Raw genomic sequence first — 518,483 nt, forward strand, 5'->3', positions numbered from 1 at the left:
CACACACACACACACACACACACACACACACACACACACACACACACCCCTTCTTCCCAGGGGGTTGGCTGGGCCCCTTCTCCTCACTGCCAAGTTGCAGAGTTGTGTGGTCACCTCCCCCCAGCTTCCCGCCCGCCAGTGCCCTCGGGCCCTCGCCTCCCTGAGCCGGGGGACAAAGCCCCGGCAGTGACTGAGAGGGGAACAGGAGGAGGGACAAGAGGGATGGGGAGGGCCGCACAAAGGAAAAGGAATTCCTCACGCCAAGCCCCCTGACCGGCAGCAAGTAAAGAAGCAGATCTGCTCTCCCTCCCCCTTCCCACCCCCACCCCCCCAGGGCTGGGCACTGGCCATAGAACAGGCTCAAGCCCTTCGGACATAAGCCACGCAGCCTCCTGTAGGTGGCAACAGTGCCACCTGTTTGACCGGTGGGGGCTGAGCCAAGGACTAGAAGAGGGAGGAGGCAGACAAACTCGGGAGAGGAGCTGGGAAGCAGTGCAGTGCAGAGCAGAGCGCAGAGCTGAGCGGAGCTGCCGCTGAGACAAGGTGTGAAGGCTGGGGAAGGCTGGGGCTGACAGGCGGGGACGGGGAAGGGTGTGGAGACTGGCTCCAACCGGGCCTGGGGATGGAGCAGCACCCCTGCTCAGCTCCCCTGATGGGGGTTTTCAGACGGCTCAGATCCTGACCCCAGCCTACAGACAGCTCCTGGAGGGAGGTGGGACTCTGGAAGGCCGTGTCTGGGATACAGGGGCAGGACCTGCAGGTAGGCAGGAAGTGTGGATGGAGCCCAGGGCCCGCTACTAGGAGCCAGTCCCGGGATGGGAAGAAGCAGGGACCTCCCTTTAGGATGTTTTTTTTTTTTTTTTGGTTTTTTTTCCCCCTGGGAGGGATCTCAGAGAGAGGAGAGTTTTCCTTCCCCCAGCTACAGCCCCCTCACCCCTCCACTCCCTACCCTAATCTTCCTTTCCCAAGGCCCCGGTGGGCTAAGGAGGGCAGTTTCAGGGGCAGCCACACCCTCCCCTCCAAGACTCCACAGCCTTAGGGAGCCCAGATGACAAGGGCTCGTGTCCCTGAGACCACACACACTTTGGGTGTATCCAGGGGCTCCTCTACACACTCAAAGTCTTCTAGAAACCCATTAGCACCGACAGCCGCTAGTGCGCACGCACATACAAAGGCTGACACAAATCGCACACGCCCTCAGGTAGAAGGACACACACCCAGCCTAGTTCGGGGATCCGTAAGCCTGCTAGGTCTCAGTGTCACCCGAAAGCCCAAGGTCTAACACTCCCTGGCCCCAACACAACCACACCTCCCACCACACATGCACGCATGCACACACACACATACACACACACCTTTGACCAGTATTTGTTGTACTTTCACCCAAGTGAGCTCAGAGGGTGGGGCCCCTAAAAGGGAGAAGGTGGAGACTGGGTTCCTGGCTGGGGTGGGGGGGGGTGACTGGGCAGGAAGGGACACGACTGGGGTGAAAGGGCTTGGATTTTCCAGGTGTGTGCGGGCAGGAGAAAGGCCCCTTCGGAAGCCTGGGAGGTGACCCAGGAGCCTGTTTCCCTCCAGTCTTCCTCTTACTGACAGTGCCCCCTGCCCCTTGGGAGGTGGAGACTGAGAATCTTTTAGTCAGGGCTTTGTGGTGTGTGCAATCTCTGTATCCATAGCAACTGGCCAACTAGCTGGGCCTTCCTTAGCCCCAGGTCAGAACTAGAACCTCTGCTTCAGGTTACTCTTGGTTCCTCGGGTGGAAGGCTCCCCACCATGGGGCTGCCTGAAGCTTGGCCAGATCTGCCTCAACGTGCCGAACTGAATTTGCCCCACCCTGGGCAATTTCTCCCAGGTCCCCACCCTTGGGCGAGCGCACCATCCCCAGAGCTGGATGGATGCTGTTAAATGGGGAGGAGTTGGGGAGGGTGGGTACGCATCCTGCCTGCAAAGAGGCTGGATCTCCTGGGTGTCCCACTGACTTTCCAGGTATCTGGGTTCAAGGGAAAGAAAGACCCCAGAGATTATCCCCCCGCCCCGGCTCACATCCTTGTCCAATCTGGCACTTCGGGCAGCCCCATGACCTCCCTCCCGTTGCTGAGCAGCGGCCCAGGCCTCTGCTCCTCCCCCGAAGCTCCTGAGATGCCCTGGGAGGGAGGCTGGGATCCGCCGTCTGCCAGGGTGCCTGGTGGCTGAGTGTCCCTTCTCCCAGGCCCTCACCATGGCCGAGTCCCCCGGCTGCTGCTCCGTCTGGGCCCGCTGCCTCCACTGCCTGTATAGCTGCCACTGGAGGAAATGCCCCAAAGAGAGGATGCAAACCAGCAAGGTGGAGTGGGGATGGGGGGGGACTGGACGTCCAAGGCAGAGGCCGCCTGGAGGGGATAAGGAGGCCACGTGTGCTCAGAGGCAGCTGGGGGGAAGGGGCTTTCTCTCCCCAGGAAGAAAATCTGTCCCTGCCTGCCAGGCAGAGCAGAGCAGCCCAACGCCTGGCAGGAAGCCCCACTGAGCTGCCATCCGTTGGGGGACTCGGAGCTGGAAGTGGGGATCGGCTGTGAGCTTCTCTCCTGCCCCTTTGCAGTGCGACTGTATCTGGTTTGGCCTGCTCTTCCTCACCTTTCTCCTCTCCCTGGGCTGGCTGTACATCGGGCTCATCCTTCTCAATGACCTGCACAACTTCAATGAGTGTGTCATGGACCCCCTCCTTCCTCAGCATCCATGTTAATCTCTGCCCCACCTTGGGACCCCTGGGGGCTCAGTCATCCCCAGCCCTGCCCAGCTGTCCTGCTCCCCAACCTCCTTAGAAAATTCCTCCACGGAGTGCCCCCCCCCCCGCCCCCAGTCCTTGGGACCCCTGGCCCCATGAAGTGCTTCCCCTCACTCCCTTCTGGTCACCCTTCTGGACCCGCCCACCCCAACTCCCCTCAGGCCACTATTCACACCCCTGCCCCCACTCAGACATTTTCTTCTCCCTTCCCACAGATTCCTGTTCCACCACTGGGGACACTGGATGGACTGGTCCCTGGCATTTCTGCTGGTCATCTCTCTACTTGTCACATATGCATCCCTGCTATTGGTGGGTCAGGGAGCGGCCCGCCTAACCACCACCCCCCCACCCCGTTAATTCCTCCCTTCCTGCTCAGCGTCGCCCCCTGGCCACTGAGGGGAGGGCAGGAGGGAGGTATCAGCCTGGGAAGCGCATCTCAGTGACCCCGCTGGGCACCTCATTACTCCCACCGCCCTCTGCCTCCAGCTCCTGGCCCTGCTCCTGCGGCTCTGTGGTCAGCCTCTGCATCTGCACAGTGTCCACAAGGTACAGTGGGGATGGGAGTGAGCGGGCAGAGGGGGGCCCCTGGGCCAGGTCTTTGCCGAGCACCCCAGTATCCTACGTGCGGACTCAAGCTCAGGACATAAAGCCCAGTGAATACGTGTTGAATGAGAGAAGGAACGGGGATGAGTCATGGGGAAAGAAATGGTCCTGTTTTCAGAGAGTGGGGCAGGGGCGGTGGGGGGGGCACAGCCCGGGGAGCCACGAGCCCGGGTTGACCAAGAAGGCCCCGTCCGTCCCTGGTCCCCCCAGATGCTGCTGCTGCTCATTATGCTTCTTGTGGCCGCTGGCCTTGTGGGACTGGACGTCCAATGGCAGCAGGAATGGCGTAGCTTACGTCTGTCACTGCAGGTGAGTGACTGATCTCCGGGGACCTAGGTGGGAGCCTTGGCCTGCGTCCAACCCCCTGGTCCCCAGGGCTGCAAGTAGCTCCGGACTCAGGTCCTAGGAGGTGGAGAGGAGGGACGTGAGGGAGAAGAACCCTCCTCACTGCCTCTTGTCCCCAGGCCACAGCCCCATTCCTGCATATCGGAGCAGTTGCTGGTATCACCCTCCTGGCCTGGCCTGTGGCTGCTACCTTCTACCGTGTCCGTCGAAGAGGTGCCACCTCCACTCCCCGATGCACCCCCACTGGCCACCGCCACTTCTGTTTTACTGCACCTGTACTCGGCTCTCTGCGCCCCCCCTCCCCAGAGCTCACCCACTGCCCTTTCTCCATAGCCTCTCCCCCGTGCCCCACAGGTCCCAAGACTCTGCTCCTGTTCCTATTTTTTGGAGTTTCCCTGGCCGTCTACCTGGCCCCACTATGCATCTCCTCACCCTGTATCATGGAGCCCAGAGACTTACCCCCCAAGCCTGGTCTGGTGGGACACCGAGGGGCCCCCATGGTGAGTGTTGGGTGGGATGGGTCTGCTCCTCCAGGCTGCAGCGATCGGGCCTGTGGGTTCCCAGGCTCCCACCCTTCTCTGCTACCTCCCTGTCAATTCCCTTGCCCAGCTGGCCCCCGAGAACACCCTGATGTCCCTGCGGAAGACCGCCGAATGTGGAGCTGCTGTGTTTGAGACCGACGTGATGGTCAGGTGAGAGAAGCTGGGGGAGGGGGGGCAGAGGGAGGCAGCAGGGGAGCTCAGGAAGTGATGAGCAGTCCCAGAGCTCAGCCCTCTGACCCCCACCTTGTGCCCTCAGCTCTGACGGGATCCCCTTCCTCATGCATGATGAGCACCTGAGCCGCACCACGGATGTGGCCTCTGTGTTCCCAGCCAGAACCTCCTCCCACAGCAGCGACTTCTCCTGCGCTGAACTGAAGAAGCTCAATGCCGGGACCTGGTTCCTAGAGGTGAAGACAGCCTCACAGAAGAGGCAACCACCTGTAGGGGCACTTGCGCGGGGGGGGGGGGGGGGGGGGGGAAGTTCATTCATTGATAAGTATTTTCTGAGCCCTGTGATAAGCAATAGGTATCCAATCTCTGCCTGCAAGTCACTCCCTCCAAGGACAGGACAGAGCTGAGCCAACAGGCTCTCAGGATAGGAAAACTAGAGCAATCACAAGAGCTTTACGAAATAGAGAGGAGAGAGGGCCGCCTGGGTGGCTCAGATGGTTAAGCGTCTGCCTTGGGCTCAGATCATGATCCCGGGGCAGGGGCGTGTCCTGGGATGGAGCCCTGTGTCAGCCCCCTGACACAGGGCTCCCTGCTCAGCGGGGAGTCTGCTTCTCCCTCTCCCTCTGCCCCTCCCCTCTGCTCGTGCTCTCCCCATCTCTCTCTCAAATGAATAAATAAAATCTTCAAATAAGTAAATAAGTAAGTAGGTAGGTAAGTAAACAGGAGAGAGAGCAAAGCTGCTATTTGGCAAAGCCGCTGTTTGGCAAAGCCACTGTTTGGCACGGTGGGCGTGGGAGAGGATCAAGAGCGGTTTCACAAGAGAGAAGGCCTGAGCAGCACATGAAATGACAATGGTTTTTAAGATGGGCAAAGCAGGGACTGACAACTCTAGTCAGAGGGAAGAGCATATGCAAAGCACAGAGGTATGAAGAAGTGTTTCCAGGAGACAAAAAGTGGCTCAGTGCAACTGGAAGATAAAATTCGTGGGAGTAGTAAGAGGTGAGACTGGCAAGGGGAGCAGGGGCTTGGTCTCGAAGGGCTCTGAATGCCGGCCCCAGTTCAGGCTTCAGTCCTGTAGGTGACAAAAAGTATTCATTAAGGGTACTTTATTTTCTCAGTTCCTCTTTTCCTGATTATAAAAGGAACACACGTTCCTCATAAAAAATTAAACATTAGAGAAATAACCTAAACGTTTGAAAAGTCTCCCATAATCCAACTCCGCTGAGATATTCGTTGCTAACAGTTGGGTATGTATTCCATATGTCCATATATATACATACATACATGTACACACACGTATGTGCACACACGTACTTTTCATTTTGCACAAATAGGATCACTTCATGTATTCCTTTGCACCTTGATTGGTTTTTCTTTTTTACTTTTTAAAGATTTTATTGATTTGTCAGAGAGAGAGAGAGAGCACAAGCAGGAAGAGCGGGAGAGGGAGAAGCAGGCTCCCCACTGATCAGGGGGTCCGATATGGGACTTGATCCCAGGACCCTGGGATCATGACCTGAGCCGAACGAAGGCAGACACTTAACTGACTGAGCCACCCAGGCGTCCCTTGATTGGTTTTTCACTGAACTCTATGTATGATGACGTATCAGAGGGATTAAGACCAGGGGATGTCTGGGTTTGACTCCTGGCTTCACCACCTACTAGCTGTGTGAGCCTGAGCAACATTCCGTAGTCTCTCTGGGCTTCATTTTCCTCATCTGTAAAATAGGCATCATAACAGGACCTACCCTGTAGGATTATTGGGACAATTAAATAATACACTTCTAACACCACCTGGCACATAGTCAATACTTAATAGGTATTAGATAGCTTGCTTTGTCCATGTTGGTGATTAGGAAGTAAGGGTGTTTGTTGATTACAAGGGGAGGAGAGGAGAGTGGCAGAGGTTTGGAAGAGCCACTAGGAATGGAAGAAGGAGCAAAACAAGAACAAGGAAAAGGATGGTTAAGTGGGGCGCCTGGCTAGCTCCGTCATCAGAGCATGCAACTCTCAAGATCATGAGTTCAAGCCCCACGTTGGGCGTAGAGCTTACTTTAAAAAAAAAAAAAAAGGATGATGAAGTGGCACTGAAGGTGAAAAAGGACTATAGCGACAGTCCACACAATGTGCTCTGCTCCCCAATTTTAGGGCTAGAGGAGGCAGACAATTATAGAGTTGAATCAGAGTTCCGGATTTGGGAGGGGGGGGCAGGCAGGGCAGGAACAGAGTTGAGGATGCTATGGAAAAGTAATTCAAGCCGTGGACGGACCAAGGGGAGGGGGACGTAGGTGTGGCAGAAAGGGGCTGACGGACCGGGAGGAAACCAAGGGGCCAAGACCCCAGAGGTCTCTGCGAGGCCAAAGAGAAAAGGTAGCAGGAGAGAGGAAGTTAGGAAACTGGGAGGGGAGGAGGTTGGGAGTCACAGAGTAAGGTGTTAGACGGTCTGGAAAGGGCCACAGTTGGAAGAAAGAAAGACCGTGGCTCAGAGGTGCACAGAAGCTGGGCACCAAGTGGGGGAAATGAGTGAAAATAGGAAGGATGGGGCAATGGCCTAAAGGCTCCTTCCAGTCTTGAAATAATCTTCCTGTTCTTATAGAGGCAACCCTTCTGGGGGGCCAAGCGGCTGTCAGGCCCTGATCGGAAGGAGGCTGAGAACCAGTCAGTACCAACGCTGGAAGAGCTGCTAAAGGAAGCCGCAGTCCTTAACCTTTCCATCATGTTTGACTTGCGCCGCCCCCCACGAAATCACACATACCATGACACATTTGTGAACCAGACCTTGGAGACCGTGCTGAGCGCAAGGGTGCCCCAAGCCATGGTGATATTGCCAGGACCCCAAGTGCTCCCTCTTGCCCCTCTCCCCAGCCCCTGCCTTCCCGAGGCCATGGTGATCATTTTGAGGCGGCCCCCTGCCCCAGGGCCCTACCCCAACTCATATACCCACTTCTGTGGTCGGACCTCTCTGCCCCTGCCCCCGCCCCTGGAATCCCCAAGCTCTCCCCAGCTTCACGGCTGTCTTCTCCGAACCACAGGTCCTCTGGCTACCAGATGAAGATCGGGCCAATGTCCAACAACGGGCACCCAGGATGCGCCAGATATATGGACAGCAGGGAAGCAACAGAACTGAGAGACCCCAGTTTCTCAACCTCCCCTACCAAGATCTGCCGCTGTTGGATATCAAGTGAGTGTCTGGGGAAAGGAGCCAAGGGGATCCCGGAGAAGCTTCATGGCAGGGTAGAGCCACCTCAGGGAAGGCAAAAGCCGTTCATTTATTCACACATACAACAAATATTTATCAATATATTTAACACTCCGTGTCAGGCACTCTCTGTTGCAGGCTTTGGGCACACATACAAAGAGACAGATAACAAACCGAACGAATTACATGCGTATTGGGTAGTGATGAGTGATATGAAGATAATAAAACGGGGGGGGGAGATGAAGTAGAGCAATTAGGCTTGGGAGTGAGGGCTCGAGAGGGGCCACATTAGGAAAAGTCATTAAAGAGGAGGTGCTATCTGGGCTGAGACCTGACCGGTCACGGTCACAAGGAGCTAATGAATGATGAGAAGAGCTGCAAGAGGAGCAGGGACAGCAGCCAAAGCAAGGGGAAGGTGAGGCTGGGGAGGTGGGCAGGAGCCAAACTGGGTAGGACCTTGTAGGCCACAAGAACAGTTTTAGCTTTCCTTCTTCACCACCGAGGTAAGTAAGAGCAAGAGAGGAGGGGTCCAGGGGAGAGAGGCAAGAGAGTCCCAGATGTGAGCTGGGCTCCGGAAGCTGACCTAGCCAGTAAACAGGATGGACAGCAAAGCATGCCGTTGCCAAGGTCTCTTATAAGGTCCCTGCGGTCAGGCAGGAAAAACAACAACCAAAAAAACAAACAAACAAACAAAACAAAACAAAAACAAAAACGTGGCCTGACTGATAGCCCAGTAATCACAAATATTTCAAGGACCTTTCCCCGAGCCGTCACGACATGACATTGGCTTTGGCCCTCCCTTTAGTCTCGTCCTAGTCAACCTCAACCGCTGATCGTGTTTCCAAAAGACATGAATTGGTAATGAATACACTGGTGATGAAATCGAGGGCCCGAAAGGCCTACGCGTGCTAAGATGATGGACCAAATGTACCGAGAGGAAACACAAGGATAGAAGTAAAGACCTCTATCTGCAGTCCAAAGGAAGCTCAGTTGCACAAAGCCGAGAGAGGAGATACTGGCATTCAGCAGGAACACGTGTGAGAGAGACCAGGGCTCTGACTGAATAGTGTGCATAATGAGTCATCCGTGGCTTGTGACATTGCCAAAACGAACCCGACCCTGGGCTGCCTGCATGCAGGCATCATGCCCAGAAGCCAGGAGGAGTTTTGCTGTACTCAAAGCTGGGCCAAGCCCACCTGGGATATCATGTTCAGAGGCAAGCCCCCACACTTCGAAAGGAACACCGAGAAACTGAAGCCAGATCAGCTTGGGCGAGGTTTGGATGGCAAAGGGAAGGAGAAGCCAGGTCCCCGGCCCCTGGTTGAGGGAGCTGGGGCTGTCGGGCCTGGGGAGGAGGTGACTCGGAGACGTGCTCACCTGCTCCACAGACCTCCGAAGGGCTGTCATGGGACAAAGAAGAGAGACACAGTTGTGCGGCCCCAGATGGCAAAGCTAGGATGCGGAGGTGGGATGCACCAGGAGGCAAAGTTCAGCCATGCAAAGAGAATCACTGATGGTCAGGGGCTGCTGTGTAAAGATCGACCTGATAGTTCCTTGGCAGCAACGCTGTAGGGTCAAGCGTGGACAGGGGCTGCCTCCTGTGCCTCGTGCCCCGTGATCCTGGATATTCCTGTTTCCCACCTCCACAGGGCACTGCACCAGGATAATGTCTCGGTGAACCTATTTGTGGTGAACAAGCCTTGGCTCTTTTCCCTGCTCTGGTGCGCAGGGGTGGATTCGGTCACCACCAATGATTGCCAGTTGCTGCAGCAGATGCGTTACCCCGTCTGGATCATCGTAAGGGCTCTGGGACTGTCACCCCACCCCTTCCTCCCCTGTCCCTGCTCCTCCTTATCCCTGGCCCTCTCTTCCTTACATATTCCGCCCCCCACCCCCGCCGCCCCGTATACTACCTTTGGGGCTCTGGCCACCGACAGGTGCCTTTTCCTCTTCCCGTAGCCCCCTCAAACCTACCTAATGATGTGGATCATCACCAACTGTGTCTCTACCCTGTTGCTTCTGTGGACCTTCCTCCTCCAAGGGTGAGCTCTTCACACCTCAGCTTTCCAGGTCTGCATTCTCCCCCAGGGTCCCAGTGACGCGGCTGATTCAGACCCACCTATGCTGCCCGGAGCGTGGTGTCGGGTCTGTTTGGTGCCTTTGAGATTCTGAGACCCTTCCTTCCACCCCAAATTGGCTTGGGGGAAAGGCAGTTTGGGGGAACCGGGAATCAAAGGGTCATGCCCGAGGCCGGCTGAACTCATAATGGGAAGCTTTTCTCCCTTTAGGAGATGTAAGAAGGAGAGAGAGAAAACTGGTAAGAACCTTCTCCCTCACCTCATCTCTCTCTTCCTCTAGTCTGCCCTTTGGTCACTCCCTATGTGTCCTCCCCTCTCCCCACCCCCTGCTCTAGGCTTAGAAACAGCAGTGCTGCTGACCAGGATCAACAATTTCATAATGGAGTGAATGCCCAACCCTGGATCCCCACCAACCAGAATCTTGAGGCCTGTCTGGATTGACTAACCACAAGGAAGGGAGAGTGGCTGAGTGGGGATGGGGTGGGGTAAACTTTGCCAACGGAAGGTTTTGAACTATGAGGGCATGCGGCAAGCTTCCACAGAGTCTGGCTCCCCCTTAGGGTTTTGACCTGAGGTCGTTGGGAAGACAGGGAGTCACGGGAAGTTTCTCCCGAAATGAAACTAGAACAGAGAAAGTGGGAAGGAGGTTGCCACGATAATGTTTCAGATCTGCGTGCACGTGTTCTTGTGTAGAAGGCATAGGGTGTGTCAGGGATGGACCAGCTTGGACCAGTGACTGGAGGAGATGACAGAACGGCCTTTCCTGGAGAACTAAGATGATGGAAACACCAATCCCACTCCATTCACTGTCTCTCCTGACCCCTGCAATCTAACTGCTTTCCTGCCTAGATGCTGGGGGCTGAAGAGCCCATGTAGCCATTTAATTCTGTGCCCATAGGTGGCTTTTTGCTGTTCACAGCCTTTTCTTCAAGACAGGTTGGCTCCTCCTATGTTGTTAATCTTGTTACTCAATAAATTTAACTCCCATTTGGTCGTGGTCTGATCTTCTCAGCGCGGGGGCTTGGTGGGGGATGCACCTTCCATCCCGGTCTAATGTGACATGACACTGAGGGGTCATCACGGGCGAGAATCTTGGGCTGGAGGCGGGAGGACCACCTGGGACAACGAAGGGCTGCAAGAGGGGAAGCAGGAGAGCAGCCCCCGCGGGGGACACTCTGGGTGGCCGAGGCACGCTGCGCAGAGTTGCGTTGTAGCTCCACCTTGTGGTCACCTGCCGCAAGAAGAAGGCCGCGTCAGTTGTCACCGTGACGTCTGAATGCCACCTGTTTTCCGTGCCGGTTGGGGACCTGTGTCCTTGACTCTAGACCCTGAGGGTATAATCCGATTTCCACAAGTTTTCGCCTCTCTGAGCTGCTGCGCGCAGGGTCCGGTTCCCAGGCCCTCCTTCCCCTCGAGGAACAAGTTCCCCAGTGTGTGTGCTGCTCGGGAGGTCCTGGCTAAATCAGTTAAGGAGACCAGTGAGGAGCTGACCTAGGATGAGGAGTCCGGTAGCAGGGGGGAGGGAGGGGCCAAGGCAAAACCAAGGACCGCAGCGGGCTCTGTGGCTGCCTCTTCAGTCCCCCACCGCACCAATATTCACCCCGGTTCGTGTCTCCACACGAAGGGAAATCGAATTAAGACGCTGGCGAGGTCTGGAGGTTCGGTTCTCATTTCCTCTCCTCTCGCCAGACTGGGACCCGGCGGGGGGGTTGGACGGGGGGGGCGGGGGCCGCACCAGCCCCTCGGGACACGACCCTGCTCGTTTGCAAGGCAGCCCCCGGGAACTACAATTCCCAAGAGACCCCTGACCGCTTCCGGTCTCGGGATTGACGGAAGTGAGTTTGAATTTGTATTCCCGCCCCCTCCTCCTCCCGGGCCCCGCCCCTTCCCTTCTCACCGCCCCGCCCCCGCCATGCATACACACGCACATACGTACACGGGCCGCGGTCCAAGCCAACATACCTGGCCTGCAGCTGGCGCGGTCGGGGGGGAGGGGGCCGCGCGCCGGCGCGCGATGGGCGGGGAGGAGGTAGGCGCGTCGGGAGCCCACGCTGCGACCGCTGTCTGGTCCCAGTCTCCCGGGGCGTCCGCGCCGCCGCGTAGCGGCCAGGTTTCCTCCACACAGTACCCTTTGAAGCTGCATTTCCTTAGTTTTCCCGGTTCCCGATCCGCCCCTCAATCTGACCGACTGCCGGCCTCGGCTCCGGGGCGGCCAGCCTGTCAGATACTGCCAGGCTCTCGCCTCTCAGCGCGCACCTCCACCCCGCACCCCTACTTTTCTGTCCCCTCCCCGGCGTCTAGCCTCGCAGCCCGCCAGGCTCTTCCCTCCCCTTCCGACCCAGTCCTGACAATCCCCCGCGGCCTCAACTTCTCCGCTCCCAGGCTCTCAGCTGCAGTCGTGTCACCTGGGAGTCCAGACTCCGGGCCAGAATGCCAGGACCTAGTCCCAGACCCTAAAGCCCCTGGCCCCTGAGTCCCCGGCCCTGAGCCTGCCACCGCCTATCCTTACCGTCTTCCCGGGAGGACTGGACAGCTACGGCACACTTAACTTCTAGGAGGCCCTGGACTGGAGACTGGGACCGACCAAAACGTGAGGGTGGAGGGCCTCAGGGAGCTGCTCGTTGGGGTTGGGGTGCATTTGCTCTCCGTTATTTTTAGCTGCTGACTCACAGCTCCTGGCATCCGGGTTTGGGGCTAGCAGGCTGGGCTAGGGGGCTATTAATAGAGCTGAGGCACAGCCCCGACCCAGTTCAGTTTGGAAGCACAGGGAGCAAGGAGCCTCCCTCTGTCGCCGTGCCCTGTGGAGACGTTGTGGACTGAGGCAGGGGCTGAACCAGTACCTCTCTGGCTACCAGTACCTCCGCCTGGTATCTCTACCTTGGAACTCCTGAGGGAAGGTCCACAACAAGACACCTGGGCACAGCTCTCCCCTCAGTTTGCCGTGGCGTGGGGTTCGGCCACAGTGAACCTCCTTGTTGTACTAGCTGAGAGTGAAGGCAAGAGTCCCAAGTAGAACAGTTACTGTGGCTACAGGCTTGGCCTGCCTGGACCCACTCTTGGGCTAGAATACTAGATGACTAGGAAGAGAAGCTGTGGATTTCTGGTCCCCAAAGGCCCTCATAAGGATGGGGTGCTTCAGCATGGTCCTAAGAGAGGGGGCAACGATGCCGAGAATTGCCAGCCCCAAACCAGACACAGCACTAGGAAACTGCTGAATTCTGTGTTTACCACCTGCCGATTCTTCTTTTTCTTTCCTTCTTGTTGGGCTCGATCCCTACTCACAGGGGTCAACAGACCTCAGGATCTCTCCCAAGTCCGTAGGGAAACCTAATTCGCGAAAGCCACTGAGAAGCATGGCTCCAAGATATGAATGACCCTTTATATATCCTCATTTCTATGGAGACTTTGTATTTCAATGGGCTAACGTAGGAATTCCCGGGGTGCCTGGGTGGCTCAGTCCATTAAACATCTGCCTTCGGCTCAGGTCCTGATCTCAGGGTCCTGGGATGGAGCCCCACATCAGGCTTCCTGCTCAGCAGGGAGTCTGCTTCTCCCTCTCCCTCTGCACCTCCCTCCCCCCGCCCCCGTGTGCTCTCTCTCTCTCAAATAAATAAGTACAATCTGAAAAAAAAAATAAAGTAGGAATTCCCTAATCCATACATTGGGAATGGTGGGGAAATCTTGATACTTTACTGGACTACTCACCAACATTATTCCCACCCACACCCAATTTGCTAGAATTCCCATTCACCAAGGATGCACCCCCACAGCAATGCCCCCTTACTTGTAAACCAGAAACTTCTGCCTTCAAGCGACCCAGATCTCCAGCTCCCAGGTGAGACCAGAGGATTTTGGGGCAAGGCTGACTGTTTCTCCACACACAAAATCTGTCTACTTTGTACACAGCTCCACCTTCAAGAATGAGCCCGGGTTATCAGGCAGCAGCAGGCCGCCCTGCCCCAACCGGGTCCTTTTGCTGAGGGCACCAGAGAGACGGTGGATGGGATGAGAAATGGTCTCTCTCCTCCTCCTGGATCCCTTTACCTACTACTCCTTGGTGGCTTCAGTCTCTGCGCAGGCCGCCCGGTTGCCTAGCAACCACAACCGCCTGGAGGGGCGCGGGGCTGCTTTGGACCTGGAGGGGGCGCCTGTCTCCCTGGGGCCTCAGGCTCTAGCAGCTGCGAGGGTGTGCCAAGTGTCAAGGAGTCTCAGGGTTGACCGCGTCCTCCCAGCCTCGCCAACCCAGTCCAGTCTGAGTCTCTCTGGAGTGAGTGCGGAGAAGCTCACTATGATTCTAAAGGGATTTTACTCATATTCATTAAAAATGAAAAGATGAAAGAGGGAGGGAGGGATGGAGAGAGAAAGCAAGGAGGGAGAGAGAGCGAGCGAGAGCGAGCAAGCGAGCAAGCTAGCGAGAACCCATCAATAGGGATGGGCCATGGGGAAGGCATGTTTGACCCTCTCCATTCTCTCTAGGCTTAGCAATGCTTATTCCTCAATCAGAGCGTTTCAGAGGGCCCAGGCTATAGGGGGCTTCTTTTCCTGAGCCACTTTTAGGATGTGGCGAAGAGTCTAGCCCTCTTTTTGTCCATATTGTCAAACTGCTGAGCATATAAAAGACTTCAAGCTCCAGGGTTACCAGCCTAGCCTAGACTTGGTAACCAACCAAATAACTAAATAACTAACCCTAACCCGTTGTGTACCAGGGAACGTGCAAAGCGTTTTACATTTAATCCTCACAAAAACCCTATGATTATATCCGTTTCACAAGTAAAGAGGCTGAAGCTCAGAGCATGTTCAAGGTCACACGACTCGTGACTGTGTTGGGTCTGACTGAGCAACCGGTGTGTGCCAGGGTCTAAGAATATAGAAGGCAAGACTCCTCCCTCTTTTCACTACCTGATGAACACCTAATCATCCTTCAGGACCAAACTAGAAATGTCATCTCCTTTGTGAAACTCTTCTTAAGTCCTCCCCGCACAAGGAGAGTCGATAACTTGCTTTTCCGTACACCCCTCTGAAACAGCACTTCTCACGGGGACTGTAATGATCTGCTTCCACATTTCCATTTCTCTAACTTTGAGCACCTCAGTGCCAGTGTTTACTACTCATCTCCATCTGGTTGTCTAATAGACGTCTCAAACTCAACATGTCCAAATCTGCACGTCTGCTCTCCCCCCCACCCCACCCAGAATGGCCACTCCTAAGGCTGTTCTCATCTCAGTCAATGGCACATTCACCTTTCCAGTGGCTCTGGCCAAAAAGCCTTGGAACCACACCTCGTATCCATTCTGTCAGCAAATCTAGTGACTCTCTCTTCAAAAATACAGGTTCCTCTGAAACCTTTCAGAAGCTGAAATGGCAAAAAAGCAATTACCGTTAATGTGTACAGAAAAATTTTCGAGCGTTCCCAGACCGCTCTTAGGCTTTTCTGATACCTCAAGGGCACATCTTGCTAAGGAATGCACAAAATAAATGGAGATAAAGCACAGAGGCTCACAGATACAGCTCCAAGCTACGGTGACTTGATGCTGAGCTGTTGAGCGCAGTTCCCCACAGGAAAGCGCTTGGCCAGGCTGCTCTAGCCGCTTTTGCTGTCTCTGTAACTGCTCGCCTGCCAAACAAATGCCGAATGCTATTTTCACTTTTTTACCCCCCTTTTTAAAAAAAGAATAAATAAATAAAAGCAAAAATCCTCTTTGGATTTCTTTCAGTTGGCGAAAACAGGTAGTGATGTGGGTCTTTCTTAAAAGCAAAGTGGCGTAAGGCAAACTTTTGAAAAGTGGGGGATACCTGCACATCCAGAATCCAGCCACTTCTCATCACTTCCAGAGCAACCACCCTGGTCCAAACCACCATCATCTCTCACCTGAATCCCCGCAGCAGCGTCCTAACTGGTCTCGCTGCTTCCATTCTCGTCCGCTGTGGCCTATTCTCCACACAGATGCCAGAGTGATCTTGCTAAACCCAAGTCAGACCATGTTAGTTCTCTGGACAAAACCCTCCAGTGGCTCCCCATGTCTCTCAGGGTAAAGCCAAAATCCTTATAATGGCCTACAGGCCCTATACAATCTTATTCCCTACTCAGCCTCTGATCTCATCTCCTGGTGCTCTTCCCCTCCCTCATTCTGCTCTGGCCACTTGGTCCTCCTTGCTGTTCCTTGAATAAGCCAGGGGTACTCCTTCCCCAGGACCTCTGTACCAGTTGTTCCCTTACTGGGTATACCCTTCTGTATGGCTCACCTCCTCACCTCCCTCAAGTCTTTGCTCAAATGTCACCTTCTCACTGAGGCCTACCCTGACCAACCTATTTAAGATGGTCTCCATTCTAATTTCCAGTTTCCAGTAAAAACAGGGTATAGAGGAATGAAATAAATGATACCATGAGAAAAAAAAAAAACACAAAAAGACAAATCCAGAAGGTAGGGTAGTCTGCAAAACAACTGACTTGTACTCTTCAGAACATCAATGTCATTAATTAAAAAAAAAAAAAAGGTGAGAGATTTCTAGTTCTGGATCCAGTTTGAGTGGATCAACTTCTCCCTATTCCTCCTGCTAACTACAGCTAAAATCCTGGGCATTATATATAAAACAAATGTAAGAAGACTCTGAAAGAAGGAGGAAAGAGCAGACTTACTAGGCACCCCGGTGACCTGAACTCAAGGTGGCGAGTTCCCTAGGTTTTCTCATTGCCTCATATAGCCCGGACTGGTGCTGGAGAAGCCAGCAGCCTGGACATGCCAATGGGCACAGACCAAAGAAAGCCTCAATAGATGCCTGTTCTCTCTAGCCAAAAGACCAGGAAATGGGCCGCTCAACCAGACAGAAAACTCTTAAACAAGAACCACTCTACTGTAACCCAACATCAGAGAAAAGAACCACAACCCCGCCCATGCCAATAAAGGCCAAGTAGAAACCCAGACTTCTGCTCTCAGCAGGCTCCCCCAACACTCTCTCGGGTGGTGTCAGGAAAGGCTGAATAGGGAGCCAGGACTTCCATCCCCACAGGGTAACATGGCATCCCATCCCTGCTGGATGATATCAGAGTGTCAGAGGAAGCCTAGTGGAGACTCCAGGGTTTTACTGCTGCTCTCCCTGTCCTCTCCTGCCAGTTCACTGTTCTGCCATCTCTGCCCCTACCTGTACCCCCAACCCATGGTCAGTGGAAGCCACCTGGGGAGCAGGAAAGAGGCCCTTCAACCCCTCCCAGTCAGAGAGGTATCAGTGGAGGTCTAGTGGGGAGTTGGAACTCCCATCCCTGCCCAGCAGCAGGGAGGAGCCTCTGCCTCAGGGATCAACTGACGCCACTGGGGGAACTTGAACTTCTGTCCCTACCTGACAGTAACCAGGCAGTGGCTCCTTCCACTGATGGCAACAGCGTCAGAAGAAGCCTACCAAAAACAAGATTTAAGTAAGATCCAGAGTCTCATAACATAATATCCAAAACTGTGTAGGATGTGATAAAAAAAAAAAAAATCACTCATCATACCAGGAACCAGGACACCCTCAACTTGAATGAGAAATAATCCACAGGTGCCAACACCAACATGACAGAGAGCTTTCAATGATCTGACAAGGATTCTAAGGCGGCCAACATAAAAAATGCTTCAGTGGGCGATTACAAACAAGGTTGAAACAAATTAAAAAAAAAAAAAAGTCTTGGCAAAGAAGTAGGAGTTACAATCAAGAATCACATAGAAATTTTAGAATCAAAGAATACAATAACCAAAGTAAAAAATCTCAGTGGATGGGCTTATCAACAGGAGGGAGAGGATGGAGGAAAGAATCAGTGAACTTGAAAATAGAACATTAGAAATTACCCAATCTGTGGGGCACCTGGGTGACTCAGTCAGTTAAGCATCTGACTCTTGATTTCAGCTCAGGTCATGATCTCGAGGTCGTGAGATCGTGCCCCCTGGTGGGCTCTGTGCTCAGTGGGGAGTCTGCTTGAGATTCTCCCTCTGCCCCTCCCCCCGTGCTCTCATTCTCTCTCTTTCTCAGATAAATCTTTTTAAAAAAAAATCTTTAAAAAAAAAAAGAAATTACCCAATCTGAACAACAATGGGAAAAGAGAATTTTTTAAAAAATGAACAGTGCCTCAGAGACATGTAGTGACTATCCCCTAAGACCTAACATTCGCATCATTGGAGTCCCAGAATGAGACGACAAAAAAGGTGAGGCCGGAAAAAGGCCTCAAGGAATAACGGCTGAAAATTTCCCAAAGTTGGCAAAAGGTAAAACTTACAAATTCAAGAAGCTGAACAAAACCCAAACAGGATAAACTCAAAGAAACCCATGCCAAGAGACATCATAACCAAACTTTTGAAAACAAGACAGAGAAAATCTTGAAAACAGCAAGAAAGAAACAACACCTTACCTACAGAGGAAAAACAATTCAAATGTGGGTGGATTTCTCATCAGAAACATGAAGGCCAGAAGATGGTGGCACAACATATTTCAAGTGTTGAAAGAAAAGAACTGCCAACCCCTAGTAAAAATACCTTTTGGAAATATGGGGGAAGTCAAGATACCCTCAGATAAAGGGAAGCTAGGAGACTACATCACCAGCAGACCCACCCTAAAAATTATGGTTAAAGGCAGTTCTCAAAACAGAAAGAAAATGATAAAAGAAGAAATCTTGGAACATCAGGAAAGAAGAATTGAATGAGTAAAAATAGAAGTACATGCAATAGACTTTCCTTCCCTTAAGGTGTCTGAATTATGTTTGATACCTGAAGCAATAACATTGTCTGATGTGGAGCTCAATATATGTGCAGGAAATATTTAAGACAACCGTATAATACTATACTATAAATGGGACACAGTAAAGGTATTTAAAGGGAGGTGAGGTTTCTATACTCCCCTCAACCTGATAAAATGCTGACAGGTGGATCTCTGTGGTGACAAAATAATTCTGTATCTTTGTTGCAACGGTTGTTACAGGAATCTCCACATGTGGTGAAATGGCACGGAATTATACCCTCATTGTACCAAGGTCAATTTCCTAGTTTTGATATTGTACTATAATTATGTAAGATGTAATCTTTGAGGGAAACTAGGTGAAGGGTATATGGGCCCTCTCTGTACTATGCAACTTCCTTGTAAATCTATAATTATTTCAAAATAAAGTTGGGTTTTTTTTTTAAAGATTGGGGCTGTTCTAGACTAAAAGTGGTTAAAGACACAAAGGCGATGGGGGAGACTTGATTAGATTCTGATGTTAAAAACATAAAAGGTAAATTTGGAGAAATTTGAATATGGACCAGACATCAGATGCCATCGGATGATATGAAATTATTGTTAATTTTCTTAGACGTCATAACAATATTGTGGTCGTGTAGGAGAATACAAGATGTATGCTGAAATATTAGGGGAGAAGTGTGGGGGCGCCTGGGGTGGCTCAGTCGTTAAGCATCTGCCGTTGGCTCCCTGCATTGGGCTCTCTGCTCGGCGGGAAGCCTGCTTCTCCCTCTCCCACTCCCCCTGCTTTTGTTCCCTCTCTCGTGTTCTCTCCCTCTGTCAAATAAATGAATAAAATCTTAAAAACAAAAAAAACAAAAAAAATTAGGGGAGAAGTGTGATGAAATCTGTAACTTACATTCCAATGGTTCAGAAAACAATGTAGCTACATGATAGATCGAGAGAGCAAATATAACAAGACAATACCAGTTGCTGAGTCTATGAGAAAGATAGATAGATGCCCATTGTACTATTCTGTATGTTTGTGAATTTTCATTTAAAAAAATTTGGAGAGAATACGTGGAGGAGAGATACATGATAAAGCAAGTGTAGCAAAATGTTAATGAGCATCCAGGTAGCCTTAGTTCCCTACAACATTTTTTCAATTTTCCCTACATTTGAAAGTTTTCGTATTGGGGGCGCCTGGGTGGCTCAGTTGTTAAACATCTGACTTTGGCTCAGGTCATGATCCCGGGGTCCTGGGATCGAGCCCCACATCGGGGTCTCTGCCCAGTGGGGAGCCTGCTTCTCCCTCTCCCACTCCCCCTGCTTGTACTCCCTCTCTCGCTGTCTCTCTCTCTGTCAAATAAATAAATTAAATCTTTAAAAAGAAGAAAATTTTCGTATTAAAATGTAGTGGTAAAAAACTTGAAAGATGATCACAACCCGGGGTCTTCCCCCTCCCCCAACATCCTCTTCTCTGATCGACTTTTCTCTCTTTCCCCACAGCACCGTAAAATACTATACTACAAATGGGACATGGTAAAGATATTTAAAAGGAGGTGAGGTTTCTATACTTCCCTCAACCTGATAAAATGTTGTTCTGTTTGTTGCTATATCCCCAAATCCTAGAACAGTGTCTGTACACAGCAAGTGCTAGATGAATGTTTGTTAAGAATGGATTTCCGGGGGCACCTGGGTGGCTCAGTCCGTTAAGTGTCTGCCTTCGGCTCAGGTGATGATCCCAGGGCCCTGGGATTGAGCCCGGCATTTGACATCGGGCTCCCTGCTCCGCGGGGAGTCTGCTTCTCCCTCTCCCACTCCCCCTGCTTGTGTTCCCTCTCTCGTGTTCTCTCTCTCTGTCAAATAAATAAATAAAATCTTTAAAAAAAAAAAAACGAATTTCTGTATCCCTGGGACCTAGATCGAGGTCTTGCATAGAGTAGGTGTGCAACGAGCGTTTGTTGAATTGAACTGAGATCTACATTCTACAGGAGAACTTAGAATAGACCTGTTGTACCAAGGTGGTTCAGAGCATGGGTGCTGGAATCAAATAGCCAGGGTCTGCATCCTAATTCCGTCACTTCCAGCTGTGTTAACATCTCCGAGCCTCGATTTCTCGATTGGTAAAATTAAAATAAGCATAGTAGCATCTTGGTAGGGGTTTTGTTTGCATGTAGAGCACTTAGAGTAAAGACTCGATAATTGGTAGCTAAGGACAACACAAGAACGGCAAAAAAGATGGTCTTCCCTGCATGTCATCCCGCCTCTGTCCCTCAACCGGCTGAGCCGGGGAGGCTAAGGAGATGTCCTTGGACAAGTATTCCCAAGTTCTTCTCCGGGTCCCCTGGAATGGTTTCTCTCACTTCAGATCTCTTCTTCCCTTTCCTTCCGCCCTGGACTCTCTTTCCTCTTGGCAGCCTGAAGTTCTTCCTCCCATCATCACCATGCGGGAATAGGGCGAAGGAGACAGGAGCCTGTGGGCCAGGGACAAGAGCTTAGAGCTCTCCTTTCCTCCTGTTCTAGGCTTGAGTCGCTCACCAGTGATGGAAGCAGGTCAAGTGTGAGACTGCGGTCATTTCAGGCCTAGAGGTTGAGAGAACAATAGTCCCGAGGTGGAGGCACTGCCAGGAGAGTAGCCATATATGCTGCCCTCTTCCTCGGTCCCCCGTTAAGAAAGATCACCTTCCCTGCCCTGCTCCAACGTCCCTTTGGTCCATTCTGCTGCTTCAAGTCTTTACTTCTGCTAGCCCCAGCTCAGAGCAAGCCCAGGGACCCATTGAGCATCTCCCTGCAACTCCCTCTTGGAAGTGGGGTGGGGTGGAGTGGGCGGAGGACGGGCTGAAATTGGAGATGTGGGGGCACCAGATCGGGGGCTGAGCTCCCCCGTGGCCCAAATCCCCCGTCCCCGCTTTAGGGTCGGCGGTACCCCAGATATCTGGGGAACTGGGGCTGAGCCTGGGGGCGCCACTGCCTCTGTTCCTTTAAGGAGCCGCTGTTTAGCATTCCTGCCGCTGCCGCTGCCGCTGCCTGACTCTGCACGCTGATTGGCTGGAATCAACTGAGAAGGGAGCCAGGGAGAGATGCTCTTGACTCCACTCAGATCCATCCTGGGGACCAGTGCAGGAGCGGTCCTCCCAGCGCCCAGCCTCTGCCCAGGCTCCCGCTTCTTCTTTGCCGCTGGGCCTCGGCCCAGGAGCCACGACGGGCGACACGGAGCCGCCAGTGCTGGAGGGGGAGCCGTGGGTGCGGGGCAGCGTGGGGGCAGAAGCCCCGGGACGCCCGCCCGGCCCCAGGCCCCGCTCCGCCCGAGCGCCCCCACGGGTGCCCCCCCCCTTCCTGGTCCGAGCAGTGTGAGTGTGCCCGGGAGCCCGGCGGCGGCGGCGGTGGCGGCGGCGGCGGCGGCGGCAGCGTGGAAACCGGCGTGGGCTGGGGGGTCCGGGCGGCGGGGGGCAGTGCCATGCACAAGCACCAGCACTGCTGTAAGTGCCCCGAGTGCTATGAGGTGACCCGCCTGGCTGCCCTGCGGCGCCTCGAGCCTCCTGGCTATGGGGACTGGCAGGTGCCTGACCCCTATGGGCCAGGTGGGGGCAATGGAGCCAGCGCGGGCTATGGGGGCTACAGCTCGCAGACCCTGCCCTCACAGGCGGGGGCTACCCCCACCCCCCGCACCAAGGCCAAGCTCATCCCCACCGGCCGGGATGTGGGGCCAGTGCCCCCTAAGCCAGTCCCGGGCAAGAGCACCCCCAAACTCAACGGCAGTGGCCCCAGCTGGTGGCCCGAGTGCACCTGTACCAACCGGGACTGGTATGAGCAGGTATGGACCAGCAGTGGCGGGGGGGGGGGGGGGGGGGGAACCGGGGGGGGGGCTGGAGAGTGGGGGCCTAGAGGCCTGGGGGTGCAGCAGGGGTTCCTGGAGGCCTCAAGCCAGTAGAACCCGAGCCCTAGCGTTTCACCTGGGCCAAGAGAGGCGGTTGGAAATGTATGCTTCCCGATGTGTGTGTGTTTGGGGGTCTCCATTTGGAGGGGATTGGGAGGAGCTGTGTGTGTCAGGAGGTGAAGGTATGGCGGAGGGGCACATTTTCCTGTGGGGGGGAACTGGGTTTGTCTCAGTGCGGGGGTTTAGCAGCGTCTCTGTGTCTGGCGGGGGGCGGGAGGTTCTGCGGGGGCTGTGTGTGGTGTGTGTCTCCACAGGAGGGGAGGAGGGGGCATGGTGCTCTGCGTAGGGGGGACATATGTGTGTATGTATGTTAAGGTGTGTGGAGGGAGGCAATGGAGCTCCTGTGAATCTATGTCGAGGGGGCCCATGTGCCCGGCTGGTGGAGCTTCATCTCTCAATGCCATGAGTCCCTTTCCGTCCCAGTCCCTTTGTGTGTGAATGTGCACATGGACATGTGGGGATGTCTCTCAGAATGTGGAGGTGTCTCTGTAGATGAGGCTGCAGGGATAGCTGTGTTTGCCTGCGTGTGTGGCTACATGTATATGTGTGTGTGAGCATGTGGCTCAAGTGTGTGCATGCGTGTGCCTGTGTGTGTGTGTGTGTGTGTGTGTGTGTGTGTTGTCCCTGGTGAGAGGCGCTTGACAGGCAAGGGAGGGGAGGGGGAGGAGGCAAGAGACACGTCCCAAGCAAGGCTGAGAGGCTGCTGAGAAGGACGGACTCTTTTGTCCCAGCAGCTCTGAAGTGTGTGTGTTCTGGGGGGGGGGTGCCCAAATGCAGGGGATGGGGGGACAGAAGCAAGCTTCATTGCTCTAGAGCAGGCATGGTGCCTGGAGCCAAGCAAGGGGCAGCTGCCCTGGTGCAGGACTGGCCCCAGTGGGGCATGTCCCCCTTGGGTACCTCCAGATGTGAGAGAACTTGGCCCCCGAGCCCTGACTTGGCACAGCTTGGGAACCCCTGGGTGCTGGGCACAACTCCGGATTCTACTCCCAGTCTAAGCTGCCAGCTTAGAAAATGGAAGGAGCATCTGTGGGAGAAGCAGCAAAATGGAGGCTGGGCCGGCAGAGCCAGGTCCTTGGCATGCATAGCGGAGGGCCTGTCTGCTTATTTGGCTCCGCAGCCCCCAGGTTAGGGAAAGAGGAGAAAGAGGCTTTGCTGTCGAGGGCAGGTGCTGCCTGCCCCAAGCTGGTGACCATTCTGGCCGCCTCTGTCCTCCTCTGGGGATAGAATGTGCTCTCACTCAGAAGCAAAGGTGGGGACTTCCTAGGGAGAAGAGTCCTCAGTTCTGGCCTTCTGTCTGTCCACACTCTCTGCTCCCCATGGCCCTTGCCTTGGCTCCTTGCCCTCTCCAGTGAGTCCCCGTCTTTCCTTCCCCCCCCCCCACCCCGTATCCTGGGGCCCTACCCTTGCAAACACTCTCTCAGGCTTATCCTGCTCAACTGGCAGACAGGTACCAGTCCCAAGGCTGGGCCAGTTGGTCAAGGTTTCTTTGCCAGGGCTGAGCCCCAGATGGCCCCCGGTCCAGGGAGCAGGGTCCCTGAGCGGGGCAGTGGGAGGCTGGAGCCTCTGGTTCTCGCTGGAGCTGGGCTGGAAGCATGGCTTACTTATCACATGTGGGCACACATGGTACACCAGATGCGTAGAGAGATGCATGGGTGTCCTTTTGCCTGCGTGTCTGTTGCATGTTACTTCAGGCAGCTGTTTTGGTTTCGGGGCTCTGAAAAGCCATCGGGGGCTGCAGCCGGGGTCCTCCCACCAACTCCCAGGGCTGCGGGGCATAAAGTCCTGGGGTCAGGCCCTGAAAAGGTGGAGGCATGACTCGCCAGGCCGCCCCCCCCCCCACCCGCCTGCCCTCTCTGTTTCTCCAAGCCAAAGCTGCAATGGAGTGTGTGTGTGGGGGGGAGTAGAGCAGGGCATGTGAAGGAGCCCCCACCCTAGGTTTGCAGCTCCCTTCAGAGGAGGACACCAGGGGTCAGGAAAGGGGCAACGCAGCCAGAGAAAGATGGAGGAGGGGGGCTGCGATACCTGGGGAGAGAGGCAAGGGAGTTCCTCCATTCTTGGGGATGAGAGTGGGAGCACAGGGAGCAGGGACTACTTGTCTGCCCACACTCACATTTTCACTTGACAATGGCCACAAGTATGTCTTGTCTGGGAGGCCAGTTCTGTGGGTTGCTCAGAACAATGCTTGCTTCCATCCCCTTCCCTTGCCTCTCCTCCCTTGGCTGCTGTATACTGAAGGCCAGGGACTCTGCTGCCAGTCAGGCCATGGGTTATGAGCTTCTCCCTCCTGGGGAACCTTGTCCACTCCGCTTCCATCCCGCCCCTGGCTTTGCCTCTGACTCCCACCCAGATCCTACCCCGGCTTTTTCTGCTGGGAAACACAAAGAGTTGAGGATCAAAAGCCCCTTGGTAGAAAATGGATTCGGACTTTGACTCCTTCCGTCCGCTTGAAGAGTCAGGTTCCTGGGGACACAGAGGAGATATGGAGGGAGGGTTCCTGGGGGTATTCTGAAGGGTGCACCTTTCCTTTTCTCATGAGGTCTGCTGGGGAAGGCGGTGAGTGGCCAAAACACCCGTGGCCTTGGCAGCTTGATTTAATCAAAAGAGCACCTGGAGACCTCTCTGGGCCTCAGTGTCACACCGTCTGTCACATGAGGGCGGTTGGACAAGATGGTGTCTGCTGTCCTACCAGTCCTGACATGGACATGGTGGGAGTCTGTGATCCCTAAGTCAGGGTGAGCTACGGTTCAGGAGGGGAATAGGTCCCCATCGGGGCCACTGGGTGTGCCCCCATGGATGCTAGGTGTGGTGTGGTTTGCCCACCATGTTCCATTTCCACCATCCCCCTTAGGCCAGCGCTGCACCCCTCCTAAGAGAACCCCGAAGCCCTGGAGCCCAGCCTCTCAGTGAGTGCACCACTGGCTGGCTCAGTCCCAGACAATTGATCTGGGCTAAATGGGGTCAGCCGGATATGGCTGGAAGTGAGGGAGGGGTGTGGCCTCCTCAGGGTCAGCCTGTCCCCATTTGTGGCCAAGAGGTGTCCTGGGGTCAATTCGGCCGCTACTCTTTGGGGGGTGGGGGAGGAGCGGGTTGATCGGGGGCAGATGGGTGGGGGTGGGGGAGAGGGCAGGAAGCGCTCAGGGAAGTGCCTGTGTCTTCCCCTAGGTGAATGGCAGCGATGGCATGTTCAAGTATGAGGAAATAGTACTTGAGCGGGTGAGTTTGCCAGTGGGTCGGGAGGAAAGGGGAGGAGAGGGTTCAGACCAGGAAAGGGAAGGGCCCAGGACCTCAGTCTCAAGACTCGTTGGGGGGGGGCACCTGATTGAGAGAACTGGGTGGGGGGGAACAGTGGCTCTTGGAGGCCAGTACTGCATCAATCAATCAACTAACTAACAGATATTAATTGACCTTGCTCGCTGAGGCCTGGGGAATTGGGGAAGGGATGGCTTTGCTGAGGCCTCTATGCTAGAACGGTCGGTCGGCACAGGCTGGGAAGCTGTGTGCCGGCCTGTGCCGTGGCCCCTTCTGAGGCCTGGAGAACCTGCCTCTCGGGGGTGGGGGGAAGTGGGGAGATCCAGAACCCTCCCTCATGCCCTCTGAGTGAGCGGGCTTGTGCCCCTCTGCCCCCCTTCTGCAGGGCAATTCCGGCCTGGGCTTCAGCATTGCAGGTGGCATCGACAACCCCCATGTCCCCGATGACCCTGGCATCTTTATTACCAAGATCATCCCTGGTGGAGCAGCTGCCATGGACGGGAGGCTGGGGTGAGGTGGCCTGAAAGCTGGGCTGAGGGTGGCAGGGGCAGGATGGCCATGAGGGGAAGAGGGCTGCCCCGGCAGGATGACCCTTTTATTAGATCTCAGAGGGGGCAGGGGAGGGGCGGGGAGGGAAGGAAGGAAGAAGAGGTGGGAGAGGGGGTGGAGGGGCGGTGGCAGGGTGTCATGCCTCCGGGGCTTCCTCCGCAGGGTGAATGACTGTGTGCTGAGGGTGAATGAGGTGGACGTGTCGGAGGTGGTGCACAGCCGGGCCGTGGAGGCGCTGAAGGAGGCGGGCCCTGTGGTGCGGTTGGTGGTGCGGAGGAGACAGCCCCCGCCCGAGACCATCATGGAGGTCAACCTGCTCAAAGGGCCCAAAGGTGCGGCCCTCTGGGCTCCTGTGCTCTGGCCAGAGGCCCCTGGTTGGCTCCGTAGGACATGGAAGGGAACAGCCTTACTCCTTGCCTGACGCCCCGCTCTAGCTCACAGGCTTCTTTCTTGACCTCCCATCTCACTCCCCCTTACTGACCTGGGGATGGCAGCCTAGTGTCTGGGCTCCCCTCCCCGCCGTGGGTGGTGGTGGTGAGGGGTGCTCCCATGGGGCCAGTGGGTTGGCTTCGGTGGGGAGTTGGGTCTGGGATTGACTGAGCACTCTAACTTCTCCTTGTGGCTCTCTCCCGCTCCCCTCGGGCCCCCACCCAGGCCTGGGTTTCAGCATTGCCGGGGGGATTGGCAACCAGCACATCCCAGGAGACAACAGCATCTATATCACCAAGATCATCGAGGGGGGTGCTGCTCAGAAGGACGGACGCCTGCAGATCGGGGACCGGCTGCTGGCGGTGAGACAGCCTTTGGGGATGCCCAAATGGTAGGGTAGGGTGGGGAGGTGGGGCGCTAGTAGGCTCTCATTCCACCTGAACCTCATTCAGGGGCCGCCAGCATTGTCGGGGGGGGCGGGTTTGAAGAGCATCATCACCATCTGAGTTGTGTGCACTCAGATACCAAGGGCCTCGTTCTTTTCATGGCTAGGGCTCCCTCAGCCTGGGGCGTCAGGCAAGGAGTAAGGCTGTTCCCTTCTGCCCTGCTATCCTAATGCTTCTCCACTTCTCACAGCACTACCCTGGGTCTCCGTTAGAGAGAGCCCTGTTGAATTTCACTGGAAGGGCACCTTTGGGGTTCCCTGGAGAGGCCCTCCCTTCTCCCCAGTGCCAGCCCTAAGAAAGCCTCTCCTCTTCTAGGTGAACAACACCAATCTGCAGGATGTGAGGCACGAGGAAGCTGTGGCTTCACTGAAGAACACATCTGACATGGTCTATCTGAAGGTGGCCAAGCCAGGCAGCCTCCACCTCAACGACATGTATGCACCCCCTGACTACGCCAGCAGTACGTACCGGTCCGCCCTGCCCCCGGCCTGAAGCCCCTGCCCCCCTGTTTCCGGAGGGGAAGGAATTCAACTCTCCTGTTCAGAGAGGGACAGAGAGAGAGCGCGCACACACTAGTGCTCAGGAGAACTGAGTCCGGAGCCCAGCTCTGTTCCTTAGAGCTGGGTGCCCTTGGATGGGTCCCTTTCACCTGTCTTTAGTTTCCTCTTTGGCAAAACGGAGCTAATGATATATGGGCTGCCTTCCTCATAGGACTGCTGCAAGGATCAAATGAGATCATGGACGAGAAAGCCCTTGGAAAACCGTATTAGGCTATAGAGATGTGAGGGATTATTATTAGTCACACCTCTAGTCATGCCTTTCTTTGTAGACTGCTTGACTTTAGCTCTTTCTAAGACTCACAGGAGTGAGCCCAGGATTCAGAAAGGGACTGTGGAGGAGGAACCCGGGGGTGGGGGGTGGGGGGGAGAGGGGAGGAGAGGCCTGAGGAATCAGCATCCCTTGGTGGCTTTTGCATCTGAGGTGGGGTGTGGGGCCCCAGTCCTTGGCGGGGGTGGGGTAGGGACCTACATGGGGTGGTCTCTGAACTTTTCGCTCCTTTTCTTGATTCCAGCTTTTACTGCCTTGGCTGACAACCACATAAGCCATAATTCCAGCCTGGGTTATCTTGGGGCTGTGGAGAGCAAGGTCAGCTACCCTGCTCCTCCTCAGGTTCCCCCTGCCCGCTACTCTCCTATTCCTAGGCACATGCTGGCTGAGGAGGACTTCACCAGGTAAACCCCCCCCCCCCGCCCCGCGCCACCCCTTTATCCTACTTAGGGATGAAGAGGATAGGAATCCGTTTCTGGCTAGCCTCGGGTCTCCTTGTAGTATGGCCAAGAAGAGGAGAAAGTCTTCATCATTTTTCTTTGGGGTCTGCGGCCCTCCCTCAGCCCTTAGGGCCCTAGGGAGGGACAGAGGGAGCTGCAGGGACAAGTTCCACCATCAGGGGGAGTGCCGAGCGTGTGGCCCCGATCCGAAAGTAGCGAGTAAGGCGGGGGTTGGGGGGGGTGGAGCGTGTAGGGGGCTGAGGAGGTGGAAGCTGCGGGGGCTTCCTTTCCCAAGACAGTTGCTGCGCCCCTCTGCGGCAGGCGTTCTAAGTTAGAGGAAAAAAGCCGTTGAGGCGGCGGGGTTGGCGGGACGCTGGGAGGCCGGCGGGCCCGGTGGCCTCCCAGGGAACGGCCCCGCCCCACTCTGGCGGCGGCCGCGGCGGCGGCGGGCCGTGGAACTGGTCCGGCCGGCCCGGGGCTCCGGGGGACAGGTTTGCGGCGGGGTGGGGCCTGGTAGGCTGCAGTGGAGCCGGAAGGGTAGGCGGACAGGGGGAAGGCGGGGGGGGGGGGGAGGGCTGGAGGAGCCATGGAGAGGGCACGCAAGTTCTCAGGCTCCGGCTTGGCCCTGGGCTTGGGCCCGGCCTCGGCCTCGGCCTGGAGGAGGGCTTCGCAGAGGTGGGCCTGGCCTCTGCGCTCGCTGCGGCCTGGAGGGGATGCCAGGTAGGAGGAGAGAGGGATTTGAGCGAAGAGCATCCGGGACTCAGGGCGGGAGCCTCTCGCACCCAAGACTGGGAGCAACAAAGGAGGAGTCTTGGACTTGGGGCTCTTCTGAGGAAAGATGCTTTCGAGTGAAGGCGGTGGGCCAGGAAAAGTGTGCTGGGAGTCGGGTTGTGTGGATACACGCGAGCGGCCGTAGCTCTCACCTGATGACACTGACCATTTCCAGAGGGCTGCCCCAGACGTAACATGGTTAGTCGCAGTTGGGAGTTTTCATGCGTTAACTCTCTTGAGTTAGGCTCCTCAGCTCCTTCTGGGGACCTGGGATTTCTTTACCTGTCTCCCACATCACCTGGCAAGGGCACACCTAGTAGTAGCTCGTGACCAAATCTGTGGTTGGGGAAGGTAGGAGGGGTCACAGTTGGTGCGTGGAATTCTGAGACTGTGGAGGAGCATGTGCAAAGGAAGTAGGTACACTTTGCGGATGGTGAGTGCGCTCAACCGCAGGCTGATTTCCAGTGCCCCTAACCGGTCCCCCTTGTCGTGGCCCAGGTCCCTCACGCTGGTGGTGGGATAGGAGAATCTGGGGAGAAAGAGGATGGGTGAATGGGCTCTGAGGTGATGGTCTCCAGACAGGGTCCAGGTGTGTTGAACTGAGAGAGCAGGGGACTGTCCACTGGGAAGCTGACTGCAAGCCCTCAGGAAGAAGGGAGGGAAGAGGAACAGAAACTTGGCACCTGGCAGAAGACAGCAGCCAAGCAGGTTTCGGGAGAGGAAGGAAGCAACCGGCTATCATACATAAAGGGACCTAGTCATGCTACAGCAGTATGGGCCTTGTCCTAGGCTGGCCCTCACAGGGACAACAGTTTATAGCCCCCTTGTCCTTACCCTTCTACTTCTTTCCCCCCAGAGAGCCCCGCAAGATCATCCTGCACAAGGGCTCCACAGGCCTGGGCTTCAACATCGTAGGAGGAGAGGATGGAGAAGGCATTTTTGTCTCCTTCATCCTGGCAGGAGGCCCAGCTGACCTGAGTGGGGAGCTGCGCAGGGGAGACAGGATCTTATCGGTGAGGAGACAAAGGAGAGGTGGGATAATGGGAGCCATGCCAATCTGAAAGGGAGGAGGGAAGATCTTGCTTTCTCCAAGGAATGCTTCTTGAGATGGGGGAAGGCTGAGCTGGAGAAAACTTAATATTCTCTTTAGAGATGACCTTAGGGAGTGCCAGGGACTGAGCCCAGACTTATCCTTGAGGAGGAAATGACTGTGTGCTGGATCTTAACCCTGGTTGGCATTTGACCCCCACAAAGATAATTATTACACCAGAGATGTCATATTCTTTTGGTCGCGTCTTAGGGGCAAGGATGGGATATTGAGAAACGCAGCTGAGTAGGCTTAGCGATGGGCTACCCATCTCCCTCTCCTAACTGCTATGACAGAGGACGGCCTTTCTTGTTTTGGGGATGGCTCATAGCTCCTCTCTTTGGACAGGTGAATGGCGTGAACCTGAGGAATGCAACCCACGAGCAGGCTGCAGCTGCTCTAAAACGGGCTGGTCAGTCAGTCACCATTGTGGCCCAGTACAGACCTGAAGGTAAGAGATGGAAGGTTGGACAAGATGATTTGGGGAGTTTGGACCAAAGTGTCGGCTTTTTGCCATCACAGGTACCAAAGCCTCTCGATCAGGCCCCTTCTGCCTTAGGGCAGTAACCTCTTCCTCTCTGGTTTGGGCGGCTTTGGAAGCATCTCTCGGAGGCTGTGCTCAGAGCCTGCGGAGAAGGGCTGCAGTGCAGCGGAAGGCCAGTAGTGGGCAGCAGCCTACGGAAGGAAGCACAGAGACTGGGGCGACTGGAAAAAGGGGAGGGGGAAGAGGGGCGGAGGTGCAGGGCTCAGAGGCGAAGCGACGCAAATGTGTGCGGCGGGACGGGAGGAGAGTAGCACTCGGGTAGAAGGACCTCAGGGCGAAGCGATGCGACCTCTTAAGGGATCTTGGTCCAAACCCCTATGACCCCCACTTCCTTCCTCTCATCAGGGTGACTGAGAAAGATCCATAAACGCACTGAAAAGGTGATGCTAGGCCGTCGGGGTAGGCACTCGGGAGTGGACCCCCTCCCCCTACGGGGGGCCTTCTTTGTGTTCTCGGGGAGCCGGCCCCTGGCTGGGCGAAAGGGCGGGGCCGGGTATGCAAATGAAGGCGTTTGATTGGCTGGGGCCAGCCGAGGCCCAGGTGCCGAGGTGAGCTGCCGGATGGCGCGCCCCAGCCAGCCAGCCGGCCGGCGGGGTGGCCATTGGCGGGCCGACCGCGGCCTCCAGCCGCACGCCCCGCCCCGTGACCCAGGCAGAGGGCGGCGGGCGCCCCTCCTCCCCCCCCCCCGTCGCGCGCCTCAGGCGTCTCCTCCTCCTCCTCCCTCCCCTCCCCTCCCCTCCCTCCCCTCCCCCTCCCCCTCCCTCCTCCCCTCCTCCCGCGCGCCCCGCTTTGTGTCCGTGGTCTCCCGCGCGGGACGGAGGGGCTGGCCGGAGCTGGCGCTTTCTCGGCACTAGACCTGGACTCCGACCCGGCGCCAGGTGAGGTGGGGCGGACGAGGGTCAGGCCCCCTCGCAGTCCCCCCCCCCGCCCCCGGCCTCTCTACGGTTCTGTTCTCAAACTCTCTCTTTTCCAACACTGAGCCCCCAACTAGTCTGCGCCCTCGCCGGACTCCCTCCGCCTCACGCCCCCAGCACCGTGTGGTGCGCAGCTCGGGAGCCCCTCCTGAGAGCCCCTCTCGGCCCCAGGGGAGCGCCGCCCGGGGCTGAGCGCCCGCTCTCCCGCCCCTGGGCCCTGTGTGGCCCTCACCTCTTTGCCATCACCTCTCCCCACTCGCGACCTGTGCCCCTTTACGCCCCGGGACCTCTGCCCTCCCCGCAGCCTCCTGCCTGCCGGCCGCAGCGTCCCCGCAGCTCCCTAATCCCTTTCCTCCAAGGAATTTTCTAACCGGCCCCCTCCCCCACACGCATTAATCCGCCAAACCTGGCTACCTCTGGGAGCCCCCGAGCCTGGCTTGGTAGTCTCAGGACCCCACCCCCAGCCCCGCTTTTGTTTGCCAGGGTTTTCACACCGCTCCTGACTTCTTTCGCCTCCCCCTCCTCTTCGTAAGCCCGGCCTTTGTCCCTTGGGGCTGCAGCGCCTGGACTCCTTGGACACCTAGGCCCGGTGGGCCGGTTAACTAGGGTGGGGGAAGGGACCTCGCCCGGGCAGGTGCTCTGGTTCCGTGATGAGAACGGGAGAGGCCGGGAGTCCTGTCGCCGAGCTGTGATGAGGGATCGAGAAGAGCCTACCTTTGTCCTTTCCGCTCTACCCCCCCCCCCCCCGCCCCTGTTCAGTGCCTCGAGGCGAGGGCCTGAAGGGGAAGGAGAGAGGGGCCTGCCACCTTCTGCTCTAGGCTTCTGTGATGGGGGCAGAAGTGTGGGGAGGCATCTAACAGGAGAACTTGTTGGTCTGTGGTCAAGGGAAAGAGGGAGGCAAATGGACACTTTGAGTCATTTCTCTCCATGTGTGGTGTTCAGTTAATGACAAGAAACACACCTTAGGGTTATTGGTTGGTTGGTTGGTTTTCTTATTTCTGCGTGTGCTCTTTGCTTCTCAGTGGAGAGCTATCCATCTGATTTTTATTAGCAACCAGTATTTATCGTGTCATGCCCACAACTTAGACAATCGTAGGTTCTGCAAAGAAAATGGTTTCTCTTGCATATTTGGGTGGGTGTGTGTTTGTGTGTGTGTGTGTGTGTGTGTGTGTGTGTGTGTGTGTGTGTGTGTAGGAGAAATTGATGTGTTTCTTTCGGTTTTGCTCTGTGATGTTCCACGGGCACATGGAAACAATACTGTGAATTTATTTGGTGGTAGTATGTTGGAAACTGGTGACTACATATTTCTATGAGTTTTATTGGGAGAATGTAACTGGTTTGCCTAAAAAGCTGCAAGTTGTCCAGGATAAAGGGATTCATTCCTGCCAACGTGTATTGCTCTCTGTGCGTATTTCTGAGAGTTTATAATGTATGTTGAGGTGCTGTCTTACGTTAGGTCTCTCTACCACACAAAGCCTGTCTTAGGATTTAGTTGAACCACTGTTGGCAAGGCTCTGCCACTCCAGTCCTAACGTCTTTCTTTGCTTTGGTAAATCCAGCAGGGCCCCAACATGCAAAAAGCTTTTTTTGTTGTTGTTCTTTTCGAAAATGGACCCTCAGAGACAGGTCCAGAGGGACTGTCGAGCATTCGGTATTGGGCTCTGAATTTTCTTTGATAAAGTGATAGCTTTTAAAAATAAGGACTCCATGTTGATCATTTTATGAATATATTAAATACTGTTCTTTGGAAAATTGTATTACATGGCCATTTACAAAATGAATAATCCAAATATATGTCTGTTGGCCAAAATGGCAGAGACTTTGCATGTTTCGGACCACGTAAGCATTCATTGTTTGTCTTATTTTCACATAGAATGTGGGACCTGGAAAGGTTTGCATACTCCAACCCGTCTTTGTGCAAACCGGAACAGTGACAGGAGAGCAAGGACATGATTTGCCTAAGGTCATGAAGGGAAAGTTGCCAAGGGTCAGCAGTTGGTTTAGGTCTGAGGTCCACCAGTTGGGACAAACCATGCTTGGGAATACCTGAGAGACCTAAGACCTAGTTGGAGTGGAGGAACAACAGGAAAAGAACTGGGGAAATAAAGAAGAGAGACTAGGGAAAGAAAGATGTATGGCCAGGGGTAGATTAGAGTGAGCTCCGTAGTGGCCACTGAGCTCCATTGCCAAGCCAGTGCAGTCTTTAGCTAGATATCATTTCGCATGAGAGCTTAAAAAATAGCTTTGACTAATTAGAACAATCAGTAAGAATAATTTTTCCCTTTTTTAATGGCTTAATTGAGATATAATTCATTTAGCATACAGTGCACCCATTTAGGTGTACAATTCATTGGCTTTTAGTGTATCCACAGCGTTGTATATCCAGCGTCACAGTCAATTTTAGAACGGGTTCATTACCCCTCCCCTTTTAATACATAGAGAGGGTTCAAGCATTGGAAGGGTGTTAAGTGTAGGACAGTTGCTTCCTAGTGTATCTCCCCTGGGCACTTAGGGGCTGGATGGCAGCTTGATGGGAATGCTTTAACCTTGGGATTCTTTCATATATCTGGTTTATTCAGTGTAGGTTAAACACATAATGAAGATAGGAACCATGTCTATCTAGTTGAACTTTGTATTGTGCCTAGCATGGGTGCTTTACAAGAATTTTTATGATGAAGCTTTGGAAAATATTAAAATAGAAATAGAAGTGCCAAATGATAAGGTACCACAGTGAGAGATGCTATTTAATAGTTTCACTCTTGATTGCCCCAAACTGTTGTGGACACAGCAATCCTACCTATTAGCTAAAAATAGCATGATGTTCTTGGGCATGTATAATCCTGCTCAAAATTCAAATTGAAAATTTAAAACAACTGGCTCTTGGCAAAGGCTCTCGTCCAATCTATTCTAAAATGAAAAATATTGGGCGCCTGGGTGGCTCAGTTGGTTAAGCGACTGCCTTCGGCTCAGGTCATGATCCTGGAGTCCCGGGATCAAGTCCCACATCGGGCTTCCTGCTCAGCGGGGGGTCTGCTTCTCCCTCTGACCCTCTTCCCTCTCGTGCTCTCTATCTCTCATTCTGTCTCTCTCAAATAAATAAATAAAATCTTTAAAAAAAATAAAATGAAAAATATTTTTCTATGATTTGTGGAATTGCTCCACCAAGGGAAGTATGGGCTTCGTGTTATTAACATTTTATTTTAGGAGCTATCTCCTACATTTTCCCCCCTAGTTACTTTGTTTCAGCCTCTGTTTATAAGCTGAACTAGTATTTTTCTGGAAAGCCCTTTTGTTTTTAGAGTAAAACCTGAGCCCCAAATCAGGAGGTGAGCCAGAAATTGGTCACTAAGGTAGCTAAACTGGGAATTGATATTTTATGACCAGAAATTTTCACCTGGCATGTAAATCTGGACAGGCAGGGGGGAAGAGAGTGAGAGAGAATCTGTTTTCCATACTTACTTTAAAGTGCTGAATAAGCACACTTTCACCATGGAAATGCCTTTAGGTAAGGCCTTCATGAAAGAATTAAGGATCAGTGATGATAATAACTTGAAAGCATAAAAGTAGCATTTTTCCCATGACGTTCAGTAACCATCCCATCTTCCCCCGTTGGAGAATTGAAGATGTAACCATAGCTGTTACCCTATCAGCATGATCTCTCTTGAGAGCACAGAGGTGAAGGTTTACCAAGGCAAAGAATTCAACTCCTGAAACTCCTTTTGCTATCCTAAAAGAAGACTGATATAGGGAAGGCAGAAAATGAAGTCCTGTTAATAGCATTTCTGCACTGAATAGTTTAAAGGCAACTCGTTTTGTATTCATGCTTGTGTCCCCCCCACATAGACTAGAGCCTGTCCCATGGTTTGTTCTACCGAATTAGTGAGTATCTCTATGTTCCAGATGGTTTTGTAAGCATCCATCTTCAGGATAGCCCTGTGGGATAGATGGTATCATCCCCAATTTACAGATGAGGAAGGTGAGGGTCAGAGAGGCTGAGTGACTTGCTCAAGGTCCCACAGCCAGTAAAGAGCAGAATCAAAGTGTGAAGTCTGATTTCCTGAGAACTTCAGGTCCAGGGCTTTTGCCTCTAGGCCACAACTACCTCCCATCACAGCAGAGAAGCTGTGAGCCCCCTCTTTCTACCCAGATACATCTAGACACAGAAAAAGATAATGCTCTGAGACTCTCCAGGTGCCAGGAGCTGTTAACAAATGGGGTAAAACCAACTGCCAAATGTCAGCTTTTTAGTCTTGATGGCCCCAAACTCCTGTACCAAAGGAGGAAGTAACCAGGGAGTAGAGGGGCTGCTGGAAGCCTGAGGGAGACCTACAGATTCCTACAAAAAGAAAGTGGGCTTTGGAAGACTACTATAGAATGATAATGTGGGGGAACCCAGGAGGAACAAAAAGATGGGAGCTGGTTTGCTTTGACATAGTAGCAGATGTGTGCAGGCTTAAGAATATTAATTCAGTAAGTAGGCATTTCTCATTTCTTCGAGTGAAATGGAGTATTTGTCATTCATTTTTTTATGACCTTGTAGTTCACTCATTTAAGGGTACAATTCAGTAGTGTTTAGAATATTCACATCAATTCAATTATTTTAGAACATTTTCACCAACCCAGAAAGAAAACTGTACTCTTTAGGTGTAACCACCCCCCTGCCCCAACTCCCCATCCCCCTGAGTACTAGGCAGCCAGTAATCTACTTCCTTTCTCTTAATGGATTTGCCTATTCTGGACATTTCATATAGATGGATTCATATAATTGTAGTCTTTTGTGACTGGCTACTTTCACTTAACATAGTGTTTTCAAGGTTCATCCATGTTGTAGCATGTACCAGGGCTTCATTTCTGTTTCTGGCTGAATAATATTCTATTATATGCATACAACATAATTTGTTTATCCATTCATCAATTGACAGATATTGGGTTGTTTCCACTTTGAGTCTGTTATGAATAATGCTCTATGAGCATCCATATGCAAAGTTTTGCATGGACATGTGTTTCCATTTCTTTTGGGTATGTATACTTACTGGATCATATGGCAACTCTATGTTTAACCTTTTGAGGAATGGCTAGGCTGTTTTCCATAGCGGCTACACCAACCTCACAGTCCCAGCAGCAGTGAGGGTTCCACTTTCTCTATATCCTCACCAACCCTTGTTAGTGTCAGTCTTTTTGATTTTCGCCATCCTGGTGAGTCTGAAATAATATTTTGGGGTTTTCATTTGCATTTCCCCAGCGGCTAGTGACATTGAGCATCTTTTCATGTGCTTATTGTTTCCCATTCATTTTTGCTTTGCTCCATCCCCTGATTTGATTCTCACCCTATTTCTTTTCTAAATTGACTCGAGACCAGAGCAGGACAACTACGTTATTACTCAGGTGATTCGAGGGAACCAGGAGGATAGGGGACTACCTTTCACTCTTATCACTGAGGGCTGGAGGGGCTGAAGCCTTGGGTGTAGATAATTTTAGCTAGGAATGCTGACCTGATAAAAGTGATAGGGCCCACCCCCCCCAAAACAAACAAACAAACAAACAAAAAAAGCCCCACAGCTTATTCACATACCCAACAATTCACTCATTTAAAGCATACAGTTTAGTGTTTTTTAGAATGTTCAGACTGGTGCAGCTGTCGCCACAATTAAGTTTAGAACATTTTCCTCACCCCTAAAAGGAGCCCTGTCCCATTAGCAGTCACTCCCCATTTCCTCCAACTTCTCCCCTCCCCTAGCCCTAGGCAACCACTAATCTACTTTCTATTTTTATAAAGTTACTCTATCCGGCCGGTTCATATAAATGGAATCATACCATATGTAGTCTTTTGTGTCTGCCTTCTTTCATTTAGCATAATGTTCTCTAGGTTCATCCATGTTGTAGCATGTATCAGTACTTCGTTCCTTTTTTATGGATGAATAATATTCCATCCTATGGCTTTATCACATTTTGTTCCTGTATTCATCAGCTTACGAACATTTCAGTTGTTTCTGCCTTTTGACTATTATGAATACTCCTGTGAACAGTCATAGACGAGTTTTTGTGTGGTCATGTTTTCAACTCTCTTGGAGATAGATACATACACACACATCCCTAGGAATGGAATTGCTGGGTCATAAGGTAACTTAACATTTAACATTTTGGAGGAACTGCCAAACTTTTTCCCAAAGTGGCTGCATCCTTTTACCTTTTAGGCCAGCCCTAAAGTTTGTTTGTAAACTTAGGAGAGAAACTTAGAAGAGAAAAAAACGTTAGCTTTCTTTCCAGTTTTGCCTACTGGGCTGAACTTTATATACAGATATGTGTGTTTGTGCTGGGGGTTTTCTATCTCCCATGTAGCCCAGGGACATAGTAGCTAGAGTTGGCAAAGCATTCTGCACCTAGCTAGGCAGGTGCTTTCTTTTCCTTGTTAGATGGTTTGAGACAAAATCCTATAAAACATCAGTTTTTTGGGGACACCTGGATGGCTCAGTCAGTTAAGCGTCTGCCTTCTGCTCAGGTCGTGATCCCAGGGTCCTGGGATCGAGTCCCACATCGGGCTCCTTGTTTGGCGGGGAGCCTGCTTCTCCCTCTGCCTGCCACTCCCCCTGCTTGTGCGCGCGCTCTCTCTCTTTCTCTGACAAATAAATAATAAAAATTTTTAAAAACAAAAAACATCGGGGCGCCTGGGTGGCTCAGTTGGTTAAGCGACTGCCTTCGGCTCAGGTCGTGATCTCAGGGTCCTGGGATCGAGGCCCGCATCGGGCTCCCTGCTCGGCGGGAAGCCTGCTTCTCCTTCTCCCACTCCCCCTGCTTGTGTTCCTGCTCTCGCTGTGTCTCTCTCTGTCAAATAAATAAAATCTAAAAAAAAAAATAAAATAAAAACAAAAAAAATAAAAACAAAAAACATCAGTTTTCCTGATAGGATAGAATGACAATAATAATATATAGGAATGAGAGTGAATTATTTATTTAGTTATAGCTCTTTGAGATTTCCTTTTAATTCATTGTATTGCTTGTTGAAATCTTGACCCTGTTATTTACACTGTTGATTTATTTAAAGCTTTAGCCTTATATTCTATAATAGGGAAATTGTTTTGTTTTAAAGAGAAATAGGAGAAGTAGAATAATTTGGGCCTGTCATTGTTACTGAAAAAACACAGTTTTTGCTTCCTTATGTTAAGAATGTATGTATAAATAATGTGTATATATGTATAAAAATATACACATATATTTTGTGTGTGTGTGTGTGTGTGTATGTATGTATAAATGCTAAGTCATTAAATCCTATGGGAATCATCTTGGAGGGGGAGCCAAGGCCCTGGGTTCTAGTTCTTACTTTATCTTTTTGGGGGGGGGGGGGGGGGAGGGGGGAGAGAGAGAGAATCTTCCCTGAGCATGGAGCCTGACGTGGGGCTCGATCTTGCAACCCTGAGATCATGACCTGAGCTGAAATCAAGAGTTGGACTCTTAACCGACTGAGCCCACCCGGGTGTCTGAGTTCTCACTTTAAGTTAGCTGAATGATCTTATGCTAGTCAATCTCTTTGAGCCTCAATTTTCTGATCTGTAAAATAAGGGGACTGTGCAAAATGATCTCTAATGTTTCTTCTACCTCAGGTTTTGTGTCAGATAAATGGAATTGAGTTGAAAATGCAATTTACATTTCTATTTGTACCTAGACTGTTATTGAATCACAAAGTCTTGAGCTAATAATTACGTCTTGCTTTAATAAGGGTCTTGTCTTCCCCTCTTCTTTCCTGTGATAAGGCTTTCATTCTCTTGAAATGGATCTTTGTTGGGGCGCCTGGGTGGCTGGCTCAGTCCTTAGGCGTCTGCCTTTGGCCCAGGTCATGATCTCAAGGTCCTGGGATCGAGCCCGGCATGGGGCTCCCTACTCAGCGGGAAGCCTGCTTCTCCCTCTCCCACTCCCCCTGCTGTGTTCCCTCTCTCGCTGTGTCTCTCTCAAATAAATAAATAAAATCTTTTTTTAAAAAAAAGAAATGGATCTTTGTTTACTTTTCATTGAATTTGGATATCTTTTAAAAAGCAAAGGCCAGGGTGCCTGGGTGGCTCAGATGGTTAAGCGTCTGCCTTCGGCTCAGGTCATGATCCCAGGGTCCTGGGATCGAGTCCCACATCAGGGGAGACTGCTTCTCCCTCTGCCTCTCTCTCTCTCTCTCTGTCTCTGTCTCTCATGAATAAATAAATAAAAAAGTTTAAAAAATAAATAAAAAGCAAAGGCCATTGAAATTTGGGGATTTTTCCACTTGATGAAATTAAGTGATAAAAATTTAACTAGACCAAAAGAAGAAAACTAGTATGTTTTGTATAAATATGTACATTAAGGGTCTGGTTTACATACATATTCTTCAGATTTTCACAAAGGAGGAAGGATTTTGCAAATCTTGCGTTAAATTCCAGATTAGATTTTTTTTTTTTAAAGATTTATTTAGGGACGCCTGGGTGGCTCAGTTGGTTAAGCAACTGCCTGCGGGTCAGGTCATGATCCAAGGGTCCTGGGACTGAGCCCTGCATCAGGCTCCCTGCTCCGTGGGGAAGCCTGCTTCTCCCTCTGCCTGCTGCTCCCCCTGCTTGTGCTCTCTCTCTTTGTCAAATAAATAAAATCTTTTTAAAAAAATATTTATTTATTTTAGAGAGAGAGAGTGCGTGGGTGCATGTGCACACACGCGAGTGGGGCGGGGAGGGCCAGAGAGAGAGAATCTTCAAGCCGACTTCCTGCTGAGCACGCTGAGCACGGAGCCCGATGCATGGGGCTTGATCCCATGACCATGAGATCATGACCTGAGCAGAAACCAAGAGTCAGACGCTTAACCTTAACCACCGAACCACCCAGGTGCCCCCAGACTAGATTATTAAGAGTTGTTTTGTAAACACTCAGAAAAAAAATGGTGAGCACAGGAACCAGTATTGGTTTACCAGGTTCAAACAAGTCATGTCAGACTTGCCAAATTGCCTTGAGGGGACAGGGTTACTGGACTGGTAGGTCAGGGAAATATGGTAGATGTGGTATATCTAGATTTTGACAAGGAATTGGCAAGGCTTCTCTGGATAAGATGGTGAGGTGATAATAGTGATAATATGTCTAAGGGGATTTGTCTGCAACTGATTGATCAATCCCAAAGGAAAATGATGAATGAGCCAGGAGTAGTGTGAAGGGGAGTTTCTAGTGGTTGTGTGTGTCCTGGCTTTGTCCTTGGGCCTGTCCTATTCAGTCTGCCTCCTCACTCTCCTCAAATTATATTTATTTTTGTATTGCATTTAGATTTATAACAAATTGGAAAATACAGAAAAATACAAAGTAAAAAAAATCAAATCTCCTGTAAAACTACCTTTAGAAATAACCAGTTTGTGTCTATATGTGTATGTATGTGTTGGGTGTTATTTCCCTCCAAACCTTTATATATCATATAATATGTATGTATCTCTTTCAAGACTAGAATCATTGATTTAAGCAGTTTTGTATCCTTGCTTTTAACTTGCTGTATGTCATGAATATCTTACTAAAATGGTTTTTAATAGTTAATATTTTATCGTGTGTGCCATAATTCATGTGACTATTTTTGGTGGACATTAGGTTTCCAATTTTTTATCTGATAAATAACACTGATGGATATCCTTGTATGAGGCTTTTTGTGAATCTGATATTGCTTCTTCAGAATGAATTCCTTGGTGTGAAGTTATTGGTCCAAAGGGTATGAACATGTTTAAGACTTGATATATTTTGCCAGATTGGTCTCCACCTCCACCAACAGTATAGACGGTGTGTAGTTTGCGATCTTGCTAACATGGAGCATTATTTTTTTAAAATCTCTGCAAATTTGATAGGTAAAAAATGTTATTTCACTCATATTTTAATTCTTTTTTTAATAACAATTGAATGTGTGTGTGTGTGTGCACACGCATGTGTATGTTCACTGGTCATTTTGTGTGTGTGTGAATTGCCTTCTTCATACCTCTTCTCCATTTTCCCTATTGAGGTGTGTTCATACGTTCTTATTGATGTGTAAAAGCTTAAATGTAGTTAGAATATTAATTCTTTGTCATGTATATTACAAAGATTTTTCCCAGTTTATAGTTTGCTTTTTTATTTTATTTTGATGTACAGATATTTTATGTTTTTATGTAGTCTATCAGTGTTTTCTTTTGTATCTTTAACAAGTAAGTGTTCACTTTTGTTTTATTCTAGTTCTTTAATGTTATTGTTTTCACACTTAAAACCTTAACCTGCCTGGAATTTATGATGTAAGGTAGGCTGGTACCTTATTTGTGCTCCAAATGTTTAATGAATTACCTCAGTACCATTTATTAAATATAAATAATCCATCATTTCCCTACTGTTTTGAAGGGCCACCTTTATTACACAGACACACACACACACAATTTGGATTTTGGTATCTTATTCTGTTCTGTAATATTTTACTCTGGGATTATCAGTTACTGAAAAATGACCACAGATGACCACAGTAACAGGAAGTCTTTCTCTAGGTCCCATTTTTCTGGGTTCCTCTCACACAGAAACTTGATTCAAAAGATTCCGTTGATACCCCAGTAAAGATTGTCAGTGGATTTGTGTTCCTGTCAGAGTGACTACAGAGTGAAGAACATTTGACTCTAGACTCTCAATTGACTTGGTAAAATGTAGAAATCAGTTACATTAACATTAACTCAAGTTGGCAAGCTTAATCATAAAATGTTTTGTTTCAATCACTGTGTTGCAGCATCTCTGTTAAGTGGAAAAGATTGTTATGAACAAGATTGCCCGCTATCTTGAGAGCAGGGAAAGGTATATTTTGTCTTCATTCTCATGTTTTCTGGATGAGGTGTTTTGTTTTGGGGTGGTTCTTAGATACAGTTTGGATTATGGGTTGAAGGAGCTAAAGGCTTTGTTAATCCTGCATGTGAATATACTATATGAAGTTCCTTTGAAACAGAGAAAAGGTCCTAGTTGAGGCTTTTACCCTAATCTGCTGGGTCATCTGGGATAGGTGAGAAGGACCAATGGCAAAGTCCTGTGAATAACTTTTTCTTTGCTTGATGTGAGGTCAAAGCGTTTATCATTCTACTCATTTAAGACCAGGTGGCTGAATGTAATGAAACCTTTATATACTATAGCACTTTTGCTCAGTAGCTCTTCTTGCATCCTCACTAAGCTCTTTGGGGGACAGAAACATCCATTCAACAGGGATAAACTGGAATCTTTTATGGCATGCTGATCTATTTTTATTTCCAGTATCAGGATGCTATCCAGAACCCTGGCCATGTATGTGTATGGCTGAGGAAGCACATTGTGGCAACGTAGGGACCAGAACAATGACACTGAGGTTTCTGTTTTGGGTTAGTCATGGTTCCGAGCCCATTGTTCTAAAAGTAGAGCTGAAATTATTTTTCTTCAAGCAATATTTGCTCATATTGAGACCTGTTTGCCACTTTTCTGCCCTCTCACATAGCCTTAAGACATTTTTTTTTTTTGCAGTTTCTACCCATTGATTTGATATTATTCCTTGACCCAGAGAACTTAAGATTATTTGCAGATGTGAAGATTTCCCTCTTCTGGCTCATATTTAAAAAAATTAAAATTAGACTAGCCCTAAGTTTGATTCCTTATGGGCCCCATTGATTTGGTCATAAAATCATAATTATGTCAAAATTATAAGGGACCTGAGGAACTGTCTAGTTTTAGAGGTCTTAGATTCTTTAAACAGTAGACCCCATAATTAAAAACTAACCCAACTAATATTATTATTAATATTATTATCATATTATTTTATTTGTGATTCCTAGAAGTATGTAGTTTTGGTCCTCTTTGATGCTGTTTGGCTATTCATACACTTACCTCCACACCAACAGGTATCTTCTTGATGGACTTATTTTACTTTCAGCTCCATCCATTTTTTTCCTTTCCTCCCCTCCCTCCCTCTCTCCCTCTCTCTCTCTCTCTCTCTCTCTCTCTCTCTCTCTCTCTCTTTCTTTCTTTCTCTCTGTTTCTTTTTTTCTTCTTTAAGGATCAGCTCCATCCATTTCTTTTGAAAACATGAGCTATAGTATTGGGACAGATGCTTATAATTTAGACACATCCTGAGGGTCTGCGCTCCAAAGGCAACTATAGAAACCTAAAACACTATTCATACACATCAAAATCTGTGACTGTCTCATGAGGTTGTCACTTCATTTCCACCACAGTTCTGTACTTTTTCACAGTGGGTGATTCCCTTGAGCTCAGTGCAGCTCAGCTAATGGCAAACAAGAGCTGTATGAGTTTGAGATTTGAACACCTGTACTTCTGTAAGAACAAATGAGCCTTTGGGCAGCTGTTGACTTATTTGGAGTTTCTAGCTAATCAGTACACGTGCAGTTATCCAGCCCCGTCTTCCCTGCTCAGTATTTGTACAGGGACTCAAGGTCAGGAAGTTACACTTCTTTTGTACTTTGTGTCTTCCCATTGTTGCTACCTGTCGCAATCTGTGTGTCTGAAGTCTGTCATTCAGTTGTTTCCCCAACTTTGTTGTCATTTCCAAATTTGATAGGCATGGCTTTTATTTTATTTTGTAGCATTTCCTTGTTTATATCTTCATTCAAATCATTGGTAGTCTCTACCACGTGAAGAATAAATACCCTTTGTTGCTACCATTTGTTTCCTGTCTCTACAACATTTTCCTACCCATAATCTAGGCCCAAATGAACTTTCTATGGGTTAAGAAACTCAGCCCCTTTCAGCTTTTCCAAATTAATGACAAATGTCATTTTTTATCCAGAAAAGACAGTTTTTTTAGAGTGGGGGGAGGCAGAGGGAGGAGAGTGAGAATCTTAAGCAGGCGCCCTGCCCGGCATGGAGCCCTATACAGGGCTTATCAATGACCTGAGATCATGACCTGAGCCGAAATCAAGAGTTGGATGCTTAACTGACTGAGCCACCCAGGTGCCCCCTGAGAAAACAGTTGTGTCGTTAGGAAGGTAGATGGGTTTGAGAGCAAAGTTTTATTAGAGGGGAGATGGATTTGGAGGCTTGGATGTGTGTCCAGTTCATATTAGTGAACGTTGTAGTTTCGGTCCTCTTTGATGCTTTATTAGGCCGTTAAGTAGATCTTGAAACCTCTGACATGTCAGTGTTTTTGCATAAATGGTTTGTGGTTTTGTTGGTCAGTTTTTAGCATTTTGGGGTGGGTAGAAGGAGAAAGTTTTGTATTTTAATTAGTTCCTGAGGAGCCAGAACTTGAGAATTAGTGTCCAGGTTTGTCCTGTCAGATCTTTATCATGAATTAACACATTCAATAAAAGTTTGTTGACTCAACAAGGGTGCTGATTGCCAAACTTTGAGAAGGAAAAAAAAAACCCACATCAAGGAGCTTATAATTTTGTAAAGGAAATGACATCACCACAAGTTCTGGGCACTAGATTTTAAAAGGGAGAAGTAGTACAGCGTCTGGAAACCATGTTAGATGAAGAATACTTAAGGAAGTAATAATATTTAGCCTGGAGAAGGAATAGCTTATTTTGAGGACATGATGACTATTCCCTATTACGGCTGATATTATCCCACTTTTTCCTGGTCTTTTAGGAAAAAACTCAGAGGTTGCCTTTGATCCCTTCATCCAATCAGATGTCAAATTTTATCTCTTCTAGTTCCAACATATTTCTTGATTCTTGTCCCTTTTTTTGTATTCTCAATTGCCCCCCCCTGCTATGTCAGGCTTTTCAAGTCATTGTCTCTACCCATAGAAGAGGTTCTTGGTCTCTTTTATCTTTCTCTCTGTCCTCCATTCTATATTACATTCCCAGAATAATCTTCCCCCCAAACCTAGTTCTGATGTGTCATGTCCCTATTTAAACACTTAACAGTGGTTCCCCTAGCCTAGTAAGAAAGTCTTATCTCAGACTCTTAGAATCTGGTCCCCAACCTTCCATCACCGCCACCTTACTCTTTTCACACTCTACCTTCTATTCAGGCTTATTCAGTATTCTTGGAACCTGCTCCAGGCTTTCCCAGTTCTTTGACCTTCTTTAAACTGTTCCTTCATACTATTATGAAGAAGAGATCCATCATGTTTTAAATGTTGTTTTAAACACCCAAATTAGGACCAGCTGGCAAAAGAAATGGCCCTTAAACCAAGAATTTTCTCTTGAATAGTGTTATCTAGTCTAGTAATGAAGGAATAGAGAGCTTCCCAACATTGGACATACTTGAACAGAGGCTGAGTGCTGGCTGGTTTGGCTGATGTGAAAGCAGGGGCTACTTGCACTAGGGGCTGTAGGGGCTAGACAAAAAGAGAAAGCATGGTCCTCTGCTGCTAAATCTACATGTGAGGCACCAACCACACTTTATCGCCCCTCAGTAGCCCTCATGACACACACACACACACACACACACACACACACACACACCCATGATCAAGTCATTCCTTCACTTAAAATCTTTTAATAACTTCTTTCCATCACTCTTAGGATAGTCAAGAGAAAATGAAGAGGCAAAATCAACAGTAAGGCAACAACAATGAAGTTAGAAACAAAGCGGTGGATTGAGGAAGCAATTAGGAACAAATATCAGCAAAACTTGAGGAAACACCGGTTGTGTGCAGGGGAAAGGGGGTTTTGTTTACAGTAACAGGGAGGTCATCAAGTAGGGGGAGGCAGAGTGGTCAAGTAGATATTTCCAGAGTGTCTATAGAGCATCATATAGGTGGTAGGACAAGTCCTTTGAACCAACAACTCCACCCACAGGAGGCTGACATTTTCTGTGATTATGCAGAGGGAATATCTGAGGTTCCTCTTTGTCTATTCCAGATTATAGTCTTGCCTTTACTTTCGCAAAACCAAAAGGTTTATTGAAGTGTTTTTTTCCCCAAACAAAAGATCAATCTGTCCTCAAAGGTAAATTCTGCCTCCACTTCTTCAGAAATGGAAAAGCTGCTGGAAGCTTTAGAATAGCAATTTGTCCTCAGCCTCCAGTCATAAAGGTTTCAGAAGGTTGGGGTTCAGTTTGGTAGTGCCAATCAAATGTTTTTGTGTGCATATAATTTGACCCTGCAGTTTCACTTCGGGAAATCTATTCTATAGAAATGCTCATACAAATATACAGTGCAGCATTGGTGGTAATATTAAAAATTATGAACAATTTAAATGTACATCAGTTGGGATATGACTGAATAAATTATGGTCTATCCATAGTATGAAATACTATGCAGCTATTAAAAAGAATGAGATATATCTCTATGTACTGACATGGCTGGGTTTCCATGACCTATTAGAGGATGAAAAAAGTAGATTTATGTGACTCTGTGTGACTTGTGAGTATATGTGTATGTTTATGGAAGTAAGTCTGGAAGGATACATGCTAGAAATATTAACTGGTTACCTTTGGGTAAGTGGGACGGGGGAAGTGATACAGGAATGTCTCAAGGAAGAAGGTAAAGATTTTTAAAAATCATGTGCTACTTTTATTTTTAAAAAAGTGTAAGTTCATCAGCTTTCTCTGCAGGCACGTTGGACAGAGGCCTCTAGCGCTTTCCTTTCCTTCAGGATTTGCAACTGTATTGGCAAATTTTTTTTTTTTTGAGAGTTTTCCAACCCTCTGGCCCTACCTTCCTTTTGATACACGCTGCAGGATACTTACCTTTTCCCTGAACTAATAGAACAAACTCAATTTTGTAAGTCAAGACCAGCAGTTTCAAACCTTATTGGACATCAGAATCACCTTGATGCCTGGCAAAAATGCAGATTCCTGGGCCTGCTCAATAGATTTTGAGTCAGTGTGTCTAGGGTTGGATCCAAAATCCTGCTCCTTCAGTGACACCCCAGGTGGTCAATGAGAAACCCTGTTTCAGGGAATGACGTCTGATCATGCCCCCACCCCTCATTTCTCTCTCCATGATTAGCAAAGGGAACCAGGGAGCAGTGACTCACCGTGGATATCTTTGTGGGTCACAAATGGTTGGGTTCATCTGAATGGGAAAAAATGAATAAAACATAGTTTAGTAGACTTGAGAGTTAAGTAATAAGTGTTGTTTCTTTAAAGTAGCCTATTTGAAGTGGGCCCTTTGGGTTAGAGGCAGGTCTGGTGGGCAGTGACTAGGCAGTGACCAGCCTAGGAGATGCCTTCCAGCGATGGCTTCCTTTGTTAAAAGTGGAAGGGGAGGAGGGTCCGTGAGGTCTTAGACTTCAGATGCTTTTTAAGTGAAGCTTCTGTCCTTGGAAAATGATGCTTCTAGTATTAAGATGAGGTACTATCTATCTTAAGACTATTCTAAATGTTTTTTCTTAGATTTATTATTTTTCTTTGTTATAAACAAAGTCTGTTAGTCAGATGCCCACTGTGGGTTATTAACATCACAAAAGAGTGTTTAAAAACCATATACCCCAATTACTCCCAACAGTTAACCTTGAGAATAAAAGGAAATGGTAACACTTCTTAACTACCTTCCCAAGCCCCCAGTGAAGCTGGCAGCCATCAGTTAAGTAAACCATTAGGTTTATTAGTTTGAGAACAGAAGCATCAACTTGGGCACAGTTTTCTAATTTGCTCGTCATTTACCCAACAGTCATTTATTCAGAGGCTACCCTGTACCTAGTGGACATTGGATAATTCTACAGATAAAAGCCAGAGACTGATGAGCAGCTGGAACTCTAAGGGGATCATCTGAATGGGAGAAAATGAATAAAACACAATTTAATAGTCTTGAAACCTTAGTAGCACATAGAAGACAGAACGTGGATTCCTTAAAGCAACAGCCTTGTTCTCTTTCTGTAGTTTATTTTAAGTGGGCCCTCTGGCCCGGCATTATCAACCTTGGATTAGGAGCTTTGAGGAAATAGTGGTTTGGTGGTTGTTTTTTAAAGGATTTTTTAAGAAACGGAGTTACTAAGCAACTGCCATGACCTGCTGCTAAGTTGGAGTTCAGCGGGCAAGTCAATTCCAAAGAAGGGAATATATAAACAAGTTGCGAGAGGGGGGAAATGGCTTAGGGATAGATTTGGTATATATTTTTTCTGGGTTCAATGCGTATTTCTGCCTTCTACTTCATCTTCCCCAAGAAAGGGCTGCCTAGTCAGAAATCTCTTTGTCCCACCAACTTCTCCTCCTAGCCCGTGAGTGAAGAGGAGGACCAGAAAGAATCCCATGAGAGGGCCCAGGTGGAGGGCTGAGCCCTGGAGTAGGGCCAGTTCCCTGGGCAGGAGGAAAGGTAGACAGCCCTGCTGCTGCACTCTCGGGCAGTCCAGGGCTTCTATGACAGACCGGTCACCACCCTCTACATTTCGATCGCGACGCCTCATTGATATTGATGTGTTGCCTTGTAACCCTCAGAACGGGGACACTGTCCAGCTGCTGTCTTTTTCCCCCAACACTTAATGGGTGAGTCAGTGACTTAACTGCTTCCTGCAGGATTTCAGGGACGGGAGTGGGTAATGAGGACAAATCACCCTAACACCAGTGCGTGATGAATCAAAGAACACATGAATTTAACCAGTTGGCTTCATTGGTACCAGAGTGAACAAAAATAAACTTTGTTGAGGATATTTGTGTGAGTTAAAACTCCATTCCCTCCCCTTAAGGCTTTTTAGCATTTCCCTTTATACCCAGTTGAAGGTCAGATTGCTTTGCTGAGGGAAGGGGAGTGTCAGGTGTTGGAACAGGTGTTTTGTTTTCTGCCTGTAGAGTCATACAGACTAGATAGGGATGCTTCTTGCCAGCCCTCTATGGTGCATGAAAATGCTTTTGTGGAATTCTTTTTCCCTGGAAACATGTTTGTTTTTTAAAGCAGTTCCACAACCTTCAACCCCTACTATAAATTTTGTCTTCCTCTGAAATCTTGTCATAATGAGGTATGCCTATCTTCTCCCATTTCCACAGCCTGTGCTTTACATATATCCCATTTTATGCAGCAGTTACAGACCTTAAAAATTGTTGTGTGTGGGGGGAGAATAAATGTGAATATCATATTTTAAATGTACTAGGAGAATGTCACAGCAAAGCATCCGTATTCAAAAAAAAAGCCTTTTATAATAATTGTACAGCTAGAATTAATTTTCCTCTATCAGGTTTTCTCAAGTTGGGTGTAAACGTGTAGTCGCCTTTCCAGAGTGATAAGGCTGTTTCAAGGCTGTTGTGATGGTGGTAGTGGGGTATGAAGCTGGGCATATGGACTTACAACCCCACAGACTAGATGATTTTGGAGGAGAAAGGTGACAGCAGACTTCTCGGTTTGGGAGAATTTCTGTTTGTTAAAAGGGAAATAACTCAGGAGAGGTTTGTGATCTTCTCATCTGATTGTGAGGTCGGTTTGTTTTTACCTTTGTGTACTGTCTCCCCCTCCAAAAAAAGAAAACGTCATCTAGAAACAAATCATCTTCCTTGCCTAACAATGATATAATGGCCTCAGGTCCTTTCCAGCCCCTCCACCCTGTGTCTCAGGGCCATCTGTTCTCTGCAATCCACTTTTTTGGGAAAGTCTCCTTTCCCATCTGCTCTCCTTGGGCCTTAGTGCCTGCTCTAAAGATTTATGAAGGCTGCACTGGAACCTCTTTCCAGTTGTTTTGTTTTGTTTTGTTTTGTTTTTATTAAGGATCAGTGAGATTTCAAGGCAGATAAAAACTTTTGCCATTCGATATGTCCAAATGTTACTCCTTTTTCAGGTGTGTTTCTTCCTTCTCTTGGTCAGTGAGTGGGAAGACGTCTGTCTGTGCTTGGAGGAGGGACTCTGCTTATCACAGCAAAGATTGACTGTGCTGGTGCCGGCTGCTTTGAAGCCCAGTGTCCTCCTGGCTCTTTAGCCACTGGCCCAGAGGCTTGGTGCAGCTCCTTGGGTTCATTCTTTTCCTTGTCTCCCTGACAGAGTACAGTCGCTTTGAATCGAAGATACACGACTTGCGAGAACAAATGATGAACAGCAGCATGAGCTCTGGGTCTGGGTCCCTCCGAACAAGTGAGAAGAGGTCTTTGTATGTCAGGTAAGTCACACTTCTGAGCAACAGGCCTTGTGCTGCGTGAGGAGAGCTCTGTGCGGACACAGCCCTTCCTGTTTAACTAGTGGGTTTGGGAGCGTGTGTTCCCAGTACTAAAGCAGCATTCTGCACTGTATGCTCAGGCTGTGTACTTTATGGTCAGGGTCTCTCCCTTCTGTGAGCTGGCTTCTTCCTCTTTGCTCATGAATGACTCAGTACGGGAACATTTCAGTTTGCTCTAATTGTAAAAGACTGCTGGGTGATTGTTGCTAGTCAGCATTCAAAGAGCACTCAAATGTTCAGAGTACTTTGCTTGCAATCTGTGATTTGAGGGGAAAACTTGGCATCCCCCCCTTCCACATATGCATAGTAGACATCAGCCTTTGTATCTGAGCATATCAGCTATCACTGTGTTCTGGTACAGGGTCTCTTGTAAGAGACCAAAGAACTGACAGGTTGCTGCTTCTGGGTCTTTTTTTAAAACGGTGTTTTCTTCCTCCCTGCTGCGCTGGTCTGCTGTATCTGAATCATGGAACATGGGATGGGATGGTGTATGGTCCCCAGGAAGGGTGGGTGGAGGGAACGGATATATAGCATTGACTGTCTTGCTGCTGAAAGCTACTCTGAGGTACTGAGCAAGGTTAAGCTTTTGACCCTGGAGGCACATTATAATACTTCGGCAGGTCAAAGTAGAAACCTCTTGGGGAGTTGGACTGCTAAGTGAACACTGTGGCCTCCTTGTAGAAGTAGGGATGGTTGTCTTCTTCCTGCCCTAGCTTCTTGGCAAAACCAAACAGTGTGGTGCAAGTACATTGTATCTTTCCAAGGTTAAAATCCTTAGAGTAAGAGGTGGTGGGGTAACTCTCCTGAGCCAGAGATAGCGCTGTGTGTGTGTGTGTGTGTGTGTGTGTGTGTGTGTGTGTGTGTGTGTGTTTAATGCTTAGGTGTGGGGCTGTGTTAAACTCTTGGGTTGAACTTTCCCTAGTGGCCTCTGATACCTGCTGCGGGGTTAGGAGAGAAGGCTACATTTGCTACTTGCCTGGCAATGGGACAACTGCTCTGTCTTTGCGGTTTGACCTGAGGATAACAAGTGGATATAAATGCTAATTGCAGTTCGGTTCCAGTGCTTGATTTCCTTTTCCCTCAGCTGGTAGTCCCTAGCCTGCCTGCAGGGAGCAGAGCCCAGGGAGCAGCCCAGCTTTGAGTCTGAAGCCCACTAGAAACCTTCATGATTCTTTTTTAAAAAATGAACCCTCAACTTGACTCCTTGTTTGTTGAGAGCAGCTTTCTTCACTTTTGCTGTGCTCACCTCCTGCTGTGAAGGGAGGAGAGCTAGGGGAAGGCTGGACTAGTCACTGGTGATCTTTTCAGTCACTAAGCCCTTGCTCTGGGTCTGTAGCCTAGACACCAGGATGCTGATGGGGGAAGCAGAAATGTGCTGTTGCCCCCAGCAAAAGGGTAATACTAATGTGACTTGGTCAGGATTGTTCCGTTCCCGTGCTGCCAGCCCCCGCAGATGTGGCACTCCAGTGTGCGTGGGAAGCTGCTCTTTAGGCAAGACAGTTTCTTCGGAGAGCTTTATTTTTAGATTTCCTCTCTCCACCTATCCTGTGCTAGAGCTCTCCCTGCCTGGGTAGGGGAAGTGGGGCATTAGCTCCTGACCTAGAAGACCCAAAAGACCTGGAACACCCTCTTCTCTGGCCCTGGGGAAAGGGATACATTGCATCTGACTCTGGGGAGGGGGTGGACACTGCACTCTGTTTCTAGTGAATCAGTTTATATGGTTTATGTAATCTGCCCTTAACCTTATCTAGATAACATCGGTGCCCTCTGCTTTATAATAATGAACATTTGTGATCACTAGACTTAGACTTAGTCAAGGAAAGTGTTTTATGGGGCTAAAGCAGTGAGCTGAGGTCTTCGCTAAGCTAACCCCTCTACCAGAGCCTGGCTTGCTCTGTTCCTTTTTGTGCCTGTTTGGCATTCTTTCGTTCTGCACTTCGTTCCTTTTCGTTAGCATGTGAACAAATTCAAGTTTCTTCCATTCTTAAAAGGAAGAGAAAAAAAATTCCCTTGATACCAATAGTCCCTTAAACTGTTGTCTCTCTTCTCTTTGCCACATGTGCCAAATTATGTGCCAGGAAACACTGGTTCCCCGAGATGTTAATAGGTATTGTGTGCAAAATCAGTGGTTCAGTAAGTTGGGCAAATGCAGTATTAAACACAAGAAAGTTCTTTACTGTGGTTCATATCCAGGAAGGATTGTACTAGGCAGAGTTTCACCAAAAGATAGGAGCCTGGGAGCCTTATTTGGAGAAGCCCCTCTTAAATCCACGTTAGGAAGTGTTGGAGTCATCTGTACTTGCTCCTGCTATGTCTTCAAATCACCTCTCTTTCAGTAGGAAAGGAAGTGTGCATCTGCTTTTCAGCATGGTGGTGTGGTTCCAAGCAACTCCGGAAGGCTCCGGAGAGGAGCAGAAGCCCAACTCTGTCAGGGATCCACGGTGACCTCTTAGTCATCAAATCCAATGACTGGTTCACTGATTCTCTGCCATTGGTCTGACCTCTTCACCACATTTGTTCCCACGAATTCCCTGCTTGCTTCTTTAAAGGCTCTCTTCCTACCTTGCTAACCATTCCTCGATATCTTTCATTAGCTCTGCCCCCTAAATGGCAATGTCATTTATTTTCACAGATTCTGATCCTGTTGTTGTATAAATGACACCCCTGATGTCTTTAGTGAACCCCAGACCTGCATATCAACTATTTGCTGGATGTGGGCATGAAGCTGTGCTCCCAGTGCCTCAAACAAGCGGTGTGTTCAAAACTGAACCCCCCACACACACCTGCTGCTCCTCAATTTCCTTATCTAAGTTAATTGCATTGCCCTATCATGTGGAAAAGGGATTAGATTTGTTCTGTCACCCAACGCAGATCTCAGCTCCACAGAAGGAAGAAAGAGCTGATGATTAAGACTGTCTGAAAATGGAATGGACTGCTTCCAGAGATAGTAAATTTGATCTTTTGTTACTGGAGGTGTTTCGGAAGAGGCTGGGCACCCATTTGCCTGGTTGTTGCAAGAGGGGCTTGAAGCTAAAGCAACAATCTAGACATAATCTAATCAGAACTTTTCAGTAGTTCTGAGATGTCTTCAGGATAAAGGGAAGCAAACCGTCAGGGAACATCTATGCATTAGGGCCTTTGTGAGCCTCTTTAAATTGTGATTGAAATCTTTTAAATTGTGCTGCAAAGTAGACCTTATTCTCATTTTACAGATGAGAAAACAGAGACTCCAGTTAGACAGCCAAGAAGTTTCAAAACTGGAATTTCAACCCGGTTGTTCTGACCACAGAGCGTGGTTCTTTCAACATTTCCCAAACTTGCAGATAGGAATCAGCTGGCATGCTAGTAAAAATACAGATCCCCAGGCTCCTCTTTTATTGCTTTGGATTCACTGGGTTTGGGGAAATGTATGTTTTTTTTTAACAAGCAGTCAGAAGGCTCAGGAATAACCAGTTGTTTGTCACAATGGCTATTTGTTTCTGTTTCGCTTGAACAACTGAACATGATGCTTACGGTGGGTCCTACTATGTGGAAAGCAGGGAAGCACAGGGCTGAGAATTGGGGCATGGTTGTGGAGGTGGATTCAAGGAAGCAGCGGATGCCGGGCCTGCCCTCCAGCAGCTTGCCCTCTACACAGAAGACACTGGGCAGCAGGTGGTTAAAGCGAAGGAGCCCTTTTCAGTTGGGGTTTCACCTCTGATTCTTTTAGCTGTTGTTTCCCCTCTGATATGTTTCTTCTCCCTCGCCTTCTCCTGAGTGTCTGTTATTCTCTGGTGTGCATGGGTTACCAAGCAAATAACACTCTCTTGCAGCGCCACCGAGGCTAGAGCAGGTGAAGCCCTAGGTAGCTGCGACTCTACTAACGAGAGGGGGGCGGTGGGGTTTGTGGAAAGAAGGAAAGATTACAGTGTTTGGAAAATGTGACTTGGTTTTAAGATCACTAGTGACTTAATGGAAAGGCCTTCCCCAGCCGTCACCACACTAGCCTCATCTCTTCAGTGGTATAGGTAGGATGAGTGGAGTCTGTTTTTCTGCCCACTCTAGGGCATTGGTCTACTAGTGAACTTGCCTTCCACGCTGGAAAAGTCCACAGAAGTATGTCTCTGTTGAGCCTCTTGCCCAGGATCAGGGTGGTTGGGGTGTTTAATTCAGGTCATTCTGATGTGAAGGGAGTACGAAAAGACACAGGGTAGGTGAGAGTTCCAGGGACCCTCCAAGTTCTAAACTTGGATGTTCTTTTGTCTATTTCTTGAATGAATGAATGAACGAAAGACCTTGTCCTCCAAAAGCTGCCAAGAGGCTTGAGAGTATATTTGTAGAAAGAGCTTTTGCAAGTCTCTTCGTGCAAATCACCAGGCTGGGTGCATTCTTCACAGCCACAGAACTACATCAGGCAGGTCTCTGGGGAGTCCTGGCCTCCCGGCTGGCCATCTACCATCCCACTCTTCTTCCCACTTGAGGAAGGAAATCATGTTGGGGCATCTGTAGTCTCCATTCCCGAAACCGTGTCAGAAATAGTGGCTTGATCATCAAAGAACGCCGCAGAAGGCTCCTTCTCGTCACCAAGCAGACATTAATTGTGCAGCTGTCCTGTGCTTATAGCCCAGGGTGGTGCTTAGGAGAGCCTTTGTCTTGTTCATTAATGAGTTTCAGTACTGGATTAAAATGCCAGTGAGGTGATTCTGGCAGGCTTCACTGACAGAATTGGGGGGTGATAGTAATACACATCTTAACAAGCAATAGCAATTTCTGTGGTGTTCTGGGCTACCAGAGGGTGGGTGGGGCAGAGTTTCCTGTGTCAGTGATTCTTGAACTGCCTGTTGCTAGAGCATATTCCCCAAACAGCAGTCCTGGACCTGTGCTCATAACCCCCTCAGCTACCCAACAGGTGTTGTGACCCCAAATGTTCATATATTGCAGGGCAGTTGGTCCTTGACTGCCTGTCTAACGTCATAACTGACCTTTAAGGCCTGAGACTTCGAAGTAGACTAAGGAGAGCGGTGCCCTTCCTTGTTCTCCATGTTACCTTCTGCACAGAGTGCCACAGAGACCTGACTTGCTGTCAGCTGCACTTGTGCCTCTGGTGATGACCCATCTTGTGTCGACCTGAGTACTCAAGTTTGGGCTTTTAGGTTGCTTTTCAGAAGCTGCTAGCAATTTTAGCTCTCACAGTAAGGTCAAGAGCTGATGAATGATTATTGCCTTATGGCTCTCAGTGCATGTTTCACATGGACCAGGCAAGAGAGGGGCTGCTCAATTTTCAAATAATATGTGCCTTTTATCTGGTACTTTCTGAAGCTCAGACTGCTATAACAAAGTACCATAGACTGGGTGGCTTAAACAATAGACATTTATTTCTCACAGTTCTGGATGCTTGGAAGTCCAAGATCTAGGTGCCAGCAGACTCAGGTTCTGGTGAGCAACACCCCCAACTTTCCTGGCTCTTAGCCGCCTTCTTGCTGTGTCCTCACCTGGCCTTTCCTGGGTGCGTGCAAGGAGAGAGAGAGAGAGATCTCCTTGTCTCTTCCTCTTCTCATAGGGGAACTATCTCCCTCATGACCTTATGTGAACCGAATTACCTCCCTCGGGCTCTAACTCCAAATACCATCACCTGGAAGGTTAGGGCTTCAGTGTATGAATTTTGGTGGAACGCAAACATTCAGCCCATAACACTGGCCAGAGGAAGAAAGCAATGTCTTAGACCCCAGCTGGCATGGGAGGGAAGTGCAGTGGGAGAACTGAGGGATAGCAACTGGAGAGTAACTGGGAAGGTGTTTTGTGCTCCACTCCCCCAGTCTGATCTCCTCCACCATTTATGAGTGTCATACATGGCCTTAGTCTGCAAAGGGCTTCCCCTTTGGTGCTATCCTATGAAAGATTTTAAAACTGCAAGAATTAAATAGCCATAAGTAGAAAACATTAAGAAAGGTCTTTGCTAAATACATAGCATGAATTTGGAAGAAAGAAATTTGGAGTGGGCAGGGTCACGGAGAAGGGTGGGACTTGGGTTGGGCCTGGGGAAGCTGATGAGGGTGAGAGGGGACCAGCAGAGCCCCTCCCCCACCTCCCCAGGCCACACAGATAGCTGGAGCCTGGGGCAGAGGGGTGGGCTCATTGCTAGGTGAGTGCCTCGGAGGCAGCGGCTTGTCTCTGAGGCTGAAGTGCTCTTGTTTATTTTGCGTGGAGAAACCTGCCCGACCGGTTTCCTTGGTAGTTGCCATTTTCTTTGCATTCCTGTTCACCAAGACACCGAGGTGGCTGTGCCAGATGCTTCTGATTTCTCTGGATCTTTTAGACCCAAACCTCACAATTTAGGACCTGAACTGCGGGAGACTTTGGCCTGGTAATCTGTTTACTTTGAGCTGATTATCTTCCTGCTTTCCCATCCGCCAGTGAGGTCCCAGCTGAAGGGAAGATTAGGCAAAGTCCCCGAGAGCACGTGTATTATGTGGGCAGGTGCACGCAGCTCTTAGGGGATACTGTTTGAAAGGTCACCACTTACACAACATATCTTTCAAGACCTTTGGCAGTGCTTTCTCCTAAGGACGATAGGCAGCGGCATTTAAAGCCGCCGTGCTGAAGCCCAGCTCGGGAACTCCAACCTGCAGACCCTGGGAAGTGAGCATCTGCTTTTCCTGCTGGTGTGACTTGGCTCTGGAAGCCTGCTTCATTGCCCACTTTCACTTTGTTTTTTTATGCCACATTTTCTCTGGGCCAGTCTTTACCCTGCTTTTAAGAGAGGTTGGTGTTTTTCTGGCCTGGCCATAATGTTTGCAAGTTGCAGGAAAACCCAGGATCTGGCTTTCCCTTGCTTCACAGAGGTGCGTGGCCATAACCAAGGAGGAACATATTCAGGGTTGAAGAATAATCTTTTATGTAGACCACTTACTGTGATCTTAGGCTGTAGAGGGTAATATTTCCATAAGCTTTGTTCTCTCCTGACATATTGTTTTCCTCTGAACTGATCAGTCCTCAACTCGGAGGCTGTCATGAAATTCTTTTTATCTAGACCCAAAAAGAATAAGGGGTTTCTGAAGCTTCCAGTCTCCCAACACACCATCTTGTCAATAAACTCACACACACAGGGTGGGACCAAGGTACCAGAGTGGTTAAATGTGGTTTTAGGTGTCTGGAGACAAATAGATACTGACTTTCTTTTTTTCTGTTCAGTCTTTTTGAGCCAGAGGTTGAAAAGTTTTGTTGCCATGTCATCTGGGCCTTCCATGTATAGGATTTCAGTTTCGGGACAGTGGTTCAGTCTGATTTAAAAGGGGTGGTATGGTATCTGCCTTGACTTTCTCTAGTGCTTGCCCTAAGGATATATCCATCCAGGTTGTGGAGAAAGGTGCTCCTTCATCCTCTTACCAGTTCCTTACCAGTAACCTGAGGCATGTGTAACAAGGAGCCAGTCCTTGTCAATTTTAGGTTCCAGGCTGCTCCTTAGAGAGATCATCACTGCTAGATGGCCACAGTTTAACATGCTTCCTAAAGGTCTCACGTAGGTAGTCGATACTTTTTCAAAATAAAATCTAAAAAAAATTTTTTAAAGACTTATTTATTTATTTTAGAGAGCGAGAGAGACGGGGTGGTGAGAGGGAGAGAGAAACTGAAGCAGACTCTGCACTGAGCATGGAGTCTGACTCGGGGCTTGATCTCATGACCCTGAGATCATGACCTGAGCTGAAACCAAGAGTCAGACGCTTAACCAACCGCACCACCCAGGTGCCCCCAAAATTCATTAAGGTCTGATTTACATACTTTTTTTCAATTACAGGAAATATACATCATTTGAAAGGTGCTTTCAGTTTACTACACAGCCTGTTGTTTTAATTTATTCCTTCTTTCCTTCTTCCCTTCTTTCTTGTAAGCTCTATGCCCAATGTGGGGCTTTAACTCACGACCCTGAGATGAAGAGTCCTGTGCTCTACTGGCCGAGCCAGCCAGGCGCCCCTTGTTCTCTCGTAATTGTACCTTCCACATCAAAGTTTCGCCTGCTAATGATAAAAAAGCTGAGGCCATGAAGTCGGTCTTACAAGGCCTACCAAGTGAATGCCCGACTCCTTAGCTGGACTGTGGACTGAGCACCTTGCACTGCAGCCAAATCTGGGTGCTGCTGACCCTGCCACACACTGTGGCTTGCTTGCCTCGAAGACTTTGCTCACACTGTTCTTTCTAGCCAGAAGGGCGTCTCTCCATCTCTCTTGAAATCCCGAACCTTCACTGAGACCCAGTTCAAAAGTCAACCCCTCCTCATAGCTTCCCCAAGTTAGGTGTGACCTATGCTCCCTCTGAATGCTTTTAGGCCTTGTCTTATCTCGCCTTCGTGCCTCTCACTACCACACACTCAGTCAACACACCCTTTAAGGCCAGGACTTAATCTTGCTTCTGCGTCTCCCACCTGTCAAACACAGTGCCCCACACAAAGTAGACAAAGTGAATGTTTAAATAATGGAAGAAAGGTATTTTTTAGACATAGCCAAGTGAGGAGTTAGCTTTTTTTTTTTTTGGTGGGGGGGGTTGTTGTTTCTTGTTGTTTCATGACTTAGACCTCATGAAATTTTTTTGAGATTTAAGAGCCCCAGTGTGAGAGTCGCCCACCACACAACTCTAGATGAGGCCGTGTGTGCCTCTGAGCCTGCTTTCTGTCATCTCCGAGGAAGCTTTCTAGCTCACAGTCCAATAAAATTTCGGCAGGAAAAGAGAGAAAGTGGCTTTAGAGAAAATCTACACCGTGGATTTGGAAAAGAAATCACCATCGCGACAGTGGAAGGACTCGGGAGGGAATTGGGCATGTTTAACCTGGTAGAGAAGACCTAGGAAAGACTTGAGCTCATGAAATGCTAGAGCTGGAAAGAAGCTTAGGGACTTCTGAGGCTCCGATGTCCTGCAAAGCTCTTTTTCCATTTGTAGTTCTGACTGATAGGAAAGGAAATTCTTATTCATTCATTTTACATTCTCAACCGAGAATGACGTTATGGGTCAGAATTTCAAATTCATTTTCTTTTATTTCAAATTCAAATGTGCTATGTCTTTAACAAAATCATAGTTTAAAAACATTCTTTATTCTGTCGTTCAGTGTTCCTCATCCACAAATTCATCAAACAAAATCCAGATAAACTTAGGGACCACTTTTTAGTGGGATATAGCGCTTTTTTTGCCTTCTTTGCTGGACAACTTAGAGCCAAACATGTTCCTCACCAGAAGTAAATGACTCAAGCCAGGTGCTTTCTTTCCTTTTTTTTTTCCCTTAAACACCTAGAAGAGTGCCTGAGCATATTAGATGCTCAAAAATACTTGTTTAATTAATGAATATCCTTAAGAATAGAATGTTGTATCATCTTTAAAAATATTAGTTTTGATGAATAATCAATGATATGGGAAATATTAATGATACAATTTCAAGTGACAACTAAGGTTGCCAAATTGTACATACACAGCATGTTTCCATCTCAGTGAAATCTGTTTTCTGTGTACTTATTACACAGTATTATATAGTATCACAATATGAAGAACAGTTCTGAGTTATATTAAATGTGATTTTTCTGTTTTTAGACTTTATGTTTTTCAAATTATCTATAATGAGCTTATATTAAATTTTAATGAAATTCATGCATATGAATAGTGTAAAATTTCAAATACTATAATAACATGCAAAAAAATTAAACTTTTTCCTATTCTCTTTTCTGGCTCTACAAAGGAAACTGTTTTCAAATATTTTGGCTGTAACAAAAAGAAACAGTAAATCTAAATAGACCTCTGTGTTAGATAAGCTACAAAATAATAGGGATATAGAAAAATTATCAGATAAAAAATTACGTATTTCTGGCAGGAAAGAAACCGTAGAAAAACCTTATAGGAAAGGAAGGGTAGTCATCTATGGACACTGTTTACATAATAATGTAAAATTAAATACGGTTTATCCCCCCAAAATGTGATATAACTAAGTTGGGAGGACAGGGGCAAAAGGATAGGTGAGTGCTATCGAAAACCATTTATCTCAGGGCGCCTGGGGGCTCAGTCGGTTAAGTGTCTGCCTTGGGCTCAGGTCATGATCCCAGGGTCCTGGGATCAGGTCCCGCATCGGGCTCCCTGCTCAGTGGCGAGTCTCCTCCTCCTTCTCCCTCTGTGATCGAGATCTCTCGCTCTCAAATAAATAAGTAAAATTTTTTAAAAAAAGAAAGAAAAACCAATATCTAATGTCTAGAAAAACCAATATCTAATGTCTAAAAGGAAAAAAAATCAACAAATAGCAAGAAGAAGCAGTGATTGTGAAATGTGTTAGAAAAGAAAAAGAAACAGCACAAATATTTGAAAGCAGTTTCTTTTTATGTTGACATATGTTTTTTCAAAGTAAAGTTGTAAAAGGCCTCTGTGCCCGTGGGTAAAAGCAAAGCACACAGCACCGCTGCCGGTGTGCAGTGCTCACTGCTGGCATTCTCGGTGACTGGGATCCACACTTATTTTGTTGTTACTTAGCTCATGGCACATGTGTCTTAATATGGTAAGGTATCTGAAATTCCTCTTGGAAGTGACCTGGCATGTTAGTTTCATTTCAATCTCAGATTTTTAAAAATGACCAGTAATTGGCTTCCTGACATCCAGAGAACATGTTTATATCAACTTGATCATATGTGCTGCAGCTTCTTGCTGCTGTCAGCAAAGGTCAGATATGGTTCTCTGGTGTGCTAGAATATATATTGGATTGTCCCTGGATTGTCACCAGTAAGCTCTCCCTTCCAGTGTTTACAACCTCATCCTAATCTCTCCTAATTCATTTTAACATCTTCCTTCTTCCCTCCCCAAACTAATTTGTACTTAATCCAAGTTCTTTTCTTTTCCCTACTACATTTGTTTTAATCTTTGAAGCCCAGAATGACATTTAGTGTTTCTCATTGTCACTTAGAATAAGGTCTTCACCATGCATATCTTTGTAGGAACATCTGACAGAATGCCTTCCTTGCTTTAGGAAACTCAGTTTTGAATGCAGGGCAAATGCATTCAGCTTTGATCCTGTTGCACAGAGCCAGGAAAGAACCTCTTGGGCAGAGTGCCTCCTTGATCTGCTGGCCCGGCCTCTCTCCTTACTGCTTCAAGTGCATAAGTTGAGGGAGATAAAGGCTTTCTGTCAGAGTTTGGGTATTTTCATTTTCAAATAATCTGATACCGATTTCTTAAGACTTCTGTTTCAAGAAGTTTAAAAAGTAGATGGGTATTTCAACTCTGCACAGTTTTACTGTCTTCTGTATTTCATTTGGGCCTGCACATGGGGAAATAGTGGGTTTTACTTTGCAGCTTCCAGCCGAGCCACAGACCACCGAACTGCAGGTAGAAGTCTAAATCTTGGAACTAGTTCTGGGAAATGGCACTGGGCTGTGTGTGTACAAAGGTGTTAACAGAGAATATAAAAAAGAGAGGCTAGATGGTGAGTAGAAAAATACAAACTTCTCACTGAAATCACCCATTCGCAGTGACTCTATGAGCAGAGATCCAGCGGGTGAGAAAAGTAGACACTTTCATGCAGGTGAGTTTATTCCCGGAAGCAGGGAGCTTTGGTGTGAAGTGCCAGCTTCACCAGAGTCAGAGCCAGCGGTGGGTCCTGAAGGATTTGAGCTTGTAGTTTCGGTTTAAATTTGCCTTCAAATCCACCCCACCCCACTCCACATGATTATCCCGTTACATATGAGGGTGGATTAATGTTCCTAAGGCTCTTTTGATGTGTCACTTCCTTACTCTCAAATCTTCAGGGGCCACTGGATCAGGTATATTCAGGGCCTTCCAAATTTTGCCCCAGACCTTTATTTCCAACCTCAATTTCTAGGACTTCCAGCTACATCCAAGCTGGGCTCTTCCTTTTTCTCAAGCCTGGATGGTATAGCTCCCTTCCCGCCTTTTCCCGCCTTCTCCTTTATCACTCTACTCCGCATGTCTTGTCAGAGGACCTGGCACCATCCTAGGTTAGGTAGGTTTGTGATCTGGGTCACATTATTCTTCCTCCCTGAGCCTCCCTCTCCCTCTGTGTAAGATGAGAGATTAAACTAGGAGACTTCTTTGCAGGGTCCTTTCAACTTTATTATTGTGTGGGTGAATGTCAGATTTAGCTTTTTCCTTAGTTGTCCCAGGACACGGGGTCCTTTTCTCTTTTGTGTCTCTGCAGCATTTACCATTCATTGTTGGAGACTAGTTAACATTTTTATGTCCTGCCTTCAACTACTTTTTGAAGATATGTTTGTAAACTGAGGAAGCCCTTTGGTAGAGCTAACTTGTTTCCCTGGGATGTGCGGGAGGGGAGAGGACTGTTGTGTGTTCTACTTTGGACTTCCACCTTGTGTCTAGATAGAGGCTTCGAGGCATTGGGACTCAGGAAGGATTTTCTCTTATTCCCCTTTTTGGGGAGCCTGGGATGTTCTTTGAGAAGAGGCATATATCTATAACATCGAGACCGAAGGAAGGATGCAGTCTCCTGGAGAATTCCGTCTGGTCTGCTCTGAGGCTGTTGGGTCTGTGCTGACTCTTTGGGTTGGCCTTCCTCTGCCATCCTTTCAAGAGTGCCAGGCTCCTGGCATTTTGGGTCAGGATGATGACTTCATCTTTCGCTGCATGTTTCAGGGCCCTGTTTGATTATGATCGAACTCGGGACAGCTGCCTGCCAAGCCAGGGGCTCAGCTTCTCCTATGGTGACATTCTGCACGTCATTAATGCGTCTGATGATGAGTGGTGGCAGGCGAGACTGGTGACCCCGCATGGAGAAAGCGAGCAAATCGGTGTGATCCCCAGTAAGAAGAGGTGAGTGGTCATGATCTTGAGGCCTTCCCTGCCCTCTTCCTGGTATTGCTTTCTTTTGTACCTATTATACTCTTAAGTTGCTTGAGAGCAATGGATGTGCTCTATCGTTCCTTTTCGGTAGAGTTGGTGCTCAAGACACAGTTATGACTCAGGGAGCCAAAAGGTGGCTGCTGAGACCATGCACTGGCAGTGAGTAACAGGACTCCTCTCTGACTCCAAAACAGGGTGGAAAAGAAAGAAAGAGCTCGATTGAAAACCGTGAAGTTCCATGCCAGGACGGGGATGATTGAGTCTAACAGGGTAAGTGGGGATCCCCAAGGAAATCAGCCAATATGTGAAAAGGAGTAAGAAGCTTGGAGTCTGTCTGCTGGATAAGAGAACTGGGGAGCACAACAAAATATCTCTTTTTCAGGGGGCTGGCTCTGTCCTATCAGAACACTGACTGCTTTTCAGAAAGCAGAGAGAGGGCACTGAAACTCCGTGTCCAGCCTGTACTCCTTCCCCCTGGGTTACTGGCTCTTGAAGATGTGTTGGAATTGGACTGTCTGGAAAGGCTGACTTGTTCCGGGTACATGAAGCCATCTGTGGTTATCTCCCTGGCCGCAGACCCTGTCAGAGCTGTGGGGGACCCTGAACAGAACCTGGCCTTGTTACCCAATGAGGAAGGCCAGCCTCAGATCTCTGACCACCTCCCCTCAGACCAATGAGGCATGAGGGCTCAGTCATTCACCCCTTTTCTTCTGTGAGCTTCGCAGGCCAAAGAACTTCTGGAGCGGTAGAGGGAAGAGAGACACGGAGTAGATGACTCTGTATCAGTGGCACCTTAGGGCATGTGTCCAGGAGGCTACAGTGACCTTTGTCCTTTAGAAAGTGCCAGTGAGTGCTGTGAGTCTGGATTAGGTAGAAACCTCTAACATCCCTACAACATTTTCCTGTAAACATAATTTTCCTCTTACATCAACTTTCATTTAATCTCATAGACTCCATTTGTGAGAGATGGTCTTTTATTTAGCTCACCATTGTCTCCATTTTAGTTTTTCTTGCATGCTTTAAAATCCATTGTTCTGTTTTTTTTTTCTTCTGTCCTTCCCCTCCATCTTCATGTTCTTTCACAGTCGATCAAAACGAAACGTAAAAAGAGTTTCCGCCTCTCTCGAAAGTTTCCATTTTACAAGAGCAAAGAAAACATGGCCCAGGAGAGCAGCATACAGGAACGTAAGTAGCAGCAGGGTACAGAGACAGACTGCCCACAGCCCCGCCCTCTCTTCCTCATTTGCACCTCCCCTTATGAGAAGATGGGGAAAGTGTGTGTGTGTGTGTGTGTGTGTGTGTGTGTGTGTGTGTGCATGCGTGCGCACGCGCGTCTATCCGTCTGTCCATGTGTGCGTGCATGAGTGTGTGTGTGCGCGTGCACCCTTGCTTATTTGCAGTCAGTGTAGAGATTGATCTGCATGGGGGAGACATTGGGTCTCTCTCATCCAGCTGCTCCCTCTGAAAGAATGTTGGAGGCTCTGAGGACCAACTGCTTCCAAGGCTGGTCTACCAGGACATCCCTGGCACTGGTGTTGGGGTGCCAGGCCAAGCTCTGCTGTGGTAGTGATCAGTTCTCAGCCACAGTGTCAGGTTTAGAAGAATGGTTTTTCAAGAGAACCAGGTCAAGGGACTCAGTGTTGCTCTCCTGGCTTCTTCCTCCTGTGTTTTCTTTCCCTTAACTGTACTCATCTGTGTTAAGAGAAGAGCCTTTTCTTCCCTGGACACCTGGAGTTGGACCTGCTTCTTGAATTACACGCATGTGCATATGCACCCAGGATGTCCACACGGCTCCAACAGACTGACTGTCATCCCAGATACAGAGCCAGCCTTCAACATAAAATCCTTCCTGCTTAAAGGAATTGACGTGGAAGGGGGATTACTAACATTGTCTAAATAAAGATTTATTGAAAAACAGTAAATGGTAGGAAAGGCCATAAGCTGACTTTTAAGAACCAATGTAATCTTAAGAAATATTCGTATTCTACCACATGTCTCGGAAATTAACTGCTCTGTTTAAGGTGCACCTTAAACACCAGGTCAAGCTGGTGAAACACTTCTCATATGGCTCATGGTGAACTGTAAGCCTCTTCTCTGCTGCCTCATAAGGAGGGGCCTTGGGGTCCTGGGCTGTTGGGACTGGCAGGAGATTGACTTTGTCTAGGCCAGCCTGATTCATGGTCATGGTCTACGTAGGTCATTGCTGTCTGAAGTGGTAGCTAGTCAATCCAAGGGTGCCTTCATCCAAATGGAGGTTATGGGTACATAATCCTGGGTAGCTCAGTAAGAAGCACCAGCTGCAGCTGGTTCTGCTCGTGAGCAGTGGGAAATGGTCTGAAGGGAGGTCACCACAGTTCACTGGATCAGCCTCAGAATGTCCGTGCTCGATCTAGCCTGGGGAGGGTTCACCGTTGGGTGGCCCAGCTGAGGGGCAGGGGGCTGCCTGTTGGGTGAGAGGTGAAACCGCCTAGTGCTCATTCTCCAGAAGCTGAGCTCGTCCTCTGTGGTCTACACAACTCCGGTCAGCTTTGAAGGCCATACCGGACACTGCATGAAGCTTTCCCTGAAGGGTCTGGACAGAGTGAGTCAGTATTAGGCAAAAGCTCCTTGGGATGATGATAATTCTGCCTGCTCTTTGGTGCACCCTCACAGGGAAATGGTGATTACAGGGGCAGAGCAGAGACCTGGGCTCTGTAAGTACAAATTCAGCCAAAGCAGGTACTCTAAGCCTTGGAAAGTCTACCTAGTCTGTCCTGTTGGGCTGTAGACTGTAGACCACCTCAGAAAGGTAGTCTGCTCCAAGGCCCTCTGGCAGCAAGTGGGGCAGGATGAAGTATCCGTATCTTATTGGATCTGGGGCATTCTTTCTGTAGCAAAGTTCTTAACCTCACTATAATTATAGGTCTTCATAGTATTTCATACTTCTGTCACTAATGCTTACCTGGCTCTGTATTCTTCCTTCCCCTTGTCCTTTTTCTCTGTTTTCTCTTTTGTCCCAATTCTTTCCCTCCCTCCCTCCCTCCCTCCCTCCCTCCCTCCCTCCCTCCCTCTTTCCCTCTCTCTTTGTCCTTGCTGTCTGTGAAATCAGGACTTCCCTGGGTTAAGTGACGATTATTATGGAGCAAAGAACCTGAGTAAGTCAAACTTACACACCACTAACTATTTCTGGCATGAGTGGAGATGCTGGGGTTGGGGGTGTAGGGAACGTGGGTGAGGGCAAAGGGTGAGGGGAGGACAGTGTTGTGAGGACTCTGACACCACAGCAGGAGGAGGAACAAGTGGCTCTGAATGTCACACTTTTGTTCTGGATCCCTGGTACCCTAATAAAAGGCTATCATTCACATCTGTATTTTCCTTTTGTACCTTGAAGGGATGGGGAGCCATCTTGGGGCCCCGCCTTAGAAATGAGGTAGGCAAGACGTACTTCTCCAAGGGTGACCACTCAGCTCATCTCTAGCCTGTTGTTGAGGGGAGGGGTGCCCACTGGTTGGCTTCTTCTCCTAGCGACATAGCACTAAAGAATTGGGCTTAAGAATGAGCAGTTTTGGTCTAACTAGGGGCAAGAGTACTGTGAAGCCCTTTACCCATCATGCATCTGGGACATCCCAGCAGGTCCAGGGGCCTCAGGAAAAGCCGTGGGCTGGCTTTCCACAGAGCATCTTTAAGGGGCTGAGCTGGTGGGGGAGGGTCTCAGCGGCATTTATGGACCATATATACATTTATATCTAGTGCCTTAGGTCAGGAAAACTCTGACCTGTTCTCTCTGGAAAATAATTCTACAGTGAAAAATGAAGGGACCGAGAGGACAGCACCTTAGTGTCCCCTCTGTGCACGTACACGTGGCTGTGCCAGGAGGTTCTGTCAGCATATACTCTCCTTCAATAAGTAATAAAGGCATGAAAGTAAAGGAGCTTCCTCAGGGGATTGCTCAGGAACTAGCCTTGGTTGGCGACTCATCCAGTCCTTCCTACGGGGGCCACAGCATATCACAGTCTGGAACAGTGTCATCTTGGCTGAAACGAGCAGTGTCTCTGTCCATCGTTTGTTGTGTTCATGTTTCATCTTCATTTGCTTGTCTTGGGAGCGGTGGCCTTTGTTTGGGCCATACTGCACCTTGTGCTTCCTTTGAGCATGGCGGCCATGCCCACACTCAGATGCAGGCAAGTCCCAGTGATCTGAGACAGGACGGTTGTCTTGGCCTCCCAGTGTTCTGTGTTTGTGGTCTCTGTGTTTTGACACGTCTGTCCGATTGTGGTTGGAGGAGCATCCTCCCTCACCACTGAGGCCAAGCTAGGAGGAGGAGGAGGCTAGATGATAGCGGAGCCAGGTCGGTCCCACCGAACGGTCAGAGCCTCATTCCCTGGTGACAGCTCAGCATACCCAGTGCTTAGCCTCTTAGTTCTAGAGCACCGCACAAATCTGTACATCGGGGATTCTGTCTGGGGGAGGGAATTCAAGAGGAGCCCGGTCCCCTGGACTCGTCTTTGCTACTGTCACTGCCCTTCCTTTCCTGTTGTTAGCCTTGGGAGATGCATTTTGAGATAGGATTTGGAAACCATCCAAGTCCGTTGTTTTGATTCAGATGAAGAGGATGCTGCCGAAGAATGGAAGGCTTGTAGTGTACAGGGAGGGCCTTGGCAGACCGAGAATGCTCTGGGGACAAGTATGAGGTGGCCAGGGGCTCAGGGTTGGAGCTCTGCCTCCCAGCTGGTAGCCTGGACGTGGCAGGCCTCCTGTGGCCTGACTTGGTTGGCAGCTCGGTGTCTTGCCTCCTGGAGGAAATGAGTTTTGTGCCGCGTGTGACCTCTCAGTGGTGTGTTCTGAATCGGAGTCTCTTTCTTGTTGGCTTGCAGAGGGAGTGACATCCAACACCAGTGACAGCGAAAGCAGTTCCAGTAAGTGTGTGTCATTCTCCCCCATGTCGTGTGGCTCCACCGTGTGTCCCAGCCATCCTCATTCCCGCGTTGCATGGCTGCCATTTCTGTTCAGAGGCTAGTGCTTCGTTTAGCCATGTGCACTTGGAGATCCTGGAAATGCTGTGGCCATTTTGTCCTGACGGGGTGGGGTTTAGGCCATGAATTAAAAGGAGAGTATAAGGCCTGCCCTTCTGGCCAGGACCTGACTTAAAGCCGTCCCTGGGGCCTCGGGAAGGGTGAGCTGCCAGTGAGTAAATCCCTGCCATGGGCATCCTGGGCTGTAAATGCTGCCAGTTTGACAGATTTGCTTAGAGACCAAAAGACAAATGGCTCCTGTGGGCTGTTGTCCTGAATTGCCTTTCTGGGTCTCTAGGACCCCCCCCCCCCCCGGGTTAAGGCTCGGTGTCTTTGTCTTTTTGCTGGGTTAAGTGATCCGGTAACTGCCCAGGTTTCCTTCAGAGATCCTGTGACCAAGCCAGAGAAGACACAGTTGGAACCCCACGAACTTCAGGAGCCCTGGCCTCTCGGGAGCTGTGGCTAGATGTCTTGTACAATCTGCCCACGAGTCTTAGGCTCAGAGGAAGCCTGTGAGCAAGCATCCTGGGGCTTGATGCAAATATTGCTGCCTTCCCCAGCATTGCTGTCAGCCCCTTGGGGGCCTCCAGGCACCCAGAACCAAGTGGCTTGGTGACTATTTTAGGAAAAGTTCATCACTGTTTATTTGTTTTCCCAAGATTTTATTTATTTATTTGACAGAGAGATAGAGAGCACAAGTAGGCAGAGTGGCAAGCGGAGGGAGAGGGAGCAGCAGGCTGTCCGATGAGCAGGGAGCCCGACGCGGGTCTCGATCCCAGGACCCCGGGATCCTGACCTGAGCTGAAGGCAGCCGCTTCACCGACTGAGCCACCCGGGCACCCCAAGTTCATCACTGTTAGGATGTATGGAGCTCTACCATGAGGAGAGAACAGGGCTCAGCATTGCTCTTAAAGGGGACTGGGGACCTTAGCCCAGCCTTGAGCCACTTATCTGGAGATTTCTTCCAGGGCAGGGGGGATAGGTAGACCCTTAAGAGCGCAAAGTTAGCTTGCATGAGTGCCCTGACTCCCCTGCTTGCAGATTAGGGGACGTGGGCAATATTTCTGGACCAGTTGAAGCTTCCCTGTGATTCTTACCAGAGCAAGAAGGGTAATTGAGCACAGTTGACTGTTACCTATAAGAAAAGTTCCTGAGAAATGAGGGTGGCTTTTGGTGGAGGCTTCATGGCTTCTGGGTCATGTCCCTTTGGTCAGCGATATTTTGCTGAATGAGAGGACTCCTGTCCCAGGGGTGGTGAAGGGCTTCCTGTGCTTTCTTGCCAGTGGGTAGCAGACAGGCCCACAGGGCAGGTGGTAGCAAGTACCACATTGACAAGGCTATTTTCTGGCAGAGGTGGGGCCGAGGGGGGTGTTGTAGGGGGACCAGGACACAGGGAGGCAGATTACAAAGTGCTAACATGTCTCCCTTTTTTGTTGCAGAAGGACAAGAGGATGCAATTTTGTCATATGAGCCAGTGACACGGCAAGAAAGTAAGCCCCCTTCTGAGAGTCTTGCCTTCAAGCTGGTCTCGTGGTCGTGGCGCCCAGCGCAGTGGTTGGCCGTGTGGGCGGAGGGAAGCGCGTGGGGGAGTACGAAGGTGGGGCCCATCGCATGTCCACCCCTGGGCGTCTCCTCCTCTCCTGCGTCTTCCTCTTGTTGTAGAAAATGGGGAAGGAAACCCAGTGTGCACCCCTCACCATACCATTGTTGCTGCCTGGTGCCTTTCAGAGGATAGGACAGGTTAACAAAGAGGGCAAGGGTCAGTCTCAGTGGGTGTGACCGCTTCCAAAAGAAAGGTCCCGGTCCCTCCCTGTAGAGGCTCCTCAGGAAAAAACCTTGCTTAGCTGCTGGTGCCCATGCAGAGATTTCTCCTGAATCTGTTGGAAGGGGAGATGCTTCTGATTTCAGACTTGCCCTGGACTTAGATATTTTCAAATTAAAGGCTCTTTGATGTCTTTGTAGTTAAAAGCCAGGGAATGGCCACAGACACTCTGCCCTGTCTGAGTGGCGGCTCCAGAGCCGCGGTGTTCTAGGCAGACTTGGAGGTCGAAGAGGCCGTCCGGTGGGAGGCCTCGCTCACGACCTCCATGCTCTCTTTCTCCAGTTCACTATGCAAGGCCTGTGATCATCCTGGGCCCAATGAAGGACAGAGTCAACGATGACCTGATCTCGGAGTTCCCGCACAAATTTGGATCCTGTGTGCCACGTAAGAGCCCAGGAAGGTTTTGGGAGGGAGGCGTTAGTGCCCTGGGAACAATTACTCTGATGTTCTGTGGAAAGGATGTGGGGCCAAGTACTAGGGTTCTCTGGGAACAGGGTCTAGTGCTCCGGAAGAGATTAGGCAGCAGTAGATTCCCACAGGGCTGATGGGGTTGAGAGGCCTAAGCCATCAGGCTGGCCTGCTTCCTCCCTTGGAGAGAAGTTTTGAGTGGTGATGGTCGGGAAGGATTGGACTAATGGGGGGTCTGGTCCAAGTGGTGTCGGCACGGCCCCGTGGACAGCTTGTTAGGTTCGCTGGCTCCTGTGCCACATTTGGCATCTTCTGCCAGGTTTTGGCCCAGGAAACCCTACCTTTCTGGTCCGGTTTAAACTAAAGCAAATAGCTCCCTGTGTGTGAACCCTGGTGGTTACAGGAGAAGTAGGCAAGGGCTCCTGGGTGGCTCAGATGGTTGGGCGTCTGCCTTCGGCTCAGGTCGTGGTCCCGGGGTCCTGGGATCGAGTCCCACATCGGGCTCCCTGCTCCTTGGGAGCCTGTCTCTCCCTCTGCTTCTCTCTCTCTCTCTCTCCCCGCCTCTGTCTCTCATGAATGAATGAATAAAATCTTAAAAAAAAAAAAAAAAGAGAAGTAGGCAAGACACACTTCTTTCAGCTACTCTCCCCCGCCACTCACCTGGAAAATACTGGCGTGGCCCCGGGGCCCAGGTGAGAGAGGAACCGGTCATCTCTTTTGGCCTGGGGCAGGTCATTGTCCTTGGGCCACACAGCATTTCCTTTCTCCCTTCAGATACCACTCGGCCTCGGCGTGATAATGAGGTAGATGGACAAGACTACCACTTCGTGGTCTCCCGAGAACAGATGGAGAAGGATATTCAGGACAACAAGTTCATCGAAGCAGGCCAATTTAATGATAATCTCTATGGGACCAGCATCCAGTCGGTGCGGGCAGTTGCAGAGAGGGTAAGAGAGGAGATGGCCCTGCTAAATACAACTGTCAAAGGAAAACCCGGAATGTCCCCACTGATATTCCATTAGGGTCCGCCTCCTCCTGGCACAGGGCCTATCAAGCGGCACGCCGGCTCTGCGTGTTCCCAGCCCCTGGATGGAGGTGGCTGTGTCTCCTCCACACAGCTCACCCCAGCGTGTCACCGACACGCATAGGGACCCCTCTGCAGATGTGGCCTTTTCTGGCTAGTAGGAGCAAAATGTGGGCCCTGGGTGTCTCAGCAATAGAATCTTCTAGGCCTCTCTGGGTGACCCTGGGTTCCCCCTCTCTGGGCAGGTGTTTGGGTTGCTGCTGGGTACATGCTTGGGGCTGGGTAGACAGGGACTGGGTGGGTTGATAACAACTCTTTGCCTTTTCAGGGCAAGCACTGCATCTTAGATGTTTCTGGCAATGCTATCAAGAGGCTGCAGCAAGCACAACTTTACCCCATTGCCATTTTCATCAAGCCCAAGTCCATTGAAGCGCTTATGTAAGTATTTGCGAGCCTCAGACGCTCCCAGCTAGGAGAGGGCCCTGGAAAGGAACAAGAAAATAAACTGATTTGTCGGGCAGGGGTAAGACCCCATGGAAGCTCCAAGGCAAGTCTGCACCCCAGCTGGTCCCCGAGGGTTCCTTCTGCTTTGAGTGCCTGCGCTTGTATTCTAGTTGCCCTTTGTAAACCTGGCAAGTTTGGGGAAGATGTTGAGCCATGGGCCACTGCTGCTCTCATAGGGCAGCTGAGCAGATTTTCAGGGAGCCTGGGAGCAATCCTTTATGTTAATCAAAATATAGGATCCAGGGGTACCTGGGTGGCTCAGTCAGTTGAGCGTCCAACTCTTGGTTTCGGCTCAGGTCGTGGTCCCAGAGTCGTGAGATTGAGCTCCGCTTCGGGCTCCGCGCTCAGCGGGGAGTCTGCTGGAGATTCTCCGTCTGCCCCCTGCCCCCTGCCTGTGTGCTCTCTAAAATAAATAAATAAATCTTTAAAACAAAAGATTCTCTCTCCTTCTGCACCTGCCCACCCCTCCCCCCACCCGGAGCTCATGCGCTCTCTCTCTCTCAAAAAAAAAAAAAAAAACACATAAATCCAGTTTGGTACCATTTTTCCTCCCCGTCTTTGGCAGGGAAATGAACCGACGGCAGACATATGAACAAGCAAATAAGATCTATGACAAAGCCATGAAACTGGAGCAGGAGTTTGGAGAATACTTCACAGGTAAGAAGCCCTGCTGCCCGGCTCGGGTAACATGGGATCAGCCAGACACCTCTAAGTGTCTCCAAAAGGCTTAGGTACCCAGCACAGAGTTTCTGGACGCTTTGGAGGTCAGACCTTTGCAGAATACTCAAGCTCCTTCCATCCAGTGTTTAGCCAGTTTGTAGTATCAACCACCACCGCCAACCGCTGCCTTGGATCATTTTGTTCATCTTGTCTTCATAGTCCTACCAGATTAGAGGCTCCCTATGTTACTTTGCTTCTCTCCCTCCCAACTCCTCCTCCCAGTGTAGTACTCGGTTGTGCGTGTTCTAGGTGCCGAATCCATGTTTGTTGATGACGATGATTCCTCAGTGGGGTGTTCAAGTTGTCTGTCAGTGTGTGTGCGTGTGTGTATATGGCCACCTATTTTAGAAGGTCAGTTCCTAAAAGGTTGTTAAAATTTCTCTGTAGTATGTTGCTTACCTTTAAAGTGCAGTCACAGGGAGGTGGGGGGGGTGGGCTGGATGGGGGCTCTTGTTGGGTTGAGCACTGGGTGTTGTATGTAAGTGACGAATCACTCGGTTCTACTCCTGAAACCAATATTACCCTATAGGTTAACTAATTAGAATTTAAAGAAAAAAATTGAAAAAAAATAAAGCACAGTGACATTTATGTGCAGGTTGGTGCTGAGTAAACCCCAGCTGCTGGTGCCACCAGGTGAAGTAGGGAAAGGATACGTAACCATACTCTCAGAGCTTGGGTTTCGGACCTTCCCTTTACTGTTACGTCCGTGCCCTCGTTTTCCGGGCTGACCTCTGACATAGAGCAGATGTGGTGGCCCCGGGAGCACTGCCTCCTGCTAGAAACCGTTTCTTTCGGTTCTTTCTCTGGATAACTGGGATTTTCCAAATCTTCTACTGAGGCTGTTTACAATGACCAGCTGCTGGCCTCATGGCTGCCAAGAGCAGCATGAGCCTCGAGGTCTGGCATCTAATGGGTGCTCAATAAACATTTTTTGAACAATCTGTTTTCTCGTTCATTGCCACTTAGTCTCACTGTCTCGGCAAGTTGACGTTGGGCCGTGGGCTGAGAGCACCTGCCAGTTTCCCTTGTTGCCCTAGGCTGTGCGGGCATCTCTGCCAGGCTGAGCTGGGGGCCTGGGGTCAGGGCAGTCTGGACTGCCGGGTTGGGGTGCTGTGGAGCACATTAATAATTCTGTTTTCCTCTTCACTTTAGCCATTGTACAGGGTGACTCACTGGAAGAGATTTACAACAAGATCAAACAAATCATCGAGGACCAGTCTGGGCACTACATTTGGGTCCCATCCCCTGAAAAACTCTGAAGAATCCCCACCAAGCACTCTCTTGTGAACAGAAGACATCAAGTCCCTCTTCCCTCCTCCCTCTTCAGTCCTGTCCCCACCAGGAGAACAAATGACTACTGTTCTTGTCCCCTTTTTTAGATATGTCCCAAAAATTGAGTTTTCTAGTCCTGTTCTGTTTTTTTAAATTTTCATCTTGTTTTAGTTTATTTTTTGGGATGATGCCATCTCACTCATCACGTGACTGTGCCCATTCCTGCATGGACCTTTCCCAAGCGCTAGCACAGGTGCAAATCCATCAGAGTCATTGTTTTCATAAAAACCAAGCAGAAGCGAAGAGACGAGAGGAGGACTGCCGGAAAGCCAGGCTCTGGACAGCTGCACGGCTTGTGAAGTGAGCTCGGTGTGCCGCGTGCCGAGATGCCCCCGGGCATTTCTGCTTCTCACGCTGCCGTCACGCAGCGCTGACCGGTGCAACGTATGGCGACAGAAAGTATCTTATTTATATATAGATATATATATGTAATTTATATAAAATATATAGAAATTATTATATATATATATTATACACTCTCATATAATATATATATATTCACACACATTTGGACTAGAAAATCTATGGAGACTTCATCAATGGTACTGTGTTATTAGAGAAATGCTTTAATTTTCATATTCCAATCAGATGGCATCTTATATCCCAGCTGGTTGGGGAGGGATCGAAAGTGGTAGTAAGTGCTGTACCAAGGGCACTCGCGTTTGGTCATTCTCTTGAAAGCTGAGGTTGTCTCTAGGTCGGGGTCAGCGAGCGGGCTTTTTCTCTGGGGGCGAGAGGGTTGGGGACGGGACCCCGAAGCAGCTGCCGCCCGGGAGGCACAGTCAGTCCCGGGTGCAGAAAGCGAGAGAATGGCTAACAGTGCTCCAGATTAAATTGCCTATTGTTTTCTGCCACCCGATGTGTCTGCATGAGAGGTTTCCTTTTTGTTCATTTTTAAGCTGCTGTTAAACCAAAACCATGTTGTGCTACCGTGTCAGCCTTTTCATTATTCCAAATTTTACTTTTACTATTTAAGTGAATGCGTAGAATCCAATTTGACAAGTGTTTTAAAGGCTCATGACGTTGTGGAGGAGCCGGGCCTTGTGATAGAGTAGGTGCGCCCGGTGTGGCCGTCCAATCAGCGGAGGGGACGCGGGGGCTGCCGGGAGCCGAGAGCGGGAGCTGGGGCTCTGCTCCGCAGTGGGTCCCTTTGCTCCCCGGGCTGGGGCCGCACCCGACCCCCCAGAGGTCCCTCCGTGGGGCACAGCACCAGGGACAGGGAGTCACTTGCCTTCCGGCTCTGCGCTGGGACGGTGGCACCGCCCTGGGCCTGGCCAGCCGTGTGATGGGAAGTTGGCTTTGGGTTTTTTTCCGCAGCTGCTCCATACGCCCTACCCCAGCGCCCGCACCAACAGCTGGTAGCTTACTGTTGCTTCAGGAAGAGCGTGGATTCCAAGGCCGTCCGCGTGGCCCGTGGAGCTAAGATTCCCTTGCTGGTGAGACCTGAAACCGTGCTGGTTTTTCCCAGTCAGAAGGCAGTGACTGCGGTCGGGGGAGTCTCTTCTCTGACCACAAGTGCAGGTGGCAGGTGTGGCTCGGGGCCCGCCCCGCCCCCACCGGGCTCTTTTTGAAGCCACCGTGCCTCCCTCAGCCCACGACGGGCCTGACACAGGGGAGAAGAGCGTGGACACGCCTGGCCCTGGGCTTGAGTCCACGGTTTCCCAGCCCACGGCGGTGGGACCGGTGGCGCACGATGCCATGTCAAAGGCGCTTTGAGTGCTACCAGCCAAGTTTAGGAAATCTGTTAACAGTTCTCCTACCAGCATAATGAGGCTATAACTGCACAGTGTGGGGCACAGAATGAGGGGAAAGAAAGGGCAGCAGCTTTACCTGGGCAGTACACTGGATTGAAGGCAAAGAGGGATGACGTGATGGCCGATGGTGACTCTGGTGAGGAGGGGGGTGAGTGGGGAGTGTTGATTTCCCTGATGTTAAGTCATGTACTCTGAGTGATGCTCAACCCTCTGCCCCTCCCAGGGAAGGAAATCAAGATTCAAAGTAAGCATGACACTAGTTGGTTTACCAGTGTTCCTTCCAAGGAGACATATATTTTTTAATAAATGATAGTTGCAATGAACTGAGTGTGGCTCAGAGGCCTTCTTCGTGGGGTCGAGAAGGGAGGGTGGGGGCACAGTCGTGGGAAGAAGTCTCAAAACTTCGGGGTCCGAAAGACTACCCAGCGGCGCCAGAGCGGCTCAGGCGGTGAAGCATCCGACTCTTGACTTTGGCTCAGGTCATGACCTCGGGGTCGGGCGATCAGGCCCGACCTCAGGCTCCACGCTCAGTGCAGAGTGTACTTGTCCCTCCGCCTCTGCTTCTGCCCCCCCCTCCCCATCCCTCCACTTGCCCTCGCCCGCATGCTCGCTCTCTCTCAAAAATAAAATCTTCAAAAAAGACTCTCCTTAGTGACCATCTGCTGACTGACTCTGCTGTTCTTCTGGACGGTTTCAGACCACTGTGCTTGTACCGGGTCCTTCGTGAAAGCTATATGCTTGGTCTTCCACTACGGCCCCCAAACACTGCCTCACGGCACCAGCCAGGTGAGAGGCGTGTCCATATTCTCCGTGGCAAGATGCTGACATTCCCGCAAAGGTACACAAGCTGGGAGACGCCTACTGCCGCAAGGGTGTTTGTTAAGGAGAAAGCAGGGGCCCAACTCGCAGCGGGGAGCTGAGTGATGAATGTGGCGGCGGCCGAGCTGGCCTGCTGGCTCCCCGTGTTTCCAGAAACCACTGAGAGCTCAGGGCAAAACGGGGGAGCCAGGCCCAGGCTAGGCCCCAGGTGGCAGGCCCCCTGAAGAGAGGTGCGCCGAGAGCAGGCGCGCGTGACCTGGCTGATGGCATCGCAGCTTCTGGGGACCAGCCTGCGGAGCCACGGCCGTGACTGCGCTCAAGAGCCATGGCTGCTCAGAAGCCCTGGCTGGTGTGGGCTGAGCCACGGGCCCGAGGCTCCTCCTGACCTGTTCGTCGTGGCGCTTGATTCCTTTGCCCCGTTCTCTCATTTGCTAGAAGGCAGCCCGACAGGAGGGAGTCCCCAGAATGCTCCTTGAGGGCCTAAGGGCATCCAGCTCCCAAGGGCAAAGGGAGCAAAGAGCCGGCCCTGTCCCCCCACCGCCGTGAGGCGCAGTCTGTCTTGGCAGCTGCCCTTCCTCACACTGGAGGCTCAGCTGGAGAAAAGTCGGCCACAGGGGGAAGCCACTGAGCAACTCAAACACCCAAGGTAGACAAACCACTGCCCCCCCCCGCCCAGTTCTGCTGTGACCAGTTGGCCAGAGCCCCATCTCCCCCCCGGGGGTCGGGGTCGGGCTGTCTCCCCAGCTCCGCTGCGCTTTCTTCAGCTCCGAGCGGCCTTGCGTGAAAACCTTCCTCGGGTGATATGATGACAAAAAAGTTGTGTCCAGCTACAGACGGCCAACCTCCTGGTGAGGCGAAAGTGCGGCTACAAATTACCTAATGAAGGCAAAAGCTTTGTGCAAACGGCGCGCTCCGGGCCGAAGCTGACAGATCAGGATGCAGAGGAGAGGGGGCAGCCGAGCAGCAGGCCTGGGGGGTAGGGGGGCAAGGCTCAGGCTCAAGCAAAGGACGGGACTGAAGGGACACCGGGCTTGAGCTGAAAGGCCACGGGGCCCTTTCCACAGGGACAGCGCTCGCCTGGTGCCAAGCCCTGGAAGCCCAGGGTGTCAGGAAGACTTGCAGAAGTGCAAACCATGAGGGTCGAAGCTGGGGAGAAGCGCACCAAGCTGTCTGGGCCCCGGCAGGATCCGTTCGGCGTCTGCATTCCCAAGCTCGGCCCTTCAGGCCTGTTCCCTCCCAGCAGTTCGTGGCCTCGGTTCCATCCGGCCTTGTATCCGCCCAGTCAGTGCCCTGGCACCTCTAGGACCTTCTGTCACCGCACACAGAACTTCCCCAAGGGCAAATCCCACACGTGGAAAAGCCCCTCCCCCCACTTATATGGAAGCACCCGGGGTCCTCCCCAGCGAGGCCCCGGCTGCGTCTTCCTCCGCAGAGCCGAGCCCGCGGTCGCCGTGTCATCCGCCTGCGGGGCCTGCCCCCGCCCCACCGCCCGCACCCCAAGCGCAAGGGTCCCTGTACCTCCAAGGACCCGGGGTGGGGTGGGGGGCTCGAGAACAAGGATTCACACCTGCCTGCGGGGCGCGTGCCGGACGGTGTTGTCCTCACTGGCCTTGCCGAACCCACAGCCGTGCTCCACGTAGCCCACAGAACCGGCCACTGACGCTGTCCGCCTCCCATGGGGCCCTGCTACCCGCGGGGAAAAGCTCAAGCCCCGTAGCGTGGCCCTTCTGCCACCAGGCCTTGGCCCGTGTCCCCTGCCTCGCCTCTTGCCGCGTCCAGCCGCCCCAGCCCGGGACACCACAGCCCCGTGGTTTTGCTCACGCCTCTTTTCCTGCCCATTGCTGCCTCCCCATCTTGCTTACCCGCAAGACTCCTCTTAGTATTTTTAAGCGCCCGGGTGGCTCCATCGGGTGAGCGGCTGCCTTCGGCTCAGGTCGTGATCCCGGGGTCCTGGGATCGAGCCCGGCGTCGGGCTCCCTGCTCGGCGGGGAGCCTGCTTCTCCCTCTCCCACTCCCCCACTCATGTGCCCCCTCTCTCCCTCCTGCCTCTTAGGTCGCCTCGACTGTCCCTTCCTTGGCGCCGGGAGACCCTGTCCCAGACCTTTCGGCGTCACAACAGCTGACCTTCATTTTGTACTTGCTGTGTGACAGGCACCATGCTAAGGGCTTTACCCATTTTCCTCCACCTAGTGCCCCAAACCGCCCTGTGACAGGGGTGCTCATGTTCTCCCCTTTCCCAGAAGAGGAAACGGAGGCCCAAGGAGGCCACACAGCTCGTAAGGGGCAGAGCCGAGTCAAACACGGCTTGTGGAGCTGCAGTAGTTGTGCCCCGAAGTGCTACGCCTGCCCCCTCGCACTCGGCCACACTTGAAACGGTTTATGGCCCTTATCTCTTTTCGTCTGCCTCAAAAAAAAAAAAAAAAAGATTTTATTTATTTATTTTGACCGCGAGAAAGAGACTGCAAGAGAGGGAACACAAGCAGGGGGAGTGGGAGAGGGATAAGCAGGCTTCCCGCCGAGCAGAGAGCCCGATGCGGGGCTCGATCCCAGGACCCCGGGATCATGACCTGAGCCGAAGGCAGACGCTTAACGACTGAGCCCCCCAGGCGCCCCTCACTTTTTGTCTTCGTGTCCTTGACTCCTCTCTGAGGGTACAAACTGTGTCTTAGTGGTCTGCATATCCGCAGCACGTGGTAGGTGCGCCACAAAAGACAAGGGCCGCGCTCGCCTTTGGCTCCTCCTCGGTGGGAAGAGATTTGACCGGGCCCAAACCTGAGGTATGAATTTTCTTTTCTGTTTTAGGGAGAGCTTCCGCTCTGAAGTGCCTGCAACTTCCCCTGGGATCTTGCTCCATCAGTTATGACTCCTTTTCATCTCCAGCCACTTCCTCTCCTTTAGCTCCTTCCCCCGCTTTTCACTCTGCTGTCCTCTCACCAAGAAGTGAACAGCGTCCCTGCTCTGCAACCACTTATTGACGATCCGCGTGTTCATTCAACACGCTTACTGAGTGGCGGAAGGCTCTCAAGGTCAGCCACCGCCTCCCGAGCGTGGCGTTCAAAGACCCCTTTCTGAGCCTCGACGTTGTAGCCGGATGAAGATGCCACATCCCTGCTCTCACCATCGATGTCATTTCTCTCTGGACCACTCTGGCTTCTCCTTGACTTCCTCGCTCACTCTTCTCCCACCTCCTAAGCACCACCATTCTCCGAGTCACCTAGGCCCCAAACCTGATTTCTCTCCTTTGGGCATCGCCTCCAACCTCTTACCAACACATGTTGATTCTTTACGCTATCTGTTCAGTTTGGTCCTTTGGTTTCATCATCACTGCCAGTACCCTCGTGATAGCAAGAGCTGCAGCTTGATGAGCGCCTAGTGACAGGTTGTCGTGCCTGACGCTAAAAATACAATGGCGAGTCAAAGAACGGTCCCTGCTCTCAAGGACCTTGTAGTCTGGTTGGGGGAGGGCGACAAAGAAGGCAGTGACTTAAGTGTATAATTACACATTACGCCAAATGCTACGAAGGACATACATGGGATGCAGCAACGGAGGATAATGTAATGAGAGGACCTGCTTAAGAGAAGGTGCCCCGGAAAGGCTTCCCGGAGGAGGTGATGTTCAGGTTGAGACTTGTAAGGTCAGCAGGATCAGACTGGTGGAGGAGCGGGGGCAGGATGTGGTAGAAGGAAGGATTTACCGCCCTCCACTGGCCCCAATCTGCTCATCCAGGATTATGTCCTGATGTTTGTTTCTCTACCAACCAGCCTAGACTATTTGCCTTTTTACCCGTGAGCTGGGCTTTTGTCTGGCGTGTGTCCAGTCCCCGCGTCTATGAAACCCTTCGGGCTGCGGCTCAGTTGCCATTTTCCATGAGGACGTCACTGGTCACTCCAGAAGAGCTTTCCCCTTGCTGTCTTTTGCACCACTCCAGCAGGTTCGATGGAACTCACCCTGTTCTTCCTTGCACGGTAGCTAGCTGCCCATTATGTCCTCTCCAGCTAGACAAAAGGCTTCTGGAAGTCGGGGGTTGCGTCTGGTATCTTTGCGTCCCTCGCAGCAGCTAACATGTGCCAGATGCTCAATAAATGATTGCAGAGGGAACTTCCTCTTTCTGGACCTCACTATCTTAATCTAAAACATGAGGAAGTTGCACGGATGAGTTCTAAGGCCTCTCCTATTAGTGATGATAAAAGAGAATTCTGAAGGACGTGCACTGTGAATCCACAAAAAGAAAGTGCGTGCCTTTTGCGAATTTTCGGTTCAAAAAAAACCCCCAAAGGGACAGTGAGGCAGATGCCAGAGGTTTAAATACAGCTGCCGAAGAGCATGGCTCATGAGCGCGTTAGGTTTCTGCACAATTAACCATTACACACAGACAGAGGCCAGGTACCTGCTGTGAGAGAGCAAAGGATCCAGGAGACATGCGTGGACTAGAACAGGGGAAATGTCCCTTCCCCAGCTGGGAAGAGGAGTAGGATTCCAGGACAGCTTAAAAAAAAAAAAAAAAAAGGGAAATGTCACAGAACAGGGTACAGATTCTGATTACTTACAGCTGGACAAAGAAATGGTGCTAGGAAAAGAGCGTGGACACGCCAAACGGGCCACTCAATGCCCTCATGAGGAGGGTTCAGGTCCCCCACAGTGGCAGACAGCAGTATCTGGTGGGATTTCTGGGTGACAGCTATCTGAGAGGAGTGTGAGGGAGGTGTGGGGGTGACCACACGCGAGAACTCCAACCGGGAGGTATGGAGACCATCCCAGGCAAGGGCCTACCGGCTCTGTTTTGCGGTTGGAAGCAATTCCGTGGCTTTGTGTTCGTTACACTAAATGCAAGCTTTTCAACGGTTGACTTTTCTTGAAGAAGTGAAAAGGTTTGCAAACAACCTCTCTCTTCTGGCTTACCAGAGAGGTTGAGGTATTCCTAGGCAGACTGAGGGGGAAAATGAAAAAAAAGAGAAGTAAGGAAGGAAGGAAGGAGGGAAAGAAAGAAAGAAGAAAGAAAGAAAGAAAGAAAGAAAGAAAGAAAGAAAGAAAGAAAGAAAGAAAGAAAAAGAAAGAAAGAAAGAAACAAACAAAGAAACAAAGAAAGAAACAAAGAAAGAAAGAAAAAAAAGAAAGAAAGACCAGGAGGTAAAGGTTCAAAGATCCTAAAATGGCCAACAGGGAAAACCTCCCTGCTGTTAAGTAGAGGAATGTCAAAGGAGGAGACAACGGGCTACTAGGGTCCAACCCCGTTGGAAGTGAACTGGATAATTCTGGAGAAGAGATGACAAACAATAGGGAAGGTAGAAGGGAATAAAATCCACAGTCAAGGGGCGCCTGGGTGGCTCGGTCGGTTAAGCATCTGCCTTCGGCTCAGGTCGTGATCCCAGGGTCCTGGGATCGGGCCCCACTTGGGGCTCCCTGCTCTGCGGGGAACCTGCTTCTCCGCCCCCACTCCCCCTGCTTGTTCTCCCTCTTACTCTGACAAATAAATAAATAAAATCTTAAAAAAAAATAAATAGGGGCGCCTGGGTGGCTCAGTTGGTTAAGCGACTGCCTTCGGCTCCGGTCATGATCCCAGGGTCCTGGGATCGAGCCCCGCATCGGGCTCCCTGCTCAGCGGGGAGTCTACTTCTCCTTCTCCCACTCCCCCTGCTTGTGTTCCCTCTCTCTCTGTCTCTCTCTCTCTCTGTCAATTAAATAAATAAAATCTTAAAAGAAATAAAAAAATAAATACAATATTTTATTTTATATTTATATAAAATATTTAAGTAATCTCTACACCCAACTCGGGGCTCAAACTCACAACCCCGAGATCAAGCGTTGCATGCTCTACTGACTGAGCCAGCCAGGTGCCCCTCACCTTCCTCCACCTCTTAATCGAACAGGTGTCCCCCCTGTAGGGGTGAGGAGCCCCACCCACCAAAGGAGACATGGAGACCATCTCCGAGGACTATGAGGTTGTGTGCAGGAAATTCAAGGACTTGGGAGACCACGTGGTGTTTTCTTTTCTTCTTACAAAAGAAAACTGGTACTTTGGAAAAGAAAAGAATACGGAATGTGGAAGATGAAATGGCTGCCTATAGAGATGGAATTTTAGAATAGGATTTGTCCGGACCATAGTTAAGAATACTAGACTGCTGGGCTCTTGGCTTCGAACAGAGTTCTCTACGATAACTAAAAAAAAAAAAAAAAAAAAAAAAAATGTGTTTTCCCAGAGCCTTGCTCATCTGATAAAGAGAACTTGAAATTGAAAATGGAGGGGAAAGCAGAAAAATGCCCTGATAATATTATAAAATCAATGACTATGGATGCCATCAGATACGACAAGAACACTACTGTGAGAGGTGCCCATTCAGTCACAGAAGAATGCATCTGCGAAAAGAGTCAGAAATCGGGGCACCTGGGTGGCTCAGTCAGGCGAGCGTCCGACTCTTGGGTTCGGCTCAAGTCATGATCTCAGGGCCATGGGATCGAGCCCCGCGCCGGGCTCCGGGCTCCGCAGGGAGTGGGCTTGGGATTCTCTCTCTCCCTCTCCCTCTGCCCCTCCCCCTGCTCTCTCTCTCTCTCAAATAAATAAATCTTAAAAATAAAGAAGGCTGGCCTTGAGAATGGGGGTCAGGTAAGTCTTATCTGCATAGAAATTCACAAACATGAGGACAGAGGCCGCTACTGAGATTCGGTGACGTTTTGAAGGAGGGAAGAACAGGTGTTCGGAACACGGTGTAAGTACACCAGACTCGGGCCTACAGGACGGGGGAAGTGGATGACGTCCTCTTGGTGCAGATCACAAAGATGGCCCAGGGCAAGGCCTAGCAGCAATGAGGGACTCTGTCCAGAGTTGTCATGAGTTGCATTTGCCTAACGCCGAACATTTAGAAGTTTTTCACTTGTCTTGCTGACAAGATTACCCCTCAGACAGTAGAGAACCCAACAAGGGGGACTGTTTGTTCTCCAGGTCCTCATTCGAACCAGCAATGGAAGGGCCGATTGGCCAAGCGGAAACTTGAAGAGCAACCTTTTTAGCTCAGAGTTTGTGAGGGCGTAAGGCTGGACACAGGAAGGCATTTTGCCCTAGAACTTAAGAAGGCAGACTTCAGAGGGCCCGGAGAACAGAAAGGTAGCATGAGGGCAAAGCAAAAGCAGTGGTCCAGTAGAACTAGTTTGAAATCACGCTTCTGCCTTCCTCCGGGCTGTGTGACCTTGCTTAAGTTACTTAAACTCTCTGGGCTTCTGTTTTCTACAGAAATGACAAGGGAGGGAGGGAGAAAATGAGAAGAAAGGACAGGAGAAAGGCACAATAATCGAATGGCACTGCCTACTTCCTGGGCTTGCTAGGACAATTAGATGGCTTAGCACCTAGTAGGTATGCATGACTTGTTCGTTTTCTGGCACTTTTTGTTTGGCCTCACTTCCCCGAAGGGTGAGAGGCCCTTAGGAACTAAATTCTGACCACGTAACTGTGAGGTATTTTAATGAAGAAATGAAAGGTATCGAAAGGAAATGATGTAAATGCACAGAGAATCCTTTGATGATGAGACATGACAAAGGCGGAAGAGCAGGGCCGAATATGAAACGGTAAGACGGAATTGCCAAAATCCCATCAGGAAGGCCTGGCCCCAGATGAGCTAATTCTAGGAGTAAGAAAAAGAGGCTGTTTCCACTTTGTTTGCATCAGAAAACAAAGGAAGGAGGCCCTGAGGTCTGCAAGCTGGGGCAGATAGTATGTTTTGTTTTAACTAAAATTAGTTTTTTTAAAATTATAGGCACATGCAAAAAGAATTCCGACAGTGCCGCAGGGTATGAGCTTAAACATGAAATGGACAACAGACAACAAAGATAAAGACAACCTCTTGAATTTCCACTTCGCTTTGGTCTGCCCCGCCATACAAACTCTGCCCATTAGCCTGGAAAGGGTCAAGCAGACGTTGCTAAAAAGGGAACTACGGGAGTTAACTACCAAAGTTCTAAGAAAGAAGCAAGGTGCTAATGGTTTTGAGTCTCTTGGCCCCAGACAAACTATATTTCAGGATGTTGAGAGGGATAACCTGTAGATGAGATCACTGCACTGGTGTTTGTAACCTTTGGGGAGCCAGGGGAATAAGAAAGATGCTGGAAGCCTAGAGAAGGACATATGTTCCTTTTTAAAGGGCAGATGGTAGGCCTCACAAGCTTTAGACAAGGAGGTTTCAGCTTAATCACAGGCAAGTTTCTAGAATACATTATGGGAAGGGATGGCTTGCATGACACCTAGATGGGAGCTAGTGATCACAAAGGGTTTAGAAAGCCCTTTACTTAAGAATAGCTCAAGACAGGGGCGCCTGGGTGGCTCAGTTGGTTAAGCGTCCGCCTTCGGCTCAGGTCATGATCTCAGGGTCCTGGGATCGAGCCCCGCGTCGGGCTCCCTGCTCAGCGGGGAGCCTGCTTCTCCCTCTGCCTCCGTCCCTCCCCCTGCTTCTGCTCTCTGACAAATAAATAAATAAAATCTTTAAAAAAATATTAGATGGCATGCTGACCAAATATGCAGTAGGTCTGAGAGGGATAAAGACATAATACAGACAGATTCTACTCAAAAAGAACAATTGGCAAGAGCAATTTAATAGAGATGAATGCACTCAGATGAAACCCTGAGACACTAATTAATGGCAGGAAGGTATGAAAAAAAGAAGTTTTCATTCATTCTTTCAGCAAGTATCTACTGAAAGTGCCAGGCACTGTGCTAGACGCTGGGGGTATACAGTGGTGAGGAAAACCAGGGCACTGTCCGCCCTTCTGGAACTTAAAGACAATTGGAAAAGACAGCTAGTAATCAAATTTAGTCCATAAGCAAATATATATTGACAAACTGTGATGAATAAAATCAAGTGCTAGGAGAGCATATGACAAAGGAACCTGGCCCGGTCAGGGAAGGTTTCTCAGAGGAACTAGAGGAACTGACACTTGAGCTGACTTCTCAAGGCTCAGGAGGAATAAGCTAAGGTGAAAGGCGGGGGGAGAGTAAACGGTAAGTCAAGTGAGCCAACAATATAAAATACCTGCTTACATGCAAACTGTGGTCCCTACCCTTCCCCCTGGCGGAGACTCGGCTAGGGATTCAGTGTGCTTGCTAGCCAGATGGGTGGGCTCAGCCGATGACTTGGTGGGTGTGTTTTCCAGGGCTTGTCAAAGGGGCAGCCCTCATGGTCAGGCTGCTGGGGTTAGGACTGAGGAGACAGCCGCATAGCTGGGAGAACATTCTCGAACAGGGAGATTGAGCAAACAGGTGGATACTTGAGGCTCACAGGAGCCAGGTGTCTCTCCTGTTGGAGGAGAGAGTTGCAAATATGGAAGGGGAAGGAGGCTAGAACAAATTCTCTGGTGTTGGATTGATAAATGGAGGTATCGGTATGAACTCAGGGTTTTTTTTTTTAAATTATTTTACAGCGAGAGAGCGAGTGAGCATGAGTGGGAGGGGCAGAGGGAGAGAGAATCTGAAGCAGGGCTCGATCCCACGACCTCGAGATCACGACCTGAGCCAAAGCCAAGAGTCGGCTGCTTACCCAAATGCGTCACCCCGGCGCCCAGTACAAACTGCCTTTTACGTATGTACATAGATAGGCTTTTTATCGATACAATACTGTAAATGTATTTTCCCTTCCTTGTGATTTTCTTAATAACTTTTTCTTTTCTCTAGCTCACTTTATTGTACGAATACAGTATATAATAGACATACCAGATACGTGTCAACCGACTGTTTCTGTTGTCGGTAAGCCGTCCAGTCAACGGTGGGCTATTCGTAGTGAAGTTGAGAAGTCAGAAAATTATATGTGGGGTTTCGACTGCGTAGGGATTGGCACCCTCTATCCAGGGTCAACTGTATCTACATCTAATATCTATAGATATGCACGTATATGTGTCTGTGTAGGCACAGACACACATTGATTTCCCAGCTCTTGGGGGTGCCTGGCTGGCTCAGTCGGTAGAGCATGTAACTCTTGATCTCGAGGTCGTGAGTTTGAGCCCCACACTGGGTGTACAGATTATTTTTTTAAAAAAGATCTTTGGATACTATTTCCTAGCTCTGTCCACTGAGAGGACCTAGAAACAATGGTGCCCCAGTAACGAGTGCCCCAGAACATGGGCACTGGCTACCATTCTCAATGAAAAGGAACCAGGGATCCTTGGAGAAATTCCTGATTCCGGTGCTGGGGCAGGGAAAGTACAACACGAGCCTGGAACATCTGACTGGGCCACAAAGTAAGGAAGTGTTCAGAAAACGGTGGGGACGTGTCATAAGGGCAGAGGTGCCCGCTTTGAGCAGCAACATGATGATACAGAGGTTCCGCGCATGTGTGGCACCACCTCCCGTGGCCGTCCACGGGAGGTCATGCCTGGTCTCTACCTCTACAGAGATCCTGAAGAGACTGAAAAGGAAGGGCAGGCCGCCGCTGAAAAGGCTGTGAGCAAGGAGGACTTTCAGGGTGAACGGAGGGCTCCAGCTCCCAAGTTCACCGCTACCCAGCCTGAAGTCGCAGACGGGTCTGAAGACGCGCAGGTGCCCTCTGTGCCTAGTCCGCAGTTCCCTACTGAAGACTGGTCCGCAGCTCCCACTGCTCCAGGCCACTGAGTGGGTAGGAACCCATTCCACCGAGTGGTCTGAAGTTGCTCGTCCACAAAGGCACACCAAACGGAAAAGAAATTGACAGAAAATAGCGAGCTTCTAAAAAAATGATATGGTGGATTATAACTCACTGAAGAAAATAGAAATCCATCAGTCTGTGCAAAAACATTTAAAAAACATGAGCAAATTAGTGGGGGGAGAAGAAAATGTTCCACCTAACAAACACCAACTAATAAAATGAAGTGGGAATGATGGAGATTTAAAAAAAAATCAACATTTAGCAACCATCACGGTAAAAATGGATTCAGGCAAGACTCATCAATGGATGCTAAAACTAGGAAGTGGGAGTTTAATGAGGAACAGAAAATCCAATTATCTTCCGTGATACACTTCACAATTACTTATTAATTACTAAGTATCTGGGAGATGCCATCTTAACCTTAGCCAGTAATGGGACAAATTGACATTGTGTGCCTGTTGGTACAATGCACCAAGAAGAATATACCAATTTTGTTGCAGACCTTCCAAAAATGCTTACACTGAAACATCATTAGGAAACATCGAACACACCGGAGCTGGGGTTCATGCTACGAAGTAATTAGCCTGTACTCTTCAAAAATGTCAAGGTCATGAATGAAAGGATGAGAAACTATTTCCGTTTGTAGGAGATCAAAGAGACATGACAACTAAACGCAACTTATGATTCTGAACTTGGGAAGGGCTTTATTAGGACAATCGGTGACATTGGAATGGAGTCTGCGTATTAGACAGTGGAATGGCATCATTGTTCATTTCCTAATTTTGATGCTTCGGCTGGGGTCCTGGAGGAAACTATCCCTTGTTTTTAGGAAGTACACACTGAGGTATGAAGGGGTCACAGAGCAAGAGATCTGCAAATTAATCTCCAATGGTTTAGAAAGAAACACAAAGAGAATGACAGAGCAATGTGGTAAAATGTCGACACATAGGGAAGCTGGGTGAAGGGTGTATGGCGGTTCTTTGTGCTTATCTCTGCACTTTTGCTGTAAGTTATGAAACTATTTCGAAATCCAAAGTTAAACACTGTTAATCCAAATCAACTGGGAGAAAAAAAGCCAACGTGATCTTAGAGTACACTAATGCAAGTCTAGCCAGAATGAGGCCGCTGAACTCCTGTGTGGGTCAGACCTCACTGGAACGTGGGATTTGGCTCCTGGAAGGTGAGGGGTCTGTGAATGTTCAACCAGAAGAAGAAAAAGCCAGGAGGATGGGGGGAGCCTGACTTCCGTCTTCAGTTTTCCAAAGGGCATCTGGGACAGGGAGAGCAGACCTCTATAGGGAGACAAATTTCTGTTCAGTATGAGGAAGGGCTATTTACCAATTAGCAAAAAAGGGGGATTGAGCCATCTCGGGAGTTCCCCGTCATAGGATATGCTTTGACAGAGGCGGGACAACCCATCCTCATCAAGCGAGTTGAGGTGTCTGCTCAATTCTGGGCCCAATAATGACTAAGGTCCTTCTGATGGAGAGTCCACGGTTCTCTGTTATCTTCAGGTAGTGGGAATTTGAGCACTTCAGGAATGAAATGCACCCTGTGTTGGACTTGGATGAACATTTCCTTCTGTTCACATGGGGCATGAGTCATCCTGCTCTCATGTGGGCTATTTCAATATATAATATCCTGAGCACCTTGGAAAATTTATTTGTCCCCCAGAAATGAGCTGCTCACCACGGTGAAAGTCAAAATGCTTTTATTAACAACATTGAAAATAGGTCCTGAGAAAACAGAAACAAAAACTTAAGAGAAAGTTTGGCAAGAACTTAAACGCTCAACATCTCAGGACCAAACATCTTCAGGTTGCTGGCAGCCTGCCTGCTCATACGCTTTGTCCCGGCACTTCTCACTCTTCATTAAAAAGTGAGCCCTTCTTTCGATTCAGCGCTTCCACAAGCTCACCATACAGAGTATTCACCTGGGAAAGAGAACAGCAGATAGATTTCCTGAGACACAAGGAAATGTGGCACAGCTTCCCAGACTCTTAGGGAAGGGGAACCCCATCGCATGAGGTCCGTTGACTCGGGACAAGCAGTGATTATAAGGGAGAAGGTGCTTAAAACATAAAATAGCCTTTGCTCTTATTTGGTAGCAAGACTTCCCCCCACCCCCCCCCAAGCCTCTCCTGGTTAGCTAGTGGCCCAGAAGTCTGCAACCCAGACTACTCAAGAAAACACCTCCAGAAACCGTCATTGTTGGCCCAGTGGTCAGTCCTTCCCCACTTGCACTGGCATCAACGGTGATGCCTCTTTCCAGAGCTCTATCTTGGCATTCTTCTTAGATTCCACTTGCTCCCCCTAGGTGCCCCCCTCCCCCCGCCACCGTTCACCATCCTTCCTGGTTTTCACTCTAAGATGTTATTGTTTAGAGTCCCTTAAGTCTCGTAGTTCTGTGGAAGCACTGCGAGGAACAATGATCAGGATCCTTTCCCGGCCAAGAAGGTAGGGCTGAGTCTTTACCAGGTACCCAGATAGAACCTCTCAGCCCCCCTAGTCCTCTCCCTCCTCACCTGAGTTTCATAGCTTCTCTTGAGGGAGCCAAGGTGGTCGAGAAAACGCAAGGCTAGGCCACACCATTTTTCTGCAGAGACATACTTTCTCCTGCCATACATAAATATGCCAGTGTTCCAGGACTTGATCATCAGCCAGAGAATCTCTGTTTCTGGGTAGCCTTCCTGAAATCCAAGAACAGTATCAGTGCTGTGCCCGTTATTATTAAACATGGGTGCTCTGCTATCACAAGGAAAGAGCCACAGCCTCCATGAACAATGCTAAGCCCCTTGAGAGTAGGAGCAGAGCATCTTGAAGGTTTGTCAGTTGTAGAATGCTCCACAGCAAGACCTCAGGAAGTGACATGTAAACTGAAAAAAGCACCGAGGCCTGCTTGTACTCGGTCTTGGTCTCCCTGACGCAGGAGAAAACCCTATGTCTTGTTGGTGGCTCCCCGTGGTGCTGTCCTCAGTCTATTATTTCTAATTCTCAGAGAGGCTTGTCAAGAAGCAGTTTTATTGAATCTGCTCATTTCCTTGACCTGAATTAGTGGGTATTTAGAATAGAAATTATATTCATCTTTAGGTTTTGCATATATATTTATTTTAAGGAACTGGCTCACACAGTTGTGGGGGCTGGCAAGTTGGAAATCTGTAGGGTAGGCCAGCAGGCTGTATATTCAGGTAAGAGACGATGTTCCAATCCTGAGTCTGAAATCTGTAGGGCAAGCCAGCGGGCTGGAGACTCAGGCAGGATTTCACTGTTACAATCTTGAGGCAGAATTCCTTCTTCAGGAAATCTCAGTTTTTGCTTTAAGGCAAAACCTGATTTTGGAGGGTAATCCGTTTTATTTAAAGTCAACCAATTGTAATTAAAAGGAAAATACTAATCTTCTGTGTTGACGACACGTACCTAGCTATGAACAAAAGGGCCCATTTCTAAGGCGGTCCCTTCACCTAAGAGTAGTCTTTAACGTGGCTGATGACGAGATTTTGCAAGAAAGAAAGGGACTGGTCTGAGGAGCTACTTTCCAAGTTCTTGTACAGGAGATGGACCACGAAGGGAGCATTCATGTGCTCGATCCAGGTTAAAGCCCTTCATCTACGCAACAGGCCCCTGAAGGGGGAAATGTGATAGAAGACTCGGGCCACGGTTTCTTGGGAGTGTCCATGTCTCAGCTGAACTGCCTTCACTCATGTGGGTCTACAGAAATCACCGTGCATAAAACCCTCTGAGAATGAGGGTGCTAAGAGGGACAAAACAAGGCTCTTATCCTAAAGGCCACATAGAGCCTCTGGGGAGACAGGGCATCCGCGTGCGGAGAGGACCACACAAGGCATGTGATTAAGGACTAGGCAGTCGGTGCTCTAATTCGGTTAAAAAACGCACAAACGAGCCTCAGACTGGCACAGTCAGAGGAGGTCTCGTCTCTCCTAGAAACGCCACCTCCCAGCCCTGTCCGCTGGGTAAATGTCTACTCTTTCTTCAAATTCACAAGCAGAGTCACGTGCTCCTTTCTCTCTGCTTCCACAGCAAGCTTTACATCCCTGATACAACTTCATCACCTTGCTTTGGCACTGGGTATGTATTTATCTCCTCCACCAGATGGTCGCGTTCGTGGAGGTGTAGGGCATTTGTCTTGCTCACCTCTGTATCCTCAGAGTCGCACACCATGCCTGGCATGGAAGGGGGGCACAACGGATGCCTGATGGATGAATGCATGAACAAATGCATCAACGCCCAAAGACTCCCTCCTCTGTGAGGCATTCCCTGATGCCCACACCACTCGGCTCCTATGACCCTGTGTTCGCAGCACCACAACAGCACTTCGTAACACGGTGTTGTCCGTCTCCCCCACTAGGCTGGGAGCTCCTTGAAGGCAGCATGGCATCTACCTTTGTAAAGTCACAGCCTGGCACAGTGTCTGACAGGGTTGCGATCGTAACTGAACGGATGACCAAATGACTGAACAAACATGGCCTTAGGGTAGAGGAGTAGGACCTAGACATCCAGAGATTATAGGAAATCTCCACAATAGGCAAATGCGTAGAAAGCAGACTGGTGGTTGTCAGGGACTGGGGCGGGGAGGAACGGGGAAGGACGGCTGGTGGTTCCAGGGTCTCTTCGGAGTGACAGCAATGTTACAGAATCAGATACTGATGGCGCTTGCACAACACATACGAAAACCCACAGAACTGGATAGTTTACAGTTGTGAGTTTTATAATATATGACTTCTATCTCAATAAAAATGATAATCTAGATATACAGAGAAAGAGAAGGGATTCCGTGTGGGCAGAACAGGACAAATAAAGACCTGGACTGTGCTTGAGGTTGTGCACGTCTCAGGGGGACTAATACGTGTTTGGCCTAAGCAGACACTTTATGTGGGGAAATTAGTGCGGAATAGGACGAGAAATGTAGGGTAGGGCTACCTAAGTATGTTCTAAATCCTTTTCCTCGGAACAGTAGTGTCATGAAAAATAGATGGTCAGTAAAAACAGGGTTCTTCAGTCCCACATGTCTTGGACACGTTGCATTCTACACATACCCTCTTAGAGCAGTATAACGCACATTCGTTCATTAAGCGTCCCAGGAAGGTTTACAGAAAAGAGATCATGTGACTGTGCCTTAATACAGGGTATGCAGACCATTTACTAACATCTTGTGGAATGTCGTTTGTGAAACGTTGGCCTGGAGCGTAAAGGGTTTTGCATCACAAGCCATAGATTTCGGAAAGTATTCTGCCGGCAATGAGAAATCACTGAAAGTTTCTGAGAAGGGGGGAACGGACAGTGATGAAATTAGAGTTTTCATAAGAGTGAAAGGCCAGTAGTGTTTAGAATGGACGTGAGTATGAGAAAACAGCGAGACCTGTTTAAATGGAACTGTTAAGGGTCTAAGGATGAAGTGATGAGGGGGAGAACTAACATAGTGGCAATGGAAAGATGTAAGGAAGATTCTAAAGGAAGAATCAATAAAACCTGGTAACTGCTTTGATATGGGAAATGAAAGATACATCAATTGAAAATGGCTCGAAAGTGCATAGTTTGAGTGGCTGAGGGAATGCTGATACATTGAAAGGAGGAACTGGAAGATGATTCTGGGGATAAGGGATCAAGATAATGGTAAGTTCTCCTTTAATCATGTTGGGCTTGAGGTAGCTTTGGGAGACAGGTAGGCTGTTTCATGTATGGACTGGAACTGAGGTAACACTTGAAGTGTATCAATTCACTTGAAGGACAGAGTTACAGAATATAGAGAAGGAAAAAGTACAGAATCATGGAAATGTTCACAGTTGGGTGGAGGAGTGAAAAGATAATGCAGAGGAGTGGTGTGAAAATAAAGGATAAAGGAAAAAATTTCAGCGAGGAGGCAGAGGTTAATAATGAGGGCCAGGGTAAAGAAAGAGGCCATTAGATTTGTTAGGAGTTGGTAATTCGTGGCGCTGCTGAGTACAGTGTGGCTAAGAGGGCAGGGAGTGAGGGAAAGAGTGGCTCAAGATGAGGACAGACAGGGAGGCAAGGGCCGTGTAGGCCACATTCAGAATTTTGGTCTTTAAGAGCAGTGGGAAACTACAGATGAAGATAAGCAAGGTCACATATTTTGAAAATTTAAAAAACATCATTCTGGTCACTTGATGGAAAAAGGTATGGAAGAAAGCAAGAGATGCAAGGAGACCAGCTAAACTTTCCCCACAGCAGCTGAGGTAAAGATGATAACTTGAACTAGGCTGGTGATGGTGGAGGGTGGGAGGAAGTGAATGAATCTGAGATATTTAGGAAGCAGAATTGACAGGACTTGGTAATACACTAGAAATGGGGGGTGATGCCTACATGTCTCGTTTAGGCAACTAGAAGAACGATGGTGCCATTCAATGAGTTAGGCAACACCACAGGAGTTTTACTTCATGTCCAGCATTGCTCAGGAGAATCATTAATCTTCAATAAAGTAATGCATCAAGTGCAGCTACTCACCCCAAAGTGACCTAGACTGGCCTAGGTGAAATACAAGTCAATGACAGCAAATAGAGGTGTTGGCTCTTAGGACTTTCTGGGGCTCATAATAGAAGCCAGTTTTTTTCTGTCCTCACCATCTTAATAAATACAGCAGTCATACAAATTTCTAACAAAACTAGGTGTTCTGGAACATAATGACTGTCTCTTTAGGTTCTCCTTGGGATTCCTGAAGTGATTATTGTGTATATCACTTTTACTGAGATATAATTCAAGTACCATACAATTTACCTATTTAAAGTGTACAATTCAATGGTTTCTAGTATATTCACAGAGTTCTGCCATCATTGCCACAATTAATTTTAGAACATTTTTATCCCCTTTAAAGGGAACCATATGCCCATTAGTCACTCCCCATTTCCCCCAATACTCTCCCCACATCCTTTGGCAACTACTAATCTAATTTCTCTCTCTTATAGATTGGCCTATTCTGGACATTTCGGATAAATGGAGTCACACAGTATGTAGTCCTTATAACAGGCATCTTTCACTTAGCATAATGCTTTCAAGATCCACCCATGTTGTAGCATGTGTCGTCAGTAACTCATTTCTTTTTATGGAAAAGTCTGTTCCCCTCACATGTGAAGCCTCTTATGTTGCTTCTCAGGACACAGCCTCTGTTCTTACAGATTGCCCTTACCCTGGGAAAAAATCTCTAAGTCCCTGCTCCAGAGCTTTAGGGGGGGCAGTGGACGCCTTTCTTCTGAGTGATACACCTGCTTTTAGAGTAGGGTACTGGGCAGGACAGTAGTCTCTAGTGTTCTTGGCTTGCCTCTTTGGGTGAGGAACCTCTGCCCTAAGAGTTAGCTGGGGCAAGGGTCCCAGTGGTCTGACTTGCCTGAGGTAGATCCTTCGCCCTCTAAGTGGGGGCTGGGAAAAGGAAGGGAGGCCTCACTCTTTTGGCCATACTTGGCAAAAATTTAGCCTTTGTAGCTTGGAGCTAAAGGTGGGATAGAAGTGCCGGCAGCCTGCTGCTCTTTGTGGGACATCATATCGTTCGACTGGGAGGCTGAAGGGAGTGGGAGCGTTGTTTCCCTGGCCACAGTCTCCTGGAATGGAGCTTCCATCATGCTGAGCTGGGGGTGGGACAGGGAGCCGAGTGGGTCATGGCTCAAGTAGCACAGACTCTCAAGGTTCCTACCAAGATTTAGTAGATTTTCTTGAAGAGATCCTTTTATGTTTTCTGTATGTTCTTAAAACAATTTCTAAAGACTTTAGTTGTTTTTTCTTTCTTTTCCTTCTTTTAAAAGATTTATTTATTTATTTATTTATTTATTAAAGATTTTATTTATTTGAGAGGGAGAGGGAGAGAGAGAGCAAGCGCACAGGAGTGGGGGGAGTGGGAGAGGGAGAAGCAGGATTCCCGCTGAGCAGGGAGCCTGAGGGACTCGATCCTAGGACTTGGGAGATCATGACCTGAGCCAAAGGCAGATGCTTAACCAACTGAGCCCCCCAGGCACCCCTAGATTTATTTATTTTTGTTTAAGAGAGAGAGAGCGAGAGAGCACGCAAGCCAGTGGGGGGGAGGGGCAGAGGGAGAGAATCCTCAAGCAGACTCCCTGCTGAGTGAGGAGCCTGATGCAGGGTTCAAGCTCATGAACCTGAAACCATAACCTCGGCTGAAATCAAGAGTTGAATGCTTAACCAACTGAGCCACTCAGGTACCCCTGGTTGTTTTTTCTATAATTTTCACCAGTATGGTTGTTTTGCTGGGGAACATGCCCATTCAGATTCTCATACTGCCATTACAGAGGTGAAAGTCTCTAGAAACCTCCTTTTATTAATAAGGAAACTGAGGCCAAGATATTCAATGCCGTATGCCTAGGGCCACACAGTGTGTTTGTGGCATGGGTAAGAGTAGAAGCCAGGGGCACTCACCAGCCTTTGACTGGTTATTTTCCCAAGCACATCCTCTAATTTAGTGAAAATCTCTCCATTTTTACCTGATGTTAACAAAGAAATATATTGTTGTTTATAAGATTTCCTTGATTAATTCTGTAGTTGAACAACTTTTGTATGTGTTTCTTAGCCAACTGCATGTCTCCTTTTGTAGCTTACCTAGCTACAAAAAAAAAAAAAGCTATTGCTTTTGCTCATTTTTTTCTGGTGTTGGTAATCTTTTTCTTAATGATTTTTAATTTAAAAATGGATACATAGATGAATGGAGCAGAACAGAGACCCCAGAAATAAACCCATGATTATATGGTCAATTAATCTATGACAAAGGAGGTAATAATATATGGAGGAAAAGATAGTATTTTCAATAAATGATGCCAGAAAAATTGGACAGCCACATGGAAAAGAATGAAACTGGACCACTTTCTAAGACCATACACAAAAACAAACTCAAAATGAATGAAAGACCTAAATGTGAGACATGAAACCATAAAAATCCTAGAAGAGAACACAGGCAGTACTTTCTCTGACATCAGCCATAGCAACATTTCTCTAGATGTTTCCTAAGGCCAGGGAAACAAAAGCAAAAACAAACTATTGGGACTGCATTTAAATAAAAAACTTTTGCACAGCAAAGGAAACCAGCAACAAAATAAAAAGACAACGTGATGAATAGGAGAAGATATTTGCAAATGATATATCTGACAAGGTACTAACCAAAATATATAAGAAGTGTACACCACTCAACCCCCAAAAAACAATCTGATTAAAAAAATGGACAGAGGACCTGAGTAGATATTTTCCAAAGAAGACATGCAGATGGTGAACAGACACATGAAAAGAGGCTCAACATCACTCATCATCAGGGAAATGCACATCAAAACCACAATAAGATATCAGCTTACACCAGTTAGAAGGGCTAAAATCAAAATGACAAGAAATAACAAGTGTTGGCGAGGACGTGGAGAAAAAGGAACCCTCTTGCACTGTTGGTGGGAATGCAAACTGGTGCAGCCACTGTGGAAACCAGTATGGAGGTCCCTCAAAACATTCAAAATAGAATGACCATATGATCTAGTAATTCCACAATTGGGTATTTACCCAAAGAAAACAAAAACACTAATTCAAAAAGACATATGCACCCCTATGTTTATTGCAGCATTATAGCCAAGATACGGAAATAACCTGTGTCCCTTGACAAACAAATGGATAAGGGAAGTGTGGTGTACACACACACACACACACACACACACACACACACACACACACACATGCACACACATGCACATGCACACACAGGAATATTACACAGCTGTAAAAAAGGATGAGCTCGTGCCACTTGAGACAACAGGAATGATGGACCTGGAAGGTATTACGCTAAGTGAAATAAGTCAGACTGAGAAAGACAAATACCATATGATTTCACTCATAAGCGGAACCTTAAAAAAAAAAACCCAAACACCAAATGAATACATAAACAAAAAGCAGAATCAGACTTATAAACTCAGAGAACTGATGGTTGCCAAAGCGGAGAGAGGTGGGGGTTGAGCAAAATGGCTAAAGGGAAGAAAGAGATCCAGGCTCCCAGTTACGGAATGCATAGGTCACAGGAATAAAGGCACAGCATAAGGGGTACAGTCAGTAATGTTCTACTAGCCGGATAATGGGTGTGATGGGACAGACAGGGATGGGACAGACGGGAGCTACACTTGTGCCGAACACGGCATAATGTATAAACTTTGTCAAGTCACTAAGTTGTAAACCTGAAACTAATGTAACATTGTGTGTCAACTCAAATAAAAAAATTATAAAAAAAATAAAAATGCTACAAATATTTTATCTAAGTCCGTGGCTTATTTTGAAGCTTTCTGTGGTATCTTGGGTCATTTATTAATTTATGTAACTGAGGGGCGCCTGGGTGGCTCAGTCGGTTAGGCGTCTGCCTTCGGCTCACGTCATGATCTCCAGGTCCTGGGATCGAGTCCTGCATCGGGCTCCCTGCTCAGCAGGGAGCCTGCTTCTCCCTCTCCCTCTGCCTGATGTTCCCCCTGCTTGTGCTCTCTCTGACAAATAAATCAATAAAATCTTTAAGAAAAAAAGAAATACTATTGAGATTTTTATTTTGATTGAATTTAGGGAAACTGAGTCCTATTAAGCCTTCCCATCCAGGAACATGGTATATATTCCATTTGTTGGAGACCTATGACATTTTTAGAGCAGAAAGGGAAGATCTGTAGAAAGATAGAGATTGAACATAATGGAGAACTGGTAAAGTGCTTCAGGAGGTACAGGAAGATTAAACTCACAGTGTAAGATTGCAGGAATATCTCTTCTTTTAAGAAAAAAGGTTAAGATGAGTAAATAAGTACAATGGCAGAATGTTATGGTTGAAACAGGGACCAATGGGGGAACTCATACTTAATGTCCTTAATCTTTTCAATTAAAAAGATATGATGAGATCATTTACTAGGGTCATCATGAAGTAGTTCTAAGTTTTTATCAAAGAACAAAAGGCTTTTTATGAGAGCAGAAAAGGCTTGAAGCAGTCTTTTTACTTGAGTTTGCAAAAAACTTGACAGGAATGAAAGGACTTCTGAGCAGTGATAAGAACCCATTTAAAGTTTAACGTGATTCCGTATTGGACAGTTCTGTGCTTTTCTTTTTTTTTTAGAATTTATTTTTATTTTTTTCATAATTAACATACAATGTATTATTTGCCTCAGGAGTACAGGTCTGTGATTCATCAGTCTTACCCAACACCCAGTGCTCTGTGCTTTTCTCTAGTGATTCTGCTGATTAATATCAGGAGAAGAACTGATGGTGGTAGGTCCCTTGGCTAGGGAAAAAAATGAAACAGCAGGCATGACCGAAAAAAGAAAAAAGAAAGAGAAAGAAAGAAAGAAAAGGAAAAAAGGAATGTGGTTAGATTGGTCTTTAAGAGAATGGGAAGAGCTGAGTTATTTGAAGTCCAAGTGAGAGCCAAGAATAGCTGTGGGGAAGTAAGAGATTATAGTAACTAGAAAAACTTTGAGTTGACAATCTTGGAAATGGAGCTTATATGGGGTATAGACAGTGGCTAAAGAGCAAAAACACCCCCCACCCCCGTGAGGTGGATGAATTGATAACATGGATGCCAAAGTCACTTAGGATAATAAACTGAATTTACCAAGAAGGGAAAAATTGGGCTCAGAAAGCGCTAGTTCATGACAACACTGATAATGAAGAGACAGAAGACACAGATTTTAAGTGAAGAAAAGCAGCAGGAAGATGGTGTGTAAAAAGCACAAAGTGGTAACATGAAGCAGGGATTCAGGTAATTTAGTTCCTTCTTCTGCCAAGAAAAAGGGAGTGGGAGAAGATGAGCCCTCCACAAAAAACGATTAGTGAGGGACATGTTGTCTTGAGGGAAGATCCTGCTTTGTTCTAAGAGGAAGAAGGGAGAAGAGGTGAAGATTGATAATAAGGAGAATATTGCCTACAATTCTGTGGGGGAAACACTATCTTTTTTGGGGACGTTGGATGAAGTTATAGATAACCTTGAGAGTGAGGGTAAGGGTTTAGAAAATGCAGAGCTATCAGAGATTTGGGGGGAAAAGGAGATGTGGGGGAAAAGGAGTGATGTAACAAAGTTGGTGTTTTAGGGTGACATACTTAATAGGGATGAACAGGTAGAACTGGAGAAGAGTTAGAGACCATTTAGGAAACTAACTACAGAAATCCAGAAGAGACACGATATCTAAGCCTGGATCGAAGATATCTTTGCATTAACCTCAATTCCAGCTACAAGGAGATGTGAAGCTTGGAAGAAGAAAAATTTGATGAAGGAAAAACCCTAGGACCATTGTGCTATGAAGAAAGTGCACCAGGTTCAATTCTCAGCTCTGCTTTTTTATATAGCTGCATGAGCTTGCGTAAGATATTTAATCTTTCAAGGCCTCAGTTTACAAAATAATAAAATTAAAATGGATTAACCCTAAAGATCATTCATTTCAGTTCTAAATTCTATCAGTCAATGAATGAAGCTTTAGCTTTCATTTCCTTTAGATCCCAAGTCTTGTTTATAAGCTATTATAAGATTGGCAGAAGTGCTAATTCTGTCAATACTAAACATGAAAAGAAAGATGATACTGACAAATGGGCAAGCAGTGTTTCTCAAATTTCACAGTGCATACAAGTCACTTGGGGATACTGTTAAAATGAAGATTCTGATTCATTTGTTCTGGGATGGGCCTGAGTTTCTACACTTCTCACAAGCTCCCAGGGAATGCTGATGCTACTGGTCCATGGACTCTACTCTGAGGAGCAAACTCCTAGAAAGTATAGCTTAGTAGTTTGAATCACCTTAGCTTCCTTTGTAAAAGAAATGAGGCTGCTTTCTCCTGGGCTTCTTGCTGGTTATGCAACATGCCTTTGTGACTCTCTGTGACTCAGATGTCAGCTGTGAGATTTCGTTTGTCCCTTTTATTTAAGTGTAGGGGTTTCCCCCTATTATCTATGTTTCTGTGTGGTCATAACAATGAGCCAGGGAACTTCCATTTCTATGAGATGGAGTAGATGTACTTATCCCTATTCCTTCTACTAAGTACAACTAAAACCCTAGACATTGTTCATAAAATAACCATAAGACTCAAAAAGATATTATTCATAAAACAGATAAAAGACTCTGAAAGGTAGAGAGATGAAAGACCGGCTAGGGGTTTTGGGGCCAAAGAATGATATACTGGTGAGTTCCCTGGGTTTTCAGGTGTTCACATATCTGACAGTCAGTGCTAGGGATGCCAACAGGCACAGACAAACAAACGCCCCATGAAAAGTATGTTCTCCCTAGACAAAGTACCAGGAAAAGGGCAGCAATGCAAGACAGAAAACCTTTAGACATTAACTATTCTATTACAGCTGAACATCACAGAAGACACTGTGGTCCTAGCCCCACAAACTCCAGCAAAAGCCAAGTGGGGAGCCTAAATTTCTATCCTTGTGAGGGTGTAATGAGGCACCCCAACCACTGCCTGCATGGTATCAGAGGAACCTAGATTTCCACCCCCAGAGAAGGTGGAACAAAGGACGAACAGAGTCTGCAAACGCTTGTGAAGAGGTAGGACTTTAACCATCACACAGCAGATAATGAGGCACCCCCACCATGGTGTCAGTGGAGACCATGTGGGGCACCATCTCCACCCAGCAGTAACAAGGAATCCTCCCCCTTGAGTATCAGTGGAGGCCAAGTGGGGAACCTGAGCATCTATTTCCACCTGGAAGTATTAAGACCAAACTCTCTTCCCTGGCATAGCAGTGCCAGAGAAATCCAGCTAAAACAGAAGGTTCAAATGAGATCCAGAGTCCCATAAACGTAATATGAAAATGTCCAGGTTTCAATAAGAAATGATTCATCAGACCAAGAACTAAGAAGAACTCGGACTGAATGAAAAAAGACAATCAACTGATGCCAACACCAGGAGGACACAAATGTTACAGTATCTGACAAAAATTTTAAAGTAACCATCATAGCACAGTGAAGGAAACAATCAACAAAATTAAAAGGCAATCTGTGGAATGGGAGAAGATATTTGCATATGACATATCTGGCAAACAGTATCCAAAATATATAAAGAACGTGTAAAATCCAACATCCAAAGCACAAATAATCCAATTAAAAAATGAGCAGAAGACAGGAAGAGACATTTTTCCAAAGACATACAGAAGGCCAACAGACACATGAAAAGATGCTCAACATCATGTTCATCATCAGGGACATACAAATCAAAACTACAATGAGATACCACCTCACACCTGTCAGAATGGCTAAAATCAACAACACAAGAAACAACGGGTGTTGGCAAGGATGCGGAGAAAGGGGAACCCTCTTGCACTGTTGGTGGGAATGTAAACTGGTGCAGCCGCTCTGGAAAACAGTATGGAGTTTCCTCAGAAAGTTAAAAACAGAACTACCTTATGATCCAGCAATTGTACTACTAAGTATTTACCCAGAGAATACAAAATACTAATTTGAAAGGATACATGCACACTGCTACCTATAGCAGCCTTATCTACAATAGCCAAATTATGGAAAGAGCCCAAATGTTGACTGATGAGTGGATAAAGAAGAGGTGATGTGTGTGTATAGATATGTGTGTGTGTGTGTGTGTGTATGTAGATACATATATATAAACATACAGACATATAGACATATATATACATATACACACTAGCACACACAATAGAATGTTACTCAGCCATCAAAAAGAATGAAATCCTGCCAAGTGAAATAAGTCAGAGAAAGAAAAATACCATAAGATTTCACTCATATGTGGAATTTAAAGACACAAAACAGATAATCATTGCGGGGGGAAAAAAGAGAGAGGCAAACCAGGAAACAAAGAGACCCTTAACTATATAGAGAACACACTGATGGTTACAGGAGGGGAGGTGGGTGAGGGGATGGGTTACATAGGTGATGGGGATGAAGGAGGGCACTTGTGATGAGCACCAGGTGCTGTACAGAAGTGCTGAATCACTGAATTGCACACCTGAAACTAATATTACACTGTATGTTAACTAAGGGGAATTTAAATAAAAACTTAAAAAAAATAAAGTAACCATCATAAAAATGCTTCCATAATGTACATACTTCAAAGAAAAAAATAGTAAGTCTCAGCAAGGGGCGCCTGAGTGGCTCATTCGGTTAAGCATCTGCCTTCAGCTCAGGTCATGATTCCAGGGGCCTGGGATTGAGCCCCGCATCAGGCTCCCTGCTCGGCCAGGAGCCTGCTTCTCCCTCTGCCTCTGCCTGCCGCTCTGCCTGCTTGTGCTATCTCTCTGTCAAATAAATTAATTAATTAAAAAAAAAAGTCTCAGCAAAAAACCAGAAGACATAAAGAAGAACATATGGAAATTTCAGAACTGAAAAATATAATAGCTGAAATAAAAACCTCCATGAGTATCAGTTAGGAAAGATGTTGGGTTTGAGGTTGGTGTTGAGGAGAGTAACTACCATGACTTTCAGTGCTTTGAAGAAACCTCAGATGTGAGGTCTTCTGGCCAAGCTTCTGTGATTTCATATTGCCAGAGCATTTCTGTATCTCCTGGGGCTTGCAGCTTTCTATAAGTTTGCTGTGGCAGAACCAAGAAAGAAGGCATATGCAGATTTCTACAGAAATTATGATTCCATGAGAGATTTTGAGGAGATGAAGATGGGTGGTATCTTTCAGAGTGCACAGTGATTTTGGAATGTAAAGAATTCCTTTGTGTTGAGTTCCACTGAAGTTTGTCACTGACCTGTGTTCCTGAACTATGAAACATGAATACTAGGTTATGGAATAGTTTCTCTTGATAAACAAACAACTAACAAATTAAAAAAAGGAAAAAAAAAAACCCTCCATGAATAGGTTCAACAGCAGAATGGAGGAGGCAGAGGAAAGATCAGTGAACTCAAAGAACAACAGAAATTACTCAATCTGAACAGAGGGAAATAGACAAAAAATAAGAGAATAAAGTCACCAAGGACTCATGGGACAATGACAAAGGTTTTAACCTTCCTGTCATCAGAGTCCTGGCAAGAGAGGACAAGGAGGGTGAGGCTGAGAAAGTACTCGAAGAAATTATGTGTGAAAACTTACCAAATTTGGCAAAAGACAAAAACCTACAGATTCACAAAGTTGAGTGAATCCTCAACAATATAAACTCAAAGAAATCCACCCAAGAGACATCACAGTCCAACTTCTGAAACTAAAGACAAAAAAAATATTGAAGGCAGCCAAAGAAAAATAACACTTTACTTACAGGGAGAAAACAAGTTAAACATTAGCAGATTTCTCACCAGAAGCCCTGGAGGCCAGAGAAGTGACACAATATTTCTGAAGTACTGAAAGACAAGGATCATCAACCTGGAATCTTATAACAAAAACATCTTTTGGGAATGACAGAGAGATAGAGACATTATCAGATAAAGAGAAACTATGAGAATTTATCATCAACAGATCTTCTCTAAAAAAATGGCTAAAGGTGGGGCGCCTGGCTGGCTCAGTCTGTAGAGCATGTGACTCTCAATCTCAGGGTCATGAATTCAAGCCCCACGTCGGGCAGGGAGCCTACTTAAAAGAATGGCTAAAGGAAGCTCTCCAAACAGAAAAGAAAGGATAAGAAAGGAACCTTGCAACATCCAAAAGGAAAAAAGAAAATAGTAAACCTGTATTTTTATACAGGTAAATACAATGAGTTTTCCTTCTCCTTTTGAGTTTTCTAAATTATGGCTGAAGGTTGAAGTGAAAATTACAACACTGATGTGGTTCTAAATGTATATACAGGAAAATTTAGGTCAATTATTAAGTGGGGGAGGGTAAAGAGAGGTAAGGTTTCTATTTATTTAAAGATTTTATTTATTTACTTGAGAGACAGATCGCACAAGAGCAGGGGGGAGGGGCAGAGGGAGAGGAAGAAGCAGACTCCCCACTGAGCAGGGAGCCTGACCCAGGGCTCAATCCCAGGACCCTGAGATCATGACCTGGGCCAAAGGCAGATGTTTAACCGAATGAGCCACCCAGGCACCCCTAGAGGTAAGGTTTCTATACTTCACTTGAACTGGTAACATGATGACAGCAGTAGACAGTAATAAGTTTCACACACACACACACAACACACACACACACACACACACACGCACTCTGTAATATCTAAAGCAACCACTAAAAAGAAAAGCTATACAAAGAAATACAGTTAATAACATTACAGATGAAGCAAAATGGAATTCTAAAAAATGTTCAAGTAATCCATAGGAAGGCAGGAAAGAGAAAAAAGAAATGAAAAACAGAGAGCAAAACAAACAAAAAACAAAAAATGAAGTGGCAGATTTACTCTCTAATGGATTAGTGATCTAAATATACTGATTAAAAGACACATTAGTAAAGTGGACTAAAAATGTGCTGTCTATATGCTGTCTACAAGAAATTGACTTCAAATATACAAGTATAGGCAGGATGAAAGTAAAAAGATGCAAACAGGTATATCATGTAAACATTAATCAAAAGATAGCAGGAGTGGCAAATTAATATTAGTGATTGTAGACTTGAGAGCAAAGAAAATCACCAGATAAACAGAAAGACAATATATACTGATAAAAAGGTTACTCTACAAAGAAGATATAGCAATCATAAATATGTATGCATCCAACAACACAGTCACAAAATACATGAAGGAAAAACCAACAGGAGTGAAAGGAGAGCCAAATAATTCCAGTTATACTTGGAGACTTCAACATGCCCGCTCAAACACTAACAGAACAAGTAGCCTGAAAATCAGCAAAGATATATAAGAACTTGGAACACCATCACCCAGCAGCATCTAATCAACGTTTATGGAACCATCCTCCTAACAAGAATAGGTTACAAATCTTTTCAAAGTCCCTGTGGAATATATAGTAAGATAGATCATATCCTAGTCCATAAACAAATCTCAAAACATTCAAATAACTGAAATCATACAAGTTGTGTTCTCTGACACAACTGAATAATACTAGAATTCAGTAACAGAAAGATAAAAGGAAAATCTGTAAACACTTAGAAATTAAACAACACACTTCTAAGTGATTCATGAGTTGAAGAGGAAGTCTTGAGAGAAATGAAATAATACAATGAAATAACTGAAAGTGAAAATACAACACAGCAAAATTTGTAGGCACAGGTAAAGCAGCACTGACAGGGAAGTTTACAGCCCTAAAATGCATACATTAGAAAATGAGAAAAAGTCTCAAATTAATAATCTAAGCTCCCATCTCAGGAGCCTAGAAAAAGAGCAAACTAAGTGCAAAGTAAGCAGAACAAAGTAAATAATAAAGATTACAGGAGAGATCAACAAGACTGAAAACACAAAGACAATAAGGAAAAATCATTGGAGGAGCTGGTTCTTTGAGAAGATGGATAAAATTTACTAACTTCTACATGGAGCACTGGGTGTTATGAACAATGAATCATGGAACACTACACCAAAACAAATGATGTAATATATGGTGATTAACATAACAATAAAAAATTTAAAAAATTTACTAACTTCTAGCAAGAATGACAGATAAAAAAAAGGAAGACAAATTATCAATATCAGTAATGAAATATAGTGGATATCACTATAGAACCTGCACACATCAAAAGAATAATAAGGGAATAATACAAAGAACTCTATACACAAAAATTTGACAACTTAGATGAAATGGGTCACTTCATTGAAAAACACAACTGACCACAACTTACCCAACAGAAAACAGATAATTTGAGCAGCTCTATAACTATTAAGGAAAGTGATTTTGTAATTTAACAACACTTGAAAAAAATATCCAGGCCCAGACAGTTTCATTGGAGAATTCTATCAAACATTCAGACAATTACTAACATAAAATCTATACAATCTTTTCCAAAAATATGCAAGAGAAGGGAACATACCCCAATTCATTTTATAAACTTAGTATTACTCTGATACCAAAAGCAGACCAAGACAGTATACAAAAAGAAAACTAGAGGCCAATATCTCTCATGAATATAGATAAAAAATCTTTAACAAAAACACTAGCAAAAATAGAATTAATCAATATATAAAAAGAATTATACACCATGATCATGTGGGGTTTATTCCAAGGATGCAAGGCTAGTTCAACATTTAAAATTGGTCAGTGTAATTCACTATATTATGCAGAAGAAAAGTCACATGATTATACCAACTGATGCAGGAAAAACACGTGACAAAATTCAAAACTCATTCATGATAGAATCAGGGAAATAAATGGGGTTAGGAAGCTTCTTCAACTTGATAAAGAGCCTCTACAAAAACCTATAGCTAACATTATACTTAATGGTGAAAGACAATGTTTTCCCCCTGATAGTGAACAAGGCAAGAATACCCAGTCTCACCACTCTTAACATAGTGCTGAAAGTTCTAGTCAGTACAATAAGGCAAGAAAAGGAAAGAGAAGGCATAAATAGTGGAAAAGAAGAAATAAAACTGTCCGTATTTGAGAAGGGGGATTAAGAGTATGTTTATCTTGATGAGCACTGAGTAATGCATAGAATTAATGAACTGTTGTACTGTACACCTGAAACGAACATAACACTGTATGTTAATTATACTTCAATAAAAAAAGAGAAAGACCGTAAAACAAAACAAACAACAAATCAACAACAAAAAAACACCTGTCCCTATTTGCAGAGGACATGATTGTTTACACAGAAAATCCTAAGGAAGCTTTCCCCCCCAAAATTCCAGAAATGAGTATGTTCAGCAAGGTTGCAGGATTCAAGACAAACACATAAAAATCTACTGTATTTCTTTATACAGTAGACCCTTGTACACATGGGTTTGAACTGTGCAGGTACACTTATACACAGATTTTTCTTATACATTCAGTACAGTACTATAAATGTGTTTTCTCTTTCTTATGATTTTCTTAACATTTTTGTTTCTCTAGCTCCCTTTATTGTAAGAATACAGTATATAATACATATAACATTGAAAATATGTGTTAACTAACTATGTTACTGGTAAGTCTTCCCATCAACGGTAGGCTATTAATAGTTAAGTTTTTGAGTAGTTAAAAGTTATACATAGATTTTTGACTGGTTGGCACCCCTAACTCCCATGTTGTTCAAGAGTCAACTATATTAGAAATTAACACATGGACATCATTTACAATCACTCAAAAAACCTGAAATGCTTAGGTATAAATCTAACAAAACATGTACAGGACTTATATGTTGAAAAGTACATAATGCTAATGAAAGAGAGAAAAAAATCTAAATAAAGAGACATACTCTGTTCATGGATTGGAAGATTCAATATAATAAAGATGTCAATTCTTTTTCAATTGAGATATAACTAAAGATGTCAATTCTTGATATATACTGCACTGGGTTGGATAGTGTCCCTCAAAATTCATGTTCTTCCTGGAACCTCAGAATGTGACCATATTTGGTAACAGGGTCATTGAAGATGTAATTAAGTTAGGATGAGATCATACTGGAGTAGGATGGACCCTTAACCCAATAATGGCTCGTGTCCTGATAACAAGACAGAAGAAAAACAAGACACACGTAAGAAGAATTCCATGTGATGACAGAGACAGAAACTGCAGTGATGAATCCATAAGCCAAGGAACACCGAACATTGTCAGCAACCACTAGAAGCTAGGAAGAGACAAAGGAAGGATCCTCCCCCTAGGGACTTCAAAGAGAGTGTGGCCTTGCCGACACCTTGATTTCAGACTTCTAGCTTCCAGAACTGTGAGAGAAGTTTCTGCTATAAGCAGTTTGTGGTAATCTGTTTTGGCAGTCCTAGGAAATGAATACTGTTCAATACAATTGCTATCAAAATCCCAGAAAAAATATTTGTAGACATAGACAAGATTATTCTAAAATAAATATGTAAAGGCAAAGGAACCAGAACATCTAAAACAATTTTGCAAAAGAATAAAGTGGGTGGAATCACTCCACCTGATTTTAAGACTTATTATATAGTTACAGTAATCAGAACTGTGTGATACTGCCAGAGGGATAGACACATAGAGAACAGAACAGAGAACCCAGCAACAGACTCACATGAATATGCCCAACGGATTTCTGTCAAAAGTACAAAAGCAATTTAATGGAGGAAAGACAGCCTTGTCAAGAAAATGGTGCTAGAACAATAGACGTGCATAGGCAAAATGAACTGTAACCTAAATCTCATACCTCATACAAAAATTAACTTAAAATGTATCATAAACTTAAATGTAAAACAGAAAACTATAAAAACTTAAAAAAACCCAAAGGAACTGGGGGAAAATCTTTGGGATTTAGCGAGGCAAGGAGGTCTACAATGGACTTGACACCAAAAGTAGGATCGTGAGATGAAGTTGATGAAATGGACAAATTAAAAAAACTTTTGTTCTGTGAAAGACCTTAGAAGACAAGCTGCAACTGGGAGAAAATATTTTCAAATCACGCATCTGGCTAGTATCTACACTATAAAGAACTCTCGAAACTGAACAGTAAATAAGCAAAACAATCCAACTACAAAATGGACAAAAGATACGAACAGACATTTCACCAGAGAGGATATACAGACCGCAAATAAGCACAGGAAAAGCTGGTCAGCATCATTAGCTGTTAGGAAAATGCAAATTAAAACCACAAAAGATATTGTGACACACCTATCACAATGGCTAAAATAAAACAATAGTGACAACACCAAATACTGACAAGGATGTGGAGATTCTGGATTATTCACACATTTCTGGCAAAAATGTAAAATGTTACGGACACTCTGGAAAACAGTTTGGCAGTTTCTTCAAAATCTAAACATGCAATTACTGTATGAGCCAGCAACTGCCTTCTTAGGTACTATCCCAGAGAAATGAAGACTCATGTTCACACAAAAACCTGTACACAGATGTTTACAGCAGCTTTATTTGTCATAGCCTCAAACTAGAAACAACCCAGATGACCTTCAACAGATGAATGGTTAAATGAACTGTGGTACCAGTTCATCCATACCATGGAATACTATTTAGCAATAAAAAACAATGACATACCGATACATACAACAACTTGTAACTTGATGAATCTCCAGAGAATTCTGCTGACTGAAAAAAAGCCAGTCTCAAAATTAGATACCGTGTGATTTTTCATTACGGAAATGACAAAATTACAGAAATTGATGATAGGTTAGTGGTTGCCAGGTATTAAGGAGGGGCTGGGGTGGGAAAGAAGTAGGTGGGAACTATAGAAGGGCAACATGAGGTATCCTTGTGATACAAAAGTTCTGTGTCTTTTTTTTAAAATTAATTTATCTATTTGACAGAGAAAGAGACAGAGAAGGAACACACCCAGGGGGAGGAGGAGAGGGAGAAGCAGGCTCAATCCCAGGGATCATGACCAGAGCTGAAGGCAGACGCTTAACGACTGACCCACCCAGGCGCCCCGTAAAGTTCTGTGTCTTGACTGTAATAATGTCAACATCCTGGTTGTGATATTACTTTATATAAGATGTTACCAATGGGGGAGACTGGGTAAAGCATACATAAGATCTCTTGTATTATTTCTTACAACTGCATGTGAATCTTCAATTATTTCAAAATAAAATTTTAATTAAGAAAAATCAGAGCAATCCATTTTCTCCTAAAAATCATCTAGAATATGAACCTAAATATAGGCTTGCCTGTTTAAGCACGTAAGTCATCCTTCTTGCTTTTTCATTGGCAGTAGCTTCTGAATACCAAGTTGAGCCTTTCCTTTGAACTGAATCCTAGCAAGAGCAGGTAAAGAAGATGTGTGTTCTGGTGGAAAGAGCCCTGGAAGTGAGGTCAGATGACCTGAGTTCTAGTCCTGACTCTCATTCATTAGCCATATGAATTTAGGCAAATTGGTAACTCGACTTTTTTGGAAGGCAGCTATGCTCATCACTATACTACCAACGGGGTAACTTGACTTTTCTGAAACTTAAAAATTTCCTCATTTGTAAGGATTTGTCAAGGATAATAATACAGCACTCTATTTCACAGAATTGCTGGGGATGGGGGCAGGGATCATATGAAATAATGGATGTAAGAATGCTTTGTAAAATGTAAAGCGTGGTACTGTCAGACACGAGGTTTTGTATTTGGGCAACAGCCATTTTTTTTTAAAGATTTTATTTATTTATTTGATAGAGAGAGCGAGAGAGCACAAGCAGGGGGAACAGTAGAGGGAGAGGGAGAAGCAGGTTCCCCGCCAAGCAGGGAGCCCGATGCGGGGCTTGATCCCAGGACCCTGGGATCACAACCTGAGCCGAAGGCAGACGCTTAACCATCTGAGCCACCCAGGCGCCCCGGGCAACAGCCATTTTGCCACAGTATGGAGGCACCTGATAAAGGTTATCTGCTCAATAAATAATGAATGAGTGACTGGTCATTACAAAACTCAAACAAGGGCAGAATTTTCTCCCAAGCATTTAAAACAAAGGAGATACAGTAACACATTCAAACAGGAAAAAGCAACATATATTATATAAGGAGCCAACAGGATTATTAAACTAATCTCTGCATAAGAAAGTAATCTATCCCACCATGTTTCAGGGGATGAGCAATAATGGATGTAAGACTTGTCAAAAAAGTAGAAAAACACTGAGCTCTCTAGCAGGAAACCTAAGAGCCAGGGAGATGGAACAGTAATAGACAGAATAAAAGTGGCAAAAAAAAAAATTTGCTCAGAGAAGTTTAGGCCTTATATAGAGACTATGGAAATGGATCAATTTGGATTTACAGTACAATTTAATTTTAGTTTGTATTAGTTACTATGGCAAACACATCTGAAGGTCCAGATGAGGCTCATGGCTTAGAAATAGAATTTTCTCTTCTTCCCAAAAGAAAGTAAAAAAACATATATATCCAAAATGTTCAATGCTAACATTTTTTTAAAACTTAAATTCACACAGGCCATAATTACACAGCTCCAGGAGAATTCTAGGTTTTTGAAGTCGATGCTGGTTTGTTCCAGGTTGTCACCCTGCTATACTGTTCCACCATCTGCTGGGGTTTGCACATATTTTTACATGAAGAGGCAACTGAGTCCAAAGCGGAGTCAGGATCCTCAGTTATTAACATGGACTCAAATAATGACTTTGTGTGACTTTAAGCAAGCCATTTAACCTTAATATTTTATAGCTCCCTTATAATAACAATACCGCCTTACATGTGTATGAGCTGTTAAAGTTTACAACACATATTATTATTTTAATTGATCCTTAAAACCTCAGTGTGGGAGTCAGAGCAGGTATTATTTCCATTTTACAAATGAGGAAACCAAAGTCAAACAGCACAGAAGGGATATCCATATGGAAAATCAAACAAATAAGAGACCCTACCTTACACCATAAATAAAACAATTAAAAATGGATCATAAACCTATATGTAAGATATAAAAGTATAAAAACTGCTACAAGAAAACACTGGAGAAAATCTTTCTAAATTTGAGATAGGCAAAGGTTTATCATGACCAAAACATGAACAATAAAAGAAAAAACTGATAAATTAGACTTCATCAAAACTTAGAACTTTTGCTTTTTATGTCATTAAGAAAATGAAAAGACAAGCCAGAGATTGGGAGAAAATAGTTACAAACTGTATACTATAAATGATTTGTACCTAGAATATATAAATAAATCTTACAACTCAACAAGAACCCAATTTTTAAAATGGGAAAATAATCAAATAGACATTTTCCCAAAGAAGGCATATAAATGGTCAATAAACACATAAAAAAAATGTCAATGCCATTAGCCATCAAGAAAATAAATACAAATCAAAACCACAATGAGCTACCACTACATACTCACTAAAATGGCTATAATGAAAGAGATAGACAATAACAGTGTCGATGAGGATGTGGAGAAATTAGAACCCTCATACACTGCCAGTAGGGATGTAAAACAGTGCAACCACTTTGGAAGACAGATTGTAGCTCCTCCGAAAGTTAAACATAAAGATACCAAATGACTCAGAAATTCATATACACAAGAGAACTGAAAACATGTGTCCACACAAAGAGTTGTATACAAATGTCATAGCAGTATTATTCATAATAGCTAAAAACAAAAACCATCTCAAATGTCTACCAACTAGTGAGTGGGTAAAGAAAATGTGATATATCCATTAAGAAGAATATAATAATATAGGAAGGATTAAAATACTGATACATGCTACATGGATGAGCCTCAGAAATATTATGCTAAATTGAAAGAAGCCAGACACAAGAGATCACACGCTGCATGGTTTCATTCATATGAAGTGTCCAGAAAGAGAAAATTGACACAGATAGAAAGCAGATCTGTGGTTGCTTGGGCCTTAAGGTGAGAACAGGGACTGACTGCAAATAGGTGAGAGGAAACTTTGGGGTAATGGAAATACTCTAAAACTGGATCATGGTGACAGTTGCATTAACTCTATAAGCTTACTAAAATCACCAAATGGTACACGTACAAAGGCTACATTTCATGGTATGTAAATTACACCTCAATAAAGCTAATTTAAAAATCACTGAATAAACCTGTGCTGAAAAGAAAAAAAATCAGCAGAGGAGGGACAAATACACAGGTCCTCAGTGTTCCTTCTACTCTATTACCTGCCTTGGAGAAATGGAAGGAATAACAATAAGGTTTTTCAAAGGGTTAGTATCATCACAGGGGAAGTAACAATTCTACCAAGTTTTAAAATTCCAGGTGGTACTGCTATTTTCATTTAATCCATAGTATACTTGTATCAGAAATTTTCTACTTTTAACTCTTTACATTTCATAAACCCAGGGAAATTTTATAGTGTGTAAGTATACTGAAATATGAATTCATTTACCCTAAAACGCACATCAGAAAGCACTATTCTATGTAATTTCTAACACAGAAGACAGTTCTAATTTTAAAGAACAGCTTAATATCACTGGTTGACTTACGGTATGGATAATAATGCTCAGAGCATCTTCAAAATGACCCCAAACTTCTTCCAGGGGACAGAGTTCTGTACTTGGCACCCCATCTGGCACTAAGAGGTTAATTAAGTTGTGCATACATTTGCTGAAATCAAAAAGAGAAAACTCATCCGAAAAGGAAATAAATCATTGGCTTCATGGCTAAGACAAGTAAAATCTGGATCTCATCCCAGACTACAAGCTTCAAAACACTTCTGTTCTTCCCTCATTTTTATCTGGCCTCCAACCTCAGAAGACAGATTTTTGAAGCTATAAAAGGGGCTGACCAATCCTTCTTTTTATTATGCCTATGGTTGTCTTTCACCTTTTTTTAGTTTCCTACACTAAGGAGTTGTAGCCGTTTATTATATTTTATGAGCTGGTTCAATCTATAGGCACTTTAAAGGATCTCGTTACATCCCCAAATGGGCAAGGGAATTGGGATTTAAACTAGGAATAATTCCAGGAGAACTGTCTCTCATGTCTCAGAAAAGAAAGATTGTAATAAAGTTTTCCATAGAAAAATCATACAACATCATTTCCCCCATGTCTAGGCATAGAAAACATAAAATCTCTAATAAATAATATTTTGTATTATGATGCACAGCACTTATTAGACCTTAAAGAAAGGTGCTTAGAAAAAACATCTGGGGCAAATATTGCAAAATGTTAACATTTGTTAAATTTGGGTGGTGGATAGATTGGTGGTTGTTATATTAATCTCTGAAACGTACTTAGAAATTTTATCATATATATAGTCTCACACAAAGAAGCAACTTTGCCCCTTTTTTTCCTCTTTTGGGAAATTCACACTCCTTGACATAGCTAATTAATTCTTGGTCTATAATATAACTCTAAATATGAAGCTGTTTTGAGGGCTTTATAGTTCAGGAGTTATAGGAGTGCCCTGATCATCTTTTAAGTTGGACCAGCTGAGTATGACTGATGACTTATGGGGCACTGACCATAGCTCTTTTGGCTATCAAAAAGCCTAGATTGTGTTAAGTTATATTTACTAACCTGTATTTCAAAACGTCAATGGATTCTTTCGTTTTGTAAAGGAATAAAGCCCTTTTCAAGGCCTTCAGAGCAATGGAAGGATAGTGTGCAGGCATTTCCACTGCTAATGCTATAGGAAGGAAAGAAAAAAGGCTGTGAGCACCTTATCTATCAGTTTTCATCCCAGGGTACAACTTGCTCTCTCTACTGAAACTGGCCTGAAACAGATTAACACAAACCAACCAACCAACAGACAAAAAAACCTAAAAACGAATTTTATGAAATGAGGGGTCCATGGTGGCTTTCAGAGACAGCTTATAGATTCTGCGCGGAGTAACATGGTAGGGTCACCGAGGTCATCTTCTCTTCAGCAAACATCAGTAGAGAACCTACTGTTTCTGTGACCCTGCACATAGTCATACATGTAAAGCAATAATCTTATGAGCCAGAGTCAAGAAGGGGCACACAAAGGTGGAAACAAAAAGCAGGTCAGTAAAAGGGCAATAATCAAAAACAGATTTATACTACAATATATTGTTCTGGTCTGATACTAAAAACAGGAAACACTTGACATGAGAGTGAGTGTCAGAGATAACAAACCCTAAAACTTCCAAATGCATTTAAATGGAGATCCATTATATAAGAAGTGGTCACCATCACATGTCCATAAAGTATAGACCACATGTTCCATGTCTCTAGGAATTTTGCCTTGCAAGATAAGGAAAGGCAAATGTGACCTTTGTGCAGTTGGGGCTACCTAATACCTTTATTAACCACACACCAGCTCCCAAGGAGGGTTAGAGAGAAAAAAGGGAAAATAATTAGGCCATTTCCTGCAGCATATCCCCATGCAGGTTCTGGGACCCCAAATACTATTTACTTACAGCCCAACCAGAAATTTGAGAGTGGCAATTGTGGTAAAAAATATTACCAGTATTTCTTTGTACACTTTATTTTTTTAAAAGATTTTATTTTTAAGTAATCTCTACACCCAACGTAGGGCTCGAACCTACAAGCCCGAGATCAAGAGTCATGCGTTCTACTAACTGAGCCAGCCAGGCACCCTTCTTTGTACACTTTAATAAGTTGCTAAGATTGCATCACCTTTGATCAGTGAAGCAGTTGACTGTCATTTCTATCTAGCTGAGTAAAACTAACTTTCCGAAGTTCAAGCTCCCTCTATTGTGTAGTTATATAATTCAATTCCACACCTAGAATAGGCACACCTATTATTAGTAATGCGCTTTACTCGGGTTTCTAAGTACACCAGACAGAAGCAATTATTTTTCATGACCCTAAGGAGCTTATAGTCTCATATAAAAAAAAAGATGCATTAATGATTATAATACATGACAATTCAAGAATACCATTAGAGAAGGAGAAACAAAGTGCTATGAGGAAACATTATATCCCACCTGAGGGTAAAAAATGAAGAACAGAGAGAAGAATAAAAAGTAGTACAATCTAAATGGGTAACAGTCTTCCAAAAACATAAATATAGCACTTACATGCGATTGTTTCAAATGTTTTACTTTCCAAATGAGGCAGTTCCCACACCGATTCCAGGAAGCTGTCAAGTAACGGATCATTCATTTTGGCTTTAACTTCAAATTCATACAGCAGAAGCAATGTCTCACATGGATCACTTGAGAAGTCCCCTAAGAGGGAGGCAAAAATGCAACATTCTCTGTGGTTATATTTTATTATTCTATTCTAATCTCTCTTCTGGGGAGATTTTTCTGTTGAGGAAAATTAATTCTATTTACAATTTGAAGGTTGTCCTAGTGTCTGTATATAGATGTTTTACATTTTTAAATCATTAGATACATTTTTATATTTTAAATCATTAAATGCATTATAAATTTAAATCATTAAATACATTTTTACATTTTAAATCATTAACTACATTATAAATTCACCAACACTTTGAGCACCCTATAATGCATTCAGTAGCACTGCCTACATTTCCTGAAATTATTGCCATGATGTTCCTAAATAGCCTGAAAAAGTGCTGCTACTATCTGATCCAAATCCAATGTTTATGTGCCTCACTTTAATGACTGTGTTAACCAAAAGATACAGTGCTGTATAAACTAACTGTGGTTTTATTTTAAGCAAAGTAAAAGAGAATTTCCAAATTATTTCATTTAGTCAGTCAACAATATTTCTTGGGTATCACCATGGGCATAGGAAATAATACTGAAACTTGTATCAGATGGCATATACCACACAATGTGAGATGGTTTTCATTTATCCCGGTTAGACTGAAAATTTTTAAAAAGTTTTTCTTTCGTGTTTAAAGATTTTATTTATCTGAGAGAGAGAGTAAGTGAGAGAGCACAAGCTGGGGGGGAGAGGGAGAGGGAGAAGCAAGCTTCCCGCAGAGCAGGGAGACTGATGCAGGACTTGATCCCAGGACCCTGGGATCATGCCCTGAGCCGAAGGCAGACGCTTAACCGACTGAGCCACCCAGGCGCCCCTAAAAAAGTTTTGAGGTACACCACACATACAATAAACTGAATAAAAAACAGTTAATCTTAGATTCTTTGGGATTTTCCATGTAGACAATCATGTTATCTGAAAACAGATGTGGTTTTATTTCTTCTTTTTCACTGTATGTCTTCTTTCCATTCTTTTGCTTGGCTCATTGCACTGGCTAGGACTTCTAGGATGATGCTGAACAGGAGTGAGTGTAGATATCCTTGACTTGTTCCTACCCATAGAGGGAAAGCATTCAGTCTTTTGTCATTAAATATGTCATTAGCTGTAGTTTTATCTTTGTAGACGCCTTTTATCAGGTTTAGAAACTTCCCTACTATTCTTAGTTTGCTCAGAGTATTTTTTTAATTATAAATGGATGTTCAATCTTTTCACTTAATCTGTTGATATGGTAAATTAATTGAGTCTACAATGTTGAACCTAGGATAAACCTCACTTGGTTATGGTCTCTTATGCTTTTCAAATTTTACTAAATTACTAAATTTGTAGCTATTTGTTTTAAAAAAAATTTTAATTAACATATAATGTATTATTTGTTTCAGGGGTACAGGTCTGTGATTCATCAGTCTTACACAATTCACAGTGCTTACCATAGTACATACCCTCCCCAATGCCCATCACCCAGCCACCCCATCCCTCCCACCCCCCTCCACTCCAGCAACCCTCAGTTTGTTTCCTAAGATTAAGAGTCTCTTATGGTTTGTCTCCCTCTCTGGTTTTATCTTGTTTCATTTTTCCCTCCCTTCCCCTATAATCCTCTGTCTTGTTTCTCAAAATCCTCATATCAGTGAGATCATATGATACTTACCTTTCTCTGATTGACTTATTTCACTTAGTGTAATACCCTCTAGTTCCATCCATGTCATTGCAAATGGCAAGATTTCATTTTTTGATGGCTGCATAATATTCCATTGTATATATATACCACATCTTCTTTATCCATTCATCTGTTGATGGACATCTAGGCTCTTTCCATAGTTTGGCTATTGTGGACATTGCTGCTATAAACACTGGGGTGCACGTGCCCCTTTGGATCACTACATTTGTATCTTTGGGGTAAACACCCAGTAGTGCAATTGCTGGGTCGTAGGGTAGCTCTATTTTCAACTTTTTGAGGAACCTCCATACTGTTTTCCAGAGTGGCCGCACCAGCTTGCATTCCCACCAACAGTGTAGGAGGGTTCCCCTTTCTCCACATCCTCGCCAACATCTGTTTCCTGACTTGTTAATTTTAGCCATTCTGACTAGTATAAGGTGGTATCTCATTGAGGTTTTGATTTGTATTTCCCTGATGCCAAGTGATATTGAGCACTTTTTCATGTGTCTCTTGGCCACCTGGATGTCTTCTTTGCAGAAATGTCTGTTCATGTCTTCGGCCCATTTCTTGATTGGATTAGTTGTGTTTTGGGTGTTGAGTTTGATAAGTTCTTTATAGATTTTGGATACTAGCCCTTTATCTGATACATCATTTGCAAATACCTTCTCCCATTCTGTTGGTTGTCTTTTGGTTTTGTTGACTGTTTCCTTTGCTGTGCAAAAGCTTTTTATCTTGATGAGGTCCCAATAGTTCATTTTTGCCCTTGCTTCCCTTGCCTTTGGCCATGTGTCTAGGAAGAAGTTGCTGCGGCTAAGGTCAAAAAGATTGCTGCCTGTGTTCTCCTCAAGGATTTTGATGGATTCCTGTCTCACATTGAGGTCTTTCAACCATTTTGAGTCTATTTTTGTGTGTGGTGTAAGGAAAAGGTCCAGTTTCATTCTTCTGCATGTGGCTGTCCAATTTTCCCAACACCATTTGTTGAAGAGACTGTCTTTTTTCCATTAGACATTCTTGTCTGCTTTGTTGAAGATGAGTTGACCATAGAGTTGAGGGTCCATTTCTGGACTCTCTATTCTGTTCCATTGAGCTATGTGTCTGTTTTTGTGCCAGTACCATACTGTCTTGATGATGACAGCTTTGTAATAGAGCTGGAAGTCCGGAATTGTGATGCCACCAGCTTTGCTGTTCTTTTTCAACATTCCTCTGGCTATTCGGGGTCTTTTCTGATTCCTTACAAATTTTAGGATTATTTGTTCCATTTCTTTGAAAAAAAAGTGGATGGTATTTTGATGGGGATTGCATTGAATGTGTAGATTGCTCTAGGTAGCATAGACATTTTCACAATATTTGTTCTTCCAATCCATGAGCAGGGAATGTTTTTCCATTTCTTTGTGTCTTCCTCAATTTCTTTCATGAGTATTTTATAGTTTTCTGAGTACAGATTCTTTGCCTCTTTGGTTAGATTTATTCCTAGGTATCTTATGGTTTTGGGTGCAATTGTAAATGGGATCGACTCCTTAATTTCTTTTTCTTCTGTCTTGTTGTTGGTGTATAGAAATGCAACTGATTTCTGTGCATTGATTTTATATCTTGCCACTTTACTCAATTCCTGTATGAGTTCTAGCAGTTTGGGGGTGGAGTCTTTTGGGTTTTCCACATAAAGTATATCATTCTGCAGCTATTTTCATGAGGAATATTGGTCCACAGCTTTCCTTTCTCATATTTTGTCTGGTGTTGGTATCAGGGTAAAAATGGTCTCATAAAATGAGCTGGGAAGTATGCCCTCTTCTTTCTGGAAGGGTCTATATAAAGCTGGTGTATGTCTTTAAATATTTTATAGAATTCCCTACTGGAGTTTTCTTTGTTACAAGATTTTAAACTACAAACTCAATGGTTATAGGACTATTCAGACTATCTATTTCTTCTTGTAGGAGCTTTGTTAGTTTGTGACTTTCAAGGAATTTGTCCATCTCATCTAAGCTGTCCAAGTCATAGGCATAAAGCCGATCATAATAGTTCCTTATCATCTTTTTAAATGTCTGCACGATCTGTAGTGATGTCTCTATTTTCATTCTTGACATTGTTAATTTGTTTCTATCTGCCTAGGTAGAGGTTTATTAATTGACTGATCTCCAAAACAACAACAATAACAACAATACAGCTTTTGATTTCGTTTTTATTTTCTGTTTTTAATTTAATTTTTTAAGATTTATTTTTAAGTAACCTCTACACCCAATGTGGGGCTCAAACTCACAACCCCAAGATCAAGAGTTGCACACTGAGCAACTGAGCCAGCCAGGCACCCCTGTTTTAAATTTTATTCATTTCTGCTCTTATTTCTTTTGTTCCACTTGATTGGGTTTAATTTGCTAATTTTTCCTAGTTTTGTAAGGTGAAGGCTTAGATTTGAGATCTCTAATTGTATAAATTTTTGTCTGAACACTGCTTTAGTTGTATCCTCTCAATTTTTATATGTGTTTTCATTTTCATTCCACTCAAACTATTCCTGATTTCCTTTTGTGACTTGCTCCTGGACCCATGAGATTATTGAAAAGTGTGCTGTTTAATTTCCAAATATTTGGAGATTTTACAGATGGCCCTGTATTATAGTTTTATAATTTAACTCCATTATGGTCAGAGAAAGTACTTTGTATGATTTCAATACTTTTACATTCTTTGAAGTTTGTTTTATGGTTCAGAATATGGCCTATCGTGATGAATGTTAGGTGTGCATTTGAAAAAAGAAATGTGTATTCTGCTATTGTAGGATACAGTATTCTATAAATGTCAATTAGATCAAGTTGGTTGAGAGTGTTGTTCATGTCTTCTACGTCCTTACTGAGTATCTGTTGACTTCTATTGATTACTGAGAGATGAGTACTGAAGTCTCCAACTGTAGCTATGGATTTGTCTATTCCATCTTTCATTTCTATCAGTTTTTGCTTCATGTATGTTGAAGGTGTTGTTAGGTACATTACATATTTAGGATAGTTATGATGTCATGTTTAATTGATCACGTTTTCATTATGTTCCTCTTTATCCTGAGTAATGTTCCTTGTTCTAAACTGTTTTTTTGCTCGATATTAATATAGCCATTCCAGCTTTCTTTTTCTTAGTGTTTGTATAGTGTATCTTTTTCAGTTCCTTTTATTTCTGACCTATGTCTTCATATTTAAGTGTTTTTTTTTTTGTAGACATGTAGTTGGGTCTTGATTTTTTATCCAATCTGATATTCTTCATCTTTTAATTCGTGTGTTTAGACCAGGGGTGAGCAAACTATAATCTGTGGGCTGACTGTTGTCCAAAAAAAGTTTTATTTGAACACAATCATATCCTTTGTTTAAATATGGTCCATGCATTCCTGTGACAATGGCAGAGTTGAGCGGTTGTATCCAAGACCTGCTAGCCTAAAATATTCAGTATTGGCACTTGAAGAAAAGTGCCCTAACCTCTGATTTAGACCATTTATATTTAATGCAGTTATTGATAGTTGGGTGTTCTTGAACTTCATAAAAATGAGTTATATGTAGAACAACTACTATACAGAAGATCAATAAGGAAATAAAAAAATGAAAACACTGTAAGCCAACTAGACGTAACAGACATTTATAGAACATCCCCCCCCGCAAGAGCAGCAGAATATATGTTCTTCTCAAGTGCACATAGACTATTCTCTAGGAGAGACATATTCTAGGTCATAAAACAAAATTCAGTAAATTTCAAAGTATAAAATAATGCAAAGTATGTTCTGTAACCATAATGTGATGAAATTACCAATTAATAACAGAAAAAAATTGGGGAAATGCACAAATATATGTAAAATAAAAACACCCTTAAACAACCAGTGGGTCAAAAAATAAATCAAAAGAAAAATTAGAAAACACTTTGAAATGAATAAAAATGAGGACACAACATACCAAAACAAATGGGATGCAGCTAAAGTAGTGTCTAGAGGAAAATTTATATCTCTAGTCACCTACATTAAGGAGAAACATCTTAAATCAATAATCTAAACTTCTACCCTAGTTAAGACCAAAATAACCCAAACAAGTAGAAGGCAGAGAATAATAAAGATTGGAGTGGAAATGAATAAATTAGCGAATAGGAAAACAATAGAAAAAAATTAATGAAACGAGAAGCTAATTCTTTGAAAAGATCAACAAAACTGACAAATCTTTAGAATCAGACGTGAAAAAAGGAGACATCACTACCAACCTTAGAGAAATAAAAAGGATTTATAAAGGACTGTTATGAACAACTGTATGCCAATAAGTTAGATAATCTGTATGAAATGGACAATTTCCTAGAAAGAAAAACTACTGAAATGGACTCAAGAAGAAATAGACAATCTAAACAGACCTATAATGGATAAAGTAATTTATTTTTTAAAAAGATTTTATTTACTTATTTGACAGAGAGAGAAAGAGAGCGTGTGTGAGTGCACATAAGCAGGGGGAGCACAGAGGGAGAGGGAGAAACAGGCTCTCTGCTGCGGGGAGCCGGATGGAGGGCTAGATCCCAGGACCCGGGATCATGACCTGAGCCAAAGGCAGACGCTTAACCGACTGAGCCATACAGGTGCCCCAATGAATAAAGTAATTTAAACAGTTTTAAAAACTATGGAAAAAGAAAAGCCTGGCCTAAATAGCTTCACCACTGGACTGTACCAAACATTTAAAGAATTAATACTAATTCTCACACATTTTTTTAAAAATAGAAGGGGATGGGGGCGCCTCTGTGGCTCAGTTGGTTGAGCATCCAATTCTTGATTTTGGCTCAGGTCATATCTCAGGGTTGTAGGGTGGAGCCCCATGTCAGGTTCCATGCTCAGCACAGAGTCTGCTTGAGTTTTTCTCCCTCTGCCCCTTCCCCGACTTGTGCATTCCCTGCTCTCTAAAATAAATAAATAAATTTTTTAAAAAATAAAAGGTCATGGAACACTTCATAACTCATTCTATGAAGCCAGTATTACTGTGATACCAAAACCCAAAGACATCACAAATAAAGAAAATTGAAGAGAAATATCTCTTAGGAATATAAACTCAAAAATTCCCAACAAAATACTAGTAAACTGAATTCAACAACACAGAAAATAATTATACAACATACCCAAGTGGGATTTTTCCAGAAATGCAAGGTTGCTTTAACGAGTGAAAATCAATTAATGCAATATACTATATCAATATAATAAGAAACAAAAACTACATGATGTTCTCCACAGAGGCAGAAAAGCACTTGACAAAATCCAATATCCTTTCATGATAAAAACGATGAACAAACTAGAAGGGAACTTCCTCAGTCTGATAAAGGGCATCTCTGAAAAAGCCACAGCTAACAACACACTCACTACTGAAAGACTGGATTCTTTCCCTCTAAGATATAGAATAAGGAAAGAATGCCCACTTTCACCACTGCTACTCAACATTGTACTGGAAGTTCTAGTCAAAGAAATTAGGCAAGATAAAGAAATAAAAGACATCAAGACCAGAAAAGAAATAGTAAAGCTATCTCTATTTGCATAGGATGTGATCTTGTAAATTAGGTTCCTAAGGAATTCAGTAAAATACCATTAGAACTAATATACAAGTTTAAGATCAATATAAAAAAAAATCAATTCTAGTTCTATACAATAGCAATGAGCAAACTGAAAATAAGATTAAGAAGACAATTCCATTTACAATAGCATCAGAAACAATAAAATACTTAGGAATAAATGAAAAGATGTGCAGGACTTGTACAATGAAAATTATAAAACATCACTGAAAGAAATTAAAGATGTAAATAAATGGAAAAATATTCCATGTTCATAGATTAAAAGACTTAACTTTGTTAAGATGGCAATATTCCCAAAAATGATCTACAGATTCAACACAATCCCTATCAGAATCCCAGCTGGCTTTTTTCTTTTTTCAGAAGTTGTCAGGCCGATCCTAAAATTCATATGGAAATTCAAGGAACCCAGAATAGCCAAAATGATCTTGAAAAAAGAACAAATTTGGAGGACTAACACTTCCTGATTTCAAAACTTACTACAAAGCAATGATAATTAAGACAGTGTGGTACTGACATAAGGACAGACATGCATATCAATTGGATAGATAATTGACAATCCAGAAATAAAACAATGTGTCTATGATCAACTAATTTTCCACAAGGAGGTAAAGACCATCTACTGTGGAAAGACTATTTCTGAAAAAAATAAATGGTTCTGAAACTGCACAGCCACATGGAAAAGAATGAAGTCGGACTCTTACCTCACACCACGTACAAAAATTCACTCAAAATGGATCAAGGACCTAAGTATAAGAGCTAAAAGTATAAAACTTTTCAGAAGAAAACATAGGAATAAATGTTCATAACTCTGAATTTGGCAGTTGATGCTTATATATGATACCAAAAACATGAGCAACAAAAGAAAAATATATTGTACTTCATCAGAGTTAAAAAAAATTTGTGCTTCAAAAGACACTATCAAGAAAGGGAAAATACAACCCGCAGAATGGGAGAAAATACTTTCAAGTCATAAATCTGATCAGGGACTTGTACCCAAAATATGTAAAAGACTTATGACTTAGTAATAAAAAGACAAATAACCCAATTAAAAATTGGGCAAAGAGTCTGAACACACATTTCTCCTAAGAAGATATACAAATGGCCAATAAACATATGAAAAGATGCTCAACATCATTAGTTGTCCAGAAAGTCATGAATCAGGAAGTCAAAACTGCAATGGGACATCACTCTGTACTCAGAAGGATGGCTAGAGAAAAAAAGTCAGATAATACAAGTATCAGCATGGAGGTGGGGAAATCAGAAGTCTCACAGACTACTGATGACAATATAAAATGGTGCAGCCCCTTGGGAAAACAGTCCTGCATCTCCTCAAATGATTAAAATACAGTTATCATATGACCTAGGTCTACCCAAGAGAAATGAAAACATATGTTCACACAAAAACTTACACACAAATGTCTACAGCAGCATGATTCAGAATAGCCAAAAGATGAAAACAACTGATGAATGGATTTTTAAAATGTGGTAAGTCCATACAATGGAATATTATTTGACCATAAAATGGAATGAAATACTGATACATGCCACAACATGGATAAACTTTGAACATGTTATATCAAGTGAAAGAAATCAGTCACAAAAGTCCACATATTATATGATTCTATTTCTATAAAATGTCCAAAATATGCATTAATCTCTATATTAATGGCTGCACAGGGCTCCTGGGGGGAATGCAGGGATAGGGAATGTGATGGGGGTTTCTTTTTGAAGTGATGAAATGTTCTAAAATTGACTGTTGGTGGTGGTTGTATATATCTGTGAATATACCAAAATCCACTGAATTATATACTTTAATGTGTGAATTGTATGGCATGTGAATTATATATCTCAATAAAGCTGTTTTTCAAAATGAATTTTTACCTTGTGTGATATTCCTTTGTGCCTGACTTCTTTTGTTCAAGATAATGTCTGTGATATTCATCTATATTTTTCTGAGTCAGAAGTGTATTCCTTTTCTGATTTGTAGTATTCCATTGTATGAGTGTACCACAATTTACTTAATCCATCCTCCTGTTGATGACACTAGAGTTTTCAAATCTTTAGCTCTTATGAACAGAGCTGTCTTGAACATTCTCATACATAATGTTACGGTAAACAGATACACTCATTTCACCTGAGTATATATCTAGGAGAGGGACTGCTGGGTCATTGCTGTAACAAACATGTTTGGTTTTAGCAGATACTGCCAAATGGTCATCCAAAGTAGTTGTACTAATTTACGTTTCCACTACCAATGTATCAGAGCTCCAGTTGCTTCCCATCCTTACTAACACTTGTTAACTTAATTTTAGCCATTTCAGTGAATGTGCAGTGATCCCTCATTGTGGTGTTAATTGACATTCTCTAATGAGTAATGATGTTGAACATTTTTCCTTTGCCTGTTGATCATTTGTATATCTTTTGCAAAGTTCCTGTTTAATTCTATTGCCCATTTTTTATTGGGTTGTCTTTTCTCATTGAGTTTTAACAGTTTCTTATACACTCCGGAATTTTTCAGGCTTATGTATTAACACATCTTCTTCCCGTCTATGGCTTGTCTTTTTCCTATCTTGATTGTATGTTTTGACAAACTGAAGTTCTCAATTGTAATGAAGTCCACTTTATCAGTATTTTCTTTTATAGGTTTTATAGGTAATTTTTTTGTGTCTCCAGAGTCATGAACATATTCTCCTATGTTTCTTTTTAGAAATCTTATTGTTGTACCTTTCACTACGATCCATCTCAAAGCAATGTTTCTGTATGATGGGAGGGAGGGTCAAGGTTCATTTTTTCTCATATGGATATCTAATTGTTCCAGCACCATTTATTGTTAAAATTTTTCTTTCCCCACTGAATAGCACTGGCACCTTTTTCATGAAATGATCATGTGTGAGTCTATTTCTGGACACTATTTCTGTGGTGTATGTTCTCAGACTCTATTCATCTTTTTCAAAATTGTCCTTTTGTCTCTATACAAAATTTAATATCATCCTGTCAACTTTCACAAGTAAATCAGCTGGGATTCTGATTGGCATTGTCTTGAGTCTACAGGTCAAATTGGGAAAATGGACATTTTAACAAAATTGAGTTTTCCAGTCCATGAATATAGTATATATCTTCATTTCTTTAGGCCTTTAAAAGTTTTCTCTCAGCAATGTTTCAGTGTTTTGTAGTTTTCGTTGTAGAGGTCTCCTGCATCTTTCATTAGATTACTAAACATTTGATGGGTTTTGATGCTGTTAAAAATGGTATCTTAAAAGTTCATTTTTTCCAGTTATTTCTTGCTAGTACACAGAAATACAATTAATTTTTGTGTATTGACCTGTGCCCAGCAACCATGCCAAATTCATTTGTTTTTATTTTTTTAAAGATTTATTTATTCACTTTTTGGGGGTGAGGGAGGGGTTGAGGGAGAAGGAGAGAGGATCTCAAGCAGACTCCACGCTGAGCTTAGAGCCCAATGCAGGGCTTGATCTCATGACCCTGAGATCACAACCCAAGCCAAAACCAAGAGTTGGACACTTAACCGACTATGCCATCCAGGCACCCCCAAATTCATTTATTTTTAAAACTTTAAAATAAAAGTTATAGAAAGTCATTTTGGATGTGTGATTTTTAAGTGTTGAATTATTGGGATAAATCCTACTTGGTTATGATATATTATCCTTTTTATATATTACTGGATTCAATTTTCTAAAATTTTAGAATTTTTGCATCTATCACTGAATATTTTGACCTATACGTTCTTTTTTTTAAAGATTCTATTCATCTATTTGAGAGACAGAGACAGAGAGAGTGACAGAGAGCATGAGCAGGGAGGAGAGGGAGAAGCATGGCTCGACCCCAGGACCCCAGGATCATAACCTGAGCTGAATGCTTAACTGACTGAGCCACCCAGGTGCCCCTACTTTTTCTTTTTTTGCTTGAAATGTCTCTGTCAGATTTTGTCATCAGAGTCATGCTGGTCTCATAAAATCAATGGATTACCTCTTTCTCTATTTTCCATAAGAGATATTTTTACAGGGTTGCTATTATTTCTTCCTTATACATTTGAAGAATTCATACCAGTGAAGCCATTTTCTTTGTGGTTATTAAGATTAAATTTCTTTAACAGGTATAGCACTATTAAAATATTCTAAATAGGACTATTCAGATTCTCTTTGGGCCAACTGTCATAGGTGTACTTTTCAAATTAACTTGTCAATTTTGTCAAGATTGTCAAATTTATTGGCATAAAGTTATTCACAGTGTCCTTTTGTCTTTTTAGATTAAATTTAGATCTCCAGAAAGATTTGTAGTGATGTCTACTTTTGAATTACTGATATTAGTAATTTGTGTCCTTTCTTTTTATTTATTGCTCCATCTAGCTTGGCATTCAATTGTAGTCATCTTTCCAAAGAATCAACTTTTGGCTTTTGATTTTCTCTTGGATGTGTGCTTTCTATTTCATTGTTTTCCTCTCTTTTCTTTGTTATGTTCTTCCTTCAATTTTCCTTGGGTTTCATTTGCTATTATTTCCCTAGATTCGAGCCAGAAGCTAAAATCATTGATTTTCAACCCTTCATTTTTTCTAATATATGCATTTAAAGCTATTTATTTTCCCTTAGTTTAGCTGTACCTCACAAATTTTGATGTCATTATTTTTTCATTTTTGTTAAGTTCAATAATTCCATAAATATCATTGATTTCTTCAACTGATTAAATCTTCAACAGTGGGAGTTTTCTAATCATCTTTCTGTTGTTGACTTCTAGTTTACATTGTTCAGAGAACATACTTTCTAAGATGCAGTCCTTTGAAATATGTTGAGACTCACTTTTTGACTCAGGCTATGATCTATTTTGGTAAATGTTACAAGAGCACCTGAAAAAAAATGTGTATCCTACAGTTAATAGACGCTTTGTTCTACATACATATCAGGACTGAAGTGAAGTTTCACGTTTGGGAAACCTAGAAATCAATAATGAATGTCTGTAGGTGAGCTATTATACACACTTTACTCTGATGAGGAGTTACTGTGCCAAGATAATTGTATGGAAAAATTTCCAGATTCACATCTGTGCTTTTATAAATGAAAACCACAGTCTACAAAAGGAAGTAAGTCAGGGACAAGGAGACTTAAATGACATTCCTTTTTCTTTTCAAATTTTTATCTAAATTCTAGTTGGTTAACATACAGTGTAATATTGGTTTCAGGAGAATTCAGTGATTCATCACTTGCACACAACATCCAGCACTCATCTAAGTGCCCTCCTTAATACCCATCACCCATCTAGCCCATCCCCCCACCCACATCCCTCCATCAACCCTCAGTTTGTCCTCTATCATTGAGTCTCTTATGGTTTGTTTCCCCCTCTCTCTCTTTTCCCCCTCCCATATGTTCATCTGTTTTGTTTCTTAAATTCCACATATGTGTGAAATCATATGGTATTTGTCTTTCTCTGACTGGCTTATTTCATTTAGCATAATATACTCTAGTTCCATCCATGTCTTTACAACTAGCAAGAGTTCATTCTTTTTGATGGTTGGGTAATATTCCCTGGTATGTATACACCACATCCATTCATCAGTCGATGGACATTTGGGTTCCTTCCATAGTTTGGCTACTACTGATAATGCTGCTATAAACATCAGGGTGCATGTACCCCTTCAAATCTGTATTTTGATGTACCATTTGTGTAAATACCTAGTAGTGCAATTGCTGGATTGTAGGGTAGTTCTATTTTTCACTTTTTGGAAGAGGACCCTCATACTGTTTTCCAGAGTGGCTGCACCAGCTTGCATTCCCACCAAGAGTGTAAGAGGGTCCCCCTTTCTCCGCATCCTCACCAACATCTGTTGCTTCCTGTGTTGTTAATTTTAGCCACTCTGACAGGTGTGAGGTGGTATCTCATTGTGGCTTTGATTTGTATTTCCCTGATGATGAGTGATGTTGAGCATTTTTTCATGTGTCTATAGCCATCTGTATATCTTCTTTGGAAAAATGTCTATTGAATGACATTCCAAATTAGGTCAGGCATTTGGGAGAAGGAATAGTATAGGTCACCATAAATATCTGGGAATTGTAACAAATGTGTCTTCTGACCTTGTGACCCTTGCTACATTTTATTTTTTTTATTATTTTTTTAAATTTTTTTAAAAGATTTTATTTATTTATTTGAGAGAGAGAATGAGATAGAGAGAGAGCATGAGAGGGGGGGAGGGTCTGAGGGAGAAGCAGACTCCCTGCTGAGCAGGGAGTCCGATGCTGGACTCGATGCCGGGACTCCAGGATCATGACCTGAGCCGAAGGCAGTCGCCCAACCAACTGAGCCACTCAGGCGCCCACCCCTGCTACATTTTAATGACCCCAGAGTTCTGTAATCAAAATCCCTACTCACTGCCATTAGAGCTTTCCTTTGTATTATTAGGGTAGGCTTATGCTGCCTATGAGACATAATTCAAATGGAATGATGTCAAAATTGAAGATTTTTAGGACCAACTTCTATCAGAGATACTTGGGTATCTCCAGATAATTGTTTACTTTCCTTTGGAGAAGTAATCTTAAATTTAGTTCTTTTGTTTCTGTGGCCTAAGGCCAGACCCAAAATGTACACTAGAAAATCCACTCAAGTGTTGTCATCTTGTTTAATGTGCCTGAGGATCAACTCCAATTGCTTCTTCTCTTGGCTAATCTCAAAACTATCATCTCTGAGAATTTCTTATCCATTGAGAACTAATCTCTGAGCCAAAAGCAACCCATGACTGACTGCTAGTTATTACGCCAATGGAAGGACCAACTAAAAAATGTCTGATGAAGGAATAAGCATTTAATCCTAGTTTTGGTGTGTGTAAGTGAACAGATAATTCCAACATGAGCTTTGATAAATGACAGTTTTTAGCTACTGCATTTGGATAAATTAGAATGACCCTTCCAGTTCTGGGCTGAGGAGACCATAATATGTAAATATATATAAAAGTAGAGATAATCCCATCCTGTCAGCAGAACTGCCTTTGTGTTGGTTGAGGATTCATACTGGGTTTTGTTCTAAAACTCTCAGGAGGTTTACTCTAACATAACTGCTAAGACGTTCAATGATGACATTTGACGAATACTTTATACCAAGGTCAAAATTATAGCACTGGAGATAAGTGAAATTTGCAATGACTCAAAAAATAACTTAAAAGGCTTTTCTCCATCTTCATGATTTTTAAGTAAAAAATTTACTCATATTACAAAACAGATAGCCTTAGGAAATCTAATCACTAAGATTACTTCTAGCCTTAACATTTGATGACATTTTATGTAGAGTATAATTGCAAGGATATTCTTAGCAACATCTAAAAGTTAAGTTCTTCAGTGGAGACCCTAAAAAGGAGCCGGAAAGACTGATTAAGAATCTGTGACCTTCCTTGTGTTTGGAGTGTCTTATGATCATAAGCAGTCATTTCTGGTATAATCCCTACTTCCCCTTACATCTTTTTTCTTTTCCTGGACACCTAACCTGCCCTTCTCTGCCCTACACCTATATCCCAAGTTGAATCTTTATTAAAGTATTTTTTCTAAATGTTCTCCCAAAGTACAAACTGATAATGACTTAAATTGTGAGCTTTCTCAATGATTTTTGCATAGAGAGCTCTCAAAGACCAAAATATTCTAATACTCGAATGAATGACTCTCTAATGATAGAATTTCTGGTGCCATAGCAGTATTTCATTCAGTAAATATTTATTAAGCTCTAGTACGTACCAGATAGTTTTAGGAGGTAGAGATAAAGAATGAACAAGACAGACAACTTTTCTGCCTAAATGGAACTTAGACTCTAGTTGGGGAGAGAAATAACATATATAATATAAACATACATAATAATATAACATCAAGACAATATATCATTAATAATATAATAATATATAATATAATATATCAAGTAGAGATTAGTGTTGTAACCTATATATATAGGTTATGGGGGTAGTGATGGAAGTTGCTATTTTAGAAGGCGTGTGGTCAGGAAAGATCTAAGTTGGGAAGTGACACTTGAGCAGAGGATGTGGGGGAGCAAGCCATATGATATCCAGGAAAAGAGTGTTTTATGAAAAAGGAATGGCAAATATAAAGGCCCAGAGTTAGGAAAGTAGTAGTACTGATATAGTGGGACTAAAGTATGGTGAGTTGAGAGGCAGGTGATGGGAGATGGAGGCAGAGAGGTAACCAAGGGCCAGAAAATCTATGGTCTTGAAGATCATGATAACAACTTTGAATTTTATCTTAAGTTCAAGTAAATAGGAAGTACAAGAGGACTGACATGATATGACTTTTAATACTGACTGCTGTGTGGCTACTGGATTTACACAGGGGCAAAAGTGGGAGCAGAGAGGATAGTTGGGAAGCTATTACATTAGTCCAGCTGAGAGATGAAGTAGCTTGGACTAAGGAAATACTGCTGGCCTGATTTATTGTTTGGAAAGGGCACATCATAAATCACACTACTCTCAGCTTCACCTCCCACTATATAAACCCTAAATAAGAGACAACTCCAAAACTAACAATGTTCTCTTATACATCTGGCTTTTGTTTATTTAGTTTCTACAGCTTTTAATGCCTTTTACTTGCTTTTCTAACCATTAAATCCCAATCATTCTTCAAGAATAAGTTCAAATATTACCTTTAAGAATGGATCATTTCTTGCTCTGTGATCCCACATACTTTACATTTCTATTACTGAAGTTATTTTCATTTTGCTTTGTATATGTGAAAGGAATTATGTTTCTTACCTCCTTTCTTCACTGTATATTTCTTAAGGACAGAGACAACAACACATTTCCCTATGTTTCACAATACTTAGTAGCACTTGTCATTTAATGAAGACTTTATAAAATGAATGTGGTAAGCTGCTTTCCTTAGGTCACTAAAATAATGGCATGTCAGGGTTAATCCTTTTGTAAAAGCTAATTCCCATAGTACTAAGATTTCAGTCACTGTTTATATAGTTCTTAATTAACTTTGATTTGGAATAGATTTTTAAAAGGTTGGCATTTTCCAATTTTGCCCAAGAAGCTTATGATTCACCAGCTTTGCACTTTCCCTTATTTTGTCTGTTTACAGTTGGAAGCTTAATGATTTATTTACATTACTCACAAGCTGGGCTCATACTTTTAGGCATTATTTCATTAGAAATACCCAGTCTTAGGAAATATAAACCTTTAACAACTCAGATTCATTTCTTCTAAGTGTATTTTCCCCCGTCTCATTCTTTTTTAAATAAATGACTTGCATTTAAGCTTGGGAATTACATCAATGAATAAAAGGAAGGATCTGAAACAGTTTCCCAATAATTTCTGCCCCTACCTTCCAGTTTAAACTTAAAGTTAATCAAAGTTTAATCTTAATCAACAGGTTGAGCATAAATATCAATACCACATAAGACTTACCACATAAGTCTCAAAGGTAACAAGATACGGGTTTTTTTATATGGGGATTCTATATCATTTATTTTTTTTCAGTTTTTATTTAAATTTCAGTTAGTTAACATACCATGTAATATTACTTTCAGGTATATCATATAGTGATTCAACATTTCAATACAACACCCAGTGCTTATTAAACAACTCTACTCCCTAACACCTATTTAAACCATCCCCCCATCCACGTCCCCTCTGGTAACAATCAGTTTGTTCTCCATAGTTAAGAGTCTGTTTCTTGGTTTGCCTCTCTCTCCCTTTTTTCCCTATGTTCATTTGTTTTGTTTTTTAAATTCCACATGAGTGTAATCATATGGTATTTGTCTTTCTCTGACTGAATTATTTCACTTAGCATGATACTCTCTAGCTCCATCCACATCATTGCAAATGGCAAGATTTCATTACTTTTTATGAATTCCTTTTATATATATACACACACACTACATCTTCTTTATCTATTCATCAGTTGATGGACACTTGGGCTGTTTCCATAATTTGGCTACTGTAGAGAAGGCTGCTTTAAGTATCGGGGTGCATGTATCCCTTTGAATTTGTATTTTTGTATTCTTTGGGTAAATACCTGGTAGAGCAATTGCTGGATCCTAGGGTAGTTCTATTTTTAACTGTTTGAAGAACTTTCATATTGTTTTCCAGAGTGGCTGCATCAGTTTGCATTCCTGCCAACAGTGTAAGAGGGTTCCCCTTTCTCCACATCCTCACCAACACCTTACATCAATAAACAGAATGATCTGAAACAACTTCCCAGTGATTTCTATTGTTTCTGTGTTGTAGATTTTAGCCATTCTGACAGGTGTGAGGTGGTATCTAATTGTAGTTTTGATTTGTATTTCCCTGATGATGAGTGATGGTAAGCCTCTCTCTTTTCATGTGTCTGTTGGACATGTGTATGTTTTCTTTGGAAAAATGTCTCTTGAGGGGTGCCTGGGTGGCTCAGTCATTAAGCACCCAATTCTTGATGTCAGCTCAGGTCATGATCTCAGGGTCATGAGATGAAGACCCGCACTGGGCTCCATGCTGGGCATGGAGTTGTTTAAGATGCTCTCTCTCCCTCCTCCTTCTGCCCCTCCACCCACCCTGCTCAGGTGTGAGTGCTCCTTCTCTCAAAAAAAAAAAAAAGTGAAAATGTCTCTTCAGATCTCCTGCTCATTTTTAAGTTGGATTATTTGTTTTTTTGAGTGTTGAGCTTGATAAGTTCTTTATAGATTTTGGATACTAACCCTTTATCAAATATGTCATTTGGAAATATCTTCTCCCATTCCATAGGTTGCCTTTTAGTTTTGTTCACTGTTTCCTCTGCTGTGAAGAAGCTTTTTATTTTGACGAAGTTCCAACAGTTTATTTTTGCTTTTGTTTCCCTTGCCCCAGGAGACATATCTAGAAAGAAGTTCCTATGGCCAGTGTCAAAGAGGTTACTCCCTGTGTTCCCTTTAGGATTTTTATAGTTTCAGGTTTCACATTTAGATCTTTAAGCCATTTTGAATTTATTTTTTTGTATGGTGTAAGAAATTGGTCTAGTTTCATTCTTTTGCATGTTGCTGTCCAGTTTTCCCAATAGCATTTGTTGAAGAGAATATCTGTTGGATATTCTTTCCTGCTTTGTCGAAGATTAACTGACCATATAGTCATGGGTTCATTTCTGGGTTTTCTATTCTGTTCCATTAATCTATGTGTCTATTTTTGTGCCAGTATCATACTGTCCTGATCATTACAGATTTGTAATATAAAGTCCAGAATCGTAAAAAAGAAAAAAAAAAGTCCAGAATTGTGATGTCTCCAGCTCTGCATTTCTTTTTCAAGGTTCCTTTGGCTATTCAGGGTCTTTTCTGGTTCCATACAAATTTTAGGATTGTTTACTCTATCTAGCTCTGGGGAAAATGCTGGTGGTATTTTGATAGGGAATGCATTAATTGTGTACATTGCTTTGGTAATATAGACATTTTAACAATATTTGTTCTAATCCATGAGCATGGAGTGTCTTTCTATTTCTTTGTATCATCTTCATTTTCTTTCACCAATGTTCTATAGTTTTCAGAGTATAGGTCTTTCACCTCTTTGGTTAGGTTGTAGGTATCTTACTGCTTTTGATGCAATTGTAAATGGCATTGATTCCTTAATTTCTCTTTCTTCTGCTTCGTTATTGGTGTATAGAAATGTGACAGATTTTTGTATGCTGATTTTGTATTCTGCTACTTTACTGAATTTGTGTATCAGCTCTAGGAGTGTTTTGGTGGAATCTTTCAGGTTTTCTGTATAGAGTATCATGTCATGTGTATTTTTGTTTTACTTATTAAAGTAGTACATATTCATTGAAAAAGTCAAACAATACAAGAATAAAATAAAAAGTAAATCTCCCAAACTCACTAAATCCTAACCTAAGAGTAGTAATAAGCAAGTGTTGAGTTTGGTGTGTAACCTTCCAAGACTTTATATATGATATATGTATTCTTATATATGTGTGTATGTGTGTGTGTGTATAATATATATATTCTTCTGTTTATTCATGCATGAACCAATATCATGAATGTGCTAGGTATTGGATAGAAAGACAAACAAAAACAGACACAGTATATTTCCTCATGGAGCTTATAGTCTAGCATATGTGCATACAAATATGCATAAACATATATGTTTTAAAGATAAAAATTGAGTATCAGAAAAGACCAGCAAGAGTATAACACTCCAAAGTGAGGGGCACACCCCAAGGTGCAATTCTTTTACCTACAATAACAAAAAGAGAGTTTATAGGCTGGTGGAGGGAATGCGTCTGGATTTGGGTTGGTTGTGAGAAGCAGAAGATAAAGGGCTGAAGAGTACACAGCTGCTCAGTGAGGCAGTAGAGAAGAATCTCTGTGTTGGGGTGCCTGGGTGGCTCAGTCATTAAGTGTCTGCCTTCGGCTCAGGTCATGATCCCTGGGTCCTGGGATCGAGCCCTGCATCGGGCTCCCTGCTCAGCTGGGAGTCTGCTTCTCCCTCTCCCACTCCCCCTGCTTGTGTTCCCTCCCTCGCTGTGTCTATCACTGTCAAATAAATAAATAAAATCCTAAAGAAAAAAAAGACTCTCTGTGTTATGAGAAGCCCTACAGCTGCCTATATCCACTGGCTGGGAAAATGTAGAGGCTACAAAAAATCATGTACATGACAGCCTTAGATTATCATAAGCATAATTTCTGCAAGACTGAATCATGGCCCTGGTCTCCTTTCCACACGAATCTCCTGCAAATAGTTGTAAAAAAGTACCTCGATTAAAGATAAGTTATCACAACTCAATAGCAAAAACTAATAACCCCAATTTAAAAATGAGCTAAAGACATGAATAGGTATTTCCCCAAAGAAGACATACAAATGGCCAACAGGTATATGCAAAGATGCTCAACATCACTAATCATCACATAAATGCAAATCAAAACCACAATGAGGGGTGCCTGGCTGGCTCAGTCAGTAGAATATGTGACTCTTGATGTTGAGAGTTCAAGCCCCACGTTGGGTATAGAGATTACTTAAAAACTAAAAAAAGAAAAACCACAATGAGATATCACTCACTCCTGTCAGGATGGCTATTATATATATTTAAAAAACAAGACAACAATGTTGGTGAGGATGTGGAGAAATTGGAACCCTTGTACACTGTCGGTTGGAATTCAAAATGGTACAGCCACTATAGAAAACAGTATAGATAGGTTCCTCAAAAAATTAAAAATAGAACTACTATATGATCCAGCAACCCCACTTCTGGTATTTATCCAAAATAATTCAAGTCAGGATCTTGAAGAGATAGCCAAGATGTGACAACAATGTAAATATCCATTGAGGGATGAATAAATAAAGAAAATGTGGTATGTACATGTAGACTATTCAGCCTTAAAAAGGAAGAAAATTCTTCAATATGTGTCAACATGAATGAACCTTGAGGACATTACATTGAGTAAAATAAGCCAGTCACAGAAGGACAAATACTGTATGATTCCACTTATATGAGATGAGATAATTAAAAGAGTAAAATTCATAGAATCAAAGAGTGGAATGGTGGTTGCCAGGAGCTGGGGGCAAGAGAAATGAAGAAATGTTAGTCAATAGGCATAAAGTTAACAGCTAAACAAGATGAATACATTCTAGAGATCTGCTGTACAACCTGGTACCTATGGTAAACAATACTATACTGTACACTTAATACTTTAAGAGGATAGATCTCATATTAAGTGTTCTTACCACAACAAAATAAAACTTTAAAAAAGATGTAAGAAATAACAGTGTAAGATACTACTTGAAAGAAAAAAGAATGGTAGGAGAATTCTTACCAGAGACCTATTGCTATAAAGCAGAATAAAATCGTGACCAAGTATGTCAACCGGAATTTCAAAATATTAATTAAGGAATCATGTCTATAAAATAAGAATATAAAGCAGGGATTTAAGAGCTCAAGAATGGCTGGTAGATAAAAGAAAATGAAATATGAGCCATTTTAGAAATAAAGACGGAAATGAGAAGAAAAAATAAAACCATCACAGGAATAAAGGTAAAACTGAAAGCAGCAAAAGAGAGAAGAGACATTGCTGGATAAACGGTAAGAACATAGAAAACAAGAGAAAAGCAAGCAAAATGAAATGAAAATTGAAACTGGTTCGAAAATCTTCAGGCTCCCTCATCAATTAATGAGTTAAATAAAATCTTTAACACATGTTCATTTTATATTTGTATGACAGTCATGGTTATATCTTTAAAAAATTATTGACCAAAATGCCTAATGGATACAAAACCAGGTAAACTGTGTTGCTGGTAAAGTAAAACTCAGGGACTACTTAAACTCATCTTCCCTTGGCTCCCGGATTAAATTTCAAGTGCCAACAAAACTTTGAGGAATAATTTTTTCTTTTCTATTGAGTTTATGTTTCATTTTGTTTCTGGTTCGTATACAGCCAATGCCGTTCACTGCCCTGGTACCAGCAATGAATGGGAATATGGTTTGACTATTTGTTGAGTAAATGGATTAATGGATTACGTCTCTGGGTAAGAAACAACAGACAATTTAATTTGTTAGTCTTTTTTGTTATTCTTTTTGACCATTTTGAGCTCAGATTAAACAATTATTTCATGCCTGCTGGGAGGGAAAACAGCACTCTGATATCCATCTAGACTGGTGAGTGTACTCTTGGATCTGCAGCTGAAATTGTAGCTCTGAATCCATAAGCTCCCTAGGTCTGTGTCCACGTGTCCATACTCAAGAAAGGTCCTGACCTCACATCATGTGAAATGTTTTCCCATCTCTGGCTGGTCTCCACAAATTAGATGACAAAGTCTTCTATGTTAAAGGAGCTCTGTTCTGGTTTATAGACATAAGTAAGCACAATATTCTTAAAATTCTCACAAAAAGAAGACTAAACTAATATTTTAAATGTGTTACACCAGAGTGTGCTTGTAAAAAAATTCTGCCAACTCAGAAACATTTTAAGATTCCAAAGTTAAGGTAAGTCTTTGGCAAGCAAGATTAGTTTAATAATTTTGGTTTAAAACAAAAAGCTAGGTCTTTGTGGTTTATTTGTATAAAGTATAAAACAAGCATACATTTAATTTGAAACTAGGTCTCTTTTCCTAGGTGTATACAGGTTTATTGATTAATATTACATAGTTCTTATATATAACATTTAAGATTATAAAAAACGTAAAGTGTATTCAACTAAAATTGAACCATTGTTCTGACAAACTTAATTTCAGCTGTAACTATGTGCTGTAGTATGTTAGGTTTAAGATAGTTTCCAAGACATTTAGTTAACTTAAAATGCAAGACTACTATTAAATTGAGTCAATTAATAAATACTGAATAAAAAGATAAATTTTAATTAAAATCAAATACTTAAATATTGATTACAAAGCACAGATTTAAGTTTTATACTATTGCTTATTTTTATATGCTATAGAGAGGTGAAATCTTTGGGTCATGTTACTGAATGTGTTCATTTTTCCTTTTTAAAAGGATGGGTGTGGCCACAGAGAGCTATATGCTATGTATGCTCAAGAATTCTGCTAATTTGCTATAAAGCTTATAAGAGATGGTTCTCAATTGCACACGTCCAAATTTTCTTTTTGAAATAAAAATTATTTTGGTTAAAAGTAAAAAAAAATGTAACAATTAAAATAAGTGGCTGACATTATATTACGAGCAATAGTAACAAATGGATATGTGTTTTTGCTTTTAAAAGAACATGCAGTTTATTCCTAAAGCCATGGTTCTCAAACTTCTATTCTCAGGACCCCTTTGCCCTCTGAAAAAAATTACTAAGAACTTCCAAAGAGACTTTGAGAAATTCTTTTTTTAAAAAGAGATTTTATTTGAGAGAGAGAGAGAGAGAGAGGGAGATCATGTGTGTGCAAAAGTTGGTGGGGGGAGGGGCAAAGGGAGAGGAAGAAGCCGACTCCATGCTAAGCAGGGAACCTGCCACTTGGCTCAACCACAAGATCATGACCTGAGCTGAAGGCACCCAAGCGCACCCCCTAAAGAGATTTTTCAAATGTGGATTATATCTATCAATAACTGCCATATTAGAAATCAGAACAGAAAATTTAAATATATTTACTGGCTGAACTTATTTGAAACAAAAATCACTGAATGCTAGTGTCGATTTTCAAAAAAAAATATATTTAAAAAATCAATGAGAAGCCTGTGGAAAATTTTTGAAAAGCTCTTTACTCTGACTTAATAGAAATAGCTAGATTCTCATACATGCTTCTGTACTTGATCTATTACAATATCACACATCAAATAGCTTCTGGAAAACGACATGTCTTAGTATTACGAAAATAGTTTTGACCTGGCAGATCACCAAAAAGATTGTCAGTTTGTTTCAGAATATAAAAGAGTATATAATGAAGGACTGATTTGGAAAGTAAATTTTATTTGACCTGGTTTAAATCTGAGTCTGAGATAAAGCTCTGTAATGTATTTAAATGTAGCAAAATTATCTTGATTTTGATGGGCTTGCTTGCTTGGTTTACTGATTAATGCCTTCACTTACAATAAGGAAGGTTATTCTTTATTTTCTATGTAATCTGCCTAGATAGCAGATTCTGTGTTTTACCAGAATAATTTTCTGATCTTTATGTTGTTTATTGTGTCTTTATTCTTGATCATTTAATGGCAAACAAAGTAAAAGTTTCCTCATTTATCAAAGAGCTTAACTTCTTCAAAACTGTTACCTCCTATGCTACTTTTTAAAATGTTTTGATATCATTTTGCTTAGATAGGAAATCAAGTGTTGTTTCTGAGGCACCCATGACCCTATCTTAATCAAGTACCCAAATCATCTCTAACAACTCTTGATTTTTTTCTTCCAAAAAGTTACATCCCTGTTATAAAAGATATAAAGTTTTTATAAAGTTTTCAGGATATCTTTTAAACCTAAAACTATCTTTGAGATTTCTAAAAGGGATCCTGGAAAAATGCAAAAATTCATTCTTTCTCCTCATAAAGAGAGAAATGTGAGGATTAGGTTCATTTGATGGGTTACTATTGTTTAAGAGTTACATGAGAAGAGTTGCAAAATCAGAAGAGATGCTTAGCCTTCCTTATATTAAAATTCAGAAGTAAAAGACTATTAACATAAAATTTTCAGAAATTGTATACCTTATGAGCAGTTCCTGAAGATTACTGATTATCTTGTGAGTAAAACTTCAAGAGAAACACTAATCATAACTCTTAGAAATTTTTTTTAACATTTTATTTATTTATTTGACAGAGAGACACAGTGAGAGATGGAACACAAGCAGGGGGAGCAGGAGTGGGAGAAGCAGGCTTCCCGCTGTGCAGGGAGCCTAATGCAGGGCTTGATCCCAGGACCCCGGGATCATGACCTGAGCTGAAGGCAGACGCCTAACGACTGAGCCACCCAGCGCCCCTCTTAGAAATTTTTTTTCAGAAATGGACAGAATATCAAGATAGAGGATCAACAAGGAAATAAAAGATGTGAACAACATTATAAACCAAGTAGGCCTAACAGGCATATAGAAAATACTCCACCTAACAACAGCACAAATCACATTCTTCTCAAGTGCTCATGGAAAATTCTGCAGTATAGAACATATAGCTGGCTACAAAACAAGTCTCAATAAATTTAATAAGACTGAAATCATATAAAGTATATTCTCTGACCACAAAAGAACAAAGCTAGAAATCTGAAACAGAGAGAAAAGTGGAAAATTCATAAATATGTGGAAATTAAACAACATACTCTTAAATAAATAGGCCAAAGAAAAAAAATCACAAGAGAAATTAGAAAATACATAGAAATGAATGAAAACAAAGACACAACATACCAAAACTTATGGGATGTAGGAAAGGCAGTATTCAGAGGGAAATCTATAGCTGTAAAGACTTTAAAATAAGAAAGATTTTATTTTTTATTTTTTTAAAGATTTTACTTACTGATTTGACAGAGACACAAAGCAGGGAGCCCAGGACCTGAGCCGAAGGCAGATGTTTAACCGACTGAGACACCCAGGCGCCCCTAAAATAAGAAAGATTCGGCCCGGGTCATGGTCCCGGGGTCCTGGGATCAAGTCCCACATCGGGTTCCCTGCTCACCGAGAAGCCTGCTTCTCCCTCTCCCACTCCCTCCTGCTTGTGTTCCCTCTCTTGCTGTGTCTCTCTCTGTCAAATAAATAAATAAAATCTTAAAAAAAAAAAGCAACAAACTAACTTTAAACCTTGAGTAACCAGAAGAAGAGCAAGCTAAACCCAAACCCACCAGAAAGAAGGAAATAATAAAGAACAGATAAAAATGAAACAAAGAATAGAAAAAAATGGAATCAATGAATTAAAAAATTCAGAATCTTTTCATGATAAAGAAAAAAAACTACTCAGAAAACAAGGAATAGAAGGGAATATACTCAGCCTAATAGAGAACAATTACAAAAAACTTACAGGTATCACAGTCAACTGTGAAAGACTGAGGCTTTCTCCTTAGGATTAGAAACAACAAAAGAATGCCTGCTTTTACTGCTGCTATTCAACAGCATACTGGATGTTCTAAGTGAGAGAAATTAGGAAAAGAAAAAAAAAGAAAAATAAAAGGCATCCACATTAGAAAGGAAGAAGCAAAACTATCACTGTTCACAGGCTATCTCTGGGTAGACAGTGTCAGAATTGAGTTGAGTTGTAGAACACCCAGCTGATGTTACAGAGAATTGCTTGTTGTGGGGAGAAAACCTCCACACATTTGGTAACCAGAAGTATCAGAAGTGAAGTGTTCCCTGTGAAGGTAAAGAAGATACATAGGGAAGAAAAATACAAGAGGAGGAAAGAACTTCAGGTTTTTCTTTTTTAGGTTTAATACAATGCAACGATGAAAAGGCAAACAACCCAAACAAGTGGGTAAAGGATGAGAAAGACAAGTGTTTGTTTTCCAAAAAAGATATATAAATGGCCAATAAACACATGAAAAGTCATTCCACATCATTACTCATTAGAGAAATGCAAATAAAGCCACAATGAGATACCACTTCATACTATAGAATGGCTGTAATCCAAACGACATAATAGTAAAGTGGCGGCAAGTAAAGAAATTAGAACTCTCACTCAGTGCTTGTGCGAATGGAGAATGGTGAGGCTGCTGTGGAAAACAGTTTGGCAATTCTGCAAAAAGTTAAACATTATGTTATCCTATGACCCAGCAATTCCACTTCTAGATATAGACCCAAAACACTGAAAGCAGGGACTCAAGCAGATACTTGTGCACCAATGTTCACACCAGCATTATTCACAGTAGCCAAAGATGAAAACAACCCAAGTGTCCATCAACAGATGAATAGATGAACAAAATGTGGCATATCCATATAATGGAATATTTTCAGCCATAAAAAAGAATGCAAGTACTGATTTGTCGCCACATTGGGTGAACTTTAAAAACATTATGCTAAGTGAAATAAGCCAGTTACAAAAGACAAATATCATATGATTCCACTTATATCTAGACAGTACCATTAGAAGTTACCAGGGGCTGGGAGAAAGGGGGATACAGAGTTATTTCTTAATGGGTACAGTTTGTTAGGGGTGATGAAAAAGTTTTGGAAACAGATAGTAGTGAAAGTTTCACAACATTGTGAATGTAATTAATGCCACTGATCTCTACACATAAAATGGCTAAAATGGCAAATTTTATGTTGCATATATATAATCACAGTTAAAACCTGTTATGACATAGTTATATAATGCACCCCAAGAGAGAATTTTACCTTCCTTCCATTCTGGTATTATTGGTTACCTTACTAAATTAACCACAGTCATTAAATCTCTGTAATGTACAGAGAGTTTCTGTTTGACTCCGATGTTTGCCTGAAGACTCTGCTATAAGTGACAGGGAGGAGTTTGTGTATTTAACAAAGGACAGTCTCAGAGCCTCACAGAAAAGGACTATACCAGGTACTTCAAACTGTTGACATGTCAGAAGATACTCCTGGGGGCACCTGGGTGGCTAGTCATTTACTGTCTGCCTTCGGCTCAGGTCATGATCCCAGGATCCTGGCCCCACATCAAGCTCCCTGCTCAGCGGGGAAGCCTGCTTCTCCCTCTCCCACTCCTCCTGCTTGTGTTCCCTCTCTCACTGTGTCTCTCTCAAATAAATAAATAAGACCTTTAAAAAAAGAAAAAAGAAGATACTCCTGATTACAGGTTTCTGAGTTGACACAGAATAGACAACTTTGAGACCATACCAGTGCAGGGTTTTTTCTAGTCTAAAAGCATACAGTATTGTAAAAGCAGACTACTGAGCCAAGATCCAGCAGAACATCAATTACATAGGACTGCATAAACTGATGAGGGAAATTTTATCGTGGTTATGTATTTGGAGTCTTGCTGATGTTGTTTTAATGTTCCATTTTCTGATTATATGAGAAAATCCTCTTTCTCTGAAAATTATTTGTAACTCCAAACAATTTAGTAGACAGTGCTTCTGTAAACGAAGTTAAAGTACTTTAAAATACCACGGTTCTCATTTGCCTCCTTCTATCTATCTTAGCCCTTCTGAACTCAGACACTTTTATTAAGTCTCCTACTTTTCATAGCAATATAGTTATCTATGGGTTGTATAAGAATCTGTCCTTTCTTTTACCTTTTAAATAATAGTTTATTAGTTTATATGTTTTTACATTTTTTATCATGGTTACAGAGACTTGACAGGAGATTGGGTTTAAGCTTGAGGACTCCAGATTTTTAAACAACAGAACTGAAAGACAAATACCGTATGATTTCACTCATATGTGGAATATAAGAAACAAAACACACAAGAAAAGGGAAAAAAAATAAGAGAGCGATAAAGCAAGAAACAGACTCTATGAGAACAATCTAATGGTTACGAGAAGGGAGGGTAGTGGGGTGACGGGTTAAATAGGTGATGGGGATTAAAGAGTGCACATGTCATGATGAAAATAGTGATGTATGGAATTACTATATTGTATATCTGAAACTAGTGTAGCAGTGTATGTTAACTACCTGGAATTAAAATAAAAACTTAAATTAAAAGAATAATAAATGTACTCAAGATCTGCTATTCTGTTTAATCTTATATACTACAGCATCAAAACCTAAATATCAATTCTGTTGTCCTCGTTTTAAAACCAAGATATAAATGGACAAATTGTGCAACCAAGGCCTTACACGGAGTATCATACTTGAGAATGACAGCCATTTAATCAGGTATGATAAGATAAACTTAAGATAGTATGGAACCAGAAAAGACCTCGAATAGCCCCAGGAATGTTGAAAAAGAAAAGCAAAGCTGGCGGCATCACAATTCTGGACTTCCAGCTCTATTACAAAGCTGTAATCATCAAGACAGTATAGTACTGGCACAAAAACAGACACATCGACCAATGGAACAGAATAGAGAGCCCAGAAATAGACCCTCAACTCTATGGTCAACTAATCTTCGACAAAGCAGGAAAGAATGTCCAATGGAAAAAAGACAGTCTCTTCAACAAATGGTGTTGGGAAAATTGGACAGCCACATGCAGAAGAATGAAACTGGACCATTTCCTTACACCACACACACACCTTACACCACAAAAATAAGACTCAAAATGGTTGAAAGACCTAAATGTCAGATAGGAGTCCATCAACATCCTAAAGGAGAACACAGGCAGCAATCTCTTCGACCTCAGCCGCAGCAACTTCTTCCTAGACACATGGCCAAAGGCAAGGGAAGCAAGGGTAAAAATGAACTATTGGGACCTCATCAAGATAAAAAACTTTTGCACAACAAAAGAAACATTCAACAAAACCAAAAGACAACCGACAGAACGGGAGAAGGTATCTGCAAATGACATATCAGATAAAGGGCTAGTACCCAAAATCTATAAAGAACTTCTTAAACTCAACACCCAAAGAACAAATGACCCAATCAAGAAATGGGCAGAAGACATGAGCAGATATTTTTCCAAAGAAGACATCCAAAGGGCCAACAGACATGAAAAAGTGCTCAACATCGCTCGGCATCAGGGAAATCCAAATCAAAACCTCAATGAGATATCACCTCACACCCGTCAGAATGGCTACAATTAACAAGTCAGGAAATGACAATGTTGGCGGGGATGTGGAGATAGGGGAACCCTCCTACACTGTTGGTGGGAATGCAAGCTGGTGCGGCCACTCTGGAAAACAGTATGGAGGTTCTTCAAAAAGTTGAAAATAGAGCCACCATACAATCCAGCAATTGCACTACTGGGTATTTACCCCAAAGATACAAATGTAGGGACCCAAAGGGGTATGTGCACCCTGATGTTTATAGCAGCAATGTTGTCCACAACAGCCAAACTGTGGAAAGAACCAAGATGTCCATCGACACATGAATGGATAAAGAAGATGTGGTGTATACACACACACACACACACACACACACACACACACAATGGAATATTATGCAGCCAACAAAAAGAATGAAATCTTGCCATTTGCAACAATGTGGATGGAACTGGAGGGTATTATGCTGAGTGAAATAAGTCAGAGAAAGACATGTATCATATGACCTCACTGATATGAGGAATTCTTAATCTCAGGAAACAAACTGAGGGTTGCTGGAGTGGTGGGGGGGTGGGAGGGATGGGGTGGCTGGGTGATAGACATTGGGGAGGGTATGTGCTACAGTGAGCGCTGTGAAGTGTGCAAGACTGTTGAATCACACATCTGTACCTTTGAAGCAAATAATACATTATATGTTAAAAAAAAAAAAGAAAGAGAAGAAGATAGCAGGAGGGGAAGAATGAAGGGGGGGAATCGGAGGGGGACACGAACCATGAGAGACTATGGACTCTGAAAAACAAACTGAGGGTTCTAGAGGGGAGGGGGGTGGGAGGAAGGGTAAGCCTGGTGATGGGTATTAAAGAGGGCACACTGCATGGAGCACTGGGTGTTACATGCAAACAATGAATCATGGAACACTACATCAAAAACTAATGATGTAATATATGGTGATTAACATAACAATAAAAAATTTAAAAAAAACTAATGATGTAATGTACGGTGATTAACATAACATAATAAAAAAAAGATAAACTTAAGGTATAAGGTTGAGCTTACCTCAAATTTATGGAGCACATGCCTACAAAATCCCCTCAGGGAGTTATCCTGGTACCTGATTTACAGGGTCCCAGTATAAATGTGGTATGGAGTTCACTTTCTAAGAGGTCAGGAACCTTCAGTAAATTTCAGGGACCTTGAGAAAAGATGACTTTCCTCTAAATTATAGGTGCTACAGGTGAAATCTGGTAGAGAGGGTTTCTTGGCTCTGGTATCCTAGCTTTGGAATAGCAAAAGATAACAAAACACACACACAATTCAATTTTGCATATGCTTGTAAATTCACTTCCTAATTGCCTGTGTGTGTCTTTTAATTCTTCTTTGAACCACCTGTAACATCTCAGTGGTTCCTTTATTAATGAGTTAAATAAAATCTTTGACATGTGTTTAAAAAAATAAAAATGGAAATTAAAACTCTAAAAGAGAGAAAATAATACACTTGGAAGACTGGCAAAGGAGAGCCAAACATACGAAGTCCCCAAGGAAGAAAACTGAAATAATGAAATAAAAACAATTGTTCCAAAACAGTTCTCTGACTTATTTCATTTAGCACAATGCCCTCTAGGTTCATTCATGTCATTGTAAGCAGCAGGATTTTCTTCTTTTTTAAGGCTGAATGTTTCATTGTATATACATCTTGACATATACATATCACATTTTCCTCATCCATTCATCTTTTGATGGATATTAAGATTATTTCCTTGACTTGCCAACTGTGAATAATGTTGCAATGAATATGGGGGTGCAACTATCTCTCTGAGTTAATGATTTCATTTCCTTTGGATATATAAGTAAAATTTCTATGTCATTCTATTTTTAATTTTTTGAGGAACCTCCGTAACGGTTTTCCATAGTAGCTGTTATCAACTATACATTCCCACCAATGTGCACAAGGGTTCTCTTTTCTCCACATCCTCTTCAGCACTTTTATCTCTTGTCCTTTTGATAACAGGCATTCTTTAAAGAAGTTGTAGGGGCGCCTGGGTGGCTCAGTTGGTTAAGCGACTGCCTTCGGCTCAGGTCATGATCCTGGAGTCCCGGGATCGAGTCCTGCATCAGGCTCCCTGCTCAGCAGGGAGTCTGCTTCTCCCTCTGACCCTCTTCCCTCTTGTGCTATCTATCTCTCATTCTCTCTCAAATAAATAAATAAAATCTTTAAAAAAAATAAAGAAGTTTTAGGTTCATAGCAAAATTGGGTGGAGAGTACAAAGTTCCCACATATACCAAACCCACCCCCCTCAAAGAACATCCCCCACTACTGAACATTCCATGCCATAGTGCTACATTTGTTACAATCAATGAACCTGCAGTGACACATCATTTTCACCCAAAGTCCATAGCTACATTAGGGTACACTCCTGATGTATGTTTTATGGGTTTTGACAAATGTATAATGACAGGTATCTACCACTGTAGTATCATGCAGAATAGTTTCACTGCCCTAAAAATTCTGTTTTGTCTATTCATCCTTTCCTCCCCAACTAACCTCTATCAACCAGTGATCCTTTTATTTTCTCCACAGTTTTGACTTTTCTGGAATATCATATAGTCGGAATCATGTGGTATGTAGCCCTTTCATATTGGTTTCTTTCACTTAATAATATGCATTTAAGATTCTTCCATGGGGCGCCTGGGTGGTTTAGCCGGTTAAGTGGCTGACTCTTGATTCTGGCTCAGGTCATGATCTTGGGGTCCTAGATCCAGCCCCACATTGGGCTCTGTGCTCAGTGGAGAGTCTGCTTCAGGATTCTCTCTCTCCCTTTGTCCCTCCCTCCACTCTCCCTCTCTCTCAAATAAATAAATAAATCTTTAAAAAAAAGGTTCCTCCATGACTTTTCATGGCTTGATAGCTCATTTCTTCTTATCTCTGACTAATATTTCATTATTTGGACATACTGCAGTTTATTTATCCATTCACCTACTGAAGGATATCTTGGCTGATTCCAAGTTTAAGCAGTTATGAATAAAGCTTCTATAAACATCCATGTGCAGGTCTTTGCATGGACATAAGTTTCCAACTTATTTGGGTAAATACCAAAAAGTACAGTTGCTGGAATGTACAGTAAGAGTTTTACAACAAAGTACCAAATTGTCTTCCAAATGCCTATACCATTTTGCATTCCTGCCAGCAATGAATAAGAGTTTCCTATAGCTCCACATACTAGCCAGCATCTGGTGGTGTCAGTGTTTTACATTTTTGTGATTCTAATATGTATGTAGTAGTAGCTCATTGTTTTAATTTTCAATTCTGTAATGACATCTAGATAGAGATACAGATATATATATGTAGCCCAGCTATGTTCCTAGAATGAAGAAATTGATTTTTCAGTGGGCAGCATTCTGACATACTTTTTAAATAAAAGTCATTGTTTTTTTTTAAAGATTTAATTTATTTGACAGAGAGAGAGACAGCAAGAGAGGGAACACAAGCAGGGCGAGTGGGAGAGGGAGAAGCAGGCTTCCTGCTGAGCAGGGAGCCCGATGCGGGACTCGATCCCAGGACCCTGGGATCATGACCTGAGCTGAAGGCAGATGCTTAATGACAGCCACTCAGGCGCTCTGAAGCTATGAATTTTGTTCTGAGAACTGCTTTAGCACTTTAGATTCTGTTATATAGTATTTTCAAGATCATTATTTTCTAGCTATTTTGTAGTTTCTGTGTCTTAAAATGTCCAAGTGGTTAAGGGTTTTGTCCTGATTCCATCAATTCCTTTTTTTATTGCATTGTGATCAGATAATGTTGTTTTATTTTTATGTCTTGGAATTTATTCAGGTTTTCCTTGTGAACAATTTTGTAAATGCTCAAAGGGCACATAACAGAAGATGAATTTTCTCTTTTCAGGCTATAGTGTATATTTCTATTAAGTCTTCTATAAATGTTATTTAGGTATTCTCTATCCTTTCTTTTTGTCTTTATTCCTTTAAATGGCTATCATAGATTGAGAAAGGTGAATTAAATTTTATGTTTATGTTCTTCCTTATAATTCCTATAGTTCAATATCAAAATCCATCAAAGATATCACATATACACAAAAGGAAAAAAACCAACCAATAATTTCTAAATTTTAGGAAACTGAATTCATCAACAATTATAACACACCATGATCAAGTAGGCTTTATTCCAGAAATGCAATGATGACTTATTTTTAGAAATCTACTACTTTAATTCAATATATTAATACTTTAAAAGAGAAAAACCATATGGTTATCGCTACAGAAGCTGAAAAGGCATGTAATTCAATTCAATATTGATTCTTTAAAATTCTAACTAAAATAGGAACAGATGGACAATACATAAAAAAAGTATGCCGAAACCTAAAAGCCAATACCATCCTTAATGAAGAAACAGTAGCAAGTTACTATATAATTTTAAAAGGTTTACTAGTATTTTGATTATTTCATAATAAAATGTTAACAGTATCTGATATGATTATGGTTTGGAAGGCTCTGTAGCCTACATTTACTCAGAATTAGAGCTTGATTAAATTAGACATAAAATCTAGTGACCTAAGGGCAATAATGTCATATTGAACAATAATGATCCTATTTTTATACTCAATACTATACTTCCATAAAAAACAAAGTAAAATATATTCTTACTCCAAGCAGCGTGTCAGAGAGTCAAAGTACAAACATACAGTAGAGAAAAATTAGTCCTTAAATAATCATTTGACTGGTTATCAAGTACTGAAGTGGCACAAATTTCTGGTGATATAGACTGCTATTCAGACTTGAAATGCCTTTCATAAATGTGTTACCAAACTCCCAGTTCCCTCTGTACCTGTTTCTTTCAGGAAATTCCAGATTTCTCTGCATTTATGGATCTGCTCAAGGGCACGATTCAGTAACTTGGTCTGTTTGGCAACAATGCAATAAGAAAATTAGTCTCAATGAGACAAAACTTTAAGCAAATTAAAATAATATATCATATTCATTAAAAGCAGTTAAAAATGACAGAAAAATTACAGTTTAAACTGAACATTTTATAATTTATATAAAAATATTAACCTCTATTTGTATTTTTCTTTTTTAAGATTTTATGTATTTATTTATTTATTTATTTAGAGAGAGAGAGAGAGAAAGCACAAGCAGGGGAGAGTGGCAGAGGGAGAAGGAGAAGCGGACTCCCCGCTGAGCAGGGAGCCAGACACAGGGCTCGATCCCAGCACCCTGGGATCATGACCTGAGCCAAAGGCAGACGCTTAACCAACTGAGCCACCCAGGTGCCCCATTTGTATTTTTCTTAATGTCCCAGAAAATGAGGATTCAACAGAAAACCGTGAGCACTATCAATTTTAGTAATCTAGGGCAGAAGAGTAGCACTTCTAGAATGGTGGTATGAAGAGTTCCATGGACCCTCTCCCTAGCAAAACAACCTTAACTGGTGAATTACAAAACACAAACATGTAAAGTCTCAGGAAATTGCCCAAAGGGTAAAAAGAAAATGAAGAAACATCTATTCCAGGAAATCTACTACACGTCTCAATAAGACAGTAAACACCCATGATAGCTGAACCCTGACCTGCTCACCAACCACCCCCAGCTCAGTGTGAGTGCTACTTTAGGTGGGTGTGACCAAGAAGATGGGGCTCCCTCTATTCTCAGCTTCTAGGCTAGGGATTTCCAGAAGGGGCATGCTGCCAGCACTTCTCATCCTCCTCCCCCAGGTCTGTATTATAGGAGCTCTATTATAAACATGCACAAATGAGAGGCCTGGAGCTCTCTTCCTCTACCCAGTCCCTATAACCAGGCATGGAAAATTGCAATTACTGGGTCTCAATTGCCCTCAGTGCAGCTTGCTTATAGGACAGAGTTTCCGTGCTGGGAGAGGAAGCTCAGAATGCCAGGGACTATGACTCCTGCCCAGCCCCTTACTCATAGAGCTGGACTATCACTCTGACAGAAATGTGCCATGCCCCCACCTCCAGCTCCAAAACAGTGGTACAAAACTTCTGAGGAGGAGAAGCAGCAGCTCATTAGAGAGTGAGCTCTGTATCTCTGCCTAAGAGGACTGACTTTAATTGGAACACAGCTTGGGGAAGTTCAAGTATAAGGCTACTACAAAAAAAAGGAGATTCTGGAGTTGTGTACTTAAAAAGTGGCTTGATAGCTCAATGATATCAACATGCAAAACAGAAGACCAGTCGGATGTTTACAGAGGGAACCAGGGTAAGAGAAAACTAAGAAGATCCCTACCACTTTTCAAAGGGGCCTCACATTAATTGTATCAGGCTATAGAACAATTAATGCCAAAAAACATTTTTAAACACACACATGCACATGTGCGCGCGCACACACACACACACACACACATGCACAAAGCAACCACCCTAGTAATTAGTCAAGACTGACATCTGGTTAATACCAACAAAAGACCATTCTAAAGTTAACAAGGATATCAAGGAAAGAGAAATTATAAAAATAACCCTGCTAAAACCACTTTCATCCCTTTGTAGAGGAGGGGCCCGGGTGACCCCACAGGCAAAGCTGGTGACTTCTGAGGAGTGATATCTGAAGCTGTACACTCTCTACTGCTGAGGGAACAGACTTCACTGAGCTAGCCGAGCTAAGTCACTAAACCAATAAACAAGCAAGTATTAACAACAACAAACCACAGAGGGGAACGAGTATTCAAAGATGCTTCAATATATTATCTATAATGTCCAGTTTTCAACAGAAAATTGTGAGATATGCGAAGAAATGGTAAAATATAACACAAATGCAAGAAAAAAGCAGGCAACAGGAACTGACTGAAAAATGGGTCCAGATGCTGAACTCAGCAAAGATTTCAAAGCAGCTATTTAAAATATGTTCAAACAACAAAAGGAGATCACACTTTAACAAAGATTTGATGAAAATGTCTCAGCAAATATAGAATCTCAGTAAAGAAGGCAGTGGGATAACCTATTCAATATAATGAAAGAAAATAACAGTTAACCAACAATCTAATATCCAGCAAAACTATCTTTCAGAACTGAAAGCAAAAAGCAAAAAGCAAAAAAAAAAAAAATCCCAGCTAAACAAAAGCTGATAGAATTTATTGCTAGCAGAACCATTTCATAAAAATGCTAAGAGAAGTTCTTCAGGCTGAAAACAAATGACACCAGATAGTCATTTGAATCCAAACGGGAAAAAGTGCACTGGTTAAAGCAATTGTGTAATAATTATGTAATTATAAAAGAGTGTATAAATATATATTTCTTCTTTCTCCTCTCAATTGTTTTAAAAAGCAATTGTATAGGGGTGCCTGGGTGGCTCAGTCGTTAAGCGTCTGCCTTCGGCTCAGGTCACGATCCCAGGGTCCTGGGATCGAGCCCTGCATCGGGCTCCCTGCTCAGTGGGAAGGCTGCGTCTCCCTCTCCCACTCCCCCTACTTGTGGTCCCTCTCTCACTGTCTCTCTCTCTGTCAAATAAATAAATAAAATCTAAAAAAAAAGCAATTGTATAAAGCCACTGTTTTTTTATACCTAACAGATAGCCAAAGACCACTCCACCAACCCAAGAAGCACACAAAATCTTCTCAAGCACACATGGCACTTTCTCCAGGATACACCACATGCTAGGCTGCAACACAAACTTCAAATAAAGTTAAAATAACATGAAATCACACAAACTATGTACTCTGACCATAGTGGAATAGGGCTTAGAAATCAATAAGATACTAAAGTTTGGGAAATTCACAAATATGTGGATATTAAAGAAGAGATTACTAAATAAACAATGGGTCAAAGAAGAAATCAAAATGAAAATAAAAAAAAATCTGAGATGAATGAAAAGAAAACACAACATACCAGAACTTATGGGATGCTGCTCAAGCAATATGCTATGGTCTGAATGTGTACCCCTCAACCAGTTCATATGTTGAAATCTTAAACCTCAAAGGTGCAGGTATTAGTAGGTGGGGCCTTTAGGAGGTGCTAAAGTCACAAAGGTAGAGCCCTCATAAATGGGATCTGTGCCCTTTATAAGAGACTCCAGAGAGATCCTTAGCCCTTTCTACCATGTGAAGACATAGTAAGAAGGTGCAAACTATGAACCAGGAAGAGGGCCCTCACAAGAGAACACAACCATGCTAGTACCTTGACCTTGATCTTGGACTTCTAGCCTCAAGAACTGTGTGAAATAAATTTCTGTTGTTTACAAGCTTCCCAGTCTGTGGTGTTTTAGTTACAGAAACCTGAATGAACTAAGACAGAAAACTGGCACTGAGAGTGGAGTGCTTCTGTAACAAATACCTGAAAATATGGAAGCAGTTTTGGAACTGTGTAATGGGCAGAAGCTGGAAGAGTTTGGAGGTGTGAGCTAGAAAAAATCTACACTGCTGTGAATGAATGGTTAAGACCAATTCTCATATTTGAAAGAGGACTTCAGCTACCTCCATTTTTTATCTCAGTCTATACTTTCTAATTGATGAGTTCTTTTTGGCTTATCTCTTAACTCAGGCAAAAGAACCTGTGGGCAAAGCATCCCGTGATGGGAACCAAACTACCCTCTCAAGCAATAAGGATTGCACTGAGCCAGCAAGACCCCACGTGACTGACCCCAAGACAATGACTGTATCTTCATGTACCTACTGACCTTTGTCCCATGTTCTCCCTGTATAAACCTAGAATTATTTTCAGCACTTCAGCGAGTCTTTGAGACGCCAGTCTGCTGTCTCCCCACTGTTAGCCTCACTGAAATAAATTCCTTTATTGTTCACCACCAATCATCTCTCTGCCTTTCGATCTTGTCAGCAGTGAATGGCCAAACCTGGTCTGTCTGGGACCCCCAGAGCCAGGTGCTCTTGCATCCCTGTGCCCCAGTTACATGAGGACCGAGAAAGAGAAGAGCTGCAGAGATCAATCTTCTTGGAGAATAGTTTGAGAATACTGTGAAGAGAGTGTTGGTAGAAATACGGACATTGAAGGTCATTCTGATGAGGAATGAGGAACAACGGAAATTGGAGGAAAGGCCATCCATGTTATAAAATAGCAAAGAGCTTCGCGGGATTGTGTTTACGTCCTAGTGTTTTATAGAAGGTAATACTTGGTGGTGGTGAAATTGGATATTTGGCTAAAGAAATTTCTAAGCAAAGTACTGAAAAAGTGGTCTAGTTTCTCTTGAATGCTTACAGTAAAATGTAAGAAGAGAGAAATGATTTAAAGGTGGAAATGCTAATCAAAAAGAAAGCACACGGGTGCCTGGGTGGTTCAGTCAATTAAGCATCTGCCTTCTGCTCAGGTTGATCCCAGGGTCCTGGGATCAGGTTCCGCATCGGGTTCCCTGCTCAGTGGAGATGCCGCTTCTCCTTCTCCTTTTGCCGCCCCCCCCCATCCGCTGTTGCTTGTTCTCTCGCACGCTCTCAAATAAAATCTTTTTTTAAAAAAGGAAGCACAACTTAAAAATTTGGAAAATTTTCAGCCTGTCAATATTGAAAGAAGTAAGAAAGCTAGTTTAAGACAGAACACTAAAGGTATGGCTGAATTTGATAAGGAGAATGCTGTGGCTCAACAGAAGCCAGGAGATATTCACACCAAGACAATGGGGAGACTGGCCAGCCATCTAAACAAGAGTTAGTACCTATTGTCCAAAGCAATGGAAGAATGACCTGAGGCAGTTCAGAGTTCTTGGGGCTGGCCCTAAAATGGCATCCCAACACAGGTCCTAGAGTGCAAGGGCCTAAGGGGCAGAATGATTTCAAAGGAGGAGCCACAGCTGGCCAGTGCCACCGCACCTCCCTGGCTCCCCTTCTCAAATTCTGGTGCCATGTTCCACAGCCACTCCAAGTGCAGTGCAGGCTGTTATGGCTGCCCCTGGGACTGTACAGGTTACAAACTTTGGGAAGTCATCAGCTTGGTGATCTCACAGTATGCAGAATGCAAGGGCTGGGAGCATAGCGGCTTCCACCTAGATTTCAAAAGATGCCCAAGGAACTTTTGGAGCCCAAAGAACCTCTGTGGGGGTGGGGCTACTGCAGGAGGCCCCCATTAGGGGCAATGCCTAGTGGAGCTTTCCACCCCAGGGCAGCACAGCTACTGTGAGGGACTCCAGCCCGAACCTTAACCTGTGAGAACTGTAGCATGGGGCTACACCTGACAGAACCATATGGGTGGGGCCTAGAGGTTTGCGGGCCCAACTGTAACCCCAGTGGGTCCAGAATGTGGGACACAAAGCCAAGGAGGATTGTTCTCAAGCCTTGGTGTTTAATGTTATTTGCCTGATTAGGTTTCAGACTTACTTTGAACCCATTAACTTGTTTTTTTTCCTATTTCTCCTTTCTGAACGGGAATATCCATCTTATTCCTGTCTCTCCATTGTATTTTGAAAGCATATACCTTGTTTGATTTCACAGGTTCATAGCTGGAGAGCAATTTGCCTCAGGATGAAATGTACCCAGACAGATGATATTTAGATGAAACTTTGGACTTAAACTTTTGAGTCAATGCTAGAATGAATTAAGACATTTGGAGCTGTTGAGATGGAATGAATGTATTTTGCATGAGAAGGACATGAATTATGGGGGGCCAAGGGAGGAATGCTATGGGTTTGAATGTGTCCCTCAAATTTATAGTGTTTCATTCTTAAGACGGTGCTTAGAGGGAAATTTATAGCTATAAAAGCTGATATTACAAAAAGAAGAAATAAATCACTAAGCTAAACTTGTACTGTAAGACACTGGAAGAAAAGCAAACTAAAACTTAAGTGACCAGAAGGAAGAAAATGATAAAGATTAGAGTGGGAATTAATGAAAGAGAGACCAGAAACATAATAGGAAAATAAAAGAAATTAAAGTTGGTTCTTGAAAAAGATCAACAAAATTGAAAAAATGTTGTATAAACCGGTCAAGAAAAAAAGGAGAAGACACAAATGATTAAAATTAGGAGTGAAAGAGGGGCCATAACTACCAAACTTACAGAAATAAAAAAGATGATTATAAGGGAATACTATGAACAACTGTAAGCCAAAAAATTAGATCACTTAGATTATAATGGACACATTTCCAGAAATATAAACTACTGAAACTGACTCAGAAATGGAAAATCTACTAGACTACAAAAAAGAAAGAAGTAAAAATATACTCTGAAAACTACAAAACACTGTTGAAAGAAATTAAAACCTAAATGAATGGGAAAGACATCCCATATTTATGGGTAATAAGACTTAATACTGTTAAGATCACAATACTCTCCAAACTGATCTACAAGTTCAGTGCAATTCCTATCAAAAGCCTAGCTGGCTTCTTTACAGAAATTGACAACTTGATCCCAACATGCATATGGAAATTCGAAAGATCCACAACAGCCAAAACAATTTTGAAAAAGAAGAACATAATTGGAAGACTAACACATCTCTATTATAAAACTTACTACAAAGCTATAATAATTAAAACAGTATGATTTTGCCATAAGGATAGACACAGACATCAATGGAATAGGAATAATCCTCCTCATTTATGGTTACTTGATTTGCAACAAGGGTGACAAGATAATTCAATGGGGAAAATGTCCAACAAATGGTCCTGGGACAGCTGGATATTCAAATGCGGAAAAAATGAAGTTGGTCCCCCATCATCTCATACCATACACAAAAATTAACTCAAAATGGATAGACCTGAATGTAGTAAGTAAAAATATAAAACTGTTAGAAGAAAACATAGGGATGAACCTTAATGATCTTTCATTAGGCAACAGTCTTAAACACTGACACCAAAAGCACAAGCAACAACAACAACAAAGTAAATAAAATGGGTATCATCAAAATTAAAATGTTTGTGCTTCGAAGGGCACTGGTAAGAAAAGGAAAAGACAACCCACATAATGAAAGAGAATAATTGTAAATTGTTATCTGAGAAGAGTCTAGTACCAAGAATATAAAACAACTATTAGAACTCAATAAGATGACAAACAACCCTACTAAAAATGGGCAAAAAAACCCCGAATAGACATTTTCCAAAGAACATATATAAATGGCAAATAAGTACATGAAAAGATGTTCATATCTTTTATTAGTCATGATATCCTCATTTATTAGAAAAATGCAAATCAAAAGTGCAATGAGATAGCATTTCATACTCACCAGCATGGCCATAATCTAAAGGATATAATAGCAAGTGGTGGTAAGGAGGTGGAGAAAGTGGAACCCTAGCCTAGTGCTAGTGGGAATGTAAAATGGTTTCACTGCTTTGGAAAATACTCTTGGTAGTTCCTCAAAAGATTAAGCATAGAGTTATCATAAAACCTAGCAATTCCACTCCTAGGTATATACTCAAGGGAAGATAAAACACATATCCACACAAAATCTGTATATGAATGTTTATCACAGCATTATTTGTAACAGCTGAAAATTGAAAAAAACTCAATATCCATCAATGGATAAACAAAATGTGGTATATTCATACAATGGAATATCATTCAGACATCAACAGGAATGGATCCAAACTATAACATGGTGAACCTATTAAAAATTATTGAAAAATTATAAAGGGAGCCAGTCAGAAAAGACTAAGTCATATGATAATATTTATATGAAATATCCAGAACAGGCAAACCTATAAAGATACAAAATAGATTAGTAGCTGCCTAGGGCTGCTGGTTGGCATAGGGAAGTGACTGCTAATAGGTAAGTGGTATCTTTTTAGAGTGATGAAAATGTTTTAAAATTATATTGTGTTGATAGCTGCACAAATCTAAATATTCTAAAAACCATTAAACTGTATACTTTACTGGGTGAATCATAAGGTATGTTAATTATACTTCAATAAGTCTGTTAAAAAATAATCTAGGATAGGGGTCAGGATACTTTTGTATAAAAGGCCAAACAGTAAATGTTTTAGGCTTTGCCATCCACACAAACTATCTTTCACATATGTTTCTTTATTTTCATTTACAACCTTTGGCAAATGTAAAAAAAATTCTTAACACTCAGGCTGCAGAAACACAGGCCATCAGCCTGATTTGGCTAGTCAGCAGTTTATCCAATGCATTTTAGGAAAGAGATATAGTTCCTCAATAAATTATAATGGCTGTATATTTTTCCCTAAGATTTGTTCATTTATTTTAGAGACAGAGAGAGAGTGCACATGCACGCAGGGGGAGGGGCAGAGGGAGAGAATCCTCAAGCAGACTCCCTGCTGAGTGCAGAGTGGGAGCACGGGGCTTGATCCCCTAACCCTGAGATCATGACCTAAGCTGAAATCAAGAGTTGGATGCTTAATCGACTGAGCCACCCAGGCGCCAGGCTATATATTTTTTATTGGAGTATAATTGACATACAATGTTATATTAGTTTCATTTGCACAACATATTCATTGGCCAATTCTATACATTACTCAATGCTCACCACAATCAGTACAGTCACCATATAATGTTATTAAAATGTTATTGACTATATTCCCTATGCTGTACTTTTCATGTCCACAAATTATTTATTTTATAACTGGACATTTGTATCTCCTAATCCACTTTTCCTATTTTGCCTATCACCCTATCCATTTCCCCTCTGACAATCACCAGTTTGTTCTCTGTATTTAAGAGTCTGTTTGCTTGTTTGTTTTTTCCTTTTTCTTTTTTTTGTTTTCCTTTTTAGATTCCACACATAACTGAGATCATATGGTTTATATTTCCTTTCTCTGTCTGACTTATTTCACTTAGCATAATACACTCTAAGTCCATCCATATTGTCACAAATCATCAGATATCATTCTTTTTTATTGCTCAAAAAATTAAAAATAGAAGGAGTGGAAGAGGAAGATGGTGGCAGAGTGGAGGACACCATGCTCGTCTCATCCCATGAACACAACTAGATAACAATCAAATCATCCTAAATACCCCAGAAATCAACCTGAAGACTGACAGAACAAACTCTACAACTAAAGGGAGAGAAGAGGACATATCAAAGAAGGTAGGAAGTGTGGAGACGTGGTTTAAGGGAGAAACAAATCACAAGTGCTTCGGAAGAGAGGGAGCTGTGGTCATGGAGAAGGGCGAGAGAGAGAGAAAGAAAGAGAAAGAGAGGAGCATATAGGGGAATGGACAAGGAGAACATTTCCCCAAAGCCACTGGCTTGGAAAATGAGAGGAGCTGAATTTCGGAAGTTCTTGCAACCAGTGGGGCTTACAGCCTAGAGTTTTAAAGGTCAGCAGGCTTGGCTGGGATAGAAACTTGAGGGCACTGTGCTGCTCCTGGAAAGAAGGCAGGCAAACAACCGGGGTAAGACAGCATGGAAATAGAGATCTGAAGAATGTCTGGGGCACATTATGGGAGATTATTCCTTCAGGCCTCTCTGAGAAGAAAAGAGCTGGCTGGTGCCATTTCCTCCCGCAGCCCCTTAGCATAAACACAGAACCACCTGAGGGAAGCAGCTCAGCATGGACAACAGCTGCCTAACTTGCTTACACAAAACCCCGCCCCCCTGTGCTCTGGTGGGACTGCCCTTCTCAGTCAAGCCTACCTCAGTCCCAGCATGGCAAGCCCCTCCCCCAGAAGACCAGCATAAACCCCTGCCCACACCATATCTCCCAACCAGAGAGTTCTGCAGGGCCTCTGTCCTGGTGGAGTTGGTATCAGGTCTCATTTCACAAGCAAACTGCAGCACACCTAGTTAAAACTTGCCACATGCAGGCCAGGGACCAAACACTGCCCACAACAGGCAAGGAGAACCTCTGCAGAACACTGGCCTGAAGGATAGAGCAGGCAAAACATAATAGCAGAGTGCACAAAGCACACACCAGAGATGCTCCCTGAAGCACCATGCCCTGGGCATGACATGAGGTCTTATTCATAAGAACATTACTTTCAGGAGCAGGAGACATAACTGGCTTTTCTAACACAGAGAAGAAAGCAGAGACTTCGACAAAATTCCAAGATGTAGGAATTTATCCAAATGCAAGAACAACATAAGGCCATGGCCATAGATCTAAGTGAAACAGATATAAGTAACGTTCCCGATAAAGAATTTATTTATTTATTCATTCATTCATTTTACAGAGAGGGAGAGAGAGACAGACAGTGGAGGTGCACAAGGCAGAGGGAGAGGGAGAGAGAAAATCTCAAGCAGACTCCCTGCTAAGTGCAGAGCCTGACACGAGACTCAATCTCATGACTCTGAGATCATGACCTGAGCCGAAATCAAGAGTCAGTTGCTTAACTGACTGAGCCACGTAGCTGCCCCCGATAGAGAATTTAAAGCAATAATCATAAGGATACTCACTAGGCTTGAGAAAAGAATAGAAGACAACAGTGAGACCCTCACCACAATGATAAAAGAGTTAAAAAAGAATCAGAGATGAAGGGTACAATAAACAAGATCAAAAACAGGCTTGATGCAATGAACAACAAGCTGGAAGAAGCAGAGTAACGAATTAGTGACCTAGAAGATAAAATAATGGAAAATAATGAAGCTGAACAAAAGAGATGAAGAATTATGCAACATGAGAATAGACTTAGGGAACTCAGTGACTCCATGAAATGTGTAACATTCATATTACAGGAGTCCCAGAAGAAGGGAGAAATGTGGGCAGAAAATTTATTTCAAGAAATAACAGCAGAAAACTTCCCTAATCTGGGGAAGGAAAGAGACATTGAGATCTAGGAGGCACAGAGGACTCCCATCAAAATCAACAAAAACAAACCAACACCAAGACATATTGTAATTAAACTGGAAAAATATAGTGATAAAGAATCTTAAAAGCAGCAAGACAAAAGAAGCCCTTAAGGGAAGACCCATAAAGCTAGCTAGAGATTTCTCAACAGAAACTTGGCAAGCCAGAAGAGACTGGCATGATATATTCAACATACTGAATGGGAAACATCTGCAGCCAAGAATAATGCATCCAGCAAGGCTATCATTCAGAATAGAAGGAGAGAGAGTTTCCCAGACAAACAAAAACTAAAGTAGTTTGTGACCACTAAATCAGTCCTGCAAGAAATATTAAAGGGGACTCTTTCAGCACAAAGGAGAGACTACAAGTGACAATGACAAGAAAGGATCAGACAAAAATCTCCAGGAACAATGACAAAACAAATTATAAAATAGCACTAAATACATCTCTCTCAAGAACTACTTTGAATGTGAATGGACTAAATGCTCCAATCAAAAGACACAGGGTGTCCGAATGGATTAAAAAACAAGACCCGTTTATATGCTGCCAATAAAAGACTCACTTTAGACCTAAAGACACCTGCAGATTGAAAGTGAGGGGGTGGAGAAATATTTATCATGCAAATGGATGTCAAAAGAAAGCCAGAGTAGTAATACTTATATTGTACAAACTGGACTTTTTTGTTCCTGTATTGTTTTTATCCTACTTTGGTATCAAGGTAATACTGGCCTCACAGAATGATTTTGAATGTGTTCCCTCTGTTCCATTATTTGTAAGATTTTGATAAAGATGTTCATTAATTATTTTTTTAATGTTTGGTAGAATTCACCAAGGAAACCATGCAGTCTTGGGCTTTTCTGTGTTGTGAGATTTTTGATTCCTAATTCAACATTCACTCTTGTTATTGGTCTAAGAAGATTTCCTATTTCTTAGATTCAAGATTCATGATTCAATCTTGGTAATTTGTACATTTTTAGGAATTATCTGATTTTACTTTTCTAAGTTATCTAATTTGTTAGTATATTAATTGTTTATAGTAATCTGTTATCACCCTAATGTATTTCTGTGGTTATATGCTGTATTGTTTTCTCTTCCATTTCTCATTTTGATTTTTGAGTCATCTTTTTTTTTTCTTAGTTAATGTAGTTAAAGCATTGCCAATTTTGTTTAATTTTTGGAAAACCTGGTCATTACTTTCAGTGTTATGTTTTTATTTATTCTGGTCTCTATTTTATTAATTTCTGATTTTTCTTTGTTATTTCCTTCCCCTCTAAACTTCAGCTAGGTTTCTTCTTTTTCTAGTTCCTTGTGGTGTAATGTTAAGTTGTTCATTTGAACGTTTTTCTTAATACAGCATTTATAGCATAAATTTCTCTGTAAAATCCACTTTTGCTGTATCCCATAGGTTTTGAGACATATTTTGATTTGCTGTTTGATTTCTTATTTGGCGCCTTGCTTGTGCAGTACTATGTTGTTTAATATTTACATATTAAATATTTAATATTTACAATGAAAAAGAGAAAAAAAGAAACAACACAACATACCAGACCTGTGGGACAATATCATATAGTCTACTATATGTGTAATTTGAATCCTAAGAGGAAAAGAGAGATAAACGGGACAGGAAAATAAATGAAGAGATAGTGGTAAAGAATTTTTCAAAATTAATGGAACACATCAAACCATAGTTGCAAAATGCTCAGAGAATGGCAAGGATTTTTTTTTTAAATTTTAACCTAGATATACTATATTTGAACTGCTACAAAACAAAGAGAAAAGAGAAAATCTTATAGACAGTCAATGGGAAAAAATAAGATATCTGTATATAGAACAAAGATGAGGCTAACAGACTCCTCAGCAATTGTGCAAGCCCAACAACAGTGGAGTGACATCTTTAAAGTGCTAAAATTAAAAAAAGAACTGATGGCTCGAAATTCTACACACAGCAAAACTCTGTTTGAAAAATAAAGGAAAAATGCTTTTTCAGAAAAAGACTGGGGAAATTCAATAGATCAACACTACAAAAAAATGTTAAAGTTCTTGAGGCAAAAGGAATAGGATATCAAACAGTAATTTGGATCTCAACACAGAAATTAAGATTTGGGGCGCCTGGGTGGCTCAGTCGTTAAGCGTCTGCCTTCGGCTCAGGTCATGATCCCAGGGTCCTGGGATCGAGCCCCACATTGGGCTCCCTGCTCGGCGGGAAGCCGGCTTCTCCCTCTCCCACTCCCCCTGCTTGTGTTCCCTTTCTCACTGTCTCTCTCTCTGTCGAATAAATAAATAAAATTAAACAAAAAAAGAAATGAAGATTCAAGGAAGCCCTTAAATGTACATAAATATAAAGAACATTTTACTTCTATTTAATAGCTCTTAAAATAAATTGATGGCCTAATCAAAAATAAGAACAATATATTGAGAGTTTATAACATATGTAAAAGTAAAATGTGTAATAACAAGAGTACAAAAGATGGAAGGGAAAATTGAAAGCACATCAGTGTAAGATTCTTACACGACATGCATTAGTTAATATGTTCTCACTTTTTGGTTGAACTTAAGTACAGATTTCATTTTCACCTGAAATAAATAAGCCTGTTCACACATGTAAGGAGTTGAAAAAAAATTAAATAAAGAAATACCATATGATGTAGTAATTCTACTACTGGGTATTTACCAAAGAAAACAAAAACACTAATTCAAAAAGATATATGCATCCTTATGTTTACTGCAGCATTATTTTATAATAGCCAAGATAACAGAAGCAACCCAAGGGTCCCCTGATAGATGGGTGGATAAGATGTGGGGTGTGTGTGTGTGTGTGTGTGTGTGTATACACAATGGCATATTATAACTGCTATATTTTTTTTAAAGCATCCCTCACTTCCCCCCAACTCATACTCAGGAGAGTAGAGACAATGTTGATAAAACTATACACTCCCTCTATATTCCTTCATCATCGAGTATTTGGAAATACTCAAATTAATAAGCATTTAGAGAACAAGGAGCAGATAAATAGAAGAGAATTCAACAAGTCTTCATTAGACAGACAGAACACCCTGGTCTAATTTACAGGGACCAGACTTAGATGGTGAAAGGCAGAAATGCATCTTCAATTACCTAAATAGACATTCTTTCAAAAGCAAAGAAGATTATAGAAGGGTTACTAGGTTAGAGTTCTTAGAAACCATTAACATTTGCAAGAGAAAGAACACACAAAAAAGAACAGTTGTTGGAAACAAACAAAACAATTAAGGACTGTACTTAAGAGTTTGTGAAATTTCCCTCACATCAATTTGATCTCTATTCATTGAGATACAAAATTTAATAAAGTCAGGACTACCAATGTAAGGGAAAAACTTTTTTAAAAAAGATTTGTTTCTCGGGGCACCTGGGTGGCTCAGTCAGTGAAGTGTCTGCCTTGGGCTCAGGTCATGATCCCGGGGTCCTGGGATGGAGCCCCACATCGGGCTCCCTGCTTGGCGGGGAGTCTGCTTCTCCCTCTCCCTCTCCCTCTGTGATTTCCCTTGCTCTCTCTTAAATAAATAAAATCTTTACAAAAAAAGATTTGTTTCTCTATTTTAGAGAGAGACAGAGCGTGTGCGAGTGAGGGGAGGAGCAGATACACAGGGAGAAGGAGTGGGAGAGAATCTCAAGCAGACTCCCCGCTGAGCAGAGCCCAGTGTGGGGTGGGGCTCAATTTCACAACCCTGAGATCATGACCTGAGCTGAAATCAAGAGTCGGGGGGGAGGCGGGATTGGTTAGCCCGGTGATGGGTATTAAGGAGGGCACATACTGCATGGAGCACTGGGTGTTATACGAAAACAATGGATCGTGGATCACCACATCAAAAACTAATGATGTACTGTATGGTGACTAACATAACATAATAAAATTAAAAAAAAAAAAAGATTAAAAAAAAAAGAGTCAGATGCTCAACTGACTGAGTCACCCAGGTGCCCCTAAGGGAAAAACTTCTAAAAGGTTAAAAGCACCATGCAAAAACTAGATGCTATTACTCTCTTTAAATAAAGCAAAAGGCTCTATTGAGAATAAAATTGCATTTACCCATGCTTTTTAAAAGAAGCAAAATGATTGCTTTTGGTTTTGTTCTGGGGCACATAGATTCTTTTCTCATATTCTTTTAAAATGGAAAGGTTTCTAAAAAGAGGTCCCTTTACTCCTCAAAGTTAAGGATTTTGTCTTCTTTATCTCCAGTACCTAGCTGAGTACTTAATACTCAAATGTTTTTTGAGCTGAAGTCAACAAGGGAACAGAAAGGAAGGGAAATATGTTGGCAGAGATCTGGTGACAGTTTGTTCCAGATCTGAAGAATCATGAAAGAAGCAATTAACAGAAGGAAGGAAATAAACAGCAAGAAGGATTTTATACCATTTGGAAAGAAAAGCTGGCAAGTATGGGAAATTGGGAATTTTTCTTTGTGTAGGTAAAAGAGAAAAAGCAGAGAGAACTAGATTTTAAAATCATACCAAAAATGCTACTGGTCCAACTTGGAGAACATTTTCTTAGCTTGGAAGAAAGACAGTAGAAAACTAAGGACAAACCAATACTCTGGCCTATGGGAGACTGAGATGTTGATGTTGGCATTTTCTAGAAGGGGCAAGGTTTACAAAGCTAAGAGTGGAATTCAGGCAAAGGTAAGAATACTGTCTTTTTGTTGTTAAAACTGAGTTACTGATAAAATATTTAAGAGTGTGGGTCAAAGAAAGCAAATGCAATTAGTGAAGAAAAACAATCCAAGTAAGTAATCAGATGGCTATCGAAGCTGTGGAGGTTGATGAATTCTTCCTTAGAGAATGTGTAAAAGGAAAAAAGAATAGAGAAAACCGTTTCTTATGGGCCACATATGATTGCAGGGAGATGATGAAGAATTATCTAAAAACAGATTCGGGAAGAGTGGTCCATGGGAAGAGGCATTTTCAAAGAAGAGATATTCAATCTTTTTAAAAGATGAGGCTAAGCCAAATGTGACCTTTCCTTAGGAAGGAATGAACCATTACAAACCTTTGAAATCAAGATGCTCCTGGAAAGGATGAAAGGGTTCTTTAAAGAAAATCAGAAAGAACTGCATCGGGGAAGGCAAACACACCAAATAGCACACTAAACTCTTTCTTGTGTTTTCTTTGAAGGTTGCACATTACCTGTTCAAAAGTTGTTGGAGCTTTTCTCCCTTGCTCTAGATCAACTGCAGCTGCCATAAGTAAACATGTTTTCTGTGCAATCAGAATTACTTGATCAGAAGGACAAAACTGGGACAGCTGATAAGAAATAACCAGAACATCAATGAATACTGCGAATTCTGCCAGGTGAACAGAAACAATCAGAATGAAAATCAGCAACATCCTGTCTGAATGAAAAAATTCAGCTGGGAAAACACACCTCACCTTAAAAACGATATAGACTATAACACTGATTTATGGTTTTAATTTTATATTACTTTCCATTGTTTTTAAGAACATTTCTAGAGATAAAAAGCTTCATTTCTTTGCAATTTTCCTATCTTCCCAGTGATAGGTACTGTCATTTGGCCCTGTATTTCTATCTAGTGATTTATTTCTTGCTTTGTGTTATAATTTCTAAGTGATTTTCCCTCTGGCAAATAGATTTCCCCTTTGTATTGAATAGAGCTGAAATTAGCACATATATTGTCATGGTTGAAAGAGACAATGTCAAATCTTGACAGGCATTATTAGGCATAACCTCATCATTAAACCTTGTCCTCTAACTTTAGAAAAAACTCCCAGCTTTTACTACAATAAACCTCTAGGCCACTTGGGATTCTTACATAGAACCCTACTAGCGCTATCACAAATGTTCAAAACTAAAACTAATTTATTTCACCTAATTTAAATGGCAATTATACCTAAACTTTCAAAGACTATTTCTTAATCTCCCAAAATGTTTAGTGACCATAATCATCACTGTCACTGAATTAATAGCATTTCAAAACACCTTATCTCTCTAGGTCTCAGGTTACTAGTATATAAAATGAGGAAGTTATGCTAGATTATAGTTCTTTCCAGTTCTAAAACTCTTAACATTTAATCTATCTCAACATATCAGACGGTGTACTCCTGAATGTGTAAGAGAGACATTCTTAATCCCTCTCTCCTTTTATTCTCTGATTAATATTCTTCCCTTTCTGGCATTTAATCTCTACCTTGGAGACTAACGACTATTTAAAAATGCTTATAATTGCAAAACAAGCTTCCAAATCCTTACATACAGAACCTGCTCTATGAAAAATTATAAAGTAGGCCCAAGATTCTTAGCATTCTTTTCACCTCCTCATTTCCCCAGATACCTACTCTATACTCCTACAGATTTATAACCCTTCCTAATGTTTTATTAGTTGACAACTTAGAGTATTCCTCTCCTAAAGAGAGTTATATTTTAGTATAGGACTCTGGGAGACTGAATTCCTTCAAAAGCAAAGAAATAAGTCTCTTATGGTAAAACTTTAGGCTCCCTGATGGTTGTTTGTAATATTTTGGTATGGAGAGAACTGCTTCATATTTGCACATTGTATCCTACAGGGAACAAATGCTCCTTAGTTCATTCCTGTTTAGACATGTATTCTAAAAGTTTCTAGATTAAAAGCCAATACCACTTTATATTTAGCCCTTGAAAATAGCCACAGTGATCATATCTTTGTTGTGGTCCATTCGTGAGATACTTACTAGAAGAGACTTACCTTGTAAGAGAGGATGAAAAACTCTCTCATTGTCACCGGGTCTTTGCCACATTGCACAGCCAAGTTCCAAGCTGAAAGTTATATGAAATAATGTAATTATGAAAATCTTCATCTGTACCATTATAATCTTCACTACCTGCATTTTTAATATTAATATACTAATGAGGGGTTTTGCGGGTTAAAAAAGCTAACTTTACATTTTTAGAGAATTTTTTCCAGGTAAATTTAGAGACTTTTATCACTTCCAATCTTCGAATCTTGCCAATAACTAATGGAGGTAGTGCTGAATTTTTAAATAAAAACTGGGGACATACAATACATTCTCAGCTGGAATAAATCCATCTATAAAATAAGGATCACCAAGGAGCTCACCACAGGAATTCATAAAAGTCTGTTAAAATTCAGCAGAGGTGGGGAGCTAAGATGGCAGCTTGCCTCATCCCTTGAACACAGCTAAATAATGATTTCTTGGGTATTCAGAATCGTTTGATTCTGAATACCCAAGAAATCGACCTGAGCACGGGCAGAACAAACTGCACAACCATAGGGAGAGGAGTCCACACTGAGGAAGGTAGGAAGTGCAGAGATGTGGTTTTAGGGAGAAATGGATCCTGGGTCCTGTGGAGGGAAGGGGGCCCTGGTTGCAGAGAAAGGCGAGGGACAGTGGGGCACACAGGGATATGCATAAGGAGAACACTTCCCCAAAGCCACTGGCTAGGAAAATGAGAGGGGCTGATTTTTGTGAGTTTCTCCACCAGTGGGGCTCAAAGACTGGAGTTTTAGAGGTCCATGGGCATGGCTGGGATAGAGCCATGAGGGCACTGCTCTACTCCTGGAGAGAAGGCAGGCAAGCAACCCTGGGGGGCAGACAGGGTGATCTGAAGATTGCCCCTGGCGTGCACAGGGAGAGACTGTTCGCTCTTCTTGGAGCACATCTGTGAGAGGTGTCACTCTGAGAGAGGCCTCTCCAGGGACAGAAGAGCAAGCCAGCAGGTGCCATTTCCTTCTCCCTCTCCCTCAGCACAAGCACGGAGATACCTGCTGAGGGTGGCTAACCAGGGTGCTGGCTGTTTAGCCTGCTCTGCTCCAAATCCCACATTGCTGCACTGTGGCGCAACTGCCCTTCTGGGTCAAACCTACATCAGCCCCAGCACAGCGAGACCCTCCCCCAGAAGACAAGAGCAGGTCCCTGCCATAGCAGGTCACTAAAGTTTGGAGTTTTAATAGTCAGCAGACTTGGCTAGGATAGAGTCCAAAGCGCACTGCATTGCTTCAGGCAGGCAAGCAACCTGAAGACAGTGTGAAAAGAGCAATCAGAAAAATGCCTGGTATGTACTAGGGGAAATTATTCGCTCTTCTGGGAGTGCTTCCCTCAGAACAGCAAGCATGGAGACCGCACTCCAGGGAAAATGGAGCTGGCTGGTGCCATTTCCCTCCCCTGCCCCTCGGCATAAACGAGCTTCAGTAAAGAGAACAGCATCAACACTGGCTGCCTAACCTGCTAACACCAAGTCTTGCCCCCACTGCACTCTGCTGGTACTGCCCTACTCTGGCAAGTGTGCCTCAGTCCCAGTGCAGCAGGCCCCTTCCCCAGAAGGCCAGCAAACACCTCTGCATGAACCTCAACTACTGACCAAAAAGTTTTGCAAGGCTTCTTCAGTTCTAATGGAAGTAGCATTGGGTCTCATTTAACAAGCAGACCAGAGCCTGCCTATTTAAAACTCCCTACACTCTGGCAAAGGTCCAAAAACTGCCCACTGCAGGCAAGGAATGTCTCTGCAGACAAATGACCTAAAGAATAAAGCAGCCAAAACACACCAGCAGCATGCATGCAGCATATACAAGAGACACTCCCTGAGTGCCCAGGCCCTGAGCACTAAGTGACCTCTTCCTCACAGAGCCATTACTCTCAGGAGCAGGAAACATAATAGGCACACACAGAAGAAGGCAGAGGCATAGACAAAATGCCAAGATGGAGGAATTCATCTCAAAAGAAAGAACAAGAAGAGGTCATGGCCAGACATGTGATCAAGACAGATATAAGTTACATGCCTGATGGAGAATTTAGAAGCAACAATCATAAGGATACACACTGGGCTTGAGAAGAGCATGGAAGACTGCAGGGAGACCCTTATTGCAGAGATAAAAGAGTTAAAAAACAATTAGAAATGGAAAATGCAAAAACTAAGATTCAAAACCAACTGGATGTAATGACCACAAGGATGGAATAAGCAAAGCAACAAATAAGTGATAAAGAAGATAGAATAATAGAAAATAATGAAGCTGCACAAAAGACAAAGAGTAGTTATGGATCATGAGAATACAGTTAAGAAGCTCAGTGATTCCATCAAATGTAACACCATTCATATCATAAGAGTCCCAGAAGAAGAAGAGAGGGAAAAGGGAGCAGAAAGTTTATTCGAAGAAATAATAATTGAGAACTTCCCTAATCTGGGGAAAGAAACAGACATAAAAATCCAGGAGACACAGAGAACTCCCATCAATATCAACAAAAGCAGACCAACACCAAGGCATACTGTAATTAAATTTGCAAAATACGGTGATAAAGAAAAAAATTCTAAAAACAGCAAGACAAAAGAAGTTCTTAACTTACAAGGGAAGACCCATAAGGTTAGCTGCAGATCTCTCCACAGAAACTTGGCAAGCCAGAAGGGAGTGCCATAATATATTCAACATGCAGAATGGGAAAAATCTGCAGCCAAGAATACTGTATCCAGCAAGGCTATCATACAGAGTAGAAGGAGAGATAAAGGTTTCCCAGACAAACAAAACCTAGAAGAGTTTGTGACCACTAAACCAGGCCTGCAAGTAATATTAAAGGACACTCTTTGAGTGGGAAAGAAAGATAAAAAAAATGACAAAGACTAGAAAGGAACAAGGAAAATCGCCAGTAACAATGACAAAACAAGGGATAAAATGGCACTAAATACATATCTACCAATAATTACTGTGACTGTAAATGGACTAAATGCTCCAATCAAAAGATATAGGGTGTCAGAATGGATAAGAAAACAAGTCCCATCTATAGGCTGCCTACAAGACTCATTTTAGACCTAAAGACACCTGCAGATTTAAAGTGAGGGGATGGAGAAACACTTATCACACAGAGGGATTTTTTTTTTAAAGATTTTATTTATTTTTTGACAGAGAGAGACACAGTGAAGGAGGGAACACAAGCAGGGGGAGTGGGAGAAGGAGAAGGAGGCTTCCTGTGATGCAGGGAGCCCGATGTGGGGCTTGATCCCAGGACCCTGGGATCATGACCCGAGCCGAAGGCAGACGCCTAATGACTGAGCTACCCAGGCGCCCCAGGGATATTTTTTAAAAATGGAGTGGCAATATTTATCTCAGACAAACTGGACTTTATTTATTTTATTTTATTTATTTGTCAGAGAGAGAGAGAGAGAGCAAGTGAGCACAAGAAGAGGGAGTGGCAGGCAGAGGGAGAAGCAAGGCTTCCTCCTGAGCAAGGAGTCCGATGTGGGACTCGATCCAGGACCCTGGGGTCATGACCTGAGCCGAAGGCAGACACTTAACCAACTGAGCCACCCAGGTGTCCCCAAACTGGACTTTAAAACAAAGACTAGGGGCACCTGGGTGGCTCAGATGATTGGGCATCTGCCTTCAGCTCCGGTCATGATCTCCAGGTCCTGGGATCAAGCCCCACATTGGGCTCCCGGCTCAGCTGGGAGTCTGTTTCTCCCTCTGCCTCTCCCCCTGCTTGTGCTCTCTCTCTCTCTCAAATGAATAAATAAAATCTTTTAAAAAAATAAAACAAAGATTATAACAACAGTACCCAAAGAAGGGTACTATGTAATAATAAAGGGGACAAGCCAGCAAGAAGATCTAACAACTGTAAATATTTATGCACCCAACATGGGGGCCCCAAATATATAAAACAATTACTAACAAATATAAAGGAACTCATCAGTAATAGTACAATAATATAATAGGAGACTTTAATACCCCACTTAACTGCAGTGGACAGACCATCTAAGCAGAAAATCAACAAGAAAACAATGGCTTTGAATGACACAACAGACCAGATGGACTTAACAGATATATTCAGATCATTTCATCCCAAAGCAGCAGAATACATATTCTTTTTAAGTGCACATGGGACATTCTCCAGAAGAGATCATACTAGGTCAAATCAGGCTCAACAAGTACAAAAAGACTGAGATCATAACATGAATATTTTCTGACCTCAACACTATGAAACTTGAAGTGAACTGCAAGAAAGAATTAGGAAGGGCCACAAATACATGGAGGTTAAACAACGTGCTACTAAAGAATGAATGGGTCAACCAGGTAATAAAAGAAGAAATAAAAAAATACATGGAAACACATGAAAATGAAAACACAATAATCCAAAACCTTTGGGATGCAGCAGAAGTGGTCCTCAGAGGGAAGTATAGAGCAATATAAGCCTACCTCAAGAAGAAAAATCTCAAATAAACAACAACCTTAAACCTAAACTAGCTAGATAAAGAACAAATGAAGCCTAAAGCCATCAGAAGAAGGGAAATAATAAAGATTAGAGCAGAAATAAATTATACAGAAACTAAAAAAAACAAAACAAAACAGTAGAACAGATAAATGAAGGGGTGTCCGGGTGGCAGAGTCAGATGGGCGTCCAACTCTTGGTTTTGACTTAGGTCGTGATCTCAGAGCCCTCAGATCAAGCCTTTCGTCATTCCATGAACCCCTCCCCTCTGTACTCTCTCTCAAATAAATAAATAAATCTTAAAAAAAAAGAACAGATCAATGAAACCAGGTATTGGTTCTTGGAAAAAAATAATAAAATTGATAAACCCCTAGCTAGACTTATCAAAAAGAAAAGAGAAAGGACCCAAATAAAGAAAATCACAAATGAGAGAGGACAAATAACAACCAACACCACAGAAATACAAACAATTATAAGAGAATATTATGAGAAATTACATGCCAACAAACTGGACAACCTAGAAAAACATGGATTAATTCCTAGAAACATATAAACTACCAAAACTGAAACAGGAAGAAATAGAAAATTTAAACAGACTGATAACCAGTAAAGAAACTGAATCAGTAATCAAAAATTTCCCAACAAACCAAAGTCCCAGGCCAGATGGCTTCATAGGGAAATTCTACCAAATATTTAAACAAGAGCTAATTCTTTTCAAACTGTTCCAAAAAACAGAAAAGGAAGAAGAATTTCCAAACTATAAGGCCAGCATTACCCTGATTCCAAAACCAGACAAAGACTCTACTAAAAAAGAGTACTACAGGCCACTATCTCTGATGAACATGGAAAGGTTCATCAGAAAGTTAAAAATAGACCTGTCCTATGATCCAGCAATTGCACTACTAGGTATTTACCTGAAGAATACAAAAATACTGATTCAAAGGGATATATGCACCCTGCTGTTTTTATAGCAGCCTTATCTACAATAGCTAAATTATGTAAAGAGCCCAAATGTCCATCAACTGATTAATGGATAAAGATGTGATGTGTGTGTGTGTGTGTGTGTGTAATGGATTATTACTCAGCCATAAAAAGAATGAAATCTTGCCATTTGCAATGATGTGGATGGAGCTAGAGAGTATTATGCTAAGTGAAATAAGTCAGTCAGAGAAAGACAAAACACCAAATGATTTCCCTCATATGTGGAATTTAAGAAACAAAACAGATCAACATAGGGGAAAACAGACAGGCAAACCAAGAAACAGACTCCAAACTATAGAGAACAAACTGAGGGTTACTGGCGGTGAGGTGGGCAGGGGGATAGGTTAAACGGTGATGGGTATTAAGGAGGGAACTTGTGATGAACACTGGTTGTTGTATGTAAATGATGAATCACTAAATTCTACACCTGAAACTAATATTACACTACATCTTAGCTAACTGGAATTTAAATAAAAACTTGAAAGGAAAAAAAGTTCAGCAAAGAACAGGGTACACTAAAATCAAAGGCTGAAGAAAACTGTTGTAAAGATTCACATCTTCCATAGAACATTGGAAGGCCCCATTGGAAACATTTAGCATAATCTTCATGCTGGAAAATTAAAATTAAATTTCACTGAAAGAAGTACTGGAAAATAACTTCTCAAACTTCCAAAAGATCAAAGTCATTATAAACCTTTCTATAGTTTAAATGGGTATTATTTTCAATTAGTTGCGTAAGTTTCTGAGAAGCCAGATTGCTGTGTTTTTTCTATTTTCTCCTAGATTAGAGTCCCAGGAAACTCCGTAAAGCAGAAAAAGATTCATGAGAACCAGTCCACTTTGTGACACTGCTGCTTAATTGCTCTTGATTACTTATCACTGTAATAACTGCCTCCACAATTTTTATACTTGAAATTAGCCAAAAGGCTGAGAAGCAATTGCCTCCACAGTTTAAGTGTTTTTACTGAAATTAACCTAATAAATTACACAACTTATAATTGGTTAGCTTGATGAATTTTCAAAGTTAATATAATGATGTGACCAATCCAGATCAAGACAGACCTTGATCATTACCAGAAACTCAGAAGCAACCCAACCATCCCTCTTCAAGTCCAACTCCCTTCAAGGGAAACCACTATCTTCAATTCTAATATCATAAATTAGTTTTGCCTGCTTTTCTTTATTACCACATATAAATGGAATCAATGTCTGACTTCTTTTGTTCAACATTATATTTGTGAGATTCATTCATTTTGTTGCATGTAGTTTACTTTTCATTTTTATTTTTTATGTAATCTTTATGCCCAACATGGGGCTCAAATTCATGACCCGGAGATCAAGAGTTGCATGTTGTACTTATACTAAGCCAGCCAGGTATCCCACAGGCAATTTATTTTTGATAAATCAAATTTAGAGATAAGTTAGGCATCCCAGATCAAATTTAGGAGCATAGCCTTGGGGACCTGCAGTTATAAGTCCTCATTTTATTCTTAGACCCATTTCTAGAGAAAAAGAAAACTAATATTTATTGAGTACCTACTATGTCCCAGGTTTTTATTTAAAACCTTTACTAGCCCTCTGAAGTATGTATAATTGTTTCCCTTTTATAAATAATGAAACTGAGATTAAATAAGTTATCCTTGTACCCACTGCTAGCTACACATACAGAGCCAGAATTTGGGGTGCCTGGGTGGCTCAGTTGGCTGAGCATCCAACTCTTGGTTTCAGCTCAGGCTGTGGTCTCAGGGTCATGAGATCAGGCCCCACGTTGGGGTCTGTGCTCAGAGGGGAGTCTGCTTGTCCCTCTCCCTCTCCTCCTCGCCGCTTGCTTGCTTTCTCTCAAATAAAGAAAGAAATAAAGTCTTTAAAAAAAAAAAGGAGCCAGAATGTGAATCCACGTATGTCTGATTCTACCACCCACCAGTTTCCCATAGCCACAGAATATTCTTTTACCTATTTTTCGAAACCATTGAGCTTCATTAGCTCTTGAGTCCGGAGTCAAGGCCTTTCCATTGAAAGACTGAGAGAGTTTCAGGAGTGCTGCATTGAACAGAAAGATTTTATAGTGAGGTCTTTTACTTTATACTCTAGCAAAATTTTTAATACTGCCTTAAAAACAGTCAAACATGGGTTTGAAATTAGAAAATTCTTTGTGTGTGTGTGTGCATAGGTACATACCAAAAGTAATTAAAATGACACAAAGCATTACCAAAGCTCCAAGAAGCAGTTAACTCAAACTTTGGGGGAACAAACACATCTTTGGAGAGATTTATAATTTTACTTAATCATTCACCACCTGAGGTAGAAAGACAGGATTTACAAGTAGGGAAACAGAAGAGTGGGAGCAATCATTAAAAAGACTGAAATGGAGATGGAGAACTGGAAGAGTGTTGACAGGTTGCCATAATACTTACTGAGCTGCCACAGCAAGCATACTGAAGAACCAGAACATGCTGTCATCATCCCAAGACATTTACTACCTACCCACATACCCTCCTGAGAGGTAAGAATACCAAACAGCCAAGTATGAAAGCCTTGGTTTCTAAACCACTTTGCTACACTTAACACCTTAGTGATAGGTAATTGAGGTATAAAACTGAACTACTGAAATAAAGAAAATGAAGTTTCTAAGATGTTTTGGACATGAGGAAATAGGTATTTGGGCAGTGGAAATAGGAAGAGCTGTTAGGCAAAAGGGACACTGGGTAAGAAAGCACAGAATTGGTAAAAAGAAATCGATGTGGCTAGGAGGTTAGCTTTAAGTGAAGAGGGAGGAATTAGTAGTAGAAAGGGGAGAGGACATAGGCTTGGGTAGTTCGAAAAAACAAGTTTCAAAATAACAGAGTGAACAATCTGAATCTGATTCAGAGAGCATGAAAATTAACAGGGTGCACAGCATTTTTATTTGTCTTGATCCTTTTTCACCTGTTCTATTCTTAGGTTAGGATCAAATAGCAATAAGGACAGACAGAAAGAAGAACAGAAGGAAGGAAGGAAATGTCTTTAAAATAAATTGGAATAAAAAGAGAGCTGAAATCACATTTGGAGATGAATGTGAGTGATGACAAACTTTTCTCCGCTTGTGAATAAAGAAACCAAAGTAGACTTCTATGGCAAACATTAATAAAAGCATGAAGCTTAACTCAAACATGAAGTCTGTCTGAGTCGTGTACTTGGAGAATTTAAGAGAAGACAGAAGCAAGATGAAGGAGTGAAAATAACCAGGATGATATTTACCTGTATTCAGGCAAGTCAAAAGTCTATCCATTTCTTTCTTTCTAAAAAATAAAGAAAAGAGTGTTTTCCTACTGTTCCAAAGCTTTACTACAGAAAAGTACCAAAATGAGACCCCAAGAGAGCTACACAAAGGCAATGCAAAACTGTGAAGTTTATTGTTCAAGGCTCCATCCTATCATTTCAACACTATTTTTCCTCACTATAGGATACTGTTCTTCATTCCCCAGTGCTCTCACATTTTTTCTCTCTTCCCCTTCTACTCCTACTCTCAGCAAAGGATTTATATTACAGGGTCACTGAATTTGAGAGCAGAGAGTGATTTTGTGATTTTCAAGCTTTTTCTTTTTTGAAGAGAGGAATTAGAACCCTTGTTTCAAATAAACTTTGATGAAAATCTAATATACAAGAAAAGATGTAAGTTTAGCTGTTCTGTTTGAACCAGTAGTGGATAGAGGCCTAGAGCCTCACCTTCCTGGAAGTCCCTGAGGCTGTGCCACAGAATTTCCAGGGTTCTGAAATATATTTTAAAAAGCACTTATCCAGTCCAGACCCTTCATTTTATAGATGAGGAACCAGATCTGGAAATGGAGGATGATGTGTCTAATGTCATGCAATTAATGACAATTTCAGGACTACAACACAGGTCTCTTGACCCTTTGTCAAATTTCTTTAAGGGGATATAAATTTTAACAGAGGAAAACATGTCATTTTACTGAACAAAGGAATGAATATGGAAGTACTGGCAAGTTCAACTAAGGAAGTTAAGAGGAAGTATACTATGAGACTGTCCCTACCATGAGGAGCTCTAGTATTACATAATAAAGACTATGCTTCAAGAAAAGTAGCAGCTTTCTCAGAGATAAATAGAAGTCTGGTTTACTTAAAATAACTTCTTAAAGTAAACTTTATTGATTTGAATTTCAGCTGATCTAAAGTTTACTTCCTCACTTATTTAATTCAGTGACTATAAAATAATCCAGTAAAGGTCCATTAATGCAAATACATAGTATAAATAAGAATGAGGAACTGGAAAGGGATGTATATAGTCTATTTAAGAGACAAACTGCTTTAAAAAAATTTTAGCACGTGAGTTGTTAAAATACTTAGGTAGATACTGCTAAATGAAAACCATGGGTTTTTTGGAAAAGAAAGGAACTTTAAAGATTACCCAGTCTAGCTTTTTTTAGTAGATGAAAAAATAAAGCTTAGAGAAGTTAAAATAAGTTGTTGTTGTCTAAGGTTAACCGGAGTTAGTGAAATAACTGAAACTGGAACTCAATTCTCAGGCTCTTCCACTGAATTGTTTTTTTTTTTTTAATAATCTATTTGTTAAATAAGGTGCTGTCTGCTCTCTGAAAACACTGCTAGCAGATGTTCTTTATGACTATATTTACTTGAGAACAATAAAGGTCTATTTTTAAACTATTCTGTAATTTAAGTTTATCATTAATTTAAATAGGATTCCTTTCCTTTCCCCATTTCCAAACTGATTTTAATGAGTAAGGTTTGACTATATGTCACAATTACATGGAATATGAAGCACTTTTTAATACCAGTACTAAAGATCTTCTTGTAAATAACTGAATGATATTCAGCCACTTAAATAAACTGAGTGGCTATTATGTGTCAGATACTGTCCTAGGTTTCAGAGATACAAAGATAAATACAAATAGTCCTAGCCCTCAAAGAGATCTTAAAATCTACTAGGTATGTTTAGTCTCTGAGTTTCTTTTCTAAATTTTTTAAATGACTTTTTAAAATTTTGAAAATTGAAGTATAGTTGACACATAATATAACACTAGTTTCAGGTATACAACACAGTGATTGGACAAGTCTATACATTATGCCACGCTCATCACAGACAAATGGATCCCCATGTATCTATTACCCAGCTTCAATAATTATTAAATTCATCATCGATCTTATTTCAATCATACCCCCACCCATACTTTTCCCTCCCCTATTATTTTAAAGCTGATTTCTAGACATCGTATCATTTCATCCATAAATATTTTAGGATGTGTCTCTAAGAGATAAAGATTCTTTTAAAAAGCAATAACCACACTATCATTATATGTCTAAAAATTAATGTCTTAATATCATCAAATATTTGGTCATTATTAAAATTTATAATTTTCTCAGTATCTTTTTTAGTTTGTTTGCATTCTTTTAATATATTCATAGAGCCTGTAAAGAAGAGGCAAAATTTATGCTTGGGTAAAATCTGTATCATGAAAAAAGTTAAGTCATCAGTCCAGTATTATCTCAGTCACAGATATTTCCCAAAGAATTTAGCTGAAAAAATGTACTGCCTCCAGGTACAAATTATGTATATATAGCAAAAGCAAAATAGAGATACACTATTACAGAGTTTTCATCTAAGTAGAGAATACAGAGATGAGTGATTATTTCTCTGAAAGTTATCCCTAATCAAGACCTGGAATAGAGCTTTCTCTCAAATCATTAGGAGGTAGTGAATTTCGTGAATGAAAAATTGGTGACCTAATTCTTCCACCAATTGTTAAGTTCTTGATGTCTTATGCCACAGAAACTGTGAGCAGAAAGATATCTGAGCTGATACAGATTCACAATCAACAAGCTGACCAGGTTATATGTTTCTGTGGCAAAGTAAGAGATCTGACTATATATCTCTCATGTTAAGAAAGGGGGAAACAGATGCAACATCATAGTAAAATCATAGCTAACATTATTGAGGGCTTAGTAAGTGCTTGGCACTCTCAAAGTGTTTTCATGTATTTACTCACTGAGTCATCACAGCAACCCCATAAGGTAGGCACTATTCTATTTTCATTTTACGGATGGGGAAATAAAAGCCCAGGTTACACATCTAGTAAGTGGCAGAGACAGGATATGAACCCAGGAAGACTGGCCCCAGAGTCTATATTGATCTTACTATACTGGACATCTCTCAACATAAGGTTTATATTGAAAGTTACTATAATTATTCTAATGGCAAATACATCATTTCTGTAAGTACGTATGTAAGTTATTTCAACTTACTTGCTTTCAGATTCTGGCATCTGAGACACTCTTGGGAGAACTAGACGAAACAAACACCTGTATGATAAAAGTAATACAAAAAGTGATGCTTAGAAAAAAACATGTGAAAGAATATTGACCAACTTATTAATCTTGATTACCCCAGGAGGCAAAAGTGAGAAAAGAGAGGGTAAGGAGGAGACTTATTTTACTTATAGATCTTTGTATTGTTTTAATGGTTGTAATGAAAACATGCAAATTTTATAATTTGGGGAGAGTAATTTAAGAAAATAATTTTAAAAAAAAGTGCTGCTTATGACAAATTCTTAAATAGTTCCACTGTTATATCATTGCTCCAAATCACCTGCTAGAACATCAGGTACGATATACAGATCTTAATATTTTTCTTAAGGAACCTGGAGGTGGCCTTTGGGTTCCACATAAACTAGGATGACTGTTCTTTCAAGGGGATCTGACAGCATAATGATGAACTAACAAAATAAGCTAGCTTATAAAGTTTTAAATGCTAAAAATCTTTTTAAAAATACCATCTATTCTGAGTGATTTTAGATATTTATCTGACTGAAGGCGTGCAAGTAACTCAAGACTCCTCTGATACTTACTTCTGTGACTCCATTTCTTTTCAAGTGTAGTTGACTAATAGGAAAGCCACTATAGCACCCTTCTGGTTTCCGATTTTTGCCACTGACATATTCTTAGTCACATCATTAGGAGTTATCATGTCCTAATCTCACCCTCTATCTCACTACTGTATGTAAAAGTTCCCTTTCTTTTTAAAGACTTTACTTATTTATTTGACAGAGAGAGAGAGACAGCAAGAGAGGGAACACAAGCAGGGGGAGTGGGAGAGGGAGAAGCAGGCCCCCTGCAGAGAAGGGAGCCCGATACAGGGGTTATCCCAGGACTACAGGATCATGACCTGAGCCGAAGGCAGATGCTTAACGACTGAGCCATCCAGGTGCCCCTAAAAGTTCCCTTTTGATAAACCATTTTCCTTCATAGAAAGAGAAAAGGGGAAAAAATCAAGTTCAACTGATGTCTTTTTTTTAAAGATGAATTATTTATTTATTTGAGAGAAAGAGCGCACAGTAGGGGGGAGGGGGAGAGGGAGAGGCAGACTTCCTGCTGAGCAGGGAGCCCAATGAGGGGCTTGATCCCAGGATCCTGAGACTGTGACCTGAGTCAAAAGCAGATGCTTAACTGACTGGCACCCCAACTGATATCTTTTTTTTAACTTTAAGCATCCCTATCAAATTTCCAAAGACATTTTTCACAGAAACAGAAAAAAATCCTAAAATTCTTTTGGAAACAGAAAATACCCTGAATAGCCAAAGCAACCTTGAGAAAGAAGAATAAAGCTGGAGACATCACACCTCCTGGTTTCAAACTATACCACAAAGCTATAGTAATCAAAACAGCATGGTACCACCACAAAAATAGTAACATACAACAAAGGAACAGAATAGAGAGTCCAGAAATAAACCCATGTATAAACCATGTATATACCGTGTTAACTAATATTTGAGAAGAGAGTCAAGAATATTCAATGGGGAAAGATAGTCTTTTCAGTAAATGTTGCTGGTAAAACTAGATTATTCACATGCAAAAAAATGAAATTGGGCCACTGTCTTTCACTACTCACAAAAATTAACTTGAAATGGATTAAACACTTAAGACCTGAAAACAGTAAACCTCCTAAAAGAAAACACAGGGGAAAAGCTCTTTGACAATGACTTTTTCGATATGACACCCAAAGCACAAGCAAAAATGAACAAGTGGGACTACATCAAACCACAAAGCTTCTGCACAGCAAAGGAAACAAAATGAAAGGGCAACCTACAGAATAGGAGAAAATAATTTGCAAACCATGTATCTGATAAGGGGTTACTATACAAAACAAATAAGGAGCATATGCAACTCAAAAAAACAACAACAACAACAAATAATCTGATTTAAAAATGGGCAAAGGACTTGAATAGACATTTTTCCAAAGAAGACATGCATGTCAACAAATACATGAAAAGATGCTGAACATCACTAATCATCAGGGAAATGCAAATCAAGACTACAATGAAGTATCACCTCATACCTGTTAGATTGGCTGGTATCAAAAAGATAAGTTTTGGTGAGGATGTGGAAAAGAAGGAAACCTTCGACATTCTTGGTGGGAACATAAATTGGTATAGCCACTGGAAAACAGTATAGAGGTTCCTCAAAAATTAAAAACAGAACTACCATATGATCCAGCAATCCCACTTCTGGGTTTAGATCCAAAGGAAAGAAAATCACTATCTTGAAAAGCTACCTGAACCCTCATGTTCATTGCAGCATTATTCACAATAGCCAAGACATGGAAGCAACTTAAGTGTCCACTGATAGATGAATGGATAAAGAAAATGTGATATGTACACACACACACACACACGAGTATTTTTTAATTAACATTTATTGTATTAAAGATTTTACTTATTTATTTGACAGAGACACAGTGAGAGAGGGAACACAAGTAGGGGGAGCAGGAGAGGGAGAAGCAGGACTCCTACAGAGCAGGGAGCCCGATGCGGGGCTCGATCCCAGGACCCTGGGATCATGACCTGAGCTGAAGGCAGACATTTAATGACTGAGCCACCCAGGCGCCCCTAACTTATTTGAGAGAGAGAGAGAGAGAGAGAGAGCGAGTGCACACGAGTGGGGGGAGGGGCAGAGGGAGAGGGAGAAAGAGAATCTCAAACAGACTCCACGCCCAGCGCAGAGCCTGATGCAGGGCTCCATCTCATGACCCTGAGATCATGACCTGAGCCCAAATCAAGAGTCAGACACTTAACTGACTAAGCCACCCAGGCACCCCACCCCACAGGATTATTATTTAGTCATATAAAAGAAGGAAATCCTGCCTTGTGACAACATGAATGGACTTTGAGGGCATTGTGCTAAGTGAAAAGACAAAGAAAGACAAATACTCTATTATCTCACTTATGTGCTGAATCTTTTTTTAAAAAAGTGAAAAACAGAAATAGTGGAACAGTGTTTGCTAGGAGCTAGGTGTGGAAGAAGTGGGGAAATGTGGTCAAAGGGTACGAACTTCAAATTATAAGACACACAAGTTCTGGGGATCTAATGTAGAGCATGGTGACGATAGTTAACAAGACTGTATTACATATCTGAAAGTCGGGAAGAGACTAAATCTTAGATGTTCTTACTACACACAAAGAAACTGTAATTTTGTGAGGTGATGAATATGTTAACTAATTTTGTTGTGCCAATCATTTCACAATATATGCATGTTTCAAATTATCAGGTTATACACCTTAAACTTATACAATGTTATATGTCAATTATATCTCAATAAAGCTCAGAAAAAATTTAAAATAACAGTTGGTACAGTAGGCCTGATCACATCACCTCAGCACTATTTTGACAAAGTTTATAGACCAAGAATAACAGGAAATCCTTTCACATCTACAGGATGTTAATTACTTACCTTAAAGCTGTAAGGACTTGTTGTGGGTCTTCTGAATATTGAGCTAAATATTCCAAAGCTTTACCTGCCACAATTTGCTGTCCATTCTAAAAAGAACAAATATAATATGTTAAATTACATTTCAAAGTGGTACTTATACAAAATGTTACCTATATTCCTGTCCTTTAAGGACAAGAAAAAAAATCTGACCTTGTCATTTTATATTATCAAAAGAGCTAATGCAAGATGATAGAATGAAGAAACAACTCATTGACAAAACCAGAACAGATTCATATTGGTCCCAGAAACCCACTCCTCCCTCTCCACAAATACTCACAGACTTGCCAACACTGCCATGAACCCACTAGGACTAATTTTATTGTGATCTTTATCCTTTTTCATTAGCAGTAACCAAAGGAACCCCGACCTTCATTTCTAGCACCCGAATCCCCATAAAGCTCTATAAATCCCTCTTTTCCCATTTCTCCCCAACTCCCCCAATCTTTCCACTTTTGTTCTCTAAAGTCTAGTTCATTATCATCAAAATCTTCTCTATGAGCAACCTCTTCTCTGAAAGTTCCCTCCACATTCTTTCTGTAATGGAAATCTAGGTCCCACCAAGGATACTGCTTCCAAAGAAGCCCTCTCAAGTAGTGGTGATTTTGCTCTCATTTCCTTTCTACCCATAGACCTGGAGATGGAGTAGGCGTCGTTTTCGCTCTTCATTGCTGTTTTAAATCATTCTCCCTTCCCCCCTCCCCAAATCCCTAGCTTTGAATTTCCTTCATCAGACTATATCACCCACCATTTCTCATTGTGCTGATCTACCAGCTCTCTGGCCATTTCTTCTCATTTCTTGATGACTTATCTACTATACAGTTATTTTCTCGAAAAACTACTCCTGTCTTAGTTTTTGGCACTTTCAATAAATAGACAGATGATCCTCCTAATATCCTAGTCTCTTATTTCCTTGAATTCTACTCTGCCAATTACCTTAGCTGTTCACTAGCACAGTCATTGACTGTACCCTCTCATTATTGTTGAGTGTCTTCTCATGTGTCTGTTGGCCATCTGTAAGTTTTCTTTGGAGAAATGTCTGTTCATGTCTTCTGCCCATTTTTAAACTGGAGTATTTGTTTTTTTGGGTGTTGAAGTTGTGTCGGTTCTTTATATATTTCAGATCCTGCCCCTTTATTGGATATGTCATTTGCAGATATCTTCTTCCATTCAGTACGTTGTCTTTTAGGTTTGTTGATTATCTCCTTCACTGTGGAGAAGCTTTATATTTTGATGTAGTCACAACAGTTTATTTTTGTTTTGATTTCCCTTGCCTCAGGAGACATATCTGGAAAAATGTTGCTATGGCTGATGTCAGAGAAATTACTGCCTGTGGTCTCTTCTAGGATTTTTATGATTTCAGGTCTCACATTTAGGTCACATTTTGAGTTTATTTTTGTGTATGGTGTTAGAAAGTAGTCCAGTTTCATTCTTTTGCATATAACTGTCCAGTTTTCCCAGCACCATTTGTTGATGAGACTTTTTCCCACTACATATTCTCTCCGCCTTTGTTAAAAGTTAATTGACCATATAATTATAGGTTTATTTCTGGGTTTTCTATTCTGTTCCATTGATCTTTGTGTTGGACTCTGTCATTACTAACGGTTGCAAACCTTCCATACTCTCAGTTAGGGCTGGGACTAGGGTGAGCTAAGTGACGTAAGTGAGGCTCTTAAGGTGCAAAATTTAAGGAGGCACTCACTCTTACGGTCATGCAAGAACCAACTCTGCACTTGCATGACTCAGAAAGTGGGTGCTTCCTTAAGTGCCTCACTTCCTCATCTTGGTCCCGCTGTTTCATGTATTCCACTTTCTGACCACCATCTCCTACCTTTCTAATTCACTCCCTTCTGTTACTCCAGAAATCCTTCAACTGCACTTAGACCTCCAAACCATTATGTTACGAATTTTTCACTGCCCCTCATCCCCTTGATGTCCTCTTCCATGACCAGTTTAAATTCCATGGGGATTAATGATAATCACTTCGTTTCTTGATTTTCCTACTCTTCCTCCTTTGCTTCATTGTATTCATCTGGCAAAACCACAAACCTGGTTAAATCCAACTTTCTACTGACTTTTGTGCCTACATCCATGCAGCTGAAAGTGGCTGGATAAAAACCTGTACAACTATTTCTTTTATTTTAAAACGTCATCAAATAGGCCTTAACACTTACTGGGCAAGCATCCTGCACTAGCATGTCATTCGCTTTCTTGCTTTCCTGCATGATTAGTTTACACCTTATCCTATCTTCTCAAACTCTCCAACATCTCCTCTCCCATTCTCACTCCAGGTGATGACCTTGTTTCCTACTTTGTTGAAAAAACTGAAGCCGTCAGGAAAAAAAACTTCCAGATTCCCACTACCACATTTATTCATATACCAGGGAACACACCACAGACTCTAACTTCTCAACTGCTTTTATAGATGAACTATCCATTTTCTTTCCTAAAGCCAATCCCTGAATTTATACACTTGTGTCCATCACCTCTTGCCTGTTTAAGGACATTGCTCTAACAATTCTCTTTTCTCTCTCACACAGTCAACTTTTTGTTCTCTTACTAGGTCATTTCCAACAGCATATAAGCATTCTCATTCATCCCATCTCAAACAAACAAACAAACATCTGATCCTACTTCTCACACCAACTACTGACCAGTTTCTTTTCTTTGTAGCAAACTCCTCTAAAGAGTTCCATGAATTGTCTCTCAAAATGGAAAAGAGGTAAAAAATCTTGGGGATAAATACATAAGAATTACCTCTAAAGCAAACTGGGCAGCTAAACTGAGGAGCATGACAGGTGAATCTTTATCTGTAGGTGGCCCATTCTTCTCCGGATCTTCAGGTATTAATAACTTCTCTAATGTAGTAATTGCCTGCAAAGCTGAAAAAGAAGGAAACAATTAAAAAAATGAGATACTCTTATCAAACATAATAGCTATATATGGTTAATTATATCACAGTGACTTTAGAACTCATTTTGAGAGCACCAATATCTTTTTTTTATTAAGTTCAATTAGCCAACATATAGTACATCATTAGTTTTTGATGTAGTGTTCAAAGAGCACTAATATCTTTAAAATATTAGTTAATTTACATAAAGTCATCTAAATTGCTAAACTGTCAAGGAGGACTTGAATGTCAGAAAAATGCCCAACTGAGCAATTCACCTCTATGAATTTATCCCATGGATATACTTGCAAAAGTGAACAAAAACATAAAAGTATGTTTATCCAGCAATTTTTTAAAGAGTACAATATAGAACCAACCTAAATTCTATCACTAATGGATGGCCTAATACATTTTGGCACATTCATAAAATGGAATATAAAACAGAATTAAATTTAAAAATGAATGAATGAATTCCATTATATATCTTAAAGGTAGACTACAATAAGTTAAATGTATGCACTACAGAACTTAAATAACAAAATAACAAAACAAAGAGAGCTAACAGCCCAAAAAGATGAGATAAATATCATCATAAAATATACTCAATCCACAAGAAAGTAGAAAAAAGAAAAATGGTGACAATGAACAGATGAGACAAACAGAAGACAAACAAAAAGATGCTAAATTTAAACCTAACCATACCAATAATCATGTTAAATATAAATGGTCTAGATGACCCAAGTAAAAGGCAGATAGTCACACTGAATTAAAGAAAGCAACTTTCAACTATATGCTACCTACAAGAAACACACTTTAAATATAATATAAAGACAAAATTAGTTAAAAAAAACCACATGGGATACTATATACTATGATAAAGGTAATCAAAAGAAAGCTGGAGTGGCTATATTAATATCAGACAAAATGGATTTCAGAGCAAAGAATATTACATAACAGAAGGTTAATTCATGATGATAAGGGAATTAATTCATTATGAGAACATAACAATCTTAGGGCGCCTGGGTGGCTCAGTTGGTTCAGCGACTGCCTTCGGCTCAGGTCATGATCCTGGAGTCCCAGGATCGAGTCCTGCATCGGGGTCCCTGCTCAGCAGGGAGTCTGCTTCTCCCTCTGACCATCTTCCCTCTCGCGTTCTCTGTCTCTCATTCTCTCTCTCTCAAATAAATAAATAAAATCTTAAAAAACAAAACAAAACACGAGAACATAACAATCTTAAATGTTTATGCACCTTATAACAAAATTTCAAAACACTTAAAGAACTTAAAGAACTGCAAGGAAAAATTAACAAATTAACGAATCCACAATTATAGTCAAAGATTTCAGTACCTTCTCTTAGTAATTGATAGAACAAGTAGTAAATCAGTAAGGATGCAGTACACTTTATACTATTAATTAACTTGACCTGAATAACATTTACAAAACACTCAAACAAACACCAGTAAAATATACATTTTTCTCAAGTGCACACAGAATGTTTACAAATAAAGACAATATTCTGGGCCATAGGAACAAGCCTTAACATATTAAAAAGGATTCAAGTCATACAAAATTATGATCTTTGACTATATGATTTCAAATTTATTATACAGCTAAACTAATTTAGACAGTGTGGAAGTGGTATAAAGATAGATGAATAGATCAATGGAACAGAATGAAGAATCTAGAAAGAGACCCACACACACATATATGACAACTGATTTTCAATAAATGTGCAAAGGTAATTCAGTTGAAAAAGGATAGGTTTTATTTTTTTATTTTTTATTTTATTTTATTTTATTTTTAAAGATTTTATTTATTTGACAGAGAGAGACACAATGAGAGAGGGAACACAAGCAGGGGGAGCGGGAGAGGGAGAAGCAGGCTTCCGCGGAGCAGGGAGCCTGATGCGGGGCTCGATCCCAGGACCCCGGGATCACAAGCAGGGGGAGCAAAAGGCAGAGCTGGCAGAGGGAGAAGCAGGCTCCCCGCTGAGCAGGGAGCCTGATGTGGGACTCGATTCCATGACCCTGGGATCATGACCTGAGTCGAAGGCAGACGCTTAACCGACTGAGCTACCCAGGCGTCCCGAAAAAAGATAGTTTTTAAATAAATGATGCTGAAAAAATGATGCTGGAATGAGTAGATAGCCATGTGTCAAAAAAATGAACTTTGGTTCATAACTTAAATACAAAAATTAATATACAAAATTGATCATAGAACTAACCATACACTTAAACCTGTATTTCTTGAAGAAAACACAGGAAAAAATTTTTGTGACCTTAGATTAGGTAAAGATTTCTTACCCATAATACCAAAAGCACACTCCATAAAAGAGGAAAAAAGATAAATTAGACTGTCAAACTTCTCATGAAAGACATAAGAAAATAAAAAGAAAAAATTTATAAAACACATATCCAATAATTTGTATCTAAAATATATAAAGAACTTTCAAAACTCAATAATAAGAAAACAAAGTTCTCTATATCTTAGTAACTAAAATATATTTCTTTCCTATGTTCTAGCCACTATGATAGAAGATGAATAAAACATATAGAGATGAATTAAAAAAAAGAAAACAAAGTTTCCTATAAAAAACTGGACAAAAGATTTATACAAACACTGTCAAAGAAGATATATGGATGTCAAATATTACAGAAATGCAAGTTAAAACCACAATAAGGTACCATTACCCTACTATCAGAATGGGTAAAATATTTTTTAAATGGACAATTCCAAGTGCTGTTGAGGATGCAGATCACCTGGAACACTCATATATAGCTAGTTAGAATGTAAAATTGTATAGCTACTTAGGAAAACAGGTTGGCAGTTTCTAATAAAGTTAAACATATATTTACCATACAATCCAAAAATCCAACTCCTAGATATTTATCCTAGAGAAGTTAAATCTTACCATCACACAAAATCTGTAAACAGATATTTGTAGCACATTTATTCACAGCTGCTCTAAACGGAAACCATCCAAATATACTTCAACTGGTGAATGAATAAACAAACTGTGGTACATACATATTATAGACTATTACTCAGCAATAAAAAAGAACAAGCTATGGAAACACAACAGTATGAATGAGTTTTGAATGCATTATCATAAGTGAAATAAAGGCTCAAAAAGCTTCACAATGTATGGTCCCATTTATATGACATTTTGGAAATGGCAAAAATATAGAGATAGAAATGAGTTCAGTCGTTTCCAGGACTAAAAGTGGTTGGAAGGAAGGACAACAAGGGAACCTGAGGTAATTTTTTGTTCTATATCATGACTGTAATGGTGGTTACATGACTGTATACATTTGTCAAAACTCATAGAATTATTAATATAAATAAACCTCATAGAATCATATACTAGTAAGTTTTATTCTATATGTTATCAATAAACATGGCTTTAAAAATGGTCACAGATAACTGGGGAAAAAAATAAAAAGACAGCTGATTCTATATTTAAAAAGTAAAAACAAAAATATTTTAATAGACTGTTAAAAGGTTTAATAGGAAATCTAATTTTTGCCATTTCTTTTGGTAAAAAGTTTCAAATTTTTTCAATCTCTCAACATAATACATCAAATAAAACAAATTCCCAGAAGTCTCCAACAAAAACACTGATGATGGACATGACTATACTATAAACCCTGATAAAGAACTGACTCCAATTTGCTAATCTTTAATTAATATACAGGAATACTTTACTACCCTGGAACATTTCTTTTTCAATGAAGAATAAGTTATCTTTCTTTTTTTATGGAGTGCAAAGCAGAGTCCATTGCACATAGTAGGTATTCATAAACAGTTGCTCAATTGGATTAGTATAAATTCTGTTTGGATCCATTAATTTAAACTTCTCAATTTCTCAACTTAAGCCCTTCACAACTGCTCCAACTGCCTCAGGACATTCTCAGCTACACTGAGAGCTGAATGGGAATAATATCACAGCGCAGGTGTATCTGTAACCAGGTCAAGATACAGGAGTGTACAGACACATCAACTAGGAAACTATGCTTAACTTAATGGAAAGGGCCCAACACTAATGGGATGAGGTTCATGTGAGCAATTCCAGCAATTGTCAACTCTGTAGAAAGAAACTCAATTTCAAGGCCAAATCTCTTACCAATCACTTCCCAAGTAAGTGAAAAGATTTAAAAGTAAGCTGGAGACTTTGTCTAAGACAACTCTTTGTTTGTTTTAAAGATTTTTAAATTTTTATTTATTTGACAGAGAGAGAGTGAGAGAGGGAACACAAGCAGGGAGAGAGGGAGAAGGAGAAGCAGGCTTCCCGCGGAAGAGGGAGCCCAATGCAGAGCTCAATCCCAGGACCCTGGGATCATGACCTGAGCGGAAGGCAGATGCTTAACAACTGAGCCACCCAGGCACCCCTGTCTAAGACAACACTTAACTGAAATGGGTTTGCAGCATGAATTCCCTCTTACCCCACAGCTTTTTGTTTTTTATTTTTTATTTTTTAAAGATCTTATTTATTTATTTGACAGAGAGAGACAAAGCGAGAAAGGGAAGCAGGGGGAGTGGGAGAGGGAGAAGCAGGCTTCCCGCTGAGCAGGGACCCCGATGCAGGGCTCCATCATGACCTGAGCCGAAGGCAGATGCTCCACCGACTGAGCCACCCAGGAGCCCCACCCCACAGCTTTTTAAACTTAATTTTTAACAAGTTCAAATGACAGAAAATACAAAAAAGTATACAACGACAAGAATTTCTCCCCAATTCCCTAGGCAGCCCCTGTTCTTTTATTCCTATGTAACCTTCATAATTCTGTTTTGTTGCATGGTTGTATCATCTTTACATAGGAAAGCTAGAATACAGAATATATAACTCCACTGTCTTAAAAACAATGTTTTTTTCTTTATGGTAGAAGAGGATTATTATTCTTTATATTAACAGTTAAATATAATTCATAAATAACATTCATACCTCTGCCAGGGTTGCCCTCTAAAATTGCAATCTTGAATACATAAAACTGAGTGAAAATATTTGTAGGATCACGTTGTTCAGCTTCTGTCATTGCCTCTTTAGCCTGCAAAAAGGAAAATATTGGATCTCTTTTATAAAAGTAATAAGGAAGACCTTATCATATTTTACTAAAATTATTAATACAGTCACAATGGCTGAGGATACTCATCGTAAAAAGATGTGAATCTAAGTAAAATCTTTAAAGAATTGTTCTCTTAAAATGCTGAAGAAACAGTGAGTTCTGCCTCTAGAAATAGAGTGCATTATATATGTCAGACCAACTCTCCTACTGAAAACAACGAAAAATGTTAGATAACATTTTTTTTCAATTCCAAAGCAACTTACAAGATAATAAAATCTAAGGAAAAGTGAGGTTCCAGAGAAACAAGCAGAGAATTAAAGCCACTTTTTTTCTGGTGGGCACTTATAAATCTAGACAAATGTTAGCTGCAGTTTTAAATGAATCTCACTAGGTTAGGAAAACAGACATCAAGAGACCCAAGGGACCACACTCTTAGGTTACCAGAACTAAACCGCTCCTACCTGCATCACCAGGGGACTGCAAAGAAAGTTACTTTGGTTCTGAAAGGAACACAACAAAATGTGGTGGGGAGAACCAATCCCTAAGGTATGTATTTATGGCACCAAATTACATTAAACAGGAGGCCAAAAGACCTCAAACTATGAATTTATTTGACGTTGGTCCTAAACATCTGAAGAAGCAAAGGTAAATATTCTCTGGGGGAAGTAACCTTCATCCTAGGCTTCAACATATTTCCAAAAATTATTTTTTAAGAATCAGGAGTAGTAAACATAAAAAAAAAATCAAGCATACTAAGAACCAATATACCATAAATGAGAATCAGCAGAAACAAATTGCAGAAACAGATTCTCAAAATTTAGATACCAGAATTATAAAAAACTATCTATAAAACACCTGTTTTCAAAGTTTAAAGAAATAAAAGATCCTCAAAAATATATATAAGTAGGTTGATATACAATTGTACATATTGATATGGTACAGTGGTTATTTGCAGCTGATCTCAATTCTGATTGATTATTGCCCTTGGCATATCAGTTGTTACACATCTTGAATATCAGAGAAGTTTGTAGGAAACAGAAACTATAAAATATGACCTTGATGATCTGAAAAAGTACTTGAAATGAAAAATACAATAACCCAAATGGAAACATGGTAGATAGGTTCAACAGCAGATTAGAAACATGAGAAGGGAAAATTAGTGAACTGAAAGATAAGGCAAAATAAATTAGGCGAAGCGCAGTACAGATATTACAAACATGGACAGTTAAATAAAGATTCTATTATCTTTAAGATGACAAATGAAAGAATTGAAACACTAAGTAAATTCCACGTTGGTAGAAGGGGGTAACCAGAAATTTTAAAAAACAGAGGATACTCCTTTCAACAAACTGTGTTGAAACAAATGGACATCCATGTGCCAAAAAAATGAATCTGAACACAGACCATAAACCTTCCACAAAATTAACACAAAATGGATCATAAACCTAAATATAAAACTCCCAGTTATAGAACTCTTAGAAAGTAACAAAGGAGAAAATTGAAGTGACCTTTGGTTTGCTAATGACTTTGTTTATCTTTTAAAGTTTTTACAGTGTAATATTAGGTTCACATGTATAATACAGTGATTCAACACTTCCATACAATACCCAGTGGTCATCATGACAAATACACTCCTTAATCCCCATCATCTATTTAACCCATCCCCCCTACCCACCTCCCCTCTGGTAACCCTCAGTTTGTTCCCTATAGTTAAGAGTCTGTTTCTTGGTTTGCCTCTCTCTTATTTCCCTGGAAATTTGTTTTCTGTCTTAAATTTCACATATGAGTGAAATCATATGGTATTTGTCTTTCTCTGACTGAATTATTTCGCTTAGCATAATACTCTCTAGCTCCATCCATGTCATTGCAAATGGTGAGATTTCATTCTTTTTGATAGCTGAGCAATATTCCATTGCATATATAAATATGCACATACACACACACACACACACACACACACACACACATATGCACCATAACTTCTTTATCCATTCATCAGTCGATGGACATTTAGGCTCTTTCTATAATTTGGTTATTGTAGATAATGCTGCTACAGACATTAGACATTGGTGTGAAGCCATGTGGCCCTGGAATTTTGTTTGTTGGGAGATTTTTGATTACTGATCCAATTTCTTTGCTACTTATGAGTCTATTCAAGTGTTCTGTTTCTTCCTGTTTCAGTTTTGGTAATTTATATGTTTCTTGAAATTTATCTATTTCCTTTGGGTTGGTGATGACTTTTAAAAAACACAACACCAAAAGCACAATCCATGAAAGAAAAAATTGGGAGTTGGACATTATTAAAATTAGAAATGTCTGCTATGTGAAAGATATTGTTAGAGAATGAAAACATAAGCCACACAGTGAGAGAAAACATTTGTAAAACACATATCTGATAAAAAATTGATGTCCAAAATATACAAAGAATTCAACAAGACAAGAAACTACTCAATTATAAATTGGGGAAAAGACTTGAACAGATAATCTCACTAAAGAAGACATACAGATGGCAAATAAGCATATAAAAAGATGCTCAACATTATATTTCATCAAGAAAATGCAAATTAAAATAATACCACTATACAACCATTAAAATGGCTAAAATCTAAAACACTGACAAAACCAAATACTGGTGAGAATGTGGAGAAATAGGAATTCTCATTCATTGCTAGTAAGAAAAATAATAGTAGAGCCATTTTGAAAGACAGTTTCATAGTTTCTTATAAAACTAAACATACTCTCACAATATGATCTAGCAATTGCCCTTCTTAGTATTTTACCCAAATGAGCTGCAAGCTAATGTCCACACAAAATCCTGCACATTACTTATTATAGAAACTTTACTCATAATTGTGAAAACTTGGAAGTAACCAAAATATCCTTCAATAGGTTATAAAAATGTAATAAAATTCAGAATACCCTAATTTTGTAATGATAGTGTGTAAATCACTTTTATCTCTACTATAAAAGTTAAAAACAATAATATTGAAAATAACTATAGCTATAAAAATTTGTTAACAGATGTACAATATAAAAAGATATAAAGTGTGACATGAATAGCATAAATGTGAGGAGAGGAGAAGTGTAGAGTTTCTCTATGCGTTTGAACATAAGTTGTTAACAGCTTAAAATAGATGGTTATATCTAAAAGATGCTTTATGTAAACCACATGGTAACCACAAAGAAAAAACCCATAGTACATACATAAAAGATAAATAAAAAGGAATTAAAGCATACCACTACAAGAATAAATTTTTAAAAAGACAGCAAGAGAGGAAAAAAGAACAAAGGAATTAGAAACTAAGAAAACAAGTAACAAAATGGCAATAGTAGGTCCTTACCTATCAAAATTACTTTAAATATAAATGGAATAAATTCTCCAATCAAAGACACAGAGGGACTAAATAATTTTTAATAAAAATATTCCAACAGTATTCTACCTACTAGAGACTAACTTAGCTATAAGGACACACATAAACTGGAAGGGACTGAAAAAGATATTACATACACATGGTAAAGAAAAGTGAGCAGGAGTGGCTATAATTATATCAGATAAAACAGACCTTAGTCAAAATTGGTCACAAGAGGCAAAGAAGGTCACTATATAGTGAGAAAGGGGTCAACGCATTAAGAGGATATAACAATTATAAATATATATACACTGAACATTAGAGCAACTAAATATTTAAAACTAATACTAACCGAAAAGATGCTCAACATCACTGATCATCAGGGAAATGCACATGAAAACCACAATGAGATACCACTTCACACCTGTCAGAATGGTTAATTCAAATACACAAGAAATAACAAGTTTTGACAAAGACGTGGAGAAAAAGGAACCCTCATACAATGTTTGAGGGAATGCAAATTGGTAGAGCCACTGTGGAAATCACTATGGAGCTTCCTCAAATTATAATTAGAATTACCATATGATCCAGTATTTCTATCACTGGGTATTTATCCCCCAAAAAGGGAAAACACTAATTTGAAAATATTACACTATGTCTACTGCAGCATTGTTTGCAGCGTTACTGCAGCATTATTTACAATGGCCAAGATGTGGAAGCAATCCAAGTGTTCACTGATAGATGGATGAAGCACAGATGTGGTATATACTTTATGGAAATTACTCAGCCGTAAAAAAGAATGAACTCTTGCCATTTGCGATAACATGGATGGACCTAGAGGGTCTAGAGAATATAATGTTAAGTGAAATAGCTCAGAGAAAGACAAACACCATATGATTTCACTCATATGTGGAATTTAACACACAAAACAAACAACAAAAAAGGACACAGACATAAAGAGACTCATAAATACAAAGAACAAACTGGTGGTTGCCAGAGGAAAGGTGGGTAGGGTGGTTAAGAGTACACTTATCTTGATGAGCATGGAGATATGTATAAAACTGTACACCTGAAACTAATATAACACAGTATGTTAATTATACTTGAATTTAACAATAAATACATAAATAAAGCAAATGTTAACAAACTGAAGGGAGTAACAGGCAGCAATTATAAACAGTAGGGGACTTCAACACCCCACTTTCAACAATGCATAGATCAACCAGACAGAAAATTAATAAACAAACAGTAGGCCTGCAAAACACTATAGACCAAATGGACCTTATAAGCATATATAGAATATTCTATCCAACAGCACAAGAATACATATTTCTTTGAAGCACACATGTAACATTCTCCAGGATACACCATATGTTGGACCCGAAAGCAAGCCTTAACAAATTTAAGAAGACTGAAAAAATATCTTTTCCAAACACAATGGTAAAAAACTAGAAATAAACGACAGGAGGAAAAACGAAAAACTCACAAATGCATGGAGGTTGAAAAAAACATTCCTGAACAACCAACGGGTCAAAGAAGAAAGCAAAAGGGAAATCCAAAAGTATTTTGCGACAAAAGAAACTGGAAACACAGCATATCCAAAACTTATGGGATGCATCAAAAACAATCTTTTCTTTTTAGAAATTTTCAAAAAAATTTATTTATTTATTTGTTTGTTTGAGAGAGAGAGAAACAGCATGAGAGGGGAGAGGGTCAGAGGGAGAAGCAGGCACCCCGCTGAGCCAGGAGCCCGATGTGGGACTCAATCCCAGGACACCGGGATCATGACCTGAGCCAAAGGCAGTCACTTAACCAACTGAGCCACCCAGGCACCCCTGCATCAAAAACAATCTTAAGCAGAAAGTTTATAGTGATAAACACCTACATTAAAAATGATCTCAAATAATCTAACTTTACAACTCAAGGAATTAGAAAAAGAAGAAAAAAGTAAGCCCAGGTTTAGCAGAAGGGAAATAATAAAGAGCAGAGCAAATATAAATGAAAATAACAAGTAAGATTTAATAAACATGCATTTGAACTTAAGTGACCGTCAATTTGATATAGACTGCTATACACATAGGATGTTATGTATGAACCCAGTGGTAACCACAAATCAAAACCCTAAAACAGATACACAAAAAATAAAGAAAAAGGAATCCAAGCATAACATTAAACAAAGTCATTAAAGCAAAGAGAGAAAAAAAAGCAAGAGAAAAAGAACTGAGAGGAACAACAACAACAAAGTCAGAAAAAAATAACAAAATGGCAATATATACATATTTATTAAAAATTACTTTAAATGGAAATGGACTAAATGCTCCAATCAAAAGACATAAGGTGACTGAATGGATAAAAATATACAGACCCACCTTTTTCTGCCTATAAGAACTCAACAAAGACTGAAAGTGAAGGGATGAAAAAAGATATTCCATGCAAATGAAAGTGAAAATAAAAGCTGGTGTAGTAATACTTAAATCAGATAAAATAGACTTTAAAACAAAGAACTGTAGCAGGAGACAAAGAAGGGCACTACATAGTAAAAAAGGGATCAATCCAACACAGGAATGTAACAATTGTAAATATAAATGCAACAACATAGGAGCACCTAAATACATAAAGCAAATGTTAACAGATATAGAGGGAGACATTGACAGTATTACAAAATAGTAGGGGACTTTAAGACAACATTTACATCAATCAATAGATCATCCAGACAAAAAAATTAGTAAGAAAACAGTGGCTTTTGATTTTTAAAATTTTTTTTTCATTAGACAGAGAGAGAGTACAAGCAGGGGGAGCAGTAGGCAGAGGGAGAGGGAGAAGCAGGCTCCCCGCTCAGCAGGGAGCCCGATGCAGTGCTTGATCCCAGAACAGGGCCTGAGCCAAATGCAGATGCTTAACCATCTGAGCCACCCAGAAAACAGTGGCTTTAGATGACACATTAGACCAGAAGGACCTAACAAATATATACAGAAGATTCCATCCAAAACCAGCAAAACACACATTCTTCCCAGGTGCTATGGAACTTTCTCCAGGATAGATTGCATGTTAGCACAATAAAAAAGTCTTAATAAATTTAAGAAGATTGAAATCATGTGAAGCATTTTTTTCAAACCACAACAATATGAAACTAGAACTCAATTAAGATAAAATCCAGAGGGGGAAAAAAAACATGTAAAAGCTAAATGACATGATACTAAAAAACAAATGGGTCAACCAAGAAATCAAATAGGAAATCAAAATACATGGAGACAAAAATGAAAACAGAAGGGTATAAACTCTGGAATTAAGCAAAATAAGTTCTCAGATGGAAGTTTATAGCAATACAGGCCTCAAGAAACAAGAAAAATCTCAAATGAACACACTTAAAAGAGCTAAAAAAAAAAGAAGAAAAAATAAGCTCAAAGCTAGAAGGAAGGAAATAGTGAAGATTAAAGCAGAAATAAACAAAATAGAGTCTTCAAAAAACAATACAAAAGATCAATGAAACCAAGATCTCATTCTTTGAACAGATAAACAAAATTGACGAACCTTTAGCCAGACTTACCAAGAAAAAAGAGAACTAAAATAAAATCAGAAATGAGGGAGGAAAAATAACAACTGAAACCACAGAAATATAAAGGACTATAAGAAAATGTTATGAAAAATTACATGCCAACAAATTGGACATTCTAGAATAAATGGATAAATTTCAAGAAACATATAAATTACCAAAACTGAAACAGGAAGAAATAGAAAACGTGAACAGACTCAAAACTAGCAAAGAAATTGATTCAATAATCAAAAATCTCCCAACAAACAAAAGTCCAGGGCCAGATGGCTTCAAAGGCGAACTTTATTAAACATTTAAAGAAGAGTTAATACTTATTCTTCTCAAACTATTCCAAAAAACAGAAAAGGAAGGAAAACTTCCAAATTCATTCTATGAGGCCAGTATTACCCTGATACCAAAACCAGATAAAGACTCCAATGAGAAAGAAAAACTGAGGCCAATATCCCTGATGAACATGGGTGTAGAAATTCTCAATAAAATACTAACAAACTGAATCCAATAGTACATTGAAAGAATCATTCACCACAATCAAGTGGGATTTATTCTTGGGCTGCAATGGGGGTTCAGTATTCACAAATCAATCAATGTGATATACCACATTAATAAAAGAAAGGATCCTCTCAATAGATACAGAAAAAGCATTTGACAAAATACAACATCCATTCATGATAAAATCCCTCAACAAAGTAGGGTTAGAGGGAACATACCTCAACATTAAAAAGGCCATGTATGAAAAACCCACAGTTAATATCATCCTCAACAGGGAAAACCTGAGAGCTTTTCCTCTATAGTCAGGAACAGGACAGGGTTGTCCCCTCTAACCACTGTTACTTAACATAGTCCTGGAAGTCCTAGCCTCAGCAATCAGACAACAAAAAGAAATAAAAGGCAACCAAATCAGCAAGGAAGAAGTCAAACTTTCACTATTTGCAGATGACATGATACTCTATACAGAAAACCCAAAAGACTACCAAAAAGCTGCTAGAACTGATACACAAGTTCAGTAAAGTCACAGGATACAAAATCAATGTACAGAAATCAGTGGCATTCTATACACTAACAATGAGACTGAAGAAAGAGAAATTACGGAATTGATCCCGTTTACAATTACACCAAAAACCATAAGATATCCAGGAATAAACTTAACCAAAGAGGTAAAAGACCTGTACTCTGAAAACTATAAAACCCTGATGAAAGAAATTGATGACACAAAAAATGGGAAAACATTCCATGCTCACAGACTGGAAGAACAAATACTGTTCAAATGTCTATACTACCCAAAGCAACCTACACATTTAATGCAATCCCTATCAAAATACCACCAGCATTTTTCCCAGAGCTAGAAGAAACAATCCTAAAATTTATATGGAACCCCTAAAGACCCCAAATAGCCAAAGCAACCTCAAAAAAGATCAAAGCTGGAGGCATCACAATTCTGGACTTCAAGTTATATTACAAAGCTGTAGTGATCAGTACAGTATGGCACTGGCACAAAAACAGGCACTTAGATCAATGGAACAGAACAGAAAACCCAGAAATGGACCCACAACTATATGGTCAACTATTCTGTGATAAATCATGAAAGACTATCCAATGGGAAAAAAGACAGCCTGTTCAACAAACGGTATTGGGAAAACTCAACAGCAACATGCAGAAGAATGAAACTGGACCATTTTCTTACACCATACACAAAAATAAATACAAAATGGATGAAAGATTTTAATCTGAGACCTGAAACCATCAAAATCCTAGAGGAGAACACAGGCAGTAACCTCTTTGACATCAGCTGTAGCATGTTCTTTCTAGATATGTCCCTGGAGGCAAGGGAGACAAAAGCAAAAATAACCTACTGTGACTACATCAAAATAAAAAGCTTCTGCAGAGTGAAGGAAACCATCAACAAAACTAAAAGGCAACCTACGGAATGGGAGAACATATTTGCAAATGACATATCCAATAAAGGGTTAGTAACCAAAATATATATGGAAGTTATAAAACTCAACACCCCAAAAACAAATAATCCAAGCAAAAAATGGGTGGAAGTCATAAGCAGACATTTCTCCAGACATATACCACATTGGGGGCGCCTGGATGGTTGTCAGTTAAGCAACCAACTCTTGGGTTTCAGCTCAGGTCATGAGGTTGAGCCCTGCATGGGTCTGCTTAAGATTCTCTCTCTCCCTCTCCCTCTGCCCCCCACCTCGTGTGTGTGTGCTCTCTCTCTAGAAAAAAAGAAAACAAATGAGCAAAGGGAAAATAAAGAGAGAGGGGTAGGCAAACCAAGAAGCAACTCTTTTTTAAAGATTTTATTTATTTATTTGACAGAGAGAGAGAGATAGAAGAGAGGGAATACAAGCAGGGGGAGTGGGAGAGGGAGAAGCAGGCCTCCCGCTGAGCAGGGAGCCCGATGCAGGGCTTGGGATCATGACCTGAGCTGAAGGCAGACACTTAACGACTGAGCCACCCAGGTACCCTGGCAAACCAAGAAACAACTCTTTTTTTTTTTTTTAAAGATTTATTTATTTGAGAGAGCGAGAATGAGAGAGAGAGTACATGAGAGAGGAGAGGGTCAGAGGGAGAAGCAGGCTCCTCGCCGAGCAGGGAGCCCGATGCGGGACTCGATCCCGGGACTCCAGGATCATGACCTGAGCCGAAGGCAGTCGCTTAACCAACTGAGCCACCCAGGCGCCCCCAAGAAACAACTCTTAACTATAGAGAGCAAAGTGAGGATTACCAGAGGGGAGGTGGGTGGGGACAGGTGATGGCAATTAAGGAGTGCACTTGTGATAAGCACTGGGTGTAGTATGGAAGTGCTGAATCACTAATATTACACACATGAAACTAATATTACACCTGTATGTTAACTAACTGGAATTTAAATAAAAATTTAAAAAAAGAGAACAATCCCATTTATAATTGCACCAAAAAGAATAGAATACCTAGGAATAAATTTAACCAAGGAGGTGAGAGATCTATGCTCTAAAATCTGTAAGACACTGATGAAAGAAATCAAAGACAAATGGAAATATATACCACACTCATGGATCGGAAGAATTAATTTCATTAAAATGTGCATACTACCCAAAGTAATCTACAAATTCAATGCCAACCATCATTAAAATACCAATAGCATTTTTCACAGAACTAGAACCAATTATCTTGTATGGAATTTTGTATGGAATCATAAAAGATCCCAAATAGCCAAAGCAATCTTAAGAATGAAGATCAAAGATGGAGGTATCATATCCTAGATCTGAAGAGACACCACAAAGCTATAGTAATCCAAACAGTATGGTACTGGCACAAACACAGAAATAGATCAATAGAACAATATTAACACCCAGAAAGAAACCCACATCTGTGTGTTCAACTAATCTATGACAAAGGAGGAAAGAATGTACAATGGGGAGAAACAGTCTCTTCAATAAATGATGCTGTGAAACTGGATAGCTACATGCAAAAGAATGAAACTGGACTACTTTCTTACACTACATTCCAAAAATAAACAATGGATTAAAGACCTAAATGTGAGACCTGAAATCATTAAACTCCTAAAAGTAAACATAGGCAGTAATCTCTTGGACATCAGCCTCAGCAACATATTTATGGATGTGTCTGGCCAAGCAAGGGAAACAAAAGCAAAAATAAACTATTGGGACTACACCAAAATAAAAAGCTTTTGCACAGCAAAGGAAACCATCAATAAAACAAATAGGCAACCTACTGAATATGAAGGTTTTGCCAATGATATATCAGATAAAGGGCTGGTAAAAATATATAAAGAACTTATACAACTCAACACCAAAGAAACAAACAATTCAATTTTTATTTTTTATATATTTTTAAAGATTTTATTTATTTGTTTGACAGAGAGAGAGAGCACAAGCAGGGGGAGCAGGAGAGGGAGAAGCAGGGTCTCTGCTGATCAGGGAGCCTGATGTGGGGCTCGATCCCAAGATCCTGGGATCACAACCTGAGCTGAAGGCAGAGGCTTAACCAACTGAGCCACCCAGGCGCCCCCAAACAATCCAATTTTTAAATATAGGCAGAAAACCTAAATAGACAATGTTCCAAAGAACACATGCAAGTGGCCAACAGACACATGAAAAGATAACTCAACATCACTAATTGTCAGGGAAATGAAGATCAAAACCACAATGAAATATCACCTCACACCTGTTACATTGGCTACTATTAAAAAGACAAGAAATAACAAGTTTTGGCAAGGATGTGGAGAAAAGGAAACCCTCATGCACTGTTGTTGGAAATGTTAACTGGTACAGCCACTGTGGAAAACAGTATGGAGTTTCATCAAAAAAATAAAAATAAAAATAGTAATATCATATGATCAGGTAATTCCACTGCTGGATATTTACCTAAAAAAAAACCAAAAACACTAATTCGAAAAGTTATAAGCACCCTTATGTTTACTGCAGCATTATTTACAATAGCCAAGGTATGGAAGCAACCCAAGTGCCCACTGAGAGATGAATGGATAAAGTGGTATGTGTACACACACACACACACACACACACACACACACACACACACACAGTGGAATACTACTCAGCCATAAAAAATGTGATCTTGCCATCTGCAACAACATAAATGGACATAGATGGTATTATGCTAAGTGAAGTAAGTCAGAGAAAGACAAATACCATATGATTTCACTTATATGTGAAATCTATAAAATGAACAAACAAAATGACTCTTAAATACTGAGAAGAAACTGGTGGTTGCCAAAGGGGAGGTGGGTGGGGGGATTTGCAAAATAGATAAATTAGATTAAGAGGTACAAACTTCCAGTTATAAAATAAATAAGTCATGGTGATGAAAAGTACAGCATAGGAAATATGGTCAAAAATATTGTAATAATGTTGTATGGTGAAAGATGGTGTCTACACTTATCATGGTGAGTACTGAATAATTATAGAACTGTTGAATCAATATGTTGTACACCTGAAACTAATATAACACTATGTTAATTATACTTCAATTTAAAAAGGTCAAAACTATAACCAACCATTTCAAAATGAGATAAAAGATATTAAGAAAATGATACAAGATATAAAAGAATGGCATAAATCAGAATTAGAAAAAATCAGAAATGAGGTATTAGATCTCTGAAAAAAATCAGAAATAAATCATTTCAGAAATTAAGATGAAAAAGAAATAGGAGAGTAAATAAATACAGCCCATAATGCCAAAAGAACATAGGAAACATTTTAAAAGTTAAAAGGAGGGAAAATGTTAAAGTTAAAAATAACTGAAAATCATATATATTTTCCAGAATAAAAGATAAAGATTTTTTTTTAAAAAGACAACCCAAAAAAACAAAGAAGACAACCAAAGTGACCAATGCAATCCCTATGAAAATCTCAATGCCATTTGTTTTGTTTTGTACAGAAATTAAAAAAAAAAAACCCACCCTAAAATTCATATGTAATTTCAAGGGACCCTGAGTCGCCAAAAAATATCTTGGAAGAAAAGAACAAACTTGGAAGACTCACACTTCCTAATTTCAAAACGTAGTACAAAGCCACAGTAATCAAAACAGTGTGATACTTGCATAAGGACAGACATATAGACCAATGAATTAGAATATAAAGCCCAGAAATAACCCCTCACATATATGTTCAAATGATTTTTGACTAGGGTGCCAAGACCATTCAATGGAAGGAGGACAGTCTTTTCAACAAATGATGTTGGGAAAATAGGATATCCACATGTAAAATAATGAAGTCAGATCCTTACCTTACCCCATATATAAAAAGTAACTCAAAATGGTTCAAAGACCTACATGGAAAAGCTACAATTTTAAGTCTTAGAGGAAAACTTAAGGGGAAATCATGACAGTGGATTTGGTGGTGATTTCTTGGATATGACACCGAAAGCACAGGCACCAAAATAAAAAAATAGATATTTGGACTTCATCAAAATTACAAAATGTTTGTGCTTCAAAGGACACTATCAAGAAAGGGAAAAGACAATACACAGAATGGGAGAAAATATTTGCAAATCATCTATTGGTAGTAAGTTAATATCCAGAATACTAAAGGGTTCCTACAACTCAACAACTAAAATATAAACGACCCAATTTAAAAAATGGGCAAAAAGACTTGGAATTTCTCCAAAGAAGATACACAAATGGCCAATAAACACATGAAAAGATGCTCAACATCAGTGCTCATTAGTGAAAATGCAAATCAAAAATACAAGAAACCACTTCATACCCATTAGGATGGGTATTATCAAAAAACGAGAAAATAACTACTGGTCAGGATGTGGAGAAATTGGGACACTTGTGCTTTCTAGTGGGAATGTAAAATGACACAGCCATCATGTAAAACAGTGGCTGTTCCTCAAATGTTGAACATAGAATTAGCATGGAATCCCACAATTCTGCTCCTAGGTATATATACAAAAGAACTGAACACAGGGACTCAGATACTTGTATACCTAGTTGATAGCAATTTTATTCACAAAAGCTAAAAGATGGAAGCAACCCAAGGGTCCACCCACAGATGAATGGATAAACAAAAAGTGGTAATATACATACACTGGAATATTATTGAGTCTTAAAAAGTTAGGGAATTCTGATATATGCTACAACATGGATGAACCTTGAGGACATTATGCTATGTGGTATAAGCTAGTCAGAAATGAGCAAGTATTTTATGATTTCACTTATATGAGGTATCTAAAGTAGTCAAAGCCATAGAAACAGAACATAGAATTCTGGTTGCCAAGGGCTGGGGGTTGAGGGGAGCAAAGAATTATTGTTTAATGGGCACAGAGTGTCAGTTTTACATAATAAAAATAGTTCTGGAGATGGATACAGAATATTGTGTATGTATTAATGCCACAGAACTATACACAAAAATGGTTAAGGGGCGCCTGGGTGGATCAGTCAGTTAAGCATCTGCCTTCAGCTCAGGTCATGATCCCAGGGTCCTTGAATCCAGCCCTGAGTCAGGCTCCCTGCTCAGCGGGGAGTCTGCATCTCCCTCTCCCTTTCCCTCTACCTCTGCCCCTGCTCACGCTCTCTCTCTTGCTCACTCTCTCTCACATAAATGGATAAAATCTTTAAAAATAAAAGGTTAAGATGATATATTTTACCATAATTTTTAGAAATCAATTGTATTTCTATATGCTAACAATGAACTATTGGAAATTGAAATTAATAAAGTAAGACCATATACAATTATCATCAAAAACATGAATTCTCTGGGATAACGTTAACAAAATATGTGCAAGATTTTTATGCTGAAAACTGTAAGATACTGATGAGGGAAATTAAAGAAGACCTAAATAGAATGCTATGCTGTGTTAATGAATTTGAATACAAATCTGTTAAGATGTTAACTTTTTCTTAAATTGACCTAAAGATTCAATGCAATCCCAATAAAAATTCCACCAAACATTTTTGTAGTAATTGACAAGCTGATTTTACAATTTATGTGAAAATACAAAGGACTTAGGGTAGCCAAAAGATTCTAAAAAAGAACAAAGTTGAGGACTTACTAGCTTGATTTTAAGACTTACTATAATACTACAGCAATCAAGATAGTAAGGAATGAGGATAGATATAAAGAATCAACAGAACAGAATGGAGTACAGAAGCAAATCCCAATATTTATGATCACTAGGTATTTGACAAAGGTACCAAGACAATTCAGTTGGGTAAGTACAGTCTTTCAATACCGGTACTAGAATAACATGGTATCCATATGGGGGAAAATGGACCTTAACTCTTTCTCTCTTTCTCTCTCTCTCCCTCTTTCTCTCACATGCACACGTGCGCGCGTGCCACACACACACATTATCTCAAAATGAACCATAGTCTAAAAACAGCTAAAACATGGGGCGCCTGCGTAGCTCAGTCAGTTAAGTGGCTGCCTTCAGCTCAGGTCATGATCCGGGGGTCCTGGGATTGAGCCCCGCATTGGACTCCCTGCTCAGCAGGGAGTCTGCTTCTCCCTCTGTCCCTCCCTCCCGCTCGTGCTCTCTCTTGCTGGCTCTCAAATAAAAGTCTTTAAAAATAAATAAAATAAATAAAAACAGCTAAAACTATAAAATGTCTACAAAAAAGCACAGAAGAAATGTACAGCCAAGCTTATTGGGTAAATCAGTAAAACATACCAAAAGTGAAAAAAAGAGCATAGAAGAAAAATTCTTCCACCTTGGGGCAAGGAAAGATTTCTAAGGACACAATAAACAAGCTATAAAAGAAAAATATAATAAATCTGACTTTACCAAAATAAACCCAAAAGACACCTACTAGAATTGTTGAAATGAAAAGGATTGAAAATACCATATATTGGCAAGGATGTGGATGAACTGGCACATTCACCATTGATAGGCAGGAATGTAAAATGGTACAACTCCTTTAGGAAACAGTTTGGTGATTTCTTATAAACTTAGAAATATAGTTACCACATGACCCAGCAATTCCACCTCCGGGTATTTCCCCAGAGAAATCAAAACAAATATCCATACAAAGATCTCTACCTTGAATGTTCAATAGTAGCATTATTCCTAATAACCTCAAACTGGAAAAATCAAAATGTCCATCAATAGATGAATGGATAAACAAACTGTGGAATATCCATACAATGGAATACTACTCAGGAATAAATAGGAACAATCTATTGATATATGCAACAACATGAGTGATTCTCTAAAACATGATGATGACTGAAAGAAGTCAGACCAAAAAAACAACAAAACAAAACAACAACAAAAAGCACATACTTAATGATTACATGTATATGAAACTCTAGGAAAGATAAATGTAATCAACAGTAATGGAAAGTGTATTAGTGACTGCCTGGGGCTGAGAATGTGGATGGGGATTGACTTGGAAGGAGCCCAAGGGAATCTTTTAAGGTAATGAATATATTCTATATCTAGACTGGGGTAGTGGTACATTGGGGTATATATTTGCTAAAATTATCTAACTGTATACTTAAAATGAGTATTCAGTGTAAATTATACTTTAATAAATTTGATTTTTAAAGTAAATTAATAATGATTTATAAGGGTCCTTTTAGTCCCATAATTCAGTAATCTGTGAATTTATGAACTCCCAAAAAACCTGATTATAGATTTTACCAGATTATGTTATCTTAGAGCAATATGGTTAGAAGACATTTTAAAATTCTCTTAGTCAAAAAAATTCTTCTGATGCTTGAATCTTCTTCATAACATTCACACCAAGTAGTCACTCTCTGCTTAAATACCTTCAGGGAGAGGGAATTTATTATATATTTTTTTAAGATTTTATTTATTTATTTGAGAGAGAATTTACTATATTTTAAGAAAATCCATTTCAGTTTTGGACTGGTCTAATCATTAGAGTTTCCTTATGATGACTTGAAATCTCACTCCTTGTAAGTCTTACCCATGGAAATGTGCATGGAATAAATTTAATTCTTTTACTCCTTGACAGCCATTCAAATATTAGGAGGAAGCTATTATATTCCTCCTAAATCTTCCACTTTCCAAGTTTAACATCCATATTTCCTTTATTCTTCCAATAAGATGGTTTGAGTGCTCTCACCATCCTGAGTGCCTTCCCCTTGGCACAGTAGAGTTTATCAATATCCTCCTTCAAAAGTGTTGCCCCCTAGTCCTACACAATACTGTAGATATGCTGTAACCAGAGCAGAATACAGGGTGATTATACACTTTTAGAAATAGTCTATATGGATGTAAAAGAAAGCACATAAGTAAACATGAGATGAAGTTCAGCTGGGGCTCATTCTTGATACAGCTATACTATAAAATACCATAATTGAGGTTTTAAGTCCCCAAATATTTATTGAATGCCTAATCTGTATCTGGTATTATAGAATAAGTAGAATACATGATCCTTTCTATAGATAAGTTTAAAATATTTTTGTGGAAAGAAGATTTACATGTACAACATAACTGAAAATTAATAAAAGTGTATAATAGAATATCAAATGCTGTGGCATATATCATATGAATTTAGAATCGGAATGTGTAGATGAGGACCTTTGTGAATACTGATTGAGTGTAGATGTGACCTGAAGCCGAAAAGAGTGACTAATATGTTAGAAGACAGAGTCAGATCTGAAGAGACCTCAATAGGCTGAAATGATGAGCCCATTCGAGTAAGATGAAGACAAAGAGGTAATAACAAAATATCCCATACTTGGATCCCCCAAAACAACTGTACAAGAACAGAATAGATGAAATGTGGCTTACCAGCAGCACACATAAAAGATTTGGAGTTTTTAGTTGACTAAAATATTGTGGGAATGGCTACACCTGCCAAAGCATCACAAAATCAATGATAAGCTGTTATAATAGAAACAAAGGCCACAGTGCCACCTAGTGACCATTACTAGTTTACTTCTGATCACAAGGTCATTTTCAGTCCTACAATGAAAAGGCATGATTTTTAGAACTCCATGTAGTAAGAAGAACCAATATAAAACCAACACATGAGACGTGGTGGTTTTCACTTTAGGTCATATAAATATTCTCTAAATAGTCTCACCTTATAACTGTTGTCTAATCACCACACTGTGCTTTGAAATCGTGCTTTAGTTTCATCAAACTATAGTAGTACTAATGACACTTCATGTAGTTAAATTGCAGCTGTAAGCTGAAGATGAGATTTCTGCACTGAGTTAAAGAGTGCTCAATTGTGCATTACCATTAACTTTATCATAGACTATCACCGAAACAATCCATTATCCATCTCTTAATGAAAATTAAGGTTTTATTAGGATTTGCAGCAAAATCCCATTATATGAAGTTGTGATCAATTGCTCCTATACATAAAACCCAAGCTCATTTCCCCTATACTAAGTCTGTCTATTCAAGCCTATGACTTACACAAACCAAACACTTAAAAATTCTCAAAAATAATATACTAAAATTAAGATTCTGGATTTAAGGTACTATAAACTCCCCAAAGGCAGAGATGATGTCTGTGAAACTACACAGTTTAATGTTGTCTCATACAAAGTACTGGAGATACACTCAATGGATAATACCAATGAAAAACTTACATTTACATCACTTTGAAAATAAACAAAAGAAAATATATTTAGAATTGCTATCTCAAAAGGATGTTGCCAAATGTATGAACTAATGAATGTACATTATAATCTACTAAGAATTCAGAGGAATATATTCTCCTACTCCTTTAAACCACCCAAATTAACTTCTGACCTATGATTTAATATTTTATTTGATTTTTTTAATATATTATTTTAAAGGAGACTAAAACAAAATGTGTTTCCCTCTTCCCAAAGGAAAGGAACTGAGCTACAGAAAAGAATAATGGGGTGATTTCTTCAACAAAAAGAACAAGAGGCAGTACCGACTGCCAGGGACCTAATCAATACGGACATTAGTAAGATGTTGGAACTAGAGTTCAGAATGATGATTTTAAAGACATTAGCTGGGCTTGAAAAAACCATGGAAGTTATTAGAGAAACCCTTTCTGGAGAAATAAAAGAACTAAAATCTAACCAAGTCAAAATCAAAAAGGCTATTAATGAGGTGCAATAAAAAATGGAGGCTCTAACTGCTAGGATAAATGAGGCAGAAGAGAGAATTAGTGAGTGATATAAAAGACCAAATGATGGAAAATAAAGAAGCTGAGAAAAAGACAGATAAACAACTACTGGATCACGAGGGCAGAATTCGAGAGATAAGTGATACCATAAGATGAAACAACATTACAATAATTGGGATTCCAGAAGAAGAAGAAAGAGAGAGAGGGGCAGAAAGTATATTGGGGCAAATTATAGCAGAGAACTTCCCTAATTTGGGGAAGGAAACAAGCATCAAAATCCAGGAGGCACAGAGAACCCCTCTCAAAATCAATAAAAATAGGTCAACACCCCGACATCTAATAGTAAAACTTACGAGTCTCAGAGACAAAGAGAAAACCCTGAAAGCAGCTTGGGAGAAGAGATATGTAACCTACAATGGTAGAAACATTAGATTGGCAACAGACCTATCCACAGAGACCTGGCAGGCCAGAAAGGACTGGCAAGATATCTTCAGAGCACTAAATGAGAAAAATATGCAGCCAAGAATACTATATCCAGCTAGGCTGTCATTGAAAATAGAAGGAGAGATAAAAAGCTTCCAGGACAAACAAAAACTAAAGGAATTTGCAAACACAAAAGCAGCCCTACAAGAAATATTGAAAGGGGTCCTCTAAGCAAATAGAGAGCCTAAAAGCAACGTAGACCAGAAAGGAATGCAGACAATATACAGTAACAGTCACCTTACAGGCAATACAATGGCACTAAATTCATATCTTTCAAGTTACCCTGAATGTAAATGGGCTAAACAGCCCAATCAAAAGACACAGGCTATCAGATTGGATAAAAAAACAAGACCCATCGATATGCTGTCTGCAAGAGACTCAATTTAGACCCAAAGACACCCCCAGATTGAAAGTGAGGGGGTGGAAAACCATTTACCATGCTAATGGACACCAAAAGAAAGCTGGGGTGGCAATCCTTATATCAGACAAATCAGATTTTAAATCAAAGACTGTAGTAAGAGATGAGGAAGGACACTATATCATACTTAAAGGGTCTATCCAACAAGAAGATCTATAAATTGTAAATATCTATGCCCCTAATATGGGAGCAGCCAATTATATAAGGGAATTAATAACAAAAGCAAAGAAACACGTCAACAACAATACAATAATAGTGGGGGACGTTAACAGTGCCCTCACTGAAATGGACAGATCATCTAAGCAAAAGATCAACAAGGAAATAAAGACTTTAAATGACACACTGGACCAAATGGACTTAACAGATATATTCAGAACATTCCATCCCAAAGCAACAGAATACACATTCTTCTCTAGTGCCCATGGAACATTCTCCAGAATAGATCACATCCTAGGTCACAAATCAGGTCTCAACCGGTACCAAAAGACTGGGATCATTCCCTGCATATTTTCAGACCACAATGCTTTAAAACTAAAACTCAATCACAAGAGGAAAGTCGGAATGAATTCAAATACATGGAGGCTAAAGAGCATCCTACTAAAGAATGAATGGGTCAACCAGGAAATTCAAGAAGAATTTTAAAAAATTCATGGAAACCAATGAAAATGAAAACACAACTGTTCATAATCTTTGGGATACAGCAAAGGCAGTCCTAAGAGGAAAGTATATAGCAATACAAGCCTTTCTCAAGAAACAAGAAAGGTCTCAAATACACAACCCAACCCTACACCTAAAGGAGCTGGAGAAAGAACAGCAAATAAAGCCTAAACCCAGCTGGAGAAGAGAAATAAGAAAGATCAGAGCAGAAATCAATGAAATAGAATCCAAAAGAACAGTAGAACAGATCAACGAAACTAGGAGCTGGTTCTTTGAAAGAATTTAACAAGACTGATAAACCCCTGGCCAGACTTATCACCAAGAAAAGAGAAATGACCCAAATCAACAAAATCATGAATGAAAGAGGAGAGATCATAACCAACACCAAAGAAATACAAACAATTTTAAGAACATATTATGAGCAACTATATGCCAGCAAATTAAGATAACCTGGAAGAAATGGATGCATTCCTAGAGATGTATCAATGACCAAAACTGAACCAGGAAGAAACAGAAAACCTGAACAGACCTATAACCACTAAGGAAATTGAAGCAGTCATCAAAAATCTCCCAACAAACAAAAGCCCAGGGCCAGGTGGCTTCCCAGGGGAATTCTACCAAACATTTAAAGAAGAATTAATACCTATTCTTCTGAAACTGTTCCAAAAAATAGAAATGGAAGGAAAACTTCCAAACTTGTTTTATGAGGCCACCATTACCTTGATCCCCAAACCAGACAAAGACCCCATCAAAAAGGAGAACTACAGACCATTATCCTTGATGAACACGGATGCAAAAATTCTCACCAAAATACTAGCCAACAGGATCCAACAGTACATTAAAAGGATTATTCAACATGACCAAGTGGGATTTGTCCCTGGGCTGCAAGGCTGGTTCAACATCTGCAAATCAATCAATGTGATACAATACATTAACAAAAGAAAGAACAAGAACCATATGATCCTCTCAATAGATGCAGAAAAAGCATTTGACAAAGTACAGCATTGTTTCTTGATCAAAACTCTTCAGACTATAGGGATAGAGGGTACATACTTCAATATCATAAAAGCCATCTATGAAAAACCCACAGCGAATATCATTCTCAATGTGGAAAAACTGAGAGCTTTCCCCCTAAGGTCAGGAACACGGCAGGGATGTCCACTACCACCACTGCTATTCAACGTAGTATTAGAAGTCCTAGCCACAGCAATCAGACAACAAAAAGAAATCAAAGGCATCCAAATCGGCAAAGAAGAAGTCAAACTCTCACTCTTTGCAGATGATATGATACTTTATATGCAAAACCCAAAAGACTCCACCCCAAAACCGCTAGAACTCATACAGGAATTCAGTAAAGTGGCAGGATATAAAATCAATGCACAGAAATCAGTTGCATTTCTATACACCAACAACAAGACAGAAGAAAGAGAAATTAAGGAGTTGGATCCCATTTACAATTGCACCCAAAACCATAAGATACCTAGGAATAAATCTAACCAAAGAGGAAAGAATCTGTACTCAGAAAACTATAAAATACTCATGAAAAAAATTGAGGAAGACACAAAGAAATGGAAAAACGTTCCATGCTCATGGACTGGAAGAACAAATATTGTGAAGATGTCAATGCTACCTAGAGCAATCTACACATTCAATGCAATCCCCATCAAAATACCATCCACTTTTTTCAAAGAAATGGAACAAATAATCCTAAAATTTGTATGGAACCAGAAGAGACCCCAAATAGCCAGAGGAATGTTGAAAAAGAACAGCAAAGCTGGTGGCATCACAATTCCAGACTCCAAGCTCTATTACAAAGCTGTCATCATTAAGACAGTATGGTACTGGCACAAAAACAGAAATCTAGATCAATGGAACAGAATAGAGAGCCCAGAAATGGACCCTCAACTCTATGGTCAACTAGTATTTGACAAAGCAGGAAAGAATGTCCAATGGAAAAAAGACAGTCTCTTCAACAAATGGTGTTGGGAAAATTGGACAGCCACATGCAGAAGAATGAAACTGGACCATTTCCTTACACCACACACAAAAATAGACTCAAAATGGTTGAAAGACCTAAATGTCAGACAGGAGTTCATCAACATCCTAAAGGAGAACACAGGCAGCAACCTCTTCGACCTCAGCCACAGCAACTTCTTCCTAGACACACTGCCAAAGGCAAGGGAAGCAAGGGTAAAAATGAACTATTGGGACCTCATCAAAATAAAAAGCTTTTTGCACAGCAAGAGAAACATTCAACAAAACCAAAAGACAACCGACAGAACAGGAGAAGGTATCTGCAAATGACATATCAGATAAAGGGCTAGTATCCAAAATGTATAAAGAACTTCTTAAACTCAACACCCAAAGAACAAATGATCCAATCAAGAAATGGGCAGAAGACATGAACAGACATTTTTCCAAAGAAGACATCCAAATGGCCAACAGACACATGAAAAAGTGCTCAACACACTCGGCATCAGGGAAATCCAAATCAAAACCTCAATGAGATATCACCTCACACCAGTCAGAATGGCTGCAATTAACAAGTCAGGAAATGACAGATGTTGGCAGGGATGCGGAGAAAGGGGAACCCTCCTACACTGCTGGTGGGAATGCAAGCTGGTGCGGCCACTCTGGAAAACAGTATGGAGGTTCCTCAAAAAGTTGAAAATAGAGCCACCATATGACCCAGCAATTGCACTACTGGGTATTTACCCCAAAGATACAAATGTAGGGATCTCAAGGGGTATGTGTACCCCGATGTTTATAGCAGCAATGTCCACAATAGCCAAACTGTGGAAAGAGCCAAGATGTCCATCAACAGACGAATGGATAAAGAGAATGTGGTATATGTATACAATGGAGTATCATGCAGCCATCAAAAGGAATGAAATCTTGCCATTTGCAACGACATGGATGGAACTGGAGGGTGTTATGCTGAGCAAAGTAAGTCAATCAGAGAAAGACATGTATCATATGACCTCACTGATATGAGGAATTCTTAATCTCAGGAAACAAACTGAGGGTTGCTGGAGTAGTGGGGGTGGGAGGGATGGGTGGCTGGGTGATAGACATTGGGGAGTGTATGTGCTATGGTGAGTGCTGTGAATTGTGCAAGACTGTTGAATCACAGACCTGTACTCTGAAACAAATAATACATCATATGTTAAAAAAAAAAAAAAAAGAAGCTGGCAGGAGGGGAAGAATGAAGGGGTGAAATAGGAGGGGGAGATGAACCATGAGAGACGATGGACTCTGAAAAACAAACTGAGGGTTCTAGAGGGGAGGGTGGTGGGAGGATGGGTTTGCCTGGTGATGGGTATTAAAGAGGGCACATATTGAATGGAGCACTGGTGTTATATGCAAACAGTGAATCATGGAACACTACATCAACATAATGATGTAATGTATGGTGATTAACATAACATAATAAAAAAAAGAATAATGGGGTGATTTCTAAAATAATGTAATCTCCTTCAGTTCTGATAATCAAGCATAGATCTTCATCACTTTTAGTTTCCAATTATCCACAGGAGCAAGGACAGAAACAGTATGAAGAAATGCAATTCCTTTAATCACAAGAAACTGAGAGGTGTTTATTGAGTCTCTATGCCAGCTGTCAGGGAAAATAAAGATAACATATGGTCCCTGTCTCAGGGAGGTGGCAATCTGATAGCGGGCTAAGTCAGGTATACAAATAACTAGAATACAATGCAGAACATAAGTACCTAGGTATAAACAGAAGTGTTACAAAGTTTTAGAAGAAAAGTAAGACTCAGAAATTTCCTTATAAAGCGAAGACTGTCATTAGGACCTAGGCTTTGATAAAGGAAATTTCATAAGGTAGAAATGCAGGGAAGAGGTCATTCGCAATGGAGAAGCATGGAAAAAGGTACAGAGGTAGAAAAGCACAGATCATGGTTATGAAGCTGCAAATAATCCAATTTAGGACAAACACAGTATACATGTAATAGAAATAAAATAGGATTATATTATTTCTAGATTATGGAGGACCTTAAGTACCAAGGAATTTGGTCTTTATTTATAGGGAGCCACTGAAAATTATCGAATGGCTCCCTGTAATTGGTTAGAAGATTATTCCAATGGTGACAGAGGTGATGAAAGCCTGGACTAGAGTAGTGAGGTAAAGATGGAAGAGGAGACAGCTGGCAAAAATACTGCAGAAGTAGAACTGATCAGCCGTGACACATGATGAATACAGGGGGGAGCAGAAGGAATCCAAGAATCTAAAATTTGTCTCAGATTGCTGGGTACACCCAATGATAGAAAAATGAATGTGGGCTATGAGAGAGATCAGGGCTAGACATACAGATTTAGGAATGAAGAGTTGAAGCTAAGATGAATTACTGAGGGTAGAGTGTACAGAAGAAAAAAAAAGAAGAGACCAGAGAATAAATTCACTCAAGAAATGTTTATTGAAAACTTACCACGTACCAAGCATGGTCATGGGTGTTAGGGATAAAATAGTGAACAAGATAAACATAATACCTGCCCTCATCCAATATTTATTTGGTGAAAAGATCCAGTAACAGAAACAGAGAAGGAATAGCCAGAGCAATAAATAGGATTAAGAGATGTCACAGAAGCCAAAGAGAAAGTTTCCAGAAGGATGAAGTGGTTGACAGTATTACACTGTTTTGTGCTAGAGAGATCAGAGGACAAGAAGGACTGAGAAAAGATCATTAGACCTGATCATTAAAAGGTCACTAGTGATCTTCTTTATAGAATCAAAGACGCAAAAATCATCAAGAGGGGGATAGGTAGTGAGGCTAAAAACCTTAGATAGCCTTGTCTATTCTTTTTCTTCTATCCTACATCTGGTTGGGAATTGTCAGGAAATTCTGTCATCTTTACTTTTATAATCTATTTAGAATCCGCTCCCCACCCACAATTCTTCCACTCCAGTCCATGCCACCTCATCTCTTGCCTAGATTATTTCAGTGGCCTCCTAAATGGTCTCCTTGCTTCCACCCTTGCACCTGCCCTAGCCTATTCAATACAGTGGTAAGACTGATCTTATTAAAATGCAGGGTAGATCGTGCTCAATTTGGCAGTACATATACTAAAACTGGAACAATACAGAGCAGATTAGCATGGCCCCTGCACAAGGATGACATGCAAATTTGTGAAGTGTTCTATATCTTAAAAATTTTAAAAATTCAAAAAATAAAATAAAATGCAAGTCAGATCATGTCATTCCTCTGCCCAACCGCGCGTGGCTCCCCATCTCACCTAGCATTAATGACAAATCTTTACAATGAGCTACAATGTCTTTCTTATATGATCCGTTTCCCCACTATTTCCCTGATCACAGTTCCTACTTTCCTTAATATTACCTGTGCTAGAGCCACACCCATCCCTTCAAATACCCCAGGTATGCTCCTATCCCCACAACCTTTGCACTTGCTATTCCTGCTATTTGGAATGCTGTGGGATTCCCCCCTCCCCAGATATCCACATAGCCAGATCCCTCATTTCCTCAGGTCTCTAATCAAAAATCACCTTCTCACTGAGGCCTTCCTTGGCCACCCTATCTAAAATTTCAACCCTTTATTCCTCTTCTAAAACATTTAACGCCACCCTTTCCTCCTCAGTTTTCTCCTTAGCACTTATCACTAATATAACAGGGTCAGCAAACTATGGCCTTTGGGCCACTTCTAGGCCACCATCTGTTTTTGTATAGTCCACAAGCTAAGAAGGCTTTTACATTTTTGAAAGGTTGAAAAAAAATCCAAAGAAGAATATTTTATGACACATGAAAATTATATGAAATTCACATTTCAGTGTTCCTAAATAATAAAGTTTTATTGGAACGCAGCCATGCCAATTTGTTTACACATGGTCTATGGCTGTTTTCATGGTACAACAGCAGAGTTGAATAGCTGCAACAGACACTGTACGGTGTAAAAAACCTAAAATATTTACTATGTGGTTCTTCACAGAAATTTTGCTGACCTCTGTAATATACCATAATATTCATCTTTTTATTTTCCGTCACTCCTAATAGAATGATAATCTCCATGGGTGTAGGTGTTTTTGTCTATTTTGTTCATTACTATACTCCAATGCCTAGGACAGTACTTAACATATAGTAGATAGTCAATACATATTTTTTAAATAAATGGACAGTGAAAAAAATATCAGCAGTAATTTTAGGTTAAAAAGTTTGGTGAAAGGAAGGACAAGAGAGAACTGTAATTTGAGCAGGATGACAAGACTGAAGGAGGGTTTTTGAATAAAGAAGATGTCAAAATAATTGTAGTGATGGGGAAAGAAACAGTTGAGAGAGAAACATAAAAGAGTTCAAGTTGAGGGCGCCTGGGTGGCTCAGTTGTTAGGCGTCTGCCTTCGGCTCAGGTCACGATCCCAGGGTCCTGAGATCGAGCCCCGCATCGGGCTTCCTGCTCAGCGGGAGGCCTGCTTCTCCCTCTCCCACTCCCCCTGCTTGTGTTCCCTCTCTCCCTGTCTCTCGGTCAAATAAATAAATAAAATCTTTAAAAAAAAAAAGGGTTCAAGTTGAGATTTGTAGAGAAGGTCCCCAGAAAAAGTTCTTCCTAAGAGATAAGAAGAAGAAAGGAAGAGTAAAGAAAGGAGAAGTTGATGAAGTTTATATGAGTGGCTATAAGTTCAGAAAATTACAAGATAAAAGTTTTTTGCTAAAGGGAAGGGTAAGGCATGGTGGCTTAAGGACCAAAAATTTTGGAATCACCGTTGTGAGGAATATGACAGAAAGTTAGTAAGAGTCAGTTTTATTGAGTACCTAGCTGAAAAACCATGCAATTTTAGCAGATCCAGTAAACATGGTTTCACAAATTTTTTCTGAACAATGTTCAAATAGCTCAAGGGAAGGAGTGAAAAAAAGACAATGAAAATTAACAAGGGAAGGTGGGAATAGTAAAACAGTAAAATATAATGGATTGTGTAATTTCTGTTCACCTTTCTGTCTTAGTGCACAGGAGAGTATTCCTTACATATGGCGGGTACCAAATCAATGGCTGCTGAGTTCAAGACAGGAAGGATGAAGAGAAAAATATACTAACAGTAATCAACAAGATTACCTTGAACATACTGAGAATAACTTTTGGCTTCATCACCAGTCTGGCCTTAAATGATGTAATTACATGCTGAGTATACACTATTAGGACATGCCTGGTTTCCTGCTCTCCTCTTCTCCTCCTTACTACTAATACCATTTGTACTCCAAATTATAGGCTTCATCCTATATTGGGCTCTAAGATCAAACTTGACATTAGTCAGAGGAGACTTAAGAAGCACTGTTTCAGGGTGCCTGATTGGCTCAATCGGTGGAGCATGTGACTCGATCTCAGTGTCGTGAGTTCAAGCCCCACACTGGGTGTAGAGACTACTTTAGAAAAAAAAAGAAGAAGAGGCACTGCTTCAAGTCTTGAAAGACTGTATCTACTCACTTCAATGCTAGTAACTGCATCCCAGACTGGTCCGCTATGCCTGACCTCCACTCTTCAAAAGAGCCTCATATTCTAGGGATCTCTGGGGGGCTCAGTTGTTTGAGCGGCTGCCTTCGGCTCAGGTCATGATCTCAGTGTTCTGGGATCGAGCCTCACATTAGGCTCCCTGCTCAATGGAGAGTCGGCTTCTCCCTCTCCCTCTGCCCCTCACCCACCCCCCATTCATGTGTGCGCTCGCGCTCTCTCTCAAATAAATAAGTAAAACCTTTACAGATCTGCCCAGTAGGATGCCCTGAGGCTAGCTGCTTGGTTGAGTTAAAGGCTACTCTGTCTTATTCGTGTCTGTAAGCTCAAAGACCACCACGGCGTCTTGTGCTGTACTCTATCTGCATTAGCTGAACAGATAGCGGAAGAGATACCCTTCCTTGGCCTGAAAATGTATTCATCCAAATGGCACGTCGGACTCCAAGTCCAGGTCCTTCCCAAACTCTCAGGCCAACATAAATCATGAAAGTTACAGTAACTTTCTGATCACCTTCATTATGTCTTTAAGTAAGCAACTTTCTGAAATAGTTAATGGCATCCTATGCAGAAATATAATGAATTAGGTAATGAAACCTGTACGATAATCTTTTTTTTTTCAGGTCTTTAAGTAAACAGTAGTGTCAACTATCTTTCTGAAACACTTAAATGCTAGGCTATGCTGAAGTACCATGAACTAAGTAACGTTTCAACTTGTCTTCAGAACTATAAATTTTTAACATACAAACTAAATGGTAAATATTCTTTTGAAAGAAAATTTAAAGTATTTAGTCAAACAACCCTTCAAAGTAAACAAAAACTCAAAGAAAATGTCTGGAATTACAACCAGTAATCACATAGTTTCCCCTAAACTTGTCATTAAAACCTGAAAAGCAACAAAAGCCTTCATATTTTATCTGGGTTCACACTTGTCCTTCCACAAGCCAATACCTTTCCCCACTTAAGTGCATACTATATGACACCCAAAAGAAGAAATGTCCCATCCTTAAATAGGTTTTTATCTCATTCACCTCCTAGAATGTTGTTCTGAAAAACAATCAGTTGCTAAACATTTTCTAAAGTGGTTGGATAGGCAACAGGTTACCCAGTATATAAAAGAACGACCATTTTATCTGAGTGTTTTCCCACACTGAAATGTTTGACCAATAAAAGTGTACCTTATAATTTAGTCTGCTTCAAAGACAATACTGCAGATGGTTAGTAGCAAGACAACTTTGTTCAGAAGTTCCAATGATACATTACTTTTCAGAAAAGGGTGCCAAAAAAACCCAGTAAGTAATGGAATTAATAGTTTTTCAAGTTCTCTCTTTCTGGGAAGTCCCAATCAGTCATGTTTACAGTGTACAAATCAGGAAAATATCAATCTGAGTTTATCTTGTATGAAAGAACTCTCGGATATCTTAACCTCGTAGCCAAAAAAACACACCAAATTATATCTCTCTCTGCCACTGCATGTAACACCTCCTGCCTTTGAAAAATAGATAAATCAGGGGTGCCTGGGTGGTTCAGTTGTTAAGCGTCTGCCCTCGGCTCAGGTCATGATCCCAGGGCCCTGGGATCGAGCCCTGCATCGAGCTCCTTGCTCCACAGGAAGCCTGCCTCTCCCTCTCCTGCTCCCCCTGCTTGTGTTCCCTCTCTCGCTGTCTCTCTCTCTCTGTCAAATAAATAAATAAAATCTTAAAAAAAAAAGAAAAAGAAAAATAGATAAATCAAAGGACCTTATCAAGTTGTTTCAAATGCAGGTAACAGGAAGCCATGTTCCTCCGCAGCTTGGCCAAGTCCAGATCTGTTTGATGAACTGCATAAAATCTCAGAGAATAATAGTACCAGTTTAGGGCATCAGTGTAATTTTTTACCTAAAAGTTGAAAAGAAATAATAAAATTACAGAGATATCTCTACATTTGACCTTAATTTTTCTAAGTCTCCTCTAGAAAAAAAACAAGAAGTTGTATTGTTTTTCTTTTTTAGGCAACCAAAACACAATACCCTCTCTAGTTGAGTTCTAAGTGCATTTTATGATCCATCTAGATCAGTATAAGTTACAGATTAAGTGGCAATCAATATTCTCTCTTCTTTCCCCACATTAGAAATTTCAGAGAAACCATCAACAAAATTAAAGGCAACCTAGGGAATGGGAGAAAATATTTGCAGACCACATATTCAATAGAGGGTTAATATCCAAAATATACAAAGAACTCCTACAACTCAATAGCAAAACAAAAAACAACCAATTTATTTATTTATTTATTTTTTAAATTTTATTTATTTATTTGAGAGAGAGAGAATGAGAGATAGAGAGCACGAGAGGGAAGAGGGTCAGAGGGAGAAGCAGACTCCCCACTGAGCGGGGAGCCCGATGCGGGACTCGATCCCGGGACTCCAGGATCATGACCTGAGCCGAAGGCAGTCGCTTAACCAACTGAGCCACCCAGGCGCCCAAAAAACAACCAATTTAAAAATGGGCAAAGGACCTGAATAGACACTTTTCCAAAGAAGTCATACAGGGGCGCCTGGAAATCTCAGTCGGTTAAGCATTCGATTCTTCTTCTTTTTTTTTTTTTAAAGATTTTATTTATTTATTTGACAGAAAGAGAGAGAGCACAATCAGGGGAAGGCAGGAGAGGGAGAAGCAAGCTCCCTGCTAAGCAGAGACCCCCGATGTGGGGCTCAATCCCAGGACCTAGGGATCATGACCTGAGCCAAAGGTAGATACTTAACCAACTGAGCCACCCAGGCTCCCCAAGCATTCAACTCTTGATTTTGGCTCAAGGTCATGATCTCAGGGTTGTGAGATCAAGGCCCAGGTCAGGCTCCATGCTCAGCTGGGAGTCTGCTTGAGGATTCTCTCTGTCCTCTCTCCCTCTGCCCCTCCTCCCACTCATGCTCTCTCTCTCAAACAAATAAATAAATCTTTAAAAAAAAAGAAGACATACAAATGGCCAACAGGTAGAAGAAAAGGTGCTCAACATTACTAATCACCTGGAAAATGCAAATCAAAACCACAATGAGATATCATCTCATAACTACTAGAGTTGCTATTATCAAAAAGACAAGGGATAACAAATGCTAGTGAAGATGTGGAGAAAAGGGAAACCTTGTACACTGTTGGTAGAAATGTAAAATGTAGGGTTATCATGGAAAACAGTATGGAGGTTTCTCAAGAAATTAAAATTAGAACTACCATATGATCCAGCAATCCCATCTCATAATTTGAAAGAGGTATCTCTACTCCCATGTTCACTGCAGCAATATTCACAATAGCCAAGGTACAGGAAAACAACCTAAGTGTCCATTTACTGATAAAGGGATAAAGAAAATATGGTATATGTACACAACAGAATATTATTCAGCCATAAAAAAAAGAGGGGGCATCCTGCCATTTGTGACAAGGATGAACCTGGAGGACCAGTATGCTACGTGAAATAAGCCAGACAAAGATAAAATATTTCATGTCATCACTTATATGTAGAATCTGAAAAAAAAAAAAGTTAAACTCTAGAAACAGAGACAATAATGGTTGGGAGGGGCTGGCGGGCAGGAGAAATGGGGAGAGGTTGGTAAAAGGGTACATTCAGTTATAAAATGAAAAAGGTCGGGGCGCCTGGGTAGCTCAGCCAGTTAAGCGTCTGCCTTCAGCTCAGGTCATGATCCTGGGGTCCTGGGATCGAGCCCCACATCAGGCTCCCTTCTCAGCGGGGAGCCTGCTTCTCCCTCTCCCCCTGCTTGTGTTTCCTCTCTCGCTGTGTCTCTCTCTGTCAAATAAATAAAATCTTAAAAAAAAAATGAAAAAGGTCTGAGGATCTAACGTATGACATGGTGACTATGGCTGACTACAGCTATACTACGTTGTATAAGTGAATTTTGCTGAGAGAATAGAACTTACATATTCTCACTAAAAAAAAGTGATGAATATGTTAATTAAATCAATGGTTAGAACTCTTTCACAATGTATACATATACCTAGTCAAATCATCACATTGTACACTTAATTGTGTCAATTATACCTCAATAAAATTTTTTTAAAAAGAAATTCACATGTGGGATGAAAAGTCTGCCAGGTGGTGAACCACCCTAGAAAGCTCAAAATACAATTTTAGTTATTAAATACGTAACTAATGAATCATTGAACACTACAACAGAAACCTATCATGTACTAACTCAACATTAAAAAAGAATTAATTTTAAAAAAAGATAAAAATTTTTTAAAAGAATATCCATAATTCACCATGCTAATACAGCTATTTTCATTTTTTTACACTCCATTTTAACTTTGTCCTTTTGTATTTGTATATAGTTGCAATCATAGTTTATATTAGAGTTTCATGTTCCATTCTTTCCATTTGACTTTATTTTGTAAATATTAATCTATATTACTACAGAGTTTTCACAGTTGTCAATTTAAGGAATATTTAACATTCAATTAAGTTAATATACAATGATTTTCTTAATGCTAGATATTTAATTGATTTCCAGGTTTTTCACTATGATAATGAAGTGCCACTGTGTTTTTGTACAATTTTTTTTTTTTTTTTACTTTTGAGGCACTAACAAATTTTCAAGGGTAAGACACTATTAGGAAAAATCTGATAGAAATAATCTGGGTAACTTTTTTTAAGCTAAGAAAATTCAGATTGCTCATGCACACCATGAGGTGTGTGTAAGGTAGATGAGTCCCTTGTACCCTCTATCAAGAAGCTTCACATTTTTCAGTGAAGAACAGGAGTCATTAGGACCTAAATGGAATAAAACACACTCTTCAACTAGAAAAAAACTGTGCTGTGTAGGTCCAACACTGCTTATGACTATTTAGAATCAAGATTATATTCTTCTCCAGTGCTGAAGTGGGAGTTTAAAAACATCATTCTGCAAGACTGGAAAATGAGGGAAAAGAAAGAGAATCAATAGGAGAAGGGAATTCTGAAGTAATTTTAAATCTGTTCCATAAAGAAATACAGGCCTTCTAAAAGAGAACAAGAATACCATTCTATTTTGCAGTACCTGATTTTACAGAGTAAAACACGACATTTTGATATACGAGTACATTGTGAAATGATCACCACAATCAAGGTAATTAACATATCCACCACCTCAAATAGTTACGTTTTTGTGGTGAAAACACTTAAGATTTATTCCCTTAGCAAATTTCAAGTATATAATACATTATTATAATTATAGAGAACATGCAGTAACTTAGGTCTTTATAACTTATTCATTTAATAACTGAAAGTTTGTATCCTTTCACCAACATATCCCCAATTCCCCCAACTCCCAAACCCTGATAATCATTATCCTCTTCTGTTTTTATAAGTTCGACTGTGTTAGATTCCACATATAACCGAGATCATGCAGTATTTGTCTTTTTGTGTCTGCCTTATTTCACAGCATAATGTCTTCAAGATTTAGCTGTGTTGTCACAAATGACAGGTTTTCCTATACATCATTTTGGGTAATATGGACATTTTAACAATATTAATTCTTCCAATCTCAATTCTTGCAATCTGTGAACACAAGGTATCTTTCCATTTACTTGTGTCTTCTTCAATTTCTTTCATCAATATCTTATGGTTTCAGTGTACAGATCTTTCATCTCTTCAGTTAAGTTTATTTCTAAGTATTTTAGATGTTATTTTAAATGAGATTGTTTTCGGGGCACTTGGGTGGCTCAGTTGTTAAGCATCTGCCTTCAGCTCAGGTCATGATCCCGGGGTCCTGGGATCGAGCCCCGCATCGGGCTCTCTGCTCAGAGGGAAGCCTGCTTCTCCCTCTCCCACTCCCCCCCTGCTTGTGTTCCCTCTCTCGCCGTCTCTCTGTCAAAGAAATAAATAAAATCTTTTAAAAAAATAAAATAAATGGGATTGTTTTCTTAATTTCTTTTTCAGACAGTTCAATGTTACTGTATAAAAGGGCAACTAATTTTTGTATATTGGTTTTGTATCCCGCAACTTCACTGAATTTAACAGGGTTTTTTTTTTTTTTTTTGGTGGAGTCTAAGATTTTCTATATATAATATTAAGTCATCTGTAGAGATGACTTTACTTCTTCCTTTCCAATTTGGACACCTTTTATTTCTTTTTCTTGCCTAAATGATCTGGTTAGGACCTTCAGTACTATGTTGAATAGAAGTGGTATAAGAATGAACATCCTTGTCTTGTTCCTGATCGTTAATGAAAAGTTTTCAGTTTTTCACCCTTGAGTATGATGTTTGCTGTGGGCTTGTCAGGTATGGCCTTTATTATGTTGAGGTACATTCCATTTATACCTAATTTGTTGACAGTTTTCATCATGAAAGGATGAATTTTGTTAAATTTTTTGTCTGCATTTATTGGGATGATATGATTTTTATCCTTCATTCCATTCAAAGCGGTGTATCATATTTACTGATTTGCATATGTTAAACCTTCCCTGAATTCCAGGGAAAATTTCCATGTGGTCACTGTGTAAGATCTTTTTAATATGTTGTTGAATCCAGTTTGCTAGTATTGTGTTGAGGGTTTTTTTGTTCATCAGGGATATTGGCCTGCAGTGACGTTTTCTTATAGTGTCCTTGTCTGGCTTTGGTATTAGGGCAATGCTGGCCATGTAAAATAGTTTGGAAGTGTCTGGGATGAGTTTGAGTTTGAGAACAATTAGCATTAATTCTTCTTCAACTGTTTGGTAGAATTTACCCATGAAACAATTTGGTTCTAGGCAGTACTTTATTGGGAGATTTTTGATTATTTATTCAACCTCCTTACTCATTACTGATTTGTTCACATTTTCTATTTGTTCATGATTCAGTCTAGGTAGTTTGTATATTTCTAGAAATGTATGCATTCTTCTAAATTATCCAATTTGTTGTCACATAATTGTTCACTATAGTTTCTGGCAATCCTTTGTATTTATGAGGTATCAGCTGTAATATCTCTCATTTCTAGTTCTATTTGAGTCCACTATCTTTTTTTTCTGCTTTTTCTTGGTTAGTCTAGCTAAACATTTGTAATTTTGTTTATTTTTTCAAAAACCAACTCTCATTTTTGTTGAAATTTCCTACTTTTTTTTAAATCTCTATTTCATTTATTTCTGCTCTGCTTTTTTGTTATTTCCTTTCTCTGCTATCTTTGGGCTTAGTTATTCTTTTTCTAGTTCCTTGAGGTATAAAGTCAGGTTGTTTATTTTTTTATTATTTTTATTTCTTTTCTTTTAATTCCAGTATAGTTACCATACAGTGTTATATTAGTTTCAGGTATACAATACAGTGATTAAACAATTCCATAAATTACTCAGTGCTCATCAAGATAAGTGTACTAGGTTGTTTACTGAGGCATTTGTCAGTATAAACTTCCCTTTTAGAACTACTTTTGTTGCATCCAATATATTTTGGTAACTTAGGTTTCCATTTTCATTTGTCTCAAGATTGTTTTTTATCTTCCAAATTCTTATTAAATTCCTTAGTTAACATGCAGTGTAACATTAGTTTCAGGTGTAGAATTTAGTGATTCATCACTTATATATAATACCCACTGTTCCTCACAACAAGTGCCCTCCTTAATACCCATCACCCATTTAATCAATTCTCCCACCCACCTCTCCTCCAGTAAGCCTCAGTTTGTTCTCTATAGTTAAGAGCCTGTTGCCTGGTTTGCCTCACCTTCTTTCCCCTCTTTTGATTTCTTCTTTCACCCACTGGTTGTTCAAGAGTATGCTGTTTAATTTCTATGTATTTGTGAATTTTCCAGTTTTCCTCCTGTTATTGATTCTTCTTTGAGTTAATTGTATAAAGTGTAAGGTTTAGATCAAGATTAACTTTCTTGTCTATGGATGTGCAATTACTCAGACACTATTAGTTGAAAAGACCATTCTTCTTCCATTGAATCCTTTTGCACATTATTGGAAATAAGTTGAGCACTTTGGTATGGGATTATTTTGGGGTTCTCCACTGAGTTCCAATGATCTATGTGTTTATCTCTCTGAGAATACCACACAGTCAAGATTACCGTAGCTATATAAATCTCGAAGTCAGGTAGAGTAATTCCTCCCTCTCTGTTCCTTTTTTCTCAGAATTATTTTTAGCTATTTTCATTCCTCTGCTTTTATGTATGAATTTTAGAATGTCTATATTTTTTTCTCATTCTTTAGCTTGTAACCTATTTGTATCTTCATATTTATGTCTCTTTTAAGCAGTCATAAAGTTGAGTCTTGCTTTTTAACCCATTTTGACAATGTCTGCTTTTCACTAAAGAGTTGAGGCCATTTTAATTTGATGTGAGTTTTGCATATGCTGAGATTTCAATCTATCATCTTCCTATTTGTTTTCCATTTGCCCTACCTAAATTTGTTCCCTCTTTCCTCTTTTTCTGCTTCTTCTGGATTATTAAATATTCTTCATAATACTACTTTGTCTCCTTTTTTTGAATTATAAATCCTCCTTTCAATCCTTTTGGATATACACCCAGAATTGGAATTGTTGGATCATATGGTAATTCTATTTTAAATTTTATGAGGAAGCATCATACTGCTTTCTACAGATTTCTTTCTATACATTCTTACCAACTACTTTTCATTTTTAAACAGCATTTGCGCTGTGTATAGAATTCTAGGTTTACAAGTTATTTTTCATTATATTAAAGATGTTGCTCTACTGTTTTCTTGCTTGCAATGCTTCTCATGAAAAATCCAGCGTCTTCCTTAATTTGTTGCTCTGTATGTAGGGTGTCATTTTTCTCTGGCTGCTTTTAAGATATTCTCTTTATCACTGGTTTTGAGCAATTTGATTATTATGTGCCTTGGTTTAGTTTTATTTGTGTTTCTTGTGTTTGGGGTTTGCTAAACATCTTAAATATGCTGATTTAGAGTTTTCATTAAATGTTAAAAGTTTTCAACCATTATTTCTTCATATATTTATTCTCTCTCTTCATTTGGGGATTCCAATTATCCACATATTAAGCTACCTGAAGTCTTTCCATAGCTTGTGATGCTATTTTAATTTTTTTAAATTTTTCCCTGTGTGGTTCATTTTGGATGGCTTCTATTGCCATGTTTACTAATCTTTACCTCTGCAATGTGTAATCTGATATTAATACTACCCGATATATTTTTTATCCTAGACCTAGTTTTCATCTCTAGAAATTTGACTTGGGTCTTTTATAAAAATCTTCTATGTCTCCACTTTTTGAATATATGGAATAAAATCATATGAAGTATTTTAATGTTCAGTTAATGCTAACTTTCATGTCAGTTTCAAGTGATTGCTCATTCTCTTCATTATAAAGTGTTTTCTGCCTCACTGTATACTTGGTAATTTATTATTGGATGCCAAATACTGTATACTTTACTTTGTTGGGTGCTGGATAGTTTGGTATTCTGATTAATATGCTTGACCTCTACTCTGGGAAGCAATTAAGCTTATTGGGATCAATTTCATCCTTTCAGGTCATACTTTTGATATTTTAGGTAAGTCTGGAACAATGTTCAGTTCAGAACTAATTATTCCCCACTACTCAGACAAGACCTGTCTGAGTTTTCTACCTAATGCCCCATGAATTAGAGGATTTTCTGTCTGGCTAGTATGAACAGGCCCTATTCCCAGACCTTTGTGAGTGCCAGGCACTGTTCCCACTAATATTTTTAGATGGTTATTCCCCCCTAGCTCCAGGTACTTTCATCCCATATTGTCCTAATTAGTATTTGGCTAAACAAGGGAGGAGGACTCTCTTGACTGCTGGGGGTCTCTTTCTGAGCTGTGCTCTCCTCCCGCACCCTGTCTTTCGAACTCTAGCGGCTCTGGTCTCCCTAGACTCTCAGCTCCATCTCCTTAAATTAGGAAGACTGCTGGGATCTATTTCAGTTCCTCTTCTTGTGCTACAGCCTGGAAACTCAAGGGAGTAAGCTACCCAACTTAAGTACTCACCTTGCTTATTTCCTATCACCCAAAGATTACTCTCCATTGCCTGATGTCCAGCGTCTCAAAAACCACTTTTTCATTTATTTTGTCTTGTTTTTTCACTTCTTTGGAGGGAGGTTATCAGTGTGGGGGGGGCAATTATTCAGGCAAACACATAAATATGATCTCTACTACATTTTGGTTAATTCCAGTATAGTTAGCATACAGTGTTATATTAGTTTCAGGTGTACAATGTAGTGCTTCAACAATTCCATATATCACCCCATGCTCATCAAGACAACTGCACTTCTAAATCCTGATCACCTATTTCACCCATTCCCCGCCCCCACACCTACCTTTTGGTAATCATCAGTTTGTTCTCTATAGTTAAGAATTTGTTTCTTGGTTTCTCTTTCTCTCTTTTTTTTTTCCTTTGCTCATTTGTTTCTTTAATTCCACATATGAGTGAAATTATATGGTATTTGTCTTTCTCTGATTTCACTTACCATAATACTCTCAAGTTCCATGCATGTCATTGCAAATGGCAAGATTTCATTCATTTTTATGTCTAATATTCCATTCCATTATGTCTAATATGTCTAATATTCAAATATTCCATTTTATGTCTAATATTCCATCATATATATATGTTTTATATATATATACACACACCACATCTTCTTTATCCACTCATCTATCAATGTATACTCGGGCTGCTTCCATCATTTGGCTGTTGCAAATACTGCTGCTATAAATATAAAGGTACATGTATCCCTTTGAATTAGTGTTTTCGTATTTTTGGAGAAGACACCTAGTAGTATGATTACTGGATCATAGGAGAGTTCTACTGTTAACTTTTTGAGGAACTTCCATACTCTTTCCCGGAGTAGCTGCACCAGTTTGCATTCCCACCAACAGTGCAAGAGGGTTCCTTTTTCTCCACATCCTCACCTACACCTGTTGTTTCTTGTCTTATTTTAGCCATTCTGACAGGTGTGAGGTGATATCTCATTGTAGTTTTGATTTGCATTTCCCTGATGATGAGTGATGTTGAGCCTCTTTTCATGTGTCTGTTGGCCATCTGGATGTCTTCTTTGAAGAAATGTCTGTTCATGTCTTCTGCCCATTTTTTAATTGGATTATTTGGGGGGAAGGGGTGTTGAGTTGTATCAGTTCTTCATATATTTTGGATACTAACCCTTTATTGGATCTGTCATTTGCAAATATCTTTTCCCATTCAAGTGGTTGCCTTTTAGTTATGTTGATTGTTTCCTCTGCTGTGCAGGAACTTTTTATTTTGATGCAGTCCCAATAGTTTATTTTTGCTTTTGTTCCCCTTGCCTCAAGAGATATGTCTAGGAAAATGTTGCTACAGCTGATGTCTGAGAAATTAATTGCCCGTGCTCTCGACTATTCTTTACTTCCTTTTTTTTTCTTAGGTAAGCTCTACACCCAACATGGGGCTAGAACTCATGATCCCAAGATCAAGAGTCACATACTCTACCAAATGAGCCAGCCAGCTGCCCCTATTCTTTACTTTCTTAAAAAAAAAAAAAAAAACTTATCTGAAGTGTCAATTTTTTCCACAGTAAACCTGGATTGTTTTGTAAAGAGAAAAAATATTACCATGTTTTTGCATTTTTAAATTGCACAACTTTTTTAAAGAGCAGTTTTAGGTTCACAGCAAAACAGGGAAATGTATAGAGATTGGCTATATACCTCCTGCCCCCACACAAGCCTCCCACTTTATCAACATCCTCTACCAAATGTACCAAAGTGGTACATATCACAACTGATGAACTTACATGGACACATCATCATCACCCAAAGTCCACAGTTTACATTAGGGCTCACTCTTGGTGTAGTATATTCTATGGGTTTACACAAATGTATAATGACAAGTATCCATCATCACAATATCATTCATAGTATTTTCACTGCCCTACAAATCCTCTGTGCTCCAAATCATAGTTTTTTAACGGGAATAAAGCTCTGACTTTTTTCTTTGTCATGTTAAAATAAATTACTTTCCTATATCTTAATATCAGACATGTCATTTCCCTACATTGTAAGCTCCCAATGGGGATGAACCAAGCTTAGTAGTTCTAAATGAATTCTTATCCAATGCCCATTAACATTCTACATTATGAAAATTTAATACATAGATGGCACCTAAACAGAGAGATTATTAAAATATTTGATGCTCTAGGATTTTTATAGTGAATACACTTATTTGTTAGGGTAGAGAAAGAACATAAAGAATAAAAATAGATTCTTCCCAAACCTCAAAACTTCTGGCAGCTTTTTTCCACAGAATGTTGTGTAAACAGCCCACTAATTCTGCTGTCAATTGTCTTCCTGTCTGGTGACCTGAAAATAAAAACCGAAGCTCTAAAAACAAAAATCAAGATCTATTACATTAAATAAGAGCGCTAACTGTATTCAGAACCTGTAATCTTTAAAGTAATGGCTATAAACACAATCATATTCAGACAGGTTTTCATCATCAATTTTAAGTTTACTAGCAAAACTGATTATATAATACAATCAGAGTTTGCTAGAATCACAGTAATTCGCCTATCAATCTGTGATAGTTTTCCAGCTTAGTCTCTTTTTAACATATTTTCCATGTTCCAAATTTGATCATCATCTGGTGCTTTAATGTTATTGTGAATGAACAGACAGCAAAGCTAAAAATCGTTAATAAGAAGTGTTTATATTATTATGTACTAACAAGATCAGATCAAGTTCACAAGAAAGGCCAATTATACCTTAAAGCCTTTGTAAAATACTTTAAGACCATGTTTACACATAAACTTTATTACTTTAAATTGTAACTCATGTCTGATTGTTTCTGGTCTAGACATTTACAGGGTTCAAATACATTAGCACACATTAAGGTAAAGTTTAAATTGTAATAGAATTCTATACCCCCTTCTCTTCTACCCCTTCGGCACTACTGATTTCCACAAAAGTCTTGATAAGAACACTAAGAGTCACTGACCTCCCAGCCCAGTCAACAGACATAATTTGTTCCATGGCTTAGACAAAATTACTCACATGAGAGTAAAATGCTATTTAATGTACCTACTTAAAATATTACATGACTTTGAGAGTATAAGTTTATAATTCAATATCACAATAAAACTGGTTAACTATAATCTTAGGAAAATTAGTCATTCTGGATAAATACATTTTCTACTGAGCTGACAGTTAACTTTCATTAAAAATAAAACATTTTTTATTTTGAAAAGTCTAAATTATTACATTAAAGTTCTTAATTTTTCTAAAAATTAGGTTTTATAAATTAGGTTTTTCTTTTTAAAAGATTTATTTATTTGGATGAGAGAGCATGTAGAGCATGTACAGGGGGAGGGGCAGAGTGAGAGAGACAAAGAGAGAGAAGCAGACTTCCCACTGAGCATGGAACCTGACATGGGGGCTTGATCTTACACCCTGAGATCATGACCTGAACCAAAATCAACAGTCAAACGCTTAACCAACTAAGCCATCCAGGCACCCCTAAATTATGTTTTTGTAAACGTACTTTCTAGTTTTCTGAAGCACAATTTAATCTTTGCTTGCCCATTCAAGGTCAATAACTAATACAACTATTGTATTTTATTGTACTTAAATATCACAGTGATGACTTTGGGAACTACTGTTGTATTTTTAAAAATATTTGAAACTGTTTTATAAAATTTGTAGAGTTTTCTCCTCCCTTGTGGTCAGATTATCTATGTATTTCCTTGTAGACCCTTTCTCTCTTTGTAATACGCTACCATTAAAATGCTAAGGGGTGGAAAACCAGATAATCAAACTTGTCAAAATTGGGTCTAAAAATGGATTCTTGGATTCTTGTGAGGGAGCATATTATCAATAAAATATGGCTCACAGAATCTAGAGTTCAAAGGCTCTTAGAGATTATCTGCTCAAAAGATTTCCTTTTAAGGGCGCCTGGGTGGCTCAGTTGGTTAGGTGGCTGCCTTCAGCTCAGGTCATGATCCCAGGGCCCTGGGATCGAGTCCCTTGTCAGGCTCCCTGCTCAGTGGGAAGCCTGCTTCTCCCTCTCCCTCTGCCTGCCGCTCTGCCTATCTGCTCTTTCTATGTCTCTGTCAAAAGAATAAAATCTTTAAAAAAAAAAAAAGATTTCCTTTTAAAAAAAATCAGTGACTTTTTATAAAAACATGATACATATTTGTAAAAATTCAACAAATCTGGTAAAATGTAAAGTAGGGGCGCCTGAGTGGCTCAGTCAGTTGAACATCTGACTCTTAATTTTGCCTCAGGTCATGGTATTGAGGTCATGAGATGGAGCCCCACATCAGGCTCGTGCTCATCGTGGAGTTTGCTTATCTCTCTCCCTCTGTTCCTCCTCTCGGAAAAAAAAAAAAAAATACATAAAATCTTAAAAAAAAAATAAAAGAAAGCAACAAGTCACCTAAAATGCCATCACTCAGAATAAATCCCAGTATTAACATTTAGTGACTATCACTCCTGTTATATTTCTGTGTATGTGCAGAATTGGAAGGATGTATTGGGGTGAGAATTTCCCAAGAAAGGGATCATACTGTGTTCTTCAGGCTACAGAGTTCTACAGAGAGGTATGGGGTTAGGGGAATGCTGAAATTTGATTCTACATCTCTGCTTTAACAGAGAAACTCTAGTCTATTTTATTTGGGACAGAGTTCACATAAGATTGCACAACAAAAAGGATGCTGGGGCTAAAAAGAAAGTTAAAAACTAGGAAGCTATTTCACAACCTCTGTTTTATAGCTAGAAAAAAACAAGATCCAGAGATGTTATTAACTTGCCAGAAGGCACACAGAGCTTATTGGAGATCACACTGAAATCATGAAATTAGGCCTTTAGCCTCACAATTTTTCACTACACAAGAGATTGAAGCTCAGAGGTTTGTTTTTGCTGATGTTTTGCTGTTTTTGCTGTTTCTCATTCTAGTTTGTGGAATCTAGATCAGGGAGGTGTTATAGCTAATGGTTATTAGGGAGAAAAAAAGGAAGTGAGAAAAAGGGATCCACTGACCTAAGAATTTTGCCACTGTTCTGACATCTAAGAATTATATGCATATTAACACCTTTCTAAAACCTGCAGAAGGGACACCTAGGTGGCTCAGTCAGTTAAGTGTCTGCCTTTGGCACAGGTCATGATCCCAGGATCAAGTCCCACATGGGGCTCCTTGCTCAGCGGGGAGCCTGCTTCACCTTCTGCCTGCTGCCCCACCCCTGCTTGTGCTCTCTCTCTCTCTCCCTCTCTCTCTCTCTGACAAATCAATAAATAAAATCTTAAAAAAATAAAAGTAAAAAAATAAAATAAAACCTGCAGAAATCCTACTGACCTAAAATGATTTCTTCAATCTTCTCCTTGGCAAGCAGTTCTTCCTTTCTTTGTAAAAGCATCTCAATGTGGAGCAGTAGAGCTTTTCCAATATTTTCTGATGACTTAAAATGTTCACAGATAATCTTCATGAAATAAAACCCAACAGCCTCTCTGTGAATTCAATGAGACACAATTTTAAATGGCATGAATAGAATAACTGGTTTTTGATCAATGGGACTAAAGTTTATTTGCGAATGAGCAAAATATGCAAGATAAAACTGTCATCTGAGCTTAGGTAATATCATCAAATGTCTAAATAAGCCTATTTGTTAACAATAAATTATTTAACTCAATTTGTTTAATTTATTAAGCCACATTTTCTTATCATGAACACCTATAGTCAGATAATCATGTCTCTAATATCTAATTTATGCTTCTGCTTCTAGAACTGATGCTAATTTATAAAAATTGGAACATGAGATCCAGTAAAGACACATGAACTGACATTAGAAATTTACTAGTCCCTTGTGATAAGAACTTTTAGGATCTACTCTTAGTAACTTTCAAATATACCATACAGTAGTGTTAACTATAGTCATGTTATACATTACATCCCCAGTATTTATTTATCTTCAAACTGGAGGTCTGTACCTCTTGACCACCTTAAGCCATTGTGATAGACACCTTAAACTTATCCAGTGCTAAATGTCAATTATATCTCAACAAAACTGAAAGAGAAAAAAGAAACTTACCAGTTCCCTCTGCCAACAACTCCTTTTAAAAAATTTATTTATGATTGATTATACAAATAGTACAACAGTATATTCTGATTATTTAAAAATGCAAATAGTTCATGGATTGGAAGACTTAATATCATTAAGATGCCAATAATAACCAAAGCAATCTACAGATTAAATGTAAACCCTGTGAAAATCCCAGTGACATTTTTTGCAGAAATGGAAAACTCTGCCCTAAAACTCATATGGAATCACAAGGGACTCCAAACAAAGCTGAAAGTCTAGCAATTCCTGATTTCAAAATTTACTACCAAGGTAATCAAAACTGTGGTACTGGCATAAAGACAGATATATACACCAATGGAATAAAATAGAATTCAGAAATAAAATGTCACATATATAATCAAATGATTTTCAACAAGGGTGTCAAGACCATTCAGTAGGGGAAAGAACAGTCTATTCAACAATGGTGTCAGGAAAAATGGATATCCATATTCAAAAGAATGAAATTGGACACTTATATTATACCATATACAAAAATGAACTGAAAATGGATCAAATGACCTAAACAGAAGAACTAAAGTATAAAACTTTTAGAAGAAAACATAGGGGAGGGTCGCCTGGGTGGCTCAGTCAGTTAAGTGTCTGCCTTCGGCTCAGGCCTGGGATCAGGCTCCTTGCTCAGTGGGAAGCCTGCTTCTCCCCCTGCTTGTGCTCTCCCTCTCTCTCTCTCTGACAAGTGAATAAATAAAATCTTTAAAAAAAAGAAAACATAGGGGAAAATCTTCATAACATTGGATTTGGTAATAATTTCTTAGATATGATACCAAAATCAGAGGTAACAAAAACAAAAATAAACTGGACTACATTAAAATTAAAAACTTTTGTGTATTAAAGGATACAACAGAGCGAAATAGGCTCTCTATGGAATAATATGGAGAAAATAATTGCAAATCATATCTGATACAGGGTTAATATCCAGAATATATAAAAGAACATCCAGAATATATAAAGAGCTCCTAAAACTCAGAAACAAAAAAAGCAAACAACCTGATTTAAAAACTGGCAAATAACCTGGATAGATATTTTCTCCAAAAAAGATATACAAATGGTAATAATCACATGAAAAGATAATCTACATCACAAATCATTAGGGAAATGCAAATCAAAACCACAATGAGATACCATCTTACACCCATTAGGATGGCTACTATCAAAACAAACAAAAACAAGTGTTGGCGAGGATGTGAAAAAATTGGAAACCTTGTGCACTGTTGGTGGGAAATGTAGAATGACACAGCTATTATGGAAAACAATATAGCAATTTCTTTAAAAAATTAAAAACAGAATTTCCGTATGATCCTGGAATTCTATTTCTGGGTATAAACCCAAAATAACTGAAAGCGGGGTCTCAAAGAAATATTTGTACACCCATGTTCATAGCATTATTCACAATAGCCAAAAGGTGGAAGTAGCCCAAATCTCTCCATCAATGGATGAATGAATAAATGAAATGCAGTATATACGTACAATGGAATATTATCCAGCCTTTAAAAGAGAGGGAATTCTGACAAATGGTTGAACTTTGAGAACATTATGCTAAGTGAAATACACCAGTCAGAAAAAGACAAATACTGTATAATTTCACTAATATGGGATACCTATACTAGTCATTCACAGAGACAGAAAGTAGATTAGTGGATGCAAAGGACTAGGGGGAAGGGGGACTCAGGAGTTATTGTTCAGTGGTCACAGAGCTTCAGTTTTGCAGAATGAAAAGAGGGCTATGGAGATTGGTTGCAAAACAATGTGAATGTACTTAACACTAGTGAACTAGACACTTAAAAATAGTTGAGATGATAAATTTTATGTTATGTGTATTTTATCAGAATTTAAAAAAACTTTTTAAAAGTTTTTAAATAAAAAAGTGCAAATAGTAAAAATAAAGCTTACATTTCTGAGGACCCCTGCCCTGTCCCAGTCCCTTTCTCAGAGGTAGACACTTCTAAGAGTAGTAAGTATCCTTTCCAGTCCTTTCCTGGTACACTTATATGTATGTCTGTACTTACAGAAACATAGTTTTTAACTTATATAAGTGACGGGGCGCCTGGGTGGCTCAGATGGTTAAGCATCTGCCTTCAGCTCAGGTCATGATCCCAGGGTCTTGGGTTTGAGCCCCGCATCGGGCTCCCTGCTTGGTGGGAAGCCTGCTTCTCCTTCTCCCTCTACTGTCCCCCCTGCTTGTGCTCTCTCGCTATCTCTGTCAAATAAATAAATAAAATCTTAAAAAAATAAAATATATAAGTGACATATTATGCATACGTTGCTTCTTTTTGTCTCAATACCATGTCTTAGAGTTCATTACATATAGATTTACCTTATCTTTTTTAATTCCCACATAGTATTTTATTGTATAGAGATACCTTACTTTTCTTATCTATTCTTCTACTGATGATACTAAAGATGCTTTCAATGTTTCACTATTACAAGCCAGGTTCTGGCAAATACCCTTGTAAACATGTGAAGTACCACCTATAAATACCAAGGAGTAAAACTGCTGAGTATGAGTAACTTTAAATTTTGATCCTGTCAATTTGCCAAAGAGTGGGTGCTAGAGATGCTGTCAACTTGGAAATGTCAGTAGGTGCATATAAAATTTTCAATTCCATCAGCATCACCCAATATAATAATGAAACTTTAGTTTTTGCCAATTTGATACTCTGCCAACCCATCCCGAATCAGAAGCCTTCGTCTCAAGTTCTGCTTGATTTTTAAACTTTTACTATCCCCTTTCTCTTGGAATTCTCCTTCACACCTAAAAAGAAAAAGGGAAAAAAAAATTCCTACCCAAATATCAGAAGACAACTATATAAATCATTTAACACATAGATCTCTTTTTTACACAGAAATCTATATGAAAGGAAAACAATTTTGGCCATTCCTGTCATAGATTCTGGAGAAAAATAACTTAAAAACTATAAAAATCATTGTTCCCATGAAAAGCCCAAATTTTCTTCAAACATTACAGATGTGAAATATTTAATGGCATGATACAAGATACTGTTCTTAGAAAGAAGAGAATATTTCCTCTTTCAGGAAACCTTCTTATACCAACATAAGGAGACTTAGTAATGAAAGGGGGGCACCTGGGTGGCTCAGTGGGTTAAGTATCTGCCTTCAACTCAAGTCATGATCCCAGGGTCTTGGGATCGAGCCCTGGGATCAAGCCCCCCATCAGGCTCCCTGCTCAGCTGGGAGCCTGCTTCTCCCTCTCCCCCTACCCCTGCTTGTGCTCTCTCTGTCAAATAAATTAATTAATTAAAAAAAAAAAGTAATGGGGTGCCTGGGTGGCTCAGTTGTTAAGGAATCGAGCCCCGCCTTAGGTTCCCTGCTCAGCAGGAAGCCTGCTTCTCCCTCTCCCACTCCTCCTGCTTGTGTTCCCTCTCTCACTGTCTCTCTCTGTCAAATCAATAAATAAAATCTTTAAAAAAAAAGTAATGAAAGGTTACAAATACTGGATGGGTATAGTTTATATGCTAAGAAGTGTGCTAAGCACCTTACACTATCTTATTAAATTTTTATATTAACACCATAAAGTGTGTTGCATCATACTCATTTTGCAGTTGAGGCTCAGAAAGGCCATAAAACACATAAAATAGAAACAAAAGCAGCATTCAGGATTTGAATCCAAGTCTGTTTACCCCTAGAGTTTTTCCCATTGTATTGTACCGACTTCCTGTGAAAATAATACTCAGGTTCACAGTAACAATGGTCATAGATGTGATTCAAAGGAAAATTATTTAACTCCCCTATTAAGTGTTTTCATTATTTCAAGTTAACTATAAATCCTTTTAATTGGATTCCTCTTCCTCCCATAAGAGATCTGTACAAATGCTAAAGATGTGATCAAAATAAATACTGACAATTAGGATCTAATAAAGTCATATGAACTGCTGCCAGGAACATGCCACCATCTAAAAAATCTCCATCTACAGAGAATAATGCAGACGTTTTTTTTTAAGGCCGTCCACATTTCTTTAAGCCCTTTCACTCACCCAACCAGACCACTCAGGGCATTCACAGCTCAGTATAGGTAGGCTCTGACCCTGGCAGGGAATCCAGGCTCCCTCTGTTGCCTCTACCGGATCCACACTTGCAGCAACTTTCCCTTCTCTCTACAGACCCATCCCCTATCCAGAGGCCTCACTTACTGTGAGCTCTCAGGAATCTGTTACTTGGGCATGATGGCCTCTCTACCTTTTCTCTGGAGCCCTCAACCCTCAGGTCTGAAGGAAAGGAACAGGCCTTTCAACAAGCCCTCCTGAAAGCCAATGGCCCTTTACATTCTTTGTTTCTTTCAGACTATGTGACTAAACCATTAGCTGTAAAGGAAAATGAGTATTTTATCAATATATAATTGAAAGAGGAAACAATTGTTAGAGGAAAAAGATACAATGAAGGAGAAAAAACTAAAATTTATTATATTAGAATAAAAGAAAAGAACTGCAAAACAAGATTTTTGAGGCTGAAAACAGCAATTCAGGTAATGGAATAAAAATGTAGATAAATACATATGCAGAATCTTGAAATAGGCGTATTAAAAAGGATTTAGAAATGCTAATTTATAGAAATTATACCCTTAAGAGTGTATACACATCAGCTATACCTTTTATGTTTTGGAAAGAATATATACATCAGTAAATGACACAGAGTGCAGAAAAGAGTCTACATAGCAAGGCTGAGACTGCCTGTACTTAGAAAGGCCTTGTGCACAGGAAACAACAGGTGCTGGTGAGGAAGCAGAGAAGGGGAACCCTCTTGCACTGTTGGTGGGAATGCAAACTGGTGCAGCCGCTCTGGAAACCAGTGTGAAGGTTCCGCAAAAGTTAAAAATAAAACTCCCCTAGGATCCAGCAATTGCACTACTAGGTATTTACCCAAAGAGTACAAAAATATGAATTCAAAGAGATACATGCACCCCAATGTTTATAGCAGCATTATCTACAATAGCCAAATTATGGAAACTGCCCAAGTGTCCATCGACTGATGAATGGATAAAGAAGAGGAGGTACACACACACACACACACACACACACACACACACACACCCCAGAATATTAGCCATCAAAAAGAATGAACTCTTGCCATTTGCAATGATATTGATGGAGCTACAGAATATTATGCTAAGTGGAATAAGTTAGTCAGAGAAAGACAAATACAGTATGATTTCACTCATATGTGGAATTTAAGAAACAAATGAGCAAAGGGGAAAAAGAGAGAAAGAGAGAGAGGGAGAGAGAGAGGAAAAAAACAAGAAAAAGACTCTTAACTATGGAGAACAAACTAATGGTTACCAGAGGGGAGGTGCGGGGGGGGGGTATGAAACAGGTGATGGGGATTAAGGAGTGTACTTGGAGCACCAGGTGTTGTATGGAAGTGTTGAAACACTAAACTGTACACCTGAAACTAATATTACACTGGATGTTGCCTAACTGGAATTAAAATAAAAGCTTAAAAAAAGAAAGGCCTGCTTGAAAAGTTGGCCCTTGGCTGACATCTGGTCACTCGGCTGGTAAACAGTTCCCTACACTGATATAAAGCATTCCATTAATACTAAGGGTGGCTCACTATGTCTAGACTGCACAAACAAAATGGTATCTGGAATCTTGGTATGCGCTAGGGAGGGGTACCTACGTGAGCATCCCCATGTAAAGCCCGAGGGACTTAGTCTCTAATGAGCTCCCTGATAAACAACGGTTCACACATGTTGTCGTACTCACTGCTAGAGGAATTAAGTATGTCCTGTGCAACTCTAATGGGAAGGAACTCTTGGAAGCTTGTTCCTGGTGTCCTTCCTTCAGACTTTGGTCCTAGAGCCTTTTTAAAAAAAAAAAATGTATTTGACAGACAGCGAGCGAGTGAGTGTAGAAGCAGGGGGAGTGGGAGAGGGAGAAGCAGGCTCCCTGTTGAGCAGGGAGCCCAATGTGGGGCTCGATCCCAGGAATCTGGGATCATTACCTAAGCCAAAGGCAGACACCCAACCAACGGAGTCACCCAGGTGCCCCGACTTCTCCTTTCCTAATGTAAACCTTTAATGATAAAAAAAAAAAAAACTTTCCGCTTAGTGCTGCTATATCTGTATGCCACAAATTTTGATGTATTGTTTTCAGTTTAACTCAATTATCTTTCTGGTATTAATTTCTATTTGATCTGTGTTACCAGAGAAAACACTCTGTTTTTACTTAAGTTTCTTTCCTTCTTTTTTTTTGGCCCAGAATATAGTCTATTTCAACATATATTCTGTGGACACTTGGAAAGACTGTGTGTTCTGCTGCTGTTTGATGAAGTCTACTATAAATATTAGTTAGATCCTGAGAGTTGATGAGTATGTATCTTAGCTGGTTTTTTTTCTATTTCTATGAATTTTTGACAGAGAGTGTTGAAGCCTCCAACTCTAACTGTGGACTTGCTTATTTCTTTTAGTTCTATTAGGTTTTGCTTCTTGTGCTTTGTAGCTGTGTGTGTATGTGTCTATGCGTGTGTACAGGTTTCTATCTTCTTTCTTATTAGTAACAATCATGGCTAGATTTCTTACAATGAAAGGCTACAAAGTGAATCAATAAAAGTAAAGATAAAAGGCACTAGGACCAGGGGTGCCCAGGTGGCCTCAGTCAGTTAAGCATCTGCCTTCGACTCAGATCATGACCCCAGGGTCCTGGGATCGAGCCCCACATCAGGCTCCCTGCTCAGCACAGAGTCTGCTTGAGATTCCCTCTCCCACTCTGACCCTCCTCCTGCTTGTGTGCGTGCTCTCTCTTTCTCTCTCTAAAATAAATAAAATCTTCTAAAAAAGAACAGAAATTAGTAAAATTTTAAAAAAATAGAAAAGCTGAAGTTGGTTCTTCAAAAAACATGTAACAGAAAAGACATAGAGATGACCAACAGATACATTAAAAGATGCTCAACATCACTTATCAGGGAAATGCAAATCAAACTACAATGAGATATCAGCCTATACCTGTCAAATGGCTCAAATAAGAAGATAACAAGTGTTAGTGAAGAAGTGGAGAAAAGAAACCCTTGTGCACTGTTGGTGGGAATGCAAACTGGTGCAGCCACTCTGGAAAACAGTACGGAGGTTCCTTTAAAAATTAAAAATAGAAATACCATATGATCCAATAATTCCACTACTGTATATTTACCCAAAGGAGAAAAAAAAATTAATTAAAAAAGATATATGCACCCCTGTGTTTATTGAAGCATATTTCAAAATAGCCAAGATATGGAAGCATCCTAAGTGTCCATCGATAGATATATATAGACATATATGGATATATATATACAGATATCTACAATGGAATATTAAGCAGCCATAAAAAAGGAGTAAGATCTTGCCATTTGTGACAACACAGATGGTCCTAGAGAGTATTATGCCAAGTGAAATAATTCAGAGAAAGACAAATACCACATGATTCCATTTACATGTGGAATCCAAAAACAGAAAAAAGTGAATCACAGATCTGTACCTCTGAAACAAATAATACATCTATGTTAAAAAAAAAAAAGAAGAAGATAGCAGGAAGGGAAGAATGAAGGGGGGAAAATCGGAGGGGGAGATGAATCATGAGAGACGATGGACTCTGAGAAACAAACTGAGGGTTCTAGAGGGGAGGGGGAAGGGGGGATGGGTTAGCCTGGTGATGGGTATTAAGGAGGGCACGTTCTGCACGGAGCACTGGGTGTTAAACGCAAACAATGAATCATGGAACACTACCTCAAACACTAATGATGTAATGTATGGTGCTTAACATAACATAATAAAAAAAAGAAAAAAAATAAGTAAATAAAAATTTTTAAAAGTGAATAAACGAAAAGCAGAGTAACACCTCTAAATACAGATAACTGATGGCTGCCAGAGGGGGAAGGGGTGGGTAAATGGGCAAAATGGGTGAAGGGGAGTGGGAGATACAGGCTTCCAGTTATGGAATGAAGTCACAGGAATAAAAGGAATAGCATCAATATGGTCAATGATATTGTAATAGCGTTGTATGGTGTCAGATGTAGTGACATTTGTTGTGAACAAAGCATAATGGTATAAAGATACTGAATCACTATGTTGTACACCTGAAACTAATAAACAGTGTGTGGTCAATTATACTCAAATTAAAAATATATATATAAAAATTGATAACCATCGGACTGAGAAATAAAAAGAGACCAGACTCAAATTACCAATATCAGGAATGAAACAGGGTATCATTACAGACCCTGCATACATCAAAAGGACAGGAGAACACTATGAGCAATTCCACATACATAAATTTAACAAGTTTGATGAACTGGACCAATACCCCCAAAAGCACAAAACTAACACAATTCATCAGTATAAAATATATAATTTGAATAACCCTACAACTGTTAAGGAAATTGAATTTGTAATTTAAAAATTCATGAAAAAAATTAAAACTCCTAAAAAAGAAGTTCCAGGCCAAAATAGTTTCACTGAATAATTCTACCAAATACTTAAGAAAGAATTAACACTGATTCTATACAATATCTTCCAGGCATAGAAGAGCGAACACTTCCCAATTCATCAAGACGCTATTAAGGGGCACCTGGGTGGCTCAGATGGTTAAGCGTCTGCCTTTGGCTCAGGTCATGATCTCCAGGTCCTGGAATCGAGCCCCACGTCAGGCTCCCGGCTAAGCGGGGAGTCTGCTTCTCCTCCCTCTGCCTCTCTCTCTGCTTGTGCTCTAACTCTCTCTCTCAAAATGAATAAATAAAATCTTAAAAAAAAGACACTATTACCCTGATAACAAAGTCAGATAAAGGCAGTACAAAATCAGAAACTATGGACCAATTTCCCTCATAAATACAGATGCAAAGATCCTTAACAAATATTAACAAACAGAAAAAAGCAATACATTCAAAGAAGTAACACCACAATGTGATGTTTATTTCAGGAATTTAAAGCTGATTCATACTTGAAAAATAATCATTGCAATTCACCATAACAACACACACACTAAAGAAGAAAGATCACGTGATCATATCGACTAATGCATAAACAGGATTTCACAAAACTCAATGCCAATTCATGATTTTAAAAAACTACCATCTTGGGTGCCTGGGTGGCTCAGTTGGTTAAGCGACTGCCTTCGGCTCAGGTCATGATCCTGGAGTCCCAGGATCGAGTCCCACATTGGGATCCCTGCTCAGCAGGGAGTCTGCTTCTCCCTCTGACCCTCTTCCCTCTCGTGCTCTCTATCTCTCATTCTCTCTCTCTCAAATAAATAAGTAACATTTTTTAAAAAAATAAAAAACTACCATCTCAAAAAGGTGAGAATAAGGGCCACTTCCTCAACCTGATAAAGAACATCTACAATTAATCTACAGCTATCCTTATACTTAAAAATCCACCCAACAGCAAAATATATCTTATTCTCAAGTGCACATTGAACATTTACCAAAATAGATTATATTCTGGGTTATAATACAAGTATATTCAAAAAACCCAAGTTATAACAAAGTACATTCTCTGGCCACAGGGAATTAAATTACAACTAACAGGAGAGGTAGGGGACTGGTGTGGGGTAACTGGGTGATATAATGAACACTGGATATTATATAAGAGTGATGAATCACTGACCTCTACCTCTGAAACCAATAATACAGTATATGCTAATTAATTGAATTTAAATTAAGAAAAATTTGGGGCACCTGGGTGGCTCAGTCAGTTAAGTGGCTGCCTTTAGCTCAGGTTGAACCCCACGTCGGGCTCCCTGCTCAGTGGAGAGCCTGCTTCTCCCTCTCTCTCTGCCTGCTGCTCTGCCTACTTGTGCTTTCTCTGTGTCAAACAAATAAAATCTTTAAAAAAATAAAAATAAATTAAGAAAAATTTTAAAAAAGAAATCAATAACAGAAAGATCTTTAGGAAAATGCTCAGATATTTGGAAAACTAAATAACATACTTCTAAATGGCCCATCGACTAAATAAGAAAATCAAAAGGGAAATCTGAATGTATTTTGAACTGAATGAAGATGAAAACACAACATTTAAAATTTGTGGGATGCTGCTAAAAAGTGATACTTCATGGAAAATTAATAGTAGTAAGTTCTTACCAAAAAAAAAAAGAAAGGTCTCAAATCAGTCATATCATCTTCTATCTTAAAGAATTATTTTTTTAAAAAAGATTTTATTTTTTAAATAAAGAGACAGAGAGAGAGCATGAGCAGGGAGCCTGCTGCGGGACTTGATCCCAGGACCCTGGAATCATGACCTGAGCTGAAGACAGACACTTAACCCACTGAGCCACCGAGGCACCCTATCTTAAAGAATTCTAAGAACAAGAGCAAATACAACCTAAAATAAGTACAACAAAGAAATAATAAACTCCAAACAGAAATCAATGAAATGAATAACTGTTTCCTTGGGAAGATCAGTAAAATTGATAAATCTCTAGCCAAACTAATCAAAAAAAATGAGAAGATACAAATTACCAATATCAAGAACAAGAGAGCTGACATCACTACAGATTTTTACAAAGTTAAAAAGGTTAATGAGGAAATATTATAAAGAAATTTCTGCCAATATATTTGATATCTTCAGTAAAACAAATTCCTTGAAAGACTCAAATTACCAAATCTCACTCAAGAAGAAATCAGTAACATGAATAACACTGTATCTATTAGAGAAATTGAGTATGTAGTGAAAAACCTTGCCACCAAAGAAACTTCCAGGCCCAGTAGTTTCACTGTTTAAATCTACCAAATCTTTAAGGAAGAAATAATATCAATTTAACATAACCTCTTTCAGAAAATTGAAAGGGAGGTTATACTTCTCAACTTAATCTATGAGGCTGGCATTAACCATACTACAAAAACCAGATACAGAAATTATAAGAAAATAAAACTACTTATCAATATCTGCCATGAACATATATGCAAAAATTCTAAACAAAATTTTACCAAATCAAATTCAACAATATATAGTGTTTGCTTCAGCAGCACATATACAGATTCAACAATATATAAAAAGTATAATACATCATAACTAAGAGGGTTTATTCCAAGAATGCACAGACATACAAAAATTAAATCAAATGGATCATACACCTAAATGTAAAACCTAGAACCAAAAACACTTCTAACAGAAAACATAAGAGAAATTATTTGTGACCTAGGTTAAGCTAAGATTTCATTGATATGACACCAAAGCCTCCATAAAAGATAAAATTGATAAACTAGACTTCATTAAACTAGGAACTTGTTTTTTTTTTTTTAAAAAAAGATTTATTTATGTGAGAGCAAGAGAGCAAGCACAATCAAGGGAGGGGCAGAGGGAGAGGGAGAAGCAGACTCCTGGCTGAACAAGGAGCCCAACACGGGGCTCGATCCCAGGATCCCGGGTTCATGGCCTGAGCCGAAGGCAGACGCTTAACCAACTCAGACACCCAGGCACCCCAAAAACTTCTGTTCTTCAAAAAAAATCTATTAAGAGAATGCAAACCCAAACCACAGACTGGCAGAAAATATTTGGAAATCATATATCTGATAAGAGATCTTGTTTACAGAGTAAAGAACTCTCTAACTCAATATTAAGAAAACAACCCAATTTTTTGCATGGGCAAAAGACCTGAACAGACACTTCACATATGTAATGTATATACAAATGTGTGTCTATACATGAACGTATGGTACCTATCGTTTATATATGTGTCAAAACTTACTGAATTGTCCACTTATTTTAAATATATGCATTGAATTTTATATCAATTACACTTCAATAAAGCTTTTTTTTAAAAAAATAAGAGGGCCACCTGGGTGGCTCAGTCGTTAAGCATCTGCCTTGGGCTCAGGTCATGATCCCAGGGTCCTGGGATCGAGTCCCACATCAGGTTCCTTGCTCGGCGGGAAGCCTGCTTCTCCCTCTCCCACTCCCCCTGCTTGTGTTCCCTCTCTCGCTCTCTCTCTGTCAAATAAATAAATAAAATCTTTTTAAAAAATAAAAAATAAGAAAATAAAGGAAATTGGGCATTACTTTGCATAATTGCTAGAGGAGGATGGGAAGGCCAGTTAGAACTGTCATTATGAACTCACTGTCACCTTGCACAGAGATCCCTGGAGATTGCTCTAAAAACACTGTTACATTTCTGGGGAATATACTAAGTACCCCTTTACAGGTAATATCAAAATCTCTGCTCCTTGGAGTTAGTTTCATAAAAAACAAAAGACAAGTTAGCCAAATATGATGAATTCTGAGAATTTGTTATGTGTTAGAAATACAGGGTATATAACTGATTATCCTTGAAGGACTAAGAACGATAAATTGTTATAATGCTAGTAGGCATATAGACATCACTGATCTTCTGGTTTGATAATAACAACCATTTTCTACTTAAGGTTATAAATAATCTACACATAGAAAGTAACCTTTTCATTGAACCCTAATTTTAGGCTACACCTGAAGAACCCGGCTTTGGCTGCAACTATTTGCTTTGCAGTTGAAAAAACCCACTTAGCAATCTAGTTGATCTGGCATTAGAAAGTCCCCCAACCTGTAGCTTTGCCATATGTAACCTTTAAAGATATGGATCTCGTAAAGTATTGTGTGTGTGTGTGTGTGTGTGTGTGTGTGTGTGTGTGTGTGTTATGTGGCCATCCTATTTACGGTTGTTAGACTTCAGTTCACAAACTAGCAGCTTAATGAGAATCCCACAATCGTAGGATTTAGAGCTAGAAGGAACCTTAAAGTTTATTTATTCAAACCTTCTCCACCCCCACATTTACAGAAGCACTGGAGGCTTTGGTTTTCTATTGTTGCTCTAACACATTATCACAAATTTAGCAGCTTAAAACACCCATTTATTGGGGCACCTGGATGGCTCAGTCGGTTAAGCACCCGACTCTTGGTTTTGGCTCAGGTCACGATCTCAGGGTCGTGGGATGCATGCTCAGCGTGGCGTCTGCTTGAGATTCTCTCTCTCCCTCTGCCCCTCCCCTCACTCATGCGCTCTCTCTCTAAAATAAATAAATAAAATCTTAAAAAAAAACACACCCGTTTATTATTTCACAATTCCGTAGGTCAGAAATCTAGGCAGGCTCACGTGGGAATTGTGCTTAGGGTGTCAAAAGGCCAAGTCAAGGTATTGGCTGGCCTGGGCTCTTACCTGGGGGCTTTAGAGGAGAATTTCCTTCTAGGGTTATTCAGGCATTGGCAAAAATCAGTTCTGTAAGGCTGTGGGAACTGAGGTCTCATTTCCTTACTGGCCTTCAAATGGGATTTGTTCTCAGCTCCTAGAGGCCGCCTGAATTCCCTTTGACCAGTGTTTGTGCTTTGAATGTATCTGACTTCACTCTCTGCATACCTCTTCTGCTTTTAAGGGCTCATGTGATTATACTGGGCACACCCAGATAATCAAGGATAACACCCTTATTTTATATTCAACTGATTAATAGCTTTAGTTACATATACATAATCCCTTTTGCCATGTAAGGTAACACATTAATACTTCCAGGAATTAGGATATGGATGGACCTTAAGGGCCATTATTCTGCTTTTCACAGGCCCTGAGAAGCTAAATGACTTGTCTGAGGTCATTCAGTTAGTAGCAAGGACTCATTCCAATACACCTCACGTTGCCTCTTGCTGACATGTACTCACTGCTCATGCTAAATAGCATTTTAGTAATCATCACTTCAATGCCTGTAAATGGCTCAGAGTTAGTAAAATTGTCCTGTAATTTACTCTAAGGCACAGCTCACAACTGCACAATAAATGAGCAAGTGATGCTCACAAAACTGCTTAAGAAGCTAAATGTAGCATCTCAATCATGTCCAGTACTACTAGCCTTATATAAAATGGTGAACATGAATTCTATTCTGTAGACACATGGCTCAACTTGAAATGATAAAATATTAGTTTCAATACTTCTTCAAAAGTAATAATAGCCAAAGTCTATTGAATGCTTATTATGTCCCAGGAATATTACACAAATTAATTTAATCCTCAGACGTACAGCTATGTTCCTTCTATACACAATTTGTTGAGGGTTTTGTATCATGAAAGGATATAAATTTGTCAAACACTTTTTCTGCATCTCTTGGGAGAATGATTTTTTGTGCAGTTGAGATACAATGTTATATTAGTTTCAGATGTACAATATAGTGATTCAACAGTTATATACATTACAAAGTGATCACCATGCTAAATCTAGCTACCATCTATCACTATACTACATACATACTACATATTACGAACTATATTCACTGTGACAGACATTGTATCCCTGCGTCTCATTTATTTTATAACAAAAGTTTGTATACTTTAACCCCCTTCACCTATTTTGCCTATCCCTCACATAAAATCATGATTTTTATCTTTCACTCTATTAGTGTACTATATCAATCACATTTATTGCTTTGCATATAGTGAGCCATCCTTGCATCCCAGGGATAAGTCCCACTTGGTAATGCTGTTTAACCATTTTAATGTGTTGTTGAATTCGGTTTGCTAATATTTTGTTGCAAATGTTTGCATATATATTCATCAAGAGTACTGGTCTATACAAATGCCCTATGATTTCACTCATACATGGAATTTAGGAAACAAAACAGATGAACATATGGGAAGGGGGGAAAAAGAGAGAGAGAATAACAATAGAGAACAAACTAAGGGTTGATGGAGGGAGGTGGGTGGGGGATGGTCTAGATGGGTGATGGGTATTAAGGAGGATACTTGTTATGATAAGCACTGGGTGTTATATAAAAGTGATGAATCACAAATTCTACCCCTGAAACACACTACATGTTAACTAACTAGAATTTAAATAAAAATTTGGGGGAAAAAAATATTGGTCTATAGTTTTCTTACAGTGCCCTCACCTGGCTTTGTTATCAGGGTAATGCTGGCCTCATAAAATGAGTTTGGAAGTATTCCCTCCTCTTCAGTTTTTTGGAAGAGTTTGAGAAGGACTGGCATTAATTCTTTGAATGTTTGGTAAAATTCACCAGTCAAGCCATCTGATCCCTGGCATTTCTGTGTTGGGAGGTTTTTGATTACTGATCCAATCTCCCTACTCATTACTTTCTGTTCAGATTTTCTATTTCTTCCTAATTCAGTCCTGGTAGGGTGTCTGTTTCTAAGATTTTATCATTTCTTCTAGTTTATCCAATTTGTTGGCATGTAATTGTTCATAATATTCTTATACTCCTTTATATTTGTGTGATGTCAGATGTAATGTCTCCTCTTTCATTTCTGATTTTAATTTGAGTCTTCTCTTTTCTTAGTCTAGTTAAAGTTGTATCAATTTTATCTTTTAAAAAAACGACCTCATTTCATTGATCTTTTCTATTGTTTTTCTGGTCTCTATTTCATTTATTTCTTCTCTGATCTTCATAGCTTCCTTTCTTCTGCCAACTGAGCTTAGTTTGCTTTTCTTCTAGTTCCTTGAAGTATAAAGTTAGGTTGTTTATTTGAGATCTATTTTCTTAATATGTGCATTTATTGCTATAAACTTCCCTCTCAGAACTGCTTTTGCAGCATCCCACAGAATTGGGGGTGTTGTTTCCATTTTCATTTGTTTTGAGATATTATTTCCCTTTTGATTTCTGCTTTGACCCATTAGCTGTTTCAGAGTGTGTTGTTAATTAAACACTCCTGTTGAAAATTTGTAGATTTTCCTTCTTGCCTCTTCTTGCTGACTTCTAGTTTCATTCCATTGTGAATGGAAAAGATACTTGGTATGATTTCAATCTTCTCAAATTTGCTAAAACTTATTTTATGATATTCTCTATCCTGGAGAATATTCCATGTGCACTTGAGAAGAATGTGTATTCTGCTGCTGTTGGATGGAATGTTCTTCTATAAATGTTTATTGGGTCCATTTGGTCTAACATATGGTTCAAGTCCAAAGTTTCCTTGTAGATTTTCTGTCTGGCTTGCTGAAAGTGGGGTACTGAAGTCTGCAACTATTATTTTTCATTTTCTTTCATTTTCATCACTTCCCTCAATTTCCTATACTGGAATCTCTGAGAGTAAGATTCCTTATTTGTATAGTTTATGGCAAGAACTTACTTGATAGTTCATGGCTTTACTGTGGAAATTTTTTTAAAAAGATAGGTTCTGAAGACAGTGTGGGGCTGGCAAATTAGTTACTAACATGGTTGAAAAAAAGCAAAAACAGCAAAAGGCAGTACAATAACTCAAAGCAATATAATTTTAATGCCAAATATGTAGGCAAGAATATTTTTATCTTTATAAATCATCTACTTTCTAGGCCCTCTTTGGAGACATCAAAATATTCTGTTTGTATTTATTTCATAATTATGAGCTATTCTTCCCCATTAGGCAGTGATCTTCTTGAGACCAAGGACTATATATTATTTAATTTCTGTATCTTTAATGCCCAGCAACAAAATAACTGATACACTGTAGGAACTCAGGTGGGAAAGAATGCATTCCTGCTACTATCAACCTAATTCAGGTTCTTATCACTTCATATGTGAGCTACCTGTGATGATTCTTATTTGATTTTCCTACTTCTAATCTCACCCCTCTCAACTTCTTGCATATGTTTCTATTAGCATGTCACTACCCTCTTTGAAAACCTTCAGTGGATCCTTATTTGCCTATATCATAAAGTCCTTTAACTTGATTTTCAAGGATTTTCACAAATGACCCCAATTTACCTAACTTTATATCTCATTACAGCTTTTATATAAAATGCATCCTATAGCCTCTCGGATCCATTAATCATATTCTGAACAGATTATGTCATCTCCCTATCTACTGGCTACAAATGTCCTTACTTCTCCTTTCCACTTTACTAAATTCTCTCCCATTTTCAAAGCCCAGCTGAAGTCTCACCTTCAAAGAACCCTTTCTGATGTTCCCAGTCCATTAATGATCTAGGCCTCTGCTGAATTCCTATACTAATTTGCTAGTTATCCTCATTTTCTATGCCCTATCTTATATTGTTATCTTTATACATATGCTTTTTTCCAATAAGACTTATAAGTTCCCTAAAAGAAGTTCCTATGCCTTCCACATGCTGCTCTTTACATACAAGATACTAAATTGGACTAAATTACTGTCTCTAAACCTGCCTTGTGCTCACATTTTTGCTCACTCTAATCTTCCTGCCAGAAATTCCTATTCATTCACCTATGCTGATCTACATTTTCTAAGTCCCCGTCTCCTCCATTTAGCATTCTCTGATCAATAGAGCCCACAGTAATCTTTCACCCCCTCCTCTAAATTCACATAGGATTTATCACTATATCATGCATTTCTCATGTCCTGCATTTTACTGTCAGTTGACTAATCATATATATGCTTAACTTGCTACAGCAGACTGTAAATTCATTAGAGGAAGGTCTGTTTCTTATATTTTTTTAAGCTCCAACCAGACTCCAGAGAACATGTTGCACCAGGCACAATTTTTGTTGATAAAATGTACTTAAATGTATCCAATGTGCTAAGGAAAATTGAACTCTTGTCTCCAAGAAGCAATCAACCTTAAAAAAATCCCTTTAATTCCTCTTCCCATCTCAAACACCCAAAAAACCAACCCTCCCCCCCGCCAGGGGGGCAGAAAAACACATAAACCATCTATCCAAACCAAATACAGTGAAGATGCAAGAACAGAGTATATATTCTGTACCAACTTCCTTTCCTACAGACTGGAACTATTTTTTTCTAATAAACTCATTAACAATTTTTATTAAAACAAAAAATTCTAATGGATGCCCTACAAAGTATGTTGTATGGGTATCTGACCTGAAATGGGAAAGGAGACGAAAGAACCATGGTGATAATTCTTACCAACAGTCAACTTTGACAGTGGCTGTTAGATGAGAATATCCATGTAAGCATGATTAAATTAAATCCCAGGAGCCAGTGGATGTTTGCTTTTACTTCTTAGTGTCTGGTGATAACCTTTTAGATCCATCCCAGGAAGGAATTAGTGTTGAGAGTATTAGGTCTTCAATATTATATCTGCCTCTTTCCCTGGATTTTCAGGATATTATCTCACTCATCTCAGCATGCCGTTTCTGCAAGCCACTCAATTACTTGTTATTATATTATCAGAAGAATAAATTTCATTTAAACATATGATTTAAAAAATATGCTGCATTCCTGGGGCGCCTGGGTGGCTCAGTTGGGTTAAACGCCTGCCTTCAGTTCAGGTCATGATCCCAGGGTCCTGGGATCGAGCCCTGAGTCAGGCTCTCTTCTCAGTAGGGAGTCTGCTTCTCCCTCACTCTCTCCCTCTGCTCATGTGTCCCCGCCAAATAAATAAATAAATAATATGCTGCATTCCTAAATATGACTATACTGTATTTTAGAGCCAAAAACTTTTTGGAGGTAAGTCATTTTTATTTTTAATGTTAAGTCTATGGAAAAATACTATTTACTATATCAGATTTTCTCTAAACAGAAGTTTTCTAGAATTCATTTAATGTGTAGAATTGAGAGAGCTCTAAAACATTTAATTGTAATATTCAACAGTGAATTCAAAAACTATTAATAAAACAACATCAGGTCTTATATAACAGGAAGGTTGGGACAAAGTGGTTAACCTGCAAGGCTTTCCGTTCCCTTTTTTATTTTTTTTACTTGATGAGACTAAACAAACTGCTTTCCTTATATCTAATTCTGACTTCCAAAAATTCCGATCTTGACTTCAGAAACCTGATTTTGCTTTTCTCTACTCTTGACTTTAGTTTGGCAATGTCAATCTGATCTCCTACAATCTTGTTTGTATTTTTATGTTACATTGACTTTTCTAGATCACTTTATCTCAAGGTTTCTGACTCTATCTTTGTAGTCTTGTTCCAATTCAAAATCTCTTAGTTTGATTATTTGATTTGATATTCTTTTCAGTGGTATGAACAGTAACTGATTAATCCTAAAAGGAAGGGTTCTGAGCCATTTTACCAATAACAAGATATCTTAAGTGTAAGATTAGATATGATCTTTTTTCTTTTTATTTTTTTAAAATTTTATTTATTTATTTGATAAGAGAGACACAGCGAGAGAGGGAACACAACTGGGGGAGTGGGAGAGGGAGAGGGAGAAGCAGGCTTCCCGCTGAGCAGGGAGCCCGATGTGAAGCTCGATCCCAGGACCCTGGGATCATGACCTGAGCCAAAGGCAGACGCTTAACAACTGAGCCACCTAGGAACCCCAGATATGATCTTTTTTTCTTTTAAAATTTTTATTATAGTCATGGTATGTTTATAGAATAAAAAATAAAATAGATAAAAATTTTGAAAAGAAAGAATTAAAGCTCAAGGTGAGAAGATGTAATAGTAACTTAGTTGTTGCAAAAGAGTTCAGGACCCCCAGATTTATAAATGAGACTTTTAAGTTATAGAAGTCTTTAATAAATTACATACAGAAAACTGAAGGGGTGATGAAGACTGAAGAAGGAAAACTTTGATTTTTTTTAAAGATTTTATTTATTTATTCATGAGAGACAGAGAGAGAGAGAGAGAGGCAGAGGGAGAAGCAGGCTCCCAAGCAGCAGGGAGCCCAATGTGGGACTCGATCCCAGGATCCTGGGATCATGACCTGAGCCGAAGACAGACGCTTAACCATCTGAGCCAACCAGGCGCCCAAAACTTTGATTTTTTTAAAGAGAGCAACAGACTCCCTAACGTGGCTACTCAATGTGTGGTCCACAGACAAACATCATCAGCATCACGTGGAAAGCTTAATAGAAATGCAGATCTCAAGCCTCACCCCAGACCTACTGAATTAGAATCTCTATCTTAACAAGATCTTGAGCTATTCATATACACATTAAAATCTGAGAAGCATTAACATAAAACAGCAAGAATTTGTTCAGAAAAAGGCATGCCAAATTAATCTTATTTTGTCTTCTGACAAGTTTACTTAAATGATAAAGTCAGAGAGTAAACAGACATAATCTAACAATTTCAGGAAAAATCACTCATAATAACAGAATATCAAGCCATCTAACTGCTTTTGTATAATTTAAAGCATATGGTCTTCCTTTATTATACCACAACATATTACCAGGATCTCCTAAGTGTGTCACCTAGAATTGTCTGCACACTAACTTCTAATGAAGCTTGACTAGAAAAGGTGAAATTAAAAAAAAAAAATCACTTGAGAGACATGGTATTTCCATCCATTTATCAATGTATTCAAAATGTTATCCTTACATCAAGGTGCATCATCAGAAGCCTAGGTCTATACAACATTAGCTTACAGTACATAGCAGAACTGCATTCACTTTCTAAGTTAATGTTCTGCACACTTAGCTTTTATTGCTAAAACAAACTTCTCTATATAAAATATATTTATGCTTTTGCTATAAAATTATCATTGTCCATTATATAATGCAACTTCCTATACTGTCTACAGATGCCAAGTGTGTAACATAAATGAGTGAAACAGACTATAAGAAAAAGCAACTGCCAGATATATAATGAAACATTATTATTTTTTAAGGATTTTATTTATTTATTTGACAGAGAGAGAGAGACAGTGAGAGAGGGAACACAAGCAGGGGGAGTGGGAGAGGGAAAAGCAGGCTTCCTGCAGAGGAGGAAGCCCAATGCGGGGCCAGATCCCAGGACCCCAGGATCACGACCTGGGCCAAAGGCAGACGCCCAATGACTGAGCCACCCAGGCGTCCCTGAACCTTATTATTAACTGAAAAATGGTATAGCATTGTTAACAACATAGTACAAACAGGTAAGAAAATAGAAGCTATACTTTAAATTTGAAATTTAAAAATAAAAACACTTAATTTATCAAATTTTCCTTTTGAAATTGATTTCTCTGTTGATTGGGAAATAGAAACGTGAAACTTTTCTATACCAATATGTCAACAACCACCTGGGCTGACAGGGAAACGTAGATGCCCACATGAAAATTTGGGTACTGTTATCAAGAGATGTCAGTTGGAAAGTGGAATGAATGAATGGCATCTGACCAAAAGCAATTAATGTCCACATCTGATATGCCTAAGTTGTCTAATTAGAATTCAATACCACATTATACTACAGTTCAATTTGTAGTTCTTCTTTCACATTAGTAGTATTAATTGAGAAAGGCAAAATAAATAGTTTTTCATTATCATAATGTTGGAAATGACAAAACATTTTACGAATTCAATCTTTGAATATGTAGTTTAGGTAATCACTTCTATCTCTGGAAGCCAATTTAAGCATAGAGAAGTGAGTCAGATTACTCTTTTGCCAAATGAGTTTCCCAAAGAAATTACTTCACTAAGAACATATGAATTACAATTTTCATTTCTGTAATTACTTATGAATGCATTTGCAGAGAGAGAGAGATTCAGAGTGTTTATATGGGTTGTCATAGTCACCAAAGAGGTCAAGTCTTTGAGCTGAGGCAGAAATTTTCTCGTGGATGACATGAACAAGTTGAATTCTTTCAACAGTTCAAAAAATATCTCTTTATTTAGCACCTTGTCATGAATGCTGTGTTGCATCATACAGATCTCCCCTTCAGGACTGAAGTATTTATTTCCAGATGGCTCTTTAGGAATTACCCTGAAGAGAGCCATCTTATCCAAGATTATGCCCCCTTTCCAGGGCAGGTGGGATCCAAGACTACTCAACACCAGGCTACAAGACATAGCCATCTTATTCTAATGGAAACAATTCTGAAGGACCATCCCAGCTTCAGAGTTCCCGGTGGGGTAAGCTGAGGCCTTGCAACTCTACATTAGCCCAATTTCTCCCTTTACCTAGTCCAGCGTCCTTTTCTTCCTCCCCTCATAGGCACTGATCCTAAGAGCACCCCTTAATAAACTATGTGCACACTAAACACCGTCTTAAAGTCGGCCTTCAGGACAACCCAACCTTTAACAGCACCTCATCCAATAAGCCCCCTAACCTCCAAGAAATAGATGCAACTACTGTATTATGCATCAAATTTACCCAACAAAGCAATAATCTCTGTTGAAGCCACAGAAGAATATCCATCCATACGTGTATTATTAACACATCCACATGTTTGAGTTTTAGCTTTTTAGCACAAAGTGCTTCCTGGTAAATTATACAATTAATAGACATCTTACACTCTTAAAAAACACCTCAACCTTGTATTTAAATTTCAAATCAAGATTTATTTTAATAACTAACTATTGCAGAAATATCTTCTGTAGTCACACAAATTATGTTGACCAATCAATACTAAACTTGTAAAACACAGCAACAGTGTTCAAAAGTTCTGTCATATCAAAATTCTCATTGACACCACAAATAAATATGCTTTACTGGGCACTATTACATCTGTCTATGCAACAACAACAAAGAACAAATAACCCCCCTGGGGCGCCTGGCTCAGTCGTTAAGCGTCTGCCTTCAGCTCAGGTCATGATCCCAGGGTCCTGGGATCGAGGCCCACATCAGGCTCCCTGCTCAGCGGGAAGCCTGCTTCTCCCTCTCCCACTCCCCCTGCTTGTGTTCCCTCTCTCGCTGTGTCTCTGTCAAATAAATAAATAAAATCTTTAAAAAAAAAAAAAAAAGAAGAAGAGATAACCCCTTTTAAAGCAACCCGTCCAATAAATTACCAACCATATCTTCAACATGCCAAACAACAGCATTTCGGATTAGATTTGCATTTGAAACTTAAGAACACATCTTGTGCCTCTCTCAATAGATACTTTTTTGTAACCTGTCATCTGTAAAAGTGTTTGACTCCTGGGCAATCTTTTTCCTTAACATATAGCTATAAAATTGCACTTTATAACAGGATTGCTTATTTTATTCAGTTAAGTTTTCATGACATCACTTTTCTGTACACTAGCCATAGTTTCTCCTTTATTTCGCTTTATAATGAGCTTGTAAGTTGTATTTACTTGACACAGACACACTTTGTATATTAAACACACCAGAATCTTTTATTTCCATCACAAAGAAATTTGTTCTCTTATTTTTGTGAAATGCCCTCTCAGTCTAGCTTACATTCTCTCACTTTTAAAAAAGAGATGTGGGTGCCATAAACATTTAGTTTCCCCTTATATCTGCTCTATGACTAATAACAACACAAAAAAAAGACAAGTGACAACTTGACACACAGGATAAGGTAGAAAATAAGGAAGTGTGTGGACTATGTTAAACTGGAGAATACATGCCCCAATGTCTAACGGTGGCAATGGCCACTTAGCTCCAAATGATTGTTGCTTAGCAGGAATACTGACCAAATGTTTCCAGATTTTTCAAGAGAAGTCAGAAATCCAGATTTTTATTTAAAATTGTTAAATATTGGCAATTAATTCATCTTTATGCAACACATTTCTGGCCATATCCAGCTCATGGTCCACCGATTTGTAAACTCTGCTATGCGATAAATTCCTTTAGAATGTAGAATTGGGGAGAAAAGTTTGTCAGTCTTAAATACAACATTCAGGAAATGAGGGACAAAAAAAAAACACTATGAGGTGTATATATAAAACAAACAATAAAATATAACAAAAGCCCCTCCTTATAAGTAATTTCTTTAAATGTAAATGGATGAAACTCCAATCACAGGACAGAGATTGGAAGAATGGATAGATATAATCCAACTATATACTGTCCAGGAGAGACTCACTTTAGATTCAAAAACACAAACAGGTAGAAAGTGAAATGATAGAAGATATTCCATACAAACAGTAACCAAAAGTGAGCAGGGGTGGTTATAATAAAACTGACTTTAAATTTAAAAAGTTACAAAAGACAAAGAAAGACATTATGCATTAATTAAAAACCCAATACAGCAAGAAGATATAACAATAATAGCAGACCATCAATTTAAGAGAATTGAAAGTAAGAGAGCGCTCTACAATAATAGTTGGAGACTTCAAGACCTCTTCTCAAAAATGGATAGAACCGGACAAAAGTAAGAAATAGAGGACTTTAACAACACAATAAACCAAGAGACATATACAGCACAGTCTACCCAATAACAGAATACACATTCTTCTCAAGGGCACATGGAACATTTTCCAGGATAGACCAAATGTTAGGCCACAAATTTAGTCTCAGTAGATTTGATTTCACTTATTTATTTGTTTGTTTGTTTGTTTATACAGAGAGAGAGCAAAAGCAGGGCAGAGGGCAGAAGGAGAGAGAGAATCTTAAGTAGCCTCCATGCCCACTGCAGAGCACAATGTGGGGGTCGATTTCATGACTCTGAGATCATGACCTGAGCTGAAATCAGGAGTCAGAAACTCAACTGACTGAGCCACCCAGGCACCCCTCAATAGACTTAAACAACCAATGAAATGAAGAAGAAATCACAAGGGAAATTAGAAAAAACTTAAGACTGAATGAAAATGAAAATACAACCTACCAAAGCTTACAGGAAACAAAAAAAGCCATGCTAAGGGAGAAATTTATACCTATGAATGCTTACATTCAGTAACAAGAAAGATCTCAAATCAACAACCTAATTTTACAACTAAGGGAATAGGCAAAAGAAGAACAAACGAACCACAAAACTACCAGAAGGAAGGAAATAATAAAATTAGAGCAGAAATAAAAGAAATAGAGACTAGAGTAACATTAGAAAAAAATCAATGAAACTAAGAGTTGGTTTTTTGAAGAGATAAACAAAAGTGACAAATTTTTAGCTAGATTAAGAAGAAAAGAAGACGTGAATAAAATCAGAAATGAAAGAAAAGAAATTACAACTGATGCCTCAAAAATTAAAATAATTATAAGGGACTACCATGAAAACTTATATACCAAATTGGATAACCTAGAAGAAATGCATGATTTCCTAGAAACACAACCACCTACGAAGCCTGAATCATTAAGAAATAGAAAACCCGACAGACCTATAACTAGCAAAGACATTGAAGCAGTAATCAAAAATCTCCCAACAAAGAAAAGCTCAGGATTAGATGGCTTTACTCCCAAATTCTACCAAATATTTAAAGAATAAATGCCAGTCCTTCTCAAACTCTTCCAAGAAATTAGAGAAGGGAACACTTTGAAATTTATTTAATGAAGCCAGAATTACCCTGATATCAAAACAACAAAAAAGAAAATACCAATGGCATTTTTCACAGAAGTAGGACAAGAATCCTAAAACTTATATAGAACTACAAATAACCCTGAATAGCCAAAGCAATCTTGAGAAAGAAGAGCAAAGTTGGAGGGTATCATGCTCCTGGATTTCACACTATACTACAAAGATACAATAATCAAAACAGTATAGTACTGGTATGAAAACACACACATAGATCAAAGGAATAGAGCAGACCACCCAGGAATAAACCCACACATATATATCATCCTCAATGGGGAAAAACTGAGAGCTTTTCCTTTATAGTCAGGAACAGGACAGGATGTCCACTCTTACCACTGTTATTTAACATAGTACTGGAAGTCCTAGCCTCAGCAATCAGACAACACAAAGAAATAAAAGGCATCCAAATCAGCAAGGAAGATGTCAAACTTTCACTATTCGCAGATGACATGATTCTCTATGTAAAAAACCTGAAAGACTCTACCAAAAACTGCTAGAACTGATACACAAATTCAGCAAAGTTGCAGGATATAAAATCAACATACAGAAATATGTTGCATTCCTATACACCAATAATGAAGCAGCAGAAAGAGCAATCAAGGAACTGATCCCATTTACAATTGGACCAAAACCCATAAGACACCTAGGAATAAACCTAGCCAAAGAGGTAAAAGATCTGTATTCTGAAAACTATAAAACCCTGATGAAAGAAATTGAAGATGACACAAAGAAATGGAAAGACATTCCATGCTCACAGATTGGAAAACAAATACTGTTCAAATGTCTATACTACCCAAAGCAATCTACACATTTGATGCAATCCCTATCAAAATACCAACAGCATTCTTCCCAGAGCTAGAACAAACAATCCTAAAATTTGTATGGAACCACCAAAGACCCCAAACAGCCAAAACAATCTTGATAGAGAAAAACAAAGCTGGAGGCATCATGATTCCAGACATCAAGCTATATTACAAAGCTGTAGTGATCAGGACAGTATGGTACTGGCACAAAAACAGACTTAGATCAATGGAACAGAACAGAAAACTCAGAAATGAAGCCACAACTATATGGTCAACTAATCTTCAACAAAGCAGGAAAGGATATCCAATGGAAAAAAGACAGTCTCTTCAACAAATGGTGTTGGGAAAACTGGACAGTAAAATATAGAAGAGTGAAACTGGACCACTTTCTTACACCATACACAAAAATAAATTCAAAATGGATGAAAGACCTAAATGTGAGACAGGAAACCATCAACATTCTACAGGAGAGCATAGGCAGCAACCTCGTTGACTTTAGCCGCAGCAACTTCCTACTAGACATGTCTATGGAGACAAGAGAAACAAAAGCAAAAATGAACTACTGGGGCTTCATCAAGATAAAAAGCTTCTGCACAGCGAAGGAAAATATCAATAAAACTAAAAGGCAGCTTACATAATGGGATAAGATATTTGCAAATGACATGTTTGATAAAGGGTTAGTATCTAAAATCTATAAAGAACTAACCAAACTCAACACCCAAAAACAAATAATCCAGTTAAGAAATAGGCAAAAGACAGGAATAGACAGACACTTTTCCAAAGAAGACATCCAGATGGCTAACAGATACATGAAAAGATTAAAAGATTCTTAACATCAACTCACCATCAGGGAAATACAAATCAAAACCATGATGAAATACCACCTCACGGGACACCTGGGTGGCTCAGTCAGTTGGGCGTCTGCCTTCAGCTCAGGTCATGATCCCAGAGTCCTGGGATCGAGTCCCGCATCGGGCTCCCTGCTCAGCGGGGAGCCTGCTTCTCCCCCCTCTGCCTGCTCTGCCTGCCACTCCCCCTGCTTGTGCTCTCTCTCTCTCTGACAAATAAATAAATTAAAAAAAAAAAAGAAATACCACCTCACACCAGTGTGAATGCCTAAAATTAACAACCCAAGAAACAACAGGTGTTGGCGAGGATGTGGAGAAAAGGAAACACTCTTACACCATTAGTGGGAATGCAAACTGGTCCAGCCACTCTGGAAAACAGTACGGAGGTGCCTCAAAAAGTTAAAAATAGAACTACCCTATGACCCAGGAACTGCACTACTAGGTATTTACCCAAAGGGTACAAAAATACTAATTCGAAGGGGCACATCCACCCCAATGTTTATAGCAGCATTATCAACAATAGCTAAATTATGGAAAGAACCCAAAGGTCCATCAATGGATGAGTGGATAAAGAAGATGTGGTATATATATACAATGGAATATTACCAAGCCATAAAAAAGAATGAATCTTGCCATTTGCAAGGATGTAGATGGAGCTACAGAGTATTGTGTAAGTGAAGTAAGTCAGAGAAAGACAAATACCATGATTTCACTCATATGTGGAGTTTAAGAAACAAAACAGATGAACGTGTAGGAAGGGAAAAAAAAGAAAGGGAAGCAAAACATAAGAGACTTTTAACGACAGAGAACAAACTCAGGGTTGATGGAGGGGTGGTGGGTGGGGGATGGGCTAAACAGGTGATGGGTATTAAGGAGGGCAGTTGTTGTGTTGAGCACTGGGTGTTGTATATAAGTGATGAATCATTAAATTCTACTCCTGAAACCAATATTACACTATATGTTAACTAATTAGAGTTTAAATAAAATTTTGAAGAAAAAAATTAGAAAAAAAAGAAACTGTGTGGTCCAGAAACCTAAAGTATATACTATCTTGTCCTTTAAGAGAAAGTTTGGTACTGTGAATTGGATGAAGACAGCTGGAATGCCTATAAAATTTGAAGATAACATAAACTGGGAAGAGTAGTTAAATACATCACATGATAGAATTAAAATTCACAGGATTAGAACTAAAAAAAATAGGCTATAACAATCAGGTTGAAACTTAATAGCTTATAAAATATGTGTGGGATAATAGAAAATATATATTGATCTCTGCCCCTGGTTCCTAGCACAGAGATCTAAAACCCTTGTCATTTCCTAAGTGATAAGAACACTAGGAGCATCTCTTGTTCCAATATTTGTTTTTTACCCCATCCCTGACAGAGCTCCTAAAACTCCTATAAATTCCTAAGTGATAAGAGCTCTAGCAGCATCTTTTGTTCTACTGAGGTTACTCTGGATGGCTCCTGGATGGGGGTTGATCACCAGAATGACCAAGCCATGATTAGAAGCTTGGAATTTTCAGCTCCACCCCAAATCCTTCAGAGAAGAGAGAAGGACTGGAAATAGAATTAGTAATTGATCGTGCTTACGTGAGGAGGTCTCCATAAAACCCCAATAGTGCAGAGTCCAGAGAGCTTCCAAGCTAGTAAACGTATTCACACCAGGAGGGTACCACATCCCAACTCCATATGGACAGAAGCACCTGTGCACAGAATTCTCCCAGACCTCACACCCTATGTATCTCTTCATCTGGCTATTCATCTGTATCCTTTATCACGTCCTTCAACAAACTGGTAAACATAAGAAGTGTTTCCCTGAGTTTTGTGAGCTAATCTAACAAATTAATTGAACCTGAGGAGGGGGGTGTTAGAACCTCTGATCTATATCCAGTTGGTCAGAAACATACGTGATAACCTGGGCTTGCAACTGGCTTCTGAAGTATGGGGGGGGGCAGTCTTGTGAGACCAAGCCCTTAAACTGTGGGATCTGATGTTATCTCCGGGTAGACAGTGTCAGAATTGAGTTGAATTGCAGGACACCCAACTAGTGTCACAAAGAATTGCTTGGTGTAGGGAAAAACCTCCACATGTTTACTGACAAGAAGTGAAATGTTTTGTGTGAGTAGTAAAGGATACTCACAGCGAAGAAATATACACGGGAAAAACACACAGTAGGAAAGAACTAGGTTTTTTCCTTTTAGTGTAGCCACTGGGTACTTATTCAATCACAAAAGTAAAGGATATTGAATTCAGAGATAAGAGCAACTGATATTGTAAAGATCTAGTTTTCTAAGCCCAGTAAATTCACTATGTGATGTGGCTGTGAGAAAAGAGCTAATCTTAACATTGGCTTCATTAAAAGAAACATAGGCTCTAGAACAGTGCTGCCCAGCTGAACTTCCTATGATGTTGGAATTGTTCTCTACCTGCGCTGTTCAGTAAGCTATAGCCACTCACCACACATGGTTAATGAAACCTGATGTATCTAGTGTGACTGAGGTACTAAATTTTTTTTATTTTGTTTAATTTTAGTTAATTTAAATTTAAATAGCTATATGTGGCTTGCTACAATACTGCATAGTGCAGGTTTAGAACATTTAGAACATTAAAAAGTAGGTATTGTTGGTTAGACCACATCTGTAGTATTATGTTCATTTCCAGTTACTATACTTACAAACTAGAAGTGACTGACCAATATTAAGGAACAATGTTAGAATGAAGTGGGGAAGAACTGTCAAGTAAAAGATTTTGATGTTACCGCATGGCAGAACTAGCAGCCTTAGAAATTACTGGAAAATATTATCAGTTGTATATAAGAAAAAATTGTGTGTTCCAGCTTTGTAGAAACATAATAATCATTTCTCATCCAAGAAGTCATGTCAGGTAGGAGACTGGTGTGCAACAATGGTTGGTAAGCTATAGCTTGCAGGCCAAATCCAACCAGCCACCTGTTTTTGTAAATAAAGCTTTATTAGAACACAGTTGCTTCCATTTATTTACAGATTTTCTGTGACTTTCCCTGTAAGAGCAGAGTAAAGGAAGTGTCACAGAGAATTTATGGTTTACGAAGGCTAAAATACTTACCACCTGGCCCTTTACAGAAAATGTTTACTAACCTAAAATAGTGATTCTCAGAACCACTTAGAGGAACTAATAAAGAATAGACGTGTGGACTTGTTGGATTAAGGCAGGGCCTGATCTCTATATTTTTAAAAAGTTCCCTACTGATCATTTTGTATAACAGTTTTATTGAGGTATAATTCCCATACCACAAAAGCATCCATTTAAAGTACACAATTCAATGGTTTTTAGTATATTCACAGAGTTGTACAACCATCACCCAATTTTAAAACACTTTTATCACATCAAAAAGAAATGCCATACCCATTAGCAGTCTCTCCCCATTTTCCCCAAGTCTCACAGCCCTAGGCAACCACTAATCTACCTCCTGTCTCTATAAATGTACCTATTCTGGAAATATTATATAAATGGAATGATATAATATATGATCTTTGTGACTAGCTTCTTTCACTTAGCATAATGTTTTTAAGGTTCATCCATGTTGTAACATATATCAGTACTCTGTTTCTTTTTCTTAAATTTTTAAAGGTTTGAATTCTAGTTAGTTAACAGTGTTATATTAATCTCAGGTGTACAATATAGTAATTCAATAGTTCCGTACATCACTCTTTATTGCCAAATAATATTCCATGCTATGGGTATACCACATTTTGTTTACCTATTCATCAGTTGATAGACATTTTTAATTGTTTCCACATTTGAGTATTAAGAATAACGTTGTTATGAACATTCACATGTTAAGTGTTTTATGGACATACATTTTCTATTTAACTCAGGAATGGATTTGTTGGGTCATATGGTAACTCTCCATTTAACTTACTGAGGAACTAAGAGACTGTTTTAAAAGCAGCTGCACAATTTTACCATCCCACCATCAGTGTATGAGGGTTACAATTTCTCTATATCCTTGCCAACATCTGTTATTATCTGTCTTTTTGATTATAGCCATTCTAGTGGGTGAAGTGGTTTCTTGTTGTGGTTTTGATTGGCATTTCTCTGATGGCTAATGATGCTAAGCATCTTTTCAAGTGCTTATTGCCCAGGAATTCTGATGCACACTGAAGTCTGGAAACCATTAAGAGGTCTGTAAATACTTTAGATCCCTTTCGACATTAATGGTCCCATAGAGATAGAGCCAGAGAGGTGCATTACTTGTAGAACTGCACTTGCTCATGCCTTCCTGTTCCACCTGACACTGCCCTGTAGGTTAACCTAGGCCTAACTCCTATTTTTCACAGCCCCGACTACCTTATTCTTTTCTCCTTTTATTTCTTTTTCAAAATTTTACTGTTAATTTTAAAATTAACTTGACTTTTGACTGTTTAAATCATTAAGCAACCAGTTCCATCTTCTAATTTGATCAGCACAATGGCAAATGTGGTGCTCTGTGAATACGGATGGATATAAATGGATATATTCAATATATATTAATGGAAACCTTAAAAAATGTTAGTCTTTAAAGAAAAGACAATCAATTCTACTGTACCTTTCATGATCCATCAGCAGTTTAGCAACGTTCAGACAAAAGTCTAGAGACACGTCAAAACGCATTATTTCCATGGTAGCTAAAAAAGAAAAAAAAGTGAAATAATCATATCAGTTTCATTCCTGAGGAAGCTTAGCTATTTTCAGTAATTTTCCTCTGTTCAAAATCTACTTTCTAAACATCTGCCATATACCACGCCTTGCCTAATAATTTATCAAAATCTTTTTATAAAATGATAACATCCAATGCCAGAGTACAGTGAAACAGGTACTCTTCTATGGATGGCAAAGTAACTTGGTACAATCTTTTTTGAAAAGCAATCTGGCAATACTGTATGCTAAGAGCACAGTGGTTAAAAGCTTGGGACCTGAAGTCAGACAGACATATTTGAAACCACTTGCCACCTACACGGCTGTAGGCAACTTACTTAGTTTTTCTGTGCCTTAGTTTTGTCATCTGTAAAATGGGAATGTATCACCAATCTCTTAGGTTTGTTGAGAGGGTTACATGAGATAACGAATGTAAATTACATAGCAAAGAGAGTAAGCATTCAGCAAATGACAGCGACTATTATTATTACGTATTCCCTCTACTGCAAAAAGTGTACTTCTGCAAAGTCATCTGAAATAAGGGAAAATGTTTACAAGCAAAGATATTAAAATCAGTGTAGATTATAATAACAATAAAAAGGAACTACATTCTTGAGTGTTCACTATAGGTAGGTGATAAACTATTACAAAAACCATTTAAAGTGTTGAGTATGAAATAAGATAGAAAAAATGAATACGTTCTAGTATGAAAAATGTTTATAAGATCAGTAAGTGAAAAATCAGAAAATAAAGCCTGCGTGTCCTATATGGTCAAAATTCTATACAACAAACAAATTTAACCAAAACAGAAAAAGCTCTGAAAATAAATAATCAAACTGCTAGAAGTGATTGTGTTCAGACTACTTATTTACCAAACATCTAATGAGTGTATTCTCTGTGCCAGAAACTGTGCTTGGTGCTAAGAACCCAGTAGTGGACAACACACACAAAAATCCCTATTGTCAAGGAACTTACATTCCAGTGAATGGTGGGACTATGGATATTTTTAATATTTTCCAAAAGTTTCCTTAATAGGTATGTGCTACCCTTTCATAATAAAAAAAAAACTTGTATATTTTTCCACTTTTTCTACTACAAAAAATACCACTGAAATCTAATACCAGCAGTTAGATTGACCATTCTAAGAGTAAAGTACTTCCACTAGCAAAGAAATGAATGGACTACAAAAACACAAGTTTCATACATTCTCTCAATACAACAAAATAAAAGATAATTTAATATTTTAAGGTATAGAAAACTTGGATTCAGGGAAGTCTCCTAATTTGTAATCTAACATTGTGACTTCATTACTCTGAATATCAAGAGACTAGATTAAAATAAAAACAATATGGGCATAAAGAACAGTTTCATTTTAAACTCTGCTTTTTCTCTGCATTTTGATAAATATTATAATGGGCAATTCTAATCTAAGATTAATCAACTTTAAAGTAGGTGACTCCATAATCCCTTTGCTCTTCCTATATTGTACTGGTTTGAGTAAGCCTATTCCTCTACTTGGTTAGTTGGTTTGTTTATTCTCCTAGTGGAAAAAAAGTAGAGTTGTCTTCCTGGTTCCTAACATTTTTCAACCTGTGTATACTGAGATGATACTGTTACCTAGAGATACAGAATCCTCTATAGACACTTCAGCTTCCAAGGTCTCCTAGTGATTAGCTAAAACTCTAGAGGTCACAGAAAGTTTCAGAGGTACTAAATTAGAACTAAATTTAGAGCTACTACCAAATTTGATTATTATCCTATTTATTAAAAATTGTTATTATCTATGGGATAGTTATTATACTAGCATATAATTTTATATAGTAAAAATAATACAGCTCTATAATACAACTATATTTTTATATAGAAAAAAATAAAGCATATACATATTAAAAGAATTTAAATTATTTTTACAGCTAAATATAACTGAAATACTGTTAAGGGGCCAGTGTGCATAGAGAGACTTTTTGCAGTAGTAACAGTAATAATAATAGCTACAATAATAGGTAACAGGTTTTGCACACTAAATCTGCACCAGGCATGCTGCTAAATGCTTTATATACATTTTCTCAAGGATTCTCAAAATAGCACAATGAGGTAGACATTATTATATCTCTTTTAAAGATGAAGAAACTGAGGCAAGGAAGAAATTAAGTGACTTGCCAAATGACTCAAAGATGTGTATCAGGATGTTTACCCTGTGAGGCGTACACTCTAGACCCTTAAGAATTCTGAAAAAGGGGCACCTGAGTGGTGCAGTCCATTAAGCATCCACTCTTGGTTTCAGCTCAGGTCGTGATCTCAGGGTCATGACATCAAGCCCCATGTCAAGCTCCACACTCAGCACGGAGTCTGCCTAAGACTCTCTCTCCCTTTCCCTTTGCCTTTCCCCTACCTTCTAAAATAATAAATAAATCTTTAAAAAAAAAAGAATTTTGAAAAACAAACAGCAATGTTTATACAAGTAATTATAAAAAGCACAGCAGTACAAAGGCTTTTTCTACCCAAAGTGAATCTTTTTTCATGGTGTTAGACAACTTCAGAAGGGCAGCTGCAATTTTTGCTAAACTGAAAAAAAAAACCAAATAGTTTTTATTCAGCTCTTTTTTTTTTTTACTACCCATTAAATTTGCAACTATTCCCTCTTCCTTCTCTTTTTCTTCCTAGCTGACAGGCTTCTCCTTTTCCTATGTGATCAATTTCCTTCTCAGTCACCATCAAATTGCACTTACTGTTAGCATACTATAAAAGATCCTATATTAAACGAACTGGTAATGATATTTCAAAATTGTGTGTTCTTCACACACAGAGATGATACCTTCAAGGAGTTCTTCATTAGCTATTTCATTCTTCAAGAGGACTTTCATCTTTAAGAAAAGCCCAGCTGGATTTAAATGTTCCTATTTTAAACAGAGAAATCACAATGACATTAAAACTGTAGAATGTAAAAGACAATTTTCAAGTAATTGCCTGTTTTATTCAACCACAGCAGAATGACTCATGATCAACGAAAATCAAAATTATAAAAGATCAGATCATAAAATCCGGTTTATCCCTGAGGATATTTTCTGATATTTTATTTAACTTAAATGAAATGATACAAGGAAAAACACATTTAAACATTTGATTGAGTGGCAAGCACTTACTTAATGGCAAGGTCAATACTTAAACTGTGCAAATGTAAGGCCATATTCTGGACTTGATAAGCAAAATTCCACATGTCAATTATATTTGCTTTCTTTTGAGATTTTAGTAACAACAAAGGTCCTTTGGAAACATGGCTGAATGAAATGAAAACGTACTGTCTTCCCTATAGGATATGCCGGTCATATTTACTATTAATAACAATGTACTCTGAATGGTCTTTCCAAATCCTTGTTAGCTGGTTCTACACTATCTGTGGTCTCTTGCCTGGTTCTGCTTTTGCCTGACAGGATACGTATTTAAACAGCTGGCTCAGATTAAAAGGGCAGTCTAGGCCCACAGAAGAGAACCTTTCTCTCTACAAAGGCATTTAGCCTCTACACGAACATTGTACTCATTAGCTCCAACCTTGGCAAATAATTATAGCAATTCATATGTGAGATGCCTTAAGAATGGAAAGTTAGGGAAAGGATGCACTGGTATTAAAAGGGTTTGCAAATATAGACGCCATCAGTACAAATAATAAACCGAGGTTGCAAATTTTAATTTACTGCATTGCCACATTTCCTGACAGACATGTTGGAATAGGTCCTGGATTCAATCCTCTTTTACTTTCAGAGACGTACAGGTCTTCCAGAGCTTGGTGGGATCTGTTTTCCTTCAGTCTACTATACTCACACAAGTTGACATTCTAGTTTTCCCTTTGATATCATTACCAAACAACTCCAGAGAATGGACAACACTTTGCTCTCATTGTATAATCATGGATTCACTTCTATGAACATTTGCACTGTAGGGTATATCCTTGTCTCCTGAAACTACACTTTCAGAAATCATAACTACCTGTTAAATCCATCAGTTTTCTCCCTATAATTAATATCCTTGTCTTTTCTGTAACTTTTCTGTTTTTTCTCACTCTTATTCCTTAGATTTCTACTTACTTTTTTTTTTTCTTTTTGCCAAACAGTTATTGGAAAAAAAGGATCCAGGTACAACAAATTTTCAAGGCAAGTTATCTATAAATCTTGTTTTGCAGATGAGAAACCTGAGGCTCAGATGGAGTAACTTACACACAATGACATAGTTGATAAGTGGTAGAACTGAACTTTGAATTCAGATCTTTCTGACTCTAAGGGCCATAATCTTTCCACTTTAATATGCCGTCTCTCGTGAAGCTCTTTCTACATTTGGCCTGCCTTCTATTTATTGTCCAGTTCTCCTGCAAGCTTTAAAGATAACTTTGCCATTTTCTTAGTGCAAAGTTTATCACATACACACACGATTATATAAAATACATATGCAGAGTCTACAGAATAAAGATAAAACAAACACCCATGCACTAATCACACAGATGAAGAAACAGAATACAACCACCACAGGCCTCTTGTATACTCTTATCCATTTGCAACCTCCTATCTTCCCCAAAAAGGTAAACACCACCTTGAAATTGTGCAGTAATTCCCTTTCTCTTCTTTATAGATACTCAATATATTGTTTAGTTTTGCCTGCATTTGACTTCACTTAAACAGAAATATAAATTCTTCTTGGATGTGCTTCTTTCGTTCAACGTCATGATTTTCAGATTCATTTACGTTGATACATGGAATTTATTTGTCTTCATTACTATATACCAAGGTCTTCAAAGGGTATTCCTTGATCAGCATTACCGGAAAACTTATTAGAAATGCAGGTCTCACCCCAAATCTACTGAATCAGAAAATATGGGTAGGGCCCAATAAACTATGTATGTGTGTGTATTATTTTTGGAAAATGGATAAAATCACTACTATTGATTTGCATTATGAGAAGTTTCCATTTCAACATAAATTTCAGTACTTATTTAGTAAGGTAATAAATAAGAACACCGTGTTTTAATAGGAAATCTAGTTAATACTTATGCATGCTAAAGTTTGAGAACAACTATTGTACAGTATTCCATTGCATGAATATATCAAAATTTATCTACCCGTTCTACTTTAGACATCAAAGTTATTTTCAACCCAATTGCTATTTTGAACAATCCTTGCATCAGCTTCTGTACAATCTCCTAGTATAAAAATGCAACAACTTTTTTTCTAAAGTATATACCTAGGAGTGAAGTTGCTGGGTGGTTGGATATGGTTAAGTTCAACTTTATCAAGTAATCTCAAGCTGGTATCCAAAGTAGCTGTATCATGGGATGCCTGGGGGGCTCAGTCAGTTGAGTGTCCAACTCTTGACTTCAGCTCAGGTCATGATCTCAGGGTCGAGAGATCGAGCCCTGTGTCACACTCTGTGCTGAGCACGAGACTGCTTGTTCCTCTCCCTTTGTTCTACCCCTCGGCCCCCACTCACTCACTCATGCTCTCTGTTTCTCTCAAGTAAATAAATAAATAAAACTCTTCAAAGTAGCTGTATCAATGCTCAAAAAACTAGGAGTGGAAGGGCACTTACTCAATCTGACAAAGGGCATCTATGAAAAACTCACAGCTAACACCATACTGAATGGTGAATACTGAAAGATTTCTCCCTATGATCAGGAACAAGAAAAAGAAGTCTGCTCTGGCCACTTCTATTCAAAATTGTAATGGACATGCTTGCCAGGCAGTTAGGGGAGAAAACGAGACAAAAGGCACCAGACTGGAAGGAAGAAGTAAAATTATCTCTATTTGCAGATAACATGATCTTGTATATAGAAAATCCTATTCCCTATAAAAATACCAATAGTATTTTACACAGAACTAGAACAAATAATCCTAAATATATATGAAACCACAAAAGACCCCCCCCCCCACCAACAGCCAAAGCAATCTTGAAAAAGAAAAGGAAAGCTGGAGGCCTCACAAGTCAGGACTTCAAGTTATATTATAAAGCTGTAGTGATCAAAACAGTATGGTATTGGCACAAAAACAGACACATAGGTCAATGGAACAGAAAACCAAGAAATGAACCCACAATTATATGGTCAATTGATCTTCAACAAAGCAGAAAAGAATATCCAATGGGAAAAAGAGTCTCCTCAACAAATGGTGTTGGGAAAATTGGATAGGAACATGCAAAAGAATGAAACTGGACCACTTTCTTACACCACACACAAAAATAAATTCAAAATGGATAAAAGACCTAAATGTGAGATAGGAAACCATAAAAATCCTAGAAGAGAGCACAGGCAGTAACCTCTCTGACATCAGCCATAGAACTTTTTCTAGATAGGTTCCCTGAAGCAAGGGAAACAAAAGCAAAAATAAACTACTGGAATTACTTCAAAATAAAAAACTTCTGCAGAGTCAAGGAAAAAATCAACAAAACTAAAAGGTAATCTAAGGAATCACAGAGATTATTTGCAAATGACATATCCTATAAAGGGTTAGTATCTAATATATATAAAGAATTTACACAACTCAAAACCCTAAAACTAAATAATCCAATTAAAAAATGGGCAGAAGCCATGGGACAGCCATTTCTCCAAAAAGACATACAGATGGGCAACAGACACATGAAAAGACGCTCAACATCACTCATCATCAGGGAAACATAAATCAAAACCACCATGAGATATCACCTCATTCCTGTCAGAATGGCTAAAATCAACAACACAAGAAACAACAGGTATTGGTGAAGATGTAGAGAAAAGGAACCCTTCTACACTGTTGGTGGGAATGAAAACTGGTTGCAGCCACTCTGGAAAACAGTATGGAGCTTCTTCAAAAAGTTAAAAATAGAACTACCCTATGATCCAGCAATCACACTACTGGGTACTTACACAAAGAATACAAAAACACAATCAGAGAAAGACATGTATCATATGACCTCACTGATATGAGGAATTCTTAATCTCAGGAAACAAACTGAGTGTTGCTGGAGTGGTGGGGGGTGGAAGGGATAGGGTGGCTGGGTGATAGACACTGGGTAGGGTATGTGCTATGGTGAGCGCTGTGAATTGTGCAAGACTGTTGAATCACAGATCTGTACTTCTGAAACAAATAATGCAACATATGTTAAGAAAAAAGAAAAAGAAGATAGCAGGAGGGGAAGAATGAAGGGGAGTCTTAAGTCAGAGGGGGAGATGAACCATGAGAGATGATGGACTCTGAAAAACAAACTGAGGGTTCTAGAGGGGAGGAGGGTGGGGGGATGGGTTATCCTGGTGATGGGTATTAAAGAGGGCACATTCTGCATGGAGCCCTGGGTGTTATGCACAAACAATGAATCATGGAACACTACATCAAAAACTAATGATGTAATATATGGTGATTAACATAACAATAAAAAAATTTTAAAAAAAGAATACAAAAACACTAACTCAAAGGGATCCATGCACCCCTATTTTTATAGCATCATTACTTATCATACCCAAGGTATTGAAACAGACCAAATGTCCATCGACTGATGAATGGATGATGAAGATGTAGCGTACACACACACACAGGAATTTTATTCAGCCATAAAAAGAAGGAAATCTTACCATTTGCAATGACATCGATGGAGCTAGAGAGTATAATGCTAAGCGAAATAAGTCAGTCAGAAAAAGACAAATACCATATGATTTCCCTCATCTGTGGAATTTAAGAAATAAAACAATGGACAATGAAAAAAAGAGATAAATCGAAAAACAGATTCTTAACTATAGAGAAACCGATGGTTACCGGAAGGGAGGTGGGTGGGGGGATGGATGAAATAGGTGAAGAGGATTAAGAGTACACTTAACATGATGAGCACTGAGTAATGTATGGAATTGTTGAATCAGTATATTGTACACCTGAAACTAGTATAACACTGTATGTTAAATATACTGGAATTAAAATTTTTAAAAATAAGCTGTAATAGAAACAGTGCACTTATATAAAACCGGGGGGGGGGGGAAAGAATGAGATCTTGCTATTTGCAACAACATGAATGGATCTAGAGGGTATTATGCTGTGAAATAAGTCAGAGAAAGACAAATACCATATAATTTCACTTATATATGGAATCTCGAAAACAAAAGAAAACACAACAAACAGAAACAGACTCATAAATACAGAGAACAAACCGATGGTTGCTAGAGGGGAGGAGAGTGAGGGCAAGGGCAGAATAGGTGAATGGGATTAAGAGGTACAAACTTCCAATTAGAAAACAAGTCATAGGGATGAAAAGTACAATGCAGGGAATATTTTAACAATGTTGTATGGTGACAGATGGTAACTACCCTTATTACGGTGAGTATTTTATAATATATATAACTGTTGAATCACTATGTTGCACACCTGGAGTAATAACACTGTATGTCAACTATATTTCAACAATAAAAATTAAAATCCTAAGAAATTTAATAAAAACCTATTAAAGTTGAAAATTAGTTCAGAAAGATTCCAACATCCGTATTTTAAAAATCAATGGTATTTCTATATACTAACCATAAACAATCCAAAATTGAAGTTAAGAAAATAATTCCATTTTTTTAAAAGATTTTATTTATTTGACAGAGAGAGAGACACAGCAACAGAGGGAACACAAGCAGGGGGAGTAGGAGAGGGAGAAGCAGGCTCCCTGCAGAGCAGGGAGCCCGATGCGGGGCTCGATCCCAGGACCCTAGGATCATGACCTGAGCTGAAGGCAGACGCTTAATGACTGAGCCACCCAGGCGCCCTGAAAATAATTCCATTTTAAGTAGCATCAAAAAGAAGAAAATACATAGAAATAAATTTAACAAAAGGGCAAGATTTGAATACTGAAAACCACAGGACACTGTTGAAAGAAATTAGAGACCTAACTAAATGAAAATACATCCCACGTTCCTGAATTGAGGACTTAATATTGTTAAGATGACAATAATCCCCGAGTTTATCTACAGATTCAATGCAATCCCTGTCAAATTTCCAGGGGCTTCTTTGCAGAAGTTGACAAAATGACCCCCAAATTCATATGAAAATGCAAGAGTTCTAGAATGGCCAAAACACTCTTTACAAAGAACAAAATAGGAAAACTCAGACTTCCAATTCCAAAGTGGTATACTACTTTACAATGACATCAGTTAAAGATGAGAATTCCCAGTGTTCCACATCCTTGTCAACACTTGGAATTATCAGACTTTTAAATTTTTGCCAATCTGGTGGGTATTTTACCTCTTTAATGTGTTCTTTTTATCCTCCTAGACCTTTACTGTGAGTCATTCCTAAAATTCAGCTCCTCTAAAGCTAAATGCTTTTTTTCTCTATACTCTCTCCTTCAGGAACCTTATCCACGTTCTGGCTTAAAATATCTTTTAGCAAAGAAAATTTGTTGCAGGACCTTTTTTAGGGTAATAGTTTCACTCAGTTATAATTTATATATCATTCAATTCACTCATTTAAAGCACACAACTCAACAGTTTTTAGTATATACACAAAGTTGTTTACCTATCACAACGGTCAGTTTTAGAAAATTTCCTCACCTCAAAAAGAAACCTTGTACCCTTCAGTAGTCATTCTCTTTTTCCCCATGCCCCAAGCCCTAGCATCCACTATTCTACTTCATGTCTATGTATATTTGCCTATTTTGGACATTTCATACAAACAGAATGATATAATATGTGTTCTTTTGTGGCTGATTTCCTTCAATTAGCATAATATTTTCAAGGTTCATTAATATGTAGCATGTATCAGTACTACTCTCATTTTTATAGCTGAATAATATTCTAGTATATGGATATACCATTATTTGCTTACCCATTCATCAGTTGATGGACATCTGGGCTGTTTCCATCATTTGGCTATTGTAAATAAGGGTGCTAGAAACATTCACGCACAAGTTTTTGTGCAGGCACGTTTTCAGTTCTTTTAAGTATATACCTAGTAATGAATTGCTGGATCATATAGTAACTCTATGTTTAATTTTTTGAAGAACTGCCAAACTGTTTTCCAAAGTGGCTGTACCATTTTACATTCCTGCCAGGAGTATACATAGGTTGTAATTTTTCCACATTCATACCAACAATTGTTTTTGTCCATTTTTTTAAATTATAGTAATCCTAGTGAGTGTGAAGTGATTCTTCATTGTGCTTTCGATTTTCATTTCTCTGATAATTAATGATGTTGAGCACCTTTCCATGTGCTTATTGGCTATTGGTATATATATTTTCTTTGAAGAAATGTCTGTTCAGGTCCTTTGTTCATTTTTATTTTTTTAAAAGATTTTATTTATTTATTTGAGAGAGAGAGAGAGGGAGGAGAGACAGTGAGAGTACAAGCAGGAAGGAGAGGGAGAAGCAGGCTCCCTGCAGAGCAAGGAGCCCGATGCAGGGCTCAATCCCAGGACCTGAGCTGAGGGCAGACACTTAACGACTGAGCCACCCAGGAGCCCCTCCTTTGTTCATTTTTAATTAGTTGTTTATCTTACTAGTGAGTAGTATGAGTTTTTTTTTATTTATTCTGGATACTAGACACTTATCAAATATGTAATTTGCAAACATTTTCTCCCATTTCATTGGGAGGATCCCATGGGTTGTATTTTCACTTTCTTGATGATTTCACTTGAAGCAAAACTTTTCATTTTCTGGGTAAATGCCTAATAGAAGCCCAATTTTATCTAATTTTCCTTTTTGCTTGTGCTGTTGGGGGCTTGTCAAAGCACCCAAGACTTTTTCAACTTCGTTGTACCAATAAATTTTCAAAAATAACGTTATGGAACAACATAAAGCTACCAAATTTTAATTTCCCTTCAAAAACAGATATTTAAAAATTTTACTCTAAGTTCCAGTTTCAGCCAAAATGGAGCATGGCTCCTAAATCTTCTACTAATTACAACTAAAAACTCTGAACAAGATATACAAAGCAACAACCTGAGGACCCCGAAAAGTAAAAAGCAGAAATATTTCAGTGAGGCATAGAAACATAGAGAAGTGAACTGAGTGGGAATGTTGAGTTTCCTAGAATTTTTTTCTTTTAAAAATCTAATGGTATATGGGGCACCTGGGTGGCTCAGTCGGTTGGGCATCTGACCTGGGCTCAGGTCATGATCCCAAGGTCCTGGGATCAAGCCCTGCATCAGGCTCCCTGCTCAGTGGGGAGTCTGTTTCCCCCTCTCTCTCTGCTCTGCCCCACTCATGCTGTCTCTCTCTCTCAAATAAATAAACAAAATCTTTTTTAAAAATCTAATGGTATAGGAAATTTGTTTCTCTTCTGCCTAATTTCTAAATGAGGCCAAAAAACTTATTCATCCAGATAAATTTTCTTTTGGCCTGGAGAATTTTTTAACAGGCTCTGACCTCATGTAGATATGGAGTTCAAATTTACACTACTGATATGGTCCAAGAACTGAAAAATCAAAATAAAAGTAGCCAAACGAGTGATACTTCATGGACAGATGGCTAAAGCAAACAGACAGCTTCGTTGTCGGGCCATGACCTCAATCCAGGTTGTATAGGACTCTAAAAGATTAATTTTCATTAAAGACAAAGTAAAAATTCATACTGAGAAAGAAACAAGAGTACTATGAACAGCAGGGTCAACTTGTTTCCAGGTAACTTGCCTGTACCTCATAACTATATTTCATATGTTCAAAAAGTTAGAGACTTCTACACTTATATCCAAAACAACTGAAAGCAGGGAATCAAACAGTTATTTGTACACCCACATTCACAGCAGCATTATTCACATAGCCAAAGGTAAAAACAACCAACATGTTCATCAATGAAAAAATGGATAAACAAAATGTGGTACATACATAGAAAGGAATATTATTCAGCCTTAATAAGGAAAAAAATTCTGATACATGTTATAACATAGGTGAACCTTGTGGACATTTTCATACACAATATATGTCAGTCACAAAAGGACAAACAGTGTTTGATTTCACTTATATGAGATATCTAGAATAGCCAAATTCAGGGACAGAAAGAATGGTGACTGCCAGGAACTAGAGGGAAAAGAGAACAGGGAATTATTATTTAATAGGTACAGGTTTACATTTTGTAAAAGGAAAAGTTCTGGAGATGGATGGTAGTGATGGATACACAACATAAATATACTTAATGCCACTGAACTATACACTTAAAATGGTTGAGATGGTAAATTCTATGTTATGAAAAATTTTTAAATATGAAAGCAGGAATGGCAATATTAATATCAGATAAAGTAGACTGTAGAGCAAAAAAAAAATTACCAGTAACTGCGAAGAACATTATATGATGATAAAAGGGTCAATCCACCAAGAAGAAATAGTAATTCTAAATATGTATGCACCAAACAAAAGAGCTGCAAAATATTTGAAGGAACAACTTATAGAAATACAACTACTGTTGGAGACCTCAACACTTCCATCTGAAAAACTCATAGAACAACTAGATAAAAACTCAGTAAAGATATAGAAGAACTCAACAATACCATCACTCAACAGAATCTAACTGACATTTATAGAACACTCCACTCAAAAAGAGCTGAAGACACATATTTAAAGTGTTCACAGAATATTTACCAACATATACTATATATCGGGGGCCATAAATCAAACCATCAAGCTGGAAAGATAGCCTACACACTGGGAGATATTTGCAAACCAGATATGTGACAAAGAACTAAAGAACTCTTATCATGAATATATAAAGAACTCTCAAACTCAATAGTAAAAAGTTAAACAATCCAATTATAAAATGGACAAGAGCTATGAAGAGACATTTCACCAAAGAGGAGCACACGCAAAGGTGTTCAACATCATTAGTCATTAGGAAAGTATGAATTAAAACCACCACATACCTATGAATAGGGCTAAAATATAAAAACAGTGACAATATCAAATGCTAGGAAAATGCAGAGAAATTGGAACTCTCATAGACTGTTGGTTGAAATGCAAAACAGTACAGCTACTCTTTTTTTAAGATTTATTTATTTACTTTAGAGAGAGAGCATGGAGGGGGGGCAGAGAGAATCTCAAAAAGACTCCATGCTGAGCGTGGAGCCCAATGTGGGGCTCAATCTCATGACCCTGAGATCATTACCTGAGCCAACTCCAAGAGCTGGAGGTGCCCCAGTACAGCCACTCTTGAAAACAGTTTGGCAATTTCTTAAAAAACAAATAACCCCAAAATCGCACACCCAGGCATTTACCCAGAAAAATGAAAACTTACATCCGCACAAAAACCTATATACAAATATTCATAGCAAGTTTATTTATAATAGAATCTGAAAACAACCAAGATTTCCTTTCATAGATGAATGGTTAAACAAACTGATTCCATCTATACCATGCACTACTCAGCAATGAAAGAAACCAACTATTGATACACAGGAAAAGTTGGATGGATTTCAAGGGTATTAGGCTAAGTGAAAAAAGCCAATCTCAAAAGGTCACAAACTGCTTAATTCCATTTGTGTAATATTCTTGGAATGACAATATTACAGAGATGAAAAATAGAGGTTGCAAGGGCTTAGGGGTGGGTCATGTATGAGTGTGAATTAAAAGGTAGCATGAGAGAAACGTCTGGAGTGATGAAATAGTTTGGTATCTTACTGCCATGGTAGTTATATGAATCTACACATGGGATAAAATGGTATAGACCTATACACATACATTATACCAATGACAATTTACTGTTTTTGATATAGTAATGTAGCAGGTAATCATTAGAGGAAACTTGGGGAAGGGTACACAGGACTTTGTGCTATCTGCTGGGGGTGGGTGTTAAAATTTTCTTCTGAGGGCGCCTGGGTGGCTCAGTGGTTAAGCAACTGCCTTCGGCTCAGGTCATGATCCTGGAGTCCCGGGATCGAGTCCCACATCGGGCTCCCTGCTCAGCAGGGGGTCTGCTTCTCCCTCTGACCCTCCTCCCTCTCATGCTCTCTGTCTCTCATTCTCTCTCTTGCAAATAAATAAAATCTTAAAAAAAATAAATAAAAAAAACAAAATTTTCTTCTGAATCCTAACCATGATTGTTTTTATTATTTTTTCCTTTGTACTACTTTTGTAACTTCCTATGAATCTATAACTATTTCAAAATAAAGCTTTTTTTAAAAGAAAGAATGTGAAGACATTTCTAAGCATATAAATGTTGAAATTAGTCCTCATCAGCACAGCAGCACTAAAAGAAACGTTAAAAGATGTCTGTAATGGTTAATTTTATGTGTCAACTTGACTCGGTCACAGGGTACCTAGGTAGTTTGTCAAACATTATTCTGGGTCTTTCTGTTTCTGGATGATACTAACATTCAAAACAGTAGACTGAGTAAAGAAGATTGCACTCCATAATGTGAGTAAGACTTATCCAATCAGTTGAAAGCTTGAACAGAACAAAAAGGCTGACCTTGCCCTGAGTAAGACAGAACTCTTCCTGACTTAACAGATTTTGAACTGGGACACCGGCTTTATTCTGCCTTTGGACTAGAACTAAAACACTGGCTCTTCTTGAGTTTCAAGTCTGCCAGTCTTCAACCTGGAACTGTATCATTAGCTCTCCTGGTTCTCAGGCCTCTGGACTCAGACTGGAACTACATTTTCAGCTCTCCCAAGTCTCCAGCTTGCAACTCACCGGGCAGATCTTGAGACTCACCAGCCTCCATAAGGGTGTGAGCTGCCAATTCCTTACCATCTCCCCCCAACCCTCTCGTTCCATATCTATATACATCTATATAGCTATAGGTATAGATGTAGACATAGACACAGACATAAATATAGATATCGCCTATTGGTTTCTCTGGAGAATCTTAACACAGTGTTCTTCAAACAGAACAAAAATAACAAGATGGAAATGTTGATATATACAAAGGAATAAAAATCATTTGAAATGGTAACTACAGGGCTCCTGGGTGGCTCAGTCGTTAAGCATCCGCCTTTGGCTCAGGTCATGATCCCAGGGTCCTGGGATCGAGCCCCACATCGGGCTCCCTACTTGGCGGGAAGCCTGCTTCTCCCTCCCCCATTCCCCCTGCTTGTGTTCCCTCTCTCGCACTGTCTCACTCTGTCAAATAAATAAATAAAATCTTTAAAAAAAAAAAAGAAAGAAATGATAACTACATGTGTAAATATCTAAGATTTTTATTATTTATATCACTTTTAAAGGAAAATTGACAATACAAACAAAAATAGTAAGAATTTGTAAAAGTAAAACGCACAACAACAATAGCATAAAGGTCGGGCTGGGAGATATGGGAGTATACTATGATGACATATGAAGGTAGACCAAGATAAGCTACATAGTATAAACACTAAAGAAACCACTAAAATAACAAAACAAAGAGTTGTAACTAGTAAGTCAACAAAAGAAATAAAAGTGAATCTTAAAAATTACTCAAATATGTGATGTGACAAGGCCTTTTTAAGTACTCTTTTCAAAGTTTCCTTGGCTAGTCTCACTGCTTATTCTTCTAGATAATCCTTAGAATCTTTTCATAATATTCCAATATAAATTCTTCAGGAGGCTGGTATAAAAATTACACTGCATTCATTAACTATTTTGAAAAAATATTCTAATAATCCAAAAGAAGGTAGAAAAAGAAGAAAAGGGGAATAAACAATATATGGGACAATCAGAAAATAAAGAAGATGATAAACTCAAACTTAACCATATCAATAATCACATCATATGTAAACATTCTGAACACGGCAGTTAAAAGACCAAGATTGTCAGATTCAACAAAAAAAGCAAGACTGAACTATATGCAGCTTACAAGACATGCTCTTTAAACACAAAGACCTGAGTGGTGAAAAGGACACAAGATATACCATGCTAACACCAGTCAATGGTGTTAGCTGAAGTAACTATAATAATAATGACAAAGCAGACTAAAGAGCAACTGTGGTACATATCCATAAAATGAGGTATTACTCAACAATAAAGGAATAAACTATGCATACCCACAACGTGAATGAATCTCAGAATAATCATGCTGAGTGAAAGAAGCCATATAAAACAAGAATATATTCTCTATGATTCCATTTGTATAAGTCTCTAGAAAACACAAACTAATCTATGATGACAGAAAGCATATCAGCTGTTACTTAAGGAAAAGTGGGAGAGAGAGTTGACAAAAGGACACGAAGAAACTTTGAGGAGTGATGTATATATGCACTACCCTGATTGTGGTGATTATTTCACAGATATATACGTATGTTAAAACTCATCAGGTTTTATACTTTAAACATGTGCAGTTTATTGTATGTCAATTATATCTCAATAAAACTGGTAATTAAGAATAATTAAGAATCAGTTGAAAAAATAGGAATACAGAAATCCATACTGATAATAAATGAAATAAGCCAGTAAGTAAGTAAATAATAAATAAATACTAAATAAATGCTTATAGTAGAATGCTGACCGCCACCTAGTAAATGTGGAGGGAGTGCTAAAGTTCAAAAATAATCGTTTGGCAGGGTGCGTGGCTGGCTCAGCCAGTAAAGCATGTGACTCCTGATGCCAGGGTGGTGAGTTCGAGCCCCACATTGGGTGTAGAGATTACTTAAAAATTAAAATTAAAAAAAAAAAGATCATTTGGCAACCATCATAAGACTGGTTTAAGCAAGAGCACTAACTCTAAAGGGAAATTTTAATGAGAAACGGGGTACATGCACAATTTTAAGCCTCCCCACTATTCGTTTCATGGGAAAAATAATAAATATACAATGATGAAATCGGGCGGCACCTTTGCCCAGGTGATCAATATTAACATCACCAAAAGAGAGCAGATGGACATCCTGGGCTTCCAGATGAGATGCTCTGAGAAGGGACACATTACCACCATTTATGTAGCACTCCAGTCACAAAAGTATAAACTGAATCTAATGAGATAAACCTCAAACGAAGAACTTTCACTTAAAACAAGATGGGAAACTACTGTATTCTTCCAACATGTCAATGACACAAAAGTCAAAGAAAGGTTGTGGAAATGTTCCAGAGTACAGGAGACTAAGAAACATGACAAATAAATAGAATACCTGATCCTAGAGTAATCCCATATTGAAAAGAAAAAATGCGGGGGCGCCTGGGTAGCTCAGTTGGTTAAGTGACTGCCTTTGGCTCAGGTCATGATCCTGGAGTCCCAGGATAGAGTCCCGTGTTGGGCTCCCTGCTAAGTGGGGAGTCTACTTCTCCCTCTGACCCTCCCCCCTCCTGTGCTCTCTCTCTTTCATTCTCTCTCAAATAAATGAAATCTTTAAAAAAAAAAAAAAGAAAAATGCTATAAAGCTCATTATTGTGGGTATATGATATATATTAAATCCCTCAATAATATGCATATATTATGGGTTATATTCCATCAATAATATGTAAAGAGAGTGCACAAATATTAATAACAGGTGAATCTGGGTAAAGTATATACAGGTGTTTTTTTTTAAGATTTTATTTGTTCATTTGAGAGAGAGAGAGCAAGCACCGGATGAAGCGAAGAGGAAGAGGGAGAGAATCTCAAGCAGCCTCCAAGCTAAGCACAGAGCCCAATGCAGGGCTCGATCCTGAGATCACAACATGAGCTGAAATCAAGATCGGAAGCTTAACCAACTGTGCCACTCCGGCACCCCGTATATACTGGTGTTCTTTGAACTATTCTCACTCTTGCAACTTTTCTATAAGTTTGAAATTATTTCCAAATAAAACCTTTTTAAGTGTCTATTGCCACTGAAATCCTAATACACCCAATTTAGGTATGTCCAGGATCAATCATTAGGCTATTGAATATGGTAATTCAGGAATAATAGCAATAATTGCTATAAAAACTACAACTTTTGCATCCAGTGAACAAAGAGACATGCTGGCAAGAAGGCATATAGCTGGTATGCAATCTCCTCAGTTCTCCTGCCCTGTTTATTTGCGGTGGGGAAAGAAATTGCATCTTAGCAAATACAAAAAGCATGCAATTTTTCAAAGTGTTTATGTCTATTAATATTTTTAAATTAAAAAAATTTAATGTTAAAAAGGTTTTTCACCATTAAATAATTCCATCCACATGATATAAATTTCAGGAAAATATAATTCAAGTAAGTGGTCTGTTTGGGAAACTTAATATTCTGGTTAATCAACTATTCATTTTTATGCTTCTAATCTATTTTTAAAAATTCTGAAACGTGTCAGTATAAAGGAGAGGAGGATAGCAGTGAGTAGGAGGTCCCTAGGCTCATCTCCTCCCACAAAGACAACTAGATAATTAAAAAATCATCCTAAGTACCAGAGAAATCAACCTGAAGACTGACAGAACAAACTCCATAACTAGAGGGAGAGAAGAGGCCATACTGAAAAAGGATCAGAAGACATAACTGGCTTTTCTAACACAGAGAAGGCAGAGATTTCGACAGAATGCAAAGATGGAAGAATTTATCCAAAATGAAAGAACAAGATAAGGCCATGGCCTTATCTCAGAAATCTAAGTGAAACAGATATAAGTAACATGCCTGATGAAGAATTTAAAGCAACAATCACAAGAGTACTCATTGGACTTGAGAAAAGAATAGAGGACATTGGTAAGACCCTTACCACAGTGATAAAAAGAATCAGTCAGGACGCCTGGGCGGCTCAGTCGGTTGGGTGTCTGCCTTCAGCTTGGGTCATGATCCCAGGGTCCTGGGATCAAGTCCTGAATCGGGCTCTTTGTTTAGCAGGGAGCCTGCTTCTCCCTCTGCCTGCCACTCCCCCTGCTTGTGTGCTCTCTCTCTGACAAATAAGTAAATAAATAATTAAAAAAAAAAGAATCAGTCATGCAGAGAAAGGGGAACCCTCTTGCACTGTTCATGGGAATGCAAACTGGCACAGTCACTCTGGAAAACATTATGGAGGTTCCTCAAAAAGTTAAAAATAGAACTATTCCTACAATCCAGCAATTGCGTTACTAGGTATTTACCCAAAGGATACAAAAATACAGATTCAAAGGGATCCATGCAGCCCCTGTTTGTACCAGCATTGTCAATAACAGCCAAATTATGGAGAGAGTTCAAATGTCCACTGACTCATGACTAGATAAAGATGTGCGGTGTGTGTGTGCATGCGCATGTATATTTATAAAATGGAATATTACTCTGCCATCAAAAAGGATGAAATCTTGCCATTTGCAATGACATCAATGGAGCTAGAGTGTATTATGCTAAGTTAAACATCAGTCAGAGAAAGACAAATACCATATGATCTCACTCCTACGTGGAACTCAAGAAACAAAACAGATGAACATATGGGAAAGGGGGGAGGAAAGGAGAGAGGGAAACAAACCGTAAGAGACTCTGAACAATAGAGAACAAACTAAGAGTGGATGGAGGGAGGTGGGTGGGGGATGGGCTAGATGGGTGATGGGTATTAAAAAGGGCACTTGCTGGGGTGCCTGGGTGGCTCAGTTGGTTAAGTGTCTGCCTTCAGCTCAGGTCTTGATCTCAGGGTCCTGGGATCAAGCCCTGCATCGGGCCCCCTGCTCAGCAGGGAGTCTGTTTCTCCCTCTGCCTCTGCCTCTCCCCACTGCTCCTGCTCTCTCTATCTCTTTGTCTCAAATGAATAAATAAAAAATTCTTTAAAAAATAAATAAATAATAAAATAAATAAAAAAATAAAAAAGAATCAGAGATGAAAAGTGCAATAAATGAGATTGAAAACAGGCTTGATGCAATGAACAGCAGGCTAGAAGAAGCAGAGGAACAAATTAGTGACCTAGAAGACAAAATAATGGAAAATAATAAAGCTGAACAAAAGAGATGAAGAAGAATTATGCAACATGAGAAAAGACTCAGGGAACTCAGTGACTCCATGAATCATAACATTTGTATAGTAAGAGTTCCAGAAGAAGAAGAAAGAGAAAAGGGAGCAGAAAACTTATTTCAAGCAACAATAGCTGAAAACTTCCCTAATCTGGGGAAGAAAAGAGACACCCAGATCCAGGAGGCACAGAGGACTCCCATTAAAATCAACAAAAGCAGGCCAACACCAAGACATAATGTAATTAAATTGGAAAAATACAGTGATAAGGAAAAAATCTTAAAAATGGCAAGACAGGGTGCCTGGGTGGCTCAGTTGGTTAAGCAACTGCCTTCAGCTCAGGTCATGATCCTGGAGTCCCAGGATCGAGTCCCGCATTGGGCTCCCTGCTCAGCGAGGAGCCTGCTTCTCCCTCTAACCCTCCCCCCTCTCATGTACTCTCTCACTCATTCTCGTTCTCTCAAATAAATAAATAAATCTTTAAAAAAAATGGCAAGACAAAAGAAGTCCTTAATAGCTAGAGATTTCTTAACAAAAATGTGGACAGCCAGAAGGGAGTGGCATGATACATTCAACACGCTGAATGGGAAAAATCTGTAGCTAAGAATATTGTATCCAGCAAGGCTATCATTCAGAATAGAAGGAGAAAGAGTTTCCCAGATAAATAAAAACTAAAGGAGTTCGTGACCACTAAACCAGCCCTGCAAATAATATTAAAGGGAACTCTCTGAGTGGGAAAGAAAGACCAAAAGTGAAGGGAAAAGAGAAAATCTCCAGAAACAATGACAAAACAAGGAATAAAATGGCACTGAATACATTTCTATCAATAATTACTGTGAATGTAAATGGACTAAATGCTCGCATCAAAATACAGGGCATCAGAATGGGTAAGAAAACAAGTCCCATCTATATGCTGCCTACAAGAGACTCATTTTAGACCTAAAGACATCTGCAGAATAAAAGTGAGGAGAAGGAGAAATATCTACAGCACAAATGGATATTTAAAACAAACAGAGTAGCAATATCTATATGAGACAAACTGGACTTTCAAACAAAGACTACAGCAACAAAGAAGGGCACTATATAATAGTAAAGGGGACAAGCCAGCAAGAAGATCTAACAATTTTAAGTATTTATGCACCCAACATGGGAGCACCCAAATATGTAAAACAATTAATCACAAACACAAAGGAACTCATTGATAATAATAATACAATAATAGTAGGGACAGCACTGGACAGATCATCTCACAGTAATGGACAGATCATCTAACCAGAAGAACAAGGAAAGAAGGGCTTTGAATGACACACTGGACCAGATGGACTTAACAGATATATTCAGAACATTCCATTCTAAAATACCAGAATACACATTCTTTTCAAGTGCACATGCAACATTCTCAGAATAAATCACATATTAGGTCATGAAACAGGCCTCATCAAATACAAAAAGACTGAAATCATACCATGTGCCTTTACTGATAGCAATGCTATGAAACTACGAGTCAACCACAAGAAAAAATTTGGAAAGACCACAAATAAATGGAGGTTAAACAACATTCTACTAAACAATGAATGGGATAAACCAGGAAACCAAATAACAAACAAATGAGATTGAAAACATGACAGTACAAAAGCTTTGGGATGCAGCAAAAGTGGTTCAAAGAGGGAAGTATATAGCAATACAGATCTACCTCAAGAATCAAGAAAAGTCTCAAAAAACAAACTAACCTTACACCTAAAGGAGCTACAGAAAGAACAACAAAGCTTAAAGCCAGCAAAAGGTAGGAAATAATAAAGATTAGAGCAAAAATAAATGATAAAGAAACTAAAAAAACAATAGAGCAGATCAATGAAACCAGGACCTGGTACTTTGAAAAAATTAATAAAATTTGGGGCACCTGGGTGGCTCAGCTGGTTAAGCATCTGCCTTCTGCTCAGGTCATGATCCTGGAGTCCCGGGATAGAGCTCCATGTCAGGCTCCCTGCTCAGTGGGGAGTCTGCTTCTCCCTCTCCCTCTGCTCCTCCCCCCACTCATGCTCGTGCTCTCTCTCTGAGTCTCTCTCTCAAATAAATAAATAAATAAAATCTTTTAAAAAATTAATAAAATTGATAACCTCTATCCAGACTTATCAAAAAGAAAAGGGAAAGGACCCAAACAAATGAAATCACAAATGAGACAGGAGAAATAACCAACACCACAGAAATACAAATAATTATAAGAGAATATTATGAAAAGGCTATATGCCAACAAACTGGACAACCTGGAAGAAATGCATAAATTCCTAAAAACATATAAACTATCACAACTGAAACAGAAGAAACAGAAACAGAAAACTTGAACAGACTGATACCCAGCAAAGCAATTGAATCAGTAATCCAAAAACGTCCAACAAACCAAAGTCCAGGGCCAGATGGCTTCACAGGGTAATTTTACCAGACATTTAAAGAAGAGTTAATACCTATTCTTCTCAAACTATTCCAAAAAACAAAAAAGGAACAAATTCATTCTATGAGGCTAGCATTACCCTCATTCCAAAACCAGATAAGGACTCCACTAAAAAAGAGGACTACAGGCCAGGATGCCTGATGAACATGAATGAAAAACTCTCAATAAAATAGTAGCATACTGAATCCAACAATACATTTAAAAAGTCATTCACCATGATCAAGTGGGATTTATTCCTGGGCTGCAAGGGTGGTTCAATATTCACAAATAAATCAAGGTGATATACCACATTAACAAAAGAAAGGATAAGAACTATATGATCTTTTCAATAGATCCAGAAAAAGCAGTTGACAAAGTACAACATCCATTCATGATAAAAACCCTCAACAAACGTTTAGAGGGAACAAACCTCAACATAATAAAGGCCATGTATGAAAAATCCATAGCTAATTATCATCTTCAGTGGGGAAAGACTGAGAGCTTTTCCTCTACAGTCAGGAACAGGACAGGGATGTCCAGTCTCACCATTGCTATTTAACATATTTAACATAGTACTAGAAGTCCTATCCTTAGCAATCAGAACATAAAAAGAAATAAAAGGCATCCAAATCAGCAAGGAAGAAGTCAAACTTTCACTATTTGCAGATGACATGATTCTCTGTATAGAAAATCTGAACGGGGCTCCTAGGTGGCTCAGTCGTTAAGCATCTGCCTTCAGCTCAGGTCATGATCCCAGGGTCCTGGGATCGAGTCCCACATCGGGCTCCCTGCTCAATGGGGAGCCTGCTTCTCCCTCTCCCACTCCCCCTGCTTGGGTTCCCTCTCTCACTGTCTCTCTCTCTCTCTCTCTCTCTCTGTCAAATAAATAAATAATAAATAAATAAATAAATAAATAAATAAGAAAACCCAAACAACTCCACCAGAAAATTGCTAGAACTGATAAACATTTTCTGTAAAGTCACAGGATACAAAATCAATGTACAGAAACCTGTTGCATTACTATATACCAATAATGAGGAAGCAGAAAGATAAATTAAGAAAACAATCCCACTTACAATTGCACCAAAAACTACCTAGGAAACATCCTAGCCAAAGAGGTAAAAGACCTGTACTCTGAAAACTATAAAACACTGATGGAAGAAATTGAAGATGACACTGAGAAATGGAAAGACATTACATGCTCATGAACTGGGAGGATGAGTATTATTCAAATGTATGGACTACCCAAACTGACCCACACATTTAATGCCAACCCTATCAAAATACCACCAGCATTTTTCACTGAGCTAGAACAAACAATCCTAAAACTGTATGGAACCACAAAAGACCCAGAATAGCCAAAGATACCTTGAAAAAGAAATGAAAAGCTGGAGGCATAATAATTCTGGACTTCAAGTTATATTACAAAGCTGCAGTGATCAAAATAGTATGGTACTGGCACAAAAATAAATACATAGATCAATAGAACAGAAAAGAAAAAAAACCCAGAAATGAACCTACAACTATATGGTCAATTAAACTTCAACAAAGCAGGAAAGAATATCAAATGGAAAAAAGACAGTCTCTTCAACAAATGATGCTGGAAAACCTGGACAGCCACGTGCAAAAGAATGAAACTGGACCACTTCCTTACACCATACACAAAAATAAATTCAAAATGGATGAAAGACCTAAATGTGAAACAGGAAACCATCAAAATCCTAGAGGAGAACACAGGCAGTAACCTCTCTGACATCAGCCATAGCAACTTCTTTCTAGTTATGTCTTCCGAGGCAAGGAAAACAAAAACAAAAGTAAACTATTGGGACTTCATCAAAATAAAAAAGCTTCTTCACAGCAAAGGAAACATCAACAAAACTAAAAGGCAACCTACAAAATGGGAGAAAATATTTGCAAATGACCTATCTTATAAAACTCAACACCCCAAAACCAAATAATCCAATTTAAAAATGGGCAGAAGACATGAATAGTCATTTTTCCAAATAAGATATACAGATGGGCAACAGACACATGAAAAGAAACAACAGGTGTTGGCGAGGATGTGGAGACAAGGAACCCTTCTACACTGTTGGTGGGAATGAAAACTGGTTGCTGCCACTCTGGAAAACAGTATGGAGGTTCCTCAAAAGGTTAAAAATAGAACTACTCTAGGGTCCAGCAATTGCACCACTAGGTATTTACCCAAAGAATAGAAAATACTAATTTGAAGGGATATATGCACCCTTATGTTTAACAGCATTACTTACCATACACCAGATACTGAAATAGACCAAGTGTCCATCAACTGATGAATGGATAAAGAAGATGCGGTATATATACAATGGAGTATTATTCAACCACAAAAAAGAATGAAAACTTGCCATTTATAATGACGTGGATAGAGCTAGAGAGTATTATGCTAAGTCACAGAAAGATAAATACCATATGATTTCACTCATCTGTGGAATTTAAGAAACTAAACAAATGAGCAGAAGAGTAAAAAAGGAGAGGCAAACCAAGAAACCAGACTCTTAACTATAGAGAACAAACTGATGTTACCAGGAGGAAGGTGGATGGGGGATGGGTTAAACAGGTGATAGGGACTAAGGAGTATACTTGTGATGAGCACCAGGTGTTGTATTGAAGTGTTGAATCACTATACTGTATACCTGAAACTAATATTACACTGTATGCTAACTGACTGGATTTAAATTAAAACTGAAAAAAAAGTATCAGTATAATTATTTGCCTTATTAATAAGTAAAATACATTGATCCTAAATGAATCTCTTCTTTTATTTAAAGATTTATTATTCTTAAGCAATCTGTACACCCAATGTGGGGGCTCAAACTCACAACCCCAAGTCCAATAGTCACAGCTCCACCCACTGAGCCAGCCTAACATCCCTAAATCTCTTTGTAAATGGTCATCACCCTATCAATATTCTTCGTCCAGGAGGGTAAAGGCATATATGTGTGAATGTATATATGAACATGAGATGAAAGTGAACCACTAACGTTTTTTATTTGTTTATTTATTGATTGATTTTTTTTAAAAAAAAGTAGGCTCCATAACGTGGAGCTGAATGTGGAGCTTGAACTCAGGACCCTGAGGTGAAGACCTACGCTAACATCAACAGTCGGACACTTAACCGACTGAGCCACCCAGGTGCCCCCCCACTGATGTTTTTTAAACAAAATCCCATTATCTGCCTGTTTTATCACCATTTCCTTCTTTATTCTAAAATCTAACAGCAGAGAGAACACTTTCCGTTCCATGCAAAAGACAATTTTTTCAAAAAATCTGTTGTTGAGGTATATTTTAATTTTTCCTTTCTGTGCAGAACAGATTGAAACAATCTGATGCTATAAAAAAACCCCAAGGATGTTTCTTTGTTTTATTGAAGTATAATTAACAGTGTTATATTCATTTCAGGTGTAAAACATAGTGATTCCACAATTCTATACATTACTCAGTAGTCACCACAATAAGTGTAGTCATCATCTATCACCAAACGGCGTTTTTACAATCTTATTGACTATATTCTCTATGCTGTACTTTTCATCTCCATGACTTATTTATTTTGTTACTGGAAGTTTGTACTTCTTGAATCCCTTTATCTATTTCGTCCATCCCCCTACCCACCTCCCCTCTGGCAACCTCCTGGAAAAAAAAAAAAAAGAAAGAAATACATAGGGCTCTTAATGTGAGAAAAGCATTTTTTATCTTCTGTGAATTGCCACTAAATCAAAGCAATTTAATTATACTTTATTTTTTACTAAGTATAAATAATACCATCATTTTCTTTTTTACTTCTAATTCTCCACTACAATGTGATCTGCATATCATAAAAAAATAAAGAGCAAATAAGTAAAAGCAGGAATACTGAAGCAAATGTCTAGATTTCAAAATGTGAATCGAAGCTCTAAAAAATTCATTAAGTTAATTTACAAAGGAGAAACCTCTCATACCTTGTTTGCTAGGTTTATAGCACTGAGAGCCTTATCATAATTATCTCTGTCATCCCAATCCAAATAAGCAGTGGCTAGTAACCGCAGAACTTTAGCCTATAATTAAAAATAGAAAAAAGCACTCAGGTGAGGGTTAAATTGCAGTGTAACAGCTGACTAGCACTTACACAGTGACAGGCATCTTCTCAAACTTAAGTTATTTTTATGATATAGCATTTCCTTATGTAGCCACATAGTCTTGGGATATGTCTCATCATTATGCTACCCACACCAAATACTAAGAATTTTATAACAACTGTGTTAAAATATTTTTAACAGTGTTTTAGCACTGAAGTTCTTTATTATCCCCACTCTACAAATAAAGGAAACAATAGCACAGCACTATTTAATTTAATCATCTTACCACCTACTGTATAGGTAGCATTGCATTAGGCCTCCATCAAAAAAGATAAATAGACATAATTGCTCTCTCAAAGACTTTACAGCCTAGTTGCAATTAACCAATTAGACCAAGAGTACATATACCATCATTTTATAGGAACAGATATGCTTTCCTATAGAGGTTTTTCTCCCAACTCAGCTGAGTTTTAAAATTAATATGTATTGCTGAATTAAGTCTGTTTCTCCAGCCGGGTTTATATTGATAAGGGGAGTAACTCTAGACAGCATTTATTTAACTACAGATTTAGATTTTGAAAGGAAGAGCTCTATTTCAATGAAGAATCTGCCTCTAAATATAATGAGGACAGTAGGACCAGGCAAAGATAATCTTAACATATTAGAGCTCTGTAAATCTAGAGAAACGATACTTATGGTGTCCTATTTTAGTTTTTTAATTCAAAAACTAAGATGGATCAAATAAGATGTATACAATATACTTAATATCATTACCATTATTATGGAACAACTCTCAACTTATAAACTTCCCCAGAGGACTTTTATGGAGTAAATACGGCATCTCTGAGAAAAACTGTAACTATTTTGTAATAGTAAAAGGGTCAAATAATCAGAAAGATCTAACAAAATGAATGAATCTCAAAACCATTATGTTAAGCAAAAGAAGCCATACACAAAACAGTAGATACTATATGATTCCATTTATACAAAGTTCAAGGAAAAACAAAAATAATCTACAGCCACAGAAGTCAGAATAGTGGTTTTATCTTGGGGGTATGAATGGCAATCAACCAGAAAGGGCCAAGGGAACTTTTGGGGGTCATGGAAATTTCTGTATCTTGATCCATGTAGTTGTTACAAGATTATCTAGATATATTAAAATTCATCAGGTTGTACACTTGAGATTTGTGCAATTTAATATATATAAATTATACCTCAACAAGGTACTGCTAGCATGAAAGAAAAACTACTTCATAATCTTACCTCTCCATAATTCACAATAGAAATATTACATTTTAATCACATGGTTAATTCCTATACTCTTCCTCCTTACCCTCTCCTCCATCTAGATCCCTTGCCTGGTATCCCCTTCTCCTTCTATTTTCACTGTATGGATCCCATCTACTTTTCAAGGCCTTCCTACCAGAAGGCTTCTTCAACTTCTCTAGCCAACCTTGACATTTCCCTTTACTGTACCACACAGTTTATAACTTATTTTTCCCAAATCACTTATACTAGTTTTTAAAATCTATTTTTGAAACTTTAACTGAAGTATACAATATATTAAAAAAGTTCAAAAATCTCAAGAGCACAGCTCCGAATTTTCACAAAGTGAACACATGTATGCTAACAACACAGAAATCAAGAAAGAACATTAACAGCAACAGGTTCACCTGAAGACTCTCTTCAGACACTATTCCAAACAAGAGTAACCAATTACCTGTCTTCCAACATCATGTACATTAGCTCTGCTTGCTTTGGCATTTATATTTATAGAGTCATACAGAATGCACTACTTTATAAATTGTTTTGTTTACTCAACATTATATGTGAGAACATCCATACTGTTGCAATTACTGTAACTCATTTATTCTCATTCCTATATAACATGCCATGATGTGACACTTTAACAATGTTTTTATTATTTTTAATTGTGTTAAAATACACCTAAAATTGACTCTCTTAATCATTTTTAAGTGTATGGTTCAGTAGTATTAAGTACATTCACACTGTTGTGCAACCATTACCATCATATATCTCCAGAACTCTTGATCTTGCAAAATTGAAACTCTGTGCCCATTAAACAATAGCTCCCCCAAAGTTCTCCTCCCTCCAAACTCCTGCAAACACCATTTTACTTTATGTCTCTATAAATTTGACTACTCAAGATAACCTCATTTAAGTGGAATCATACAGTATTTGTCTTTTTGTGAATGGCTTATTTCACTTAGAATAATAGCCTCAAGGTTCATCTATGTTGTAGCATGTGTCAAAATTTCCTTCTGTTTCAAGGCTGAATACTATTCCATTATATTCTCTTGTATTAGTTTTATCCTCCAAACATAAACTTTTTAAGGGTAGAAGTCATGTTTTATACTTCTCTGTTATTCCCCATCTATCACATTGCTATATATATATATATATATATATATATAAGTATTTAGTTATATTTTGTAAAGGTAAGAAGCAAAGATGGATTTTCAAACAAAATTTCATTTTGCTATGGCATATATTAAGTTACTTTTACATTGGATTTATTTACCTAATCATATTTTACTTGATTAAATATTAAAATTAACTTCCATACCAAGCACACTCTATATGGGTAGTTAGGGAAAAACCTAAAAATTTTAACATGCAATAATAAAATCTAAAATTTACATAGCTCAACACTGTTCCAAGCATTTCCATACATTAACTCTTGGGTACAAGAATCTACCTGCATTGTAGATTATACTAGTATATCAATTTTACAGAAACTAATGTACTGAGATATTAATGATGTGCCCAAAGGATAATTTTACTCACAAAGTGGGGACAGACTATTATAATTTAATAACAGTAACACAAAATATATTTCTTCAACCTACTTCTACGATATTTAACATGACCCTTACCAGCATCTCTGGCCCAACAGAATTCTTATCCATCTTCCCGATATCATAGCTCTGGCTATCATTAAAAAAGGAAAAAGAATACATATTCATTTCAAATTATATTTTTAAGATTATGTATCACTAAGAAGATATGGTATAATTATACTTTATTCCAACTTTTCTGTTTTGCACTATAATACATTAGTCTATTAATATATGAATATCAATTATATAAAGCAATTCTTTCAAACAGTAGAAAACCACAATTTCTTCAGGATGTACTGCCAACAAATTAACACTATATTATTATTCGTTTCCATTTGGATATATGTGGTATATAGTGCTTTGTGTATACTATATGTACTATATATGTGTGTATATACATATATACATATAGCATTTTACTGCATTTAAGACTAGTTTACGTGTATATACAAACTCTTAATGAGCACATTTTAAAGTCTAAGAAATACGAATATATTTGTAAAATAAAACAAATACAGTTTTCATAGAAACAAATGCTTCAGCAATATTTATTAAGCTTCACAACACCCCTGTGAGGCACTATTAGTTCCATTTTGCAGCTGAATTAAGCAATTTAGCAGTTAAGTGATTTCTAATATTTCCTAGATTGGTACTGAAAATGAGAGTGAGGGGTTGGGGAGTAGAGAAATTTGATTTTCAGTCTGTGCTTTAATTAGCAAACCATATTATCCATGGGACATTCTGATAACCACAAATAATATCAGCATGAGCCTCAGGGTTTCAAAACCTAAAACCTAAAACGCAAAACAAAAATTATTCACCATAAGATTGGTATTCCAAGGAAAGATGTCAATAAAATTTTGGTGACCTGAACTAAATTGAAGATGTTACTTTGAAATATTCCTTTTAAAAAACTCTAAAAGATTCAGAATTGCCAAACTGAGTTTTCAGATCACTAGCAAGGATATAACACTGGCCTAGTGATCCTAAGCCCTATCTCACAGAGGTCTCCTTTGGTATATTAAACCTACTTCCAGTTTTTAAAATAACCAATGAGGATGAAACTTCCGCAATGGTGGTATAATCTTGGACCCTCTCCCCAGTGAAACAACCATTTGCCTGGAAAAACCATTAAACAAACAACCAGGTAAAGTCTTTGGAAATTTTCCCAAGGGCATATGGCAAATGCAAAAACATTTATTTAAAACAACAACAACAACCAAATCTCAGTGAGAATGGTGAGAGTCTGTGGCATTTGAGTCACAATCTGCCCCTGTCCACACCAGCTCCCCGTGATGAAAACTACTCCAGATGGGTGCTGTCAAGAAGGGAGTAATTCCCTTTCCATGCAGCTCCTAGACTCTTAGGCCATGGTTTCACCTAGCAGGGGCAGGCTGCCGGCCTCTCTTATCCTCCCCAGGCCTGTGTTGTGGAAGTGCAATTCTGGGCAGGCACAATTAGAAGACTGGGTCTTCCTTTCCCCACTCAGTTCTCACTCTTACGGTAAGGGCTCTACCTCAGGCGTGACAGGTCAAGAATACTGGGACCCTGATAATCTTCACCCAGATTGTCTCATTAAGCAGAGGTTCCATGCCAGGAGGGCATGCTAAGAAGATCAGAGGCGACCAGACTCCCCTAACATCCACTCTCACGCCAAGAGAAGCAGGCCATGCTCTTGCCACCAACTCCAGTAGTGTGGCACAAAGGTTCGCCCCGGGGGGAAGAAACAGGCAATAAAGAAAACAGAGCTCAGCATCTCTGCCTGAGAGGACTGATTTACTTGGAATGGAGCAAGAAGTTCCTACCCAAGGGCACTGTCAAAAACAAGGGAGATCTTGGTGGTGAGCAATTAAGAGGGGAGTGGTAGCTCTGTGATAATAGTATCAACAAGTGAAATAGCAGACCAGCAAGAATTTTAACAGAGAGAACCAGGGAAAGAGGCAGCCACGAAGAATAATCCGGGAGGTCACACTCACCCCTGGAGATACAGAAGGCTACGCATATTCGCTAGGCTGCACCCACCCAGGAGGGATCAGAAGGAGACGTGGAGCAGACTAGAAAGCATTCCTCAAGGCACACACAAATACATCAGCCAAGAATCCAGAGCCTCGGCTCAAGGGGCTTAAGCAGATTCCTCTTACCAAACACTGAAAATGTAGCTACTCTGATCCAAGGTAATGGTAAGGAAGCCAAGCTTAAAAATCAAATCACACTTCTCGTTTTCAGTTCTACATGTAAGGAACTTGGAAGTCACTACTTCGTCCTAACAAGTAAAAAGCTGAAAAGACTAAAAAATCAGCAACTGTACTTGGATCCGTAAGAGGGGGAGGACAAAAGGCAAACCACTATCTCTCCACCCAGCCCCCCCACTGGAGAGATGGACAGGCAAAATACAAGGAATTGTGGCTTACCACAGGAGGGACTCACCAGGGGAAACTGCCAAGGGAAGCAGTGCTGAGGCAGGAAATTATGAACTATAATTGACAGGTTGCTGGAGGCTCACTGTGAATGAGTCTGAGAATTTAAAACTCCAGGACAACATAGTCTTAGGGGCATACCCACCATATTGTCAGATTTATCTCCAGAAGCTCAAGATTCCCACAGTAAATATCAGAGAAAATCCTCTTGAGCTTTGTCAGGAATTAATGATAAGGAACCAATCTGTTCTTCTTAACAGGGCCGGTCTTCAGGGGAAACTAGTTAACTAGAACCCACCTCCTGGGGTATTATCAGAGCCCAACTTACCTGGGGAAGAGATATACTCAACCCTAGACTACTCTAGCCATGATATACCACACCTAAGGGTGGAGAAAAAAACTGCAAATTCTTGTGAAGTTCACAGTTCAAGGGCATACATCCACTCACCAAAAGACTAAGAACTAAACGTAGGACTAACCCAACACCTAACCACCACATTACTAAAGGTCTATTTACAGCAGTTCCTTTTACCCAGTACAACATGTCAAGCTATCAAGAAAAAATTACACGGGGGTGCCTGGGTGGCTCAGTCGTTAAGCGTCTGCCTTTGGCTCAGGTCATGATCCCAGGGTCCTTGGATCGAGTCCCGCATCGGGCTCCCTGCTCAGCGAGAAGTCTGCTTCTCCCTCTCCCACTCCCCCTGCTTGTGTTCCTGCTCTCGCGCTCTCTCTCTCTGTCAAATAAATAAAATCTTTAAAAAAAAAGAAAAAGAAAAAATTACAGGGAATACCAAAAGGCAAAAAAACAAAACAAAACAAAACACAATTTGAAGAGACAGAGCAAGCACTGGAACCAAACATGGCAAGGATATTAGAATTATCAGTTCAGGAATCGAAAATAAGACACAAGGGCAATGTAAGCAGAGAGATGGAAATCGTAAGAAAGAACCAAAAAGAAATGCTGGAAATAAAAGAGACTGTAAATGACATGCAGAATGTCTTTGATGGGCTTTTTAATAAACTGGACATGGCTGAGGAAACAAATCTATGAGTAGAGGATGTATCAGCAGAATCCTTGAAAACAAGCAAAGAGAAGATTGAAAAAAAAAAAACAGACCAGATTATCCAAGGATTATAGGACACCTATAAAAGGTATAATGTAAGTATAATGGGAATACAATAAGGAGAAAAAACAAAGAAACACAAGAAATATTTGAAACAATAATGACAGAATTTCCCCCAAATTAATGTCTGATACCAAACCACAAATCCAGGAATCTCAGAGAACACCAAGCAGTATAAATACCAAAAAAATTACAACTACGCATACCAAATTACAGAAAAACAAAGATAAAGAAAAAATCCTAAAGCAAGCTAGAGGAAGAAAACACCTTATCTATAAAAGTACAAAAATAAGAATTACACCCAACTTCTCAGAAACCATGCAAGCAAGAAGAGAATGGAGTGAAATATTTAAAGTGTTGAGAGAAAAATACCACCAACCTAGAATTCTGAACCCTAAGAAAATATCATTCAGAAGTAAAGGAAAAATAAAGATTTTCTCAGATAAACAAAAACTGAGGGACTCTGTAGCTAGTAGACTGGCCTTGCAAGAAATGTTAACAGAAGTTCTTCATACAGAAGGGAAATAATATAGGTCAGAAACTTGGATCTATATACAATAAGGAAAAGCATCAAAGAAGGAATATGTGAAAGTAAAATAGGACTTTTATTTTTCTTACTCTTAACTGATCTAAGAGAAAACAATTTATTTGAAATAATAGCAACGATATATTCCAAGTATACATGCTTATTTATGTATCTTACTTATATATGTGCTTAGAACAAAGTAAAACAAATGACAGCAATGATACAAATAGATGGGAGGAATTCTGTAGAATTCTTACAAAGCATTCACACTACCCATGAAGTGGTACAGTGTTATCTGAAAGTAGACTTGGATCAATTGTAAATGTATGCTGCAAACTCTGGGGCAGCCACTAAAAAAGTTTAAAAAAAAAAAAAGAAGTGGGTGCCTGGCTCAGTTTTTTTTTTTTTTAAGATTTGTTTATTTTGAGAGAGAGAGAGAGCACCCTAGCAGGAAGAGGGGCAGAGGGAGAGGAAGCAAGAGAATCTCAAGCAGACTCCCCAGTGACCAAGAAACCAACTTGGGGCTCAATCTCACGACCCTGAGATCAACACCTGAGCTAAAATCAAGAATACAATGCTTAACTGACTGAGCCACCCAAGCACCCCCAATGCAACTCTTGATCTCAGGGTTGTGAGTTTGAGCCCCATGTTGGGTGTAGAGATAATTTAAAAATAAAATCTTAAAAAAAGTAGTATAGGGATGCCTGGGGTGGCTCAGTCGGTTAAGTGTCCAACTCTTGATCTCGGCTCAGGTCATGATCCCAGGGTCTTGAGATCAAGCCCAGCCTTGGGCTCCATGCTAAGCATGGAGTTGGCTTGAGATTCTTTCTTTCTCCTTCTCCCTCTGCCCCTCCCCTTACCACCCCTCTCTCACTCTCTCAAAATAAGTAAATAAAATCTTTTATTTATTTTTATTTTTTTATCTTCTAAAGATTTTATTTATTTATTTGACAGAGAGAGACACAGTGAGAGAAGGAACACAAGCAGGGGGAATGGGAGAGGGAGAAGCAGGCTTTCCGCTGAGCAGGGAGCCCGATGCAGGGCTCGATCCCAGGACGCTGGGATCATGACCTGAGCCGAAGGCAGACGCTTAACGACTAAGCCACCCAGGCGCCCCAAATAAAATCTTTTAAAGAAAGAGAGGTATAACATATATGCTAAGAGAGGAAAATGTAATCATAAAATACTCACCTAAAACCACAAAAGTCCCCTACCTCTCTGACAAATAAAATCTTTAAAAAAATAAATAAAGCCACAAAAGTCAGAAAAGGAGTGGAAGACAGTAGGAAAACCGAACAAGGGCAACAAAAAGAAAACAGTAATGAATATGGTAGATATTAATCCAACTATATCATCATCACTTTGAATTTCAATTGGTCTAAATACACCAATTAAAAGACAGAGACTGTCTTGCAACGGCATGGATGAAACTAGAGGTTATTATGCTAAACAAAAGTCAATCAGAGAAAGACAGTTATATGATCTCACTCATATGTGGAATTTAAGAAACAAAACAGAGGATCATATGGGAAGGGAGGGGAAAATAAAATAAGATGAAATCAGAGAGGGAGACAAACCATAAGAGACTCTTAATCATAGTAAACAAACTGAGGGTTGCTGGAGGGGAGAGAGGTTGGGGGATGGGGGATAGGGGATGGACATTAAGGAAGCCACATGATATAATGAGCACTGGGTATTATATAAGACTGACCAGTCACTGAACTCTACCTCTGAAACTAATAATACACTCTATGTTAATTAACTGAATTTAAATATGGGTGCCTGTGTGGCTCAGTTGGTTAAGCGTCTGCCTTCAGCTCAGGTCATGATCCCAGTAACCTGGGATGGAGCCCCACATGGGACTCCCTGCTCAGTGGGGAGCCTGCTTCTCCCTCTCCCTCTGCCATTCCCCCTGCTTGTGCTCTCCGGCTCTCTCTCTCTCTCTGTCAAATAAACAAATAAAATCTTTAAAATATACATGCAAAAACCCCAACTGAATGTTGTCTCTAAGAAATCCACTTTAGGGCGCCTGGGTGGCTCAGTTGGTTAAGCGACTGCCTTGGGCTCAGGTCATGATCCTGGAGTCCCGGGATCGAGTCCCACGTCGGGCTCCCTGCTTGGCAGGGAGTCTGCTTCTCCCTCTGATCCTCTTCCTTCTCGTGCTCTCTCTCTCTCATTCTCTCTCTCTCAAATAAATAAATAAAATCTTTAAAAATAAAAAAAAGAAATCCACTTTAAATATAAAGATACACAGATATTAAAAGTAAATAGATGAAGGAAAATATACCATGCTAATGCTATCCAAAGAAAGCAAGAGTAGGTATATTAATTTCAGACAGCAGAATTCAGAGTAAGGAAAAAATATCAGGGATAAAAAAGACTATAACATAATGATAAAAGGGTCAAATCTCCAGGAAGACCTAACAATTCTTAATGTGTATGAGCCTAACAGAGCATCAAACTGTGTGAGGCAAAAACTGATAGAACAGCAAGGAAAAATAGATAACTCTACTATCATTGTTAGATATTTCAATATCCCTCTCAGAAATAGAGCAGGCAAAAAAATCAGTAAGAACACAGCTGAAGTCAACAACAGTATCAATCAAATGGATGTAACTGACATCTATAGACTAGTACATCCAACAACAGCAAAATACACATTCTTACCAAGTTTATATGGAACATTCACCAAGCTAAACCACATTCTGAGCCATAAAACACACTTAAACAAATTTAGAAATACAGAAATCATATAAAGTCTGCTCTCAGACCACAACGGAATTAAAACAGAAGTAAATAATGGAAAGATAACTGAAAAATTCTAAAATGTGTGACTAAACAATACTCCTCTGTAAATAACACATGGGTCAAAGGAGAAATCTCAAAGTAAGTTCAAAAATACTTTGAACTAAATGAAAATGAATACACAACTTATCAAAATGTGTGAGATGCAGCAAAAGCAGTGCTTAGAGAAATATTTATATCATTGAGTATATATCAGAAAAGAAAAAAAGAAAATCTAAAATCAATAACCTAAGTTTCCACCTTAAGTAACAGAAAAAGACAAGCAAATCAAATCCAAAGAAAGCAGAATGAAAAAAAATGAGAAAAATTAGAGCAGAAATCATAAAATTAAAACAAGAAATCAAAAGAGATCAATAGAGAAAAATCAAGAGGTGCCTGGGAGGCTTGGTTGGTTAAGCCAAGGACTCTTGATTTCGGCTCAGGTCATGATCTCAGGATCCTGGGATCGGCCTGAGTTGGGCTCTGTGCTCATCAGGGAGTCGGCTTCTCTCCCTCTCCCTGTGCCCCTCCTTTCACTCACATGCTCGTGCATGTGTGCTCTCTCTCTAAGAAGTAAATCTTTAAAAAAAAACAAAAACAAAAATCAATGAAACCAACCACTAGTATTTGAAATAATCAGTAAAACTGATAAGCCTCCAGCCAGGCTAACTAAGAAAAAAAAGAGAGGACACAAACTATTAATATCAGAAATCAAAGAGGGGACATCACAACAGATACCATGAAAATTTAAAAGGGTAATAAAGAAATACTATAAATAACTCTATGCCCACAAATTTGATAACCTAGATTAAATGGACCAATTACTTGAAAAATACAAGCAGCCAAAACTCACACAAAAAGAAATAGTCTAGGGGCACCTGCGTGGCTCAGTCTAAGCGTCTCCCTTCAGCTCAGGTCATGATCCCGGGGTCCTGGGACCGAGCCCTGCGTCGGGTTCCCTGCTCAGTGGAGAGTCTGCTTCTCCCTCTCCCTCTGCCCCTCCACCCCTGCTCGTTCTCTCTTTCGCTCTCCATCTCAAATAAACAAATAAAATCTTAAAAAAAAAGAAATAGTCTAAATAGGCCCATAGCTATCAAAGAAATTGAGTCAAAAATTAACAACATTCCAAAACAGAAAGCACCAAGCCCAGATGTATTCACTGGTAAATTCTACTAAACATTTAAGGAAGAAGTTATACCAATTTTCTACAATCTCTTCACAATAGAAGCAGAAGGAATACTTCCTAACTAACTCATTCTATTAGGCCAGCATTACCCTAATAATACCCAAAACCAGTCAGACATTACAAGAAAACTATGAACCAATATATGTCATGAACATGGATGTAAAATCCTCAATAAAATATTAACAAATCAAACCCAAAATACAATTTTAAAAAACTATACATGATGACAAAGTGAGATTTATCTTAGGTATGCAAGACTGGTTCAACATTCTAAAGTTTCTATGGAGTGGCAAGAGATGAGAATAGTCAACATAATATTGCAGGACAGGACTGCCACTACATAACTTCAAGACTTACTATAAAGCTACAGCAACCGGGGCGCCTGGGTGGCTCAGTGGGTTAAGCATGTGCCTTCAGCTCAGGTCATGATCCCAGGGTCCTGAGATTGAGCCCCACATCGGGCTCCCTGCTCAGCAGGGTGTCTGCTTCTCCCTCTCCCTCTGCCCCTCCCCCTGCTTGGGCTCTCTCTCTCTCTCTAAGTAAATAAATAAAATCTTTAAAAAAAGCTACCACAATCAAGACAGTACATTATTACAGTCATCAAGGAATCGGCTAAAGAAAATACAAATGGATTAGTGGAACAGAATACAGCGCCCCCATAAATACATTCAACTGATCTTTGACAAAGGAGCAAAGGCAACAGAACAGAACAAAGATCATCTGTTCAACAAGTGATGCTGGAACAACTGGACATCCAAGAATCCAGACACAGACCTTACATCTTTCACAAAAACTAACTCAAAATGGAACACAGACCTAGATGTAAAGTGCAAAACTAAAACATCTAGAAGATAACAGGATAAAACCTAGATGATCCTGGGTATTGTGATGCCTTTTTATTTATTTATTTTATTTATTATTTATTTTTTTAAGTAGGCTCCATGCCCAATGTGGGGCTTGAACTCACGACCCTAAGATCAAGAGTCACATGCTCTCCCGAGTAATCCACCTGGGTGCCCCTGTGATGCCTTTTTAGATACAACACACCAAGGAAACAATCCATGAAAGAAATAATTGATAAGCTAGATTTCATTAAAATTTAAAACTTCTGAGATGCCTGGCCGGCTCAGTTGGTAGAACATGCAACTCTGGATCTCAGAGTTGTAAGTTCAAGCCCCATGTTGGGTGCAGAGATTACTTAAAAATAAAATCTTTAAATAAATAAAAATAAAATTAAAAACTTCTGCTTTGTGAAAGACACTATTAAGAGAATGGGAAGACAAGCCACAGATTCAGAGAAAATATTTGCAAAAGACACATATGATAAAGGACTGATATCCAAACTATACAAATAAAACCTCTTAAAACTCAACAGTAAAAAAAACAATCTAATTAAACCATGATCCAAAGTTCTTAACAAATACCTCACCAAAAAAGATGTACAGATGGCAAATAAGCCTATGAAAAAATGTTCCACATCTTATGTCATAAGGGAAATGCAAATTAAAACAAAAATTAAATACCAATACATACCTATCAGAATGGCCCAAGTCTAAAACACTAAGCCTAAAACACTGGTGAGAATATGGAGTAACAGAGCTCTCATACATTGCTGGTGGGAATACAAAATTGTACAGCCACTTTGCAAGACAGTTTGGTGGTTCCTTATAAAACTAAATATACGCTTACCACATGATCCAGCAATCACACTCCTTGGTATTTACCAAAAGGAATGGAAAACTTATATCCACACAAAAATCTGCATGTGGATGTTTATAGCAGCTTTATTCATAACTGACAAAACTTGGAAGCAAACAAGATGTCCTTCAGTAGAGAAACGGACAAATAAACTGTGGTACATCCAGACAGTGGAATATTATTCAGCACTAAAAATAAATGAGCTATCAGGGGCCTGGGTGGCTCAGTCAGTTGAGCATCTGCCTTCGGCTCAGTCGTGATCCAAGGGTCCTGGTATCAGGTCCTGTGTTGGGCTCCCTGCTCAGCAGGGAGCCTGCTTCTTCCTCTGCTCCTCCCCCCCCCGCCCCCCGCTCATGGTCTCTCTCTTCTCTCTCTCCCAAAAATAAATAAATAAAATCTTTTAAAAATAAATAAATAAATAAATGAGCTATCGAGACAAGAAAACACATGGAGGAAACTTAAATCATTATTACTAAGGGAAAAAAGCCAATCTGAAAAGGATGCATACTGTATGATTCCAACTATATGACATTCCAGAAAAGGCAAAACTATGGAGACCAAAAAGATCAGTGGTTGATAGAGTTTGGGGAAGAGAGGGATGAAGAGGCAGAACACAGAGGATTTTTAGGGAAGTGAAACTATTCTGTATGACACTAAAATGCTGTAATGGTAGGTATATGTCATTACACATTTGTCTAAACCTGTAGAATATACAACAGCAAGAGTGAACCCTGAGGTAAACCACAGAGTTGGGGGATTACGATGTGTCAATGTAAGTTCATCCTTAGAAAAAAAAAATGTACCATTCCGGGGAGAAATGTTGATTAGTGGGGAGGCTATGAATGTGCGGAATCAGGGGATATGTGGAAAATCTCTGTACCTCCCTCTCAATTGTGTTGTAAACCTAAAACTGCTCTAAAAAACATGTTTGTTTTAAGAAACCAAATTGTACGCATATTTGGGCGGTCTGAGAGATTGTGCACATGCCCGAGGCTGCCTCCTCAGGCACGATCAGAAAGGGAACCTACTAGCTATTAGCCCCTGGCTGAATGCAGGGTAAAATAATAAATTCACTGAACTGTGAAAACAACCTCTAAGACAAATACACATCCAACAGGAAAGGGTGACTATCTAACTGGTTAAGTGACCTTAAACACAACCCTTGACCAACAAGTAGCTTATGTGGATGCGAGGTGAAGCCTAGAAAGCCATAAAAAGACAAAAACAAGGGGAAAAACCCTGAGCAGGAACATTAGAGGTCACACACTGTGAGAAAAATAAACTTCACAGAATTAGTCCAGTCAAATAACCAAATAAATAAATGACCAAACAATTAAAATAATAATAAGTTCCATAAAGGTGGGAAACTGGTATCCAGACTTGCTGCAAGATATTATCAAAAATGTCTAGTTTTCAACAAAATATTACAACACATGCAATAAAACAGTAAAGTGGACTTATACAGAGGATAAAAGGAAGGCAATAGAAACTGCCTCTGAGAGGTCCCAGATGTTGCAGTTGGTAGAAAAATACTTCAAAGCAGCTATCATAAATATGTTTAAAGAACTATAGGAAAGCATATCTAAAGAATTAAAGGAAGGTATGATAACAATGATGCAAACAGAGAATAAGAGTATAACAATTAAATCACAGAAATTATAAAAAAGAACCAAGTGGAAATTCTGAAGTTGAAAAGTACAATAACTGAAATGAAAAATTCACTAGAGAGGCTCAATAGTAGATTTGAGCAGGCAAAAAAAAAGAATATATAAACTTGGAGATAGATTGATAGTGATTATACAAATCTGAGGAACAAACAGGAAAAAAAGAGTGGAAAAATAAGAACAGACCTTCAAAGACGTGTGGGACATCATACAGCACAACAACATATGTATGAGAATACCAGAAGGAGAGAAGCAAGAGAAAGAAACAGGAAATATATTCAAAAAAATAATGGTTGAAAACTTCCCAAATTTGAGGGGAAACAATAATCTACACATCCAAGAAGCTTAATGGGCTCCACGTAGGATCACACATACATGCACACACAAATCCATACCCAGACACATCATACTCCAATTACTGAAAGTCAAAGATAAACAGAAAATCTTGAAAGCAGTCAGAGAAAAATGATTCATCATTTCAAAGGAAACAAGATTAACAGCTAACTCTTCATCACATGATAATGGGTGCCAGAAAGCAGGGATGACGTATTTAAAGTGCTTAAAGAGAAAAAACTGTCAACTAAGAATCCCGTATCTAGAGAAACTATTTTTCAAAAGACTAACTAAATACATTCCCAGATAAACAAAAATTGAGAGAATTTCTTGCTGATCTGCCTTACAAGAAATACGAAAGAACATTCCTCAGGCTGAGAGCAAATGACACCAAACATTAATGTGAATTCATATGAAAAAAAGTTAGTAATTATTTAGATAATTATAAAAGACAATATGATTATATATTTCTTCTCATTTCCTTCCTTATTTAAAAAGCAACGATATAGGGCACCTGGGTGGCTCAGTTGGTTGAGCGGCTGCCTTCGGCTCAGGTCATGATCCTGGAGTCCCTGGATCGAGTCCCGCATCGGGCTCCCCGCTCAGCGGGGAGTCTGCTTCTCCCTCTGACCCTCCCCCCTCTCATGTGCTCTCTCTCTCTCATTCTCTCTGTCTCAAATAAATAAATAAAATCTTAAAAAAAAAAAAAAGCAACGATATAGATATCTATAAAACTTTATTGTTGGGGCATTGTACATGTAATATATTTTTACTATGACAACACAAAGAAGTGGGTGGGAATAAAGTTATAATTAGCGTAAGGAAATAACACCAAATGGTAACTTAAATCTACAGGAATTAAACGAAGACAACCAAAACTGATGAGAAGGCTAATATATAAAAAGAGTCTATAAAAATATTTATGCTCTCCTTTTTTCTCTCGTCTTCCTTAAAATACATAAGATTATATAAAGCAATAATTATAACCACATATTATTGAGTTTTTAAACATATAGAGACATAACTTATATAATTACAATAGCAAAAAAAGGAATAAGGAATAGCTACATAGAAGTAAAACTTCTTTCAGTAGAAAGTTAATATAAATCTGAAGTAACTTCTAATAAATTAAGATGTATATTGTAACCCTAGAACAACCATAAGGAAAGTAACACAAAGAATATATAATTTTAAAAACTAACCAATTTAAATGGTATACTATAAGATATCCATTTATGAGATCCAGCAATTCTACTCCTAGGTATACATACAAAAGAAGTGAAAGCAGGGACTCAAGCAGATACTTATACACCAAAGTTTATAGTCACATTATTCATAATAACAAAAAAGATGGAGGGGCGCCTGGGTGACTCAGTCGGTTAAACGTCTGCCTTCAGCTCAGAGCATGATCCCAGGGTCCTGGGATCAAGCCCCACATCGGGCTCCCTGCTCAGTGGGGAGCCTGCTCCTCCCTCTCCATCTGCCTCTCTCCCCCTCTGCCTGCTGCTCCCCCTGCTTGAATCACTTTCTCTCTGTCAAATAAATAAATAAAATATTTTTAAAAAAAAGATAGCAACAACCCAAGTGTTCATCACGTGCTGAATGGATAAACAAAATGTGTTAAATCCATAAAATGGAATATTATTCACCCATAAAAAGAATGAAATATTGATATTCTACAACATGGATAAACCTTGAAAACATGCTAATAAGCCAAACACAAAAGGACAAATATTGTATGACTTTACTCATATGAGGAACCTAGAAAATGCCAAGTCATAGAGATAGAAAGTAGAATACAGGTTACCAGGGGTGAGAGGATTGGGGAGTTATTGTTTAATGCATACAGAATTTGTTTCGGAGGAAAGCATTCTAGAAATAGACAGTGGTAATGTTTATATGACATTGTGAGTATACTTAATGCCACTGAATTGTACACTTAAAAATGGTTAAAATGGTATGTATATTTTACCACAATAAAGTAAATTATTGGTAAAAAAAAAAAAAAGAATGATGTTCTCATACATGTAGCAACATGGATGATCCTTGAAAATATTCTAAGTGAAATAAGCCAGACACAAAAAGACAAATATTGTATGATTCCGCTCACATGAAATATCTAAGATAGGCAAATTCAGAGATATTAAGGAGATTAGAGATTATCAGGGACGGGGGAAGGGGGAAGGAGAAACGGGGAGTTAGCGTTCAAAAGTTACAGAATTTCTGGGACGCCTGGGTGGCTCAGTCGTTGAGCATCTGCCTTCGGCTCAGGTAATGATCCCAGGGTCCTGGGATCGAGCCCCGCATCGGGCTCCCTGCTCAGTGGGAAGCCTGCTTCTCCCTCTCCCACTCCTCTTGCTTGTGTTCCCTTTCTCACTGTGTCTCTCTCTGTCAAATAGATAAAATCTTTAAAAAAAAAAAAAAGCCAAAAGTTACGGAATTTCTTTTTTTTTTTTTTCCTAAAGATTTTACTTATTTATTTGACAGAGAAAGACACAGTCAGAGAGGGAACACAAGCAGGGGGAGTGGGAGAGGGAGAAGCAGGCTTCCCACTGAGCAGGGAGCCCGATGCAGGGCTCGATCCCAGGACCCTGGGACCATGCTCTGAGCCAAAGGCAGACGCTTAATGACTGAGCCACCCAGGTGCCCCAAAAGTTATGGAATTTCTATTTGAGGTGATGAAAAAAGTTTTTAAAATTGATTGTAATGATGGTTGAACAACACTGGGAATGTAATTAATCCCCCTGAATTATACACTTAAAATAATTAAAACAGCAAATTTTATGTTGTATATATTCATTACAACAAAAAATAAATTAATTTTCTAAAGATATTCACTTAAAGTAGTAAAGGAGGAAAAGAGAGAATAGGTAGTCATGAGACATGACATGACATGACAAAAAGCAAAATGTCAGATATAATCCAACAATATCAACATTAAAAGGCTGAATGGATTAAACAATAAAATCAAATGGCAGAGATTTTCAGACTGGATTTTTTAAAAAGATCCAACTGTATGCTGTTGACACGAAACACACTAATTTTTTCTAATATTTATTTATTTGAGAGAGAGAGCTCACACGCGGGGGTGGGGGGCAGAGAGGGAGGGAGAGAGAAACTCTGCAGACTCCGCACTGAGCGTGGAGCCTGAGGCAGGGCGCAATCTCACAACCCTGAAATCATGACCTGAGCTGACACCAAGAGTCGGGACGCTTAACCAACTGCGCCACCCAGGCACCCTGACAAAAAACACACTTTAAATTCAAACATACAAAGAGGTTGAGAGTAAAGAATGGAAAAAGACATACTGTGTAAACAGCAACCTAAGAACACTACAGTGGTTACACTAATATTAGACAAAATAGACCTTAAGATGAAAAATGTTACTAGAGATAAAGAGGGATATTTTAAAATGATAAAAGAGCAAATCCATTAGTAAGATATAACAAAAACACATATAAACCTAACAAGAGAGCCCCCCAAAATACATAAACAAAAGTTGACAAAACTGAATGGAAAGATATATAATTCAACAATGACGGCAGAGGATTTCAATACCCCACTTTCTTTTTTTCTTTTTAAAGACTTTATTTATTTATTTGACACAGAGAGAGAGATAGTGAAAGTAGCAACACAAACAACACAGTGGGAGAGGGAGAAGCAGGTTTTCCGCTGAGCAGGGAGCCCGATGTGGGGCTCGATCCCAGGACCCTGGGATCATGACCTGAGTTGAAGGCAGACGCTTAACAACTGAGCCACCCAGGCACCCAATACCCCACTTTCAATAACAGACAAGACAACTAGGCAGAGCATCAAAAAGGATACAGAAGACTTGAACAACACTATATACCTACTAACCTAAAAGACATCTATATCATACTCCACCCAATAATAGCAGACTACACCCTCTTCTAAAGTGCACAGAGAACATTCTTCAGAATAGAACATATTCAAAAGCCTCAGTAAATTTAACAGAACTGAAGTTATAGAAAGTATGTTCCCCACCTACATGAAATTAAATTAGAAATCAAGAAGTTACGTGGAAATTAAACAACACATTCCTAAATAACCAATGAGTCAAAGAATAAATCACAAGAGATTAGAAAATAGCTTGAGCTGAGTGAACAAGAAAATACAACATACCAAAATTTATGGGACGGAAAACAATGGTTAAAGGAAATTTTATACCTATAACAATATTAAGAGAAGTAAGATCTCAACCTTCCATGTTAGGAAAATGGAACAGAAAGAGCAAACTAAATCTAAAGCAAGCATGGACGGGAAAAGACATAAAAGATTACAGCAGGAATTAAATGAAATAACTGAAAAACAATAGAGAAAAACCAATAAAAGCAAAAGTTGATGCTTTGAAAAGAGCCAACAGACTGGCAAACCTTTAGCTAGACTGACCAAGAAGAGAGAAGACTCATACTAGTCAAAATCAGGAATCAAAGAGGGAACCTCATTACTGAACTTTGGAGAAAGACTATTCCTAAAAGACTGGAGATCTAGGGTCCCAACTAAGTGCCACTGTATAAATCTCTCTAAATGTATGCTTCCCTATCTATACAAGATGAAATTGATCTATACCAGTCATTTTTAAACTGTAAGCAAGTGAATCACTTTTTTCAAACAAAATCTTGCATCGACATACTACTTACCAAAATTAATGCCTAACTTCTCTGAATCAAGATGGGTGTGTTAGAGAATTGTGGCTACATCTCCTTTTTCCCTTAATGGAGATTCTGAAAAGCTGTTCTGGCAGAACCAGAGAGCACCAGAGAACACAGTTCCTAAATTACTGAACTAGATCTGTAAAGAATCTTACAGCTCTGTTAGCTTTAGTAAATTATCTTGTTAAAACTGCTGTTATACAATTCATTATATTTCCACAAGATGGTGCTAATACATTCCATTTACCATTAAAATAGGTCTTGCATATGATTTTTATAGTTAATAATTTATCAGTCTATGATTATATAATACCCTTAACTTTTCAAAGTCCTATTATGTTCCTTATGGCATCTTTATTACAAGCCTGTGACACAGATAATACTGTACCCATTTTTCAGACAGACATTGCAGCACATTATTAGGTGAGTGACCCAAGGTCACACAATTGATTAGTAACAGATTTTCTACTGCTAGCTCTGTGATCATTCCTTAGATCACATTGCCTGACTATAAATAATATTGTCAAATTCTCAAGGTCTTGGGCTGAGAACAAAGGGAAAATAAAGGGATGAGCATTAAGTAGCACTGAAACTGATACAAATTTCCCCTGGGCTCATACAGTGAATCATTAATATTTGTGCAGAAAACATATTTATATTTCCTTTGTTATTTCCTTATTAGAAGACCTCTGGTGGGGCACCTGCCTGGTTCAGTCAGTAGAGCATGCAACTCCTGATCTCAGGGTTGTAGGTTCGAGCCCCACCTGTTGTGTGTGTAGGGATTACTTAAAAAAGAATCTTCTTTAAAAAAAAAAAAAGACCTCTGGTGATATATATTCCTATATACAACCATAATAAAGACTAGGCAGTGATAAATAAAAATACCTCATAAATACTGTCCCTATTGTAAACATAATACCTATTTTAAACCCAACATGGAAATTACATAATCTGGTTCACCAACTCTAAGCGCTATAAATTTAGAAAACAGTAGTATAATTTTTGCTGAATTCTCCTCTTTTGATTCAATGAGAGATACAAGAAGTTTTATAGGAGCAGGAAAGAAACACACTTCACTTGAGGATACTACGCACAGGGTAAAAACTATTCCTAACTCACATTAGCTACCGAGGCAAGTTTTAGATTAACTTTAGAGAAATTAAAAGTAGTGTTAGAAGAGGAGCTCCAAAATTATTCCTACTCTAATATACCGTCTACCCAATTATTTATTCACATCCAAAAAATCTAGCAACACTAAGTTTAGGTTGGGAAGTTTTTTAAAGAAAATATAAACTCTAATTATGGTCTCAGAAGGATGCTGAAGAAATCGTGCTTTCTTTGGATTCTGAAGGGGAAAAGGCAGCACAAAGCTCTCACACAAGGAGTTGAAAAATATTCTCAATTTAACCTACAAAGGACTCTTCAGGAATCTTTAAGCAGTCTCTGACCTGTAGGTCAAAGAAAGTAGGGTCATTTTTATTTCATTTATTAAGATCAATTAGATTATTTTTTATAGAACACCTTCAGGGTTTTATCCAATTCTCCATGATTTTGTCCAATTCAAATGTCTTCAGTCATTTTCCCGATTTACCTCACTGTCTCTAACAAGAGATCAGCAATTAGGAATTGTCCTATGTATAGTCTTTGGCTTAGTTTTGTTCCATTTATTTTCCTTATTTACAGTCCATTTTTAAAAAACTCCTCAATTCCTTAAATCCTCCAAATGCATTTCAATGATTCTCATGTCTTCCTTGTCATTTAACATATTAAAAGACCTTTTAAAAACTGTGAAAAAAAATTATAAAAACATAAAGTAAAATGTTAATAATGAGCATTTATGAATGTGGGATTACAAAGGACTTTTACTTAACACATTATATATTTTTGTAACATTTAAATTTTTATAATTAGCACATACAACTTTTATCAGCGAAGAAATTTTAAACATTTTTACTATATCACTTTCATTTTAACTGTTCTCCCCTAAATTTAATTTGCCACAATTACAAAATAGGTCTTCTTTTTTTATTATTATTTTTATTTTTTTTTAAAGATTTTTATTTATTTGAGAGAGAGAGAATGAGAGATAGAGAGCACGAGAGGGAAGAGGGTCAGAGGGAGAAACAGACTCCCTGCTGAGCAGGGAGCCTGATGTGGGACTCGATCCCGGGACTCCAGGATCATGACCTGAGCCGAAGGCAGTCGCTTAACCAACTGAGCCACCCAGGCACCCACAAAATAGGTCTTCTTACAGCAAAAGGAAAAAAGTGAGCCTCCCAAGTGTGTACCAGTCAGCAGCTCCAAGTAACACAGTTGAATTAGAACTACTAGAAATAAAAGAAAAATCATCTGTGATTAAGAATATGACTAAGGTTTTGCGATTAAGGCATTTTCCTTCCAGGGAGAAAAAAAATCTGCAAAATCTCTGCAGTAAATCAATGTAACCCCAAAGCCTTTTGAGTTAGACTTACTTGTATTTGTTTGGTTTACAAGTGCTTCTTTTATTTTCTTTTTAAAGATTTTATTTATTTATTTGACACAGAGAGAGAGATAGCGAGAGAGAGAGAGAGAAAGAGCACAAGCAGGGGGAGCGGCAGGCAGAGGGAGAAGCAGGCTTCCTGCATGAGCAGGGAGCCTGATGTGGGGCTCGATCCCAGGACTCTGGAATCATGACCTGAGCTGAAGGCAGCGGTTTAACCAACTGAGCCACCCAGGCGCCCCACAAGTGCTTCTTTTAGAATACTAACTCATCACTGTGCAATTTCTGTATACCTTTTATAAAAAGCCAAATTCAGCATAATATATGTCCCAATTATCAGGACGTTAAAAGATAAAGACTAAATTTAAATGCCACCAGGGCAACTGAAATCCCCTAGACTGTGAAGAAAGACAGTTCTATATCACTAATCTCTTCCCATCTACTTATGCTTGTCTTCTGCTAGAAGCCGACACAGGAGCTCAATATAGCAAGAATTACAAAAGGGGTGGGGCAGCAAAGTTTATTTCTTTTTTTAGTAATCTCTACACCCAACGTAGGGGTTGAACCCATGACCCTGAGATCAAGAGTCACATGCTCTTCCCCCTGAGGCAGCCAGGTGCCCCCCAAAATGCATCTTATTAAACAAAAAACCTCTTAAATATATTTCCAATACTAGCATTCTGATTTCAAAGGTCTGAAATTTTATATTTAACAGAGTCCTAACTAAATTTGTCATTGAATACATCGAGGCAGGTACCCTGATGCCTACAGTAAAGTAAGCTAAAGGATTCCCAATTCCATTCATAATTACACCAGCCTTCTCTTAATCCATGGCATCTCTAATAAGGGGACGTGATCAAAAGAGTGTGGTAGAAAAAAGCAAGAACAGCAGCTGTTCATGAACTTTTCTTACCAAAAGAAAAGGCAGGGGGAGACAAAAACTGAAAAAGGTCCTGAACTGAGTGAGATCTGTTAACAAGAACTGAGGGACAGAAAAGAGTTTTATAAACAATACCCACCACCACCCTTTTATGTTCTAGGCTTCTATTTCAACAAAATTCTAATATACTATAGCAATTTTGATATGTTATCATTTGTGTAAAACTGGAGTTTTTCCTTTTAAGAGTGAACAGGTACTTTCAAACTGCATATAACCTCTACCTTAAGATATTCACTGTTTACCAAAGACTTAAGCCTGTAGAAAGTACACTCTCCATTGCCTCCTTCTGGTGTAAAATTTACAGAGACAGATGCTTAATTAGCAGCTATTCATTTCTACCGTATCACCAACTGCTCCCAATAGTCTTCTTAATACATGGATAATTAAAGCACAAAGAAAAACTGTTCCAAAGATAAGCAGTATGACAGAAAATGTGTGTGTTTGTCTTTATAATATAGTTACCTGGGAAGTCAACAAGTAATCCACGTTTGATTTCACTGTGATAAAGTTTAGAACTAAACTAGTGGGCTTGCCACATTAGTGTTCATTTACAGTAAAGAGCAAACATGTCACCTAGAAATAGCAGCAACAGCTACCCTTTGCTGACCAGTTTCTGTTTCCCAAGCAAGATATTGAACACTCTACAACACATGCATCAACATATTAAAGCTGTACAGTAATTCTAAAAAGTAGGTTTCACAGTATTACCAGTTTCACACTGATGTCATAGTTGGCTCAAATTTTGATTGAGTTGATCTAATACTAGAAAGACTATCCACTGTGCTAAAATTCCTACTGTTAATAACACTGATAATTATTTTTGCCTCTTTTAAAACACATTAAAATGTACTTTTTCAGGGCATTTGAAAATACTTCACCAAGATATTTTTATATCCCCAAAAGAGGTAGAAAATATAATCAGGCAGAGATTAAAATCATATATAATAACTAGAGTTTAAGTTTTTTTTAATTTAAGTTTTTCCTGGTTTCTCTAATCTCATTCTAATGACAAGAACACAAAAGACTCAAAATATAATGGTGCTCTATAAATTTATAATATAGATTTTGATGAAAATCTGACTGTGGGTCAAATGATATTCCTAAAAATATAGCCACTAAACATACATTAAAAATCTGATTTAGCCAGCTGATGATATGTATGTCAATCATCCTGTCACCATCAAATTTTTCTTCTGTAAGGTTTTCTAAAAATAGTAACGACAGAGAAGACATCAACAACCCATGGCATATGTGAAAATGGCCTACATAGGCCACTTTAAGCCTCAGCTTATTCTTATGACCATTTCCTAGAAAACATTCCCTCTCATTCTTGGCATAAACTCCAAGCTTACCTCCACAGTTTTAAGTTTCCAGAAGCCACCCATGGCACCAGGATGTTTTGGGAGGCGGGGGGGGGGGGACAGGGGAGAGGTATTTTTTTTTTAATTTCTTTTGTCCTCCTCATCCCTGTCTTCTTGGCATACTAGTTTTTTGATAGGTTGATGCCATAAACTTTGTACCCCCCAATACTGCCAAATCCTGTAACAAAACTCACTTATCATTCACTTCATAAAAAGGTTCATTTAAACGAAACCTGTTGTAAAACCTGTGCTAAACTACTCAGTTCCTTTGATTATATATGAAATAATTCAATTTATTAAAATGCAATTTTATAATAACTTCAGGTACATTTCACTTGTGTGAAACATTCTAAATTGAGTCAAGTATAACTCATAACTTCATAAGCCTGTTCTGCTAGGCATAGTTCTTCATAGAGTTTGATCAATCTTTAGGCTCTAAAAAGTCTTTTACAGGGACGCCTGGGTGGCTCAGGCTATTAAGCATCTCCCTTCAGCTCAGGTCATGATCCCAGGGTCCTGGGATCGAGCCCCACATCAGGCCCCTTGTTCAGCGGGCAGCCTGCTTCTCCCTGTGCTGCTCCCCCTGCTTGTGCTCTCTCTCTCTGACAAATAAATTTTAAAAATCTTTAGAAAAAGTCTTTTACATAAAAAAGTTATTTGCATAAATATTTTGTTAGGGATATATATACCTGTGATTACTATAATCTCAAAGACCGTATTTGCATTTATTTCATTAATGGCAAATGTAATTTTTCACAACAGTTAAACCAACCCTGAGAGTATCTCCAAATAACCAGAACTAACCCTATACTCACAATGGAGAAACATTTAGTGAATTGATTTGATATATTTTATTCCATAATCCCCTGATATTCAAAGTACCTTATGTGACATCTCCAGAAAAATATATTTTTCACATAAATTCATTTAACTAGCAATTACTGAATATCTACTATGTGTCAGAACCTGTGCTGTGCCTAAGTGTTCAGTGAAAGACAGGGTTCTTGCATATAGTTGCTACACTTTTACATTATTCCCTTGATACTTCCAGATTCAACACAATAGTACAAATATTAGTATAATACTGATCATACAGTAAGTGCTAAATATACTTATTGATATTAAAATAGCAGAATCACTTAATAATAACAATTTAGCTGATCCTGATCCTACTCTTCACCCATCCACCTGTATACTCTGGGGTTGGCAGAGAGCAATATGTAACAAAGTAAAAGAAAAATTCATATTCTTTTTTTTTAAGATTTTCTTTTATTTGTTTGTCAGAGAGGGAGCAAGCATGCACAAGCACGGGGAGTGGCAGGCAGAGGGAGAAGCAGGCTCCCCGCTGAGCAGGGAGCCTGATGCGGGACTCGATCCCAGGACCCTGGGATGATGACCTGAGCCGAAGGCAGACGCTTAACCGACTGAGCCACCCAGGCGTCCCGAAAAATTCATATTCTTGATAGAGATATGAAGGAGGAATGAAAGAAGAACATACTCTTGTGTTTTATTAAGAATAGAATACATTTTCGGGACGCCTGGGTGGCTCAGTCGGTTAAGCGTCTGCCTTCGGCTCAGGTCATGATCCCAGGGTCCTGGGATCGAGTCCCGCACTGCACTCCCTGCTCGGCGGGGGGGGCTGCTTCTCCCTCTGCCTCTGCCTCTCTCTCTCTCTGTCTCTCATGAATAAATAAATAAAATCTTTTAAAAAAAAGAATAGAATACATTTTCCTATCAACTGACAACATGTAAGAATAAACAACACATATTAAAGGAATAAATAAATTTAGCATATTGGCATTTGAAGTCAGAGAATGTTTAAACTGACAAAGTACCACATAATAAGTAGTTACTGAACTGTATGATGATATCCCTAAATTCACATTCACTAATTTTGTTTGTATTACCTAAGCCAGAAAGAACTTTCTTCATATTTATTCTGCTTGTGGGTTTCTACTCCAAAGTTGTAACAGAGAATGTGAAGATATCCAGCCTGCAATGAAAAAAAAAAGTCAGAGTCATGATTTTTTTTAACATTAAAAAATCTGTAACAGTTCAAGAGTCTTTAAGACATACTTAAAGTATTCTGTACATCAAAATAACCCACTATTCCTTATTAAAACCTCCCAAATTATCTAAAGAGGAGCTACAAAATATTCAGTTTGGGATAATAGTTATATATGGAAAAGTAATACATTACTGTTAGAACTTGAAAGGTACTTTGTAACAGGAAATGGGAAACCTAACCATTGCCCAGCAAAAGGACAACCTCCTTTGTAGGTTGCCAGATCCAGTAAGAGGCATTAGATCAGTGAGTACAGTCAAAGAAAAACATCACCATAAAAGGGGATTTTTTTTTTCAAAATCAAGACTTTAAAAAATTCTAAAGTTCTAAAAATTGTCCAATACACTGTCTAGTCATAGGACATATTTAGGGATAGTTTAATGAACCCTCTTTGACAACAAAAATTTCCTTTACATAAATTACCACTGAGATAAAAATAGGAACAAGTATGTGAATGGTGCCATAGGAAAATACTTTTCATGGATTATCAGCATCTCAGTCCCTGCATCAATGCCATACCTTACATAATTTTCACCTGCCAAAATACTGGGGAATGGCTTGAGAAAAACTGTAAAATTCTAATAACTTATCCAAATATCCCTTCAGTATTTACAGACACCATCTACCAGAATCTGATTATACCCATATAATGGAGTCCTTTATAAATTTTACCTGAGTAAGACTACAGAAGCAGATCTTCAATTAAGAATCCAAGATCTGAGGCAAGTTATTCATAAGTAATGTGTAAAGACCTGTCTTCCTTCAAAAAAAGTTTCCTTCTGAATTATAGTACATTCAGAAAGAAATTCAATATGCATGCCTGAGCACTTCAGACCTACTGTATATTTGAATCTAAAATAAAGAATAGTCTTGGTAATGTGGGTCTGGCAAGAATCCAGAAGTATTTAAATGCATTCTTGACATTTCAGCAGAAAAAGCTTAACTCATTACATGCCCCAGATCCCATAGGTTCACACAGGGCCACACCAATTATACAGCTATACTGTAATAATGCAGCTCACATCCACTCGCTGCAGAGAGGCCTGTAACTAACTTGCACAGAAGAAAATGGAAAATAAAACTTTCGACTAACATCTAAGTGTATTAAGTCTTTATTCAGTTTCCCCAGGATTTGTCTTTGCCCTCACAAAACCTTCAAGTGTACTTACATTAAATGCTACTTCCTAGGGGGAAAAAAGAATGCAAAATAATAACAAACTTACACCAACAAAGCTATAAAATACTAAAATATCTTTTAAGAGAACCACAGTGTATTTTCAATGTAATGACAAAAAAACAAAATCTTTTAACTACCAATACTGTTCCATGCACACAATCATTTATACATTAAATAATAAATATTTACTAAGCATCTCCTATCTTTCAGGCACGATTTTAGTCATTACAGATAACTCAGTGAACAAAACAGAGAAAAATCCCTGCCCTCACGACACATTTCTAACAGGGTATAAAGTACTAAGATTCATAAGAATATCTCTTTAAAAATATCTTCCCAGGGCACCTGGGTGGTTCAGTTGGTTAAGCGTCTGCCTTCAGCTCAGGTCATGACCCTGAGGTACTGGGACTGAGTCAGGCTCCCTGCTCAGTGGAGAGAGAGCCTGCTTCTCCTCTCCCTCTGCCACTCCCCCCTCCTTGTGCTCTCTCCCGATCTCTCTCTCTGGCTTAATCTCAAATAAAATCTTAACAGAAACAAAAAATAAAAAATAAAAATATCTTCCCAGCCTTCCATGGCGTGCTAACCTCTCATTTTGCAAGCAATACACAATGGCAAAAAACAATACAAAGAAGGTAGATCTGTAAGTCTGTTGTTATACTGGTCATACAGAAAGGGACTTATGGAAGCTCCAGAACCCATGGAATCTCTAGAACCTCCATCCACTGCTAAATCTACCAGCCCAGAAAGACAGCTCCAACTGAATACTCACTTTACAATGCCAACATGAGATTATATGGATGATTTTTAAAACTCAGATACTGAGGCTAAAAATGAGTTTCATCACTAATTTTCAAGTTCAATCGGAGGCCTTGTATTTTTAATTAACTAGATAAGGTCATCTCTCCTGCAAATTACTTTGTATATCAGGATTTTAAAACTCAGAAAAAACAAACCTTGTATTATTTTTCCAGTCCCAAGTTCTGACTATTTTTCTTTCTGCTTTTGTTGTCTTCTACACATTTATAGATCATATATTTTTACATTGTGCTCAATTTTAACAGTGTAGCAAGAATTGAATGATAATTGCCTGGCTTTCTTCCTTAATGGCTTTAAGACATTTACCTTCCAATCCCTCCCTGACTCAGCTTTCTTTAATCCTCGGATATCTCAATAATAATCAACTATAGGTCATTAGTTACTTCTCTTGGTGCCCTAAGACACAATTTTCCAAACACTTTATTTCTCTGTCTCTGAACAGCATTACCTTCTGCCTTCATGTTAACATCTTACAGTAATTTCTAATCCAGTTTTGGCATACAGAAAGGATGTCTCAGAAAAAAAGAGAGTTGGTTTATTTAATTCATTAATTCCTTTTAAGTAAATAACATTATGTTAGCTCTTCTCTAGCCTTTATCTGATCATTTCCTCTCATTATAAGATTTCCTGCTCTAGATTTTCAGGGCCCCTACCTAAAGCTTAAGCCCACCAAAACCACACTAAATTGGAGGTGGGGGAATGGGTTAGCCAGGTGATGGGTATTAAGGAGGGCACATATTGCATGGAGCACTGGGTGTTATGCACAAACAATGAATCATGGAACACTACATCAAAAACTAATGATGTAATGTATGGTGACTAACATAATAAAATTAATAATAAAAAATACACTGAATAATTGCATTGACCTTTAAAATAAAAATCATGAGCGTCCTAACAATATAGTTCTATCAACCACCTTCCACATAAAATATAAACTCTTAACTCTGGACTTAAATGTTGTTTACTAGTAGCCCCATCCTGACAAAGGCATAATTACTCTTCTGTTATATATCCTAGATCTTTTAATTCAGCCCTTTCCATTCTCTCTACATGTGTTTTTCCCTTTATCAGCACTAACACTGTGCAAGATACCAAAAGTTTTCTTTTCCTAAACACCATCTAAGATTCTCCTTTCATATATTTCAATATACTACTCACTGTCCATTTACTCTCCAAAGCACATTAAAGAAAGGTTTCTGTCTTTTAGTAATTTACAATGTGAAATAGATAGCAAAAGAGCCAGAGCCAAAAGAAAGAAATGGTAAAAACATAAAAATGCAAACAATCCAAGAGACTTTACAGAAAAAATTTTTTAAATTAGTAAGAGTTCAGAGAAGTTGCTGGATATTAAACCTTTTAAGCCATGCATTCGTATACATTAGTGACAATTTAAAAATATAATCTTTAAGATATCACTTATGATAGCGATTGAATATGAAATGTTTTTATATAGAAAATTACAAAACTATGTTGAAACACATTAAAGAACATTATATAAATTAGGATTTATCACATTCATGGATAGGAAGACTCAGTATAATGTAGATAGTGATGCTCTCCAAATTAATCTAGAAGTCCAATGCTATTTCAATCAACATCGCAATAGTTTTATTTTAGAGAATCTTTTTTTTTAAGATCTTTTATTTATTTATTTGACACAGAGAGAGAGATAGAGAGAGAGCACAAGCAGGGGGAGCAGCAGGCAGGCAGAGGCAGAGGGAGAGGGAGAAGCAGGCTTCCCGCTCAGCAGGGGGCCCGATGCGGGGCTCGATCCCAGGACCCTGGGATCATGACCTGAGCCGAAGGCAAATGCTTAACAACTGAGCCACCCAGGCGCCCCCCAATAGCTTTTCACCAAACTATCTCTAAAATGAGTATGGAAGGGCAAAGTCCCAGAAAATCTAAGACAACGGTGAAGAAGAACAAAGTAGGACCTATCCTATCAAGACTATACTAGGTTTAGGGGTGCCTGGCTGGCTCAGTCAGTGGAGCATGAGACTCTTGATCTCAGAGTTGTGAGTTTGAGCCCCACACTGGGTCCAGAGATTACTTAAAAACAAAACCGTAAAAAATAAATAAATAAAAAAGACTAGGGGTGCCTGGGTGATTCAGTCAGTCAAATGTCCGACTCTTGGTTTCAGCACAGGTCATGATCTCAGGGTCAAGAGATGAAGCCCTGTGTCAGGCTCCAGGCTCAGTGGGGAGTCTGCTTGAGATTCTCTCCCTCTGCCCCTACCCCAAGCTTGTGTGCTCTCTCTGTCTCTCCCTCAAATAAATAAATAAATAAATCTTTAAAAAAGAAGACTGTACTAGGTTTAATAATGTCCTCCCAAAATTCATGTTTACCTGGAACCAGTGAATGTTACCTTACTTGGAAACAGGGTCTTTGCAATGTAATCAAAATAAGGTAAAATTGGATTGGGGTGAACCCTAAAAGGACTGGTGGCCTTATAAGAACAGCAGTCTAAAATATAGATAAATCAAAATGTAATTCTAAAAATCCCACAGGATTCACCTAAACCAAAGGAAGGTGGAAAAAAGTACAACAGGTGGCTCAGTTGGTTAAGCGACTGCCTTCGGCTCAGATCACGATCCCGGAGTCCTGGGATCGAGTCCCACATCGGGCTCCTGGCTCAGCGGGGAGCCTGCTTCTCCCTCTGACCCTCTCCCCTCTCATGCTGTTTCTCTCTCTCTCTCTCTCTCTCTCTCTCTCTCAAATAAATAAATAAATAAAATCTTTTAAAAAAAAGTAAAACAGAGAGGCAAAACACAGAAAAAAAACAAAAGAAAACAAACCAAAAAAAAGAGAGCATCAAGATCCTACTAAAGACAACAGATTGAGTACACACGAATTACCTCTGCTCTCTTGAAACCCCAATAAAATTGCTGTAAAAAGCACATATCAAAATTTACCATCTTAACCATTTTATTTTCTTTTTTAAGATTTTACTTATTTATTTGACAGAGAGAGACACAGCGAGAGAGGGAACACAAGCAGGGGGAACAGGAGAGGGAGAAGCAGGCTTCCCGCTGAGCAGGGAGCCCGATGCGGGGCTCGATCCCAGGACCCCGGGACCATGACCTGAGCCGAAGGCAGACGCTTAATGACTGAGCCACCCAGGCGCCCCTACCATCTTAACCATTTTAAATGTACAATTTAATAGCGTTAACTATATTTATATAGTTGTGCAGAAGATTCATAGACTTTTTCATCTTGTAAAATTGAAACTATACCCACTAAGCAAGTCCCCATTTCCAACCCTTCCCCCAACCCCTGTCAAGCACCATGCTACTTTCTGTTTCTGTAAGTTCGACTACTTTAGATACCTCATATAAGTGGAATCATACAGTATTTGGATTCTTATGACTGGCTTATTTCTCTTAGCATAGTGTCATCCTCAAGGATCATCCATGCTACAGCATTTAACAAAATATTTTCTTTTCTTTTTTTTTAAGATTTTATTTATTTATTTGACAGAGAGAGACACAGCGAGAGAGGGAACCCAAGCAGGGGGAGTGGGAGAGGGAGAAGCAGGCTTCCCGCGGAGCAGGGAACCCGACGTGGGGCTCGATCCCAGGACCCTGGGATCATGACCTGAGCCGAAGGCAGACGCCTAACGACTGAGCCACCCAGGTGCCCCTCTTTTGTTTTTTTTTAATAAAGATTTTATTTATTTATTTGAGAGAGAGAGACAGAGACAGAGACAGCGACACAGAGCACGAGTGGTGAGGAGAGGGAGAAGCAGGCTCCCCACCAAGCAAGAAGCCTAATGCAGGGCTCGATCCCAGGACCTCGGGATCATGACCCGATCCAAAGGCAGCACTTAACTGAGCCACCTAGATGCCCCCAAAATGTTTTCTTTTTAAGGCTGAATAATATTAAAAAATCCATTCATCTGTTGATGGACATTTGAGTTCCACCTCTTAGCTAATGTGAATAATGCTGTAATACACATGGGTGTGGAAATTACCTGTTCAAGAACCTGCTTTCAGAAATTGAAGAGGACACAAGGAAATGGGAAAAATTCCATGCTCATGGATTAGAAGAACAAACATTAACAATGTTTATACTACCTAAAGTAATCTACACGTTTAATGCAATCCCTATCAAAATACCACCACAGCATTTTTCACAAAGCTAGAACAAACAATCCTAAAAGTTGTATGGAACAACAAAAAACCCTGAATAGCCAAAGCAATCCTGAAAAAGAAAAGCAAAGCTGGAGGCATCAAAATTCCAGATATCAAGCTGTATTACAAACTGTGATCATCAAGACAGTATGGTACTGGCACAAAAATAGACACACAGATCAATGGAACAGAACAGAAAACCCAGAAATGGAGCCACAACTATATGGTCAACTAATCCTCAGCAAAGCAGGAAACAATGTCCAATGGAAAAAAGACAGTCTCATCAATGAATGGTGCTGCGAAAACTGGACAGTAACATGTAAAAGAGTGAAACCGGACCACTTTCTTACACCAAACACAAAAATAAATTCAAAATGGATGAAAGACCTAAACGTGAGCCAGGAAACCATCAAAATCCTAGAGGAGAACACAGGCAGCAACCTCTTTGATATCAGCCATAGTAACTTCTTACTAGACCCGTCTCCAGAGGCAAGAGAAACGAAAAGCCAAAATGAACTGAGACTTTATCAAGATAAAAAGCTTCTGCACAGCAAAGCAAAGGAAACAATCAACAAAACTAAAAGGCAACCTACAGAAAGGGAGAAGGTATTTGCAAATGACCTATCCAATAAAGGATTAGTATCCAAAATCTATAAAGAACTTAATCAAACTTGGGGTGCCTGAGTGGTGCAGTTGGTTAAGTGTCCAACTCTTTATTTCAGCTTAGGTCATGATCTCAGGGTCCTGGGATCGAGCCCCATGTGGGCTCCGTGCTCAGTGGGGAGTCTGCTTGAGATTCACTCTCTTCCTCTCCCTCTGCCTCTCTGAAATATTAAATTAATAAAAATAATCTTTTAAAAAAAGAAACAAAACAGATGAACATAGGGGAAGGGAAAACAAAAAGAGAGGAAGCCAAACTATAAGAGACTCTTAACTATAGAGAAGAAACTGAGGGTTGCTAGTGGGTGGGTGAGGAGCTAAATGGGTGATGGGTATTAAGGAGGGCACTTGTTATGATGAGCACTGGGTGTTATATGTACACGATGAATCACTAAGTTCTATTCCTGAAGCCAATATTACACTATATGTTAACCAACTAGAATTTAAATAAAAACTTCTTAAAAACTTTTAAAAAACTGGAAATTAACAAGCATTAGTGAGGATGGATGTGAAAAAATTGGAACCCTTGTACACTGCTGATGGGACTGTAAAATGGTACAGCCAATGTGGAAAACAGACACTTCATCAAAAAGTTGAACATAGGGATGCCTGGGCGGCTCAGTTGACTAAAGCGTCTGCCTTTGGCTCAGGTCATGATCCCAGGGTCCTGGGATCGAGTCCTGCATTGGGATCCTTGCTCAGTGGGGAGCCTGCTTCTCCCTCTGCCTGCTGTCCCCCCTGCTTGTGCTCACTCTCTCTCTCTCTGGTAAATAAATAAATAAAATCTTTTTTTAAAAAAAAAGTTGAACACAGAGGGGCGCCTCAGTGGCACAGTCTGTTAAGCATCTGACTCTTGGTTTCGGCTCAGGTCGTAACCTCAGGGTCATGAGATAAAGCCTCATGTTGGGCTCCACGCTCAGCATGGAGTCTTCTTAAGACTCCCTCTCCCTCCCTCCCACTCCCCTGTGAGCTTCTGTCTCTCTAAAAATAAATTTTAAAGATCCTTTTTTAAAAAGTTGAACACAGAATTACCATATGACCCAGCAATTCCAGTCCTAGATATATATCCAAAAGAACTGAAAACAGGTGTTTAAATACTTGTACTCAAATGTTAAGGACAACACTATTTATAGTAGTCTAAAGGTGGAAACAACCCCAAAGGTCCATCAACCAATGAATGGATAAAGAAATTGTGGTATATCAATAGAGTGGAATGCTATTCAGCCACAAAAATGTAAGTCCACAGATACAGAAAAGTAGATTGGTGCTGCCAGTATCCAGGGAGAGGGGGCAGTAGGGAGTGACTGCTTAATGGTTACATGGTGATGAAAATGTTTTGGAACTAAATGGAAGTAATGGCTGCATAATATTTTGAATGTATTAAACGAACTTGTTCACTTTAAAATGGTTAATTTTATACCATGTGAATTTCACTTCAACAAAAAAAGTTTTTTAAAAAGTTTAAAAAATCAACAAACCATAAGAGACTCTTAATCATAGGAAACAAACTGAGGGTTGCTGGAGGGGAAGGGGATGGGGTAACTGAGTGAGGGGCATTAAGGAGGGCACATGATGTAATGAACACTGGGTGTGATATAAGACTGATGAATCACTGACCTCTACCTCTGAAACCAACAACACATTATATGTTAATTAATTGAATTTAAATTTAAAAAATAAGAAAAAATAACACCCAATAAATTTTTTTAAAAGTTTAAAAAAATCACACATGCATGAATGTTTATAGCGTCATTACTCATAATAGCTGAGGCTACAACCCAAATGTCCATCAGCAGATGAATGGATAAACAAAATGTGGTTTACACATGCCATGGAATATTGTAATAGGTAACTTCATAGCGAAAGAAAACAGATTAATGGTTTCCAAGGGGCTGGGAAGGGGTAATAAGGAGCAACTACTTAATGGTATGGGGTTTCCTTTGAGGATGATGAAAATGTTTTGGAACTAGACAGAAGTGATGGTTGCACAGCACTGTGAATATACTGACACTGAATTGTAAACTTTAAAATGGTTAATTTTATGTTATAGGAATCTTACTTTAATAAAAATAAATATATTGGAGAAAAAAACTAAAAAGAATGCATCATGTTTCTTAACAGTAACATCAGAACCTAGAAGACAATGTAATGGCATCTTTAAAATGATTTCTAACCCATAATTCCACATCTAAACTATAAATTAAGTGTGATGGTAGAATAAAATGTTTACACATGCAAAGCCTTTAAATAAATTTATATCCCAGGGGCGTCTGGGTGGCACAATCAGTTAAGCATCCAACTCTTGGTTTTGGCTCAGGTCATGATCTCAGGGTCCTGAGAGACTGAGCCCCACGTCAGGCTCAGCACTCAGCACAGAGTCTACTTGGGATTCTCTCTCCCTCTCCTTCTGCCCTCCCACTCATGCTCTCGTTCTGTCTAAAATAAATAAATAAATCTTTAAATAAATAAATAAATCTATATCCCAAGCAACTGTTCTCAGGAAGATACTGCAGGATATGCCCTACAAAAATGCCAGAGTAAAACCACAAAAAGAAAGACACAGAAATCAAGAAATAGGGATCCAAACTAAGAGAGCTGAAGGGAATTCCCAAGTCACTGGAGGAAGAATATCTCAAACAACAACTGTGTAACATGCTTAGAGAGCAACCTGCCCAGATTAGAGCAGATCAGAAACTACAGAAGAGATTTCCTTGAGCAAATGAAACTGATAAAATAACTAAAATATTTTAACATATTGAAAAGACTACATAATTAGGGGAGAAACAATATTGGGGAAGAGACCATATTAAGTACATATAATACTAACCAATCAGGAAAACCAATACAATTATTAACTCCAGGGAAAACAAAATGTTATGCAGGAAAGAAAAAAATAATCATAGTACCCTATATGGTTCAACTACAAATAGCATTTACATAAACATAGCAGTGTAAACACTGAATATTGATCTAATCAAAATTATGGCATAACTATATAGAGATGATGGAGTGAGAGTGGAAGTAGGCATATGAGTGGTGGGGGAAGGGGAGGCCAAAAAGGATTTAAATTCATGTTCTAAAGTGGGAAGTCAACAGATGATAACCTAAATCAAAAAAAAAAACCAAGTAGTAAAAAAAAAAAAAATCAAGAAGTAGTAGTAGTAAAAGAACACTACTCAGAGATGGGAAGGTAAATACCAAAACAACCAACTAAAATAACTGAAAGTAACAGTTCTGCAAGATTAAAAAATGGGGTGGGAGGGACTAATGATTTGATTTGATTTTTTGGGGGGGACTGATGATTTTATAACAAGAATTGTAGAACTATTTTTCTCATTAAACCATTATCATATATACAGTGATAAAAAATAAAAATTACATATATAAAGTCAGAATAAAAAGTAAACCATACATTTAAAAATAACCATGATTGAGGTGCCTGGGTGGCACAGTCGGTTTCAGCTATGGTCGTGGTCTCAGGGTTGTGGGATGGAGACCCATGCAGCATGGGGCTCTGCACTAAGCAAAGAGTCTGCTTCACACTCTTTTCTGCCTCTCCCCTGCGCTCTCTCTCCCTCTCTCTAAAATGAGTAAGTAAATCTTTAAAAAAAATAACAATAACAATTAAGAGCCTGAACTAAAAATAAATACTGATGTTTGTTAAAAGGATTAGTGTTGTTTTTTTTTAAGATTTTATTTATTTATTTGACAGAGAGAGACACAGCGAGAGAGGGAACACAAGCAGGGGAAGTGGGAGAGGGAGAAGCAGGCCTCCCGCCGAGCAGGGAGCCCGATGTGGGGCTCGATCCCAGGACCCTGGGATCATGACCTGAGCCGAAGGCAGACGCCCAACAACTGAGCCACCCAGGCACCCCAAAAGAATTAGTGTTCTAATGGATATATAAAGAGCCTTACTACAGCCAAGTTTTCCATATGCTGTATGTATTTATTTAAAAAGTATAAAATTCAGTTAAAATTTAGTGGAACATGCCATTACAAAGATTCCAATGAGTCATTTTTAAGGCTCAAATGATTTTGAGTTTGGAATGAAAGTTGATGCCCTTAAGAGATTTATGCTCTCCCAGATACATAAAGCAGTGGGTGGAAAGGGTCAGAGAAAGCAGTTATATCCTAACTAACCCATAACAGGCAGAAAACTGAATTTTACTTCCGGGGGCATAATTCATCTGTGTGCCATGAGATTAGATTTTTACTACAGAGAGATATGTACAAATTCTTAAATATGTAAAATCATATGTTTCAATTATTTGGCTACAAGATGGTAACTTTAAATAGACAAAAGAATAAAATCATGGTAATAAAAGTCTAGGCAGCCTACTTCATTTAGAAACTTTGCGCCCCTAACAAAGCAGCAATGAAATCTAACTGAATCTTGAACTAATTACTGCAAAGGATTTTAGAGACCAACTGGCCATTTTCCTTGTGTAAATGAAAAGTTTCAAAATGAAATAAAAATTCTATACTCAAAATAAATTCTAGAGCAATCTAAAAATAGAAATAAACGATAAAAGCAAGCTGAACACATGAATCAACTAATGAAAATAAAATTCCAATTAAAGTTTCAAACTTTGAGGAGAAACAGGTAAATGAATTAAGTAAGCAATCTGCTAAAAGAAAGCTTTGCTATAAAAAATATACATACACACACACTCTGGGCTATTATTGCCCAGGGCTTCTCTAAATCAAGCACTAGGAATTTTTATATTGAAGGAACATTTGAGACCATGTTGTCATACGCTCGTTTTACAGTTGTGGACACTGATTTTCAGAGCAGTAAATATCTCACCACTAGCCACACCCATTAAGTAGCTCCTTCCTACAATGCTGTACACATAGATCACAAGCCTTGTTTTGAGTAATTACAAGAGTCTCAAATATCAAAAAGAGAGTCTCTATGTTCTACTTACCAAGGTAGCTAAGTATACGCAAAATCTTTTTAAAAAAATGCTCAAATTGGAAGAAATTTCTAACTCTCACGAAACAAAGTTCAGTTAAACAAAATACCACTATGTCCCAATTATTCCCATTAATTGATTTTTCACTATGCACCTATAAAAAAGCTGGACACTAGTTATTTCCAACCATTTCTTTATTTGATTTCACAACACCTCCATCAAGCCCCTGGAACTTTTGTATGACATACATTTACTTTAAAATAGAAGCTAATTAAGTTTTGGGATGCCTGGGTGGCTCAGTCAGTTAAGCGTCTGCCTTTGGCTCAGGTCATGATCCCAGGATCCTGGGATCGAGTCCCGCATCGGGCTCCTTGCTCAGCGAGGAGCCTGCTTCTCCCTCTGCCTGGCACTCCCGCTGCTTGTGCTTGCTCTCTCTCTCTCTCTCTCTAATAAATAAATAAATAAAATCTTTAAAAAAAGAAGCTAATTAACTTTCTTCAGAGTAGGTTTTTTTGGTTTTTGTTTTTTTAGAGCTTCATAAAATCCTCTTCCAAGGGCTAGGGACATCCTGATGTCAAGTCAGCTATTCGGGGTACCCAGTTTTTGTGTGCTTTCTCTTCTCTGTAACAATAGCCACTCGAATTATAGGATTTTCGGAATTTATTTTTATAGTTCTATAATTTTCCAGAGGGAGAAAGACTCTGGGACTAAGTGGTTTCCCTGATAAGATTCCATGCAATCAGCTAGTATAAGAATGTATTGTTCATCCACCCATCGGACAAGTATGGAGACTCAGAGCCTAAGAAGGGTAAGAAAGCCTCTACGTGGAGTAATGGCCAGGCATAGGGTGTTGGAGCAGGTTAAGGGGAGTGTGCATCCATGCACGGAGGCCCAGAAGGAAGAGCTAGAGCATGAGCAGGTAGAGGAGGGAGAGGGTGGCAGAGGAGATGGGAAATTGGTTACATACAGGAGATACTAATTAAATAAGCAAATATATTAAAGATAATAGAAACTAGGTTTCTCATTACTGGAGAAGAAAATTAGAAATATGGAAAGGGAGAACAATAGGATGAACACTTTGGCATTACACTGAAATTGAATGTATCATGGCTTTCAGTAGATTAGATAGATAGATAGATAGATGGATAAATAGCTATACTGAGATGCTACATATAAAGATGGATGGAAATGTGTGTGTACAAATATACATATGTATATAGATATATATAGATATATATATAACATACATATATATGTTGTATATAAATATATAGGTATCTATATATACAAATGTGTGAAGAAATAAACACACACACATTCTGTTCACTGAGACAGTCTGACAGCAGTGACACCCCCAAAAGCAGTAAGCACATGTACTGTCCAGATCTTGGCTTCTAAATAACATTTTCCATCAAAAGGAACCAAACCAACTGAGAGAAATAGCTAATTCCATGGCTTAAGTGAAGAGTACAGGATGAGCCTGGAACATCTTATAGGGACAGAAAGGAAAGAAGTACTCACAGGTGATGGCAATATGTCAAAAAAGGCATAGAAGTCAATTTATAGGGGCTCCTAATGGTAAAATCTGGGAAAAGGTGAACATCAAAATAAATCGAGTTTAGCTCTAGATAAGAGCCACCCTTTCTCTCCCACTTAATATAACTATAAAACCTGGACCAACTGCATGAAACTATTTGAGGTCTCTGAAAAGAAAATAGTAGAAGACAGATTGGGGAAGAATACCAGAATTCAAAGTAACACCAAGATGGTGGTGGTTTACCATTCTTTTCCCCTGGTACACCACGGCCTAAATGAATGCAGCCAGAAACTAAGCATAAGTACCGTGGTGCACACTGAGAAAGTATCTCTAGTTCTGGTTTCAGTTACTCAGTGCAGAAATCCTATTTTGGTTTTTATTTTCTCCTTCCTCCATTCTCTTGTATTATGCTAAGTGAAATAAGTCAGATGGAGAAAGACAAAGGAGATCAATTGTATGGTGACGGATGGTATAACTAGACTTGTCACTTTGTACTATATACAGATGTCAAAGTGTAAGGCTGTATACCTGAAATTTATATAAATACATACATAAAATTTTTGTAAATGTTAACATATAGCTAGTATATGACCCAGCCTTTTCATTCCTAGAATACCCAGGAGAAATAAAAACACATGTCCACAAAAAGATTTATACATGAATGTTTAAAGCAGTTCCGTTTGTATTAGATTTAAAAAAAAAAAACAGCTAAAAACTAGAAATAATCTGAGTATCTCATCTACAGGGGAATAAACAAATTGTGATCTATCCATATAATGGAATTTTAACCTGCAATAAAAAACAAACTACTAGGGAGACAGTCTTACATGTACTAGTCTGCTCTCTTCCCAGTGTTGGCCTCACTGAAATAAATTCCCTTCTTATTTCACCACCGAACAAATAAACAAAAACTACTGACATGAACAAACACATGGATGAATCTCAAAATCACTATACTAAGTAAAAGAAGACAAATCATGATTCCATTTATATAAAAATACAAAAGACTGCAAACTACTCTATAAAGACAGAAAACCAATCAGTGGTTGCCTGGGTAAAAGGTGGGAGGAAGGGAGGAGGAACGGGAGACAACAGAAAACTTTTCGGGGTTATAGAAAGGTTCATAATCTTGATTGTGATGATGGTTTCATGTGTGTACACATATGCCAAAACACATCAAACTATAAAATTTAAATGTATATGATTTACCATATCTTAATAAAGCTGTTTTGAAAATGCCAATTTCATGAAAGATGAAGGCAGATTAAAAGATACTAAAGAGATGGGACAACCAAATGCAAGCATAATTCTGAACTGGATCCTGGACTGGTTGGGGGTGGGGGAGAACAAATGTATAAAGTACACACTATTTGGACAGTTAACAAAATCACAATATGAATTATAGATTAAAGTACTTATGAATGTTATATTTATTGAATTTGATCATTGTTCTGTGTTTATAAAGGAGAGAATATTCTATTCTTTTTTTTTTAAGATTTTATTTATTTGAGAGAGAGAGAATGAGAGATAGAGAGCACAAGAGGGAAGAGGGTCAGAGGGAGAAGCAGACCTCCTGCTGAGCAGGGAGCCCGATGTGGGACTCGATCCTGGGACTCCAGGATCATGACCTGAGCCGAAGGCAGTTGCTTAACCAACTGAGCCACCCAGGCACCCGAGAATATTCTATTCTTAAGCAATATACACTGGGGTCGCCTGGCTGGCTCAGTTGGTAGATCATGTGACATGGCCCCATGTTGGGGATAGAGTTTATTTAAAAAAGAAAGAAAGAAAGAAATATACACTGCAGTATTAAGCAGTAAAGGTGCATGATGTATGCAGTCTTCTCTCAAAAAAGAAAATAACAATATATCAAAAATTATAGAAAAACACATGAAAATTTCAATTGATTTAAAAGAAGTATTTTACAAATTCCACAACCTCTCACAATGAAAACACTCAAATGAGGAACAGAAAGGAGCTTCCTCAACATGACAAAAGCTGTGTAATGAAAAACCCACAGTTAACATCATACTCAATGGTCAAAGACCAATAGCTTTTCCTCTAAGATCAAGAACAAGACAAGGATGCCAGCTTTCATCACTCCTATTCAAAACAGTATTGGAAGTTCTAGTTAGAGCAATTAAAAAAGAAAAAAAAAAGAAGGCATCCCGATTAGACATGAAGAAGTAAAACTATCTCTATTCACAGATGACATGATCTTACACATAGAACATACTAAAGAATCTTAAAAAAAAAAAAAAAGCCCTTTTATGGGTATTAAGTGAATTCAGCAAAGTTGAAGGTTACAAAATCAACACACAAAAATCAGTTGTATTTCTATACACTAGAAATGAACAATCAAGTAAAGAATTTTTTTTGAAGATTTTATTTATTTATTTGACAGAGAGAGACAGCAAGAGAGGGAACACAAGCAGGGGGAGTGGGAGAGGGAGAAGCAGGCTCCCCATTGAGCAGGGAGCCCGATGTGGGACTCGATCCCAGGACCCGGGGATCATGACCTGAGCCGAAGGCAGACGCTTAATGACTGAGCCACCCAGGCGCCCCTCAATTAAGGAAATTAAGAAAATAATTCCATTTATAATATCATCAAAAAGAATAAAATATTTAGGAATAAGTTTAACCAAAGAGGTATAGAACTGTACACTGAAAACTATAAAACATTACTGATATAAACTAAAGAAGACTTAAATAAATAGAAAGACATCCCATGTTCATGGGTTGGTGTTAGAAGGTGTCCTCCAAACTGAGAAGCCACTTTGAGGCTGAAAAATGAAGTAGGCAACTCCATACAGTTTACACAGTTTTACTTAGTAGGGTAACTGACAAGGAGGATTGGGCAGATGATGATAAGGGCAGCTGCAGCTATTTTCCACAAAGTCTAGACCTTAGTCTACAGATTTTATTGAGCAAGGGGACACGAGGGAGGGCACTGTAGTGAGATCAAAGGGTATGTATGCACTTCAAAGGGTCTGCATGCACCTAACTGAGAGCTAACATTTAACAGACTTCATGATTCTATGTGTGCATCAAGATGGGGAAAGACTATACTATCTCTAACACACTCATGAAAGGCTAAAACAGGCCTCCCCACATTCCAGCTTTGGTGGGCATTTCTAAGGTGTGTATATTAATCTCCAAGGGGCCCAAAACATGTAGCCCCAGGAGAACTCATTGAACGGACATGAACAAGACGGAGAGCCAAAGATGGGAGTATTGTCAGCACATCTACAACCGGAAAACTTAGCATCACAAGATGACAATGCTATCCAAATAGATACATAGATTCAGTGTAATCCCTATCAAAATCCCAATCACCATTTTTGAAGAAATGGGAAAACCTATGCTAAAATTCATATTCAATCTCAAGGGACCCAGAAGACCCAAAACAATCTTGAAATAGAAGAACAGAGTTGGCGGTCTCACACTTCCCTACTTCAAATGTACAGCAGAACAAAACAATAACCAGAATAGTGGGGTACCGGCATACGAATAGACATAGAGACCAATAGAACAAAACTGAGAGCACAGAAATAAAGTCTGAAATCTATGGTCAATTTGTTTTTGACAAGGGTGCAAAGACCATTCAATGGGGAAAGAATCTCTTCAAATGGTATTAGAATAAATGGATATCTACAAGCAAAATAGTGAACTTGGACCCTTACTTCACACAATACACAAAAATTAAAATGGATCAAAATCCTGAATTTAAGGGCGCCTGGGTGGCTCAGTCGTTAAGCGTCTGCCTTCGGCTCAGGTCATGATCTCAGGGTCCTGGGATCGAGTCCCACATCGGGCTCCTTGCTCCGCAGGAAGCCTGCTTCTCCCTCTCCCACTCCCCCTGCTTGTGTTCCTGCTCTCGCTGTCTCTCTCTCTCTGTCAAATAAATAAATAAAATCTTTAAAAAAAAAATCCTGAATTTAAGAGCTAAAGCTGTAAAACTCTCAAAGAAACACAAAAACCTTCATGACCTTGGATTTGGCAAGTTTCTTAAATGACACCAAAAGCATAGGCAACAAAAGAAAAAAAGAGATAAACTGGACTTAATCAAAATTAAAAACTTTTGTGCATCAAAGGACACTATCAAGAGCATGAAAACACAACCCTCAGAATGGGCAAAAATATTTGCAAACCATATAAGGCTTTAATATCCAGACCATAAAAAGAATTCTTAAAACTCAACAACCAAAAGACAACCCAATTTAAAAACAGGCAAAGAGGGCGCCTCGGTGGCTCAGTTGGTTAAGTGACTACCTTCGGCTCAGGTCATGATCCCGGAATCCCTGGATCGAGTCCTACATTGGGCTCCCTGCTCAGCAGGGAGTCTGCTTCTCCCTCTGACCCTCTCTCCTCTCATGCGCTCTCTCTCACTCTCTCTCTCTCTCAAATAAATAAATTAAAATATTTTTTAAAAAATAAAAAAATAAAGATAGGCAAAGAAAAAAATAGGCAAAGGAATTTAATAGACATTTCTCTAAAGAAGGTATACAGATGCCCAATAAGCACATGAAAAGATGTTCAAAGGAAATGCAAATCAAAAGCATAATGAGAAACGACTGCACACCAACTAGGATGGCTATAATAATTTTAAAAACTGGAAAATAAGAGTTGGTGAGGATATGAAAAAACTGGACCCTCATACATTGCTGGCAGGAATGCAAAATGGTGCAGCTGCTACAGAAAACAGTTTGGTGGTTCTTCAAAGAGTTAAACACAGAATTACCATATGACCCACCAATTCCAATACTAGATATTTATCCAAGAGAATTAAAAACAAGGGTTCAAGGGGCACCTGGGTGGCTCAGTTGGTTAAGCATTTGACTCTTTTTTTTTAAGATTTTATTTATTTGATAGAGAGAGACACAGTGAGAGAGGGAACACAAGCAGGGGGAGTGGGAGAGGGAGAAGCAGGCTTCCTGCCGAGCAGGGAGCCCAATGCGGGGCTCGATCCCAGGACCCTGAGATCATGACCTGAGCCGAAAGCAGACACTTAGCGACTGAGCCACCCAGGCACCCCAAGCATTTGACTCTTGATTTTGGTTCAGGTCATGATCTCAGGGTCGTGAGATCGAGCCCCACGTTGGGCTCAGCGCTCAGCAGGAGTCTGCTTCTCTCCCTTTCGCTCTGCCCCTCTCTGTGCTCACACTCTCTCTCTAAAATAAATAAATCTTTAAAAAAAAAACAAGGGTTCAAAAAAATAATAAAAACAGGGATTCAAACATATTTATGCATCAATGTTCATAGAAGCATTATTTGCAATAGCCAAAAGGTGGAAACAACCCAAGTATCCATCAATTGATGAATGGATAAATAAAATGTGGTATGTACATACAATGAAATATGATTCAATCATAGCAAGGAATACAATTCTGATACATGCTATGACATGGGTGAGTCTTAAAACTATTAATGCTAAATGAAGTAAGCCAGACATAAAAGGATAAATATTATATGATTCCACTTATATGTAATATCTAGAACAGGAAAGTCCATAGATAGTAGATTAGAGGATGCCAGGAACTGTGAAGAAGTAGTAATAGGGAGTTACTATGTAATGGGTACAGAGTTTCTATTTGAAGTGATAAAAATTTTTGGAAACTGATAGTGGTGACGGTTATACAACATTGTGAATGTACTTAATGCCAATGAATTATATGCTTAAAAATGGTTAAAATGACAAATTTTATGTTATATATATTTTCCCACAATAAATTTTTATAATTTTTTTTAAAGATTTCATTCATCCACCTGAGAGAGAATGAGACAGTGAGAGAGAGCATGAGAGGGAAGAGGGTCAGAGGGAGAAGCAGACTCTCTGCTGAGCAGGGAGCCCAACACGGGACTCGATCCCGGGACTCTACGACCATGACCTGAGCTGAAGGCAGTCGCCCAAACAACTGAGCCACCCAGGTGCCCAATAAAAATGTTTTTATAGTAGAATGTCAACTAATGAATATAGAAAGAAAGATGGAATTAGAAAAACATCCAATTGTCAGGGCGCCTGGGTGGCTCAGTTGGTTAAGCAACTGCCTTCAGCTCAGGTCATGATCCCGGAGTCCCGGTATTGAGTCCCACATCGGGCTCCCTGCTCAGCAGAGAGTCTGCTTCTCCCTCTGACCCTCTCCCCTCTCATGCTCTCTCTCACTCTCTCTCAAATACAGAAATAAATAAAGAAAAAGAGCCAATTGTCAACCATCACAGTACTAATTTAGGCAAGAAATATCAATGGATGGTAAAGTAGGATGAGAAATTAGACTTCATATAGTTTCAAAGTATCACCCCACAAAATACTTATGAATAACACAGGGAAAAAATACATACGTTTATACTAGAGAAACCTGGAAGATACCATTTTAATCAAGAGATCAAAATTAGCACCATCAATAACAGATTAAATCAAATCCTGTCTGCCACCCAATAGGAAGCCATGAGGAGAATACAGAATCACTTCTGTGATTTTCTGGTCCCAGAGTCATAATTTTTTCTAAACATGAGGAAGCTCTGAACAAACTCAAATTAAGAGTGGGGGAATTAGGAAGATGTTGCTTAAGGGTAGCAACTTGCAGCTAGTAGTAAGTTCTGAAGATCTAATACACAACATAGTAATTACAGTAAACAACACTGTATTATAAATTCCAAAATTACTAAGCGACTGGATCTTAACTGTTCTCAACACAAAAAAAACAATGATTATGTGACATGATAAAGGTGTTAGCTAACACTATTATAGTAATCATATTGCAGTATATAAATGTATAAAACCAACATGCTGTATACTTCAAACTTATACAATATGTCAATCATATCTCAAAAAAATTTTTAATTAAAAAAACTAAGTTGCATTCTACAAAATGACTGGTCAGTAATCTTCAAAACTGCTGAAGTCATGAAAGTCAAGCAAGAGTGAGGAAGCATTCCAGACTGAAAGAGACAAGGTACAATCCCAGATTGATTCCATTTTGTATAGAGGACAGTTTAGGGAAACTTTAATGAGGTCTCTGTGCAAAGGATGAAAAGAGTTCTTCATACTATTCTTGTAACATTTTTTAAAAATACGAAATTGCCTTAAAATTTTTTTAACTTTTTAAAAATTTTATGGAGTTTTTTTTTAGTAATCTCTACACCAAACATGGGACTTGAACTCACAACCTCAAGATCAAGAGTCACATGCTCCACAGACTGAGGCAGCCAGGTACCCCTGCTTTAAAATTTTTTCTAAAGTCTAGAGGTGCCTGGGTGGCTCAGATGGTTAAGACGTCTGCTTTTGGCTCAGGTCATGATCTCAGGGTCCTGGAATCGAGCCCCACGTCAGTCTCCCTGCTCAGTAGGGAGTCTGCTTCTCCCTCTCCCCTCTGCTTCTGCTTTTTGTCTGTCTCTCAAATGAATAAATAAAATCTTTAAAAAATAAAAAAAAAATTTTTTTAATTAAAAAAAATTTTTTTAAGCCCAGAAGAGAGGGTACCCAGGTGGCTCAGTGAATTGAACGTCTACCTTCAGCTCAGGGTCCTGGGATCAAGTCCCACATCAGGCTCCCTTGCTCAGCGGGGAGTCTGCTTCTCCCTCTCACTCTCCCTCAACCCCTCCCCGCTGCTCGTGCTCTCTCTCTTTCTTTCTCTCAAATAAATAAAATCTTTTTTAAAAAAAATTTTTATAAATAAAATAAATACAAAAATAAAGCCTAGAAGAGTACCTAGCATATAACTGTTAATATATATTTACTAAATTAAGTTCTACATTATAACACAGAATTTTGGGGAAAAATAAGACCAAACTCACAACTAGGTAAAATACATGAAGCCCTAGGAACATTCACCCTAACATCCAAATATATCTTTATCAATTCCCTCTGTGATAGTAAAGAATGAAATAGACATAGGCAGTGAAATAAGAAAGAAATAATAGAAAAGGGAGATAAAGTAGAAAAATTAAAAATTATCAACCCTGGAATTTTGATGAGAACCAGACTGGGAAGTAGGATTTATTTACCCTATCAATTGTCTCACACCCCCACAACCCAATATACAAAAATACAATGGCAGTGATATGATTAACTGCTATCGACCTTGACAGCAGGGAAATAAACTCATTTTTTTCCATTCTTTCATCACATAGCTTGAAATATGGAGGAAATATTATCAAAATGGTCTGACAATAAAAGGGAAAGCAAAGAAATTTTAAGAAATAGCCTTTTGCATTTTTAAACACCCTTTCTGGTAAAGAACAAAGAAAATATTTCAAAGATCAGCTAAATGAGTGGAACTGACCTCAAATATAATCTCTGAAGGGCTATATGAAGTAGTCATGATTCTACCTAGAACCTGATATAGCATATTTTCAAACTCTTGGAAAATAAATGCAGAGATTTCACTCACCATTTGGGGGAACCTCATCAACATATCCTTACATCGCAGTGCACATGTAGATGCTCTTTGAAAATCCCCTTGAGCACATGCCTGAGAAAGTGAAAAAAATATCAATAATTGGTTAAAATGAAATAACAAGCTATTTGTCTATAAGCCAATTTCAACATATTTTTAACTCTCATTAAAAAGTCTTAATTTGCTTTCTAATCTTTTTAGCAACACTAATTAGTCTAGGTAAACATAATAGCCAGCTCAAAATACAAAAAAATTAGAAGAATCTTGGGTAACACAAGAGTTGATAGTGATGGGAGTCATTTACTTTTTTCTGGAAATGGTAAAACTGGTATACAATCTTGTGTTACTACATTATGATATAATGCCATGTCTAATAGATGCTTCCCCAACTTGAATAACTCTTGTATTTATCTCCACATTAGAGGGATTTTTAAATGTTAAATAGGAGTCTTTTGTCCTAAAACAGGCTCACAATAACCTCATAGTCTGAACTGCTGTGAATATCTGCTATGAAAGGCAGGTAAGCGCAATCCCATCTTGGAGCCAGAAGAGCTACTCTGCTATTTATTATATATAACCTTGAACCTTACACTCTAATGGTTTCAGTTTCCTCATCCATAAAATCAGGACAATATTATCTCTAAGATTCCTGTCAGCTCTATCATTCTGACTGAACAACATCAAATGAATGAAAACATTATTCACACATTACATAGGCACTTGTAAAAGAGGCTTGTTTCAGTCATTTAAAATTTACTGACAAGCCATATTAAAAAAAAAACATGGATGGGGCGCCTGGGTGGCTCAGTCCTAAAGCGTCTGCCATGATCCCGGGGTCCTAGGATCGAGCCCCGGGTCAGGCTCCCTGCTCAGCCTGCTTCTCCCTCTCCCACTCCCCCTGCTGTGTTCCCTCTCTCCCTGTGCCTCTCTGTCAAATAAATAAATAAATTCTTTATAAATAAATAAATAAACAAATAATAAAAAAACATGGACATATACAAGAAAATAATTTGATGAAGTACTTTGTAGGGGGAAAATCCCTATATTTTCTGTGTTCTTTTCTCTCTCTTATTTGATATCAAATATTCTTGTGCTTTGGGTAACAAAACAATTGAGCAGAGAGAAGAAAAGATGAAGAATGTAAGAAGCCAGCTTCTCTTCAGTTTTCTCCTCTATCTACCTGCTGAATATTAAGCTTGACATCTTGCTGAGTAAAAACCCTCCTCTAAGGCTTAAATGCTAGATTGTATTAAAGGGAAAAATAAATTGTAACCACAAGAGCCTCAATAAACCAAATCTCAATTATCTATAGAGTTTACAAAATATTATTCATGTCTATACAAATAGATGTTTGATGAATACTTGCTGACTGATTCATTATTCAAGGTGGAGGAAATCATCATAAAAGAGAAATGCTGAGTGACAAACCCCACATTGGAGAATGTTTTCTGTTCTTATAACATATAAAGCAATATAATGCTGTAAAAAATCCATAAAGTATCCATCACTAATCAGATTTTACCTCAGTGGAAATGAAATCTCTAATAATTCAAGCTAGTTTTGAAAATTTATTCATCTTATTGGGCCACAAATCAGTATTTCAAACCCAAAAGACAGAGAATTTGGGTACAAGAAGTCTTAAAGAAGAAGCAGCATGATGTAATGCTCCAGCAACCTTTGGTGAGCATCAGACTCACCAATGGAGCTCTTCAAAAATCACATGCCCTGGTCCCATCACTTGTAAATTCTGATTCATTACATCTGGGATGATGCCCAGCCTATACTGATGTAGTAAAAAGAATAGGGGCTTTGGATTCCCAGTTTTTCTGCTTCTTCTTTTTTTTTAATCAAAATACAGTTGACAGGGGCATCTGGGTGGCTCAGTCATTAAGCGTCTGCCTTTGGCTCAGGTCATGATCCCAGAGTCCTGGGATCGAGCCCCGCATCAGGCTCTCTGCTCAGTGGGAAGCCTGCTTCTCCCTCTCCCACTCCCCCTGCTTGTGTTTCCTCTCTCTCTCTCTGTCAAAATAAATAAATAAATCTTTAAAAAAAATACAGTTGACATACAAGGTTCTATTAGTTTCAGGTGTACCACACAGTTATTTGACAATTCTACTTCTTTGCTCAGTGAAGTTAGGCAAGTCATAGCCTCTGTGAGCCTCAACTTCCTTAACTGTAAAGTAAAGACAAGTAATATCTACCACATAGGATTGAACTTAGGAGAATCAAATGAGATCACAGATGTGAAAGCATTTCGTAAACTTTAAGACAGCGCCTGGTAGCTCAGTTGGTTAAGTGTCTGACTCCTGATTTCAGCTCAGGTCATGATCTCAGGGTCGTGAGATAGAGCCATGTCAGGCTCCACACTGGGTGTGGAGCCTGCTTAAGATTCTCTCTCTACCTCTCCTTCTGCCCCTCTCCCCTCCCCCTCTCCCTACCTCTCTAAAAAAATAAAAAGACAGTATACAAAAATGTGAATAATTTTAGCAGTCAACGCTACCACCAGTGCCAAGAATTTTAATAAAAGAGGTTATCTGCTGTTATGTGGTACTAACTGTTAAAGAGAGGAAACCTCTTTGGCAAGGCACCTGGGAGGCTCAGTCGGTTAAGCGTCTGCCTCTGGCTCAGGTCATTTCAGGGCCCTGGGATCGAGCCCCGCATCAGGCACCCTGCTCAGAGGAAGCCTGCTTCTCCTTCTCCCTCTGTCTGCACTCCCCCTGCTTGTGCTCTTCTCGCTCTCATCAAATAAATAAATAAATAAGTAAATAAATAAATAAATAAATAAAATCTTTTTAAAAAAGAGAGGAAACCTCTTTGAAATCGTATCCTAGCAGACCCATAAAGTATTACATGGACCAAGGAACTTAGGTTTCCCCTTAATTAGAAGAAAAGCTCCAAGGTTGGATCTGAACTACTACTTAACAGCAGTGGGTTATAACTTTTATGCAAGAAATTAAATGATAGACTGACCATCACCTAATATACCACTAAGTGATAATGACAACATAATCAAATGACAGTAAACTATGCTGAACAGATCCACTAAAAACTTATGCTAACTTCAAGTAAACCCTCACTTCAGCTCAGCAATCAAAAACGTTACAGCTCCCAGTACCATGTCAAGTACATAGTGGATGCTCAGTAAAAATAAGTTTCTTTGTTGATCTCCTAAGGACATTTCCCACTCAGATATTCAAGCCTTTTTTTCCACATTCTTCAAGTACTCCCATAATATGCCATTATCTTCCTACTGCACCCCTCACCCAAATTATTTCACCTTCCATCTTCGACAAAACTCATGCGCTCCCTTATCCAACATCTAATTCTCCTCTGCAATTTAAAATATCTATCTTGGGCGCCTGGGTGGCTCAGTCATTGGGCGTCTGCCTTCGGCTCAGGTCATGATCCCGGGGTCCTGGGATCAAGCCCCGCATCGGGCTCCCTGCTTGGCAGGAAGCCTGCTTCTCCCTCTCCCACTCCCCCTGCTTGTGTTCCCTCTCTCGCTGTGTCTCTCTCTGTCAAATAAATAAAATCTTAAAAAAATAAAATAAAATAAAATATCTATCTTATGCCCCCTTTCCTTACCAGAAAAGTTCACAGTCTTAATTTTCACAGCAGTTACTTGCTCATATTTTGTTTTATTGTGGAACATCATTCACATTTCTTTTAAAGCAATTACCCTGTTGTATTGCATCTGTTTACACATCTCTATCTACCACAAAATTTACCTTAAGCTCCTGTAAGAGAGGTACTACATACTAACGTTATAGATCTTTTTACCTCTATTACACAGACCACTCACTTATATATACTGACATATCTATGTTTACAACACACACACACACAGCAGGCACTAGATAAATGCTTCTTTATCCCCCTATATATGTATTGATCAGATTCCTTTCCATCTTCTGGTATATGACACCTCTTTATCCAACTCCTCCAGTCTTCTTCTCCCTTGCTTTTTATATTCAACCTATGTTTATATATACTCTATTTTGAAAATAATCTTCCTTTGACCATCCTTCTGTGAGTAGCTACTCAATTTTTCTTCTGTCAAACATATGTCAAAAATATGAATATTCTCAAATTTTAGCATAAAACAGAATTATATGAAAGGCTTGCTAAAACACAGATTGTTGGGCTCTACCTCCAGAATTTGATTCACTGGGTCTAAGTGGCATCCAATAATTTGCATTCCTAAAATGTTCCCAGTGATACTTTCTTAAAAGACCCTTTATTTTTTTAAGATGTATTTATTTAGCAGAGAGAGAGTGCATGCACATGTGCATGACTGGGGGGAAGGGGCAGAGGGAGATAATCCTCAAGCAGACTCCCAGTAGAGTGTAGAGCCCAACGCAGGGCTCGATCCCACAACCCATGAGATCACGACCTGAGACAAAACCAGGAGTCAGACGCATAACTAACTGAGCCACCTAGGCATCTCCCCTAGGTGATATTGATGCTGTCAGTCACAGCTCCAGACCAATCCTATACCAATAGCTCTGATTTTTTTTTTTTTTTTTTTTTTTTGGTCTCAGGAGCCCTAGAACTCTTAAAAATTCTTGAGGACTCAAAGAGATTTTATCTAGGTTATGGCTAGCTGTAATTTCTAATAAAGTTCAATAAAGAGCTATAGAGTTCATTCTGACAACTTTTGCCAGTATTCTCATTGCTTTTAATTGAACTTAAAGCTGAAATGTAAAAAATATTTATTATGCTAAGCAAAATAAGTCAGTCACAGAAAGGCAAATATCATATGATATCACTCGGATATGGAATTTAAGAAACAAAACAGGGGCGCCTGGGTAGCTCAGTCAGTTAAGCATCTGCCTTCAGCTCAGGTCAGGATCCAAGAGTCCTGGGCTCGAGCCCCGCATCTGGCTCCCTGCTCCACAGGGAGCCTGTTTCCCCCTTTCCCTCTGCCTGCCGCTCCCCCTGCTTGTGCTCTCTCTCTCTCAAATAAATCTTTAAAAAAAGAAAAAGAAACAAAACAGATGAACACAGGGGAATGGGAAAAAAAAGGGAGGGAAACTGAGCGTTGATGGAGGGAGGTGGGCGGGGGATGGGCTAAATGGGTGATGGGTATTAAGGAGGGCACTCGTGATGAGCACTGGGTGTTATATGTAAGTGATGAATCACTAAATTCTAAACCTGAAATCAGTTTTACCATATATGGTAACTAGAATTTAAATAAGGGAGGAGTAGGAGACCTTAGTTTTGTTTGGTCCCTGGAATTCAACTAGATAGCTATCAAATCATTCTCAACACCTGTGAACTCAACCGGAGATCTAAGAAGAAAAGATTTGCTGCAATTCTACAGATAGAAAAGCGACCACTTTCTGCAAGGTAGGAGGTGCAGAAAAGTGAATGCATCTTTTCATGTGCTTATTGGCCATGTGTTTATCTTCACTGGAGAAATGTCTATTCAAGTTTTCTGCCAATTTTAAATTTAGGTTATTTGTCTTTTCATTGTTAAATTCTAAGAGCTCTTTATATATTCTAGATGCTAGATAATTCTCAGATATATGACATGCAAATACTTCTTCCCATTCTGTGGACTGTTTTTTCACTTTATTCATAGTATCTTTTGATGAACAAAAGTTTTAAATTTTGATGAAGTTCAATTTAGCAATTTCTTTCTTTGCTTGTGCTTGAGGTATCATATCTAAGAAATGACTAATCATCACAAAGATTTATACCTATGTTTTCTTTTAAGAGCTTTATACTTTCATCTCTTTTAGGTATTTGACCATAATGTAGGGGTTTATTTCTGGACTCTCAATTCTATTCACTTGATCTGTATGTCTGTCCTTATGCCAATACCACACCGTCTTGATACTTCAGTTTTGAAATTAAGAAGTGTGAGTGAGTCTCCCAGCTTTATTCTTTTACAAGATCTTTTTGTTATTTTTCAAGTTATTTTAGGTATCATGAATACATAAATTTTAGGATCAATTTATCAATTTCTACAAAAGACAAGGCAGCTGGAATTTTGATAGGGATTGAATTACATCTGTAGATCAATTTTGGGGAATACTGTCATTTTAATATTAAGTCCTCCAATCCATGTATATAAGCTAACTTTCCATTTATTTTGTTCTTAATTTCCTTCAACAATATTTTACATTTTTCAGTATACAGTCTTATACTTCTTTAAATTTATTCCTGAATACAATTCCTAAATAAAATTATCCCTATTCTCAAATGACATGATCTTGTATATAGAATGTCCTCAGAAATACACACACACATACAAAAAAAACCTATTATAATGAATAAACAAGTTCAGCCAGGTTATAGGGTACAAAATACAAAAATCTACTGTATTTCTATCCACTAACCATGAGTAAACCAAAACTGAAATTAAGAAATTAATTCCATTTAAGGAGTACCTGGATGGCCCAGTCAATTGAGCATCTGACTCTTGGTTTCAGCTGAGGTCATGACCTCAGGGTCGTGAGACTGAGCCCCACATCGGGCTCTGCGCTCAATGGGGAGTCTGTTTGAAGATTCTCGCCCTCTACCCCTCCCCCCCACTTGTACACACATGCACGCATGCTCTCTCTCTCAAATAAATAAATCTTATAAAAAATGAATTCCATTTAGGGGCACCTGGGTGGCTCAGACAGTTAACTGTCTGCCTTTGGCCCAGGTCATGATCTTAGGGTCCTAGGATTGAGCCCCACATTGGGCTTCCCTGCTCGGCAGCGAGTCTGATTCTCTCTCTCACTCTGTGCTCTCTCTCAAATAAATAAATAAAATCTTTAAAAATGAAAATAAAAAATTAATTCCATTTAAATTAACATCAAAAAATAAAATAATTAAGGGGCGCCTGGGTGACTTAGTCATTAAGCGCCTGCCTTTGGCTCAGGTCATGATCCCAGGGTCCTGGGATCAAGCCCCACATCGGGCTCCCTGCTTAGCGAGAAGCCTGCTTTTCCCTCTCCCTCTCCCACTGCGTGTGTTCCCTCTCTCGCTGTGTCTCTGTCAAATAAATAAATAAAATCTTTAAAAAAATAAAAATAAAATAAAATAATTAGAAATAAGTTCAACAAAAGAACTGCAATACTGGTACATTAAAAACTACAAAATATTGTTGAAAGAAATTAAAGACCTAAATAAAATGAAAAGACATCCCATATTCACAGATCAGAAGACTTAATATTCTTAAGATGGCAATGCCCCTTAAATTGAACTACAAATTCAAATGCATTTCCTATCAATATTCTAGCAGGCTTTTACAAAAACTGACATGCTGATTTTAAATCATATGGAAATGTAAGGGACCCAGAACAGGCAAAAACATTTTTTAAAAGAAGAGCAAAAGTTGCAAGGCTCACTCACACTGCCCTATTTCAAAATTTACTACAAAGCTACAGTAATTGAATTTATGTAATGACACAGGACATAAAAATCAATGGAATAAAACAGAGTCTAGAAATAAACCCATAGATTTAGGGTAAAATGACTTTTTATAAGAGTACAAAGACAATTCAATGAAGAAAGAGTAGTCTTTTTAAAAAAAAATGATGCTGGAGCACCCGGGTGTCTCTGTTGGTTAAGCATCCAACTCTTGATATCGGCTCAGGTCATGATCTCGGGGGTGTGAAATTAGGCTCCCCGCTGGGTGTGCAGCCTACTTTTTTAAAAGAAAATTAACTCAAAATCAATCATAGATTTAAACATAAAAGGTAAAGCTATAGAACTTATAGGAGAAAGTATTTCAGATCTAGAGCTTGGTGAAGAATTTTGAGACATGACACTAGAAGCAGAATCCATTAAAAAAAATCAATTAAACTTCATCAAAATTAAATACTTTTGCTCTGCAACCCTATTAAGAGGAAGACAAGACAAATACATATTTGACAAAGGACTCAAATCTAGAATATATAATTCACAAAATTCAACAGTAAAAAAAAAATCAACCCAATTAGCAAACGGATAAGAAGCACAAACTGACATCTCACTTAAGAGAATATACAGATGGCAAATAAGTACATGAAAAAATGTTCAACATCATTAACCATTATGAAAGTACAAATTAAGACCATGATGAAATATCACTAGACATCTAATAGAATAACTAAAATAAATTAGTCATAATACAAAAATGCTGGCAAGAATGCAGAAAATGGGAACTTCCATACATTGCTTTTAGGGATTAATGGCACAGCCACTCTAGGAAACAGTTTGGTTGTTTCTTAAAATACAAACTACTAAACATACACTAACTATTCAACCCAGTGATTGCACTCCTGGGCATTTATCCCACAGAAATGAAAATTTATGTCCACACAAAAACCTCTACATAAATGTTCATGCCAAGTTTATCTGCAATAGCCAAAAACTGGAAACAACCCAAATTCCTTCCATAGTGAATGGCTAAACAAACTGTGGTAGATCTATACTGTAGAGTGCTACTTACAAATAAAGAACAAACAACTGATACACAAAACTCAGAAGGATGTCAAAGCAATCATGCTAAGTTCAAACAGGCACTATCAAGGGCGCCTGGGTGGCTCAGATGGTTAAGCATCTGCCTTTGGCTTAGGTCATGATCCCAGGGTCCTGGGATTGAGTCCCGCATCAGGCTCCCTGCTCCTTGGGGAGCCTGCTTCTCCCTCTGCCTCTCTCTCTCTCTCTCTCTCTCTCTCTCTCCCTCTCTCTCCCCCCTTCTCTGTCTCTCATGAATAAATAAAATCTTAAAAAAAAAAACAAAAAGGCACTATCAAAAGGTTACATACTATATGATTCTATATATATAATATCCCCAAATGACAAAATTATAGGGGTGGAGAATATTAGTTGCCTGGGATAGGGAATGGGGGGAATGGGCATGGTATAACTACAAAGAGGAAGTACAAGGGATCTTTTTGGTGATGGAATTGTTCTATATCTTGATTGTGGTAGTAGTGGTTACATGAATCTACTCATGTGATAAACTGTACAAAACTACAGACACACATATGAGTTTATCATGTCAAACTGGTGAAATATGACTAAGGTCTATGGATTGTAATAATGTCAATTTCCTGGTTTTATAATGCACTGTATTTACAGAAGATGTTACTGCTGAAGAAAACTGGGTGAAAGGTACTCCAGAACTCTCAAAATATCTGTGCAACTTCCTGTGAATCTAAATTATTTCAAAATAAAAAGTTTTTAAAAATCACATTAGTTAAGGGGTGCCTGGGTGGCACAGTTGGTTAAGCATCTGACTCAGTTTCAGCTCAGGGTTCTGCACTCAGTACGGAGCCTGCTTAAGATTCTCTCTCCCTCTCCCCCTCCACCCCTATGTACTCCCTCTCTCTCTCTAAAATAAAATTTTTTTAAAAAGATTTTATTTATTTGACAGAGAGGGACACAGCAAGAGAGGGAACACAAAAGCAGGGGGATGGGCGAGGGAGAAACAGGCTTCCCACTGAGCAGGGAGGGAGCCAATGCAGGGCTCGATCCGAGGACCCTGGGATCATGACCTGAGCCGAAGGCAGACGCTTAACAATTGAGCCACCCAGGCGCCCCTAAAATAAAAATTTTTTAAAAAATCACATTAGTCAGGGGCACCTGGGTGGCACAGTCGGTTAGGCATCTGCCTTCGGCTCCAGTCATGATCCCGGAGTCCCGGGATCGGGCCCACACTGGGCTCCCTGCTCATCAGGGAGTCTGCTTCTCCCTCTGTCCCTCACCCCACTCATGCTCTCTCTCACTCTCTGTCTCTCAAATAAATAAGTAAAATCTTTAAAATAAAATAAAACAAACTTTGAAAAAAAAATAGAAATCACGTTAGTTAATATCATCATCAATTTCACCAGAAAAGTTTAGGTGGAAACTGTCAAAGTCATGGTGGAGGTACAAGTTTTCCAAAATTCTAACTTTTACTTAACACCTTAAATTTTATCACTAGCAACAAATACTGTCAGTTTCTTTCCTTGAAGTCACATTCTCACTTCATTCATTTGGAAAATGTCTGTAAATACCCAAGTCTGAATGAACAAAGTTTATCTATCAGTCACTCTTTAAAACAGAAGTAGCTAATTCAGCTCAAAAGTCAAAACAATCACATAAGGGCCTTTCCTCAAGACAACCATCATACTTCAGTATGCAGAAGTGTTCTATGGGTATTTCCATTTGCATTACAAAAATATGAAAACTCAAGGGTCAAAATTTATTAAACTTAATCATTTTTATTATTTCACCGGGGCATTTTTAAGTAAAACTGGCATTCTTTTCACCGCAAGTGGGTAGTGATGAAGAATACAATGACTAGTAAAAGGTGTGCCACTGTCCTGATTCACGTTAAAGTGCCGTTTTCCCGACCATTGCTTCTACAGCACCAGTACAAACGCCAACATAGCAAGGAAGCAAATAACATCTTAGAATTATCATGAACATAGTTTGGGGCGCCTGGGGGGCTCAGTCATTAAGCCTCCCCCCCCACCGGGCTCCCTGCTCAGCGGGGAGTCTGCTTCTCCCTCCACCTCTGCCGTTCCCCCTGCTTGTGCGCTCTCTGTGTCAAATAAATGAATAAAATCTTAAAAAAAAAAAAAAGAAAATTGTTTTGCCCTCACAGATCCCTCCACCATACTAAATTCTTCCATTACCTCACTATCCACTCAGCCCTTAAACTCCTTAACAGTCTGCCCTCCGCTTTTACCTTTCTACTAAAATTACTTTCTATGGTCCCTATTGTCATCCTAAATGTCAAGTCCAAGAGCCTCTTCCCCAACCTTGTTTTCCTTTAATTCTCTGAAGCACTGCACTACTGATCATCCCTTTTTCAATGAAATGTTCGCTTCCCATTCATGACTCTGTTCCAGTCCTCCTTCATTTCTGGTGTGTCATCTGTCCTTTTTGTTTGCTCTGCATTTTACCACATCTTCCCCCACGTGTAAATGTTTGGGGAATGACTTGGCTTTCTTATCATCCTCACTCTCCTGCCTCCGAGGACTGAGTGGTTCAGTTCTGAGCATAAATGCTTGCTTCCTTTGGATCTCCTATATCTGTCCTCTTCCTTCGCATTCCTATTTTTACAATTATAGTTAAGATTCTCATCATCTCGGGACACCTGGGTGGCTCAGATGGTTAAGCATCTGCCATCGGCTCAGGTCATGATCTCAGGGTCCTGGGATCACAGCCCCACATCGGGCTCCCTGCTCAGTGGGGAGCCTGCTTCTCCCTCTCCCACTGCCTGCTACTCCCCCTGCTTGTGCTCTCTCACTCTCTCTCTCTGACAAATAAATAAAATTGTAAAAAAAAAAAAAAAAGACTCTCATCATCTCACGCTCACACTATGCCTCCATTCTATTTACCATTCTAAAAAAATTTTGAGGGGCACCTGGGTGGCTCAGTCATTAAGCGTCTGCCTTTGGCTCAGGTCATGATCTCGGGGTCCTGGGATCCAGCCCCACATCGGGCTCCCTGCTCAGCGAGGAGTCTGCTTCTCCCTCTCCCTCTCTATCTCTCTCTTTCAAATAAATAAATAAAATCTTTAAAAAAAAATAATAGGGATGCCTGGGTGGCTCAGGCAGTTAAGCATCTGCCTTCAGCTTGAGCCATAATCCCAGGGTCCTGGGATCGAGCCCCGCATCGGGCTCTCTGCTCAGCGGGAAGCCTGCTGCTCCCTCTCCCATTCCCCATGCTTCTGTTCCCTCTCTCGCTGTGTCTTTCTCTGTCACATAAATAAATAAAATCTTTAAAAAAATAAAAAATAAATTAAAAAATAAAAATTTTTTGAGTATAGTTGACACACCATGTTTCAAGGTGTACAACGCAGTGATTCTACACATTATGCTATGCTCACAAGTGTAGCTGCCATCTGTCCCCATATAATGCTATTACAATATCACAGACTATATTCCCCATGCTGTGCCTTTTATCCTAAGCACTACTGCAAGCCTACTTTTTGCTTGGTGCCATCTTACCTCTTCCCAAAAACTTTCAACCACCCTACCGCCCTTAGGAAAATATCAAAAGTATTTTTTCAGAGAGGTATATTCGGGCCTCTCAACTTGGCCCAACTTACTTCTCCACACTTAGTCCTTACTGTGTCCCTGAACAAATAGTTTCCTTCAAAGAAACTGGTCACTCGACATTCTTTAACAAGACCTATCAATGTCTGCCTATATGATTTTGCTCATGCTCAAGCTTTTGTTCTGCCTGGAATATCCTGTGCTCTCTTTACTACTTTTCTAAATCTATTCCTGCCTCCAAAATCCAAATCATGTCCTAAACCCTTTGTGTGTCTTCCTCTACCGACCCAGTTCACAATAATCTCTGCCCCCTTTCCTACCTCTATATACCAGTTATCTCTCAACTTTTCATATCCCATATACTACTATGACTCTTTTTGGGAAACAAAGAGGACACAGAGGGATAATAGGAGAGCAAATTCATTTATACAACATACATTTACATGTTATCTCTTACGTGCTAAGTACCATGCTAGATGTTGACAATAAAAAAGTTAAGTTTTTGTTACTACTTTTTTTTAAAGATTTTTATTTATTTATTTGAGAGAGCATGAGAGTGAAATTGAGAGAACGAGTGGGGGCAGAGGCAGAGGGAGAAGCAGACTTCCCACTGAGCAGGGAGCCCGACATGGGACTCGATCCCAGGACCCTGGGATCATGACCCGAGCCGAAGGCAGACGCTTAAGCGACTGAGCCACCCAGGTGCCCTGTTACTACTTTTTTAACTAGTAGGGAGAGAGTGGGCCACGGCCCTTAGTATAATAGAGAAACTGGGCTTTCCACCTGCCTTGCATTTCCAAGATACTCTCCATCATAGTCTTTATGGATAAACTCATGTTTCCTACATCCATGTGGCCCTGTCAGCTTCTGTAAATGGTCTTACCCTAGTAAAGAGGGAAGGGAGCAGAAGCACAACATATGACCCTTGCATCTGCAGATGATATAGACAGCAAAAAGAGGCACTGCTAATACACAAGGAAAATAAGACATTAGGAGAAACAACAAGATCTATAATTACTTCTACAATGCTAAAAGACTGCAGACAATCTGTGATACAAGGGCAAACAGAAGATTATCTATCACCTTGTAGGTGAATGTAGAGATTGAGGAAAAGTAAATTCTTAACAACTGTTATCAACACCATGTGACTACCTTAGACAAAGTCTATGCCCTGCCCAATCTATACCACTCATTTGGCACTTATATTTTCCTTTCCCATTTTTAAAAACTACATTTGTAGCCTAACTTCTAGGCTAGCTCATAATTTTATGGAGGAAAATGACCATACCTTACAAGTCTATTCCTATATAGCACTGAACACTGCATGTAGATAATTTATCTGCACCACTTTTATGATACCTAATTCTTTCTGTTTTGTATATGCATTATTTATCTCACCAACTAAACCATAATCTCCTTGAGGATAGGATATATGATTGATTATCTCCCTGACAGAGCCTAACATATCACTCTATTTGTAGAAGATACTCATTTTCTGTTGAATAATTTAATAAATAATAAATTAACAAAGCAATTCTCTAATCAGTTTATGGGAAATGCCTACAGAAAGATAAGGTCTATATACATCTCTAAGAATATCTCAGGCACTCTACTGGGACAGAGAACTCATTAGTAAACACCACTACTGACAGTGGTTCATAAAGATGTCTTCTGCCAAGCAGACATCAACAAAACCCACAGGCCCTAAAGGTGAGAATATCTTTGAAATGGAAAATCTACTTATAGCAAAAACAGTTTTCATTTCAAATTTTGAAGACATCATCACCAAAATCAAGAATTATATGGTTCTCATTATTGATCATACCTACTAAAAATTTCTGTGAGCTAAAGAAGATACCATTTAGATATCAACATCCATTACACTAAAGAATATCACAACATTTTCTAGAAACATGAAATCTTTGTATTAAGAAGAGATCCTGCTCGGCGGGAAGCCTGCTTCTCCCTCTCCCACTCCTCCTGCTTGTGTTCCCTCTCTCGCTGTATCTCTCTCTGTCAAATAAATAAATAAAATCTTAAAAAAAAAAGAAAGGGTCATCTAACCTCATTTCCTATCAAATGAAGGAATCCTTTCTATAATATATATAATTCTTAGGATGTTCACACCTTTGCTTACAGTCTTTCAATGACAACAGACTTACCACCTTGCAACAAAGCTATACTATACTATTACTGGATTACTATCACTGATAAAATGACACTTTACATTGAGCCAAAACCTTTGAAACTATCTTTCTCAATGGTCTCAGTTCTATCCTGTGGACTTCAATTCTTCTTTGATATGATAATCCTTAAAATATTCAGAGAGCTATAATTCCTACTATCTTCTTTTTTTCCAGGCAGACATCTCTATATCCCTCAAATATTTTTCACATGATATATTTTCCACACTATTACAACGCTTTTAAAGTGTGATGCCTAGGTTGATCACAATATTCAAGATGTTAACTAGTTGAAAACATCTACCTATGTCTTGGCACTATATATCTATTAATATAACCAAAGATTGTGCTAGCTTTTTTTGCAGCTACATCACATCACTGATTGAAACTTGAGCTTGTAGACAATTAAAACACATAGATCTTTTTCATATGAACTACCGGCAAGCCAAATGTACCTCTGTCATAATGTAGTGCACAGACAGTTGATCTCAAATTTATATCGGATTTTACAGGGTCAGAGACGTAAAGTAACAGCCCAAGGACATAGAGCAAATTGATAGAAGAGTTACCAGGTAACACCAAGACCTACTGGACTTCATAACAAATTTTTAGTAGTTGCATTAATATAACCCACAAAAATATTAACATTAAAAGACAAAATTGCCAAAAGGGGGTTCTCTTTTATACAGTCAACCTAATTTGCAGGGAAGGAAGCATTAGGCAGAACGTCAGAAAATCTTGGTTCTGGTTTCAGATCTTCAACTAACTCTCGGAACTTCAGTTTCACCATAAAAAAAAAATAATAAAAATTAAAAAAAATTATTTAAAAAAAAACAAAAAGTTAATCAAACCTAAGTAAGTGGGAAGACATCTCATATTCATGAATCAGAACACTTAATACTTCAAAACAGCAATAGTATTCAAGGTCATCTACAGACTCAACACTATTCCTATCAAAATCCCAGCTGGCTTCCCTGCATAAATTGAGAAGCTTATCCTCAAATTCATATGAAAACACAAGAGACCCAAAATAATATTAAAAATAACAAAATTGGAAGACTCACACTTTCTCCTTCAAAACTTGCTACATGGCTACTGTAATCAAGACAGTATGGTATGGCATAAAAACAGACATGCAGGGACACCTGGGTGGCTCAGTCGCTTAAGCGTCTGCCTTTGGCTCAGGTCATGATCCCAGGATCGTGGGATCGAGTCCCACATCAGGCTCCTTGCTTGGTGGAGAGCCTTTACCTGCTCTGCCTGCCGCTCCCCCTGCTTGTGCTCTCTCTCTCTCTCTGACAAAAAAAAAATAAAATCTTTAAAAAAATTTAAAAAATAAAAACAGACATGCAGATCAATAGAAAAGAATCAGAAGTCCAGAAATAAACCCTCACATTTATGATCAATCAGACAACAAAAAGAAATAAAAGGCATCCAAATCGGCAAGGAAGAAGTCAAACTGTCACTATTTGCAGAAGGCATAATGCTCTATGCAGAAGACCCAAAAGAATCCACTAAAAAATTGCTCGAACTAATACCTAAATTCAGCAAAGTTGCAGGATATAAAATCAACATACAGAAATCTGTTGCATTCCTATACAACAAGAATGAAGCAGAAAAAGAAATCAAGGAATTAATACCATTTACAATTACACAAAAACCATAAGATACTTAGGAATAAGTCTAACCAAAGATGTAAAAGATCTGTACTCTGAAAACTACAGAACACTTACGAAAGAAATTGAAGACAACACATAGAAATGGAAAGACATTCCATGCTCATGAACTGGAAGAACGAATATTGTTAAAATGTCTATACTACCAGGGCGCCTGGGTGGCTCAGTTGTTAAGTGTCTGCTTTCAGCTCAGGTCATGATCCCGGGGTCCTGGGATCGAGCCCCACATCGGGCTCCCTGCTCAGCAGGAAGCCTGCTTCTCCCTCTCCCACTCCCCCTGCTTGTGTTCCCTCTCTCGCAGTTTCTCTGTCAAATAAATAAATAAAATCTTTTTTAAAAAAAATGTCTATGCTACCCAAAGCAAGCTACACATTTAATGCAATCCCTATCAAAATACCACCAGCATTTTTCCCAGAGCTAGAACAAACAATCCTAAAATTTGTACAGAACCACAAAAGGCCCCAAATAGCCAAAGCAATCCTGAAATACAAAAGCAAAGTTGGAGGCATCACAATTCCGGACTACAAAGCTATAGTCAACAAGACAGTATGGTACTGGCACAAAAACAGACACATAGATCAATGGAACAGAATAGAAAACCCAGGGTACCTGGGTGGCTCAGTTGGTTAAGTGGCTGCCTTCGGCTTGGGTCATGATCTCAGAGTCCCAGGATCGAGTCCTGCGTGAGGCTCCCTGCTCAGCAAGGAGTCTGCTTCTCCCTCTCCCTCTGCCTCTCCCCTTGCTTGTGCTCTCTCAAATAAATAAAATCTTTAAAAAAAATACAGATTCAAAGGGGTACAAGCACCCCCATGTATACAGCAGCATTATCAACAATAGCCAAGCTATGGAAAGAGCCCAAATGTCCATCAACTGATGAATGGATAAAGAAGACATGGCATATATCTACAATGGAATACTACTCAGCCATCCAAAGGAATGAAATCTTGCCATTTACAACAATGTGGACAGAGCTGGAGTGTATCCTAAGCAAATCAAGCCAATCAGAGAGAGACAAATACCGTATGATCTCACTCACATGTGGACTAGACATAAAACAGATGAACATAAGGGAAGGAAAAGGAAAAAAAAAAGGAGAGAGGGAAACAGGCCAGAAAAGACTCTTAACAACAGAGAACAAATTGAATGAAGGTTGCTGGAGGGAGGTGGGTGGAGGATGGGCTACATGGGTGATGGGGATTAAGGAGTGCGCTTGTTATGATGAGCACTGGGTGTTGTATGCAAGTGATGAATCACTTGCTGAACAAAAACTGCACTATATGTTAACTAACTAGAATTTAAATAAAAATTTTAAAAGAAAAGAAGGGAGCCAAGATCATTCAATAGGGAAAGAATAATCTTTTCAACAAAAGGTGCTGGGACAACTGGATAGCCACATGCAAAAGAATGAACATGGACCCCTACCTCAAGTTATACCCAAAAATTAACTGAAATGAATCACAGACCTAAATATAAGTGCTAAAAGTACAAAATTCTTAGATATAAAGAAATTAAATCTGTCAAGGCGCCTGGGTGGCTCAGTCGGTTGAGCGCCTGACTCTTGATTTCTGCTGAAGTCACAGTCTCGGGGTGCTAAGATTGAGCCCAGTGTCAGGCTTGCACTCAGCGGGGAGTCTGCTTGAGATTCTCTCCCTCTGCCAGTTTCACAGAAGATTAAACATAGAGTTACCATGTTATTCACCAATTCTATTCCTACATATATATCCAAGTGAAATAAAGACATATACATGGAAAAATCTGTACATGAATGCTCACAACAGAATTCACAGTAGTTCAAAATTAGAAACAACCCAAATGTTAATCAGTAAATGGAAGGATAAAGAAAATACGGTATATTCATACAGAACATTATTTAGTAATAAACAGATGAAGTATACAAGCTACAACATAGCTGAACCTTGAAAACATGCTAAGTGAAAGAAGCTAATCACAAAAGAACACTAATTAATTTCATTTATATGTAATATCCAGAATAGGTAAATTTTTTTTAATATGTTCAGTTAGCCAACATGTAGTACATCATCAGTTTCTGATGTAGTGTTCAATGATTCATTAGTTGTGTATAACACCCAGTGCTCATCACAACAAAATTTGTAGAGACAGATTAGATTAGTGGTTCATTAGTTGTGTATAACACTCAGTGCTCATCACAACAAAATTATAGAGACAGAAAGATTAGGGCTGGGGTCAGAAGGAATGGAGAGTGATTGTTAATGGACAGGGGGTTTCTTTTTGGGGTGATGAAAATGTTTTATTTTAAAAAAAAGTTGGTGGGGCGCCTGGGTGGCTCAGTCATTAAGCGTCTGCCTTTGGCTCAGGTCATGATCCCAGGGTCCTGGGATTGAACCCCACATCAGGCTCTCTGCTCAGTGGGAAGCCTGCTTCTCCCTCTCCCACTCTGCCTGCTTGTGTTCCCTCTCTCACTGTCTCTGTCAAATAAATAAAATTAAAAAATAAAAATAAAAAAAGTTTGTATTTAAATTCGTTAGTTAACGTACAGTCTAATATTAGTTTCATGTGTACAATATAGTGATTCAACACTTCCATACATCACCCAGTTGCTCATCACAAGTGCACTCCTTAATCCTCATCACCTATTTAACCTATCTCCCTGGCCCACCTCCCATCAGTTTGTTCTCTAGAGTTAAGAGTCTGTTTCTTGGTTAGTCTGTTTCTTGGTTTGTCTCTCTTATTTTTTCCCTTTGCTCACTTGTTTTGTTTCTTAAATTCCACATGAGTGAAATCACAGTATTTGTCTTTCTCTGACTTATTACACTTGCATAATACTCTATAGCTCCATCAACATCATTGCAAATGGCAAGATTTCAGCATGTAGCTGTCCAGTATCCCCAACATTATTTGTTGAAGAGACTGTCTTTTTTCTACTCGATATTCTTTCCTGTTTTGTTGGAAGATTAAAGGACTGTTCAGTTGTAGGTTCATTTCTGGGATTTTTATTCTGTTCCACTGATCTCTGTCTCTTTAAGTGCCAGTACCATACTCTGTTAATCACCACAGCTTTGTAATATAACTTGAAGTCCGAATTGTGATGCCTTCAGCTTTACATCTGTTTTTCAGGATTGCTTTGGCTGTTTAGGGTCTTTGGTGGTTCTGTACAAATTTTAGGACTGTTTGTTCTAGCTCTGGGGAAAATGCTGGTGGTATTTTGATAGGGAATGCATGAAATGTGTAGATTGCTTTGGGTAGTATAGACATTTTAACAGTATTTGTTCTTCCAATCCATGAGCATGGAATGTCTTTCCATTTCTTTGTGTCATCTTCAATTTCTTCCCTCAGTGTTTTATAGTTTTCAGAGTCCAGGTCTTTACCTCTTCGATTAGGTTGTTTCCTAGGTACCTTTTTTTGTGTGTAATTCTAAATGGGATTGATTCCTTAATTTTTCTTTCTGCTGCTTCATTATCGGTGTATAGAAGAGCAACAGATTCTGTATGTTAATTTTGTATCCTGCAACTTTACTGAACTTGTGTATCAGCTCCAACAGTTTTTCACTGGAGTCTTTCAGGTTTTCTATATACAATATCATATCATCTGCAAATAGTGGAAGTTTGACTTCTTATTTACCAATGTGGATGCCTTTTATTTCTTTTTGTTGTCTGATTGCTGAGGCTAGAACTTCCAGGACTTAAATGTTAAATAGCAGTGGTGAGAGTAGACATCCCTATCTTGTTCCTGACTGTAAAGGAAAAGCTCTCAGTTTTTCCCCACTGAGGATGACATTAGCTGTGTGATTTTCATATATGGCCTTTATGATGTTGATGTATGTTCCCTCTAAACCTACTTTGTTGAGGGTTTTTTTTTTAAGATTTTAATTGACAGAGAGAGAGCAGCAGAGGGAGAGAGCAACAGAGGGAGAGGGAGATGTTGAGGGTTTTTATCATGTATGAATGTTGTACTTTGTCAAATGCTTCTATTGTCAAATGCATCTATTAAAATGATCATATGATTCTTATCCTTTCTTTTACCCTTAAGGTGGTGTATCATGTTGACTGATTTGCAAATATTGACCATCCTTGAAACCCAGGAATAAATCCCATTTGATAATCCCACCGAAGACCCCAAATAGCCAAAGCAATCCTGAAAAATCCTTGATTGTGGTGAATAATTTTTCTAACATATTGTTGGATTTGGTTTGCTAGTATTTTGTTGAGAATTTCTGCAACCATGTTCATCAGAGATATTGGCCTGCAGTTCTCTTTTTAGTATCAGGTGTTGGTATCAGGGTAATGACGGCCTCACAGAATGAATTTGGAAGTTTTCCATCTTTTCTGTTTTTTGGAATAGTTTGAGAAGAATAGGTATTAACTCTTCCCTTTTTTTAAAAGATTTTATTTTTTAGTAAACTCTACACCTAATGGGGGGCTCAAACATACAACCTGAGATCAAGAGTTGCATGTTCCACCAACTGAGCCAGCCAGGCACCCCTATTAACTTCTCTCTAAATGTTTGGTAGAATTCGCCTATGAAGGCATCTGGTCCTGGACTTTTGTTTGTTGGGAGTTTTTCGATTACTGATTCATTTTCTTTACTGGTTTATCAGTCTGTTAAATTTTTCTATTTCTGTTTCAGCTTTGGTGGTTTGTATGTTTCTAGGAATTTATTCATTTCTTCTAGGTTGTCCAATTTGTGGGCATATAGTTTTTCATAACATTCTCTTACAATTATCTGTATTTCTGTGGTGTTGGTTATTTCTCCTGTCTCATTTGTGATTTCATTTATTTGGGTCCTTTCTCTTTTCTTTTTAATAAGTCTGGGTAGAGGTTATCAATTTTATTAATCTTTTCAAAGAACCAGTTCCTGGCTTCATTATCGGTTCTACTGTTTTTTTAGTTTCTATATCATGTATTTCCTCTCTAATCTTTATTATTTCCTTCCTTCTGTTGGCTTGACTGTGGTGAACATTGCACAATTCTGTGAATATACTAAATCATGAACTGTACTTTTTAAAGATTTTACTTATTTGACAGAGAGAGACACAGCAAGAGAGGGAACAAAAGCAGAGGGAGTGGGAGAGGGAGAAGCAGGCTTCCCGTGGAGCAAGGAGCCCGATGTGGGGCTCGATCCCAGGACCCTGGGATCATGACCTGAGCCAAAGGCAGATGCTTAACGACTGAGCCACCCAGGTGCCCCAATGAGTTGTACATTTTAAATGTGTGTATTTCATAGTATATGAATTATATCTCAATAAAAAATGTTAGAAAATAAAAATAAAGTCTCTCTCATTTCAAAAGTTATGTAATTACAGAGAGCAAACTCATCATGGCTTACACTTTTTCAACTATAAATGAACACCTAAATGCACCAGGACAAAGGAGGAAACCCACAAGCCAAACAGAGGTAAAGTACAACTTTAAACACTGATAGCAGCAGGCTTTTAGAAAACCTCAGTAAACAACCCAGAACAACTGCAAATGAGAAGACTCTCTTCAGGCAATTATTTTAGGCAGACTGTTAATGTAAGAGAAAGTCACAGAGAGGTGTTTCAAATCAAGGCTACTGCCATAAAGAAATGACAGACATTATATGCAGTGATTAAAAATGTTTAGTTATATATCAGCCTTTCTAACTTCATTCATCCCCACACAGATATTAATCACCATTAATAATGTTACCTTCAGATATAAAATGGAGATAAAAAGTCAAATATAATATCCTCCATAAAAGGCCAATGACACCTGACTTTCTTCTAGTAAGTTATATCTCATCACTTTGCTTTTACATATACAAAATGCCCCACTGTAAGGCTATGGTGACCATGATACCTACTGCCTCTGCTTGGTAAGAAAGCACTTTGAAAAGGTCGCTCTCCACAGCAATCTTCTGTAAAGTCATGTGGACCTCAGTGGAGCTTCTCTGCATTAATGTGACATATAACTGCTCCAGACCCTAAAAATAAAATCACAATACAATGTCATGATGAAAATAACCACAACTATTACTAATAATGGCTACAGCTAAAAATCAGTGGTAACTTACAGTAACGGCAGCTTGAAAAAACTGATCAGCAATCACAGCATTTCCAATATCCACCCACCCTTTTCCTGTTTTCATATTCATCTGGAAGAGAGAAGTTAGAGAATAATTTTTAAAAATTCACAACTCCTCCAAACTGGTTGAAGAGAGTATTAAATAAAATATTTAATTCTCTGTCCATATTCAGTAGTGTAATCCCCAGAAAAAAAATAACAGCATTTATTATAGTTCTATGTTCTGCTCTAAACTCCATAATTTAATAGAAATGGTCTCAAGAAAAGCAATAATAAAAAATTAATAGACTTGAAAACACATTTTCTAAGAATTATTAAAAGAAAATGTTGGGATAATTTAGATAGGAATAGAAAGTTCTGAAAAGTTAATTCTTCACATACTTGAAGTAAGTTATATGATACGCATTAGATTATCACTCAACACACCTTGGTTCCAGCTTTTAATTACACCTCTAATAAAATTTTTATTAGTCCAACAAATGTTTGTTAAGTATCCTTTATAAGCCAGGCACACTAAAGAAGCTCACAGTGTTATAACTGACAGACATCAAAATAAATAGTTGCTATGTAATATGCACAAATGCTATGGAAGCAAACAAGAACTGAATCAAGATGGAGAACTGAGCACATACAGCTCTACCCCTTCTACAAATCCCTAGAAATGATATGTGTGTGTGTGTGCATGTATAAAATATACAATATACTGTACATTTTATTATAAATTTACATATCGGATATAAGTATACTACAAACTTTAGTATAAGTTTTATATACTATAAATCCCTAGAAATTATATATGTCATGTCATATATATATGTGATACATATAATCTCTAAGGATTTATATATATATATATATTTCCTAAAATAAGAGAAAATATATACATATTTTTCTTATCAATAAGAGTCCTGAAAAACAAGGGGCATTTTCATTTGACCTGAAATTATGAGGAACTTCTGAAAAATAGACACCAAATGGGATGAAACAAAAACCCACATACCAAAACGCACAAAAATGCAAAATGTGGAAAACATCCTGGATGTGAATAGTAGTATCAGGCAGCTGGCTTCCCCACCAAGAGGTATCTTCCCTCCTCCCCAGGAAGGAACAGTGAGTACAGTCACTTAGGCTAGAGAAAAATAGAGTTCCAGATGGCTGACAACACAGGCCAATACAAAACATCCAGCCCTACCTCTTGATCAGTCACTCGATTCAGGTTATGGTAAACAGTGTGACACAGTATTCACAGACTATCAAGGAATCTCAAATCAAATCTGAGCAAGAATCCCCAAACAACTGAGGGAAACCGAACTCATGAAAGGACATCACACGCAACAAACAGAAGAATATCTAAGGAAATAGAATGAAGAGAACTAACAGATGGAAACAAAGAGAAATAGCATTATCCACAGAATCATATAGCAGTCACAATCAGTAAAATGCTCCTTTTAGTTTTCTATCTTCCAAATCAACAAAGTCAAAAATGCAAATATTAGAAGTTAACAGAAGTTGGAAGGTTAAAGATGAGGGAAAGGTAGAGAGAACACAGGAAAGTAAAAATATACTCTCCAAAATTGATGGGAGAAAGAAAAAATTCTTTTGGATTTTTATTTTTTTTTAATTATGTTCAGTTAGCCAACATATAGTACATCATCAGTTTTTGATGTAGAAAAATTTTAATATATTACATTTAAGGTTGAAAAAGGTTGCCATCAGAAAAATTAAAAATAGTATAATATAGCTAGCAAAAACTGGAAAGAGGAATACAGGGAGGTAAAAAATAATAGGAAGATAAATCTTCATCTATCATAGCACAAAAAAATAGATCATATGTAAAATTGATAAATCAAGATTTTATTTTTATTATTATTATAGGCTGAACTATGTCTCCCTAAAATTCGTATGTTGAAGCCCTAACTCCCAGTACCTCATAATGGGACTGTATTTGGAGACAGGGCCTTTAACAGGGTGATGAAGTTAAAATGAGACTATTGTGGTGGGCCCTAATCTAATCTGACTGGTGTCTTATAAGGGGAAATCTGGATACACAAAGGGACACCAGAGATGCATGCATACAGAGAAAAGGCCATATGAAAACACAGTGAGAAGGCAATCATCTGCAAGTCAAGGTGAGAGGCTTCAGAAGAAACCAAACCTGCAAACACCTTTATCTTACACATCCAGCCTTCATAATTTTGAGAAAATGAATTTCTATTGTTTAAGCCACCTAGTCTGTGTTATTTTGTTATGGCAGCCCTAACAAACTAACACAGTATATGGAGGTCGGGGCACCTGGGAGGCTCAGTTGTTAAGTGTCTGCCTTCGGCTCAGGTCATGAACTCGGGGTCCTGGGATCAAGCCCCACATCAGGCTCCCTGCGCAGCGGGGAGCCTGCTTCTCCCTCTCCAGCTCCCCCTGCTTGTGTTCCCTCTCTCACTGTGTCTCTCTCTGTCAGATAAATAAACAAAATCTTTAAAAAATAAAAAAATAAAAATAAATATATGGAGGTAACCATGAGATGTGAAAACAGAAATAATTACAAGTAGTAGCTTTAAAAAAAAATAAGAAAAAAACATATATACAAGGCAATTCATTGCAGCACCCAAATGTCCATGGAAGGAAGCTGGTTGAATATAATAAGGTACAGGTACCAACTGAATACTGTGTAGCTATAAAAAATGAGAAATATGTCTATATACTGCTATGGAGTGATCTCTAGGATATAACATTAAATGAGGTAAAAAAAAAAAAGGTGGAAAAAAGTATATATATGGAATGCTACCATTTATCTAAGAACCTTTGGGGTGGGGAAAGACATGAATATATACCTGTTTGTTTTATTTAAAAAAAAGGATAAACAATAAACAAAATAGCTATCCATAGGGGAATTGAGGGAACAGAGCGGAGAGGACACAGATAGAAGGCAGACTTATCTGAATATACTTCCTTCAGCAGATTTGACTTTGGAACCATGTAAATATTTGGCATAATTATAAAAACAAAATTCAGTCCTAAGGGCAGAAAAAAAGCAACTGTCAAAAATCAAAAGCAAACAAAAATAAATTATCTGGGGCACCTGGGTGGCTCAGTCGGTTAGGTGTCTGCCTTTGGCTCGGGTCGTGATCTCAGGGTCCTGGGATCGAGCCCTGTGTTGGGCTCCCTGCTCAGCCGGGAGTCCGCTTCTCCCTCTTCCTCTGCCCCTCCCCCCACTCATGCACACTCTCTCTCTCTCTCTCTCTCAAATAAATAAATCTTTTTTTTTTTTAAGATTTTATCTACTTGACAGAAAGAGACACAGCGAGAGAGGGAACACAAGCAGGGGGAGTGGCAGAGGGAGAAGCAGACTTCCCGTAGAGCAGGGAGCCCGATGCAGGGCCTGATCCCAGGACCCTGGGGTCATGACCTGAGCCAAAGGCAGAGGCTCAATGACTGAGCCACCCAGGTGCCCAATAAATAAAATCTTTAAAATAAATAAATAAAAAGGGGCCCAATAAATAAAATCTTTAAAATAAATAAATTAAACATATAGCAGTCACATGGCTCAGTAGGTTAAGCGTCTGGTTAAGCATCTGCCTTTGGCTCAGGTCATGATCTTGGGGTCCTAGGATCAAGCCTGGAATCAGGCTCCCTGCTCAGCGGGGAGTCTGCTTCTCCCTCTCCCTCTGCCCTCTGCCCTGCTCACGTTCTCTCTCTCTCAAATAAATAAAATCTTTAAAAAAAGACACCTTGTGTTTTAGAGACACATACTGAAATATTTATGAACAAAATGATGTGTTTTATATTTGTTTCAAAATAACCCATGGGGTCAGAGATTTGCTGTTGGAGGAGATATAGAAAAAAATGAGTGGTCAGGAACTGGGTGATAACTCTAGCTGAGTGATGGGGAAATGGGGAAATCATTGTACTGATCTATTTTGTGTGCACATTTGAGCTTTTCAATAAAATACTATTTTAGAACACTGGGAAAAATATTTTCCACCAAAAAAATAACACTTGCTTCTAGGGAGCAAGACAGGGGTAGGGAATGATGAAGCAGAGAACTATTACTTTTTATTACTTACCATAAATCCTGAATTTAAGTTCAATACTTAGTCCACTGAATCACTGTAATAATGACAGTACTGCTGAGACCTTTCAATGTAACAGGTACAATTATCATAAAAGGAACATGGATGGCACTAAAGGATCTAACCCCCTTCCCGGGTCACACCAACTTTAACCATCTTCGTAGGAGTAATGGCTATTTCATTCCATCTGCACTTTCTCCTTATTTAATTAGGACTTACCAAAATCTGTCTTCGAATAGCTTCTTCGGAAGCAGCTGAGCCTCCACACATACACACCAACTTGCAAGCAATATGCCATACTGCAAAACAGTAATCAGACACCCATAAACACAAAACATTCATTCTCCTTTTATATATACTTATAAAAAGAAAAGAGGTGCAAAGTGAAACCAGTCTTGGTAAAATGATAACTGTAAAGACCTTTTTAAAAAATCAATTATCAAAAGTAAATGAGCTGAAAATTATCAAATGAATTATTTGCTTAATACTCTAATCTCTAATCAGACAGATACTTAATTTTCAAATTTTAAGTTATGCAGGTCTTAAATTCTGAAGACTCACTGAAGATACCTAGTTCCATGTGATGCTTTTGTGTGTATTATGCTGACAGCAAAAATAATTCTAAGTAAAACTAGAATCGAAAGCTATTCAACAGGGACGCCTGGGTGGCTCAGTTGGTTGGGCATCTGCCTTTGGCTCAGGTCGTGGTCCCAGGGTCCTGGGATTGAGCCCCATATCGGGCTCCCCGCTGAGCGGGGAGCCTGCTTCTCCCTCTGCCTGCTGCTCCCCCTGCTTGTGCGCTCTCTCTCTCCCCCTCTCTGACAAATAAATAAATAAAATCTTAAAAAAAAGCCATTCAACATCTGACAAAATTTCTGAACATCAGAATAGTTTTAGGTTATTCCCCTAGACTGTGAATCTTTCTAAATATATTCTTTTCTGTTGATGATGTAGAAGTTCTTGAAGTGTAACTTAGAAAATATAGATTATCTTCATTATACAGTTCACTTCCCCCGAAAATAGGAAAGTTTGAATAATTGTAAGCTCTTTATTTACATAGTTTTCTCCCATCATAAGACAAGTCCAATTTTTAAAGATGACTTCATAAATAACTGAACTAGTTGCTTTGATGTTAGATCTCAGCAGCCACTCAACCTATACTAATACCATTTTCAATTACTATTCCATTGAAAAAGAGATTTGCCCAGATGAAATTATGGGGTAATTGAAGTCAGATTCTCATTACCCATCATGAAATATAAATTCTAGTCATCCTTTAATAAAGTTATTTCTGAAAAAACCTCCCAATAAAATAACTCCTAATCATATATCTGCTTTGTCTTGCTTTTCCAATTTTGAAGGTATTTCCTTTATTTTTTCCAAAGTTTACTAATTCTTTGGTATTCTCAAGGAACCTGATCTCTCAATCATTTTCCCTCTCCAAAGATATCTTCAGTACCTCCCTCTCAACTTACTCCTTCCCTTCTACCTTCAAACATATCTGTCTCTCTTCCTTGAAAAACATCAATTAACCCCACTGTGCTTCAAGCTTCTATCTCACTTCTCCTTTAAAGACAAACTTCTTAAATTGAATGGTCTACCTACTCCCTCTACTTTCTTGCTACTCACTCATCTCCTTAATTAAGCCCCTGCAATCTGTTTTGCATCCTTACCACTTTTCTAAAATTGTACTACCAAAGATCACCTTCCCTGACTTCACAGCAACATTTCACAATTACCATAACCTTTTTAAAAAATACTACCTCTGGGGCGCCTAGGGGCTCAGCTCATTAAGCTTCCGACCCTTGGTTTCAGCTCAGGTCATGATCTCAGGGTCGTGGGATTGAGCCCCGCCGCGGGCTGTGAGCTAAGCATAGAGTCGGCTTGGGATTCTCTCTCTCCTCTCCCTCTGCCCCTCCCCCTGCTGGCATGTGTGCACACTCTCTCCTGCTCTCTGTCCCAAATAAATAAATAAATAAAATCTTTTCTAAAAAATGCTACTTCCTTCGCCTCACGCTGTCTTGGTTCAGCACTGAGCAGTCGCCCTCTATGGGAAATGCCTTAGTCTAAGAGCTTTGCTCCCATCCCCATGTTCTTGATCTGGCTGTTTATAGTCACCACCAAAAAGTCTCTGGCAAAGGCAGCTGAGGCCAAGACAGAATGCTACTTCAGTATAAAGATGTTTTCTCTGCTGCTGTTACTTTATCTTTGTCTTCTCACCAGCCTGTTCTTGGCCCCTCTATGTTATAAACATACTGGTTAGGTGCTTGCTGTCTGACTCCTTACAACTGCCTTACTCTGTTCCATCAGTGCCCAAAGCTTGGTATTTCAATTGACTTCAGACAACACAGTGTTGCATCCTCTGGCATCCGTGAATTCTTTATTTTTATTGTTAATCCGCTCCTTCCCAGATCCTCAAGCATAATGTACGCCTGGTATTTTTCTTCTGGAGTCTTACCTTGCCCCTTTCACTTACTGCCCGCCATATGGTATGACAATCCTATAAGGAGTAGGCACTCAATAAATGGATAGTGAGTCTCCTCTAGAATATTCTGTCACTTTTGGTCTCCTATCCTTGTATTTTTCTTCCCAGTCCTTAACTGCCAGAGTCAAGGTAAAAATCTCACTACTCTGTTCTCTCAACACCACTGGTTCTTAAAATTTGGTGTGCATGAGAACAGTTTTCAAATTATATACATATCCAGGTTTTATCCTAAACCTATAAATCAAAGTCTCCAATGGTGGGGGCTGAGCATCTGCATTTTAACAGACTCCACAGGTGATTCTTATTTATACCAGTATTTAAGAATAACTGCTCTTTATTTTCTCCCTCAGAGAACTCAACTACTCGTGTGGCTTCAACAATCACCTCCATGCGAATAATTACCAAATCTCTAGGCAACCTGACCTTTCTCATAAGTTCTAGTCTCACATCTCCAAACTTATTGTCACCTCAAATGCAACAGGTCTAAAACTAAAATTTACAAGTCATTCCTCTACTTCTGACTTCCCTGTTTCTGTTCAGTGTTCCATAATTCTTCCCAATAACAAAAAATTGTAGGTTATAAATCTTGGTAACTTTTTCATCACATACCATAATCCGGGCACACCAAATTTGTTTTTAAGGAGACAAAATATCTTCCAATCAACATATTTTTGGAATAAAACTCTTATATCAGAGGCTTTCTACACTCACATCCTGTTTTCCACTGTTTCTTAAAATTACTATACACAGAACAAGCACCCAAATGTCTACTTAAGAACTGCTACATGCACAGAGTCAGTACATTGGGAGAGGTCCATCTACCAAATCTCTACTATTTGACAAATAGTGAACAACAGCTAGAACAATGTTCCTTGATATACAGAACAGTAGGAGTTTAGATTTTAATATCACACAGTTCGATTGTGTACTAAGTTTCTCCAACAGACAAATTTCTAACTCTTCCCATAACTACAGGATCAAAGGCTCCGAGGAGCAATATCAACATTTATCTGAGAATTAAAGAGGTAGAACTATTCTCTAAACATCCTAATAGAGGAATGGACTAATAAGTATATTATTGACTATATTAACCACTAATCACCCTAGACCTACACTGAAACTGTACACAGTTTGGTTTATATTCATAAAGATAAACACTTAGCAATGAATTCTACTTGCTGCATACAGACAAAATTCATTTGTCCTTACAAAGTCAAGCAGTCCAGAGATTCACGTTTTGGCTCGATGTACCCTTTATAATGGGGCAATACACTTTCCATAAATGCATTAACTGTCACTATCTTTGTTGAAAATTGGTTAACTGTCAGCACACTGGACCCAACCACTTAGCTAAAGCACCAGAACTCTGCCAGACAGTGGACCACATATAATGCATCCAAGCAGATGAGTTTGGTTTGGGGGTTCTGTTTTGTTGTTATTCTTTTTGTTTGCTCTCACAGGTAGGAAAAAACTTCTGTAATTTTTCTCAGTAACTCAGTCTAAAGCTCATCAACCCACATCATGAGGAAATTATTCTTTACCGATTTTTAAATCTAAATCCCTCACATGGCAACATTTCTCATTCTATTATTAATGGAGAAAGGAAATTACTATTTGATAGTCCTTCAGAACCCTGAAGATTCTGATCATCTCTTCTCCAGGGAAAATAATCCATGTCCTTTAACATTTCCTCAAGCTCTCACTTTCCCACCCTTTTAACATCTTTGTTGTTCCCCCCCCCCCCAGACTATTTCTTGCAGTGATGCTTTTATTAATCAGGAGCTAACCTCTGAAAAAAAACATATAATTCAGGATGTTTGCTTGAGAAACTTCTATGTATGGGTCATTTTGATCTTAACAAATATCCATCTATAAACTAGTCAAAATATTATTTAAACTGCAAGAACACAACCTAATATATAATAAAAATACTACTCATACCACGAGTCACAAAAGGTATACGTACATTTAGCTTTCTGCTCTTCACTTATAACCAAACCTGCTCTCTTGGTAACTGCCCAGTTCCACAGGTTTACTGCCATTTCTTCAATCTGAGCAAGAGAAACATTTTCTTAGCCAGTTAAAATACTGCCCACCTCCAGTGGTATTATTTTTCTTACATGTTTTATGCATATGTGATTATTGTGGGTCATTTATAGGCCCTCTGTAATCTAGTCCCATTCTACCTTGCCTCACCCAAAATGTACCCACTGTTAGAGTAATTATTTGACTGTCCCACGAACACAACTTGTTCATTCCTATCCATGCACTTTTATTCATACTACTGGCTTTACCTAATATACCTCCTCCCATTGTCTTTTTTTTCTTTTTTTTTAAGATTTTATTTATTTATTTGAGAGAGAATGAGAGATAGAGAGCACGAGAGCGAAGAGGGTCAGAGGGAGAAGCAGACTCCCTGCTGGGCAGGGAGCCCGATGTGGGACTCGATCCCGGGACTCCAGGATCATGACCTGAGCCGAAGGCAGTCGCTTAACCAACTGAGCCACCCAGGCGCCCGTCCTCCCATTGTCTTTACATAACTCAAATCCAGTTCGGTCTCACCAGGAACATGCACAAAGCTTTCAGCAACTACTATAGTCTATGTGGATCTCTCTCCTCTTTGAATTTCTATATTCATTAAGTTTCACATAATTGAGCAATTAAGTATGCTGCGTTGTATCATTTACTCTTTGTTTTAGCTGTTATTAAGCCATTAGGTTTGAAAATCCAAAAATAGATTTCTATGTATTTATAATGGTTAATCATAAAGACTATTTTTTTACTTATACAGGACATTAATTAAAATGGTGAATCATCAAAATTTATCAGGGGCACCTGGCTGGCTCAGTCAGTGGAGCATACAACTCTTGGTCTCTGGGTTGTGAGTTTGAGCCCCACGTTGGGTATAGAGATTCCTTAAAAATAAAATCTTTCAGGGGAACCAAGGTGGCTCAGTTGCTTAAGCTTCTGTCTTCGGCTCAGGTCATGATCCTGGAGTCCCAGGAGTCTGCTTCTACCTCTCCCTCTGCCCCGCCCCAATGCTCTTTCTCTCTCTCTCTCACTCACTCTCTCTCTCAAATAAAATCTTTAAAAATAAAATAAAATATTTCAAAAAAATATATAATAAACAAAATTGTTTTTATACCAACCTGAGCATCCTGTATTTCAGCCATAGACTCCCTGTTGATATTTGCTATGTCGGCGAAGAGTCTGTCAATTGCCTCAGGTATGAGGGGTGAATTCTCTCTTAGAATCAGGTTTTCAACAGTTTCTGAAATAACAATGGATGATAAAACTGTGAACCATATCACCACTGGCTAAAAGTAGCAAATAATTTTGAAATCTGTTCCTAGATCTTTGGTAAAATGAGTAATAGCATGAAGAAACCTGAATCATCCTTACAGTAAAACCAAACTGGAGATAAGGTTTTGTGTAGCTAAGGGTAGAGTACAATTTTCAAATAAACTTTGTATTCCCTGAGAGTTACTTGTTTATAACTTAATCATCACTTATTCTCGGAAAAATGCACTGAATTCACAAATAGTTAGGTTATCTTAAAACTGCAAAGTAGAAATTAACAATGTCTTCAAAACTAGAATATGCAGAAATTCTGAAAGGAGACATATATGTGCCCTGTAAAACTGAAATACTTATTAATACTTTAAAGCATTAGACAGACATAACTTACAATGCTGGCTCTGAAGTCCTAAACCTTACTTTGTGAGAAAAAAAATGACATACCCAATTAGCAATAACATTAACCAGTTATTGAATCTGTACAAATGATGTCACCATTTTCTAAACAATCTGAGCTCCAGACTCCACGTAACTGAATCTTACAAGACCATAGAATTCCTTAAAACCGAAGCATGATGTAAAATCACAATTGATGCCTTTCATATTATCAAATTGAGATTTTTCCAAACTCTTGTAACAGAGGTCTCCATAACCTCTACATGTCTCTAATTTCTTACAACATTTTTGAGCATCAATTAGCAAGAATGTTAATATTCATAACAATACTATACACTGCAGAGCACCTTCTGAAAGAATTTTTAACATGCTCCAATAATCTGTTAAATGAAAAACTGTCAGTTAAGCATCAGAAAATAGATTCACATTAAGATATCATAAAGCAAGGGGCACCCAGCTGGCTCAGTTGGAGCATGCAACTCTTGATCTCAGGGTTTGAGAGTTCAAACCCCACGTGGGGCATAGAGATTACTCAATAAAATAATACAGACTTCACTAAGCAAATTATGCTCAAATATGCTCAAATATATTTTTTACAGCTCTAGTACCCACTGCATGAGCAGAGGTATTAAGGAAAATATACCATATATATTTTGTACATCTCAGGTGATGAAATATATACAAAAAGAAAAACCTCTAGCTTCCCTACTCCCATAAAGTAGATCATGGAAAGGCTAATATTAAATATCTTGATTCTTATAAGATTAGGCAAGTATCAGGCTGAGAAGCGTATATATTACAGCCCTTCCTCGAAATACTGATAACAGAATTAAGAAAGTTTAGAATGGGAGAAAATACCTGCAAATCATATATCTGTTAAGGAATTAATATCCAAAATATATAAATAACTTCTACAATTCAAAAGCAAAAAAAAAAACAATCCAATTTAAAAATGGGCAGAGGATCTGAATAGATGTTTTTCCAAAGAAGACATAAAGAAGGCCAACAAGGGCCTGAAAAGATGCTCAACATCACTAATCATCAAGGAAATAAAAATCAAAATCATAATGAGTTAGCACCTCACACCTGTTAGAATGGCTACTATAAAAAGACAAGAAACAGGGGCACCTGGCTGGTTCAGTCAGTAGAGCATGGGACTCTTGATCTCAGGGTCGTGAGTTCCAGCCCCATATTAGGCATGGAGCCTACTTAAAAAAAAAAGACAAGAAATAACAAGTGTTGGCAAGGGTGTGAAGAAAAAGGAACCCCTGTGCACTGTTGGTTGGGAACGTAAATTGGTGTAGCCACTACGGAAAACAGTATGGAATTTCCTCAAAAAATTAAAAATAGACCTACCATATAATCCAGCAATTCCACTTCTGGGTATTTATTTGAAGAAAATGAAAGCACTAACTTGAAAAAATATATGCTCCCCCACATTCATCGAAGCATTACAATAGGCAAAATACAGCAATAACCTAAGTGTACATCAACAGATAAATGGATAAAGAAATTATATATATACACACAATGGAATATCATTCAACCATAAAGGTGAATGAAATCTTGCCATTTGTAATAACACAGATGGACCTTAAGGACATTCTGCTAAGTGAAATAAGTCAGACAGAGAAAGACAAGTATTATATAATCTCTCATATATGTGGAATCTTAAAAAAAAAAAAAAGCAAGCTCATGGGCGCCTGGGTGGCTCAGTCAGTTAAGCGTCTGCCTTCGGTTCAGGTCGTGATCCCAGGGTCCTGGGATCGAGTCCCACATGGGGCTCGATCTGCTCAGAGGGGAGCCTGCTTTTCCCTCTGCCTCTTCCCTCTGCTTGTGTGCTCTCTAAAATAAATAAATAAAATCTTAAAAAAAAAAAAGCTCATAAATACAGAGAACAAACTGGTAGTTGCTGGCGGGGGCGGGTGCGAAATGGGTGACTGGAGTCAAAGGTACAAACTTCTAGTTATAAAGTAAATCAAGTCCTGGGGATGCAATGTACAGCATGGTAACAGTAGTTAATAATATTGTATTGCGTATTTGAAAGTTGCTAAAAGAGTAAATCTTAAAAGTTCTCATCACAAGAAAAAACATTTATAACTATGCATGGTGATAGATATTAACTAGACTTGTTGTGGCGATCATTTCACAATAAGTACAATGACCAAATCATTATGGTATACACCTGAAACTAATATAATGGTGTATGTCCATTATACCTCAATAAAAAAAGAATTAGCAAAGTTTAAAAATTGTTTTTAAGAATCCAAATACTATTGGGATACCTGGGTGGCTCAGTCAGTTGAGCAGCTGCTTCGGCTCAGGTTATGACCCCAGGGTTCTGAGATAGAGCCCCGCGTCGGGCTCCCTGCTCAGAGGGGAACCTGCTTCTCCCTCTCCCTCTGCCTGCTGCTCCCCCTGCTTGTGCTCTCTCTCTGACAAATATATAAAATCTTAAGAAAAAAATAATCCAAATATTATATAAAAACAGATTTTTTAAAAGATTTTATTTATTTATTTGCCCGATGCAGGGCTTGATCCCAGGACCCCAGGATCATGACCTGAGCCGAAGGCAGCCGCTTAACCAACTGAGCTACCCAGACGTACCTAAAAATAAATTCTTGAAACGTTTTTGACAAGAAAACAAAAACCCAATATAAATTTTTAATGAGTTCCTTTTTTAAAAAAATTCAAAAATACTTTAGTAGAATACTAATCATAACTTGTGGTTACATAATACATGAGATTATGAAGACATTAATTTTGATTTGTGAATGTTTTCTTAATGTTTTATATATTTGTTCTGTCAATATAATCGTGGTCCTTCAAAACATATTTTCGAAGTCATTCAGGTGTGCAACTTGATTGACACCAGCTGAGGCAATGACAGCACACAGTGCTTTGGGATAAAACACCGTCAGCAAAGCTGAGTAAGTAATAGACATCACACAGCTAAATGGTTGACTTACACCATGAACGAGAGACTTGCTTCTAGGAGAAGCTCAGAAAAGAGCTTCTAAAAATACAACCTATTCCTGAGATCTGAAGACGACATGCTGTATTAAGGTTATAACCAGCAAGACTGTACATTTTGAAAGAATGTGATTAAATTATCTTCCTAACTACTGAAATAAACTATAATTTACAGCATGACTTCAGTCAATTTAATTTAAATGAGATTCATCCTGAAGGGGTCACTCTACTGAGATAGCCATGTTAATCAGTACCAATTAATTCTGATTTGGTAGACAGCATTCTAGGTATAGAATAATAGCGAGTAAGCATTTTCCCTATCCTTGAGAAAGGGATCTTCCATTATAACATGAAAAAAAAAATCTATCAAACATCCTGCCAAGTCTCTCCCTGTGGCCTCCACCAGCTCAACCAGTCATTTGAAAGCCAAAGCAGCTCAAAGACCTGTCAGGGTCAATTCAAGATTTTACTCCAAGTCACGATGATTATCTGCAACTTCTTTAGTGAGAAAAAAACGGAAAATGACAATAAAATTAACATTTGCATAGTGCTTTACAGTCTCAAAGCTTTTTCACATGCATTCTCATTTAATCATCAATCTACTCTGCAAGGGAGATACCTGTATTTTATAAGATGCAGAAACTGAGATTTAACAAAGTGTAGTGACTTCTCAAAGGTGATACAAAGAAAACAGCAAACGAGGATTTGAACTCAGGCTTTCTAATTTGAAATCCTGTACTTTCCACTATTCTAGTTCTATCAGGAAGGGCCTGAAGCAAGTGATATGCCAAGACTGACACAACTAAAAAACTGCAGGGAGAGAAAAACTGAGCCAACACCATTCAGAGTACCACACTAGAATTCTGATTGCAGGCTAAGAAAAAGTACTCCAGCTGAGGCTAGTTTGAATGACCACAGCCAAATATCCAGTGTCAAAAGGGCATGGAAAACTCAGATTTAGTCATAGATTAAAATCACATTGTAAATAATATTTTCTATGGTCAGAGAGATCATTTTTATACAATATTCCAGGAGGTCCCAACTGACAAACTGGGTATGGTACAAGAGATTCCAAGCAGCAAGTCATAATGCAGAAGTCCTGCACCATAGTTCAAAGAGAACGATTCATTCACAGCGGTGTATTGTACTTCTGAGCAGCATCTTGGTCCTGGAGGGCAACTAGGAAAGGACGCGGGACAGGCTAACTCCGTGAAAATCCTGAAAACAGAAATGATACGGCTAGCTCCAAAGGTCAACAGATACCTAGAGTTTGCCCCTAGCATGTTAAATCTCAAATCTGACGGCCAGTAGGACTTCACTTCAAACCAACTTCTTCCCTACTCCACAATACTGCTATTCTTTTTGGCCTTGGACAGAAGTTCTGGCTCAGGGACTGGAGTGAACCGAAGCCTGGGCTCAACAGGAGATAAAGCTATATTTTTGGAGGGCAACTGGCTGGGAGTGTGGGGGAAGCAAGAGCTGACAATATCATGCTAACCACAAAGGAATTTCCAGCTTGATTCTGGTCAAACTACATCAGTAGGAAGAATGTCTCCAAAGAGCCACAACTCTGTCCTATCAACCAAATGCACTGTGTAAATGATGCAATTAATCTAGGTATCTTATATCTTTCACACTCTTCTAAATACAAGGCCCATAACCAGACTCAACTTGCCAACTCATCCAATCGTATCCCTAAGCATCTTCTTTACCAAGTATCTGTATATATTACTCTTTTACTCTCATTACACCCTGTTACCCTTTGTAGCTGAGCCCTATTGTTGTTTTTCCGTGAAAGATTTTTTTTAAGTTTTTTTATTTCAGTGTAGTTCACACACAATGTTACATTAGTTTCAGGTGTACAACACAGTGATTCAAGTTTAAACATTATTCTATACTCACATACCACCTCTTACCATACAATGCTATTACAATACCATGACTATATTCTTTATGCTGTGCCTTTTATTCCCATGACTTATTAATGCTATAACTGGAAGCCAGTATCTCCCACTCCCCTTAACCCATTTTGCCCTCCCCCCCCACCACCCTCCACCCCTCCCCTCTGGCAACCATTACATTGTCCTCTGTGTTTACAGATTCTGATTCTGCCTTTTGTTGATTCATCTGTGTGGCTTTTTTTTTTTTTTAGATTCCACGTATGAATGAAACCATATAGTATTTGTCTTCCTCAGTCTGACTTATTTCACCTAGCATAATACCCTCTAGGTCTATCCATGTTGTCACAAATGGCACAATCTCATCCTTTTGATGGCTGTGTTATTCCACTGTGTGTGTGTGTGTGTGTGTACATCGTATCTATTCATCTATCAGTGGACTCATTATATACCTGCCAAAATGGCTAAAATCAAAAAGATAAGAAATAAGTGTTGGGGCGCCTGGGTGGCTCAGTCGTTAAGCGTCTGCCTTCGGCTCAGGTCATGATCCCAGGGTCCTGGGATCAAGCCCCACATCGGGCTCCCTGCTCCACGGGAAGCCTGCTTCTCCCTCTCCCTCTCCCCCTGCTTGTGTTCCCTCTCTCACTGTGTCTCTCTGTCAAATAAATAAATAAAATCTTTAAAAAAAAAAAAAAGAAATAACAAGTGTTGGCAATGATCTGGAGAAAAAGGAACCCTCAGGGAGCCTGGATGGCTCAGTCTGTTAAGCATCTGCCTTCAGCTGGGGTCATGATCCCAGGATCCTGGGATGGAGCCCCACATCAGTGGGCTCCCTGCCCAGCGGGGAGTCTGCTTCTCCCTTTCCCTCTGCCCCTCCCCCCTTCTCCTGCTCTCTCTCAAATTAATAAATAAAATCTTAAAAAAAAGAAAGAAAGAAAAGAGGGATGCCTGGGTGACTCAGTTGGTTAAACATCTGCCTTCAGCTCAGGTCATGATCCCAGGGTCCTGGGATCAAGTCCCACATCAAACTCCTTGCTAAGTGGGGAGCCTGCTTCTCCCTCTGCCTGCTGCTCCCCCTACCTGTGCGCTGGCTCCCTCCTCCTCCCTCCCTCTCTCTGACAAATAAATAAATAAAAATTTAAAAAGTGAGCGCTTTACCAGAGGCACATGCATTTAAAAGATACATAAATTAATTTAAAAAAATAAAAATAAAATAAATTTAAAAATGTTATTTATTTTTTTTAAAGATTTTATTTATTTATTTGAGAGAGAGAGAATGAGAGAGAGAGAGAGTACATGAGAGGGGGAGGGTCAGAGGGAGAAGCAGACTCCCTGCTGAGCGGGGAGCCCGATGCGGGACTCGATCCCGGGACTCCAGGATCATGACCTGAGCCGAAGGCAGTCGCTTAACCGACTGAGCCACCCAGGCGCCCAAATTTAAAAATTTTAAAAAAGAAAAGAAAAAGGAAGCCTCGCACACTACTGGTGGGAACGCAAACTGGCACGACTACTGCAGAAAACAGCATGGAGGTTCCTCAAAAAATTAAAAATATGATCCAATAATTCCACTACTGGGTATTTATTTACTCAAAGAAAATGAAAACACTAATTCAAAAGGATATATGCACCCTATGTTTACTGCAGCATTATTTACAATGGCCAAGATATGAGCCCCATTGTTTTTGAGACTCTTCTATTCAGCTAAGATCTGGTTTGTTTTACTCACCATGGATACCAAAGGCTATTTCCATCTATTTAAGCAACTTTAATTTAATTAATTGATTTCTGTTTACTGAGTGTTAACAACATGATAGGCACTGGAAGAAAGACTTATCCAAGATACTACCCTGGTAGATTCACATCTAAATCAGACCAGAAACAATACCTGGAAAGGTTGGGAATGCAGGTAACAGACTGTAACAACACATTTGGAAGGCTGAACTGGGGATCTTGCGAGGAATACAAAGATGAGGGAGGCCGTCTATGCCATCAAGTAGGTATATCACTCTACTAAGGGAAATTAAAATGGGAAAATTTACAACACTATGTATTAACTGCTGTGAGTACAAGATGAATATAAAGAAAGAACTGAGTAACTGCCCATTTGAGAGATGAGTTATACAGATGGCAGAATAGGCTTCATTAAGTTGCCATTCCATTTGAGGTGGGTCTTGAAGTATGAGTTAGAGACTGCCAAGCAACATACCAAAGAGGGGGATGCACAGAGGTGTTGAAAAGCACAGTGGGTTTAAATAACCATAAATAATTATGTATAGTTAGAAAATGGGTAAAGGAAGGTTACAAGAAACACCATTAGAAAGGCATGTGGAAGGGGAGCTAGGCTGGCTCAATCAGTAGAGACTCCTGTTCTCGGGGTCATAAATTCAAACCCCACATTGGACACGGACCTTACTTTAAAAAAATATAAGAAAGAAAGGCAGGCAGGCATGTAGGGGACAGGGCCTGAAACACATTACATGGCACACTAAGAAGGTTTTATTGTGTTAGTTATTCTACCTCTTTATTTCATAAACCGTATTATTATTTCTACCTAATATGTGCATACTAGGTGACCCCAACAAGATTTCTGCACAGGCCATATAGAAGCTACGCTCATGGGATGCCTGGGTGGCTCAGTTGGTTTTAAGCGGCTGCCTTCGGCCCAGGTCATGATCCCAGGGTTCTGGGATCAAGCCCCGCATCAGGTTCCTTGCTCAGCAGGGAGCCTGCTTCTCCCTCTCCCACTCCCTGCTGCTCCCCCCTGCTTGTGCTCTCTCTCTGCCAAATAAATAAAATCTTAAAAAAAAAAAAAAAGAAGTTATGCTCATGACTCTGAACTATGTGGCCCTGTCTTGGAACATTTCCTAATAACTCTGCCATTCCTAATCTGAGGATCACATTATGGCATTTAAAGGAATAAGGAAAAAATAGTTCAGGGCAGCTTCCAAATGAATTAAACCCATTGAGATTCAAAGAAAGCCAATTATCTTGACTGAGTTTTACTACTGAAGTTTTTAAGTTTAGATCTGCAGTCTAACAGGGCAGCCACATGTGGCTACTGAGCACTTAAAATGTGGTTAGTGCAAAGTGAAATATGCTGTAGTTGTAAAATACACACCAGATTTCAAATATTTAGTATAAAAAAGAATGTAAAATATCTCAGTAATTTTGTATGCTGATTACATGTTGAAATATTTTGGATATGTGGGGCTAAAATACAGTATTAAAGTTATTATTGTTACTAAAAATAATTGCACCTGTTTCTCTCTACTTTTTTTTTCTCATTACTTTTTAAATGTGACTACTCAAAAAAAATTTTTTTTCAGTAGGCTCGGAGCCCAATGCAGGGCTTGAACTCACGACCCTGAGATCAAGACCTAAGCTGAGATCAAGAGCTGGACGCTTACCTGAGCCTTTTTTAAGATTTTATTTATTTATTTATTTTTAAATTACATTTGTCGCTCACATTATAGGTCTAATAGATAGGGCTAATCTAGAGTATATGTCGTGACTGACTTCTGAAAATTTGTTGAAACAAATTAGTTAGTATCTACCTCCTAACAGTGATCATAAATTTAATAGGAAACAAAAGTATAAAATTAGACATTTTAAAAGACCATAAGGGTATATATATATAAAAGCAAACACTGGGGCACCTGGGTGGCTCAGTCGGTTAAGCGGCTGCCTTCGGCTCAGGTCATGATCCCAGGGTCCTGGGATCGAGCCCCGTTTCGGGCTCCCTGCTCGGCAGGAAGCCCGCTTCTCCCTCTCCCACTCCCCCTGCTTGTGTTCCCTCTCTCGCTGTGTCTCTCTCTGTCAAATAAATAAATAAAATCTTAAAAATAAATAAAATAAAATGTGTAAATTCTACTCTACATAAATTATGCTTAAGTCTAACTAATTTCTGAGAAAGAACAGTAAGAAAAAAAAGAAAAGGAAAAGGAAGGAGGGAGGAATGGGAGGCAGGGGAAAGAAGTACTGCAGAGCTGAAATCCCTGGAGGCTGTAGGTCAGGAGCAGGATAGCACAATGTGGCATCAGACTTTGTTCAACATCAGGAAAGCAGCCTAAGGGGCGGCTGGCTGGCTCAGTCAGAAGAGAATCTGACTCTTGATCTTGGGGTAGTGGGTTCAAGACTCACACTGGGTATAGTGATTACTAAGAAAGAAAGAAGAAAGGAAGGGAGGGAGGGAGGAGAGAAAGAGGAAGGGAAAGAAAAGGAAAGGAAAGGGAAAAGGAAAAGGAAGGAAAAAAAGAAAGAAAGAGAAAGGGAAAGAAAAGAAACAAACAAAGGCAGCCTGGGGGCACCTGGGTGGCTCAGTCGGTGAAGCATCTGCCATCGGCTCAGGTCATGATCTCAGGGTCCTGGGTTCTATACCCGCGTCGAGCTCCCTGCTCAGCGAGGAGTCTGCTTCTCCCTCTCCCTCTTCATCTCTCTCTTTCAAATAAATAAATAAAATCTTAAAAAAAAATAATAGGGATGCCTGGGTAGCTCAGCCAGTTAAGCATCTGCCTTCAGCTCAAGTCATAATCCCAGGGTCCTGGGATTGAGTCCCACATGGGGCTCCCTGCTCAGGGGGGAGCCTGCTTCTCCCTCTGCCTACTGCTCCCCGTGCTTGTGTTCTCTCTCCAACAAATAAACGAAAAAATCTTTAAAAAATAAAAAATTTTAAAAATTAAAAAATAATAATAAAATAATTTTTTAAAAGGCAGCTTCTTGGGGAACCTGGGTAGCTCAGTTGTTAAGCATCTGCCTTCAACTCAGGTAATGATCCCAGGATCCTGGGATTGAGCACCACATCCAGCTCCCTGCTCAGCAGGAAGCCTGCTTCTCCCTCTCCCACTCCCCCTGCTTGTGTTCCCTCTCTTGCTGTCTCTCTCTCTGTGTCCAATAAATCAATAAAATCTTTTAAAAAAAAAAAGGCAGCCTCAAAGGTAAACAGGAGGTTGGTCCCATTTGACCACCTTCACCCATTTCCCCACCCCCCAGAAACACTCTCTCTCTCTCAAATAAATAAAATCTTTTAAAAATGAGTTGGATGAAGAAGCTAAGAGATAACAAATAAGAGAGATGTACAATCAGGAATAAAAATCAAATCTCTGGTTGTAGTAATGGGATTAATGTAAGAAAAAAAAATTATAGGGGCACCTGGCTGGCTCAGTCAGTAGAACATGTGACTTTTTTTTTTAAAGATTTTATTTATTTGAGACAGAGAGAATGAGAGAGAGAGAGCACATGAGAGGGGGGAGGGCCAGAGGGAGAAGCAGACTCCCTGCTGAGCAGGGAGCCCAATGCAGGACTTGATCCAGGGACTCCAGGATCATGACCTGAGCCGAAGGCAGTCGCTTAACCAACTGAACCACCCAGGCACCCCTGAACATGTGACTCTTGATCTCAGGGTTCTGAGTTCAAGCCCCACACTGGGCATGGAGCCTACTTAAAAAAAAAATTATAGTCCTGCATTTAAGTCTTCAAAACTAACTGTACCAGTATATGACAGGCAAAATGTAACTTAACAGCAGCATGTACTTAAAAAGACTGAGGGTTGGGGCACCTGGGTGGCTCAGTAGGTTAAGTGTCTGCCTTTGGTTCCGGTCATGATCCCAGAGTCTGGGACTGAGCCCCACTTTGGGCTCTTGGCTCAGCGGGGAGCCTGCTTCTCCCTCTCCGTCTGCCTGCCGCTCCCCCTGCTTGTACTCTCTCTGTCAAATAAAATCTTTTAAAATAATAAAAATAAAAATAAAAAGACTGAGGGTCTTTGGAGGGCAAAAAAGCTCAAAATGAATCACTAGTGTAGTGTGACTGGCCTCACCCCAAAAAAGAAAAAAAAAATTCAATCTTAACTACATCAGTATCTAAGAGAATGATGATCACTTCTAAATCTAAAGAGGATTATTTTGTGCTGATCATATAAAACCTAAAATATTGGGCGCCTGGGTGGCTCAGTTGGTTAAGTAACTGCCTTCGGCTCAGGTCATGATCCTGGAGTCCCAGGATCGAGTCCCACATCGGGCTCCCTGCTCAGCAGGGAGTCTGCTTCTCCCTCTGACCCTCTTCCCTCTTGTGCTCTCTATCTCTCATTCTCTCTCTCTCAAATAAATAAATAAAATCTTTTAAAAAAAAACATTAAAACCTAAAATATTGTGTTGTTATGGGTACCACACTTTAAGGAATAACATGAAAAAACAGAATTTTCAGAGGATAGCACACAAGATGATAAGGTGACTAGAAACCATGGAACATGAGGAATGACTGAACAAACTGAAAATGCTTAATCTGAAAAAGATACTTCCCAGGGGACATAAATATCTTCAAATAGTTGAAGATCCGGCATGCAGAAAAGGAGTTACACTTATTTAGCCCCAATGGGTATAACTTAGACCAATTTCTTCTTGGTCTTGAAATTGTCTGAACTGTTGATACAAAAAGATGAATGTTATGTCAATTCTTCCTAAGAAGAAAATGACCTAGAGCTGCCACATGGTTTTCTGTGGTTCATTTTTACAAAACTTGACTGAAAAGGTTACATGAACAGAAGAGAAAACACAAATGGCCAATAAATCTATGAAAATACACCTAACTTCACTAGTTATCAGAGAAATGGAAATTCAAACAATGCTCATGGAAGATGATAACATAAATGAAAATCAAACTGTCTGGGGGTAATATGGGAACTCTGCACCATTTCTGTAATTTTTCTGTAAATCTAAAAGTATTCCAAAATAAAATGGTAATTAAAAACAACACCACCTGGGGTACCTGGGTGGCTCAGTCATTAAGTGTCTGCCTTCGGCTCAGGTCATGATCCCAGGGTACTGGGATCGGGCCCCACGTCAAGCTCCCTGCTCAACGGGGAGCCTGCTTCTCCCTCTCCCTCTGCCCACTGCTCTGCCTACTTGTGCTCACTCTCTGTCAAATAAATAAATAAAATCTTTAAAAAAACCAACAACACTCTTCACACCTGCAAATTCTTTTAAGTCTGACAATACCAATTCTTAGCAAGGATATAAGGAAAAGAGAAAAGGAGAGGGAGTACAGATTATTAAAACTGCTAAACAGCAATTTGGCAATATTTATAAAGTTAAAGATGCTCATAGCTTTTGACCCAGAAGCTCCACTCCTAAATGTATAACCCAGAACAGCACTGCCATTATATAGGGTAGCTACTAGCCCCATGTGACTACTGGGAACTTGAAATGAGGCAAGTCCAAAATGAGATATGTTTTTAAGTATAAAATACATACCTGACTTCAAAGACTTTGTACAAAAAAAGAACATAAAATATCTTGCTAATAATTTTTATATTGATTATATGATGAAATGATAATATTTTAGATATATTGAGCTATATAATTTGTATTGGTTTTTTAATTTATTTATTTACGTAATCTCTACACCCTACATGCGGCTCAAACTCACAACCCCAAGATCAAGAGCTGCATGCTCTTCTGTCTGAGCCAGACAGATGCCCCTATAATTTGTATTGTTAAAATTTAATCTATTTAGCCTTTTTTTAATGTGGCTACTAAAAAATATAAAATTGTGTTTGCACTATTTCAATCAGACAGTACTGTACTAGAGCCTCACCCACAAGTGCTCAAGAAGTAAATAAATTTAGTGGGTCATAACTAACATTTTTTAATGAAAAAGCACAGAATAGAAAATATCATAGTGTTGGAGAGGAGGGGGGTGGGGGATGGGATAACTGGGTGATGGACATTGGGGAGGCTATGTGTTAATAATGAGCACTGGGTATTATAGAAGACTGATGAATCACAGACCTGTACCCCTGAAACAAATAATACATTATATAATAATACATTATATGTTAATTAATTGAATTTAAATTAAAAAATGTCATAGTGTACTGCATGTAATAAGGGTTATTTCATTAAACTTTTGGTACACTGTGTAGATGTGATGTAAAATATAACTCCTTGCCATGGGTGGTGGCCAAAAATGTTTGAAAACTCCTGCTAGGGGCACCTGGCTGGCTAGGTCTATAGAGCATATGACTCTTGATGTTGGGTCGTGAGTTTGAGTCCCACATTGGGCATAGAGATTACTTTAAAAAAAAAAAAAACAAGAAAAAGGAAAAAGAAAACTCCTGCTAAACTCTCTGCAACACAATGTTCACTGCAGTGTTGTCATCTGTAATAGCAAATATTTGAAAACAACTCATACAGCCAACAAAGGAGATTAGATAAATAAATTGTGGTATACTTATATTCAAAGTAAAGACTTTATTTATTTGAGAAAGACAGAGAGCACAAGCAGGGGGAGCTGCAGAGGGAGAATGAGAGCAGGCTTCCTGCTGAGCAGGGAGCCCAATGTGGGGCTCGATTCCAGGACCCCAGAATCAGGACCTGAGCTGAAGACAGACGCTTAACCAACTGAGCCACCCAGGCATCCTCACTTTTTTGAAGGATTTGGTTTATTTATTTTAAGAGAGAAAGAGTATTTTTTTAAGATTTTATTTATTTGAGAGAGAGAGAGACATATTCAAAGTAATAGTACTAATTAGCCGTGAAAACAAATGAACTAGAACTAAAATACCCATATGGGTAAATATGGAAAACACAATACTGAGCAAAAAAAGACAAGCTGCAGGAAAAAAATCATACAAAATGATACAAATTTATGTAAAATTTTAAAAGATGAAAAACTGGCACATGTAATCTTTTAGTTCTCTGAAACAATGACCTATCTGAAGCATGTGGCAAACTGTTAAGATTCAACAAAAGTTAGTGGTAGGTAAACAGGTAATATATCATTATCTTATTCCCTATACTTTTCTGTGTGCTTCAAATATTTACGTAAATACAAGATCTCAAATACCATACACAATTGACCACTGAACAACACAGGGGGTTAGGGGCACTGACCCCTGCACATTTGAAAATCCGCCTATGAATTTGACTCTCCAAACACTTAACTACTAATAGCCTACGGTTGACCAGAAGATTTACCAATAACAGTCATTTAACACATATTTTGCATGTTGTGTATTATATACTGTATTCTTACAATAAAGTAAGCTAGTGAAAATAAAATGTCAAGAAAATCATAAGGAGAAATATTTACAATATCATATTGTAAAAAATCTGCATATAAGTGGACCTGAGCAGTTCAAACCCGTGTTTTTTGAGGGTCAACTCTACTTAAAAGTCATAATGCCTATTCCATGTTTATATCCTTTAAGACACTATATCCTTTGGGTGCCTGGCTGGCTCAGTCAGTGGAGCATGCAATTCTTGAACTCAGGGTTGTGGGTTTGAGCCCTATAATGGGTGCAGAGATTACTTAAAAAATAAAATAAAATAATAAAATAATAAAATAATATAAATATAAAGAAATAAATAAGAAAGATACTATATCCTAAATTGAAACTTAAGGCTTTGCGGGTGCCTAGCTGCCTCAGTCAGTAGATCCTGACTTGGGGTTTTGAATTCGAGCCCCACGTTTCGGATAGAGTTTACTTAAAAAATAAAAATCAGGGCGCCTGGGTGGCTCAGTTGGTTAGGCAACTGCCTTCAGTTCAGGTCACGATCCCAGGGTCCTGGGATTGAGTCCCACATTGGGCTCCCTGCTCAGCAGGGAGACTGCTTCTCCCTCTCCCTTTGCCTGCTGCTCCCCCTACTTGTGCGCTCTCTCTCTCTCTGTCAAATGAATAAATTAAAATCTTTAAAATAAATAAATAAAAATAAAAAACAAAAAAATTAAGTTTTTTTAAAAAAACTTAAGTCTTTATTGTTGTAATTTTTAAATGAAAAGCATTAACAAAACATTGACCTAATAGATTTGTAGCCACCCTGCCTACAACACATTTCATTATTATATGAATGTGAATGTAACTGCATTACAGGTCTAATCATGTCCCCAGAAAAAAAAGAAATACCATAAACTCTTCCATGTCTGGCATGGTTGAAGAATCTGGTGTTCTGGTCAATTAAATTGCTTTTGTTAATTAAGATTTCCCATAAATACCATACATGGATTACCAGTTCTTAAAATAATTAAGATACAATAAAATGCACTTAAATCTAAAACTACACAGGATACAATTTATTTTTCACTGATAATTATGGCAAGGCACTTTGGGATCTTGCAGTAATTTTTTTAATGTACTTTTTAAGCAGATGATCTCTAATCCAGATTAAACCAGTATTATTTTGCATGCCATAAAAATCCTCAGAAAACAAGCGATGAATTGTGAATTCTGTTTCCTTATACTAGCTTATAAAAGTGTTCCAGTGTCTTAAACATCTTTGTTGTTTTTCTGGTATATAAATGAGAAAATTTGGACCTATGGACAGTCCAAAGAGATAAATTCAGAAACAAAATACATTTAGATCTTAGATAAGGCAACAAACAACCTGATATTTTTATTACCATGTAAAGCTATATACCTTTAAAATCCATGAAACGAAAATCAAGATTGTCCATTTTGAAATCTCTGGTTCAGGCCTATGAAATAAGAATATATTTTAATATTCTGTCCTTTATCCTCCAGTCTCTCAATAAAATTTCTTTACAAATTTTCCAGTTACTTGTTATCCGAAGGGAAAAAAAATACTTTAGAAGTTTTAAAACTCAGAAAAAGCAGTTAATGAGGGGCAGGGCCTGGCTGTCGCAAGCCAAGAACCCGGCCTGGAGTAAATTTCCACGCGGTCTTTTCTTACCATAATCTGCCCCACAACAGGGAAACCAGGGCTCGAGGTACCCCGTGATTGGTCTGGCTGGTATTCGATGCCTCCTCCTAATTGGCTCAAAATCTCCCCCACGTCACCGCCCATACGTTCAAAGTATCCAATCACTCGCTGTCGTTTTCCCACTCTCGCAGACCCGCTAGCGCCTTCAGCTCCCCACCCCCAACAATCATCAACGGTCCGGCTTCAACGGAATTTTGGTCGTTCACATCCAAACTTCTATCTCCCGCTTTCGGTGGCCACACACCGCTCCCCATCCTTAATCCAAGTCAAAAAAAACCCCTTTGCTTTCGCCCATTTTCCTTCACCTCAGAGTCAGCTACAGCAGCTCTGTAGTTCAAAACCTTTGCCCGGGCCACCTGGGTGGCTCAGTTGGTTAAGCCACCGCCTTCGGCTCAGGTCATGATCCTGGAGTCCCGGGATCGAGTCCCACATCGGGCTCCCTGCTCAGCGGGGAGTCTGCTTCTCCCTCTGACCCTCTTCCCTCTCGTGCTATCTCTCATTCTCCCTCTCAAATAAATAATATCTTTAAAAAAAAAAAACCTTTGCCTCGCGGACTCTCTAAAAAGTATTAAACTAATGGCCACATCTTCTCGCTAGGCATAAACCACTCAACTAACTTGTAGCTGACCCACCTTTGGCCCGTCCTACCTCCGCCGAGGTAGGATCACGAACCTCCGTGGACACCACGATCGCCACGGCTCCCTCTCCACAGACTCCGTCGACGGTGCCCGACGACGCTCAGAAGGCACCTCCCCCCGTTGTGACGTCACCAACGTCCACGCCCAATTGGTCTTTACTCTCTGAGCGTAAGCGTCGTCGGGGCACGGGGCACACGGGCACACGGGCACACGGAGAGCGGTCTAGGCCTTAAACCCTGGGGTTGCAGCTTAGAAGGCCGGGGTTAGAATCACAGAGGATAAGGAAATACGGTGCAATACTGAAAGCATACTACAGTTATTGAGAAGGGTGCAGATGGCCAGGGTTACAGGCAAGCAAAGAGCAGGCCTTGGCGGGGGGGGGGGGGGGGGGGGGGGGGGGGGGGGGAGAAGAGGGGGGGGGGGGGGGGGGGGAGGGAGGGAAGGAAGGAGGGAGGGGGTAGAAACGGAGGAAGGAAGGAAAATAAACAATATTACCCACTGGTTATTGAAGAGAGGCAAAGGTCAGAAATATCAGAAGTCGAAGGGCGCCTGGGTGGCTCAGTCATTAAGCTTCTGCCTTCCGCTCAGGTCATGATCCGGGGTCCTGGGATCGAGCCCCGCATCGGGCTCCTTGCTCAGCAGGGAGCCTGCTTCTCCCTCTCCCTCTGCCACTGCCACTCCCCCTGCTTGTGTTCCTTCTCTCACTTTGTCTGTCATATAAATAAATAAAATCTTAAAAAGAAATATCAGAAGTTGAGAGGAATGGAAAACCCTGTAGTTCCAAGACACGTTTCTGCTGCCCAGCCCTTGTCAAATCTGAAGGAAACTATCTAATGACTCCCCTGCAGATTCGCAGTAGGACGGCAGTCCCATCCATCTCTAGACAAATGGTTTTAGGGATGGCGGTGGAATATATATGTAAACATGTTTGGTATCAGCTAAATCTATGGGTGATGCTTGCAACCAAGGCGTTGGCCTTTTACTGAAATCTCTGTTCAGAGACAACAGTGTTAAGGCATGATGCCTCCCAATTTGGAGAAAAACCCCAAATCAAAACATTAACAAGCCTCCCACCTCTTCCCTCACATAGCCCTCTTTTAAGTCTTGTGCACCACAGTCAAGCCAGATGTGAAGCTGGCTAGCATAAAGAAAAGAGATTGTGGTTTCAATTCTGGGAACATTAAGAGAGTTTCCTCCTGACCCTGACAGTCTCAGAGTCAGTCATTACCTATCATGGAAAAGATGGGGTTTCTAAAAATAATTTCTTTTCTCTCTTCAAAATTTTCTGCATCTAGATCACATAGTACAGTGAAGAAAAAAGGCAAAACAGGGAAAGTACTGCTATTAACGCCTCTTCTTTTGCATCCTGCAATTTGGTATTCATTTTACGATCCTAGATGGCTAAATTAGGGAAAGAAGTCTGGTGGAAAAGAGCAGCAGAGTATCTCATAGTTGACTAAATCCTCAGGCACCATATGCTATGTGCTAGCTACTTAGAATCTCATTGTCTCTACTTTTTCATCTATAAGCTTCTGGTTCAATAGAATAGTAGCATCTAGTAGTATGTAAAGCATCTAGAACGCTGGCTGGCATATAATAGGTAACAAATGTTAGTTTCCATTATTGTTCCCCATTTCCTGGTTGGCAAACCAAGGGCTCCCAACTTCCATCATCCTGCCCAGGCCCCTGGCTCTACCCTAACTTCTTTGTTCTTAAATGAACAGGGAACAGGGTGAAAATTAGACCTTGGATCTCTAGTCCATGGTGGTCCTTTCCCATACATCGTAGAAATCTTAAGTGATTAATAATGTCTGTAGCAGGAATGCCTGGCTAGCTCAGTCACTAGAGCATGTGATTCTCCATCTTGGGGTCATGAGCTCAAGCCCTGAGTTAGGTGTACAGATTACTTTTTAAAAATGTCCGTCGGGCACCTTGGTGGCTCAGTTGGTTGAGTGACTGCCTTCAGCTCAGGTCATGATCCTGGAGGCCCTCCTGGATGGAGTCCCGAATCGGGCTCCCTGCTCAGCAGGGAGTCTGCTTCTCCCTCTGGCCCTCCCCCTTCTCACACTCTCCCTCTCTCTCAAATAAACAAAATTTAAATAAATAAATGAATAAAATCTTTAAAAAAAAACGTCTGTAGTAGGATGGCTATGATATTATCCAAGATTATGTAAGGCAAACAAGAATCAAATGACTCCATTGATTAATACTGACTATAAATATGCCTCCAAATTCAGGGCTACTGAACTGTTACCACTGTATTGAATAAAAATATCAAAATATGCAGAAAAGGTGAAATAAAAAATAAAGTATGAATATAAAATATGCAGAAAGGGTGAAACCCCTTATGGCATTGTATGGGTTTCTCCAGTGTTTTTGTTTTCGTTCTAGATAGGCTCCCTGGATGTTACCAGTAAGGAAGAATTAAGAGACAGGAAATAAAGTATCAAAAACTAATGATGTAATATATGGTGATTAACATAACATAATAATAAAAAAATAAAAAATAAAAAAATAAGAGACAGGAAATAAAGGAAAAGAAGAAAGGAAATAAAGGAAGCAGGTGCATATTGAGGAGGAAATGCAAGAATGACTAGTAAAATGCCATTAAATGGCACTCAACAGGCCATAGATTTTCTTCCCTTACCCGGCATGAACTACAAATTTTATTCTCCTGCTCTTTAACAAATTAATGCAGAAAAGGTGAAAGAGATAAGCACATAAGGCAGCGGGTGAACAGCTTGGACTCTAAGGAGAGCTTATTAAAACTCTCATTAATATGGGGCACCTGGGTGGCTCAGTCTGTTGAGCATCCGACTTTTGGTTTCAGCTCGGGTCGTGATCTCAGGGTCAGGAGATCCAGCCCTGCATCAGGCTCGAGTCAGCTTGAGATTCTCTCCCTCTCCCTCTTCCCCTCCCCACCTCTCTCTCAAATAAATAAAATCTTTTTTTAAAAAGACTCTCATTAATAGAGTGAGTTAAAAGAGAGTAAGCAACCAAGAATGTAAATTAGTTAATAAGGTAGCATTACACCTTGTTAAAAAAAAAAAAAGAAAAACACTTTCAGAAAAAATATGCAATTTTATAGCCAAGAAAATTCTAAAAACGCAAGGGATAATGGAGTAAGGGAGAGAGGCTTGCTTTACCAGGTATTAAAACTACTGTAAATAAAATTTGTGGTAGGGGCGCCTGGGTGGCTCAGTCGTTAAATGTCTGCCTTCGGCTCAGGTCATGATCCCAGGGTCCTGGGATCAAGCCCTGCATTGGGCTCCCGGCTCAGCGGGAAGCCTGCTTCTCCCTCTCCCACTCCCCCTGCTTGTGTTCCCTCTCTCGCTGTGTCTCTCTCTGTCAAATAAATAAATAAAATCTTTTAAAAAATTTATGGTAATAGTGCAGACAGATAAATGGAACAAAATAAGAGTCCAGAAACAAATCCATATATATATACATACATATATATGGAAATGATTCAAGTCAGCAAGGAAGAGTTATTCAAGAAAAAGTATTGAAGCAACTGCATAGCCATTTTTTTAAGATTTTTATTCATTTATTTGAGAGAGAGAGAGGGAGAGCACAGAGGGAGAGAAGAAGCAGACTCTCCGCTGAGCAGAGAGCCCGATGTGGGGCTCGATCTCAGGACCCTGAGATCATGACCTGAGCTGAAGGCAGGAGCTTAACCGACTGAGCCACCCAGGCACCCCTGCATAGCCATTTTATTTTTTTTTTAAGATTTTATTTATTTGACACACAGAGAGACACAGCGAGAGAGGGAACACAAGCAGGGGGAGTGGGAGAGGGAGAAGCAGGCTTCCCACGGATCCCAGGATGCCGGTATCATGACGCAAGGGGAAGGCAGACAAAGACTGAGCCACCCAGGCGCCCTTGCATAGCCATTTTAAAAAGTAAAATTAGACCCCTGCCTCACTTCATATACGAAAATAAATACGGAATTAATCAAAGATTAAATTGAATCAGAAAATTTCTCAAAGAAATTATGGGTCGATATTTTATAAACACAATGGCAAGATGTAAACATCATCCGAAAACCAGAATCATAAAAGAAAAATAATAAGTTTTACAACATAAAAATTAAAATCTTCTGAATGGCACTATAAGCAAGGTTGAAAGATAAACCACAGGCAGGAGAAAGATTTTTTTCAACATATGTAACTGATAAAGAATTAACTTTTTTTTTTTAAGAGTTAACATAACTAGGGCGCCTGGGTGGCTCAGTTGGTTAAGCGACTGCCTTCGGCTCAGGTCATGATCCTGGAGTCCCTGGATCGAGTCCCGCATCAGGCTCCCTGCTCAGCGGGGAGTCTGCTTCTCCCTCTGACCCTCTCCCCTCTCATGTGCTCTCTTTCTCTCTCTCTCTCAAATAAATAAATAAAATCTTTAAAAAAAAAAAAAAGAGTTAACTAGGGGCGCCTGTGTGGCTCAGTTGTTAAGCGTCTGCCTTAGGCTCAGGTCATGATCCCAGGGTTGTGGGATCGAGCCCCGCATCAGGCCCCCTGCTCGGCGGGAAGCCTGCTTCTCCCTCTCCCACTCCCCCTGCTTGTGTTCCCTCTCTCATTGTGTCTCTCTGTCAAATGAGTAAAATCTTAAAAATAAAAAAGTTAACCTATATAACATAAAAAGAGCTCTTAAAAAAAAAGTTCCCACAATAAAAAAGACAAATACTCTAGCAAATAAATCAGCAAAGGACATTTACACAGGAAGAAATATAAATGGCCAATAATATATGAGAAGATATTCAACCCCCCCAATAATCAAAGAAATGAAAATTAATAGAAGGTAAATTTGGGATGCCTGGGTGGCTCAGTCGGTTAAGCATCTGCCTTCGGCTCAGGTCATGATCCCAGGGTCCTGGGATCAAGTCCTGCATTGGGCTCCTTGCTCAGAGAGGACCCTGCTTCTCCCTCTGCCTTCCACTCCCGCTGCTTGTGCTCGCTCTCTCTCTCTCTAATAAATAAATAAAATCTTTAAAAAACATACAAGGTAAATTTTTTTCATTTATCAGATTGGCAAAGGTTCAAAAGATAAACAAAACTTCAAATTAGCAATATACACAAAACAGGCACTTCTGTGCACTGTTGGTAAGAGTACAAATTATTGCACCTTTTCTGGAGGGCAGTTTGACAATACATATCAAAATCTTAACATGTATGTACCCTGTTACCTAACAATTTGTCTTCTAGAAATTTTCCTAAAGAAGAAATTGGAAAAATTTGCAAAGATAAACAGAAACGTTCACTGAAGCATTGTAAACCACTTAAATGTTCATCTAGTTAAATGTGGACTAGTTACAGAACTTAGGGTACATCAGTGCCATACAGTGGAGTACTTACTTATACAGCCTTTAAAAATATTGCTGTGGAAACAATCTAATGGTATAAAACAAGGCAAATGCTTATATGCTACTATTGAGCTTAAAAACGAAAACGTCAGGGGCGCCTGGGTGGCTCAGACAGTTAAGCATCTGCCTTGGGATCAGGTCATGATCCCAGTGTCCCGGGATCAAGCCCCACATCGGGCTCCCTGCTCGGCAGAGAGTCTGCTACTCCCTCCCCCTGTGCTCTTGCGCTCTTGCTCACTCTCTCTCTCTCCCTCTCAAATAAATAACTAAAGTCTTTAAAATAAAAGAAAAAGAAAAAAGAAAAAGTCAGCAACTGCTCAAAAAGATGTAATTACATAGATTTGAGTGACTAAACAACTCTTGGGATGGTTTCCACCTGGGTATGAATGGCACAAATCATAGAAAGGAAGAAAAAAGTTTACAGAGACGGTATACACGTCTGTAAAATTATATGCATATTTGAACAAAAATGTCTGGAGGAGTATTTACCAAAATGTTAACAATGTTTATCTTTTGAGTGGTGGGATCTGGGAGAATCTTTACTTTCTTTATATTTTAGTTTTTCGATTTCCAACAATGAACATATATTTTCATCATTGGGGGAAAAGAGAAGCTATTTTAACATTTTTTAAAAGATTTTATTTATTTATTTGAGACAGAGAGAGATAGGGAGGGGCAGAGGGAGAGGGAGAAGCAGACTCCCCAACGAGCGTGGAGCCCGAGGTGGGGCTCCATCCCAGGACCCTGAGATCATGTCCTGAGCCAAAGGCAGATGCCTAACAGACTGAACCTCCCAGGAACCCCCCCTTTTTTTGATAACATGGGTGGATTTATTTCTTAATATTCGAATGCAAACTTAAAAACAAGCTTTTCATTAGGAATAAAAAAAAATATGGACTGCTTCACGAATTTGCGTGTCATCCTTGTGCAGGGGCCATGCTAATCTTCTCGGTATCTTTCCAATATTAGTATATGTGCTGCCGAAGCGAGCTCAGGAACCCCTTTTAACATTTTTTTTAAATAATCTTTTGAGTCATTTTGTTTGTTTTTTTAAGTAATCTCTATACCCGATGTGGAACTCGAACTCAGGACCCCAAGATCGAAAGTCCCATGTTCTACCAACTGAGCCAGCCAGGTGCCCCAAGAAGCTATTTTATTTTTTTTTTAAAGATTTTTATTTATTTATCTGACAGAGACAAACACAGCGAGAGAGGGAACACAAGCAGGGGGAGTGGGAGAGGGAGAAGCAGGCTTCCCGTGAGGCAAGGAGCCCGACGCGGGGCTGGATCCCAGGACCCTGGGATCACGACCTGAGCCGAAAGCAGACGCTTAATGACTGAGCCACCCACGCGCCCCGAAGCTATTTTCATTAAAAAAAAAAAAATCCAGAGGAAGATGAGGGCGTTTTTATCTGATGGGCATGTATTTTCTCAATAAAGTATAAGGCAAAGTCAACAGCTGAGAGTAGGAGGGAGAGATTTGAAGAATGTGAATAAGGTAAGAAAGGTTTGTTATAGAGACGGGAATCGGAGAGGAAAAAGTTTCCTAGGTGTAGTGTTGAGGACCTAGTGAAGGCTGATGATCATTAAGCTGCCCAGGTTTAGGATTGCCTCTAAAAATCCTGAACTGCACAGGTGCGACGTTTGGATTCCTCTGGGGGTGGGGTGTAGTACTCTGGAGTACTGCCTAGGGAGGTGAAGGTATTTGCAAGAGTCATAATGATAATAAATTCAGGAATTTAAGTGGGAAAGGGAGCAAGCAAAGATTGGCAGAAACCGATAAAGAGAAAGTGTATGTGGGAGGGGAGAATGAATTAGGGGATTCATGAGGTCAAAGAAATTATTGTGGTGTGGTTACTTGAGCAAGTAAGCTGGGGAAGTTTGGGAAGTCGGGGACAGAGAACTTGATGTTTGAATTAGTGATTTCAGAGATGTACATTCGGGCAAGATCTAGAGTATAACCATGTGACTGGGTTGCTGAGGTGTAATTCATTGAACCGAATCCACACACCTCCTTACCCTTCGATTGTAAGCCCTGAAATTTAATGGCCTTCAAGAGTCTGACTGGAATCTACCTTTCCTGCCTTATTTTTCCACTTCATCTCTTCAAAATCCTAGGCTGCAGGCAAATGAAACTATAAACTTTTTCAACTTCTTGTCTTTATGCACAAGGTTCCCTCCTCCTGAAATGCTCTACCCCAGTTTCTGAAATTACAGATTTTACCGATCCTTTATGCCCCAGGTTAAGAGCCTCAACCTCCATGAAGACTTCCCAGAACTCCCTAATATGAGTTCTCATGGTATTTCATGCATACCTCTCTTAGGACACTTATTAGGAGGACACTTATTATTTCCAACTTCATGTCTCCATACATAATTGAGCCAATTTTATCCCTGACTCCTTGAGGAGATTAAGATTAGACCATGCCTGGGGTGCCTGGGTGGCTCAGTCGTTAGGCGTCTGCCTTCGGCTCAGGTCATGATCCCAGGGTCCTGGGATCGAGCCCCGCATCGGGCTCCCTGCTCAGCGGGAAGCCTGCTTCTCCCTCTCCCACTCCCCCAGCTTGTGTTCCCTCTCTCGCTGTGTCTCTGTCAAATAAATAAAATCTTTAAAAAAAAAAAAGATTAGGCCATGCCTAAAGCAATTTTCTACTCCATCTTCAAGCTTAGCATCCTAAAGAGATTACTCACTAACTGCCTAAGTTGTTTCTGAAGTGCAGTATATAATAGTCCCCTCTCTTATCCACAGAGGATATGTTCCAAGACCCCCAGTAAATGCCTGAAACCACACATAGTACTAAACACTATATATACTGTTTTTTCCTATACATACATACATACCTATGATAAAGTTTATTTATAAATTAGGCACAATAAAAGATTAACAACAATAACGAAATAGAAAAATTGTAACAATATATGTGAATGTGGCCTCTCTCAAAAAGATCTTGTACTGTACTCACCCTTCTTTGATGATGCAAGATGATAAAATGCCTACATAAGATGAAGTGAGGTGAATGACATAGGCACTGTGTGATGCAGCATCAAGCTACCATTGACCTTCTGACTATACATCAGGACCATTTGCTTCCAGACCATGGTTGACTTGTTGGGGGGGGGAGGGGCTGAAACCATGGGAAGCTAAATGACATTTAAGGATTTTTTGGTACACAGCCAAACATTTTTTAATAGATATTTATTTTAATGTGTATTAGGGAAATACTTTGTTTTCCATGTATGATAGTGGTAAAATGTTTTCCTTTTAGGGTAACTTTAGCACCTGGCTGGCTAAGTTGGAAAAGCGTGCAACTCTTGACTTTGGGGTCATGAGTTTGAGCCCCAGGTTGGGGATAGAGATTACTTCAATCAAACTTTATAAATAGGGGCGCCTGGGTGGCTCAGTTAAGCATCTGCCTTCAGCTCAGGTCATGATCCCAGGGTCCTGGGATCAAGCCCCATGTCGGGCTCTCTGCTCAGTGGGGAGCCTGCTTCTCCCTCTCTCTCTGCCTCTCCCCCCACTCAAGCTTGCAGGCAGGCTCTCTCCCCCCTCTCAAATAAATAAATAAAATCTTTAAAAATAATAAGTGTATTTAAGCTTTAAAAAATGAGGGGTTTTTTTTTAACATTACAGGAATTACACAAATAGAGAAAAATTCCTGAAGGTCTGAAGTCGGGGAAACATTGCACTGAATAAAAAAAGACTAGAAAACCAAATCAGAGAGCTAGTCCATCCTTCATAAATGATTTATTTAAACAGTAGTACCAAAATGTATTCACTTTCTCCACTGACCATCTTCGTTAAGCATAAAAATCCAATAGCCAAAAACCTCTCAACTCCCTTTGGTGGTTGGTTTGAAACGCTGTATCTGCTTCCTCACCCTCCATTTACTCAACCCACTGCAATATGGCCCCCACTCCCACCCCTGGCCAAACTACTCTTGAAATGATCAATTACCTACTAACTAACAAAACCAGTGAACCCTCTTCGGTCTTTATCTTACTGAACTTGGCTCTCTAAGGCTGCATTTGGCATTGTTGACTTTTCCTGAAAAGTTCTTTCCTCCCTGGATTTTCACAACACTGTCCTGTCTCTTTAGTCATTCCTTCTTCATCTCTTGTGCTGAATCTTTCCCCTTCATCCCTTAGAGTTTCCCCAATCTTTTACTGTTATGATGATTATAAAAGGAATGAAAAAAGTAATGTTGGGGGTCCCTGGGTGGCTCAGTCGTTAAGCGTCTGCCTTCGGCTCAGGTCATGATCCCAGGGTCCTGGGATTGAGCCCTGCATCAGGCTCCCTGCTCAGCGGGGGGGCCTGCTTCTCCCTCTCCCACTCCCCCTGCTTGTGTTCCCTCTCTCGCTGTCTCTGTCAAATAAATAAATAAAATCTTAAAAAAAAAAAAAGTAATGTTTGTATCTGGTTAGGAAAACTGAAAAAGTACAGAAGAAAAACCAGAGGTTAAGTTTCCTGTATATTTTTCCAGAAAAAAAAATTATGTACATATTCTCCTTTGTTCTTTCACACAAATGTTCTGCACCTTGGGGTTTTTGTTCCATTTTGTTTTGTTCCTACTTAATAGTGTATCTTGGAGAGCTTTCCATATCACCTCTTGGCACATATAATTCTATCTCATTTTTTTACTGGCTCTATAAATATTCCACCAAATTAATGTATTGTAACTTAACTAGTTCCGGGCTGATGCACACCAGGTAGCTTCCAAGTTTTATTGTATTAAAATGTCACAGTAAATATCCTTATATAAGTGTAATTTTTTAAAATTCCTGTAAGTGGAATTATCAGATCAAAAGGAATGTTTTTAATTCTTATATTATCAAATTACTCTCCACAAAAGTTACAATGTAAATCCCCATCATGCAGAAGATTGTCTATTTCCCCTCACTTTTGCCAACCCTAGTCATTGAACTTTGTTTTACGGCGGGGGGGGGGGGGGGGGGGGAGGCGGCACAGTGGCACCTGGCCGGCTCAATCGATAGAGTACTCAACTCTTAATCTCAGGGTTGCGGGTTCAAGGCTCACATTGGGTGCAGACATTATTTAAAACTAAAATCTTAAAAATTGTTTTGCTGGTCTCTAAGGTAAGAACTGAGATCTCGTTGTTTGGATTTGCATTTCTTTAATGAGTGAGGTTGAGTATCAATATTTGTTGGTGTTACTATTTTTTCTGAAAACTGTTTACATCCTTTATTCATTTATCACGTTATCCATCTTACCGATTTGTAAGAGCTCTTTGTATATAAAGAAAATTATATAATTTATACTAGAGCTTTTTTTTTAAGTAATCCCTAAGCCCAATGTGGGGCTCGAAATCACAACCCCAAGATCAAGACTCGCATGCTCTACCAACGAGCCAGCCAAGAGCCCCCCAAAATTTGCTTCACATACACATGTGTGCTCTGAATTGGTGGCCCCCAAATCTTTAACCCTAGCCTGGACTTCTAGCCTCGCTTCAAGTTCCAGTTGTTGATTACCTATCTTTACCTGTATGAAGCTAAATTCATGTATGTTTATCAATTAGCATATCTGGATCTGAATTCATCTTTTCCCCCAACATGCTACTCCTCTTTTGCCATCTTGGCTACTAATCTGATCATCCAATCAAATTTCATGATCTAAGCCATCCACTTCTTACCTCCTACATCCAACTGACCAAGAACCCTGAAATATTTCACCCAAATGACCGCAATGGCCTCCGAACTAATTACTAGCAGCAATCTCACACAATGGTTAAATGGTGACTATTATCTCACTGCTCTAGCTTCCCCCAGCCTTTTCTGAAGCACCCTCCTTGCTGCCAGGCTAACAAATCCAACCATGTTCCTTCCTTAGAATCCTTCACTACTTGCCCCCCCGCAACACAACTCGCACCATTTATAAAGATAACATCTGAATTCCTTGGTAGCATATTCAAAGCCATTCGTGTGGTTCATATGGTCTCTGTTGTATTTCACAACCCCACATAGGCTACCCTCCAACCACACTAAACTACAGGACATACCTCCAAATACAATATGGTTTTTCACACTCTGTGGCTTTGTGCACACTATTCACTGAAAAACAAGTCCTCCCCTCAGTCCACCTCAGGAACACCTATTCAAGACCCCCAGATCAAGCATGTCCTCCTTTGTGTTTCCGTAGCAATCAGCACTTACCCCTGCCCTGGTATTAAGTCACATTGTTTCGCGTGTACCTGCTTGTCTCCCCCTCTAGATTGTGAGTTCCTTGAGGGCAGGGACTAGAGGTTTTATTCATATTTGTATCCCTAGGGCCCGGCATGGGGCCTAGCATTTTGATTTTAATAGGAGCTCCACATAGGTGTGTTGAAAAAATGGACGAATGAATAGTTCTTGGTCTGAGCAAAGCTTTGACCTCTGTTGCCTTACTACTTCTACAGCCATCAGTATCTATATATAATATACAGTCCTTTACCAAACCCCATTATTGTCCACCCCTCCTCCCAGCTGTGCCAAATACCCTAGCCAAAATTTCTGTTACCCAGGCAGTCACAAGAGTCTGGGTCTAGTCCAACTGGAAGGGGTGGAACACAAGACAATGGTCTCAGTGTAGATCCTGACCAATGCCAGTGTTGAGATCAGAGTCCACCCCCAAATCCCAAAGACAAGTACTGCTGTCCTACTTATTCAGAAGCTAACCTTTAGTATAGCAAGAGGGAAACCTATCTCAAGATCATTCCTTTCAGTGTGACTAGACTTGACAAGTGGCCACGCCACCCTCCTCAAACCCTGAGCCAACAAGGAACACACACAGGCACAAAAGAGACTTGCGGCGACAGGAGCAAACACAGGACACGTATCTGAAGCTCTCCACACTGCAAGTCAGGCCCCACATCACCTCTAGCAAGCAAAGAACAAGACATGGTTTCTTTTTCTACTGTCTTTTTAATAATAATTTTGTAAAAGCCAGTAAGCAGCTACAGACAAATTGAAAAGGAGACCACCAAAAATAAAAAATAAAAAGATGAAAAACAGCGAAGACACATCCTTCACTCCACAATAAATACAGAGATCTATTAGTGGTCCCCCACCAACATCCCGTGGGAGCCCTGGCTTCCCAGTGTGCTCAAGGATACTCTCCATTACTGTGCGGGGGGACCAGACAGCATTCAGGTGTGATGATGTCAAATCGAATGTGCACAGGCACTGCTGAGATCAAGGTCTACAGTTTTGGCCCTAGACTTGAGTGGGGCTTGGTCATTCTTAACCTCTTCCAGGCTGTGCTGGATCCCATAGCCGAAGTAGATAGCAAACCCTAGTGGGGAAAGGTAGCTGTGAGGTAGGGAAATAGTCACCTGTAAAGGCTTCATAGGTCTCCCTACATGAGACCAAGAGGAAAAAGAACTGGGGTAGGACACCTGAGAGGACTACTCTTCCCAAGTGGATACCTACCAATCAGCATCCAGACCCCAAATCGGGCCCAGGTGCCCGCTGTCATCTGCATCATAAGGTAAACATTCACAAAGATGCTCATTAGTGGGAGGAGAGGCAAAGCAGGTACCTGGGAACAAAGCAAAACCTTCTTTGTATATACCATGAGGTGACCTAGAAGGAGATCCCTAACCTACTGAGGCCAGGAAAGGAAGGGTCCAACTCCTACTCATCTTGTGTATTTCAATGCCCACACATTGAATGTGCCTCATATAGGACAGGACTCCAAGCATACACAGTTGGGGGAAACAGAACTGGAATGTAACTATGGAGGGGGAGAGAAGTCTTTGGCCTAAGTATCTCCTGTATCTTTCCTTCCTTGTCCAATTAAAGACTATTTATGAACCTTATTAGACCACAAGGCATCTGGAGCCCATTCTTCTGAGATGGGTGGGTAGGTGGAAAGAGAGAGGTAATTTACCTTAAAGTGCAGGGGAGTGGAACTCTGTGGCTGTCTCCAGATGACCCCAGTGATCCCAGTAATGAGCATCAGGAGCAGCACAACCACTGCAGTCCACACTGGGTCTCCGGAAAGCAGTGGGATGGGCCACTGGGCCAACACCAGGCAAAGAAGAGTGAGCAGCAGAGCTTCAAGGGTCAAGTTGAGAAACATCAAAACCAACTCTTGAGACCAGCATGTGAAGACATCAGGCACCCCATTCCAAGGAAGGTCATGCTCTCTCTAGTTCATCCTCAGCCACCAAATGCCACACACACACACACACACACACACACACACACACACACACACAGACCCCGGTCATGCTGACCTCAAAACCACCACCCTAGAGAAAAATTCCATTGCTCACCAACCAGTGAGGAACACACATAGACAACTCGGCCAGACAGTGGAGTGGGGACGGAGTTGAGTGGACAGAAGAGTCCCTGTAGGCTCAGCTTCTCTGCTTCGGCGATCTCCTCCTGCAGCTCTACCTCATCCTCCTCATTCTTCAGCTCAGGCTGATACCTGGGGCAAGAGTAAGAAGGCAGGATTAAGAACCACCCCTAGCCACTTCAGCATCTTCTCCAAGCAGCTTAAGCTCTCTACAAGCTTTTTTTTTTTTTTTGGCGGGGTGGGCTCTCCATGTTCCTCCAGGAGTCAGGATTAAGGCAGGTGAAGGAAGAAGGGAGGAGAAATCCCCGTCCTTCCTCACCCAAGAATAAAAAAAAAAACCCAATCCTAGTTTACAGAGGGAGTCTCACCTGAGGATGAGAACACAAATAGCCACCAGAGAGTAAGCAAGTAGGGTCCCAATTGACATGAGGTCCACCAGATCGGTGAGTTCAAAGAGGAATGCCATGAACGCTGAAATTGATGGGCAGAAAACAAGAAATGAGGGAAGGGAAGAGCAAAGTTAAGGGAATCGGTGAAACAACTCAGGGAAAGGAAAAGACGTGGCGGGGGGGGGGGGTGTTGTTTTTTACCTGCAATAATGCCAGAGACCACAGTGGCCACGATGGGGGTGTGTGTGCCCGTGTGGACCCTGGCAAGGACCCGGAACAGGAGACCGTCCTCTGCCATCGCATAGATCACCCGAGGCATGGGGAACATAGAGCCCAAGAGGCTAGAGAAACGAATGGCGGCAGTGGCATGACTTCACTGCAGTCTCCGTCCCCACACAGCCTTCTCCTCCCAGCCCTTTTAAGGGGGTATTCACCAAGCACTGAACACTAAAGCCGAAGACCCCGACAGCAGAGGAGAAAAAACGTTCGGCCACTGACCTGGTAGAAAGCGCACAGAGAGATCCAACAGCCACAACATAGCGGGCAGGGGCCCATCCAGTATAGAGAAATGCCTCAGGCAGGGGACTCTCGGGCTGAAGCTGGTAGTAAGGCATCATAAGCGTAAGTGCCGAAGAGACACCAAAATATGCCAAAAAGCAGACGAACAGTGAAATCACAATGCCCACAGGGATGGAACGCTGGGGATTCTGGGCTTCCTCACCTGCAGGAAGGGGCACAAGTTTCTGATCAGGGAAGCAGGCCCGGCTCCTCTACTCCGCCCCCCACCCCCCGCCAATGTGCATGCCACCTGAGCATACAGCGTACCCCAGAGCCCCCCCGCCAGAACCAGAGTGACTGTGTTACCAGTGGTAGCAATACAGTCGAAACCAACAAATGCATAGAAACAGGTAGCTGCTCCACGGAGAACCCCCTCGAAGCCGAAAGGCACAAATCCTCCAGAGCCCAGAGGGCCCAAGCTAAAGTGGAAGAAAGGGATGGAAAAGGTAAAGGTGTGTTCAGCCACCTCTGGGCCTTTTCTCTACCGCCAAACCACTCAGCCGGGTCTTTGAGACCTCAACTCCCATTCCTCCTCCCCAACCCAATCCCGAAGCCCTTAGCATGGATCCCCCTTGGCTCCCCATCATGCTCCCAGCTCTGCAGCTCCTGAGAGTGAATCTCCTGACCTATCGGTGTCATTGAGTTCAGCCATGGTCAGTTTGTAGTCCTCTTCTGTGAGTTTCCAATTGTGCAGGTCCCCCTTAATGAAGCCAGAAACGATGACAAAACCGAGAACCAGAAGGTTCACCACTGTGAACACTTTGGTAACCAGGGCTGACTCACTAGCCCCCAGAGCCAGCAATCCTGTGGGAAAGAAGCAGTCAGGACTCAGCCCTCGCTTTGTTTCCCGCCTCTGTCTGTGCACACCTTTCCTGCCCAGCTTCTCTTCTTTCTCACCATTATCACCTCCCCTCTCAGGCTTGGTCCCTCCTAGCCCTGCCCCCATCAGTTAGCCCTGTGTCTTCCCTCACCGGTGAGCAACAACACAAGGCCCAGAGCAAAGAAGTCTGGATATTCTGCGAGGACATGGGGAACATGCAGTGAGATGCTCCCCTGCAGGGTCTGAGAGATGCGGTTCCCAATCAGGTTGTCAAACGCCGAGCTCCAGGCCCGGGCCACACTAGCTGTACCTGGGGGAGCAGAGGGAGAAACACGGGGTCAAGTTTCCTTCTCCCCTCCTCCCTCCTCCCTCCCCGGACACCAGTCACACAAATAATCCCTGCTGTTTTCACCTATTCTTACTTTTTTTTTTTTTTAAGTAGGCTCTACGCCCAACCTGGGGCTTGAACTCACAACCCAAAGAGCAGGAGTCAGCATGCTCCACCGACTGAGCCAGCCAGGCGGCCCTAGTCTTTTTAAAAACCAAAACCGGTCCATTTAGGACCCCAGGACAGAGAGTAAGTAGAAAATGAACAATTTCGGGCGCCTGGGTGGCTCAGTCGTTAGGCGTCTGCCTTCGGCTCAGGTCATGATCCCAGGGTCCTGGGATCGAGTCCCACATCGGGCTCCCTGCTCGGCGGGAAGCCTGCTTCTCCCTCTCCCACTCCCCCTGCTTGTGTTCCTGCTCTCACTGTCTCTCTCTGTCAAATAAATAAATAAAATCTTTAAAAAAAAAAAAAAGAAAATGAACAATTTCTCCACACCTTCAACCCTCCCAGCCAGCCCCCCAACACACACACATTTAGGGGTACTGAAGTCCTGTGAATGTTACAGAATTTATCGCTTCACCATCGCGCCCAGACTTGCGGACTCAAAGCCCCTTCGCTGGCTGTGCACAGTTCCCTCCCTGCCCCGACATCTCACCTATAACATAGGAGAGGATGAGGTTCCAACCAGTGGTGAAGGCCCAGAGCTCACCCACTGTGACATAGCTGTAGAGATACGCAGACCCAGAACGGGGAACTCGGGCACCGAACTCCGCATAGCACAGTCCAGCCAACACAGAAGATAGAGCGGCCACCAAAAAGCAGATCACAATGGATGGTCCCGCTTTATCTTTGGCCACCTCACCAGCCAGGACATACACACCTGCACCCAAGGTGCTGCCCACACCCAGGGCCACTAAATCCAGGGTGCTCAGGCATCTGGCAAGGCGACTGTCTGCCATGCCTGGCTCCAGCGCACGTCTGCGTACCAGCTTTTGACCAAATCTGCGAAGTGCCCGCCACAGCATTCTAGCTGGAATTGCAGAGGATTCGAAGATCTGGTGAAAAACGAAGACAAAAAGCCCTTCAATAGGGCTCATTATCCCTAAGCTCTAAGAGTGCATGACAATACCCACTCCACCAAGCAAAGGAGCAATGGGGGGAGGGGGAGGATATTGAAGGGACAAAGGCAAGTGTCTTCCTCTAACCTCAGTGTCTTCCTTAACAAGGAGGAGTAACAGTACCTCACAGGTCTGTAGAAGGACTAAATGCAGAAAAGACATGTGAAAGCCCCCTATGGTACAGTAGCCGGGCACCCCGTGTGCGCTCAGTCAGCATCAATCTCTCTCTCTCTCTCTCTCTCTGACGGGGAAACTAAGGTTTATCCTAGACCCCAACCCAGGAACCGTGGAACCTCATCTGGGTCCGTTCCCCGGCCTGTAGCTCCTTGGGAATTAAACAGAACTCACCCCAGAAGCGGCCCACAACTCTGGGCAGAAGCCCCTTCTCACATCCACTACCCACGTTCCTTTTCAGTGCTTACCCCAAAGGCTACTTCATAGGCAAGGTTCCTAGATTGCCCAGAGGGAGGGGCGGGGGGGGGGAACCGACCTCCCCCTGCAGATCCAAAGTGAGGACCGACTCAATTCCATCCCTACTCACCCAGCCCACACCGCGTCAATGGTGCTACTGTCGCCCAGGGGAGTAAGCGAATGTTCTCCCACTTCCTCCCGCCCTGCTAGGCTGACCGGCAAGAATCAACAGTGGGGCGGGGCTTCGACATCTAACGATTTGGAGATGCACCCCGAGAGGGGCCCCAGGGCAGCCCGAAATTGCTTGCAACAGAGAGGGGTTCCACCCTATGCCCCCCAACTCGGCTCCCGGATTCATCTAGAAACGGTCCGGGGCTGAGGTGGAGACGGGAGCCTTGGCTCCTGGGGCCGGGGTCTCGCCCAGCAACAGGTCACGGCCGCGTTGATGCAACTGCACGCTCTGGTTCCCAGACAATCCTAGGTATGCCCAGACCCTCGCCGTCCCCTTCCGACACACGTGTCGGTCCCCAAGGCTTACCAGAGAGCTGTTGCAAGCCCAGGGAGAGGAGAGTCTCAGACTGGGTTGGGTGAGGCTGAGTTGAGCCGAGTTGGGTTGGGGCTACCCACTTCGCTGCTGAGGCTTCAAAGCTGCGGCTTGGGGTCGTTGCGCGCCAAGCGCCCCCTTATATATACCGGGAGGCGGAGCCGGTAACGTCATGGAATCCCACCCCCAATCCTCCCTACACCACCTAGACACACAGTCTCCCTCTCTCCCTCTCTCACTCCTTCCTCGGCTTTGCAAAAAGGATTGCGTGCAGCCTGAGATTGCTTCCCACTTGCAACAGCCAGCCCGGCGTGGCAAGGAGCAAGAATCTAGCAGGGTGGGGGGGGAGAGGGTGGCCTTTTCCCATTCTCCGAGCTTATAGTCAGAGCCCGACAATGAGAGGCTTCTTGGCCGGAGACCCCATGGGATTTTCTACCTTTGTGCCTTAATGGTCAGAATCTGTGATTGGCAGCAGTGGGGGAGGGGAGAGAGGTGGAGGAGGAAACGGCACAGGAAGTCTCCAACTCACTCTCCCTCAGTCTTCCTTAGCTTGCTTTTCTACACGAGGTTCCCGAACCCCTGAAATCTTTCCCAAGGACCATACCAGATTATGGACAGCCATCTGACTCCAATCCCTCGGCTCTCACCCTCAACTGTGGGTATTTCAAGTGCAGTCAGCAAGAGAATGGAAGATGATTTCAGCCACCACAGATAATTAATCCCATCTAGATTTTTAGGCCCCAGTCTCTCCGTAGTATATTTCTAGTTAAACTATTAAATATGAAACTGTAACGATAATTGAATTCTTGGAGGAGGCGGTGTGTTTTAATCCCATTTTCCTGATGAGTAAGTTGAGGCTGGGAGGCATGACTTGCCTGACACCACAACGTAATCATTTCTTGACCATCTTACTGATAAACCTGCCCTATTGGATTTCAATGCCCGCCTCCTATAGGTACCATGCCTCGTTTAAATGCACAAGGAGAGGGGCGCCTGGGTGGCTCAGTCAGTTAAGCCCCAGACTCTGGTTTCCACTCTGGTCCTGTTCTTGGGGTCCTGGGATTGAGCCCCACGTGGGGCTTTGTGCTCAGCATGGAGTTTGCTTGTCCCTCTCCCTCTGCTCCTCCCCCCTCTCTCAATCTCTCTCAAATAAATAAATAAATAAATAAATAAATAAATAAATAAAATCTAATAAACAAATAAACGCACAAGAAGAGGAGGCGTGACAACAAGCAAAACCAAACAGGGAGAAGCACCAGCACTGGGATCCGCCCTTTTAGGCTAGGAGTTTCTGGGAAACAGAAAAGGAGCTAAAGAATCCAAGAATGGTCACACTGGGTGTCAAACCCATAATCCCATCAACCAATCAGTTTTTTTTTTACGATATTTTATTTATTTATTTGAGAGAGAGAGATGGCGAGAGAAAGCATGAGCAGGGGGGAGGGGCAAAGGGAGAAGCAGACTCCCCGCTGAGCGGGGAGCTCTAGGTGGGGCTGGATCCCACGACACTGGGACCATTACCTGAGCAGAAGGCAGCCGCTTAAACAACTGAGCCCACCCAGGTGCCCCCAACCCAGTCAATTCTTAATCATAATGGAGCAACAGGGTTGTGAAGGTGTGCTTCTCCTCCATCAAGACATCTAAGGTATTGGGCACCTGGGTGGCTCAGACGGTTGGGCCTCTGCCTTCGGCTCAGGTCGTGATCCCAGGGTCCTGGGATCGAGTCCCACATCGGGCTCCCTGCTCGGAAAGGGGCCTGCTTCTCCCTCTCCCTCTGCTGCTCCCCCTGCTTGTGCTCTTTCGCTCTCTCTGTCAAATAAATAAATAAAATCTTTAAAAAAAAAAGACATCTAAGGTATTAAAAATGGACCCAAGGGCATATTAAAGGGCATATATTACCCAAAGGTGTAAGGTATTAAAAATGGATCCCAGAGTCCCAGGATCAAGTCCCACATCGGATTCCTTCCTCAGCGGGTAGTCTGCTTCTACCTCTGACCCTCCCCCTCTCATGCTCTCTCTCACTCTCTCTTTCAAATAAAATCTTAAAAAAAGAACCAAAGTTTAAAATAAATAAATAATAAATAAATAAATAAATAAATAAATAAAATGGACCCAGATATCCTTGTTTCCTTTAAATCATCCATTATGAGTATATCGCCCATGAATCTGACTAAAATCTAAATCCTTTTAGAAGCAATTGGTATTTCCTGTTAGCTACAGCTCCATTTTAGAGTCCCATAAGTATTTATTGAGCACTGACTCCGTGTATAGCAGCTCGTACAGCAATGAAGAGATTACAAAGGAAACACAAAATAAAACCCTTGTCTTCCTAATCTTAAAAATCTAGTTAGGGAGTAGACGCCTGGCTGGCTTAGTCAGTAGAGCATGTGACTCTTGATTCCTGGGTTGTGAGTTTGAGGCCTACACTGGATGTAGAGATTACTTTAAAGAATAAAATCTTAAAAAATATCTAGTTAGAGAAAGACGAAAACACACACAATTCAATTAAAACAGTAATACACTGGGGCGCCTGGGTGGCTCAGTCGGTTGAGCGACTGACTGCCTCTTGATTTCAGCTCAGGTCATGATCTCAGGGTCCTAGGATCCAGCCCCCGCATAGGGCTCCGCAGTCAGTGCAGAGTCTGCTTGTCCCTCTCCCTCCCCCTCTATATCTCCCCCTCATCGCTCTCTCTTTAAAATAAGTATATATTTCTTTAAAACAGTGTTACATAGTGGTTGGGCGTGCAGTCTTTGGAGTTAGACCTAGGTCAAATTCCCAGTTCATCCACTGTGGCCTTGAGCAAATTATCTAAAATATCTGAGCCTCAGTTTCTAGATATAATATACACATTTCACAGGGTTGTCGTGATGCTTAGGTGAAATTATGAAATCAACTCTTCCTGCCTGGCACATGGGAAGTGTTCAATGAAAACTTGACACATATTTAGAATAATATATTAGTGTTTATGATAATCACTTGGTTGCTTACATTAGCTGCCTGATTCTATTATGAGATTGACAAAGTGGTGTTTTAAATATTGAGGAACAGGCCATCAGTACAGACTGGAATATATAAAGAACACCTCTTAGTTTGTAAGGGGTTAAGAAGAGGTTGGCGGGGGGTGGGGGTGGTGCCTGGGCGGCTCAGTTGGGTTAAGTGTCTGCCTTTGGCTCAGATCATGATGCTGGAGTCCCAGTATAGAGCCCCATGTCCTGCTCCCTGCTCATTGGGGAGTCTGCTTCTCCCTCTCCCTATGCCCCTGCCCCTGCTCCATTTCTCTCTCTCAAATAAATAAATAAAATCTTTTTTTTAAAGATTTTATTTATTTATTTAATTGACAGAGAGAGAGAGACACAGGGAGAGAGGGAACACAAGCAGGGGGAGTGGGAGAGGGAGAAGCAGGCCTCCTGCTGAGTGGGGAGCCCGATGCAGGGCTCGATCCCAGGATCCTGGGATCATGACTTGAGCCGAAGGCAGTCACCTAACCAACTGAGCCACCCAGGCACCCCAATAAATAAAATCTTTAAAAAAAATAAGAGGTTGGCAGGGAACTTAAGCTAAGCCTCGAAGGATGAAGGGTGGATGAGCTCTGGACCTACAAAGAGGCATGAAGTAGTCCGGGGCCCATGAAGAGACGAGCTTAGCCAAGTGTAATGTTAAGCAGCAGTGGAAGATAAGATTGGGTAATAGACTGCTCCCTCTTGGAGTAATGAGTGCCACAAATTTATTGCCCAATCTGTAAATAGTAATTCTCATCTTTGGTCATAAACTCACACTCTAGTCGAACAGTGGACTTAATAGGTACTCAATTATTCAATAAAAATTTGGTCAATGACTTAGAAGCATCAGGAGGTGCCCTCCAATTCTAGCATTCCCAGATTTTGTGAACCATCCCCATTGACCTACCCAACCCTTTCACAAATTTGTAGAATTCAACCATATCTCCTTCCTCAGCTTTTATTTTTCCAGAAGTTCCATGGTGTCCTCAATCATTACGGACTTCCTCCAAGTTCAATATCTCTTTCTTGTGGTACAATGGCCATGTGAAAAAAACGTTTGTTTTGTTTTAAGTAAGCTCTACACCCAACATAGGGCTTAAACTCACCATCCTGAGATCGAGAGTCACATGCTTCCCTGACTGAGCCAGCCGGATGCCCCCAAACACTAAAGTTATTATTTGTTTTTATTATAAAACAATTTAACATTAATGAAAACTGCAAAAAAGTCACCCATAATTCCCAACAAGCCAACTATCTGTGTTTCTGCATGTTCTCTTATGGTCTTTGTCTGTATTCAATTATCATATAATTTTGCACTCTCTTTTTTCAGGATCAAATAATTTTTCAAATTAGTACTTCTGTTCAAAATTATTGTTGTTGGTAGTTGCATAATATTACATAGTACTGGGGCACCCAGGTAGCACCTGGGTGGCTCAGTCAGTTGAGCATCCAACTCTTGGTTTTGGCTCAGGTCAAGATCTCAGGTTGGTAAGATCAAGCCCCACCTCAGGCTCTGTGCTCTGTAGGGAGCTTGAGATTCTCTCTCCCCTTCTCCCTCTGCTCCTCCCACCCTTGCATGCATGTGCACTCTCTCTCAAATAAATAAATAAATCTTTTAAAAGATTATTCCATACCACCGATGGCAACATTATTTATTTAACCATTTAAACATTTACTCAGGTTGTTTCCAGCTTTCCTTTATTCTACGAAACACCTTCATCAACACAATGATTCAAAAAAAAAAAAAAAAAAGCCCACAATGTCTCTATTTACTAGAATTACTTTCTTAGGCTTCATTCCCAGGAGTGTGATTATTGAGTCGAAGATATTTATAAACTTTGATACTTGTTACAGTGCTTCACTAAAGGAAATTTTTTTAAATCAATTTACAGTGCTCTCTGTCATGTTAGAGTAAACCAGCTTTACCACAATTTCCACAGCATAGCTATCATTGTTTAAAGTTATTTGCTAATAAAATAAAAGTAGAAATTCATTGTTTATAATTAATAAATAGTTCAATAAATGTTCACAAAATGAACACACATGTAACAGCTCCACATCAAGAAACAAAACATTATCAGTGCTGGAGAAATCCGCATCATGCTTCCTTCCAGTTACTACTCCCCCACTCCTAACAAGAGTAACCTCTGTCCTGACTTCTAACAGCATAGACTTTTTTTAACCTGTTTCTGCACCTTATGTAAATGTAATCATACAGTATGTACTCTTTTGTTGGGATAAAATTCATATACCATAAAATTCACCCCTTTTTTAAAAAAGATTTTATTTCTTTATTTATTTGTCAGGGAGATACAGAGAGAGAGAGAGCACAAGCAGGGGGAGCAGCAGGGGCAGAGGGAGAAACAGGCTCTCCGCTGCACAAGGAGCCCAATGTGGGACTTGATCCCAGGATCTTGGGATCATGACCTGAGCCAGAGGCAGATGCTTAACCGACTGAGCCACCCAGGTGTCCCTAATATTCACCCCTTTAAAGTATACAATTCAGGGGTGCCTGGGTGCCTCAGTCAGTTAAGCATCCAACTCTTGATTTTGGCTCAGGTCATGATCTCAGGGTCCTGAGATTGAGCCCCAAGTTACAACCCATGTTGGGTGTGAAGCCTGCTGAAGATTCTCCCTCTCCCTCTGCCCCTCCCCGCTCTAAAAAATAAAATAATAAAGTATACAATTCAGTAGTTTTTAGTATAATCAGAGTTGTGCATCTGTCATTACCATCAATTTTAGAACATTTTCATCATCCCACAAAAAAACCCTTTTCCTATTCCCAGTCATTCCCCATTTCCTACCAACCTACCACCCCCTTCACCCCATCCCTAGGCAACCATGATTCTACTTTCAGTCTCTATAATTTGCCCATTCTGGACATTTCACATAAATGGAATCATACAGTATGTGGTCTTTTGTGAACCAAATTCTTTGATTTACCATGTTTTAAAGATTCATCCACGTTGTACCATATATAAATACTCGATTCCTTTTTATTGCCAATTAATGTTTCATTGTATGGAAATACCACGTTTTATTTATCCATTCATTAACCAATAGATGTTTGGGTTGTTTCTATGTATTTTGGCTCTATGAATAATGCTGCTATGAACATCAGTGTACAAGTTTTTCTTTTTTTTAAGATTTTATCTATTTATTTGACAGAGAGAGAGAAAGGAGTGCACAAGCCGGGGGCGGGGGGCAGCAGGCAGAGGGAGAAGCAGGCTCCCTGCTGAGCAAGGAACCCAACACAGGACTTGACCCCAGGACCCTGGGATCATGACCTGAGCTGAAAGCAGACACTTAACTGAATAAGCCACCCATGCATCCCAGTGTACAAGTTTTTCTGTGGACATGTTTTAAATTCTTTAGAGTACATACCTAGGAGTGGAACTGCTGGATCATATGGTAACTCTGTATTTAACATTTTAGGAACTAACAGACCATTTTCTACGAGGGCTATACCACTTTACATTCCCACAAGCAGTGTATGAGTGTTCTAATTACTCCACATTCTCACCAACACTTGTTATAAGCCATCTTTTTAAAAAATTTTTTAAAGATTTTATTTATTTATTTGAGAGACACAGAGAGAGAGAGCACACGAAGGGCAGAGGGACAAGCAGACTTCCTGCTGAGTGGGGAGCTCAATTTGGGGCTCGATCCCAGGACCCCTGAGATCATGACCTGAGCTGAAGTCAGACATCTAACCAACTGAACCACCCAGGCGCCCCATAACATCTCTTTTTTTTTTTAAGATTTGATTTATTCATTTGAAAGAGAGACAGAGAGACAGAGACAGAGCACAAACAGGGGGAGAGCAGAGGGAGAGGGAGAAGCAGACTCCCAGCTGAGCAGGGAGCCTGATGTGGGGCTTGATCCCAGGACCTGGAGATCATGACCTGAGCCAAAGGCAGGCGCTTAACCATCTGAGCCACCCAGGTGCCTCAGCCATCTTTTTAATCAAAGCCAACCTAGTAAGTGTGAAGTGATATCTTACTGTGTTTTGTGTTGCATTTCCCTAACGACTAATGATGTTGAGCATCTTCTCATGTGTTTATTGGCTATTTAGATATCTTATTTGGAGAAAAATCTATTCAAATACTTAGCCCAATTTTAATTGGGTTGTCTTTTTATTGTTAAGTTTTAAAGATTTTTTTATGTAGTCTAGACACTAGACCCTTATCAGATATAAGATTTGTAGGGTACCTGGCTGGCTCAGTGGGTGAAGCATGTGACACTAGGTCTCAAGGTTGTGAATTCAAGCCCCACGTTGGGTGTAGAGATTATTTAAAAATAAAATCTTTAAAAAAAGATGATTTTTTTAAAAAATTAAGCTCTACATCTATCATGGGGCTCAACTCATGACCCTGAGATCAAGAGTCAAGTGCCCCACCAACTGAGCCAGCGAGGCACTCCTTGCTAATATTTTTGCCCATTCCATGGGCTGTCTTTTCACTTTCTTTATACTGTCTTTGGATGCACAAACATTTTTCATTTTTTAAAAAGTTTTATTTATTTATTTGCCAGAGAGAGAGCAAGAGAGAGAGCGCAAGTTGGCAGAGCAGCAGGCAGAGGGAGAAGCAGGTTCTCCACGGAGCAGGGAGCCCAACGCCGGACTCAATCTCAGGACCCCGGGATCAAGACCTGAGTCGAAGGCAGACGCTTAACCGACTGAGCCACCCAGGCGCCCCATGTTTTTCATTTTGATGAAGTTCAATTTATTTTTTCTTTGATCGCTTCTGTTTTAATTGTCACATGTAAAAAAAAAACAAACACTGCCTAATCATGGTTACAAAGACTTACACCTATGTTTCCTGATAAGAGTTTTATGGTTTTATTTCTCTATTTAGGTCTTTGACCCATTTTGAGTTAATGTTTGTACAGGGTGTGAGGTATGGGTCCTAATCCATTCTTTTGCATGTGGATATCAAGTGTCCCAATACCATTTATTGAAAAGACTGTTCTTATCCCTACTGAATTGCCTTGCACCTTGTCAAAAATCAATTGACCACAAATGTGAGGATTCACTTATGGACATTAAATTCTGTTCCAATGACATATATGTCTGTATTTATGCCAGTACCACACTGTCTTGGTTACTGTTAGCTTTGTAGTAAGTTCTGAAATTGGGAAATGTGAGTCCTTTAACTTTGTTCTTCTTTTTCAAGATTGTTTTATTAGCTTTTCTATGTCCCTTGAATTTCCATATGAAATTTAGGATCAGCTTGTTAGATTCTGCAAAGAAGACAACTGGCATTTTGACGGGTATTGCCTTAAATCCATAGACCAATTTGAGGAATACTGCTATCTTAACAATATCAAATCTTCTGATCTGTGAACGTGTGTTTCCATTTTTTAAGGTCTTCTTTAATTTCTGTCTATAGTATTTTGTAGTTTTTAGAGTGTAAGTTTTGTACTACTTTTGATAAATTTATTCCTAAGCATATTATTCTTTTTGATGTTATTGCAAGTTCTTTTTGATGTTATTGCAAGTGCAATTCTTTTCTGAATTTCATTTTCAGTTTGTTCATTGCACGTATAGAAATATAATTGAGGGACGCCTGGCTGGCTCAGTCAGTAGACTCTTGATCTCAGGGTAGTGAGTTCGAGCATAGAGATTACTTAGATCATAGAGATTGGGCATAGATATTACTTTATTTTTTAAAAAAGATTTTATTTATCTATTTAACAGAGAGAGAGAGAGAGCACAAGCAGGGGGAGCGGTAGGCAGAGGGAGAGGGAGAAGCAGGCTCCCCGCTGAGCAAGGAGCCCGATATATTGGCTCTATCCAAGGACCCTGGGATCATGACCTGAGCCAAAGGCAGACGCTCAACGAACTGAGCCACTCAGGTATCCCTAGAGATTACTTTAAAAAAAGAAAAAAATGTAATTGATATTTCTATATTGATTTTGTATCCTGCAACCTTGTTGAACTCACTTATTAGTTTCTAATAGTGTTTTAATGGATTTCTTAGGACTTTCTTTTTTTTAGTTTTTTATTCGGGTAAAGTACACCTTCCTTTGCCACTTTAACCATTTTATTTATTTTAAGTAATCTCTACCCACAACTTTAAGTAATCTCTACCTCAAATGTGGGGCTCAAACTCACAACCCAGAGATCAAGAGTCACACGCTCCAGTGAATGAGCCAGCCAGATGCCCTTCCTTAGGACTTTCCATATAAAAGATCATGTCATTTGCAAATAGAGATAATTTTACTTCTTCTCTTTCAATATGGATGCCTTTTACTTCTTTTCCTTGCCTAATTGCTCTAGCTCAAACTTCTAGTACAGTACAATGTTGAATAGAAATGGTGAGAGTAAACATCCTTGTCTTGTTCTTGATCATAGGGGGAAAGTATTCAGTTTTTCAATATTAAATATGATGGTAGCTGTGTATTTTTTGTAGACACCCTTTAGCAGACTGAGGAAGTTCACTCAACATTAACTTTCTAAGATTTGGGGCACCTGGGTGGCTCAGTTGGTTGACTGCCTTCCGCTCAGGTCATGATCCTGGGGTCCCAGGATTGAGTCCCGCATCAGGCTCCCTGCTCAGCGGAGGGTCTGCTTCTCCCTCTGACCCTCCGCCCTCTCATGCTCTCTCTCTCTCATTCTCTCTCTCTCAAATAAATAAATAAAATCTTTAAAAAAAACTTTCTGAGATTCATCCATATTGTTGTGCATCATTGTCTATTATTAATTCTTAGCTGTATAGTATTCCTTTGTGGGAATATATCACAATTCATTCTTTCTACCTTGTTGATTGATTTTTTGTTAGCTTACAGTTTTTAGCTACTTACAAATAGTGCTTCTATGAATGTTCTAGTACATATTATTTGCTGAACACATGTGCACAATCCTGTTGGTATAGAACTAGCAGAGGACTTGCTGAGTCAGAGAATGTGAATATATTCAATTTTTTATTTTTTATGATCAAAGTTGTCAATCTTGATTTTTTTTAAAGATTTTATTTGTCAGAGAGAGAGAGAAAGTGCACAAGCAGGGGGAGGGGCAGAAAGAGAAGCAGGCTCCCTGCTGAGCAAGGAGCCCCATGTGGGACTTGACCTGGGACCCTGGGATCATGACCTGGGCCAAAGGCAGACGCTTAACTGACTGAGCCACCCAGGCGCCCCTCAGTCTTGATTTTGTAAGAATATTAATAGTACTGACTAATACACTGAATTTTAAAAGATTTCATAGGTTCATAGAGATACTTTAAAAAGGAGCTTTTCTTTGTAGAAGAATGCCAGCTAATAAATCTACAAGAAATGCTAGCATTAGAAAAATCACCATTTTTCACTGACCAAAGTTAAAAACTGATTCAGACCAGGATCATTAATAGATGATCCTTAAAAGCTGGGAAACAGTAGTCACATGATCTCAAAGTATCACCCCACAGATTACATATTAATTACACAGGGAAAAGTACTGTATTCATTTTTTATTTCTGCTGTAACAAATTACTACAAATTTACTGGCTTAAAACAACACAAATTTATTATTCCATACTATATAGGTCAGAAGTCCAGCACTGCATTGCATTTCTTTGCTCAGGGTCTCACAGGGATAAAATCGAAGTTTCTGCATTCTCTTTTAGATACTCTGGGGAAGAATCCACTTGCAAGCTCATTCAAGATGTTGGCAGAATGTAGTTCCATGCAGTTGTAAGACTGAAGTCCACATTTCCTTAACATGTGGTCTTCTCCATCTCTAAGCCACAATGCATCAAATCCTTCTGCTTTGAAAAAATAAATCTACTTTTAAGGGCTCATGTGATTATAATGGACCCACTGAGATAATCCAAGACAATCTCCCTATTTTTTTAAAGATTTTATTTATTTGACAGAGAGAGACACAGCGAGAGAGGAAACACAAGCAGAAGGAGAGGGAGAGGGAGAAGCAGGCTCCCCGCGGAGCAGGGAGCCTGATGCGGGGCTCGATCCCAGGATCCTGAGATCATGACCTGAGCCGAAGGCAGACGCTTAATGACTGAGCCACCCAGGTGCCCCCAATCTCCCTATTTTAATAATTAGTAACCTTAATTATAACTGCAAAGTCCTTTTTGCCATGTAATGTAACACATTCATCGGGAGAGAAGGTTGTGGGGGCCAAAATTCTGCCTACAGCAGTACTTTACAGTGGAAGGATCTGGGGGGAACCACCTTAACCAAATGTTCAAACTTAGCATCACAAATAGTGGAACAAACTGACATTATGCACCTCTAGGTGTGATGTAATGAGAAGTACATATCATCCATGACATATTTTTTCCAAAACTTTTTAATCTGAATCTAGTCATGAGGATATAATCAGACAAATTCAGATTGTGAGATATTCTGCAAGACAAAAGAGAACTAGCCAGAACTCTGCAAATGTCTTGAAGACAAAAGGAAAAAAGCAAGGAGGCTTTTTAGATTAAATGAGACTAAAGAGGGATACCTGGCTGGCTCAGTCAGAAGAGCATGCAACTCTAGATTTGTGCATCATTGTCTATCATTAATTCTTAGCTGTATAGTATTCCTTTGTGGGAATACATCACAATTCATTCCTCTTGGGGTGGACAGTTCGAGCCCCATGTTGGGTACAGAGATTACTAAAAAAAATAATAAACTTTTTAAAAGGAAGAGACTAGGGGGTGCCTGGATGGCTCAGTCACTAGAGAAAATGACTGCTGATCTCAGGGTTGTAAATTTGAGCCCCATGTTGGGTATAGAGATTACTTAAAAAATCTTTTTTTTTTTTTAAGATTTTATTTATTTATTTGACAGAGAGAGAGAGCACAAGTAGGGGGAGCAGCAGACAGAGGGAGAGGGAGAAGCAGGCTCCCCGCCAAGTGGGGAGCCCGACTCGGGGCTCGATCCCAGGACCCCAGGATCATGACCTGAGCTGAAGGCAGATGCCTAACAACTGAGCCACCCAGGCGCCCCTAAAAATAAAATCTTGAAAAAAAGAAAGGAAACTAGACTAGAGAGAGAAGACATTATAAAATGCATTTTCCTGGGGCACTTGGCTGGCTCAGTTGCTAGAGCACATGACTCTTGATCTCAGGGTTGTAGGTTCGATCCCCACATTGGGTGTAGAGATTTCTTAAAAAAAATTAATAGGGATGCCTGGGTGGCTCAGTCAGTTAAGCGTGGGCCTTCGACTCAGGTCATGATCCCAGGCTCCCGGGATCAAGTCCTGCATTGGGCTCCTTGCTCAGCAGGGAGCCTGCTCCTCCCTCTGCCTGCCACTCCCCCTGCTTGTGCTCTCTAACAAATAAATAAATAAATCAAATCTTTTTTAAAAATTAAAAAAATAAAAATTGCAAAAGCAGGGGCGTCTGGCTGGCTCAGTCGGTAGAACACGGGACTCTTGTTCTGGGGGTCATGAGTTTGAGCCCCACACTGGGTGTAGAGATTACTTTTTAAAAAAAAATGAATTAAAAAATAAATATCGCAAAAAGCAAAACATGTTCATGAGAAAGAAAGTAAAATTCCACTGCCACCCAGTGTGATAGCCCCACTGTTAACAGTTTCGTTTTCTTCCAGATTCTGTGCTTATACAAAAATATATGCATAATATAAACACATATATCCTTAAAAAATACAAATATGATGATAATATACATATTCTGCTCTCTACTTTTTTCTTAAAAGTGTACTTTGGACTGCTTTCCAAAACAGTACTCATAGACCCCTCTACTCACTTTTTTAAATGGCTCTCTAGTGTTCCAGAGTTTGGAGGGCCCATAATTTATTTAACCACTCCCCTATTTATGCACATTTATGTAGTTTTTAAGTTTCTTTTCCCAGCGCAACATTTTAAATAATGGGCGCTTTACCATATTTTAACATTTGTTAAGGAAAGACTTTCTCCTTTCACAGAGTACTTCAAGCCGTTTATTTCTCAAAGTGAAGCAGTCATTTTATGTCATTTCTGCCCTAATGCTTATTTTGAAAATGAGAATTTGTTCCAAAGCAATTGACATATCAGGCGACGATTTGAGCAAAATGCGAATTTTGCCTCGGCTTATGTGCAATTTCGTCTATTGGCAACAGTAAATGAATGCAGCAAACTGCACCCAGATTAACCAAGCCATGCAGGAATACACATAATGAACACATGCATATATTTGCAGACATCTATGTCAGTTCACCACGTGCGCTATGAGTCACACCCTTCCACATCTGGTGTTACAACTTTCCGTCAAATTTCAGATAACTCTTTTTCCACCATTTCACAGTAATTCACAAGCTAAAACCACTCAGTGCTCACTTCCCCGAGCACACTTTAGGTCTTTTTCAAGGTAAAATGCCATATTTATTATAATATTCATATGTTTCTTATAATTTAACATGTGTAAAACTGTGGTACCTTTTTTTTTTTTAATTAACTTCCTATCATTTTGGTGTCACTGACACGGATTTTTAGTGTTGTGCCTCTAATCCCATTTTACCCATAGGCCATGTGGCTTTTATTGCACAATTTTGCATAGCGGGGTGATCTTTAGAAATGCATATGTTGCTTATAGCAGAACTGACTGTATTGAGTTTCAAGAAAAATTTTGTTGAGGTTCTGAGTGGAATCACAATAAATTTGTAAATTTATTTTAAGAGAACTAATATTCTTTTTTTTTTTTTAAGTAAACTCTATGCCCAACATGGGGTTTGAAGTCACGACCTTGAGATCAAGAGTTGCATGCTTTACTTCCTGAGCCAGCCAGGTGCTCCTATAGAACTAATATTCTTATATTTAGTTTTTCTATCCAGAAACAAAAGATGTCTCTTTATTAAAACCATATTATATTTCTCAGTTAAGCTTTGCAGTTTTTCTTAGGCCATACATCTCTCTCATTGAACTTATTTAAAAATATTGTATACACTTGTATTTATTACTATCATGCATTGTTTTTTCTAACTGGTTATTTATGGTGTACAAGATTGCTACTGATTTTTGTATATTTTTCCTACCTGGGGAATATTTAGGCATACAACCACATCATCTGCAAGTAATAATTTTGTCTCTTCTTTTCAAATGTTGATTCCTCTTATTTCTGTTTCAAATCTTAGGGCACTAGCCAGAACACCCAAGACAATATTAAATAATAATGGCAATAACAGGCATCCTTATTTGCAATTTAAAAGGGAGTAAGTATGGTGACTGTGAGTTTGGGATTCTCTCTACCACATTAAGAAAACATCCTTCAAAAAAAATAGGAAGGAAGAAAACATCCTTCTATTTCTATTTTTTTAATTATTTTATTACAAATAGATGTTTACAACATTGTTCCACATAAGATGCTTTCTTTCCTTTTCAATTCTTTCTTTTGTTTGGCATTATGTTAGCCACAAGTGAACTTTCCAGACCTCTAGACTTTTGCCCATGCTGTCTCTTTGAAATGCCCCTCCTTCTTAGCTTAAAAATGCCTACTCATGTTTCAAGACTGTATTATGCAGGCCTTTTTTCTGTTACAACAGACAAAAATCCTTTGCTGTGTTGTACACCTGAAACTAATTTAACACTGTATGTTAAATATACTGGAATTGAAATTTAAAAATAAGACAGAAATCCAATTCAAAGCACTGTAAGCAAAAAAGAATATATTGGCTCATATAATTGGGAAGAGTAAGGAAATTGAGCCTCTTTTCTCTTTCTGCCTCCTCACTACTCCTCTCTGGGAAGAAAACTGATTAATAGGACTAATGACTTTAAGAGAAGGTACAGGGTATGTATGGTTCAGCTCTTCCTGCCCTCCCACTTTGGAAGTCATCCTGCCAGCAGAGAGGGTGCATTCTGATTTGCTCTCTGTGAGGGTGGCCGTGGTTGCCTGACTAGGTAGTCTCTCTCATTCAAGACAGAGAAGTGTTTATTTAATAGGCCTACTGGGCCAAGATCGAAAGCCATGTCCACTCAATAGTTTTATCAGTAAGAATGTTAACATTTTGATCTCCATTTGTCTCCAGGAGCTTATTTCTCAATTGGCTAGAAACTATGAAGGGGAAAATGGGGGCGTTATATACTGACTCCTTAAAACCTTAGCATCCACTGCAAAGTCCCATCTGAACTATCACTTCCATGAAACCATTCCTTCTACTCCTCAGGTAGTACAAAGAACAAATCTCTTGCTCTTCTGTTTATATATCTAACACAGCACTTCTTACATAAAAGGATAATCATGTTCATATTTTTTGTTTCCCTCACTAGGCAGGCCCTCTCAAATGTAGAGATCATTTCGTTCCTCTTCTAACCCCAGCACCTAGTATCTTGCTAAATTCCTAGCCTTTATGAGGAAAAACAGATATTTCCTTTTTAATCACCTTTGACATAAAAACTTCTCAAAGGGGCACCTGAGTGGCTCAGTCAGTTAAGCATCTGCCTTCTGCTCGGGTCATGATCCCAGGGTCCTGGGATCCAGTCCTGCATCATCATCATCATCATCATCATGCTCCTTGCTCCTTGCTCTGCAAGGAGCCTGCTTCTCCCTCTCCCTCTGCTGCTCCCTTTGCCTGCTGCTCCCCTGTTTGGGCTCTCTCTCTCTCTCTCTGACAAATAAATAAATAAAATCTTTTTTTAAAAAAAGAAGTGGAGGTGGTTATAAAGGTATCTGGAAATAGTCACTTGCTAGCTCATGCTCATATAGTAAGACATAATTTCAAAGCAGGGTGAACCTGGCAGACCATAGCAATACAAGTTTCCTGTTTTGACATCTCTTAGAGTCGGGTCCCATACAAAGAAAAAATAGCAGTCTAAAGTACATAATATGGGTGTTTTCATTTAAACATATTCTCAGGATGAGAATTTACAGTTAGATGTCAAAGGAGAGGCCAGATGAAAAGTTCTACAGGGGCTTCATTGTGGGGTAGTGGATGGTGATGTTATCGCAGTCTAGAATCTAATCTCCAAGTTTTCAGGTTAAAAAACAAATATATATTTTTTTAATGGCGGTATAGTTGACATAACATTATATTAGTTTCAGGTGTACAATGTAATAATTTGATATTCGTATATAATGCCAAATGATCACCACAGCTAGTCCAGCTAACATCCATCACCAAACGTAGGTACAAAATTCTTTCTCTTGTGATGAGAACTTTTAAGATCCACTATCTTAGCTATTTTCAATAGATTTTTTTTTAGATTTTATTTATTTATTTGTCAGAGAGAGAGAGAGTGCACGTGCACAAGCAGGGGGGGAGCAGCAGGCAGAGTGAGAAGCAGGCTCCCCGCCAAGCAAAGAGCCAGATGCGGGGCTGGATCCCAGGACCCTGGGATCATGATCTGAGCCAAAGGCAGACACTTAACTGACTGAACCACCCAGGAGTCCCAAGGAGTGAATTTTAAATGTAATTCTTATTGCATTTTTCTCATTATAGAATACCTGTTCATTATAGAAAATGGAAAATATAGAAATGCATGAAAAAGAAAAAACTTTTAATTATTCAAAATTCCCAAGCCCTAAGAAAACCATTCCTAATATTTTTGAGTATTTCTTTCCAATGTTTTCCTGTATATGTTTATTCAATTAGGGTCACATCAAATATTATATCTCGCTTTTTTTACTCATGTTGTAAACATTTTCCTCTTGTATGGGCTGAATTGTGTTTCTCCAAAATTTGTATGTTGAAACCCTAATTCCCAGTACCTCAGAATGTGACTGTATTTAGAGATAGAGTCTTTAAAGAAGTAAAGTTAAAATGAGGACATTAGTATGGGCCAAAATCCAGTCTGACTGGAGACACACAGAGAGACATCAGGAATGGGCAAACACTGAAAAAAGATACTGTGAGGATAAAGTGAGAAGGCAGCCATCTGCAAGCCAAGGAGAGAGGCCTCACAAGAAACCAAACTTGCCAACATCTTGATTTTGGACTTCTAGGCTCCAGAACTATGAAAAACTAAATTTCTATTCTTTAAGTCTCCCAGCCTGTGTTATTTTATTGTGGCAGTTCTAGTAAACTATCACTCTTGCCATTGAACATTCTTCAAAATCTACTGTAATATCCTTTTCAAGTTTTCTAAAATAACTATTATGGTAAACTTATGTTGTTTTCACATATTAACTATTATAAACAATGTTTCAATCAATAGGAAATTGGATACTCTTAGATATGTTTTTCTTTTTTTTTTTTTTTAATAATCTCTACACTCAACATGGGGCTCAAACTCAGGACCCTGAGATCAAGAGTTCCATGCTCTACTGACTGAGGCAGCCAGGTACCCTCTCTTAGATATATTTTTCATTAAATAAAAACAAGCGAGGGGCGCCTGGCTGGCTCAGTCGGTAAAGCATGTGACTCTTGGTATCAAGGTCATGAGTTTATGCCCCGCGATGGGCATGGAGCCTACTTTTAAAAAATTATAGTTGGATTAATTCCTCTACTGCACTCTGAAGAAATTTATGTCTGCTCTCAAGGTCAAGCCTAGTGATACACTCACAGAATCTCACTTTTGATTCCATTATTTCATTATTATTCTCAAAGAACACAACTTTCTGGTAACTTCAAACTGCTTATAATACAGTTAAGTGTCTTTGTTTTCTTTATTATATCAGTTACAGTCCTGATGTGAGGATTAGCCCTCTCCCCCTCCATTAGATCTGAGAATTAGTCTGGGCTCTTCCTTAGATTAGAGATGTTCAAGTTTCCTTGATAAAAACTTGGAGAATGCCCTTGTCTCATTAAGTAATACGCTATGCTCAGAGCATGACATTTCTTGATTCTGTTCCCAACTCTTGGGGATTCACTACCACGCAGTAGGAAATAAACCTGGGTATAAATTTGAGGAAGAGAAGATGGCAACAATTCTGTCCCCAGTGTAGTATATTTAGCCTATCCCACTTGAGATCCATTAGTTCCTGCCACAGTCTTTGAGATACTGTAATTTTTTTAAAAGATTTTATTTATTTATTTGACAGAGAGAGACACAGCCAAGAGTGGGAACACAAGCGGGGGGAGTGGAAGAGGGAGAAGCAGGCTTCCCGCAGAGCCCCAAAGCGGGGCTCGATCCCAGGACCCTGGGATCATGACCAGCACTGAAGGCAGATGCTTAAAGGACTGAGCCCCCCAGGTGCCTGAGATACTGTAATTTATAATAAGAAGTATGTGTTTGGTCTTCACCCCTCTGACATTGAGCTCTTAAAACCCTTGGAATTTCCTAAGTGATTAGAATGAGCAAGGTGTCTTTTGTTATGTTAATGAGTGACTTTCGGACCGCACCTCAGGAAGGGAGCTGGTTGCCATGAAAACCAACCACATGATTACAGGGTTGAAACCTTTATTTCCATCCCCTGACCTCTGGGGAGAGGAAAGGGGTGGAAGATGAATCAATCACCAATGGCCAGTGATTTATCAATCATTCTATGTCATGAAGCCTCCATAAAAATCCCAAAAGGACAGGGTTCGGAGAGCTTCAGGGCTGTTGAACACGTGGAGATTTGGGGAGTGTGATACCCTCGGTACCCTTGGAAGCTCCAAGCCCTTTCCCTGTACTTTGCCTTATGTGTCTTTCCCATCTGGCTGTTCCTAAATTATATCCTTTTATGATAAACTGGTAATCTAGAATGCAAAATGTTTCTTTGAGTTGTATGAGCCACACTCTAGCAAATTAGTCGAACCTAAAGGGGGGGGGTGATTGGAACCTCCGATCTAGAGCTGGTAGGTCAGATGCACAGGTAACAACTTAGACTTGGAATTCATGTCTCAAATTGTAGGGAGGGCAGTCTTGTAGGGAGGGCAGTCTTGTAGGACTGAGTCTGTGGGATCTAAGGCTATCTCCAGGTAGTGTCAGAATTGTGTGGAATTGTAGGACACCCAGCTGGTGTCTGAGAATTGCTTGGTGGTGTGGGGGGGAAATCCATACATGTTGTAACTGGGTACAGAATCATAGTCTTGAACTATACATGTCTGTCAAGTACAGCTAGGTCAGGGAAGGGGCCACCATAAGCTGCAATGGACATAGGAAGGCCTATGATCATAACTCTACCCCTAAGTGAGAAAATACAGAAGAACAAACTAATGGTTGCCAGAGGGGAGGGGAATGGGGGGGGACAGACAACATAGGTAAAGAGGATTAAGAGGTACAATCTTCCAGGTATAAAATAAATAAGACATGGGAATGTAATGTACTGCATAGTCATTATAGTCAATATAGTCAATATAGTCAATAATATTGTAACAACTTTGGATGGGAGAGATGATAACTAGACTTATTGTGGTGACCATTTCATAACATATATAAATAGTGAATCAGGGCACCTGGGTGGCACAGTTGGTTGAGTGTCTGCCTTCGGCTCAGGTCATGATCTCAGGGTCCTGGGATCAGAGCCCCACATCGTGCTCCCTGCTCAGGAGAGAGTCTGGTTCTCCCTCCCCCTCTCCCTCTCCCTCACCCCTGCTCATGCTCTCTCTCTCATTCTACTCTCTCTCAAATAAACAAATAAAATTTTAAAAAAATACTGAATCACTATTGTACACCTGAAACTTTGTATGTCAATCATTCTGCAATAAAATAAATAAATGAATAAAAATAAATATTTTTTAAAAAATAAAATAAGAGCAGAACTTACCTTAGAAGGGGTTTGAATTTTTCATGGAGACCTCAAATCATATGTTACTTAGACATCTTATGCTTAAGTTCTCTGAAGCATTTTTTGTTGCTGATTGCCTCTTCTTTCGTTTTATTCATTCAACAAAAAGAATTATTAAGTTTCTATTACGTGTCAGGCACTGCACTAAGATGGGAAAAGTCAAGGTCCCTGTCTTCAAAGATTTCACAGTCTAGTGGGGAAGATGAGCATGTGAGCAGATATTTCCAAGGTACTCTAATAAGGGCTACTAGATCTCAAAAGAAAGAACAATCCACAGTGTATCAGGGGAAAAGGGCAGGGAAAAGCCATCCAGGAAGAACTCACAGAAGAGGAGATGAAACCTACCAAATAATCTACATGCTACAACACTGATTCCAAACCAAGAAGGTGGGATTTAATGGTAATAAATATTTTAAAAATCATATATTCAGTTTAAAAACTTAACCTCAAAATAGTTAGATGGAGTGAACTGACTTAAAATGATATGAAGAGGGCGTCTGCCTGGCTCAGTTGGTTAAGAGACTGCCTTCAGCTCCGGTCATGATCCTGGAGTCCCAGAATCGAGTCCCGCATCGGGCTCCCTGCTCAGCAGGGAGTCGGCTTCTCCTTCTGACCCTACCCCCTCTCATGCACTCATTCTCTCTCACTCTCTCTCTCAAATAAATACATAAAATCTTTTTAAAAAATAATATGAAGAGGGCGCCTGGGTGGCTCAGTTGGTTAAGCAACTGCCTTCGGCTCAGGTCATGATCCTGGAGTCCTGGGATCGAGTCCCGCATCGGGTTCCCTGCTCAGCAGGGAGTCTGCTTCTCCCTCTGACCCTCCCCCCTCTCATGCTCTCTGTCTCTCTCTCATTCTCTCTCTCAAGCAAATAAATAAAATCTTTAAAAAAAATTAAAAAATAATATGAAGAAAATCCATAAGTATTCATTTTTTAAGAGGCGGGGGGGCAGAGGGAAAGGGAGAGAGAGAATTTTTTTTTTGAGAGAGAGAGAGAATCTTAACCATCCTCCACACCCAGTGTGGAGCCCGACTAGGGGCTGGATCTCATGACCCTGAGATCGTGACCTGAGGCAAAATCAAGAGTTGGACACCTAAACTGACTGAGCCATCCCGGTGCCCCAACCTATAAGTATTCATTGATAACAAGCTCTAAATGGGTCAACAATTTCAGTGTATTAGTTTTCTATTGCTGTGTAACAAATTACCACAAATTTATCAGCTTAAGACAATCCCATTTATTATCTCATAGTTTCTTCCTTATTCATTTATTTATTTTATAGAGAGAGAGATTGAGAGAGAGAGAGAGCGTGTTTGCATGCACATGAGCTCGGAGGAGAAGGGCAGAGAGAGAAGGAGAGAGAGAATCCCAAGCAGGCTCCACACCCAGCACAGAGTCTGACTCAGGGCTCAATTTCTCTATCCTGAGATCAGGACCTGAGCAGAAATTAAGAATCGGTTGCTTAGCCAACTGAGCCATCCAGGTGCCCCTATTATCTCACAGTTTCTGTGGGTCAGGAGTCTCAGCACAGATTAGCTAGGTCCTCTGCTTAGAATCCCACTAAGCCGAAATCAAGATACAGATCTTACTTGACTTATGATGGGGTTATGTCACAATAAGCTTATTGTAAGTCGAGAATGAATTTAATATACCTAACCTACTAAATATCATAGCTTAGCCCAGCCTACCTTAAACAAGCTCAGAACATTTACATTAGCTTATAGTTGGGCAAAATCATCTAACACAAAGCCTATATTACAACAAGGTGTCGACTGCCTCATGTAACTTATTGAACAGTGTACTAAAAGTGAAAAACAGAATGGTTGTATGGGTACAGAATGGTTGTAAGTATATTGGTTGTTTACTCTTGTGATTGCACAGCTGACTGGGATCTGTGGCTTGCTGCCCCTGCCCAGCATCATGAGAGAATATTGCACTGCCTATCAGTAGGCCAGGAAAAGATCAAAATTCAAAATATGGTTTCTACATAATGTCTATCGCTTTTGCATCATCATCATAACGTCAAAAAAATCATAGGTCAAACCATCATAAATCGGGGACCATCTGCATAGGCCACAGCTGGGGTCTCTATCTGGAATTTGGGATGCTCTTCCAGGCTCACATAGTTGTTTGCAGAATTCAGTTTCTTGTAGTTGTTAGGACTGAGACCCTCAGCTCGTAGAAGCCACCAGCAGTTCCCTTCACAATGCCCTCTCCATAGGCAGTTTATTGCATAGCAGTTTGCTTCTTCAAGGCTAACAGGAGAGTTTCTCTTCCTCTCGTTTGGATGGAGTCTAACATAACTTAATCATGAGAGTGATAGACCATCACCTTTGCCATATTCTATGGATTAGAAGCAAGTCCCAGGTTCTACCCACTCAAGAGGAAGGGATTATACAGGGTGTGACAAACTGTGGGTCACTTTAGGGTATGTCCACCACAGTAAAGCAGGTACTAAATATGATAGGAAAAGTAAAGTATCCATATTGTTCAAACAACATTTACAGATGACCTACAATGGGCAAGGAACTTCATCCCCATACTTGAGGACAAATAGGTAGCTATAAATAAGTTGGATACATACATACACCCTACACCAAAATACATTACATATGGATGAAAACAATTTTAATATAAAAATGAAACCATAACTAACCATAACAGTACTAGGAGGAATCATGGAAAAATTTCTTTTCTTATCTCAGAGCAGGGAGGGGAGATGCCCTTCTTAGTATGACTTGAACCTAGAAATCATATAGAAAAGATTGATAAATTTGACTATATAAAAATAAAAGGAATTCTAAATGACAAAACCCAGAATAAAAAAAAACACAGGACAAAAACAAAACCCAGGACATACTAAGGGAAACAATTTGCAATTTATATAGCAAATGGCTAATTTTCCTAATTTCTAAAAAATTCCTACAAATCAATAAGAAAAAGACCATCATCCCAACTTTAAAATAAACAAAAGGGGGGCTGGGGGGCTCAGATGGTTAAGTGTCTGCCTTCGGCTCAGGTCATGATCAGGCCCCGCATTGGGCTCCCTGCTTGGCGGGGAGCCTGCTTCTCCCTCTCCCTCTACTGTTGCCCCTGCTTGTGCTCTCTCACTCTCTCTATCAAATAAATAAGTAAAATCTTTAAAAAATATAAATAAAATAAACAAAAGATATAAATAGAGCACAGAAAAGGAAATGTATGGCTCAGAAGTATATGAAAAGATTCTTAACTTCACTCATAGCAGAAAAAATATTAAAACTATATTCAAAATCATTTGTCAGGGCACCTGGCTGGCTCAGTCAGTACAGCATACAACTCTGGATCTCGGAGTTGTAAGTTTGAGCCCCACGTTGGGTGTGGAGATTACTTAAAAAAAATAAAATAAAATCTTTAGGGGCTCCTGGGTGGCTTAATCAGTTAAGCATCTGACTCTTGATTTCGGTCATGATCTCATGGTTGTGGGATTGAGCCCTGTATTGAGCCCCACATTGAGCCCCATGTCGGGCTCTGTGCTCAGTGGGGAGTCTGCTTGAGATCCTCTCTCTCCTCTCCCTCTCCCTCTACCCCTCCCCACCACTCACGTTCACTCTCTCTCTCTCTTTCTCTAAAAAAAGTAAAAATAAATAAAACAGTTTGTCACATAATAAGGCTAGCAGAGACCCAAAATTTGAAAACACCCTATTATGGCCAGAGTATAAAGTAGATACTCCCTGGATATTCCTGGCAGAAGCCCTCACAGACGGCAATGTGGCAACATTTATTAAAGCTATTTATATTAATACTATTTGATCCAAAAATTAAAATCTGTATTACAGATATACTAGCATACACAAGGGGTTATTAATTACAGCGTCATTTTCAATGGCAAGTTATATTAAAGTTTATTTATTTAAGTAATCCTACACCTAACATGGGGCTCGAACTCACGACCCCAAGATCAAGAGTAGCATGCGTTTCTGACTGAGCTAGCCAGTCACCTCAATGATAAAGGATTTTAAATAACCTAAATATTAATCAGTATGGAACCAATTAAATAAAGTATGGTCCTTTCAATGGGGTACAGTGTACAGTTGACCCTGAACAATGTGGGAAGAAGGGGTACCAACCCCTGCACAGTCAAAAATCTTCATATAGGGGCACCTGGCTGGCTCAGTCAGTAGAGCATGTGACTCTTGATCTCTGGGTCATGAGTTCGAGCCCCATGTTGTGTGTAAAGGTTACTTAAAAAAAATCTGCATATAACTTTTGACTCCCCAAAAACTTAACTACTAATAGTCTACTGTTGACTGGAAGCCTTATGGATAATATAAACAGTCAATTAACACATGCTATATGTATTATATACTGCATTTTTACAATAAAGTAAGCTAGAGAAAAGAAAATGTTGAGAAAATCATAAGGGGGCTCCGGGCTGGCTCAGTCAGAGGAGCATGTGACTCTTGATCTTGGGGTCATGAATTCAAGTCCCACGTTGGGTGTAGAGATTACTTAAATAAACAAAAAAAATTAAATAAAAGAAAAAATCATAACAAAGAGAAAATACATTTACAGTACTGTACTGTATTTATCCCCAAAAATCACATATAAGTGGACTCACGCAATTCAAACCCACGTTGTTCAAGGGTCAGCTGTAGTTATTTTTATTTTTATTTATTTTTTTATTTTTTTATTTTTTTTAAAGATTTTATTTATTTATTCATGAGAGACAGAGGAGGAGAGAGAGAGAGAGAGAGAAGCAGAGGGAGAAGCAGGCTCCAAAGGAGCAGGGAGCCTGATGCGGGACTCGATCCCAGGACCCTGGGATCATGACCTGAGCCGAAGGCAGACGCTTAACCATCTGAGCCACCCAGGCGCCCTATTTTTATTTTTTTAATTATATTTTTTAACTGTAGTTATTTTTATTTTATTTTATTTATTTATTTTTAAAGATTTTATTTATTTACTTGACAGAGAGAGAGAGAGACGGTGAGAGAGGGAACACAAGCAGGGGGAGCGGGAAAGGAAGAAGCAGACTTCCCACGGAGCAGGGACCCCGATGCAGGGCTTGATCCCAGGACCCTGGGACCATGACCCAAGCTGAAGGCAGACACCCAACGACTGTGCCACCCAAGCGCCCCAGCTGTAGTTATTTTTAAAATGAAGGAGATTCCACTTCCAAACGGCAATGTGAGAAATTCTGCACATCCATTCCCAAATGAAACACCCATAACTGGTAAAAATTATTTTTTAAACACACACACAACCATTTAAACTCTCCGGAAATTGTCAGAAGGGCATAGAGCAAATGAAAAACACATTGTCTCAAGAAAATCTAAATCTCAGTAAGAAGAGTAAGAGCCTGACATTTGAGCAAGACCTCCAACCTCCTCCCTAACCCTAGTTCAGCATGACTGAAGCTGCACTCTGGACAGATGTGGCCATAAAAACAGGACGTCCTCTCCTCTCAGGTCCCAGTCAAGGATTATGGTATTTCCCCAGGAGGGGCAAGCCTCCAGCATCTCTCAACCATTCCTAGCTCCAGTGGCAGAGGCTAAATACACGGTGATTGAGGCCAAGAGATGGAGGGCTCCCTTCCTGTGCCCAGCCGCCAATCATAGAGTGGAGACTCTACTCAGGACAAAATACTGGAGCCCTGAAGCCCCTTGCCCAGCTAGTTTGTAGGGTAGAGGTTTCACATTGGAAGCCAAGAAGAACAGAGGCTACTAGCCCTTTCCAGTGCCCTGGTCATAAAACTGGGGTGTCATTCCAAGAGGCCACTGTCGCTGTCCAGATCTCCAGAGGAGAAGCTCAGAGATTTAGCATAGGAGGAGAGGCAGTCCTCAAGAACTATCCGCAATTAACATCATACTTAATGGTGAAAAACTGAATGCTTTCCCCCTATAATTAGAAACAAGACAAGGATGTCTACTCTCACCGTTTCTATTCAACACTGAAAGTTCGAGTTAGAATGATTAGGCAAGGGAAACAAATAAGATGCATCCATATTGAAAACGAAGAAGGAAATGATCTCTATTTACAGATGACATGATTTTGCATATAGAATCCCAAGAAACTCGCTAAAAACCAACAGAACTAATAAGTGAGTTCTAATAACTAATAAGTCAGGTTTCAGGGTACAATCAATATACAAAAATCAATTGTATTTCTATACAGAATAAACCAAAAACGAAGTTTAAAAATTCCATTTATAATAGCATCAAAAATATTTAGGAATAGGTTTATCAAAAGAAGTACAAAACGTATACCCTGAAAACTATAAAATATCATTGAAAGAAATTAAAGATCTTAAAAAATGGAAAGCTATCCTGTTTATGAATCAGAAGACGTGGCATTGTTAGGTTGGTAATACGCTTCAAATTGATCTGTGGATATAAGGCAATACCCATTAAAATTCCAGCTGTCTTCTTTCCAGAAACTGACAAGCTGATTCTAAAATTCATATGGAGGAGTGCCTGGGTGGCTCAGTCATTAAGCATCTGCCTTCAGCTCAGGTCATGATCCCGGGATCCTGGGATAGAGCCCCATATAGGGCTCCCCGCTCAGCAGGGAGCCTGCTTCTCCCTCTGCCTGCTGCTTCCCCCACTTGTGCTCACTCTCTCTCTCTGCCAAGTAAATAAATAAAATCTTAAAAAATAAAACAAAATTTATATGGAAATTCAAGGGACCCAGAACAGTCAAAACAATCTTGCCTTCTGCTCAGGTGATGATCTCAGGGTCCTGGGATCGAGTCCCACATTGGGCTCCCTGTTCAGTGGGGAGTCTGCTTCTCCCTCTACCCCTCCCCTCTGCTCATGATCTCTCTCTCTCAAATAAGTAAATAAAAGCTTTTAAAAATATTTACAAAAAATAAAAATAAAATATTTTATTGCTGGGGTGCATGGCTAGCTCAGTGGATAGAGCATGCAACTCTTGATCACAGGGTCGAGAGCTTGAGCCCCATATTGGGTGTGGGGCCTAATTAAAAAATATTTTATTGTAGGGGTGCCTGGGTGGCTCAAATGGTTAAGTGTCTGCCTTCGGCTCAGGTCATGATCCCAGGATTCTGGGATCGGGTCCCGCATCAGGCTCCCTGCTCCTTGGGAGCCTGCTTCTCCCTCTGCTTCTCTCTCTCTCCCTCTGTCTCTCATGGATGAATAAATAAAATCTTTAAAAAATAATAAAATAAATAAAATAAAATAAAAAATATTTTATTGCTAAAAAATGCTAGACATCATCTGAGCTTTCAGTGAATCATAATCTTTTTTGCTGGAGGAAGGTCTTGCCTTGATATTAATGGCTGCTGACTGATCAGGATGGCAGCTGCTGAAGGTTGGGGTGGCTGTGGCAATTCCTTAAAATAAGACGATGAAGTCTGCCCCAGTGATTGACTCTTCCTTTCACAAACAATTTTTCTGTAGCATGTGATGCACTTTGATAACATTTTACCAACAGTAGAACTTATTTTAAAACTGGGGTCAATCCTCTCAAACCCTGCTGCTGTTTTATCAACTAAGCCTATGTAAAATTTTAAGTCCGTTGTTGTTATTGCAACAATCTTCACAGCATCTTCACCAGGAGTAGATTCCATCTCAAGAAACCACTTCCTTTGCTCATTCATGAGAAGCAACTCCTCATCCATTAAAGTTGTATCATGAGATTGCAGCAATTCAGTCCCATCTTCAGGCTCTACTTCTAAATCTAGTTCTCTTGCTATTTCCATCACATCTGCAGTTACTTTCTTCACTAAAGTCTGGAATCCCTCCAAGTCATCCATGAGGGTTGGGATCAACTTCTTCCAAACTCCTGTCACTGCTGATTTTTTTAAAGTAGGCTCCACACCCAACGTGGGGCTTGAACTAACAACCCTGAGATTAAGAGTCACATACTCTACTGATTGAGCCAGCCAGGCGCCCCTCAATGTTGATATTTTGACCTCTTCCCATGAATCACAAATGTTCGTAATGGCATCTAAAATGGTGAGTCCTGTCCAAAAGTTTTCAATTTACTTTGCCCAGATCCATCAGAGGAATCACTGTCTGTGGCAGCTATAGCCTTCCAACATATATTTCTTTTTTTTTTAAAGATTTTATTTATTTGACAGAGAGAGCGAGAGAGCACAAGCAGGGGGAACAGTAGAGGGAGAGGGAGAAGCAGGCTCCCCGCCAAGCAGGGAGCCCAATGCGGGGCTCGATCCCAGAACCCTGGGATCATGACCTGAGCCAAAGGCAGACACTTAACCATCTGAGCCACCCAGGTGACCCCCAAAATATATTTCTTAAATAATAAGACTTAAAAGTCAGAATTACTCCTTGATCCGTGGGCTGCAGAATGGATGTTGTGTTAGCAGGCATGAAAACAACATGAATCTCATTGTACATCTCCATCAGAGCTCTTGGATGATAAGGTGCATTGTTAATGAGCAGTAATATTTGAAAATAATCTTTTCTGAGCAATAAGAATGGGCTTAAAATAGTCAGTGAACCATGTTGCAAACAGATGTGCTGTCATCCAGGCTTTGTTGTTCCATTTATAGAGCACAAACAGAGTAGATTTATCATAATTCTTTATTTTATTTTTTTTTAAGTAAACTCTACCTCCAACATGGGGCTAGAACTCACGACCCCAAGATCGAGAGTTGCATGCTCTACTGACTGAGCTAGCCAGGTGTCCCAATTTAGCATAATTCTTAAGGGCCCTAAGATTTTCAAAATGATAAATAAACATTGCCATTCAACTTAAAGTAACCAGCTGCATTAAACCCTAACAAGAGAGTCAGCCTGTCCTTTGAAGCTTTGAAGTCAGGCACTGACTTCTCCTCTTTAACTATGAAAGTCCTACATAGCATCTTCCTCCAATATAAGGCTGTTTCTTCTACACTGAAAATCTGTTGTTTAGTGTAGCCACCTGCATCAGTTATCTTAGCTGGATCTTCTGGATAACTTGCTGCAGTTCCCACATCAGCACTTGCTGCTTCACCTTGGGCTTTTATTTTAGGAGACGGCTTCTTTCCTTAAATCTCATGAACCCACCTCTGCTAGCTTCAGAGTTTTCTTCTACAGCTTCCTCACCTCTCTCAGCCTTCATAGAATTGAAGAGAGTTAGGGCCTTGCTCTGGATTAGGCTTTGATTTAAGGGAATGTTGTGACTGGTTTAATCTTCTCCCCAGACCACTAAAACTTTCCCCATATCAGCAAGAAGGCTGTTCTGCTTTCTTTTTTTAAGATTTTATTTATTTATTTGTCAGACAGAGAGAGAGCACAAGCAGGCGGAGATGCAGGCAGAAGGAGAAGCAGGCTCCCCACTGAGCAAGGAGCCTCATGCAAGACTTGATCCCAGGACCCCGGGATCATGACCTGAGCTGAGGGTAGACACTTAACCATCTGAGCCACCCAGGCATCCCCCAAGCATGTGACTCTTGATCTTGAGTTGTGAGTTTGAACCCCACGTTGGGTGTAGAGATTACTTAAAATTTTTTATTTTATTTTTTAAAAAATTAACTCGAAATCAAAGACCTAAATGTAAGAGCTTAAAATATAAAGTTCTTGCAGTGCCTGGATGGTTCAGTCAGTATAGCATGTGACTCTTAATCTCAGGGTAGTGAGTTCAAGCCCCATACTGAGGGTAGAATTTACTTTTAAAAAGTATAAAAAAATAAAATATAAAATTCTCGTTATAAAACAGGTATAAATTTTCATGACCTTGGATTTGGCAATGGATCCTTAGATATGACACCAAGAGTATGAGCAACAGAATTAAAAACAGATGAATCAAACTCCATCAAAATTAACTTTTGTTCTTCAAATGACACCATCAAGGGAGTGAAAAGAATAGAAGAAAATATTTATAAATCATTTATCTGATAAAAGGTTTGTATCTAGAATATATAAAGAACTCTTACAATCTAGTAATAACAAGATAACAACTTCACATCCACTAGGATGACTATTATTAAAAGGAAAAAAACCAGAAAATAACAAGTGTTGACAAGAGTATGGAGAAACTGGAACCTTTGTGAATTGTTGGTGGGAATATAAAATGATCCAGCCACTGTAGAAAACAGTATGGTGATTCCTAAAAAATTAAACATAGAATCACTAAATGAGCCAGCAATTCTACTTCTGAGTATATACCCAAAAGAAGTGAAAGCAAGAACTTGAACAGTTATTTGTATACCCATGTTCATAGCAGTATTATTCACAATAACCAAAAGGTGGAGTAACTCACGTGTCCATCAACAAACAAATGAATAAACAAAATGTGGTATACACATACAATGGAATATTATTCAGCTTTAAAAAGGAAGGTCATATTGACATATGCTACAACATAGATGAATCTTGAAGTCATTATGCTATAGGAAATAAGTCACAAAATGACAAATATTTTAAGATTCCACTTACATGAGGTTTCTAGAGTAGTCAAATGCATTGAGACAACATAGAATGGTGGTTGCCAGAGACTGGGGAGAGAGGAGAAGACAGAATTAGTATTTAATGGGTATAGAGTTTCAGTTGGGGAAGATGAAAAAGTTCTGGAAATAGATGATGGTGATAGTTGCACAATGATATGAATATACTTAATGCCACAGAAATGTACACCTAAAAATGGTTAAAATCGTAAACTTTGTTTAGTATATTTTACCACAATAAAAAAGACAACCCAATTTAAAAATGTGCAAAGAATCTGAATAAACATTTCTCTAGTGAAGATATGCAAATGGCCAAAAAGAACATGAAAAGATGTTCAGTATCACTAGCCATCAGGAAAATGTAAATCAAAACCAGAATAAGATACCACTTCATACCCACTAGGATGGCAATGATCAAAAAGACAGATAATATGGATGCCTGGTTGGCTCAGTCAGTAGAGCATGCAACTCTTCTTTTTTTTTTTTTTAAGATTTTATTTATTTATTTGACAGAGAGACACAGTGAGAGAGGGAACACAAGCCAGGGGAGTGGGAGAGGGAGAGGCAGGCCTTCTGCGGAGCGGGGAGCCCGATGCGGGGCTCGATCCTAGGACCCCGGGATCATGACCCGAGTCGAAGGCAGACGCCCAACAACTGAGCCACCCAGGCGCCCCGAGCATACAACCCTTGATTTCAGGGTTGTGAGTTTGTGCCCCGTGTTGGATACAGAGATTACTTAAAAAATCGAACCTTTTTTTTGTTCATTTGAGACAGAGGGATAGAGAGAGAGAGAGCATGCGGGGGGAGGGGCGGGGGTTGCAGAGGGAGAGGGAGAAGCAGGCTCCCGCTGAGCAGGGAGCCGGATGTGGGACTCCATCCCAAGACCCTGGGATCATGACCCAAGCCAAAGGCAGAGGCTTAACCATCTGAGCCACCCAGGCGCCCCTCGAACCTTTTTTTAAAAGATTTTATTTATTTATTTACTTGAGAGATAGAGCACGAGCAGGGGGAGGTGCAGAGGGAGAGGGAGAAGCAGACTCCCTTGTTGAGCGTGGAGCCTGACACGGGGCTCAATCCTAGGACCCTGAGATCATGACCTGAACTGAAGTCAGGTGCTTAACCAACTGAGCAATGCAGGTGCCCCTAAAAATAAAATCTTTAAAGAAAATAAACCACAGATAATAACAGGCATTGGTGAAGATGAGGAGTAATTGGACCCCTCATATACTGCTGGTGGGAATGTAAAATGCTGTACCCTTTGTGGGAAATAGTATGGCATTTCTTCCAAAGGTTAAACACAGAATCACTAGATGATCTAGCAAATCTATAGCTAGATATATGCCCAGAGAAATGAAAACATACACAAATATTGATAGCAGCATTTAATAATAAAATAGCCAAAAAACAGAAGCAACCCTAATGTCCATCAATTGATGAATGGATAAATAAAATGTGGTATGTTCATGCAATCAAATGTTATTCATCAATATAAAGAAATGAAGTACTAATACATGCCATAACATAACATGAACCTTGAAAACTGTGTGCTGAGTAAAAGGAGCCGGTCATAAAAGACCACATAGCATACGATTCCATTTATATGAAATATCTGAATAGGCACATCTATAGATACAGAAAATGAAGAATGACTGCTAATGGGTATAGGGTTTCTTTCTGAGGTAATAAAAATGTTCTAAAATTGATCGTTGTGATGGTTTTACAACTAAACTAAACCATTTATTTGTAGGTAAGTTGTATGGCATGCAAATTACATCTCAATAAAGCTTTTTTTAAAAAAACAGAGGTGGGGGCACCTGGGTGGCTCAGTCAGCTGGGCGTCCAACTCTTGATTTTGGCTTGAGTAGTGATCTCAGGGTCGTCAAATTGAGCCCCTAGTTGGGCTTCGCACTTAGGGTGGAATCTGCTTGAGATTCCCTCTCCCTCTGCCCCTCCCCCAGTTCATGCGTATAAGCAAGTGCTTGCATTTTCTCTCTCTCTAAAAAAACAAAAGAGTGGGGCCCCTGGGTGGCTCAGTCGTTAAGCGTCTGCCTTGGCCTCTGGGATCGAGTCCCATAATCGGCTCCCTGTTCAGCGGGAGGTCTGCTTCTCCCTCTCACATTCCCCTTGCTTGTGTTCCCTCTCTCACCGTCTCTCTCTCTCTGTCAAATTAAAAAAAAAAAAAGTGAATTTTTTTTTTAAGATTTTATTTATTTGACGGGAGAGAGAGAGTACAAGCAGGGGTAGCGGCAGGCAGAGGTAGAGGGAGAAGCAGGCTCCCAGTTCAGCAGGGAGCCCAATGCAGGACTCGACTCCAGGACCCTGGGATCACCACCTGAGCCCAAGGCAGATGCTTAATCGTCTGAGCCACCCAGGCACCCCAGATGAAAATTTTTAATGAGGGACCTCTTTAGGTATATATAAATATAGTTCTCTCTCTCTCTCTCTATATATATATATCTCATAGATGATAGAAAAAAGAGATCGATCGATCTCCAATACATATTAAGTGAATAAAGATTCAGTGAGATTGCATCAGTTCTCTCTCTCTTTTTAAAGATTTTATTTATTTATTTAATTGACACACAGAGAGAGAGAGAGACAGCGTGAGAGGAAACACAAGCAGGGGGAGTGGGAGAGGGAGAAGCAGGCTTCTGGCCGAGCAGGAAACCCGATGCAGGGCTTGATCCCAGGACCCTGGGATCATGACCTGAGCCGAAGGCAGTCACTTAACCAACTGAGCCACCCAGGCGCCCCTGCATCAGTTCTCTTAAAAGAGGAAAAATTACATATATATCCTCAATTGCTTACATACACAGTTTATCTCTATAGCTTTCTCAACCAGGGTTCACAGAATAAAGCCCTATAGAAAATTATTTGTGTGACTATTCTCTCAATTCTCCCAAGAACTGCAAAAAACTAATGCCATTCTAGACGCATGGGTGACAAGTTTATTCATTAAGTACAATGGATGCCTTAGGCATTAGGGCTGGGCTGCAAAAGGATCAACAAGAAACTCAAAACCCTGATTGCCACTAGGATAGGAATGGGTGAGAAATTTTTCCTGGCATGCCCTTTTATAGCTTTGGAATTTTGAACCAAAAAGAAAATGATACAAAATTTTAAATGAAGATTATCTATTAAGAAAGGAAGAAAATAAATTTAACTAAAGCTGGATGTAGAATTAATGAAGTATACTTCTTCATAAGAAAGACAGTAGATACCATGATGGTTGGGGGGGTTGGGCAAAATGGGTGAAGGGTGGAGGGAGATAGAGGCCTACAAAAACAAGGGAAATTCAAACATATGTTTTTTTAAAAAGTAGGTACTAAAGCTTGTTTACTAGCTGAGGGCAAGAATCTGTGAAGGAGATAGAAAGGTTGAAGCGATAGGAAAAAGAAGGAATAATTTTGGCCTAGCCAGGACCCTGTAGAGATGGGAGGATATAGGACTCTAAGCGCAGGTAGCAGGATTAGCTTTCCACAAGGAGAGAAACAGGAGAGGCTGAGCACAAATATAACTCAATTTTGAAGCAGAGGAGCTGGTATTTAGCTTCAATTTCCTTTTTTAAAGATGTTATTTATTTGACAGAGAGAGAGTGCGAACACAAGCAGGGGGGAGCGGCAGGCAGAGGGAGAGGGAGAAGCAGGCTCCCTGCCGAGCGGGGAGCCTGACGCGGGGCTCGATCCCAGGACCCTGGGATCATGACCTGAGCATAAGGCAGATGTCTAATGACTGAGCCACCCAGGCGCCCCTCAGTTTTCTTTTTGAAGGGGAGGCAAGAGCATCTTCAGAAAGGGAGGGAACAGAGATGGAGCAGGCAACCTGAGAAGAGAAGTGAGAGGTTTGAAACAGCATCTATGGGGAATGGGAGCAAAAGCTGCCTAACTACAGTAAAAGCACCGCTAGGTCACTGTGGCTCCACTCTATTTCACTGGGGACGTCACCTGGGAACGCACATCTCAGGAGGGCCACTGCCAGCTACAGTGTACATTTGCGTCAAGGCAGTTAAGATGGTAAGCTTTCCAGGGGTGCCTGGGTGGCTCAGTTGGTTGAGCATCAGGCTCTTTTTTTTTTTTTAATTTTTTTATAGATTTAATTTTTTTATTTGACAGAGACAGACACAGAGAGAGCACAAGCAGGGGGAGCAGTAGAGAGAGAGGGAGAAGTAAGCTCCCCGCTGAGTAGGGAGCCAGACACAGGACTCGATCCCCGGACCCTGGGATCATGACCTGAGCGCAAGGCAGCTGCTTAACCAACTGAGCCACCCAGGTGTCCCAAGCATCAGACTCTTGATTTCAGCTCAGGTGCTGATCTCTCAGTAGTGAAGGCTAGTTGGAAGAAAGGCAGGCAGGGACAGGGGGCACCCCGCCCTAAGAGGAAACTATCCTTAAAAGGATTTTACACCACCCTGGAAGGAGCCCGCCACCCTTTCCCACGTGATAGGTAGATGGCAAACACCTGATTGGATAACAGGCGCATGGAGGGTTAATCAGATTAAAAGAACCTGACAACAAGCCTATAAAACCCCCTAGATCTAAATGCCAAATCGGCAACCCTCTCCGGTCTCCTCCCTCTTCGGGAGCTTTGTACTATCGCTCAAAAGACTTACTATCACTCCATAAACTTTGCTTTGCTGCCCACCACTCTTTCACTGGTCTACCTCTTCATTCTTCGAAGTGGCGTGACGAAGAACCACAGGCATTAAAAGAAGATAAATCCTGTAACAACAGTTGAGGGATCGAGCCCCACGTGAGGCTCTGTGCTCAGCAAGGAGTTAGCTTGAGATTCTCTCTCCCTCTGCCCCCCCCACTCTCTCTCTAAAATAAGTAAGTAAGATCTTTAAAAAAAAGATGGTAAGTTTTCTGGAAACATTGTCACATGAGGACTTGCTGAAGAAGCTAGAACTATTGAACGTAAATAAAATGAATCTAAGAAAGGGGCAGATGAGAATGGAGCCACAGACAGTAGTCAAATATGTGATGATTTGCCATATAAAAGAAGGCAGAATTAGGAAACCTTGTAGCTCTAAGATTCTCTGATTTGTTCCTTACGATTGTTACCATCCCAAGGAGACTATACACATTCACTGGTTGGTGAGCGAATCTGTATAAGGACCGCAACAGCCCACTGCTGAAATGATGGGGGTTAGAATGCAGTGGATTAAGGAGTGAATCAAAGTGGAGGAAAGGGGGACGGTAAGTACGACTACATTTTTGAAAAGCAGGGCTATGAAGGAAAAGAGAAAAATACATTTAGCTAAAGAGAAATTTAGAATTCAGGAAGGGCACAATGAGAATATCTAATAGCATATTTCATCGATTTAAAGATACACATGTCTTCATGTTTTTAATCTGAAATTGGGATATGCATCTTATAATTAACAGGATCTCACAATTGCCGTTGCCCAGGCTGCAGTGGTGATGCAGCTGTCATGGTCTGACACCTTCTGGTAAGATCAAGAAAGCACCAGCATCAAAATTTGCAGCATGGGGGCACCTGGCTGGCTCAGTTGGTAGAGCATGCCACTCTAGATCTCAGGGTTGTGAGTTCGAGCCCCACGTTTGGTGTAAAGATTACTAATTTAAAAAATTGCAGAATGTTCGTCAGCAACTTGGAAGAAAACCTTGGACAATAGACCACTTCCCCCCCATTAACATAAACATCACCAATGTTCTTAATGCCAGAGAGAATTAACATTATGTGGAAAATCCAGAACATGTTGACTGAGCCAAAAAGTAATTCAGAAGAGTCAAATTCCAAATGTGAAGATGTTTTAGGGGCGCCTGTGTGGCTTAGTTAAGAGTCCGACTGTTGATTCAGCTCAGGTCATGATCTCAAGGTGTGAGATTGAGCCCCGGGGCAGGCTCCATGCTCAGCAGGGAGTCTGCTTTTCTCTCTCTCTCTCTCTCTCTCTCTCTCTCTCTCTCTCTCCCTCCCCCCCCCCCTCCCCTCCCCTCCTCCTCCTCTCTCCTTCTCTCTCCCTCTCTCTCCCTCTCTCTCCCTCTCTCCCTCTCTCCCCCTCTCTCCCTCCCCCCCCGTCCTTCCCCCTGCTCACGCTCTTGTGAGTGCTTTCTCTCTGTCAAATCAATAAAATATTTATGTATTTTTTTAAAAAGATTTTATTGATTTATTTGACAGAGAGAGACACAGCGAGAGAGGGAACACACACAGGGGGAGTAGGAGAGGGAGAAGCAGGCTTCCCGCCGAGCAGGGAGCCCGATGCAGGGCTCGATCTCAGGACCCCGGGACCATGACCTGAGCTGAAGGCAGACGCTTAATGACTGAGCCACCCAGGCGCCCCTTTATTTATTTATGTATTTTTTAAAAGATTTATTCATTTATTTGAGACAGACAGAGAGAGTACAAGCGGGGGGGTAGAGGCTGGGAAAGGAGGGAAAAGGAGAAGCCGACTCCCTGCTGAGCTGGGAGCCTGACATGGGGCTCGATCCCAGCACCTGGAGATCATGACCTGAGCCGAAGGCAGACGCTTAACCATCTGAGCCACCCAGGTGCCCCTCAATAAAATCTTTAAATAAATAAAAGCAAATGTGAAGATGTTTTAGAAATATCCAATTTATTTCATTTCAGTGTTTTTGTAATGTAGGCACAGGAGTAATATATAAAAATCCATTTCCAAATAAGTGTTAAAGAACACTCTGAATAATCATAAAATATAAATTCCAAAACATAAAATAGTATTATATCATAATTTAATTGGCAGTATTGTGTTCGTTTTTTTTTTTTTAAGATTTTATTTATTTATTTGACAGAGACAGCGAGAGCAGGAACACAAGCAGGGGGAGTGGGAGAGGGAGAAGCAGGCTTCCCGCTGAGCAGGGAGCCCAATGTGGGACTCAATCCCAGGACCCTGCGATCATGACCTGAGCTGAAGGCAGAGGCTTAACGACTGAGCCACCCAGGCGCCCTATTGTGTTCTTTCTTAGTGCTGCATGAAAGAAGGGTACATCTATCACTGTTTTAATTTGTATTTCTTAAATGTGAGTGAGGTTAAGCATTTTTTTCAGATGTAATTTCTAATGTGAATTACCTGTTGGTGTCCTTTGCCCATATTTTTTTTTATCTTTTTCCAGTTGATTTTTAGGAGTTCTTTTTATATTATGCATCACAATTCTGACTCTCGGTTTATATCATTTATAAGCTTGGGATATGCAGAGTAAAACAAAATTAAGCAAACTTTATTACCACAGGATTATTAAAAGCCTTTAATATGATAATGTCCATTGTGAAGAAGTGAATTTAGTATGCAACATTTCTGAAACTAATCTGGCCACAGAACTATTTTCCTGGAGTATCTTTAGAATTAGTTTTGAGGGGCCAGTTTGGGAACTGAACTGCTGTCTTATTTAGTAATTAAGCTCAATGAAAGTGAAGTATCTATCAGAATACTATATAGTAGATGCAAAAAATGCTCATTTATTGGACATTAACAGATGTATTCATTTATTTATTCAACAAATATTTACTTAAAATTTACTATATGCCAGGTACTAGAAGTTGGATATACAAAGGTGAATAAGACAGACATAGTCTTCATTTTCTTTCTTTCTTTTTCAAAGATTTTATTTATTCATTTTTTTATTATGTTATGTTAATCACCATACATTACATCATTCGTTTTTGATGTGGTGTTCCATGATTCATTGTTTGCGTATAACACCCAGTGCTCCATGCAGTACGTGCCCTCTTTAATACCCATCACCAGGCTAACCCATCCCCTCACTCCCCTTTATTTATTCATTTGAGAGAGAGAGTGAGCGAGAGAGAGAACACATGAACAGGGGCAGAGAGAGGGAGAAGGAGACTCCCCCGCTGAGCAGGGGGCCTAACTCAGGGCTCGATCCCAGGGCTCCGGGATCATAACCCAAGCCAAAGGCAGACGCCCAACCAGCTGAGCCATCCAGGTGCCCCCTTCACTTTCATTGAGCTTAATTACTAAATAAGACAGCAGTTCAGTTCCCAAACTGGTCCCTCAAAACTAATTCTAAAGATACTCCAGGAAAATAGTTCTGTGGCCAGATTAGTTTCAGAAATGTTGCATACTAAATTCACTTCTTCACAATGGACATTATCATATTAAAGGCTTTTAAAAATCCTGTGGTAATAAAGTTTGCTTAATTTTGTTTTACTCTGCATATCCCAAGCTTTTATAAATGATATAAACCGAGAGTCAGAATTGTGATGCATAATATAAAAAGAACTAAAAATCAACTGGAGAAAAATAAAAAAGATATGGGCAAAGGACACCAACAGGCAATTCACATTAGAAATTACATCTGAAAAAATGCTGAACCTCACTCACATTTAAGAAATACAAATTAAAACAGTGATAGAGCAGACTTCTGCCTATCTGGTTGGCAAAGATGGAAAGTCACAGTGTTGTGAAGATGTGGGGAAGGAGATACTCCCATTCACTGCTAACTGGAGTGTGGAGTGGGTCAATGTTTTAAGAGTGCAATTTGGCAATATCTATCAGTTTTACTTCTATGAATTTATCTTACAGAAATACTTGTACAGGTGCCCAAATATGTATATACAAAGGATGTTCACTGCAGCACTATTTGAAGAGTGAAAAGCTGGAAAGAACCCAAATGTCTATCCACTGGGCATTTAATAAACTGTATTACATTCACACAAAGGTCTACCATGAAGCCATTATAAAGATAAAAGAGTTCTAATTGAAGATGTCTGACTGAAGATATTTGCTTATCTCCCTCCATTTTGACATCCCATTAAAATGGTAATAAAGGAATAAGCCCTTAACAGTGAAAAAAAATGGGCTTAACAAAATTCTGGAAGATTGGAAATGTGTCAACTGATGAAACAGAATGGAACAAGCCAATGTGTCTGGCAGAATCCCAGAAAGGCTCCCATTTCAGAGCTGGCAAGTATTCAAGGTTGAAATAAAAAGAGAGTCTGAAAGCTTGGGAGTGAATTGAAAGCCTATCTACGAAACAAAAGCCACCATTGGCTCCCCATGATCCCTCCACCCAACATACCCATACTCAGTATAGTTAACCTAATCTTTACCACCTAACAAGAAGGAAAGAAAGAAAAATAAAGAAAAGAGAAAAAAGAAAAGAAAACGAAGAGAACTCAATAGAAACAGAATACACACCTGGAGAAAACTGAAGGGTAGTATAGGTATTGGTGCCCAGAGCAAGCGAAAACTCTTCTTAAAAAAAACAAAAAAAAAAAAACCAAAAAAAACAAAACTTGGGGCACCTGGGTGGCTCAGTCAGTTAAACATCTGACTCTTGATCTCAGCTCAGGTCTTGACCTCAGGTTCTTGATTCAAGCCCTGAGTTGGGCTCCATGGGCATGGAGCCTACTTGAAAAAAATAAAATAAAAATTTTAAAGGTTATTTATTTTTTAAGTCAACTCTACACCCAACATGGGGCTCAAACTCAGGAGATCAAGAGTTGTGTGCTCTACCGACTGAGCCAGCCAGGCACCCCAAGTGAAAACTCCTCTTAATCTGGCATTTGGGGACCCCAGCCTAAAGGCAGCTTCCAAACCCAAGTCTAAAAGAGAAGGTGCTAGGGCGCCTCGGTGGCTCAGTTGGTTAAGCAACTGCCTTCGGCTCAGGTCATGATCCTGGAGTCCCGGGATTGAGTCCCGCATCGAGTCCCACATCGGGCTCCCTGCTCAGCGGGGGGTCTGCTTCTCCCTCTGACCCTCTTCCCTCTCATGCTGTCTCTCATTCTCTCTCTCAAATAAATAAATAAAATCTTAAAAAAAAAAGAGAGAGAAGGTGCTAGTCGTAAATCCTGACCAGTTACACTGATGTATATAGTCCAATCCCTTATTCGGGGGAGAGAGCTAGTGAGAAAGTGGATCTACATAAGTGGAGGAACTTACATCAATAGCCTATTCTTTCACTTATAAAAAGAATACAAAAAATGGGAAGAGGGGTGTCTGGGTGGCTCAGTCGGTTAGGCATCTGCCTTCAGCTCAGGTCATGATCCCAGGGTCCTGGGATTGATTCCTGCATCAGGCTCTTTGCTCAGCGGGGAGCCTGCTTCTTCCTCTGCCTGCTGCTCCCCCTGTTTGTGTTCTCTCTCTCTCTCTCTGACAAATAAGTAAATAAAATCTTTTTTAAAAATGTGAAGAAAAACAGCATTAAAAGGGCGTCTGGCTGGCTTAGTTGGAAGAGCATGCAACTCTTTATCTTGGGGTCATGAGTTCAAGCTCCACATTGGGTGTAGAGACTCATCAAATCGTATTTTCTTATTGTCAGAAAGAATATTCAAGACAGTGTGCCAAAGGCAGTAATGCATTTTTTGGTTAATCATGTGAAAGATACTCTTCAGAGTGAGTTAGTAGGACATCTGTATAAATCATCCTTACTGGATGATCTTCTGACTGAATCTGAGGACATGGCACAGAGCAGGAAGGAAGCAGCTGACATGCTGAAGGCATTACAAGGAACCAGCCACATAATTGCTGAAATCCAAGAGACTGATCTTTGGTGAAGAGAACTATATAATACTGAGACTTTGTTGACTCGAAATCTGCTAGTTACTGCCTACTTGAGTAGAATTTTATTTATGAACTCCTGTGTATTGCAACGGTATGAATCTGCTCATGTGAAGAGACTGGCTATAAACTGAAAATTTTACTCTGTATTGCAGAACAAATCATACATTTAATCCAAATAATAAATGGCTGTTTCTCAAAAATAATAATAATAATAAACTTAAAAAAAAAGAAAAACAGCATTATGAAAAGAAAGGCTAAGATAAAGAAGCAGAATTAACCCCAGAGGAAAGAGATAATTCAAAGAAGAGAAGATTTTAAAGGCCTACTAAGACCAAAGGGGAAATGGGGCACCTGGGTGGCTCAGTCGTTAAGTGTCTGCCTTAGGCTCAGGCCGTGATCCCAGAGTCCTGGGATCGAGCCCCGCATCAGGCTCCATGCTCAGCAGGAAGTCTGCTTCTCCCTCTCCCACTCCCCCTGCTTGTGTTCCCTCTCTCGCTGTGTCTTTCTCTGTCAAATAAATAAAATCTTAAAAAAAAAGGCCCATATGTCAACACTATATCATTTTACACTATTAGACAACGAGACAATTGGGGCCCCAGGTGGCTCAGTTGGTTGAGCATCAGACTCTTGATTTTGGCTTGGTCATGATCGTGGGGTCGTGGGATTGAGCCCTGCGTTGGGCTCCTTGTGCACTCAGCTCTGAGTCTGCTTGTCCCTCTCCCTCCCCCTCTGCCCCTCCTCTCTCTCTCAAAATAAAATCTTTAAAAAAAAGAAAAAAGAAGGGCACCTGTGTGGCTCAGATGGTTAAGCGTCTGCCTTCGGCTCAGGTCATGATCTCAGGGTCCTGGGATCGAGTCCCACATCGGGCTCCTTGCTTAGCAGGGAGCCTGCCTCTCCCTCTGCCTGGCACTCCCCCTGCTTGTAGTCTCCCTCTCTCTCTCTCTGGCAAATAAATAAATAAAATCTTTAAAAAAAAAGAGAGAGAAAAGGAAAATAGATAATTGTAAGTGCTTCCAGAAAAAAAAAAAGGCTACTCATAAAAAAATCAGATTTCTTTTAAGTAAACCTTATCCCCAACATGGGGCTTGAACTCACAGCCCCAAGTTCAAGAGTCGCATGTTTCACTGACTGAGCCAGCCAGGTGCCCCAAAATCAGATTTCTCATTAACAACACTAAATGCTAGAATAATACTTTAAAATTCTGAGAGAAAATTACTCTGAACCTAGAATTTAAAACCTAGCCAAATCACCAATCAAGTAGGAGTACAAAAAGATATTTTCAGAGATGTAAGGACTCAGAAGAATACCTCCATACATACCTTTTCTTCGTACGTTACTTGAAGATATACTCCAATAAAACTAGGGTAAATCCCCTAAAGAAAAAAAACAAGAAATAGTAGATTTAACTCATAAATCCAGTGACAAAAATACTCCAAGATAACAACTGTGAAGTAGGCCTGGAAAGCAATCATTTCAATTTGTAATAAGAATTTAGGGTTCTGGGGTGTCTGGGTGGCTCAGTTGGTTAAGTGTCTGCCTTCAGTTCTGGTTGAGATCCCAGGGTCCTGGGATCAAGCCCTGAGTCAGGCTCCCTGCTCAATGAGGAGTCTTCTCCCTCTGCCCCTCCCCCTGCTCATGCTCTTTCTCTCGCTCACACTCTCAAGTAAATACGAACAAATAAAAAATAAAATCTTTTAAAAATTTAGGGTTCTACAGAAACAATGTCTTCAAGGAGAATTATATGTATTCCAAGTGATAGATTAAGAAACTAGAAACTAGAAAATACTAATGATTTGAAGAAATCACCTCTTTCCTCAAAAAGAAACTATAAAAGGCAATTAGAAACTCCAGCAAAAACAAACAAAAACTATATAAGAAAACAGTTACAGAAATATGAAGCAAGATTTCCATTCCTGGTTATATGGTAGACTAGGTATCTGAACCATCCCTCCCACAGAAAGCCACTTAAGAGACTGGAAAACATAGAGCACCTTATGAAAAGCACCAAAGGACTGGTAAGATAGTAAGGAATTATTAAGATAAAATAAAAGGGGGGTGCCAGTCGTTAAGCATTTGCCTTGGGCTCAGGTCATTATCCCAGGGTCCTGGGATAGAGCATCAGTCTCCCTGCTCAGCGAGGAGCCTGCTTCTCTCTCTCCCTCTGCTGCTCCCTGCCCCCCCCCCCGCGTTTGTGCGCTCTCAATCTCTCTCTCTCTGTCCAATAAATAAATAAAATCTTTTTTTTAAAAAAAAGATAAAATAAAAGGGAACCCATAAAAACACGGTGCACTGAAGCTACTTTTGCCCTGGACAAACCTGGTAACCTTCAATTAAAATATTCGTGGACTCCTAGGTCCATCCAAGGTAGAGAGTCTTTAAAAAGGCCCTTTCTGTACCCCTGGGTTTTAGCTGGATCTTGAAAGGATTAAACTTTAAGTAAGGGCAAACTAGAAAGTAACCTCACCAAACCACACTTCTCCAGCTCCAGAGGACTAAAGGAAAGGTTACTTTGGCTCTGAACAGAGCAAAGGAGAGAATCATGTACTTGAGAAACTGAACAATAAGATGGCCCTTGCTCATGTTTACAGCTCAAATACACACCATCTCGTGGTTCAAAAAACTTCATTTAGTTCACATTGTCCCAGACCATTGCCCATAAATTCCTAGCAGAAGCAAACACACTTTCTGAAAGAATGTCCTTTTACTCAAGGCCTCAAAAACATCACAAATAATTTTCTTTTTTAATTTTTTCTTTTATTATTATTATTTTTTTAAAGATTTTATTTATTTATTTGACAGAGAGACACAGTGAGAGAGGGAGCACAAGCAGGGGGAGTGGGAGAGGGAGAAGCAGGCCTCCCGCCGAGCAGGGAGCCCAATGCGGGGCTCGATCCCAGGACCCTGGGATCATGACCTGAGCCGAAGGCAGATGCTTGACGACTGAGCCACCCAGGCGCCCCTAATTTTCTTTTTTTTTTTAAAGATGTATTTATTTATTTGAGATAGCAAGAGAAAGAGAGAGAGAGAGAGAGCTCGAGTAGAGGGAGGGGCAGTGGGAGAGCCTCTCCAAGCGGACTTCCTGCCGAGTGTGGAGCCCCAAGGGCTTGATCCCACATCATGACCTGAGCAGAAACCAAGAGTTGGGTGCTCAGATGACTGAGCCACCCAGGCACCCCATCACAAATAATTTTCTGAGGAAAATGAGCAGCTGTCAAAAATTAGTAAAATAGGGCACCTGGGTGATTCAGTCAGTTAATCGTCTGCCTTTGGCTCAGGTCATGTGCTCTCTCTCTCTCTCTCTCTCTCTCTCTGTCTAATAAATAAATAAATAAAATTTTAAAATAATTAGTAAATAGACTTCTCTCTAACCAGAAAGTTTATTTTAAAAAATATATTGATGTTGAATCACTGTATTTGTATACCTGAAACTAATATAACACTGTATGTTAACTATACTGGAATGAAAATAAAAAACTTTAGGGGTGCCTGGCTGGCTCAGTTGGTGGAACGTGAGACTCTAGACCTCGGAGTTGTGAGTTTGAGCCCCAAGCTGGGTGTAGAGATTACTTAAAAATAAAATCTTAAAAAAAAAAAGCTTTAAAAAGTATTGAAAATACCAATTTTCGACAAGGATGTGGAATCTGAACTCTGATAATTACTAATGGCAATGTAAATTGGTATAACCACTTTGGAAAACCATTTGGCAATACTTAATAAAGCTGAACATATATCTGCTTTATGACTCAGCAATTCCACTTCTGGGTAAGCATTCAACAGAAATTAGTGCATATATTCATCAGAAAACATGTACAAGAATATTCATAGTGGCTTTATTCATAATAGTCAAACATTAAAAATGATCCAAATGCCCATCAACGGGAGAATAAATGAATAAATGGTGGCATCCACACAAAGGAATATACTCAGCTTTAAAAGGGGGCAGGCTATTGATACAGGAAATAACATGAATGAATCTGAAAAACATGCTGAACAAAAGAATTCAGACACAAAAAGTACATACTGTTCAATTCCATTTATATTACATTCTACAAAAAGCACATTTATAGTAACAGGAAGCAGATGAAGGGTGGTGGCCTGGTGCCATGGGGGGTGGGTGGAGGATGAGACTGACCGGGAAGGGGCCCAAGGGAATTTACTGGGATGGTAGAAATGTTCCCTCTTGATGGTGGTGGTGGTGACACAGGTGTATTCACTTGTCAAAACTCATCAAACTGTACATCTAAAATAGATATATTTTATTATATGTAAATAGTACTTCAAAAAGTTCATTAAAATTGCTTTGAAAACTTATAAATATGAGAAAAATAATAATCGCAACTAAAACTCTTTGGACAAAAATAAATAAATAAAACTCAATGGACAGGATAATTTTTGGAAGGTGGTAAGGTGGCATAGTGTTTTTAATCCCCCAAGTCTGCTTTTGTTTTTGTTTTTTTTAGAGAGAGAGTGCACAAGTGCAAGTGGGGGGTGGGCAGAGGGAGAGGGAGAGAAAGAATCTTAAGCAGTCTCCATGCCCAACACAGAGCCTGACTCGGGGCTCGATCTCATGACCCTAACATCACAACCTGAGCCAAAATCAAGAATCAGACGCCCAACTGACTAAGCCACCCAGGCATCCCCCAAGTCTTTCTTTAAAGACAGAGAAAAGGGCGCTTGGTGGCTCAGTCCTTAAGCGTCTGCCTTTGGCTCAGGTCATGGTCCCAGGGTCCTGGGATCAAGCCCCGCATCAGGCTCCCTGTTCCGCAGGAAGCTTGCTTCTCCCTCTCCCACTCCTCCTGCTTGTGTTCCCTCTCTCACTGTGTCTCTCTCTGTCAAATAAATAAATAAAATCTTAAAAAAAAATACAGAGAAAATAGGAGAGCAAAACCAAAAACTCATGGACAATATCTGCAACAAAACTAGGTAAGATACCCTCATGACCCCTAAAATAGGAGGAAGGGGGACAAATAGCCAATGGCTACAAAACATGTATGGAATCAGCAATTGTACAAAAGGAAGCAGAAGGAAGCAGTGGGGCCTCTGACAAACCAGAGAATCCCCAAATCGCCAAAGTTACTTGTTGGAAAGTTAGAAGGCCAATTTGAGGACAGCAGCTGAAAGTGGGAGAAGTTTTTGTACATTTCAATAGCAGGGCAGTGGTAAAACCTAAAGAGGGTAGAATAAGCTGGGCCTGGAGCAGTGTGAGTCCCATGAACACTCAAAACTAACCAGCTGAAGTTCCATTCCAGGACAAAGCCCCACACTGAGGAGAAACTGCTGGAAATAGAATCCAAACTAGGTAGTGCAGCAAGAAAAGGCCCAGGTACAAGTAGGGGAGGTGAGTAGCGCCAGGTAATAATTTTTTAAAATATTACACAAAAGCAACAGAAGAGGGAGCTCAAAAGCCATGAAGGTAAAGAATCTAACTTTAAATTCAGCCTCCTAAAATTAAAAACTTTTTACATAAAAATTAGCAGCAGAAAAAGATAAAGGTTACATTTATAATCAAGAAGGGAGTAAGGATAATAACACCCTTTGACAATGAAAACATGTTAGAAATATTACACTACAAAACCTGAAAGCCACTATTTTAAAACAACTAAAAAGACATTAAGAAAAGACGCAAGATATAAAAGAACAACCAAAATCAGAATTAGAAAAACTCAAAAGTTAGGTATTAGAACTAAGGAAAGAATTAGAAATAAAAGAATATATCAGAATTGAATTCTAAACTAGAAGGAGCATGAGAGCAAATAAACTCAACACACAATGCCCTAAGAGAATCAGAAAATGAAAAGAAGAAAGTTTTTTAAACCAGAAATTAAAAAGGAAAGATATAAAAAGGATTTGAGGAAAAGTTATAAATTTAGAAGATAGTTAAAGAAAATCCAACATACATAGAAGAAAATCAAAGCAAGAGAACACAATGAATAATAAAGACTGTAAGAAAGTTTTCTTCTTTTTAAAAGATTTTATTTTATGTATTTGTCAGAGAGAGAGAGAGAGAGCGTGCGTGTGTGAGTACAAGCAGGGGGAGCTGCAGGTAGAGGAAGAAGCAGACTCCCCACTGAGCAGGGAGCCTGATGCGGGACTCAATCCCAGCACCCTGGGATCATGACCTGAGCTGAAGGCAGACACTTAAGCAACTGAGCCACCCAGGTGCCCCTGTAAGAAAGTTTTCTTGGGGCACCTGGCTGGCTCAGTCCATAGAGTATGTGACTCTTGATCTTGGGGTTGTAAATGTGAGCCCCATATCAGGTGTTGAGATTACTTAAAAATAATACAATCTTTAAAAAAATAAAGTTTTCTTGAAATAACTTTTAATAAAGACTTGACACAACATTTAAGAGGGCAATTTGTGTAACTTAGAAAATCGACCCTGAATGACCAAACCACAGTCAAATTAGTGGACTTTAAAGAAAAAAAAAATCTTATGCAGGCAAAGAAAACGAGGGAAAGAACAACAGCCAGTCATTAGGTGTACCGATAGCAACGGTGTATGCCAGAAGAAAATAAAGTCACATATTTCAGATACACACGCAAAAAATATGTGAGCCAGAGATTTTATATCCAGCCAAACTGACTGATATGGGTTGAACAGTGTCCCCTAAAAATTCATATGTTGAAGCCCTAACTCCTAACTCAGAATGTGACCGTAACTGGAGACAGGACCTTTAAAAGGTGATGAAGTTAAAATGAGGCTGTTAAGGTAGGTTATAATCCAATCTGACTGGTGTCCACATAAGTGGAAACTTGGACACACAGAGAGATACCAGGGACGTGGAGACACAGAAAAGACTGTGAAGGTGGCCATCTGGAAGCCAAGGAGAGAGGCCTCAGAACAAATCCAACCTGCCAACACTTTGATTTTGGATTTCTAGCTTCCAGAACGGAGAAAATGAATTTCTGCAGTTTAATTCACCCAGTCTGTGATATTTTGTTATGACAACCCTAGCAAACTAATATATTGCCTTTCTAAAATCGAGGCTACAAAGTATTATCAACATGCAATCACTCAGGAAAGATTGCTCTCATGAACACTTCCTTAGGAATGTGCTAGAGAAAAAACTTCAGAAAAACCAAAATAACTAGAAAAACATTGACCTAAGTACTGGTAGTGAGCTCTAAATAAATATAACACACACACACGTAGAATTAAGATTCAGTGAAAGGTCTAATAGTATGGTATGTAATTTCTGCAAAAAGGGGAAAATGGAGAAAGGATATGCAAAAAACATTTTTAAATCGTTTTTTTAAAAGATTTTATTTATTTATTTGACAGAGAGAGACGCAGCGAGAGAGGGAACACAAGCAGGGGGAGTGGGAGAGGGAGAAGCAGGCCTCCCGCGGAGCAGGGAGCCCGATGCGGGGCTAGATCCCAGGACCCCAGGATCATGACCTGAGCCGAAGGCAGACGCTTAACGACTGAGCCACCCAGGCGCCCCTCAAATCGTTCTTGTAACCATATTGGTGGTAGTAGTATTAATACTGCTATTTTGAAACAGCTGTGAATGTTAGTGGGATAAAGCAAATGAGTAATTCTGTGATGTTCTACTTCTATTATCCCCTACATCTTTGGGAACCGAGATTTTTTCTTTCATGAAAGAAAGGAGATTCAGATATAAGATAAAGGTTAAGGAAAACCCTATAGGCCTGAATTTGAATTAAAGTATCTTGACGAACTCAGGAGGCATTTTTCTTAAAAGGCTCAGAAACAATGACCAGCCCTGTAGCTTTGAGCACTGCTAGCATCCAGATTGTGGCCTTGAAATACCATTTCTCACTAAAAAGAAACGAGGGCTTTTTTTTTTTTTTTTTTGAAAAGGGGCTGAAGTTTTGGGGCAGGAAGTATACAAGAGGAGTCTGAAATATCAAATGTTCAAATCCATGCATTCATAAATGATTCAGTTTTTGTTAAAAAATAAATAAAACTGCACATATTAGCGCTATTCAAAGGGCCTCTATCAATGTATAACAAAGAGTTAACAGGGTTTATCTCTTGGGACCAGGATTATAGAGAATTTTTCTTTCAAAGTCGCAACTTTTCAGGTCGTTTAAAATTTAATGAGCATATATTACTTTTGTAATTAGCAAAAACAGTGATTAGAGAAAAGCGTTTAAAAGAACTGTGATAACAGCATAGTTCTCAAGAATCAGTTTAGAAAATGAGTCATTCTCGTTAACTTAATCAAAATTGAGCAATGACTAACACTAGGCTTTGATAAATGTAAGAACAGTTTCCTAAACTGAGTTTTAGACTGCTTTTGTATTATTGCTTCAAATCCATAGTTTTGAATAGTTAGCAGGCTACTGTTAATCAATACAAATTCATATTCCCTCACACATAGATTTCTGACCAGGTGGTTCAGGATTTAGAAAAAAAAAAAGTAGAACCCTGCTTTAAGTTTTAGCCGTTTTCTTCTCTCCTGCTCCGGTGGTGTGGGGGAAGGGGCTTCACAGAAGCAACACTCCTTGTACCCTGCAACCTATTTGCCGGGCATCCCCGACGTGTTGCCCCTGTTGCCCCCAGACCAGTATCTGCAAATTCTCAGGCCCCATCCGGAGCTACTGAATCAGAACCTCTTGGGGGTAGGGCCCAACAATCTGTGTTTTAATAAGCCCTCTAGTCAAGGTTGCCAGATAAAATACTAGATAGTCCAGTTAAATTTGAATTTCCGATAAACAACGAATAATTTGTTAGTATAAATATTTGCAAGATTTGGGACACACTCATATTCAACTTCAAATTTAACTGGGCATTTTGTTGTTTTGATTTGTTTATTTGGTTTTATTTTCTCCTAAATCTGGCAACCTGACCTCCAAGTGATTCTGATCCATGCTAACATTTGAAAAACACTGGGGTAAAGGAAAGAGGATGGGCCTCGGATTCAGATAGATCTGACTCCACCACTTTTTTTTTTTTAACAATGGATGGAATCCCACAAATATGAGTGGCATCTCCGTATGACAAAGGAGACCATGGGGGTAGAGAGCCAAACAGCCTCAGGGCTTAGAGAAAAGTTTGGTAGCAGAAAGGGCCTGGATTACACCAGAATATTCAAACACGCTCCGAGGGACTGCTACTCTAGTGCCCATGGGGTGCTGTTCTCATACAAAACACAACTTTGGCCTTATAAGGGAGAAAGAGCTGGGGTAGGGGTGGAGGTGGGGGATGCAGGGAAGGGGAAAAAACAGAAGAAATCTATAACCGAAAGGAAGGAGTATAAAGGGCCCAGGAAAAGTGCTAGGATTTAGAATTGTCAATTACTGCTCCCATCAAGTTCCCTACTGCTGACTTTGTCTGGAGAAAAGACTGGGGAAAAGTCACTCTTTGAGTATAAAAAGAGGCTCCTGGGCAGCCCTGGCCCCGTTCTGTGAGCCTATAAAGCACTGGTTCTCTAGCAGGGTGGTTTTAACCCCTGGCATTGCAATTTTGGTTGTCACAGTGTGGTAAGGTGGGAAGGGAATGCTACTGACACCTAGTGGGTAGAGGCCATAGATACTGGCAAACGTCTTAGGAAGCACAGGACGGCACCTCCAACAACAAAGAATTATTCGCCGGCAAATACAATGTTCCAAGGCTAAAAAACAAAACAAAACAAAACAAAACAAACAAACAAACAAAAAACCCTGCTCTAAAGCCGATCGGGGAAGAGAAAGAACCACCCTCTTTGCCACGGTCTCACTCCTTACCCCAAACCACTGACAGTCCTCTAGAATGAAACATTTACGCAGACTGCGGAGACTTTTATGCATGTGCCTTCCTCTAAGTCTGCACTTGGGCAAGCTACTAAGTCCTGGAAGCTTTTGTATCCGAATCTGCACCATGTAAGTAAAGCTGTTGACCTCCTAAATTATCGCAGGGATGAAATGAGATCAAACACTTGTTGAGCACCGACAGGATGTGCCAGATGGTGAGGGTACAGACACAATCCGTGCTAGTAAAGATTTAAGTCTAGTGAGTTTAAAGGCACATAGTAGATTTTCAAACAAAGGCTAATTTCCTTCACACTCAGCCCCCACCCATGTCCTTCCCTTTCGTTATGATCAGACAGGGTCCTTCCTAATCCTCTCTTCCTTACCAGAGAACTGGAAGGAAGAGCAGAATTAATACCTACTATGAAGAGGCGCTACCATCACTAATTTGTGCCATTTTGCTAATGCTCCTCATCATTAATTCTAAATACAGCACTGAAGCCAATGTATTGTTCTTAACCATCAAAAGAAGTTCTGTTAGCTAGTTAAAGCTTGCATCTATTATCCTTGAACATGGTCAGGAAATGAAAAGCAAGCCCACCTTCTTTTTGACCCTGACCTGCATGGCTCTCACATCCTGCTCCGACAGAGCTTCAGCAAGCAAGGTGAGGTTGTTAAGTATTAGAAAACTTAGGTCCTCGGGGCGCCTGGGTGGCTCAGTTGGTTAGGTGTCTGCCTTCGGCTGGGGTCATGATCCCAGCCCCGCATCGCATTGGGCTCCCTGCTCAGTGGGAGCCTCCTTCTCCCTCTCCCGCTCCCCCTGCTTGTACTCTCTCCCTCTGTCAAATGAATAAATAAAAAAACAATTTTTTTTTAAAAAAGAAAATTTAGGTCCTCTCTGAGGGCGCTTGGCTGGCTCAGTTGGTAGAGCATGTGGCTCTTGATCTTGTGGTTGTGAGTTCGAGCCCCATGTTCGGTGCAGAGATTACTTAAAAATAAAATCTTAAAAACAAAAAGGAAAGAAAGAAAATGTACGTACTCTCCCAACAGTCCCCGCTCGCTCATAAAATGGAATGACAGAAAGGGAGGACTCCAGGGTCATATCCAGGTTTGGGCGTTGAGTAACTAAGCGACAGTAAGGCCATTTACTAAGATTGGAAAGCCTTGGGGAGAAGCAAGTTTGGGAGGGAAATCAGGAGTTCCACTTTATCTGGTCTCTAACCTCTTCTCTAAGCCTGTATAAATGATCAAGTCTCTTCTTTCTTAAAACAAATGTAGCTCTCCCCAAACCTTAAAATCTCTCTAACCATTGCCCTTTCTTCTTCCCTTTAGGTACAAACTCCTTTAAAGGATCATCTATGTTTCACTATACCTAACTTCCTCACCTCCTAGTCTCTCCATGGCCCCCTGCAATCTGGTTTCTGTCCTCACCATATTACTGAAACTATACTCATGAAGGCGACAAATAATGCCCTAATTGCCAAATCTAATGGATACTTTTCAGTCCTAACCTCACAGGACCTCCCTATAGCCTTTGATCCTGCTGATCACATCCTCCTCTTTGAAAAATCTCTCCTCCCTTGGCTTCCCCAGCATCGCTCTCTGGGGCTTCTCTTCCTCTGTGACTTTTCCTTCTCACATTCTTCCTGACTCCTCTTCTATCTGCTGCTTGAATGTTGGATTTGCTGAGGTTCTATTCAGCTCCTTTCTCACTTGACACTGTTTCCAAGGATGATCCTATCTTTTACATCCCATTTAGATGATTTTGGCTATCACCTGTAAACTGTGAACTGTCAATTTTCTAGCTCCCTACTCCAATTCTGTTTGGAATAACAGACTCATATTTTGAGTTGTCTACTAGACAGGTCATCTAGATGCTCCTAGATATTGCACCCTCAACACATTCAGAATTCAGTTCCAAACAAGGCAATTTACAGAAGAAATTCAGATTGCCAAAAACATATGAAAAGATGCCCAACCTTACCTAGTAATCAGGAAAATGCAAATTAGAGCCATAAATGCAATATTTCTCACAAAGACTGGCACAAATTAACGAGAATAATAACATGCAGTGTTGGTGAAGATTAAGGAAAACAGGCACGCTCATACACAGCTGGTACAAGTATGACTTGCTATATAACCTTTTAGAAAAGTAATCTGGCATTAACTATTAAAGAATAAAATACAGGGGCACCTGGCTGGCTCAGCTGGTAGAGCATGCAACTTTTGATCTCAGGGTTATGAGTTCAAGACCCACACTGGGCATAGATAGAGCTTCCTTAAAAAATCAAATCAAATCAAATAAAAAATATAAAATACATACATGTCCCTTATATGTCAAAGAAATTGCCACACAGGTCCATAGAGTACACATACAAGGATGCTCATCACATTGTTGTTTGTGTTAATGGGAAGTTGGAGGTAGTCTGCTTGCCCATCACTGGAGAAGTGGATAGGGAAAATGAGGTAGTTATATACCTTAGAGTACTATGCAGCGGTTAGAAGTAATGCCGTAGGTGTATATACATGGCAATAGGAGCGGCTTTTACAACAGAGTGCTGAACAGCAACAACAACAAAATTGGGATGCCTAACACAATATGATTTATGTAAATTAAAATAACACACACGTAAAAACAAATTTCATTTTATAAGAATACAAACAAAAGAACATACATTAAGGAATGGTTGCTTGTGGGGCAGAGAGGGCTCAGGGCTAAAAGAGAATATACAAACAAACAAGGGAGGAATCTTGCATGGGCCAATGATGATAATGTGCTATAAACTGAGGAATATGATTAGCTCAACCCACAGCACTGAGGAGCTCCCCCAAATTAATAGCACATTCTCTTTGACCCTATAGACTATTCCCTATTCCGAACTTTTTTTGCCAGTAACAATAATGCTGCAACAAATATTATATATATATATATATTTATAGTTTCATATTGGAAATCAATATAACCCTATTTATGTAGCATATATTTTTAATTGTGATATCTCCACATTTGGAATAGTATACAGTAATTAGAAAGGATGGGTTACAGAGAGAACCATGCTAAGACATATCATAATTAGGGGCGCCTGAGTGGCTCAGTCCTTAAGAGTCTGCCTTCAGCTCAGGTCATGATCCCGGGGTCCTGGGATCGAGCCCCGCATCGGGCTCCCGGCTCCGCGGGGAGCCTGCCTCTCCCTCTCCTACTCCCCCTGCTTGTGTTCCCTCTCTCACTCTGTCTCTGTCAAATAAATAAAATCTTTAAAAAAAAAAAGACATATCATAATTAAACCTTTTTTTTTAAGATTATTTATTTATTTATTTCAGAGAGAGAGAGAGGGGCAAGCAGGAGCGGGGGCGGGGGCGGGGGCGGGAAGGGGAGGAGAAGCAGACTCCCCGCTGAGCAGGGAGCCCAATGCAGTGGATCCCAAGACCCTGAGATCATGACCTGAGATGAAGGCAGATGCTTAACTGACTGAGCCACCCAGGCGCCCCTCATAATTAAACTTCTGAAAACAAAACAAAAGACAAAGAAAAAATCTTGAAGTAAGCCAAAGAGAAAAGATGCATTACTTATAGGAAAACATCAATTTGAATGATAGCAGATTTCTCATCTGAAATCATTCAGGCCAGAAGGAAGTTGCACAAAAATTTTCAACTGCAGAAAAGTGTCAGGTTGGGGCAGGAAATATACAATTTGAGTCTGGAACAACTTGTAGTGCCAGAAAGTAAGGAGAAAAAGAAAAACCACAATGAAAGGAGCATGTCAAAGGGACAAGGAGCCAAATAAAAGAACTCCCAGTAGCCTAAGCTAGAACAGTTTGAGCAACACAGTAATGTGGTATTGGGTTACAAACCACAGTATAAAATAAATATTCATGAATCTAGACTGATATAAATAATTGATTGGCTGATTAGATGGATAGATAAGTACATATAAACAAACATGCCTATATCAGGGTAAAGAGATAAATCTCCCATACAAAATTCTAAATAACTTATGTAGCTACTTTGTTCTCAAGGAGATGGAGCATAACTCTCTATTCCTTAACAAGGAGATGGAGCATAAATCTCTATTCCTTAAGCTTGGGTGTACACAGTAACTTCCAAGAGTACAATATGGAAAGGGGGATAAAAGAGTAACTTTACTGTGAAGAAACCTGACAAATATCACCTCAGACAAGTGTTCAAGGTGAACATCAAAAGTGGTAAGTCACAGGGGCGCCTGGCTGGCTGAGTTGGTAGAGCATGTGACTCTTGATCTCGGGATTGTGAGTTCACGCCCCATGCTGGGTGTAGAGGTTACTTTAAGAAAAAAAGTGGTAAGTCATTGTGACAGTATGTACCCTTGATACGTTGTGGTGAAAATGGTATTTTACCTCTGTGGTCTTCTTCCTCAAAACCTATAACCCCAGTTTAATCATACATCAAATTCCAACAGAGAGATATCCTACAAAATAGCAGACCAGTTCTCCACAAAACTATCAAGGTCATCAAAAGTAAGAAAAGTCTGAGAAACTGTCATAGGCAAGAGGAGCCTAAGGACATGCGATAACTAAATATAATGTGGTGTCCTAGATGGTCCTGGAACAGATAAAGGTAAGTAGGTAAAAACTAAGGAAATCTGAATAAAGTATGGGCTTTAATAAGGTATCAGTATTGCTTTACTAACTATAATAACTGTACCATACTAATGTGAGATGTTAACAATAGGGGAAACTGGGTGTGGGTTATATGGGAACTCTCTGGACTATCTTCTCATTTTTTCTGAAAATCTAAAACTGTTCTAAAAAATAAAGAGTAGTAAAAAAGAGAAAGACCTTGTCAACAACAAATTGTATGTTGAGTAAAACTAACCTTCCGATAAAGGAAAATTGAGAAAATGTGTTGCTAGCAAATCTGCCCTTAAAGAATGGCTAAAAGGAAGTTCTCTGAACAGAAAGGAAATGATAAAAGAAGAAGACCTGGCACTTGAGAAAGGAAAGAACATCAGAATGAGCAAAAATAGGGGTATACTATCCTCTTCATGAGTTCCTTAAATCATATTTGATAGAGCAAAAATTATAACACCATCTGATGTGATGGCTCAATATATATAGAAGAAATACTTAAGACAATTATATATTTTAAAAGTGGGGAGGGGCGCCTGGGTGGCTCAGTCCATTAAGTGTCTGCCTTCGGCTCAAGTCATGATCTCAGGGTCTTGGGATTGAGACCCACATGGGGCTCCCTGCTCAGCAGGAAGTCTGCTTCTCTATCTCCCTCTGCCGCTCCCCCGCTTGTGTTTTTTTTTCTCTCTCTCTCTCAAATAAATAAATAAAATCTTTTTAAAAAATAAAAAATAGGGGCACCTGGGTGGCTCAGTCGTTCAGTGTCTGCCTTCGGCTCAGGTCCTCATCCCAGGGTCCTGGAATCGAGCCCCACATCGGGCTCCCTGATTGGCGGGGAGCCTGCTTCTCCCTCTCCCACTCCCCCTGCTTGTGTTCCCTCTCTCACTGTGTCTCTCTCTGTCAAATAATAAATAAAATCTTTAAAAATAAATAATAAAATAAAAAATAAAAGTGGGGAAAGTAAAGGCATCTGAATAGAAGGCCTCTATACTTCACTTGAAGTGGTAAAGCACCAATACCAGTAGACAGTAATAAATTACATATTTACATTGTAATACCTAGATCAACAACTAAGAAAACGACATAAAGCAGGGTGCTCAAAAATACTATAAATAAATCAAGATCGAATCCTAAAAAAATGTTCACGTAACCACAATATAACACAAAAAGACAAAGAGAACAAGAAACAGTGTTACAAGGTGGGGAGGGAGGGAGATATAAAAAGGGAGAGATCATTAACTTTATTTACCTTCTTGTATTTTTTTTTACCTTCTTGTAATTTTTAAAAGATTTTATTTATATATTTGAGAGAGAGAGCAAGAGAGAGCAAGAGAGCAGGAGCAGGATGGGAAGGGGCAGAGGGAGAGGGACAAACAGACTCCCCACTGAGCAGGAAGGGATGTGGGGCTCGATCCCAGGACCCCGAGATCATGACCTGAGCTGAAGGCAGGTGCTTAACTGACTGAGCCGCCCAGGCACCCCACCTTCTTGTATTTATAGATTATTTCACTTATTATAGTGAGAACATACTATATCTGTAATTTAAAAGAAAATTGCAATTAAATAAATTTTTGAGGGAAATGTTTTCCCTCAAACTTACTTTTGCTGTTCTCTCCTTTAGTGAATTGGTGTCATCATTCACTCCTAAGACAAGAGACCTAAAAGTAATTCTAGATCCATCAGTTTCTGTAATCTTCCACTCTTCCACTTAATTAGTCACCAGATCCAGATTTTAGTTCATAAATATCCCTATCTTCCTCTAATTAATCATAAATCCTATCTATTCTAGTTCCTAAATCTCTTTTTAAATCCCTTCCCCTCTTTACCACCTCTGCCAATAAGGCTTTTTTTAGTTCAGGACTTTATTATCTCTCAGTACTTCAATAGCTTTTAAAATAATCCCCTGTTTTACTCCTCTACCCAATCTCTTTTACACAGTGCTCTCAGAATTACCTTTCTAAACAGTTATATTGTACCACTGTTGGTACACAAATAAATATATTTTTATTTTAATAGGCATACTGTCGTTTTAATTTTCGTAAGAAAATATATTAAACTCAAGATTTCTAAGATATTACTGCCTAAATTTAAGAAATGAAAATGGTGAAGGTAGAATATGCTTCAGTGAAGTTGGAAACATTGGTCTACAAGAATAAAGCCCAACTCCATGAGTTTTTATGATCTGGTCCCATTCTAACTTTCCAAATCTGTAATCATAAATGTACCATTTCAATTAGAACTTTCTGGGGCACCTGGCTGGCTCAGTTGGTAGAGCATGAGACTCTTGATCTAGGGGTCATGAGTTCGACCCCATATTGGGTGTAGAGATTACTTTAAAAAAAAAAAGAACTTTCTGATGGCCCCCAAACATGCCACGTTCTTTCATTCTTCTCTGCCCTTCCTCAGGCAGTTCTCTCTCGTTCTACCTAGTAAATCCCTCCTTTTCCTTCAATATTCAGCTCAAATATTTCTTCTGTGAGGAATATTTTTGCACATGAATGTTTATAGCAACTTTATTCATAATTACTGAAACCTAGAAGCAACCAAGATTTTTTTTAAAAAGATTTTATTTATTTATTTGACAGAGAGAGACACAGCGAGAGAGGGAACATAAGCAGGGGGAGTGGGAGAGGGAGAAGCAGACTTCCCGCCCAGCAGGGAGCCCGATGTGGGGCTCAATCCCAGGACCCTGGGATCATGACCTGAGCCGAAGGCAGACACTTAACGACTGAGCCACCCAGGCGCCCATAACCAAGATTTTTCTAAGTTCATTTATTTTTTTAGTAATCTCTACACCCAACGTGGGGCTCAAACCCACAACTCTGAGATCAAGAGTCACACAGTCTCCTGACTGAGCCTGCCAGGTGCCCCAAGATGTTTTTCAGTTAAGTGAATGGATAAACAAACTGTGGTATATCCAAACAATGGGATGCCATTGAGTGATAAGAGGAAATGAGCTATCAAACCATGCAAAAGCATGCATGAATCTTAAACATATATTTCTATGTGTAAGAAGCCAGTCTGAAAAGACTACATACTATAGAATTCCATTTATGTGACATTCTAGAAGGGGGAAAACTGTAGTGACAGTAAAAATATCAATGGTTTCCAGGAACTTGGGGAAGAGGAGGAGGGTTGACTAGGTGAAACACGGGAGTATTTTAGTGCAGTGACACTATTTTCCATGATACTGTAATGGTGGATACTTTACACATTTTTCAAAACTTACAGAACTTTACAGCACAAAGAGTGAAACAATGTATGCAATTAACACAAAAAGTCATTTAGAAGATCAAGGGATACAAAGTCAGAATGTAGAATGTGAAAAAAGAACCTAACTATATTACAAATGTTATGAAATAACCTTAGAGAAATAGGTAGGGGCAGAGGTACAAACCTAAGTAACTTTTGTAAATGAATGATGTCTGGAAAATTATAGGCAAAAGGGGCTACACATAAAGCACTCCATTCTGGTCAATACAGTTGTTTCCCGGGGCGCCTGGGTGGCTCAGTGGGTTAAGCATCTGCTTTCAGCTCAGGTCCTGATCCCAGGGTCCTGGGATCGAGCCCCATGTCTGGCTCCCTGCTCAGAGGGGAGCCTGCTTCTCCCTCTCCCTCTGTTGCTCCCACTGCTTGTGCTCTCTCACGCTCTCTCTTTCTCTCAGATAAATAAATAAAATCTTTTAAAAAAATACAGTTGTTTCCCGGGAAGCTACATGCTAGCAATTCAATTATATATGATACTGGAATTGAACAATTAAGTGACCAGATGATGGATTGTGGGAGCCAGGTTTCTCACTGTTGGGAGTGGGAGGGTACAGAGAAGCAAAGAGGCTAAAAGAATCCACATGGTAAGGGATAAGAAGTGGAGGCCATAGTATGTACTCATGTTTAGCATAATACAGATACATTTATAAATCTTTATATATATATATATATATATATATATATATATATATGTTGCTAAATTAATTAAATAAGGAGGGCATTAGACCAATACAGGCTCTAAGGCCAATGTGGCCTACATAAGCAAACCAAAATCTAAGCCTATAAAGGCCTCAAGATTACCAAATCCAAACATTAAGGACAATCAATTACAAACTGCCAACTGGGCTTTAAGCTACAGGCTCCAAACACCTCCAGTTTGTTGCTGCCCAATTCAAATGGATTTTTGCTCAAACTTCCAAAATTTTTAATATGCCTGAGTTTAATCTTCCAGCAGCCCTAGTGCCAGAAGAGGGAACTAAAGGAGACTCCTGAGGGACCCGGGAGCAACACTGGCAACCAGGGGAAGGCACCTGCTGAGCCCCTTGAGCTCACCACTCCTTCACTGCCTCTGGAGGTGGTAGGCAAGCCCCCCCAGCCCCATCCCAGCTCCACAGCCTTTGCTTTAAGAGCTTTTGGACTCCCTCTGTGCATTTTTCTCTGGACTCTGGGTCAGGGAACTGACTAGAGTTAGATCGGATCTGACCTAAAAATCAGACTCTGGCTTGAGGATTTTTTTCCTAACATCACCCCTCTTACAGCTTTATTCTAGTACTTATATTTATAATGTGGTAATTATTTGTTCATATTTCTGTGTTCCCCACCAAATTATGAACCCTTCCTGGACAGGGCCTAAATCTTACTCAACTTCTTATCTCAAAGTCTCACAAAATACCTGGCATACATAAGTACTCATAAAATGTAAGTTGAATGGAAAAGATTGAAGTCTGGAATCTAGAGTCAAGGAGAGCAAGCATTCCCTAAAGGCATACCTGCTTTGCATGTTACTACAGCCTTTCTCTCTTCTTTTAGACATCACTCAGATCACCTGGAAAAGAATGCAAAGGCCAGAGTCATGAAGGTTTCAGGGCTAGGAACAGAAAAGATCAGAAGGGTTTAAGGTGAGGCCAAGCTGCCTTCAACTGGCACTAAGTTAACTGTTCTATGCACCCACACTTCAGTCTCTGTGGACCCAGCCTTCTTGCCCATCTTCCCTGTCTGTCTGGTTTCTGACTATCTGTGAGGAATCAACACAAGGATTATGGCATCTGCTTACCTCTGGGAGCAGCAAATAGTGCCCTGGACTTGAGATAACAGAATGGACATTGCTCTGCTGCAGTTTCATTTCTATGTTGAAGTTTGGAACTCTCTAGATTGGTATTTCACTTCTAGATAAGGCACAGTGGTTATAAAAGATTGTTAGTGGTGGTAGGGAACAAAGATGAGGGTGAGAGGAGAGAGAGAGAGCTAGATTGACTATCACCATACAAATCTTTTTTTTTTTTTACGATTTTATTTAATTGAGAGCACAAGCAGGGGGAGGGGCAGTGGGAGAGGGATAAGCAGACATCCCGCTGAGTGGGGAAGCCTGATGTGGGGCTTGATCCCAGGACCCTGAGATCATGACCTGAGCTGAAGTCAGATGTTGAACCAACTGAGCCACCCGGGCACACTTTCACCATACAAATGTTACACAGAAAATGTTTAAACTCTTTGGCTTAAGGTTGGCCCTGATGATAGCTCCACTTCCTGTAGGAACGCTGACTGGACTGGCAGAGAGAACTTGGGAAAAGCCTGCAGGGCCTTGAAGTGCCAGACTTGGAACTACCCCTCTTATATGCCTATTTTTCTCTTCACACTAAATACAACCCTTATGGTTTACTATCTCCGCGTGATCTTTGGTTAGAGCACCTTGACAAAGGAATAAGTGCATAAAGGTTGAATGTTTCCAGCTCTCTAGGGGCTCCTTGTCTTGAGAAGCCCATGGCTACAGCCCCCACAATCCATGAATAGGCAGTATGGCACTGACCTTCCAAGAAACTTAATATAAAAGGGTTTACATTGAAAGTTAGTGATTGCTTTTTAAGTTATTGTTTGAGGGATGGCAAACGGTACCAACAAAGAAGTGGCAGATTAAAAACAAAAACAAAAACAAACCCTAAGTCTCTTCACTAAGCTTTTATTCCGTTAGCCAATTGATTCTGAAAGCCAGCCAAGATTAGGCAGATATGAGGGGAGAGAAAAGGGAAATGTGCCTCGCTATAAAAAAGGCAAATGTAAAGGTGTATGGTGTAATAAGAACTATGATCCTGAGAGTTCACTAAACATCAGTATCCAACATTTTAAAAGATGTTTTCCACTTAAAATGATACATGTTTTAGGGGCGCCTGGCTGGCTCAGTTGGTAGAGCATGAGACTCTTTTTTTTTTTAAGATTTTATTTGTTTGTTTGTTCATTTATCAGAGAGAGAGAGAGAGAGAGAGAATGAGAGAGCACAAGCAGGGGGAGTGGCAGGCAGACGGAGAAGCAGGCTTCCCACTGAGCAAGGAGCCCGATGTGGTACTTGTTCCCAGGACCCTGGGATCATGACCTGAGCCAAAGGCAGACACTTAACCGACTGAAACATCCAGGCATCCTGAGCATGAGACTTTTGATCTCAAGGTTGTAGGTTTGAGCCCCATGTTGGGTGCAGAGATTACTTAAAAATAAAATGATACATGTTTATTATAGAAAATAAGGAAAATGGAGTCCTCAAGGTGATTCTGTCTATATTCACTCTCTGAAGCAGGCTCTCTCAAACATCAATATTCATAAAATCGCAGGAAGCTTTAATAAGCGTAACAGAGAAGCTTGTTATAATGCAGAGTCCGATTCAAACCCAAGAAATGGATTAAGTAGATCTGGGATTCTGTGTTTTAAATAAGCATACCACATAATGCAGAAGGTCCACATTTTAAGAACATGGGCCTAAGGGTAGAGCCTCATTCTTAGTACACAAACTGATGATTCTGAATTTCTTCTTATTCTGTCTTTCCTTCCTTTAGCAAACTTATCCATTGATGTAGTCACAGCCTCACTTATATGAACAACTCTTGAATATTTATGTCTACCCTCAACCTCTCTGAGTTTCAGAACCAACTTTATAACTACCGGCAGGATACTGTGTGCCTTGCCAGCACCCAAACTCAGCATGTTCAAAACTGAAGTCATTAGTCATCAGTGAACAGTGGCTTCTTACTATGTACCTGAAACCATGCTAAAGATCTGGGATAGAAAAATGAAACAATTTATGGTTTTTGCCAAAATCCCTAAAAATTAACTTGTTTCAATAGCATCTTAAGGTAACCTTTTGGGGAAAAAAATAATGAAATAAAATTCAGTACTTACCTTTGAGAAATTCACAGGCTATCCATCATAATAAAACAGAATACATGCTATAGTAGCAGTATGTATACAGTATTATGGAGATACAAATCTTGGAGCAATTAGTTCTACCCAAGACTGGGTAGAGATGGTAGGGTGGTAAAGGGTCTACCCTAAGAGAAGATATTGTAGAGAACACTTCCCTGAATTCCCTGTTAGAGAAATGAGTAAATAATACATTCATAAAATGTCTTTTGACCAATTAGTACTGGGAACTTAATATTTTTATATCAATGTGTACTAGATTTAGAATGAGTTAGTATGATGTAACCTAATGAAGTATATTATGATCTACCCGGGAGAAATTAAGTATTAATTGAAGGGAAGTGGTCTATATGCCATCTAGGCAAAAATGGAGCAGGAAAAGACTATGTTAGTGTATCTCCAGTGCTAGCCACGAAGGGGAGAAACTGGTTAGTAGATACAAGTCCTAATAGCTCACATTTACTGAATATTGCTTATGTTCCAAAGATTAAACTATATGTTTGATATGGATGATTTACTGTAATTCACACAACTCTAAGATGTAGGTACTATTACTAAACACATGTATGGTGGACCAAGTGACATACATATCCCTTTAGTGGAGCTAGGCACATGTTTTTGTTTTGTTTCTAAACCGCTGCTATTTATTTCAGTGGTATGATACCACAACTTAATCTTATTTATACAGGTGAATGCATTTTTATTGTAGTAAAATATACATAATAGAAAATATAATATAGTTTACCATTTTAACTATTTTTATTTTTTTATTTTTATTTATTTTTTAAAAGATTTTATTTATTTGAGGGAGAGAGAGAACATGAGTGGGGGTGTGAGGGGCAGAGGGAGAGGGAGAAGCAGGGTGAGCAGGGTGCCCGATGCTGGGCTTGATCCCAGGACTCTGGGATCATGACCTGAGCCGAAGGCAGATGCTTAACCAACTGAGCCACCCAGGTGCCCCTTAACTACTTTTAGGAATACACTTCAGTGGCATTAAGTACATTCATGCTTGGTGCCTGGGTGGCTCAAGGGTTGGACACTTGACTTGACTGAGCCACCCAGGTGCCCCAGAATTTCCTTCATTTTAAGGCTGAACAATATTCAGTGTATGTATAAACTACATTTTCTTTTTTTTTAAAGATTTTATTTATTCATTTATTTGTCAGAGAGAGAGAGGACACAAGCAGGGGGAGCAGCAGGGGCAGAGGGAGAAGCAGGCTCCCTGCTGAGCAAGGAGCCTGACACGGGGCTCCATCCCAGGACTCCAGGATCATGACCTGAGCCAAAGGCAGATGCTTAATGGACTGAGTCTCCCAGGCGCCCCATTCCTAGCATTTTTTAAAAGTAATCTCTACCCCTAATATGGGGTTTGAACTCATGACCCCAAGATCAAGAGTCACATGCTCTAAATGTATATAGCATTTTTATCTTTCCTTTTTTAATAACTTTTCTCTAATTAAGTTATTAAATAACTTAACTTTTTAATAACTTTTCTCTAATTAAAAGTAACACATTTGTAGAAAAAAGTGAGTTGAAAAACAAAATGTAAAATATGATTTAAAATACAAAATAGCAATTCTACTCCTGGGTATATACCCAATCGAACTGAAGGCAGGGACTTGAACAGATATTTGTACACTCATCTTCATAGCAGCATTATCCACAGTAGCCAGAAGGTGGAAGCAACCCTAGTATCTACCAGTGAATGAATGGGTAAAGAAAATGTAGTTTAGGGACGCCTGGGTGGTTCAAGAGTTGGACACTTAACTGACACCCAGGTGCCCTTCATCCCACTGGTGCTCTCTCTCTCTCAAATAAATAAATAAAATCTTTTTAAAAAATGCTAGGGGCACCTGGGTGGCTCAGTTGGTTAAGCGTCCAACTCTTGGTTTTGGCTCAGGTCATGATCTCAGGGTTGTGAGATCAAGCCTCACGTTGAGGGGCGCCTGGGTGGCTCAGTCGTTAAGCGTCTGCCTTCGGCTCAGGTCATGATCCCAGGGTCCTGGGATCGAGCCCCACATCAGGTCTCTGCTCAGTGGGAAGCCTGCTTCTCCCTCTCCCACTCCCCCTGCTTGTGTTCCCTCTCTCGCTGTGTCTCTCTCTGTCAAATAAATAAAAAAATCCTCACGTTGGGCTCTGTGCTCAGTGCAGAGTCTGCTTAAGACTCTCTCTCTCTCTGCCCCTCCTGCATGCTTGCTGAGGCTCTCTCTCTAAAAATGAATACTCCTTTAAAAATGCTATATACATTTTTTTAAAAGATTTTATTTATTTATTTGACAGACAGAACACCAGCAGGGAGAGCAGCAGGCAGTGGGAGAGGGAGAAGCAGACTCCCTGCTGAGCAGGGAGCCCATTGCGGGGCTTGATCCCAGGACCCTGGGGTGATGACCTGAGCTGAAGGCTGACAACCAACTGAGCCACCCAGGTGCCCCTAAAAATGCTATATACATTTAAGAAAAAATTAATACAGTGGTATTTCTGATCTATTGGCCACAGAATTCAAGTTAGTTCTGAATCTGATCATCTTTGGATGAACTGACAAAACTAGGTTTCTGGACCTATAAAACAACAAATTGACCCTAGTCTTAGAAATGCCACAGGGATAATGGCATCTTTAAGACTCAGTCTAAAGCAGCCTGCTGACTCCTTTCTGGTCTCTCTCTAAGCTGAGATGTGGGTAACTCCAATTTAGGAACAGTGGATACTAAATTTAGAAATAAGGAGTTTCCTACCTCATTTCCTTTCAGTACTTTCTTGAATGGATTTCAGAGTTGGAAGAAGCATGAGTAGTAATTAGCATAATCCGTTTATAAAACAATCCACTTGAAATGAATGGGCCTTCTGAAAGTGACTCTAGGGTGTAGGTATTTGGTCTCTGATGGCATTAATCAGGGTATGGATCTCTTAAGAAATATAATTTCAGGGGCGCCTGGTTGGCTCAGCCATTGAGCGTCTGCCTTCGGCTCAGGTCATGATCCCAGCGTCCTGGGATCGAGCCCCGCATCAGGCTCCCTGCTCTGCGGGAAGCCCGCTTCTCCCTCTCCCACTCCCCCTGCTTGTGTTCCTGCTCTCGCTGTGTCTCTCTGTCCAATAAATAAATAAAATCTTTAAAAAAAAAAAAGAAAAGAAATATAATTTCAAGGTGGTGATTGTTTTTATAAAGTAATATTTCAGGGGATAATTTCCAAACATTCTAAACCCATTTATACCAGGAAAGCTATTTTCTCGATATTACAGAGTAGGAAACTTTACCATAAGTTCTCAGGCTGACTACACAGCTCAGCAGCTCTTAGGGTCAACAACAAATACATCAAGCAAAATCTTCCTTGAAGAAAAGAACAGTGGAGAGCAATTGCAAATGGGCATGGGTTTTACTTTTGGGATGATAAAAATGTTTGAAAATTAATTGTGGTGATAGTTGTACAACTCTGTAAATACACTAGAAACCAATTAATTGTATGGGATGTCTCGGTGGCTCAGTCTGTTAAACGTCTGCCTTCAGTTCAGGTCATGATTCCAGGGTCTTCTCCCTCTCCCCCTGCTTGCTCACTCTCTTGCTCACTCTCTCTCTCCAATAAATAAATAAAATCTTTTTTTAAAAAAACAATTAATTGTATACCTTAAATGGGTAAGTTGTATAGTATGTGAATTATGTATCAATAAAATTGTTATTTTTAAAAAGATATCAAGGGGCGCCTGGGTGGCTCAGTCGTTAAGCGTCTGCCTTCAGCTCAGGTCATGATCCCAGGGTCCTGGGATCGAGTCCTGCATTGGGCTCCCTGCTCCGTAGAAAGGCTGCTCTCCCTCTCCCACTCCCCCTGCTTATGTTCTTGCTCTCTCTGTGTCTCTCTCTGTCAAATAAATAAATAAAATCTTTAAAAAAATAAATAAATAAATAAGATATCAAGATAATGAAAACACAACCCTCAGAATAGAAGAAAAAAACTTGCAAATCGTATATCTGATATATGGTCGTGCATATATATATATATATATATATATATATATATATATATATACAACATATAAAGAACTCCTACAACTTAACAATAAAATGATAAACTGATTTTTAAAAGGGCAAAGATTTCAATAGACATTTCTCCAAAGAAGATATAAAAATGTCCAACAAGCATGTGAAAAGATGTGTTTTTTTAATATTTTATTTATTTATTTATTTGAGAGAGAGAGCACGAGAGGGGGGAGGGTCAGAGGGAGAAGCAGGCTCCCTGCGGAGCAGGAAGCCTGATGCGGGACTCGATCCCGGGACTCCAGGATCATGACCTGAGCCGAAGGCAGTCGCCTAACCAACTGAGCCACCCAGGTGCCCCATGTGAAAAGATGTTAACCACCACCAATCATTAGGGAAATGCAAATCAAAACTACAGGTATGGTTATGATTAAAACAATAGATAATAAGTGTTAGTGAGGATATGGAGAAATCCGGATCCCCACATATTGCTGGTAGAAATGCAAAATGGTACAGCTGGTGTGGAAAACAGTTTGGCAATTCCTCAACAAATCAAACATAGAATTACTACATGACCAAGCAATTCCATTCCTAGATATACACTCAAAAGAATTACAAACATTTGTTCAAACAAAACCTTAAACATGTATGTTTATAGCAGTACTATTTACGATAGCCAAATGGTAGAAACAACCCAAATGCCCATCAATGAGTGAATGGATAAACAAATTGTGGAGTAATCATACAAAGGAGTATCATTCAGTCATAAAAAGTAATCAAGTACTGATACATGCCACAGTGTGGATGAGCCTTAAAAACATGCTAATCATTTCACAATGTATATAATATCATGTATGCATATATCAAAACATCACATTGTACCCCTTAAATATATACAATATTTGCCAATCATACCTCTGTAAAGCTGGAAGAAAAAAGAGAAAACATCTAAGTGAAAGAAGTCAGAGACAAAAGATCACGTATTGTATGGTTCCATTTCTATGAAATATCTAGAATAGGTAAATCCAGAGATAGAAAGCAGATCAGGGGTTACCAAGGGCTGAGGGCAGGGGGAAATGGGGGGGTAACTGCCTGATGGGTACAGATTTTCCATTTGGAGTGATGACAAAGTTAGATAGAGGTGATGGTTGCACAACATCATGAATATACTTAATACCACTGAGTTGCACATTTTAAAAGAGTTAAAACAGTAAATTTTATGGTATGTGTATTTTGCAACCATAAAAAGAAAAAAATTCAGACCTATAAGAGGTTGCAGGAAAGCATTAGGAATAACTAAATGTAAGTGAGATTTAAGTTTCATTACAAGACAGCTTGGAAAATAAAAGTGTAGTAGATCTAACCAGTTGAGATACAGGAATGTATTTAGCAAAAGTGTAACTCTGTAAGACTAACTACTGATTGAAATCTTTTATCACATAAAAATCTTAGTATTGGAAAGAATCTTAGATGCCATCCTAATCTTCTCTACAGTAAAAAAAAAAATGATGAACACAGGAAAAAACATGAAAAAACTTACTTTGAAAAACGTCAGGTCCAAAATATAAAGAGCTCAGAAGGTCATCACTCTTACTTTCATACCACAAAAAAATGCTGACAAACTGAAAATCAACAACTATTCTTAGGTTCATCAGAGAATTGAGGTCACAGGGCAAATGACTGCCTCCAAAAATAGAGAGACAGGTGAATACAGAGAATCACAGCTTTTGAGAATAGAAGCCCACCACTGGAGCTAGAATTAGAATTGGAAATTTAGACTATAATTGACCAATTGCTGGAAACTCTGTGTGGATAAGCATAAGAGTTAAAAAATCCAGAGGGAAGGCCCAATCTTAGGGAGGCCTGGACACTTTCATGAGTTTTACCTACATGAGCCCCACTAAGTTCTCAGTGTAAAGACTGGAGAAAAAGTACCTCAGAATTGTGATGGTAGTGGAGGGGAACCATTTTGAAATATGCCCAGAATATTCTGTTCTCCTTAAAAAAAAAAAAAAAAAAAGCCTGCACTAAAGGTAATTTATTTTACCAGAGCCTAACCATCTTGGGTTTTACCAGAGCCTAGCCAATCTGGAGGAATGGAAATACCCAATCTCAGCCCCTTCTAGTTTTCCTGTCTCACCTAAGTTGGGAGATGTGGTAGAATGTAAAGCACTTGTTGAAGGTCACAGCTCAGGAACACAGGTTCACTAAAAGACTGAGACCTAACCAGAGGAATAGAGAATCCTCCTCCAACACCATGCCACCACATTAGTAAGATTCCTGTATAATAACAAAATGACAATGGAAAGAACTATACATCTCAGACCTTATTTAAAAAGAACTCTCTAGGGACGCCTGAGTGGCTCAGTCGTTAGGCGTCTGCCTTCGGCTCAGGTCATGATCCCAGGGTCCTGGGATCGAGCCCCACATAGGGCTCCCTGCTCAGCGGGAAGCCTGCTTCTCCCTCTCCCACTCCCCCTGCTTGTGTTCCCTCTCTCGCTGTGTCTCTCTCTTTCAAATAAATAAATAAATAAAATCTTTAAAAAAAAAGAAAAAGAACTCTCTAGGAAAATCCAAAGACAACAGGGGTGGCAAAAACATGGGCACCAGTGGGAATTTCACATCTGACACAGCCACAGTAAATAGTAAACCCAGCCTAACTCCTAGCCAGATAAAAATAAATTTTCACACTAAATGCCAATTTACCTGAGTTCCTTTTACCCAGTATGTCATGTCTAGCTTCCAACCAGAGATTAGGAGGCATACTAAATGGCAAAAACAAAAGTATAAACAGACAGAAAAAAACATCAGAACCAGACTAAGATATGGCTGAGATTGTGAAATTACTGGAACAGAATTTAAAATAACTATATGGTAAGGGCTCTATTAGAAAAACTGGACAACATACAAGAACTGAGAGGTAATGTAAGCAGGGACATGGGAACTCTAAGACAAAATCAAAAGGAAATGCTAGAAATCTAAACACTATAACAGACATGAAGAATGCCCACGGGGCATCTGGGTAGCTCAGTTGGTTAAGTGTCTGACTTTTGATTTCAGCTTAGGTCACGATCTCAGGGTCAGGAGATCCGAGCCCCACACTGGGCTCCTTGCTGAGCGGAGAGTCTACTTGAGGTTCTCTCTCTCTCTCTCCTTCTGCCCCTCCTGCCTCAAATAAATAAATAAATGTGTAAAAAAAAAAGAAATGAAGAATGCCTTTTATGGGCTTATCAGTAGGCAGGACATACAAGAGGAAAGAATCAGTGAGTGCAAAGATATGTAAATAGAAACATCTAAAACTGGAATGCAAAGAGAAAAAAGAATGAAAAGGAGATATAACATAATATCTAATAATTGTGGAACAATTACAAAAGTTGTAATATATTCTTTTGTTGTTGTTGTTGTCATTGTTGTTGTTGTTGTAATATATTCAAAATGGGAATACCAGAAAGAGATGACAAGGGAACAGAGGAAATCGTTGAACCAATAATGGCTGAGAATTTTCCAAAATTAATGACAGATAACAAACCACAGATCTAGGAAGCTCAGAAAACACCAATCAGGATAAATACCAAAAAAATCTATACCCAGGAAAATCATATTCAAATTACAGAAAATCAAAGAAAGACAAAAGATTTATAGAAGTCGGGGTTAAAAACACCTTATGTACAGAGGAATGGGGATAAGAATTACATCAGACTCTTCAGACACCATGCAAGCAAGAAGAGAGTGCACTGAAACATTTTAAGTGTTGAAAGAACAAAAAAATCACCAACTTAGAATTCTATATATAGCAAATTTATCCTTCAAAAGTGTAGAAGATCGGGCGCCTGGGTGGCTCAGTTGGTTAAGTGACTGCCTTCGGCTCAGGTCATGATCCCAGAGTCCCAGGATCAAGTCCCGCATCGGGCTCCCTGCTCGGCGAGGAGCCTGCTTCTCCCTCTGACCCTCTCCCCTCTCATGTACTCTCTCTCTCTCATTCTCGCTCTCTCAAATAAATAAATCTAAAAAATAAAATAAAATAAAATACTTTATAAAAAAAAGTGTAGAAGATCAACAATAAAAAGGGGGAGATGAACCAGGAGAGACTACGGACTCTGAGAAACAAACTGAGGGTTCTAGAGGAGAGGGGGGTGAGGGGACGGGTATTAAAGAGGGCACATTCTGCATGGAGCACTGGGTGTTATACGCAAACAATGAATCATGGAACACTACATCAAAAACTAATGATGTAATGTATAGTGATTAACATAACATAATAAAATAAAATTTAAAAAAAAACTATTTTTTAAAAAAGGCATTGAACAGCCATTTCTCCAGGGAGATACACAAATAGCCAAGCAGCATGTGAAAATAAGCTGAATATTGCTAATCGTTAGGGAAATGCAAATCAGAATCACAATGAGACGCTACTTCACACCCATTAGGATATTAGGAGAGTTATTGCTTGAAAAAAAAAGAAAAGATAATAACCAGTGTTACTGAGGATGTGGAGAAATTGGAACACTTATGCATTGCTGGTAGGAATATAAAATGGTACAGTATGGCAGTTCCATAAAAAATTAAACATAGATTTACCATATGATCCAGCAATTCCATTTCCAGGTATATATCCAAAAGAACTGAAAACAGGAACTTGAACAGATATTTGTACACTTATGTTCACAGCAGCCCTCTTCACAATAGCCAAAAGGTGGAAACCACTCCAATGTCCATCAACAGATGAATGGATAAACAAAATGTGGCATATACATATAATGGAATATCAGTCAGCCTTAAAAGTGAGCAAATTCTGATATATGTTACAACATGGATGAGATGTGAAGACATGAGGACAAATATTGTATGATTCCACTTATATGAGATACCTAGAGTTGTCAAATTCATAGAGACAAAAAGTAGAATAGTGGTTTCCAGGGGCTGGGGGAGGAATGGGGAATTACTGTTTAATGGGTACAGAGTGTCAGTTTGGGATGACAAGAAAGTTCTGGAGATGGATAGTGGTAATGGTTGTACCACAATGTGGATGTAATTAATGTCACTGAACTGTACACTGATAAATAGTTAAAATGGTAAATTCAGCATGTATATCTCACAACAATAAAAAAATGAGACAAGGCATATATATATATGCATATATATATATGTATACACACACACAAGGAAATATTTCTACATGCTTTGTTCTTTTTAAAGACTTTATTTATTTGAGAGAGAGAGAGAGAAAGAAAGAGCACAAGCTGGGGGAGGAGAAGCAGACTCCTCATTGAGTACAGAGCCTGATGTGGGGCTCGACCCCCAGACCCTGAGATCATGACCTGAGCTGAAGGCAGGTGCTTAACAACTGAGCCACCTAGGCACCCCTCTACATACTTTGTTGTAAAAAATCTAAAAGGTATGCATAAAATACTGTGGTAATCTTGAAAGCCTATAAAAATGTTTACAAAAATGTTTTCTTTCGTTATCTTCCACTTCTAAAGTTGTACCTTGATTAATCTGATTGTTTCCCATGTTTGTGTTAGCAACATACTTGTAAACCACTTCTACAGATGGCTAATCTTATCTCTTAGGTGACAAGTGTTATTAAAATTTCAATGATTAATTCTTTTTCCAAGCTTTTAGCTTCCAACATACTCATTATAGCACTAATCATTTCACCTGACAATATCTATTCGCTAATCAATTCCCAGTGAGAATTATAAGATATTTATGTGCAATAGCAAGAAAAAAAAATTAGAATCCCTGAAACAGATGGTTAGTGATATGCTTTTACATCTAGAATGTATAGAAAATGAAAATGTGAGACTCCCTGGTGATTCCCAGAGGAAATAACAGTACCATAATCAGTGCACTGTGTGGCTTGTCAAATAAGTAAAATAGAAACCTGAGTGGGACCATTTGGAATCTGACAAAAGGAAGCCTTGCAGAAGTGGTGATGGGGGTTGGCTATATGCACAGCCATTGCATATAGGAGAAAAGACTAGAAGAACATATACTAAAATATTAATATTGATTATCTCTGGGGAGTTGGGTTACCAGTTTTCATTTCTTTTCTTTTTTGTTTGTTTACCTCTATTTACTAAAAAATTTAAAATAAACATGACAACTGCTATAGTAGAAAAAAATCCAAGCAATAAAATTTATCAAGGATGTCACCAAAATGGCAATGTAGGAGATCCTGGCCTCTGTCCCCCAACAAAGATAAACAATTAAACAGCTATTTGTTAACAAAAAAAGCTCTAGGAGAGCTCTGGAATCCACTTAAACTTTAGCAACACAGTGGAACAAAAAACTTGAGAATAATCATCCAAGAAGGGAAAAAAGACTGCTTCATTTTGCCTGTATCAGCCCATCCCTCAAGCCAGCATTGCTCAGCACAAAGAAAGAACTTCCTGGCTAGAAAGAGTCCCCCTCACCAGGTAAGGAAGAGTGGGGTGAGTGATGAGTTTGCCCAGCCTTTTGGGCACTGCACCAAGGTTCTACTTCAGCTTCACTCCACCCATACCGGCAAAGCTGATACATAAAGAGATGGCTAGGAACAAGGAAGAAAAGCTGAGGCTACCTAAGCAGTCACACAGTGGAAATAATCGTGGTTCACAATGACCTGCTTTGCAGAAAAACACAAGAGATTTCACCACTGAAGAAACTAACAGCCAACAGAGCTGTTGTCGACTGCCTACAAATGTCACCATCTTTCATCCCACAGGTATTCATACTCACTGACACGAGCTGCCTAAGTCCTTCCCTACTTCCCTTTCCCACCAAAGCCCAGGAACCATGCGGGCAGCCAGCCCAGGCCTCTGCAGCTATATAAGTGCAAGACACCAGCCAAGACCCCCCACAGCTGACCCTCACTGCCATGTGTACACTCGGGTCTAGTCCCTCCAGCTGTGCACTTGCACGCTGCCGGCCTGACGTCTATCACTGACCTGGGAAAGACTGTGCAGTCATGAGAAAGCCAGGACCCCTGCAGTTGCCAGTGAGCCCATAATTGGCCCCAGCCTTTGTTGTGTGCCCTGGCCTCCACCACTACATGTGTGTCTGCATCTGGCCCCTGGCCACTACAAAGGCACCTGCAGCTGACTTCCCTAACTAAATGTACACAACCACTGGTTCCAGCCACCACCAGTGCTGACACATGTCCTGGTCCCTAGCCATGGTAACAGAAGATGCTGCTGAGGACCTGATACCCCTTGCAGCCACTGTGGATCCCCCACAGTGATCACCAAGGATCACAGAACTGTCCATGCTGTGGAACCCAGTGGCCTGAGCCAAAGAGACATCACACTCCCCCCCGGATCCAGTGCCATCACATGCCCCTGCACTTGGTGCCCTACACCACTAGACCTGGAGTCACAGCATGCTCAAGTGAGGACCCATCCCCAGGTGAAAGGATTCCTTTACTAAAGGCAGTCCATAATGTCTATAAGGGGTGACTGCTTCTTTAAATGTGCAGGTACCTACACAAGGCTACAGGGATCACAAAGAAAACAGGAAAGCATGATTTCACCAAAGGAATACAGTAAATCTCCAGTGACTAGCCCCAAAGAAATGCAGATACAGGAATTATCCAACAAAGAATTCCAAGAATTGTTCTCAAGATGCTCAGAGAGTTACAAGAGAACACAGATAAACAATTTAACAATATCAGAAACCAGGGGCACCTGGATGGTGCAGTCAGTTGGCTTCTGACTCATGGTTTCAGCTCAGGTCATGATCTCAGGGTTATGGGGTTAGGCCATCATTGGGCTCTGTGCTCAGCACAGAGTCTGCCTGAGATTCTCTGCCTCTGCCCCTCCCCACACTCACATGCTCTCTCTCTCTCAAATAAATAAATAAAATCTTTTAAAAAAGCAATATCAGAAAACATTACAAGAACAAAGTGAGAAATTCAACAAAAATAAAGAAAATATTTAAAAACCCAGGGCGCCTGGGTGGCTCAGATGGTTAAGCGTCTGCCTTCGGCTCAGGTCATGATCCCAGGGTCCTGGGATCGAGTTCTGCGTTGGGCTCCCTGCTCCTTGGGAGCCTGCTTCTCTCTCTTCCTCTCTCTCTCTCTCTCTCTGTCTTTCATGAATAAATAAATAAAATCTTTTTTTAAAAAAAAGAACTATTTAAAAAAAATAAAAAATAAAAACCCAGAAATTTTGGGGTGCCTGCCTGGCTCAGTCAGTAGAGTATGTGACTCTGAATCTCGAGGTTGTGAGTTCGAGCTCCATGTTGGGTGTAGAGATTACCTTAAAAAAATTTTTTTAAAGATGTATTTATTTATTTTAGAGAAAGAGCGCATTCAAGCAGGAAGAGGGGCAGAAGGAGAGGGAGAGAATCCTCAAGCACATTCCCCACTGAGTGTGGAGCCTGACATGGGGCTCAATCCCAGGTCCCTGAGATCATGACCCGAGCCAAAATCAAGAGCTGGATGCTTAAATGACTGAGCCACCCAGGTGCCCTAAATAAAAAAAAAAGTAAAAACAAAACAAAACAGAAATTTTGGAGGTAAAGAATAACTGAAGAACTTAATAGAGAGCTTCAATATCAGATTTGAACAAACAGAAGAAAGAATCAATGAGATAGAAGACAGATCAAGTCAAAGTATCCAATCAGAGGAGCAAAAAAGAAAAGTTTCAAAATGAATAAAGAAAGGCTACAGGAGTTATGGAATACAATCAAGGGAAATAATGCATGCATCATTGGAGTCCCAGGAGGAAAACAGAGGGAGAAAGGGGTGGAAAACTTATTTGGCTGGGGCGCCTGGGTGGCTCAGTTGTTAAGCATCTACCTTCAGCTCAGCTCATGGTCCCAGGGTCCTGGGATTGAGCTCCGCATCGGGCTCTCTGTTTGGTGGGAGGCCTGCTTCTCCTTTTCCCACTCCCCCTGCTTGTGTTCCCTCTCTCACTGTCTCTCTCTGTCAAATAAATAAATAAAATCTTAAAATAAAATAAAATAAACAATTAGAAAAAAAAAAAAGGAAAGAATGGCTGATTACTTCCCAAACCTGGGGAGACTTTTGGACATCCAAGTTCATGAAGTTAATTGGTCATACCAAATTTCAATTCAAAATGATCTTCTCCAAGAAACATAATAACAAAACTGTCTAAAATCAAGAAAAAGAGAGAATTTTAAAAGCAGCAAGAGAAAAAAAACTTCTCATACAAAGGAAACCCCATAAGGCTATCAGTGGGTTTCTTAACAGAGACCTTACAGGCCAGGAGAGAATGGAATATTTTGGAATTGCTGAAAGAAAGAAACTGCACACCAAGAATACTTACTGAGCAAAGTTATCCTTTAGAAATGAAGGCAAGATAAAGACTTCCTCTAATAAATAAAAGTTGAGGGAATTCATCACCACTAAATGTGACTTGCAAAAAATGCTGTGGGGCGCCTGGCTGGCTCAGTCATTAAGCGTCTGCCTTCGACTTGGGCCATGATCCCAGGGTCCTGGGATCCAGCCCCGTATCGGGCTCCTTGCTCAGCAGGAAGTCTGCTTCTCCCTCTCGCACTCCCCCTGCTTGTGTTCCCTCTCTTGCTGTGTCTCTCTCTGTCAAATAAATAAATAAAAATCTTTAAAAAAATGCTGAAAAGAGGGGTGCTTAGGTGGCTCAGTTGGTTAAGCATCTGCCTTTGGCTCAGGTCATGATCCCAGAGTCCTGGGCTTGAGCCCCATGCTGGGCTCCCTGCTCAGCAGGGGCCTGCTTTTCCCTCTCCCTCTGCCATTCCCCCAACTTGTGCTCTCTGGCTCTATCTCTTTATCAAATAAATAAATACAAATCTTTACAAAAAAGTTTAAAAAACGAATATAGAAAATTTGTTTTAAAAAAAACAACGCTGAGGGGTGCCTGGGTGGCTCAGTCGGTTAAGCATCTACCTTCAGCTAAGATCATGATCCCGGGGTCCAGGGATTGAGCCCCGCATTGGGCTCCCTGCTCGGAGAGGAGTCTGCTTCTCCCTCTCTCTGCTCCACCCTCACTCGTGCTCTCTCTTGCTATCTCTCTCTCAAATAAATAAATAAAATCTTTAAATAATTTTTAAAAATCCTGAAAGGAGTTCTTCAAGCTGAAACAAAAGGATGCTAATTAGTAATATGGAAACATAAAAAATATAACACACTAGTAAAAGTAAGCATATAGACAGATTCAGAATACTCTAATACTATAATATGGTGATGTGTTAACTACTTAACTCTAGTATAAAGGTTAAAGGACAAAAAGTATTAAAAAGCACTATAGCTTCAACAATTTGTTAATGGATGTACAGCATAAAATATATAAATGGTGACATCATAAACATAAAAGGAGGGAAGTAAAAGGATAGAGTTTTTTTATGCAAAGTTTTTGTGTGTGGTACATCGTTATCAGCATAAAATAGACTGTGTGTGTGTGTGTGTGTGTGTGTGTGTATTTTTTTTATGTAAGTTCCATGGTAAACATGAAGCAAAACTTACAATACATTCACAAAGATAAAGAGAAGGGGATCAAAGCATATTACTATGGAAAATCATCAATTCACAAAGGAAGGCAGAAAGAGGAGAAGAAAGGAAAAAGGGAACTAGAAAACAATAAGGTGGCATTAGTAAGTCCTTACCTATTACTAATTACACTAAATGTAAATGGATTAAATATCCAATCAAAAGACATAGAGTGGCTAGATGGATTAAAAAAACAAGACCCAACTACAGTTACCTAAAAGTCACTCACCTCAGCTTGAAGGACACACATAGGCTCATAGTGAAGGGATAGAAAAAGATATACAATGCAAAGAGAAGCCAAAAGAGAGCAAGGGAAACTATACTTATATCAGAAAACAGACTTAATGGGGTGCCTGGGTGGCTCAGTCAGTTGAGTATCTGACTCTTGAATTCCACTTGGGTCATGATCTCAGGGTTGTGAGATCAAGCCCCATGTCAGGCTCTGCGCTGGGTGTGGAGCCTGCTTGGGATTCTCTCTCTCTGCCCCTCCCCCCGCTCTCTCCCTCTCTAAGAAAAAAGAAAGAAAATAGACTTAAAGCCAAAAACAGTAACAAGAGACAAACATGGTTATTTTATGATGAGGGGGTCAATATATCAGCAAGATAAAACAATAGTAAATGTATATGCACCAAACCTCAAAGCACTTAAATATATTAAGCAAATACTAACAGATCTAAAGAGAGAAATAGACAAAAATAGTAGTAGGAGACTTCAGTATCACATCATCAACAATGGATAGATCATAAAGACAGAAAATCAACAAGAAAATGCTGGGCTTACAGCTACTTTAGACCAAGTGGACCTAACAGACACATACAAAACATTCCATCCAAAAGCAGCAGAACACACATTCTTCTCAAGTGCACATGGAACATTCTCTAAGACAGATCATATGATAGGTCACAAAGCAAGTCTTAGCAAATTTAAGAAGACTGAAATCATACCAAGTATCTTTTCTGACCACAATGGTATGAAACAAGAAACCAGTAACAGGAAGAAAGCTGAAAAATTCACAAATATGTGGAAATCAAACAGAACACTGTGGAACAATAGATGGTTCAAAGAAAAAAGAAAAAGTGATCAAGAAATATCTTGAAAAAAAATGGAAGCACAACATATCAAAACCTATGGAATACTACAACCTATGGACTTCTAGGAGAGACGTTTATAGAAATAAATGCCTACACTAAGAACAAAGTGAGATCTCAAATAAACCACCTAACTTTACACCTCAAGGACCTAGGGAAAAAAAGAATAAGCCCAAAGTTAGCAGAAGGAAGAAAATAACAAAGAGCAGAAAGAAATGAAAGAGAGACCAGAAAACAGTAGAAAAGATAAATAAAATCAAGAGCTGGTTTTTTAAAAAGATAAAATTGACAGACTTTAGCTACACCAACTCAAAAAAAAAAAAAGGAAGAGGACTTAAAATCAGAAATGAAAGAGGAGAAATTTTAAGAGATACTACATAAGGGGCGCCTGAGTGGCTCAGTAGGTTAAGCGTCTGCCTTTGGCTCAGGTCATGACCCTGGAGTCCCAGGATCGAGTCCCACATTGGGCTCCCAGCTCAGCAGGGAGTCTGCTTCTCCCTCTGACCCTCCCCCCTTTCATGCTCTCTCTCTCTCTTTCTCAAATAAATAAATAAAAATCTTTTTTAAAAAAAGAAATACTACATAAATACAAAAAGACTATGACAGACTACAATGAACAATTATATGCCAACAAACTGGACAAGCTAGAAGAAATGGGTAAATTCTAAAAACATACAACTTACCAAGACTGAATATGAACAGACCAATAACAAGTAAGGAGATTGAATCAATATCAAAAACCTCACGGGATGCCTGGGTAGCTCAGTCAGTTGAATGTGTGCCTTTGGCTCAGGTCATGATCCCAGGGTCCCGGGATCGAGTCCTGCATCGGGCTCCCTGCTCAGCAGGGAGCCTGCCTCTCCCTCTGCCTGCCATTCTCCCTGTTGTGCTCTCTCTGACAAATAAATAAAATCTTAAAAAAAAAGAAATATTTAACAGACATATTATATGAAATGTTTGTGTTAAAAAGTTGGCTTTGCATATATGGTTTCATTTTTTTATTTTTACTTTTTAATTCCAGTATAATTAACATACAGTGTTATATTAGTTTCAGGTGTACAATATAGTGATTCAACAATTCTATATATTACTGAGTGGCATATTTGATGTTTTATATATTTGTTGGTAAATTTGTTCTGGTAAAATGTTACCTTTGTAATCAATTTGAAATATTTGAGCAATTTAAATTTTTTATTTTAAGGTGAATTCTTACTAAAATATTTTTTTTAAAGTTTATTTATTTATTTTTAGTAATTCCTACACCCAACACGGGGCTAAAACTCACCACCTCGAGATCAAGAGTCACATGCTCTTCTGACTGAGCCAGCCAGGTGCCCCTAAATTATTCTTTTTTTAATCCAGCTTTATTGAAGCATGACAAATAAAATTGTGTATATTTAAAGTGTACATGATGATTTGATATATGTATACTTTGTGAAATGATTAGCACAATGAGGTTATTTAATGTATCTATCACTTCATATAGCTACCTTTTCTTTTTTGGTGTGGTGAAAAGGCTTAAGATCTACTCTCTTAGCAAATTTCTTTTTTTTTTTAAGATTTTATTTATTTATTTGACAGAGACACACAGTGAGAGAGGGAACACAAGCAGGGGGAGTGGGAGAGGGAGAAGAAGGCTTCCCGTGGAGCAGGGAGCCCGATGCGGGGCTCAATCCCAGGACACTGGGATCATGACCTGAGCCGAAGGCAGACGCCTAATGACTGAGCCACCCAGGCGCCCCTCTCTTAGCAAATTTCTAGTATACAATACAGTATTATTAACTATAGTCACGATGCTATATGTTAGATCCCCAGAACTTACTCATTTTATAACTGAATGCTGGTACCCTTTGACGAACATCTCCCCATCTCTCCCACCTCTCAGATGCTGGTAACCACCATTCTACTCTCTGTTTCTAGGAGTTCAATTTTTTTTTTTATTCTACATATAAGTGAGATACAGTATTTGTCTTTCTCTATCTGGCTTATACTTAGCATAATGTTGCAAATGGCAGGATTTCCTTCCTTCTTGTGGCTGAATATTTCATTGTATATCTATACCACATATCCTTTATCCATCAGATCTGTTGATGGATACTTAGATTATTTCTACATCCTGGCGTCTGTGACTAATGCTACAATGAACATGGAAGTGCACATATCTCTTTGAGATCCTGATTTCATTTCCTTTGGCTATATACCCAGGAGTGGGATTGCTGGATCATATCACAGTTCTATTTTTAATTTTTTGAAGAACCTTCATACTGTTTTCCATAATAGCTTACATTCCCACCAACAGTGTACAAGACTTCCCTTTACTTCACATCCTCTCTACGCTTGCTATCTCTTGTCTTTTTGATACAAGTCAAGAGCACTACTTTTTTTTTTTAAAGTTTACTTATTTAAGTAATCTCTACACCCAACATGGGGCTCAAACTCAGGACCCCAAGATCAAGAGTCACATGTTCTTCTGACTGAGCCAGCCAGGCTCCCTGAGAGTACTTCTCAAATTAACTTTCTCTTTCAGCAGCCCAATCTACTGACACCTTCTCTTCAAACTATTAATGTTCTCAAGCCTTTGCTCATCTTAAAAATAAGTATTCTGCCAATGATGTTTTCTTGTCTAGCTATCACTTGCTTTTCCTATTGCCCTTTCCCTTTGCCAATGTCTTCAAAGACTAGTTTGCACTTCTGCACCTCACAGTCACTTTTTTTAAATTGGGAAATATTTTAAGCAAACTAAAAATAATAATATAGTGGGGCACCTGGGTGGCTTAGTCAGTTAAGCGTCTGACTCTTATTTCAGCTCAGGTCATGATTTCAGGGCCAGTGGGGAGTCTGCTTGAGATTCTCTCTCCCTCTCCCTTTGCCCCTCCACCCCACTCTCTCTCTCTCTAAAATAATTTCTTTCCTATTTTTTAAAGAAGTAAAACATTACTGTTATAGTTTAAGTATCACGTGTAGCTATCACTTCCCTATTTCTCTTCCTACCTCTCCAGAGGTAACCACTATTCAGATTTCGGTATTTCTTATTTTCACACGTTTTGTTATTGATACTATATATGTATATATCCCTAAAAAATATGTAGTCATGGGAGATGTGTAATCAATAACCACCAATGAATCCCCCACCCTGAATCCATACCCTTGGGTAGTCTCCTCCCACACTGACTCTGGATTTGGCCATGTGATTCACTTTGGCCAATGGGATAATTACAAATGTGATACACGCAGAAGCTTGAAAGGCATTTGTACATTGAAGCTTGCCATCATATGAAGAGGTACAAACTTTCTAGAGAGGCCACACGGAAGAAAATCTAGGCACCCTGGCTGGAAGCCTGCCAAATGCCAGGCGTGAGTGAGGTAATCTTAAATCATCTGGCCCCCACCAACCTGACTGCCACAGCATGAGTGAGCCTAGGCAAGACCAACAGAAGAAATGCCCAGCTAAGTTTAGCCCAAACTGTCTACAGAATTGTGTGTGTGTGTTTTTTTAAAGATTTTATTTATTTATTTGGCAGAGAGAGACACAGCGAGAGAGGGAACACAAGCAGGGGGAATGGGAGAGGGAGAAGCATGTTTCCCACTGACCAGGGAGCCCAATGTGGGGCTTGATCCCAGTACCCTGGGATTATGACCTGAGCTGAAGGCAGACACTTAATGACTGAGCCACCCAGGCGCCCCGTCTACAGAATTTTGAGCAAATACAATGAATGTTGTTTTAAGTAACTCATTTTGGAGTGGTTTAGCTCTATGTCAATGGTATCATATGAATATATGGCATATCACAAGCACATGTCACAGTTTGCTTTTTTGCTTCTTCATAATATGATTTTTCCTTGTTTACATGTATAGTTGTAGTTCAATCATTTTAAACGAACTTTCATAAAGAATTCCTTCATATGACTAAACCACGATTTTACTAATGAACATTTGTGCTTCTAGTTTTTTACTACTATGAGCAACATCATACTGAACATTCTTGTATGAGTCCTTTTGTACTAGGAGTGGAATTACATGGTTGAAAAGTGAGGACATCTTTAACTTTACTATATAGTGTCATGTTGCTTTCCAGAGAGGTTGTACAGGTCCTCAATCCCTTATCTATAACTTTGAAATCCAAACATCTCTGAAAACGGGAAGAATTTTTCGTAAGTTTGGCCTTTTCACTTTGTTTATGGTGTTTTGGCATTTTCTGTTATTTAAAAGTTTTCTTTTTCAAAGAATTTATTTATTTGAGAGAGAGCACACGAGAGAGCACAAGCAGGGGGAGCAGCAGAGGGAGAGGGAGAAGCAGGCTCTCCACTGAGTGGGGAGCCCAAAGCAGGGCTCGATCCCAGGACCCTGGGATCCTGACCTGAGCCGAAGGCAGACGCTTAACCAACTAAGCCACCCCATTATTTAAAAGTTTTTCATTTTAATGTAGTCAAAGCTATTAATCACTTTCTTTACGGCTGTACTTTATCTTACTACTCAACCCACTATAAACTGGCTTCTGAACCATAGCACTCCAATAAAACTGCTCAATAAGGTCACCAACTATCTCTTAAAAGCCAAATCTCACGGACATGTTCTAGTAAGGGTCAACAACTAGTTGACCTCTGCAGCATTTGATATTATTCATTCTCCTACCTTAGAAATTTTACCTCCCTTAGTTTCTTCGGCACTACTATATTCTTGTCTCTCTGAATCTCTCTCTCAACCAGCAGTCTGTATACCATTAGTGGGATATGGCAGTGTGCAGTGGGATTCGGAGTTTTAATAAAAATTACCAAGAACCCATGCTCCCTTATGTCCATCTGTGTCATCGTGATATGTATAGTAGGTATGATATATTAAAAACTTACTGTGCAAAAATGTTAATGAGTAATTTGCAAATGGATTCTATACAAGAATGATGTGACATTCATGCCAGTGAATTTAGAAGATTAAATCATGTATCTGCTTCCCCCTATACTATTAATGTTTTTTTCTTTTTTCCAAGTCCCTATTTGTTCTTCAGACTAGCATATAGTTAGATGCTGATTAAGGGGTATCTTCTCAAGAAGGTAAATTTAGTCAGAGCATTCACAATACCAGCATGAAATAAAGTTCAATAGTATTGTTTGTTTTTAAAGATTTTATTTATTTATTTGAGAGAAAGAGGGAGCACAAGCAGGGGGAGCAGCAGGCAGAGGGAGAGAAGAAGCAGGCTCTCTGCTGAGCAGGGAGACTGATGTGGGGCTTGATCCCAGGACCCTGGGATCATGACCCGAGCCGAAGGCAGACACCTAACCGACTGAGCCACACAGGTGCCCCAAATTCAGTATTGTTGTGCAATGTTTTGCATCTCCCACAATAATAATTATTCTAAGCAAAGATCATCAATGAATGTTAAAACTAGTGGGTGAAAATTTGATGAAAAACAAGATATTTTCAAAAATATCCCTCTATAAATTACTTGTTTTTTTTTTAATGAAGATTTTATTTATTTATTTGTCAGAGAGAAAGAGCACGAGCAGGGGGAATGGCAGGCAGAGGGAGAAGCAGGCTACTGCTGAGCAAGGAGCACAATGCGGGACTCAAGCCCAGGACCCTGGGATCATGATCCGAGCTGAAGGCAGAAGCTTAACTGACTGAGCCACCCAGGCGTCCCTATAAATTACTTGTTTATTGCAAAGGGAAGAATAGTAACTTTACAGTGGAGAAACCTGGTAGATTTTAACCACCTGATCAAAGCTAACATCACCAGGAATGGCACAAACAGGTATCATGTGCCTCCTGATATTATACACTGAGAAGGCCACAAATTACTTCTCTGGTATTCCTGTCCAAGATGCATAACTTGACTCTCACAATGTGGAAATATCAGATAAATCCAAAATGAGGGGAATTCTACAAAATAACTAGTCTGTACTAAAAACAATACCAATGTCATGAATAACAAAGACTGAGAAACTGCTCCAGATTAAAAGAAACTCAATGTGATGGTTCCTTAAAAAGGTAAACATAAAATGACCATATGACCCAGCAATTTCCCTCCTAGGTATATACCCAAAAGAACTGAAAACAGGTACTCAAAGAAAACCTTTAACAGATATGTTCATAGCAGCACTATTCACAGGAGCTAAAAGGTGGAAACAGTCCAAATGTCCATCAGTGAATAAATGGGTAAACAAAATGTGGTGTGTCCAAACAATGGGTTATTATTCAACTATACAAAGAAACGAAGTACTGATACATGCTACAATGTGGACGAACCTTGAAAACATCATGCTCAGTGAAAGAAGCCAGACACAAAAGGTCACATATTGTATGATTCCGTTTGTATGAAAGTCCAAAATAAACAAATCCACACAGACAGAAAACAGATTGGTTGTTACCAGAGGCTGGGTGTTGGGGGGCAGGAGGAGAGAGGCAGATGGGGAGACATTGCTTAATGTATATGGAATTTTATTTTGTGGCAATGAAAATGTTTTGGAATTTGATAGAGGTAGCAGTTGTATAACATTATAAATGTACTAAATGCCAATTGGTCATTCCCTTTAAAACAGTGTTATGTGAATTTTACCTGAATTTGGGGTTTTTTGTTTTTGTGGGGTTTTTTTTGTTTTTTAAAGTTTACTTGGTTTTTTGTTATTGTTGTTGTTTGTTTGTTTAGTAATCTCTACACGCAATGTGGGGCTCGAACTCATGACCCCAAGATCAAGAGTTGCATGCTTTTACGACTGAGCCAGCCAGATGCCCTGAATTTTACTTTAATTTTGAAAAAATAAGCTAAAAGAGACATGACAACTCAATGCAACTTGTTATCCTGGATTAGATCCTGGGCTAGATTTTTTCTTTTTCTATAAAGGACCTTAGTGGGACAATGGGTAAAATTTGAATAAAGTCTGTAGGTTAGATAGTAGCATTGTGTTGATATTAATTTCCTGATTTTGATCATTGTACTAGAGTTATATAAGAGAATGTCTTTTTTTTTTTTTTAGGAAAATCGCTGTGAAATATTCAGGGGTAGGGGGCATTATGTCTGCAATTTGTGTGAATTAGAAAAAATTGGAGGGAGAGAAGAGAGGGAGAAGAGGAGTGAGAAGGGGGAATGATAAAGCAAATGTGCTTAAATATTTACATCTGGGGAATCTCAGTGAAACATATAAGGTATTATTATTTTTTATTTAATTTATCTATTTGTCAGAGAGAGGGAACACAAGCAGGGGGAGCGGCAGGCAGAGGGAGAAGCAGGCTTCCCGCTGAGCAGGGAGCCCGATGTGGGACTCGGTCCCAGGACCCCGGGATCATGACCTAAGCTGAAGGCAGATGCTTAACCAACTGAGCCACCCAGGCGTTCCACATATAAGGTATTATATACACTATTTTTATCACTTTTCTATAAGTCTTAATTATTTCAAAATACAAAGTTTTTCATTATGTCAAAGAGATATCTGTAACCTCATGTTCATGGCAGCATTATTTACAATAGCCAAGACATGGAAACAATGGATAAAGAAAATGTGATACACACACACACACACACACACACACACACACACACACACGAATACTATTCAGCCATAGAAAAACACAAGGAAATCCTGCCATTTGTAACAACATGGATGGACCTTGAGGGCATTATGTTAAGTGAAGTCAGTCAGTCTGAGAAAGACAAATACTATATGATCGTACTTATATGTGCAATCTAACAAAACAAAACAAAACAAAAAATCAAACTCATAGGAAGAAAGAGCAGATTTGTGGTTACCACAGGTGGGGGAGCTGGAGGGAGGTGGTCAAAAGGTATAAATTTCCAGTTATAAGATAAATAAGTAGTAGGGATATAAGGTACAACATGATGACTACCGTTAACACTGCTGTGTGGTATATTTGAAATTAAGAGAGTAAATCCTAAGAGTTCTTGAAAATAACCCATATTTTTCTCTTCTTTTTGTATTTATAGGAGAGGATGGATGTTAACTAAAATTAGTGTGGTAATAATTTCACAATACAGGTAAAGTCAAATCATTATGCTGCACACCTTAAACTTATACAGTGCTGTATGTCAATTCTATCTCAATAAAACTAGAACAAATATAAATAAAGTTTGTTTTCTTTAAAAAATCTTACTGTGGGTGCCTGGGTGGCTCAGTTGGTTAAAAAATCTTACTGTAAGTCACCTCAGTGGGGGAGGGGCGAGCATACAGTGAGCTTCTGGAGTGTTAGTAATATTTTATTTGGGCTCTGAGTAGTGGTTATACAGGCATTCATTTTATTTTATTATTTTTTATGGGCATTCATTTTATAATTATTTGTTAAACTGTAAATAAACACTGTATGAATATTCTCTATGTATATTTCACAATTTGAAAAGTAAAAGAAATGAATAAATATCCTTAACCTAAAAATGAAACGGTAACAGAATGCTGTAAACATATACTTATCTTTCAAAGAGAGGTCTCTGCTTCTTACATACCAGGCTCTTTTATTTTTCATTTGAGAGAGAGAGGGAAGAGGAAGGGAGGGAGAGCACAGAGGGAGAGGGAGAAGCAGACATCGCACTGAGCAGAGAGCCTGACTGGGGCTTGGGGCTCGATCCCAGGACCCTGAGATCAGGACCTGAGCTGAAGGCAGACGCTTAACCGACTGAGCCACCCAGGCGCCCCTGTACCCAGGTTCTTTTATGATGATTGGTAGGACATAAGATACTGAGAAGCACTGCCCTGAAAGACTGGGTGGTGATGGATATTGTGCTTCCCTAGCCTTTCTCCTACTTTACTGACCAATCCTTCTTTTATCTTTCCATTTCCTCTGCCTCACCTCCCCCTTAAATGTCTGTGTTCTTCTAGGTCTTATCCTCAGTCCTCTTCTGGTCTCATTATCCAAATTCTCATCAAATGACTGTATCAATTTCCAAGGCTTCAACTAACAGCTATGAACTGACAAATTCCAACTCTCATAAATTTTAAACCCATATATCCAAGTATCTAGTATACATCTCTATTTTGATATCCCACAGGCTCTCAAATTCAATGTATACAAAAGTGATTTTTTAAAAAGATTTTATTTATTTATTTGTCAGAGAGAGAGAGAGAGAGGCAGGCAGAGGGAGAAGCAAGCTTCCCACGTAGCAAGGAGCCCAATGCGGGACTTGTTCCCAGGACCCTGGGATCATGACCTGAGCTGGAGGCAGATGCTTAACCGACTGAGCCACCCAGGTGTCCCTACAAAAGTGATTTTATCGTCTTCCCCATCCCCCACAAATCTCAAATCTTGTCCTCCCAAATTCCTTGTTCAGTGAATGGTTCTCAAGTCTGGAGAAAAGAATTCACCCTTTCCATGTCTTGACTTGATCCTGAATGTCTCTCAAATCTTCCTCCATCTTCTATACTTTGATAATAAAAATTTTTAAATGCTTAAAAATGTTTTTAAAATATTTTTTTTAATCTGCTCCCATCTCCCTATCATCATTACCATTGTGTAGATTTAAGCTCTGAAATTTTTTACCTGAATTATTCTAGTAGCTACTTAACTGGTCTTCATGCTTCCAGTTTTGTCTCCTCTACCAATGCAGCTTTCACATGGCCACAAGATTAAATTTTCTTTTTTTTTAAAGATTTTATTTATTTATTTGACAGAGACACAGCAAGAGAGGGAATACAAGCAGGCAGTGGGAGAGGGAGAAGCAGGCCTCCCGCCGAGCAGGGAGCCCGATGCGGGGCTCGATCCCAGGACTCTGGGATCATGACCTGAGCCGAAGGCAGATGCCCAACAACAGAGCCACCCAGGGGCCCCAAGATTAAATTTTCTAAAGTGAAAACTTGACCATGACTACTCTGCTTAGTCCTTCAGTGGCTTCTCACAGCTTCAGAATAAAATCCAAACACCTTGGCACCTTGGCATAACACGACCTACAATACTCTTCCTATTCTAGTCCCTGACTCTCTACAGACTCATTTCTTTTTTTTTTTTTAAGATTTTATTTATTTATATGACAGAGAGAGACACAGAAAGAGAGGGAACACAGGCAGAGGGAGTGGGAGAGGGAGAAGCAGGCTTCCCGCCGAGCAGGGAGCCCGATGCGGGGCTCAATCACAAGACCCTAGGATCATGACCTGAGCCAAAGGCAGACGCTTAACAGACTGAGCCACTCAGGCTCCCCTATCCTAAGTGCTTTATATGGACTTGTTCATTTAATTCTCACAACAACCTTAAATGAGGTAGGTAGTAGTATACTAATATTTATGAAGTAGGCAGAGAATGAGGAGACAGTGAAAGAGATTGAGTTCATGTTCATTAAATATAATGAATTTTGTTCTTGTGAATTTATATACCCATCAGCTTGGGAACATACTTATTCGGGTTCTTTATGCCCAGTGCTAATGCCAGGTACTTTGGGAGCTATCTGTAGTGTCAGATAACTTATGTGCTCAAGGTTACATGAATTGAAAAAGGCATCACTGAAGAGGCGGGACGAGGGTGGGGTTTTTTTTCTTTATTTTTTTTATAAATTTACATTCAGACAGTATCCCTTCCCTCTAACTCCTCCAAAAGAGAAGAAGAATGATCATCAATGACAAAGGGCAGCTGCAAAGACAGCTTCCAAAGTTGGCTTCATGCTCAGGAAGGGATACTGCACCTCCTCCTCATGGTTCCGGGTACTCTACATGTTCAGAGAAACTTCTCTAGTAACAAACTATAGAAATGATCCCTGAAAGTATAGTCTTCTAGGGTGGGTTATTAAGCAAGAGAGGGTTTAAATACAGAAAGAGGTGATGGGAGGACCTTCTAAGAAGAGGAAATAGTATGAAGAAAGGTATGGAGACGGGAATGTGCCTGGTGTGATCCAGGAAGAGCGAGGAGGAAATTGGTGTAACAGTATTGGCAGTTACAAGTGTGAGAGTAACAGGAAATAAGGTAGTATCATGTTGGTAAAAGGAGAGCAGACAATAGAAAACTCAAAATTAAACTGAAGAGTTTTCACCTGATGTAGCTAGATAGCTGTTGAATTTCCTTAGGCAAGAGTGTGGCATGATGAAAAAAGATTTTTTCAATAGCTCTGTATGAGATATACTGGAAACAATAAAGCGAGACCAGCTAGAAATCTGTCATGGTGATCATGGTATGAAGCAATGAGATCCTGGATGGTAGTGGCCCCAATAGCATTGAAGAAGAATGTGTAAATGAGACACATTATGATGGGATAAATGAGAGATCTGTTTTTGAACCCTGTATCCAAAGATGAGGCCAAGACTTTTACCTAAAAGACTGGAAGAATTGTGGTACCACAGACAGGAATGGGATATCTGAGAAGAGGAACCAAGTCTTAGGATAAATAATCTATTCTAAATTATTAAAAATTCAAAATAGCTGTGGCTTGGAGTAAGATGGTGATTTCTCTGAATTTATTATCTTCCTAAGATACAACCAGGAACTAGAAAATATTACAACTCTATATATTTTTGTATAATGTCATTTATTTGTTTCCTCAACACCTATTTACTTGTAGTCTGGTGAGATGAGAGTGAGAGAGTTTGGCACAGTAGGGGTTCAGTTGCAGATGGGCTAGAAAGAAAGAAGTTCATCAAGGAGGACGTTGCATAAAGTACCGAGGAATTTTGACTTTATTTTGTAAATAATGGGGAGCCATCAAAAGGATTTTTAGCCAAAAGGGAAACATAATCAGATCTTTTCTTCAGCACTAGACTTTTAGTTTTTCATGGGCAGTGACCATTATTTATCTTTGAGCTAGTCAGTGGGGGTGACATATTGCCTTTTGTTTATTAAACATCTATTATGCAGGACACCTGGGTGACTCAGTCAGTTAAGCATCTGCCTTCAGCTCAGGTCATGATCCCAGAGTCCTGGGATCAAGTCCCAAGTCAGGCTCCTTGCTCAGCGGGGAGGAGTCTGCTTCTCCCTCTGCCTGCTGCTCCCCTGCTTGTGTGCGCACTCTCTCTCACACACAAATAAATAAATAAAAATCTTAAAAGAAAAAAGAAATAAACATCTATTATGGGACAGGTATTGTGCTGAAGTTTTAGAAGTGTTAGTGGTAACAAAACCATGTGCTACTCTCAAACAACAAATAAAAATGCACCCAGAATCTATTTCTCTCCATTTCTACTGCTACCACCCTAGTCCCAGTTGATCAGTTCTAGTTGGATTATTGTAGCAGCCTAGTCTCCCTGCTTCCACTTTTGCCCTTCTACAGTCTGTTTTCTCAGAGTAGATACACTAATCTCAAAAGGGTAAGGACTTAAGCTTCTCGTTATGGTGGAGTAAGAAGGACTGAATTTATCCTTTGGCCAACTGCAAAACTGTACAAAATCTATGAGACAACAGTTCAGAAAGAGGGAACCTAGCTAGAGCCTCATAGTCTCTCTGAGTTTAGGAGACAGAGTTGAGAATTCAAGAAAGCTGAAGTGGCTAACATGCAGGGCACAGTACCAAAAAGAAGAGACCTTCAAAGAAAGATTGAGAGAGATAGAGGGAGAGGGGAGATTGAGAGAGAAAAAAAGAGAGTGAGAGAAAGAGAAAGAGGGAATATTGCCTCAGTAGTGGAGACCAATTAGCTCTAAACTAAATGTTGCTCTGGTCCTGCCTAACAAAACTTAAGAGAAAGCTTGAAAGGATTAAGCTGTTTCTGAGTAACTTAAGCATATCCTAGAAAAAAATCTCAAAAGTATCTGAAGGAACAATAAAGAAAAGAACCCAGCACCCAACAATATAAAATCCACAATGCCTTGCATCTAATAACAAATGATCAGGTATACAAAGCAGAAAAATATGAGCAAAATCCATCAACAAATACAGACCCAGAAATAACACAGATGATAGAATCAGTAGATAAGGACATTAAAACAGTTATTATGAATATATTCTATTTGTTCAAAAATGTAGAAGAAATGTGATCATTTGATCATGTGATCATGTTGAGGAGGGACATGGAGGAGATAAAAGACTGAAATTAAACTTCTAGAAATGAGGGATGCCTGGGTGGCTCACTCAGTTGAGTGTCAGCCTTCAGCTCAGGTCATGATCCCAGGGTTCTGGGATTGAGCCCCACGTCAGGCTCCCTGCTCAGTGGGGAGTCTGCTTCTCCCTCTGCCTCTGCCCCTCCCCCCACTGCTTGTGCCTGCTTTCTCTCTTTCTCTCTCTCAAATAAATAAAATACTTTTTAAAATAAACTTCTAGAAATGATAAATACAATGTCTGAGAAAAAATATGCTTGATCAAATTAGATACTACTGAAGAAAAGATTAGTGAACTTGAAGACACAGTGATAGAAATTATCCAAAATTAAACACACAGAGAAAAAATGACCAGACGACAAAAAAACAGAGCATCAGTGTGCTGTGGGACAACTTCCCAAAGTCTGAACTAGGGAGAGATAAGAGAAGTAGAGATGTCCTAGTCTCAATTATAATAGGTGGTCTTTGAAGCCGTAAGACTGGATGCTATCCCAAAGGGGGGAAATAGTAGAGGGAAAACAGAGGAGGACCCATGACAGAACACTGGGGAATGGTTTTGTATAAGTAGGGATCCCTTTCTAGCAGTGTATGTTAGAGAGTAGACTCCAGAATCTCTGATTTCAAAATTTGTTACTGACAACAGATTCTCAGCCTTCACAGTCAAATTCCTTTAAAAAAAAAAAATTCTGCCTTCATTACTCCTTGCATACTAGGTTGTGGAAATATAGAGAAGAAAAATGTGATGGTAGAGGGGCTATGTTCCAGAGGGAGTAGTGTGTAGACAAGCACAGCAGTGTGCGTGAGCATGGTATTTGGAGAGAACTTCAAGCAGCATGTTGTTAACATATAGGGAGTATGTAGGGCAGTAGCAAGAGATGAGGCTACAAAGATCAGCATGGGGGGAATTATGGAAGGTTTTTTTTTAAGATTTTACTTATTTACTTGACAGAGAGAGAGAGCACAAGTAGGGAGAGTGGCAGGCAGAGGGAGAAGCAGGCGCCCCATTGAGCAGAGAACCCGATGTGGGGCTTGATCCCAGGGTCCTAGGATCATGACCTGAGCCGAAGGCAGACACTTAACTGACTGAGCCACCCAGGCTCCCCTCATGGCAGGGTTTAAGCAGAGGAGTGAAATGATTACATGGGTACTGGTGGCAGTGTAGAAGATGGATTGTAAGGAAGCAAGCCAAGGCAGGGAGATCAGTTAGAACTCTCTCTCCTTCTCTCCAATAAATAAATAAAATCTTTAAAAAACTCATGTAGTGTAGTGCCTGCCACACAGTGAGGTCTCAGTAAATGTCAGCAATTACACAGTCACCACTCTCCAAACTTGTTTTACTACCAATAGTCTCATTCTTAGTTAATGGTCTCACCATTGACCTAGGCTCCCACACCAGAGCCCTTTAAGGCTTTAAGCCATTCTAATACCCTTTAATGGCTTTAAGCCCTTAACTCCTCTCAAACCTGCCATATTCACTTAGTCAGCAAAGGCCTATCAATTCCTCAGAAATACCTCTCTGAATCTATCACTTCCTTTCTTTTGTTCAGGACCTCATTTCTCCCTTGAGACAATTCCAACAGCCTTCTAAACTTGTCTCCCTTCCTTTGATCTTTCTCCTACCCAGTCTATTCTTCACAATGTAACCAGCTGTCTAAAACACAGTTCACTTTCCCCTTTAAAGCTCTTCAGTGGCTACCAATTATACTTCACGGTTTGGCATGCGAGGCCCTTTTGTGCTCTGACCCCTGCCTACCTATCCAACTTCATCTTCTATCAATTCCTTATTCCATTCCTTTAGTTCAGCTATACATTCTATTTTCATTTACAAGAATGGGCCATACTGTTTTACCACAGCATGCCTGGGTAATTTAATGTCTTCCTGAAATGCCCTTCCTGACCTTGTACACTTTGTAAATGCTTACTCATGCTGTCTCCATTTAATTACCTTCTCTGTGAAGATGTCTCTAATCTCACTCTCCATTGTTATTCTTTATTACATTTTCTATGTTTATATTTCCCCTACTACAAGATTTTCTTTATTGCTTAACAGCAAAAGCCATGTCCTATTCATATTTTATGCTAAACATGCTGCATAGTGTCTTGTACATTGTGAGAGGGCAATAACTAATGACTAAATGAACCTCTTCTTCAATTGTATTTCCCACTATCTGATCAGTTCTATGAATACACATCGCTCTTTCTAGCCACTCTTCCTCTCCTCTGCCTGTCTCTGTGCCTACAATGTTTCCCATTACCTACTGAAAACCTACCTATTTGCCAAGGGCCAAAACATTCCCATCTCCTATTGCTTCCTTTTCTGACCACCATGGCTGGAAATGATCCCTTTCATGTTCCATTCTTTATTATAGCATGAGATTTTAGGATCAATAAGATGCAAAGATTAATGAGATCTACTCTTCACCTTAAAAATTATTTCACAGTGGGGGCCCATAAACTAGGACAGGGGTTCTCAAAGTTTAGTGGATAAAAGTATCACCTAGGGGAATTGTTCAAAATCTTTGGGGCCCACCTCCAAAGATCCTGATTCAGTAACTGGTGGTGGGACCTGGGAATCAACTTTTTAAACAAGTATTCTAGGTGATTCTGATGAAGATACATGGGTCTGTACGTGTCCTTTGGGAGGTTCATAGACCCTGAAATTACATGAGAACTGTGTAAATATATGCATATATGTGCATTTTTTGAAAGAGTCCACAGTTTATATTCTATCACCTATAACCTCCAACAAAGTTTGAAACTCACTTATCAAATGGAAAACATATATAAACTGACAAGTTACAAAACAATTAAGCTAAGAGCTAGTACAGAAATACAAATAAAGTGCTATGGGAACATAAACCAGGGAACAATTAAGTGTGCCTGTGGTAGCTAGGGAAAGCTTCACATGATGGCAACACTTTTTTTTTAAGTTTTTATTTAAATTCCTAGTTAGTTAATATACAGTGTAATATTAGTTTCAGGTGTGCAATATAGGGATTCAACAATTCCGTACATCACCCAGTGCTCATCAAAGCAAGTGCCCTCCTTAATCCCCATCACCCATTTCACCCACCCCTCTGCCCACCTCCCCCCTAGTAACCATCAGTTTGTTCTCTACAGATAAGAGTCTGTTTCTTGGGGCACCTCGGTGGCTCAGCTGGTTAAGCGTCCAACTCTTGATTTCAGCTCAGCCATGATCTCAGGGTTGTGAGATCGAGCCCTGTGTAGGGCTCTGTGCTCAGCGGGGAGTCGGGTTGAGATTTTCTCTTCCTCTCCCTCTACCCCTCCCTCTGCTCGAGCACACACTCTCTAAATAAATAAATAAATAAATAAATAAATAAATAAATAATCTTTTAAAAAGTCTATTTCTTGGTTTGCATAAGGGCAACACTTTAGAAGGATATTCAAAAATGAGTACAACTTTACCTAGTGGAATAGAAGACTACTAGTATTCTAGGCCGAGGGAACAACATATATAAAGAAACAGAGATACAAAAGGGAAGTTTTACATTCTGTTATGTTTAGAATATTTGTGAGAGGAAGTGCATATGTATCGAGACTAGAGACCTTGCATGCCAAGTTAAAGAATGTAAACTTTATCCTGTATGTAACAGAGAAACAACAGGGTTTTTTAAATTGAGGTAAAATTCACATAACATAAAATTCACCATTTTAACCATTTTAAGGTGTACAATTCAATAGCTTCCAGTACATTCACTTTGTTGTGCAACCATCACCATTATCTAATTTCAGAACACTTCATCACTCAAATAGAAACCATGTGCCCATTAAGCAGTTACTTCCCATTGCCCTCTTACCCCTAAGCTCTGGGCAAACACTAATCTGCTTTCCATCTCTAAGGATTTGTCTACTGTAAGTATTTCATACAGATGGAATCACACAGGATGAAGCTTTTATCTCTGGCTTCTTTCACTTAGGTTTAGGTTTAGTTGATCCATGTTGTAGCATGTATCAGTTCTTCATTCATTCCCTGTTTTGGCTGAACACAGTTCCACTGTCTGGATATACCACATTTTGTCTACCTGTTCAGTAGTTGATGGACATATGTATTGTTTCCACTTCTTGACTATGATTAATAATGCTGTTATGAACATTCACATACAAGTTTTCATTTGAAAACCTGTTTTCAATTCTCTTGAATATATACCTAGGAGTGAAACTTCTGAGTCATATGGTAATTCTGTGTTTAACTTTTTTAGGAACATGAAAAAAGGCCTTTATTTGAGAGAGAGAGAGAGAGCATGCATGCACACGCAAGCATGAGCAGGGGAGGGGCAGAGGGAGAGGGAGAGAGAATCTTCAAACAGATTCCCCGTTGAGCAAGGAGCCTGATGCAGGGCTCAATCCCAGGACCCTGAGATCATGCTCCGAGCCCAAATCAAGAGTTGGACACTTAACCAACTGAGCCACCCAGATGCCCCACAAACAGAGACTTTTAAGCAAAGAAATGATCAGTAAGATAGCTACTACAGCACAACGTAGAAGAAAGCTAGAATAGGAAAGAGATAGGAGGCAGGAAGACTACAGAGGTGGCTACTGTAATAGTCTAAATAAAAGTAAACAAGAGTTTAAATTAGAAAGTCTAGAGAACAGATAAAATAACAGTATATGTAGTGTTCAGGATAAAGAATAGGGATAAGTCAAGGAGATGACACTGAATTTGCTAGCTTAAAAAACCAGAGGGATGGTGACATTCACCGAAGCTGAGAACATATGATGGATAAGAAGTTTAAGAAAGGTAGGGAGCACCTGGGTGGCTCAGTCAGTTGGGCATCTGCCTTCGACTCAGGTCATTGTCCCGGGGTCCTGGGATCAAGCCCGCATCGGGCTCCCTGCTCAACAGGGAGCCTGCTTCTCCCTCTCCCCTTCCACTAGTGCTCTGTCTCTCGCTTTCTCTCTCTCTCAAATAAATAAATATTTTTTTTTTTTTAAAAAAAGGAAGTTTAAGGAAGGTAGTAGAGCACAGTGGTTAAGAGTATTGGGTCTGGAGCCAGAGGTTCAAATTCAGACACAGCCCCTTAGTATCTGTATGACTTGAGCAGATACCTGCCTTTCCATGTGTCAATATCCTCATCTGGAAAATGGAGAATATAACATACCACTTCATCAAGTTGTGAGAAATAAAATGAGTTAAAATATATAAAGCACTGGGCGCCTGGGTGGCGCAGTTGGTTAAGCAACTGCCTTCAGCTCAGGTCATGATCCTGGAGTCCCGGGATCGAGTCCCGCATCAGGCTTCTTGCTCAGCGAGGAACCTGCTTCTCCCTCTGGCCCTCCCCCCTCTCATGTGCTCTGTCTCTCTCTCTCATTCTCACTCTCTCAAAATAAATAAATAAATCTTTAAAAATATATATATATAAAGCACTTAGAATAGTACTGAGCATATAGTAAGTGCTCAATAAATATAATCTACCATTGTTTGTTATTGTTGTTGATGATGCTAATGTTATTTGAGGTAAAAAGTTTAAGTCTGAGGTGTTATGCCTGGAACATTTAGGGGAGAAGAGTCCACTAGGCAGTAAGAAATACTAAAATGATCCTAGAAAAGAGCACAGGCAATAATTTCTCTGACACTGGCTATAGCAACTTTTTTCTAGATAGGTCCCCTGAGGCAAGGAAAACAAAAGCAAAAATAATCCATTGGGACTACACCAAGATAAAAAGTTTCTGCACAGTGAAAGAAACAATCAACAAAACTAAAAGGCAACCTATGGAATGGGAGAAGATATTTGCAAATGACATCCAATACAGGGTTAGTATCCAAAATATATGAAGAATTTATACAACTCAACACCAAAAAACAAATAATCCAATTAAAAAATGGGCAGAAGACATGAACAGACATTTCTCCAAAGAAGACCTACAGATGGCCAACAGACACATGAAAAGATGCTCAACCTCACTAATAATCAGGGAAATGCAAATCAAAACTGCAATGAGCTATCAGGACTGGCTCAGTCAGTGGAGCATGCAACTCTTGATCACAGGCTTGTGAGTTCGAGCCCCATACTGGGTGTGGAGATTACTTAAAAAGATAAAGTCTTAAAAGAAAAAAAAAACTACAATTGAGCTATCACCTCACACCTGTCAGAATGGCTAAAATCAACAACACAAAAAACAACAGATGTTGGCAAGGATGCGGAGAAAGGGGAACCCTCTTGCACTGTTGGTAGGAATGCAAACTGGTACAGCCACTCTGGAAAACAGTATGGCAGTCCGTCAAAAAGTTAAAAATAGAACTACCCTACAACCCAGCAATTGCACTACTAGGTATTTACCCAGAGTACAAAAACATAAATTCAAAGGGATACATGCACCCTGATGTTTACAGCAGTATTATCTTTTTTAAAAAAAGATTATTTATTTGAGAGAGTGTGAGAGAGAGCATGAGCAGTGGAGAGGGGCAGAGGGAGAGGGAGAAGCAGACTCCCCACTGAGCAGGGAGCCTGACATAGGGCTCGATCCCAGGACCCCAAGATCATGACCTGAGCTGAAGGTCATGAGTTTAACCGACTGAGCCACCCAGGCACCCCTATAGCAGCATTACCTACGATAGCCAAATTATGGAACCAGCCCAAGTGTCCACTGACTGATGAATGGATAAAGAAGAGATGGTATAAATGCACATTGGAATATTATTCAGCCATAAAAAAGAATGAAACCTTGCCATTTGCAATGACGTGGATGGAGCTAGAGAGTATTATGCTAAGTGAAATAAGTCAGTCAAAGGAAGACAAATACTATATGATTTCACTTATATGTGGAATTTAAGGAACAAAACAAATGAGCGTGGGGAAAAGGGGAAAGAGAGGCAAACCAAGAAACAGACTCTTAACTGTAGAGAATAAACTGATGGTTACCAGAGGGGAGGTGGGGGGCATGGGTGAAATAGGTGATGAGGATTATGGAGTGCACTTGTTATGATGAGCACTGGGTGATTAAATTTTTTTTAAAAAAGAAAGAAATACTAAGATGGATCTTGAAAAAAAGGTACTTTAAGTCATTGGTATAGATGAGATTTCTCATAGAAAATGTGTAAATAAGACCAAAAAAAAAAAAAAGAATCAAGGATAGAAATCTCCTTTCTAGGGTATTCCTTAACCCAACCTCTAAACATTCCCTTAGGAACCAACCTTAGCCTATCCCTCTTGTTTTAATCACCCTAAGCAATCTTCATAAATTCCATGCTTTTAACAATTACCTAAGTGCTAACAGTTTTCAAATGTCTACTTCCTGTCTTCATCTCTCCCCTGAACTTCAAAATCTCATATCCTATTACCTGATTAATGCCTCTTCTTAAATGCTCCTAAACATACCTGAAAGTGAACTTATTGTCACCCTCACTACCAACCCTGTTCCTCCTATATCCCATATCTCAGTTGGTAGTGCCATTTTCCTCCTAGGTCAAGCCAGAAACCTGCAAGTCATCCTCTTACTCAACAGTGCTGCTACGAACATACACATCTTATTTCCTACTAAGGTTTTGGTTTTTTTTAAGTCAGCTCTATGCCCAACGTGGGGCTTGAACTCATGATCCCAAGATCAAGAGTTAACATGCTCACCCAACTGAGCCAGCCAGGTGCCCCTTTCACTAAGGTTTTATTCTACTTTTCTGAAGATCTCTAGAATCCATCCTCTCCAACCCTACAACTGCCCTAGTTTAGGCCCTCATCATCTTGTACATGATATAACAATTGTATCCTCATCAGTCTCCCAGCCTTGGATCTTGGCCAAGGCTCTTCATTCCCACCCAAAACAATTATCTTTTTAAGATGAAATTCTGACTATTATTAGTAAATAAAATAAAAATTCATTTTTAAAAAAGAAAGTGTTACACTAGAAAATATTCACAATACAAAACGAAGTAGAAAAGGAAGACTGGAGAAACAAAAACAGAGATGAACCATAGAGAAAATAAAAACTAAAATGGCAGATATAATCCAACTATATCAATAATATCATTAAATGTGAATAGATTAAACAATCCAATCAAAAGGCAGTTATTGTCAGATGGATTAAAAAAACAAGATCCAACTACATGCTATCTGCAGGAGAAACACTAGATTAAAGATAAAAATAGGTTGAAAGCAAAAGGATGGAAAAATATATACCACACAAACAGCAACCATAAGAAAGCTGGAACTGCTGGACTAATATTGGACAAAATGGGCTTTAAGAATAAAATGTTACTGGGGCACCTGGCTGGCTCAGTCAGTAGAGCATGTGACTCTCAATCTCAGGGTTGTAAGTTTGAGCCCCACGTTGCGTGTAGAGATTACTTAAAAAAAAACTTAAAAAAAAAAAGAAAAAATGTTACTAGAGATAAAGAAGGACATTTTATAATAATAAAACTAGCAGGACTATATAACAATTAAAATATATATACACCTAACAAAAGAACCCCAAAATATGTGAAGCAGAAATTGACAGAATTTAAGGGATAAATAGACAATTCAACAATAATAGCTGGAGACTTCAATATCTCACTTTTAATAATGGATAGAACAACAGGACAGAAGAGCAACAAAAGAAACTGAAGACTTAAACAATACTATATACCAATGAGACCTAACTTACCTCTTCAGAATGCCACATCCAACAACAAAAGAATGCCCATGCCTCTGAAATGCACATGGAACATTCTCCAGAACTGACTATATGCTAGGCCTCAGTAAATTTTTTTTAAAGATTTTATTTATTTATTTGCCAGAGAGAGAGAGAGAGAGGAAGAGTATAAGCAGGGGAAGTGGCAGGCAAAGGGAGAAGCAGGCTCCTTGCTAAGCAAGGAGCCCGATGTGGCACTCAATCCCAGGACCCTGATATCATGACCTGAGCCGAAGGCAGATACTTAACCATCTGAGCCACCCAGGCGCCCCCAGGCCTCAGTAAATTTAAAATGATGGAAATTGTATGAACTATATTCTCTGATCACACTGGAGTGAAATTAGAGATTAATAACAAAGAAGTTTGGGGAATTAACAAATACGTGGAAATTAAACAAGGCACTCCTGGAAAAGCAAGGGTTCAAATAAAAATCACAAGGGAAATTAGAAAATACTATAAGGTGAGTAAAAATGTAAACACAACATACCAAAACTTCAGGTTGCCACTAAAGCAGTGTTTACAAGGAATTGTATAGATATAAATGCCTACATTAAAAAAAGAAAGAGCTCACATCAGCAACCTAACCTTCCACTTGAAGATACTGGAAAAAGAAGAGCAAACTAAACCCAAAGCAAATAGAAAAAAAGAAAATAATAAGGATGAAACTGTAATACAATAAAATAGAGATCAGAAAAACAACAGAGAAAAATCAATGAATCAAAAGTTGATTCTTTGAAAAGATCAACAAAACTGCCAAACCTCTAGCTAGACTGATAAGGAAAAAAGTCTCAAATTACTAAAATCAGGAATGAAAGTGGGAAATCACACTACTCACATTAGAAATACAAAAATGATTAGTAGGCAGTTTAGATAACCTAGATGAAATGGACAAATCCCTAGAAAACACACAGTAACTAAAATGACTCAAGAAGAAATAAAAAAATCTGAATACATCTAAATAAGTAAAAAGATTGAAGTAGTGATCAAAATGTTCCCACAAAGAAAAGCCCAGACACAGATGGCTTCACTAGTGAATTCTACCAAACACTTAAGAGTTAATACCAATTCTTCACAAACTCTTCCAATAAATAAATAAATAAACAAACAAACAAACAAATAAATAAATCAGAGAACACTTCCTAACTTGCTCTATGAGGTTAGTATTACCCTGATATCAAAACCAAAGACATTGCTGGACAAGAAAATGACAGACCAGAATCTCTCATGACTATAGACACACACACACACACACACACACACACACACACACACACACACACACAAACTAAAAAGGATTATAAACCACAACCAAGTAAGGTTTTCCCAAGAACATGTTGGTTTAACATCCAAAAACCAATTAGTGTAAAACACCAAATCAAAAGAATAAAGAACAAAAACCACATGATCATCTCAATAGACACATTAAACTGACAAACTTCAAAACCTCTTTATGATAAAACACTCAGTAAAGTAGGAGCAAAGGGAACTTCCTCAACTTGGTAAAGGACATCTATGAAAAACCCACAGCTAACATAGTATTTAATGGTGAAAGACTGAAAGCTTTTCCCTAAGCTCAGGAGCAAAACAAATATGTCTACTCTTGCCACTTGTATTCAACATCATACTGAAGGATCTAGCCAGGGCAATTAGGCAAGAAAAAGAAATGCAAGGCATCCAGACTGGAAAAAAAAAAGAAGTAAAAGTATCTTTGTTTGTAGATGACATTGTCTTGTATGTAGAAAATCCTAAGAAATCCACTAAAAAACTATTAGTACTAAGAAATGGATTCAGTAGGGGTGCAGTATATAAGATAAATATACAAAAATTGGTGGTATTTCTATATACTTGCACACTTGCAAAAAACAATCCAAAAATGAATTTAAGGAAATTCCTTAAGGTTATTTCTTTGCAGAAATTTACAAGCTGAACCTAAAATTCATATGGAAATTCAAAGGACACAAGGATAGCCACAAGCAAGAGATGAAGTTGGATCCTTACCTCACATCATAGACAAAATTAACTCAAAATGGATCAAAGACCTCAATGTAATATAAGTGTAAATCTTCATTACTTTGGATTGGGTGATGAATTCATAGGTATGATACCAAAACACAAGTAACCAAAGGAAAAAATGGGTATGCTGTACTTAACCAAAATTCAAAACTTCGGAGCTTCCAAGGACATATCAAGAGAGTAAAAAGATTCTCCCCCTTCATCAGTTAAAGGATCCATGGCAAGACAGTCCATGCCAGCCAGATTCCAGGAAGATAAGAAATGAAATCCTCAATATAAACAGGGACTGAAGAGCTTGAACAGGAGGATAAAGAAGTCATAGGTATAAACTGCATCTAAATTAATTTTTTTAAGATTTTATTTATTTGATAGAGAGAGACACAGCAAGAGAGGGAACACAAGCAGGGGGAGTGGGAGAGGGAGAAGCAGGCTTCCCGCGGAGCAGGGAGCCCAATGCGGGGATCCATCCCAGGACCCTGGGATCATGACTGGAGCCGAAGGCAGCCGCTTAACAACTGAGCCACCCGGGCACCCCTAAATTAATTTTCTTATAGTTTTTAAGCCTAAGACACCCAGGACTATGAAAAAGATCTCTCCAAATGCAATCAGCTTATCTACTTTATCCTTGAAGGTAATCTCACACGCCCAAATTTTAGAATGCTTGGGGAGAATATAAAACACATCTGAGACACTACTTTAGTTATGAGAATAACTGCTTAGGGAAAGCAGTGCACAGGTACCTCAGCCACACTTGTAAAAAGGCAATTCAGGGTCGCCTGGCTGGCTCAGTCGGAAGAGCACATAACTCTTGATCTCAGGGTCATGAGTTCGAGCCCCACAGTTCAGCAGGGAAACAATGTTTTCAAGCATAAAAATTTACTTGGGGAGAATCAGAAGATGATTTATTTTTTTTAAAGATTTTATTTATTTATTTGTCAGAGAGAGACAGAGAGAGAACACAAGCAGGGGGAGAGGCAAGCAGAGGGGGAAGCAGGCTCCCCGCTGAGCAAGGACCCCCCCCAATATGAGACTCCATCCAAGGACCCTAGGATCAAGACCTGAGCCGAAGGCAGTCGCTTAACCAGCTGAGCCACCCAGGCGTCACAGAGGATGATTTATTTAGACAATAAGTTGTATTTTACTCTCCCTCCTGTAAAGAGTCAAAAAATGAGAGGTATTAGACCCTCCCAGTTCTAAATCTGTGCCCACACCATGTGTCCTGAATGTTGGCTCCCTAACCCAAGGACCTCAGTGACTGTTATGTCACAAAACATAAAAAAAAGAAGTTATCAAACACATGGAAGGCAAAAATTCCCCAGTTCCTGCCATCAGATCTTGTTTGAGAGATGACAGCTCATCAAAAAGTGTTGGTATAGAAAGTGGTTCAAAGATATGAGGAAAAAATAACAAATTCAGAGGCAAAGGTAGAGCTTCTCCAGGACAATGAGGAAAGAAGGTATTAAACTTCCAGGGAGCAACAGAAAAAAAAGTGAAAAGACAACTCACAGAATGAGAGAAAATATTTGCAAATTATATATATATATATATGTTAAAGCACTAGTATATAAATTCTTACAACTTGATAATAAGACAAATAGTCCAGTTAAAACATTGACAAATGAGGGGTGCCTGGGTGGCTCAGTTGGTTAAGCCCCAACTCTTGATTTTAGCTCAGGTCATGATCTCAGGGTCATGAGATTGAGCCCCGCGTCAGGCTCTGCGCTGGCATGGAGCCTGCTTAAGAATCTCTCTCTCCCTCTGGCCCTCCCCTCCCCCACCGCTCACGTGCTCTCTTCTCTCCCTTTCTCTCTCTCAGAAAAAAAAAAAAAAAACAAAAACCTGACGAAAGAGACTTCCAATTTCCAGTCTGGAATGTAAGGAGTTTAGAAGTCACCACTCCGTCCTAACAAGTAAAAAGCTTAACAAACTGAAAAGTCAACAACTCAGGGCACCTGGGTGGCTCAATCTGTTAAGCATCTGCCTTCAGCTCAGGTCATGATCCGGGGGGCCCTGGGATTGAGCCCCGCATTGGGCTCCCTGCTGTGCTTCTCCTTTTCCCTCTGCCCTTCTCCCTTGCTTGTGCTCGCTCTCTCTTGTGCTCTCTGTGTCTCTCTCTAAAATAAATGAGTAAAATCTTCAAAAAAAAAAATCAACAACTCTTCCTAGATCTGTCAGAAAAGTAAGGTCACAAGGCAAACCACTGTTCCCAAAACTGGAGAGAAAGGCAGACACAGAGAATCATAATTCTTCAGAGAAGAAACCTCTGCAAGAACCAGTACTGGCATAGAAAAATATGAACTATAATTGATGAAATGCTGGAGGCTCAGAGTAGACAAGCCTGAGAGATAAAAAAAAAAAAAAAAACCAGGAAGACGGGGCACCTGGGTGGTGCAGTCAGTTAACCGGCGGACTCTTGGTTTTGGCTCAGGTAGTGATCTCGGGGTTGTGGGACTGAGCCCCACGTTGGGCTCCACGCTCAGCACAGAGTTGGCTTAGATTCTCTCTTCCTCTGCCCCTCCCCACCATGCTTGCTTTCTCTCTCTTTCTCTCTTTAGAATAAATAAATAAATCTTTAAAAAAAATTCAGGGAGGGTGCTTGGGTGGCTCAGTCGTTAAGCATCTGCCTTCGGCTCAGGTCATGATCCCAGGATCCTGGGATCGAGCCCCGCATCAGGCTAACTGCTCGGCGGGAAGCCTGCTTCTCCCTCTCCCACTCCTCCTGCTTGTGTTCCCTCTCTTGCTGTCTCTCTCTCTCTGTCAAATAAATAAATAAAATCTTAAAAAAAAATTCAGGGAGACCCAGTCATGGGGACCCCCATGATTTTATGAGTTTTACCTCCAGATTCTTATAAGGAAGACTAATGAGAAATCTCCTCAGGATTCCAGCAAGAGGAGAGGAAAATAATCATTCTAAAATATGCCAGACCATTCTGTTCTACCTAACAAGGCCTGCCCTCAAGAGAAACTACTTTATGGCCGCCTAACCTATTGGGGTTTTATCAGAGCATAACCAACCTGGGGGCAGGGAAATACCCAAATCCTGAGCCCTCTATCCACCCTGTATCACCTGAGGGGTAGAAGAAAAAAACTGAGAGACACAAGTTCACAGCCCAGGGGCAGAGGCTACTGAAAAATGGAGGCCTAATCATAGGACTATAAAATGCTTCCCCTCCCGCCAAACTTTACCAGTACATTACTACAGGCCTATTTACCAAAGTTCCTTTTACCTAGCACATCATGTCTGGTTTCCCCCAAAAAATTACAAGGCATACCAAAGGACAAAAAAATACAGTTTGAAGAAACAGAGCAAACATCAGAACCAGACCCAGGTGTTGGAATTATCAGACCATAAGTTTATTTATTTATTTTTTTAAAGATTTTATTTATTTATTTGACAGAGAGAGAGACAGCAAGAGAGGAAACGCAAGCAGGGGGAGTGGGAGAGGGAGAAGCAGGCTTCCCGCTGAGCAGGGAGCCCAATATGGGGCTGGACCCCAGGACCCTGGGATCAGGACCTGAGCCGAAGGCAGACCTTTAAGGACTGAGCCACCCGGGTGTCCCTCAGACCATAAATTTAAAACAATTATGATTAATATGCTAGAGGCATAACATGCAAGATAACATGCAAGAACAGATAAGAAATTTTAGCAGAGAGATGGAAATTCTAAAAAAGAATCAAAAAGAATTGCTGGCGATCAAAAACACTATTAACACAAATGAAGAATGCCTTTAACAGGCTCATTAGTAGACTGGACATGGCTGAGGAAAGAATCTCTGAGCTTGAAAATAACTCAATAGAAACCTGCAGAAATGAAAACTGAAGTGAAAAAGACTTTCTTAAGAAAAGGGGACTGATAATCTAGGAACTGTGGGTAAACAAAAAAAGTATAATATATTCATAACAGGAATACCAGGAGAAGAAAAAAAAAGGAACAGAAGAAACCTTTCTCATTCTTAATCTAATAGACAACAGTTTGCTCAAAATTATAAGAGCAAAAATGTATTCAATTATGTATGCTTGTGTGTGTGTATTGCCTGTGTGCATGTGTGTATATGCTTATCATAGGTGAAATGAAAGACAGCATTGATACAAAGGATGAGAGGGAAGAATTAAGATTATTTTGTTATTACAAGGTACGCACATTGCCTGTGAGGTGGTACAGTGTTGTTATTTTCTTATTTGAAAAGTGGACATGACGTGGATTAGTTGTAAATGTATATGGAAAACTCTAGAGCAACCACTAAAAAAAGGTAAAAAAAAAAGCAGTACAATCGATATGCTAAGAAAGGATACAAAATGGAATCATATAAAATGTTCAGTTAAAACCACAAAAGGCAAAAGAAGAGTAGAGGAAAAAATAACAAGGGTAACAAACAGAAAACACTAACAAATATGGTAAATATTATCATGTTAATGTTAATGGTCTAAATGTACCAATTAAAAGAGATTGTCAGAGTGGATCAGAAAACAAGATCCAGCTGTATGTTGTCTACCAGAAACCCACCTTAAATATAGACATATAGATTAGAAGTAAATGGATGGAGGGCGCCTGGGTGGCTCAGTTGGTTAAGCGACTGCCTTCGGCTCAGGTCATGATCCTGGAGTCCCGGGATCGAGTCCCATATCAGGCTCCTTGCTCAGCAGGGAGTCTGCTTCTCTCTCTGACCCTCTTCCCTCTCGTGCTCTCTATCTCTCATTCTCTCTCTCAAATAAATAAATAAAATCTTTAAAAAAAAAAAAAAGAAGTAAATGGATGGAGGAAAATAGGCCATGCTAACAATCAAAAGAAAGCAGGAGCAGCTAAATGAATTTCATACAGAGCAGACTTCAAAACAAGGAAAGGTATCAGGGATAAAGATGAGCATTGCATAATGATAAAAGGTCACTTCTCCGAGAAGATATAACAATCTTTAACGTGTAGGCACCTAACAAGAGAGCATCGAATTATATGAGGCAAAAACTAATAGCATTTCAGAAGAAATAGATGAGTCTAGGATCTTCACTGGAGACTTCAACACCCCTCTATCAGAAATGGACAGATGCAGCAATCAGAACATCAATAAGGATATAGTTGAACTCAATAGCACCAGCAATCAACTGGATATAATTGATATCTGTAGACTGCTTTATCCCACAACAGCAGATTACATGTCCTTTGCAAGCTTACAGGGAACATTAACCGGGACCGATCACATTCTGGGCCATAAAACACACGTTAACAATTTAAAGAACAGAATTTAAAGGAATAGGATTCATTCAATTTCTTTTGTCAGGCGGCAGTGGAATTAAACCAGAAATCAATAACAAAAAGATAATCGGAAAAATCCCAAAATATGTGAAGATTAAACACACTTCTAAATAACACATAAGTCAAAGAAGAAATCTAAGAGACATTAGGAAAATATTTTCACTAAATGAAAATGAAAACACAGCTTATTGAAATGTGTGGAGTACAGCAAAACCAGAGCTCAGAGGGGAATTTATAGCATTGAATGCATGTATTAGAAAAGAACTGGGATGCCTGAGTGGCTCAGTGGGATAAGTGTCAGCCTTCGGCTCAGGTCATAATCCCAGGGTCCTGGGATGGAGTCCTACATCAGGCTCCTTGCTCAGCGGGGAGCCTGCTTCTCCCTCTACCTGCTGCTCCCCCTGCTTGTGCTCATTCTCTCTCTCTGACAAATGGATAAAATCTTAAAAAAAAAAAAAAGAAGGGGGCACCTGACTGGCTTAGCCAGAGGAGCATGCAACTCTTGATCTCGGGGTTGTGAGTTTGAGCCCCATGTTGAGTGTACAGATTACCTAAATAAATAAATAAACTGTTGAAAAAAAAGAAAGAAAAGAAGAAAGATCTAAAATTGATAATCTGGGATGCCTGGGTGGCTCAGTCAGTTAAGCATCTGCCTTTGGCTCAGGTCACGATCCCAGGATCCTAGGATCCAGTCCCACATCGGGTTCCTTGCTCAGCGGGGAGCCTGCTTCTCCCTCTCCCTCTGCCTGCCGCTCCCCCTTGCTTGTGCTCGCTCTCCCTCTCTCTCTCTCTGATAAACAAACAAATAAATAAAATCCTTAAAAATATTTATAATAAATAAATAAAATTGATAATCTAAGTTTCCACCTTAGAAAACTAGAAAAAGAAGAGCATGTTTGATCCAAGCAGAAGAAAAGAAATACTAAGAATTAGAATAGAAATTAATAAAACTGAAAATAGGAAATCAATAGAGAAAATCAAAGAAACCAAAAGCTGGTTCTTTGAAAAGATCAATACATTGAATTATACAATTGAATTGTATACTTTAAATGGGTGCATTATGTGGTGTGTGAATTATACCTCAATAAAGCTGCTTTTAAAAACCAGATCAAAACTATGGAAACAGGGGCACCTGGCTGGCTCAGTCAGCAGAGCATGTGATTCTTGATTTGGGGGTGGTGAGCTCGAGCTTCATGTTGGCCAAAGAGATTACTAAAAACAAACAAACAAACAAAACAAAACCAAAACACCGTCCACCAAAACCACAAAAAAACAAAACAAAAACTATGGAAACAGTAAAAAAATCAGTGGTTGCCAGGGGTTAAGGAGGAGAGAGAGATGAATAGTCAGAGCAACAGAGGATTTTTAGGGCATTGAAACTATTCTTTCTAATACAGTAATGGTAGATATATGTCATTATACATCACAATCCATAGAATGTACAACACCAAGAGTGAACCCTAAAGTAAACTATGGACTTTGGATGATACCAATGTGTCTGTGTAGGCTCCTTGATTGTAACAAATATGTTGATCGTGAGGGAGGCTGGGGTGAGGGGGCAGGGGGCATATGGGAACTTTCTGTACTTTCAGGTCTATTCGATATGAACCTAAAACTCCTCTAAAAATAAAGCCCACTTAAAAGAGAAAAAAAAGTAAATCAGAGACTGTTCAAACAGAATGTGAAATAACAACAAAAATCCTGTACCTTTAAACTTTCTCTTCCATGGCTCCTTTTTAGGCCTAAGAAAACTAGGTCCATAAAAAGTACAGTTCATGTCCTCCTTCGCTATCTAGACTGAAAAGCCTACCTCCTCCTCCTCCTTAACTTGAGTAAGCTGGCCAGAGAGCCTCATCAGGACCTCTGTTGTAGGCTCCCTGTGACGTTTCAACTCCAGGCATTCCGCTTCGCTCTACCCGGACAAGTGAGCTGATAAAATTTAATCCAGGGGGCGCCTGGGTGGCTCAGTCGGTTAAGCGTCTGCCTTCAGCTTAGGTCATGATCCCAGGGTCCTGGGATGGAGCCCCATGTTGGGCTCTCTGCTCAGCAGGAGCCTGCTTCTCCCTCTCCCTGCTGCTCCCCCTGCTTGTGCTCTCTCTCTCTCTGACAAATGAATAAATAAAATCCTTAAAAATTTCAATCCAGAAGGTGATCCACACTAACTATGGAGAAATCTTTACCTTTTTACACTCTTACCATCTTCTCTGTTTCCAGCTAGCATGGCCTGGCTACCTAACCTGTCCACCATTACGCCATCTTCCTCCGAATTCAAGATCCCAGTCAAACAAACAAAAGTGTTAAAAACACTAATGGTAAATCTAACGAAAAATGCTAATGTTAAAAGCGCTATCCTGAAAAGAGAGTGCAGAGGAGACCTAATTTGTTACCAACTCAGGAAACAGAGGAAGTCACCCTCCTTCAAACTGGCCTAATTAGCACTCATTGTAGCCTGATCTCCAAGAGATTCTGACCCTGAAACAACTTGCTGCAAGCTGCTCTGACAAGAAATAACTAATTGCACACCTACCTGTGAAAAATAATTCATCTCATTATTGAACATCCATCTCGTTAACTCTCCCTTCCACTGCCTGATAATGGTGACTATGTACTGAGCTCTAAGTATGTGCCGGGCATTATACGATACACGTTATATATTTTTTCATTTAACTCTTACAACAACCATGTCAGTATCCTTAATCTATCTGATAGGTAAAGAAACTGAGCTTGGAGAAGATAAGTAATTTTCCCATGAACACACAGCTAGTAAGTCAAAGAGCCAGGATTCATTCTCTTAACTCTAAAATATTAATGAGATCTGGGCGCCTGGGTGGCTCAGTTGGTTAGGCAACTGCCTTCCGCTCAGGTCATGATCCTGGAGTCCCTGGATCGAGTCCCGCGTCGGGGTCCCTGCTCGGTGGGGAGTCTGCTTCTCCCTCTGACCTTCCCCCCTCTCATGTGCTCTCTCTCTCATTCTCTCTCTCATTCTCTCTCTCAAATAAATAAATAAAATTAAAAAAATATTAATGAGATCTTCACAATATCATTCTCATCTCTATATAGCTAATATTTCATATTTCATCGGAAAAAGACACTTCGTTACAATTCAATTTCAATCCATTTTAACTTCAAAGCATACTTCCTTCCTATTTAATCTTGCCTTCATAGATATTTTTATTGCACTTCAATCTAAGTTTCCTCATTCTTGAAGCCAAGCCAGGTCCCAAAACAGACTTCATTCTCGGTGTTTCTATTTCATGAATACCACACTACCGAACTTGTACATAACCCCCAGGGTCCTCTCCGCCTGTTTTGCTGCTTACGGCCCAGGCCTTAGCTTCTCCTCTAGGGCCTAAGATTCATATCTCTATTTTTCCATATTACATTTCTTTGCTTTTTTTTTTCTTTCTTGTTCTTTTCTAGAGAACAAGAAACTAGCCCATAGGGACTACTCACCTGGCTAGACCAGAATGACACAGATTGCCTCATGAACTGGAATTCTACCAGCCCAAGAGCTCAATATCCCAGGTCACAAATGATGAAGAGATGAAAAGGCAATAGCTCTTTTGTGATCGCTTTTCTGATGGCTGCTAGAATGACAAAAAAAAAAAAAAAGAAATATTACATCGGTAAGAGTAACCACTAAACTCTTTCGTATTATTACAGAGTAGAAATCAATGTAATAAGTCCCCAGCATGATCATAAATAATTTTTCTCCTGTTATCGACCAATACCAAATATACAGCATTAATATAAAAACAGCTCTAAGGCTCCTTGCCAGCTAACCAACTCCCCTCCTCCAACCCATTGCCAGCAATTATGCACCTCAACATCCAATTATTTCAATGTTCTTTCAATTCACAACAAATGATAGCTAGAACTGAATATGTGCCAGATTACCATCACAGCAGTTAATCTTCTTAAGGTTTTCGTAACTGGAACTCTAGGTCTCCAATTCAGTCACATTTTCACTTTACATTTTCTCTTCTCCTATGCTTCTAGCTAAATATCTTACCAAGACATAGACACAATCATATTGAATAGAGTCAGGGCAACTGAGATCAAAACCCTCACACTAAGCAGATCCTACACAGTCTTCTAAATATTGTGGGTTTCAGATGGTTCTAGAAAAGAATGGAAAAAGAGTATTCAAAAAAAAAATCAACACATTTTTAAGTCTCCAAGTTTCTAATTACAAAAAGGCCAAAATTCATCACCACCTACTAGACACATTCCTATCAAAATTGTGATCCTTAGTCAGTTTCAATTCCAATGGTGGCATTAATGACTTATCAAATATACCCCTATTTCCCATTTGTTGCAGTCAAAATATTCCAAAGCTGTCAAATTACTTCCCAGCTACCAATACCAGGTCCAAAATTTCTGTAAGATCTAAACAAAGTAACTTCAAAAAGTTTCCTTAGTATACCATCTGACTAATAAAATTTTAAACAATAATGACCCTAGTTATATTTTAGATTCAAACTAATCACATAGATTCCAATATTATCTCCTATTATACCCCTAACTGCACCCTATACTTAAGCAAAACAAACAAGCCAACAAACAAAAAACCCAAACTATCCACCAATTCCTAAACCATTCTCACTTTTGTTCTTGCTCATGCACCGAGCTTCCATCTCCTCTTCTTAATTCTGGGTGTCCCAAATTCCACTGTTTCCTTTGCAGAGCTCTTTTTTTTTTAAGATTTTATTTATTTATTTGAGAGAATGAGAGATAGCACAAGAGGGAAGAGGGTCAGAGGGAGAAGCAGACTCCCCGCTGAGCAGGGAGCCCGACGTGGGACTCGATCCCGGGACCCCAGGATCATGACCTGAGCCGAAGGCAGTCGCTTAACCAACTGAGCCACCCAGGCGCCCCTCCTTTGCAGAGCTCTTAATGGGAGGGTGCTTATTTTCCTTCACTCACCCCTTCCCATAAGTCAAGATCAGGTTAGCATCTTCTCATGTCTTCTTTACTGGATCCCCAAAGTATTATTTCACTATCTTCCCTCAACAGCCCTTCTTTCCTCAAAGTCCATACTACTCAATTTTATCACCCTTTCAATGTTAAATGTCAACTTCCAGGTCTTCCCCCTACATTTACCGAGGACTTTAATACTAACTACTTTCTTTTCACCTTTTCATCTTGAAAGCCTTCATCAGCCCCCTTGATGATCTAACATCCAAATTTCACAGCTCCTTGAGATAGTCTATTCTAAGTTCTTCATCTCAACTGTTTCAATCATTTCTTTCTGTAGTGACACCTGGAATGGTTCTACCTCTAAAACCAAACGCCAAGTCTTCTCTCAGAACTACTTGTTTTCCTACCTCTCCTATATCTTACACTCCTTAAATTTACGCTTTGACTCTTTCAAGGCCTTTAATTCATCAGCCCTTTTACCTATTCTCCAAGGCCACCATGTCCCTTTGAACTTCACTTCCTTCTCTACCTAGGAGAGATCCCAGGGACAGTGAGGCTTCGATGACAGTCACCAGCACTCTCAGTTCTCCTAACCCCTTGATTTTCCACCACACCTATTCTGCCAATCCCCCCTCCCAACAAAACAACCCAGCTATTTATATTTTCCTTTCCTGTTTACAGATAACAAAGTACTACTGAGTAAAATCCTACACTCCCGACCACCAGTTTCCCCACCACCCACCACCTCCACTGCTATTAGAATGATCTTTTAAAATATAAATTAGGCAGGACTTTGGGAATGGCAGAGTAAGGGGCTCAGCAAATCCTCTCCCCCCGACCCCAGACAACAATACAACTGTAGAAAATTGTCAAAACAACCATCCCAGGACTCTGGAAATAGACAAAAATTAAATAAATTGAGAAGTGTTCAAGAAAACCTATTGAACCTTGAGTAAGAACAGTGGGAATCTATGGTGCTTCAGCCTGAGGCTGTTCACATCCCACCCCCCTCCTTCCCAGCTCCAGTGGAGCTGATTTTACAAGGGCAGGGCAAGACAAGCCATAAAAACTAACAACTTGGCTGCTAGAGGGGAATTACTTGTTCAGGAATGAGCACAAAAAAGTCCTATGCCCAGGGGTATTGAAAACAAAAGCAAACTCCTTAGATCAGGGAAAAACACATCACAGTTACCTGAGGTCACAGTATTGGTTGGGGCAAGAAGCAACAGAACAGCAGGCCTGCCAAAAGTTTAGCCAGAGAGATCCAGAAAACAAGACAGCCATAATGGGACTTGATAAGCTCCCTCATTTCCCTGGTGATCTAGAAGGCCATGCATATGTGCAAGGCTGCACTCAAGCTCAGGGTACCGGAGAGGGTCCTAGTTATCTACATTTGCCTGGTTGAAGGTGAAAACTTGCATGGACACAGAGGACACATGAGAAAGCCTGGCAGAAAGTAAAAATCAGGTAAGACCTGTAAACTCCCTGAACTTTGAATTTGCTGCCTGACCCACACACAATTCCATCAACAAACCATGGAAGACAATACCAGCCCAAGGTGCTTCAGGACAGCCTCTAAAAAAGCATTGGCTGACCACTAAGCTATCCTGACCCCAGGTAGGACACCTAGGAAGCCAGGCTTAAAAATAAAAAGAATTTTTTAAAAACTGAAGAGAAATATCAGTGGGTTACACACTGTGCATTCTGTGAAGACAGACTCTACAGAATTAGTCCAGGCAAGCCATTAAGAAAAAAAAAAGAAAAAGAAAGAAAGAAAGAAAGAAAGAAAGAAAGAAAGAA

General features: G+C 40.3%; 4 protein-coding genes and 3 non-coding genes across 17 annotated transcripts; 3 read left to right on the forward strand and 4 right to left on the reverse strand.

Annotated features, from left to right (window-relative positions):
- Positions 1-384: 384 nt before the first annotated feature.
- Positions 385-10,689, forward strand: GDPD2 (glycerophosphodiester phosphodiesterase domain containing 2). The gene is made up of 16 exons (XM_025893929.2): positions 385-543; positions 2,210-2,323; positions 2,576-2,679; positions 2,977-3,070; positions 3,248-3,307; positions 3,575-3,673; positions 3,829-3,922; positions 4,064-4,209; positions 4,319-4,401; positions 4,508-4,658; positions 7,019-7,240; positions 7,455-7,603; positions 9,271-9,418; positions 9,581-9,663; positions 9,910-9,938; positions 10,035-10,689. The coding sequence occupies exons 2-16, from the start codon at positions 2,219-2,221 to the stop codon at positions 10,085-10,087; spliced, it is 1,620 nt and encodes a 539-aa protein (XP_025749714.1). The 5' UTR covers positions 385-543; positions 2,210-2,218; the 3' UTR covers positions 10,088-10,689.
- A 10,785-nt stretch (positions 10,690-21,474) lies between these two features.
- Positions 21,475-76,264, forward strand: DLG3 (discs large MAGUK scaffold protein 3). Of its 7 annotated transcripts, none has more exons than XM_025855708.2 (20): positions 21,476-22,195; positions 25,481-25,531; positions 25,953-26,077; positions 26,279-26,448; positions 26,771-26,907; positions 27,307-27,451; positions 28,064-28,223; positions 29,887-30,043; positions 30,466-30,568; positions 50,402-50,516; positions 63,180-63,356; positions 63,581-63,656; positions 64,472-64,571; positions 68,240-68,281; positions 69,817-69,867; positions 70,482-70,583; positions 71,382-71,554; positions 71,960-72,069; positions 72,701-72,792; positions 74,008-76,264. In XM_025855708.2, the coding sequence occupies exons 1-20, from the start codon at positions 21,839-21,841 to the stop codon at positions 74,112-74,114; spliced, it is 2,550 nt and encodes an 849-aa protein (XP_025711493.2). In that variant the 5' UTR covers positions 21,476-21,838; the 3' UTR covers positions 74,115-76,264. The 7 variants fall into 7 exon arrangements, with proteins under 7 accessions (XP_025711350.1, XP_025711493.2, XP_073741899.1 ...); XM_073885798.1 differs by lacking the exon at positions 64,472-64,571 and adding an exon at positions 66,475-66,520; XM_025855565.2 differs by lacking the exons at positions 64,472-64,571; positions 68,240-68,281 and adding an exon at positions 66,475-66,520 and having other exon boundaries at positions 21,475-22,195.
- Positions 76,265-89,059: 12,795 nt separating this feature from the next.
- Positions 89,060-387,778, reverse strand: TEX11 (testis expressed 11). 3 transcript variants are annotated; one of them, XM_025888290.2, is made up of 30 exons: positions 387,655-387,778; positions 386,720-386,777; positions 370,896-371,017; positions 369,713-369,797; positions 365,481-365,560; positions 361,184-361,264; positions 360,974-361,093; positions 339,335-339,415; positions 317,547-317,632; positions 294,491-294,545; positions 291,477-291,572; positions 268,162-268,243; positions 265,258-265,336; positions 233,299-233,450; positions 230,227-230,312; positions 219,801-219,938; positions 190,451-190,553; positions 185,379-185,503; positions 182,586-182,671; positions 179,105-179,161; positions 176,084-176,124; positions 174,800-174,886; positions 167,398-167,468; positions 165,845-165,961; positions 149,888-149,960; positions 115,731-115,880; positions 114,244-114,352; positions 113,209-113,329; positions 89,884-90,048; positions 89,060-89,292 (listed from the first exon to the last, which is right to left on the reverse strand). In XM_025888290.2, the coding sequence occupies exons 2-30, from the start codon at positions 386,754-386,756 to the stop codon at positions 89,221-89,223; spliced, it is 2,757 nt and encodes a 918-aa protein (XP_025744075.1). In that variant the 5' UTR covers positions 386,757-386,777; positions 387,655-387,778; the 3' UTR covers positions 89,060-89,220. The 3 variants fall into 3 exon arrangements, with proteins under 3 accessions (XP_025744075.1, XP_073741903.1, XP_073741904.1); XM_073885802.1 differs by having other exon boundaries at positions 387,671-387,758; XM_073885803.1 differs by lacking the exon at positions 174,800-174,886.
- Positions 215,652-215,758, forward strand: LOC112806823 (U6 spliceosomal RNA). Its single transcript, XR_003203953.1, has one exon. It is a non-coding gene; the product is annotated as a U6 spliceosomal RNA (small nuclear RNA).
- A 6,124-nt stretch (positions 387,779-393,902) lies between the features above and the next one.
- LOC112806778 (U6 spliceosomal RNA) lies at positions 393,903-394,009 on the reverse strand. Its single transcript, XR_003203946.1, has one exon. It is a non-coding gene; the product is annotated as a U6 spliceosomal RNA (small nuclear RNA).
- A 5,919-nt stretch (positions 394,010-399,928) lies between these two features.
- Positions 399,929-405,719, reverse strand: SLC7A3 (solute carrier family 7 member 3). 3 transcript variants are annotated; one of them, XM_073885806.1, is made up of 12 exons: positions 405,474-405,719; positions 404,287-404,461; positions 403,230-403,388; positions 402,885-403,062; positions 402,565-402,677; positions 402,199-402,421; positions 401,902-402,041; positions 401,680-401,782; positions 401,286-401,443; positions 400,898-401,064; positions 400,438-400,546; positions 399,929-400,300 (listed from the first exon to the last, which is right to left on the reverse strand). In XM_073885806.1, exons 2-12 carry the CDS (start codon positions 404,429-404,431, stop codon positions 400,170-400,172), a joined length of 1,626 nt encoding a protein of 541 aa, XP_073741907.1. In that variant the 5' UTR covers positions 404,432-404,461; positions 405,474-405,719; the 3' UTR covers positions 399,929-400,169. The 3 variants fall into 3 exon arrangements, with proteins under 3 accessions (XP_073741907.1, XP_025743944.1, XP_073741906.1); XM_025888159.2 differs by having other exon boundaries at positions 404,062-404,461; XM_073885805.1 differs by lacking the exon at positions 405,474-405,719 and adding an exon at positions 405,066-405,118 and having other exon boundaries at positions 404,062-404,461.
- Positions 405,720-493,417: 87,698 nt separating this feature from the next.
- Positions 493,418-493,629, reverse strand: LOC112806720 (small nucleolar RNA U3). The gene has a single exon (XR_003203928.1). It is a non-coding gene; the product is annotated as a small nucleolar RNA U3 (small nucleolar RNA).
- Positions 493,630-518,483: the final 24,854 nt, after the last annotated feature.

The sequence above is a fragment of the Callorhinus ursinus genome, unplaced genomic scaffold (genome assembly GCF_003265705.2).
Source record: "Callorhinus ursinus isolate GAN/ISIS: 27379988/994484 unplaced genomic scaffold, GSC_fseal_2.0 scaffold66, whole genome shotgun sequence".
In the NCBI taxonomy this organism is placed as follows: domain Eukaryota; kingdom Metazoa; phylum Chordata; class Mammalia; order Carnivora; family Otariidae; genus Callorhinus; species Callorhinus ursinus.

Bases quoted from the DNA above. Each gene is read 5' to 3' on its own strand.
- SLC7A3 (XM_025888159.2), bottom strand. From the start codon at position 404,431: ATGCTGTGGCGGGCACTTCGCAGATTTGGTCAAAAGCTGGTACGCAGA. The intron at 401,783-401,901 runs GTAAAAAACAAC...CATCAATTTCAG, and splicing joins GGTCTCTGGCATTATTGCAG to CGTTCATGGCATTCCTCTTT. The intron at 400,301-400,437 runs GTAGGTATCCAC...TTTCCCCACTAG, and splicing joins TGGGGTCTGGATGCTGATTG to GGTTTGCTATCTACTTCGGC.
- DLG3 (XM_025855708.2), top strand. From the start codon at position 21,839: ATGCACAAGCACCAGCACTGCTGTAAGTGCCCCGAGTGCTATGAGGTG. The intron at 30,044-30,465 runs GTGAGGAGACAA...CTCTTTGGACAG, and splicing joins GGGGAGACAGGATCTTATCG to GTGAATGGCGTGAACCTGAG. The intron at 71,555-71,959 runs GTAAGAGAGGAG...TTGCCTTTTCAG, and splicing joins TGCGGGCAGTTGCAGAGAGG to GGCAAGCACTGCATCTTAGA.
- GDPD2 (XM_025893929.2), top strand. From the start codon at position 2,219: ATGGCCGAGTCCCCCGGCTGCTGCTCCGTCTGGGCCCGCTGCCTCCAC. The intron at 3,923-4,063 runs GTGCCACCTCCA...CGTGCCCCACAG, and splicing joins CTACCGTGTCCGTCGAAGAG to GTCCCAAGACTCTGCTCCTG. The intron at 7,604-9,270 runs GTGAGTGTCTGG...CCACCTCCACAG, and splicing joins CTGCCGCTGTTGGATATCAA to GGCACTGCACCAGGATAATG.
- TEX11 (XM_025888290.2), bottom strand. From the start codon at position 386,756: ATGGACAATCTTGATTTTCGTTTCATGGATTTTAAAG. The intron at 339,416-360,973 runs GTAGGTATCATG...TCACTTTCTCAG, and splicing joins TTTCTTACCAAGCAGAGGCA to GCATGTGCTCAAGGGGATTT. The intron at 291,573-294,490 runs GTAAGGGTCATG...TTTTAATTATAG, and splicing joins CTGTTGGGCCAGAGATGCTG to GCTAAAGTTCTGCGGTTACT.